The sequence below is a fragment of the Trichoderma harzianum genome, assembly GCF_003025095.1.
Source record: "Trichoderma harzianum CBS 226.95 unplaced genomic scaffold M431scaffold_4, whole genome shotgun sequence".
Classification (NCBI taxonomy): domain Eukaryota; kingdom Fungi; phylum Ascomycota; class Sordariomycetes; order Hypocreales; family Hypocreaceae; genus Trichoderma; species Trichoderma harzianum.
In genome coordinates, this window is record NW_020209252.1 from 2485239 (window position 1) to 2897843 (window position 412605).

At 47.5% G+C, this 412605-nt stretch overlaps 147 protein-coding genes across 147 annotated transcripts; 69 read left to right on the forward strand and 78 right to left on the reverse strand.

The window, feature by feature from the left end:
• Positions 1–2235: 2235 nt before the first annotated feature.
• M431DRAFT_551344 (hypothetical protein) lies at positions 2236–2662 on the reverse strand (the record flags this gene model as incomplete). The annotated part of the gene is made up of 1 exon (XM_024921334.1): positions 2236–2662. Exon 1 carries the CDS (start codon positions 2608–2610, stop codon positions 2236–2238), a length of 375 nt encoding a protein of 124 aa, XP_024776775.1. The 5' UTR covers positions 2611–2662.
• A 5352-nt stretch (positions 2663–8014) lies between these two features.
• Positions 8015–11790, forward strand: M431DRAFT_394258 (hypothetical protein). The gene has a single exon (XM_024914818.1). It carries the CDS (start codon positions 8236–8238, stop codon positions 11530–11532), a length of 3297 nt encoding a protein of 1098 aa, XP_024776776.1. The 5' UTR covers positions 8015–8235; the 3' UTR covers positions 11533–11790.
• A 3116-nt stretch (positions 11791–14906) lies between these two features.
• On the reverse strand, positions 14907–15934 carry M431DRAFT_139997 (hypothetical protein). Its single transcript, XM_024912603.1, has 2 exons — positions 15518–15934; positions 14907–15421 (listed from the first exon to the last, which is right to left on the reverse strand). The coding sequence occupies exons 1-2, from the start codon at positions 15539–15541 to the stop codon at positions 14966–14968; spliced, it is 480 nt and encodes a 159-aa protein (XP_024776777.1). The 5' UTR covers positions 15542–15934; the 3' UTR covers positions 14907–14965.
• Positions 15935–16501: 567 nt separating this feature from the next.
• Positions 16502–17337, forward strand: M431DRAFT_80016 (hypothetical protein; the record flags this gene model as incomplete). The annotated part of the gene is made up of 2 exons (XM_024922891.1): positions 16502–16574; positions 16643–17337. 2 exons carry the CDS (start codon positions 16502–16504, stop codon positions 17335–17337), a joined length of 768 nt encoding a protein of 255 aa, XP_024776778.1.
• Positions 17338–17430: 93 nt separating this feature from the next.
• On the reverse strand, positions 17431–21978 carry M431DRAFT_506843 (hypothetical protein). The gene has a single exon (XM_024918869.1). It carries the CDS (start codon positions 21594–21596, stop codon positions 17850–17852), a length of 3747 nt encoding a protein of 1248 aa, XP_024776779.1. The 5' UTR covers positions 21597–21978; the 3' UTR covers positions 17431–17849.
• Positions 21979–24366: 2388 nt separating this feature from the next.
• Positions 24367–25665, forward strand: M431DRAFT_493580 (hypothetical protein; the record flags this gene model as incomplete). Its single annotated transcript, XM_024917135.1, has 1 exon — positions 24367–25665. One exon carries the CDS (start codon positions 24367–24369, stop codon positions 25663–25665), a length of 1299 nt encoding a protein of 432 aa, XP_024776780.1.
• Positions 25666–26128: 463 nt separating this feature from the next.
• On the reverse strand, positions 26129–29385 carry M431DRAFT_82130 (hypothetical protein; the record flags this gene model as incomplete). Its single annotated transcript, XM_024923122.1, has 4 exons — positions 26129–26317; positions 26399–28543; positions 28630–29187; positions 29260–29385. 4 exons carry the CDS (start codon positions 29383–29385, stop codon positions 26129–26131), a joined length of 3018 nt encoding a protein of 1005 aa, XP_024776781.1.
• Positions 29386–29671: 286 nt separating this feature from the next.
• M431DRAFT_480705 (hypothetical protein) lies at positions 29672–30211 on the forward strand (the record flags this gene model as incomplete). Its single annotated transcript, XM_024915897.1, has 1 exon — positions 29672–30211. One exon carries the CDS (start codon positions 29672–29674, stop codon positions 30209–30211), a length of 540 nt encoding a protein of 179 aa, XP_024776782.1.
• Positions 30212–33859: 3648 nt separating this feature from the next.
• On the reverse strand, positions 33860–35450 carry M431DRAFT_506847 (hypothetical protein). The gene is made up of 2 exons (XM_024918870.1): positions 35199–35450; positions 33860–35032 (listed from the first exon to the last, which is right to left on the reverse strand). Exons 1-2 carry the CDS (start codon positions 35230–35232, stop codon positions 34251–34253), a joined length of 816 nt encoding a protein of 271 aa, XP_024776783.1. The 5' UTR covers positions 35233–35450; the 3' UTR covers positions 33860–34250.
• Positions 35451–36871: 1421 nt separating this feature from the next.
• M431DRAFT_80358 (glycosyltransferase family 2 protein) lies at positions 36872–37680 on the forward strand (the record flags this gene model as incomplete). The annotated part of the gene is made up of 2 exons (XM_024922933.1): positions 36872–36984; positions 37062–37680. 2 exons carry the CDS (start codon positions 36872–36874, stop codon positions 37678–37680), a joined length of 732 nt encoding a protein of 243 aa, XP_024776784.1.
• A 242-nt stretch (positions 37681–37922) lies between these two features.
• On the reverse strand, positions 37923–38844 carry M431DRAFT_480708 (hypothetical protein; the record flags this gene model as incomplete). The annotated part of the gene is made up of 2 exons (XM_024915898.1): positions 37923–38614; positions 38679–38844. 2 exons carry the CDS (start codon positions 38842–38844, stop codon positions 37923–37925), a joined length of 858 nt encoding a protein of 285 aa, XP_024776785.1.
• Positions 38845–39243: 399 nt separating this feature from the next.
• Positions 39244–41031, reverse strand: M431DRAFT_112755 (hypothetical protein). The gene is made up of 4 exons (XM_024911846.1): positions 40880–41031; positions 40711–40756; positions 39640–40660; positions 39244–39573 (listed from the first exon to the last, which is right to left on the reverse strand). Exons 1-4 carry the CDS (start codon positions 40947–40949, stop codon positions 39382–39384), a joined length of 1329 nt encoding a protein of 442 aa, XP_024776786.1. The 5' UTR covers positions 40950–41031; the 3' UTR covers positions 39244–39381.
• Positions 41032–41403: 372 nt separating this feature from the next.
• Positions 41404–43647, forward strand: M431DRAFT_493587 (hypothetical protein; the record flags this gene model as incomplete). The annotated part of the gene is made up of 2 exons (XM_024917136.1): positions 41404–42595; positions 42656–43647. 2 exons carry the CDS (start codon positions 41404–41406, stop codon positions 43645–43647), a joined length of 2184 nt encoding a protein of 727 aa, XP_024776787.1.
• A 131-nt stretch (positions 43648–43778) lies between these two features.
• Positions 43779–44853, reverse strand: M431DRAFT_493588 (hypothetical protein; the record flags this gene model as incomplete). Its single annotated transcript, XM_024917137.1, has 3 exons — positions 43779–43943; positions 44007–44237; positions 44299–44853. The coding sequence occupies 3 exons, from the start codon at positions 44851–44853 to the stop codon at positions 43779–43781; spliced, it is 951 nt and encodes a 316-aa protein (XP_024776788.1).
• A 927-nt stretch (positions 44854–45780) lies between these two features.
• Positions 45781–46140, reverse strand: M431DRAFT_4195 (hypothetical protein; the record flags this gene model as incomplete). Its single annotated transcript, XM_024915005.1, has 3 exons — positions 45781–45875; positions 45946–46035; positions 46119–46140. The coding sequence occupies 3 exons, from the start codon at positions 46138–46140 to the stop codon at positions 45781–45783; spliced, it is 207 nt and encodes a 68-aa protein (XP_024776789.1).
• A 579-nt stretch (positions 46141–46719) lies between these two features.
• On the forward strand, positions 46720–49357 carry M431DRAFT_4196 (hypothetical protein; the record flags this gene model as incomplete). The annotated part of the gene is made up of 4 exons (XM_024915006.1): positions 46720–47441; positions 47505–47749; positions 47798–48699; positions 48767–49357. The coding sequence occupies 4 exons, from the start codon at positions 46720–46722 to the stop codon at positions 49355–49357; spliced, it is 2460 nt and encodes an 819-aa protein (XP_024776790.1).
• A 156-nt stretch (positions 49358–49513) lies between these two features.
• Positions 49514–50084, forward strand: M431DRAFT_394493 (hypothetical protein). Its single transcript, XM_024914819.1, has one exon. It carries the CDS (start codon positions 49670–49672, stop codon positions 49955–49957), a length of 288 nt encoding a protein of 95 aa, XP_024776791.1. The 5' UTR covers positions 49514–49669; the 3' UTR covers positions 49958–50084.
• A 1800-nt stretch (positions 50085–51884) lies between these two features.
• M431DRAFT_506858 (hypothetical protein) lies at positions 51885–52725 on the reverse strand. The gene has a single exon (XM_024918871.1). The coding sequence runs from the start codon at positions 52444–52446 to the stop codon at positions 52066–52068; it is 381 nt and encodes a 126-aa protein (XP_024776792.1). The 5' UTR covers positions 52447–52725; the 3' UTR covers positions 51885–52065.
• A 1110-nt stretch (positions 52726–53835) lies between these two features.
• On the forward strand, positions 53836–54915 carry M431DRAFT_506859 (hypothetical protein). Its single transcript, XM_024918872.1, has one exon. It carries the CDS (start codon positions 54092–54094, stop codon positions 54656–54658), a length of 567 nt encoding a protein of 188 aa, XP_024776793.1. The 5' UTR covers positions 53836–54091; the 3' UTR covers positions 54659–54915.
• Positions 54916–61363: 6448 nt separating this feature from the next.
• On the reverse strand, positions 61364–61555 carry M431DRAFT_493595 (hypothetical protein; the record flags this gene model as incomplete). The annotated part of the gene is made up of 1 exon (XM_024917138.1): positions 61364–61555. The coding sequence occupies one exon, from the start codon at positions 61553–61555 to the stop codon at positions 61364–61366; it is 192 nt and encodes a 63-aa protein (XP_024776794.1).
• Positions 61556–62563: 1008 nt separating this feature from the next.
• Positions 62564–63433, reverse strand: M431DRAFT_394541 (hypothetical protein). The gene is made up of 2 exons (XM_024914821.1): positions 62782–63433; positions 62564–62705 (listed from the first exon to the last, which is right to left on the reverse strand). The coding sequence occupies exons 1-2, from the start codon at positions 63341–63343 to the stop codon at positions 62659–62661; spliced, it is 609 nt and encodes a 202-aa protein (XP_024776795.1). The 5' UTR covers positions 63344–63433; the 3' UTR covers positions 62564–62658.
• Positions 63434–63523: 90 nt separating this feature from the next.
• M431DRAFT_480715 (hypothetical protein) lies at positions 63524–65150 on the reverse strand (the record flags this gene model as incomplete). Its single annotated transcript, XM_024915899.1, has 2 exons — positions 63524–64398; positions 64469–65150. The coding sequence occupies 2 exons, from the start codon at positions 65148–65150 to the stop codon at positions 63524–63526; spliced, it is 1557 nt and encodes a 518-aa protein (XP_024776796.1).
• A 751-nt stretch (positions 65151–65901) lies between these two features.
• Positions 65902–66854, reverse strand: M431DRAFT_506865 (hypothetical protein). Its single transcript, XM_024918873.1, has one exon. It carries the CDS (start codon positions 66387–66389, stop codon positions 66222–66224), a length of 168 nt encoding a protein of 55 aa, XP_024776797.1. The 5' UTR covers positions 66390–66854; the 3' UTR covers positions 65902–66221.
• Positions 66855–66963: 109 nt separating this feature from the next.
• On the forward strand, positions 66964–67833 carry M431DRAFT_506866 (hypothetical protein). Its single transcript, XM_024918874.1, has one exon. The coding sequence runs from the start codon at positions 67393–67395 to the stop codon at positions 67726–67728; it is 336 nt and encodes a 111-aa protein (XP_024776798.1). The 5' UTR covers positions 66964–67392; the 3' UTR covers positions 67729–67833.
• A 332-nt stretch (positions 67834–68165) lies between these two features.
• On the forward strand, positions 68166–69113 carry M431DRAFT_394935 (hypothetical protein). The gene is made up of 2 exons (XM_024914825.1): positions 68166–68894; positions 68965–69113. The coding sequence occupies exons 1-2, from the start codon at positions 68519–68521 to the stop codon at positions 69075–69077; spliced, it is 489 nt and encodes a 162-aa protein (XP_024776799.1). The 5' UTR covers positions 68166–68518; the 3' UTR covers positions 69078–69113.
• A 589-nt stretch (positions 69114–69702) lies between these two features.
• On the forward strand, positions 69703–70301 carry M431DRAFT_394885 (hypothetical protein). The gene has a single exon (XM_024914822.1). It carries the CDS (start codon positions 69887–69889, stop codon positions 70190–70192), a length of 306 nt encoding a protein of 101 aa, XP_024776800.1. The 5' UTR covers positions 69703–69886; the 3' UTR covers positions 70193–70301.
• Positions 70302–70872: 571 nt separating this feature from the next.
• M431DRAFT_394887 (hypothetical protein) lies at positions 70873–71355 on the reverse strand. The gene has a single exon (XM_024914823.1). The coding sequence runs from the start codon at positions 71180–71182 to the stop codon at positions 70934–70936; it is 249 nt and encodes an 82-aa protein (XP_024776801.1). The 5' UTR covers positions 71183–71355; the 3' UTR covers positions 70873–70933.
• Positions 71356–72131, forward strand: M431DRAFT_394888 (hypothetical protein). The gene has a single exon (XM_024914824.1). The coding sequence runs from the start codon at positions 71529–71531 to the stop codon at positions 71919–71921; it is 393 nt and encodes a 130-aa protein (XP_024776802.1). The 5' UTR covers positions 71356–71528; the 3' UTR covers positions 71922–72131.
• Positions 72132–75526: 3395 nt separating this feature from the next.
• Positions 75527–76475, reverse strand: M431DRAFT_551378 (hypothetical protein; the record flags this gene model as incomplete). Its single annotated transcript, XM_024921335.1, has 2 exons — positions 75527–76248; positions 76337–76475. The coding sequence occupies 2 exons, from the start codon at positions 76473–76475 to the stop codon at positions 75527–75529; spliced, it is 861 nt and encodes a 286-aa protein (XP_024776803.1).
• A 2507-nt stretch (positions 76476–78982) lies between these two features.
• M431DRAFT_112776 (hypothetical protein) lies at positions 78983–80851 on the forward strand (the record flags this gene model as incomplete). The annotated part of the gene is made up of 4 exons (XM_024911847.1): positions 78983–79395; positions 79474–79574; positions 79634–79803; positions 79856–80851. The coding sequence occupies 4 exons, from the start codon at positions 78983–78985 to the stop codon at positions 80795–80797; spliced, it is 1626 nt and encodes a 541-aa protein (XP_024776804.1). The 3' UTR covers positions 80798–80851.
• A 458-nt stretch (positions 80852–81309) lies between these two features.
• On the forward strand, positions 81310–82952 carry M431DRAFT_394960 (hypothetical protein). Its single transcript, XM_024914826.1, has one exon. The coding sequence runs from the start codon at positions 81406–81408 to the stop codon at positions 82765–82767; it is 1362 nt and encodes a 453-aa protein (XP_024776805.1). The 5' UTR covers positions 81310–81405; the 3' UTR covers positions 82768–82952.
• M431DRAFT_394963 (hypothetical protein) lies at positions 82900–85035 on the reverse strand. Its single transcript, XM_024914827.1, has one exon. It carries the CDS (start codon positions 84824–84826, stop codon positions 83138–83140), a length of 1689 nt encoding a protein of 562 aa, XP_024776806.1. The 5' UTR covers positions 84827–85035; the 3' UTR covers positions 82900–83137.
• M431DRAFT_394999 (hypothetical protein) lies at positions 84821–86143 on the reverse strand. Its single transcript, XM_024914828.1, has one exon. The coding sequence runs from the start codon at positions 85707–85709 to the stop codon at positions 85245–85247; it is 465 nt and encodes a 154-aa protein (XP_024776807.1). The 5' UTR covers positions 85710–86143; the 3' UTR covers positions 84821–85244.
• Positions 86144–88080: 1937 nt separating this feature from the next.
• M431DRAFT_112783 (hypothetical protein) lies at positions 88081–90314 on the reverse strand. The gene is made up of 4 exons (XM_024911848.1): positions 89623–90314; positions 89444–89566; positions 89127–89385; positions 88081–89049 (listed from the first exon to the last, which is right to left on the reverse strand). The coding sequence occupies exons 1-4, from the start codon at positions 90176–90178 to the stop codon at positions 88236–88238; spliced, it is 1752 nt and encodes a 583-aa protein (XP_024776808.1). The 5' UTR covers positions 90179–90314; the 3' UTR covers positions 88081–88235.
• Positions 90315–91981: 1667 nt separating this feature from the next.
• M431DRAFT_81893 (hypothetical protein) lies at positions 91982–95422 on the forward strand (the record flags this gene model as incomplete). The annotated part of the gene is made up of 4 exons (XM_024923090.1): positions 91982–92030; positions 92100–92460; positions 92522–94466; positions 94547–95422. The coding sequence occupies 4 exons, from the start codon at positions 91982–91984 to the stop codon at positions 95420–95422; spliced, it is 3231 nt and encodes a 1076-aa protein (XP_024776809.1).
• Positions 95423–96002: 580 nt separating this feature from the next.
• On the forward strand, positions 96003–96440 carry M431DRAFT_38734 (hypothetical protein; the record flags this gene model as incomplete). The annotated part of the gene is made up of 1 exon (XM_024914762.1): positions 96003–96440. A coding segment is annotated over one exon (438 nt), but the record flags the coding sequence as incomplete, so codon positions are not given.
• A 3675-nt stretch (positions 96441–100115) lies between these two features.
• M431DRAFT_81579 (hypothetical protein) lies at positions 100116–100937 on the reverse strand (the record flags this gene model as incomplete). The annotated part of the gene is made up of 1 exon (XM_024923056.1): positions 100116–100937. The coding sequence occupies one exon, from the start codon at positions 100935–100937 to the stop codon at positions 100116–100118; it is 822 nt and encodes a 273-aa protein (XP_024776811.1).
• Positions 100938–101421: 484 nt separating this feature from the next.
• M431DRAFT_506877 (hypothetical protein) lies at positions 101422–104009 on the reverse strand. Its single transcript, XM_024918875.1, has 2 exons — positions 102578–104009; positions 101422–102515 (listed from the first exon to the last, which is right to left on the reverse strand). The coding sequence occupies exons 1-2, from the start codon at positions 103941–103943 to the stop codon at positions 101599–101601; spliced, it is 2283 nt and encodes a 760-aa protein (XP_024776812.1). The 5' UTR covers positions 103944–104009; the 3' UTR covers positions 101422–101598.
• Positions 104010–104691: 682 nt separating this feature from the next.
• M431DRAFT_4210 (hypothetical protein) lies at positions 104692–105513 on the reverse strand (the record flags this gene model as incomplete). Its single annotated transcript, XM_024915017.1, has 1 exon — positions 104692–105513. The coding sequence occupies one exon, from the start codon at positions 105511–105513 to the stop codon at positions 104692–104694; it is 822 nt and encodes a 273-aa protein (XP_024776813.1).
• A 2952-nt stretch (positions 105514–108465) lies between these two features.
• On the forward strand, positions 108466–109259 carry M431DRAFT_81890 (hypothetical protein; the record flags this gene model as incomplete). Its single annotated transcript, XM_024923089.1, has 3 exons — positions 108466–108618; positions 108742–108864; positions 108942–109259. The coding sequence occupies 3 exons, from the start codon at positions 108466–108468 to the stop codon at positions 109257–109259; spliced, it is 594 nt and encodes a 197-aa protein (XP_024776814.1).
• A 212-nt stretch (positions 109260–109471) lies between these two features.
• Positions 109472–111515, reverse strand: M431DRAFT_395094 (hypothetical protein). The gene is made up of 2 exons (XM_024914829.1): positions 110561–111515; positions 109472–110500 (listed from the first exon to the last, which is right to left on the reverse strand). The coding sequence occupies exons 1-2, from the start codon at positions 111265–111267 to the stop codon at positions 109684–109686; spliced, it is 1524 nt and encodes a 507-aa protein (XP_024776815.1). The 5' UTR covers positions 111268–111515; the 3' UTR covers positions 109472–109683.
• Positions 111516–113190: 1675 nt separating this feature from the next.
• On the reverse strand, positions 113191–114148 carry M431DRAFT_81378 (hypothetical protein; the record flags this gene model as incomplete). The annotated part of the gene is made up of 2 exons (XM_024923032.1): positions 113191–113369; positions 113701–114148. The coding sequence occupies 2 exons, from the start codon at positions 114146–114148 to the stop codon at positions 113191–113193; spliced, it is 627 nt and encodes a 208-aa protein (XP_024776816.1).
• A 256-nt stretch (positions 114149–114404) lies between these two features.
• M431DRAFT_4214 (hypothetical protein) lies at positions 114405–115146 on the forward strand (the record flags this gene model as incomplete). The annotated part of the gene is made up of 2 exons (XM_024915021.1): positions 114405–114410; positions 114712–115146. The coding sequence occupies 2 exons, from the start codon at positions 114405–114407 to the stop codon at positions 115144–115146; spliced, it is 441 nt and encodes a 146-aa protein (XP_024776817.1).
• A 664-nt stretch (positions 115147–115810) lies between these two features.
• M431DRAFT_81319 (hypothetical protein) lies at positions 115811–117198 on the reverse strand (the record flags this gene model as incomplete). The annotated part of the gene is made up of 4 exons (XM_024923025.1): positions 115811–116305; positions 116375–116759; positions 116826–116950; positions 117022–117198. 4 exons carry the CDS (start codon positions 117196–117198, stop codon positions 115811–115813), a joined length of 1182 nt encoding a protein of 393 aa, XP_024776818.1.
• Positions 116971–117703, forward strand: M431DRAFT_395105 (hypothetical protein). The gene has a single exon (XM_024914831.1). The coding sequence runs from the start codon at positions 117197–117199 to the stop codon at positions 117605–117607; it is 411 nt and encodes a 136-aa protein (XP_024776819.1). The 5' UTR covers positions 116971–117196; the 3' UTR covers positions 117608–117703.
• Positions 117704–119164: 1461 nt separating this feature from the next.
• M431DRAFT_112808 (hypothetical protein) lies at positions 119165–120406 on the forward strand. Its single transcript, XM_024911850.1, has 3 exons — positions 119165–119735; positions 119802–120124; positions 120199–120406. Exons 1-3 carry the CDS (start codon positions 119172–119174, stop codon positions 120344–120346), a joined length of 1035 nt encoding a protein of 344 aa, XP_024776820.1. The 5' UTR covers positions 119165–119171; the 3' UTR covers positions 120347–120406.
• A 1535-nt stretch (positions 120407–121941) lies between these two features.
• M431DRAFT_80104 (hypothetical protein) lies at positions 121942–123640 on the forward strand (the record flags this gene model as incomplete). Its single annotated transcript, XM_024922901.1, has 4 exons — positions 121942–122185; positions 122574–122708; positions 122771–122879; positions 122938–123640. Coding segments are annotated over 4 exons (1191 nt in total), but the record flags the coding sequence as incomplete, so codon positions are not given.
• An 89-nt stretch (positions 123641–123729) lies between these two features.
• On the reverse strand, positions 123730–125166 carry M431DRAFT_112813 (hypothetical protein; the record flags this gene model as incomplete). Its single annotated transcript, XM_024911851.1, has 1 exon — positions 123730–125166. One exon carries the CDS (start codon positions 125164–125166, stop codon positions 123814–123816), a length of 1353 nt encoding a protein of 450 aa, XP_024776822.1. The 3' UTR covers positions 123730–123813.
• A 1427-nt stretch (positions 125167–126593) lies between these two features.
• M431DRAFT_81831 (hypothetical protein) lies at positions 126594–127705 on the forward strand (the record flags this gene model as incomplete). Its single annotated transcript, XM_024923082.1, has 3 exons — positions 126594–127013; positions 127075–127182; positions 127244–127705. The coding sequence occupies 3 exons, from the start codon at positions 126594–126596 to the stop codon at positions 127703–127705; spliced, it is 990 nt and encodes a 329-aa protein (XP_024776823.1).
• Positions 127706–128857: 1152 nt separating this feature from the next.
• On the forward strand, positions 128858–129932 carry M431DRAFT_493621 (hypothetical protein; the record flags this gene model as incomplete). Its single annotated transcript, XM_024917139.1, has 3 exons — positions 128858–128924; positions 128999–129097; positions 129193–129932. The coding sequence occupies 3 exons, from the start codon at positions 128858–128860 to the stop codon at positions 129930–129932; spliced, it is 906 nt and encodes a 301-aa protein (XP_024776824.1).
• Positions 129933–131032: 1100 nt separating this feature from the next.
• Positions 131033–135191, forward strand: M431DRAFT_112817 (hypothetical protein). The gene is made up of 4 exons (XM_024911852.1): positions 131033–131481; positions 131559–131598; positions 131654–131773; positions 131839–135191. The coding sequence occupies exons 1-4, from the start codon at positions 131445–131447 to the stop codon at positions 134765–134767; spliced, it is 3126 nt and encodes a 1041-aa protein (XP_024776825.1). The 5' UTR covers positions 131033–131444; the 3' UTR covers positions 134768–135191.
• Positions 135192–135608: 417 nt separating this feature from the next.
• M431DRAFT_4221 (hypothetical protein) lies at positions 135609–137944 on the forward strand (the record flags this gene model as incomplete). Its single annotated transcript, XM_024915031.1, has 2 exons — positions 135609–137305; positions 137365–137944. 2 exons carry the CDS (start codon positions 135609–135611, stop codon positions 137942–137944), a joined length of 2277 nt encoding a protein of 758 aa, XP_024776826.1.
• Positions 137945–139242: 1298 nt separating this feature from the next.
• Positions 139243–140904, forward strand: M431DRAFT_15655 (glycoside hydrolase family 79 protein; the record flags this gene model as incomplete). The annotated part of the gene is made up of 3 exons (XM_024912955.1): positions 139243–139360; positions 139440–139539; positions 139608–140904. The coding sequence occupies 3 exons, from the start codon at positions 139243–139245 to the stop codon at positions 140854–140856; spliced, it is 1467 nt and encodes a 488-aa protein (XP_024776827.1). The 3' UTR covers positions 140857–140904.
• A 75-nt stretch (positions 140905–140979) lies between these two features.
• M431DRAFT_518845 (hypothetical protein) lies at positions 140980–142557 on the reverse strand (the record flags this gene model as incomplete). Its single annotated transcript, XM_024920373.1, has 5 exons — positions 140980–141350; positions 141446–141788; positions 141857–142050; positions 142123–142358; positions 142419–142557. 5 exons carry the CDS (start codon positions 142555–142557, stop codon positions 141036–141038), a joined length of 1227 nt encoding a protein of 408 aa, XP_024776828.1. The 3' UTR covers positions 140980–141035.
• A 567-nt stretch (positions 142558–143124) lies between these two features.
• M431DRAFT_4224 (hypothetical protein) lies at positions 143125–144502 on the reverse strand (the record flags this gene model as incomplete). The annotated part of the gene is made up of 3 exons (XM_024915034.1): positions 143125–143169; positions 143231–143563; positions 143645–144502. 3 exons carry the CDS (start codon positions 144500–144502, stop codon positions 143125–143127), a joined length of 1236 nt encoding a protein of 411 aa, XP_024776829.1.
• A 2175-nt stretch (positions 144503–146677) lies between these two features.
• On the forward strand, positions 146678–147760 carry M431DRAFT_80963 (hypothetical protein; the record flags this gene model as incomplete). The annotated part of the gene is made up of 1 exon (XM_024922991.1): positions 146678–147760. The coding sequence occupies one exon, from the start codon at positions 146678–146680 to the stop codon at positions 147758–147760; it is 1083 nt and encodes a 360-aa protein (XP_024776830.1).
• Positions 147761–148735: 975 nt separating this feature from the next.
• On the reverse strand, positions 148736–151902 carry M431DRAFT_506888 (glycoside hydrolase family 92 protein). Its single transcript, XM_024918876.1, has 8 exons — positions 151682–151902; positions 151481–151631; positions 151396–151425; positions 151252–151323; positions 151151–151191; positions 150295–151090; positions 149928–150236; positions 148736–149869 (listed from the first exon to the last, which is right to left on the reverse strand). The coding sequence occupies exons 2-8, from the start codon at positions 151602–151604 to the stop codon at positions 148821–148823; spliced, it is 2421 nt and encodes an 806-aa protein (XP_024776831.1). The 5' UTR covers positions 151605–151631; positions 151682–151902; the 3' UTR covers positions 148736–148820.
• Positions 151903–153864: 1962 nt separating this feature from the next.
• M431DRAFT_506891 (hypothetical protein) lies at positions 153865–155251 on the reverse strand. The gene is made up of 2 exons (XM_024918877.1): positions 154462–155251; positions 153865–154389 (listed from the first exon to the last, which is right to left on the reverse strand). The coding sequence occupies exons 1-2, from the start codon at positions 154779–154781 to the stop codon at positions 153909–153911; spliced, it is 801 nt and encodes a 266-aa protein (XP_024776832.1). The 5' UTR covers positions 154782–155251; the 3' UTR covers positions 153865–153908.
• A 3323-nt stretch (positions 155252–158574) lies between these two features.
• Positions 158575–159922, forward strand: M431DRAFT_493633 (hypothetical protein; the record flags this gene model as incomplete). The annotated part of the gene is made up of 5 exons (XM_024917140.1): positions 158575–158658; positions 158728–159066; positions 159118–159489; positions 159548–159649; positions 159719–159922. The coding sequence occupies 5 exons, from the start codon at positions 158575–158577 to the stop codon at positions 159920–159922; spliced, it is 1101 nt and encodes a 366-aa protein (XP_024776833.1).
• A 1000-nt stretch (positions 159923–160922) lies between these two features.
• Positions 160923–162233, forward strand: M431DRAFT_480747 (hypothetical protein; the record flags this gene model as incomplete). The annotated part of the gene is made up of 3 exons (XM_024915900.1): positions 160923–161259; positions 161316–161724; positions 161798–162233. The coding sequence occupies 3 exons, from the start codon at positions 160923–160925 to the stop codon at positions 162231–162233; spliced, it is 1182 nt and encodes a 393-aa protein (XP_024776834.1).
• Positions 162010–163205, reverse strand: M431DRAFT_140111 (hypothetical protein). Its single transcript, XM_024912604.1, has 2 exons — positions 162755–163205; positions 162010–162689 (listed from the first exon to the last, which is right to left on the reverse strand). Exons 1-2 carry the CDS (start codon positions 162941–162943, stop codon positions 162399–162401), a joined length of 480 nt encoding a protein of 159 aa, XP_024776835.1. The 5' UTR covers positions 162944–163205; the 3' UTR covers positions 162010–162398.
• Positions 163206–164460: 1255 nt separating this feature from the next.
• M431DRAFT_493636 (hypothetical protein) lies at positions 164461–166066 on the reverse strand (the record flags this gene model as incomplete). Its single annotated transcript, XM_024917141.1, has 5 exons — positions 164461–165154; positions 165216–165322; positions 165371–165651; positions 165700–165979; positions 166022–166066. The coding sequence occupies 5 exons, from the start codon at positions 166064–166066 to the stop codon at positions 164461–164463; spliced, it is 1407 nt and encodes a 468-aa protein (XP_024776836.1).
• An 880-nt stretch (positions 166067–166946) lies between these two features.
• M431DRAFT_82038 (hypothetical protein) lies at positions 166947–167924 on the reverse strand (the record flags this gene model as incomplete). The annotated part of the gene is made up of 4 exons (XM_024923109.1): positions 166947–167076; positions 167128–167268; positions 167334–167675; positions 167869–167924. Coding segments are annotated over 4 exons (669 nt in total), but the record flags the coding sequence as incomplete, so codon positions are not given.
• Positions 167925–169700: 1776 nt separating this feature from the next.
• On the forward strand, positions 169701–170761 carry M431DRAFT_4231 (hypothetical protein; the record flags this gene model as incomplete). The annotated part of the gene is made up of 2 exons (XM_024915042.1): positions 169701–169886; positions 169943–170761. The coding sequence occupies 2 exons, from the start codon at positions 169701–169703 to the stop codon at positions 170759–170761; spliced, it is 1005 nt and encodes a 334-aa protein (XP_024776838.1).
• Positions 170762–171140: 379 nt separating this feature from the next.
• Positions 171141–172475, reverse strand: M431DRAFT_506895 (hypothetical protein). The gene has a single exon (XM_024918878.1). It carries the CDS (start codon positions 172371–172373, stop codon positions 171540–171542), a length of 834 nt encoding a protein of 277 aa, XP_024776839.1. The 5' UTR covers positions 172374–172475; the 3' UTR covers positions 171141–171539.
• Positions 172476–172914: 439 nt separating this feature from the next.
• On the reverse strand, positions 172915–174587 carry M431DRAFT_4233 (hypothetical protein; the record flags this gene model as incomplete). The annotated part of the gene is made up of 6 exons (XM_024915047.1): positions 172915–173099; positions 173164–173203; positions 173267–173571; positions 173628–173975; positions 174034–174336; positions 174428–174587. The coding sequence occupies 6 exons, from the start codon at positions 174585–174587 to the stop codon at positions 172915–172917; spliced, it is 1341 nt and encodes a 446-aa protein (XP_024776840.1).
• A 781-nt stretch (positions 174588–175368) lies between these two features.
• Positions 175369–175821, reverse strand: M431DRAFT_480754 (hypothetical protein; the record flags this gene model as incomplete). The annotated part of the gene is made up of 1 exon (XM_024915901.1): positions 175369–175821. One exon carries the CDS (start codon positions 175819–175821, stop codon positions 175369–175371), a length of 453 nt encoding a protein of 150 aa, XP_024776841.1.
• A 575-nt stretch (positions 175822–176396) lies between these two features.
• M431DRAFT_493640 (hypothetical protein) lies at positions 176397–177500 on the forward strand (the record flags this gene model as incomplete). Its single annotated transcript, XM_024917142.1, has 3 exons — positions 176397–176484; positions 176539–177196; positions 177488–177500. The coding sequence occupies 3 exons, from the start codon at positions 176397–176399 to the stop codon at positions 177498–177500; spliced, it is 759 nt and encodes a 252-aa protein (XP_024776842.1).
• A 1134-nt stretch (positions 177501–178634) lies between these two features.
• Positions 178635–181309, forward strand: M431DRAFT_529849 (hypothetical protein). The gene is made up of 9 exons (XM_024920776.1): positions 178635–178733; positions 178786–179193; positions 179248–179503; positions 179587–179729; positions 179793–179893; positions 179957–180198; positions 180256–180860; positions 180918–181085; positions 181143–181309. The coding sequence occupies exons 1-9, from the start codon at positions 178640–178642 to the stop codon at positions 181241–181243; spliced, it is 2118 nt and encodes a 705-aa protein (XP_024776843.1). The 5' UTR covers positions 178635–178639; the 3' UTR covers positions 181244–181309.
• Positions 181310–181578: 269 nt separating this feature from the next.
• Positions 181579–182346, reverse strand: M431DRAFT_81229 (hypothetical protein; the record flags this gene model as incomplete). The annotated part of the gene is made up of 2 exons (XM_024923016.1): positions 181579–182046; positions 182086–182346. The coding sequence occupies 2 exons, from the start codon at positions 182344–182346 to the stop codon at positions 181579–181581; spliced, it is 729 nt and encodes a 242-aa protein (XP_024776844.1).
• A 927-nt stretch (positions 182347–183273) lies between these two features.
• On the reverse strand, positions 183274–184272 carry M431DRAFT_82147 (hypothetical protein; the record flags this gene model as incomplete). The annotated part of the gene is made up of 1 exon (XM_024923125.1): positions 183274–184272. The coding sequence occupies one exon, from the start codon at positions 184270–184272 to the stop codon at positions 183274–183276; it is 999 nt and encodes a 332-aa protein (XP_024776845.1).
• A 1186-nt stretch (positions 184273–185458) lies between these two features.
• On the reverse strand, positions 185459–187096 carry M431DRAFT_81214 (hypothetical protein; the record flags this gene model as incomplete). The annotated part of the gene is made up of 1 exon (XM_024923014.1): positions 185459–187096. One exon carries the CDS (start codon positions 187094–187096, stop codon positions 185459–185461), a length of 1638 nt encoding a protein of 545 aa, XP_024776846.1.
• A 922-nt stretch (positions 187097–188018) lies between these two features.
• M431DRAFT_529850 (hypothetical protein) lies at positions 188019–190901 on the reverse strand. The gene is made up of 6 exons (XM_024920777.1): positions 190420–190901; positions 190263–190319; positions 189884–190201; positions 189807–189815; positions 188359–189739; positions 188019–188305 (listed from the first exon to the last, which is right to left on the reverse strand). Exons 1-6 carry the CDS (start codon positions 190664–190666, stop codon positions 188104–188106), a joined length of 2214 nt encoding a protein of 737 aa, XP_024776847.1. The 5' UTR covers positions 190667–190901; the 3' UTR covers positions 188019–188103.
• Positions 190902–193410: 2509 nt separating this feature from the next.
• M431DRAFT_506900 (hypothetical protein) lies at positions 193411–194020 on the reverse strand. The gene has a single exon (XM_024918879.1). The coding sequence runs from the start codon at positions 193876–193878 to the stop codon at positions 193618–193620; it is 261 nt and encodes an 86-aa protein (XP_024776848.1). The 5' UTR covers positions 193879–194020; the 3' UTR covers positions 193411–193617.
• A 740-nt stretch (positions 194021–194760) lies between these two features.
• On the forward strand, positions 194761–196194 carry M431DRAFT_506902 (hypothetical protein). Its single transcript, XM_024918880.1, has 6 exons — positions 194761–195190; positions 195244–195375; positions 195429–195559; positions 195624–195723; positions 195788–195954; positions 196005–196194. The coding sequence occupies exons 1-6, from the start codon at positions 194938–194940 to the stop codon at positions 196080–196082; spliced, it is 861 nt and encodes a 286-aa protein (XP_024776849.1). The 5' UTR covers positions 194761–194937; the 3' UTR covers positions 196083–196194.
• On the reverse strand, positions 196135–199914 carry M431DRAFT_112864 (hypothetical protein). The gene is made up of 3 exons (XM_024911853.1): positions 198332–199914; positions 197090–198270; positions 196135–197016 (listed from the first exon to the last, which is right to left on the reverse strand). The coding sequence occupies exons 1-3, from the start codon at positions 199824–199826 to the stop codon at positions 196321–196323; spliced, it is 3372 nt and encodes a 1123-aa protein (XP_024776850.1). The 5' UTR covers positions 199827–199914; the 3' UTR covers positions 196135–196320.
• A 1008-nt stretch (positions 199915–200922) lies between these two features.
• Positions 200923–202366, reverse strand: M431DRAFT_506905 (hypothetical protein). Its single transcript, XM_024918881.1, has one exon. It carries the CDS (start codon positions 202143–202145, stop codon positions 201216–201218), a length of 930 nt encoding a protein of 309 aa, XP_024776851.1. The 5' UTR covers positions 202146–202366; the 3' UTR covers positions 200923–201215.
• A 1524-nt stretch (positions 202367–203890) lies between these two features.
• M431DRAFT_15669 (glycoside hydrolase family 16 protein) lies at positions 203891–205215 on the forward strand. The gene is made up of 2 exons (XM_024912958.1): positions 203891–204269; positions 204345–205215. The coding sequence occupies exons 1-2, from the start codon at positions 204007–204009 to the stop codon at positions 204994–204996; spliced, it is 915 nt and encodes a 304-aa protein (XP_024776852.1). The 5' UTR covers positions 203891–204006; the 3' UTR covers positions 204997–205215.
• Positions 205216–205226: 11 nt separating this feature from the next.
• Positions 205227–207658, reverse strand: M431DRAFT_112874 (glycoside hydrolase family 55 protein; the record flags this gene model as incomplete). The annotated part of the gene is made up of 3 exons (XM_024911854.1): positions 207303–207658; positions 207055–207243; positions 205227–206995 (listed from the first exon to the last, which is right to left on the reverse strand). The coding sequence occupies exons 1-3, from the start codon at positions 207634–207636 to the stop codon at positions 205227–205229; spliced, it is 2292 nt and encodes a 763-aa protein (XP_024776853.1). The 5' UTR covers positions 207637–207658.
• Positions 207659–211271: 3613 nt separating this feature from the next.
• Positions 211272–213485, reverse strand: M431DRAFT_480767 (hypothetical protein; the record flags this gene model as incomplete). The annotated part of the gene is made up of 2 exons (XM_024915902.1): positions 211272–211513; positions 211553–213485. 2 exons carry the CDS (start codon positions 213483–213485, stop codon positions 211272–211274), a joined length of 2175 nt encoding a protein of 724 aa, XP_024776854.1.
• A 1434-nt stretch (positions 213486–214919) lies between these two features.
• On the forward strand, positions 214920–216953 carry M431DRAFT_480768 (hypothetical protein; the record flags this gene model as incomplete). Its single annotated transcript, XM_024915903.1, has 2 exons — positions 214920–215124; positions 215344–216953. 2 exons carry the CDS (start codon positions 214920–214922, stop codon positions 216951–216953), a joined length of 1815 nt encoding a protein of 604 aa, XP_024776855.1.
• Positions 216954–217062: 109 nt separating this feature from the next.
• M431DRAFT_506909 (hypothetical protein) lies at positions 217063–218882 on the reverse strand. Its single transcript, XM_024918882.1, has one exon. The coding sequence runs from the start codon at positions 218502–218504 to the stop codon at positions 217395–217397; it is 1110 nt and encodes a 369-aa protein (XP_024776856.1). The 5' UTR covers positions 218505–218882; the 3' UTR covers positions 217063–217394.
• Positions 218883–219244: 362 nt separating this feature from the next.
• Positions 219245–222754, reverse strand: M431DRAFT_112882 (hypothetical protein). The gene is made up of 3 exons (XM_024911855.1): positions 221739–222754; positions 221595–221670; positions 219245–221542 (listed from the first exon to the last, which is right to left on the reverse strand). The coding sequence occupies exons 1-3, from the start codon at positions 222679–222681 to the stop codon at positions 219379–219381; spliced, it is 3183 nt and encodes a 1060-aa protein (XP_024776857.1). The 5' UTR covers positions 222682–222754; the 3' UTR covers positions 219245–219378.
• Positions 222755–225629: 2875 nt separating this feature from the next.
• M431DRAFT_61329 (hypothetical protein) lies at positions 225630–226174 on the reverse strand (the record flags this gene model as incomplete). The annotated part of the gene is made up of 2 exons (XM_024921582.1): positions 225630–226082; positions 226142–226174. Coding segments are annotated over 2 exons (486 nt in total), but the record flags the coding sequence as incomplete, so codon positions are not given.
• Positions 226175–229368: 3194 nt separating this feature from the next.
• M431DRAFT_551452 (polysaccharide lyase family 7 protein) lies at positions 229369–230283 on the forward strand (the record flags this gene model as incomplete). Its single annotated transcript, XM_024921336.1, has 1 exon — positions 229369–230283. One exon carries the CDS (start codon positions 229369–229371, stop codon positions 230113–230115), a length of 747 nt encoding a protein of 248 aa, XP_024776859.1. The 3' UTR covers positions 230116–230283.
• Positions 230284–231206: 923 nt separating this feature from the next.
• Positions 231207–233774, forward strand: M431DRAFT_140151 (hypothetical protein; the record flags this gene model as incomplete). Its single annotated transcript, XM_024912605.1, has 9 exons — positions 231207–231253; positions 231385–231501; positions 231570–231666; positions 231719–231999; positions 232052–232429; positions 232479–232545; positions 232605–232791; positions 232846–233212; positions 233275–233774. 9 exons carry the CDS (start codon positions 231210–231212, stop codon positions 233729–233731), a joined length of 1995 nt encoding a protein of 664 aa, XP_024776860.1. The 3' UTR covers positions 233732–233774.
• A 458-nt stretch (positions 233775–234232) lies between these two features.
• Positions 234233–235846, forward strand: M431DRAFT_518873 (hypothetical protein; the record flags this gene model as incomplete). The annotated part of the gene is made up of 1 exon (XM_024920374.1): positions 234233–235846. One exon carries the CDS (start codon positions 234233–234235, stop codon positions 235844–235846), a length of 1614 nt encoding a protein of 537 aa, XP_024776861.1.
• Positions 235847–235983: 137 nt separating this feature from the next.
• On the reverse strand, positions 235984–237649 carry M431DRAFT_518874 (hypothetical protein). Its single transcript, XM_024920375.1, has 3 exons — positions 237008–237649; positions 236679–236930; positions 235984–236609 (listed from the first exon to the last, which is right to left on the reverse strand). Exons 1-3 carry the CDS (start codon positions 237189–237191, stop codon positions 236164–236166), a joined length of 882 nt encoding a protein of 293 aa, XP_024776862.1. The 5' UTR covers positions 237192–237649; the 3' UTR covers positions 235984–236163.
• Positions 237650–237673: 24 nt separating this feature from the next.
• Positions 237674–239473, reverse strand: M431DRAFT_506913 (hypothetical protein). Its single transcript, XM_024918883.1, has one exon. It carries the CDS (start codon positions 239337–239339, stop codon positions 238101–238103), a length of 1239 nt encoding a protein of 412 aa, XP_024776863.1. The 5' UTR covers positions 239340–239473; the 3' UTR covers positions 237674–238100.
• A 296-nt stretch (positions 239474–239769) lies between these two features.
• Positions 239770–243131, reverse strand: M431DRAFT_395659 (hypothetical protein). The gene is made up of 2 exons (XM_024914832.1): positions 242970–243131; positions 239770–242901 (listed from the first exon to the last, which is right to left on the reverse strand). The coding sequence occupies exons 1-2, from the start codon at positions 242999–243001 to the stop codon at positions 239826–239828; spliced, it is 3108 nt and encodes a 1035-aa protein (XP_024776864.1). The 5' UTR covers positions 243002–243131; the 3' UTR covers positions 239770–239825.
• Positions 243132–244581: 1450 nt separating this feature from the next.
• On the reverse strand, positions 244582–245518 carry M431DRAFT_112899 (hypothetical protein). The gene is made up of 2 exons (XM_024911856.1): positions 244976–245518; positions 244582–244911 (listed from the first exon to the last, which is right to left on the reverse strand). Exons 1-2 carry the CDS (start codon positions 245480–245482, stop codon positions 244642–244644), a joined length of 777 nt encoding a protein of 258 aa, XP_024776865.1. The 5' UTR covers positions 245483–245518; the 3' UTR covers positions 244582–244641.
• Positions 245519–246808: 1290 nt separating this feature from the next.
• Positions 246809–249005, reverse strand: M431DRAFT_493665 (hypothetical protein; the record flags this gene model as incomplete). The annotated part of the gene is made up of 3 exons (XM_024917143.1): positions 246809–248552; positions 248597–248804; positions 248828–249005. The coding sequence occupies 3 exons, from the start codon at positions 249003–249005 to the stop codon at positions 246809–246811; spliced, it is 2130 nt and encodes a 709-aa protein (XP_024776866.1).
• A 673-nt stretch (positions 249006–249678) lies between these two features.
• Positions 249679–251424, reverse strand: M431DRAFT_80162 (hypothetical protein; the record flags this gene model as incomplete). The annotated part of the gene is made up of 5 exons (XM_024922910.1): positions 249679–250332; positions 250389–250639; positions 250693–250913; positions 250995–251111; positions 251159–251424. 5 exons carry the CDS (start codon positions 251422–251424, stop codon positions 249679–249681), a joined length of 1509 nt encoding a protein of 502 aa, XP_024776867.1.
• A 509-nt stretch (positions 251425–251933) lies between these two features.
• M431DRAFT_551464 (hypothetical protein) lies at positions 251934–253241 on the forward strand (the record flags this gene model as incomplete). The annotated part of the gene is made up of 1 exon (XM_024921337.1): positions 251934–253241. One exon carries the CDS (start codon positions 251934–251936, stop codon positions 253239–253241), a length of 1308 nt encoding a protein of 435 aa, XP_024776868.1.
• Positions 253242–253785: 544 nt separating this feature from the next.
• M431DRAFT_493691 (hypothetical protein) lies at positions 253786–254775 on the forward strand (the record flags this gene model as incomplete). Its single annotated transcript, XM_024917144.1, has 3 exons — positions 253786–253801; positions 253856–253944; positions 253996–254775. The coding sequence occupies 3 exons, from the start codon at positions 253786–253788 to the stop codon at positions 254773–254775; spliced, it is 885 nt and encodes a 294-aa protein (XP_024776869.1).
• A 637-nt stretch (positions 254776–255412) lies between these two features.
• M431DRAFT_506919 (hypothetical protein) lies at positions 255413–257705 on the forward strand. The gene has a single exon (XM_024918884.1). It carries the CDS (start codon positions 255885–255887, stop codon positions 257475–257477), a length of 1593 nt encoding a protein of 530 aa, XP_024776870.1. The 5' UTR covers positions 255413–255884; the 3' UTR covers positions 257478–257705.
• Positions 257706–257889: 184 nt separating this feature from the next.
• Positions 257890–259011, reverse strand: M431DRAFT_506920 (hypothetical protein). The gene has a single exon (XM_024918885.1). The coding sequence runs from the start codon at positions 258894–258896 to the stop codon at positions 258006–258008; it is 891 nt and encodes a 296-aa protein (XP_024776871.1). The 5' UTR covers positions 258897–259011; the 3' UTR covers positions 257890–258005.
• A 193-nt stretch (positions 259012–259204) lies between these two features.
• On the forward strand, positions 259205–261101 carry M431DRAFT_140175 (hypothetical protein). The gene is made up of 4 exons (XM_024912606.1): positions 259205–259366; positions 259432–259519; positions 259580–260320; positions 260381–261101. Exons 1-4 carry the CDS (start codon positions 259316–259318, stop codon positions 261010–261012), a joined length of 1512 nt encoding a protein of 503 aa, XP_024776872.1. The 5' UTR covers positions 259205–259315; the 3' UTR covers positions 261013–261101.
• A 746-nt stretch (positions 261102–261847) lies between these two features.
• M431DRAFT_506922 (hypothetical protein) lies at positions 261848–263953 on the forward strand. Its single transcript, XM_024918886.1, has one exon. It carries the CDS (start codon positions 261935–261937, stop codon positions 263660–263662), a length of 1728 nt encoding a protein of 575 aa, XP_024776873.1. The 5' UTR covers positions 261848–261934; the 3' UTR covers positions 263663–263953.
• Positions 263954–264324: 371 nt separating this feature from the next.
• M431DRAFT_518884 (hypothetical protein) lies at positions 264325–265343 on the forward strand (the record flags this gene model as incomplete). Its single annotated transcript, XM_024920376.1, has 2 exons — positions 264325–264759; positions 264817–265343. The coding sequence occupies exons 1-2, from the start codon at positions 264348–264350 to the stop codon at positions 265341–265343; spliced, it is 939 nt and encodes a 312-aa protein (XP_024776874.1). The 5' UTR covers positions 264325–264347.
• A 1315-nt stretch (positions 265344–266658) lies between these two features.
• On the forward strand, positions 266659–268436 carry M431DRAFT_4266 (hypothetical protein; the record flags this gene model as incomplete). The annotated part of the gene is made up of 7 exons (XM_024915069.1): positions 266659–266821; positions 266870–266914; positions 266966–267024; positions 267080–267358; positions 267420–267479; positions 267536–267790; positions 267849–268436. 7 exons carry the CDS (start codon positions 266659–266661, stop codon positions 268434–268436), a joined length of 1449 nt encoding a protein of 482 aa, XP_024776875.1.
• A 267-nt stretch (positions 268437–268703) lies between these two features.
• Positions 268704–269760, reverse strand: M431DRAFT_506924 (hypothetical protein). The gene has a single exon (XM_024918887.1). It carries the CDS (start codon positions 269701–269703, stop codon positions 268843–268845), a length of 861 nt encoding a protein of 286 aa, XP_024776876.1. The 5' UTR covers positions 269704–269760; the 3' UTR covers positions 268704–268842.
• Positions 269761–272630: 2870 nt separating this feature from the next.
• On the forward strand, positions 272631–274664 carry M431DRAFT_15690 (hypothetical protein; the record flags this gene model as incomplete). Its single annotated transcript, XM_024912960.1, has 2 exons — positions 272631–273765; positions 273827–274664. The coding sequence occupies 2 exons, from the start codon at positions 272631–272633 to the stop codon at positions 274621–274623; spliced, it is 1932 nt and encodes a 643-aa protein (XP_024776877.1). The 3' UTR covers positions 274624–274664.
• Positions 274665–274866: 202 nt separating this feature from the next.
• Positions 274867–276318, reverse strand: M431DRAFT_506926 (hypothetical protein). Its single transcript, XM_024918888.1, has 2 exons — positions 275046–276318; positions 274867–274960 (listed from the first exon to the last, which is right to left on the reverse strand). The coding sequence occupies exon 1, from the start codon at positions 276166–276168 to the stop codon at positions 275209–275211; it is 960 nt and encodes a 319-aa protein (XP_024776878.1). The 5' UTR covers positions 276169–276318; the 3' UTR covers positions 274867–274960; positions 275046–275208.
• Positions 276319–276609: 291 nt separating this feature from the next.
• Positions 276610–278393, reverse strand: M431DRAFT_112925 (carbohydrate-binding module family 1 protein). The gene is made up of 4 exons (XM_024911858.1): positions 277701–278393; positions 277462–277636; positions 277048–277401; positions 276610–276979 (listed from the first exon to the last, which is right to left on the reverse strand). Exons 1-4 carry the CDS (start codon positions 278318–278320, stop codon positions 276890–276892), a joined length of 1239 nt encoding a protein of 412 aa, XP_024776879.1. The 5' UTR covers positions 278321–278393; the 3' UTR covers positions 276610–276889.
• Positions 278394–280229: 1836 nt separating this feature from the next.
• On the reverse strand, positions 280230–281291 carry M431DRAFT_506928 (hypothetical protein). Its single transcript, XM_024918889.1, has one exon. It carries the CDS (start codon positions 281268–281270, stop codon positions 280347–280349), a length of 924 nt encoding a protein of 307 aa, XP_024776880.1. The 5' UTR covers positions 281271–281291; the 3' UTR covers positions 280230–280346.
• Positions 281292–284919: 3628 nt separating this feature from the next.
• On the forward strand, positions 284920–285797 carry M431DRAFT_551488 (hypothetical protein; the record flags this gene model as incomplete). The annotated part of the gene is made up of 2 exons (XM_024921338.1): positions 284920–285339; positions 285413–285797. The coding sequence occupies 2 exons, from the start codon at positions 284920–284922 to the stop codon at positions 285767–285769; spliced, it is 777 nt and encodes a 258-aa protein (XP_024776881.1). The 3' UTR covers positions 285770–285797.
• A 421-nt stretch (positions 285798–286218) lies between these two features.
• M431DRAFT_4273 (hypothetical protein) lies at positions 286219–287184 on the forward strand (the record flags this gene model as incomplete). The annotated part of the gene is made up of 4 exons (XM_024915074.1): positions 286219–286404; positions 286471–286737; positions 286795–287012; positions 287070–287184. The coding sequence occupies 4 exons, from the start codon at positions 286219–286221 to the stop codon at positions 287182–287184; spliced, it is 786 nt and encodes a 261-aa protein (XP_024776882.1).
• A 954-nt stretch (positions 287185–288138) lies between these two features.
• On the forward strand, positions 288139–288954 carry M431DRAFT_81023 (hypothetical protein; the record flags this gene model as incomplete). Its single annotated transcript, XM_024922995.1, has 1 exon — positions 288139–288954. The coding sequence occupies one exon, from the start codon at positions 288139–288141 to the stop codon at positions 288952–288954; it is 816 nt and encodes a 271-aa protein (XP_024776883.1).
• Positions 288955–289881: 927 nt separating this feature from the next.
• On the forward strand, positions 289882–291491 carry M431DRAFT_551501 (hypothetical protein; the record flags this gene model as incomplete). The annotated part of the gene is made up of 1 exon (XM_024921339.1): positions 289882–291491. The coding sequence occupies one exon, from the start codon at positions 289882–289884 to the stop codon at positions 291412–291414; it is 1533 nt and encodes a 510-aa protein (XP_024776884.1). The 3' UTR covers positions 291415–291491.
• A 1848-nt stretch (positions 291492–293339) lies between these two features.
• Positions 293340–294994, forward strand: M431DRAFT_81578 (hypothetical protein; the record flags this gene model as incomplete). Its single annotated transcript, XM_024923055.1, has 8 exons — positions 293340–293525; positions 293593–293699; positions 293755–293914; positions 293966–294078; positions 294158–294341; positions 294414–294572; positions 294637–294826; positions 294882–294994. The coding sequence occupies 8 exons, from the start codon at positions 293340–293342 to the stop codon at positions 294992–294994; spliced, it is 1212 nt and encodes a 403-aa protein (XP_024776885.1).
• Positions 294995–295099: 105 nt separating this feature from the next.
• Positions 295100–296645, reverse strand: M431DRAFT_506931 (hypothetical protein). Its single transcript, XM_024918890.1, has one exon. It carries the CDS (start codon positions 296492–296494, stop codon positions 295310–295312), a length of 1185 nt encoding a protein of 394 aa, XP_024776886.1. The 5' UTR covers positions 296495–296645; the 3' UTR covers positions 295100–295309.
• Positions 296646–296888: 243 nt separating this feature from the next.
• M431DRAFT_518894 (hypothetical protein) lies at positions 296889–298760 on the forward strand (the record flags this gene model as incomplete). The annotated part of the gene is made up of 4 exons (XM_024920377.1): positions 296889–297353; positions 297402–297734; positions 297801–297907; positions 297929–298760. 4 exons carry the CDS (start codon positions 296889–296891, stop codon positions 298758–298760), a joined length of 1737 nt encoding a protein of 578 aa, XP_024776887.1.
• Positions 298761–298826: 66 nt separating this feature from the next.
• Positions 298827–304362, reverse strand: M431DRAFT_551513 (hypothetical protein; the record flags this gene model as incomplete). Its single annotated transcript, XM_024921340.1, has 4 exons — positions 298827–301668; positions 301733–302244; positions 302355–303761; positions 303873–304362. 4 exons carry the CDS (start codon positions 304360–304362, stop codon positions 298894–298896), a joined length of 5184 nt encoding a protein of 1727 aa, XP_024776888.1. The 3' UTR covers positions 298827–298893.
• Positions 304363–307291: 2929 nt separating this feature from the next.
• Positions 307292–308908, forward strand: M431DRAFT_506933 (hypothetical protein). The gene is made up of 4 exons (XM_024918891.1): positions 307292–308013; positions 308070–308133; positions 308190–308692; positions 308763–308908. The coding sequence occupies exons 1-3, from the start codon at positions 307500–307502 to the stop codon at positions 308653–308655; spliced, it is 1044 nt and encodes a 347-aa protein (XP_024776889.1). The 5' UTR covers positions 307292–307499; the 3' UTR covers positions 308656–308692; positions 308763–308908.
• M431DRAFT_480804 (hypothetical protein) lies at positions 308712–310910 on the reverse strand (the record flags this gene model as incomplete). Its single annotated transcript, XM_024915904.1, has 5 exons — positions 308712–308956; positions 309043–309434; positions 309542–310074; positions 310180–310532; positions 310649–310910. 5 exons carry the CDS (start codon positions 310908–310910, stop codon positions 308712–308714), a joined length of 1785 nt encoding a protein of 594 aa, XP_024776890.1.
• Positions 310911–312609: 1699 nt separating this feature from the next.
• On the forward strand, positions 312610–313955 carry M431DRAFT_506936 (hypothetical protein). The gene is made up of 5 exons (XM_024918892.1): positions 312610–312732; positions 312789–313009; positions 313071–313186; positions 313252–313433; positions 313498–313955. The coding sequence occupies exons 1-5, from the start codon at positions 312657–312659 to the stop codon at positions 313620–313622; spliced, it is 720 nt and encodes a 239-aa protein (XP_024776891.1). The 5' UTR covers positions 312610–312656; the 3' UTR covers positions 313623–313955.
• Positions 313956–314228: 273 nt separating this feature from the next.
• Positions 314229–315326, forward strand: M431DRAFT_79945 (hypothetical protein; the record flags this gene model as incomplete). Its single annotated transcript, XM_024922882.1, has 6 exons — positions 314229–314299; positions 314368–314446; positions 314509–314903; positions 314973–315030; positions 315084–315136; positions 315200–315326. The coding sequence occupies 6 exons, from the start codon at positions 314229–314231 to the stop codon at positions 315324–315326; spliced, it is 783 nt and encodes a 260-aa protein (XP_024776892.1).
• A 294-nt stretch (positions 315327–315620) lies between these two features.
• Positions 315621–316914, reverse strand: M431DRAFT_80798 (hypothetical protein; the record flags this gene model as incomplete). Its single annotated transcript, XM_024922979.1, has 5 exons — positions 315621–315725; positions 315796–316409; positions 316469–316583; positions 316639–316737; positions 316813–316914. The coding sequence occupies 5 exons, from the start codon at positions 316912–316914 to the stop codon at positions 315621–315623; spliced, it is 1035 nt and encodes a 344-aa protein (XP_024776893.1).
• A 420-nt stretch (positions 316915–317334) lies between these two features.
• M431DRAFT_4285 (hypothetical protein) lies at positions 317335–319922 on the forward strand (the record flags this gene model as incomplete). Its single annotated transcript, XM_024915080.1, has 7 exons — positions 317335–317339; positions 317462–318061; positions 318129–318565; positions 318624–318883; positions 318940–318994; positions 319053–319366; positions 319437–319922. The coding sequence occupies 7 exons, from the start codon at positions 317335–317337 to the stop codon at positions 319920–319922; spliced, it is 2157 nt and encodes a 718-aa protein (XP_024776894.1).
• A 388-nt stretch (positions 319923–320310) lies between these two features.
• On the reverse strand, positions 320311–322152 carry M431DRAFT_112954 (hypothetical protein). The gene is made up of 2 exons (XM_024911859.1): positions 321432–322152; positions 320311–321366 (listed from the first exon to the last, which is right to left on the reverse strand). The coding sequence occupies exons 1-2, from the start codon at positions 322103–322105 to the stop codon at positions 320379–320381; spliced, it is 1662 nt and encodes a 553-aa protein (XP_024776895.1). The 5' UTR covers positions 322106–322152; the 3' UTR covers positions 320311–320378.
• Positions 322153–322949: 797 nt separating this feature from the next.
• M431DRAFT_493696 (hypothetical protein) lies at positions 322950–324207 on the reverse strand (the record flags this gene model as incomplete). Its single annotated transcript, XM_024917145.1, has 5 exons — positions 322950–322994; positions 323105–323400; positions 323452–323533; positions 323663–323978; positions 324032–324207. The coding sequence occupies 5 exons, from the start codon at positions 324205–324207 to the stop codon at positions 322950–322952; spliced, it is 915 nt and encodes a 304-aa protein (XP_024776896.1).
• Positions 324208–324940: 733 nt separating this feature from the next.
• M431DRAFT_551535 (hypothetical protein) lies at positions 324941–326865 on the reverse strand (the record flags this gene model as incomplete). The annotated part of the gene is made up of 3 exons (XM_024921341.1): positions 324941–325826; positions 325875–326584; positions 326764–326865. The coding sequence occupies 3 exons, from the start codon at positions 326863–326865 to the stop codon at positions 324980–324982; spliced, it is 1659 nt and encodes a 552-aa protein (XP_024776897.1). The 3' UTR covers positions 324941–324979.
• Positions 326866–329992: 3127 nt separating this feature from the next.
• On the forward strand, positions 329993–331057 carry M431DRAFT_80058 (hypothetical protein; the record flags this gene model as incomplete). The annotated part of the gene is made up of 1 exon (XM_024922895.1): positions 329993–331057. The coding sequence occupies one exon, from the start codon at positions 329993–329995 to the stop codon at positions 331055–331057; it is 1065 nt and encodes a 354-aa protein (XP_024776898.1).
• An 881-nt stretch (positions 331058–331938) lies between these two features.
• On the reverse strand, positions 331939–334577 carry M431DRAFT_518903 (hypothetical protein). The gene is made up of 8 exons (XM_024920378.1): positions 334363–334577; positions 334194–334299; positions 333919–334135; positions 333555–333865; positions 333415–333495; positions 332719–333326; positions 332479–332661; positions 331939–332390 (listed from the first exon to the last, which is right to left on the reverse strand). Exons 1-8 carry the CDS (start codon positions 334539–334541, stop codon positions 331949–331951), a joined length of 2127 nt encoding a protein of 708 aa, XP_024776899.1. The 5' UTR covers positions 334542–334577; the 3' UTR covers positions 331939–331948.
• An 808-nt stretch (positions 334578–335385) lies between these two features.
• M431DRAFT_551542 (hypothetical protein) lies at positions 335386–337178 on the forward strand (the record flags this gene model as incomplete). The annotated part of the gene is made up of 2 exons (XM_024921342.1): positions 335386–336333; positions 336393–337178. 2 exons carry the CDS (start codon positions 335386–335388, stop codon positions 337176–337178), a joined length of 1734 nt encoding a protein of 577 aa, XP_024776900.1.
• Positions 337179–338219: 1041 nt separating this feature from the next.
• M431DRAFT_112956 (hypothetical protein) lies at positions 338220–339359 on the reverse strand (the record flags this gene model as incomplete). Its single annotated transcript, XM_024911860.1, has 4 exons — positions 338220–338563; positions 338616–338820; positions 338873–339049; positions 339099–339359. 4 exons carry the CDS (start codon positions 339357–339359, stop codon positions 338253–338255), a joined length of 954 nt encoding a protein of 317 aa, XP_024776901.1. The 3' UTR covers positions 338220–338252.
• A 1902-nt stretch (positions 339360–341261) lies between these two features.
• M431DRAFT_551549 (hypothetical protein) lies at positions 341262–350427 on the reverse strand (the record flags this gene model as incomplete). The annotated part of the gene is made up of 3 exons (XM_024921343.1): positions 341262–345645; positions 348076–349424; positions 349737–350427. 3 exons carry the CDS (start codon positions 350425–350427, stop codon positions 341494–341496), a joined length of 6192 nt encoding a protein of 2063 aa, XP_024776902.1. The 3' UTR covers positions 341262–341493.
• Positions 350413–350952, reverse strand: M431DRAFT_68589 (hypothetical protein; the record flags this gene model as incomplete). The annotated part of the gene is made up of 2 exons (XM_024921765.1): positions 350413–350775; positions 350839–350952. Coding segments are annotated over 2 exons (477 nt in total), but the record flags the coding sequence as incomplete, so codon positions are not given.
• Positions 350953–351374: 422 nt separating this feature from the next.
• On the reverse strand, positions 351375–353160 carry M431DRAFT_493704 (hypothetical protein; the record flags this gene model as incomplete). Its single annotated transcript, XM_024917146.1, has 2 exons — positions 351375–351401; positions 351499–353160. The coding sequence occupies 2 exons, from the start codon at positions 353158–353160 to the stop codon at positions 351375–351377; spliced, it is 1689 nt and encodes a 562-aa protein (XP_024776904.1).
• Positions 353161–356337: 3177 nt separating this feature from the next.
• Positions 356338–361547, reverse strand: M431DRAFT_15710 (hypothetical protein). The gene is made up of 3 exons (XM_024912964.1): positions 360920–361547; positions 357872–360858; positions 356338–357808 (listed from the first exon to the last, which is right to left on the reverse strand). Exons 1-3 carry the CDS (start codon positions 361127–361129, stop codon positions 356536–356538), a joined length of 4470 nt encoding a protein of 1489 aa, XP_024776905.1. The 5' UTR covers positions 361130–361547; the 3' UTR covers positions 356338–356535.
• Positions 361548–362255: 708 nt separating this feature from the next.
• Positions 362256–366167, forward strand: M431DRAFT_80219 (hypothetical protein; the record flags this gene model as incomplete). Its single annotated transcript, XM_024922918.1, has 1 exon — positions 362256–366167. A coding segment is annotated over one exon (3912 nt), but the record flags the coding sequence as incomplete, so codon positions are not given.
• On the forward strand, positions 365990–371004 carry M431DRAFT_112971 (hypothetical protein). Its single transcript, XM_024911861.1, has 2 exons — positions 365990–370589; positions 370644–371004. Exons 1-2 carry the CDS (start codon positions 366186–366188, stop codon positions 370815–370817), a joined length of 4578 nt encoding a protein of 1525 aa, XP_024776907.1. The 5' UTR covers positions 365990–366185; the 3' UTR covers positions 370818–371004.
• Positions 371005–371323: 319 nt separating this feature from the next.
• M431DRAFT_506944 (hypothetical protein) lies at positions 371324–372582 on the forward strand. Its single transcript, XM_024918893.1, has 3 exons — positions 371324–371727; positions 371797–372044; positions 372111–372582. Exons 1-3 carry the CDS (start codon positions 371386–371388, stop codon positions 372388–372390), a joined length of 870 nt encoding a protein of 289 aa, XP_024776908.1. The 5' UTR covers positions 371324–371385; the 3' UTR covers positions 372391–372582.
• A 979-nt stretch (positions 372583–373561) lies between these two features.
• On the reverse strand, positions 373562–374831 carry M431DRAFT_506946 (hypothetical protein). The gene has a single exon (XM_024918894.1). The coding sequence runs from the start codon at positions 374661–374663 to the stop codon at positions 373683–373685; it is 981 nt and encodes a 326-aa protein (XP_024776909.1). The 5' UTR covers positions 374664–374831; the 3' UTR covers positions 373562–373682.
• On the reverse strand, positions 374796–376950 carry M431DRAFT_396012 (hypothetical protein). Its single transcript, XM_024914833.1, has 6 exons — positions 376597–376950; positions 376355–376547; positions 375796–376303; positions 375277–375727; positions 374864–375222; positions 374796–374807 (listed from the first exon to the last, which is right to left on the reverse strand). Exons 1-5 carry the CDS (start codon positions 376847–376849, stop codon positions 374984–374986), a joined length of 1644 nt encoding a protein of 547 aa, XP_024776910.1. The 5' UTR covers positions 376850–376950; the 3' UTR covers positions 374796–374807; positions 374864–374983.
• Positions 376951–378845: 1895 nt separating this feature from the next.
• On the forward strand, positions 378846–380264 carry M431DRAFT_112979 (hypothetical protein; the record flags this gene model as incomplete). The annotated part of the gene is made up of 4 exons (XM_024911862.1): positions 378846–378982; positions 379045–379105; positions 379154–379945; positions 380005–380264. The coding sequence occupies 4 exons, from the start codon at positions 378846–378848 to the stop codon at positions 380080–380082; spliced, it is 1068 nt and encodes a 355-aa protein (XP_024776911.1). The 3' UTR covers positions 380083–380264.
• Positions 380265–381660: 1396 nt separating this feature from the next.
• On the forward strand, positions 381661–383818 carry M431DRAFT_140248 (hypothetical protein). Its single transcript, XM_024912607.1, has 4 exons — positions 381661–382173; positions 382240–382554; positions 382620–383254; positions 383328–383818. Exons 1-4 carry the CDS (start codon positions 381886–381888, stop codon positions 383623–383625), a joined length of 1536 nt encoding a protein of 511 aa, XP_024776912.1. The 5' UTR covers positions 381661–381885; the 3' UTR covers positions 383626–383818.
• Positions 383819–384116: 298 nt separating this feature from the next.
• M431DRAFT_493712 (hypothetical protein) lies at positions 384117–385637 on the reverse strand (the record flags this gene model as incomplete). The annotated part of the gene is made up of 6 exons (XM_024917147.1): positions 384117–384383; positions 384504–384923; positions 384981–385171; positions 385222–385249; positions 385295–385399; positions 385449–385637. 6 exons carry the CDS (start codon positions 385635–385637, stop codon positions 384117–384119), a joined length of 1200 nt encoding a protein of 399 aa, XP_024776913.1.
• Positions 385638–386390: 753 nt separating this feature from the next.
• M431DRAFT_80649 (hypothetical protein) lies at positions 386391–387390 on the forward strand (the record flags this gene model as incomplete). Its single annotated transcript, XM_024922967.1, has 3 exons — positions 386391–386667; positions 386725–387065; positions 387115–387390. 3 exons carry the CDS (start codon positions 386391–386393, stop codon positions 387388–387390), a joined length of 894 nt encoding a protein of 297 aa, XP_024776914.1.
• Positions 387391–387606: 216 nt separating this feature from the next.
• M431DRAFT_81993 (hypothetical protein) lies at positions 387607–388767 on the reverse strand (the record flags this gene model as incomplete). The annotated part of the gene is made up of 1 exon (XM_024923105.1): positions 387607–388767. A coding segment is annotated over one exon (1161 nt), but the record flags the coding sequence as incomplete, so codon positions are not given.
• A 429-nt stretch (positions 388768–389196) lies between these two features.
• On the reverse strand, positions 389197–390282 carry M431DRAFT_518913 (hypothetical protein; the record flags this gene model as incomplete). Its single annotated transcript, XM_024920379.1, has 3 exons — positions 389197–389566; positions 389643–390132; positions 390198–390282. The coding sequence occupies 3 exons, from the start codon at positions 390280–390282 to the stop codon at positions 389197–389199; spliced, it is 945 nt and encodes a 314-aa protein (XP_024776916.1).
• Positions 390283–391076: 794 nt separating this feature from the next.
• On the forward strand, positions 391077–391833 carry M431DRAFT_506948 (hypothetical protein). Its single transcript, XM_024918895.1, has one exon. The coding sequence runs from the start codon at positions 391091–391093 to the stop codon at positions 391820–391822; it is 732 nt and encodes a 243-aa protein (XP_024776917.1). The 5' UTR covers positions 391077–391090; the 3' UTR covers positions 391823–391833.
• Positions 391834–392120: 287 nt separating this feature from the next.
• M431DRAFT_4303 (hypothetical protein) lies at positions 392121–393214 on the reverse strand (the record flags this gene model as incomplete). Its single annotated transcript, XM_024915090.1, has 4 exons — positions 392121–392741; positions 392836–392958; positions 393014–393109; positions 393149–393214. 4 exons carry the CDS (start codon positions 393212–393214, stop codon positions 392121–392123), a joined length of 906 nt encoding a protein of 301 aa, XP_024776918.1.
• Positions 393215–394210: 996 nt separating this feature from the next.
• Positions 394211–395151, forward strand: M431DRAFT_15716 (hypothetical protein; the record flags this gene model as incomplete). The annotated part of the gene is made up of 2 exons (XM_024912965.1): positions 394211–394223; positions 394802–395151. The coding sequence occupies 2 exons, from the start codon at positions 394211–394213 to the stop codon at positions 395149–395151; spliced, it is 363 nt and encodes a 120-aa protein (XP_024776919.1).
• A 494-nt stretch (positions 395152–395645) lies between these two features.
• Positions 395646–396213, forward strand: M431DRAFT_81381 (hypothetical protein; the record flags this gene model as incomplete). The annotated part of the gene is made up of 4 exons (XM_024923033.1): positions 395646–395736; positions 395786–395866; positions 395932–396094; positions 396150–396213. The coding sequence occupies 4 exons, from the start codon at positions 395646–395648 to the stop codon at positions 396211–396213; spliced, it is 399 nt and encodes a 132-aa protein (XP_024776920.1).
• A 184-nt stretch (positions 396214–396397) lies between these two features.
• M431DRAFT_4306 (hypothetical protein) lies at positions 396398–405953 on the forward strand (the record flags this gene model as incomplete). Its single annotated transcript, XM_024915095.1, has 3 exons — positions 396398–396481; positions 396547–396760; positions 405850–405953. The coding sequence occupies 3 exons, from the start codon at positions 396398–396400 to the stop codon at positions 405951–405953; spliced, it is 402 nt and encodes a 133-aa protein (XP_024776921.1).
• Between the last annotated feature and the right edge of the window lie 6652 nt (positions 405954–412605).

A 412605-nucleotide genomic window follows, 5' to 3' on the forward strand; every position in this document is an offset into this window, starting at 1 on the left:
ATCAGACGCGGTCCAGGCAGTCCAGGGTGAGCTCCGCGCAAGCTAAGAGGTGCATGCGAAATATAGCCACTCCCAGGTGTGTTTCATGCGCCCCAGCTCTAGGCCCAAAGCGTCTCAACCTTTTGGAACTCGCCGCGAGGGCATACGTCCCGTCCATTGCGGATGGGGTCAGTACAGTACAGTCAGTCGCTTCTGTCTGGTGCTTTTGGAACCCGTCTGGTAGCTGTACAGGTACATACCTCGCTGTGGTGCCCTCTTCTCAGCATCTTGGGACCCAGTACAGTACAGGTAAGCTCCGGCTTCGCAGAGGTGCGGCTACATGTACATGTATTCATGTAGCTCGACGTTCCAAGGACAGCTTCAGTACGTACCGGGCAGCCGCGTGTTCTCCAGTCTTTGTCATGGACGGGCGTCATCGATCAACGGATTGTATCATCCACACGTGACGCCCGCCAAAACTCCTTCATCTCCCTTTGTTGCCTTTGAAGCTTGTTGTGTGCGAGAGATGCAGATCGGATCAACTAAATTCTCGCCTGCAGCAGCGCCCAGCCCCAGCCTCAGTCCGGCCTCAATCGCCATCTGATCCCATTCGCTACCGTCCCAACACCATCACCGGACAAAGACGAAGCAACCAACTAACAACTTAGGTAAAAGGCGGGACGAAAGGAGCAGCGAAAAGAAAAAGAAAAGAAAAAAAGCCGGTGAGTGAGAGGGGGCGTGATTGAGTGAGTGAGTGAGTGGGCAGCATACACGTACACATCTGGTCCCCCAGAAACAAATTCTTCTGCGGGGGGGCCTCTCTTTTGTCTCGCTCGCTCTTCTTCTCTCTCTTTTGTCGCACCCCTGATGCGAAGCGCAAAATGGGTCGCCTATCGTCGGGCCGCACCAATGCACGTTGTCCTGGCCGATTTCCCCTTCTAGACACCACATTCTCTGCGATTCGGCCGTCAGCGACACTATAAAGTGATCCACTTGGAACACGGTCTGCCATACATTCTGGGGTAAAAACGCTCGCGGATTCCCTCATTCTTTGGCTGCTGGAATGCATTGCGACTCGGTGAGTTGATGCAATTGGATATCCATTCTTCTTTGAACCATATTGTTGCTCTGGATGTGTATATGTAAATGAATTAATTTGACGCCCTGTTGGTTCTTTGCGTTAAGGATGGACAAGTTCTGTTCACGCAATTTCGTAGAAAAATGAAAAGCCCTGTAAGACGCGTTTCGCGCTTGTACACCTGACATTCCTCTGCTTCAGACTTTGATGTTTGTGCGCTCCAGTCGCAGGACATATATCGCCGTATAATGATAGCTTTTATGGAAATCGGGCATTTCAGTTGCAAGGCTCTTGATGCAAGTGGATGAATGCCGAATTGCCAAGGTGCGATATGTCTTGGCGATGCTGGGCTCTACCGATGTAATCGAACGCGCGTTTTGCATCCTCTCGTAGACAATAAGGATTCACAATCCAGTTCTCATGGCGCCTCGCAACGTAAAATTGGAAAGGGGAGAGAAGAGAGAGACAAAAGGCCTTCTAATCCAGATCATTACACATTACCAGTTACACTGCAGTCGCCAAAGGCCAATCAGAGGCAGTAGATGCTACGCTTACCTTGAGCGTGATGGAATGCGTTGGAGAGAAATGCAGATTTGCCTTGCCCAAGGTTGGGCAAAGAATAGAGGGGAGAGGGGGCAATTGTCATGAAAACTTCATAATTTGCAATGTGTAGCGGACACTACTTTGATCGTATACCCGTGGCAAGTGCCCAGAGGTAATATTTCGTGATTGCGGCGAGTTTCAAACGATAGGGACCACACAGCGAGAACAGGCCCAATGAGCATTTACTCTGGTTGTCGTGGCTGTGTTCTCAAGGAGAATAACTTCAATGTCTTGTTTCTTCTAAGTAATTCCAGAAAACTTGGCCTCTCTTATAACAGGATCCCAGTGTAGCCTCGGCTTACACATGTAGTCACCAGTCTAAGTGATCAATCGACCCTAGGCTAGTCAGAAAGCCTCATCAGCGTGACATATCTAAGCAAAAATCTCCAAAGCATTGAAGAAAATATTCGTAAGATCACCTTGAAGGATATCAGTAACCGTCTCGATAACACTACTTGCGAATTCTATAACGAATTTGCCGTGACTCTCGTTAAGATACTCCCACTGAAGGCTAGTTTGCGTAGAAGCGTAGTTGAAAGGCTTCGCTATGAAACCAGCGTCATCGGCGGTTTAGGTTATTGTGTGCAAAAGCCATCAGACCCCTCAAAATTATAGAAGCCTTGGGCAGTGCCAGCCCTTTTTGCCCGATCGTGCTTCAAGTCAGGTCGATACTCCCAGGAAATGCCATTTCTCCCAGAGAGAGCCCAATCTTCATGATCAAAGTGATGACCATCTTTGAGCAAATGAATTGCCCCATTTGCAGAAGACGGATGGAGCACCTTGGTGCTAATAGGGATGCCGTTGAGCTTTATAGGACTAAAGATATCAGGTATTGGTAGCAGAGTGTTATTTGTGTAATATTCGTATCGGGTTTGTCCAGAATGCAAAGCAATGCAGGTTACCGCAAACGCTGCGATAGTTGCAATTCGTTGCATCGTGGAATCAAACATGAATTAGGTAGCAAAAGAGTTATATTGTATTAACGATACTAACCGAGAGTTGGACCTTTTCTTAGTAAAGAGTTTATAGAATATTGAGCTATCTGCAACTGGGGGATGATAGATGATGTGTAGAAACTGGACGTAGGATGAAGAACGTGGGCATCTTATATAGTCCGATTTCTTGTCATGCTTTCGACAGTATTTGCCAAGTTATATTGTCTGGTTATTTTGTCGATCAACTCCATTTAACGGCTACTTTATAACATCTTTCCATGCGGACCGTCTTACTCCCATTATGTGCTTGGTTGGGTATGCAGACTTCCACTTCCCTGGTTTAGCAATGGTTTTTGAACGGCTTTCGCCAAGTTAGTTTGTCTATCAGCTTCATCAAACGGCTGCTTTTTTAATATTTCCACGCTTACGGCCTTTCTCTCTGCTCGTTTGCTCCATTATGTATCCAGTTTGTGGAATCATATGTTCATTACCAGGCTTTAAACGGCCTTTTGAACGACTTTGCGAGATTATTTTGTCAATTAAGTTCATATGTTGACTATAGTACGTTTTAATGGTAAAGTGTAGCAAGGACGCATTGCAGCCATTACCGCCCCATCTTATTTGAGAAATATGTCTAATTTTACTGAATGATACTGACTAACATTGTATACATGTGTGTTCTAAAATTCTAATCTTGACACTATCTTACGGGGAATACGGCACTCTCCCTGGTGGCAATTCGTTTGCCTAGCATGTCAAGTCAAGCAGGATCGGCTTTAAGGACATCGGGAACCTTGCTTTTCACTCTCTAAGCGACGCCATTCACCAGAGATTCTGCCAATGGCCTGCTATGGCTGCAGGACATGGTTGGTGTCGACAACTGGACATGATTCGAAAGGGAGCCGAGGCGGGGTCGATGCACTTGGATGCGGTGATTGGCAACTATGATATGCAAGGGAGAGCCGCACCACCAGGTAGACACAGTGAGGGAGAGGGGGTTTTCTAAGCCAATTTTGACTGGCGATAACAGAGCAGATGGTGGGAAAGGAGCCATGGCATCAGAGCGACGTGGGGGGATTTTATTGCTTTTATTATGTGTTTTCTCTTGTGTCAAATTGGGCCGAAATCTGGTTGATGAGAGGCGGCGGGAACCGAGATGAGATACTGGATGCTTGCTTCACAAGGTTGACTACTACTACTACCTACATGCAATAGTGATGTCTGTCAAGGGCGTGGGGGCAGATAGAAAGCAACCGAAAGCCTCGTCCGGGGCCAAAAATTGGTGGTGTTGAGCCCAAATTACCATCTGGTGACTCTAGATTGCATATGCAGGCTCGGCGTCTCGACTGCTCTTGTTACGGCTAGGTGCAATTCAGAGAGAGGCGGTGGCGGTGGGCTGAGAAACAAACAATTATGAAACTAATCGTGCGCATCCGTCGCATAAGGAAATAGACATATAGGCAGACTCATGTACCGCCTTGTGCTACCATAGTAGGCGCTTCGTGTAAGTGCATCATGCTAACCTGAAGCTGTCGGTCTTTTCCACATGGGTGAAGCTGTTATTAATCAGTATCCATTGACATCTACGTGCACCTATCGAAAAGTGTTAAGACAGCTTGAGGGTCAATGCGGCAATGCAGCTACGGTGGCTGACTGGCTTGTCCTATTCTACAAAAGTGCAAAAAGCCCCTAATGATGCGAGGGAGAAGAAATTGCCGTCACTCTGCAGCCAAGGCACGAGTCAGTTGTTGCCTCGGGCTGAGTGAGAAAACAAAAAAGGACAACAACACATGCAGGAAAGGAGCGTGCAGAGCAGCATGTGAGATCAGATGGATCAAGTGGATGGGTTCAATTTGTATGTACTTCAGGTTGCGCACGCTTTGGGTAAAAGTTTAGGTAGAGGTGCGTTAGCCGATTGCTATTAGAAGCGACAGCCGGATCCTGGACGTTATTGGGATGGAACTCGGGTACGATTACGGCGTATTACAGTTGAGGATAAAGAACATACCTAGACAAGGACGAGTGCCCGTGATTTGGACAGGTACCTTTGAGATGAGATTCTCCGCGTACATGCAGCCCAGGAAATTTCCCTGTCAAGGATGCTGCAGTAGCGGAAAGGGAACGGGAAGGGGGAGGAAATCTTGACCGCATGGGAAGGGGAGAAAAAAAAAAAAAAGAGAGGCCATGAGGTTGCGGGGCGCTTTGTCCATCGACTCGGCAATTTCCCACAATGATAATAGAGCTGGTACATGTACGGATGCTCAACTTGCAGTTGGACCGGGACGGCTTACAGGTAGGTAATATAGCGATGGGCAAAGCCAGGGTGAAGCTGACAAACTCTCAAGACAAGACATCAAATACAGTAAGACACCAGACAAGACAAAACAGGAATGCGGTTAATGCTCGCTCTCTTTGGCCGCTGGAACACATCTCGAGCTTCCCCCTGGGGAGGGCAAGTAAACAATGGGTGGACGACAGCTCCCGCAACGCACGGCCTCCAGGTTCTGACACGACATGCAAGGAGTCTGTGCCTTGCATACAGGTGTTGCCATTTGCGATTCTCGGTGTTTTTTGAGCTCCTTGATGACAATTCGCCCAGATGCCTGGTTCTGGTTACTCGACCTGCACGGGAGGAGCCAGGCATTGGGGACGCGGCCGGGTCATCACAAGCAAATTGAGGCCGAACAGGGGGCCCACGCAAGCTGGGCAAATGAGACGGGCCAGGAGTCGGCAGAGGCTTGATGGGGCTTTTTTTGTTTCTTTTTTGCTTCTTCCCTTCTCTCTGCTTCAGCTCCCCGGGCCTGTTCATGTATAATGGTGAGATAATGGTTACAAGAGAATAAGACTTTGTGTTTCGTCTCTGCTCTCCCGGTCCTCAAACGCGTCTCAAGCCGAAGATGTGCGAGAGACAGAGAGACGAGACCAGACGAGACAAGCCAACGGCCCCCCGTAGGGCTGCATCGAGAGCCAACAAGCAGCTTTCACGTCCGAACCGGCACGGTACTTTGCTAATGCACCTGCATGTTGCTTTGGCCTTGGCTTCGACTTTGGCCCCCTTGTCCTGTCTCCTACCAAGGCAATGGCCGAAGGGCTTTTGCTGCACGGAGCATGACGAGTAAATGTTGCGTAGAGAGAGCCGAAAGGAGCCCGAGTCCGCCCTGGGATCGACATAAGAGACCAGTCAGCTGGGTTTCGCCGACGGCCGGCGGACGGAGACTGCGTCCAAGAAAAGCTGCTGCTAGTAGTTACAGGTAGTAGTGATGACGCAGCTGATGCGGGAGTGTGCGCGCCAATCGCCCGCAGCTGGAGGTTGACGCATGAGCTTTCTGGAGATCAGGCGGAGATTTTATGGTTTCGAAACGTGGCCTTGCTCCGTCCATAGCTACCTACCTAGCCATAAGTGAGAGCGATGGATGAGATACGATGTGATGCTGGTAGGATGCAAGTGCCGAGGCGGAATGAAATCAATTTGATGGATGGATTTTGCAGTGGACACGCCGGAGTAACTTCGCCATGTTTTTATTCAGCACGTCGAAATCCATCCATGCTACGGGTATCATCCGTATGACTTACTCAGTAGAGGTAATCGGTGGAGGAGAGTCAATTAATTTCAAGGTTTTTCTTCTCTCCAAGGTTCCCTTCTTCCCTTGACACTTCAATTGACTTTCTCCATATCCCGTCTGGTCCGCCTTCGTATTCCATGGATGGCACGACGGGCTGGGCAAGATAATTTGCGTTGGCCCACGCTAGGCGACCGCATGGCAGAGGTGCCGGTGTCAACGTCCCCCTGGCTAGCAGTTATGGTTATACTGCTTGTAGCGGCAGCCCAATGCAGGTCCCAGGATCTCTCAGAAGGGCCGCAGCGGTCGGATGGCCGGATGGGAGGGGTCCGGATGCGCTAGAGCTTACAGGCACCAGCGGCTAATTCATGCAATGCAGCGGTTTGCTGCAACTCGGTCAAGTGTTCCAATCTTGTTCCATTTGGATTGATTTGATCCATGATGGATCCTTTTTTGTGGCCCACCGTTTTTGACTGGGGCTGGCCTCTGTTTTTTTTTTTTTTTTTTTTTTCTTTTCTCCAGGGGGAGGAGAGGGGATGGGAGGGGGCCAGCATTGATCTCGTCTACTACATGTACCTAGGCAGAATGGACACAAATATTCAATGCCTGTGCCTGGCCAGTGTGTACTATCCATGGATGGATTGAATTGAGCCAAGCACTCAACTATTGATTCCATTGCATTGATGTCAGGCTCATAACCGCCTGTAGGAGCACAGCAGCGGTGGCGTAACAAGTGCCCAAGCCATCAAATCCATCCAGCTCAGCCCGTCACTTTAGTACGTGCGTGCACTTGTACCTGGTCCCCGGCCCCCAGACAGACAGACTCCAGTCTCTCCCTAGGGAGTTGAGCTGCTTGCTCCATTGCTTGCTGTAGGGAGCTGTAGGGAGCCGCCACCCGCTACCAGATGCAGCCTGCAGGTGTGGCATTCCTTTTTCTCGGCGCATGCACCAGCGAATGGGCAGCGATATTGGATGATTGAGGGACGGAATTGCACCCGACTTCAGCCTGCATGTGCATTTGCATTCTGCCCTGAGCACACCACTTCCAGACCCCTCAAAAGCAAGTCGCTCGCTGTGAATCTCCTCTTTGCTTCTCCAAATCCTCCACAAGACTGCTCCATCGCCGTCGGAGGCGCTGCGGACGCTGTCGGGCCACGTCGCGTGCCTGACCTGCTGCTCTGCTGACCTGACGCTTCAAATCCGCTCTTCTCTTCCCTGACAGCGGGCTCCAGCTCCCTAATACTGCTCGTACCGTTCCAATTTTTTTCTTCTTGTCGGCCGGGGTTGTAGAATTTCGATGACGGATCCTTTCGTCATCCCTGCACTTTGGAAGCTCGACACTCAGCTTCGAACGAACGACGAAACAAACCGGACGCCGCAACACCAGCGTTTCTGCCGCTGCCCGTACTGACTGACTGACTGACTGCAGCGAGCTCTGCGTCTTTTGCACCAAGCGTGCCCGTAAGGACTCCGTACGGGATTCCCCGTCTGCTGCGGCGTGACGTGAGAAGCTCGGCGTTGCCGCCTCGACTCTGGAGTCGCATCTGTAGCTGCTTGTCCGCTACCGCTCTTTTTGGTCTGGGGAAGCTCCGTCCTGTATAGCACTTGACGACTGCCTCGTTGATCGATCCTTTCCATTCTCTTCTTGTGTGGTGGGGATTGTTTTTTCGTGACAGGTCTACTAGATTCACTCTTTTTTTTTTCTCAGCCTACGAGTACAAGCAAACCTGCCGGCCGCCTTCAGCTGCATGCTCTTCTGAGACTAGCTAGGCTGGGTGCATTTGGAGCCGAACACCGTCTCTCCAACGACGGTCTGGATCTCGTTCCGATTTTCATCTTCCGTAAAGGATCCCCAGGTTTGCGTGCGCAGGCGGCAATGGCACGGGGCGGCGCCCTCTTCACCCCCAGTATTGACGACTCCCATCCGCGAATGTCGCTGTCACGGCCTGGCATCAGCACGCTCGTTCACGGCATCCAGCAGACGGCCTCACGTGCTTCATAGAGCCCGGCCGCTCGCTGCTGGGCTCTCGCGGAACCAGTCGAGGCAAAAAAGAAGAACTAATCAAGGCTCCCTCGAATCATGAATTCAATGACCGTCTCGCAGACCGGCGGCGGACACGGCCGCCAGCCCAGCATCACCAAGCAGATGCAGACATCGCCCTACGCATCCCGCATCAAAGCTCCCCCTCCGCCTCTCAGTTTGCTCCCTGCGTCAAACGACGGCCGCCAACGACCTCCTCAGCTCTCGCCCATGCCAGTCTCCCCTCGCTGGGATTCGCTGTCAAACGGCTCCAACATGCTGCTGCATAGCCCAATGTCTCCTCTCCCTCCGCGATCGCCCTCGCAAAACAGCTGGTACGAGCGGTACGGCCAGCTAGACGAGGCGACATCGCCACAATACCAGCCACAGCAGCAGCAACCGCCAGCCGCAATCCAGCATCATCAGCATCATCCGTATCAGCCATCATCGATGGGCAGGAGACGGCCGCCAGAGCCTCTACAGCTGGACTCGGCCAGCGCCCTGATGACAAAGTCCATGCGCGCAGAGGTACAAGTACGCACGCCAGACACCCCTGCCGTCGAGAACTTTTCTAGACCCCGGAAGCAAAGTACCAGTATTAGGTCGCCCCCTGTCGGTCCAGGTAACCTCCGGCTGGCCTCCCTCCCTCCCTCGGATCGCATGCCGGAGATGACCAGCGTTTCACCTTCTTCCACGCCCTCCTGGCAGCGCCCCCGACGTCCCTCCATCTCCTCAAAATCTTCACTCTCCTATGCTGTCTCTCCATCTTTCCCCCCTACTGCCGAATACCTCGAATCGAGAGCCTCGAGAACCGCGAGTGCACAACCTCCAATTGCTGGCCATCGCCCCCAGCTGGGCTACCAGAACCGCATTGACAGTCCGGCCTTTGCTCCTGCGCCCGGCGGGCCAGCTCCTTGGATGAGCGACGACGAACTGCGATCCAGCTACAGGTCCCAGCTTACATCATCGTCTGCGTTTGGCACTGGCACAGCCGTCACCGAGCGAAGCAGCGTCCTGACCAAGGACAGCTCCGTCCTGTCACTCTACGGGAACGAGAACGAAAACGAGGCAGGGGCAGAGGGAGAGACAGAGGCTGAGGGAGAGGAACCCAGCCTGGAAGATGTTATGGGCATGTACGAAAGAGGATTCTGTGACGACGACGACGACCAATTCCCAGAAAACGAATACCCCGATCCCTACAACAACAATTACAACGAACACTACCAGCAACACCCATACGACCACCACCACTACCCATACGACGACCAATACAACGTTGGCTACGGCGCTGCTCCGTACGACGACGATTCATACCCGCGCATTCCGGAATCAGAGCTAGAGCAGGAGCCAGAACAGGAGCCAGAGCCAGAGCCACATCCAGAGCCAGAGCGCGTGCGTCAGCAGGAGCAGGCGCAGGATCGCGAGCAGGATCGCGAGCAGGAACAGGAGCTAGAGTACAGGCAAGAGCACGGACGCAGCCTTGAGCACGGACGCGCGCCTCTGCCTACTCATGACGAAGAAGTAGAAGAAGAAGAATCTGCCGAAAACGACACCGTCCCAGACAACATGATTAGCGTCATGCACCGTCCTGTGACCGCCAGGTCCGAGCCGGGCCCTGAGCGCATTCACAGCGACGAATTCGATGCCGACCCGGTGCCTCCGGTGCCCGCCGCCCATGCCGCACTTGACATGGAAATTAGGCAATCCAAGATGCTCTTTTCTAGCACTGCATTCACGTCAACGGTGCCTGCCCTCACCCACGACCACGACCTCGATCACGATCCGGAACACGACTTGGAGTTTCCGGAAAAGCGCGACTCGTCCAGGACGGTGGAATCCGCGCCCTCTGTGGACTCGGACGGCGTCCGACCCGACCCGAGAGGAGCCACGCACAGCCGAGGAGCCACACCTAGCCCGAGTCCCTCGCGCATTTCACCTCCTTCGATGCTGGAGTCTCGATCAGTATCCCCTTCTCCCTCGGTGCATCTCCCCGTTCCCGAGCCTGAGAAGCCGGGTTCACGAGATCGGTACGGTTTCAAGAAGGAAAACCAGTTCATCACCCGGCAGCAGTACGATGCCTGGGATAAGACATACTCTCAATATCTCGCGCGCCGGCGGAAGAAGTGGACTTCCTACCTCAAGGACAGTGCCCTTATGACTGACCGTCCGCAACGATTCCCCGCCCCTAACGCCAAAACGAAGCGGTTCGTGCGCAAAGGCATTCCACCAGATTGGCGCGGCGCTGCATGGTTCTACTACGCGGGCGGACCAGCCATTCTGGCTAAGCATGGAGGTCTCTACGACAAATTGTTGCTGAGACAAGCCAAGCACATCGATATCGAGGCCATTGAGCGTGACCTTCACCGAACTTTCCCTGACAACATCCAGTTTAAGCCCTCACAAGCCACCGCCGATATGCTCGACACCACCACCAGCAGCGAGAGGGCGAGCCAATCCACGGTGAGGGGAGCGGCCTTGGATGGCAGTGGACCTGGCCCCGTTGGGTTGGAAGGCGAGCCGCCTCTCATTGCGTCTCTTCGCCGCGTCTTACTCGCTTTCGCCGTCTACAACCCGCGCATTGGATACTGCCAGAGCCTCAACTTTATTGCTGGCCTCCTGCTTCTCTTTGTTGACACGGAAGAACAGGCGTTTTGGCTGCTCAACGTCATTACACACATCTACCTTCCCGGCACGCACGAGATGAGCCTCGAGGGCTCTAAGGTGGACCTGGGCGTTTTGATGACGGAGCTCCGCGACACAATGCCTGCTGTGTGGGACAAGATTGGAGGAGAGCTGGACAGTGGCGAGCCGCAGTCGCGACCGATGACTAGCAAGTCGGTGCGAAACCCGCTGAACCCGCTGACGCCTCGACTCAAGCGCAAGGAAACTCACGCAGCACTGTCGTCTGAACGGCTTCCCCCAATCACCCTCTGCATGACTGCGTGGTTCATGAGCTGCTACATCGGTACGCTGCCCATCGAGACGACGCTGCGTGTGTGGGACGTCTTCTTCTACGAAGGATCCAAGACGCTTTTCCGCGTTGCCCTGGCCATCTTCAAGCTAGGAGAGGCCGAGATCAAGGCGATTGGGGACCCGATGGAGATGTTTGGTGTGGTCCAGTCAATGCCTAGGAAGATGCTTGACGCGAACAAAGTCTTGGAGACCTGCTTCAAGAGGCGCAACGGCTTCAACCATCTCAGCCAAGAGGTGATTGAGGAACGCCGGCAAGAGAGGCGTGACAAGGCCCAGCAAGACCTTCTCCTGCGGTCTCGCAGTAAAGCTGCGACAACCGGGGCGACTGGCAGAGAGGCCGACGGAGAGCGAAAGGGCGGCAGCCTGTTTGGGCTGAAGAAATAATATCCTTAATACCCAGGGGTGGTGGTTTGAGTTTCCATTGATACCACTTGTGTCTTTCTTCTTCTTTTTCACCTTCATCTTCCATTCTCATATGCTATAATTCTTTTTTTCCCATTTACATCATTTCAATTCATAGCACGGCAGGCGTTTGAGGGAGATGTCAGGTCGTGGCCCAGGAGAATGGCCACGATGCATCTTGCATGAAGCATTAGCATTTTCATTCACCTCTTGTTTTCACCAGTTTTCACTTCTCTTCTCTCCAACTACTTCTCCGACTACAAATCACTTTTCTCCTTTGTCCCCTACTTTTAACTCTCTTTATACCTCTTTTTACCTCTTTTTATTTTTCTTCTTTTTAACTTCTTCATATGGGGTGCGCGGATTACATACAAAATGGGCGCATATATCCCCCTTGCTTCAAAATACCATGACGACGGTTACGGCTGCAACCTGTGGCAGGTCCCTTGTTAGAGGAACTAGAGACGGAATGCTTGTTGCGAACAAAAAAGAAAGGGATGCGTTTTGGCCAAAGAATGAGCGAGACACAAGAAAGAAAGAGAAGACTTCTGTGTTCTTTTTTCCTTAGTCTCCTTGTTTCTTGTTATTTTTTTCATCTTTTTTCTTTTATTATTTCTACATCTGTGGTGCGCAGCATAGAAGGATGGGCATGTACAAAAATCTCTTTGCTTGTTTTGTTTTTTTTGACTTGAAACTTGGATAGAATAGGACACAAAATCTTGGGGGGGGAACGAGGGAGTAATTGGCAAAACACCCACTGGCGTGTACACACAATTGTTGTTTGTGGCGCGGCCAATGATGAATTCTTGAACGAAAGGCTCTTTTTTTGACTTGTGTGTGTGTTATGTGTGCTTTGTGCGTGATGTGATGAATTGTTCCATTTGTCTATATTCTTTTGGCCAATCTTAATAGTAATCAAGTAAATTCCGATGAACCGAATGTTGACGCTTTGGAAGAGAAAGAAGGGTGGATATTGTATCACTTTGCTTTTTGAAGGATCTTACGGACTATTAAGCCTTTTTATCAAGCAATCTATTAGTATACGGACTCTCGCAACTACCTAGTGTTATATTGCTCGGGCCATCGCTACCATATCAGGAAATTGTAAGTTCCTTTATGCTTGAATCCTAGCTGTTGAGTAATTAGGCGGGAGGATTCGACCGATGCTACTATCAGTTAGTAACTAGGCTCGGCACCTAAGGTAAGCCGGACTTAACCCTCCGCTTTCTGATATAAAAAAGAAAAGAATGTTTCCTCGGAATCATATAAATAATTGAGACGAATTGTCTCAACGAAACGACATCTAGCAGTAACGGCGACCTCGTTTCTGGCAGAAAGAAGAAGAACAAAGTGCTAGCCATATCAAATTATTCTACCTTGACTTATTCAAGCGCCGTAGTCCTTGGAGCGGTCAGATGTGTTGAGATTTTGGGTGTTGGTCGAGCCCAAGTTCAAGGGTATCATTCACCCCCAGCTACCAACAGAAAAGAATCAATCGGACCGAGACACGGAGAATGCCGACAAGCTTATTGTCAAGTCTAAGATCGTTAGAATTATGGAATTTGGGTTAATGTTTTATTTGGGTTAATGTTTTTTCTAGGGGTTTCTTTTTCTTGGGCGAGTTTCCCCGGAGTTCTGGGCTTTGTTGGTTGGCTGATGTCTTCGAGAGCTCACCGTACTCTCACCGTGCTCTCAACCAGAAGGTTATACTACTATACAAGCTTGGAAATAAATATCTCGAATAGCTGAATAAGTCCGTGGGGGATTTAAATATCGTAAAGTATCTATATACACTATATGAATCTTGAAAGTCAAGTTATGGGAAGGCGCTGAGGCAATGTATAACACAAGGGAGTGTTGCAAACTCGAGGGCATAAATAAGAACTTTTTCTTTAGATGAACGACTCAAGCTTCAGTTCATCTCAACTTTAGCCTATAGTCCTTCTTCAAATCCTTGTTCAGATACTTCTTTTGGTTCGTTCTGGTTTGAAGAAGGATTCAACCCCCTTTTTCTCTCGGAGTAGATCCATGAATATTTTATTCATGAAATTGGAAATCCGAAACTCTACACCGATGAAATGAACATTCGAACTGCCGAACGAATAATTGATACAGAATATCGTCTCGTGAACGTTCTGTAACTTGTGTTAGAACCAACACATCGACAGGAAAGGCAGCTCGCAAGCTCCAGCAACTTCAACTGCTTCAACCAACACCAAAAACAACAACGTAGAATCCACGAGCCCTGTCGTTTTAAGAAGGATATAAGACAGTGAAGATCCTGCCGTCGAGTTCTGATTTGGTGTGTCACATAGGATATCAACATCAGTCGTTATTCCTCTATAACTTCGAACACTACATTCTTCCTTGGCTCAACTCTGTCTCTGAAAAGCATCACCACTACAACTTATACATAACATCAACAACTTCTACAACAACCATGAACCGCCTCTTATCCATCCTCGTCCTGGCTGTCACAGCCCAAGCATGCGTCCGCATCACAGGAACATGCCAAACAGGCTCCATCAACCCCGGCGTCCACATCCACATCGACGACAACAACGGCCAAGCCGTCTGCGACACCAGCTGCAACACCTTCAACCACTGCGCCATGACGTGCACCGGCAACGTCAACGACGCGTGGGTGGAAAACTGCGAGAAGCTGCACTACAACACCGGCCGCGGCAACTTTGTGGTGGACATGAAGCCCAGCATTAAGACGACGTGTAATAGGCAGTGCGGGATTCCGGCGGGGGCGTGCTGTGAGTTTGCGAGTCATTATACTGTTGATACCCAGGCTTTGGGGTGTTAAAGTTTTTGGGGGATTGTATGTCGTGTGTGTCTTGGTATAGACGTGGAACAGGCACATTGGCTTTGTTATCGAAATTTTTTGAGTTTCTTATTCATGTAAATGAGAGTTGTTTATATAGCCGGTGTTTAATAACATTAACAATAACTTATACAACATTTATGGCATTGTGCCAAACGGGGTTCCTATATATTAACGCAGCAAGTATTCTTCAGGGGCAAATGTGTAGATTCAGATTTATATGAGCTATAAAAGATGGGTGTGTAAAAGACTCTCAAAGAACAAGAAAAAAAAAAGGTTGTTCTTCATCATGCCAACTCTCAGCCTAGCGCCAACTCTTGTCTGGTTTCAACCTGATACCAAACTGATACCATATTCTTAGTTACAATGTTGCTCTTGAGACTTTGTAAATCATCTGATATGCGTCCTCTTCATTCTGCAAATCTCTCAACAGCCAGCCATAATTCATTCTATGCCATGATGACTCAATGTATGTGCCTCTCGTACGACGACTTGTGGAAATTCCTGTTTGTCCAGCGCCTCATCTCCCCCCCCCCTCCTGCTCTGGTAATAATGCGGAAAAAAAAATTGAAGAAAGAAAACCTTTTATGATGCCGGAAAGACGGGGTCTTCGAGGGCATACTTAGTGACGGCAGCCTTCGCCTTTGCCTCCCACGCCTCCCTGTCGTTGCGGTACTCGTCAGCAATGCGCTCCTCCAGCGGGTCGTCAGGCTGGGGCTCGACAAGCAGGTTGCGCAGGGCCTCGAGCACAGAGGCAATCTTTGTGCTGGGCTTCCAGTTCTCGGCCTTGAGGATGGCGAGGCAGACGTTGCCGAGGGAGTCGTTTGTGATGTTTGGGTGGTAGACGCGGGTGACGAACTTGACGACGGGGGGCTTGAAGGGGTAGTCGGTGGGGAGGGTGAGGACGATGCCGAAGCGGCCCGGGTAGAAGGTGGTTGAGGCTGGGGGCTGGAGGGTGACGTGCCAGGTGTGGACGGAGTTGTTGGGGGGGAGCGTGACGAGGAAGCCTTCGATGGGGGTTTGGGAGACTTCGGCGAATTCCTGGAAGAGAGAGAGAGAGAGTTAGCGAGGAAGAGAGAGGAAGAAGAAGCTGGTGATTATGGGAGGGAGGCGGAGGCATAGGAGGTTGAGGCTTACCTTGGAGATGCGTTTGGTGGACATGGTGATGGTTGTGGTATGTATGCAATGCACAGGGAGATGATGGATGGGCTTGGATTCCGCTGCTCTAGAGATGTGACAGAAGGAAAGAATGGCGGTAGAGGCCTATCTATTCCGTCGAGATGTAGAAAAGTAAACGGTCCTTTGTTCCGCTCGTTCGTATGGACAAATATCGAGTCGGGTCGAGTCGAAGAGGACGGCCGTGACGTCGTTGATGCAGAGAGAGAAGCGTGAGATAATCTATCGCAGCTGGTCGGGTTGAATGCTCGTATTCGTAGGTGACTTCAAAAGAGGGCGGTATGAGACAGAGTGTGGACGAGAGAGAGAGGAAGCAAAAAGCAGACAGACGATGGCAGAACAAAGAAGATGAAGCTTTTCTTTGTAGCTGAGCGTATCTGTGACTGTGACTGTATGACGGATGTGGGGTCTGTTCTGTTACACGCCCAGGTACCGAGTACGTACCGGATGGCGGGGCAGGCGGGATCACGGCAAGTACAGATACGAAGCTGCGATAGCGTTTGGAATCAACAGAGAGGCTGATGTTATATGATTACCGTCTTAAGATGGAATATCCTGTTGATTCCTACTGAGTATTCTGGTATGATTCCAAGTCTTAGGTAATAATTCTCGATACTTAGTAACTGACAGGGAATAACAAGATCCAACACTGACAAGGCAGCAACAAAGCAAAAGCACCAGGTACTTCAATCTCGGTCAACGGCCTCCAGGTGGGTCTCCGTCCCCTTCACCGAGACCCACACCGAAGCTTCACCTTGATTTTTTCCAAGCCTTTCAAAATTTCCCTACCAACTTTTACTACTTGCTCTCCCAGAGTAACCAGTACTCAACTATATCGTTAATTGCACAACGTACATACGCCATTCATACTCGTATTTTAAACCAATTCTCGACCCAGTTCAGACATATACACAGAATACACACATACAAATCTCCCCACCAGCCATGGCTGCCACCGCCGCCGTCTCTGCGCAAGAAGCGCAGCAGATGCCCTTTATCAAAAACCTCGCCTCAAGCGGTCCGTCTCTCTCTCCTCTTCCCTCCCGTCTCTCTCTTAGTTATAAACTAACAATACTCCAAAAACAGACCGCAAACTCCGCACCGAATCCCTCTCCTCCCTCCAGTCCTTCCTCTCCTCCCGCCGCTCCCTCACCCCCCTCGACGCCCGCAAGCTCTGGACAGGCCTCTACTACGCCCTCTGGATGACCGACCGGCCTCGTCCCCAACAAGCCCTCGCTCAGGACCTCGCGAACCTCGTCTTCGACCTGCAGCCCGCTTGCGTGGAGCCATGGCTTGCGGCGTTTTGGTCCGTTCTTGGCGTGCAGTGGCCGCATATTGAGGCGCTGCGATTGGATAAGTTTCTCTTGCTCGTTAGGAGAATGTTTGCTGCGCATGTGAAGGTTGTGAAGGAGGATGAGTTTAAAGGGGAATTGACGGAGGTGGTGGCTGGTGTGTTTAAGCAGTGGTGTTTTGATGTTGAGGATGAGAATAAGGTTGCGTTGGGGTTGAGGTTGCATGTTCTTGACGTTTGGGTGGATGAGTTGGAGCGTGAGGGGGTTCTTGCTGTTGAGGATGAGAATGCGGGGGAGTTTGTGAAGATGGTTGGAGGGTTGGTGGAGAGTTTGAAGAGGTGTCCTGTTAAATCTGTGAGACAGCGTGCGCTGGATAGCTACGATGATGAGAGATTGCCGTGGGTGGAGAAGAAGGAGGAGAAGGAGGAAGATGATGATGAAGAGATGGAGGGTGAGGAGGATGGTGAATGGGGTGGTATTGACAATTAATTGGCGAGATGGAGAGGGCGTCGTTTGCATTTTTGGTTTCTGGGTTTTGTGTATACCAACCATTGCGGTGGATGAAGAGAAAAAAGGTGTTTGGCGTTTTACAAGAAAGAAGAAATCTCGGTTCAATTTCAGATATTGCATCCTAAAAGAAAACTATATATGCATACACAATCATACAAATGTCCATAAACACTCAAACAATAACACGACACTTGGTGTGATGAAACAAGAACCGCCCTTCTTCATTATATCACCTATATTCAATATTCGACCACCCATGCTACCCTACCTAGGTACACCAAAGATAATGCATCATGACTGTATTATGCTCCATACTCCATTTTTGTTCAGTTTCCCTGCTCCTCATCATTATCTCGTCAGTAACGATTATTATGTGTAGTATATATAAAAAAGAAAACGAAAAGAAAAAAAGTAAAAGGCAAGTAATAAAAAAGAGAGAAAACTCCCACCAAAACTGCCGCCAAAAAAAATTCGTCGTCGTGTTATCCTCTTCACCTCCATCGCCCAATCTTTACCCATCCCTGCTCCTCATCGTCATCCACAGGCTTCGGCTTGGCGTTCTCGTCATGACCCTTCTCAGCCCGCTGCTTCGCCAGCCGCAACGCTCGCCACTCGTCCCACTTTGCTTTTTCCTCCGGTAGCGGCTCTCTGGCAGAAGCTACAAGGCCCTTCTTCCGGAGACGCCGTCTATGCCGACGCTTCTGTTCAGGAGAGAGCGACTCCGTGTCCACTTGGGTAATGTCGCGTCTCAGAGCGAGATCCTGCATGTCGGCGATGAAGTCGTATGCTTCCTCATATGCAAAAGATGCGACTTGGCGTCCTTGTCCGCCGGTGATCCACTGGTCGAGCTTGATGGGCAAGGCCGTTCCGAAATCCATGGGGTCGTCAAAGGACCAGACGCAAGGAGACTTGGAGGCTGGACAGGTTGTTGGGCGGCAGTACATGGAGCACATGGTTGACTCGGCGGCATACCACAGGGAGAGGATTAGCGTGAACACGCCCAGCCAAGTGAGGTGGAAAGTAGGAGTTCGGTGGAAGAGTTGTGGTAACGTAAGGTGAAGATATGTAACGGGGGTGGCAGAAGAGCTGGTCGATGACGACGATAATGGTTTGCAGTACGGACAACCTTGCGTGGGATTCTTGTGATTGTGATGCGCGTGGCCCTTGGGTGCTTGGGCCTTGGTCTTTATGTCTTTCTTCATCTGGATCCAGGGTTTTGTGTCCTTCTTCTCTTGGACCAAGGGTTTTATATCCTTCTTCTCTTGAGCCAAGGGTTTGGTCTCCTGCTTCACTTGAGGGAGGACCTTTGCCTCCATCTTCTCTGGAGGAGCAACCGGTTCAGGAGCTACTGGTTGAGGCTGAGCTCGGGAATAGCGATCGAAGCGATCCTCGAAGCGCTCAATGCCCTGTTTGGCCGAACGGATCCGCAAGAGGCCTGTTTGTAGCGACTTGTTCATTCTCTCAAAGGCAGCCATCTCATCATCCTTCTGGCCCTCGCCCTTAATCACATCAGAGGGGTCAGACTCTGACTCAAGGTCCAGATCAAAGTTGTCGGCGGCTACTGTGGATGGAGGAAGGGGATCGCTCTCAGGCGCGGCGAGCTTGGCTGCCTTTTTGGCGTTGGCGATAAACTCGTCCAGGTCGTCAAACGTCGAGTCTTCCATGTCGTATTCCCGGCGCAACTGCATCAAATCATCCTTGGCGGATGGAGGCCTGGCCGAATTCTTCATGGGCGGCCTACGTCGAGGCAAAGATTTCGCCCGCGGTTTCTTTGAAGCCACCGACGCAAGCGCGATATCGCCGCCGTCGTCAGTCGTGCCGGGATCGGAGGCCGTGTCCTGGTCTTGGCTTCTCTCCCTGCTCCTCCACGAGGAGAAGCTCGGCTTCCTGGCCTGAAAGAGTGAAGCAGGCGCCTCTGCAGATGTCTTTGCAGGTGCCTTGATCTCCTCTTGCATCTCTGGGGCAGGAAATTCGGGCTTCAGCACTAGCTTTTCAGTCTTGACCGTCACTGGCGTCTCGACATAGGCACCTGTAACTATCGGAGTCGGCATGGTCAAAGGGTCAGGCTTGGAGGGCTTTGGAGTTGTTATCATCGCTGACGACTCGTTTAGCCCATTGTCATCTTCGTCCGAGTCATCGAGACCCGGGGATGGGGCGCGTATGGAACCTCGTTCAGACTGGTTGTCTGATGGCGCAAACAACTTGATCTCCGAGTCTATCCTAGCCGTCGGATCTGGTTCTGACTGCATGCTGGATCGTTTGCTCTTAGCAGATTCCACCGATCGCGAGCGTTGCAGGCCAGTGAATCCCACAGTGGGTTTTGGCTTTTCGGAATCCTTAAAGTCGGTTGTCGTCGCAGTAGTCGTAGTAGTGGCAGTAGTCGTTGTAGCAGGGTTATCACCAGCGGAGGCGCGTCTCGAAAATATGCGAGAAGCGATTCTGTCGGCGATTGATTTGGCGGTCGTTTGTTTGCGTTCTTCGTCACCTGGCGGAGGAGTGGGCAGCTGTTTTGTCCTGGGCTCGTCTTCAGGTGGCGGGCTGGAGCTGGCGGCCCTTGCCAGCCGGCGCAGCAGGTCGTGCTCATCAGGCCGCCTTTCAAAGGGCTTGGGCTTTGCCAGCAGGTTGTCCCGTTTCTGCTCGTGGATTTCCAGCTTCTTCAGTGGTTCCCTCAGTGGTTCCCGAGATGAAAATGCCGCTTCAACCTTGTCCTCCTCTTCTGCACGCCTCGCATCCCGACCAAAGAATGTCGCGGGTGCGTCTGATGTCAGCCGGCCAAACTCACCTCCGCCAAAAGACGTCCTTGGACGCAAAAGCGGTGGCTGTTCGTCCTTCTTCACATCATCGACTGGCTCTTGCTTTGTTAGGCGTCGCCGCGCCAGCCCAAAAGTCGGACGAGGCTTGGGATCCTCATCAGGGGAACGAGGACGTGCCATGGAATTTTGCTCCTTGATTTCCTGGAGGCGAGCGGCTGCAAAGGCCCGCTTCGACACGCCATCGGCCTCCCGCTGCCGGATGTCGTCTAGTTTGGTGTTGTTTCTCAGGCCGTCAAGGTGTCTGCTGGCAAGAGGAAACTGTCGCTCTACCTGTCCTTCCCTTGTGCGTATTTCTTCGAGTTTTGTATTTGGTGGCCTTAACCGTGTTTGGGGTGCCAGCGGTATCTGGCTGCCGTTTGCGCGAAGCTCGAGCGACCTGATTTCGTCTAGCTTGCTGTTGCGAGATCCTGGATTGGCGAGACGGGGCAGGCTGTCAAAGTCTTGCTTTCCATCGTCGCGGAATCCGAGGCGACTAGCAAATGGCCGAGTCCCGACCCTAACGCGTGGACTGTCAGATATCTGCAACTCGCCCGCAGTGAAATCCTCATCCATCTGCCAGGCGAAGCTCTTATCGGGAGAAGATCGCTGGACAAGCGTTGCCGCCGAGAGGGCAGGGTCGAGGGGGAAATCTTCGATGCCCGGGACCAGTTCAGGGAGCCCACTGGTGCCGGTGCCGGTGCCGGTGGTAGCGGTGGCGTCTCTGTTTGCTCCAGACCGTAGAGCGTTGCGGATGGCAGGACTGACAAACTCGGTCGATCGCTGTCGCACAAGGCCGTCGGCGCCAGTGAGGCGGGTGGCCCTGGCCGGCGATATTGCTCCTTCCCTGCCTCCCACGAGAGTTGCGCTGAGGTTGGAGTTGCGCGCTGACGGAATCTTGCTGCGCCCTTTGGTGTCCAGATGGTCGGCCCCGAGCACCCGCTGCAGCTCTGACACTTCTGAGGCTGTCCTCGTCCTCCACGGTCTGGGCGCAGGACTGGGCGAGCCGTCGACAGCAACAGGGTCGTCAAGGCCTGCCTCGTGCATTAGCTTTGCCGCCTCTTCCTCGCCCTCTGCGAGCTCCATGGCCTTGCGCAACGATATGGGCTTTCGGCGCGTGCTATTAAGTCGGGGGATTCGGGTGCCTCCAGACGAGATCACGCTGGAATTGGCGTTGGCATTAGCATTTGCCTGGTCTCGGGTCGAGAAGAAGCCTTCGGAGACGGGCCTCGGCTTCCGTAGTCTCGTCGCGCTGTCGCCGCCGGACATGCTCGTAGCTGCTCCCATTCCTATTCTCGAGAAGCCCGGTGTCTTGGCCGTGTACACGTGCAGTTGATTTTCACTGCCGTCTTCTGTCCGGCCGAATAACGGCTTCCGGCTGCCGTCATTCACGTATAAGGATGCGGGACGTCCATTTTGTCGGACGCCAATTGCTTGATGTTCCTGCATTGCAAGCTCTTTGTGACTATTGTAATAAAGACGAATCGAATAAATTGAATGCTGCGGCGAAAAAGCGCATGATTACTGCAGCAGGCGATGGTTCTTTTGCTGGTGAATCGTGATTCAGTCGAGGCGCGTCATGGCCCTTTGGTGAGACGGACGGATTGCGACGGGAGTATCAAAGTTAGAAGAAGCTCGAGGCTGGATGAGATGCTGTAGAAGCTGATGATTTGAAGTTAATAGGAAATCGTATCTGTAGCGAGTCGCAATTCTGTCTGCTTGGAATCAATATGTTGGACGCTGGGAGAAGCAAAAGACAAAAGGCAAAAGGGAAGAAGATTTGAAGGAGAGCGCGTTCTGGCGACTAGCGGTCGATTCGACAAGGGGCGATTTCTGTGCTGTGACTTTTTTGGGACATGTGCTTGCTGTCCACTGGCCCGTGCGTCGGGGTATTGTTATACGAGGAGCTGCCCTATTTTTGGCCGTGAGAGGTACTTGAACTGTGTTGAAAGGGAACAGCAGGTCAATGTAGCAAAAGAGTCAATTGAAAGTGAAGATGCAACTGAAACTTGTTTTAATTTTGCCTCAATTCTACATAGATGGACAGTATTCTTGGTTTTGTTTTTAGAAAAAGTCGCCGTGACAGGCATTTGGCCCGTGTGCTGCAAGTGTCAGATGCACGGACAAGGTTTGCCGAACTTGTCACGGGCCAAGCCGAGTCGAAGCTGGACGGAGCTTTGGCCTTCATTAAAGTGATATGATTAACATGATAGAAGCACCAATGTGATGGGGGTTGTTAAATCACAGCAACAGCATATGAGCCTTGAAGACAAGCTGCCGCGTCTGGATTGGTTGATGCAAAATGGTGAGCTTCAGCATGCAATAAGTTGGTACATACATGACTAACTGGTCACCAATAAGCCTGCATGAATCCCATCTTAATCAGTCGGTGTAGCTTCGAAAGAGCACGCGTGCTGACTTTTGCCCTGAATCCAGCATAACGAGCTCATCACCTGAAATGTTACTGTGTACATCTGTAAATATTGGTTGGCGACATCTATATCATGCTGTATCATTGGATGCATTACAGTAGTGGGTTGATTTGATTTGTATTCCAAGACCGCCTTGGGTAATACGTGGAGAGGTGATGAAATTACCGAGGTGAGGTGCTCGGCAGCATCTCTCAGTCCATGAAAGAGTCTCTCTAATTCTAGCAATATCTCGACAATCTGCTACAGTACTACTGTAGTTACTGATTCAACAAACCTGAAACGGCATAATTCAATGAAATTGCCCATATGACACTGACATTTGTTATGGAAGAGTAAAGAGTTATGTAACACCCTCCAAATTGATCAGCGGTGGCCACCACCAAACTCAAAAAATAGTGCACCTCCAAGTCAGCCGGTCCGCAGCCAATAAGACGGCAGCCAACACACCACAATCGCCCATTTTAGCATTGTTGTTGTGTTAAGCCTAAATAAAATCTTCAGCCTAGCTTTATATCTGAATGCCTGTATATCATTGTTTGCTGTTCTTTAGCTTGTATAGTACTGGATGAACCTTCTAGATTAGGGAGCACATGAACTGAGGCTTGTGAACTACTACAGTAACAGCCAAGTTTCTCACCAACATCAGCCACATCTCAATTCAATTCAGTTCAGCTCAATTCCATCGTCATCTGATGCCCATTCTTTCTCGAACCAGTTTCCATTTGTAGCACATATTGTTCACATTGTTCTCTTCTCCTCCTCGCCTATCCATATCTCATCATGTCTTCATCCTCGCAGTAGCTAACTCTTTCCAGCACATTTTGTTTTAGCGCTACCAGTCAGTACATGTAGTTTTGATTCATCAATGGACATCACTTCAATACTTCCTTGTGCCCGTACATCCAAGACACCCCAGCCTCTCAAGGTCCATGTATCCACTGCGTCCTAATACGACACGCAGCGACACCTCAGCGGATTGCCCTCTAAAGGCTTAACGTCCTCGCTCTCTCTCTCTCGGGCTCGGACAATAGTTTTTTTTGCGATGCCCCGAGGATTAACCCCAAAGAGAGCAGTGTGTTACGTGTTTCCGTTAGCCCCAGGCACGAAATAGTTTAGTATGAGTTGGCTACCTCTTTAGTACATGCATCTGCATCCTCCGGCCGGCGAGCCAATAGACAAGGGCGCCCTTGAAACAATCGCATCTTGCATGCATTTGATATTATTCATCTGCTTGCAGTCTTACTTTTAAACAAAGCATCTTCCTCTTATCTCGTCTGATGCTCTTCCTCTTTCTGCATTACTGTCCTAATTAACATCGTCCCATCATATAATATACATACCTCAGTATCTAGACATAAGTGACGAGGTTTTCAGGGCCGTTCACCCTCACCACCACGAAGGCACTCCTTCAAACCATCAGGCAGCAACATACCCGCTGTCCCTCTATTTCAGCCCAATTCTTCACTCAATCGATCGATCAATCATAAAACAAGCCAATTGAATCATAATGGGCTCCGTCAACACTCCCCAGATCCTCCGCAAACTCGGAGACAAGTAAGCCTTCACCTCTTCACCTCACCCTAACAATCCATCATTCTCATATACACAAACACATACTCACACCCTCATCCAGTGAACACTTCTCCTCCTCCCGTCACAGTCTCGGCATCTACCGCTGCGTCACCGTATCATGCCGCTACTCCCACCCTCCATCCTCTCTCCCCAACGGCACATCCATCAGCCCGAACTTCTTCGCTGCTCTCGCAACCGTCGTCAAGGACCAGCCCATGCTCCGTGTTGGCATCACTGGGGACGACACGAATGACGCCCACTTCGTACACATCCCCTCCATCGATCTGCGCGACCAAGTCTCCGTCGTTGCTACACCCTGCCAGTCCGTCCAAGAGTACGAGGACAAAGTCGCCGAGCAGCAGGGCTGGGAACATGACCAACAGTTCAAGGACTTGGCTGTGAGGCCTCCTTGGAGAATCACCATCCTGAGGCCCAGCAGCGACAATGCCGGTGTCGTTGAGCAGTTGAAGGGGCAGGAAGACGTCTTCTTTGCGTTCCATCACTCTCTTATGGACGGAACCAGTGGCCGCCGCTTCCACGAGATGCTCCTCGCAACGCCCGCTTACCAGGGCCAACAAGTCCCAGCCGAGCCAGAGCATGTCCTCTCCTTTCCAGAGCCGTCGTCACTCCCTGAACCCCAGGAACAAGTCGTCAACTTCACCCTCTCAATCAGCTATACCGTGCGTACCTTATGGACTGCCCTCGGCCCAACGTTCCTCCAACCCCCCAAGCAGCCCATCTGGAACGCCATCCCAGTCGACTTCTCCCTGCCCTACAAGACGCGCGTCAAGCCCGTCGACATCTCGCCCGAGGTCCTCGCAACGCTCCTCTCCGCCTGCAGGGAACACTCCGTCACCATCACAGCTCTCCTGCACTCTCTCGTTCTCACTTCGCTATCATCCCGCATCTCTTCTCCAACGGAAGCGCCCGCCTTCGCAGCGACCACGCCCATCAGTCTCCGGCCTTTCACTTCCCCTTCCTCCATGGATCCCGCATACGTGACTTCGCTCCGGTGTCTCGTCGCCGCAACCACGCATCGCTTCTCTCCAGAGATGGTGTCCGCTCTGCGCGCCCCAGATGCCGACACCACGGCCTTGATATGGCAAAATGCGCAGCACGTCAAGGATGAACTGACCACTAAGCTCAACTCCTTGCCTAAAGACGACATCATGGCCATGCTCAAGTACGTCGGCGACTGGTTCAACTTCTGGCGCGGCAGGGACGGCAGGCCGCGCACCGAGTCCTGGGAAATTAGCAACATTGGCGTGCTCAAGAACCCAGAGGCGGAAGCGCAGACAGACGTTCCCCGGGCCACGCGCATGCTCTTTACGAATGGAGCTATGGCTGCTGGGCCGCCGGTGGCTGTCAATGTTGCGAGTGTGGCGGGGTCCAAGTTGACGATTGGCTTGTCGTGGCATGATGCTGTGTTGAAGGAGGAGGTGATGGACTGGCTGGCTGAGGATCTGAGTTCGTATGCTGCCAAGTTTTATGAGACTGGCAAGACCTTTGTCTAGATGTGGATTTTGACTAGAAAAGACAAAGACAAAGACAAAGAAACAAAGAGAATGAGCAAAAAAAGAACACGGGTAATATTAATATCAACACTCTACAACAATATGGTAATAATAATAATATGATATATACTTTAATTGGGAAAAAAAAAAAAAAAAGTGCCATGTACAACAAAGCTTCGTAATATTTCTTTCATATCCTATCCAAGAAGTCAAAAAATAACTGGACATTTTATCCAAATAGTGCAGAAAAGTCTCCAAAAAAAACAAAATGTCAAAAAGGTGCTATGCCTCTCATCTCAAAAAAATCCAGAGGTCTCAGCCATCTAGTCTAAAACCCGTAAACGCCTTGCAAAAGCCCCTTTGTCAAACACAAAATATATACCGCCTCATTCATCTTCATCCGAGCCCCCTTATTAAGGACTACGGCAAGCCATTGCTTCTTTCTTTCTTGTCACATGTCTCTTTACCAGCCCTGTCCGGGAGGTTTTGTCGGTCGAGATCCGCCCCTAAAGTAGTTGTACTGCATGGGGTCGGCATCCTGTTCCTCTTGTTGGGGGAGGCCGCTGTATCCCCGCGGTCCGCCTACCCCCGCGCCGGGCGTTGAGGCTGGCGAACCGACTGCTGGACTCCGGGTCCGATCAAGTGATACGTCCTGATAGCCTGCCAGAGGCATACCCAATGCGGGACTCCGTGACCGTTCCTGGGACACGTCTCGATACGACGCGGGCGGCACCATGGCCGGGCCCACGGCATTGCTCACCAGGCCTGACGAACTGCCGTTATCTTGGGCATAGAGCGGGCTGCGATGGCGGCCGATGGAATCGTCTGCGTAGGGGCTGGGCCTGTAGGACTGGTAGCTTGTTTCTTGCGGCGTCGGCAGCTTCACGTTTCCGGGAGAAAAGGGCGTGGCGTGGCGGTTGGACGGTGTTCCCGGCCTGGAGCTGCTGTCGAGAGAGCCGGGCGTTCCTGGCCTAAAGCTATCAAACTCCTTGCCGTACATTTCACCGCCTCCATGCTCTTCGGTAAACTCTGCCCGGTTCTTGTAATACTCAAAGTCCATATGCGCCTCCGAGACGTACTCAAATCCAGGCACTCCGTCAGCAGCTTTGCCGGGCTTACCACCTTGCATGGCGTTGAGGGCGTACACGTCCGAGTAACCACTGACAGTCATCAGGTCTGCATTGTTTGCGCCATCTCTGCCGTCAGTCAGCCGTCCTGAGTAAACGGACGGAAGCAGGTTCTGTGCCTTCTGGTGGACCATGGGAGTGATGAGGGGTTTGTACAAAGCCGGGTGGCCAAAGCGACTAGCCAGCTTCTCACTTCGGAGGCGGCTCTCCTTCTGCATGCTATCAGGGCCCTGGTTTCGTTGAGCAGCAGATATCTTGTAGTATCGGATCTTATCGTCAAAGGTTCTTCCGCAGTAAATCTTGAAAAGGATCAGGAGAATAGGCAAGGGGCACACGGCATAAAATTGAATGTGAGTACCGTCTCCGCGCACCCAGCACGTCAGCAGGAAAACTCCATTGGACAAGATGGTGCCGAAGATGAAGCGGTTGAAGATGACACGCCAGAACAAGCCACCAGACTCCGTCTTGGTAACGAAGCGGTACAGGATCAAGTACTTCTTCAAGAAGGAATCGATGACAAAGTACAGAGCCGTCGCAAGAAGGACGAGGGGTTGAATACCCGCGAAGCACAGCGTGACGGTCGAGTAGTAGAGGAAGTAGCAGTAGTAACTAGCATAATCAAACGCCGGCGGGGCCGTCAGGTCAATAAGCTCTCGCGGCGTAGGGCTGGAGAACCTCTTGAGGAAAAAGGCGCTGACGAGTGGCCAGAGCTGAGCGAGATCAATGGCGGCACCGAGCTGTCGCTGCAGAAGATAGGTGACCCAAAAGGGGCTGTTGTTGCAAAAGGCAGTGAAGATCATGGCCGCAATGTTTTCCTTGACGATGGCGTCCCACGCGTTCAGTCCGTCGTCAGCATCGGTGACGACGGCAGCGACAAAGGACCAGATGACACTGAAGAAGGAGAAGACGATGAGGTTGTTGAAGACGAAGAAGGAGTAGAGCTTGGCCATGACGTGTCTCTCACGTCCCGTCTTTGTCTTGTCTCCAGCCCTGATGGACAGGCGACGGAAAATGACGGGGAGAGCCAGATAGACACCGGACGTGATGGCGGGGGATGCAATACCCTGAACAATGCCCCAGAAAGTAGTTTCCTTTTGCAGGGACACCTGGAATCCGTGCCAAACCTTGCCCAGATTTCCCAAGTTGACGAGGAAGATGGCAATCATGGCGTTGGGCGCAATCCATAAAAAGGTCAAAAGGACAATCCAAAAACTGTTAATCCACCGCCTGCGACTTCGAGTAGAGCTGGACAGCGGCATGTTTTGCCAGATGATGTCGATGGGCTTGGGCGCCAGCTTGATGGTAGTGCCGTGGGGCTTCTTTTTGCGGGTGATGTAGGCAATCTCGTGCGCCTCAGAAACGTCCGAGTAACTGGCAAATCCGAAAGGCATGGAGCTCCGCTTGTCGACACTGGCTCTGACCTCCTTGATCTCCACCTCGAGTTCTCGAATGCGCTGTGTGTAGTACTCAATGGCATCCAGTCGCTGGCCCTTGGGATAGGTGCCGTATGAGCGGTCTTTCCTAGAAGGCTTGCAGGTTGGTCGCGGCGGCAGGCTCTGGGGATTCTTGAGATAGATGGCCAGGACCTTTTCCAGTTTCCGAACCGCTCGATCGTGCGCCGCAATGAGGTCGGGGAGGTCCTTGACGTTTCGGGCAATGGCCGTTCGCGCGAAAGATGAGTTGGGCGCGACGCCGTCAATGATGCGCGCAATGCCTTCATCAGAACAGCCTTGCTTGGGGATGTCGTAGAGCTAGGTTCATGGTCAGTTGGCCGTTTTTCTTTGTAATCTATAGACAGCAAAGGGAGAAACATGTCGACAATGAGCAGCCAGCTTACCATTAGCGTTCGCGAGTGCAGACTGCTTTGATAGTCCTCACTCTCAAAGTACTTGCGTCGGAGCTGCATTATCCTGCGGTAGTTCCACCACAGAAAGAAGCAAACGATGATGTCGAAGACCCAAGCAATGACCACTTGCGCCCACATCCATTTACCATAGACATTCAAAGGAGTGATTTCGGTAATGAAGCTGTTGGAGTTGGTTGTCTCCCCCGGAAACTTGACAGACTTGGTTGAGTGGATCGGGACAAGAATACCGATGCCAATGACGGCGAGGATACAGAACATGTTGCGGCACATGCGCATCACGCGCAGGAAGACGGTGGCGTCCATGCCAATGGTTTGCATTAGCTGTTCTTCTTGGGTGCTCATCAAGGGCAAGATCCACGACCACGGCTTCTTGCCCAGGGGAGGCGGAGCGTGCTTGTCGTCGACATGCTTCAGCTTCGGGGCGTACACCGACTGATTGTAAGGTCTAATGAAGGAGAAGATGATGGCGACAAAGGCTGTGATGCCGAGGGAAATGCCCAAGGCAGAGTAAACGGAAGCCGCCGCAAGCTACAAAGCCGCCAGGTTAGAATTAGGGGGGAAAAAAAAAGACACTACGCCTGGTGAGCGTTATTGACTAACCGTGCCCGAGAAGGGATCTTTGAGCAGATTTAGCAGCTGGTTCGCAGGACTGTTGCTATCGGAGCTGGGGGTGCCGCTGTCGTCGCGCGCCCGAAGCCATTGTATGACAGGGTCTTGGTAGGTCATGATGCAGATTTGGGCGCCCACCAAGGGCAGAAGACCTGTCTACTTGTCCACTGAAAACAAAGAATAAGAGGAAGGAAGAAGAAAAGCAAGGCGCAATATCGATGCTGGCTGAATTTCTACCGCGCAAACGAGAGCGTTGAAGAGGCGGGTAGCAGCTTTGGTGGTGACTTGTTGCGCCGAGCAGCGGACACAGGGCCGGTCGTGGCTCAATCAAGAGCTCAAAGGCTGGCCGAGAAAACGCGTCCCCAAGAGGAATCCGCAATCCGAGTGTTGCGTCACCAGCGTGATGTCAGGGGCAATGTCGCTTGCGATGATGCCTGTCGGTTGCCAAGTCGCCAGATCGAAGCAGCGAGCGAAGGGCGGGAAACCAGAAACGAGAGTGGATGAAAACCCCAAGCAAAAACCGAGACGCACAAAACGAGGGACGCTGTCTGCTAGAGAAGCGCAGAACGAGCAGGGCTTTTGGAGGGCAGAAGAAGAAGAAGAAGAAAGAACTGAAAGAGGAAGCACAAGAAAGAGGAAAGGCTCGAGGCGACCAGGGGGTCATTCGGATGGGGGTTTCGAGTGGCCAGGTGAGCAGGAAAAGAGGGAACCAGGGCGATGCCTGGATGGGGATGGTGTGCCCGCGTGTGCTGCCAGTGTTGCGTCGAGGATCACAGATGGCATCGGGGCCCAAGCTCGGATGGAGAAGCGAGACACGCCAAGGGAGGGTCCAGGGCCGTTAAAATGGATGCATCTGACGCTCTATCCAGGCCCTAGAGAGAGAGAGAGAGAGAGGCCGCTGGAAGAAAAAAGTATGGAGTTGAAAGAGGTGGTGGTGGGTTGAGTGAGGCCACATGCCAGAGGCGGGTAATCGATAGGAGATCAATGGATGTGTGCTAGATACCCAAGACGCGATGACAATCTGGTGATCAATGCCTGCAACTGCACTATTTAAGCGTGTCTATTATTAAAACAGGTAGAAATAGTATTGATACATGCTGTATTGATATCTACTAACAAACCTGGAACAGCATTCACGAACCCTCAAAAATCTCATCCACTACATCTTTCTTCCATCTTTGTTGAATTCACAGTCCAGTCCAAGTCCAGCCTTGTCAAGTAGCCCGTCCACGTCCAGCTTAGTGGCCTCAACTCCAGACACAGATAACTGGGGACCTTTGTTTCAGGCAATTTTTTTCCTTCTTTTTTTCTCTTCTTCGCACCTCCACCCCCCGTTTCGCCCAAACGCTCACGGCTCAAACAGCGTCGCCGCCGCGCCTCCCATTGGCCCGCGCCCCTGTCCGGCGCTGCCCCTTGTGGACTCGCAAAGGCTGGGCCCCAAGACCCCAAGAGGCCTCGAGTGGCCACTAAGTCGCGGAGTGGCTCTTTGCCTTCCAAGGTTTGGTCGCCCAAGAAAGCTCGAACTGCTATTTTTGCAACCCCTTAAAGCCACTGCAGCGTTAGCGGCTGCTTAGCACGCGGAACCTGAGTGGTGGCGGTTTGATGCCAGGAACCGGCCAGCGTTGAGTGGGCCGCAGTGCGGTGGGGAGAGAGCGACGCAGAATACGAGGATTGAAGAGGTTGATGAGTAGAGCGTTGGTACACGGCAGGGCGACTTGACACCTGCTGGCAGCATGGATGTTATAAGCACTAGACGGGGGATTTACTGGGCGTTACTATCTGTACTGGACTGTACGAGTAAGTACTACCAATGTGCAGGAATATCTGTACTGGGTAAGATGGAGAGAAGACAAAGGAAAAAGAATGAGTGAGAATGACTGAATGACTGTCCCAACGAATGAATGGCTCAAATTCCAACCAGCCAGCCAGCCACAGTCCAATCTTGGTAGTTACTCGTACAGGTATTTTTATCCTCGCGCCATATGCACGCCTGCATGCATTAGTAGGTGCCCTACCTTATCCGTCCCTCTACATCATACGTCGTATTTGCTTCTTTCATGCATGCGCGCTTCGTGCTCCATAGCTCATTTCGACTATCGCCTCAAACACGAAAATATCTACAGTACATGCTCGTACATGCTCTCTTGGCTCTCTCTATCTCTCTAGGGAACTGCTGACAGAAGCTATTGGATTTCAAGCAGTAATGATCATCGCTGCGGGGTCCCTTTGAGAGATCCTCGCTGGGATGAATGCCCGAGTTGCTATTTTTGCCACCAGCGGGTTCTGATTGACACTTTGACACCACACTACCCATCGTGATCACGATCGGGGTTTTTGTAATTGCTTCCGTCAAAATATGTACGAAGCACGTCGAACTCTGGTAAACTCACAAATGCTTAAAATACACCCACACACATTACACACAGACATCTGTCTGAGCAGCTGGAATAAGCACGCAAAACACTCGGGTCTAGCGGTAGGGCCAGGAGTTGGGACGGCTATAGCCGATCTGTGCTTCGCCACAGACAGCGACGATCCCTGGGCATGCCCGGGGCCATTTCTGCATTCCAATTGAATCATACAGCCACTTTCGTCCTAGAAAGAGTCTTGGAAGCGGAAACCCCAAGTTGAAAACTCGACTCTGCAACAGTCGTATACCTGGGCGTATGCATCATCAGTACGAGCTTGTCGTACTCGGCCTGTTATCGCGGGTGTTGAGCTCAAATTGGGGCTTACAATCCTTGCAGCGCATGTACATACGGTAGTACATGTAGTCATGCAGTTTGGAGGGCCTCATCATCTTAGTAATATCTATGTAGGAAGTGTAACGGGCAACAAAACACTGCTCTCCTTGTCACGCGACATCAACGCATGCGATTCGATTTCTCGCTGCAATTGAGACTTGCGCAGAACAGATGAAGAGGCGAGACCTCCGCGTTTGCATAGGTTGAAGCCGGCAAATGCTATACGAGCATCGTCTGCCGCGGCGAACATTGGTGATGTAATCAGCTATTCGCGTCGAAACCATTGCCATTGATATTCAAGCGAAAATCGCTTCATGGGGGATGGGGACTCCAGGCACGGCGAATTTCTTCCCCCTGAATCTGCGATCCCGGCCGTGCATTGCGTTTGGTGGGCGCCAATGGCCCAACCACTCCACTACGGAGTGCTAGAATGCCCGGATATCCGGGGAGAACAGGGGACCTGGGGTGCTGAAGTGCAGTGCTCCAGCTCACTTGCATGTCCCAGACACTCATCAGTGCAGATACATGTATGTATGGATACGGGAGAGTCTATTCCCGGAGCTGACAATGATATGTCTGATGCACTATTCGAGCAGAGGCTTTATATAGAACGAATGCAGCATCTAAGTGGACTTTACATCTCTAATGCACCCGATATGAGATCGTAAATATACGTGTAGCCATCTTCGACGTTCATCTAAGCTCAGCTGAAGAGGTGTGCTTGCTGATGCTTTAGGTACGCACATACACGTGCAGTGAGGCAGTGAAAGGAAGATAAGAATAGCCCATCGGATGATTTAATTTAAATCTTCCCCTTTTTCGTATAGATAGCCTTAAATAGAACTATCTCTTAATCTAAGTTTCACATTTTAGTCCTTTCCATAGCTATACTTGTCGCAAAGTTGCTCTTCGTGCCTCGTCGTTGTAATATACTAACCTCATTACCAGCGCTACGATATTTGTATTTGTATGGTCAATGGTACCGGACACCATGTTAGGAGATGGTATACACAGTAGCATCGCAAAATAATAATATTAATGCAGCACCCAATGGAGCCTGGTGTTAACGGAAAGCTTCGGCACATGTAGCCACTTATTGTGTAGACAGATCAAGCCTCGCGGTGCGCTGCAAGGCATGGAACTATAAGAATTCAACCACTTCTTGTAATAAATGCTGGGTGAGGAAAAACTTAAGACCATAAAATCTCATTTCAAGCGTGCCGTAGTTATGGATACAGCACTGTAATTTACATGTACATAATCTCAAAACACATTGAATGCTATTTCGGGCCCGCAGCCAGAATGGGCTTTCTTCAGCATAGCCTTTGGGCATTGCATGTTATCACTTTCTCCTATATATGCAGCACTATTTCATCCGCTCACGCTTATCTTTTCAGTGATGTCCCCTTGTCATAGGAGATTTGCTGTCGTTTCTGCGGCTTTGCATACTTCCAAGATATCGATCTTGTTGATACGCATCCATGGATAAAAAATTCTCAGTCGATAGTGACAAGATTAGTCTGGTGCAGTGATATACTACCTAGTAGCAGGCGACCATACTGAGCGATCTTCACGTCTAGACACGAAAGAAGACAACATCGAGCGCCTAGATATACTGAGGGAGTCCTTTAAAATGTTGACGAGATAATCCTCAGCCTCTATATGGAAACAACTTTTGAGGGTATATAAGGAGTCTCGAGGCATTGGGCTGGTACTAAGAAGAGATGCCAATTAGTGATAATTCCTCCGACTTGATGTCTTCTGCTTGGGGTCTTGATTTGTCAAGACACTAGAGACGGCCCCAATATCGATGGTAAGTCATTCTTACAGTTAGTTACGGGGAGATGCGCCAACAACATAAGGTACGAGAACGAGGTACATTGCACAACCTGCCATGAAGAACAGCAATCGATCGCTGTGTACATGTATGCTTTTTGTATCTTTAATTTTCCATTATCATTGAAAACTACCAAGAAAATGAAACAAACAAACAATGAAGCCTGCCAATGATACAGGTATACCCAACATGTAAGTCATACCATTCATCCATTTTGGCACAAGATTTTTGCGTGGGGAACAATATACAGCGATGAACCAGAAGAAACCAGCACTCCCATCAATCACAGCGAGCCATTTCGCCTTAAGGAAAGAATTGATAAGAATGAAAATGAAGAGATAGAGAGAAAAGGGAAAGGCTTCGGCAAAAGAGTTGCTTTTCTTTTTCAGCCTGTTTCGCCTTTAAATCTCCACAGGTCCCTGACTCCGGGTCTTGCGCAAGGTTTTGCCCACGACGGGAGCAGCCTTCTTGTCCTTCTTGGGGCGGCCTGGCTTCCGGGGTCCGCCATTGGTCGCCTTGCCGTTGCCATTGTCAAGCTTGGCCTTTTTGTCTGCGGGCTCACTGTCTTCAGACTCTTCTTTTTCGGCTGCCGGCTCGTCAACCGCAGTCGCGACGGCAGCATCGGCCTTGCGCTTCTCGCCAGTGGCCGTTTCCGACGTCTCGGACTTGGCGTCTGCGGCGCTGGGCTGAAGAGCGCCGGCCATCAGCTCAGCTGGCTTCGATTCGCCATTTGGAGTCACGGGCTTGTCAACAATGGAGTCGGGGCCGACGTCACTGCCGGGGGCGGAAGCCGTGGGAGTTGGCAGCGGCTCCTCGGCCTCAGTGATGATGACGGGCTCTTCCTGTGGCTTCTCGGGCTCTGCTGGCTCAGTGGGGATGTTCAGCTCCGGCCGCGGTGATCCATTTACGGGAGTCGCCAGATTGACGGGAGTCTCGGGGACGGACTGGACTTCGACGGGCCGTGGGGTTTTATGAGCCAGCTTGAAGGCATCAGCGATTGAGAGAGGCTCCTCTGTCGGCTTTGCCTCCTCGGGAGCTTTGGTTTCAGCGATGATGGGGGGCTCTTTGGGCTTTTCAAGAGAAGTTGGGAGATTCACAGTTTCCGGCTTGGCAGTGTCTGTGTCCATGGCCATGGTCGGAGCTCCAGCTTGAGCTTCGGGAGCTGTAGGCACAGGTGGACCGACTGTTTGATGGAGGTTCCAAGTCAGCAGGATGTTTTCAATGGTGTCAACACGCTGGGACGCGACGGGGATTTTGAGCAGCACAATCAAGGGAGGAGCATGTGGTGTTTTCAATGGCACGGAATAACATCAATTGGAGAGTCGCGCGCAACAATATGGCAGCAATACCTTTGTCAACAGCTGGAGCAATGCCGTCAGACATGATACGAGGTTGATGACGTAAGAATCAGGACGGGCGTCGCGCGCAATGGCAGCTTGAGGCTGGAATCAGAAGGCCGGGCAAGACGCAGGTGAAGCTGGTGGAGGAGATGCGCGCTTGCAAGCAGAGAACAGGAGCATTGGCTGGTTTGCCGATGGAAGGGCGAGAGAGGGCGATGGGATTGAGGGAGGGAGGAAAGCAAAGAAAGGAAGAAGAACAAGCAGAAGCAAGTCAGTGGTGGCCAGCTTCACCCGCGGTTCCACAGATGGGTTCGATTACTACATGTACATGGACGCTGGTAACATCTAATTGATCCGAGATGAAGTCGCGCGCCCGCCAGTTTACCGTGGCAGGGAACCTGTTGCTTTTTGCCGTTGAAGCCATGGATGGTTTAGTATGGGCATGGCACTTAGAAAGGCTATGCCGGCGGCGCCGTGTGGGTACCGTCTACGTTTCTGTAAGGGAAAAAGCAGTCAGACAAAGCAGTCAGTCTCGTCACGAGAGAGAGCAAAAAAAGTGAGGCGGCACAGTGCTTGGGAGGGATCTGGCTGAAGGTGTCCAGGGATACTGGACGGTGTGAATTGTCGCCATCGGGACCGTGGGTTGAAACGAGCAACTCTTGCGGGGAAGAAGCTTGGAGCTGCAGCAAAGCATTGGCTAGTTTACATGGACAAGACGCCACCATGAGGTCCTTCAGCTCCGGATTCGTCCAGTCACGACGTCGACGGCGGGGCGGCTACCGATCATGTACCGATGCAATGCATGCACGTCTGTTTGGCTTCTTGTTGCTTTTGCCTTTTTTTTCGAGGTGGTTGGGTGGGAAATCCTTATTGGAGCGTGCCTGGAATGGGTGCATAATTGGCGGAGGAGGCGGGGATCGGTTAATGGAGGTTGTAGGTTGGACGTCCGGGGCTCGCCGTCAATTTTGCATGAGGAGGACAAGTCTGGTGCTTTTGATGTGGAAAACGATGGTTAGACTCGGTATTTGCAATTATGTTTGCTTTATATCATCAATGCTCGATGAGAATTGAACCCAAGTGCTACACATGGTAGCTTGTTGACTTGTCTGGAGATTGGCTACCCGTATTGAATGCAATGTCGACGCACCATGCAAGTGCACAATCTGCACTGATCATCTCCCTCTTCCCGTTGACCATCTTTAAAACATCATCCTACATATAATTGACCACCTGGGCATTTACAATCTGGCTTGAAACGCGCAAAAAGATTCAAATTGTCTCTAGACGAGGTCCTTGCGCTATAAATTCCCGGCCAGCGCTTTAGATCCCTTCCCGATGTTCAATGCTCTGCCCGGTCCCAACCCCGACCTTTCAACCCTCTGTGCTTGATTATTCACTGTTTCCTATTCCATTCTCAGTATCTCCAAGTATCGAGTTTTCAACCTCTCTTTTACCTTAAAAGCGCTGTGTTGAGCGTCTCTCTGCTACCAGAATACCTAAAATGCCACTTCCGTGCTTAGTCATCCGCGGCCGCCAGTGACCCCCTAACTGCCACTTTTCGGCCAGACGCCAGCTTGCCGGAGGACAACTATCATTGAAAGCTGCAAAGACGCGAACACCCAACTTCAGCACACTCTTTTATCGCCAATTACGCGCTTCTTTCCTGCACAGCAACTTACACAATGGCCCCCGCAAAGAGCACCAAGGACAAGTTCTCGGTCATTCTGCCGACGTACAATGAGAGGAAGAACCTCCCCATCGTGGCCTGGCTGCTGAACCGCACCTTTACAGAGAAGTAAGACCATTCTTCTGCTCCCCCAAATCATACCCAAGGACCTTGGTCAAAACTGACAATTCTTGCTTTCTCTCTAGCCAACTGGATTGGGAACTCGTCATCGTCGACGACGGCTCACCCGATGGAACACAAGAGGTGGCCAACCAGCTCGTCAAGGCCTACGCCCCCCACGTCGTTCTCAAGACTCGATCCGGCAAGCTGGGCCTCGGAACGGCCTACGTCCACGGCCTGCAGTTCGTCACGGGCAACTTCGTCATCATCATGGACGCCGACTTCAGCCACCACCCCAAGTTCATCCCCGAGATGATTGCCCTGCAGAAGAAGGGCGGCTACGACATCGTCACCGGCACGCGCTACGCTGGCAACGGCGGCGTCTTTGGCTGGGACCTGAAGCGCAAGTTTGTCAGCCGCGGCGCCAACCTGTTTGCCGACACCGTGCTGCGGCCGGGCGTCAGCGACCTGACGGGCAGCTTCCGCCTGTACAAGAAGAGCGTTTTGGAAAAGGTCATAGCGAGCACCGAGAGCAAGGGGTACACGTTCCAGATGGAGATGATGGTTCGCGCCAAGGCCATGGGCTGCACTGTTGCCGAGGTGCCCATTTCTTTCGTGGACCGAGTGTACGGCGAGAGCAAGCTGGGTGGTGACGAGATTGTCGAGTACGCCAAGGGAGTGTTTTCCCTGTGGCTCAAGGTCTAAGCAGAGAGGCATAGAGAGAAAGGGGAGAGGAGACAGATGAAAACGGACGAAATTAAGGATGAATTTACACGAGTTGTTCAGAACTGGGGTGGGTCGGCGTTGATATAGCGGAAAAGAGTACACAATTCCGCCTCACAATTAATTCAATATACCATTGCCATTTTTTTCTTTGTCATGTTCGTACAACATTTAACGATCATATTTACAACGTTCTCATTGCATTATATCTGTCTTTTCGCAGACTACATGTTCCTACCACCTGTCACCATGATGGTCTGCCCTGTTACGTATGAGAACAGCGGACTCGCCACGGCCAGGATCGAGCTCGCAGCCTCCTTGGCACTCCCCGGCCGACCCAGCGGAATATCTGAAGGACTAGCAACACCAGGCTTTCTCCCCGGGACGCCAATGGCAATCTTTTCACCATCAGGCCCAACCACAAACCCGCCGTCCTCCTTGGCCGCCGTCAGACGAGTCTGGATGTAGCCAAAAGCAACGGCATTAGCCCGAACACCAAACGCAGGACCCCATTCCTTTGCAATGGTCTTTGTGAAGCCGACGAGACCAGATTTCGCCAACGCGTAGTTGATCTGGCCTGCATTTCCATGGATGCCAGAAGTCGATGAGACGGTGATGATGTTTCGCGGCTCGCCGTCCTTGACGCGGAAATACGGCGCGGCCTCGCGCACCATGTTGAAGGGCGCGGTGCAGTGCAGGGCGATCATGGTCTCCCACTGCTTGTCGGTCATCTTGTGGATGACGCCGTCGTAGGTGTATCCCGCTGAAGCCACGATGATGTGGATCTTGCCGTTGCCGAACTCGGCGGCTTTGGCGATGAGGGTCTTGATGTATGCTGGGTCAAGGACATCGCCTGGGACGGAGATGGCTTGGCCGCCGTTTTTGCGGATGGTTTCTACTACCTCGTTGCTTTTCTCTACGGGGGTTTCATATTAATGAGTGAGGTTCTTTTTACGGGAGAGATAAGAGAGACTACGTACTGGCGTCAATGTCGGCGACGACGACTTTTGCGCCTTCGTTGGCGAAGAGGATGGCTGCTTCGGCGCCGATGCCTTGGCCGGCGCCGGTGATGATGGCGGTTTGGTTGGCGAGGAGGCCTTTGGGGTAGTTGAGGTGGCCGACGACCTGGGAGACTCTGTCTGACATTTTGGAGATTTGATATGAAGAAGTTGAAGTATAGATTTTTGAGTGAGAGGATGAGATTTGTGAAGAATGATATAAGAGAAGCAGTGAAGGGACAGTGGTGTTGATGGATGTTATATCCCGTTAATATACCGAGGTTCGATTCCGCGGTTCGCTGGCTGGATTAGGAAAATGGGGGACGGCCCCAGTGTGGGGTAGCGTTGAAATACCCGGTAGTCTCAATGAAAGGAAGATGAATTATTATTTTACCTCGTTTACTGTTAAGAGCATGGAATCCTTTTATTATTCATGGTGTATAATGTTTTCAATTGGTGCTATTGAGTGGATTGTAATGATGTTATATTGCAAGGTGAAACACTACGCAGGCTGGTCACTTCATGATAATCTAGAAACCTTTGATAGCTGTGATCCCTAGGTAGTATTAGACACTTCCTTTATTTTACAGATCATGATCTCTACAGCAGATAATTCATTGAAGCATTCGATTAAAAGCTTACACCTAGCTGATGAAGTCTTCTATCAAAAGCAGTTGTTCATTCTTCACAGCTTAAAATCGGCATTTGTCTTCTCCCACCCAAATGGTGATTGCTCCATATTAGCCACCTTCTCCGTCAGCCTCCCCTTCAAAATCCGGTTCCTTTCCGAGCAGAGTTCATATGTCGTCGAGAGATTGAATAGCAAGGTATGCGATGACAGACCTGAGTCGACTAATTTCTCCAGTATATTCCGCCCCTATGAACCACGGTCAATACAACTATATCCCCATAACCGCAATGTGTGGATGGTATATAGACTCACCTCTTGAATCCGCCCAAGGTAGATAAGGCACACGGCCTGGTTTACTCCAATCATCTCATCTGTTATTGTTATGTCAAACTCTTGCCACTTCTGCAATGCTGCCTCATAATTGGAATCCGCCATGTCACACAAGGCCAGAATGAGCTTCTCAACGTTCTCGGTATCCTCGGAGCACTGGCTTGCACAAAGCTTCGCATTCCCTATATCGCCGAGATGAAGCCATAGCAATGCTTTAGATAGCGCCAGTTTACCATCACCCCGATCTCTTAGACTATTCAGGTGGTGTGCTGCGCCAGAGAGATCGTCCATCTCAATCAGGGCACCGGCGACTTTGATGCCCAGCTCATGGAGACGTGACTTCCACAGCTCTCTAGCAGAGTTGTCATGTGACAGAGATGCTTTTCTGATGCGGTCCCTTGCCTCTCTGGCAAGATCATGATAGCTCATGACGGCTCGGCGGGGATCTCCAAAGCCCAATGCCTGCAGCCGCACGTGCAGCACGCGCAGCTCCCACGGCACTAGATGCTCATTCGTATTGTCATCAATGTATCTGCGGGCATCATTCAAATCCTCCAGCGCTTTGGCTTCCTGGGCTGCGAGTGAAGTAGCATCGATCAGGGTGAGACACGCAAGTCGGGTATACAGAAGCCTAAAGATCCTACTGGCATCTTGAGGATCGATACTAGTGCCGTTTATAGTTGAGCCTGTTAGCTCTTGAGCTGCCGCAATGGCTGCGGCTCGAAAGTGGCCTTTGGCAAGCAGCTCGTCTATGGGCGTCTCCGAGTTGGGCTGCTTTGGTGAGTTTCGGAACGCGGGAGGGATGTTCTGTACGTTTAGGGGATGGTAGATCTCGGGCTGCAAGAGGAATGTGAAATCCTTTGGTCTCGCCTCTCCCAACTGAGGAGTCGGAGACGGCGGAGGCCGAGGCTGGGCTGTGTTGTTGGCTGAAGAAGATCGTGATGGTGGCTGGAGAGACGGGCTGAGCTGAGAGGCCGAAGCAGTTGGAGATGTCAACATTCCACTAAGAGCCCGTTAGACAGAGAATTTGGTCATAATCATTTGCATACTGACTTGTCGGCATCTAGAGGTCCCTTGGTAGAGGACCTTGGTCTTGTTGCTGTGCGTGAATATCAGCATCTGTAAATCATGTTCTCATCCACATGGCGCTTCGTTGACAGTGATGGAGGGGCAGCTGCCTGTAAAGTTCGCTGAACTTAGGCCTTCAAAATGCAGCACATACACCGAGTTATAGATGGCTTGTTTCTTCTGTGGCCTTGATCCGGTGCAGGACTGCTCGGTTGTTCACTCATGATATATGGCCGATGGTGGAATAATTAAGGTATTGAACATTAAATGTTGGTGAGCTCAATGATCGCATATGGTCAGTACATGTGTCTGGTATGAGATGAGATGAGATGAGTTAGGCGAATAGCAGTGGTAGGGATGGCTGGATAATCCTCGGCCATTCTCTCATCATATAAATGACTAGAATGGGAGACCAAAGCCATCGACCTGCATGTAACGCTGCATCCTGTATATCTTGATACAAATTCTGATCCCTGAATCAAAAAATACGAGTAAAAATAAATAATCATCGATGAACTTATGACGTGCCAACTCCCGGGTATCTTGCGAGGCTGAAGCTTGCCTGCCAGCTGGCTACCAAAAGGAATGTATACTTTTTGCATTCTTGGCTCCACCAAGCTGTGGTACTCAGACTCAGACTCAAAACTTGCATGAATCCATTCTCACACGCGACTCACAATGAGAACCAGAAGATCGAATCGTACAAAACATTATACTCTCGACAAGTACGATTTCCTCAGCTCTGGGGATGAAGACCAGCCTCAACGGCGCCGCAAAACCGCAGACGACAATGATGACAATTTCGAGGCAGCCGCTGAGGAGCAAAGTGCTGGAGAGGAAGAGGAAGAAGATGAGGATGACGGCCAGATGAATGACAGCGGCAGCGACGTAAATGGAGCCGAGAAGCCTTCCCGTCAGCGCTCCAAACAGAGCAAGCAGCCAAAGCAGACAAGGCCTGCGAAGTCATCCGATGAGGGCGACATGGAGGTGACCGGGTATCTGGACATTGAACTGATTCCACCCGAGGGTCAGCACAAGGGCTATGTCGGACCTTATGAGCGAGGCATGCGCGGCAAGGCCCTTGTGAGAACTCTGTACGGACCCAGTCCTGAGCGCATATCAATGGCTCACGAGCTGCTAGAGAGATGGAGCGGGTGGACGATATTTCCTCCAAAGGTGCCGCAAGACGAGGACGAGCCGACGGACAAGGGCTTTTGGTCTCCCGGTGGTTTCGACAAAGAAGCTCGGCTTGCCAAACAGTGGCACGCGCAACTGGTCAGGGCACTACCTTCCGACGATGCTTGGTCAGAAATATCTTTTTCAGAGACCGAGATGTATCGATTTCCGCAGCTGAGCATGCCGGTTTTGACGGGCCCGCACGAGACGCAGCTAGAGATACCAATGGAGCCTGGACACTGCCATTCCATGTCACAGAGCAACATACCGTTTGACCAAGACAAAGATGATGACAAGGTGGAGAGTGGATGGATGCTGGATGTGGGTGGCCTCGTTTTGAGCATGGACTGGGCGCCTCGGCGAGACAAGAACCCTAAACAGCTGCTTGCTTTGGCAATCATACCCCAATCCGACCAGGACATATATAATTATGAGGAGGAATCCGTGAAGCCAGATTTCCAGAAGCAAGGAATCATTCAGATTTGGGAATTTCGGAGCACCAAGACAGACGACCAGTTTATTCGACCGTCGAGTGAGCCTGCGAAGCTGCGCAAGACACTGTGTGTGGACTACGGAAGGATCAGAAGAGTCAGATGGAGCCCATCGTGCAACCATATCGCATTTCTTTGCAGTGATGGTAGCGTGTACATTGCTGATGCTGGGAATCTCGACGGTGAAGAAGAGGGCCTCTACTGTAAGCTCAGCTAGGACACTTGCATTGTTTGAGACGCCCCTTTGGCTAACAAAATAACAGACAAACTACAGAAACCACTTGCAGTACTCACCTTACTCGACGAGTACGGCATCAAAGCGACTGCAATAACGTGGGTCAACTGTAATCGAATAGCTGTCGGCTATTCTGATGGGTCCATTGCGCTTTGGTCCATCCATCCACGACGCCTCTTGTCTCGACACCCAGTTCATCACAACGACATCATAGATATGGTATCGGGGTACCCGACTATGCCAACCATTATTGCTTCAATTCCCGTAGGTGGCACAGCTCGAGTCATTGATCTTCAGGCTCCGAGCTACGAAACTACCGAAGCTCAGAGACCTTTGGTGCATACACAACCAGGACTCCTAACTTACAGCGACCATCTTCTTGGTTTCTTATCCATCTATCCATCTGCTAGTGCGCTCAACACGATTATTGGATTCTTACACCACGCACATTTTCCTGTTTGCCGGAGGGTATTCACAGGGGATAGTTTTCTCACTTCCTTGGCTGTCGGAAAGCTGCACCCCTTTCTGCTCATTGGAGCAACGGACGGCTCTCTGTGGTGTCTCAACTCGCAAACTGAGGTGTTCAGCAACAGGCATGAATCGACAGACAAGATACGGGTGTTGCAGCACGAGCACCGGCCGGGACGTCTATTCCATCCCGACTCTCCAGCGGCTGCTCGAGGCGTCTGTCGCATCTTGCACGGCTTTACAGTGGACAGGAACAGAAACTCGAAGCCCGAGGCTAAGCCCACTGCAAAGAAGGGCAAGAAGTTACGAGCCAAGGAGCCGGCCGAAGGCGCAGAGGGAGGGCGAGAGGGGGAAGGGGAGGAGGACGATGACGAAGCTGGCGATTTGACGGACCCATCTCGAGCTACTCTGCACGAGCCGCTGACGAGAATCACCACCATTGAATGGAATCCAAACCAGGATTATGGATGTTGGGCAGCGGTAGCCATGGGATCGGGACTTGTAAGAGTAATTGATTTGGGACTGGAGAAATACCCCGAGGGCACGGCGTGATTCGCCATGATTTGTTCGGCGAAAAGAAGGCGTTTTGCAAATGTAAGAGCAGTAGCCCGTCTAAGTAATGAAATATGTGTATACCTTTGTACATGCGTGATCCAATGTTCTACCTATTTTATGGGTATCGTCTATGATAAGCACTGCGAGCCCATGCCCTCATGGTGATGATCAAACGCCTTGGCCATGCCGTAGAAATGAGTTGCTGCTGCAAGTACAACAAACATGTGGAAAATCTGATGGGAGTGGCCCCAGATGTCGAATGCGCCAGGGTTGCTCCTCTCTGGCCAGCGAATCTGTGTGAACGCATGTGTTAGAAATATGAAGGCTGTTGTTGTAGGTTGGGTGAAGGAACGAACCGCGTAGAGAAATGCGCCGAATATGTACATGAAGCCATGCAGAACGACCCAGCTGAGGCTCATCCTGTCCTCGAGGGTTTGATAGCCAAACTTGAGCAGCCCGTGGCCTATTGGGATGATGCCAGAAAGGCCCAGACTGACAAACATGAGAGCGCGGTAGGGTCTCCAAGCGGGCGTCCTAAACCTTTCGACCCAGGAGACGATGATGCATCCAAGGCCAAGAAGACATATCTACCCAATAGTCATTAGACACCTTGTCACATGTAAATATCCCAGGCTCTCTCAAACTCACTAGATTTAGATACTCGGCCATCAAGATCGGATGGCAGAAGAAGCCGTAATACAGCGCCGGCACATAACTTCCCACAATCAACGCCACGATGCCCGTGTAATCGAGCTTGTTCCCCCACTTGGCAACCTCCTGGCTATGATCCGTCAAGGCGTGATACGTAGCGCTCATGCCCAAACACACGACGGCACTCCCAAAGAAGCACGCAAAGACGAGCACATCCGACGAATTAGCAGCCTCATAGCGCGGGCGAACAACCACATAGACGTACAGGGCGGTGAGGATGGCGACGATGGCGCCGGCGAGGTGCGACCAGATGTTGACGGACTCGTTGTGCAGGTAGAAGAGCGAGCGGGCGGACTCGGCGTAGGAGGGGCGGATGGGGCGGTAGCCGGAGCGGATGAAGGCGTTGTCGCGGCGCCAGGAGGGGAGGTCGTCCCAGAGGAGGAGGAGCTTTTGCTCGACTTTAAGCTCGGCTTGTTTGATTGTTGTGAGGAGGGATTCGGAGACGGAGACGGAGGGCCGGCGCTGGCGGAGGGACGGGTCGGAGGAGGCCATTTTGATGCTTTCTTTTCTGTATCTTCTTCCTACCTAGTTCATGGTGTTGCTAGTTTACGAGGTAGATGATTTGAGTGAAAGGAAATATGATTCATTTAATGAATATTTTTCATGCTCATGTTGGGCGAGAGAGAACGTGTAAGTTGTTGGGGTTCGCCTTTCAAACGTGAGATGCTCCGGCGTGAGTGGACCTTTTGGCGGAATGGTTGGGGCTCGGCACTCGAATGATGGTGGATTGAGTTTTAAGACTGGTAGCGCATGTGCTAGAGGGGAAAATCTCTTGTTTATTCAATGGGATTGTTTTAGTTCCAGGAGATCAATAGGCTATGTGATTCCCGCAGCATGGAATATTGGTGTACTGTAGATGTCATCTTGGCTACCTACCTATGTACCATTGCTGGCATGTGATGCCGCTTTTCGCTGCTGAATGCCGGCCCCGGTATAATATCCTCACATTTAGCACTAGGCAAGACGCAAATGCAAGATGACATAAAATCTTCAATACCCACCTATAAAAATACATGTACATATAGCCATCATATCGTAGGTAGCTTGCTATTTTCTGGGGCAACATGGCATTTAAATCCATAGCATCGCTTCCATAGTGAGTCAGCGGTACTCCAAATGTCAGGTATAAGCGCTGTATAGGCGCAGTTTGCTTCACCTGCATCTCATCTGCCACCGTGAACAGCAAATTCCCAGCACATGTCCAGATAGGACAAGAACAAAATGTGTATTTCCTAACGCCTAGTGATATTCGCCGCACAGTCTACAGACCTTGTCCCAAAGCGCAGATGCTGCCTTTCAGCCTAATCCAACAGACATCGCCACGGGAAACCACCTGTTGTGGCTTTCCGCAACATCGCCTGTTAGAGCTAGCAGTCCCAAATCATGTTCTCAATAACGCATCGCTTCGTCTTGTATCGTTTATTTCTTGCCGCTCTTCTTGATGCCCTGGGTACCGGTGTTCAGAGGTCCCTTGCCACCAGCCTTGGCCGCCATCTCCTTGCGCGCCTTCTCATCTGCAAACAGTCAGTCAGTCGTTGTCGCTTCGCTCTCGCAGTGGTTGGTCGGATGTCGGGACAGTCGTACCGGCCTTCTTCTTCTCGAGGTAAGCCAAGTCATCCTCGTCGAGATCCTTGTTCTGCTTCTTCGGGGCCTTCAAGGGCTTGGCCTTGCCGCCTGGAAATTTCAACCGTCAGTCTCGACATTCATGGAGGGGCAGTTTGGCGGGGGCCGCAGATGGCAGGACGAGAGAAAATCACCTTCTCGGTTGGAACCACCCATGATGAATTTGCTGTAGAGAGAAATGTAGTGTAAGATGCAGTGTTGAGTGTAAGAGCAACGCAAGACAAAGAGAGAGTTTACTTGGACAAAGTCGGTGGTGGCTGGCAGAAAAGGCCTCCAAGGCTGATTCTTTGTTCAGGGTCATCCTGCAGGCTGCTTAGTCAACCCGCGCTAGGCTGAAGACGACCAGACCCTCCAAAATCCGGTCTGCAGCGAATCTGAATCTGAAACCCATTTGCCATCATCTCGAGATCATCGCCGTCACTCGACATTTCACCATCGACTGGCTGACGCTCCGTGATTTTCTTTTTCACCTCGTCATTCCAGTGATTTTTTCCTCTTTTAATTGCACGCTTCCATCATTGTTCAACTCCCCCAAAACAATCCCCCGCGTTCCTCCTCGAAGCTATCGTGCTGCCTGCCTGCACTTGGGACGAGTCAAAACGTTGACCTGGTTGGACTCTTTGCCTGCCACACACACCCGTTGCCTTGGTCCATTACTGACACTTCTTCTGTCGACACTGAAAGGGAGCCCCATCAGAGGTCCGGTGGCAGAATAAATAAATAAAGGGCTTCAAGATGACGTCAAGCTCCGATGAGGGTGAAATTGTTGAGCAGAGAGCTGGAGATTTGAAGGCAACTTCACTGTCGCACGCAGAGAGAAACGGTGTTGACCGTCAGGATAGACAGCGGAATAGACATTCCTCGCCCGACTTCGATACGACTTCCAGACACAGCAACTCGTCACGACGAAGCCGCTCGCCACCGCGAGGGTACAAGCGGTCGCGCGATGACAGGGATCAGTTCCCTCCTGCCAGAGCCCGAGATCAAGATCCTCGCCATGATCGCGGCGCATACGACGACTATAGGAGGGATGGCCCCAAAAGATCGCGCGTCGCATATGACGATCTCGACCGCCCTGCGGCACGCAATTCGAACCAAGGCTACGACTGGCGCAGTCGTAGGGACCGAGAGCGCGATCGGAGTCGCGACCGGGATCGATACCACCGCGGCCGAGACCGATATTCTGAACGTCCGTCGCCTCGCCCTCGAAGCCCTTCCCCTCGCCAATACCGTCGGGGAGACAAACGAGCTGGTGATCGATTCGTCCGAGAAGGCTACTCTGACCGGCACGACTCACGGGAATTGCGGTACGATGACGCCGACGTCGGCGCTCGAGGCAACAATTATGCAGCTAGGAAAGCCTCCGTAGGAGATTCAAACCAGGCACTGAAAGGTCATGCTAAATCTGACAAGGACACTACTGAAAACGGTGATTCTGCTGGTGCAGCTACTTCGAAGTGGGTGGAATGCTTTCTCTCTAAGAAATACCACCATGATATATATGCTAACATCAAGAGCAGGGATGTTCCAATGATGGATGACTACGAAGAGCCTCAAGAATTTGACGAGGAAGCAGAGATCGAACGCCGCCGCAAGAGGCGCGAGGAGCTCATGGCAAAATCCAGCTCCGCAACGCCTCTCCTCCTTCACGCTGTCGGGGCTGCCACTTCCAAAGCTCAAGCATTATCGCCTGCCTCTTTTCAATCCGACACGCCGCAAATGTCTCAGCGGTCAGATAGCAAACCGCCCCAGTCTCCGCGTTCAAGTAAGTCTCCTACCAAACCTCACTTATCGACAACGACTAATCTGATAGACTTTGCCTCACCCGGATCGCCCCTATCGCACGACGTGCCGTCTCCCGGAGCAATGGATGTCTTTGATGGCAAAGATCTCGTAAACTCACACGCGGCAGCCAAAGCCAACGACGAAGACGGCCCTTCTGCTGCCGACTACGACCCTACTGTAGACATGATGGAAGATGGACGTAGAGATGAACTGCGTCACGGTCAAGTAGTCATCCACGGCGAACCTGAGCCTGCGGCGGCGATTGAGCAGAACCCTGCCAAAGAAGCGCCTAGTGCGCCGCCACCGAAGCCACCTGCAGGCGAAGGAGACGAGGATGATGACTTTGACATGTTTGCAGAAGATTTCGATGAGGAAAAGTACGCAAGCAAGGCCCAGGTCACTGAAACGGTAGCACCCGACGAAGCAACAGATGCGGCGGAAGCAGTCGATAAGGGAGGCATTCTCGAAGGCGATGACAAGGACGGTTATTACAAGATCCGTATTGGTGAAGTTCTCAACGGTCGTTATCAGGTCCAGGCCACGCTTGGCAGGGGTATGTTCTCAGGAGTCGCACGCGCCGTTGACATCACTACCAAGCAGCTTGTCGCCATCAAGATGATGCGAAACAACGATGCCCTTCGCAAGGGAGGCTATACAGAAATCGCCATTCTCCAGAAACTCAACGACGCTGACCCCGAAAACAAACGGCACATTGTCAAGTTTGAGCGATCCTTTGACCACCGAGGCCATCTTTGCATGGCCTTTGAGAATCTGAGCATGAATTTGCGCGAAGTCTTGCGTAAGTTTGGCAACAACGTAGGCATCAACTTGAAAGCGACAAAAGCATATGCGTACCAGTGCTTTGTCGCGCTGGCTCACATGCGCAAATGTAGCATCATCCACGCTGATTTGAAGCCTGACAATATCTTGGTAAGCGGGGCCCTTTCATATTCTCTTTCTTTTCTAGCGATTCATGACTAACGGGGCAATACTCTAGGTCAACGAGACTCGAAGTATCCTCAAGATATGCGATCTGGGAACGGCAATCGACCGTTCTGATGCTGCAACCGCCCATACGGAAATCACTCCCTACCTTGTGAGCCGCTTCTACAGAGCCCCCGAGATCATTCTAGGCATGCCGTATGACTACGGTGTCGACATGTGGTCTATAGGCTGCACCTTGTACGAACTCTACACGGGCAAGATTCTCTTCACTGGAGACAGCAATAACCAGATGCTCAAAACTATCATGGAGATTCGTGGTCGAATTACGCCAAAACTGTATAAACGAGGTCAGCTATCGGCTGCCCACTTTGACGACCAGGGACAATTCGTCAGTGTTGAGCGCGACAAGGTACTTGGCAAGACGGCACTACGAACCATCAACATTGTTAAGCCGACCCGAGATCTACGCACTCGACTCCTTGCTGCCTCTAGTGGTATGAATGACGCAGAGAGCAGAGAGCTCAATCACTTCATCGACCTGTTGGATCATTGTCTGGCCCTGAATCCTGACAAGAGGCTCAAGCCGGCGGACGCCCTCAAGCATCCCTTCTTCGTCACTCGCTCTGGAGCACCACGGCGGTAGGGCCAACGGGTGTAAAGGTTGAGTGAAGGTATGAGGCATACGACTGTTCCTCCCATGGTTTATTGCCGGGGTTTATTGCTCCTTTGTATGGTTGCTCATAGTGCTTTGCCTACTTTTGAACTGTACGTCTTATATGCCTCCGGACTTCTTCATAGCAACTTCGAATAACGGTTTGTCGCTGACATCAAATCATAACTAGGCTGTCCGTGTCTATTATGTACGATTTCATCGCTTTAAGATACCATTGCTTTCGGAGTACAAAAGGCTGGGGATTCGTGTGGATACCGGATAGGCTTCTCATCTTTGACCAATATGAAGCCTATGATGCTTCATCTTCAAAGATGGCGCCCGCATTTTCTGATTCATATTTACATAACACTCGTGGATGTACGAGCTGCTCAATCATGCCATGTTGCAAAGATTGGTAGACATATACGATACATCTCTTGCTTACACGTGGCGGCCACGTATGGTTTCCGCCAATGTATTTACGATTGCTCCATAGAATACCATAATGTAGTACATGTTAAACTATTCTGTATCAATCTGTACCACGAGATGATGCATGCGATGGCGCAAATGAGGAATGTCGAAGGATGAGATTGTTTGTACGACGGTAAGCTTGCAGAGCGGTATGAAACGGGCTTTCTTTGTGCGACACGCCTCATGTGAGAGATGACATGTTGCCGAGCTCGCCGCTTTCCGGGAGGACAGAGTAGAGAGCGTTTTTCTTTTTCGTTGATTCCTTTCGGTAACTGTCTTGCTTGGGTTGTGTTGGGTAACAGTAGTATGTTTTAGCAAATTGTTGTTTTTGCGTGACGGGATAAGCGGCTGAGCACTATATTGTTTTGAGATGGGAGGGAAGCTGAAGGTGTATAGGGACGAGGATCATTTATTCCGATAGGTCTTTTTTGGTGTTTCACGAAGGTAATGTTTGTGTTTGTGTCGTGGTGAGGGATTAATGGGATGAGGTTTTGGGATGAGGTTTTGGGATGAAAAAGTAGGGCTTGGAGAGTTTGCTTGACTGGAGGGGGAGTGTGTGATGGAGATCGAGATGGAGATGGGATGGAAGGGGGTGGACGGGATGAGGCGATGTTGTGGGAGGGAGTGAAAGGGTAAGTTTCAATTCTTGTGAGATGTGGAAGATCTTTTGGTGTTGATAGGGAGTAGATGTAGAAGTTTGTGTGTGTAAGGGATTATAACTATATACAACAAGTGGTGTGTGGGATGATGATCTTGTTGTCATTGTGATTTGGGATTTTCAGTCGGTTAGACGATGGTAACAGGTGCATTTCCAGTGCAGTATATTGAAGAAGTGTAAGTATGATATAAGTCATCGTCATGGATTCTGTTCAGGGGAGCTTATGTGGTTGATGTCATGGAGCAGCGCTGATCATGGGCTTTTAGTGCCGGAACTGTGTGGGAACATCGGGGGGAGCTGGCTGGTACTTTTTTTCTTGCTTTGCACTTCGAACTAGAGTATGGGTATGGTAAATCAATATGAACACTACGTAGGTGAGATGATCTGATTCCTTCATTACTGTTGCGTCTGGTATCATCGTGGTGGTTGCTCGGGGGATGACGTTGAGGTTTCAAGTTGGGGATATCTTGCGGCTGGTGGACCGACGGGGGGCTAAACTTGCCATGTATGGCAAGGGCGTAGTTTTTTGGATGGATATTGCGTGAGAGACATTTTGAGGTTATCGGTCAGGCTTGAGATTAGGTATGGTAGTGTGATGGGGTGCATTGAAGCGCAAAGCGAGACGTAGAATGTGGAACTGAGGCGAATGGGTATTCTAGCTCTCTAATTCAGCCGAAATGGGAAGTTGAGGGGAGTTCCAACGGCTCAAGTCAAGGGCCTTGTCAGCTTGCCAGCTTGCATGCGTCAGGTTTGGTGATTGTCCAGAGGTCCCTGGTGAGTTGTGATACTGTATATGCATAGTTAAGCTGACGACGATACTGTTGCCAGGTTGCATTGCGGTACCAGGAGTGTTTCGAAGAAATGAAGACCAATGTAGATATGTCTTCCAGTCATCATTGCATTATAGGTTCCGTGAGTACATGTAAATTAATACGCAGGATCAGAAACACATGTAAACAAATTGCGTTATCGCCAAGAGCGCCATCGTTCGACTCATCTGCAGTATAACTGAATGATTGGGCAAGATAGGATCCTCTACTGTTGTACATTTCTTGGTATAGCAATAGTATTGATCCTATCGCCAAAAGTTTGGTGTTTTGCTCTATTAATGTCGCTCTCTGTGCCATGGCATTCCATTGGCCCCGGGTTTGTCCGGCCTCAGGGGTTTGTAGGTGGGGTTGGACGGGCCGAAGCGTCGGATGTTGGACGACAGTTTGTTCAATTTCCTCTTGGAAGAATGCGATTGGAGGTTATGATGTTTGTTTTAAGTAGCAGCAATGAATTCTAAGCATCACGCGGGAGCATATTGTTGTTGTTTGTTTGTAAGGGAGGCAATAGAAAGAGATGCAAACATCCAAGGTAAAGAAAGAGAACAGATGGACCGATACGAATTAAATAAAGTTGGGTTCGTATCAATTCGCTAGAGTCATGCTAATCTATCTCATCCATCCATCTTTCATAACGCCATGATCATGACTCCTCGTTTCTTTCCCCTATCCTCGATCCTCTCCATCTATCAAACCATGTCGACAAAGAACCCAAAGTGCATCGCAATGGCCAAGCCAATCTAAGCCCAGTCCCAAGTTGCAGTAGTACGACCAATATCGAGCGGACCAATTGCAGCGCGGAAAGCAGCAGGCGAGAGATCAAGGTCGTTCTCGGCGCATCCCTCGCAGCGGTCGACAACAGTAACGACTGCGGATCGGCCCTGGTGGCTAACGCGGATCTTGCGGCCACATGGATGCTCGCGGTCGTAGAGAGAGTGCGAGACGGCGCAAACGAGTTCGTTGTCGTTGTTAGTCTGGCCGCAGGCGCCGAGGCCAGTATTATACCAGGTGACGGAGCCACTGTGGGCAGAAGCTGCGCGGACTTCGGCCTCAGTGGGAGCCGCAGAGCTGGCAAGGGCCAGGCAGAGAGCAGTGAGAGTGGTGGTAACGAAGGAAACCATTTTGAAATTCTTGTGAAGTGAAATTGTTTGGAAGTGAAAGTCTTGAAGAGGAAATCTAGAGAGTGACTGTGTTTGCTGTGTTGATGTGCGTGAGAACTTGATGAAGAGAAAAGAGAAGCTGTCGTGGGATTTCAAGGGAGCTTTATAGTTTTAATGTGTACTTTCGTAGCTGTTATTTTCTTCTCATGTTTGCTTGCAGTGCCGTTTCATGAGCGGTGTGTCGAGTCTTAATCCCATGTTTGCGCCTTCGCGGCGGTGTAGTAGGAAGCTCGATGTTGTTGACCATCACGAACGAACTTTTCAGTTTTTGAATGCAGTTTTGTGGAATCTTTCTTTTTTCTTTGCAGAGCCGAAATGGGGATGAGACACTGTTTCACCATGAGTGATTACTTTGAGATTCTAGGGAAATTGGCTGCCGGGAAGATGGCAAATACAGGGAGTGCTGCCGTCTATGATTGTGAGAGCTGGCTTTTGCCATTGGGTTATCAGGTTTGTCATTGTCACTGAGAATTTTGTTCCTATATGAATGTATTTGAATCAAAGCGGTGGTGACAAATTGTTTTACACGAATATTCATTCGCAGAGATGGGATTCGACTGATCCCGTTATGACTCATGTCGAACCTGAGTCTATGAGCCTACTTAGAGTCCTAGCCGAATCTATGGAAGAGTTTGCATATTGGCTTACGAAGTACAGAGTATTTAATTTTACGTTCAAGACACCACACGTCGGCAAACCATGTGCTCCGGAACTGGGATCGGCAGGTCTAGACTCTCACTCCATTAATTTGGCGAATAAAGCCTCTCGGGAGGGATACTGAAGGGCCGTATTAGGCAGATTATCACTCGGCACGAATATCTGTGCCGCGCTACAATGAGATTATGAGACAGCATCCACGGTTCGCAGACGCAGCGGATTTGAAGCCAGGATTGTTTGTCATGAAGGCTCTGAATATGAACGACTCCTAACAGTGTCACTTTGCTTGATCAAACAGCTATTGTTTAGTGATGCAGTGAGGTGATGTCTGCAGTTGCTTTCCCCATCGCACTGCCCACGATATACTCCCAACACAGCCGTGTAATTGTACTACAAGTAAATTGCCATGTTCTACAGCTACATCAACCAAACATTTCCATTGTGAATCCCGCCAAACAAGCCAAATACATCTTCAATTGGCAGATAAACAGTCGCCGATAACAATCAACAATCCCCGCATCAAGTCGGCTTTTGATGCCGTCTGGGGACCAGCCGCTCCACTTGGTCCGACCGATTTTTCGGGGCCCCGAATAAGCGTCGGCAGCCGGGTCTCTTATCGAAGGGCGTGAGTCTTTTTTCTTCTTCTGCTTCTCCGTGATTTTGATAATGTCAATTTGATATAATAAGATATTGACATCTTTCTTATCAAACGTGGAGATGAGTGTGTCCGTGATGACTCGATTTCTGAAATGACAAACATACTCCATACGTGATATATAAGGCCGCCGGTAAATGAGTCAAAACCCGGGCCGATGTTTCTGTGACAAAAGTGGTGCAGCCGCAGTGAGTTTGTTCACACACGCATCATCGATAGCCTCGTACGGTGCCTCTGGTAAACTCCGACAGCATCAGCATCAGGATATCTGTTGAGCCTTCACAAGCACCAAACATGGGCAGCAACAAAGACCCTGCATTCGTCTTGTCCCCCGTGACAGACGCCACAGCTGTGGAAAAACACCTCACGTCGCTTCGAGAGCTTCTCCAGCACTGCATCAACGATGAGCCGGACACTTCGTCACTCGGCTTCCTGGCACCTTTGACAGACCACACGGCAAGCAGCTACTGGCTCGAACTCCTACCATCAGTCATTGGCCCTGGCGCAACAACAACGCTTCTCATAGCGACGGCTCCCGGCAGCGACAAGGTCGTTGCTACGGTGCAGCTGGCAAGGATGCCCAAAGAGACGCACACTTACAAAGGCGAAATCAGGAAGCTGATGGTACATCCCGATTTTCGACGGCATGGGCTGGGACGGCGGATGATGGACGAGATCGAAAAGGTTGCGAAAGAGGAGTTTGGGTTGGAGTTGTTGCTGCTGGACACGTCGAAGGAGACTCCGGCGAGGCAGTTTTACTTAAGGACTGGGTGGACGGAATGGGGGATATGTCCTGATTATGCAAAGTCGTCGAGCGGACACAAGCATGATTGCTGTTTCTTTGTCAAGAGCCTAGTATAGAGTTGATGGGATAGTCGTGTATATGTTGAGTAATTAGAAGTAGATTGGTTCAAATTGCGTCAATTTTTTTCGCACATTAGCCAAGGCATGCCACTCTTTCCGCCGTTGCAATGAGCTTAAAGGCCATTCTGATGAATAGAATCGGCCTTTAGCCTTCAATATCCATGCAGTTTCACATAGTCATCTACTCAACCCCCGTTTCCCAACATCTCAACCACTACACCGGGATCAAGACCCGGCCCCACCCCGGTTTGCGGCCCCGACTCCCTCCGGCGCCGAACCATCACAACTTCCGGTGGCTAAGCCTTCGGAGGCTTCAATATTAGTGAGCTGACGCTTACATAAATGCATTATTCCTCGTCATCGGAGTTTAGATCTCATAAAATCTCGAGAGCCCACATGATCAGAAGTTGCTGACCAAGTCTTTGTTGATTCGCCTTCACTTCTAATTCCGTTTGTAAGACGGCATCAGCATGTATCATGGCAAAAGGATTCTTCATCCATAATTCCATCACATGCCGCTTGCCTCGTCATCATCACTCCCCAAGCAGCACATTCCGGCAAAACCTAGTGTTGAGCCGTGGCAATAGCGAGAAAGTATCTTGCTCAACCCTCACTCAGCTTGCCTCGTCGATTCCTAATCTACCAACATGGAGGATGCCTAGAAGTCTGGGCCTTCCGTCCATTTGCCGTGGCGTCGGGGAGTTGACTGATTCCGAGGAGTTATGGTGACACCAGCACCCCAAGGCAGCCATTCCTCCTGATTAAGCCTATCTCTTTGCCATCGGATTCCGAAGAGGCCGAAATTTGGTAAACATGACCCCCCGGTTGTCCATGATGGGAAAACCCTCAATCCCAAAAAGGAACCACAATGACAGATCCCGTTGCTCACGGCATGCCGTAGAGTGTCAATTCCAGTATTACGCAACGTAGAGGCGGCGGTTCAGTTTCGAGCTACAGGCATGCTATGTATTTGGAAGAACCTTTTTGTTTCCGTTTACTCCGGTTACGCGGAAAGGAAAGGAGACGGGAAGTTGAGTTCTTCATCGGGATCCGTTTGGCTCTGTGATGATGAGTTTTGCCTTGGAGATGGAATGCGCGGAAACTGCGTCGGCGAGTAGACGAGTAGACGGCCGATGGCAGTTGTAGAGGTTTAGAAGTTCAGAAAGTTGTTTGAGCCTCGGCAGGGCTACTAGTTTGATCGCCACCGTTAAGCGACGGCGGTTTCTTGACAGTCGACCGATGGAAACATTTCCCCAACAGCCTCATATTAAGTGGCAAACGAATGTTGTGTGTATCTATCGCTGTCAATGTGTAAGCAAGATACTTTGATCAGAATTCAGCCTAGAGAGTAAAAGTCTCCGCCGCCGAGTATCAGATCTCTCCAAACTTAGTCAACCCGATCCAGCCTCACAAGTCATGTAGTACTAAATACCATCCCGTGGGCTTGCGCACCAGCATCGGATCTCGCAAGCTTCAAACACTCCATGGCCCCGGAAATACAGGCTTTGCTACTGCTACTGCTTCTGCCCCTATTGAGCTTCTACTATTGCTCCCTCCGCGGCGAGGCAAGTTTACGCAACTCCGGCAGTTCCGGCTCGGCCGCCCGCATCCCGGAGCGGCGTGTCGGCCGGTAATTCCACCAAAACCCCCCGTGACCAATCCAACAATAAACCTTTGCCACTGCTTGGGCTCTGCTGCGAGAAGACACAATGGAGAGTGGCCTCACTTCAGCTTCTCAGCCCAATTGGGGCAACGAGGTCAAACGCCATCCCGTGCTTAGCAAGCCAGTTTTGACTTTTGGGCGATAGCCGGCCATGGGTTTGTTTGCTTCTTGCATTACATGGACAGTGTCCTTCTTTACACAACACTGCCACCACTGAGAACAAAAAGAATGGATCGTCTCCCGATCAAATCACACAATCTCACAAAGTGGCTTAGCTAGACCAATGCCAGCCTAGTAGATACAGCAACGGGAGAGGATGGAAATTGTGTCGCCATCGCCAAATCCTCGCCTGGCTTCATTCCAACGCAATGGCACCGGGTCGGGCTTGAACCTTTTTGCACGTTGCCAATTCCCACACGGCGTCTTTTTGGCGTTTTGGGGGTCCGGTGATCCTCCGTGCCCGACAGCCCAGGATTCTGCCAATGAAAGCAGATGCCGAGAGCCAAAAGGCAACACTTCGCCCTGCCTTTGTATCAGACACCGGCCGTGTACCGTGTTTTGCAGCCCAATGTCGGCACGATGCCCAAGTCTAAGCCAAGAAACGAGTATATCGAAGAGAGTATTACAGAATACAGTATCACCGATTCCGCGCTAGAGTATCGGCACTTCATGTTGTCGGCGGATGACATTGATGGTCTAGGACTCAGCTACGTGGGAGACTACCGATGGGCACAACTGGTATCATTCCACCAGCTGAACTTCACACGGGCCTAAAATCGCGTCGTCCCTTTCATCTCACGGAATCCAGGCCCATCTACGATTACAAAGTTCAACTGCTACTGCTACTGTACAGTGCTTGTAAGTGAAACTACACAATCAACTGCCGGTGGAGCGCGTCGATCTCCGCAGCACAAGCACAAAACGAAAAGGCAGTCAGCAGTCAAATAACCTGCCGCTTCTTCTCATCGCTTTAACTAATTCAGGGCCATGGCACGTAAATGTAACATGGAGACCGACATCCTTCCGCGAATTGTGGAGAGCAGCCCGGCAGTTGCAGATAGTAAGTCGTAGGAGTTCTTGTCTATTGAGTTCCCGTTCCTTGCTACTAGTTTGACTCGGGTTGCATGTTCAATAAAAAAAAAACAAGGAGAAAAATTACCTGTAACATGAGATCTTTCTGACCGCATTGCTTGCCGTGTTCTGGATGTAACCCCCAGAGTGGACGTTGAGGCTGGTCGTACGGAGTCCTCCGTGATACCCCCCCTTGAGGTGCTTGCTCTCCGAGCCGTCTTCTTACTGCATCGATGCAGCGTGAGCTTCATCGGACGGCAAATCACACAGAATAGAAATGACACTCATGCCTGATGCTGCAAGCGAGAGCCATTCCGTCCGTTGGCCCTGACAGATGGCAACCCAATCATCGCCACGGTGCCCTGAAAATTAATAAATCAAGAAATAAGCATGGTTAACACGAAAATCAAGGAACCAAAGACAAGTAGGTACATAGAATTGTCGCCCAAACTTGGCATGCACAGCAGCCCAAGCAAAAAAAAACCAAGGACTCCAGCCGAATCCCGTCGACCCTATCAACTCTCACCTTTTCGTTCCCCCTTCTCACCCAGAGCAACAAGCCAATATGAGAGCTCACAAAAAGGAAAACAGACAAAACAAAAGAGACCACAGTCCACTGTTTCCCACAAGCAGTAAGCACCGCATGTGACTGCGTGCTCTTTCGTGTCACCAGCAGTAGCGCAAAGCCCAAACGCCGCCTGACCCTCTTTGCTGCCTCGCCTTTGTCCACTCATCTTCGTCCAGAAGGGCATACGATAACTGTACTTGTACATTGGCCGAGGTTCTCTGCATGCATTGTGGTACTCGTCCATGGCTAGCAGAAGAGCCCTGATGCCACCTATAACGGGTAGCAACAGACGAGTAACCCCGGCAAGGATAAGTGGTCATACGCAGTACAGCTCTTCGCCTGGCTCCTCTCTCTTCGCACATGGCGGATTCTCTTAGCCTCCCGCTTCTGGAGAGACATGCATGCTGGCAGTGGCGCTATTGGGACATGCGCATTACATGCGAATACGTGGCGGTGGCAGAGAAGCTGGACGCAGGCGAATGTGTGGCCATGAGTGCTTTTTTTTTTCTCTTCTCTCTCTTTCTCGCTCTGTTGCCTGAGAAGCGACGGTGGAGAGGAGTTGCATTGGATTCATGCAAATTTCATGCAAGGACGGAAACGGACTCGACCGTGTGCGCGAGCTTGAGTCGAGACTCTGATGAGCGTGCAAAGTTGGAGTGGGTGAGTGAGTGAGTGAGAGGGTGAGCGAGTGAGTCTGCTTTGCCCATTCATTCTTCCTCGCCGTCTGCCTCGATCTGAGCCTCGAACCCTGTGCCGCGTCTCTTGAGCAAGTATTATTCCGTAGTCCTACATATTTGTGTGTAGCATCATCATGCAATGCCGCTCGGTAACTTACAGCCGGCCTGAGAGATGCGGCACGGCATGATTCCAACTCCGGACTTACACTCATACCACAAACAAGGATCCAATGCCTGCGTAAAAAACATTCTCAACGGTAAGCCTTGCTCAAGCATCAGCCAGATCCTAAGCAGCCCCGCGCTTTCGGTGAACAAAGGCTCTCACGCTTATTGCTCATGGCCCAGCACTGGATGTCAGCCTGTCATTCCTGGCGCTTCAGCTGGGCCACCAAGAATATCTTCTCCTCTCCTAGATTACTAGCATCATCCTGGCCATTGTAGTATGTAGTACTATTTACTATTTTTCCATCTTTCCTTTCTTTTTTCAGCTCGCAAGCAAAAGCGGTGTGATGATCAAGCCATCCACTCTTAGTCCATCACCGAAGAGTAAGACAGATGACAATTGACATGGAACATTGCCCTTTTCCTTCTGCCGAGTACCCAGGAATAGCTCAATGCCATGCTGTGATTGGCCTCTTGTCTTGCTGGGCTCGAGTCCGTGCTTTTTTTTCTGTTTCTCTTATTCTGCTAGGCTGCCATGAGGCATGAAGCGGCGTGACAGGGGGTTGCGGCCCAACAAGCAGAAAGGAAGACGGAAAAGAAAAAAAGTCCAGCAGTCATCTTTCTCAGCCAGGGAATCTCAGTTCACCCCGGTCAGAGGACAGACCGATGCAGAGACCGGCCTTGCTACTAGTTCACCCATGCTGCCGTGTCTCATGGTCCCGTGAGGTTCTATCACACAACGGGGGTGTGTCTGTTTCTCTTCGTTTGGTTTTTTATGTGATTGTTTCGTGCCGTGATAATGATAATCATGCCTTGGCGTAAAACGGCTGACTGGTAGCCTGCCTAGGAGCCAGTAAAGAGGAGAGGAGAGAGATGGCGCTACCGGAACAGAGCCGGCTTACACTTTGCAGCTCTGGATGACACCGGCCAAGGGAGAATGAGAATCCCATCATGACGCCTTCTTGTTTCTCTTTGCAGCCACATTGTGTTAGTCCCGTTACCCTGGAATCAAACATCATCATCAAGGCAGAAACACGGCTTGCCAAGGGTTCCCCAGGATCCCAGGATAGTAGCCCTGGATGGCCAGAAAAAGAAGCAACCACAGCCCCAATCCCTCACTCCTCTTACATGCCATGCTGCATACAGTACGAGGACCTGTAGGCATTGCTTCCCTTCCTTATCACCCATACCAAAAGCACAAAATAAAACCCCATGCAAGATGATGACTCGGCAGCGGCTTGGAGAAAAATAACAATCAATGCCTGCTAGCTTTTCCCCCAGCCACTAAAATCCTCCTTCGCCCTGCGTCTAACACAAACACGCGTTACCTTGTTATTCCCCTCTACCACTAAAAAAACAAACCTCCAGGCCAGCACTTCGATGAGAAGCTAGCCGGGCTTACACACTATTCCTGTCTGATGACGCCTCTAAACATGGGAAGCAAGCCAGGGCAGGGCAGCTCAGGTATTCGGGACGGAGCCTTCAGCCTTGAGATCCCAATACTCTGGGGCAAAAAAAGCAAAAGGCCGGATTCCCAAGCCAGGATGGATCACAAATGTCTGTGACATCTTTGCGGGAGGATGACGCTCCCTGCATCATTTTTCTTCTGTACGTCTGCGTCAAAAGTCCACCCCCCTTGCTGCTGGCTTCTGTGCTCGCCCTGCCGCCGACGTACATCTTAGACAGAGTGAGAAAGAAAAGCACCCGATCGTTGGGCAATCTTTCTTGCTCCCCCCCGAATCAAGTTTTCCAGACAAGTTTCGTCTCGGCCATCAAATCGAAATCAACCAGTCCTGCATATTGATAGCCCAAATCCCCTTCGAATCTCCAGTTAGATGCCGTCTCGGCCCACCAAAAAGCCAATCTCCAAAAGCCCATGACCGCATCCGCCCGCCATTCCGAGCATCATACAGTACTATCATGGAGCTTCACATCACTAACACGTATTTTTCGCGCCCATCCTTTTTTTCAATGAACGAACCCAACCCTTGGCAGAGCTGCCCAAATCGCCCCAATCACCGTCTGCCGCCTCACACCCAAAATCTCGCCCCTTCGCCAATCCCATTTGTCAGGCCCGGGATAACTAACAAACAAACAAGAGGAGGACCAACTGGCCCCTCTCATCTCATGCATGTGCTCGCTCAGAGGCGCTAGGCACAAATCCTCGCCACACCTTTTTCTTCCTCATTCTCATGCCCACTCTCCTCTCTTGTCTATCCCTTTAACTTGTTATGGGCAAAGCTTCCCAATCTCCGTCTACTCTGCCTCGCTTCCTGCAAGCCCGTCTTGCTCCAATCCCATTCGTTTCCCGCATCGACGCTACCTGATGCTAGGACGAAACAAGATGTCGTTGGATTGCTCGTCTGCAGCTTCTCCAACCCCCCTGCCTTGCAGCAAGAATACCACCTCACCACACCACCTCATCAAGCATCAAGCAGCTTTTTCTCCAAGTCTATGCCCGAACGAAACAGGCGCTCCCGTCTAAGCCAGTAGAAGCTCTTCTCCTTACACAAGTCGAGACCCTCTCTTCTTTCTATGATCCATCCAACACTGCCCGGATATCAACAAGCTGCTTGGCTCCATTCTCCACACGCATCGACGCCTATCCAAGCCATTGGCTCCTCGCTCACATCATCATCATCATCTGCAATCTCCTCGAATAGTAGCCCATCTTCATCCTTCCCATCCATCCCCTCTCTCAAGCCGCTCTGCCCACTTGCTCCTCGACTAATCCCGCCTCGTCCAAGTGCCATTCATATCACCAATCCATGTTCGAACTTCGGCTCCTCCCACCCCACAGCGTCACATCGAGCCAGGAAGAACCGAGAAAGCCAATTTCTGCCTTTCCTACCTAACCTTGGGCTAGCTAGACACACTTCGACCTTCTCCTCTTTTTGCCCTTCTTCCCTACTGTATTGCTTCAGACACCCACAGAGTTGCTAGTGGCAATGGCCCCCCATCCACTAACTGTCACGTTCTCCAAACAAAGCACCTAGAATCCCGTCAGCCTCCACATCCAAATGGATTACGCTAGTATTCGTCTATCGTACCTTCAACTTGTCCTTGGCGTCATCCACATCTTCCATCTCTTCCAAACGGGACTGGAGATAGAATGAGAAAGAATAGACTGGCGCCACGCCTAAAGTCCACGATTAGAATCAAACACACACACACGGTCCCCTCTTTCTTCGCTCCGTTCCCCACTACTTCCATCTCCATCTCCATGAGCACACACGCACACAGTCCCCAGCCAGCCGTAGGACTACCGATAGACCAAGACCAGACCCATGAGAACTTGAGGTTGACTAATGCTGCGTGTTTTCGCTCCTCTCACCCCCTTGCCTTGCCTTTTTACTCCAAAAATGGCGCGTTCTTTCTTTGGTCCTTGTATCTTCTCAATCTGTGACTGGGTCCCGGAACCTGCGGCCACTAGCTCAGGGGATGAACTGGCTCGCTGGCGTTGGCACCACATGTTACTCCATTCAAAGAGTCACGGTAGTGTTTGGGTCAGGTAGTGAGTGAGTGACATTGGCTGCCCATCGTTCGCTTTCATCGTCGATGCTCAGCGTCATCCAAGATGCCACCCATGGCTAGTATCTTGTCCCCGTTTCAGGTAGTCTCCCAAACCATTGCCGTCTGAGTGCATACGAGTATACGAAGCAGTAGACTGTCGAAGTAGATTGAAGGAGATTGAACGGGGGTCATGAGAGGTACTCACTTCGAATGTGAACATCGCCCAAGTAGAACCCAAGAATGAAGTCAAATCACAAAGAATTGGAAAATATGTAATTGATGTCTGATAAAACGTATATTTGGTTTTGAAGGCAGTGGCTTAGAAGCCGGCCTTCTTCTCTTCTTAGTTAAAACGTGTTGCGGCAGCAATTTTTAGCAGGTCCGCGAGGGCTATTGAGGCCCAAAATCTTCTATCTTTGTGTGATCTCTCACAAACAGAACACCAAAATCAGGAGCCGAGTCTTACAGTTCTCCCATCCCAAAAGTCTTTCCCAAGTCCACCGTAAAACAAAAAAGAAAAAAAGACAACCGGAATTCTTCCTTTGCCGTCCCAGTAGCGAATGAATGCGTAGTAGATCCAGCTTCAAAGCGAGCCTTCTCATAATCAGGGTGTTTCTTTCGTCAAGCGTCGTTTCCTTCTCATTTCCATCAAAAAATTTCGCAAATAACTCCCCGTCTTTCATTCTTCCCAAACAAATCAAAAAGCCACTGCGTTGTATGCGGTCTTCTCTCCATACAAGTTTCTTTGCGCCGGTACTGATGCCTCTGATACGAAGGACACGCTTCCCAAACTCCTCATCCTGTGGGTTAAAAAAAGAGAACAAAAAACTCCCCGCTATAAAGGAAAAATCCAGTGCGGCAAAGGCGAATCGTAGAAAGAAAAAGAAAAAAAAAATTTGTTGGATAGATACAAGTTGTGAATCGAATATTAGGCTTTTGACACTCCAAAATGAGGTGTCCAATTTTGTCGCTGTAATAATTGTCAAGACGCCTTTTTTTTCCCGTTTTGTTCCGGATGCGTATAGCATTAAAAAAAGATGTAAGCTCGGCTCTTTGGCTTCAAGCCTTGGTTCTGTAAAGGCCGGTGTAAAGGTAGCGGTAGCATTATGTTCAATGAAGCCAAAGATAAAAAGAAAAAGTTTTTCAAGTCGAGTGACGAGGCCAACAAGTATTACAATGTTGAATTGCCCTCGCCAGAGTGTTGGTCTTTAGTAGCAGCCAGGAAGGGATGATAAGAAAGACACCTGTTGGTGAAAAGGCACAGGGTGCTGCATCATTGGCACCTGCTGAACGTATTTGACCACTTCCCACAGAGGGAAGAAGGATTTGGGTTGGCAAGTAGGCTGCACAGGAATGGGTGCCTGGATAGGAACCGGGACTTGCTGGCAGGGCAGATGTTGTATGGGCGCTGCCACCACAGGAACGGGAACAATGGGAGTATGCAGAACAGGCACGGGGACAGGGCCAGTGTACTGCTGTGGGACGAACTCGTGGCCGTGATACACGGGCTGTTGTTGCTGCTCGCAAAATTCCTCTGGCTCGTAGGTTTGGGGAATGTACTCCCGAGGCAAGTCCTGCTGGTCTGCCATGAAGTCTTCGTCCTCATCATCGTTGTCAAAGTCATCAATGGTCGACACACTCGAGATGAGCGAGCCTTCATTGGACGACGTCGAAACAGGCGAGAGGGGCGAGTCGCAGTCATAGTCGTCGACTATGGCGTCCTCGTTGGGAACGTATTGGTCTTGGGTAGAGGTGGGTGTGGGCAGAGTCATGGTGGGCACTGCTGGCACGGTGAACTGGGAACAAGCAATGATCCTGTTACGCAGCTCAGAGAGAGTCACCCGGTGCTCGGGGTTGGGGTTGAAGATGCGGCCCAAAATGTCATTGAGCTCATCAGTCAACGGGAGGATGGTCTTAAGAAAGTCCTGGGAGCGAACATATGCGCGGTAGGTGGAGTCTTGAAAGGAAGCCTGCTTCCATGGGTTGCGTCCGCAAGTCAAGTTAACTAGGATGACTCCCAGACTCCAGACATCATTGGGGGCACACATGTAGTAGGGCTTTCTCGCGGAAGGGTCCAAGCACTCTGCAAAGTCGTCTCCGTTAGTCAATTGCATCTTGTCGTCGTGTTGGTGGAGTGGTTGTGTTATATTTACCTGGGCTCATGTAAAAGGTTGAGCCGCATCCGTAGTCCTCGGAGCGGTCCTCACTGGTAGCAAGTCCAAAGTCGGCCAGCTTGACGGTCTCTCCATTGTCGGTGACGAGAATGTTCTCAGGCTTGAGGTCCCGGTGGTAGATGCCCAAGTTGTGGCAGTGCTCAACGGCATCCAGGATCTGAAGGAACACCTTCTTAGAGAGTTCATCTTTACCAACGTACTGACCGCGCTCAGTGATATTCAAGAAGAGGTCACCCTCAGGGCAGTACTCTAGAATAACATAGATGCAGTCAGGGTCATCGACAATCTTCAACATGGACACCACGTTAGGGTGCGCCGATGCGTGGTAGTGCAGACGAATCTCTCGCTGCTGGTAGGCAATCTGGCGGCGTTCCAGTGGTGTTCCGTCGGCATTGTACTTGCTCAGGCACTTTACAGCATACCGAGCTCCAGTGTTGATATCCAGGGCAGTGTAGACGACGCCATATGCGCCGGTACCAAGGATATCTGTTAGCTGGAGCTTACCCTCGAGAAGACGTCCTAAACGCTGCTCTGGGGCAAGGGGTACACATCGGGGCTGGAAAGTGCGTGTCGCAAAGGGCTGTTGGACGTTGCACTTGGGGTTGTCGTACGCGGGAGAGGCCGGGGGAGTGGGATATCCATACGGGGCATGGTGCTGCATGTTAAGCGACTTTGGTAGGGGGCTCTCCAAAAGGTTCGGTGGTCCTCAAGGGTTCAGGTCAAGTACCAGATCCGAAGATGGGAGGTGCAAGAGGATTAGATTAACAAAAAAGAATTAAAGAAAAAAAGAAAGAAAAGGATCCTTTGGACGGAGCGAGTTGATTGGGTTTGTTTTCCTTTGGAAGTTGTCGACGGGAGTGGAGGTCCCGTATAAATCACAGGCCGAAGTTCCAATGGGATACCAGAAGCAGCCGCATACAGCAAAGGAAAAAGTTCTCGAACGGCCGAACGAACGGGTCAAGAACGGCGTTGAATTGTCAACGGCTTCGGGGTGTCGAGGGTACCGGACTAATAATGGATAATAGTATGAGAGGTGTGAGACGGGTCCTGGAGTCCTGGAATCCAGAAAGAAAACTTGAATTGAGGTGAGAGAGGAAGATGAGCGTTGAAGGAATGTCGTGAACGTGGTGATGCGTGTAATTGACCCTCGGCCGAGAGTGGGCAACAAGAGGTAGATATCAAACCGGACCTTGGCCACGGCGTGGATCTATGACTAGACCTTAGAGAGCGAGGCGGGCGAGTGTTCAGACCCCAGAACAAGACGTACCCGTTTCTCTCGTCTCGGGGCCCTGCGAATTGCGCGGAGCATCCACACCCAAGAGACCCACCTGTGGAAAGCTCATCAGACCCTGGCCCTGTTGGAAGAGATGAATGGCATGGGCGTTGTCTTAGGCGGCCAGGGGGGGGGGGGGGGCTAATGTGCCAGCTATTCTTAACCAGCGCTGCAAGGTTCGTCGACAGCCTTAGGTGGGCACCAGACTAACGAGGCAGGGATCATAGCGCGACGCTGAGCAATATACGAGAGCGAGCATACTCTGACACACCAAATGAAGCGGTTCGCTGTGACTTGTGTGTCATCCGCTTGCTCGCCCTCCCTCACACAACACACCCCCTTCTGCTCGGCTTGCACTAGCGACCCTTGGTCCCACACACAACGTCAACATGGTGGCCAAAGGAAAACAGCTAGGCGATTCCAGCCCCCCCGATCCAGTCGGCTTCGACGGTGTCATAGTCAAAAGGTTGAACCGCCGTAATGGGGCGAGGATGTCGGATCTGCGGCGGGCCACAGCAGGTCAACACCCTTCTCATCAACCAGGCCGTGCCACTTGCACAGCTCGACTTGACTGGCTGGCGTGCTTTCCCACCACCCACCCGCTTCACTGCCTGGCAAAAGCGTCATGGTCGGCCGCGTGACTGGCATGACATTTCCGTTCTGTGAGTGAGTGTGAGAAAGTCAATAGGGAAAGGCTTGACTCGCCCTTCTGGCCATGCTCTTTTGGGCCAACTGAGTGTGACTACACCTACAGTACGGTACAACGTACTGGAATGGGACGGATGAATCTTGTCAGGCCAATGAGCCCGTGGCGGAGGCGAATAACGAAAATGAAAGAAGACGGGAGGACCTAGTACCGGTGTACTCCGCTGCTCGCTGCTAGCAGCTGATTTCTGTTGAGTAGTCGATACCTACGAAAGCGCCGGGTCCTCGTCTCGCTCCCACTTCAGGCTGCTGGAGCAATGGCAGCAGTCAATGCGCTCGCTCACTGGCCGAGCCCCGTTTACTTGGCTGCTCCATTTTGTTTGGTGTCTGTCTATACCCGTACGTACGAGTACGCACAACAACACGCTGACCCTCACTCCAGGGCGTTCTGGTGGGTAACAGGCAGCAAGCCAGACCGAAATGCATGAAGCAATGCTGCCTGCCCGCCTGCCTGCCTATCGCTTTGACTGTGATCAATAGTCATTCTGACACAGAGGCTACTGCTACCTGTACCTCGCGTAGCCCAGTTCACCGTCCACCTCACTTGGAGCGGGGGATGGCTGCTTGTGTAGATCAATGACTGCAAGCGTCCATTCGAGTTGGCAGCAAGCGTCGTAAGAGATTGGGCCAGCATCAATTCAGTGGGTAGGAAAGCTGCATTGCAGCACTCTCTGCCACCTGCAACCAAAACAGTAACATGGCAGCATGGACAGGAAGAACAAGGAGGGAAAAAAGGTGGACGAGCCGTGGGTGCGTAGCATTCAGTTGACACTGTGCCATCTCCGCTGTACAATGCATCTGTGCATTGCATTCCCCATCGATGGTTGATATTGATGGCCACCGCAAACCAATAGCAAGGCCAGCCTTGAGGAGTAATGCAGGAGGTGGATGGTGATGGCTGCTGCTACGTGACTGGTCGAGTGGTATGCAGACCCAAGTCCACACCCTGGCACGGCGCTGCAGTGCTCTGCCAGCACAGTATGAATCGCCACGTCGGGAGTGCTTGTTTGTGTTGTGTGCAGACGCTGCCGGTCAGACAGTAGGATTCAGGAGTGTGAGGTTTCCGGATCAACCTGTGCCAGCGTTTGTCTGGCCAAATGAGAGCGGGAAACACAGCAAGAGTCGGCCAATGGCAATTCTGAGGAATGCAATGCAGCTGCTAATAATACTTAGGCGCCATGTGGTCGACAACTCGGCCGGCGTTGGCATCACGATGTCCCTCTGCGCTGGCGGTCTAGTGGACGTGGACGCCGTTGGATGAAGGCAAGCCGAGCCAAAGGGGGATAAGCATCGACACTGTGGTTTGGGCGGAAGCGAGCGAGCGTGGCCAGAGTCCGCTGGAGTGTGCATTGCATTGCACTGTACTCCGTAACAACGAACGAGCCTGAGGCCGTAGAAGTGTCGCCACCGTCCTGCTGTCTACTGTCCTGTACTCGTCCTCTCGCTCGGTCCTGTGCCGTGCTGAACTAAACACCCCAGTAGCAGAAGAGCCAGCGGCAACCGAGCCCGTGTGAGCACGGAGTAAACGTGGCCAATATCGCCCGCAGCAGAGATGAGCCAACTGCTCAGCCGATGAAGGGACCACAGGGCGCTGGCCAAAAGCGGAGGCTTGCATCCGCTTGTGGCGTTGTCGTCTGATTGGGACGTGATGCCAGGCACTTTGAAGACGCAGGAAGCAGACCAATCACCCGCCACAGTCACAGCAGGTCCCCCACCCGACGCCGGCTTGGATCAATTATATGCAATGTTTGGCCCCAGCCTTGTTTTCCGTTGGAGCAATCTCAAGTCGACAAGGGCAGACAGAGGTCGGTCCCACCCTCTAGGCCAAACAGTGAGGCTGTTCTCTGTTCTCCGGGTCCGTTGCGGTTGCATTTGCTCGTGCTGCGTCCATGATATGTACGGGGTTGAAGAAGGAGGCGTCCAATGGAAGGGCACTGAGAAGCAGAAGTGGGATATTGCGCAGTCAACCTGATGCACTTGGCAGCCGCCGTTGGTACCGGCCTGCAGATTGACTGATTTTCACGACGCTTTCCAGCAGCATTGCGGCAGAGATGGAGGGCCGGTGGCTTGTCTGCTTGTCCATCAGTGTGAGGCCAAGGCGGTCCAATGGCCCTGATGATTCGATTTGTTTCGATTGTGTTGGAGCAGAAGAGCAAGGGGGTGTGACTTGCTGCTTGTTGCTGTTGTTGTGGCTGTTGCTGTTTTTGTTGATGTTGTTTATTATTCGGGGGCTGCATCATCATCTCTGCCGTTGCGTCTGTCCATCCATCCATCATTTCGTCCATCCACCCATCCACCCATCCACCCATCTTCACGGCAAGGCCTCGAAACATCCCCGGCGCTGCTTTTCCCTCTCGGTGGCCTCTTGTCTCGGAGATGAACGGCCGCGTGATGCCCCCAAACACACAATTCACTGGTGTTGCTGTAGTTAGTCATTCGATCCTCGCAGGTCTTTGTCCACGTCGTGACTCGATAGAGTTTGTCTAGATCTTGATAGAACCCTGGGCGAAGGACGGGCCGTCCAGGCGCTGTCATTGGCCCGCTAACGACGCAAGGGATACGAGGTACTTGTACACGTGCCTGGCCACGTACACAGTCTGCGGCCGTTGATTCTCCGCCGCGAGTCCAGACTATACTACACGTAGGAATACGGTCCGTGCGACAAATCCGCTATCCGCACGTATCATTTGTACCCAGTACGGGGCGGCACAAACAGGCGGTCTGGTGTTTTGTGCTGCATCTCTGAATCAACCCGTCTCAGTCCCCTTTTTTTTCTTCCTTCTGCGACATTCGCCATTCGCCCTGCCTCTCAACCAGGGTTCTTTTTCTCTCTAGTTTCTCTCTACGCCATGTCACAGCGGATGGCCCGCTTCTAGCCGGCTTCGGAATAGCATCCCTGGGAACGCAAGACCTGGATCTGGCCTCTGGAGCCGGGCCTGTCCTTGTTGCGTGGCCTGTGCTTGCTTTTGACTCGGCGTGAATGTGAATCCTTTCACTGCTGGGATCCGCCGATCTCATCCTGCCGTGCCACTGGCCATGGACCATGACCATGACACTTTCTACTGTAAGTGCAAGTTGGCAGCAGACTGAGTGTGTCTACTTGCATGGACGGCAGAGCACGGGCTCTCGGCTTTGCTGCGGATCCCTGGCAACTGGCCAGCGAACACGGGCCTTTGGCCTTGCATTGCGATCCGCACGGCGATCCATCACTGTGGACGGACTGATAACCGATGGCTTCATGGTTTTTTCGATCGAGCTTCTTCGTCCGGCTCGAAGTGCAGCAAGCATGTCCAAGATGATATGCAGGGCTGCTCGTATGTGGCCATTTCTGCTGTCTTGAAGAGAGAGTGAAACAGGCAGGCGCTTAACAAGACAACTCCAGCGGCTTTGTGCCACTCTACTCTACTCATTACGTGTCAATGTACCAAGCGGCCATTTTGTCTGGACTCATCTCATGCCAAACTTGGAGCCGTTTCGCTCTGCCGCCGACACATACCCTATACCTCTTGACCTCCACCCAGGTAATTTGCCATTGCCTGCCACTACCTGCTCACATGCTCCATCCCTCCAGGCCCCAACTTGGTCCAGTTGCTATTTACAAGGTGCTGGAACCAACTAGTACGGAGTCTGCACAGCTGCTAGCAGTGTTACGAGCCCATGTGTGCACTTTCAATAGATTGCCTACCAGCCCTTTCGCCTGGGTCCACGGAGCATATTCCGCTTAGGATGGTTCCGACATGACATTGGCCCTGGCTCGAATCCATCAGTGTGACATCAAGATTGGTTTTTTCTCGTGGCCTGAGGCCAAATCTACCAAGAGGCACAGTTCCTATCCTGCCCCCCTGCCTGGTCCCGATATCAGAGAAAGGGGGAAAACAACGTTATTCCAGCAGCTTCTGATGCCTCTTACAACCGCACGCACTAGAGCAAACAAGGCGTTGGATGATTGGATCTGGTAAAACCGGGAGCAACACAAGGCGAGTGGAAAAGCGGCTTCGGGATCCAATGAGGTGCCGCCCACTATCTCTCAAGTGGTGGCTTTGCAGTATCGTGGCAAACCGGCCCTCAGCTGAGCAACGCCGTCTGCGCACCATCCCAGGGCCAAGTTTCGGGAGAGATGACGGCGGCTGGAGGTTCGCGAACCAACTTTCCAACCGGCCTTTGTCAGCAGGGCTACCAAGTCGTAGATCGACTGATGATTGTCTCGCCATTCATCATATATCCCATCAGGGTAGTTTACTTGAGGCGAAACAGCAAGCATGGATCTTCAAACAGGATGATCGATCGCGTTGGATGATGAAAGCAACAGCACAGTACTGCATGTTCAGTGATCCACATGCCTGATACAATACCTGTTTTTCTTTCTTTCAGTCTTTTTCCTTCTCAATCGACTGCAAGATTCGATAGACACCGATGGCGGATGAGCCGATGCGGAGTCTGGAGTCCGCCTTGTCTAACTGGGCAGACTAACCACCATTACACAGACATGCAGCTCTCCAGCCGCCAACAATGTCTCGCTCATCAAACCGGTTGCTTAACTCGTACGTGTAGAGTTTGACCACTGCTAGTCTTCTGCGGCCTGCGGCAACCCTGCATACTGCCAGTGCCATCACACTACAGTACATGTGCACAGGGTCATGCCCTTGAACCAAATTTTCGTTTGCCTCCCTGCCGCTCCCAAGAAAAAGTGAGACAACCACATGGCGGTACCGCATAAACAGGGCTACGAGCAGGCATCCATAGCTACAACATGTTGTTCTTAGGAACGTCTGATGGCCAATGAAGCCAAGGATCAATATTGAGCAGTCCAACACTGCTACTCAACCTGCCACCGGCGCCTGGAGAAACGCCAGGAGGCAAAAAGGCGATGCGGACGAGGAGGCTCATGCATAGCTAGTCCCTGCGGCTGCCTGCAAGTCATCCAGGCCCAGGGCACGCCACTCATCTCGGCATCTCGCCGGGGCCACAGTCTCACTGAGCAGCACGAGCAAGCGCTCTGCTCTGGATTTAGACTGCTTACGGGTGCGTACGAGCCTCTGTGACGGCGTCACCTTTTTCTTCATGAGCCGCACCGGTAATGCCGCCTTTTCCAACTCCATTGCGGCCGCTAGGTGCAGGATGGAAATCACAGTTTCCACTAGCTGCCTTAGTGCATCCGCCCTGTCGATAGCTCAGCTGTCCATTGTTTCGAGTGTGCATGACCCAGTCAAATTTTCCCTTTCTTTTTTCTGCTGCCGAGATTTTCTTTTTCCGGCTGTGGATTTGTCCCGCTCACTTGACATGGCTTTGCCGCGTTCTGCGCTCCTCCCTGGTTCCAGACTGTTGCCCGTCTCGGAATACAGCGAGACACGGACGGCGGAGATCGGGAATGTGGGGCCGGAGAATCCGATGTTCACATGGATTGAATCTCTGGAATGTGTTTGCTACGTTTTTATCGGGCCGGGCGATGTCTGAGCACGTCAAGGGAGACGTGTAAGCCAAGGAAGGGGAAAGGAAATAACTTTACTTTCGGGCTCGTGGGCGTGGGCTTGGGCTTGGATGATCCAATAGCATATGACGTCCAAGTGCTCGGATTGCGTCTAGACTACGTACGCAGTTTTCGGGTCTGAACTCTTTGTCATAGATGGGTTAGAGCTGAAAGGGGACGCCGTTAGCAATCAATTAATAAGATCATCCGTTCTGAAGCGCTACATTGGTTTGAGTTTCGGTAATGCCAAACAAGCTGCTGACATGGAAGCTGATATCATGTTCGAGAATCCAAATGACGCCGTTCAGCAGGACAATGACCTACCATAGTATGCCCCAAATCGACTGCGGAGATACTATTCGAAAAGAGGCACTCATAATTCAATAAACTGCTCTCCTTAGTAGCTATGATGATGCTTGGCGTCCAAGGAACAGCTGACGGTTCGCCGAGAGCTAGAGCTTCGAGATGGCGCACGCCGGCAACGAGAAGCCACAGCCCCAGATCAGTCTTCCAGGGCTGTGTGAGAGAAGAGCTCTCTCGGGATAATCAAGAGGTGGCCAGAGCTCCCTTCGCTTAACCCCAATCCTGCTCGTTAATTGAAGGATAGCAACCTGGAGATACCAAATTGCCCAGACTGGTGGCAGTTTACTTCCCAGGTCCGGGTCGAAGTCGAACGCCACTGAAGTAAAAGCAACAAGAATGGCGACGGCGGGGTAGATGGCAGATCGCGATTAACATGGAGAATTACTCAGTGCAGATATCCAATGCTTTGTTTTCTCCAAGAGCCTAGTTCCTGATTAGAGGCGTCATACGTTTGGAGCTGTGGTCCTGAGTGGGAAGCTAATTGTTGACCGGTGGCAACTCAACGGCTGTCGGTTAATGGCTGACTACTGCTCTAACATGACATAACGTTCCTCTTTCTTACTGATCGCCCCTTTTGTGCCAAGTCAGCCATTATCCATTGGGGCTTCCCTTGGCAGGGAAAGAAAGGCCGAGTGGCCTGAACTCTGTTATGCTTTGAAGATTTATGGGATCAGCGACTGGATAGGAAGAGTTCGATCACGTATTACCCCGGCGGGACGACCTAAGGTCTTTACCACGAAGCGATAACTGCTCCGTACTATGTGATAAAACCTCACTTATTTGGTGATACGTGAATAAAACAATTACGTCCATGATGAAATCCCGCTTATGGACTGCTTCATGAAATGTGGTTTGGTGGAATCTGGAGAGAGCATATTAGCGCATTGATGGCGATGAAACCACCTCCAGAGGCTACTCCATTCATCGCGTCAGGCAAGCTCAAGACTGTAAAGTCTTAACATGCTTCTACCGGACAAATTCATATGTATACATCCATGGGCTGGATTTCTCCAATGAGAATAAAGCACAAGTGGTGCAGTGTTGTGATATTGGACTAATGTTGCATTATACGGCATAATTAACAAGAAGCGTTTAACGATTCATGGCCTAATTCTCTAACGCCATATGAAACCACATCTCAGGAGATCCCACGGGGAAATTTGTGATTAATGATAGGGCACTCCGTACAAGAAGCGTCCAACGATTCATGGCCTAATTCTCTAACGCCATATGAAACCACATCTCAGGAGATCCCACGGGGAAATTTGTGATTAATGATAGGGCACTCCGTACAGAGCCGTTGAACGAGTGGCTGTCGATGCTACTTTAGCATTCGTTAATAGTTTGGTATAGTAGCAATAGCCTGCTTATCCGCTCTATTATCAAATCTAGGCGTCAGTGCTGATTTGACAGAAGGACTGTGTCTTTATTGTCAGTATAGTGACGTTTTTCGAGCATTCACTACTTGAAATGGCATGACTTTAGATCATCGGAGGTGTGGTAGAGGGGTGCCCGGGGCTTGGTTAAAGGGCCATCCAGAGGCATCTCCGCATCACAGACTGAAGTCATTCAAGAATCTGCAAGACGAATTGCCGTAGTCACACGGTCTACTCGTAGGCAAATCCAATAGTACGCTGGCGATTGACGCCTTCACAAGAAACCTGTTTTGACAGTGAGGTGATACGCACGTTGTAGAGGAGGAGGTCCTCCGCGCGAGAAGAAATTTTCTTTCCCACGGGGATCCCGCATTAATTAATTGGAACCCCCCTACTTCATTCATGTGAAGGGCATGGCTAAACAAGATAGTTGATGCCGGCCGGATCCGGGAATTTTGCTGTTGCACTGACTTCTTTATCCCTGGTAGGGAGATCGCATGATAAGTGAGGTGATCTGGCGCAGCAGCCCTTACAGGGCCCGGTAGTCACCGATCCCGCTTGGATCGTATGATATGGTTATAAACCTTGCGAGGAATGTAGCAGATCTCGAGAACTAGGCTCGCTCCGAAGCAGAAATTGTCCGAAGGGGAAGTCATACGACGCGCCGGCTTGTTCACGTGTAAGCAAAATTTCTCAACGTGGCCATGTACCAAAGCCGTAGCATTCCGACGATGATATATTGTTTGTAAAAAGTCAATAGTATTGATCATATGAGTGATGAATCGATGTTCTTGCCAACCGGATGCTATGTGATATATCTCCGGAATTGCTAACCGGGGGATACCGGCTATCGAGCCGGGTTCGAAAGTAATAATCGGTCTATATGGATGTCATATACGGATACCCTGTGACTGCTGCATATTCCAAAGCCTTGGTGCATTAGAGTTAACATGTTTGACAAGGATATGTGTGAAAAATCCACTCCATGACGGGGAAAGGTGAATCTGCATTCTCTGTGCACAATGGTATGTACAAGTGAGTAGGATCTGAACAATAGGACGGGGATGCCAATTGTATAATGATCAATATATATATTTACCATGATATACAGGCTTATTATGTTCAAATATATTAATTTTCTTGTTTTCTTTAATATATCATTCTTTGAGAGTTATATCACGTACTTGTAAAAAGAAAGTCATGATTTATGTGCATTTCGCTTATTTCTCTCTTCTTGAGGTATATCCCGTTCGGTATATGATCGTGTTGACATGATACTATTCAATGATAATATTTGTAAACGAATTGCAGGCGGAAGTTATGACAATAAGACAGACAGATCTCTAAAGATGTAGCTGATGGCAGCCGCTACAGCCATTGTCGAGAAATGCCTGGGATAATTCCACCTAATATCTTATAGGTTCATACAATTACTCTATTATTATTTATTGTAATATTTCTATTATCATACGAAGTTCCATTGGTAAATTGATCTTGGCAGAACTTCATCAGTTTATAACGAAGACAATGAACCATGATGAGAAACTGACTCAGTTGCCATCACTCGCCGACTTTCACTCATACCGTCTTGTTTCGTATCCCAGATATCTGCGAATGTGAAAATCACGTAAGGCATCTGCAAAAAGAAGCCATAATATAACATATAATACATTATCTATGAGACGAATCAAGAAGACCCCCAACTCCTTTGGAGCCATTGATGTGGCACCGCATACGTTCTATACCAGATATTTAGAGCCTCTTGGACTCACTGGACAAACCCAAACTCCAATCCCGATTGAAAGCAATGAACTCTAAAAAACGAAGATCCCAAAATGTACTCAAGTGCTACTTTAGAAAAGCCCCAATGTCATTGCGAGCCGATAGAGCATGACTAGAAAGGCGAGAAAAATGATAAGGTTGACAAGGTATCGAAATGCCACATTTTTCATCTGGTTACGGTTGCGACGCCGAGATCGAGTTACAAAGTCTGAGTTGTCGTTGACATTCGGGAACGGAGATTCCTTGGGAATGGGCTCGCCCAGGAACTCGCAGAGAGGCCCCCATCCATCGGTGACTCTGTATTCCAGCAGGCGATCTTTCGGCACGAGGCTTCTGACCTCTTCGTAGTGCTTCCTGAAGACATCTTTGCCACGGTTCGGAAAGTCGCCCTCGAAGAAGGTGTCGAAGAACTTCTTTAGCATGGGATAGTACATGCTGGCCGCCCAGTCAAAGTTGGAGAGCCAGCGCAGCTCTTGGTCCGTCACGCGCCAGTACACCGTCTTCATGGTTGAAGCGTGCCACGAGTCGACGTCTCGGTTGGTCAAGACGACTTTTGCTTCGGGATAGGCTTCGATGAGTTCTTTGGCGAAGGCGATGGCTGGCCAGTCGCACACGGCCTGCGATGTACCGAGGAGCTGGTCCCAGTCTTCGCGGGTGAAGGGCTTGCCTTGCTTGTCGTATTTGGCGCAGAGAGCGTCCATCCACATGAGGGCATCTGGAGGGTTTTCGATGGAGGTGTTCATCATGTGGTATGTGTCTACATAACCAAGCTGTTTCATAGCCGCTCGCATGGCTTCTTGAAGTTAGCGATATGGATCATATTATACTTTGTGGACGAAGATACTAGGATAGAGAACTTGGTTCAAATAGAATAGACATACAAGCAGTGCCAGTACGACCCAGGCCTAGAATGAGGACTTTCATGGGCACCACACGGCCGAGTTTGCGGCGGTTGATATCGGTATCGCTCGTGAAGATGTCCGTCCGAGGGCGAGAGGTGTACTTGGAAGAATACGCCATCTTGAATGTTGTGTATTATGCAGTCTCTGTGAATGTAATGTATTATAAACGAGTGTTGTTGTATGAGGAGCACGATGCTATAAAGAATGACGCTTGTCAAACGATTCAAGAACGACAACTGAAAGATGAACGTTTAATGAACGAACGGCGAGTAATTTGTTCTAGATAGTAAGGGATGTAGCAAACTTTATGTCTCAACATAGAATGAGAGGAGAGCATATCTAAACCGCTATCAACAAGGGTCTAAGTCGAATGGGGAAAGTTATGGGTTATCTTTCAGGCAAATGGATATTGCACTTTGTAGATCTAAGTATTAGGGGTATCCAGACGAAGAAGTGTAGCCGACTCTTGTATCGTAACTAGGTATCAAACTCGAATCGCCTCCTGCTAATCATAGAACCCAGTGTCAACTCACTCGCCATGGTACGAGCGGCTCTTGTAGCCATGTTGTATATTTGTCCGTATAGCACAGTTTGAGAAGATTCAATCTGGAGAGAGTGCTCCTGTTTTCGTAGCTCCTCCTGTCCACCTTACTGGGGCTATGTTACAGGGAAGTGATCCATAATAACTATGGATTCCGGTTTAAGATATCGTGAGTAGTGCTTGAACGACGACGGGAAACGAGTTGGTGATCCTCGGACACGTCATCTCTTTCTATAAGCCATTCCTCGAATCTATGTCTATTGTCTAGAAAGGTCTCTGCTATTGATACTACTATGACCAGTTACCTCTAGCAGTTTGAAGGCTCTTGGAGATATAACTCGGACAACCCTTTCTAAAGACCAAGGCACAACGTTATCTGGCCAAAATAGATACCGGTACTCTCTTGGGCTGTGGCTGGTGTTGATCGTCAATGCCAAGAATGATCATCAGGGACGGAATAAAAAACAACAACAATACTATCGATACCAGCCAACCATCTCTTCTATTTCTCCGTTTTGCTGTATCAAGAGGATCCACCATCGAGAAACACCACCGGCTCGTCGGCCCCCGAGTTCCGCACTGTATAGTCGCCACAAAGAGATCGGCATTTCCACAACGACGGCTTACGCGGCAAAATGGATACCATTTCATTTTTTCTTTGTTTCACATAATAGGAGAGATAATTTGATCAGCTTGAAAGTGCTGCGCTTGTAGCCGTTCTGTATCAGTTGGTCAGCCCACGCGTCGGTGCGTTGATATAAAATATAAGTGGTGAACCATTGCGTGTGCCTGCTTGCGTCACCGTTCACGTGGTAAAGAAGTTATGAATCCAATGCAATCGAAAGCTTGAAAATAATAAAGAACAGTAACTCTGGTCATATTAACTAAGCTGTAACGCAATTAATTAACCGACTTTAGTCGAGCGAGCACTCTTCGAATATCTTCGAGATGCGGATATGATAAGCCGCGATTCCTTTCTAGAAGCTGCCTATGCAGGAAAAGTAAAGAATGATTGGCTGTTAAACTTGTTCCGTTGCTAATGACGATTTTCACGTCTCCTGACTACATGGAAAAAGGCGCCCTATTCTTATCCACACGTGGTGCCCCTGATCATCACTTTCCCAAACTGTGAAGCGCTGGAATATAGAAACGCCCCATTTCAACCTCACACACACCCCATCAGGCTTCGGATCGTCGCCTTTGTAACTCTTGAGAAAAAAGAAGAGTTTATTGCTCAAATATCACTTTATAGACACACTGGACACACTTGGACATCGCCGATAGTCCGAACACAAAATGATCAGCACAGCTGCGCACTGCACATACTCCCTCTCTGCCGAACAGCCTCACACGCCATCTCCTTCATGTCCTGTTAATATCCGCAAAAAGCTGAACCAGTGGAGTTTCAATTCTCTTGAGCCTGAATGCCAAGACTTTTAAACCCATTCCAGCCGCCACTTTCTCTTTGACTTGCGAAACGGAATTGCCTCCATCATCAAATCATGTATCCATGCGTTTGCGGATGATCTTCAGCCTGGTTCCCGGATACAGAGAGTTGCGCGTCGTATGCTTCGACTTTGGCGAGGTAAACTGCTGCAGACCTACTTTTTTCCGATTAGAAGATGGGAAAAAGGGAAATAAGGAAGCGAAGTTGAGCGGAAATCGGAGTGTTTCGGCCCCGATGCTGTGTCGTCACATCTTTCCATGCATCATGCAGCCACTCAAGCTTCTCTTCCCAGTATCATCACCACTTCTTGTCCATCAATAATTTTCAGCCTTGTAATAATTTTTAATTACTTTATTTTCGTCGACATTGTTCTTTTGTGACCTCTTTTCTTTTCCTTTGTCTCTTCAATTGGCGAAACTCACTTGTCATGGCGTCTTCGCATGCCAGGTCCTCCAGCAACGACTTTACCTCGACCGTACTTTTAGATCCCATTCGGCCACGAAAGAAACAAGATCAGCCAGATGGAACATGGCTTTCAGATGAACGGTCGATTCCAACGCTTGACGAGGTAGACGATGTCAACAGCCACTCCAGCTATGACTTTGAGTCGCAGCGGCCGCTTACTCCAGCGACACCCATGGAGAAGACGCAAGCCAAAACTTCTTCAGGCCCAGTGACATGGATGTCTCTTCCTCGAAAAGACCAGCTCCTCATTCTCTTCCTCTCACGATTTGTCGATTTCCTGCAGGTCGCGTCTCTCCAGGCATACGTCTTTTATCAACTCAAAGCCTTTGACGACTCTCTTTCAGATGCCCAAATTTCTCAGCAGGCGGGAGTCCTGCAGGGATGCTTCACGGGCGCCCAGGTAATGACGGCCATTCTATGGGGCAAGGCTGCGGATGCGAGTTGGTGTGGTCGTAAGTGGGTGCTGGTAACTGGACTTGCTGGGACGGCAATATCGTGTTTGGGCTATGGCTTTGCGACGACTTTCTTTTGGGCGGCTTTTTGGAGGGTTTTTGGCGGTGCCATCAATGGGACCGTGGGTATTATGTGAGTCCTCTCTTATACAAGGAAGAGGTGAGTAGATATGTAAGAAGAGATGGCTGACGTAGAAGCTGCAAACGATAGTCGCACAATGATTGCCGAAATCACAAAAGAGAAAAAGTACCAATCTCGAGCATTTCTGATTCTCCCTATGAGTTTCAACGTTGCAGGAATTTTGGGTCCAAGTGAGCAAGACTGAACGAGATGCCCTGAGCTGGCTTACTGACATTATGGTTTCGTACAGTCATGGGAGGCATGTTGGCTGACTCGAGCAAGACGCTTCCTGGTTTGTTTGGAGAAAAGGCAGTCTTTGGATTTCAGTGGATACGAGACTATGCGTACGCATTGCCAAGTCTGATCAATGCTGCTAGCTTGTCTATTGTGACGGTGATTGTGTTTCTCTTCTTGGAGGAGGTGAGAGATGCCCATTTTCTTGACAAAGGTGATTTGGCTGACATTTAAATAGACATCAAGATCACGACAACACAAGTTTGACCTTGGCCTTCACCTTGGGTCTCGGCTTAAAGCCATCATTTTCGGTAGTGAGCAAGCCGACGATTATGCTCGCGTTCCCGAATGGGAGGATCGTGCCATGGAGAATTTCCAAGACAAGCATATCCCAGCAGAGAAACCTGCGCCGTCACTGAATCGGCTTCCCTTCCGCCGACTTTGGACGCGAAACGTCTTGTTTACGCTGCTGACCGGGGCATTTTATGACTTCCACCTCGGCGCCTTTGGCAATATGTGGTCGTTGTTCTTGTCGACACCTCGATATTTCAACCCGACAAAGAGAAGCTCGGAGGGATCTGAACATCTACGTCGATATCTTCCTCTCTTGTTTACCGGCGGACTGGGTATGCCTGCGTCGACGGTTGGCGTTGCGACGTCTTTTCTAGGATCACTGGGGATGCTGCTACAAGTGACTCTATACCCTCCCGTCCAAGCACGTCTCGGCACGATGAGGTCCTTTCAGTGGTTCCTGTTTCTCTTCCCAGTTGCATACTTTGTCGCCCCCTACCTCTCAATACTACCATCCTGGTCACAACCCTCTGAGCCGGCGTCGGGAGGCTTCATCTGGGTGGGAATCATCGTTGTCCTGTTTCTCCAGGTAATGGCTCGCACATTCACACTCCCGGCGAGCATCATCTTGCTCAACAACTGCAGCCCGCACCCGAGCGTGCTAGGTACCATTCACGGCCTAGGACAGAGCGTATCTGCGCTGTTCCGGACAGTCGGGCCCGTGATTGGAGGCTGGTGGTACGGCTACGGCCTGGATATCGGCATGGTGGCCTGGGGGTGGTGGGGAGTTGCAGCCATGTCAGCTTTGGCGTGTGGGACTGCGATGGGGATGCATGACGGTAGCGGACATGAGGTTTTCTTGGAGGGAGAGATGGATGAGATGGAGTAGACGGTGTGAGGTTTGGTTCATCTTTGATGTTTGTTTTGGGCTGGGGGTTGAGTACTGTTGATGTTACAGATACCATTTGCATAGCCGGTTTGCTTCTCATTTGGTGAGCTTCACCAAGTATGATTTAGAAGAGCAACTAATACATAGAGTTCATGTTCGTCTCTTACCGATTGAATGAGATCCATTGATTGAATCTGCAAACCCCTGGTTGCCTGGTGCTGAGGTGGACCTTTCGGAGAGAACCCTGGCAATACGGATCCAGGCACCAAGCACAGGGATATGAGCAAACTGCAATTTCCACGACAAGTCACATCGCATCACGAGATGTCTGAATCTCACCTGAATTCTTGGCAGGTCTGCCTAGTATTTAACCTTACCGGCAGTTGAGGTGACTATTTGTCTTTTCTGCGAATCAAAATGCATTGACTGGCGTCTTAGTGTCGCGGCTGAAGGAGGCTGTGCCGCGATGGTCAGGCCCTCCCGTTGTGACACTGAGACGATGGCTGGGTAGCTCTGTCTCGTGTTTACTTATAAAGATGCTCAAATTCTCATCAACCATCATCGCTATCTAATCATATCTCTTCTATATATATTTCACAGCTCTTACAATGACGACGACGTTGCCACTATCACAACATGCTCTCGAAGCGCTGGCTAAAGAGACGATGCATGATCGCATCGTCGGCTGTCTTTTCGGATCAGCCCTAGGCGATGCCATAGGGCTATACACAGAGTTTCTCTCCGGAGAAACAGCTCGCCTCTCATATCTATCCCAGAAATTCACTCTTTATCCTCGATCTGAAGCCACTCCTTTTCGTCGAGACGCGCATCGCGACCCCAACGTGCCTGGAGAATGGACAGACGACACCGATCACGCCATGTGCATCTTGCTGTCGTATCTCCATTCGGACGGCAAGGAAATGAATACCAAAGACTTTGCATCTCGTCTACATATTTGGGTCAGGATGGGGCTTCGCGCACTGGATACATTGCCACTGGGCTTGGGCCGAACTGTTGGTTCCATTGTGAGGAGCAAGACCTTCCTAGAATATCCAGAAGAGACTGCGAGGATACACTGGCGGAACGCCAATTGCGAACTTGCGCCTAATGGAAGCATCATGAGAACACATCCGCTGGGCCTCATGTGCATTCACAAATCACTTGACGAAACGTTCCAGATTGCTGCCGATTACTCTGTTATTACACACGCCGACCCACGGTGCATCATTTCATGTGCCATCGGAACGGCACTCATCAGGGGACTGGTGCGGCAGGAAATATACAACGAAGAACATATTGACGAAATTGTCAGCAAGGCCATCGAGTGGTTTCCCACGTACCGGCAGCGCCAGATAGAAAAGGACTCCAGCTGTAAAGGGGATCCAGAGCTGGATCTGGAAGAGCTCAACAGGCATGTCAAAGTCGGCAATCTCACTGAGCTTGAGCTCGACGACATGTACAAGATCGGATACACATACAAGACTTTTGGCTCCGGCATTCATCTTCTTCGCCTTGCCATGAGAGCCCTTGTTTCTCCCGAGAGCCGTCTTTCCACGCAGAAAACCATCTTCGAGCCACTTATCACTAATCTCATCATGCAAGGCGGCGACGCCGATACAAACGCTTGCTTTGCGGGCGCTCTTCTTGGTGCGTATCTGGGCTACAAAGTCCTGCCTCTACATTGGAGAGATGGACTGGTACATGGTGAGTGGTTGATGAAAAAGGCAGAGGGGATGAGTGTTTTGCTTGGAGTCGGCCAAGGCACTTATAGCGGTGTTCAAGACAAGGACACAGCGCCGGATGGAGGCAGAGGATGGCTGACGGAGAGCCAGATGGACGAGAAGGTGATGCTTTTTCAGGCTGACATGGTTAAGAGGGCGCAAGAAAGGGATCAGCAGGAGAAGAGTGAGAGGAGACAAAGGGCAAAGAGAACATCATGGCTGGGAGGGTTTGGTGGACGAGCGCAATGAGACCGGTTGTGTCTAACGGGGTTTTCTTTCATACATTGAGTACATGTAATGTAATCTGACGAATTGTGTGTGCTAAATAGCGTCGGAGCAACCTAATAAAACATCCGAGTTTCCTGTCCTGATATGTCCTTGCGAACTTGATGCCTGATGTCCTGTCGAGCAAGATAAAAGAAAAAATCCACCATCATCCAACCTGTAAACCAACAAAGTCATTGATTAGAGCAATGTCCACCCTGAGAAAGTCGTCGGTGCTAAACAGAAAAGGAAAAAGAAAATAGAGAAAACATTTCCATGACCATTCATTCCAAACCATATTCCTTCAAAACCATCTATGCATACCCAAGCGGGCCAAACTTGACACTTTGCTCAATCAAAGACCCCTGCCTTGGATTCTCTCTGCGGCAATCCCATACGACGACATGGTATCGCCAACCTCGCAGGGATCGTCTCCAAACTCGACCTTCTCAAAGCCAGCAGGGCGATCCTTCTCCAGGGACATCTTGCCCATCTGCGACTGGCAGCGATAGCTCCCAAACTTAAACTCCACAACAGCCCGTCCCCCGGCCTTGATCAGCTCAACCACCTCGTCGACCTGGTAAATGAAGCGGTCCTTGAAGAACTTGCTCAGGCTGGCCTCGTTGACAAAGTCGGCGTGGCCCGTGATGATGAGGCACCGCGACATCTTGCCCGTGATGGCGTGGCTGCCGTACTTGATGCGGTTGTGCGAGACCTTGACGCGGTAGCCCTGGATGTAGAGGCCGCGGGTCCAGGAGACGCTGAGGAGCGACTGGGCGGCCTCGGGGGTGAAGAAGACGACTTTGGCGGCGGCGGTCTGATGGGTCACGTAGTCGGGATAGTTGACGTAGCTGCACCAGACGCGGCCGACGTTGCGGATGGCGGTGAGGAGCTCGTGGGTGGACACTCCGGGGGGCAGGTTGGTGAGCCAGAGAGCGCAGTTTTGCTCGGGAGCGAGATGTTCGGCGCTGGCGTTGGTTTCGGTGTGCATGCCGTGATATTGAGTCGAGAACTTGGACGAACCAAAGCCGTCGCCGCAGGCTTCGTGGGTGAAGACTCCGGGGGGAGTTTGTTGCATTACGGCTTGCATGGGCAAGAAGCCATGAGGCTGTTCATGGGTGTTGATGTTGATGTTGGGAGGAACTTGGACGGTAGAAGGAGGAGGGATAGGCTGTCGGATAGGGTCAGTTCGGGGAGGAGAGAGACGGAGGATGTCGATCCCAAGAGGCTGAGTGTCGTCGATTTCGGACGCAGCAGTCGAGCTTAGCAAGGCACTCTGGATCTCCGAGAGGTCGAAAGAAGAGTTGCTCTTGCTGGATGGAGGGATGTAGCGTCTCACGGGGAGGCCTTGGTTGTCATGGTGATACTGACGAAGCACATTCGGCTGCGTGAATGGCTGGCGAGGAAATGGTCTCTCAGAAGCAACAGTCTCGGAGCTGTATGAACGAGCAGAAGCAACAGCTTCAGGGCCATACGGACGAGTCACGCTGATGGGGCTGTCGACGATGGTAGGAAGCTGGTGCTGGTTGGCCAAGAAAGGCGGAAGACGCGACAATGGGTTCTCATGTCCATGGCCAGCAACCAAGCTCCTGTGAGCGTCCAACGAGCCCCATCGAAAGTGCGCGGCATTCTGTCTCTCGACAGCAGCGCCGTGGTCGAGAGGCACCGACGGCGGTGCCCAGATCTGAGCAGCAGCACGATTGCCAATGCCCAAGTTGCCGCAGAAGCGAGGAATATCGGCGCCGAGCATGGGCTTGGGGCCATTGGCAGCCGTGGCAAACTCGCTGATGGACGACATGGAGTCGTTGGGGCGATGGGTGAAGACTCTGAGGGCCGAGGTAGCTCTGGCAGCAGAAGCAGAAGCAGAAGCAGAGGAGCTTTGAGCAGCAGCGATGGCATCGCCAAACTCGCTCTGGAGGTCGTCTGGGGTGCCTGGAGTGGTGGCCGTCTTGAGGCTCTCAGGAGAGTGGGAGAGGCTGAACCTGGGAACGTCGTCGACGCCGCAGCCGTCGGGGTTGAAGTCGTGATAGGCTGCGGAACCCATGACTAGAGACGGGATCGAAGACAAGAGGCCTGATGACTGAGAGAAGCAGGATGCGTTTGCGTCAAGAATCGAGGGTGCTGAGCAAGAGGATAGATGTAGCTATCAAGTCTTCATGGGGGCTATAACCAGGTCTATTTGAACCCTAGAAGGCTCCAGAACGCGGGCTCAGTGAATGATGCAGAATGGCAAACGGAGCTGCGAGAAGGAGAGGAAGCACAAACTTTTAGTGACAAAGAGCTAAACAAGCCAAAGGCAGCGAAGGGGATGAAGCAAATACAAAATATGCGTACAGATAGGATCGTTGATGAATGTTGTCAAACAGAAGAGAGTGCAAAGAAGAAAACAAACGCCGGGGGGGATGCGTGGGTAAATAAATAGACGAGCGGGTGTTTGAGAGAGAAGAAAATTCACAAATCATTCACTCTGGGGAAACCGGGGCATTGTCAGGCACTTGAATAGCTGGGCCCAGGTGGGTGAATGGGCGTTTTCGTCCCAAGTCGAGGACCGCACAAATCCCAAACTCGGGCAATAGGGAGTGAATACAGGTATGTACGTGGGCTGGAGAGAACGAAGAGGAGGAGGAAAAAAGGAGAGAGAAGAGAAGAGGGGAAAACCTCAGCACAGGATAAGATGCAACATGACAGAATCGTCCAGTTTGGTTTGCCTTTGCCTTTTTTTTCTCTCTTTTCTCTCTCTCTTCTGAAAGTGGCTCTTCATGCATGTTGCCTGCTTTTCTTCCTTTCTGCCCCTGTGCCTTTGCATTGAGCTTTGGTTGGAAGTTGTTTTTTTGGTCTTTCGCTTCAGCACCAGCGGCCTGCATATGACTTTGAATACGAAGTTTGCGAGGAAACAAGGCATCCCAATAGGGCATTGATAGAGCCATCGTCAACGCCTATTCGACGAAATCCCCAAACTTCCAAGGTCCCTTATTCGGCCGCAGAGCCGGCCCCCGATGGATCAGCCAGCAGATACATGTCCATACTCGCACATTCCCCATGCCTGGTTTAACCATGTGGGCAAGCCCGGGTGCCTGTCTCGTCGATCCCAGGATCACACGGGCCTCCAAGGCGAGCGAGCACGAAAACTCCCGGAAGACGCACGAAGCATTGCCGCCGGGGGGTTTTCTCGTCTTGTCTTTTGCTGTCTCTCTTGACAACTTGCGGCAGATGGTTTTGCGCAATCTTCCAAGCAGCAGTGCAGTAGAGCAAGAGTGGGCTTTGGGGGACTGTCCGGAACCCTATCCGGTTGGGGTGGAAGAGCCTCCTTGCATAACGGGCAGGTCTCACAAGCTGGGGGTCCTTGTGCTTGTGTGAGGCCCGTCGAGGTTCAATGGGAAGAGAAGGCGGGTAGAGAGAACAGCCACACCGGCAAGGTCCCATAACAAGCATGTAAGGGGGAGGCAAGATGGTCCAACCGACAGCCTCAGGACTGGGCACAGGCGCGAAAGCTGTGTGGAAACAGACTGGACGGATGCTAGCCCACGACTCTCTTCTCTTCTTTTTCTTCCTCAGTCCTAGACATTAAGTTGAGCGCTGGCCATCCGCAGCCTTGCTTTGATATGCACGAGTACGGGTTCTCTCATCTCCCCCTTGAAGACGTCCGATTGGAGTGAGGCTTTGCTTGTCAGGGATTCGAGGCCAGCCTGGGGAAGATGCAACTTTGAATCGGCGGCAACCGATCTGTCTCCCCGATCTGAGAAAGCACAGTATTAACAATGCAATGTGCTAAGCATAATATAAGCAGAGCGTCGCATGCATCCGGCCGGTCTGCGGCACACTGCTTTTGCTTCTTCTTTTCTTTTCTTTTTTTGTTTTTATTTTTGCTCCGCAGGATTCATTGCCAAGTCAGAAACGCCAAGGCCATTGAGATGTCTTACCGTCCATCCCTGGCATGATTTGCAGCCTCTTTGCTTTTTTCCCTATGTGATAAGTGACCATGGCGTGAGAGGCCTGGTATCAATCGGCCGAACAAGGTCCTGTTATTGGACGCTGTTGTTGGTTTTTTCCCCTCCAAGGCTGCATGTGCATGGGATAAGAAACGAAGCGAAGCGGGAAGAAAAAGCTGACCGGATGAGGGCCGGATGCATGGGCACAGTTTTACCCAGAGCGAAAGGAATGAAAATAAATTAAAATATAACAAAATAAAAAAAAATCTAGAGGCAGAGACAGAGGCAGAAAAAAAGGATACGGTCATGAAGCATCCCGCGGAAGAGCCTCGTAGCATGGAGAGCCCCCTGTCGCTGCGGTTAGAGTCCGTCCGGGGATGCACTCAGCCGCGTCTCAACCAGTCCTCTTCCAGCAATTTCCGCATCGCACGTTCCTTGTCGTGTGCCTACTAGTACCTGTCTATAAGTGCGGTGGCTGGTTTCGTTTCGAATGGATGTCTCTCGTCTGCTGGCCGTAACTGTAGTATGTACTCGTAGTAGACAGACGCGCATAAAGAAAGACGCCTGGATGATGGAAGCTCGTACGAGTATGAGTTGTCTTGGGGGCTGCTATTATTGGGTGGCGCCATGTTTGCTCTCTCCCACGTTGCCCGCTCCACCCACGATATAATTCCTGTGAGACTTGGATTGTTCCTCGGCGCGGATGCAAGGTGGACGACGTGTCAAAGCATTGATCCCAGTCTCAAGCCACGTCTCCTCGAAGGTGGCATTCTTGTCTGTGCTCCCACTCTAGAACAAAGCATAGACTACTCCGTAAGAGGCAAGATAACAACGGTGCTTGTATGCTTGACCGTATATCGTATGAGTTCGGACGGCAAGATAGAATGAGGTGGTGATTCCATGGGTCTTCTTCTCCCTGCTTCTGCTTCGCTTCATCATCATCATGTCTCATACTCGAACGCACCAGACCAGCACGAGTGTGACATCGCGCCTCGAGAGGCACCCTCGCAATTCCAAATCCTGGCATGTCAAGTTCTGGGGATCCTTCCGACGGCCCCAGTGCGGAGAATAAATCCGAGCCGCTGCAAGATTGCAAGATACATGTATCCGCTGCTCGATACGAAGCTGGGGCAATCATGGTAGCCCCCCTTGCACTCCCGCCTATATATAGGCTTTGCGTGGAGTTGATATATCACAAATGACCCCCAGACAAAGGTGATTTTGTTTTCTCTTTTAGTATTCATAATGAGCAAACTACTATTCTTATTTTTGGTCTGTCACTTCGCTACTGCTACTCATAAAGCCTGTCAATCTATACCAAGACCAGGTACATGCATGTCGTCGGCAGCAAGCGGCGACCAGGTAGATGGTAGGGGTATCGGGATGCTACGCTCTTCTTCCAAATTTGGGTTGTAGCATAAATAATTTTCCTATCAATACACGAATAGAAATGGAATAGTCTCATCGAGTAGCTTGACGGTGCTTGATCCTTGCCCTTCAAGACAGCGTCTACACTCTGTTCCCCTACACTCTGTTGTAGACCTCTCTCAACACTCGCGGCTGAACTGCAGCTGAGCTTCCCCCGGCGTCAAGATGAAACACAAAATCGTCTGCCGCAATCCCCCCATACATGAGCTGATCCGGCGTCCCCCACATCCCTGCTGTCGGGTCAAACACCATATGGACTGACGGTTCGTATTGGTATGGAATCGTCTCGAACAGCGCCCGATACGCAGCCTCGCTCCCAGTCTGCAGACCTGTGGGAAACAGTCTCACAGCGTTGATACGGCCGCCACGTGTAGCGTTCGCGTAAGCTTGTCCGGCGGCAATGATGTCGTGGCCCTGGTGAATCCACTCCTTGAGTAACAGGCCAGGTCCATCGTCGACAGTGAGGACAAGGGATGATGTATTCTTCTCGGCGCCTGCTGGTGCGTACTTTCCGCAATGCTTGCGACATGACTCTGCTTTGGCGGCCTTTTCCAGTGCGGGGACGAGTGTTTGAATGACGATCTCGGTGGCAACTTGCAATGCTGCAGCACTATCAGGTCCAGCGGCGAGAATGGCCAAAGTGACTTGATAGTCGGGTATGAGGATAAGCAAGGAATTGTAGGCGCCGACGCCGCCGGATTTGGTATAGAGATCGACAATGCGGCCGGTCGTGATGCCGCTCTGAGTTCGCACGATTTCCCAGGGCGCACCGACGGAGACGGATTGTGAAGATGTCAAGGAGGCGGGCTTCATCCAGCGAAGTGTCTCCATGGAACTGAGTTGCTTGTTGGCAAATATGGCGCGTCCAAATTTTACCAAGTCGTTTGTTGAAGAAAGGAGACCGCCAGTGCTATAAAAAATGTTGGAATTAGTAAGTGAACTTGAGCTGTGAACAGTATCGTGTTCGGTGACGCTTGTTTGACTCACGCAACCTCATCGCCGTAAACTCTGCTCCATCCCGCATCTCCATCAGGAATCACTCCAGTACCCTTGCGAGATGGTGGCAGTGAGCTTGAATGCTTCATGCCTAGAGGCTGAAAAACGTCATTCATGACTACTCCGTCGTACGACTTGCCGGTAATTTCTTCAATAACATATGCAAGAATCCTGTAAGCTGCGTTGGAATACATGGCCTTTGAGTATGATGGGAAAACGGGATGTCTTTGGATAAGCCCTTCGAAATATTCTGGAGCCTCGATCTTAGTGTTTGCCAGTAGGTAGCCGCACTCGGTGTATTCTTTTACCTTTGCGAGGACATGGTAACTGGCTATCATTTATGCCACAGGTAGGAATATCTTGAGGAGAGAGAGGAGGCAATCCGGCATCTTTCGCTGGGAAATCTTGAACCGACAAGTCTCCCGAATTATCTGCAACTCCTCTTGTAAGAGTGCCAACTGTGATGAAAGCGAAGCAGAAAACGTACAATCTCTTCCCATACCAGAGAGCTGCGATGCAAGAGCGCCAACCGTGACTTGGTCCCATTGAACAGAATCGATAACCGACAACTTGTGTAACGGATGCTGAACAGCTTGGCGTAGCTCGGGTACAAAGTCCGTGACAGGGCGATTCCAATAATTGATGCCTTTGTTCAGGAGCAGAGAGTAAACAGTGAACAATTTTGACACGCTACCAATTCGATAGACTGTATCAGCTGTCACCTTTGACGTGCTGCCAGCAGATATATTGAGAAAGCCAGATGTGTGATGGAAGTCGATGATCGGGGCAGACTCTTGCTGCGAAACGGCAGTCAAGGAAAAAGATGTCGTGCTGCTGTTGAAGTTGCCATACTGGCTTTCTCTGGTGCGAATGGCGCGATTCAATGACTTTTTAATGTTTAAAGCAGCCTCTTGAATCAATGCCTGAGTTGAAAGATGAGTTGGTGGCTCGAAAGAGGGTCCTAGCAGCGTCTGTTCCATTTGCGCAAGTGAGGCGGAGCCCAGTGCCGCAATTGCGACTAGAAATGATGGGAGGGTCAACATCTGGATATACTTTGCTTGCTAATAGAAGATTTTGATTTCTAAAAGATGGGTGATGCAGAAAACTCTCTATATAGGACTTTTATATATCAATTGCTCAGGTGTTGGACTCATGACGGCGATTAAGCGGACATTACATCGAGGTGCTTTCGCCGTGGATTGTCCGCTGGAGACGTAACACCGTCGACGGACATTTCTTTGGAGATAGCAGAATGTTTCTAGATGTCAATCAAACGGCAAAATGGCCATGTTTGGATGGATATTATATTATAGACTGCTGATTGTGGTGATTGATTTTTCTGTATGCGATCGAGATATCTGCCGCTTCATTAGGAGGCTAGGGGGAGGCTTCAACGCTTTAGCTGCTTGGCGCTTGGAACAATAAAGTAGTTCAGTATAATGCGGCACAAGAGCAGAGAAGAAGGGGGAAAAGGGTATATCCCTCTATTATTTTCGTATCTAAACAAAAGAAAGACAATATCTGGTAAATGATGCGGAAGAACAACTGTCTGTGTACAGATACCATCTAGCCGCGTGAATTCATGCATGTTCTCTAGGGTATCTGCAGCCACCCTCTCAACCAACAGGTCTCCATTGCTACGAAAACTTCAGTCGCAGATCTGACTGACTGTATTTGTCAAGCTGATGAAAATTTGTTTCTCTGGGCTAAATTCCTTCAAATGCGTAACCAAAGACAATGATCTACTCTTCTCGGCTTTTCAAGAATTGAATGGGCAAACAGCTTCATGATGTGAAGTTGATGACTGATCCACAAACCTCATACAATCTTTCACATACCGACTCAGGAGACTGAGATGGGGTCCGATAAGGCCATATCGCAATCAGCAAATGCCATGGAATACTAGCTTTGTGATATTGCTACTAATAGACACAGTCTGACATCAGATGTAAGAGGGGCGCGCAACTTTAAAAGGACCTCGGGAGCTCGATACGCATGAATGTTCGTATTACAGCGGCATAGTGCTTGCTAGACACTGGCCTTGGCAAGACCTTTGGCTCGAGTATTATATCTCAGAAGAGGTGGATGTTATATACTCTAGAGTCCAAAGTGTCCAAGACGGCATCCTACATCTGTATTCTGTCCGTACACAAGATTACGTGGCGGCGCCGCAATCCGAGAAGCGCGCAGTGCTACCATTCGGCAACGGTATCCGCGGGCGCGGCTTTTCAAATAGCCCTAGTCAAGTAGTGAGGTGTAAGACGCAGACATGCCAAGAATGATCGCGGTAAGATAAGTAAGACAAGTAAGATGATTCATCTGTTCACGGAATTGTAGCTTTCGGAGGATTGGGACTAGAGATCCTTCACCTCAATGGTTCGCCGTGAGATTGGCTCGTTTAGGCGGAATCCGCGGGTTCCACTAATGACAACTGACGCCGCGTGGGTGAATCGCGTGGTTGGCGTCAGCTTTATCCGCGCTGTACTCGTAGCAGAAGCATAGTTCGATGGGCATAGTTCGATGGGCATAGACAAGTGGCTGAAACAAGTGCGGATGACGAAGCATGGGTCTTTTGGGGATAGAAAGTCTACTTCGTATTGGCCTGGCCTGACAGCGGTCAGATTCACCCTCTGACTTGCACTTCATCTCGTTTGTAAGGATGTTGCGGAGTCGACGGAGGAACATGAACCTTCCAGCTCCGTATTCTTCATGTTAGGATTGCTTCATCATCAAAGAAAATGGGATATATAAAAGCACTCAAGACGAAGTTGGGAGGCCATGATGGAGGACAAAACGGCATGGAGAAGCCAATTGAGCCGCTGTCGAAACTTGTTAGCGTGGGCAAGATGAAGTCCGTCAAAGATCCGAATTTGGTCGAGATTCCAAAGCCCAAAGGTAGGTGCTGTCAAACTATTCCCCGAGGATGGAGTGGGTGGAAGATACTGATATGAATTTGCCAATAAGGCCTGCCGGTGATTGGCAATCTACACAATATTGATCTCGATTCGCCGCTATTCTCATTAATAGAGCTGATTGAGCCATTGGGGCCCATCTGCCAGCTCACATTCGGCAGCGAGCTCAACATCTTTGTGTCGAGCATTGAGCTATTGAATGAGCTTTGCGACGAGTCAAGGTTCCACAAAATCGTAACAGCAGAGCTTGAGAAGCTGCGTTATGTCGTCCACGACGCGCTGTTCACCGCGAGGAACGAGGAGCGCAATTGGGAAATCGCTCACAGGATCCTGATGCCAGTTTTCGGCACGATTAAGATTCGTGAAATGTTTCCGGAAATGAAAGATCTCGCTCAGCAGCTGTGCTTGAAATGGTTGGCCTTTCTTGAATCGATGCTGTATTTGCTTTGGTTGCGCTGACTGGATGGGAAATAGGGCTCGCTATGGCGAAGAGTACGTGATTGATGTTACAGCCGACTTCACTCGACTCACCCTGGATACGCTTGCGCTGTGCACCATGGGCTTCAGATTCAATAGTTTCCACAACGGATCAGTCCTGCACCCCTTTGTCGACAGCATGGTGAGAACGTTGAAAGAAGCCAGTGTTCAAGCGGCTTTGCCAGGCTTTATCCAATCCTTCCGAAAGAGGTCCTGGCGCCGGTACGAGAAAGACACAGCCTTTATGAGAAAACTATGTCAAGACATCATTGATAAACGAAAGGGCAAGACGGACCCAGACTCCCACGATCTGTTGGCAGCGCTCCTGGGGGGTCGTGATCCCAAGACTGGCGAGGGCCTGTCCGACGATTCCATCATTGACAACATGCTCACGTTTCTTATTGCTGGCCATGAGACTACTTCGGGACTCCTATCGTTTGCCTTGTACTACTTGCTGGCAAATCCACAGACGATGGAAAAGGCACGCCAAGAGGTTGACGAAGTCAGCCAAGGCTCCCCAATTGCGGTCGAGCATCTTTCCAAACTGCCCTACCTCAATGCCGTTCTCAAGGAGACGCTCCGTCTTCAGCCCACAGCTCCTGGCTTCATCTTGGCCGCAGACAAAGACGAGATCATTGGCGGCAAGTATCTCATCCCAGCGAATGTCCCCATCGGGGTTCTGCTTCACATGGTCCATCAAGACAAGGCCGTTTACGGCGAGGACGTCGCCGAGTTTAAGCCGGAGAGAATGCTGGACGAAAACTTCAATAAGCTGCCGCCCAATTCCTGGAAACCATTCGGCAATGGGATGAGAGGATGCATAGGTAGAGCCTTTGCTACCCAAGAGGCGCTTTTGATTGTGGCGATGCTGTTGCAAAACTTCACGTTTGAGATGGCGGATCCTGGATATAAGCTTAAAGTTAAAGAAACTCTGACAGTCAAGCCAGATAACTTTCGGATGAGGGCCAAGCTCAGGCGTGGCGGCACTGCCACGGAATTTCAGCGTGAATTACAGTCAGTGGGTTCAGTCACCGCCAAGACGAGCTCTACTCCCTCCGTTGTCTCAGCACAGGCCGCTGGAGGTGACAAGAAGCCGCTTACGATTCTCTATGGATCCAACAGTGGCACATGTGAGGCTTTGGCATACAGGCTAGCATCTGACGCCACTCTCCACGGATTCCATGCTCGGAAGATTGCGCCCTTGAACGCAGCCCGTGACAGCCTCCCCAAATCAGAACCAGTCATCATTCTTGCCGCGTCCTATGATGGTTTGCCGTCGGACAATGCCGAAGAATTCTTTGACTGGCTAAACACAGCTGAGAAGGACTCTTTGAAAGGAGTTTCGTACGCGGTCTTTGGTTGTGGACATCGAGACTGGGTTGCAACATTTCAACGAATCCCTATCCTCATCGACGATCTTCTGCAAAAGGCCGGTGCCGAACGATTTGCAACTAGAGGTCTTGCAGACTCAGCGGTGATGGATCTCTTTGTTGAACTCGAAAAATGGACCACTGACTCCGTTTGGCCAGCTATTTCCCAGAAAGATGGAAAAGCGGACAACGATGGAGAAGGCCAATTGATCAACTCGCTGCTCAAAGTCGAGTTTTCTGAGCCGCGCCAGCTACAACAATATTCCCAGCTTGTAGAGGCAACGGTGATGGAATCACGGAGCCTGACAACACCCTCTGCTATTGGCCAGAAGGTGCACATCGATATACAGCTCCCTTTAGGGGTGTCGTATCATCCTGGCGACCATCTTCTTGTGCTGCCTGTAAATCCAATGAGGAACGTCAAGCGTGTTCTATCACGCTTTCACTTGACGTGGGACACTATTGTGCGAGCATCTGGAAATGACTCTGTTCGCATACCGGTCGAGACGGCCATGACAGTGCACGAGCTGCTGAGTTCTTACTTTGAGCTGGCTCAGCCGGCGACACCGAGGGTAAGTTGCTTCTCCTTCTTGGTTTCGTTGATCAGTCGAACCATCCCCTTTCTTGAGCAATTGATGCTGACTGTATGTAGGATATTCGAGTCCTTGCGGCTGCGGCTGAGGACGAAGCGACCAAGACGCTCCTCAACAATCTTGCAAACACCTCCTACCTTGAGGATATTCAAGAAAAGAAAACCTCGCTGCTCGATCTACTGGAAAAGTTTCCAGAGATTCCCATCGGCTTTGGAACCTATTTGACCCTTTTGCCATCCCTTCGACTACGTACATACTCTATTTCGTCCTCACCATCCTGGAACTCGAGTCGTGCCACCTTGACTCTCTCAGTACTGGATGAACCAGGGACCACAGATGGCTCTGAGCGTTTTCTCGGTGTGGCCTCGAATCATCTTGCCGGTTTAACGCCAGGCGATCTGATTCACGTGGCCACACGCCCAGTCAAAGGCATTTTCCAGATGCCCACCGACTTATCCAAAGCACCAACCATCATGATTGCAGCAGGGACCGGTCTTGCACCGTTTAGGGGATTCATCCAAGAGCGAGCTTACCAGCAGCAAAACGGAGTCCAACTTGCACCAGCCGCTTTGTTTTTCGGATGTAGATCGTCACATGATGATTTGTATCGCGACGAGCTTGATGCTTTTGAATCGTCAGGCGTCGTTCGCGTGTTCCGCGCCTACAGCAGAGAAGACGTGGGCTCCAAGCCCAACACCAGGAGAGGATACGTCCAGGATAGCATGCAGGCGGAAAAGGATGCGTTTGTTCAGTTGTGGAATGCTGGAGCAAAGATTTATGTGTGTGGAAGTGTGAGAATGGCCTCGCAGGTAAAGGATTTGGTAGCGAATCTGGTGTACACAGCTGGACCGATGGAGGCTGAAAGGGAATTCACGCCGCAGGAGTGGTTCAAGCGCTTTGAGAAGACGCGGTATGCCGCTGAGATTTTCACCTAGTCGCTGCCACATCTTGACACTGCTTTTGTCACATATTTATTTTTCTTCTTACTTAGAAGTTAGCGAGCTTTGTAGTTGACAGAATGATACCAGTTTGGATTGTTGCAAGCAGTTGAGGCTAAATTCAATCGATCGCCGTGCAGGGCAGGGCTTACTTGCAGCCTCGGCGACCCCGCCAGCCTCGCCAAGATTGAGGCCTGGCCTGCGTAGAGGAAAAATTAACGCATGAAAATGGCCAGCAAGTGACGGAACCAATAACGCCCAGAAAAGGGCATTTTCACAAACAGCAGAGCTTTGTCAAGTAACACCGATTGGAAGCCATTCAAAAACAAAGGGCCCCGACGTCATTTCGCATCACGTGACTCGCTCACCAATTTGAGCGCGTCTCCCTTTGCCCCGTATCATCTAAACACGCGTTCACATTCACATTCACACTCATTCAAACACAGCTCAACAAGGGCAGCTCCATGTCTCAGGGCCAGGCGCATGCATATCCGTGCCTTTGTCATCCGCCGCCAGCATCTGCTGCAGCTCTCACCATCACAACCGCTGTCTTTATGACGGCTGCACCTCGTTCCTAATGTCAAGGGGCGATGATTTCCCCCGCTACACTTACATGATGGACTTCAACCCCATGGACGAAGACACGCCTCTCAGGGACTACTGGCAGACAACCGACGACCTGGACAACGAAGATGCTGCCACGATTGCGAGCCTGGCCACGCGGGTGCTGCAGTCCAAGTCGGGCTTCGACTATGGAGACGGCATGGGCGTGGGCGCGGGCATAGAGGTGAATGAACCCGGCGTGGTGGCAGACTACATGTACAGTGAGAGTCGATCGTCGCCTCAGTCTCAGTACTCAACCACCCTCCCGACGGAGCCAGCAGAATCATTTCGAGGTCTGATGGATGACCATGACCGCGGCGTTCAGATGTTGGAGGAAGGCGCCGCTTCGCAGTACGATTTTGAGCCAGAAGCCCGGGGGCACGAAGTAAGCCATGTGCATGGAATCGATGAACCGACTATGCTCTCGAGAGAGCAGGATGCGCCTGAAACTTTCCGTTCCACACTCCTCAGCGTGGCTGCAGAAGTGGATGTCACCAATCAAAGCTCATACTCTCATGAGATTGAGATGAGTGCGGCCATGACGGCTAGCCGCGTGGTGAACGGAGTACTGCGTCGCTCATACGCAGGGACGCCGACGGAAGAGGTCGTGAACCTGCAAGCGCTTCAATCACATGCACCTCAGCTCACGCCACCCATATCAGAGTCCCGTTCTGTTAGTGTAGAAACGCCTGATTACGGAGAGCAAGAGAAAGAGCCAACGACGGAGACAGAAGATCAGCATGTTTATGACGAGCCTGAAGACGCCTTGATGACGAAAGACGACGAAGGAGAGGCTTGGGAGGAAGATGAAGGAGGAGAAAGGGAAGAAATCGAAGGAGACGAAAGGGAAGATGTCGAAGGAGGCGAAAGGGAAGAGTTCGAAGGAGAAGAAAGGGAGGAAGACGAAGGAGGAGAAAGAGTAGAAGACGAAGAAAGAGAAACGTCAGGAGACGAAGGAGACAAGAAAGAAGAGGAAGGAGGAGAAAGGGAAGGAGACGAAGACGGAGAAATATCAAAAGATGAGATGGGCGAGGAGGAACCTACACCGGATACCGGAGCGCAGCAGCAGCTCATAACCGAATCCAATGAACGACCAGCAGTAGACGACGATGAGGAATTGCCATCACTTCAGGAAACACCGAGAAAACGAGGGCGCCCGCGGAGGAGTGATACCGTGGAAGCGCCACCAGCTCTAACATCAGAGCAGCCTACAGCCGTTCAGATACCTGTACACGAAAAAGATACCCATGCCGAAAATGAAGAGGTGGAATCAGCTGTCACTGATGGCGCTGATCTCAACAAAGCTGAGGAAATGCCGACCGGGAGAAGACGTGGAAGGCCACGCAGGAGCGAGATTTCAGAGCCGGAGACAGCGACAGCACCAACCTCGGCAAAGCGAGGACCTGGACGACCACCGAAAGCGACGGATATCGAGCTGACTCTGGAAGCAGCACCTGCAGCCGGAAAACGAGGACGGCCTCGGAGGAAAAGCATGGTAAATGCAACACAGTTGACCGCAATCGCCCACGAATTGTCTGCCGCCGAAGCACCAACCGCAACAACACCCCGTAAAAGCAGCATGGTGGACGCTGCCACACAAACCTCTCCCGGCCCAACTCAGCCACCTGTCGCTGAAATAACACGGACTGAAGTACCGTCGGGCAAAAGAGGGAGGCCCCGAAAAAGCGATGTGTTGGATATAGCACAAGCTTCTATCACAGCAGACCAGGAGGCAGCAACAACTACTAATGCAGCCAAGGAAGCAGTAACAGCTCCAGCACGAACCTCGAGCAAAAGAGGACGACCCCGGAAGAGTGACATGACAGACGCAACACAGGCTTCCACCGAAGAACTCGGGCAACCCGCAGTTGAGGTAGCAGAAACTGGAGCCCCTTCGGGTAGGAGAGGGCGGCCCCGAAGGAGCGATGTTGCTGTTATTGAAGTTCAAGAAACAGTCGTCTCCGTACCACGATCTTCAAGCAGAAGAGGACGGCCTCGGAAAAGTGATACGATGGGAGCAGCACAGGCTTCTACCGAAGAAGTTGAGCCACTCACAGTTGAAGCATCAACGACTGGGACGCCGATTCCGAGCAAAAGAGGGCGGCCTCGGAAAAGTGATGCGATGAGCGAAGCACAGGCTTCCACTGAGGAACTTGAGTCACTCACAGTTGAAGCAGTCGTCGCTGTACCACGATCTTCGAGCAGAAGAGGGCGCCCCCCGAAAAATGATGCGATGAGCGCATTGCAAGCCTCTACCGAAGAAGCTGGGCCGGAAGAAGTTGAGCCGCTCGCAGTTGAAGCATTATCAACTGCGGCAAGGGCTCCGAGTAAAAGAGGACGGCCCCCGAAAAGGGCTGCTCTCAACGCAACTCATACCTCGACTAAGGAACTTCAATTGTCTTCAGTTGAGGCACCGGCAACTACAACACCAGCTCCAAGCAAAAGAGGGAGGCCTAGGAAGAGTGACGTGGTGGAAGCTACTCCCGCGGAAGTGCCCACCCACGAGGTTCCGCTGGCTGTGGATGAAACACCGATCACCGCAACTCCGGCTTCAGGAGGGCTACCATCCCAAGTAAGCGTCAAAACCTCGACGACTACACCCGGCAGACGTGGAAGACTTCCCAAAGGTGTTATGCCATTACTGCCAACAGAAATTGAGACTTTGCAGACAGAAGATGATATATGGGCAGTCGACTCGCCCCCTTCGCAATCTATTGGCCGGCGAGGTCGATCTCTTCGACAGGTTGATACATTGGAAGAACGAGATGGCTCTCCGTCTCCATTGCCCAAGAAGAGACGGGGCAGAGGTAGGCCGCCCAAGAGCGAATCCTTGTTACCTGCAGATTTGCCTAGTGCAACTGTAGAGCCTGGTCTTGGCATGGGTGCTCAGCAGGCTGAGCCCCAGGAGCTATCAACACCTGTGGACGATGTCTCGAAAGACTTGGATGTGGGCGAGACAGCCTCTACACCGGCACAGGAGGATATGGAGGTAACACCTGTAAGGAAACGGGGCAGACCGAAGGCAGCGGCCGTAGGCAAGCCTCTACCTGTGACGGATATGCTTGTTACAGCCTCAGAAAAGAAGCGTGGCAGGCCGCCAAGGGCAATTGCGAACTTCGACTCAGCGGAGGAGCAAGGGCGACCTGATCAATCGGAAGTTCAGGAAGAGGAAGAAGAACCAGCTGCCAAAAGAAGACGCACGAGTAATGACGTGACGATGGAAGACGCTGTTGACGAAGAGGAAACTCAAGGGAATGCTCAGGAGGATGAATTGCCCAACGTGGGAGACCTTGGAGACGCAGTAGCAGCAAATGGCACCAGACGCAAGCGATCGTCTGTGACCTGGGCTCAGCCGCTTACTTCAAGCTTGACATCTCCTCAGACTGGTAGGCGTCCCCGCCTTTCAGGAGAGATGCTAGGAGAGAGCACAAAGACGAAACAGGTCGAGCAACCCTCTGAGGCGCCACTAATGCCAAAGACTCTTTTCGACATGATATCCGATGGAAGGAGGATGGGACGGCAGAAGACATACGGTAAACGCTCTAAGAGATGACCTGGATACTTGGGTATGTTTGGATGCTTGAACGGGTTCGAGCGTGGCATGCAGGATGTGGATGAAATACCCTCATAGCTAGCCAACAAGGTTAAAATGTACTATTTGCTATAGCTGCGGCGCAAACGGGTTTCTTTTTTCAGGAAGCGGCTATCGTGGCTTTGCTTGATGTCCACGGTGATGACATTATACATAGACGGGGGAAAACAAAGAAAAGATTAGGGGTTTCATTACCAGATTCATTTTATGTCGTATGCATTCATTCATCCAGTGTCCCTAGTGAGCTAATCATATTGTTCTCACGTTACAACTACTCCATTCATTCATCACATCTAGCGACATCACTAATAGGAAGAGATGAACCTCATCATTCGGCTCATTCCGTCTCGTGTTCATTATTACATCCGCTCTGTCCGATCAACTTATATACGGGTGTATTCTCCCGTTACTTGCAGCATATCACTGCCTACCTATGGAAGCACAGATTTCGTTACTTCATCCATCCTGTCTCATCAACTCATACATATAACTCCATTACTTGCGGCATATAATCTCTCCGTGCAGAACCGAAAACCACGCCTCCTCCTCCTTGCCCCATCTCTTCCACGCCTCAGCCGCCTTATCCAGCCTCTCTTTGGTGCCCGTGCCATTCTCAATCGCCGTCTTCGCAAACGACGAGGCCACCGTCCTCTCTGCCCACAATCCGCTCCACCAAGCAATCTCCGTCTCTGTGCTGTAGCACCAGGTGCTTGAACCGTTGGTGATGGCTTCAGGCGAGAAGCCGGCTTGCTTGGCCCAGGTGTGGAGGCGGCGGCCGGCATTGGGCTCGCCGCCGTTGGATCGCGCGTTGGCTGAGTAGAATGCCAGCCAGTCGTCCATGCCGTCGACTTCGGGATACCAGATGAAGCCTCCAAAGTCGGACTCTCTGGCGGCGACGATGCCGCCTGTCTTGGCTACTCGGCGCATCTCTCGCAGGATGCCCACTGGATCCTTGACGTGCTGAAGCACCTGGTGGCAGAGAACGACGTCAAATGTGTCGTCCGCATATGTGAGAGCATTAGCATCGCCCTCGACGAAATCCACGTTTGTTACGCCCTTTTCCTTGGCTAGGTCGCGAGCTTGCACTAGCACTCCGGCAGCATTCTCCAATCCCGTGATGTGGCCTTGCGGCACATGGTTTGCAGCTAGATCAACGGTGATTGTTCCAGGGCCACAGCCAACGTCGAGAATCCTCATGTCCGGCTTGAGATACGGCAGAAGATAAGCTGCCGAGTTGGCCGCAGTGCGCCAGGTGTGAGAACGGAGAACAGAGGCATGGTGGCCATGCGTGTAAGTGGCGCCTTCAGTCTTGGACATGGTGGTGGTTTTGCAGTGTATAAAGCGTATGAAGTGACGAGTGGGAGGCAGCAAACGGATGGGGAGATAAACACAGGATAACATGCGATGATGCTATAGATCTAGGCTAAGGCAGATGGTGCTGACCAAGATGAGATATACTTTTTTGGCCGCTTGGGATTTTGGAGATTCGGGGCTCTTACATGCTGCTCTTTCAGCCTCACGGTACGAAGTACTTATAACTTGGGGGGAGGCCGATATCGGAGATGCGACGCCCTCAGTTGAACATGTTGAACATCAATTCAGTTGAATATCTTTGTTTCATTACACCGAAGCGGATTCCAGCATTTTCCAATTTTGGCAATGAATCGGCATTTGCTACTGCATGTGGGATGGTTGAGCTGCGGAGAGGGGATCAAGTACGTCAGTTGGTGGGTGTTAAGGGGAGTGAAGTCGTGGAGGTTTGTTCGCATATTATAATAGTTAACAACAAATTTACAAGGGGATATTAAAAAACAAATGAAAATAAATACTACAGATATGTATGAATGATAAATACTGCAATACTTAAAAACAAAGACCCTTGCAAGACGCAAGCCCGCTTTGTTGCTCCCTAGAAAACCAATAACAAGATCCGTGTAACCCGAAAAACCTGATATCCCCTGACGGCCAATATCCCATTTTATTCGTACAAGTCCTTGTCAATGTCACCATCCTTGGTCGCATGCGGGCTCGTCACTTTAATTCCGCTCTCCAGCCTCTCCAGCGTCATCAGATAGCCCTTGTGGTCGCACCAGCTCTTCACCATGCGGACTGCGTTTTTGATCTCTCGACCATTCAGCTGCCACAATGATAGTTGCTGAAGCTCGGCATCTCCAAGAGGTGCCTTTACTTCTGTGATATCTTCTGCATCTTCGTTGGAGGGTAGCTCAAGTCCCTTTTGCTCAGGTAGTCGTTGCAGAAACTTTCGCCAGACAGTCTCGCGCGCCTCCCTGTTTAGTGATTGGAAGAGGAGATGCAAGCTGACTCTACTGCGGAAAGCTGCATCGATTGTGTGGTACAGATTTGTCGTGAGGAAGATGATGCCGCGGAAATATTCCAGCTCTCGGAGGAAGATGCTCACCAGCTCGTTACGATGGATGTCGTTGGGGTTTCGCTCGGCCATGAAGACGTCGGCCTCGTCTAGTAGGATCACGGCGTTCCATTCCGTCGCCATTTCGAAGACGCGCTTGATGTTGGCGCCGAGAGATGCTGCGTTGATGCCGAGATCTTCGGCTTGGAGATAGAAGAGCGGTCGGTGGGTGCGATCTGCGACGGCTTCTGCTGTGAGCGTCTTGCCGGTGCCGGGAGGGCCTGAGAGGAGGATGATGAGGCCTTGGCCTTTGCCGACGATGACGTCTTCCATTGGCGCTGGAGTTGCGGAGGCTGATGTTGTGGAAGCTGAGGATGAGGCTGTTGGTGCTGCTGAAGCGATGCGGTGAGGATTGTGGTTTTGGACAAAGGAGAGAACGAGGTCCTTTTGCTGATCGTCATAGACAAGATGTGAATAAGCTGTATCGTTCCAAACCATGGGCTCAACATCCTCAATGTAAAATTCCACTGGGTAAGTTATGTTAGTGTTGGCTCGATCATCATCAGGTAGGGGGTCAACAGAGACTTACTCCATATCTTGTTCTTCAAAGCGTACCCGCCCAGCATTCCAGAAATGAAGCAAAGATCCTCCTCTCGCGACTCCATGTGCTGCTTGTTCTGCAAAAAGTCCCTTTCTCCCAGTCGCCGCACCGCAGTCCGTTTAGCTGAAGTCTCATTTAGAGAATCCGAGTCTGAATCCGAGCTCGAACTAGAGTCCGAGTCCGAGTCAAACAGACGCCAGCCCACTGTCGACTCGTCGTCTTTCTTGTCGTTTTCTCGCTTGCCCTTGGCCAAGTGATACTTGTTGTAGCCAACGGCGTCGAGGAGGATGCGGCCTTCGACATTGTGCTTCTCGATGCACTCTTTTCCGGTGTCGTGGAGAGCAATTCCGTTGTAAAGGCGATATTGAAGGCCCTGAAGATCGAGAACTTTGCGGCCGCGGACTGTCAGGCGTTGCTTGACGCCTTCTGGATCTTGGTGAAACTCGAGCGGGTAATGTCCCAGCTCGAGAATGGGCTTGTTTCCCTCAAATTCTTCGATTAGGAGAAGGTGGTCTTGCCAGACGAATTTTTCGCCGTTGAATCTGAGAATCTTGGTCTTGATGTGTAGCGCATTGCCAGAGTTCTTGTTTACGTAGACTGTGCTGTCGACTTTGGCAAAGAATTCTGCGTTAATGCCAAAGCTGTACACAGTTGAACCTCGAGGGAACAAGGTCCAGGCTGTCCTGAAGTCGACCAAGCGACTGGTCTGAATATTCCGTCGCTTGACAATCATCTCGCGGAACATGTCATCCAAGACTTGGATGAATAGCTTCACGTAGGCCTTTAATGGATCAGATGATTCCGTCTTCTTGTATAGCTCCTTGATGTCGTCTTGACAGAACCAAAGGCTGCGGAAGGGTTCTTCAAAAGTAGCAGCCTCGTTGACATCGAGATGAAGATTCTCCTTCTTCACAATCGGTGCCAGCGCGGCTACCAGAGTAAGATTCTGGACTTCGATCTTGTGATACTTGAGTGGGATTCGCCCCGAGATGCAAGGCTTGCGATGGTCTCTGGCCTTGTACACCTTGATTGCGACTCGGTCTTGGGCACGAGCTGCCGACTTGGACATTTGCTTGGGCGGATAATCCACCCATTCATGAGGCGAGTACGAGTCCGAAGTGTTTTTATCGTAGAGCGTTTTGATGATTGGGCTTGAGCCAAAATTTGCGTCTTTGTCGCTGTTGGCTGCGGCGCCGGCCTTGGAATCATCACCGTCCAAGACGGCGGCGTTTTTGTCATTGCCGGATTCCTTGGAGAAGGTCGCATCTTTGACGGGAAAGATTTTGCAGCGCCATTTCCAGGCAAAGTCGGAAATGGCCTCGCGGTCAATGTCTTTGATGTCGCGAAAGCGCATGGCGGGCAGTTTTGTGTATGAATGGTCTTCGGATTCTTTTACTTCCTTGTGGTAAATGGGAAAAAGAGACGCACCATTGATTTATTTATTTTTAATTTATTAAACCCTAATGATGCAGGCTATATAAATTATTATGTCACGGTAGGACACAGTCTTATCTGCATATGTACATACATGTATGCTGGGCTTAATGTTTCTGCCTTGAAAACGCCTTGCGGCTGCCTGCGAGGCTTCATCCAACCAGATCGCGGGATGCTCTGCCGGTGACTCAACTGCCATCCCTGCGCATGGGCGAAAATTGGGTAGCCGATCAATACTTTGTGGGTTCTAATAGACTGCTGCACACTTGTATATGTTTGTTTGTTTGTGTATGTATAATGTTAACTAGGACGTGAGATGCTGGATGGTTTGTTCATGATTGTGATTGCCACTGAATTTGTAACTAATGAAGCCGTATTGCATGCAACGATCTATTGTCTCACGATGAGGTCTATAGGAATGCATTCCCGTGAATAATTCATCACCGAATTCCCTAAACACCACCAATGCAAACCTAAAATGAATGAACCCAAAAAACCCAAAGACACCAAAGTAACCAAGGTGACCAGAGGCACCAAAACACCAAAACACCAAAAATACCAAAGACACCAACAATACCCAAACCACCAAAGTAAAATCCCCAAAAGACGCCAAAGATGCCAAATCAGTACAGAGTTGAATCAACTGCCACCAAGTTGTCGCCCTCTGTTTACCACTGTTTCAACTCGTCTGGCCTCTCCGGGGCAACTCCACCATGAGCCTGAATATAGGCTTCGAGTGCCACCATGTGCCTGTGTAATACCTGCACTAGGTTGTCGGTATTATGCGCATGCACTCGTGGCACTTCTCCACTGGCAGTGGAAGCCATGCATGTGCATCCAGAGGCAGCACAGTTTGCACATCCCTGAGGGTTGTCGTCGCACCTCAGTTTGTTTTTCCGGCACCGCGTGCAAGCCTTGCCGGACCGCTTATAACCTCGGGGGCCTGGGTTATTCCTCTGCCTTGGCGCCTCGGCTGGAGGTGTAGCGGTCTGTGTAGGAGGTGATGGACCGGTGGAAGAGGTGGTGGCGGTGGTGGTGGTGGAGGCGGCTCCCTGTGTCATGGGAGGAGAGGGGATACCGTTCCTTTGTTGGAACGTATCAGGGGCGGGCATAGGAGCAGGTATGGCATCCTGTCCTATGTAGGTAGTAGGGAAGTTGACATTCATTCCCATATAGTCAGGAGTAAACGCCTCCTGAGGCGTAACGTTGGGGCTGGGCCCTTGACCAAAAGTGGCGTGGGTAGCCCATGGTCCTTCCTGGAACCCAATAGTAGGGTTGGGCCCTTCGTTGGAACTGAAAGGAAGATCCAATGGCACTTCCTGGGCCATAATACCGGAGTTGATATCCTCCGTAAAATGAAATTGGGGAACCAATGGTACCTCCTGGAACCCCGTGGTAAAGTTGGACTCTCCGTCCAAATAAAAGTAATCAGGGTCTCCCTCTGACTGGAATACGTAGTCGTCCATGTTAAAGTCTTGTCCGGGACCCATATTGTCGTCGACGTTGGAATTGTTTATGGGTGGTAAATATGACTTGGTTATGGATTGGTATGTTGAAGGGGGCTGAAGGGGATTCTAATATATAGAATGACAGCCGAAGAGAAGCAAGATAATATCTCTCTTTTGTAAAAGATTGATAAAGCATGTGTGTGTGTGTGTGTGTGTGTGTGTAAGAGAGAGAGAGAGCTGTGTGAAGAGTGTGTCCTAGCAGCGTATTGAAAGTGAGCGTTGTAGAAAGAGCGTTGGATGGGGAGTAAACATGGGCAGGGCAGGGAATATATAGCAAATCGTAAACAAAACAACGTTTTGGGATCGAGATCATAAATGAAGAGTAAAACTCAATATGTTTGTTTACTATCTGCTCGTTGAACGTTGGAGAGAGTGGCTTTTTGCTGGTATCAGCGTCGTCATGGTATTCCAAAGTTAAACGCACGATTGGGAGACCGTCTGTGGTTGATACGTTAGATATGGATGAAAAGTAAATACAGAAAGTAAATACAGAAAGGGTAATTTGGTTTCAGAAAGCTTTCTTTCTGGGCGGCGTTTCCTGCTATTACCTCCACCGTACTAGCAACAATACGAATACAGAAAGATATTGCATCTACGGCTACCGGCTGAAGACACAAAAAGACGCAGGGGGAATTGCAATGATATTACGATGGATGTGCAATAAAGATATTTCTACTAGGGGACTTCTCACTGTCGAATGCCTAATACATGTACTTCTTTCTAGGAAGTGATATGGAGGAGGAGAAGAGTTTCGTTGGGGGGTGTATCGGAGTCCAGGGACGTACCATCTGGCTCTGATACAGTTTAAGAGTCACAGACATTGGCCTCTGGGAACCTCTAGAAGTGCAAGAAAAAGACCACCTGGGCGTGTCACGATTCTTCCAAGTGCTGCGTAATGGGGGCTGTTGATGGGACAACGACTGGGTTTGAGAGTCAATCTCGATCTGCTGGCGAGATAGCCACAAAGGAAATCTCAAACTCACATTTCAATGTTTACATGGACTTGATATAGATAAGAAACACGTAAACTTCGTCAAGCTTCTACGAGAACTGAACTATGATGGGAACGCCTCTCATTACGAATACAAAAACGAGAGGTTTCTACAAACATGGGTTGTACAATTTTGAGGGTTCCAAGAAAGGTTCATGATGTCCATGTATATAAACATGGCCAGATTAATATCCTACCATTATCAACATTGTATAAGCAATTCTTTGCGTATCGAGGCGAATAACTTGGTGGTATTGAATTCCGAGTTTTCCCGTTGTTATCAGCCTGGCGGCGTTGGAACCACCCAAATCGCCAGCCTAGTAATTGAGAAAATGCCTTTACAGTGCAGAAAGAGCGGCTGTAGCACTTTTGTTCTATCGGCACACGTTTGTGAATACAGTTTCGTCCCTCCCATACTCTGCAAGATCTGCTGTGCACGGCCACGGAGTTCACCCCTACGAGATTGTACAGCACACCCTTATGCTGGCTGACCAAACCTTCTTCATTATGCCTCTCTCTTCATCTAAAATCAGTTCCATTGATCGTGAGCCAAATTGGCTACTCTGGTATATTAGGAGAGCCTTTCGTGATACTCCAATGCAGTCATTTTAGGATCGCTTTAACGTTGGCCGCCACCCCTGAGTCCGGTTGGGCGTCTCCAGGGATATTTGCCTATCTTTTTTCACCTCATTTTCAGTCGCCTCTGTATAATTCATGTACGATGCTGATGTTGGCAGACAATTGATGCATTACAAGCGTAATTGTACTTGAAAGCTGTATTTGTAGCCCGAATTGGTCGTTTTGGCGGTTGCTAGGTTGTTGTCGTTGAGAGTATGACTAATCTAGACGCCGTTTTCTGTCTTTCCCCGGTTCCTCTTATCAAAGTTCAGCCTTACCCGGGCCAGCAATACAATATCTATCTTCGCACCGACATGTATGAATACATGAGTAGGTACCTGAGAACTGTAAACTAATTTGAGTTTTTCCCAATTGGGAGCACCAGGTTGCCCGGTATCCAATGAGAGAGAGAATGAAATCTGGAGAAGTGGCGCTCCTCAAAGACACCGAAGAGGAGCCTCTCATAGGTACTTATAATTTCTCTCGGATGAGAGGTGTAATTATACGCCCCCTGATATGGCCACAAAGATTGGAAATCTCCATAGCAACAGAGGATGGAGGCTTTTATAAGAATCGAGATTGGAGATCTCTATAGCAACAGAAGATAAAGATTTTCGTAGCGGCAGAGGCTGAAAGCTTCCATAGTAACAGGCAACGAAAATTGGAAACTCTCGACTGTAGCAAAAGCTGGATATATCTAGGATGTTCCATAAGCAGATTATATGTGATGTAGATAAACAGGACAGCTTGATTAAGAATTGATACATGCGGCCTAATAGCTCTCTTCATTAGCTGATTGTTTTCTTCTATGAGATCGATGCGGTGATTTAAGTTGGTATACTGAGCAAATTCCATGATACGACTTTACATTGCGCATCTCCTATCAAGACTTAATATCGTGTTGCTTAAAATAGATGGATGTTTGATGATGGCTTTATTTGCTGAATCTGTTCCTGGAGTATCTGCTTCTGTTACTAACCTGATGCCATCATTCCATGTTCCTTTCTTCCAGTATCTGCCCCTATGGCTACATTTCTTTCTCTTAGTATATGCCACTATCAATATTGAAGTGCAAAATGCCTTTATTACCCTATATACCATGATTCCTCTTCATTTTGCTACAATTTTGAACTTCATGCCCTTGTTATAAGATGCTGTCTCTGTCAGCTGGCAGCAGCTGGCACATCACAACACAGTGCTAATACTGACCCAGAAGAAAACATCCTCGCACGGAGAGCGATAAGAACTTCATCCCACCACGATAGCGCGGGACAGCTTCGACATCATCCCCCACCATCATCCTCAATCGCATTTCATTTCTCGCCATGGCCGTCGAAACAATAGAGCTCGAGCATGTGCCGGCGTCGTACCGAGTTTACCTCGCCCTCTTCCGCAATGTGAAGAACGCCGCCTTCTTGCACCAGCAGCTCCTCGCGCGCAACGCCGAGTTTGAATATGCCTTTATCGACGCTTCGACGGTACGTTGAAACTGAACGCTGCTGTACATCTCGCTGCATTGTCTCGCCGAAGATCAGTGAAGAACTCAGAATGACCGGACAAGGCAAATCTTTTGTCCATTACTGACTATTGTGCGCTCGCAGATTGTCTCCCGCATCCACCTCCTCTCGGCCGTCTTCAAGGCAGTCAACAACTCAGTCAACGGGGCCCTCAAAACACCAAACGTCCATTCAGAAACAGTCGTATCACTAAGCTCCTCAAGTAACGTGAGTGCTACACCCCACAATCACAAACAGAAGCCACACCAAAGATTTGCGCAGAGCACTAATCACGAGCGTTCCAGATTGCCGACGCATATCGACGCTTCGGCGTTTCGCCCTCCACCACAGACCTCTTCGTTGTCAAAATTGTTTTCCCCACCGATACCAACCCCGTACCTGCATCCGCCGACGCCATTTCGAAGCACCTCATGGATAATGTTGAGGGGGATGCCGTGCCCGCTACCGACGATACTATCGAAACGATTACAGACGTTCGCGCAGTTCGCAAAAGCTACAAGCTCAACGGTCTGGCTTGGTTGGATGGTATCAAGGACGAGCTGGTGAAGCGAAAAGAGATTGAGAGGCTTGTTCTAGGAGGCATGGCACTGCGGGGAGTATGAAGGAAGGGGGGATTTGGATATGATGTGTCTGGAAGTCGTAACAAACAACTCGGCTACATATGTGCATGTTATCATGCTCAGAAGAAGAGGAAAGAAAAAGAAGGAGGGAAGAAACAGAGGCACGTCAAAGACGCAGGATGCGTCAGAATTCAGTTTGGATGAACCAGTAAGTTGAATATTCTGTAAATTTCCAGTCTCTCTCGCCAGCTATTCACATTCAATGCTAGATACTCTAATAACCAATTCTATCAACAAATTCGCAAAAATAAACTTGCCAAACTCCAAACTGTGCAATGTCGCAGGTATCGAAAAGACCGGCCTTGACCAGTTGCTTGTTCACATCCATAAATGCAAACCCACACAATATCTCCTCCTTTCCCTTCTCCTTTCCACCCCTCTCCTCATTATCTCATTACTTCTTAATTTAGGCCATGCCGACCGCAGTCTTGCATCGTCTAACCAGCTCAGCCCACATGGCATCTCTTCCGTTTCTCGTTCGCTGAACCGCGTCCTTGTTCTCCTGAGCGCGGCGCAGGAGATACTTCATGCACTCTCCAGTGGTGCCCCAGACAAGATACTTGTAAACGGGCAGTGGCCGAGCGTTGGCATTGTCCTTTTGGGCCGACTGGCTGGCCTCGACGAGCTCGCAGCTCACCTCGTCGGCCATGCCCTGGAGCTGGGCGAATGCAATGTCCGACTTGGCGCCGCCAGCATCGCAAATGGCTCTGGCACGGCGAACAGATTCGACGTTGTGAGTTGCGAGGACGATGTGAGCGTTGGGGAATTCGCCCTGGCCCTGGACAGTAGCGGACCATTGTCTAGTCAAGACGCTGGCGGCAATGCTGTTGTAGCAGGCGTCTGTATCCTCCTTGGTGTCGTGAAAGCAATCTCGCGGATCCGAGCCCAGGTATGCGCCACGCACCAGCTTGATGCCGAGGGTGAAGCCCTCCTTTTGCGCAGCGGCCAGGTGCCGTGATACGACAGCAGGGCAGTTCTTCTTGTATGCCTGATATGTACCATAGATCGTGGCGGTGTCCGGGGAGTCGTTGTACTTGCGAGCGAATTGCATGGTCCAGTCGTCGATGCCGTCTTGCAGCATATCCTGTTCGGCGTCGAAGAGGAGGCGCACCCCGCGGTCACGAGCGAGCTGGCAGATGGCGTCGATGGATTCGCTGAGATGCTGAGAAGGCGGGAGTCCGTTCTTGAGCTGGTTGAGGGCTAGGCTGCCAGCACCGGTGAATCTAGATGACGATTAGCACCTACTCTTCCTTAAGACAAGTCACACGAAGATCAAAACTTACTTGAGTGCAACGAAATCACCAGGATCGGCCAATCGAACCGTCTCCAAGGTACCGTCTCTCCAAGGGTTAATCTCCCTCTCGATGTCGCGTGCCGATTCCTGGCCCAGATTGGCAATGGTCAACTCCTTGGCATCAGACTTTTCCAAGACAACTTCCTTGGCATAGCCCAGAATGACGCCAGTGAAGCCAATGTTCTTCAACCGGCCAACCGTTTGCCGCACCTCGGCCGCATTCTCACCAGCGCAGAATTGGGCGTAAAAGGATTTTTTCAAGAAGAACCGCAGAAGGGGATTTCTATCGGGGTTCAGGATAGGGGACTGGGCGTGTGCCAGCGCCACCATGATGCGCAGTGAGGGCGGCAGAAGAATAGGAGAAGAGGAGACCACTGTCGTTGCCAGCGAGCGGAGGATCATGCTGAGCGGCAAGACTGAGAGTGGCGCTCTGTTTGCTTCCATGGTTGGTGGTGCTACAGGCGGCATGGATCCCGGTAGATCAGCCACCGTCGACGTGCGCTTCTCGGAGGAGTGTATGCTGCGGTGGTGTTTCCGCGAGTTGAGGCTGACGGAGCTTTGTGTGGCGAGAAGTCGTGATGACGAGCATGATGATGCTGATGATGAAGTTCGGAGATGAGAGATGAGAAGAGACGAGGAAAGGGGAGTCCGGGAGCCGGGCAGGCGCATTGCCTGTCGACCTGGGACGGAAAGCATCTTTTGGCTGAGCACGCAGAAGAAAACAGACGAGGTTGATGCTGCGAGTATAGGTACTATAGGTGAATGATGATGATGATTTTACAATGAATGGATTGAGTTTCGATGGGTTGTATCAGAGATCTTGGTGAGATTGGACCGGATTTTTGTGTAAGACGAGGCTTGGCTTGGTTGCTTTTTGGTAGCGCGACACAAACAGACGAGGTGGCGTTGACTATCTACCCGTGTGGCTTGTAAAAGCGATTGAAGCCGAGTATCAGATAAACGAGACGATATGTAAACCGAAAGACGATGATGGGGGAGGTTATCCTGCAAAGGGTCTGTAGATATAGGGGAGGGATTGTGAGAAGATGGCGAGGAGGGTTTGGTCTTAGGGGGGAAGAGAATAGGATTTATTAATGTTTCTATCAGGACAGGACAGGACAGGCACACAAGAGGGACGCTATCTAGGAGCCACCCGGCAGCTACGGAGGGCCGAAGAGAGGCGAGATCTAAAATGTTCAGGGACCACAAGAGATGGGAAGATGGGATGCGATTACGATTAGAGAATCAAAACGCTCCGTTGCCGGTGCTGCCACCATTCGCAGAGTCTAGATGCTTAGGAAGTACTGCGTCTAATAAAATATGTGGACATGTACAAGATAATGCATGGAAGCATGGTCATGGACCCAAGCGAACCGGGGGTGTGGCTTTTTGGTTGCTTCTCCGCAAAACTCCGTATCAGGCCGCTCGCTGCAAGAGAAGAAGAGGAGAGGGGCCAGAGTTTGAACTGCCCGCCCAGCCAACAAAATCTCCAGATTCCAATGGGCTGGGCGCATTCCAGCTTGGGCTGTTTGATTATACGCGAGCAACTCAATTGATAAGCTGGGCAGTGTACTTTTTGGAGAAAGAAGAGGGGCGATAATGGCATCACGTGGCGCCCCTCATTGGGGGGATTTTTGGAGGTGCAGCCGAGAGTAGCCGCGGGCTAGGGATTTTGGAGCTAACTGTAGATTACGATGACACTAGGAAAATAATTGCCTGCACTGGGGTTGGCTCATCAATTATTATCGCCAATTTGTATATGGACGGGACGGGAGGCGAGGAGGATGCCCTGGCCTGTCCTGGTCTGGGCAAATGGAATTGAAAGATGGTTCGTTTATGGTGTTTTGGGCACCCCCACGCCGATGCTAAACCCCCGGCTTGCTTCGTCTTGTTGCATCCATCTGGGCTGCGTTCTACATACGGAGTACAGCTGAAAGCTCCGATACGGCGCCTCTCGTCATGTGCATCATGAAGGCATGCAAGCCATTGTCAGGTGAACTCGCGTTGTATTATTGACTATGCATGAATCGAGGGCTGCGTCCAATCGCCAATTGCCGCCCTCTTGCCCCTCCCTCGCTCTCTTCAATGATATCATGACATGATGCTTCTGTGCTTTTTTTCTCATGCAGGCGAGAATAGCGCGCGTCATGCTGATATGTGAGAGCATACATGCGCCAGTATATACGGACATAGGTACTCGTACATACAAGAGTGTTAAACCTCCTCTTTCCCTCTTGTCTTTCTTCTTCTTCCAATTTGCTTTTCATTCATCCATTCATCCATCCTGTAATAGCTCGCTGTACGTAGTCGTATCACATTGGAATAAGTGAGACCCGACTGGAAGCGTTCGTCAAACTGAGCTTACATGTGACCGTGGGGGGACTTGGCCCGTCTGCCCGGAGCATGCGGCTCCGTCCTCTCCTGTCGTCTCCTGTTTGCTCATCTTTTCCCCCTTTCCCTCTTTACTTGATTCGGGGCATTGGTATCACGTCAACGTCCAAGTGGTGCTTCGTGCTCCGTTGGTTGCCGATACGCCCAGAGGAAACGAAATGAGGCCATCTCCACTGCTGAATTGCAAACGAAAGCGGCTGCTTACGGCGCTGGGATTGCCTCTAGACTCTAGACGTCGTCGCCTTCTCGTGACCCAGCGCCAGAGCCAAACCGACGTCGGATCATCTCCACATACCCAATCGGTCTGCCGCGGGCTAAGCCCACCAGATCCTGGACACCTCCGTAGGCCAGGCCAAAGACCAGCCCGTACTTTGCGGTGCGCGCGGCGGTGGAAAGCGAGAATCGATCTGTAAGCCCAGTGCCGGCCGAAGATCGGCTTTCTGTTAGCTAATGGTTCCCACCGTCCTGATATTTTCTTGCCCTTTTGGGGGACTCTCGCCATCTTGATCCGACACTTGCCAGTAGGGGCGTGGGGAAGCAAAAGAGAGAGTGACAGGCACAAGCTCAAAGCCGGTGAAAGCCAGACCTGGCTAGCCTGGTTCCCTTCACCTTTTTTGGACAAAGTGCAAGATGATGAAGAATTTGCGAAAGCCAAGAACGAAAAAAAAAACCAGAAAAAAATTAAATAATAAAAATAAAAATAGAAGAAACAGTGAAATGAAAATGAAATCAACTCACGCCATAGCGAAAATGCTCCTGCGACGGTGAGCGTCGCCACAACCGTCGAAAACATGTCGCTGCTCCCCCGATAGCGGTCCACGGTGCTCTCCAACGACAAGGCCAGCAGACTCCAGAAGCCCGTCTTGAAGCCCATCCGGAAGCCCTCCTGGATGCCGCCCTTCATGGCGTGGTAGTTCTTGGACTTGTGATACAGGTACCAGCCTGCCGTCGTGTCGGGCATCTTGTGCGCGTGCTCGGCCCGGAAGCGCAGCTGCGCCATCTGGCCTCCCTGAACCGCCCCGAGTGAGGCTCCAACCATGCTGGCGGCCACGGAGCCGAACAGCAGCCGGGTGGGAGTCATGATGGCCAGTCGGGGATGCGAGTCGGCCGGGAAGACGGGCTGGTGAACGGGATCCGAGCGAGGCGCACTGAGGAACAGCCCATCGCTGCTTGAGGTTCTCGTCATGATGAAGGACCTAGAGCTGGTTCTGGATCTAGACTCCTAGCAGTCGTTCGTACTCGTAGTTTGCGAGCAAAGCCCGTTCCCTAGGCGCAAAAGGGAACCTCTGTGAATATTCGGGTATCCTTTCCGTAGAATTCCTGGATCTGATTGGCTACAGTGGCTGCATCTTGTTGCTGAATTCCATATGGTGCTCACGAAGCTATAATACTGAGGTATCTTATCAGGAGCCTCTGCCTCTCCGTATCGCATGTTTTTCCGTATGCAGGTGGCCAGCTAAATCACTCAACGCGTGCTCACGTGGCTTCGCGCTCACTAAAATCGCGGGGCAGTGCCGCACTTTGCACGCCTCAGTACTGAATACATCATCCAATACCTTACGCAGCTACACTTCACTTCATCGATTTGAGCAGAGAATAGATCATCTGGCTCCAACGACCCAAGAGGTACTTATACAGAGGAGTAAATCATTTTTTTTTTACAGACACAGCTGAGAGAAAATAACTTCAAAATGGTGAATTGAACCTCCTCGCGGGCATCTATGATGAATGAAATACTAAATGTAGTAGCCAACTGAGATCGACGACGCACACATATCCGTGCGCTTCAAGTACGGCATCCACACCATCTTTCTCTTCATCGACGCACTGGCGCCTTTCTCTTCTGTCACACAAGATCTATTGGAGGTTCTCAGAGATAGATATCCCGATGGTCTCACAAAGTCAAGCTCTTCACCAGATGAGAAGACACCCGTGCCAGATACAGCAAACCTGACCTATGGTGTTCTTCGTGTACCCACCGATCCCTCTAAGGGATGGAAGCCCCTGAAACTTGGAAGCGACGGTTCGAATACTCCTAGCAAGTGCGGCATCAAGGATAACAACATTGTGGCCTTTGCGTTTGGACCAGATGAAGAGGATGAGATGGATGCTGATGAGGGAGATGTTGTGTTTGAAGTCGAGTGGCCTCAGGAGGACGAAGAGCTCTACGAGCAAGGGCCTTGAGAGGATGGATACATGAGGTTTATCGCAGAATTGTATCATATTGAATGTTCGAGACCCTTCTCCAATTACGGGCTCGGAGTCCGGTGGCGCCCTCTCCCACCGAGCTTGGACTGCATTAGCAACCTCGTCGTTACGAAGGGAATCTTGCTCAATATTTGAGTGACTTGCGATTTTCCCTCGCAAGCTTCTCATGGCGTTCAAGGTAGAGAGAAAACGATGGGGACTATTTGAGTTCATAGGAAAAGACTTTGATCATTTGTTTCCAGGCGCGGCGGAAGGATGCACCTTATCTCCGTTGTCATAGGAGATGCGCCTCTTCTACGCTCAGATCTGGTAGCTTTATGTATTTGTTTACCTCTAGATCTTGAACTATACCGCGCGTTCACAGTACTGGGGAATCGAAGAGACCTCAAACAAAATGACAGTATATTCAGCCGCGGAATCTTATTCGGCATCTACGGTAAAAGGGGCCTCCGCCACATACCTATACGGCCGGAGCAGGAGGAAAGAAGCGAAGAAACAAAAGATATTCCATCCGAACAAATTACAAAGCCTATCTCGCTCTCGTTATATCCACCCCATCATTTACTAGTTATACGTGTAAGTTCCACGGCCACACCCGGCCCATCTTCGTGAAATCTCGGGAGAATAGAGCCTTCGGCGTCTAAAACTCAAATCCAAAGGAGCAGAATCGAGGCGCGGTAGCTCTGTCGCAAGAGAAGCGGACGAGATACGGTGACCCGGTCGTATCTGACGACAGGAAAGTGGTTCCATCCGGTGCGCTGACTTCAATATCGAACTCGGCAATGCGAGGTCCCTGACCGTAGACGATACGGAAGGGATAGTACTGGCCTTCTTGGAGGTCGGCAGTAAAAGTTCCCGTTGCAGGTCCGTTGTTGTAGACGGCCTTTAGATCCGCGTTTGCGCCAGTCCAGCCAGAGTATGCCTCGGGGCCGATCCAGATGTAGGCGGCATCGTCAACTAGGTTGAGAGTGAATGTGTAGGTGCCCGTCTGGCGCGCGTAGATGTACCCGCGATGGTTGAGGACAAAGTCAGACTCTGAGAGGGGAGGTGAGCCGTAGACGCTCTTTGGGGCGCTGTCTTGGAAGCTGATGCCACCGATGACGTTGGTCACGCCTTGGTACTCCGGTTGGATTATCTATGTGGTGAAGTCCGCGTTAGTATTGATGGGATCATGAGGGCATGACCACGATATCTGGTAACATACTTTGTATTCTTCAGGGCGCCAGTCGGCAAAATCACCATCGACGGTTCTGTTATAGTATGCGAATTCGATGCCCTGGTTTCCACAAGTAGAGGGCGCGGGACAGGCTCTTGTCGTAATGGTTTGCGTGGCTGTAGATGTCGTTACAGTGGGGGAACCGTTTCCAACGGGGCCAACAGTCCTGGTTATGGTGATTGTGGGCGAAACGAAGACGGTCCTGGTAGATGTGACTGTAGGAGTTGGGAGGTCGATACAGCTACACGCCTTGGTGACATCAAGAGTCGGGAATTGGGTGACGCAGGCAGGGATGGGCGGGATGTAAATTGGTGGAAGTAACTGTCGCTTGAACAGCGTGGGGATGGCATTGCAAGAGCTGCTGGTGACAGTTCTGCAATTGGATGAAACGATTAGACTGATGCCATGATAAATATGTATTGAAGTGCCATATACTTACACGGTAGTGCCGCTTGTGATGGTCGGACGAACGCCGTTGGAGTTGGTCGTCGTCACTGTGACAGTGGTTGGTCTCACGATAGTGGTGGTTCTAGACCTGATGACTGAAGGAAGAGGAACCACAGCCTATGAGATTTGGCGTTAGTTATTTCAACATGGTTAGATTTGGCATTGAACATGTGAAGATGATTACTTACAGCGCAATAGGCAATCGCCAGGGGGTCTCCAACGAGAAGTTCGGTGATGACATTGACAGCCAGGCAGGTTACATCATCAATGATTCCCGGCACCACCAGTTGAGGCGTCGGAGACGCAAGAATTGATGTAGATAGTGTCAAGGCCACAGCGGCCAGTGAAGAGAACGAATGCTTCATGGTGTCAACACTTGAACTGTTAGGTTCGCGGATGATGAGTGAAGGTCGGCGGGGAGTTAGAGGATATATAGCAGGGTCTAAAGCATGTTATTATATAGTTTTTCTTCTTCTTCTCCCATTCTTCTCCCCGCTTTATTATGTTTTACTATTACTCCCCGACAATTCAAACTCTATCCCTAGAGGGCTGTGTTATGATTTGCCTATGAGACGAGAAGGGCTAGTTGTCTACCCGATTTTGGCGCATCTGTGTCATGAACAACACATCAAAGAATCACTTGATACACCGCTCCTCCATATAAATGTAAGGGAGATGTCGCTTCGAGATTACCAAAAAAAAAGCCACTTTTTACGATTGAAGCCTAAAAACCGTGCATTCGGATGCGTGGAGCACATGAAACCTACCAAATGAAGACATTAAACAAGTCGCAATACGAGAGTCTAGTCTCGCAAAACATAAGTCAAGACGTGATTCTGCCAAGATGATGAAAGACATTACTAGGATCCCCCCGATGGCCCTGTGCTGGGAGCTAATCCCCTCTAAATAGTGTTTTCCCACGGAGAAAGGTAATGTTCTTTTGTAAGTGGCCTACGATAGAGTTTTGAAGCATCGTAATTGGATCGAGATGGGGAGATGCGTGTCTCACAGCTCGAGGCTGGCCAATGAGAAACATCCCGTCGTTTGCAGGGAAGGCTCGTAGCTTGAATGTGTCAATAAATGGCCGTCTTGATTTCCCGTGTCTTAGACCATGGCTTGCGTGGCACAAACGGGGTTAAAATGTCTAGGCAGCTGTCATTTCGGTTCGGCTCGGAGTGTGGATGCTTCTAGACTTGAGACTACCATTGAGGGCGCACCGATCTACCGAATTCTTGAATGAGATGGACATCTCGTATTATCAAGGGAGTGGTAAACCATCGCCATGAGCTGGCTATTCGGTATCCTCAGTTTGTGGGGGCTGAGTGCAACTCCGATAGCTACCAGTTTATACTATGGTTTATAAAAAAGTCTATCCACCGGAAGGTTCTCCAAATAGCTTTGTTTAACTCATATATTTTTTAAGAGTGTCCAACTCTGCGCATTGATACACATATATCCACACATCTCTATTACCGAGCGTCTAACAACATGCATGTACCAATCATGCACTACCACGTCATTTTGAAGAGGTCAAAGCAGCCATAATCAAACGAAGTAGTCGCTCCTTTGATCCAGACCCCAAAATGTCTCACAGTGCATGCGAAAAGGAACATCTCCCTTACCTCCAGGGTGGCTTCACGGCCTTATTTTCAGCTCACTTAGCACGCTCCTCCACAAACTCAAACGGGCAATTTGGTATATCGCCACCATTGAGCTCTTGGTATTTATCGTGCCATGGGAGAAGCCGGTGTCTTTTGCCGTTAGACTATGGGAAAATACGCGAGGGTGCGGCTTAAGTGTGGTGCCGTATGCGTAGGCATACATACAAACCTTTGGCATTTTTAGACAATGACGTCTATTTAATCTCTCTCGGACTCAGCTTATATTAACGTAAAAACTATGTACTTTCTAGAGGAAGCATATGTAGCTTAGGTAGGGTATGCAGCGCGGGTGACTCGGCTGCTGGTGGTGATTGCCCATGCCATCCACCACTAATACCCTACCCTCGAGATGCATGTAAGTTATCAACTCGCACTAAAGGAAATACGCTGGATTTTATGCACGGCAGACTTGTATCTCCGTAGTTCCGCTTTGTGGGTTGGGATCATCATTCTACATGAAGGATACGCCCGGAGTGATTATTGCCTGAATTGGAAATAGAGTAATCCGTCCGAATCACGCTGCCTATTCCTTGATGCTTGTCTGAGACATATAGCTGCATGGTCATCGCTCACGGCATCACTCCTCCATCTTTCTTCTCTCATGTATGGGATCTCGACGGATGATCTTGACCATTACGCTGCTTTTTGGTTCTAGTTTTTGCTCTCAATACTCCAGAATGGCAGATTTCAGCCATCTTGGAGGCCCCTCTACGGAATGGGTAGAATTCTCAAAGCAATTGTCACTGCCACCCTGCCCAAATTTTACAGCCAATCTCGATATGAAAGCCATTCGTCAGGCTATCAATTCTCAGAGGTTCCTCGCAAGGAACGAGGAATTGAAAGCAATGGTTGATCACGGCGTCAAATGCGAAACTATCATGGTTGTTACGAGTGACTATCTCGAAATACCCGTTCGACTGTATACTCCGCCCAAACGAAGAAGCCCTGCATCAGTCCTTCTATACTTTTATGGCGGCGGTTTCTTCTCTGGGTCGCTGTCTGTAGATGACGCTGCGTGCATAAATCTGGCTCGAAAATGCGGACTGATTGTAGTCAGTGTTGGTTACCGGCTGACGCCAGAATGGAAGGCTCCAACGCAGTTCCAAGATGCCTGGGATGCCCGATGCTGGGTATTGCAGAATCCAGAAGCTCGTGGTATCTCTTCGCCTTTCGATCTCTATGTGATGGGGATCAGTGCTGGTGCCTGTTTGGCTGCGAGCATTGTTATTCGGGAGAGGAAGGTATGTATTGTGCCGTTTAACAACAAAGTCAACATGACTAGACTAACAATTCGATGTTCCATCTAGTCAGGCGAGGCCGTTATCAAGGGCCAAAGCCTCTGCGTACCGTGGTTATGCCTGCCCGAAAAGTTTCCCATCGAAGAGATTCTTCCAGAGAAAGCTTCGCCAACCCAATGCAGAGATGCGGCACTACTTCCACATAGCTGGGTTGTAAAGTACGCAGATATGTTGGATACGCCAGAATCGCTTCGTGACAGTCCAGTGATAAATCCCTTATTGTTTGATGAACGGGTTGTTACGAGCCTGCCGCCTTCTCATATTATGGTCTGTGGAGATGATCCTCTCCGCGACCATGGCATGCTCATGAAACAGAAACTCGACCGTTTACGGTAAGCATAGCTCTTTGCCTACTTGATAATGATTCTTTTGTGAATAACAGCTACTAATCCGCTCCCGCCTCCAGTGTCTCAACCAAACTTCACATATATCCGGGATACCCTCACTTCTTTCGTCGATTTCCAAACTGTCCAGCTAATAAGAGTTGGGATAATGATTTGCTAGAAGGCATTGAATGGATGATGGCGCAATCTGAGATAAACGGCCGGGAATAAACTAGCTGGTCGCCATTCAGACTATGGTTATAGATGTAATATTATATGTGAAGATATCTCCCACAATCCCATATACACATCGCTTATTTAAAAGGTATCTGTGAACTGACAAGTCAATTCTTGCGTTCCAGGTTTCCCTCACCAATATGAAGCACATGGATTTCCATCATTATACCTGTGAATAGACAATTATTACAATCATTTGCATGTTGGGGCTTCAACCGGCATCAGTCTAGGAGCGCTTGTAATCCTAAACCATGAAAGTCCGGCACGACGCGGCAAGAGTCTTTGGAATCAAGGCAAAGTCGGCACAGCAAACTCCCGGTAGGTAACCCATGCTGAACTGGTCCTATCGAGGTCTATGAGATCCTTTACTTGTCATTGTCCGCGTATCTCGCCGGCTATGCTGTTGTGTGGGGCCGATGTATGCCGTCAAATGTTCCACATTTAACTCCGTGTTAGATGCGCAGGCTGGATTCAGCAGTATTATCCAACATGCAACGCTAAGATGGTGATCAGCCCGGACGGGCCGCAAGCGCCATTCACCAGTATGAATCCAACTCAACATATACTAAGGATGCCGGAGTTAATGTAGGATGTTGACGTAAATCTTATGCTTTGGGGAAGAACTGCGGCACACATCGAGTTAGAAGGCATCCAGTTGGAGTTCGTCTTTGGTATCTAGCCAATGTTAGTGCCTACAATACTACAGGATTGGCGGTGAGTCAAGACTCAGAAGGAAAGCTGTCCTTACGGCACAGCTTTCATATCAACATTTACTTGTGTCAAGTCTGATGATATGAGACAGCTATCACCCATAGTCATTTAACAAGTAGTTGTCCATCTTTTACGAAGAGATCGCATTGACCCGCTTTCTCAATAACATTGAAACTGGGCCTAGAGGATTGGCCTATCGGAACATGTCTCATCCCTGTACGAATTTACCGATCCCTTCTTCCTACTCCGTACAATTACATTGTAACACATTACTACATGGGCAAATGGTGTTTTCCAAATAAGGAACAGCCTCATTGCTACTCTCTAGTAAGCTCACATGATAAATCAGCTTAATCAGGAAGCGCGAAGTATCGTCAATCTGCATTGCTCTCCGAGGATTTCGCTAGTGATCGCGTCTCATTAACTCCTGAGGAGTGATGGTTAGCGGGTAAACACGAGGCACTTCTTCCTATACATATTGGCTCGCCAAAAGAACTACACGCGCTTCGAGGATGGAAGAAAAGTATGTCTGTCCGAGCTCAACATCGTCATCACTGGCGCGTCTAACACAGTCCTGCAAGGTTTACTCACGGTCAGGGAACCAAGAACCTGCCGGCGCGTGATTTTGATATGCTCCTCCGTAAAAGACGTCGTCTCCGCGCAGCAAAATCATGTTACCCATGTAGGCGTCGGAAAGTCAAATGTAATCTCCGTCAGCCATGTGGGAGTTGCGTTATCCGGGGCCACCCAGAGCTTTGTGACTATGGCGTCCAAAGTCTTCCCGGCAAAGAGCAACATCCTCGGGACATCAGTGATGGAGGGAAGCCATCTGGTGCCACTAATGAAAGGGCAGCAGCCATCAACATGGACCAAGGACTTATCTGGACCCTCTCTCACACTACAGCACTAGGGTGCATGTAGGATATGAGTCGCTTCCTAGTCTTATCTCCATTTACCAAACAATAAGCGCGAACCAGCCACAGCCGGCTCAGAAAGCGTGGACTCTCGGGCCCACTACAAGTCCGCAGACCGTCTTTGAGCTCCTGTGCCTCCAAGACTCAAGCACAATGTTTCCGTTCACGAATATTTGGGCATCCGGGGATGGCCTAGACAAGGTTTACAGTGCCCTACCAGAAGACGAAGCTATATTGAGGCAAGTGGCTTTCTTTCATTGGTATTCACTATTACTGATGATTTTACAGTCATCTTAAGTTTTGTCAGGAATCATTGTTTAGTATCTTGCCTCCATTCATAAATTTCCCACAGTTTGAAGCCACCCTTTCTTCATTTCATTATGAGAGAGCAAAGTCTAGACCGGATGCCTTAACGAATCCCCCATTAAACTGTACCTCCTCGTGGTTTGCTCTTCTGTTCAGCATATTAGCATGTGGCGCACAGCTTGCTTCAACAGACGTGGATTCTGAAATACTTAAAGCTCGTGTTTTCGGTGAGATACCCATCAAGCACTGCAATTATTCTACCAGTGATAGTTCATCTAACTTGACTTCAGCCTGTTGTTCATTTCAGTGCCTGAGATTCAGCAATTTCCTCTCTTTTCCCAATGCTGAGATCGTCCAGACACTTATACTATTACTTAACTTTCTCAGAAACCAGGCTGATGCAGGAGCTTCATGGTCACTACTTGGTACGTACAACAGCTCCTTCATCAAGGTTTACATAACGCACTTACATGAATATTGTTCTTAGGTCTAACCATACGACTTGCTCAAGCCATCGGGATGCATTGCCCGCCTGACCCTGAGAGCATATCCGACCCGACTGAAAAGGATGAGGCAATTATACACCATGATATCTGGTATGATATATCACCAATAGGCATTAATTCCTGACTTATACTAAAAACTATGGACTAGGCGCTCGTTAATATGGCAAGATACGCTGATATCACTGTGTTACGCCCGGCCGTTGGGTATAAATGTCCTAGAAGAAGTAATACTAGCAACTCCAACTGGGCGAGGCGAAGTCCGATTTGACTCTTTTTCGGACAGCAGCCATAATCTTTTCATGGTTGCAAATAAAATTGGCCAGGCCCTTCAGTACGCAAAATGTACAAAACAGCCCCTATCACTGTTGAAAATACATAAATTCAAGGACTTGATCAATCAAGTCGAGTCTCGTTCCCTTCCCCACATACGAGATGTGTTGAAATGTCAGGGCCGGACTGATTATTTCCAACACTGTTTCTTTCGGCTATTTTCAGACTCAGTCATGTTATGTTTATGTCGTCCAGCTGTATTGTCCGGCCATCATGAACATGGCCAAGAACTTGGCAGTCTCTGTATGAGCCGTTGTCGCTCTGTGTTGCGAACATACCTAGAGTTGCTCAAGTTGGACAATCCACTGAGACGGTCGTGGATATTCATGCACGTTACACTCAGCTGCGCATTGTGGTTGGGAGTCACTGCAGACATTGGAAAACTCAAGTCAGACAAGATCTTACTCGAAAAGTTCTTTGATGCTTTGTCGGAAAGCACGATATGTGTTAAGATACCTCCATACGCAAACGCCTTGAAACTACTAGGGGATCTCATCGGTAGCCATGACCTGGATAAATAGCAGCATGGTTGACACTTAGTTAATTCATCATCTTGCGCGGGTTCGGGATCCAGGAGTGGATGGAAAGTTTTGACACAATCGCAACGAAGCTGTTTCTCTTATGGGTCCAATAATATTTATCATAAAACTGTACAAGTTCGCGCTGCCAATTTTCTTGGCTTGTCGTCTCCATCCTAACCTATCAGCTCAGTGAATTCTCTCCAAGTTGCATCATTTGCTAGACCAACAAAATCCTCGTGAAACAAGCTCATGCCAAGATCCATGTGCCCTTCTTTATTTTTCGGCATCATGTACACTAGATCTGGCAGCTCCGGTAGCCTGGCCCTACGGACAAAATCGGGCACGCCAATCGCTGTACCAAAGCTACAGTTTGCCAGCCAGTGCAGCTGCACCCATGATGAGATTAATATGTCCTTTCCAATCTTCTTCTTTGCTGCGTAGAAAATCGTCGTCTTATCTTCCGTCTCGTTGATGAGCGTCGCGAGACTGCGCATGTAAAAGTCGTCGATGCGGTTGAGTGATTCTCTAATACTGATGGCGGCATCGGCAAGAGAACCATTAACAAGTTCACGAGCCGTAGGCCAGGCTGTGTCGGCGAGACCGCATAGATGGCCAAGATATCCTTCACTGACTGGCGGATTTAACTTTCGTCTTCCATCTACCGCTCGAAGGCAGTGAACATCTTCGTCTGGTGCCACGCGATTCGCAGCTAAGCGAACAGCCGTAAGTCGCTGTATGTAGAATGCCGTGACGGCGTCATTCGTAGAGACCCAAGTGCGCCCACTCGACGCAATCTCCTTGAGCTTTGCAAGCTTCTCTGCTGGGAACCGCCAGTAATTCCACGGCGCTTTACCCGGCGCGCCGTGGTGGCCCGACTGACCCAAGGACGATGGCTTTCTCAGATCGCTGTGATCGAGGCCGACTTCTCCTGGCTTCAGCAGTGGCACAATGGTATCGGCGTCTTGATTTCCAGCCTTGACCAGCTCCGCATCCAGCTCGTCCCCCCGTGCGGCAGCAGCAAACATCTTGAGAACGATACCCTGTCCGTTCATATCAAGGGCGTTATGCATAGAAGCGAAGCATAAAAGCAATCCCCCTTTTACAAAATTGGCCTGTATAATGAAGACTGGGCGCTCAGTCTCCTCAGTATACACATAGCCCATGCCTTTCTTGGGGCATAGAATATCCCCGTCCAGCATGGCAAACGGTGCCTTGGCCCTAAGGATTTGGTCATAAGAAGGACACAAGTCGGCACAGTCTTTTCGGCGGACGGGAGATTTTTCGTTATGAGGCGGATATGGGATGATTTCATATTTGCCGGAGCTCGTAGCTGATTGTCCTCTTTTGACGACCTGACCAGCAAGGAATGGATAAGCCTCTAGAAGTTTTATGGCCGCCCTGTCTAGTGCTGTCATGACTTCATCCTGTTGCACTCCGGGCTGATCGGGGAACCCAAGAACGACTACAGTGTAAGTGTCCCAGCCAAGCTGACCAAAAATTCCGGGTTGGCGAAGTCGGTTTGCCATATTGTGAGAATAATACAGTGGTTTAAAGAAGGTATAAAGAGGCTTTGAGAAGCTGCAATTTGATGGTAATCACGGGCCTTTTTATACTTCGAGTAGGTGTTGTGTTACGTCCTGATTCACATAGTGTCTGGTATGCTGATGAGCCATCTTAGTATAGCTTCGTAGTCTGACTCAGATAATTAGCCAACGGGACGGACCTGGATAATTTCCGTGGTATAATACAATTAAAACCTTACCTTCGTTCGTTAATACGTATATACTCCTTACTAACTGAAGCTCAGCATGCTGCGTTACTTCAGGCCTGTAGGCGAGTCTATTCACGGAATCACAGCTACCATATTTCCGTGCCTTCGCAATTCGAACGGAGATAATTATGGGTCGGCACACTTCTTGCCTGCGCTTCTCTTCCGACAGGGATACATTGAGGAGCCTATTGTCTTTTAACTGCATCCCAAAGAGGTGCCCATTGGGGATATGCGATCTGTATTTATTTACAAGGGATGATCACGTTGGTCCGGTCATTAGTTGGATCGCGCTGCTAACTTGTCTCAGTTGCAATTTATACGAGTGTTGCAACGAATGTAACCACAGTTTTAGGAGTTGACACACCGCCATTATTACTGCTCGAGCGGTTCTCAGAGAAGCTGGTGCTAATACCGCAGTAATTCATGTAATAGAAGCGTCCAAGCGATTGCCCTCACCGTTACAGAGATGATAACAACTAGTATGAACCACCCGTCTAAAATTGCATTGCTAATAACTGTTGGAGATGATTGTTAGAGCCGTTAAAGCGATGGTGGTGGTAGTGGCAAAGTAGAGGTGTGCATTATCACTGTAGAGCCAGGTTCATGACTTGATGACGAGCTCAACAACAATCACAGGCCGCACGTTTGTTTCCGAAGGAGCCGTTGATTACATTGATGACGCCAATAGGGTAAATACGAGACAATTAAAGATATGCAAGTGCCGTGGAAGCCGGTTTGTATGGTAAATTGGAGGGTGTAGGGGTAGAACTACCTTGGTAGAATCTATCAATGACACGTATGGTATCGCAGTGGGCCTGTTTAGAGATCTTCGCCGAGGCTGACACCATGGGTTGTTGGAATATTGTCGGAATATAACTCTTTGGAATTAAAACTCAGATGGAAGACCATTGATGCCGTCAAGTTGGGGGCCTAAGATACCAAAGAGAAGAAAACAGGTTCCCTGGTCAGGGTAGCACGGCACGAATATGTGCCAGCCTATCCACCAACTTTGTCAAGGAGGTGTCAACATGTATCCCTACACTACAACAATAGATTTCTACAATAAAAAGCCCAACTTTCCGCCAAGCAGACAGTCTGTGTTAATGCTACGAGCAACCAATTGCCATTCGAATAAGCCTAAGCTTGATCAAAAGTACTGAAGATCTTTTCGTTTCCAACAATATGTCTACACCTTCCAAGAGTTTGAGGATTGCGATCGTTGGGGGAGGACTGGGTGGTCTGATGGCGGCCCTCTGTGTCCACTCATTCTGTGGTTCAACTGCCGTCAAGATTGATGTTTACGAGCAGGCCTCGGAGTACAAAGAGATCGGTGCAGGCGTCAGCCTCGGCAGAAATACTTTGAGAGTCATCAAACAAATTGGACTTTATGAGCAAACCTATGCGATGGCAGGCAAGACTGACAGTTGGTTATCAGCTCGGCGATACGACACTGGTGAAGAGACTGTCAGGATCAGAGCAGATGGTGATGAGCCATCACATTTGCCGGTGCATAGGGCTGAGTTTCTAGCCCTCCTCGTACAAACGATTAAAGAGAGGGCCGCTGCAACTCTTCACCCCAATAAGAAATGCTTGACAATAGAGGTAAGAGTTTTTGAACACTCGTGAAAGACTTCTGAAATAGTATCTCATATCCCAGTCTTAGGAGATAGATGACGCTATTGTCCTAAACTTTGCAGACGGTACAGTGACCACGGCAGGCCTTGTTGTTGCGGCTGATGGCATTCACTCTCGTATACGTCAACACTACCATGTACGCTACATTTACCCAAATTCCCTGCAACGATACATATACAGAGCGCTAACTCTGTTAGAACGGTGATGCCCAGTTCGGTGAGATGGTTGTATATCGCGGGTTGGTTCCAACGGATGATATCAAGGACTGGTGGCCGCTGGACACTTACACTCCCATCTGGATTGGTCCCGGCAGATACTTTATTGTCTACCCCGTTAGCGATGGATCTTTGCTGAATCTCGGTGCATTCGTCGCGACTGATGGCAAATCACTTAAGAATAAGACAGAAAGCTGGACACTGAGAGGAGATAGATCCGATCTGGAGAAGGATTACGCGGATTTCGACCCTACGGTGAACCGTCTCATCCAACACTTGGACGAAAACCCTCTCAAATGGATCTTGTATGATAGACCTCTTTGCAACAAGTGGGTATTCTCAAATGGTAAAGTAGCACTACTAGGGGATGCAGCCCATGCTATGGTTCCTCATCAAGGTACGTGTTGCAAGGCAGCTTGTGCATCATTTACTGACACTCCATAGGTGCGGGCGTTGGTCAGGTTATAGAAGATGGGTATATACTTGGGTAATGTTTGAGGGATTATCTGAACGACTCAGGCCCTCGCACTCTAGAGGATTGGTTAACAAATGTCTACCAATCAGTTCGACTCCCTCGGGCTCAAAGAGTACAGACGACGTCGAGAGAAAACGGAAATAATCTGCATGCTCCGTCGAATACTTTCAAGGATCCGATGTCTGAAGAGTGTCTAAAACAAAATCTCCAGGATCGAATGAAATGGATCTGGGACGATGATTTAGACGTCATGTATAATAACGCCCGAAGGAACATGTTGTCTGGCGGTGCTGATGATGCAAGTCGCGAGGACTCACAAGTATAATCAGAGAAGGTCGCTTCACGCTGACATGAGGGAGCAATCGTTTGGTAAGGGTCTCTGTCCATTACTATCTGAACCAAATATCGCTGACAGTCAAAAAGTGCCATGGAGCTGTGACCAGTTTATCGACAGGAGCAAGCCCAGAAGCCTATGGCAGAATGAAGGTCTCGATCCGATGTATTCCTGCAAATTTTAATATATCAATAAAAGATACGGACAATCATGTCAGCAGATACTGCCAGATATAAAAAAAAAGGAAATTTACCACCAGGTAGATAAAAGATACTTCCTCTGCATCTCAGTATGAACCTTCACCTAAGCCCACCGTGGGGGGTCTAGCACCGGATAACCAAATTGAGCCGCCAGACAGCCACTCTCTAAAACTGCAAGCATTCAATTGAACTCTACGTATAGGCATCTCAGCCACATATCCATTATTACTGATGCTAGTCAATTCACACAATAATAAATACTCTGTTAGGCGCCTAGTAGAAAGCATTGCCATATCTTCAATTGGTAGAACATCCATCACTGCGGCGTCCATAGAACTCGGCCCACTAAAGCTACTTCATGAATATCCGAGATTCAACCGGCACATCTTCCAAACCAACAGTGAGCTCACCATCACTAAAGCTTCAACCTACAAACCACCACAGCACCAAGTTCATCTTTAGAATCGCAGCCTCTATCCGTCGCGTTTGCTTCCATTGAATCTCGGCGCTCTCAATTCCGCAACCGATTAGCAACGCGCCGCATTCGTTGCTTGTTTCCCACTCGTTGAGCAGAGCAGTGCAGCAAGATGGGCAAAAAGAAGCGCGGCCATCCCGATGTCGAGGAAATCCTCTCGCGACCATGGTGTTATTACTGTGTGTGCAAACTTCATCCACAATCCCCGAGGCGTCTCGTTTTTTCACACTGCTAACCGATGTTGTCTCTATAGGCGAGCGTGATTTCGAAGATTTGAAGCTCCTCATCTCCCACCAAAAAGCCAAGCACTTCAAATGCGACCGATGTGGCCGACGCCTAAACACTGCCGGAGGTATGTTTCCCATTGTGCGAGCCTTGGTGGATAGAAGAGCTCCGGTTTCGCGAGCAAAGGGAAAGAAGACTGGCTAACAATTGGCGCGCTTTCAGGTCTCTCCGTCCACTTGAACCAAGTTCACAAAGAGACGCTCAGCCAGGTTGAAAATGCGCTGCCCAATAGACAGGGACTCGAGGTCGAAATCTTCGGCATGGAGGGTATTCCGCAAGAAGTCCTCGAACAGCACCGGAATCGTATCATCCAAAACTTTTACCAAGCACAGGAGGACCGCAGAATTGCGACCGGCAACCCCCCGCCTGGCCAATCGAAGAACCCGAGAAAGAAGATCAAGATTGAGACAGCAGAGGAGCTCCTAAAGAGATTTGCCGAGTATCGGGTCCAGCGAAAAGCGGCGTTAGCAAGCGGCGGTACCATGGAGGGTGTCGTACAGACAGGCACCGCCTTCCCTCAGCAATCGTTCAACCAGCCCGGCTTTCCTGGACAGCAACCGCATGGACAAGCGGCTTACGGATTTTCCTCAGATTCCCTTCCGGCACGGCCTTCTTCAGGCCTCGTTGGAGCACCTGGTTTGCCTCAACGACCCACACAGGCCGGATTCTGGGGCGGCTCATCTCAAGCTGCCGCTTCTGGCGATGAGATTGATCAGTTGATTCGCATGGCCGAAGCCGGTGTCAAGCCACAGAAGAAGGCGGAAGAGGGCGAGGAGGGAGAAGGCAAGAGCAAAAAGGACAAGGACAAGAAGGGCCGCATGATCTACGACGATGCAGAGTTCAGTCCCGAAGAGAAGATGGCAGCTCTTCCTCGCTATGCGTACACGCCAGTCGGAGCTTGATTTTGTGCAAAAGAATGCTATTGGGTAGGTTGAGCAACCAACAGGACAGCTCACCCTCGGACGAGGAAGGGTTACACACAAACTGCAGAATTCGCTTTACAAATAATGGTCAAAGGCACTTTTAACAAGGATAGGCGTCAGGGATTGTGTATAATACAGTGGACTTTTTTTTTCACGCATCTACGGAATTTGACGCAGGTAGATCTGACGTGGAGAAATCAGGATGATATCTATGTCGCGATAATGCTACAAGCTTTTGAATGCTGCTCATTCATGGTTTCGAGTGAATAAGCGGATTGGTACAACTCCTGGCTTTTGAACAGGTACTGTAGGTTAGACACTCGAGATTCTTGACGTGTTGCTGTGCGAATGATGAAAGTATAAACAAAATCAGAAGCCGTTTATTGGTGCTGGAAACATTATTCAGCTTGTGCTGATAAAAGACGACCTCCAATGTATGTAGCACAGAGTTTGGTGCAGAAGCTTGGTGCGCTGGAACGACGAAGCTTCTCTTGTATTACGCAACAGGTAAGTCTACATGGCGCCTGGTGGTCTTGTGTTAGATGCTTTAGTAGTACCTTGTACATAAGTTAATGTAGCTTCAGTACAGGTCAATTTGTTTATTCGCTGCTTTCGCAAGTTCTGCTGTGCATGTCATGGGTGCGATGCTGTCGTGTTGCTTCATCCCACATGTGCTGGTCGTTTCCAACTTGATAGGCCCAGCAGTGTATCCGTTCTCCGTAAAAGGGTGGGAGAGACAGCACATGTACATTGTGTCTGTGGCCAATCAATCTCCACACTGCTCGTCACCGACACCTTCATTCTCATCAATTGAAAATGATAGAACTTTTTGCAAACCATCTGACCGCCATTCTCATCAACGCCTGGCCGTTGAGCTGGCGCTTTCTTTAAAGCTAATCCCGGCAATTCTCCAGAGTTTGCAGGGTAGCTTTCGCTGCGAAACTCTGTTCTTTAGGCCCTGTGGGTGGAGCTTCCCGCAGCGCTAGATGTTGTCCAGGCAACACCGCCAGTTTCCATTTTCCCTCCTGACAAGGGTCAACAAATAAACCCGATTGATTGGCACGTCACTGTCCAGCTAGACTTGTTCTGTTCGTACATATCGAGCCTCTACGGGATATCAATTGAGGCCCAATCGCTCTCTCCATTTTGACATTTTTGTTTGCAGCCATTGTGTTTGACTATTCGATATCTCCTACGAATTACTGCTGCTACTGCTCGTGTTTGATCTGGTTCTTGGGGCTGGCTGTGTCTTTTCTTCTTTAACTCCGTCGGCATTCCTCCATCTCAGCTCTGCCGCCCCCCCCCTCCCCTGGTCACCGATTCTCTATCTAGATCGTTCAGCACCGATTTGACCAGGCATCATTGCGCACTGACGACCTCTTGATATCGGGAATTGGGCCTGTGTCGAACAATTTGCACGACCTTGGAGAACACAACACGGCAGCCTTGAGCTAGGAGCACAACGAAGTCTATCACGGGAAGCGGTGAACCATGGCCGACTCGGGGCAGTCGTCCATCACAGTGGCCGGTATGTTCACGGTCTATTCTGTTCTGTTCTGTTCTATTCTGGCAGGGACGGTGGTTTGCTGACGTTGAATGGTGCAGTCCGAGTCCGGCCTTTTACAATCCGAGAAGCAGCTTCATTGTAGGACTTCTTCTTCCTGGCAGTAGAATCGATACTAACCACACTCAACCTTTAGGCAGCGGAACGACGATGGCACGATTTTCCTCGGCGATGGCTCCTTCGCCTCGGCACCGACTCCCAAGCTTCACCGTGGGGGCATCCGAAATGTTATCAAAGTTATGGACGATCGTTGCCTGTGAGCATGCTTACCGAATGCCATTGGTGGTCCCCTCCATCGGCTGACTCTTGATTCTGCTGCAGAATATTCGATCCGCCAGAGGAAAGCCCCGTCCAGAAATTCTCCCGAACCGTCGTTCCCGCCTCGAAAAAAGTGAAAGATCAAGTGTTTGCCTTTGATCGAGTCTTTGACGACAACACAACGCAGGCTGAGGTTTACGAGGGCACGACCCGAGGCTTACTCGATAGCGTCTTGGATGGATATAATGCAACTGTATTTGCCTACGGCGCAACTGGATGCGGCAAGACGCATACCATTACCGGCACAGCACAGCATCCCGGGATTATTTTCCTGACGATGCAGGAGCTGTTCGAGAAGATTGAAGAACGCAGCCACGAGAAGTCTACAGAGCTGACGCTGAGCTACCTGGAGATTTACAACGAAACAATCCGAGATTTGCTGGTGCCCGGTGGCAGCAAGGCCGGCCTGCCTCTTCGCGAGGACAGCAATGCAGCGGTCGCCGTTCCTGGCCTGACCAGCCATCGCCCTCGGGATGTCCAAGAGGTCATGGACATGATTGTTCAGGGCAACGAGTACCGAACCGTATCACCGACCGAAGCAAACGCAACCTCGTCTCGATCCCACGCCGTGCTCCAGATCAATATTGCGCAAAAGGACAGGAATGCCGACGTCAATGAGCCTCACACTATGGCAACTCTCAGCATCATCGATCTGGCTGGCTCTGAGCGTGCGTCTGTCACCAAAAACCGAGGCGAGCGCCTGACAGAGGGTGCCAACATCAACAAGTCACTTCTTGCTCTAGGAGGCTGCATTAATGCTCTCTGCGACCCGCGAGGAAAGGCACACGTGCCGTACCGCAACAGCAAGCTCACTCGACTCCTCAAATTCTCACTCGGTGGCAACTGCAAGACTGTCATGATTGTCTGCGTCTCACCATCGAGTGCTCACTATGACGAAACCCAAAACACCCTGCGTTATGCGAACAGAGCGAAGAACATCCAGACCAAGGTCACTCGCAACGTCTTCAACGTTAATCGCCACGTGAAAGACTTCTTGATCAAGATTGACGAACAAATGGCCCTGATTAACGAACTGAGAGCACAACAGAGGGAGTCTGAGAAAACCAGCTTCGCCAAGTTCCGGAAGCAGTACGAAAAACGAGACGGCATCGCGAGAGAGGCCATGCAGAGGCTTCGGGCTGCGTATGACAACGCAGGTGCCGAGCGTCAGGAGCGTATTACCTCTATGAGAAAACTTAAGCACTTTGAGAGGCGCATCAGTCTGCTGTCTGCGTGGATCGCGGCCTTTGATGCAGTTGCTGACCAGAGGGAGAATGACGCAGAAATGCCACAAAGCCTCGCAGCCATTCGTAAAACTGCTCAGGGGATCATGCTGGAGCTGGAGAACAGCAGACATCACACTCATCAAAGGCTGGATAAATCGGCCTGGGAGCGCCATCTCGACACAGCTTTGGCTCACGGTATCAGACAGCTTGAACAGGCCGAGGGTGCTGATACCGGCGAAATTGAGAGCTTGACACGCGAGGCTGAACTTCTCAAGTCAGAGTTCAACCGCGAGGCCTATCGCGAAGTTTTGGAACAGGAGAAAGCGGGGGATGCTGCCATGATGCAGATGCTTCTCACTGCCCAATTTGAAATAATCTCGTCCCTTTCTGGAATCATGATGATGGACGAAGACAGCGCAGTGTCGCACGCCAAAGAGGCCATTTCTCGCCTCCTACAGACTGGCCTCACGGCAGCATCCCAGGTGGTCAAGCCCGATGGTTCTCTGGCTGCTATGCCTGACGCTCATCCCCAGCCACGGCGAACGCTAAGAAAGAGAAAATCCCTATCTGCCTACAGACCAGTTGTGCCTCCGGCAGTCGTGGCCGTACAAAACGAACATGTGTTTGCAACTCCCATGAAGGCATTGCCGAGACGGCGTAAGGCCCTCGGTATGCCGAAAAAGGGAGTCAGCTTTACTCCAGTCAAGCGAACCACCAAGAGCCGAGGGGTCAGGTGGAGGGACGACGAGACGGAGGACGGCACACTGGAAGATTTCGAGAAGACGCCGCAGAACCTTTTCAGCTCCCCTTCGGTGCAGCCATCGCCAGTAGTTAAGAGCAAGATTCCCTCGCCGCCGCAGCTGAACAGTGTTCCTAAGGATGATGCTGCCTCAAACGACGACTCCTCGATAAGCCTAGAGATGTCGGACGCACCGAGCCTTCCAATCGCTAAGACCGGTAGGTTTCAAGCTGGCTTCCTCTCAAGGGGCGCGCGATTCTCATCTGTAGGTAGCGGGCTGCCCGTGTCCTCGTCACCCCCTACTTTGAGTATGCACCTCCGCTCTTCGAGCTCTCCCGACGTGGCCAGAACGCCGCCCTTGAGAACATCTCTAGACGGTCCTAGAGCCGAGAATTCATCCCCGCTCTCCTTAAGCAAGGTTCCCCGACCGAGTCCCCCACAATACCATCAACTGCAGTCGGTCATGGATGAAAATAACCCGCCGAACGGCTCGGGATCCGACTCTGAGTCCGGCACGATTGATATGCAAAAACTCCGTAACGCTATTGCTTCGAAAAAGCCCCGGAGAATGAGTCTCGTGGGCCAAACTTCTGTCCCCGTGGCCAGAAGGGTGAATTCAATCGCCCCTCCGTCCATCGAGAGACCACCTTCACGATCCACCATGCCCATGATGGGCAGCGCCGGCAACGGCATCTCCCGCCTTCGAAGAGGAAGCTTGGAGCGCCGAAAGAGCCCACCGCTGTTGTTCTCAGCCCCAGATTCAGAGGACCATCTCACTACTGGCCAGGCGAGACGCATGAACATGGGAAGCAACCTACGACTGGAAAATCTCGGAGCTGCCCAACGTGACGGGATGGGTCTAGAAGGTCCTCACCGTGTCACTATTAAAGTTGGGCCAGGCTCTGCCGCTGCAGGCGTCTCTGCACACCGAAGGTTGGATAGCCGAGGAGGTATGCCAATTAGATGAAGGCCATACCGACGGTGGCCGCTTGCTTTTCCTTATATATATTACTTCCTTTAATATTTTGTTAGCCCTCTATATTTTGCCAAGCATCGGGCTTTTTTGGTTTCACAAACAAGGAACGGCGTTACGGTATATTGTGCCTTTTTAGGTCACAAGATGATATATATGAGTATTGGCGTTGGGGAGAAGGATTGGGCCATAGAACTGGCATATGATGAACCTAGATGTTTTTGTGTATGACTTGATTGTATGCATACGTATGGGAAAGAGAGGGCTTAGAAATTTGATTTCTTTTGCTCTCATTCATAATGATGATGATAATGATGATACGATCAAGTGTATGTTTTCTCTAGTGCCTGTAATTGGTTTTGTCTTACTCAGGCAAGTAAGTAATCTGCTTGTATGTAGTTTCTGGATACCTATTTACCATATAAATACGTCAGATCTGTCGATCTCTTGTATCCCATTTTCCTCTTCCTTCTCTTCCCTTTCTTTCTCCTATCTATACTTTACGAGAAGAATAATGGTGGAAGGGATGTTCTTTGTGTAATACAGTGTGATGATGATCTTCAAAAATACTGTATAAGCTTGCCTGACTCATCTGTCTTAGCACAGTGCTTCCGCTTTTGCTCTTATCCACCACCATCAACTTCGTACAAACTCTGTGGATATAACACCTTCTGACATCCGTACTTCCGTCATCCGCCTTCCCGCTCCTTTTACACCTTGAAGAACAAACAAACCAATTACTGGACGAATGATTTCTTTGACCGCCGTGCATCCGCAGCGTCGCATTGGCCAATCCAGACGACTACGAGCATAAAATCGCCTCCCTTGTTCTCCAATGGACATGGACCATGGCTCAGGATCGGAGCCCGTTCGCTACATCCGCAGCCGCATCGCCAATGCCTGTGACGGGTGCAAGGCGCGGAAAGTCAAGTGCGACGGGAAACTGCCATGCGGATTTTGCGTTGCGCGGCAGAGGGCGCAAGTGTGCCATTACTCGCCGCAGAGGAGACGGAGACAAGGACAGTCGCAGAAGCTGCCGAGGTCGCCGCCGCCGTCGGTGAGGGAGTCGCGGGATCAGGAGAGGGATCGGGATCGGGATATTAGGGACGTTTCTTCTTCGTCGGTGAGGTCGGCGTCACCGAGTCGGACGCCGGCTTCGAGGCGCGTGTCTTCGGTGGCTGGGGTGGGCGTGTCGTCTGCTTCTGCTTCTGCTTCTGTTGCGTCTCCGGCGATGGGGGGCGAGAGGCGGCATCGGGTGCAATCGTCGGCATCTGCACTGAATCAGGCTCAGGAGTCGTCTGTGGCTGAAGACGAGACTGAAGTGCCGCGAGATGCTCGGCTGCTGTGTGACGCCCATGGAAAACTGACCTTTATTGGGGATTGCGCGCCATTGTCCTTCTTCCAGTCGGTGCGCAGGCTTGTGACGAACCGAGTCGGTCAGAATGCCTTTGCGCCGCAGACGAGTCGATTCTCAGTCCTGGAAAATGCGCCGGCACGGCAATCCAAGAGATCAGTAAGAGATCCAAGGATGCCTGAAGTTCGGCCTGTGGATGTTACCCCTGCGGTTTCGGCGTATTTGTCGACAACAGCGAGTTTGGTGGATTTGTTTGACAGTCCGAAGCTGCTGGATGATTTGACGATATGGGCGAACTTGACGCACAAGCCAGATAATGTTACGACTATTATTCACTTTCTTGTTCTTGCCATTGGATTGCAGGCGGAGGACGACGGGTTGTCTCAGCAGTATTTCGAGTATGCTCGCGATCTGGCGTATACGGATTTGAGCGACAGTCTTGGTGTTGAGACGGTGCAAGCCTTCATCTTGGTTACGGTTTACATGCTGTGTTCCTGTCAGATCAATGGAGCCTTTCTCTTCTTTGGTATTGCTGCGAGGGCGGCCTATTCCATTGGCCTGCATCGAACTGAGGTGAATGCTCGGTTTGGACACGAAATTCACCAGCAGAGAGACCAGCTGTGGAAGAGTCTACGGGTGCTGGACCTGTTTCTCAGCAGCTCCATGGGACGCCCTCCCGCCACTTCAGATGTGGATTGCACTGTTCCTTATCACGCTCAAGGAGCTGATGGGAAGGAGATGTTCGACTTGCTCAATGCCTCTGTGCAGATCCTGCTGATACTGGAAAACATCATTCTGGAAGTATACGGGCGGAAAAAGATCTCTATGCAGTTGACCGAAGGAATATCCCTCAAGCTGAGAGGGTGGTCTGGGAAATGGCTTGGCCTACTAAAAGAGGTTATTGCACAACCTGCCGCTCGCAATGAGGCTCAGGTCACAGGAGCCTGCCAGGTGCTGTCATCGTACTACTATGCAGTGATGCTTGTTTCACGGCCATTCTTGATGTATGAGTTGTTTCAGAGGCTTGTCGACGGCTCGGCTGCATCGGGCAGACCGGCAATGTCATCGGGGAGATCAAAGCTGGCGGACGCATGCATCGACGCCGCAAGTTTGATGGTGGATCCGGTCTTGGATTTGATCGAAAGGGGTGTGTTGAAGAGGAAGGCTCCTCTGCTTGTGTGAGTATAACCAACTCTAGTTTGTTGCTAGCACAAAGATTTGAACTAATGGTTTATAGATCGTGGCTTTTTGCTGCGTCGCTGGTCCTTGGTGTTGGTCTCTTGGGCGGATTCGGCCGTATACTGGAAAAGTATACTCGAATGTCCATACAAACCATGGACCACTTTGCGCAGAACGATGCCCATGCCCGCCAATACTCCTTGATTGCCCAATCATTGCTCACGACAGCATTGGAGCATTTGGAACGGCAGGATCTTCAAGAGCGGATGCGACGCACAGAAAACTCGAGTCAGTTGTTCGGCCTGGTGGCACCTGATGCACGATCTCCTTTAAATAAATCCCCGGCGCCGCTCAGGGACATTGACTTGCGAGTCAGCACACCGGATACGACCATGACCAGGAGCCGCAGCTCGATGGATAGATCGCTTCTACAGCACACAAGTTTACCAAGTGGGCCATCTCCGCGATTAGGAGAGATGGATTCCGTGTTCCTGGGACTGTCGGAGTCGATGCTGCATACGCCGGATACTACGTACTGGGATGGGATCGTCGGCAACGACAACGATCCGAACTCTGCTCTAAATTTATTTCCATTGTTGGAGGCGGGAGGCGGTATTGATTTGGCGCACTGGCTTTGAAGGTATGCTTCTGATTCTGTAAAAAAAGGGTTTCTTTAGAAGGTATGACACTATGATTGGTGTCGTGAATGGCGTAATGATAGATGGCATGGCCGGGGTAGCTTTACCCAGTAGTATCCTTACTCGGGTTTACAGCATCTTTGTCGGAGCTGGAGCAGTCAAGAGTCGAACGGTGTCCGGAGTGAAGGCCTCCGGATTTCAATAGTCTGGCTGTGTGACAACTCCGATGCAGTTGCGGTCTGGCACTAGAAGCATGAGATGGAATTATCCAGCCGAAATGGTAACCCATTTGATGGCATGACAGCAGGGGTGCTTCATCATAATCCGGGGCGAATTACGAAATTTCAAGAGCAAGTAGCGGTCGAACGGCCTAGTTGAGTGCCGAAGAAGTCTCCATCGATGCCCGAAGCTGCAACGGACGTGGTGTTATTGGATCCTCTGTTGCTCTGCTTGTTGAACCAAATACATGGAGCAAACACTAGTCGGCCCGGAATGGCACCCCATATTTGGTGCTAGCAAGCCTAGCATCGAACAGCTCCTCAATTACGGCCGCCTTGAATGCGGGGGAATAGAACGTTCGTTATGGTTAGATTTGGACAGGGCGACAAGGAGTTGCTGGTCTTTGGAAAAAAGTGTGCGTGGTTGATCCGAATATCCGGTTGTCGATCCATTACGGGCCTCGTCTTACGGATCTTCGAGCAACAAGGTAGGATCTCCTTTTTGTTCTAGAAATAGTGCCAGTGATCATCGGTCATCCTACAGGAATAGCACTGAGTAATAGTGGTGTTATAGTAATACTCGTATGCAAAATACATAGGAGCTCGTACATACTTGCTCCTTTCTTATAGCATTGCCGGGAAGTTCGACCCGAACACGGTCGCATCAGCACTACGGGGGTTACAGCCTCGAGATTGTGGGGGAAGGACAAGGGTAGGACCGATAATCCCTGCACATACAAAGAAGCTCAGCTGTTTCTCTCCTGCTGAAACGGGCAAAGCCGTCTGGGGCGGCCGTGAGGAAATTGTTCCTATAGATGGATTAACTGATCTTGGGGACCGGAGAGCTGCCTTGGTTGTCATGTCATCACGAACGGGCCTTGCATTAGATTCAGGGACCTCAGGAGGTTGAGAGTGGTTCCTGGGCAGCGTAGCATCGCATGACGACATGACAGATATAATTGTATATATGGGGCTGGGACGAACTTTTTCTTATTTTCTGGAGCTCTTTGTGAAGGATTGTTGGACTCAGTTTTATTCTTTGTACGAGTAAATTCTGGTCAAGCAAAGAGGCAAGCTACAATGGCAAAGTACTTGGTTCCGGCGTCTGTGCTGCTGTCGCAGTCGATTGCGGCTGCGAGTCTGTTTGACTCGTATGTGAGCTTGTCGTTTGAGCTCATTGGCTTTCCTACTTTTGCTGGTGAGTTCTGCAGCTAGAGTTTCTATGTTGTATGGTCGAGGTTCAAGTAAACTGACTTTGTATTGTTTTCGGTCTTTAGGAACAAAACACCAGCCTAATGCCTTCTCCCACAATCTGATGCACAACTTGGCCGAGCTCCAGGGCAGCGGCATTGTTGTGCGAGTTGGTGGAAACTCTGGGTGAGTCTCATATACGGCATGGACATGATTTTCACAACATCGGCCGGTTTAACTAACAGTTTCAACAGTGATCGTGCCATCTACGATCCGACCTTGACCACCTCTACAGCCAGCGCATGCCCCAATGCCGACCCCGGTGCGTGGCAGTGCATTGGTACGACTTTCTTCGAGTCATACGGCGGCTTCCCCGCTGGCACTCGCTACTCTCACCAGTTTAACCTCGGTGCATACAACTCCTCTGGATGGGCTACCCTCGAGGCTACGGTGCCACTGGCTTGCAAGGCTCTTCGAGGCCAGCTCGAGTTCTGGGAGATGGGAAATGAGCCTGACCTGTTCAGCGGAAGCAGACGCCCTAGCACGTACAATGCTTCTCAGTACGCCAACGAGTGGTTGAACTCGACCCAGCACTTTGAGAGCTACCTCCACAAGGCCTGCCCAGACCTTTTCGGTAGCCTCAAGTATATTGCTCCGTCTTTGAGCTCCCCCGGCGCTAAGCTGCACATTGCCGACATCTTCCCTGACGAGGGCAACGCCACGGAGAAGATCACCCAGGTTTCCATCCACAACTACATGAACGGCGCCACCGTTCCCGGCGTTACCCTGCAAAACACTCTGATGAGCCACAATGCCGTTGTCAAGTCGATCACCAGCCACGTCAACTACGCCAAGACTTCTACCATTGAAGCCGAATACATTATCGGCGAGCACAACAGCTTGTACGGCGGCGGCGCTTCTGGTCTCTCTGATGTCTTCGGAGCTGCTCTCTGGGCCATGGAGTTTTCTCTCTACGCTGCTTCCACCGGCGTGATCAAGCGAATCCACTTCCACCAGTCCGTGGGCTCTCCTTACGCCGCCTGGGTTCCTTCAGGAACTCTCGCCACCAACGCTCCGTACTACGGAAAGCTGGCTGCCAGCACCTTCTTGGCTCACTCTAACACCATTGAGGTCAAGACGCTTGCTTTGAACAAGGATGCTGACTTGGACTCTGGATATGGCGCTTACGTTTACGGCGATTTGCGTCGCGTCGCAGTTCTTAACCTTAGACAGTACAACGCTGGCAACGGTACCCGTGCAAGCCAGACTTACACCGTCAAGGTTGCTCCTGGATCTTCTTGGAAGTCTCAGCGCCTTACTGCGGCTGGCGCCACTGACAAGACTGGTGTCACTTTCAACGGATTCTCTTATGATGCTGACTCTAACGGTTTGGCGAAGCGCGTCAAGGGCCAGGAGTCGGGCAAGGTCATCAGGGCTGACCGTAGCGGTAACATTTCGTTTACTGTTCAGGATTCTGAGGCCATTGTTCTGCTGAAGGAGTAAAGAAAAATGTGATTGTATAATTTAATAGTATGGATTTGTTGTGGGATCAATCTCGGTACCCCAGAGTGGTGTACACTGTATATATGAGATAGAGAAACAAATACTCATGATTTTGACGATATTCTTTGTTCACTCTGTTGTTATCTAATATCACGCAACAGACCAACGAGTCCGAATATTTATTGAATCAGAACTTGTTTTTCCTTCTTCAGCTTCTCCACAAACTCCAGCGGCACTTTGAGCGTCTGCGCAACAATATCCGGCGGCGTCAGTGCAAGCCACTGCGTGAGAGGAATATCGGCCACGCGATCCGACTTGTATATCTCGACCCAGATGAGATCTTCCGTCTTTGACGTGTTTTCGATGTAGTGCCCCGAGTTGTCGGGGAAGACGGCCGTGTCGCCGGCGCGGAAGTTGAACGTTCGGGCGGCGGCGTTGCCGATGAAGACGGTGGCTTGGGCGGTGCCTTTGTGGAAGTAGAGCCATTCTTCGGCCTGTTTTTATATACTCGTCAATTTATGTTACCCATCGAGGGGAAGGAAGGGTTGTGTATAGGTATATGGACTGAGGGGAAGATCAAGACACTCACGTTTGGGTGCCAGTGCAGTTCCCTCAAAGCACCAGGCTTCAGTGTCACAAAGGTCGCTGCAATCGTCTTGCTGATTGGGAAATTGGTCGAATCAATCTTGCGGAACTCGCCACCAGTTCCTCCAATCTTCTCAGGTGGATGCTGTAGCGTGCGGTAGACGAAGGTGCTCTTCTCAGACAACTTGTGGCCATTCCCAGTGACATTATGTGTGCTAATCGTCCCGTTGATGATATAAGGATCCGCCGCGGGAATGGAATCAAAGACAGATTCGTCGACTCCAAAGTTCTTTGCGAGAACGGAGCGGGGAGTGTGAGCGATCCAATCGTCGACGTTGAAAGTGGTGCTGTGATGGTCAGTTATCTCGAGACTTGTTTTTTTTTTTTTTGCACGAGCAGATGATGTTCTTCTTACCCGATCTTGTCAAAATCCGCCGTGTCGAAAACTAGGAGGAATTCGTTCTCATCCTCGAGTCCTTGTACTGTATGGGCAACACCCTTTGGAAAATACCAGATGTCGCCGTAGCCGAGTTCCGAAACTTCGTATTCACCATCCTCGTTAACCGCAGACAAGGTGATGCGGCCGGCGTAGACGATGCCCCATTCAGCCTATGGTATGAAAGTTAGATGGCCAAATAACAACGAGGCTGAGATGGGGAGATAAAGAGTGCGAAAACTTACTACTCGATGCCAGTGTAGCTCTCGGATGGCCCCTTTCGTCAGATGCTGCTGAGCGGCAGCAATGTCGTGACTTGCAGGCAAATCGGTTACTACTTGCTCCCGGACCCAGCCGCCTTTGAGAATACGCGTTCTAGAGTCGGAGAAGCTCCATTTGAGATTTGGTACGACACCGTTGTCAGTGGATTGCTGGCCCAGGTTACTAGGATTTTGCAAGTCCAATTGATGATTTGTGCCGCCTTATCTCCCTTGTTAGAGCTTTCGCATATTTCGTCTCCGTGAAACTCGAATGAACATACCCGAAAAAGGTGCTCCTTTCCCATCTGGGCTGATGGGTTGTCCGTCGGCAAATCCTCCATCATCCCGTTGCTGGACTTGAGGTGCTGCAGATGCACCGATGAGGCACAATGCCCATGTTGATAATACAGAGGCTCTCATGGTTACAAGAACTAACAACGGGTGAAGATATGAAGAGAAAAAAAAGAGACTGGAAATTGGTTGGCCCCGGCATCCTTTAAGCTTATTACACAAACAAGCATATACACAACCTTGTGAGAACCCAATAGAGATTACAATGTAACACTACGCCTCCGAGTCTACCGATGGCGCAATGACCACCATCGTGCCTGAAGCTCAAGCTGCGTGCGGCCATCCTGGTCTCCAACATTAACGCTAAAATGGCGGCATTGTTATACAGCTCAGATGTTGGTTACACAGATCTATTGGATGAGCATCCAGAGGGAGGAGAGTGCTGACTGATTTGGAACATTCCTAGTAATGGTAGCGCAGTGGTGTGTAGCATTGGGACCTGTATTTGGACTACTTTGCATGAGAAGGTCGCAGATCGAATGACGCCATGATACATGATGATGGTCATATTCTATGTTTTGTTTTGCGATATGTAAACGGAAAAAGAAATTGAAGAACACGACGACCCTTCATTAAGCGTGGGTATACAATAACCGCTCGAATATACAGATAACACGCTCTGAGCTGATAAAAACACTAAACTGCTGTTGGCATCGACCTCATTTGCTTCATATACCAAGACTACAAATTGAATTAGTCAAAAATTTCTCCAGTGTGTCAATAACTTCAAAAGAACACTTACAGTCTCTGCTCCTCCGGCCATTACCTTGACGCCAAGAAGCTTTGGAAGCAACAAGTCCGGCGCCTTTCTCGTATATGCCATAGCATCTTCACTCTTGACTTCTTTATTGAAGATCAAATTCTTTGGCAAGAAAGGGTTGAGGGCGGCAGGTCGGCCAATGCCGACAATATCACAAGCGTCCTCTCGAAGAGCCGCCTCCATGCCTTCGCGTGTCCGGAAGCCGCCCGTCACCATCAATGGAACGTGCCTGAATCTATCACGGATCTCCTTGGCAAAGTCGAGGAAAAAGGCCTCACGGGCTAGAGTACTGGCGGACCTGGATTCTTGCATCATCTAAGGGAAAACATGATTAGTCCTGTTTATTCTGTATCATCAATGCCCGGAAGCTTGGAGCACAGAGCGGTATGAGCTTACTGAAGGATCTTCATATGAACCACCACTGATCTCAAGGAGGTCGACGCCTGCGGCTGTAATCTCTTCAAGCTGTTCGATGCAGGCGGCGAGCTGCTCCTTGTTCTTGAAGTCGGCGCTGTTCAACTTGATGCCAACGCAGAAACCCTTTGGCACAACCTCTCTCACGGCCTTGAGAATGTCGACAACAATCTTTGCTCGCTTCTTGGCAGATCCACCATACTGGTCCTCACGTGTGTTGGATGCCGGGTTCAAGAACTGAGACAACAAGTAGCCGTGCGCTCCGTGGAGCTCAACGCCAGCAAAGCCAGCTTCGGCTGCCAGCTTGGCAGTCTCTGCGAATTGAGAAACAACGCGTTGGATATCCTCAAGAGTCATCTCCCTTGGCGATCCGAAGACAAATGCCCTAGCAAGCCTAGCCAGGATTCCATTGCCTATATTCAAGGGAATTGCACTTGGGGCAATTGGCTTCTCAAAATATCCTCTGGTGCCGGCGCCACCAGGGCTTTGTCGTCCTGGGTGGTTGATCTGCATGATAACAGGCGTGCCGTTTTTGGAGGCCGCCTTTGCCCACTTCTTCCATGCCGCAAGGATTTTCTCCCTGTCGACATTCTCGTTGGGGCTCACATCTGCAGGACTGCCCAGGTATCTGACATCAACTTGAACGTTGCCTGTGAGCACTGATCCCCATCCACCCTCGGCCCAGTTTTCGTAAATTTTAAATATCCTTTCGCCAGGCAAATATTCGTTATCTGCCCAACTTTCAGCCATGGCGGCCTTGGACAGCCGATTGGGGAGCGTGAGACCACATGGGAGTGTGATGGGCTCTTGGAGCTTGAGTTCTGAAACTGAAACAGTCATGGTGGCTGAAAAATGGCGAGTTGGGGTTGTAGTTGACAATCTCTTGATCAATCCTGGAAAAGTAGATTCCCCAAGACTTCACAGCTGCTTTATAAAAGCAATTGTATTTGGCCTTTTTTTCCCTTCTCTTTCTGATTTTTTTTTCCAACTCCGTCCCCTTTTGCCTCCTATCCACATCTTCAAACTCATGGCAGCCTCGGCACAATTTCAATGCCGAGTCAGTGTCTCCGTAGCGCGCGGAGATCGGTCGGCGGAGTTTGGCCTGCCATTTTCGAAAGAAATACTACCTTGGTGTGATGCGTTGCGATTGAAGTGTACGGAGTAAGAAGAGGATAATCATTGAGACTACCATGGCAAACTATCCATGTTTGGAAGATTCATCCAGCATACGGAGTAGTCAAACGGTATTCTGTCTTTGCATCTATGATGTGTGAGCAGTCTGCCATCTCATTGGCCACAATTTAATAGATTTCGACAAATGATGCGCCTTACATTGTTAATCAGACAATCTGCTTCAGGCTCTTATGCCTCTACCTCTGATACTTTTCTGTTTGTGGTAGATAGTCGATGACACATCTCGAAGATAATGCTCTAAGCTGGTTCTCTAATTGTCACTGTTTGTTCGACTGAGCATGAATTCCATTACTCATGTTGCATGCTCCGTACACGAGAAGAATATTTGTTAAGAGCTAGTATGTAAGCAGTGTGGTGTGGGGATGCGGAATTCGGCATTGCAGAGTTGACACAGGAGGCTTTGACACATGCGAAGCTCCGCTCCGCTCCGTTTCCGTTTCCGTTTCGCAGATCGATGGTCTTCGATTTATAAGACCGGTGCATTCTTGGAAAAATCGTTTGTAAGTCGGACAAACAACGATCAGTAATCAGCTGGCTCCCTGGCTCGTTCCATCTCCAAAGAGTGCTGGGAAACGTTCAGTTATCTGTTCTCTCCCTCCCTCCCTTCCCTCCTCCTCTTTATTTCTCTACAGTCTCTAGATGCGCGCGCTTGCGGCATTTAGTTATCGGCCCATTACTAAGCTTTCTCGCACAAAACTGCCAACTATTCAGACTGACCAGTCTTGGTTAACTAAAATGAATCTATTTCTCCTCTATCCACGTACTTTCGAGCCACCGTCTGTTACAGAGGTGAGATTCAATCCTGTGTCTTGACGAATCGGAAAAATTGCCATGGTGTTCTCCGTAACAAATATGCATCCCTCTCTAGTTGCTGACCTTGGTCACGCTTATACACACAGCCGTAGAGTGACAGAATGTGTCGTTTGCTTGACCCTTGTGTTTCTCGCTCCCATGGAATGGGATGGAAAGACAAAATAAGTCAAACACTTATTATCCACTGATGGATTGTTAGCGCTGGTGGAAGGATCTAGTTTTTCGTTGGTGAAGATCTTTTGTAAACCCACTGTGGCATGACAGAATAAATGGTGCAGTTAGCTGATCCTTCTCAATATGATGGCACTAGGGCATAGAGTAGGATTGCGTGAATAATTTTGTCACACCTGATACTGGATATACGGTGACAAAAAGATTCTTGAGATGGCTCATCCAATGGAGTCCGGAACAAGTCCCTTTCTCGGCATAGGCTTGTACAATATCTGGAGAATCTCGAAAGTGTTTACTCTGTACGAGGCGACAAATAGATTGTGCATTCGATCCTTACTGTAGTATCCCGTCTCCACTAAGAACAAACAGGGGAAGGGATTGAGCAGATACTTTTGTCATCCCATAGTAGTTGATACGGGGTGACAATATCAGAGAAAATCTGCCACGATAGTCACACTTGAATGAGTCATGCAACTGCACTCAATTAGGTACGAATGCAACCCCATCTCTCCCTAGTTCATTTAATTGAGCATCTAGCTTCACGTGGCATGCTAGTATCTTACTATATCCTGTCCCGCTGATTGACTCAGGACGGAAGATATACCGAGGGTCAACTAACAAAGTCCTAGCGTTGCACTCCGGAACGGTGGGGAATTGTGCTGAGAATTGGATTTCTAATCTGCATCATGGCGCAATCCATGGAACATACGTGGACCACGGAAATATGGAATACTATATAAGGCACAAGAAGAAGATGGATGTTGAACTTTTTTGTCTTGCCAGTATCAACTCAGTATCAAACTAAACACCAAGTCAAAAAGCAATCAACTCGTCATCATGTCCAAGCTCTTCACTCCTCTCAAGGTGGGCCGCATAGAACTTGCCCACCGAATTGCCATGGCACCTATGACCCGATTCAGGGCCGACGATAACCATGTGCCTCTGCCGACTGTCAAGGAATACTATGCCCAGAGGACAGCTGTCCCTGGCTCTCTAGCCATCACCGAGGCCACTTTCATCACTCAGAGGGCTGGTGGCTATAAAAACGTTCCCGGCATCTACACACAAGAACAGATCGACGCCTGGAAGGAAATTGTTGATGCTGTCCACGAGCAAGGCTCATACATCTATCTCCAGCTTTGGGCTCTAGGAAGATCCGCCAAGGCTGAGGTTTTGAAGGAGGAGAGCGGTGATGACCTGGTGTCTGCCAGCGACATTCCCGAGGCCAATGGTGGAAAGCCACGCCCCCTTACTGAGGAGGAGATCCTCGGGTACATCCAGGATTATGTACAGGCTTCCAAGAACGCCATTGCTGCCGGCTTTGACGGTGTCGAGATTCATGGCGCCAACGGCTACTTGCTAGAACAGTTCATCCAGCAGATTACCAACAAGCGAACGGATGCATGGGGCGGAAGCATCGAGAACCGCGCTCGCTTCGCCCTTGAGGTGACCAAGGCTGTTGTTGCTGCCATCGGAGCAGACCGTACCGGAATCCGCTTCAGTCCATTTGCAGACTTCATAGGTGATCTTGACTACGACCCCGTTCCCCAGTACATCTACCTTGTTGAGCAACTGAAGCCGCTCAACCTGGCATATATCCACTTTGTCGAATCCCGCGAGAAGGGCAACGACCTGTCGCCAATCATCAAGGCGTATGGCAATGCCGGCCCTGTCATGGTAGCTGGAGGCTTTCAGTTGGAGTCAAGCAAGAAGGCTGTTGATGAGGAATACAAGGACTACGATGTCGTTGTTGCCATTGGCCGCCCTTACACATCTAACCCAGACCTACCGTTCCGCTTCAAGCAGGGCATCGAACTTGTGCCGTACCAGCGTGAGACGTTTTTTACTCCTAAGCTAGACAAGGGTTTCCACGATTTCCCTTTCAGCGAGCAGTTTACTCTGCTAAAAGCAAAGGCATAAGCCACGCGGCAAATCTTCGTTTAGAAGTTCATTTAGATATTCTTGATAGTTTGATAGCATTAGCGACGCATTAATACAATGTATGAAACACTTACACGCATCCTTATTTACTAGATAAGCCTGACTCGCTCCCAAGCGTGAAATTCTAGCCTATTCACCATATCAATACACGTATTCAGTAATCTAGAAGTCATTTCACAGCGGATCTTCCCTAGAGCTTACTCGAAACCCGTCATATAATCGATCAGATGTGGCTTAGTGACGATCGTCGCGGCTTGGCGCCCGTCAGCACCCAAAATAGTTAGATGAGCTGAAGGCCCATTGCCCCACAAGTTGGATTCGACTGAAGCGAGGGATTCATGCGGAGATGTAATTATGTCATAGAACTGTGAACAAGCCGTTGATCATGATTGCTCAGTCAACTTTATAGAGCGGTGCGTTGTTATATTCTAGTATATAACTTGCCGGAGGCTAGCATTCTATGACTGCTAAAACTCTGTTCCGAACATTATCTACCCCATAATTACAATGTCCTCTTCTCATCACAAAATTGTCTTAGGTAGGCCCGAAAAGACAGATGAGCACGAAAATCGAGAGCTCGCCGCTCAGTCTGGCCTAAGATGGGGGAAAACACCTTCTTCTTGTTCCAACATGGATCGACCACTTTCAGAACTACCAGAAGACCACCCTGTCCATAAAATCCCACTTGAGAAGCAAGAGAAGATGAGACGGAAGGGAATCAACCCTGTACTAAAAGCAGAGATGGATGAAGCAATGGGCAAAGGACAACCAGGAGGAAAATTTTGGAAGAAATATGGCACTACAAGCATGGGCCCATGGATGGTTTAAAACTCTCGACCTTAATGACTTACGAGGAATCCTCTATCACGGGTAGCTAGCTGTTTGGGTGTAAGTAAGTTTGCTGAATAAATTGCTTATTACACATATAGACTACAAGGAATCACTAAGGATGTAGCCACTGTTATAAACTAGTCATATTTAATATTCATTACTACTACTACTACTACTACTACTATAATGGTAGTCTATACACTCTCGTTTAGTTCCAGAAGTTCGTCGATGCGCTCGGCGGGAAATCCGCCTTAGCAGTTCCAAACTTTGTATTCTCCTTCGGCCCAAGAGTCAATTCCAAAACTCCACCGTCGAGGAAGAAGCTATGCGTCACCCAGCCCTTGTTATAAGGCTTGCCATTCAGCTTGGCGCTCTGGATGTAGATGTTGTTGTACGAAGCATCAAAGTTGATGTTTCGAATAGTAGCTGTCTTTCCTGAGCGCGGGTCGGTGAACTTGACCTCGGGGAAGAAGGGTGGAATGATGATGTAGACATCTTGTCCGCTCATGGGGTAGAGACCCAGCATGGTAAGAGCCGTGAAGCTACCCATAGCACCAGAGTCATCGTTTCCTGGAAGACCAGCTGCGGTATCGTTGAAGGCACTAGGGATGTACTTGTGCGCGTACTTGGCAGAGAGACCGGGGCGGCCGGCATAGTGGAAGATGAAGAGGAGAAGATAAGCTTGCTCATCGCCAATGTAGAATAAGCCAGGAGTATCGTGCATATACTCAAGACGGCGGACGAATTGGTCGGGGCCACCCAGTGTCGTGATGAGAGTTGCTTGATCATGAGGCACGTAGAAGGTGTAGAGCCAAGAGCCTGCTTCGTAGGTCTCATGGCCGCCAGGGTTGAGATAGCAGCCTTCAAAGTTGTACAAGTCGGTACAAATGGCTGGCTCTTGGAATCCAAAAGTGCCATTTAGGTACCGAGGCTGCAAGAAGCCGGTGAAACCACTGTCGGTAAACTGATTGTAGTCTTGAGTTCCGGTCAGGTTCAGCTTAGAACGCGAGTTCGGATCAAACATGTTCTTCCAGTTCCCGGAGCGCTTCAGATACTTCTCCGCATCCCCGTGCTTTCCAAGGCCACGGGCCATCTCAGCAATGCAAAAGTCATTGTACGAGTACTCAATGGTTCTTGAGATGGATCGAGTGAAGAGACCATAGCCATTGGGATCCCAGTCATCAGTTGGGATGTAGCCAAGAGTCTTCCAACTTTGCAGGCCTCCACGGCCTTCGACTGTCCAAATTGTACCCTCCTCTGTTTAATAACTGTCAGTAAATAGCCATTAGAGATGGAATAATGTAGTAAATGTTACCTTCAGCGTCGGATACGACTGCCTTATAGCCGGTATCCCAGTCAATACCGTCCTTCAAGCCCTTCAAGTACGAATCCGCCAACAAATTATCAGCGTTGCTGCCACCCTGGGTAAAGCCCTTGCAGAGTGACATGCGGCAATCCGGTAGCTTGCCCTCATGGCGATATACGTCAATGAGACTGCGAATCATCAAAGCTTGAGCATGAGGATCAACCAGGGTAAGCAGCGGATGGGTGCTTCGGAAGCTATCCCAGATGCAGTAGTATGAGTCAAAGTAGGGTTCGTTGCTCTTCCAGAGGGGATTTTCTCCTAAAAATAACGAATGAGAGATGCCTCTATAATTTATTTGGTGTATCAATTCTCTTACCAGTATAGTCTTGAGGCGAAAGAAGCGTGCGGTAGATGCCACTCCAGAATGTTCTCTGAAGGGAGTCGCTTACACCCGTGTTGTCGACCTTAATGACACTGAGCTTCTTGCGCCACGCATCCTCAGCATCGGATCTGACAGACTCAAAGTTGAAGTTGGGAATTTCCTTCTCAGCATTGTGGCAGGCTTGATCAGTGCTGATGAACGAGAGTCCAACTCGAACCAGAATCTGGTTGTTTGCTGGAGGGTGGAACTGAGCCCAAGCACCGGCTGGGAGAATTGGATTTTGGCCATCATCATAGGTACGGAAGCTCTTGCGGGTGTTGCTAGCTCGGTTGTTGATAAAGATTCCAGTGTCACGGAGTTTGGCACCGTGGAAGTCAGCGCAGAAATACGACTTGTAGTTGCCGATTCCGAAAGACGGCCTAAAGGTACCATTGCCTGAGATGCGACCAGTGTTGGCATCAACTGAAATGAGTGCATCGGTTCGAGAACCAGAGAGATCTGCCAAATCGGCCAAGATCAAAGGGCTATAAGGAGTCTTTCCATCGGCAGGAAGCTTGGTTGGGGTTCCGTCAGTTGGGAACGAGAATCGGTACAACGCAGTGTGGTTGGTGACGGTCATTTCAGCCTTGACTGAAGTGTTGAGCTGTATGGCAAAATAGCCTGGCTTTGCCACGACGGAGCTGTTTATCTTGTCCGACGCTCGCAGGGTCGAAGGGAAGTAGCAGCGATTGATATCGTCATCGACACAACCTGTCTGGGCAAACAGAGGGAAATTTCCCAAAGATGCGCCCTATAGCACAACTGGTATTAGAATGTTTGTGACTCTATAAGTGCTTCGGGCTCGACTTACACCGCCTGTTCCACTGTCGTGCATGTGGGAGAATCCAGTGACTATTGAAGTTGGTCAATTCTTGCGTTCTCTTGACAGGGTGGGATTATAGGATCGCATACTCTGGCCATCGTTTGATGCATAGCCTCCTTGAATCTCTTTATTGCCATCTGCTACACTCTTTGCCATACCATCTTTGAATTGCCCATCGAAATCAGTATTCGGCACGCACCATGGGGACAGGATGTTCATAGATGGATACTAACATGGAAGACTTGCGCCAGGGAAGACATGGCCTACAGTGCAATTGATTAGCTCAGTCTCTAGATATCTCAAAAAACAATCTCGTACCTCCATTAGCGGTACCGATTAATGGGTCGATGTAGTCTAGGACATCAAACGACGAGTGTTGATCCGCTGCTTGGCTCAATCCAAGCAACAGTGGCCAATAGGCCACCAATTGTTGAATATGCATGCTGCTGTCGAGATGTCGAAGCGCCAACTATCTGGTGAGTCTGTTTTTCTGTTTATGAGAGAAAGCAGAACACTAACACAAGAAGAAGCCGCGACTGTCGGGTCTTGGGGACGAAGCAGGTAGCCCTCGTGCCACCTCGGAAGATTCCACGTGAAGAAGCTCACCCTGTGAGTAGCATTGGTGAATCATTGTTGCGGGGACCGGTATTTATGTAGCACCGTCCGACCTCCTCCTTTGTTGGGCATCTCGTGGCCATCCTCGCTTGGTTGGACAATTCTAAGACAGCGATCTCGCAGAGGAGCATCCGACTCAGATTACTATCCATTCCCCGCAACCTCATGGACTCGAAAAGCTTAGAAATGGCGGGGGAAGCTCCGGGTAATACCACTCTGTCAGTGATCATTTCTTGAATTGGAAACGCCTGCTGCAGGTTCAAGACACCATGTCACCTTAAACACCAGGCGATCAAGGTTGTTGGTTCCTGGTGATGCCGTCTTCGTCATGATTGGACACATTGAAGTCGCTTCAAATAGCCGTCGGTACTCCTTCCGTCAATTTGTTGTTATTCCAGGGAAACGGTATTTCACAGTAACCTTGATGAGGCTGGCGGAGATGTCCGTCGCCAGGGTAAAGCTAGCTGACATGGAAGTTTGAGGTCTCTGATATCATCCTTCAGCAACATCTAATATGAGTGGCCAATGTTCCGGACCCACAAAGATGAACCCCTGTCTGAAATTTGCTAATTGTTGGCACCGCAGCTTGATGATGGTTACATGGAAGCAACTCCCCCTCATTTGTGGATCGTGATGCTCATACGATATGCATACTGTAGTTGTACTCATAATGAACGGAAGGGAATCGGGTCGGCCTAGGCCAATGGCTATGTTATCCGATGGCCCCGTCGTGATTTCCGTGGCCCTTAGGATGAGGAGATGGAAGGCTATCCGCATCTATCCGCAGCCAATGCTACCTGATAGTCATGCCATCACGTCCTAGACATTGATGTCTTTGATCATTTAGGTAGGTGGACGGTGTGTTGGCGAGGGAAGCTCCTCCGAATGCGCCCTGGGTACAAGGGGCCAGTGGGTTTTTCAGGGTAGAATATTTGCCTGCACTTTGTAGAGTACCTTCGAATAATTTTTAAATGCCGCCGGTAAGATCTGCAGTTGCGAGATACTTACAGTTCAAGCCGTCGGAGTTCGGGAGAAGGAGCACTTTGGAGGACTATTCGAGGAAAGACAAAAGTATCGTGGAAGAAGGAGAAATTGGAAAGGAGCGACAAATACCCATATAGGCTATAGAAGAAGCTTGAAAGCCAATTGCTCTAGTATGAGGAGTAGTATGCATAAATTTAACTGACATGGTTATTGTTCTACAGCTGATCAGCGTTGATCATATTTCTCCATCTTCGAAGGCCTTTTTAGTCCTGTAAATGTAACAATGCTGGTCCTCTCTCACAAAACATTTACCGTTCCCCTCATGAAGCGTATTTGTACCAGAATCATCTGATCAAGAACCGTCAAAGAACTAATAAGCGGCACTTGTCCTAAATTCCGATGAACCGTCGCCACAACGAAGCCGAAGAGGCGATCGCACTACTGTCGGGTACTTCTGTCAGTGGCCCAGGTTGGGAATTAGATCCATCGGTGGGGGAACGACGGCCCAGATCGCGGGGAAGAAGTGACGAGAAATTGCGCAGCAGCAAGGGGGTTTTTGGTGAGGAGGGCGACAGAGAAATAGGCCGGAGTTTTCGGAGTCTAGAGCTGGACTTGTCTAATGCAGCTAAGACATGACATGATGGTATCCATTTGATCCTGCAGCGTCTTGCTTCTGCCTGTCTTTGCTTATTTTCGGCCGCTCACAATGTGTGACCTCATCCCATGTACTTCTGAACCCTGTAAAGCTATGAGTGCCATGACAATTTGCCCGCGGCACTTCAGCGACGGCTAAATGCCAAACCCCGGCATCACTCCCGGCATCGGGTCATATTTGCAACATAGTCTAGTAGTATAGAAGTAAGATGCAGCTACCACGATTCATCACAGAGCCTCGAATGGTACGTCGCACCGATACGAGGGCAAAACCTCCAAGGGCTAGAGGGGGAAAGGGTACGCCCTAAGAAATACAGGGAGATAGTCTCATAAGCGGGACTCAACGCTTTTATCTCACATGCAGGTAGGCAAATTGTACACAGGGAGGTTGGAAAGCCCTTGATCAAAGTCTCATCTCTGTTGGTGCGAAAAAAGTTATAATTATAGTACAGGAAAGTTTAGAACGAACAACAGAGGAAAGAAGAATGTTTATCTATCGGGTAGTGTATCCTCCGTCGATTACAATGTCGGCTCCGGTCGTATATGAACTGGCATCGCTGACGAGATAGACATACGCGCCCTTTAGTTCTTTAGCATCGCCATTGCGTCCCATTGGGATCATGCTCCTCCATAGCTCTTGTGTCTTGGGATCGATAAAGTCGGATAGGCCGGTATCGATATAGCCGGGCGAGATGCTGTTGACTCGGGCGAAATCGCGCCATTCGTTGGCCAGAGAGCGCGCCAGATGTATGCAGCCAGCCTTGGCAACGTTGTATGAGGTCTGTTCCTGAGGGAAGTTTGCGACGTGGCCAGACATTGAAGCTGTGATGACAAAGGATCCGCGACCCTGCTTCTTGAAGTGAGCGCCGACGGCCTTTGCGCAATACGCAGTGCCGCTCAGATCGATCTGGATAACATGATCCCAGTCGTCAGAACTGCCATCGACAACTCCGCTGTTTGCTGTCGCACCGGCGCTGGCAAAGGGGAAGAAGAAATGTCAGCAATTGATCGATCACATCCATTGGGGATAATAAAGGGAAACATACTTGGCGATGAAGGCATCAATCTTGCCAAAATCGGAAACCACTTGATCGACGAACTTTTCAACGTCTTTGTACTCGCTCACATTGATCTTGTACACCTTGACCTTGACGCCATACTCTTTTTCCAGCTCTGCAGCGTTTTTCTCTGCGCCCTCTTTGCGGGACGAATATGTGATGGCCAGGTCGGCGCCCATCTCGGCGCAACCACGCGCAGCTTCAATTCCCATGCCTCGGGGGCCGGAAGCTCCGGTGACGACAACGACCTTGCCCTTCAAGCTGAAGAGGTCGGTGAGACGACTGGCTGTGGGAATAGTCTGAGGCATGATGGGCGGTAATACTTGTGATGTGTTGTAGGTTTGGTGGGCGATAGAATCTCAATGGTGGGTGGTGAGACGGGAATCAGGAGGGAGCGGCTGCTGACGGGATACCCTTACTTTATTTATATGAGGACAGGATACAAGTGGAACGTGGAATGTGAAACGAAGAGGATAGATAACCGGTTGCATGTGCCCTGATTGAGTTTCCTTTGCCTTCTCCTCATCTTGGTCCCTCAGCCAGGCACGCCTTGGGATTCGCGGAACCAAGAGTGGCGTTGCCCGTGTGGATACGCAGGGTGCCCGGATGCAGAGAAGGACTGGATAGTATCGAGAGTGGCTTCACCAGGCAATCAGGAGATAGCCGGATAGGCTGCGAAATGAAGAGGCCATGATGTCATGGTTCATGCGGAGAACGGGAGCTTCCTCTCTTCGATACCAGCGTCCTATGGTCTGGATACATTACTAAGATTACTTAACGATTTGATGTGTGTTGTAGCCGTGGTTAATAAGGTTAAGCATCACACCATCCCGAGTGTCTGTCTATTAGGATGAATAGATCTGCTTTTTTATCACCGTCTTTTCTGGCCTCATTGCTCAACCGCTGGGACAATCCAAAGGCTCCAAGACATGCAGGTTACGAGTAATTGCCTGCTATTCCCAGATACTCGTGATGCATGTCACCACCAACAACGTCATCATTTCTTCAGTCCGCGGTTTTCTCCATTACCCCACCTCCCGGATCCGTATTCCCACATTTCTCGGGCCTTGGCTCCAAACAATGTCCCTCACTTTGGAAGGTGTGCCGAGACTTGGGCTGCTTACCAGCAGGTGAATCAGCATTGAAAACGATTATTCTTTGCTTTGTTAAATATTTGTGTTATCGCGGCTCATCATAACCGCCATTTCTTTTCTCAAATCCCGTCAAATTGGGCGAAGGCTTCTCTTCGGAGGTTCCCGTTGCCGATCATTTGCTAGTCTCACCCAGCACTTTACTTGTATCGAAACGGGTAAGATTTGCAAATAGCCACCACTATTCGCCCGACTCATTTCAGCAAGTAAGCTTTCCAGAAGAACCGTGTAAAGGGCCGTTATTGGTCATGTCAAAGCAAATGTCAGCGTATCTTGCACACGAATGTTCGATGTAAAATATGTGGCCCTCGCGCGTGAGCGATAGGCACGGCTTTGGAATAAATGGGTCGCTTCCTTGTATTCCTACTGGCTAGGACGTAGGACTGGTTTGCTGGTCAATTAGTTATAATCCTATGAACCGATCTTGTGTCTCCGTTGGTGCTCTTTCTCCTAACTATTGACCGTGGTAGCAGTGAATTTGACTATGACGTTATGGTACGTCAAATCATCTGTCATGTCGCTGTGCATCATACGCATTCACGCATGTTATAGGGTCAAGAGAGGAAAGTATCCAAATTATATTAGACACAGAGGATGTTGTTTATATTGACGAGAAAAAATGCTGTCTAGTATAGTTCGGTAGAAACGCTGACCTAATAGCTAGATACATATACGGAGGCGTCAGGTCATGCTTAGGAAGTGAACATCTACGTTATATATCTCTAAAGAAAGCGTCAATGATGCCAAGAAAGTCCGCGAAATATCAGATGGTATTTTACTGACTTAGACGATCTTCAATTGTTAGCATAATAATGCGGGATCCTCTCCGGTATCTGCTTCGAGAAGTGGGACCATCAGACGGAATACCCACTACAGCTTATACCGTGCCGCCATTTCGCAGCCTCGATTCAATAGTAACAATACGAAAGATGATATAGCTAAGAAGAAGCCTTAAAACATATTGTGAAAACAAAAGATTTCTGTCAGAGGCCTACGCAAGCCCTCGCTGTGAGAAGGGTGAAAGAGAGCTGATGAGTTTGAACTAAACCACTGCGGCCTGTGAAAGGAATATAAAAGACAGGAAAATCCCCTTTGTATAAAAATATCAGAGATAAATATCGTCATTATCTGCTACCTGGCTGTGGGATAGCAGCAGGAACTCAAAACTCCTACCTCTTTGGCTTCTCTACTCTTCCTTGTGTCCAGACTCTTAACAATACTAGAAGTGCAAATTTCGTGCTCCTGAGTCGGTGACAAAGGGAGTGCTCGATAATCCTTGTATTCTGGAAAGGAGGTCCAAATAAATACCCCCCCGTGAAGGATTCAAAATATCGAGTAACATTTAGACGGTGAGTTTGTCAACGAGAATCTTCCCATATACGAATGGTGTAGATCAGTGATATCGCATACATGATACAGGCAACCCCCCTCCCCTCTTTGAAAAAGGAGAATAAGAGAAAATGATTCCTCTAGCTATGGATATAAAAATTGAGATTGATCTCACATCGTCGTTTATTGCATCATAAATATCGGTGTGTTATTCTTCATGTTGGCTCAGCTTGCCATCTTCTACTCTAGGGGAGAGCTTTCTACAAGATTGGATTCATATAATATATTACTTGAAACAAGTTCAAGAAATATTTTCTTGATATTATTGTAGTGTGCTGACCCCCTCAGGCTATACTGGCATCCGTCTTGCTTGGGGATACTGCTACCCGCTTTAGCCTCGTAAGTTGTATTGGTAGCAAAGACACATCTCACCCATGTTTATATGTATGGTATAATGTTGTGTAGCAACCAGCTTCTGTCCGAAAAAACTAAAAACTCCCAAACACGAGATCTCTTGGAAATGGAATTTCTCAAGTCAACCAGTATAAACTCGCTGGGAGGCTTGATATGGATGAGAAAAAGCATTCAAGTGGCATCCATGAATTTTATTTAAATATGACACATGAAAAATCGCTATGAGGAAATCGCAATTGAATGAAATCGACGGAGAGCATAAATACGAATGGACGGATAGTGTTTGAGGACCCATGTCATATCTGGTCACCACCATTAATGAATTCTCCAGCTGCGGGCAGTACTTCAATCGTGAGAAATAAAAGACTACTGTCAGACAATATGAACCCAATAGCTTTACTTTCACTCCGGTGCAAATAGCTTCTGCATGGGTCTCGTTCCTTGCTCGGTTGGATAGTAAGATGAAGGTCTCGTCTCGCTAGCACAGAGTAAACCCTAGACTTCCGTGGCAGCCTTTTTTCATGTCGGAAATGGCGAACGGGGTTAATATCGCATCGGATTGTCGGCCATTCGCATGCAATATCGTTTTTTAATTGTATCATTTCATTCATTAGTAAGCATCTAGCCAATTGGTTTGACTGCTCTCTGTGAAGCATCCCGCTGTCGTCATCTTGGTCTAAATCACGACTCGCGAATCAGCTTTAGCCGATATTCATCTTCCTGCAACACCATTGATAGTCCATGCTATCGCAAGTATTCAGTACTTGATAAGGTCAATAATATCCGTTTTTTTGGAAAGATGCCCGAACAAAACCCACTTGGAGCGTTATCAGGATCCGGGGTTGACAGCTCAAACCCCCCACGATTGCCATCTTTGGTAGGCGCAAGGCGTGATTATCGCATACGAAACGCCTGTTGCAAGCTTTCCCTTACTTACCACACTTGACCAACCCCGCAGTTCACCATATTGGATATCGATCACGATTAAGACTTGGTATGCCGCCATCGGCGGAAATCTTGACGTAAGGTGCCGATGTTCCGAACATAGGGGACCGGAAGACGCTCATATCATGTCTCTGTCGGGCCTATATAATGGGTGACATTGCTCATTCGATGATATCGGATTTTTGGAGCGTCGCTACATAACGATATACATCTATCGTACTTTGGTCAACCTGTACGTTGGTAAATTCAGCTCTAATTCAATATGTCAACAACAAAGACAGTGACGCAGTCAGGCACTGCTGTCGGGAAACTCACTCTCGCATATGACGATGCGATCCACCAGAAGGTAATATATATTACCAGCTATCACCACTTAACTTCAATGATAGCACACATTCTAACTCTTTGTCCAAAGTATCGTTATCACGAATATCTCCCCGTCTATGACGAAGAGACTCACTTTGACCCGATCCAGCCTTTCGAGTTCACGGATCGGGGACTCGCAGCGGACAAAGCCAAGTCTGCTCTCTTGTCCAGCGCCAACCCGGAGCTCAAGGTCTCCAAAATCACACCAGTTATCGGTACCGAGATTAGAGGCCTTCAATTGTCTCAATTGAATGACACGCAGAAGAACGAACTTGCGCTGCTGATTGCAGAGAGGGGTGTAGTCATCTTCCGTGGGCAAGATTTCAAGGATATTGGACCAGAGAAGCAGACAGAGTTTGCGAGATATTTCGGCCCACTGCACGTTCATGTTAGTAGCTTCATATGGATGTGACAATGCAAATACTGACCGACTTCTCAGCCCGTTGGAGCTCATGTCAAGGACCACCTCGAGTATCACAACATCTACCTTGGTCCAGACAACGAATATCGGGCACGACAGCGAAGGGAAAGACTGACAACTACCGGGTATCACTCCGATGTTTCGTACGAACATCAGCCACCCGGAATTACCATTCTCACCCTCCTGTCCGTTCCTCCAACCGGTGGCGATACCGCATGGGCATCGCAAACCGCAGCATATGCTCGCTTGTCGCAGCCAATCAAGACTCTTCTTGAGGGCCTGCGTGCTGAACACAGCGGTTTCAACCAGGCAGAGAATGCCCGCCGTGATGGAAAGTTTGTCCGCCGGGAGCCGGTGAAGTCGGAGCACCCCATTGTGAGGGTTCACCCAGTAAGTCGCGTGTAATAAACTGAGACATAAATGTGTGGTGCTAACAATCAGTTCAAAGGTGACGGGTGAAAAGGCTCTGTTTGTCAACAAGGGCTTCACTAAGCGCATTATTGGCCTCAACCATGAGGAGTCGGATGCTCTTTTGCAGCTCCTGTTCAACGTAAGCATCGGATACACAATTTGCCGACACATTGTATTCACATCGCTAACTGCTTCCTTTCAATCACAGCATATCGCCCTTGGACAGGATTTCCAGGTCCGTGTCAAGTGGGAAGAGGGCACAGTCGCGCTGTGGGATAACCGCGTCACAGCCCATACTGCCATCTCTGACTTTGACATTCACAACCCACAGGAAGGACTCCGCCATGGAGTCCGACTAACAACCCAGGCGGATAAGCCATCGGGCGTGAATGGACTCGAGTCGGTGTGGTAAGAGATAGAGGGTAGACTTGAGCCGATTGGCCAAGATACGACCAGACATAGTGTATAGGAAGAATGAAGAATAGTTAACGCATTGCTGAGTCTCCATGGAGAAGCGGAATTTCCTCTTGCTTCGTATCGTTCGACTCTTTTAGGCAGAAGGGCTTGTGAAATGCTACTATGCGCTAGGACTGGGCGTAAACTGCAAAATGTTCCGATTTCAAATCCCACATGAGCTACCGAGAAGACCGTACGCTTTAGAGCTGATTAATGCAGCCACCATCCCGGATATGCTGCCGGAATGTTTTGCGTCAAATGCTGTCATAGCAGGGCGCTCGTTTAGGCAATACGCATTTGTCATCTGAATTGCTGTGAATTAACACAGTGTGGCCCAGATCCCGGTATAAGCTTGTCTGGATCCCTGAGTCAGTTGTGCAAGTAGACGTTGGGTCACCCACATAGCCTATCGTGAATACAACTCTCTGACCATCTCTCAAAACAGCCGCCGCAATATACAATTTTCTTTGGCGATATTCCTCACGTCCTTGCTGCTCTTCGTATCCGATAACTAGGGCCTTCGAATGCTACAACTGCCGAGCCAAAACTTTGCTTTGGTAAAGCTGACAATAGCAAGCTTTCGCGCCCGACCAAGTCACATGATCCGTCCTAGAAGAGCTAATAAGCCGATTGTCCGATGTTCATCTACGAAGGAACACCAAGTAGCGACAGCTTCAGACCAGAACCTGCCGTGGTCAAGATGGAGAATACAAACTCATACAATTCTATAAAAAGTCGCCAGAGAAACATCTTGGGCACTTTTTCATTCTTGCCTCCATTGGTACCTGATGATGGAGTTGTGGCTAATACCGCGGCGCCCGAAAAGGGCCAGCCGCCGAAAAGGAGGAAGCAACAGATCTTACGAGCACAGAGGCATGTTATGATTCAGTTTTGTTGAATCATTTTTAAAATGCTAACTTTATCACAGGAGCCACAGACAGAGAACAAAGGATTACATGGATGCGCTTGAACAAGAGGTCCTACGTCTCCGAGCAGAGGGTGATCGCCTGAATCAAATCGCTACCAACTGGAAGAAGTGTGCCGTGGCCTTGATCAACTCAGGCAACACACCTGTATTAAACCTACAACACATATCACAGTTTGGTCCTGGTATATTCCTTTGGTCGGTATCAAGCTCTAGCGTTGAAATAACTATCGATGATCCGGCCTTCTTTATGAGCGACGAGTACCAGTGGCAGACATACCACCAACAGTCCATGCTATATCCCAGTATGGATATGATACCACACATTAACATTGAAGATGCTTCAGAAGAGTTTCTACTGAGAAATTGTACGTCGCAATGCTATGTTGTTCTAGGTGGAGTTGTTCGCTAACCGCCTGTTCAGTCTATGAGAATGTCATTCCCACACTGGACGTGACGGAATCGACCAACCAAGGCTATTCCAAGCACATTCTTCCGCTTGCCTTTAAGCATCAGATGGTTCGAAGCTCCATATTGGCAGCATCTGCCAGCCATATACAAATCACCCAAGGCTCCAAATCCATGGTCGACAGACTCAACTACAGATCAACGGCGCTTGCTGAACTAAGACAAATCTCGGCACGACCAGAAACAGATTCTTCTGCGCCTCTCGCTACAATCCTGGGACTGATGATTGACGATATGATATGCGGTCACAGAGAGTGCCCTGCTTTACTGAAGCTTGCCGAATTCTGGGTTCGCAAAGACTGCCCCTTTAGTACCGATGCGACCGAAAAGGCAACACGCCGATTCTTGTTAGACCAAGTGCAGCTGTACGTAACGAACTATCTTCTACATGTGCCCAAATCTATACAGATTCCACTAACACGATGTTTGATGGCATAGTTTGAAAGCAGTTGTTTGTCCTCTTTACCAGTTTAACAAGCTCTTGAGCAAAGACCGCCAAGCCTCGGATGGTAAACAATTGCTGTCGCTCAACCAAAAAGATTTATTTGAAGTCTTTTCTTCAATGGAAAGCGCCATGGCACAAGCCTGCCATATATACTCACTACCGACTACCAGCAGTCCACTCGACAGCAGCGGCTCAGATTCGGATTCATCCTCCGACGATCTCAACAGATTGCTCGACAAACTTCAAGTTACTGTGCGCAAGATTCCTCCATATTCCTTGGGAGAGAACTCTTTGACATGGGTGTACTTCGTTGCGGCCTCAAGGAGCCGACGCCTAGACCACAGCGCCTTTTTTGTTGCTAGGCTTGCAGAGCTACTGCAACGCATTGGACATGACAGGGTGAATGAGTTATTAGCGGGACTAATTTGATGGGAGGCAAACGATTTTTGTAAATTTAATGATATCATATCGTCTATTAATTTCATGGCGAGCTACACTTCCACATTGTATAGAAGTGGACTATGTTTTGTTTTGCATATGTAACATATTCTCCAGGTATAGGCGAAGGGGGATATATAGCTGTATACACTGAGCTCATGGAGCAAAACCATCATTCAGTTTAATGAATCCTAGTTGCTGCATTGCGACAAGACCAGACTCCTCTCCCGTCTCTTCCAAAATTTTGCCATTCTCCAGCTTATAGATTGTTGTGCCAGAAAATCTCATTTCTTTACCGGTGTTGGGCTCGGGCAGACTTCCAACAGGAAGATCGTAAAATGCCGGTCCGGTATGCTTACCACCACCAAACCAGCGAGCAACCACGTAGTTGTCTTCTGCAATCAAGGGAAAAGGAGACAGCAGTCTAAATGAAATGTCGGGAAACGCCTAATTGGGCCATGTACTGTTAGCATGTCAGGTCGCCCGAGAGAGGCGGTCATGTGTAGACGAACTTGCTTAAACTTGGCTAAACACTCTTTAGTAGCATCTTTGCCCACCATTCGCCCATGCATGGGATAGAAAACCGTTACATTGTCGGCGCAAAGTTCGTCGACGATGTCTGGATTCCCATTGGTCCAGAACTCCTGGAAATACCGCGTAATAACTTGCCGGTTCAGCTCTGGTACAGAGAGAGTATTCATCTTGCCCTGCTATTGTTGTAAGGGATTGTTCACGTAACTCCAAATACTTTGAGATATGCCTAGCCGGAGGGGAGGTTGGAATGAAAAGTTTAATCCAGGGCGCTCGCTTAGGACTTGGAAGGCCGATGCAAGGGTTAACTTGATGTTGGGATTAAGCCGATACGAATGCAGGAGCTGATACCAAGGCTAAGCAAGTGTATAATGGGAAAATGGGGAATAGATTGAGTGGGTAAATAGTTGTCACTGTCACTGGTTATCGAAGTATGCAATAAAAGACAAATAATTGTATTAGAACCACAACTAGCGAAACCTTCTAGCGGGCATTGTGTACCGGTCTTATGAAGTAATATTGACGCTATGCGCCTAGAATAAAATAGCTTGATAGGCTGTCAGACTATAGACGTTGAGCGGGAAAATGAGGGGCGCTGGTTGAGTGTAACGGTTTCTAGACAGTGTGTATTTGTTTTCGACACTTGTACGACTCACGAGATAGAATTTTTTCCATAGCTATCATGTTCCTGGTGTTGCTTCGTAATTTCACATTAATAATTTTCTGGTAACTCAGAGGCATATGTGATTACTATTCCATTTGCTTAGATGCTTCACTCCATGGTCCTGAGCGGGCCCGCTGCATATTCTCCGTGTGGCCGCGACATTTGAACGTTAGCATGCTTGTAGTTAATCAGCTGTTGTTTGCATCATCAATGTGGAATTATTGAAGGATAGCTACTTAGATAATGCGACGGAGCTGACAAAGATAGCTTGGCTCCTGTTCTGCACAAGTTACATCAAGGAGCATATTGCTTCTCAACTTGTTTCCCTCCTTGTTGACAGGGATACACTGACCTATCTAGCTATGGATCTTTCCGTTGGCATCAATCTTCCGCTTCCGTCTTAGCTTAACGTTTTCGCCCTCGGCAGCTTAGCTCGTTTGTGTACGTCGCTTAACTCTGTCGCGTCGTTTATGGGAGTCTGAGAATCTTGAGAATCTCGGAGTCAAGTGCCCGTCCAGAACAGGCATTACATCTCTACCCAGAACAAGCAATACAGCCCGCCCGGAGAAGGCGACATCTTTACACTATCTTGTTCATGGACATCTAGTTCTCCATCTCACTAATAATAGTAGGAACAAGTTGTGTGTCAACTCCACATTCTACGCCAATTGTACCCAGAGATATTATTGGTATGCAACTTTCACATGGCTCTGGCTTTTGGTTCATTCCCGACATTGAGACAATATGCCGCTGTGGTGACGATTCTTGGTCACTGCCTTCAATACCTTCACGTCTCATTACTGGGATACATAACAATAATAGCGAATTTCTTCGTCGAGCATTATCCGTCTTTTTTACACTTTTTGGTACATTATCACTGAAGATCTATCCTTGTGAGATGATGGACATATCACGTATCACATACAGAAAATGGAGCATCTTCTCTCAAAGTTAACTATACGGCTTCAATATATTAGTCTATTTGGTGATCCAACTAGGCCAAGTTCGAATATGATTAAAGTATTAATGCAAAGAATATGCCTCCCAGAACGCTTTCCCAGGCGTGTGAAATACTTTGTTCGACCAAATAAAGTTACCTAGGAAGCTTTCTGTTTCTTTCCAATCAGGGAAGATAGCATCGTATCCAGATTGGTGAAGTAACAGTATATACTCAGACCTGGTCACTCCGAGTTGGGCAAAGGTGCCGCCAACTATGATACACCACAGCAATGCATCCTTATGGCCCTCCCACAAAACATCTCTTCTCACCTGCCGCAAGACACGTAAGAGCTTTGCTGATATATGGGATGGTATGAAGTGGCCAGCCCAAATGTCCGTAAACAGCATATAAGCACATAGATATAATGTGAGTATACAGCATATTACTACTTCGTTATCCTCACCTGTTGCTAGAAAGTGTGAGAAAAGGCGAGACTCCACCCATGCTTGATAATTATCCATGTGGATAAGGGAAGTTGAATCATCTAGATCCATGTCTGACGACTCTCTGAAATGCTGTAAAGCATAAACGTCTTCAATGACTGTGACCAAGTCATCTCCGAAAGCATGCTTTAATGGCTCGAATCCAGGTGGTAGGGTATATATGGAGGAGAGAAATGGATTGCGACCCCAATGAAGCTCCGGGAAATTTTTATGGTTGAACCTGCGCTCGGAGCCTATGATCCAGGCCGCATTCAAGTCTTGCCAAAAGATTGCACTGTTGAGATTAGAACACGTGTTCGATAACGTGTGGAGTGAATTCTAGGTCAGGTATTTACCGCTTAATGCCGTCATGAAGGTGTATTAGCTTCGAGTCGCAAAAATTTAACAGTTGCATAATACCGGTCAGGTGCATCTCTACTCGTGGTTTGTTCCCGAGCCGCCACTATGCAGTCTTCTTAGCGATGAAACGTCAAGGGTATACAATACTAACCTCCACTCCTATTAGTAACAATATGGCTCCTATCATCTGAGAAACTGCTTTGGGGTCAAGCGCAGCGCCAATTTTTTGGTTGATGTGTCGAATAGTGGTGTTCTTAAAAGTGACGCATTCCTGCGTGAAATGATATTCATTTGCAGCGAATGAGAGTGAGAGCATAATAGCATTTGAGAGAGCTGCATCGTTGAAGCCGTCATGAAATAGCCGATGGAACTTTTGGTGTGCTGTTGTTTCCGCAAAGTTGCACACTGGTTCCAAGGCTTGGGATGCAGTTTCTGAAATATGTCAGTATTGGACTTAACCGGATAAACCACGAACTATACTGTTTGCTATAAGGGATTGAAGTCGCGTAGAATTGCTTATGGAAAGTGACCGAAAAGGATCGAGCTGTTGAATATCGCCTGGCGCCTTGTAATCGTGACTATGCCTCTTCGCGGTGGTGTTCTGAAGCCTATCGGTTTTAAAATGACGGAAATTTCCAGTTGACTCAGTGACTTTCTTTTTGCGTCCTTCCAAGGCTTTTTTGGCACCATGACTGCGAATGACTCTCTGGATCGATTTCAACTTAATTGTGTTAGGATCTTGAAAAGTTATAAACCGGAACTTGTCCCCGGTTTCCGTCCCAGCATTTTCCCTTTGTGGAACATTCTGTGTAGTTGGCTCAGTGGTGGGCCAGCTTTCACCACTCATCTTCTAATTGACCAAAGCTGAACTGGATTATCGGTGCTTGGATCGAGATCGACTTATACAACGAGCAATCTGGGAAGAACAGCCGAGGACTTTTGAGTTGAGGGCAGTTTTGTGAGCTGAATCTGGTATCGGCTTAAACTACCAGGTTCAGACGGCAAATCAGCGTTCAAGTAGCATGCAAATGATAGAAATCACTATCCGAGGATGACTGCAACACGAAGACAACGACAAACAAATTAAAATAAGGCATACGTATAGCCAGCTTCAGCGCTTTGCTAAGCCGTAGCGACAGCCGCTTCTTGGTGATTCCACGCCATGCAAAAGCGGCTAAACCTCTACAGGCAATTTGACTACTGTCTCAATATACGAGTTCAGCATAGTTTGTTTTGCTGATAGAATCGAGCCTTTTAGGCCGAATCATGCCAATCCCATTTGCTCCTCGTATTTGTATTTGTCGCCATGATTCAGGATCCCAATAACCTTTCAGCCTTACCAGTCGCCATTTAATTCTCCTATATCACGGAGTAATTTACCGAAAGTAGATGTTCATCAGCTTACTGTAACAATTTAGCATAGGAGGATATAGGTTGTCTCCAATAGATGAACTGCCGAAGGACATCCCACTATAATTGCTTGACTGATGTCCCCGTGATAATTCGATAGCTTGAGAATCCGCCCTATGAAGAAGCTGTGACTTCCCATTTGTCTAGATACAGCTCCGGAATCGGAATTGGGCTGCAATATACGGAGCTGAATGTATTTTTTTCCCGCGCAAGTAACGTTCTATTGGAATAATGTTAATCATTGTTTACACGACTAGAAGACTCACTACATCCTTTATCCTATATAACTCCATGTCCCTACTTCCCCAACCCATCCATCATTGCTTTGGCGCGCCAATACTATCAGCCCATTCTTCGACGGTCATGACGCGCTCCACGAGCAAAGGCCAGATCAACTTGACAGCTGCATCCTTTTGTTCAATTGTGAAACCAGCCGTCGCATTGGAACTTATGGTCAAGTTAGCGCAGATAAGCTTTGTACATTAGGCGCTTACTCACAGCAGAGTCACATCATATCCCAGCTCTTTGCCATATCGCGCTGTGCATTCCAAGCACTGGTTACTAGTCATACCTGCGCAGACCAATTTAGTGATATCGCGTTGATGCAGTAGGTAGTCTAGGTCGGTATTCTGAAATGAACTGTGAAGACGTCTGTGTCAGTTGATTGCTCTTTCACGAGCGTTAGCAAAGACAGCTCTACCCACCTGGCGTTCCAGTGCTTTGATACGACCACATCGCCGTTCGCAAGGTCCGGCTCCATTCCTTCATAAATCTGCGCTCCCCAGCTCCCTTCTTCAATCACACGGCCTTCTTTCATCCCTATGTGATACGACGTCATACGGTTCCATCCATCATAATTGCCCGGTTTGTACTGCTGGTGCAAGCAATAGTAGATGGGGATATGCGCGGCTCTTGCAGCTTGGATCAGTCGCCGCATATGCTTTACTGTTTCCGTAGCCTCCAAGCTCTCTTTCACGTTGCCGTACCATTTACCCTCAGGGTGAATGAAGTCGTTGTAAGGATCAATGAGAAGGACTGCGGTTCCGCTTGTAAATGTCATTTTTGCTAATTGTCCTATGTAGAAATGGTATGATAGAGAAGAAAAGGGAGAATTCTGGCTGGGCTGAATGAAGCGATTTTTATTCTTATCTCATTCATTCATTCATTCAAGGCATCAACCGATGGGGGTGCTTATATACTCTTCGGCGGATGCTTTGTGATGCCAAAAACGGAAGCAACTGCATTTCCATAATCTGCATAAGCCATATTCGTTTCAGGCAGTCAAAATTGCTTAGTTTTTATTCCACAGAGTCCGCGATTGAGTTGACTAAAGTTTAGCATTTTTTCAATAGTCTGACAGATTAATCATGAACAGTAAACCGGATGGTATGTATTACCTGTTTTGGAATTAGTTGTGACTTGACTTTCCGTTAAGTTCAATCCTGGCGGCTTCCTTCAGATCCGAATGCACTTGAGTACGGCCAATACATGTTTAGAGATCCTGCACGATTATTAATAAAAAGTTAAATAACCAATTTTCTTTTCCTTTCACTATTTACTAAAACTTTTTTGGTGCATTTCCTTGTGCGTAGGAGTAGTTCATTTGGAATATGACCTACCTAGTGGGAATATATTCCGAGTATTCCGAGTGACGCATTGGTCATTCGACAACTACGTCAAATTGTAGAAAGGACTAGAAAAGTAATCTCAGCTCTATGATAATACTATATATCACAGCATCTTCACCTCGCAGTCTGACCCCCTTTCCCATCTACTAGCGACATAGATTTGTTTCAAACTACTTCTTTGCTTCGTGCAGACAATAGGGTAACTGAAGTTATTATCGATCAATTTTCCGCCTCCATGTGTGTCGGCTATAGAGGTCTGTCTATGTGAAAGATGCTACATCATAACCCCAACAGTCTGAAATCTCGTTACATCGGTAATTGTCATCAGATTTACTACCAGTTTTGAAGACATAAGGCCGATCAACAGAGATTAACAGGGAAATCCGCAATAGTTGACAAAATTGTTATGGGCAAAAGGATGACATTGTCAGGGTTCTGGTACACAATAGAAGAGTGACAAAGTTAAGGAAATAATACAACAGCTATCTAGCTACTATTTCGCAGCTAGTAATATAATAATGGCTATATTGGTCTCTTACGCCGTTCAAGAAAGGAGAATGAGCCTCTTCTCGACATGATTCCATTGGAAGCCACAAAGCCAAGCTTAAAATTGACGCTTCTCTTCGGTTACCTAGCTTCTAGGTTTCTGAAACCCACTATTAAATGAACCGTAAACTCAACTGGCATAGAAATAAGCGGTGACTCCAAGATGAAGAATATGCCGCATTTTTTCATCTGGAAGAGAGGAGAAAACTTGTCACACTGTGGATCAAGAATAAACGACCCGGACAGCATAACAGTCCAGAGTCAAAGACAAAGAATATGCCGATGTATGAAGATTTAATTCCCTGTTGCAGACAAGCTGACATGACGTAAAGAATAGGGTGCGATTTACATGCTCCGTAGCGAGCCTTGGGCGAAGCTAACGGAGAATTTCTAGTGGCATGCATGTGCGGACCAGGGGCGGGCAGGGGCCGTCCTCGTATCTAGTGAGAATCTCCACGCAAGCCTTTATCAACACTGCGGATCTCATTACCAGACTTTAACAGCCAGCTGTTACTTCGTCGGGCGTTCGTCCGGGCGTTATGGAAACAATAGTTGTAAATTTGTAATATACGCTATTGAGTCGTAATCAGCGGTTTCTTCATAATCCTAACAGCTACTAGTAGGCCTAACCTGAACTGCTTAGACATTCTAGAGTCAACTGTATAGGTAATTACAAACATTGATTGCTTACAATGATATTATGTAAATGGGATAGTATCATTCAAACGTCTTCAGCAATGTTGAATATGGCAAGTTTAGTGATCTTCGTAGATATATAAGCTGTTTTGTCTCTGGATATTGAGATTGGTTCTCATCGTTAAACATATAGTCTCAAAAGCAACACATACCTGTATTTTCTAACGCCGTTTTATCTAAACAATTCAAACATTTTCCATCATGCTCATTAACAACACTGCTTCTCTGGCAGTTGCCTTGTTTACTGGTGTGGCAACTGCTGCTTCAGTTCCGGCCTGGGAGGATTGGGCACATGGCCGAGTCCAACTCAAGAATGTCAGCATGCATTTCCGTTATGCTGGTAGTGGTCCTCCATTACTTCTCGTACACGGAAATCCTCAACACAGTGTAAGTTTTAGCATATCAAAGTCTCCTTTCTCAATGGCTAATAGTTTGTTTTTAAGATCACCTGGCGTCTCTTAGGTCCTGCTATGGCAGAACACTATATCGTCATTGCCCCTGATAATCGTGGGATGGGAGATAGTAGTCTTGCTCCAAATGCAGATTATACTGCGTCTTCTATGGCTTCAGATCTTGAGGGATTGCTGTCTTTCCTCAACATCAATAAGACATTTGTCTTCTCATACGACAAGGGAGTCGGCGCAGGTGTAGCACTGGCCGCGAAGAAGCCTTCTCTGGTTCAAGCGTTAGCTGTCTCGGAGTACGCACTGCCAGGTTTCGGTTATGAGAGCCTGTGGACTCCTCAATATGACTGGGATGCATATGGCAACTGGGAATTGGCGTGGTGGAGCGTGCCTGAGGCTGCCGAACGCTTTATCCAAGGGCGTGTGTGTGAAGTTATCGGATGGTTCTTTTATCATACCTCATATTCAGGCGCATCCTCAATCCCGTTGTCTGCTGTGGATGAGGTCGTTGACAGTATCAACAAACCAGGCTTCCTCAGAAGCATGCTAGGCCCCTTTGCTGCCTCTACTATGGGAGCTGATGCTGCATTCTTTAATTCTACCATACGTCAGCATCCCTTGCCAATGCCGTTCCTAGGATTGGGTGGTGAGGCAGGCACTGCAGCGATATTGCATGAGCTGTGGCCACCGGTCGGAACCAACGTGGAGGTGGACATTGTGCCTAAGGCTGGACACTTTCCAGCTGATGAAAATCCAGGTTGGGTTGCGCAACGCATCAACAAGTTTTACAATCCACACAAAAAGGGAGTCTCAGCAGTTGACCTGTCATGGCTGACAGACAAGGTCACGCTAGTATAAACGCTGCTTCAGCTCTCAGACATTGATATCCCCTAGGAGGCTCAATTTCTGAATTGGCTGAAGTTTCTACATCCTGAAATAGACAGTTGCTCACGTGAATGGGGAGTCTATTAGCTGGGCTGAAACTTCGAAGGAGCCTTAGATATATCCATCGTTAGGATCAGTACCTCTATTTATTCTTCTAATGGCTTTCGTCAAGATGCTTCATTTATAGATTTGCAAGTCACTTCATAGTCACAAATATTAATACATATATAGTAGTGTTCATAAGCCCATTCCTCTCTAAAATTGGTTTCCCCTTCTCTCAGTCAGGGTAGCATCAACAAATTACTCCTCTTATAGTTGATTGTTAGGCTATTGATGAAAGAGATCCTTCTGTGATAGATATATATATTACTATCCTGCAATAAGGTTTGGGGACAGATTCTGTACATGGAGAAGCTTAAATGAAGTTCAGTGACCGTATAAGCGAAGGTTGAGGGTATGTGAAGTCCTAAGATACTATTATTCTTTCATGAGAGACAAACGCTGCTTCAAGTAGCCTATTGTTAACATTCTCCCTTTAGAAGTACCACTAGAAGCCCCTACTCCCCACAGGATCTTATTCTATATCTATGCATAGATAGGGAACTAAACAATCCAAATAAGTGCTTTGGCAATGCTCACCAATTTATAACTATTCCTCAAGATTATAACCTTAGGTCTTGACCGACTCAGTTACTTGCGATTGCTGTTGATGTAAGAGTTGCTGTAAGAGAATTGACATGGGCGATTTCTCTCATCTGTCCGTACGACCTCTCCATTCATCAACTCGGGTTATCCAATCACGAACAAGAGCTTCGAAAACACCAGTCTCATCGATCGGAAGCCCATGCGTACCACGATCTAGAACAGCGAAAGTTGATCGTGGGTAGAGCTCCAGCAAACGAAGGCTGTCTCGGTAGCCCACAACGGTGTCTTGTCGACCACATACAACAAGTGTGGGGGCAAAGAACTTGGCACCTTCATTGTCCAACGAAAAGGATAGCTGATATCGATTTGGATCTGTTCGGATTGGATCCAACACTTTGTTGTCTGATGCCTTTTCTGCTGGAACCCAGACATTCTCAAATTTAGCCTTTAAACTTGCAACGTAGGCAGGCGTTTGGATGAGAACATCTCCAAGAAGTGATTTATCTTCGGCTGATATGGTCGCCATAAGCTGCTCATTTGCAACTAAAGGTATGAAAGCATCGAGATCGCGCTTGCTGTCATCTGGGTCAATAAGTGGTACGCGTAGCAGTAACCCATCGACTTGCTCAGTGTATTTGTGAGCTATCGCGCGTGCGAGGTAACCACCGCATGATGAGCCGATGACCAGAAATCTTGACTTTCCAAGTCGAGAGTCAATGAATTGCACCAGGCGAAGGTAAACTTCGTCCTGATCTTTGACATTATTCGCAGGTGTTTTGCCCATTCCTGGGAGGTCCACGTATATGCGGCGAAGTCCTGGCGTTTTGCTGAAAATTGGCTCAAAGTCTAGCTCCTCGACCTTTCCCTGCATCTGCCATCCATGAATGATCAAAACTGGAAGTCCTTCGCCGACTTCATTTGCATATAGAATAGAATCCATTTTGCTGCTAACTGGTGATTTTGTGAATATACGAAAAGCAATAATTAGATAGAGGAGTCTAGTCGGGGGAGGGGTCACGGAGTATATGTAGTTTGTTTTAGCACAATCACGGCATTGAAGGATTGAAGTTGGGCCATACTAAAGTAACGTTATAGAATCCACCCCATAAACGAACCAATAATACGGACGACCGATTTGGAATCTCATCTTTTACCAGAGTAGAACAGCCGGATTAATCACGTGCCGTTTCCCTGAGCCTAAGCCGATGAATAGCGTTTGGTAACATTGAACTTTACCTATGTAAAATCAGCGAAAGCCGATATCTTTGTTGTGTCTATGCGCCACCGTCATTCCATGTGCCTCCAAGTACACAAGAATAAAAAGCCCCAAAGGGAGAATAAGACGACATGTCGGGTATTCAAGAGTGTATCTGAATAGATATGAATTGAAAGACTAGAATGCTCAGCCGCTCCCTTTATCTTCGCAGGTTCGCTGTTGCCGCCGCTGTGTCTTCACGCTCCTGATCTCTGGTAATTCACATCTACAGGTATAATTCTTGCCTGTCCGGCACATGGTGCCAACCCTGTTCAAAGCCGACATATCTAGGCCACCGAGCAATCACAAGCTGCACTTCGGGCTCTGTGATTCGAGGGTAAAGGGACACCTTGCGAACCTCATGCACCTCGTGATCGGCAGACTTGTCGAAATTCTCCACACTGTCAATGACTACAATTCCAGGATTAGCTCCAACCTCACTCTGAGCCATTAATTAGCGACAGGATGGACTTACTCATATGGGCAATGGTCAAGAAGTCTTCTTGATGAGCGAGCTTGAAGCTCAAGTTCTCACCACACTGCTCCGTCATCTACGCAACGGTTGCAATTCCGCGCACGAACTTGGACGTATGGCCGTCATCTTCATACTCACAGGCACGTTGGAACACACCATCCCACCCAGACGGATGAAGTGGCTTGTAGGTCTTGAGCTCCTCTGGACGAGGTTCTGGGGCACCGCATTCAGCGTACAGCAGTAGATTGGCTCGGCCAAGCCACTCGACGAGGCGAGCTTTTGACTCGGGTTTGATCCAATCCGTCTTCAAATAAACTGGAAGGAATGTGGCTGTGGTTACAGTGTGTATAAGCATGAAATCGAAACGAATCTGCTTATTTGATCGTTGGGCCATAGTCGTGTAGTACACTTTATGATATCAGTCCCTGTCAAAAAGAATCGAAACAGGGGGAGGGGGATCGTACCGCATGCGTTGAACAGCTCGGTAGCCTTGACTTCTACCTCGTCGACCGAAACCTTCCACTGGCTGATTACTCTGAATAATTCGTCACCGGCTTCACCAATCAAACCGTCGTTGATCTTGTCGATATAGTCATAATGCATTGCACTGCGGATCCTCGTGTTTGCACGTATTTGCTCGAATATCTCCACCTGTGAGACACTTGCAGTAGAGGGTGCAACTTTTTCAGTTGGAAGAAGGAAATCATGGAGCTCAGGGAGATGGACGGCGGTTGAAGCTAGTGCCTCAGCGACCAAGAACGGTTGCATGTATTCGAGGGCATAACCAAGGTGGATGATGCAGTGCAGATAGCCTATGGATCACGTCAGCCGCTCTCGCGGTAGCATTGCAAGATCCTACACAAGACTTACCCCCGAAAAATCTGTCGAACATGTCGGTAGCTCGCTCGTCATCGCCAAAGATGAATGTGTTTACCGTTGTTGGAATTCCGTGGGTCTCAATTTCCTTACAGAAAAAGAGGAAGTAGTCATTGAAGTACTTGGAATCTCCGAGGCACTTCTTGAACTCGACCGGGTCAGCCAATTGCTGTGCGTGCCCTGAATTGGCGTAGTGCGAAGGTAGCTGGTAGACAGCGTTCAGGTCGAAGGCTTTTTCCATCTGCAGCGGAGTAGCCCCAAGAGCGTAGATGCACAGGAGGTGGTGAAGGATATGGTCTAGAGCTAAATCAGCTTGCCTTGAGCTGGTAACTAGAGGCGGTAGCCATCATGCAATGGAGCTGAAGGGTTTAATGCTATGAAAGCGTACTGTGAAGACCAAACTGGTGATAGCTCAGGTGATACTTGTCATGATTCGAGGTCAGAAGCTGCGCAAGTTTGTCTGCACTCTCCTGGGTTAGGTTGGAAACGTGGAAGGGGCCATTGTCCTGTAGCTTGGTGGCAATAACGAGTTGCCGTGTGCTTGCCATCTTGACAGAACAAAAAACGTTGCTGTTGAGTTACTGCTGAGGCAGACATGTTATTCAACATTGACATATATACACAACTTAAAGCCATTCCCGGAGAGCGAGCAACTAGAGAAATGCCCCTTTCTGACATAGCTTGCATATTACCCCAGACGTAAGGTCCAATTTTAGATGCAAGGGTATACCAACAACACTCCCTTCCCCAGACTACCCCATAACCCATGCCGCATTCGGTTGGTTTTGGGGTAGATGTACAGAGTAGGGTTCTCACTTTCTTCATCAAACGACCTCGGTACGCCGTTCAGTCGTAGACATAACATAGGTAGTAGGCGGCTAGCAATATCGGCAAGTTACAACTGGGATTATTAGTATTGAGTCATAATGTCAAGACTTAATGAAGGATATACTTGTGTATGAAGTATGAGTGATTTTAATTTATATTAAATAAACATAACTAGTTGAGAAAGAATGTTACATTATATATGTTCTATGTATAATTAAAATGCCCAGTCCAAGTAATAATAGCTCTTTTTTAAAGCCGTTTGACTCAACGTAACATCCTTATCGCTTTCACTATAATACGCTACCTTATACGCTCAATTTGAGTTTCTTGTTACCTAACGAAGTACGGTAGCTGAGACGCCTATTAGTAAACAAAATTATAAGAACCGGTTGTTAAATGAGAAACTTATTATTGCACTAAACTAAATGTATCTGCTCATCTTTCCGTCCGTACTGAAAGCCTCCGGAGTGTCTGTGATAGTCGCCCCTTCTGATTGAAGTATCACTCTTCGGAAGTCTCAGCAACCCATTCGAACAGCTTCTTAGTAAGAAAGGTATCAAGATAGAACCGAGCATGAGCGATTTTTCCGTCTCTGATTTCGAAAAGGTAGTGATACGTGTTGTTGTAGTGATGATCGTTGACGTGCATATCCGAGGTACACTCGAGGGCAAGGCGGTCCTCTTGGGCGGTGATGCCTCGCAACTGGAGGTTGATGGCTCGGTTCTGAACCGCTGCGCCAAGGAACTCTTCAAATTGTTCCTTGGTACGTGTTCCGCCAAGTTCGGGGGAAATGTCAGAGCGAGCCATATTGGTGAATGTCGCGTCATCGTGGAATAGCTCCAGCAGAGGCTTCACGTCTCCGCCCTTGGGGATGTTCCATCTTTTGCACACTTCGTAGGCGAGCGTCCTATTGTGCTCGACACCAGTTCTCTTTGAATCGGTTCCCCAGACCATGATGGTGAAGCTAGGGTGAAGAAGCTGGAACTGTTATTGAGTTCAAAGATCGAACGATGGAAAAATACCAGCAGGTGGCGGTTTACTAGCTGAATTGGATGGTTCTTTCCAATTCGTGTATTTATATCCCTTTATTCTGGTATTTCCCCTTGCTAATGCTGACCAGTCCGATCGGAGACAAGCTACCGAGGGATATCATGCACACGCAAGCCTCTCCACCGGAGTTTGGGCGTGTCTGTATATCGCGATACCCAGACAGGCTGTCAAGTACTAGAGTTTGCCAAGAGGTCCGTTGTCAATCAACCCCAGCGTTACCCCAGCGTTACCCCAACGCTTCAGACGGGTGGAGCCGGAATCATAGCCGTGATTGCGTGTAACTAGGATCCATGTGCCAATACTAAAGAAGACGACTCACCTTGGATGCCTAATGGTGGTATGAATGATATACGTACTCATCTTAGAAGCCTAATAGTATGACTGATATACGTATATAAGATCATTAACTGCCATCTTGCCAGCCTACTCAGTCTGAACCGATACATCATCCATACATACGACTATCATATTCTCTCGCAATGGCCTCGAACCCTCCAGGAAGATGCTGCGTTACCGGCGCGAGACATGAAGGCTCACCCCGCGGTGAGATTAAGAAATTCAATGACGGTGCGACAATGTTTTTTTCCTTCAAGTCAAGATTGCACCACTGACCTATCTTAGTCGAGGTCTACATAACGTATCCTAAGGACAAGAACACCGAGAACGCCATATTGTTCCTGACAGATGTCATGGGTCACCGATTTATCAACGCGCAGCTGATTGCGGATGGATTTGCGGAAAATGGATACTTTGTCTATATGCCAGACCTTTTCCATGGTGACCCGGTTTCGTTAAACCCACCCGAGGACTTTGATATCATGGCTTGGCTTAACGGTCCGCCAGGCCACCTTCCTGACCGCGTCGACCCCGTTGTGCAGGCATCTATCAACGAAATGCACAAGACACTGGGCTGTAAGAAGATTGGCGGAGTCGGTTATTGTTTCGGCGCCAAGTATGTGGTCCGCAATCTTGGCTATATGAGTGGCGTTGGCGACAGACTCGACGCTGGCTATGTCGCTCATCCCTCGTTCGTCGAACGCGATGAGCTCCAGGCAATCAAAAAGCCTCTGGCAATCTCTGCTGCAGAAACAGATAGTATCTTCCCTACTTCGAAGCGCCATGAGAGTGAGGAGATTTTGATCGGAACAAAGATTCCTTATCAGATCAACTTGTTTAGCGGCGTTGAGCATGGATTTGCAGTCCGTCTAAGCGAGGAAACGCGGGTAGGAAACTTTGCTAAGGAGCAGGCTTTTGTTCAAGCTATCACTTGGTTCAATATGCATATTAGAGAGACTGAATAGTCATACATTACAAATTGATATTTTAGCCTGAGAAATAAGGACAGCTTATCGAGTATCTATTCTGATGTATCTGGCACTTATTTACATTGGGTCTGTGACTTTGGTTTAGTGAAACGCTGATTCTGGCTATTGTATGTAAATTTTGCTTCGAAAGTATTATTACACACTAATTTTCTATAATATTTATTAAAGCTGATCCTTTGATTGTTTTTATGACCTTTAAGCTGGAATTTATAGTACTACTACAATAAGTTTTATATATACCCAAGTTATCTTCCATAAACTCTGGACCCCAGGTAAAAGGCCCTGCCTCAAAGGTTACTCGGCTCAAATCTGTAATATTCAAAGTAGTGCAGATCTCAGTTCGAAGATCAGTGAATGTTGCATCATTTTGTGCTGATACAGGCTGGAAGAAGTAAAGCACCTCCCAGCCTTCTCGATTTACCTGCAGCCGGTCCTCATCGGATGGCAGACGTCGTCTCCACTGTATCCCGTTTCCAGCTGCCGTGATATTGAGGGGGAAGCATCTAATGTCGAATTTGTCGCGTTCTGCAACAAATGCGGTACGGGGAAAACAAAAGCCGAACTCTGCCCTTACCAGAGGTAAAATGTGCAACTTCATCTTGGCTCCATCGAAAAGGCACGTCTCGCCGGGGTTGTCACATTTGTTAATGGTCTGGAACCATACCGAATTATTATCATGTACTAGCGTTGGCAAAGTCTGCTGGAGCTGCTGATAGAGGAGGTCTCTATTCTCACACCAGTGTGTTGCTTCAATGGCAAAGCGATCATCTTGGCCATGAATCTCACAATTGGCAAGTGTATGTGGATGTAGAGAAAGCATTTGTTTGATGGACAAGCCTATAATCATTCACTAGCATTAACACTAAATTATGCTCCTCTGGTGCCTTGCTCGTACTTACCATTCATCAACAGGACTTCGATTCTAATTTCCACGGTCAGTTCATTACGGGCTGCCATTTTCTGGGGAAAGGTAAGTGAGAAGGGTACTGCTAACGTCCATGTTACAAGAAACATCCGCCAAGAGGGACGAGGCCCTCGGATGGAGCGGACGGACTTGTCTTGTGATGTAACCCAGGGGATAGATTTGATCAGCTTCTCCATCTTGGGGTTGAGTGGGGGTGATCCGACGAATAAAACCTCCCAGGACATAAATGCTGCATGTTGCACCGACTTCGGCCTTCTTCATTACCCCAAAACTTCGTTTATTAACTGGCAAACCCCAGCCTGTGCCTTCAGCTTGGGGATGCTGCCTTTGTCTCAAAGTCAAAGCGGGTCTTGTGTGACACTCGTCTTTTGTTAGCCTGACCCCAATTTCCGGCAACATCCCCAAGATCCCATCCTGTCTCATTAGTCAGATTTGCAACAGCATCCAGACCTACCCCATTCTATCATCTCTCATGACGGGCTCCAATGGCGCCAGGCGTCATCGCTGCTTGGTTTGCCAGAGACACTTCAAGCGTACTGAACACTTGACACGCCATCTGCGACGCCGTGAGTCGTTTGAGTTGACTCAGCTACTCCGTGCTGACTTGGCTTCGTCCAGATACTCAAGAAAAGCCTTATCAATGTCAGGAATGCTTGCAGTGTTTTGCCAGGAAGGAACTTTACCAACGTCATCAGCAAAGGTTCCATGGCGCCAGCCAAGGCCATATTCCGCCGCCCCGGGTGATTCCCACACTTAGCTGTCCACCTACTCAGGCTGCACCTCCAGCTTCAGTAAGCGGCAATTCATCCCATGTACTAGGATCGACGGCCTCTGCCTGCAATAGCACCGCCGGGAGAACTGCCGCCGTTGACGTGCCACATGATGCTCTCCCTTCCGTGCTATTGCAACTTCGCGACCACCATCAAGCAGAGTCTACGCGAGCTTGGTCTGAGACTCCCAACGAGGAGTCCGACACAAACCTCGCTGAGCCAAGACACAACTCATTAGATCTAGCTTCCTCAGAATGTAGTGATTCGCCACAGGACGGCCACGAGTTCTCCAACTCCTACTAGAAATCAGGGTCTACAATTCCAAGCACAGTCACCACTTCAGAGAACCCTGACCCCGTTCCCTCGACAATATCTCATCCTCCTAACGTGGATTCTTGCCCCATATCACAATCCGCAAGTGCTATTGATCGAGGTTTGACACAGCATAGCCCACATTATCCACCGGCCATCGAGTGTCTACTCACATCTCCCTCTTCTCAAGACGTGACAAGTATTCAACACTTGCGAGAGATTGTGATAAGAGCAATCAATTCCAGCCCATCATGGTAATGCAATAGAAAATTGGTTATCTATTCACTCATCGATAGCCAAACATGTCTATCATACCAGTGTTGACTCGACCTTGTAGTGCCTCACTCCATTCTCCTGAGGAATATTTTAATGTTCCTGATTGTATAACCCTAGACAGATACCAGCAAACCTTTTTTGCCTTGACATATAGGAACTTACCGTTTGTGCACGCAAGCATTCCCCTAATTGACCGTGCTCCAGGTGAGCCCACACAAGGGGTTGCTCAGCCTCCGACATCGATTAGCTGACTGCCGCCTCTTCCAGCTGTTATTCTAAGCATTCTTGCTGATGGAGCAATGCACTGTGTCAACGATCAAATCGGCCATCGTCTATTTGAGGCGTCTCGCCGACTTGTGTCGGACTATGTAAGATTCCTTTACTCGTCCTCAACATCTGCTACCAGACACTGATCACCACCGCTGCGTTAGCTGGATTCAAATGGGTCAGGCCCAATACCGCACTGGGTTATAGATACTCTATTGATCAACTGCATCTACGGCCTATCCGGGGGGGCGAAAGCCACATTAAATGCCACTCAAGGTAGTCTCTCGAGAGTTCTATGGCTCGCCAGCCAGGTTGAGCCACCTGAAATACGGACAGCTGCCCTGGGGCAAAGTTTTGCCGTTGAAGATGAGTGGAAGAATTTCGTCGTTGAGGAATCTCTGAAGAGGTACATCGCTCTTTCCCATGATCTCAAAGTATACCCTTTGATAATCTCTGTTTAAAGATCTCTACTTTGCCTTTTGATATTCCTTGGATTATGGTCAGCCATACATGGGCTGCTGGTCAAGATACCTGAAGGCATATTCGCCAACCTGGATTTACCATGCACCGAATCTCTATGGCTCGAAACCTCGGCAGAGCAATGGAAATCGCTTTCCTATACTTTACCACGTAAATTATCATATCACAGCGCAATCCATGAGCTCCTTTGCGACAAGCCCTTTCCGAGCCCAGACTTAGCTTCCGTCTGCCTCGTAGTTGGCCTCATCCTCTGGTCTAATGAATCGCAAGAGAGCCTCCCTTTCTACTCCTATACCCAAGGTGATTTTCGGCTTGCCGTATGCCACTGGAAACGCAATGTCGAATGCCAACTACACGAGAAAATGTCCATCAATTTATTTGCTCTTCCCATCACTTCATACCTGCGTGTTGAGCTGCAGGTAGATCTCCGCGCAATGATGAGCTCGTTTCTGCATCATGACTTCGTCCAGCTTCGTCAAAAATTGCGCTGTGGGAGGCTTCGTGAAGCTTGTGAGGAGGCTCTTCACGGTCTTGTTCCTTGGGCGCCGAGTTACAAGAGCCAAATATCCATGGTCTTTATTCCACTATGTGGGTTGACCTCGTCTGACCGGAAATTCACTCGCAGATCGCTGACTCGAAAAATAGCTGTTATTGTTCTGGAAACTATGATTCTGCTCCTTGAAAGGTCTGAAGTTCGCCCTTCAGACGATGTATTATTTGAAAAGATTAGGGCCTCATTCCGTTTGTCGGCATATGACATGCAAGTCCATCTTGTTTGGGACAGATTGAAAAGGGTTCTTGCTCATAGCCCAGGTTTGCAACTATCCTATACATCCGACTACGTCTTCATTAAGATATTAATTTGCATAGCTACATATGTCTTGTCCGAGGCATTGCGCGAATATGAACGGGCAAATGGTCTTTCCGGACATGCCCGCTTATCAGCGACATCCGTCGCGATGATGGGTTAACAACAAATGACTAACTTTCCCGCAGCGGGCTTTCTATAGAGATCTCTATGCCATTTTAAGTCTATTGGCTCATAGCGCTAGGAAAAAGACATTGAATGTTAATTGATAGTAATGCACTGGAGGCAGGTCGAGTAATTCTGAAAGCTTCGTGAAATCTGTACAGAAGGTTTCCGCTTTCCTCGTTGATAACGGATATCAACTGAACAGCTCGAGAGAGAAATAGATATAAATAAAGGAACTAATGTTTTCATTTCATGCTTTATCTCATTGTAAAACATTATGTACAGTGGAATAGAAGAGCGAAATAACTTTTAGTAGCTAGTAGCTACCTATACTCAAATTGCCAAGATTGCTTCAGCGTCCTTTTGCAGTTTTGCCATAGCACCAATCTGCAAAGTCGGCCCAATGCTAATTCTTGCAACTCCAATGGCGGCCAATTCCTTTGTGGTTAATCCACCAGAGAGGTTCAACAAGACGTTTAGTTTTCCATCAAACTCCTTGACAAGTCGAACGACTTCATCTCGCGAAACACCACGGCCTGCACCCCACACAAACACAGTGGTGGCGCCGGCAGCAAGATATGCATGGCCTCTTTCAATTACTTCTTCGAGGTTTCCGCCATAGACCAGAGTATCGCATCGCGCATTAACAACAAAATCGGGTACTCCAAAGGCGCTGGCTGTGTTGAGCACTCTCTTAACTCGATCTGCCGCCTCAGAGATGCTGTAGAATTTCTTTGCGCTTCCGTTATAGTCCTCGAGATTAATCCCGACAACGCCAGCCCTAAGAAGTTCTGTTACGCCCTCCTCGAGCTCATTGCCGTATCCGTCTTGAAAGTCAACCGACAAAGGCTTTCCGAATTCTTGAATGGCTGAAGCAATATTTCTAGCTGCTGTCACATTAACGGCCCGCGTCAATGTGTCATCTTTGAGACCTGCGGCTTCTGCAACCGCATAGCTAGCAGTAGCAAGGGCCTTTGCGCTAGGCAAAGAAGCTACAGCCCGTGCAGATACTGCATCGTAGATATTTGCAAAGATGAGGGGAGTTCCAGAGGTGTGCAGAGCCTTGAAACTCTTGGCGAGGGCGTTCTGAACAGCTGCCATGATCGGATATTGATTGAGTGGAGGATTTGTGGTGGCTTTAAAACAACGTGAAAATACAAGAATCCAAGTAATGACTCTCCAGTCATTAGTAACTACGGGAGCTTGCTAATATATAAATAATAACCAGCATTCTTCAGCAGCCAGGTTTCAGTCATACTATGCGCTTAATCATTTTCACGTCTTTATAATCATTGCATTTGTCAAAGTTCCAATTGCGTCGATATTTGCGGAACAACAACTGCAGTCCAACATCCTTTGTGTTGTGATGCCTGGCTGCTATCCCAAAGAGGTAAAATAATGCCATTCTCACTAGCCTGATAGGACGGCCTCAGTATCATGGATGACACACAGCACTCCCAAGCCACTAAAAGCATGCCGCCCTTCGTACGAAGGCTAATAAGATCCGCGCTTTTCCGTGGATGCCGAGCTAAGGCGCTGTACATTTGACTCGTCATAGTGGGACAAACAGATCAAGCATCTGAATATAGACTATAGCATAATACTCTGGTAATCCACTGGCATGATATCGTGAATCCGACAATGAAAGAGACGTTAAAATCGGGTAATATGCTTGTATGTTCAGGTAGTCGAATCATTTCAGTGTTTCACGCCCTGTGAAAGTTTCGGTGCCACAGTAGCGGAGTGGTCGCAGCTATTAATCCTCTGCTAATAGAAGAGAAACCTTTCCATCAAATTTCGGGGGCCTTTTCTTTTCCTTCCTTCACTCTTAATTGCTTCCAGTGGATTGTTTAATTTTTTTTAAATCTACACACATAGGGGACAATGTCCACAACAGCGAGCAATCCAACGACATGCACCATGAACCACGCAATGATATCTTTACAATGGTATTATATTGGTTAGAGTAATATTTAGCCCAAAGAAATCCAGAAATTATATCAAATAAGTCTTCATGATCATCCTCCGTTATTGAGCAACCAACACACCGCGGTATCTCATCTTTCCATCGCTTAGTGTTTTGATGGAATCTTCAATGCCGGCCTTATTTAATGGGAAAAGCATTGTTACCGGTCGGACGTCGTTCCTTGAAGCGAATTTCAACATCTTCTTCAATTCCCCCCTCGAGGAAACGACAGTACCCTGAATTCTGTAGCCGAATCCAAGCAACGGATATTGAGGTATAGAAAAGTTGCCAAAGTGAATAGTCAGAGGAATGATCATGGCTTGAGGGTTCAGAAGAGGAAGATAAGCATCCCACTCCATATCAACCGATGTCGTGAAGAGAAGTGCATCCAATTTGGTGGCGCCAATGTTGATGGCTTCTTTGCCGTTCGTGACCGCAAAGCTATTGGCACCCAAGCTCAAAGCTTCATCCTTCTTGGATTCGTTGGTCGATAGAACTACAACATTCATGCCCATTTTTGAGGCGAATTGAATAGCCAGGTGACCTAATCCACCAACACCAATAACGCCGACTGTAGAAGTAGATGAGAGGCCATATCTATGCAGGGCGTTCCAAACGGTAGCACCACCACACATAAGCGGAGCGGCATCGTTGTCGGTAATATTGTCTGGGATTTTGAACAGGAAAGCCTCTCTCCATACAACTGCCTCCGCAAAACTGCCTTGATCCAAGTTCGCAACGCCGTAAATTTCTCGGTCAGGGCAATATTCGTCATTGCTGCTCAAACATTGTTCGCACAGGCCACAAGAATTTGCCTGATATCCCCACCCGACTCGGTCGCCTAGTTTAAGAGTCTTTACGTCCGGACCAATTTGTTGAACAACACCCGCTCCTTCATGTCCAAGGACCATATCAGCAGTTTTGTAGTGTAAATCCGTTCCACATAGACCAGATGCTGTAATTTTGACCAGTACTTGATCGCCAGTCAATTCGGGCTTAGTTGTGTTCGCCTCTTGAATTCCGTCTGAGGCTGAGCCCTTGTAAACTTTGAACGAAGGCATGTTCAATAGGTTTCGCCGGAAGTAGAAAAAGATGCCGTCTAGATGAGATATATAAGAAGAATTAATATCCTGGAGGTTTCAGAGTAGCTCAGGGGAAGCTGACTGTTATACAATGTCTTTTCTTGCCCAGATAACTGCATTCCGTTACGGCAGTATTGTTTATATATTAAGACGATATTGTCACTGCTACTAGTGTTGGAGATGATCCGAATTGGGGATTTCCCAGAATGGAATATTCCCAAGCGAGCTTAGCAAATGAACGCTCCTTATGAACGTTAGTGCCCGATGAATTATTCAGCTCCGTCGACTAATGAGAAGACCAAGCTTCCACAAGTAGTTTCAGCGCACCACAAATTATTAACTGCTGTGCCGTAAGTATTGCTTATGTGCGTCATTGATACCACTCTAGAAGCAATGTCTAGTCTGACAATGATGCTATGTCATCTAGCCATGCATGACAGACGCCCGATTCCAGTGTAAATAGAAGCTGAAAGACTTTCCCATCTCTTTGGCCGCTGTTAAGGAGGCAGGTTGGAGGTTACTCTAGCGGACGCCACCACACACTGCCGGCCCTCCTGATTGTCTTTCAGAAGTTAGTCCAATAACCTCTCCTGCTGTATCAGTACTATGAACCCATTATTGTTCAAAGTCCTACACAGTTGACCATCATATAGTCAGCCCAGCCGGGAACTAGAGATCAGTGATTACTCTGATGTTATCGGATACAGTGCGTGTGACTTCTTCACGCATTATGTTGCTGAGGTAGGCAATCTTTCGGTAGACGTTCTTTTATCATCCAACTTTCAGCCACCGAGTGAGAGTAGCCCTACCCACATGAAAACGTATGCAAGTGAAGTATGTAAATGGCTACCAAGGCAATTCTCATTTGTTTGTAATAAATTTGTATTTTGTATCTAAGCAAATATTTCATAGAGCAATAGAGTGAAAATTGCTTATAGACCAGCCTTTCAAGCGAATTGAACAATTATCCCAGATACATCTCTCAATATCTATTGAAACTAGATATGTAGTGCCAATTCTCGTCTCCTCGACGTAGTAAGCCAACTAGATAAGACTATCCACTATTCATCGTGTACAATATCGGACAAAGAGTGCGCTCAAATCATCACAGTACAACTTTTTTACCCCCCCAAGAACGCCAAATCCGTACTTATCCTGTAAGCAATTATGCTCCAACGACAACAATTTCTCCAAAGAGACGCTCTCGTTTCATGATTAGCGCTGCCAGTAGTATGACACCACCTCCTACTGGCAGCAAGATCAGAGCCTGTTGAATGGCCTGAGTGATTGCGTGAACAGCTTGGTTACGCAGCTCGCCGCTGAGCTGCTGAAACAATGTGCTCTGCGCGCCGGACACCGCATCAACTATTTCTTTATGCGAAAAACTCGTGCCGTCCAGGACCTTTTCCAGATTTCTGACAGCCACGGATTGAAATATTTGGCCGGCAATAACGAGCGAGATAAGATTCGAACCAATTTGTGAAAAATTTTGCAGACTGATAGCGTCTCCAATATCCTTCGGGTCCACAACAAGGGATGCAACGGCATAGCCAATCTGAAGAGTGAGACCAGTACCGACAGCATTAATCACCGACAGGCCATAAATGACAGATATAGAAGTCGATGGCTTCAGGTAAGCAACCATAAATGAGCCACCAATCGTCAAGAAGACTCCCGAAATGACATATATGGGCATATATCGTTTCACCTTGGATAGTAGACGGCCGGCTGCGAGGTTGAATGTCACCGTGATGATGACATATGGTAATAGGCGGACGGCAGCTTCCAAGGCCGTATCGTTGTGAACAAATTGGAAGTATATAGGGAAGAAATAAAGAAAAACAAACATTGTCGCGCTATTAGCCGACATGGCCACATATAGCAACAAGTGAGTGCGGGTGAAGAGTAGCTTTATCGGGAATGAACGCGTCTCTGGGGTTGTGAATATGCAGAAACGTTGTTGTAGAGCGTAGCCAATCACCAAAACACCGAACACGACGAACATGGCGATTGTTCTTCCATCATTCCACGGCCATTGTCCACCAGCCATTGTCAGTGCTAGTGCAAATGTCGCCCATACAGCTGCTCCGAGGATGAACCCGACGAAATCAAGACGTAAAAGCCTGGTTCGGATTGAGACACCTTTGACGGGATGCAATGGTGGTAATAGGAAAAGATAGATGGGTGTTAAAGCACCACCTATCACAAGGTTGATATAGAAGGCCCAACGCCATGTCGCAGAAGACACCGAAAATGCACCACCGACGACTGGACCAAGGACTGCCCCAATGCCCCAACAAAATCCAATTAGGGTAATGTAAGTCCCACGTTCTTTAGGAGTTGTCAAAGATGAAAAATAGTTGAGGCAACCAAGATAGATACCGGTTCCGCCCATGCCAGCAATGACTCGACCGATTATCATGGCGTTCATATTCGGAGCCGCACCGCAGAGAACAGAACCAACTTCGAAGATGATCACCGTGACAATGAACGTCCATTTTAGATTGAAGTTGGTAAAGGCAGCCGTGAGCGGTACGATAACTGCAACGGATCCAAGTGGAAAGCCAGCCCCGATCCAAGCGAGCTGTTCTATGTGGCCGAGTGCTTCAACTACGGACCCCTGAACATCTGCTGCAATCGTTGTATCAAGGCCATAGAGGAAACAGGTGATGTATAGCGAGACGCATACAAGAATCCAACGGAAGCCTTTGATCGGGCGAACATCTTCCTCAGTCTTTTCTGATATCCCCGCAACCTCTTTGTTTTCAACTCGGCTCGATGTCTTTTCGATCGGAATTGTCATTGGCTCGACAATTGTAGAGTCACTAATTGATTCTGTAGTTGACATGGTGGAGGATATGGGAAATAGGAAGCAAAGAGCCTAGCCTGGAGTTGAGCTACCAGATGATGAGGACACTGAGCTGGGATTTAGGGCTGCTACTATACTACTATACTATAGAAGATCTTTTATCAGTAGATCTGATAGATGTGCCTGTCAAGATTTGGTGGGCACCGAATTAGTAATTATCATTGCATCCTACTGATTTGAAATCCAGGAGGATCAGGTTGCTAGCACTATCTCGTATGCCGCCTGTCAACATTTTTTTACCGTTGCTAGGGGCCAGTCCTAGCGCCGGTAGATGATTGAGCGATTTGCATCCCAAAACTGATTAAGCAACAGATGGATTTGTAATTGGGGTCTCTACATATAGTATTTGGATACTGCTGTGAGCCAATAGCAATTCTTCACCTTTTTCCCTTCTTAAAAAAAGCGGTTTGTGGATATGCTTATTTGGGTGGGTCATAGATTAGCTTACTATGGTCAGTAGTCCCTCATCTGCTTAGTATTGGATCTCCCACGTTGTCAATAGGAGTTTTTAATTAGGGTTAATAAGCGGTTCGGTTGCCGAAGAGGGGAATTCCCTACAACTAACTGGAGATATGCGAACTACGTGCACTCTTCTAAATCACGGCACAAGATATGAGTCCCTCAGTGGCCGCAATCACATGCAGTATTGTCGTCTCGCCGGTAATGGTTTGTCATGAAACAGGATATTATTAAGTCTAAACACGAATAGCAGATAAAAAATACTACCAATAATTGCCTTGTATACCAATCATTCCTACTCCGAAGGTTAACATCATCCTCGAAACCGATCGATTGCGCTGATTGGGCCGCCAAATGCCACATCACATTAGCATCAAAGACAAATTAGGGATTCTTTGGCACAAGCAAAGCACTTTATGTATTTCATATGATTGGGGTATATAGTCCTACGATATAGATTATTGCACCTAGGCGTTTACAAATTACCAGTCCTCTCCAGGCAGAGCAATCATGGTGCCCTTCTTCGTTCCATCCACACCTCCCAATGTCAAAGCAGCATTGACGACACCTGCAAGACCCTCTCCGGCGACGAGGCCAGCAGCAACGGAAAATGCGTAAGTGTCAAAGTTCTTTGCGTAGTACTTCCTCCACCACCAAGCCGTGATACTACCGAACAAAATAGCACTGCGGACGAGTTAGCACGAATCTCCATATAATGATCACATTGGACAACATACTTAGCATATCCACTGTCGACACCCAAGACCCAGGCAACACCGATTGACATCCAGTTGGGGAGGTAATCGCGATATTTCTCACGCGAACCGACCAAGTAGAAGTTCTTGACGAGTGCCTGGATAGCGCAAACAACACCGCAAACAATGGCGAAAATTCCCGAAGACAATGGGATAGGGAGCTTGGGAAGGGTCACAGCCTGGGCAACTGCCTGCCAAGCAACGACTGAGGGTGCAGAAAATGGGCACTCCTCAATAGTCTGGTCGCGGATGCAAGGGTAGGCGGCCATGAAAAGAACAAAGATACCGGGGGCGAGGAAGATAGAGACCAAGGCACCGGTAGCCTGAGCGTAGAACTGCAGCTTGGGGGGAGTTCGGAGAAGGAAACCGACACGGAAATCGCTGACCAAGTTGGTGGCGACGTCGGCAGTACCAGACGCAATGTTACCAGCAATCAGGTTGATACGCTGAGCATCTTGAATGGAATAGTGGCCCTTGGTGATACCACCGTAAACCAGCTGCGAAGCCTTGGAAGAGGCAGTAAGGGGCGCGGTATCGGTGACGGCTCCTCCGTAGATACTGAGGAAAGCGAAAATGAGACCCAGGATACAGGCAAGAATAGCCAAGCCAGCATTCATGTGGAATTGAACGTGGCAAACAATGCAAGCAACAACGACAAAGACAAGTGTTCCAGTCAACCACACCCAGACAGGAACTTGATCCTCTGGAGGGGCAAAGTCTTCCATCAGAGACGACTCTTGATCGGCCTTTGCCGCCTGCTTCTCCAAGAAAGTGTTATTCTTGCCGCGAGATTGTAGCACGCCGTTGACGGAGCCGGCCAAGCTACGAACACCATATTTCAGGCCGTCCCAAACGACACGGATGTGGATGAGGAACTCAACCAGACTGTAAACGATAAGAACCATGACACCGGGCCACAGCATCCAGTATCGGGGAGAGGCAACCCATCCAGGAGCACCAATGCCACTCATGCTTCCGAAGCTGACGAGGCCTTCCCACTTGCCTTCACCGTAGGGCTTGCCGACACACTCGCCATAGTGGACGAGAAGAGGTCCAATCAGACCCCAGGCAAGAACAGTTCCTACCCACCAAGAGACGGCAGCGTTGAGACCGACAAGAATACCGGAGCCGAAGAAAGCGGGTGTCAGCTGAATGTACCAGCCCCAGTTCTCGATGTTGAGTGCGCCGTTCTTGTATCCACTCCAGATGTAGAACCAAGTGAAGATGTGCCAGTTGTGCAAGATGCCATCAGCATATTGAGACACAACGATATGGGTAAAGGCACCCAAAAAGGCGTATCCCAGAGCCTTGACCTTGCGCATGGCATCACTTGCACCGCTGCCGACGGCATGCATCGATCGGACTATGAAAGAGTCAGTGTCTGCTATAATACGTACTCTATTATGTTTTGCTCCTAGGAGAAGACTCACTGGCAAGGGCTATAGAATAAAAGAGTCAGTTTCTGTTCCAGTAGATGCTTAAGATATTTTCTTTCAAGAAAACTCACCAGTAGCAGTAGGCGATGGGAAGACCAAGTTCAGTTCACGGGCCACGTTGATAATAAAGAACTTTCGGAGTGGCACCGCAGCAAAGAGGCCAAAGAAGGCACACACGAGAGTGATGGTGAGAATACGGCCGAAGTCATCCTTGGGGTTCTCCGACAGCAAGCTGAGACGGTACATAGCAGGCAGACCAGCCACGAAAAGACCAGCCATACCACCGGCACCTGTTGCAGAAGCCTGAACAATGGAGTTTTCTTGAGGGCCGAATCGAGTTCCAATACCGGGGATACCGGGGAAGATCTTGGTAAGGAAGAGGATAAAACCTGTGAATGATCCGTCAGGTTATGCAATCCTGGAGGATGTTGTTGAATGATTGAGACGTACCATATCCGAAAATTGCACCAAACATGGTTGCTGGAAATGTGAAACCAGTCTTGAGACCTGTTGCAAATATTGTTAGACAGGATGTCACATTAGAAAGTGTCAATCTCCAGCAGCATAAAGCCCGAAGAAATCTATAATGTGAAGACTATTTGCTTACCCAGATAGACGTTGGAAGCGTTGACCAGAGAGCCAAGAACGATTCCGGTGAGCACCGCTCGAACTGTCAGGGGGTTGGGCTCAGGCTCGACGCCCTTGATCGCAGGGAAGCTGGTGAAGAGGTCGGTGATGGCCTCATCTTCTTCATCCTCTCCGTCTGATTTTAGGTTGACCTCGACGGACACTCGCTTCTCCTGAACACCACCGTCGCCCACGTATTCAGGCTCTACTGTAGTAGGGACACCCATGGTGACAACCTTTCCGGGTTTCCTTGCTGCCGCGTTGTAACACAAAGCAACACTGACCGAGTGTCTTGCCGGCGTCAGTGAAACACTTTTGTGGCAATAGCTGATAAGTCTTTAAGAAGAAGAACGGATCGCAGGGGCACCTTGGTATTTAACACGGAGTCCCCAATGAGAGCCATGGTTGTAACCACCTCATGCCAAGGCGCTGAGATTGTGTCCCCAGAGCCCTCAACCCGGCGTATGACAGATCTCAGATGCACGGGGACCGAAAAACGAACCAACTATCGCCTCTTTTGGGAGGCACCTTTGTCTACTGTTGCAGTTGTTGGTCATCGTGGATAGGAACTTTTTCTGGCCCTGTTGCCACAATATTGGACGAAAGCGGGACGATCCCCGTTGCCAACAATAAGACTAGCCAATAAAGAGCTTCCTCCCTCTTTCCTGCTAGCGGGCGTATCAGAATTGCCAAGCGTTCTCTATTGGAAAGCAATCCGGGCAGATACCTTGCTCTACACGGCAGCGGAGGCGGCCAAGGCCTCAAGGTATGCCGGTGATCTTCACATGGGCTTCCAAGCACATAAGTTCCTTTAGAAGCACCAAACAGAAACGCCCATCATGAGATCTAATGTGGCGCGTGTGCAATCTAATGGTAATGCCCTAGGCGGCGGCAAAAGAGCCATCTCTCTCTGCATTTCGCCCGTCTGGGAAATGGCCGGGACTTGCAAGTTTAGTTAACCCTAGCCTAATAGTGCGTAAAGAAGTTCCAAACACTGTTCGCAACAGGGATTACCCGCAACGGAGCAGGGATTGGGAGTCATGTCTTCAGCAGGATGCCGACATCGTTACTCGTTCGCCTTCCCTTTTTACCAAGTGGCGGCAAATCGTACGAAGACTGGTGGACAAATGTGGCCAACTCGTAGCGTCCATTTGAACTCATTCTCACTCGGAGCGGCACTCGGCGCTGTGCTAATTGGCAGCGAGCGGGACATCGACTGTTACATGGACAGGCGGAAGTCTCTTAGGTGTAGATGGTATTGGAGTGAGAGTGCTGACTCGGAGTGTTCCTCATACTCCATGTGGTCTCTGCAGGTTGTGTGGTAAGGTCAGATTGTGTGGTTTCATCGCGCTGCTCCTCGGACCTTTTAGACGCATCGCGAAGACACACGGCAGCAACCGCGTAATACAATGGAGCAGTTTTCGGACCCCGACAGCCGGAGCTGGTGTGTGGGTGCACAGAGGGCATCGATAGCTTCAGCCATATGTTTGACTGTTTTGTTGATACGGACGATCACCACAAAGATTCATCCTCTGGATATCTTCTTGACCACATGGCTAGTTTGTGTTGTGCATTGTCTTCGTCGCCGAGATGCGGCCACGCGAGACCGTTGTCACACAGTATGAGAAACAAGGTCCCAATTTACCTTTGTTAAGTTACAGGTCCTTAAAGCAAATAAGGATTATTCAACTAAGCTTAAATTAGAAAGGCACCCGGCTCTTGAGCCCTTATCCAGCGCCACACCGCTAAGGAACCTTTGGATCTCTTGGCTGACTACTGGCATTTCTGGGGCATTGATAGGGTGACCTAGGCTGGGAACCTTTGTAAACGAAACAATACGAGCGAGTGCTAAGCCCGTACGCTGTGGATGCTGACACCAGAAGCGGCAAACCGACATTACTCGAACAAGAGCACTGAGTAGCGGCATCTTCCCCGCGGCTGAATTACGGAGCTTGCAGTTTAACGTAAGGGCATTACACGATGTTCCGTGTTTCATGACGAGAAGAGAAAGGTGAGCAAGTCGAGAGCTGAACTCAGATCGTTACTTGTTACGTAAATAAGCTTCTCCAGAGTTAACGGACCGCATTAACGCGGGTAGAGCGTATTCCGGGAGAGTTGCCGTGATCAAGGAGTTTGCGTTGCCACCAACGACCAGCCCAACCATAACAACTTGTTCTTGGCAGCTGCAACAGGATATTGCTTTGCATCGCTGCCCAGATGCGCCAAGACTAGCTTGAAGTGATGTGTATGGAGAGCTACCAAGCTACGTACCATACGGCGTTTATTACCCCGTTGCTCGTACTTGGTTGCCTCCATTTCTCTTTTCCACTGTGGAGCTCACTAGGGTAATATCATCGCCTTGGGTATCAATCGCGCGAGGCCTTCACGACGGATGGTTTGATAATGGTGTTTAATATCTCTTATCCAGCAGAGAAAATACGAACACTGACACGTCGAAATTAAATTGAAAGCTCCATGCGAGTAACTTTCAGATAACTGCTCAGATAAATGGTTCGTGGTGCCACTGAGAGGTAAGCTGGGCCAATTGAGGGCCCTGCTCCCTCCCCAAGTCATGCGTTCAGGTATCCATCTAAGGGGTATTACCGCTGGAACTTTTGCTATTAGACAGTGATCACCAGTTCACCCAGCGGGAGGAAGTAGCCAGCAGTATGCATGTGATTACTGGTATCCTTCGCAATACTTCTGCAGTAGAGAGTAACAACACTGTCTTTATAAGTCATTCATCAAATAGGCTGTTGATTTACCTTTTTGTTTTCCGAGGCAGAATTGCCCTTAAGCTCCGTCGGGGATATGCGAGTTAGTCACGGGCTCTCTACAGAGCTGAGGATGGCTCAGATTCCCTCCAATATACGGAGTACTAACTATCAATAGCATTCTTTCATGACTCAGCAAACTAGAAAAAGTGATCCATTGTATTACATCGAAGTATTTAGAAGTTGGACGTTATCAAGTGAGACATCATCGGAGAACAATCCATTGTTAGTGTAAAGGCTACATTAGACATCTGGTGAGCAACGTATACGAGATATTTTCCATCGTGAAAACAGTCACAGCAGTCCATATAGGGTAGAATTTCCCGAATAAGTAAATCTTGACCTGGGTTTCCAAGCTTCTTTAGTTGCCAACTAAGCTGTCTTGTAATCTGACCCACGCCGTATTACTCGGGTACCTCTTCCCGCGGATACTTTCCATAATCACCATAGCCTCCCTTCGGTGGTGGGTATGTCTTATAATCCCCGTATCCTCCCTTTGGCGGCGTCGGAGGTTTGTATTTTCCGTAATCACCGTACTTTCCATATCCTCCGTAGTCTCCATAATCGCCGTAGCCGCCCGGATCAGCTTTTGGAGCAGCCTCGGCGACAGGGCTGGCGAGGGCGAACGAGGCCGCGACGAGTAGAGTGGCCCAGATAGCTTTCATGTTGATGGCTTATAACGGTGACTTGGTTTGGTGTGGATGTGAGTCCGAATAGACTGAAGTGACTTTTGATATTACACTTGTTAATGAAAGATCAAGTGATTGCAGGTTCAACCCGGCTTTACTTTTGACGCGGAGGTGATCGTCTTTAAGTACCTATATGATATACCTCATTCAGCTTAATACTCATCTTAATACTCAGCCCTATTCATATCATCATTATTTTAGTCATACGTTGGCATTGGAATGATCTATTGCAGATCCCGGGGAAACTTTCCGGCACGCCTGAGAGCCGAAGAATATCGCATATCATTATTCGCCTCAACGATGAATACGAAACCTTGAAGAATAGCTTCACGATAGTTGCGTGTGGTTTTCTACTAGTCAATATGCCAAACAACAGCTGGAGGAGCGCCACCATTCCATGATTGATCGAGGCTGGCTGATGGTGGGGAAATGCACATGGATGATCCCGCCTCGTGGTTTTCAGCTGCCTCCAGATGCGGCGCAATCACGATATTGATGGAGTCAAGATTTACAGGGTATCCGTGTCAGCTCGATGCTAGAGGCTTTGATCTAGTGTCGGCTAGATCCTAATGCGACTTCAAGTGACGATAATTTTCGTCATGGTGTAGTATTATCACAATTGATTATTGGAATGTGGATGAACTTTAAGTAACCGACGGAAAGACCGTGCCGCCCAAGAGCGCCTCGAAATCGCCCGGCAAAACTGGCATTGAGATTTTTATTGCTTCCCATCTCATGACAATCATTTCTTGATTCAGATTCACTGGATTGGTGATCCAAAGTAAACTTTTAAGAGAAGATCACCGGTTATAAAACGATTCGATTGAGTTTGCAAGCGGAACGCTAGAATTATATAAAGCGGCTTAGTTAAGAATATAGGCTTCGCGCTTGCATCGACGTCATTTGGCTTGAGATGGCAGAATTTTTTTCCGACATAATGAGCTAGCGGAGCGAATTGAGAAATACGAGTTTCGCTGCTGATACCAGGATATCAGCTTCATCTTTGACATCATTTGACTTGACGACATCTTCACAATGGCCAAAGATCATCTACGCCGGCTCCTTTCCAATGCCTCGGACGAGTCAGATGAGGAAGGCAGCTTACCTCGACACGTGAACAAAGAAGAATCAAGGAAGAAATACCTTGTTTCGAAATCTTTTCTCAAGTCCTGCTGCTTTTTTTTACTATTCTTAATAGCCTGTGTTCTGTCTTTCTGGGCTGGGACACGTGTGGTTCATGAGGAATCAAATACAGATGAATTATGCGCAAAACACACGACTCAGTGGTGTAAGTAGTATAATCCCCCGCTTCCATACAGGACATAATTTGACATATCCAAGCTCCTCTCATCAGAGATGTACCAGTTCATTACAGCTTCAAAGAATTCAATGGCTCTTTCATGAATGAAGACATTTATCGAAAAGTTGGATCACCAGAGGTTGATAAAGCCTGGGAAGATCTTGGGTCTGACTGTAACTATATCTATTAGAATTTGATCTTAAGAAGAGATTCTAACTGTCTATAGACCGAGCTGGTATTATTTCATACAAAGATGGTCTAGCTAGTGGGTTGGATCCATCATTTGTTCAGCGAGCCGAAAAGTACGGCGGAGGCTTCATCGTTAACGTCGAAGGAATGCACCATTTGCATTGTTTGGTAAGGCTTCTTCTGATTTATAACTACAAACCATTTCTGTTTGGTCTATTAACAGGTTGCATAGAATCTAGTGCGCAAAGCACTCTACTTCAACTACGACCGATATAAAAAGTTAGGGGAGCATGCGTTTGTAAACGATGATTTTATACTACGCCTACATGTCAGTAAGTATAACCAAATAATGCAACAAGAATTCAAATCATGATCAATCAACTGACTTCCTTATAGCGCACTGTCTAGACACTATTCGTCAGGTCTTGATGTGCAACGTAGATACAGGTGTGCTCGGACAGGTGTGGGTTGACCCGAAGCAGCCAACGGCGTTTCCAGATTTCCGCACCAAACACGTTTGCAAGAATTATGACGATATACGCAATTGGGCAGAAAACCTTCAGGTGAGCACGAAGATGTAACAACTGTTGTCCAGCGATTAATGTGTATCCAGGCTCCACCTCCCGAACAGATCCCCAATGACTACTTGGCTCGCCCAAAACAAGGAGATGTCATAGAATTCACACCTTAATAGTGTAAATTGCATCATATAAAGAGGTCTCAATGGGTGTTTTAATGTATTTGATTGCTTTGGACATAATGTTAATACATCTTGGTATCCCCAATACAATAGCTCAGTTTTGTCGTGCCTTCTGTCTGTAAAAGTCCCGAGTCACAAGTCATGTGGAAGACAGATATAGTCAGCCTTATTAGATATGTTAAGTCTTTTGATCTATATATCTGTAAACACATTGCGTTTCCCGTTTCCATTAGACCCCTAATCTCGTTGAGAATTCGGCATTGAGATCAAAAACATTCATTTGCTCCGGATCGGAAGCCAACACATCCACGCCGTCCATGAAATCAAGAGTATTGCTATTCGGATGACCATCTGGGATAAAGTCGTTATTTGTTGTGTGCCAGAGGACATGCATTGCTTTAAAAGTCTCCAGCAGCTTTGGGTCATCAGCCGCAGTGCGCTCAACGCCAAGAATATCGCGCGCTTTGGCGCGTAGGTCGTCGTCCGAAGGAACATAGAGATTCTTCATGCAATCTTCAATGTAGGCATTCAAGCCGTCCTCGAGTTCGCGTGAGCAAAAAACAGAAGGAGGAAATTGGTATTCCCCCTCACAAAGGGCGCGGACATAGCGCTCAGCAGTGTCTTTGTTGACATTATAGAATCGATGATCGATAAGTACAGACGTTTCATCCGCAACTTCTATTATTTTGCCGGGCTTTGGTTTGAGATACGGTGGCGTCAATCCTGTTCCACCGTCCGTCACTCTCCATGGTCGAGGGGGTCCGTTTAATGGTAAGCCGTTCGCGTCATCAGCAGCAGTAATGCCGACATCACGCTTGAAGCGAGCCAGCCACTCAATATTATCCGCAGCAGTTTGATTCCATGGGTCGTCGTCGTCATAGATTATCCAGCGAGCTTGATACTGGATTTCTTCGTCGGTAGGAACCTGAAATGTGTCAGAATAGGTCCTGGTATTTAACTATAAGAGACCAGACGCATGGAGGGGGTCAGATACATACGTGTTGCAGTGGGTTGTTTGGGCTCAGACAGCTCGTTACAAATCGAGTGAGTTCTTTTTCCAACCTCCCATAACAGTTGGCGTCGCTCAAGAAATACCGTAATGGTTGGTGGTGCGAGGGGTGCGAGTTGGCAGAGTGCGGCGTTTCCGTAAGGCCCGGTAGATAGTCATTCGTATCCATAGGCGATGTGCAACCAATAGCTTCATCTGGGACGCCCCAGTGTAATGCTTTGGGAGACGGAGTAGCACCAGTTTTGGTGTCTTTGGCCTGGTGGGTTGAGGTCAAGTCTCCCGACTTGTGGCTTGCTATTAGGGTATCATCAAGCGAAGCCAGGAGATCATGACGCTCTTCTGAGGCACCAAGGTCGCTCAGTTCACCCAATATGGTCTGATTGCCATCACCAGGTATGATGACATTCGATTCGAATTGCATTTCACCCCCCAGTGTTGCTGTGCCGGGAATCTGTGATGCACTGATGCCACCTAATGAGCCTTGTTGCAGCACTGAGAGATGATGCTCGCCGTTGGTTATGATGTCTTGAACACCTGGTTGCATATGTCCATATAACGTGTCGGCATTTGAGAGGAGGCCCGCACGGCGTTTGAAGGCTGAGAGCCAGTCGGTTGAAGAATTGATCAGGAATTTGAACCATTGAACAGCCTCTTTGCACTTGAAGTTGGACTTTGGTTCAACGTCATCTAGGATTTTGCATGCTTGAAACTGCAGCTCTGCATCCGTAGGTATCTGGCCTGCGGCCTGTCTGGACTTGACATATCGCAACAAAAGCTTTTCCTTTTCGTCTCCAACCGTGCTCATGTCAGTGTACGTAGACTTGGATGTCTTCATCTTCTCTATCTGTGATGTCCAACTCGTAATTCCAGATGCACGGTAGAGTTCCTCCTGTGTCATATGATTAGACGGCTTGTGGAGCATAATAATGTCGCGAAACCACGAGATGTCAGGACCTGTAAGCGAAGTATCTTCCGTGTCAACTTTCTGTACAACTCTCTGCGCTTCAATAAGTAGCTGATCATCTGTGGCCGCCATGCCCGCCACGGTCCGCTTGTTGATATAGTCAATCAACCACAGTTTGACATGATCTTCCAATGTTTTGCCGTGTCTTACTTCATCTTTGGAAGCTTCGAACGGATCAAGAGTATTTCGTTCATGATGGATGAGATCTGAGCTGCGTGTTAACCTCCTTTTTTTTCAGCGGCGTCTTGGACGAGTCAAGCAACTTACAAGGTGGCATTCCATTTTCGACAATCTTCAGTATCTCTCCCTGAAATCCCCAATCACCCTTCCAATCTGCCATGGACTTCCCCATTTTGAAATGCTGAGCAAGATGGCCAACACGTGAATCCCAAGAGTATAATATGATGCCACAAAAGCCACATCTGGATCGCACAGCTGGTGTGTCTACTTTCCAGTCACTCATTGGCCATTTTTGGAACTTGGCATCATGAACGATACTCAGATGCTGGCGCAAGTGATCTTTCCTAAAAAAGGTCTTTTCTGCGTCTGGTCTTCCATGACACACAAAGTCATTGTGCTGTTCGGCATGCTCCGGCGATGGGTTCTTCAATCCGCAGTACACACATGCCAGGCAATCCCATTCGGTGCAAAACTGAATTGGTCCGTTTGGTGAACAGACCCACTGTTCAAGAGACAAATGCAGCGATTTTTCGTGTCTTTGCCAATCGTGCTTAGTTTTAAACGTTTCGGTGCAGAATGTACACTGGTATTTATGGACGGACGGAAGTATGGTGGAAATATCGACGGCCTTGGGGATCTGGCGGCGCCGGCGCCGTCTTCCGCGGCTTTTCAACGAGTAGAGAGACTCCAAAGACTCGCGAGATTTGTGAGAAATAGCCGAGCTCTGCGACCCGTTGCCTGAATGCGATGTTTTTGAACTGCCAGCGGATGAGAGATGATCGATAGAGCCCGGCAGCCTATCATCCATATCCTTGTAATTGGCTGACGCAGCGCCAGCTCCAGCTGGGAACCCTGCAGATGAGACTGCCGAAGCGATGGCAGTGATGGAAGCAGGTTCCTGATCCGGCGGAGAATGTCTCCATCGCTCCATGGGACTCATACCCCTCGTCATTGGAGTCTTCTTTTGAGGAATGTCCATAGCGTTGTTGAGTTGGCCCGGACTTGATGAGGTAGACCGAGGAGCTCGTACTTTTCCTCGGCGGCGAGCGTTGGCGACCCAAGTACTGATTTGCGTTTTGTTCAAGCCTGTCTGACGAGCAAGATTTTCTTTTTCTTCATTATTGGGATAAGGGTGACGATGGTTGGATAAAAGCCAGTTCCTCAGAATCCGAAGTGCCTCTCGAGAAAATCTGGCACCAATCTTGGGGGTGGCATCCAACCCCCCAGTCGAGTCGTCGCCCAACGAATCATTGCCTGTGAAACTGGACTCTGATCTGCTATAAGAGCTCTCTGAGAGCTGCTGCAACTGATCCTGATGCCCATTGCCAGCAGCCCCAAAGTCGGCAAAGGACTCCAAGGGTTCCAATGCATTCATGGGTGCTCCCATGTTAGACGGCAAAGTACAATTTCTTTTTGCCTCAATACAAGGCTTGCAGCCACCCAGATTGATAGTCTCTGGAGTCACCTGACAATGAATATGCTCCTTGACGCAATATTCACATGACTCGTTTGGGACAGCGGCGTCCGTGTCCTCCATGCCACCAGAGAAATCTATAAAGTCATCAGGGTTCATCATTGCCATTTTGCAGGCCGCTTGAACGGGTATTGTTAAGTCGAGCTATGAACTCTTAGCCTTGGCAGCTTCCGTGTTTGTGAGTAATCAATCGCAGGGCGTGGTTATGTCGTGATTCAGATGATCCTTTGGAGTTGGATCGCATCGCATTCTTAGGAGCGCAGTGTTACTAATCTTGGTCAATTGTAGGGCGTGATGGCAACGCTTCCCATTGGACGCAGCCGACTGGGCTGAATTACCCCGCCAAGATTCAGCTGGACTACTGTTAGCGTCTGAAAGGCGAGAGTCATCGAACTCAATTAAATATCAGCTCTGTTACCCTAAACTTTCGAAACGCTTGAGGGAGTCATCAGCTTTCTCATAACAACTCTGGAACAAATAGAGATTTGCGACTGATCATATAAGCAAGTGAAGGCTTGGTTTCAAAATCTGACACTATCTACATACTATTACGGAGTAGATTTCCTCCCGACTATGGTAGATAACAAGAAGCTTGTGATGAACCGAGGCAATTGAGCAAAACTCGTTGTCTAGCCTCCGTCACAGAACAAAACAATTTGTTCATTTGTAAGCGAATTGTTTTGTACTACCCGGCGATGAAGATTTTACTGCGCTCATGCAAGAGCTCAAAGCAACAAAAGACACAGTAATGTAATATCCTGAACTGATTTAGTAAACAACTTGACTACTTACATGTAGTTTGCTACCCACTGAAATTTGTATATACTATCGGCGGGCTGTACCTTGCACGCAAAGGCTTTATACACAAAGGTACAATTTCTTGACCGCGTCAAGACATTTCTCTGGCGTATTGTCATAGCCATCAGATTTTATCCATCAGACTTTAATTCGCAATAGATTTCTACACGTAGCCCATCTTCTCTCCACCTTTTGTATTGAGCCTTGAATCGAGATGTCGAAGGGATGTGAAATATTTCAAACCAAGCAGTTCTAGACAAGTGAGACATGCGTTGTGGATACTTTGTATCCGTAAGCTAGGCGTAGATTTACTCGTTTCTTAAAAGAGAAATAATAGACGATCGCGCACAGCAAGTGGGTGATGTCTCAAGATGTTACACCTACGGGTACATGACACATGGAGAATGGGCTCGAAAGTGATTTGTTGGTTACTAAATCTAAATGAATCTGGGCATACATTATCATGCCATAATTGTCCGCCCTCTCCAGCGGTAAGTAGTAAAAAATAGAATGCAACAGGCGGTCGATATAGACCATATGCGGAATCTGATATGCCCACATAGACAAGTGAGGGGGGAAGCTCACCGTAAAAGCCAGTGGCAAAATGTTGAATATAGGACTGGGGTTGAAAAGAACCAGCCTCAATTGCGGTTGACGTTGATTACCAGCCTCAATGGCGGTTGACGTTAATTACCACCCTCAATGGCGGTTAACGTTGATTAAGCTAAGAAATTCATTTCGCGTCTTTTCCCTGCGCTCAAAGCAGCCAAGCATGCAACTCGTGATGGTGGTGCTATTCGTCTTCTGCACGCCGCGCATGACCATGCATAGATGGCTAGACTCTATGACCACGGCCACTCCCTGGGGTGCGAGGACGTCGAAGACGGCATTGGCAATATCTTTGGTGAGGCGTTCTTGGATTTGTAGCCGGCGCGAAAACATGTCGGCAATGCGAGGCAGCTTGGAGATGCCAATGACGTTGTTGTTGGGGATGTAGCCAATATGGACCTTGCCGGTAAAGGGCACCAGGTGGTGTTCGCAGAGCGAGAACACATCAATGTTCTTCACCACCACCATCTCTGAGTGGCCTTCCTGGAAGATGGCGCCGTTGACAATGTCAAATACGTTTTGCTCATAGCCTTGTGTAAAGAACATCATGGCTTTGGCATATCGTTCGGGTGTGGCTAAGAGGCCTTCTCGGTTCGGGTCTTCTCCAACGCACTCGAGTAGAGTCTTGACAGCGCCCTTCATGCGGTCGAGTCGGGCAGCCTTTTCCTCCTCTGTTTCTTCTAACCGCTGGCGCGTGCCTACGCTGGGTCGGCTGAGGCCATCGAAATCAATGGCAGGGCTGTCCTGCCTTGATACGGCATTGCTAGAATCTCGTTCTTTCTCTCGTTCCTCGCGGCGCTTCCGCTTCTTGTGCTTGAATACGGGCTCGTCGCGCTGATCCCGCCCAGGCTTGCTTATGCTCGAGCGTCGCACGACATGGCTCTTGGCTCCGTTTGGAAGCCCTGTGCTCTCGCTGTATCCGCGCTTCTTGCTGCTGGAACCGTCGTTGTTTTTGCGTTTCTTTTCGCTGGCAGACGAGCCGGGCGAATCTCGGCCTTCGGTCGGCGATGGAGGGGCCATTGGCGCACGCTGGCGGGCTTCGCAGCAGCAAAGCCTCGATCTTTGGATGGAATGGCCTTTGCTGGACCTTGCGACGACAATCGAGGCGATGTGTTGTGGTGACGACGCAAGTGAGGCCGAGGTGGAAAAAAGTGAGAAGCCCAGGATGTGTCAGACCAGACGCTGCACGGCCGGTCTTTTTAAAGATCCGCCGTTGGTCTGTCCTACAGGCCCGAGTAGAGCGCCTCTAAAAAAAAAAAAAAAAGCCACCGAAGCGCGCGAAAAGTCGGAGCAGTCAGTCATACCTGCGGATTACATTGCAGTTGTGCGACAGAAGATCTCTTCGGCTGCAATTCGCGTTTGGAAACAATTCTACGGAATCTTTACTATATTTATTACGCCGGTAGTAACCAATGCACAGCCCAGTGATGCAGAAAATGCGGCCTGCCGTTGAGGAGACCCGAGACCGCTGCTGCACGCCCACTAACTGAAACTCTTGAGCAGCCAATTGCATTTACCAATTGGAGTCATCACATGCAGCCTAATGCCATGCAACTGCGGAGCGTTATCGGTGAATAATATCGGGGGACACACAAGTACCGAATCACAAAGCCAATGATTTCTTTGTTGGTACTTCTAAAAGAAAACAAATGCATTATCCTCCCGATACACGGGTTCCTACTTGCTTCAGGTATAGTACCTTCAGACTAACAGAAAATTTCTCTGTGTTTGTGCTCCCCAGGTAGCGTCTGACATCGGGTTTGGAGCTCAGCAATAGCACCAACGAAGAAATACAAAGAGGACATGCTTCGCCAATCAAAATAGAACAATTAGACGCCTCTTTCATGGAAAGAATGGATCTAGTTGTGCAATCTTTCAGGCTGCTGCTGCTGCTACAGAATACGGAGGTCATGCACGGTCAAAATACTGCCTCTTCGCTTCCCAATAGCCACTGCAATTGTTGATAGCATTACGGAGGAATACGTACGGGTACATCCTTCACATCCCCGCCACGATCCTTGCATGTGTCACAAGCCCCCGAATGGAAGCAGCCGAATGAAACAAAAACGACCCAGTCTAGCCGCTCTGTGTACCCACAAGCAACTAACTGGAAATTTAGCACTGGAACTACGGCTCAGTCCTCTAACCTTTGAACTCTGAACGAGGCGGATAGCAAACAAAATATGTTGAGTCAGTGAAAGTGCCCTAGGTTAGTATATCCTAGCAGGAAGAAGCACGAAACTTTTTCATGTTGGTTGGCCGTGAAGGCTTACCTATAGACGATCGATAAGCCACAGAGTCACAAGCTGTCCCGATGTCGCCCTTTCCTGAATGAAATTGGCCGGCTGTAACCCGATATAGTAGGAAAGGAAGAGATTCATTTCCATGAGCCATGGATTCGATTCTTTCTTTCTCTGTATACTTTTCTACGCCGGCATTCTTGATAATTGTTTTGACATGGAGTATATGTATGTACAAAGACGAATGGAGAGGCACCTACTATTATAGCAAAACATCCGGTCGGCATGTATCCAGCTAGCAGTACATTCCTACGGGGCAGCTTATGCTGTCACGGAAAGCAATGACATACGAGCGATATGCTTCTCTCACCTGCGACTAACGGTTGTCATTTTCTATCTGCTTATGCGTTTTCTATGCCAAGTGTGGCGCGAATTTCATGACCTGCAGATGCGATTCTGTCAAACACAGCCCGAAGTCAGGTGACGCTGCCAAGCCGTATTGCGAAGCTGTCATAATTGCACATACGTCACCAAAGTGGAATCCATAGTGATGAAAGCTTCAACTCAGATCTCTAAAGCCGCGACATACCATCTACTATCTCCAAATACCACAGTCATATCCCCCTTACAATTAGCACAAAATGCCTTGGAAAGATCAGCTCAATAAATTTAAACAAGAACTGAACCATTTAGTCGCCGAACCGAAAGCGGCATCACAGCCACCACCTGTACCGCCTCATCCGCCATCTGGGCCGCCCTTCCGTGGTGAGGTTTATTGGAAGCCGCAGTTTTATCCCAATGTTCCCGTCAATCACGAGTGGGATGCAAAGCTAGGCAATGGGCCGGATGGATGGGGAAACCACGAGCTGCAGTTTTACACTGCCGAGCCGCAGAATTCCTTCCAGTAGGTCATAGCCACAGGTTACACTCGAAAGGACGACGACTGTAGAAGGGTCCATGGTTCTAATATCATTTGCAGCACTCCCGAAGGCATGCTGGTCCTCCGGGCCCTTGCAAACAACTCTGCGCCTTCACCAGAGCAGCGCTATACATCAGCGCGCCTTGTCAGCAAGCAGACTTTGGCCCGCGACAAAGGTGTTCTATCAGCCACTATTTTATCTCCTTGCGCTGAAGGCATTTGGCCCGCCTTCTGGCTTCTGCCTAAAGAGCCTTTCTCTTGGCCGACTGACGGTGAGATTGACATTGCCGAAACGTGGAACGGAGATCATGAGAATCGGACTTGTCTTCATTGGGGACATCACCATGAACCACAGAAACATCGAGTTTTGGGCTCTCGCATTCCTGACATGCACTGCCGTCCTGTACGATATGATTTTGCGTGGGAGCAACCAAACGGCGTGCCCGGCCAAGGAAGGATGATCTGGTACATCGATGGCAGACCGGTAATGAAGGGTGAGGTTCCAAGCGGTACTCGTCCTCTTCGAGACATGACCATTTTGCTAAACGTGGCCATCGGCGGAAACGTGTGTGGTGGCAAAACACCTCGGGATGGATACTATGATATGGTTGTTTACAGTCTCTCCATGGCGAGTGAGCTAGAATACGGGGGATGGGGCAGGTTTGAGCAAGACTGGCATCATCCCTCTGTGCCATTGGGAAACACATACTAGAGGCTTTCAACATCGAGGCCTTTTTGAGAATTTCTTTCGCTTAGCAGGGCTTTTCTAACCATCGCATATAATCACATGAATGAGGGTCAAGTAGATGCTGATTTAACTTCAATTGTCAAGTGCTATATACAGGGCTATATACAGTATTCTATGACTGTATACATTTGTTTCAAGTGAGAGATACATCAGAATTGAGACAGTTTCATCTGTCATACACCGACAAGGCCAAATTAAGACTGGCTGGCAATGTTGGCAATCAGGGTTTGCCAAGATCCACCGTATCCGTCAGTGCCACCGTTGCCGAACTCTGCGCCGTTGGGCAGTCTCATGGTCTCTGCGACGTTGGGTCCAGCGGTAAAGCCGAAAAGCTTAGAGTTGGACACAGCAGTCTGGATGTAGTTCATGATGCCTTGGTTGACCTTGGTCAAGCTGTTGAAGTTCCAGCTACCAGCAGCATAGTGGAAGATGTTGCTGTTGCTACCAGTGTAGTACTGAGCAAGACCCATGCGGCAGACAGTGTCACCGCCACTGCACCAGGAGAAGTTGGGGTCAGAGGCAATGGCGTTGAAGGGCTGGCCGACAAGATCAGCGCCGTTGTTGCCCTGGTTGTAGTTGGTCTCAGACTGGAAGAGGGTGACGAGGACGTTGGCGGCGTTGTGGAAAGACAGCTGGAAGAGCCAGTTGTGCTCGGATCCGAGACCAGTCAACCAGGTACCGGCAGTAGCCTCGACGAGGACACCACCCTTGACGGCGCTTCGGGTGCCCTTGCCGCTCTGGTCAGAGGCGTGGTCAGCAACCCAAGACCAGAAGTTGTCGATGTAGGCGGAAGAACCAGCAGCAAGGTGGAGACCCAGGTAGGCAGCCTTGCAGTTGTCCTCGTTTTGGCAGTTGATGGACGTGTCACGGGTGCCACCAATGGTGTTGAGAGAGTTGAAAACAGCGACATCACCGGGGTTGTTGCCGGCCATGTTGATTCTGAGCAGAATGGCACCGGCGAGGGGCTCGTTGACGGTGAATCGGATGTCCTGGATGTGAGCGACACCCTTCTGGCCGGGGGTGCTACCGATCTGAACAACAGGGGTAGGGTTGGTCTCGGAAGAAAAGGCACTGCCAGATCCGGAAATGGTGGACCAGGCCTCACCATACAGCTCAGTTCCGGAAGGGATGGTGATGGTGGACGTGACAATGTAGATACCGAAGGGCAGGTAGGCAATCTTGCCCTGGCTGGCAGCGGTGTTGAGAGCAGCCTGGAGAGAAGCAGTGTCATCGGTGAAGCCATCTCCCTGCAGGGTGTGTCCGCCGTTCTGGTTGGGGTCCTTCAGGTTGACAACGTTGGCAACAGTCTTGTCGGCATACTGGGGAGCGTTGATGACGGGGTATTTGCCGCCGGGAGCAAGCGCTGCAGGCCTGTTCACTGCTTGAGCAGTAGGGTTGGTCACATAGGTAGGGTTGGTACCACGGGTGTTGCCCCAGACGTAGGTTCCGATGCTGGTAACGCCACCGACCTTGACGGCACCGCCAACGACGACCATGTTGGAGTTGGTGGTGTCCTTGGAGATGTTCTCAATCATGAAGTTGGGGAAGCCAGGGACACTGGTGAAGAAATCACCAGAGTTCTGGCTGACACCGTCGATGACGGCGACCCAAGGGTTTCCAGAGTTGAGGACAATGCAGCGGCCGACGGTGTTGCAGGTAGGGGCGAAGATGCTGATGGTGTTGCCGCCGTCAATGTAGATACCGTTGGTGCAGTCAGTGAAGGACATGCCCTTGATCTGACCCTGTTGGTGGCCATTCCAGTGCAGACCAATGTTACCGAAGCTGAAGTGGACGTCGGAGATGGAGATGGTAGATCCTCCATTGACGAGCATACCAGTGTGAATGCCCTGGGGCATGTTAATCTTGACATTAACCAGAGCACAGTTCTGGGCAACGGCCCAGCTCAGAGCGACGAAACCGCTCTGGCTAGTGACGGCAGTGGTGTCCAGAATGACGTTCTTGACTGTAGAAACCGTAGTGTTAATACTTTGAACTATTCTTTGCAATGCAGCGCGTACGTACTCATGACCGAGAAGTGGGTTTCACCACCAGAGCCACCACAAGGGTGGTTGGAACCATCGCCCTGACCACCAACGATAAGGTAGTTGCCGTTGAAGCCAGAAGCCGCCTTGATGGTGGGAGGGTTGGCAGCATCACCGATGATGACGGTGTCAGTGTCAAGGAAGATGGTGCTTCCAATGGTGTAAGTTCCTATTATGAAGCCGTTAGAACATTGTTTCACAGCACGAGACGTCTATTCATCGACTAACCTGGAGGCAGGTAAATGACACGAGGCTCTCCAGCCAGGTAGCAGTTGTCTCTGGCACCCAGAGGTCCATCAGAAGTGATGGCACTGACGAAGCCGTTAGCATCGCCAGAGTTCACCGTCTTGTAGACGGGGTAGTTAAAGTCCTGAGCTCCATTGCTGGAAAACAGGTTGGGGACATAGCCTCTGACGGCTCCCGTGGTGTGGTCAATGTTTGGCAAAAACCATGATGAGCCGCTCTGCCTCTCCTGAAGCGAGGCGGCCGGGCTTTCAGTTGGCAGAGCCCAAGAGAGGGATGACAACAGGGCCACAGAGCCCAAAAGGGAAAAGGACTTCATTTTCGACAAATGATCAAACGCCCTTCTAGAAGCTATATCTAGATTGACACTGAGCGTGAAGTCTGGTGGCTCTTGGCACCGATATAGGCAACAGATCGTCCCTTATATATTCTGTCGCGCACGAACAACCATGGCTAAAATTGCAGGACATCAACAAAGCCGCTTACCACGCTTTTCCGGCCCATATCAATCAGCAATTGGACATCTTTCCAAACTCGGTAAGCCTTGGGATCATGGTCCCCAATACAAAGCACGACCCGGCCTAGCGCTACTAAAACCTACGTATCCACGTCTGTACTGTAATGGCAGCTGTTTTGCCCGCTGGCGAGCCCGCTGAAGAAGCAGCTGACGCAAAGAAACAAAAGTAGATTCCTAAGAAAGTCAGCAGAAAAGTGGCATCGGGCCGAGCAAGCCATCCCGCCTTCCAATTTCAGCGTAGAGGGTCAAACTAAAGCCGCCAGACGGACGCGCCGCAAGCTGTATCCGGAAAACATACAGTGACGTGAATGAAGCCTCGAAACGTACGGAGCGCTGTAAGCAATATGGACACGGAAAAATGAGCACCACGTCTCGGGTATCCGGCAAGCGGTTGCATTGAGAGTTCGTACTACATGCTGCTTCAGTAGGGACAGAGCCCCGCAGGGAGCGATGGAGTCTGGTGTCTTTGGTGGGAATAATAATGGATGATGGTGAGAAGCAGCGGCCGTCAACTATGGACCTCGAAAGGGCCAAGTTTTGGCGTCTCTACAATATTATGACTCTAGTCCGACAATTGAAGCCATCACAACCTCGGGTGGTGAGAATTACCAAGGCTTCTCAGGAGATGCATACGAGTATTCAGCTGCCAAACCAGCGCCCATTCTTGTGTGAAGCAGGAGATTGATATAAGGGGTTGAGCCAGTGGAGTTTCTCCTGCGCCCCCCGCTCTAGTTTCCGAGGCTAAACGAAGCCACAAGTCAGACTAGCAGCCATCCGGGACGAGGCGACGGCAACTCTCTGCTGTTGCTGCTAGAAGCTCGTAAAGCGGTCATGATCAGCATAAAAGAATAGTAAGAAAATAGGATATCTTTGGTGGAAATAAATGATGTCTTGTGATGAACTGCTGTAGTCTTGAATTCTAAATTCCAGTGCTTATCCAGAGCTGGCAGCGGGCGCTCTCCAATTGGTTACTAGTGGTGCTGCTAAGAGGCAAGTAAAACGCCGGATGGATGGATTTGCGATCTCACCACTCCGTGTTCTATTATCGGAAACATCACGAGCTTGGGCCCCCTTTGGTTTAATTGTTGAATCATCCTACAGCCGTAGCCGATGCATTCCTCGGTATAATAGTAAGTGCCAGGTTGTATATTCTTAGAAGACGGATTGTCTCAGCCCTATTTCTTTTCTATGCTGGGAGTGAGGAATTGTTCCCACATAAAGGATCATAATTACTTGAATCGAAACCCAAACTAATAAAGTAGTGAAATAAGCATAAATCAATTTCGCCCAAGTCGCCGGAGCAGCTGAATCCATGGCACACAAAAAGAGTGTTACTGGTAAGGTAGCACCATATGTATGGTAACATTGTGTCTCCTTACAGGGCACTTAACAACAGGGCAATGTACTTATGACCATCGTACTACAGTCAATAGCCATTCTCGTCTCTACAATGACCGACTCGAATACTTCTTACTGCTCTATTGTATAATTAACATTATCTTACATTAATCAGCATATGCTATGTTTGTTACCTTCCTCGCCCTACCATTATACCCAGCGGCCAAGAACTTCTGACGTATTATAGCATGCCTTGTCTATCAAACCCTGGACTTTCCCAGGCTTCTCACTTTTCTACAGAGCGATTTCATAACTCATCAGTTATCTCTCGACTCGGAATTGTTGACATCCGCTCGTGACTTGTTCTCTTCTTTTCCTCTTGGTTTGGTCGCATTTGCCAAAAGTCCTACCCCAGCCAGAAGCACAGGTATTCGGAGCAACACTAGCTTTCTCTAGTAAAATCATTCGTAATATTTTATATGTTGCTTTCTTGTACGTTCCATACAGGGTTCACAAACTTACTCTTTTGGAAGGTCCCGAACCCCGGGCTGAGAAGCACAAGGATGGCGGACAAGCGTTGTAGTATCAAGGAAATGGACACAGGTCTCCCCGATCATGCAACTATACTTTCGGAACTGAACGTGGTTGGTTGTAAAAGAAACAGTAATCACTTTGACGGCTGCCTATTCTCTCTTCACCTCCCCAAAAAATGCAACCCCAAAGGCAGCTTTTCAATTCCTCACCGTGAGCCATCCCACTTACATGGGTTACAACGGTCTTACACCACCTTGTATGGGCGCAGGCCCGTAATCGTAGTTTGTTACCATGCATCATGTCTCGCAACTCTAGACATCTGTGTCATACGACTCCCTGCGCATTGAATAGACATATGGTAAGCATGGGCCTGGATTATTACTTCTATAATATGTTCTATGGATTGCGCATAACTCAACCAACATGACACAAACACACTGCGCGGCCATTAGTTGCAGACTACAGTCGACCCCTAATTCAGCTTACACCATCCTCCATATCTACTGCTACAACGGCAAGCCCTTGACAGCCCCCACGCGTCACTGATGGAACATAATCTAGCTTCCTCACAAAGTATGGAAACGGAGCCCTTAAAAGCGACTTTCCGCAATCAGTGACCGGTGAATGCGTACCTGTTCGAATACTACATGGCTAGGCAAAGATGGATAATGAGTGAACCCTTGTAATTTGCCTGATATGGATCGATGGAGGGGTCCATGTGGAGATGATTGTTAGTACGATTACACATATGGCAAGTCAATAAGGCGTACGGAGTACTGAGTAAATAGTGCATTTTACATTTTACAGAGCCAAGACCTGCTAAGAAGGCCGCATCCGATTTATCGCTCTTTACCCTACGAAGTTTGTCTGTGCTCCGATTTTGAACGATATTGCCAACGATAACACGATCCGCTGCCTCCCTAGATGGCGCAGTTTTAATCTGCTCGTGTAAGCATTAGCCAAAGAATGGCATCATAGTTTCAATCCCACTTGCCAATTGTGGAGGAGACAACATTTCATAGCTTCCCTTTTGAGCACCCGGGCATTGACTCCTGTTGCTGCGACGGGATTTCGGGCTTTATGGGATGACTTGAAGCAACCGGGAGTTGGGCGATAATACGAGATCTATCGTCACATCAACCCTGCAGTGATCGTCGCTCTTGGCACATCGACACGCTGAGGGCCGCTATCCCGAGAGCAACGTCTTGGCAGTGTTGCCTACGTTCCTGTACTAGGGCCCGCTGACCGCAACGGTTAGTCCATGGATTGACGTCGTATGCTGATGTTCGGTGTATTTCTAGAGTCTCCCGCTCCGATTTGACGATTTGCCGAAAGATCAGCCTTTACCAGACCGACTCACACGTGGCAGGGAACGTGTGCTGTGCAGTGCTTCAGGTACTGGCTTGGTGGTTTACCCTAGAACGCAACGGATTGTTCAAGTGTATGGCAATATCCTCGATGATATAAGATAAATAAGTAAATAAATAAACGTATAGCAATAATCACGCAAAAGAAGCCTGAATTTTCGTCTCTTTGTTCCTCCACACGGGTTTGGAAGATGGGAACTAAGCTTGACAGCCCTCCAGGTCGGCTACAATTCTAGCACAAAGCTCCCTCTCGCTCGCTTTTGCCACTTCGTCGTCGCTACTGTTAATCATCATGAGACAACTGAGAACAACATCCGCATACTTATCTCCACATGCCCATCTGAGGCGATCAAGGTACACTCGACAAATCCATCGTCTTCGCTCATAATGATCCTCTTCGTTATCATCGGGTATGATATATCCTCGAGAAATATCAATCTCTGTGAAATCACCGCGACTATAATACTATGAGTGCGTACCTTTGTAGTTCATCAACTTCTCCCACAGCCCGACTTCAAGTAGAAGAATACCGAGCGAGTATACGTCATATGCGTGGCGATAGAGGCGCTTTGGATCCGCGTGCTTCGCAGGATGTTGATAGTAGTCAAGAGTGAAGCCACTGATGTTTGTCTCTTTCGTCTGCTCCTTCACGAGTGTCTCCTCCGGCATAATATGACCTAATATGGTGTCATCTCGAAGAGTTCCGGTTCTACGTTTCGAATCTACTCTCTGATCCATCGGGTTATTCCATATGTGGGTAGTGGTTCTACGCTCCGTCTTCAGGAATCTAGTTTCAATAGGTTGTTCAATTGCTGACGAAATCGTTCGGATGATAATGTCGTCTGGCCGTGAGAAGATGTAACCCATCAGAATAGGCTTGGAGACGTCGATCTCAAAACTGTCCTCGTATCGATCTTCTTGGAGCGTATTCGAATATTCGGGGAAGAATATTACTGAGTCCGCCCGAATATTTTTGTGCAGCCAGCCACTAGAATGAAGTAGGCAAACGGCATGCACAAGCCTTCTAGCCAGCTCAAAACGCGCACCGAGTGTAGATCGGATACCTTGTTTTCGCTGGGTTCTAAGAAGAGACTCTAGCGTCACTGGTGCGCGAAGCTTCAGGTTTTCCGCAGGCCGATCGCGACTCTGAACGCCAATCGTGCCGGGGAGCCTGTAGAGAATGCTGCAATGACCGTTATGTTCACTTTCTGTGTGGTCTATCGTACCGGCGATATCTAAACCATATACGCTTTTCATATTGTTCTCACCTTGAAAGGTATTAACGAAGTTCCTGATGAGAGTGCGAAGCTTGGGATCGGCTGGTCTGACCGCCTCTATCACTTCATCACCTTCGGATTCGTCGCCGTCGTATTGTTGATGGGTTTGGTCGGTGTCAGCCCTGCCGTGATGGCTGTTCATCGTGTCATCTATTGGCAATGTTGGCAAGAAGCGCGCCCTGTTTCGACGACGCTCTAATCTCTGTTTCTGCTCTGGAGTGAGTTCTAGCGGCGGTCCGCGGTAGTCTCGCATTTCCCTGTAAACGATCTGCCCTTCAAATAGGGCAAGGCCTTTTCCCAAATACCGCATCTCGCGTTGCCCTTCGCCAATGCTGGTGAGAGTGCTGTCATCTGCGTCCACCTTGTCTCTGTTTTGATAAACCGATGCTTTCAAAGTGGCCGCCGAAGCCAGCAATTTGTAGCCTTTCCGTACTGAAGACTGTTCATCGCCCTCAGCAAGCTGAGTTGCGAGGCTTGAAGTCCACTCCAGGCCTGTTGGTGACTCCTCCCTGGCCAAACATTCCATAGTGAGATATATGTTCATTGACTCGAATGCGTTTTCGGGGCAAAGGCGATAGAGCGAATCGCTGTGAGATCTCAAGTCGGCAATAAGTTTCTTGAAGTTGTCCTTGTCTTTCAAAGACCATTTAAATTTATTGAGCAGAGAGAGACGACTCCTGACTTCACTGATCACAGGCTTGGCATCCTCAGTTGTAGTGCCCGAGATGACCAATTGGACGTTATTCATCACCTGTGACCCATCCTGGACGACCTGGGCTGACTGAAGCCGGATACCATACCGCTTGGTGAGTTTATCTTGATCGGATAGTGTATCTGCAAGGGCAGAAAGAGTCTTGAAGACGCCTTCAGCCTTGAATCGGTTGCTCAAGAGATACTCATGAAGTTTGGTTCGCTTTCGTCTGGTGGGATCGGAATGTTCTGGTTCGCCGCCGCCCTCGTTGTGAATTTGCCAATAGAAGCCCCATGCTTTGAGAATGGACTGCTGAATCTCCAATTCGCGCAGGTGAGCTGAAGATTCAGCCTCTGCAGCTCTCACAGTGGTAAAAAAGTTGTAACAGTCTCGACATGTGGTGTAGAGATCCACGATACCGACAGCAAGACCCGTAACGTCCATGATAGTGATGGAATAGGAACAAAATGTATAATACTAGCCAACGTGGGAAGAGTCGAGCCGCAGCGGGCTATAAACAATTTAGGTGAAGTCGAGATCTTCATCTACGAGTTTTATCCGTGACAAGACATCTTGATGCATTTAGGTGGGATTGCGCCTGATAGGCAGCAAGGCTGTGTTGGCTGTGCTAGGAGTGATTGGTAAAGTTGATTGGCCTATCTGCAATGTAATATGTGTGTTCCGCTTCATATTAGCACGCAGGAATGCGCGTGTTCTTGGCCTGAGGAGCGACGTCCGCACAGTGAGCGCTTTCTGCCGCAACCTCACCGAAACCAAAGGCGATTGGCCTGTATGCAATGTATGCGTTCTGCCTCATATAGAAACACATAAATGCGCGTGTTTTCGGCCTAAGCAGACATTGACACCGTGAGTGCTTTCTGCCGCTGCCTTGCGGAGCCTAAAGAAGATGCGCCGCGGCGGACTTTACTTCTGATCCATCGAAGCCTTTAGAGATACTAAGAGAAGCCTTGTTATTTAAAAAAAAAACATAGATGACCAGCTCGAAGAAGCCTCTTGGATCTCTTGCTTAATACACATACATTGGCAATTAGGGTATGTGTATTAAGCTAGAGACCCAAGAAGCCTCTTCGAGCTGGTCATCTATGCTGCCGCGTCTCATCGCGAAGATGCGTGCTGCAATCCGAATGCACAGCAACAGGAGCCTGTCATCCTGGACAAGCTGCTCGACTCTCCGGGTACTACACAATAGTGGTCGGGATGTAAAAATAAAAACATAACATAATGAAAAAAAGATTGTATACAATTGCAATCAATACCATATGCCCAAGTGTTTCTGAGCGCAAAAAAGATTCAAAAGAATTCCTCTCAGATGTCGCGCGTCCGAGAAAAGTGGAGTGACGACGTCATCCTCCAGGGCGTCGGGTTTGACAGACAAGGTTAAAAAGAGAGAAACGGACCGCTTATAAACAGACAAAATCGCCCTGCAAGTATGCAACACATGCAGGGCATTGATAAGTGATTACATAGCCGGGTACCTAAGCAACTCCGGGTTCTCGCTCGTATGTTCCGGCGGGTTGCAAAGCCTTGGTTCTGAATTCTCGAAGTATCCAAGTTAATTGGCGTTGCTCAGCTCTTTGCGGCAACGCCGACTGATCCGTTCTCATCCGTAGTGATGCGTCACCCGCCAGTTAGCAGCTGTGGCGGCCATCGGGAGGAGCGGAAGTCCACCGGTAGCGTCATGTTGGATGATTGTATAAAGTGCGGGACAATCACCTGCGCCACTGCGCAACGTCTTATAATTGGCAGCCGTGGACCTGAAGCTGTCGAAGCGTTGATTAATCGCTCTTCCAGTTCCAGCTCTGGAGTAGCTAACTCGACAACTTCCTTTTTGTTTTGCCAACTCTCCGAGCGACCAAAATGCAGAAGGTGACATCTAAGCTGCCGTCCTGGGACACCACCAAGACCACAAGCAAGAAGGGCTTTGACAAGGTCTGGGGTTGGGCGGATAAGCTCGGAGCACCCGTGAATCGGCTTTCCAATCGCATTGGCAGCGAAGCATTTTGGCCTACGACGCTGGACAAGGAAAGCGACAAGGCCGCAAGAATCTTGAGATCATTTTGCAGTACGTATTGATTTCTTGTTAGATGGATTTGTTCAGGAGGAAGGCGAAAGACGTGATCCATCTTCACATCCATCATGTCAATGCCTGGTTTGGTTGCTTCTTCATTTTTGACCTTGTCCCATTTCCACATCATTTCCAATCCATCAATTCAATTCGGGGCCCATGTTTCCATTTACCTGCAATATCTTGGATGATTGCTTACAACATAATTCGCTATAGAGGATGGTTTCTATACCGAAGAAGAGCGACCGGCTGATGATGCCGGCCCGAAGCGGAAACAACGAGTTATCAAGAAGATTCCTCAAAAAGTAATAGAGAATGCTGTTGGTCTCGCCATCTTCACAACTATGCGTACCGGATTGTGGATATCCGGAGCTGGCGGTTCTGGAGTCCTAGTTGCCCGACAGGAAGACGGATCATGGTCACCACCTTCGGGCATTTTGCTCCACACGGCCGGTTTGGGATTCCTTGTTGGTGTTGACATTTACGACTGCGTGCTGGTGATCAACAATCCCAAGGCCCTTGAAGCATTCACCAAGATCCGGGCCACCCTTGGCGGAGAGATCAGTGCAGTCGCCGGACCTGTCGGCATGGGTGGAGTTCTCGAAAACGACGGCAAGTGGAAACAGGCAAATAGGCCGGTGTTCACATACCTCAAATCCCGTGGCTTCTATGCAGGTGTCCAGGTCGATGGTACGGTCGTGATTGAGCGCACTGACGAAAATGCTCGCTTTTATGGAGAGACGATAGGTGTTTCCGACATTTTGGCTGGAAAAGTTCGACATCGACCTCCGGAGCTTAAAATGCTGATGGAGACATTAAAGGCTGCTGAAGGTCGATCTGATGTTGACGAAGAGCTCATGGAGGAGCTCGAAGGACAACCAGCGCCAGGTGACGTCAATGTCGAGGCTCCCAGCGATGGGAAACTATTTGGCATTCCGGAACCTGACGATCCAGATCCGTATGGCTTTTTGGCACTACAAAAAGAGGGACTGGATATCGTGGAAGCTGGCACTCGTTCAAGACCATCGAGCCGCCAGTTCGAATACCATCCAAGCCCAACGAGTCCAGTCTATGCCAAATTTCACAGTAGAAATAGCAGCATGGAAACATCAGAAACAAGAAACAACCGCGATAGCTATACATCATCTCGCCTAAGATGGAGCTCTGATCGACACTACGAGTCGTCCGATGCTGGCACACAAACAGACGAAGTCATAACTCCAATTACGAGCCCCGTCATCAACGGCTTTGGGCACTCAAACCTTTATGATGAGAACGGCGACTTTTACAACGCGGTCAACGATAGTCCCTGGAGTTCAAAGGGCCGCAAAAACAGTATACACCGCGACTGGGGCAGAGACGACAGCCTTACCTTTTTCAGCGAAGACGACGAGAAATCAGAAGCTGCGTTCTTGTCTCCCTCCGATCTACGATCACAGTCCATCAGCGCTCCTCCAGTTGATGCTGTAGTCACTCCTGCCCGTGTGCCACCTCCCCTTCCGCCGAGGAATATCTCCCGCCCTCTCAAGCCTGAGTTTGAGGAAGTAGATCTGAAGGCCGTCGAAGTTGCGAGCCACGAGGAAGCTCTCTCGTCCGCTCCCCATTCAGAATTTACCGCCAAAGAGACAGAAGGCAGCATTAGTGAAGCAACGTCGGTCTCACCAAGGGAAACACCACTTGGAAAGGAAGACGAGCACTTTGCTTTGCCACACGAATCCTCCCGTACTCTCTTCGATTCTGACTCACACTCGCTTGAGATCAACGCTCGGGACGAGGGTGAAAGATTCCACAGCCTCTCTGGCAGTCCTCGCAAGTCTGGTGAATAAGCGTCAAAACTGCTTGTGGCATGTCCCTCTTAAGGCATGAACGAGGCAGCTTCGAACGATATCGATGTGATAAAGGCATTGGATCACGATGACTCGATATATCTAAATGAATGAATGGCATCTGTTACACGTGCTTGCAGCATGCATCTCCTTTTATATTTAAACCTTTTTTACTCTGGCGTCACGGTGGGCCTCGGCGAATCTTGCTGTATATAAGTGACAAATTGAGATTGGCGTTTCCATCTAGCCTGGTTTATTATGATCATCGTTGAAGTGTGGATACGAAAGAAAAGTCCTCATATTCCGGGAGATGAACGTTCAAATGGAGGTTCGTCGTGAAGCGCAATTCCATGTAAAGGTCTAAAATCCATCAAAATTGTATTAAATAGTTTCTTCCAACGGGAAACATGCTTTGTACTATATATGTGTGTAGTCTATCCCTCATGGCTTGACAATTCCAATATTTTTCAGCTCGTCTCGCCATTCGGTTGCACATAGCAATTTGTAGTTAACCTCAAACTTGGGTGCCCATTCCAACAGCTCTCTCTTTGTGTGGCCATGAACACCGCAGCCAGGAAGATTTAATGGACATTCTTCATCGTCATCCATGCGGTTACTAAATAGGTATTCCGTATATTCCCACCAAGATTCTGTTATCGCTCCCACTGCATTCGGCTCTCTGAGTTCGTGCCAAAGCAGAGATAGCACGAACGTTTTGTACCGAATGAGTGGTCGTATACTCGGCGATAACGCGATAGGATGCCGCAATCTTGCATCGGTTAGAAACGGACTGTTTAGAACCAACTCTGGAGGTATATCATGGATATCTGCAGCAATCCGCTGCACATCAACTGCCAACATCTCGAGTACCGGTAAACTGTAAGCGATATCGCCGCCGCTCCCCTCAGAAGCCAGAGATTCGGGCTTCCGTTTCTCGTCAGGCCCCAAAGCCATGATGGTCAGCGTTTGTAAGTTTGGCAATTGTCGAATGGAAATAGCATTTGCGAAACCTGTGAGGTCTCCCGGAATTTCGCATAGGGCGAGGTTCCGTATTCGACTGCGGTCGAGGGCGATAAACCCGTCCAGGGATTGGTCGCCGTTGTCAGCCAGTCGCGGATCTAGGAAAACATCCGAAGGAATTCCATTCGGGGGCCATCCGTCAAAAACGGCAAAGATATCGGTATCATAGCTGATGAAAGGAGTGTCGAAGCGAATAGTGATATTTGACGCGTGGTAAAGGCGGGAAGGCTGGAAAAAGTGTGGTTTCCAAAGGTCTCGGGCTTCGCGACATGCGTGAAGCAGTGGGAATATCGCATGTTTCTTGGGCTGCACAATATATCGATAATTGTAGCGCTGAAGAGGGTCCTTTTCTTCCACTACGGCACTTGTTCTAGTACCAATAGCGCGATAATGGTGTCGATACCATCGAGCAGCTGGAGGTAGTATCCCAATCACCCGAGTAGGCCTTGGCACGGATTCCCATATCTTGAACCGTAGCTCTGCTGGCAAACGGGAAAATAGCGTGAACTCGGCAGCCGTCTCCTCCATCATGGCTGGTTCATATGGTAAGCCTCGGCCCACCGTGACAACGCCAATGGTTGATGCCCTTTGGAAATATTCTGCGCTGTGCAAAGAGCAATTCGTATTCCAGAAAGATGTCTGTTTTCTAGATTTTTAAAAGGAATCGTCCAGGGGATTGACACTCCAAATCTTGCCCAAAGTAAACCCAGACCCCTCGTTGTGGGGGTTTCTGCAGTCCGCGGCTCAACGCCTTTTTAATTGGCTGTTCTCTTCCCGTTTACCGGTAAAGCACAGACTCAGGAGGTGATGCACTGCTGAATAACGCTTTCCTCTGCTTGTCTTATTGGCATATGCAGTCGTCGTTGGAGGCTGGTACGTGGCTCGCTCTAATACGCTCCCTTACTCAACCTTGTCACTGCTAAGGTATGCGAAGTAGAAACCGGCGAGATTCGCAATTTGTATTAACGGGGAACAGAAAACAAATGACGTAATTACTGATATGTACAGAGTAGGGTGATGGAATGATCTCTGAGCGGACCATGGATCGAGGCGGTGGGGTTCCCCAACAATGGCTAAATAGAGCCTATTTTTGGAAAATGACATTTTCCATTCAAAGTATGAGAAAGACGTAGATTACGGAGGATGGTACTCCGTAGAACCTAATGGGCCAATGAATGACATTGAGCAAGTGATAACAAAGTGGCATTGGTAATTGGCACAAAGCGATGCTTGCACATCTCGACGACATCTCTGTGGAGGCCCATACTCTGCTGGACAGATGCAACACATTTTCAATTGAATGCTTCCCATTATGGTATCTTTACTCAAACTGACAGAGCTAACTTAATCTAAGCAGTAGAATTTCTAGACCTTGAACCTTCCCTTGCTTCCATATCTATTGGCATTAGTAGTCCCACTGATCACACCAGTTTTTGATCAACGCCTCGTCGATCGGCCCGAGCTTCCTCATGGTCTGACTATGTGCCACAGTCCTCTTGACATCAAAGTAAATGTGGCCGATACCTGCCTTCCCTTGCTCATCCATTCCCTTGTATGTATCAAGAAGCTTGATTCCTGGATTTTTCTCCACATCCTCTGCTGTCGCATCGATCGCACTGGCTTCAAGAGCACGAATCCACTCATCAAACGGAACGAGAGCCTTGATCCTTTCTCCGTAGTAATTTTTGAGACTTTTAGCAATCTCAGCCCAGCTCGTAGCCGACGGGTTGACTCCATGGAAGTATCCTGAGATGCTTGACAGAGGAATCTCCTGGTTGACGCCAGCGACATCCAAAACCAATCCCGCAATGTCTTCCACCGGCGTCCAGTCCACAACGTCTTGAGGGCCCAGACTGGCCGGCAGTATCCCCATATGGACTGAGCTAGCGATTAGACTTGGTATGAATTCTTGGGGGTTCCAGGTGCCTTCTTTGGTTCGCGCGCCAGCAATTTGGCCGACCCGAATTACGGCGGCGGGGACCCCGGATTGCTCAACGGCGGCATCTAAAATAGAGCTTGCAGCAAATTTCGATTGCCCATAACCCATCTTTGGCAATGTCACGTCATCGAGGCGATGCTCAGGAATTGGCTCTGGCTTTGTCCACCCCTGGACAGTACCGATACTTGAGATGAAAACGATGGGAACTTTTTTGGCTGCCTTATTAGAGAACTCGACCAACTGGCGAACTCCCAAAATATAGGGCTTAAACGAGTTGACGCTGATGTTGAAGTTGACAGGCCATGCATTGTGTATGATGCGATCTGCCGTGGCTAGGATATCGTTATACTTGGCCTCAGAGAGATTGAAGTATGGCTTAGACAAATCGACACCGAGGAACTCGACTTTGGAAAAGTCGGTGCTCAACCCTCTAGCAGCACTGTAGGCGGGCTGGCGGGAGTGTCCTCCATCTTGGCCGCGGTTGAAGGCAATGACCTTGGCAACCCGAGGATTCTCAATCAGACGGTCAAGCATGTAGGCACCAAGTGATCCCGTAGTGCCGGTAACGATGACTGTTTGTGCTTCATCCAGAGGAAGCAGTTGGTCCATGTTTGGAGGCGGCAGGTCCGCACTGTACTCTGAAATGATTTCAACCATGTCACTGATCTCTTTCGCAGACGTATCGTCATCGTTTTGGCCAATGATGGCCGTCGAGAATAGATAATTGGCCAGTCCGCTTATTGTTGGATTTGCGTAGATGACTCTAGCAGCAACAGCATCCTTGCCAGACTTTATACCAGCGAATTCCAGGGCTGAGCGCAAAGTTTTTGAAAGAGTAAGAACCTGCATTGAATCAACACCAAGGCTGAAGATATCAGACTCGGATTCAATTCCAGATATACCAGTCATGGATTCGACAATGTCCACTATGGACTGCGTGAGGGACTCTGGGCTAGAAATATCTAGCGGCGCAATTGCATCCTTTATTTCGATCGCCTCGTCCGTCTGCGCATACAATCTGTCGATGAAGTCTTTGTAAAGCCTTACAGTTGCCATTCGTTGCATCGTACCTTTGGGTGATAATGCAAATGGTATGGTGGGATCTGAGATGGCAATCATATCACGAGTAATTCTTCCATGAGCCACAGTGACCTTGTTAATCTCTTCGACGATGCTCCACACACTGCTTATGAGAGCTTCTTCGGCTGCTTCGTCTTTTGGGTGTTCGTACGGCTCCAAGATCAAAGCGGGCTGGAACCGTTGCTGCCCTACTACAAGGGCGAGCTTGATAGCGGGATGGCCCACCACAGCGGCCTCAATTGTAACAGGATTGAGCTTCTCGCCTGTAGAGAAAACGATAACGTTATCCGTGCGGCCGTGGTAGAGCCAGTGGTTTGGCTTCGTTGGATGCTTCTTATACATGTCGCCTGTAGACCATTCAGTCTTGTCCGGGAAAGTGTAAAAGAGGATTTTTAGCCCTGGTTCCCCAATTTGTTCGCGGCGAATAAACATCTCGTAAACATCGTCGTCGGCTATTAAACGGAACTCAGCGCCCATTTCTTCAGCATTGATGACGATCCATTGCCATAATGTAGGATCAGCCTGGTGGTGGATCAGATAAGGTGCAATCCTAGACACGTTAGCTGTATACTTTGACAATTCTTTGGTGCTTTTAAGCTTACTCAGTCGAAGATATAATGTTGACGAGCTTAACGCCTCTTCTAACAAGTGCATCTCCTATCACAGGGGCAAGATTGCCTATCCATCTACTATTAGTCGGTGCCACAAGAATGAGAAAATGGAAGAACTCAGGTTTTTTTTCTTACCTCCGCCAAAACCCGTGCTCTTTAGATTAGCAAGGAGCTGAACGTGCTCATCATTCACACTCATGTCCTCGATAATTGAGGGAGGTAGAACTGCGGAATCAGCCTGCGAGTGGACGAGGCACTCTGCCACTAGGTCTGCACTCAGAGGACGATTCGGCACACCTAGAACTATTGTAACGCCGTGGTAAATGCCAAAGATTACCATACAAGCAACTCCGGCCATGTGGAATGTGGGCATTGGCGAAAATATCTTTGAGCTGTTGGTACCCCACCAGCTCCAGATTGAAGGAGCACCATCCAGAAAAGATGCCTCTTGTAGGTCATCAACGATCGCAAGGCTTCCTTGGCGAACAGTCACAGGCTTTGGAATGCCTGTAGAGCCACTCGTATGCGCAACAACCATGGGGTGCCATCTTGCTTCTTCAAACGGCGTGTTGTATGGCACATGGGGAGCCGTTGATTCGATCCAAACGCTCCAATCGGGGGCTGCCGTTGCTGGCATAGGATATGACTGAAGCCATGACTCTATGGTGGATTGCATGGGCGCATCGTACATGATCCGTGTGCATTCTGTGGCTTTGAAAAGCGAAATTTGAGCCTCAAGACTATTGCGAGGCGAAATGAACAGGGCTTTATGATGAGCTTTTATGCAGGCAAGCATGATGATGACATATCGTACATCGCTTGGTCCGATATAAGCTACCGTGGGAAAAGAGTCCGTCTGCGAAATATTTTCTGAGGCCTGTTGAAGTAGCTCACCAGCCACGTGGTTTACAGCATTTGAGACATCTTTGAATGTGATGGGGCGATAGCCATCTTCAAGATTGCTGGAGACCGGCTGATAGATGAAAACTCGTTGAGGATCGGAGGCTGCATAACCATCAACGATGTTGACTAAAAGTCGTTGTCCGGACTGGGACTTTGAACTAATTTGTCCGCCCATATCTACTATTCAAGCGTGGCAGTAAATCCGGTGATCAAAGCTGATATGTAGTTGTTGTAGAGATTGTGAATGTCGTATTATAAGATGATTTTTCGAGGTATTCTGGCTAAAGCGAGCACCACCATTTATATCATTTTTGCCAGTCGCGGTGTCTTAACATTCTAGAAACAAACGACGACGACGTCACAAGGTAACCACGCCGCCCCCAGCAGTTCTTCTGCGCCCTGCACCGTTACAGTCTCGCGAATCGGTGGCCCGAAAGTGCCCCAGCTGGAGCCATATTTCCTCTTTCAGGGATGAACGTCAAGTGGATCATGTCGCCCCCCCTTTATCGGCATGGTATATGGAAGGTACCCGATCCCGAGGATAGGGCCTTGTTTCTGTCCGTGATAGGTTACATACACTAGTAGAAGAAATGTTGAGCTCTTACAACTACTGGAGGGCAAAATGCACGCATCACGATACGTGGTGAACTTCTGTCAGCACCCGCCACGACCTCCGAGTCCGGAATTAGCTCATCTAGCTCTCCAATTATTATTACTATGTCAGGTAATGACGAAAGGGGTAGTGTATGTGTCATTTATCACCCAGTTTCAACTTCAATGATTTAGTGTACATGCTCCATTAGGTGGCTTCATTGGGCCACATTATCATGTTCTGCCACTTTCATCGGAACACCATGGTGCCGATTCTCCCGACTTATCTTGTTGAGAGTCATTCATAAATGGCTGCTCAAAGTAGTCATCTGGAGGTTGTTTGAGACATGTTATGTCATCTAGCTAGCTGAGAGAATATTTCTGTGTAACGCCGTTAATAGTGTTAACTGTGGCCGAGAAGTCGAGTAGGAATTCTGTTAGTTTCTTCCCATGTCCCTACACTAGCAGCGAGAGGGCGGGAACGGGATCACCGCGGTGGCGTATGCAAAAGACGCCTCTCAGGGCTGGCCATTTACCACAGTAACATTCTGCCTTACAATACAGAAACCCCCACTCGTGATGCTACTGGTACGATCAGGACACATCCTTGGCATCTACAAAGCCTGGTACATCATTGGCCGTTACACATGCACGCGATCGCCTCATCACCGTTTTAGGACATGTGGCTGCGGACCAAGAGAGCTACCCGCACGCTATCCCCCAAAACACGCATGTCGGCGTTAACAATATAGCACGGCAGGTAAATGCCGGGCTATGTCCGGAGTACGGAGTAATACGAAATGTTCCTTACGCGTTTGGCGGCGGACAAGACCGAGTCACATTGAGAGAAAAAATGACGTCCCAATACGTACAAAGCACGGAGCTGTTTACGGCGAACATCAGCTTCGATTTGACACTTCGTGATCCACATGCGTCTCGGAGCGGCGCTATTTTGACAGCCGGCACTCCGCCGCATCAAAACGCTAATACTTGACAAAGAACGTCCTCACAGGGGCAGCTCAGGGATAGTTTCGGCTCCTAAGACACATAGTAGACGAATTACACACAAGCCCAAATAAGAATACCCGCTTTAGCCCCGTTCCAGGAGTCCAAACTCCTAGTACTAGGACAAGTAATGTTTCCTTGCTCAATTATTTTGTCTGTGAAAGCTCCTGAAGCGCTGCTGGGCTTGTACCTCCGCCATCCATGGACTCCACGGATGTTTGAGCCGAGTCCGCGTGTTGAGGTATTACTGCTACCTTAATCCCACGTCGTAGTTCCCTTCTGGGCTATGGATGATGTGTCGTGCGCCCGATTTAAGTGAGTCCGATAGAATATACAGGGTCACATCGCTTCTTATCTGACCCGAGGAAAAGTTTCTTGTTCGGGAAATGATATGCTGAGTTTATTATGGCTTAAGGAAGCTATTCCCTCGAGCATCACATTTTTGAATGACACAACGAACGTTGTCCTTTCGCATAATATCGAAATGGGAGAAAGGCTGCCAATATTCTGGAGAGCTTGACTGCTATTCTACCGCGTTAATAATGCGAAAAATATTCTCATTCCAAAGATTCATAAACGTCAGATGATCCATTACAATACCGGACTCCAGGCAAGACGCGCTGTCTCAATTATTCTGCAACCTATTACAGAGTATATACAAGAGATTTCTCCATCTCAGGCGCGAAGCGCTTGTGAACGCAATAGAAACCTAGAGTGTCCTACACCAGGCTTCACCGTTAATATTTATTGTATAGGAATTCCAGATATGGCCGCGTATATCAGCGATTTCACTGCTTGCTGAGGATATCCAGGGCCAATTGATAAGCAGACTGATATATTAGTTAGGCCCTGAAGGAGGATGGATATTGGGATGCCTCTTTGTCCATTTTCTTGGAGGGTGGGAAAAGCCTGCCTGTGGGTTTCTTCTCCACGGTCCCCTTCCTTTGATAAATTGCCCATGAGAGAATTAAAGTTGAATGCCTGCAGGGCCGGCACTCTCCGCCATGCGGACTCCGGGTGTGATGTCGAATAACTCTGTAATATGGATGTGTTTGTGTTTAATAGGCCAAAACCATGTTCCGTCAAAAGATTGAATCCATCATTGGCTTCTGGGTTGTGAAGAAGACTTGACGAGTTGGAAAACTCGAGGATGTCGTCTTGCCAGTTGACTATTCCGACATCATGAAGCAACACGACCACATCCTCTACACTGAGATAAGTTTCGCTCGTTGGAACGCCGGGGTAGTTTCGCGCTTGCTTTAAGCGGGAAGCCAGAGACTGGCCTGGGCCAAGCCACCATTGGAATTCTGACAGAATATCGTCGCGATTTCGAAAAGCCAGCGTGAGTCCAAATATCCGAAAACCTAGGTCCGTAGCGTGCCCAAAGTTCCCTCTCAGAGCATCATATCCAGAAGACAGTGTCGTACGAAGAAGACGCGATCCAATAGAAGAAGGTTCTCCGTTGATGGCAAACTCCAGAGCAAAGTAGGATGGCGAAATCAAGATCCGGTTGTCGGGTGGTTGTGGGTAAGCATTTTGGTCGAGTTGTTGATGGGCAGAGGTAGACTCGCTTCCGAAGTGGATAGTATTTTTGCCCTTTTCTAGATCGAGTTGTGTAGCATTCGCCATTGTAGAATCCATGTGATCGTCCAATAGCATTGCTTGCGTCGCGTTTGTATTATCCAGATCTTCTTCTGGAGGTTGATCCACATCTCCTGATTCAGATCGCTGAGTCTCCCCGTCCACAACTTTTGCTACATGACGAAATTCTTTTATAGCGTTTAAAACTTCAGTGCTAAGGTCCGTGTCCTTTGGAATTACCCCGGACCGGATAAGGGAACTGGTCAAGTCCGTGAACACTGTGCAAGCGCGCTGGGCTGCAACTTGTAGGTCCTGTGCTCGCTTTTGCGAAGAATCGAATTTCTCTTTGTGCCGTTTCCGATATGCTTGCTGTGCAATGCGGCTTCGTATCCGCCGTGACTATTAACGAAAATCAACAGCTGATTCTATTTTAAGCTTGAGAGCAAACGTTTCTGTACATTCGCGGTGCTTTGTTCTTCCGCAGACGACATCGTAAGGCTTCAGCTCACTATTGCACAGAGATGGCCTGAAGACGGTGATAGATTCGGTTCAATTTGATGATTTAGTTTCTCACTTTTACTGCCACGGGCATATTCACGTTACACACTCCGGCATGATGTGGAAAGCCAAGGTCTTTGTAAATGACCGGGCGAGACACAGAAGAACCAGACTGGTTAGTTTGATTTGTAATGAAATTTATTAATCGTCTCTTTTTGGGTTTAGCATCCAGCATCCCGCTCCACACAATCAATGTCAGCACATGTCATACCCTTGACCGCCGGCATCAATAACGTTATCATCCCGAGAATTAAAGAAAAGAAGAATCTAGGCCTGGACCAGAATTTATATATATATAGCCATACTGAAAGAATTGCGGCAGCAGTTTGCCTTTTACAAGAACTGGGGAAAGACTAGTTGGGAGGGGATTCGATCTAAGATAACCCTCTAAGTTCAATTTCTTGCAGACTAAAGAGCGCTGAGTTTAAAGGCCAATTCACACATTTAAACAAAAGTCATACTTCATGTGGCATGTTTGGTATCCAGTTGGCAGGATTGCTCGAAAAAAAAGCCTCGATGGCCGGTGCTTATTGAAACGAACCATGGCTCGAACACATAAATTAATAAGGTCAAATGCATTGAGCAAGTAAAAGTAATACAAGACAGTGGATCTTAATAATAAACTTGAGTATATGGGACCCAAAGGCGCTTTTGGCACTGGGCATTTAGAAACAACACGCGGATGCTTCCATTACACTTAAGATACACTTAGGAGATATATTATATCAGCCGAGGGTACGGAGTGAAGAATACAGAGGAAAATCCAAATATTGACACTCTTCAAAGATGAAGCTACTTTATCAATGGTTGGATGGGGATCGATCACCATGGCATCAACAAGCGTAATACTCATTGCATCCTTTAACAACTGTTAGAGTGAGCGTCATTGATGAATTCATCAGTGAACTGTATTCAACCATTAGAGAGTGAATATGCGAGAAATCAAGACTGTCATCTAGGACTGTTATCATTATCAAGTAGAGTTTGCCTACATTCTCACTCATATACTAGAATGGTGTCTTCCAAGGACAAAAGTTTATAATGAAGAATAGATTAGTGACATATTATTGACCCTTTTATTAGGATCGGAGTTTGCATTGCGATGCTAGTATTTCTGGTGATGAGCGTGTAAAATACCCTATACCGGGAGAATATCTTCTTGATCAAAGCAAATTAACCAATGAATGATCGTGGGGAATTCCAGAAAAGCTGGTAATTCTTGAGGGGAAGGTAGAGACAATACTTGAACTAAGTCTCCTGGTGGTAATGGTGAAGCTGTGGGAGAAGGGTCGAAAGTTTTGATGCCAGGAGGGTGTTTGTCGTCAAGCACTCGAGTGAATGCTTGAGAGTAATAGAACAACTTCTGTCTTGGAGAGAGGGCTGATATTATGTCAGTAAACGTACGTGGCAGCTCGCTATCAAGAACTACGATCTCACGAGTTGTGGACTCGGCACAAGACGGCAAATTTCTATTTTAGCCACCAATGACCATTGCAGTAAGTACTCACGATGAAGGCCTCATCAGTCTACGAGATTCAGTGGTCCAAGCTTACTTGGTTACGTGTTGCTTGCAATGTCATTCTTCCCCGAGTGCTTTGGCGGAGGCACTACGCTGCTACTTTTCCGCGTAACGTGCTTTTGGCTTTCTTGGGCAGTTACTGATACAGCGGAGTATTTCAGAGCCGCCTACTATGGTTACATGTGTTACATAGTTGGATAATTGTGAATGGTTGACCATTGACCTGCAAATGCATGGCGGGATGATCTGCAGAGCTCCTACCACAGTGTATGCTGTGATTTCCTCCAATCACGTTGAAGAATCTCGATGCGCTGTTCACGCAGGCCTCCTTTCCTTTCATTTTGTGTATATGCCGATGCTATTGGCTCCCATTGTGACAGGCATTTTCTTATGTCTACTTCTACATTGCTGAGACAAAATAAATCTGGTGCTACGTACATGATACAGATGGCGGCTGGAATGGACCAGCCAATTGATGCCAGCGCTCTTTACTCCGACATTTTATCGCAGCATGTTATGTGCTTTTTTCTTCCTAATGCTGAGCTGGATTCCATACTTGTTTTTCTGTTACGGGATATGCATGGCTTATTTCAGAATGGATAACCTATCATCCGACTAAACGCACAATTATGCATTTCCTCGCATGCCGTATTTGCTACCAATGTGTAATTATGAGGAGTTCGTATTTTTTAACCCCTTGCATGCCCTGATCAGTTGACGGATGAAGCCACAATATTCCTACACCGCAATAAATCCTGGATTTTAATCCGTATGACGCACTATATCGAAGGGAGCAGCTCGAAGCATGGCCGGAAAAATAGAGATCCGCATTTTCTGAAAGCCGAGTTCTGGAGCTACAGGCGAAGCAGATCCCGCATCAAGCCTAGACTAAGGGGAAAAGGCTTGGTATACAGATTAGAGAAATCATGTCCATGTGCTTCCCCAAGACGCCAAGAGATGAATCCAATAGTTTGGTCTTGATCTTTCGCGGGGTAGCTTCTACAAGCCGACTACTGGCCATTTTCAGATTTCCTACCCATGCCGCTGTCTTGGCCTTCTTGGCCTTTGATGTGGGGATCTGACATCTACAGGAAGCATGGAGTCAATACAGAGTAGCGGGGCGCCCGAATGGTTTGCCGTCAGCAATCGATGTTAAGAAATAACACGGGGGATTCTAGAATGCATTCCACAGTGATGGCACCAGGTCGTGCCCTTTACTGTTCGACCTGGACGTCCATATAGATGGATCGTGCACCTTATTCGAGTATATTAAGGATTTCTGATCTAGCGGCCAAGAATAGAAAACTTCCACCAATCAGATTCCCCTTAGCAAACGTTTTTGCCGGGTATGCGGCACAGCGGACAATCTGCATTCAGGAACATCCTGGCAGGCATTGGTGTACCTGTCAATTTGGTATTAGTGCTATATTCCACTGACTAGTTGGTCTGAAACACGATCATCACGACTTATGCGTCGGTCAGGACGAGACAAGTATATAAACAGCATGAAGATGCTCGTTCTGGCAATGTGTATCTCAACTCACCTCGAATAAGTGTAAAACGAAGTCTACTCACCGTGGTTCAACCATTTCTTTACAAACAATCATCATGCCTGCCCTCAAGACTCTTCTTGCCTCCGGCTTCCTGGGAGCCGCCTCAGCTCTTAACCCCAGCTGCGCTCCTGGCGGTAACTTTGATCTCAGCAAGTGGTCACTCCAACTTCCCATCGGCAACCCAGGCAGCCCGACCACTATTCCTGCTTCCCAGCTCGAGGGATGCGGCGGATACCAAGACCCTGGCCACCACTACTTCTTCACTGAGAGTGGTGATGGTGCCTTGGTCATGAAAGTGCCCGGTGCCCCCTCAAACACTGGCTGCGTTACCACGCCCAACAGCCAGCACTGCCGTACCGAGTTGCGCGAGAGCAACCCCAGCAGCTGGAGCCCCAACGCCGCCAACAACAAGCTCACCGTGACGCTGGCCGTTGAGCAACCAGACAACTCGGGCCACGGAACTGTCATCGGCCAGATTCACATTGATGACAGCGTCAGCACAAAGCCGGTTGCTGAGCTGTACTACAGCTCCAGTGGCGTCCTGGCTATGGGCGTGGAGCAGACTCGCTCTGGTGGCAACGAGATCATCACCACCGTTGGCAACGTCCCAGTTGGCCAGCAGTTCACCTACACCATCAGCTACTCCAGCAACGTCCTCAGCGTCAGCATCAACGGAGGTGCTGCCAAGGTTCTCAGCACCTACTCTCTGGATGCTCCCCCCAGCTACTTCAAGGTTGGAAACTACAACCAGGGCAGCAGCGCTTCCGATGTTCACTTCTTCTCCATCAACGTTTCTCACTAAGCGGTTTTCGTTATGAATCGTCATTTTTAAAGTAAATATTACGCAGGCAAATGGCCGCTGTATATATGAAAGGGAGACAACTAGCCTTGAATATCTCATTGCCCTACTTCTACAATGAGTTTTGGATATATCTACTATGAATAATGCAAATACTATTTTAAACGGGAATACTATGATGAACCCTGCCGTGACTATGAACATCTATAAAAGCTAACTGAAACATAATCGATCTTCCTCCATCTTGAAAAATTGTGATTCTCGTCGTCGATGGGAATGGCACATCGCTTCACCTGGTTAGCAGACAAGTCTCTTGGGGCATGTAAATTTGCGTCGTCTTAATTACATGTAGCCTACGAAATAAGGTATATACTAGTCACTGCATTACAACCACTACCACGTGCATAAGAGACATAACGATACCCGAATGTAACATCATTGGCACTTCTGCGGATCTTTGTAAACATCACGGAGGGGTTCCCAAACACCATTCAACATTTTCTGCTCCGTAATAAATGTTCATCCACTGAACTCCGCTCGTACTTCAACAATTCAAGTAGGTGTCGGAACTTGGGTTCCACAATCCAGGGGCATAAGATCCACTGCTCAGCTGCTGTGAGTATCCGTACATGTCGCTTCTACACAGGAGCATACTCAGAGTATGAGGGACGATGCGTACATGAGGCAATTGACTCTCACACAATAGTGCGCATTTACTAAATGCTAGATATCTTTCATTAAAGTTGATCGATCTCTCCAAGAAACATGTCAGGATCTCCAATCTCCAATTTTATAGCGGATGCAACGGCGCGAGGCTTACAGGCTAACCTACATCAAGACCAGATCTCGGCTTTATGATCCAGTCAAGCTTCCCAGTTCCAGATTTCCCGAGCTGGAACCCCGAGGTCAAAATGCCGAGCAACTGATAGTCAGCGCCAATGGAGTGCGGGCACGTACCACTGCGAAGTGCAACTCGGATTTTTCTCTTCTTCCCGAACTTTCCTTCAGAAGCTCGCTCGGCAGCAACTTGCAATCATCATAATCGCGACGGATTCACCACTGGCTCAATCGCACGTGTTTTATTCGACTTTACTACGATGTCACCTCCCTCGGCTCCCGAAAAGCCGACAAAGGCTTGCATGTAGGTAATCCAGTCTCCCTGGTATCTTCTATTGTGCGATCCCGCTGCTTCCGCATTACACATCTCATTATTTTACGAGTTTCACGATGGAGATGTTGTTATTAGTCACTCTTCGCTTACAATATCAACAGGACGTGCAATCATAGGAAATTGAAATGCGACGCGGCTATCGTTGGGCTGCCATGCAGCAGATGTATTGACAAAGGATATCCGGAAACATGCGCTCTTGCTTATAGACGCCGTCGAAAGTATGCGCTCATAATGCTCCCAATCAAATTAACGGCTCCCAGTGACCGTTTATCTTCAATCCATATAGGCCCGCGATCATAGCCAAAGACAAACCTCAAGCCTCGTATCATTCAGGTACTCGGGCTCAGCTAGCACGCCCTGCCGAGGCTAAATCTGCCGACCAAGTATGATTTGGAGCCAGATTTATTATTATTCCGTATATTGATTCACCAATAGGAACCGCATGTTTGTCAAGATGGTCGCATTCAAATGCCAGGATGGGACCTCATCGATGGTCATAAAGGAGTTCATTATATGAGCGCCCTTAGTCGGCTCGCTCGCAATGAACAAGCCCGCGCAGCTCGTGCCTCAGGGGCAAGAGCTGGCACAAATAGGCCAGAAAAAGAATCCAGATGTCAAAGAGCCAATGTGGTATCACGTAGTATGCGACTCGATGACGCTGATAAAGAATACCTTCGACAAAAAGGAGCTTTTACTCTGCCTTCGCATACTTGCTGGTATTACCTATTGCCATGTCCTTGCTAGACATTTCGCTAATTATTTTATTAGTGAAACAATGCTACGACAACACTTTATCTCAGTTTACCCACAAATTCCAGTTTTCGATTACGTTGATTTCGTGGATTCATACTTGTCAGGGTCATTTTCCTGGTTCATGATGCAGGCAGTACTAGCTTCCGCGGTGCCATATACTGCCATGGAGGTCTTGACAGAATGCGGCTTCACCGATCGTTTGACAGCGTTGGAGTTTTTCTTCTCTAACGCGGTGAGGTTATATGACTTCGAATACGAAGAAAGCCAGCTGGCCAAACTACAAGGGTCTCTCGTTCTAAGTACTGTCCTTGTATCATATACAATGGACAAAGATTTTCGGTTCTGGCACCATAACGCTGTGCGCCTTGCGGTAAGACTTGGTCTACATAAGGAGTAAGTCACAATCTCATACATATAAAGGCATAACTAAATGGAAAAAAAGCCATGTTGTGGAGGAGAAGGAACCTGCCATGAAGAATCTATACCAAAGGATATGGTCCGCAATATGTGTGAGAACTCTAAATATTGACTCCAGACGCCGAGCATGCAAAAAACTGATTCTTCCCAGTGCCGTGAAATCATTTTCTCCATCATACATTTGGAAGCGCCCAGATTGATCCAGTATAGCATCCGACAAGCACCCGAAGTTGAATGGTGGAATACGCCTATCCCAACGTCCCATGCCTCAATCATACCGTCGTGGACCCAAGGTCAAAAATTTTATAGTAGTGAACATATGAAACTAGCCATCATAGGTAATTTTCGTGCATACTTGGAGATAATTTGCCATTGTTGCTAAACAGGAGTAGCTATTCGCTGGCAAGACGTTTTACGCGCATTGGACAGCGAACAACAACCAACGAGAGAAAACATTGCCGAAGAAATGTCTTGCTCTTTCGCAGAATGGCGAAAATCTCTTCCAAAGAACGTGTCATTTAGTCACAGCTCTTCGCAGGACAGAGTCGATGAAATCTGGGTAGCAGCTCTGGAGGCAAGCTGCTTCAGGTTTGAGTGTATTTTCTACCGTTCATTGCTCCGTCGCACTCTTGCTCGCGGAGCGACTGGCGGGCAAGTAGATTCCCTGAAACAGCGACTTCGGATGGCAATATTCGAGCTAGACACCATTGTCAGCCGCCTCGTGATAGCTAACCTATTAAGATTTGCTAATTTGAACTTGTAAGTGAGATACTGTCGTTAGTTGGTGTCTATGGTACTTTAGTCTGATGACAGAAATGTAGGCTTGGCTGCGTCACCTGCTTATTAGCACTCCATATCGAAACAGTTTTAGAGCCAACTGAGTCGCCAATTACAAGATCCTTGGCTGTCACATATATTCGTCGCACCGAACTAGCTTTGCAACAGATCTGTGAAGTCGTTCCAGCTATGGAGTGCAACCTCCGTCTCCTTCACCGGTTCCTTGATCAGAAAAGGCTCGACGCGGCCTCTACCGCCGATGTAACACTGGCGGATAATCCATTGAGCGGAGAAACAGAAGATCGAGAACTTGAGCCACCGAGTCAAAATTTACAAGATCAAAGTGGCGCAAATGAACTAGAGCCACGGGCCGACATAATGAACAGCAATTTACGGCTCCAGGATGAAGATACAGCCGATGATATAGGCGATGTGAATGACTGGCTCGATGGCCTAGTATGGCTCGATTATTTGAAGGATTCCAATATTTTACCTAGCTAGATGCGTGATAATGATTGTAAATAATTATAATATCGTGGCGGCGAATATCTTGATGTTTGCAGATCGGCCGTCGTAGCCTAAAGTGGTGATGGCCTCTCTCTTACCGCAAGCTCAGCCCTGCGGTTATACTGTCACAGCGCCGCTTACCACTTTTGCGACCTCGTTCTCTCACATATCCTTCCTTTAACGAATCAGACGAATAAACAAACAATTCCGTATGGAGACATCTCATCGGTGTCCGGCTAGGTTGTTTACTAATACTGCCTGATCCTTCGGCTCGGCTTTTGGCTGCTCGGGAATTCAACTTTTGCACCGATAACAAAATTGGAATCTGGTTTATCTCACAAATCAACCTCTATTTCTTCTGTATATAATATGTCAATGCCTCTCTTTTAACCGAATGCCCTGGGACAGTTCCGGCTTACTCTCAGTGCCAGCAAAAGAACAATTAGCACCGGCCTACTCACTTCAATCGTCCTTGCTTGCACGACCGAGCCTGCCATGTCGGATACCGAACGCACTCTATATGATACGGATGAATCGCCACCTTCTGATCCCAGTACGCAGACAATCGCAAACTCGAAAATCACTTATGTACGGTTCATTCTCGACCGGCCACTCATAACCCCAGCCGTATTGAGCCACCGGTATGAGGGCTTGGGAACGCCCTCAAATCCATATCTAGTCACTTGGATCGAAGATGATCCTCGCAACGCGAGGGAATGGTCTCAGGGGAGGAAAGTACTGACGACCATTATTATGGCAATGCTCACACTGGCGGCCTCATTTGTCTCATCAACGTATTCGGGGAGTAGAAGCGAAATTATCTCTGATCTACATGCCAGCGAGGAAGTGTTTGCCCTTGGGCTTTCACTTTACGTCTTGGGATTCGCTCTCGGCCCGTTATTCTGGGCACCATTGGGCGAGTTGTACGGTCGCCAGATTATTTTTTTTATAACCTATGGAGCATTCACTGCGTTCAATGCTGGTAGCGCCGCTGCTCAACATATCTATTATCTCGTCATCCTACGATTCTTTGCTGGAGCATTTGCTGCTTCAGCTCTCACAAATCCCGGAGGTGTCATTGCCGATATGTTTGATGCTACTCATCGAGGCTTGGCCATGGCTTTATTCGCAGCAGGGCCATTCATGGGGCCAATCCTCGGACCTATCGTGGGCGGCTTCTTGGGTGAGGCGCACGGCTGGCGCTGGGTTTCTGGATTGACGGCCATTTTCTCGGGAGCTTTATGGATTATCACTGCTGTCTTTGTGCCAGAGACATTTGCGCCGTTTCTTTTACGGAAACGAGCAGAACAGCTGTCGAAGTTAACCGGCCACTCTTATCGCAGCAAACTTGAGGCTGGCAAAAGCGAAAAATCCGCTTGGGGCGAGCTCGCAGTATCGTTGACTCGCCCGTGGGCATTACTATTCTATGAACCCATCGTGCTACTTTTGTCTCTCTACATGTCTATTACCTATGGGACGTTGTACATGTTTTTCGGAGCTATACCGATCGTATTTCAACAACAACGCGGTTGGGGGGAAGGACAAGGGGGATTGGCTTTCATTGGAATACTTGTTGGAGTGATCTTGGCCGTCCTATCGTCGATTCTATACCAGAGACGCTATAAACGAATGGTGCAGAAAAACAAGGCCAGTGGTGGCACAGGATCTCTCCCACCAGAAGCCCGCCTACCTATGGGCATGATTGGGGCAATAGTTCTACCCATCGGCCTAATTTGGTTTGCATGGACAAACTATCCGAATATTCATTGGATGGCTAGCATCTCGGCGGGTGTGCCATTCGGTTTTGGTATGGTACTGGTCTTCACATCCGTCAGTGCTTATCTGGTGGATACATACATGGCCTCCGCCGCCTCTGCGCTGGCAGCCAATGTAGTTATGCGCTCAACTTTTGCCGCCGCCTTCCCTTTATTCACTGGGTATATGTATGCAGGGTTGGGAATCCACTGGGCTTCAATGATTCCAGCATTCTTGACATTGGCTTGCGCCCCGTTACCTTTCCTCTTTTACAAGTGGGGTGGCCGTATACGGGTTCGATGCAAGTATGCAGCTGCTGCACAGGATGTCCGAAAAGCAATGGAGGAGAAATAGGATGCAAACGATAATGTAGTGTTGTTGCTGGTAACTTAGAAGATCTGGGGGAGAGCTGCGAGCGGTCCAAGTCATTGGCTGAAGAGAGATTCATGTCCACTGAGGATTTGGAGAAAAGAAAAATACATTGTTCCCCTCGCGATGATAACAGGGGTAGCTAACTCTATAGACTAATAACAATTAAAATGATAGACACGATATGAAATATTATTTTCCGATGCATTGCTGTAATAAGCCCTGAACTCGATCTCGATCATTTGAATCAAAATTGATTCCGAATGGTCTCCGATCCACGACGCGTTCTCGTTCTTTTATGCTCAGGCTCGGCTTCCGACATTGATCAGTTGGAATCCATTCTTGAACGACTTCTCGCCACGCATCAATAAGCCAATCTCTCCCGGGTGTCTCCAGTGGAGCCAAAATACAATGACCAGCATTGGGAGAGCGTCAAAAATGTAAATGAAGGTCTCCCTGGAAAGCAGATACCCATCATTTCCTTCGACGTATTCGATAACACGGAATAGATTTCGAATGATTATCAAGATAGCAGAAACGTATAAAGTCTGGAGGTAGACTTGCCAGCGGACCTCTGGTTGTTGTGAGCGAGCCGTTGGGATCGACCGCATTCGATAGTGGAACACGCCTGCGACGACGACGAAAATGGCGAACCAGATTAATTGCAGCACAAGGCCTCCAATAATGACGTTGTTGCCGGTGTGGGACATGGATGGATTGTTCTTTGCCGTGGCTAGAATCCCGCTACCTAATTATGGTACAAATTTGTGTGATTAGCGAATGTCCTTTAGACGAGGGTGGGAAACATGGCTCGTACCTCCAGCCAGCATGAGGAAACAAACAACATCTCCAGTTACGAATATCTTAGTCAACCATTGTGGTCTAATGATCGAATGTTCTTGTCCATCGACAAGGAGGATGATTCGACCGAGAATCATGTAGATAGAAGCCGCGAATAATGCTGGCGCAAGCAAGATAAACATGCTCTGGATAAGGTATGGCCCCAGAGTCCAACAGCCAACGTCTTGGACTCCAGACCCAGCTCTACCAGCGAAGCCAATAAACTCAACTAGAAACCGAGTCGAAGGTTAGCTCTTGTGCGTCTCTTCGTGGTTGACAGCACTGAAGATAGGGGACCTAGCGTACAAAAACAGCCGATTACCAATGGAGTCAAATACCAACTCCTTGTCTTCCACATCTGTATAAAGTGGAAGACGCCAGATAAAAAGAACAGAATGCAAAACAAAATGGCGGCACCCAGAGAAGGGTGGTATCGGTAGTAAGCAAACGTGGCATGCTGCCAGTTCGGGTCGCAGACGGTGCTGCTCATGGTGATTTAAAGGCAATGTAACGTGCAGTAGGGTATAATAAAGGAAACAAACTAGAGGTGCTTGAAGAATTGATGAAGAAGTGCTTGGAGTCAAAAAAAAAAAAAAAGATAGAAAGGACCTATTGCTACATTTAAATGCAAAGGATGTATCCGTTGTTCGACAACCTGATTCTCCCATCTCCACTCCCGGCACAGCGCCACTGGTAGTCAAACCTAGAGTGTCAACTCAAAAAGCAAACGAAAGGGTCTTTTGGTCCGCAGTTCACCTCGTTGGCGGCTCTTGTCTGCGGCCTCCTCGTAAGTCGAATTCTCCGTATACGTGGATAGGCGTATTGTTGAGTCTGGGATTGGCGAAACTCTATGAAGTGCTCCGTAGGATTTTCCATGTACGCGTATCTCCCCAAGGCTTTCTTGAGAAGTCTGTCTAAAGGGTCATGTACCCATGATACTAATTCCTTATTCTCCATTTTCAAGACGAAGCTGACGAATAGACCTACGCAGTTCCCGTGTGTTTACTATTACGAAGCCAATCCGTTGTGTTCAAGATAACCTAGTTCCAGAATGCGCCGCCCCCTGATCCACCCGCGTATTCCTGCTTCTCTCATTGGCCGGCCCTAAATAGCTTTCTTTGGCTCGCATAAATTCCGTCGAATCCATGATTTTGCTGGGTCCCTGGACATTGCCGTGTGAATGAACTCCGCAGTCTACTCCGTACCTAGCAAAGATGCATTCACTCAGAGATACTATCGCTGCACCCATATTATGTTGGTCCAAAGCATCTTGGCGCTGTATCTTGCAGAATGCGACGCCTATTTTATTCTAGTCATGTTCCGCATTGCCATCTATTAACATTAATTTCCATATGTAGAATCCCATTATTTTAGGTTGGCTTAAGATGACGGCTGCGTATTACTTGAGCTCTACTTCTCCTTCAATGCTTTGTTCCATACTACCCAGTACAGATATCTGCTCTTGAAATGCCGTTGGATATATCGCGGAGGTATTACTTATGACTTTAAGCTGCTCATTGGGCCATACCAACCACCGCGCCCACGGTGTCCCTAAATAAGTCGATATTGACTCAATCAAAAAGCGTCCGGAAGGACCAAATACCCAGAAATGCCGTAAACGATGCAAAAGAACGGCGTGGAAAGATAATATGATGAGTGCCTCGGGTATTCGTTGCCCGAGCATTTCCCCAAACCTGGCTGGTATGAGAATTGAAAACGCGACGGTGAAGTGCACCCGAGTTGCTGGACTGATGCGATGGAGCTCGAAAATCCACTGGAGAATCTCAATAGCCTCAAGACACACGTCTTTATCGGATTCTTCGAGATCACATGCGTCAATGAGAGAGATTACATCATCACATTCCTGAGGCCGCCGCTTGCCAAGGCCCCTGGCCACCGAGAAGTCCCTATGCCCAACGATCCCATCAACGATGTCTTTGATGGTTGGCCATGCTTTTTGTATTACCGCGCGCACACCTTGATGGACCGGAAAGTAGGTGCCGAGTCGTTCGAGGAAAGAGTTGAAGTCGCTGCTATGAAAAGTCTCAAACATGACCTGAAGGCCAAGAAGCGAAGCATACAGAAACCAGGCGCAAGAATTTTGCTGAGACATGGCCAATTCGGACCTGTTGAAGAGTGACAACGCTCGCGTCTGGAGTTCCGTTGCTTTGGTGCGGAAGATTTGTTGCTGTCCCTGGTGAACAGTGCTCAAGTGTGCCGCCGATAGGGCAAGAAGTTGATCCATGAGATAAGGGTTGGCGAGAGCGCATTGCATCACCACTCTACGCGTCGATGAGGGTAACGGCAGGATGCTCGCTTTTTCAAGCCCGCGTGATTCCAAGTGGTGAAGCAACTCAAGATGCCCCATACCGTACGCTTGATCTCGCCACTCCTGAGTAACCCATGGTAGATGCGGCGGAACCGCAGACGGCGATGGCGACGGCGAAGGTGTCGGCGTCAATAGTGGTGCTGCTGGTTTTGTTCGAAAGGGGCGATAGGACGGGCGTGTGTGGCGGTATGAACAGGAGCGGTTGGTGATGGAACAATTCAGGCAAATTGGAGAACTCTCGTCGCATTTTTTATGGCGCTGCTTGCATTCTCTACATCCGTGCCGGGACTTGCGGTGAGAGCTACGCATGATTGAGTTGTAGAGAAGGCGAGCGTAGAATCTCAGATGGAAGAGGACGAACAAATGCGTTGGTTATGAAGCTAGGGCGGATCTCTGCGATTTAACAATGAGGAAACTGTAAATAACAACCCGAAACTGATGAGCCACGACGAGTAATTATGATTTAGCAGACAACTTTAGGCGTACAGTACGTGTAGTTGATACGGTGTGCTCCATAAACTCAGCCACAAACTGGTCGTGTTGCCCCCGCTGTATGGTAACCCCGTATACAGAAATACGCTTGAAGGAGAGAGAAGAGGGCCCACACTTACATTGACGAACTTGTCATTTTTTGTCTATCAATTAGAGTTATATTTTTCTATCTTACGGATGAAAAACGTGTAGTTGATAGGTCGTACAAAGGAGAAGGATGTAAAGGAGTTGTGGTATTGATGTTTCGAATGCTCGCTACCCTGTAAAATGATTATATACGGCGTGTAAAAAGCCACACACGTTTTAAAGCCTGAAATTACCCTCCAGCAGAATATTAACCGCCTCTTCCCAGCCTCGAGAGGAGGCAATGTCAATGACGTTTCGCCCCTGATCATCCCTGGCCTCTAGATCAACACTGAACTTGCTACTCAAAAGTTTCAGTATTCTCATATCGCCATTTTCGATGGCCTGCATAAAAGCGTTCCAGCCGCGGTACACCTTGTTAGGATTTGCGCCCTTGTTGAGGAGCATTTCCAGAATCTCGGTATCGTCGCCACGGCACCTTCTGACGGCCTTGACAATAGGGAGATGCTCACCAGGAGCATTCAGATCTGCATGGCCATCAGTGATGAGGAATTCGACCATCTCCTTCATGTCTTCGCGGATAGCCGTGGTCAATGGAGAGAAGACTCCGCCGTTCTTATCCTCTACCGAAACACCTGCTGCGAGCAACAGCTTGACAGACTCAATCTGATTTGCCGCTACCGCCATTTCCAAAACACCTTTGTATGCGCGTGGCTCAGCAAGCACCGACAGGATGCGCCTCAGAATGGGTGGGCTTCGCACAGCCATGCATACTGGCCAATCTTGACCTCGCTTGTTGGGGTCAGCTCCCCTAGCAAGCAGGACTTCAATCATTTCCATGCGGGTTTCCCGAATGGCGGTTGTCAGTGGGGAGTATCCCTTAGGACTTCTCTCATTTGGATCAAGGCCTTGATCCAACAGCCATGACAGCGCTTCCATATTGTTCGAGCTGACTGCCGTCTCCATGATTCCTTTGGGAGAATGCAAATCTGCACCTGCAGCCACAAGTGCTGGCAGTAGGTGGACACGATTATGCGTAACGCACTTGAAAGTAGGATACTCGCTAGCATTGACGTTTGGATCAGCGCCACTGCTAAGCAGCAACTGAAATATGTCCAGTCTATTGTCGCGAATTGACGTGCAGAGGGGAGTATAGACACCGTCCTTCTTGGCATTAGGATCCACTCCAGCTTTCAAGAGCACGCGGACAGCTTCGATATTATTGAGACTGGTTGCCAACTCCATAATGCCGGGGCATTTCTTATAGTCAGCGCCGTGGCTAAGAAGCAGTTGCAGGCAAGGCGTCTGGTGTGCGGCCGGCCAGAGCATATGCTTAGGACCAGGGAGGTTTGGATCTGCTCCGTGGCCTAAGAGACTGCCCACAATGTCAACCCGACCAGCGTTGATTGCGTCGAAGAGGGCCGTCTTGCCTTCTCTGTTCTTCTCGTTTGGATCAACCCCGTAGTGGAGTAGAAGGTCAATCATCCGCTTTGGAGTCTTCTTGTTAATCGATGCAATGAGCAGAGTGTTGCCATCCGGAGTACCTTGTGACAAATCTCCGCCATACATGAGCATAAGATGCGACAAGCTGACTTTATTGGTCGTGATAGCGGATGCGAGCGGAGATTCCAACTCCGACCCGGCGAGGAGATTGGGATCCGCTCCATACTTGAGAAGAGTGATTGCTCCAGAGAAAAACATCTTTTGAACAGCTGCATAGAGTGGCGTGATACCATCGGCGTCTGCTTCGTTGGGGTTTGCTCCGAAGAGAAGAAGAAGTCGAACACTTTCGGAATCATGGAGATTCACGGCCTCCGTCAGGGCTGCATGGGGAGCCACTCCTCTATCCAGCAACTGCTCAATCAACTTGTGATTCTTTCCACGAACAGCGGAGATGATGCTGCCTCTGAGATTTTCGGCGTCTGAGCCTCCCGTACTGCGAGGTGTCCAGCGAGGCATTGTAAATGGATCGACCTTGAGCCTTACGGGGGTCTTTGACTTTCCAAGTTCCATACCAGCCAGTTCCTCCAGGAGCGCATCTGACTCTGAGTTTCCAGTGTGTGAAGATGCATCTCCGATAGTGCTAGCCCGGTCAAAAGCTGGGGCAATAGCAGAGTTGGCTCTCTCCGATATTATCGAGCTTGGGGTAGTCATGCTGTAGTGGTGAAGAATGTCGTCGGACGGGCCACGCGAAGCTGGGAAAGGCTTGTTTCCTAGACTAGAGTCAGGCCGGCGAGAAGATGATCTTTCGCTCCATGCAGCTGATGAAGCAAGCATTTGCTGGTGTTGTCCATCGACGGCCAGCATCCCATGGTTCAAAGGAGACGGACGATGACGGGACAGATCCGGCTCGGAAGCCTTCACCTTAACGCGACCGGAATTGTCGTCCAGCCTGTCCAATGCCGCAGCTAGTCCAGTGAAACCAATACCCATACCGCGTTCAATCTTTTCGGTACCCAAAGTCCACTGGAACAGCAGCGCGCTCATTCTTAGGCCTTCTTTTGTGCGTTCAAGAACCGACGTCATTTTGTCAACATCTGTGTCTCCGAATATTTTCCCCCATCCGCGTCTCATTTTTCCCATGGTGCCCTTGCGCTCATATTCCAAGAGCTTGCTGAGCATCTGATCCAGGATATTGAAGTCTGACTGGGCCACCCGGAGCTTCTTGTCCAGTTCCACAACAACATCGGGTGGTAGTTCGGGAGTTGAGCGTCCACATTCTGCGAGGCCAGCTTCAATGGAAAAGAGAATTTGGCAGGTATCAAGGAACAAGTGCGCTAAACGATCGAAGTTTGGTGAAAGTTGCTTGACTGTCGTCAGATATTCGAGCATGCGAACGGAGGTGCGATCTCCGTTGGCAGCAACGACATGACAGAGCTCGCTGCATTTGACGAGGGCTTTCGACGCCTGGCGCGACATTTTCGTAGGCTTTTTGATGGTCGCTTGCGGTTTTGAATTTGAATTTGAAGAGGTTTCAATATTAGTGGTGCTTGCGGCTTTGGGAACCGGCGTGGCCAAAGGCGGAGGAGATTTCGGTGTGATCGGATCGATCGGGTGAAAAACAGTAACAGGCCCGGAGAGGAGCTCGTCGGTGTTTAATGTAAATGGTTCCTTCTGGGGAGTGAGAGAAAGAGCCTCAAAAAAGTCAAACTGTTGGACAGACTCTTCTTTGGGCACAACAACTCCTGGTTGATGAGTTGAAAGCATTATGCCCAACGAAACAGCATTGCTCCAATAGCTCGGGAAATGGGGGGAGGGACGGCAGGAGCAGGCAGAATTTGAACAGCTATTTAACCTATGACAGTCCGATTCAGCAAGTACTCTAAACTGCACATTTTGATCGATTTTGAATCGAATACTAACTCACATTGCCTCTTTGGCGTCCAGGCCATCATCGCAACTCCATAGTGGCCACGAGGGACAGGGATCGCCCATGTCTAATTAGTGTAGCCTCTCCACATCCCAACAATAGTCTATTCAGCTTTTCTTGGATTGGCGAATCACACTGCCCGCCATCTTGGCCTGGCCTCGGCCATGTGGAGCCGAATGGTGTAGCTCACGGATCACAGCAGCAGCATCCGCGCTTCGTATTCCACAGCTCAAAGGTCAATGGCCTGCCTGTGCGTCCACTAACTATGACTGCTGAAACACACTATCAAGACGCGAACATTTTGCTGCCTCTGCTAAGGCCGGATAACGAAAAAGTCTGACGCCTCGATCCAGGGGTTTCGGGCATAAGGGGAAGGTATAGGCTTAGAGTTGAAGCCTTTCCGGCTGCTAGCAGAGACACTGTCATGCACTCCACTTGCCAGAGTCCCGCGTGATTGTGCATCTCAACTACCGAGGATGCCATCAGACTTCCCGTCATCCACTAGTTGAGCTACTCGACGAATGCTTGCCAGTATCGTAGTAAACCCCCCAATGACCTGGAGATTCAAGCCGGCATTGAGAGTGAGAACGTTCCGGCTTACGTGCATACTCGATCTTGATGTTGTGGAGTTGCGGCCCCGCAGCTCCCTTTCTTGCAGCTCTAGCTACGGAGCAATAACTGTCTCACTCTGTCCAGCCGCGGCCTCTCAGTCTGGTCTGGAACAGATGTCTTTGTGGTGGCAATTAGTCGCCGAGAAAAAGCACTGAGGACGCGTTGCACGTGGTCCTCTTGTTTTATCGCTTCAAAGTAGCGCTATTTACAGCTCCGTACTTGAAAATTGATGCCATCTAGCTCAAGTAGCTAGCTCGGCCGGTCTAGTACGAAAAAGAAAAGATATTTGAGCACTAGCAACTTTCAGCCACTATGAGATTTGATCTAGATCGAAGTGAGCTTGCCGCCGGCGTAGAGCAGCGTCATAGAAAGAAGTACAGGGAGTACGTAACATATCAGTTATCTCATGGTGATCTGTCTAAGGATTGGTCAGCGATCGGTGTATGAAATGATTACCTAGGTATTCAGGTTACGTGGGCTCTCAGCTTAGGTCGTCTAAAGCGAGAATACGGTGGTACAGAGAGCAATAACCTCCGATCAAGTACCATCGAGGTTGGCTTAAATTTGTAGTCCGTATTTAGACCATAACGATAATGCTAAAAAGCCTAGATCTTCTAGGCATCCTCATTTTCAGGCCGGCTGCGATGGCGGGGCCAACATCCATTCCATCCCGCTTGACTCCCTTGCATACAGCGTCGGGCAACCGCCTCGCCTCCTGAATCCCTCGACTGTCGGCTAACATCGCGAAAACGGGAACATTTTAAAACAAGGTATACTATATTCAGACATTGGAAGGACCGCCACAGTTTCCACTAAAGCCTGCATACACACTTCCGTCCAACGGCAACATGTTCGATCTATGCACTCTTGCAGGGAATTGAGAGACAGAGAGCGAGGTTGAGGTTAGATTAACCGGCTCTCTGTATCACCAGGGGGTTCCCGTTTCGCTAATTCTCCCTGCAGATGAGGCGCATCACAGCGGAAGCCTGGTGCCTTAAATTAATTGCTTCTTCTGACAAGTGAAAGTACAGAGTATGTTACGCATTTGCTCCACTAGACTGCAAGGCGTCCTCCGTCCACCGGCAAATTTACACCCGTGATGAATGCAGCCTCATCGCTGGCCAGGTATATCGCCGCCTGCGCAATATCATTGGGCTCTGTCATACGCCTCAGCGGCACAGATAACGCAAAACGCTCCCTTTCCTCAGGGGTATCGGCGACGCCACTGAACATCTCGAGGAGTCCTGTTGCGCCCCTTAGAGGACATAGAGAGTTTACGCGGACGCCGCACGGCCCGTACTCGGCCGCTAGGCCTTGTGTAATCTAACAGAGTTGTAGTTAGCTATATTTGGATAGCATTTGACAAATTATATGGCAGAAAACATACCGTGTTTAAGAATCCTTTGGTACCTCCGTAGAATACCTGACCGGGCCGCACCCTAGTTCCAGCCACGGACGAAGTGTTCAGGTAAACCCCATACTTCCTCTCGAGAAAATAGGGCATTATTACAGACACGCTTAGGTAGATTCCCTTGACGTTCACGGCAATGATCCTATCAAAGTCCGCTTCCGAGACATCTACACTGGGTTGCTTCCTGTACGTTGTGCCGGCATTATTGACAACGATATCGAGCTTCCCATAGTTCTCTTTCGCAAATGCCAGACCACTTTCCCAAGCACTTCGGTTTGTCACATTGAACTCCAAAAAAGCAGCAGATCCGCCGCCAGGATATTTCTTATCCGTAATTTCTCGAACGACTCTCTTGCCTCCCTCAACGGCGATATCTGCGACTATCACATGGGCGCCTTGAGCGACAAATCCATGTGCGATGGCTTCTCCAAACCCAGACCCCGCTCCGGTAATGATGGCAACTTTTCCCTCAAGTCTAGCCATGCTGGGTGGCCTATAGAGAGAGATGAGGATGTTTTTAAAAAGGATAAAGACGTCAAATTAATGGTATAAGTATGACTGCAGTGAGTACTGCAAGGTAGCAGTATAAATATTTGACGACTTATATTCGGAACAATGTTACTTTTATGTTACTTATAATTCGAATAGTATTCTCAATAGATCCTCATTGTTTCTTCTGAGGATCGGCGTATAAAGTGAACTTCATGGGCTAAACACCCCGCAATTCAGGGTAAAACAAACCCGACGGACCTTTGACCTCCGGTCAAATATGATCCTTTCGGATACTGAGGTCCCGGTACTAGTGTATTTGGTAAAAGTGACTAAATCTCCGGGTGGAGGGATCATGAGACTTATATTGTATTATCCTCCCAATACTTTTGTTTCTCCCCTGTATTTGCTTATATAGTTACTTATTGAGTCTTCCTATTTGAACAGATAAAAATTCCTATTTGAACAGACATGGCCCGTGCACTCGACAACCTTGAAATCCATTAACATTTATAACAGCTATAAAATGCTTTTATTAAAATAAAAAAAATATTTAAAAAATATATTTTAATAAAATAATACTAAATCTACTTATAAATATTTTTAAAACATTTATTTTTAATTTTTTAATTATAATTTTTTAATATTAAAATACTAAAATTTTAAATAAGTGTCTTTTGGTGAAAAATTAAGATTATAATATAAAATTAAAATAATAATATCTTATTTATATAAATAATATATAAGTATTAAGTGCATGGATATATATATAATATTTAGTAAAAAATCTTATATTAAAGTTATCTTAGATTTCTAGCTTATTTACATAGTTAAAATAAATTTCAAAAAGAGAATATATAAGATTATGTAATAATTAAAATGATTCTATTTTTAAAATATTTATTTTAATTTCTTATTATAGTTATTTTTATATTTAAAGTTGGAAGTGGTTTTAGAAATTTCAAGTGCACGGACCATTTAGTGCGGGGCACAGACCATATCTGTTCAAATAGGAATTTTTGTCTGTTCAAATAGGAAGACTCTACTTATTTTTCTCGTATAACTTAATCATGAACAGAGGAAAGTCTAAAGCGCGTTGAATGATATCGTACTAACCATAAGCCGCGCCAAATTTACTTGGCTAAGAAAATTACTGGCTGCTATAAGTGTCCAGATGCTGTTTTCTTGGATGCATGACAAACGATGTCGCTGACGTTCTTCGTTCATGCAGGATTAGGCGCCGATATTATCCTCATCTACCAAGTCGCTGCATCTGTGCTGTATTATTGGTATAATTATCCCCAACCTCCAACTACCAACCTACGACATATGCTGACCATCATCTGAAGGTATATCGGTATTCATGCCCACCATGTCCGGCAGCATGTCACCGAAAGAGTGAGACTGGCTGCCCATGAACCCATACAGAACGTCTTCATTGAAAGACCCATTCCAATTGCCCCAGTCCCAGTCTCCTCCTTCTATATATTCATCAGAAAGAGGCAATGGAAACCCAGGATTTTCGACATCCGCCTCTTGAGGCAACGATGCATCTGCATCATTTGGTCCCATGTCTGGGCAATCAATTCCATCGTCTCCAGGCGAGATTGCAACCCCTTTTGCTTCCATCAATTTTTTGATGATTATAATGGGACGCGAAACTGCTGAATTAGGTATCGACAGCTCCTCTAAGCATCTGAGGCTCCACGTTAAGAGAGTCGAGTGATCACTATCCCTTCCTCCAACTGCCGCTGCATTTCGCACGTGGATGGTGCAAGCCACGTAAACCCCGTAGCTAATGAGGTATGGAGCTGATCGTAGACTGTATCTAGCCCTGTATTCTTGGGCAATATTTGTGATATTCCTTGCAGCTATGGTGCATCTCTTCCAAGATGCAGTGGGAGCTCCTGATGGTAGATTCAAGTGACCCTCAGCAAGAAGTGGTCGATGGAGAAGAATTATGACTGCGTTATAGATGATGTGTAATGCGAGTATGTTAGGAACCGCACGACGGCTATTCAGAGAAGCTCCTGATGAAGGATCTAACTGAATAGGACTGGGAAGATTTGCTTCCCACTTGTTCAGCGCCGCATCTATACCATCCAAGCTCGCCATGGCTTCGGCTGGGGTCGCTCCAACCACATAGAAATTATCTATGATACGTGAAACGATCTTGAATAGTAGGCAAAGCTGTTGGAAACAAGAGACAGAGTGTATAGGACCGTAGGGAATGCTTGGCGTCTGAGAAGAGCTGCTAGGAGTAACGGGGTCGACATATGGAGCCCATGGCTCATTCTCCTCCATAATGTCATTCAGCTCGTGGGATACATGGGCATCGCGAGGTCTGATGGCAACTGGGCGACCAAGATACAGACTCTGAAGCTTGTCGCAAATAAAAGCGCCCCAGAACACACGCCGATAGATCTCAACCTCCTCTGCATTCTCCAGCGTAATTTTGTGGTTGAGATGAAGCCCTAGATCGTAGACCATGCGCGACGCAGCCCCTGTCAGCAGCCATGCTTTAGTTGTCATTCCCTTGGCGTTGTAGGTCCCCCCTAAGAGCAAAAGGCCAACTATTGTTGGTAAGCTGGGCGATAGTAATAAGTTGCCACTGGACATCAGCTCATCACAACGTTTAAAGAAGCGTCCTCCCGAGGTACTCGGATCCGTTGGGTCGTCCAAGACTTCCAATCGACAAGAAAATTTGCTCGCACAGGCAAATATAGCGTTGAGGAGAAATTTGGACGAGAATCGACCCCCCTGCGCGATGTCGCGCATTAATGCCGGGCGATATGTCAAGAGAAAAGTGTGATGTTGCCGGTTCCAGTGTAAGTCGAGTAGATGAATCGCAAGATCTATGGGCACTCCATCTAACGAGCTCAAAAGTCGTAGGCGATGTTCTTGTTGCCTCGAAAGAACAGCGTTGGCCAAAAGTCCGTTTCGCACGTATACCAAAGCTACCGGATCCTGGTGCTCTTCTGGTTTGATACACGACTGAAGAGCAGAAGAAGGACCGAATACATTTACATTTCCCCCCTCATCAGTCCATAAATAGGGGGATGAGCTATTTCTTCGGGATCGTGAGCGGTTGGTCGACCCGAAATCGACTGGTTGGGAGTGCTGGCCCTTGATCGTTCCTCGCAAAGATCACGCCACGACTTCAGACGCTCATCAGCCGTCTGTGCTGGCTCAATATTGGTGTCAGATTTCTCTAACTGCCCCGTTTCCTTGATTTGTCGGATTTGTCTTTTCAAGTACTCATTTTCTGCTCGCAAATCGTCCAGCATGGCCCGTGTAGGCCTGTCTTCTAGGTTAGCTGAATGACTTGTATAATTCAACGGCTCAATTGATGACTGTACCTTGCCTTTGGTGCTTGATGTATGTAGACGCATTCTTTCCCGTGCTTCAGACAAGATGCACAGGATGGCTTCTGTGCGCTGCAACGGACTTTTCGTATGCGACAGAACTCGCAGCTACGGGCCAGAATACGGCGCTTACCACCTTGCCTATCAGACATTACTAATACTGAGACAATTTCCTGATGCTCAGAGACATGGGTGTATATTGGGTCGCTGGGAGGATCATTGAGTATGGGGTAAGAATCTGGGGTATGGGGTTAACAAGCCGACATGTAGACGGATACTTATACTCCGTCAATTCTAATGTGCATTATGTCCGATAATTCGATCGGAAAATACGGGAATAATACCCCAATTAATACGCCACATGCACATGCATCCACTGCGAAGTGACAGGCCTGGCGCGAGACTTAAAACCCTGAGGCCTCTCTTTCTCTTAGCCTAATACTAGCTCCGATTGGCAATACTTACTCAAGACCGAGTTTGGGCTGGCGGTCATAGTAATGTTTACAAGATTTTGCAATACCTTTCTCTCAATATTATATTACAATATGCAAGGAAATCTGCTTCGAAATCGCTTGTCATAGTTCATGTTGCGCTATAACTGCCCTATTAATGTTATTAGGTTTCTGGATGTTTTGATGAGGGACTGTGATGTTGCAATTTAAAAAATGTTAACGTATGTTGACGGAGCAAAGAGATGTGCTCACTTCACAACGACACGGCAATGAACTGTAAGAATAGAGCTACGGAGTACATTAAGTGATATTTGTGAGACACATCCACTGAGTCTCTGAATAGGAACAATGTATTACTTTAAACAAATTAATCTCACAGAGTGTACTTGAAGAACGGACTCTTGTCCCCGTCGTCCTTTCGCTCTTCATCCAATTGCTCCCGATCCCCCACTGGGATTGATTCAATCAAACGCTCGTCGGCGCGATTAGCCCAGAGCAACAAGCATAGTTGAGCGATAGCTGTCACGATACCAGCTGCGAAAAATGACGCCAGCACCAAGTAGGCAGTGCGAAACTCTGGACCTTCCCTGCTCAAAAAAATGTTCGACCCAACGACACCGCCAATCACATTGCCCAGTGTGAATTCCAAAGCCATTCCAATAGATCGCTTCCATTGTCCAGCCAAGTTGTTCGAGATCCAGCAGACGATACCGGGAATAGTAGGAAATAGCCCGCTTGCTACCAAGAAGTTTGCGAAATAAACGACACCTGGCTTCTCCCTTGGCGAAATGACGAGGCAGATGATTAGACCGGAAAGGCCAACCAAATATGGTATCACGATGGATTGAAAGCGTTTCTGAATCTTGTCGGCAACAATGGCGTTTAAAACACACATGATACAGGCAAATGCGTAAATCGGGATGGTGAGAAGTTGAGCGTTCGCAGCTGTATATCCAAGGAGATTTATAGTTGTCGGTAAGCTGTAGGAGAGAGAATATGTTCCAGTAGAAATGGTGAAGAACATGATCTTGATGAGATAAGTCAGAAGTGAGAGCGTTGGAGATATGTTGAAGCAAAACTCACACATCCTAGATAAACCTTGATGTCTCCAAAGGCTTGCTTTAAATACTTCATTTTGAACTCGGGCTCTTTATATCCGCTCTCGTGTCCATCAAATTGCAACCGTAGCTTAATGAATCTTTTTTCTTCATCTGTAAGCCATTTGACATCGTCTGGAGTATCGCATATGAAAGGAATCGACGCTAGAGCTATAATAATGGATAGCAGACCTTCCAGGATGAAGATCCATCTCCATCCACTATAACCTCGAATTCCTGAAGTTTTGCGTTAGATATCTTGGCTATTCATCTCCGCTCGGTACTCTTACCATGCATAAAACCGATTCCATACGCCAAAAGGCCAGAAAATGATCCTGCTAAACTTGCCGCCGTGTAAAACAGAGCCACTCTAAAATGCTGCTCGTACCGAAGATACCATGTTGTGCAAAGGTAGGTGACTCCAGGAAATAGGCCAGCTTCCGCCACGCCGAGAAAAAAACGACCAGCCAAAAGACCAGAGTAACTTTGAGTCCAACCCATACACATCAATCTAAGTATGGTTAGAGTGATATTCCAATTATTAAATAGGCTCTGAGCCGCAATGTTTGTGTAAGTCTAGAGGAACACTCACGCAACTCCCCAAATGGCCATAATTCCAGGCAGCCAGATGGAAGGCTTTGTAAACTTGAGGCCAAGATTACTCGGAACTTCAAATAGGCCATAAGGGAAGAAGAAAATGGTCAAGCACCTGTGCATGTTAGTCTCTATTCATCCTATGGGCCGTGAACCACTTACCAGTTGAATTGGCTGTGAGACAAATGGAGGTCAGCTTCAAGGCCTTGGAGTCTCGCATTGCCTATGTTGGATCGATCCATGAAAGATATAAGGTAGAACACTGTCAAAACAGGCAATAATCTCCAATCAATCTTTCGGAGCAGTTCTTTCTGGCGTTTGGTATCAAACTTACTTAGAAGATGTTCGTATTCATCTCGTTCATTGGCGAAAGAGACAGTCTCTACATCGTCTCGCTGTTCTTCAATTGGGTTCTCTCCAAAATCCATTGTGGGCTAGAATCGATTGAGAAGAAGGTTAGCTGACGTTGATTACTAGAAAAAAAGGCATTTGCCGATTCAGTGAACTACATCATGGAATATTGAGTCAATAAATATACTAGAAATAGTAGAGGAAATGTTTCAGGTGGCGTCGCGGACAATCTGAGTCCGCATGGAGCAAGATGGCCCGTTTCCTGTTTGCGGGGACCCCAAGATCGCGGGGACACCGAGATCGCGGAGATGTAAAAGAACCGATTACTATTCTAGAATTTCTCACCGGATCGCATTCTTGTCTATACTGCCTCAGAATATGGCCCCGGACGCGAACTAATTATCACTAGGTTTCAGTGATTCTATTACCTCCGTGGGCGTTTGGAGAGCGGCCCTTCACCGACCGAAATACTAGAACCGACCGGATATTAGACACACGTATATAACTGGCCGAGGCTCTAGTAGTTAATCAGTTCTAGTTACCTACCCTAACCTTTTACCCGTTCACGACATAGACGCCTGGTACCATGTCGTCTCTTTTCGCCAACATCGTTCAGCGCCCTCTCACACAAGCAGAGAAAGCAATCAATTCGGATCCTGAGATAGCCCTCTCAGCAAATGACCTGAATCTTCATTTTGCCCTAAAGTCTAACGACTCTGCTTTGATCCATGTCGTGTCCCAGACAGGGAAATTTACTCTCTCGTTGGGTGTGGAAACCTCGACGGAAGCATTCATACTGAATGCCCCTGAAGAGTCATGGCGCGGATTTTTCGATAAACAACTTCGACCACCATTTCAAAGCTTTTGGGGAATGCTTCGTATCCTCAGTCCTGACAAAGGGGTCCTTATCAGTGGGGATAACGAAGCATTTGCCAAATTCTGCCGGGTCTGGCGGCTTGTCTTGGATCACTTACGGGATGCTGTTCATGGACGTCCAAGGATAGTCGCCTCAGCAGCCTCGTATGAAGAAGGAACTGAAGATGATGACATTATCGGTCGCTATATCTGGGTTGATACTGCATACGGAAAGACCAAAATCTTCTGCGAAACGGCGGGCAGCGGCCCCCAACATGTCTTATTTCTGCATACTGCTGGAGCCGACGCGCGCCAATTCCATACTATCATGAACGATAAAATAGCACAGGAACGATGCTCCATGTATGCCTTTGATCTCCCTGGCCATGGGCGGTCGTATCCCGGCGCAACCCAGTTGCCAGGAAGTTATAGACCAAATGAGGACTCGTATATTGATATCATTGAGAAAGTTCTCCGGAAGCTCACTCTTCATCGACCCATTGTCTGTGGCGCAAGCATGGCAGGCCATATTTGCCTCGCTGTTGCTATGCGAGCCGATGAGATAGGTGTCGGCGGTGTAATCCCATGCGAGGCATCTGATCATGTCTCTGCGTTGGTAGATCATTACGCCGTCGGCACTCTTCTAAACGAATCTATTCTAAATCCTGAGCGTGTCTGTGGCCTTATATCCCCTACGGCACCAGCGATTTACCGTCAGTTAACATGGTGGATTTATTCTTCACAAGCCACTGGTATCTTCCCTGGCGATTTAAAGTTTTATTTTAACGGGTGGGATGGAAGGGACCGAGCTCGTCTTATTGACACGAACAAATGTCCCGTGTACATGCTTACAGGCGAGTACGACTACAGTTGCACAGTGGCGGCAAGCAGAGCCACTGCAGAAAAGATCCCAGGAGCTGTCTTTGAAGAGATGAAGGGATTAGGGCACTTTCCAATGACTGAACAGCCTGCAGTTTTTCTGCTGTACTTTTTACGCGCCTTGGATTTCGTCCAGCAGTCAAATGTTGTTCCGAGTTAAAGATGTTGTGGCGGATTCTCAATGGAATAGGCCCAACTGGTAATAACAAGACTACATCTTTAGAAATTTTCGAGGAAATGTTGAGTTGGTTATCCGATAATCTCGCTGCTTGCAATGAATTGTATGGAAGTGTCCACCCTCAGCAATTGCCTCCCGTATCATCATTTCCATTTTGGACGGCTACGGACCCAAAGCTGCCGAAGCTAACACCTGGAAATCAGGAACGCCAATTCCTCGTACTAAATATCGCTCAGAGGACATAATCCTATGGAAATCAGAGGCATTACATGGATGTGCGATTTTGCTTTTCGAAGCGGCGGATTACCGAGCCTGCCCGTTGACGCGGTTTGTTGGTATGGTATCTCAACGACGGAACATGTCTTCCCGTGCCATATGATGCGGGCCCATTCCCGAATTTGAGCGAAGGCATTATTTTATACTTCGTTCGTAGAATCAATGCCTTGGTTATTTAATTTATTTGAACTCATTACCTTTTATCCCTATTTTGTGAACCGCTCAAGAAACCGCATTCATAACCATAGCGATGAGCTATGAAGCAGGTATACTTAACTGAGGTATTCGGCGTCGATTTCTGTTAATTTCCTATTAGACAGGTGCAAACATAACATCCAAGCAGGGATCTACCCCGGCAATTTCCTTTGTGTCTGGGTCATTTGCTGGCGGTGTAGAGTGTCTCGTCACAGTTAGTTGATCGGTAGACGGATGTCGAGGCGGACAATTGACAGCGGCATAGTATCCATTTGAGTTTGCAAAGACAAGCATGCAACTACAAAACACTCATATCGCAAGCAGCCCTTTAGTTGTTCTAAGGCAATTGATTCGCACGCAAGGAGTCGCTGCATTGTACACAGGATGCAGTTCACTGGTGTTGGGTACCATGTTGAAGTGTGGAGTGCGCTTTTTCTTCTTCGAAAACATAAAGCTACAGCTCACAAATGTGGTGCCCAGTGATTCGGTTCTCATGCATAACGTTTTGGCCGGCATGGGAGCCGGTGCCGCCGAGAGCCTGCTGGCCGTTACACCGAGCGAGCGCATTAAGACGGTATTGATTGACGATGCAAAAACGGGCAAGAAGCAATTGAGAGGCGGTCTGCATGCGGTGCAAGTAATATTCCGTGAGCAAGGGATCAAGGGACTGTTTAACGGTCTGTTACCAACAACTCTAAAACAGTCGATGACCTCGGCTGCGCGAATGGGTAGCTACAGCACACTCAAGCACATAGGCCGAAAGTATGGCGTGGAGAACAACTCGTTGACGACTTTTGCCATGGGTGCAGCTGCTGGTACGTTTACGGTTTATGCAACTCAACCATTTGACTCCATTAAGACGCGGTCACAAGCACTGAAAAGCTCGGGGACGATCGCCGCTGCTCGGAGTATCATCAATGACTATGGATTCAGGGGACTGTGGCGCGGTAGTACAATGAGACTTGGACGCCTTCTTCTGAGCGGTGGAATAGTATTTACTGTATATGAAAATACTCGCGAAATGATCGAGGCTGCTCTACATTAACAGCGTAAAACTTTATAGAATTTATAGAACATTGTTACCAGGTGATAGTCCTAATTCTCAGTTGATTCATGCTGGCTTTGCGGAGTACACAAGTAGTTACAGGGTTGAGAGAGTGTCATTGTCACTATTACAGCTTGGTGGAGGGGTAAGGGCGGCTCGGTGGAGAGCTGGAAGTAATCACTGCACGCTTGCAAGTAGGATGGACGTCAGCGTTGTGAAGATGTTAGTAGATTGGTACAAAGCCGGCATTAGAACTCCATGATTCAGCAAATGTGCAACATATAAATCTCATCAATATAATTAGTGTTTTTGGGTCATAATTACTACTGAATGAAAACAGGGAGACATAACCTCAACAGTACATGAATATGAAGAAATGAATAGAGGGGTAAAGTTACATCTTCCGTCTGAGAAGGAAAAGACTGAAGACTTCAATCCAGGCCAGCTCACAACTTCGAGGGACCTATTCGGTGAATCAATACCCACGGGATGGTGCGTATGGATCCGAAGGCTACAACATCTCCCCGCAAATCTTCAGTTTGTGAGATTTTCCATTTCGGCTTAAACAACGAGGGGTTGTGCTTTGCTACCCCGCGATGGGGCCCAGATTTTCTCAACGGAGAGTCTTGTGGTATTTCTTACGTCGAGCCGATTCTTAATATCTACTTTCTCAAGCTGCACACTCTCAACTGGTAATGACGGAACACCTTGCTCCGAAGCTAGCCACCAATTGTTTATGCGGGAATTCGACAACATCCGTGGAGAATAACAAGGCAATATCCGCTTTTTGTCGATGCTCTCGGAGACTTCTGGTCCGATGGTAAAGCTTGGGCACATGGAATCCAGGACAGGCTGCTCTCATGAATAGAGATCAGCCTCCCGGCGTGATATAAACTAGGAAGTAAACCTTGGTCTGTGAAGTTATTCAAGTCCATCTTACAACCTCTTAAAGAAGCTATTTCTTTCAAGACCTGCACTAGATGCATTCTTCGCCGCCGCTCTCTACATCATCTCAAGATCCCCGCATATTTTCATCCTCATTATCACCATTACGTTGTCGCATGCAGCCGTTGACTTGACCATTGAATCATCGAATCATCCCTACACCAATGGGTCTACTACTGAAAGAAGTGGAAGTCCTTGTTGTGGGAGGCGGCAATGCTGGATTCAGCGCTGCCATCTCGGCAGCAGAGTCCGGGGCTAAACGCGTGATGCTTATCGACGCATGCCCCGAGCATTGGGCCGGAGGAAACTCATACTTCACAGCCGGCGCATTTAGAACCGTTTACCATGGCCTGGATGGCCTGCTTCCAATTGTGAACAATGTGGACAAAGCCATGGTAAAGAAAATTGACATGAAAGCTTACACCGCCGACGATTTCACGCAAGATATTCATCGCATCTGCAGCGGTCGGTCTGATCCCGAGCTGTCTCAAATCCTTGTGCACGAGTCAAACGCTGCAGTCAAGTGGCTTGCTAAACATGGTGTGCGGTTTCAACTTCCTTTCAACCGACAGGCTTATGAGGTTGATGGCCGGTTCAAATTCTGGGGCGGTCTATCGCTGAAGACACAAGATGGAGGCAAAGGCTTGATTGAAGATCTCCGACGAGCCGCGAATACACTTGGAATACACGTTGTCTTTTCCACGGCCGCTAAACGTTTGGGAGTTGACGCACGAATTGGTTCTGTTCGGTCTGTTTTCGTGCAGACTGCTGACGGTATCGAGCAGGAGATCCGAGCTACAGCAGTCATTCTGGCGGCAGGTGGATTTGAGGCCAATTCTCGGATGAGGGCGCAGTATCTTGGCCCCAACTGGGATCTGGCTAAAGTGCGCGGGACGCCGTACAATACAGGCACATGTCTAGAAATGGCCATCCGAGATGCGTCTGCTAAGCAGGCAGGCAACTGGTCTGGCTGCCACTCTGTCGCTTGGGACGCCCATGCCCCCCCACATGAAGGTGATAGACTCATCTCAAACGAGTTCACCAAATCAGGTTACCCTCTGGGCTTAATGGTTAATACAGAAGGAGATCGGTTTGTGGATGAGGGTGTCGACCTAAGGAATTACACTTACGCGATATTCGGCAAGGCTATTCTGGCTCAGCCAGGTCATACAGCGTTTCAAGTTTGGGATTCCCAAATGATACCCTGGCTTCGCGATGAGGAATATCGAGAGGGCCGCGTGGAAAGGATCATAGCCTCGTCACTATCAGGGCTAGCCCAGAAGTGTGCGAAGCATGGATTGACAAACCCAGGCAAATTTGTGGAAACAATCGCAGAATACAATGAGGCTGCCGTTGCTTTCCAAAGAGAGAACCCTTCTAAAAAGTGGGATCCAGGTGTGAGAGACGGGCTCTCTACCCAATCCAAGACCAAACGTCTTTCCTTGGCCAAGTCTAATTGGGCTGTCCCTCTCATCAAAGGCCCATTTATGGCTGTCAAAGTAACATGCGGTGTTACTTTCACCTTTGGAGGCCTTGCCGTGGATCCCAAGACTGCAGGAGTAATTTCATCGACATCGAACTCCGTGATCCCGGGACTCTACTGTGCGGGCGAGATGCTGGGTGGCTTATTTTATGGTAATTATCCCGGGGGTTCTGGTCTTACTTCTGGAAGTGTGTTTGGCAGAAGAGCTGGTAAAGCCGCCGCAGCTGCATCCAAGACATGGAATGAAGATATCCAACTACTGTCGAGACTGTAGAGAACCATAGAGGATTGGAGATACAGTGCTTTGCGTCAGTGATTATTGAAGGGATAAACAAGCTTAGAATATTTAGCTGAGTTCTCTCTCTCTAGAAATCGCTAGAGGTTACCAATCTTAAGAAAGGTACTGCGACGCAAGGGTCAAGACCTCGTAATAATTGCCGTAGGTGTCATATTACAACATCGGAAAATAAATACCTAAATTATATAAGAATGAAAACTTCGACATTAATTTGCCGCTTTGGTTACAAGTGCACCCTTTCAAGTCAAGTCTTAAGCGCCAAGTCGCAAATATAATGTTTTGATATTGCGAATACTGCATTGATATGCAACGCAAGCTCGCAAATGGCCGTTAATTAGAGGGTGAACAATTGCGACATGTCTCACGAATAAAACAGTATGCGTATGGAGACTTGACCAATATAATATAAGACATGGGTGCTATCAAGCGCTTGATTGCCGTAGAGTAACTGTGTGGTAAATTCATACCTTGATATATCCCATCCCACCATAGAGCATCGAGATGCTAAAAACGGTGCTTATTGGAGTTAAGCCAATTTCCATCATGAGACAAGATTACTTCCACATTTATATAATTCTTCAGGTCCCGGACCCTTTGTACATGTAACATCGCTTCGTTTTTGTCAATGTGAGCGCACTTGAAACCTCCAGTGTCATCGTCCCAGTACTCAGCCATTTGTTTCGTGCCATCAAGTATTCTCGGATCATGGGCTGTGTCACCCGCTAAATAGACCCAGCGATCAGACTCAATCCTAAGAAGTGCATTGATATGCCCTGGGCAGTGGCCAGGAGCAAGAACTATGAGCAGAGAGCCGTCATGAAAGTAATCATATGTCTTGGGAAACGGTCCAAAGGCGACCCATAAATTGCTATCGGCCGAGGGTAGGTTTAATATGCGACCATTGGTGATGAGGTTAGAATCGTAATGGGAATCCTGGTTTTCGGGGTATGACTTTGGGCCAGTGATAAGATCACTCGCTCCAGGTCCAAGAACAAAGGATGTCTGGGTTCCCATCCTGGATGGATCCCCAACATGGTCGTAGTGTAAATGCGAGAAGATAACAGAGTCCACATCAGATTGAGGATCTATTTGCATTTTCCGAAGACTATCATAAATGTCCTCTGGGATCTCGGCCTTGACAGTTGTCTGCATACGACGGAAAACAGCTGGGGTGTAGCTTTCAACGTCTTTCCGGAGTCCCATATCGAATAGGACTTTTTTCTTCAAATTATGGTTTTCTATCAACCAAGCCATGCAAGGAACGCGACGGACTTCATCGGTATTCGCTCCCTGTACAAAAAACCGCATTGGAAGATGTAGAAATCCACCCTCAAGTCGGCGCAAACTTACAACAGACGGCGCAACTGGCTGATCGTGACCATCTGCCGTCGCCATATTTGCTTCTGAATCGAAAATTGCACAGCGCTCTGTGAAGCTCGAATGTGCCGTTGTTTTAACGCAATGGGAGATACTTTACCGCATATACAGCGAGCTCATAGCTGAGTAGAGCTTGGAAGTGGTCTCGGAGCGAGAGTGTTCGAAGCGGGGTCAAGCTGTCGGCATTGGGCTGGCCGGTAGTTCTTTATATCGCCATACCCTAACGGAGACTCACATTCCGAGCGCAAACAATACTTCATTTCTTCGGACTGCAAATTCCGTCTAAATATCCTGCTTCATTTTCTGCTCGTTTGTTAAAATGCTTTACCCCACAGAGTACTATTACGCTGAGGTATCTTACATATTTTAACCACCCAGACGCACTCAACACGCTGGCATTCCCCACAGGACTCATTAGTTAATCATCACCACCAATTATGGCTTTCACGTCGGGATCAAACGTACTGTTGAAGAACATCCCATATCAAGTGAGAATTAATCTGTTGAGACTGGCTTTTATTTAATATGGTTGTTAACCAAAAATACGCAACAGTTCAAGGATGTGTCCCTACTTGATAACAGAGCCTACATTGGAGGTAAATGGTTGCCGGCCGAGTCCGTAGCTACTTTTCCAGTCTTTGGTCAGTTTACAAACCCATCTGTAACTCTTCGAAGCTAAAATAATCTCGGCACATAAATAGATCCTGAAGACAACGTGGTAATCTTTCGCGTTGCCAATCTTACCGATGTGGAGGTTCATAAAGCTATTGATGCGGCACAAACTGCCTTTCTCACCTATAAAGAGTTTAGCCATCGGAAGCGAAGGCAACTCTTGCATCAATGGATTACAATTGTAAAGGAAAATCGAGACGATTTGGCTGCTATTTGCACACTCGAAATGGGCAAACCGATCACCGAGTCATATGTCACTGTTGACTATGGCCTCAGCTTCTTAGAGTGGTTTGAGGGCGAGATTGAGCGATTGTATGGAGAGACTATCCCTGCGGCTCGAGAAAACAATCGAATCTTCACAACTCGAGAGCCACAGGGAGTAGTAGCTGCCATTACCCCTTGGAATTCCCCTATCGCCATGATCCTGCGCAAAGTTGGGGCCGCCATTGCGGCTGGTTGTACTGTCGTGCTCAAGCCAGCTCCAGAAACCCCAATGTGCGCCATTGCTATTGCAAAACTCTTCGAACGCGTTGGTTATCCGGCTGGTACTCTCAATATTGTCACGGGGGATGCCGCTTCCTCGCCCAACATAGGTAATGAGATGTGTCGTAATAAGCTGGTTCGCCACCTAAGCTTCACAGGCTCTACTGCTGTGGGTAAATTTCTCAACGGAGAATGTGGGAAATCGTTGAAGAAAACCAGCATGGAGCTTGGAGGCAACGCACCATTCATTGTCTTTGAAGACGCCGACATCCAGAAAGCGGTTGACGGTTAGTACCAAGCAAACACGCAAGCGCTCGTTTATAACAGTCTGATTGACTAGTTGGCAGGCCTAATTTCGTCCAAGTTCAGATCATCAGGACAGACGTGCGTATGCGCGAACCGCGTCTTTGTGCACCGCTCCATCATGAGCGAATTCGCCGAAAAGCTACACGCGACGCAGAAGAAGATCTTTGTTTATGGCTCGGTATGGGATCCAAAGGTGAATTTTGGGCCACTGTATTCGTCCAGTGGACTTGAAAAGGTCAAGAAGCATTTGGAAGATGCGCTCGCAAATGGAGCGACAGTCTTTGACAAAACTTCCATTATGGAAAACCAAGGACCAAACTTTTTCCCTCCCACAATTCTACTAAACTGCAATACAGAGACGATGCAATTCGGCAGCGAGGAGACGATTGGCCCACTGGCTCCATTAGTTCCGTTTGACAGCGAAGAAGAAGTCTTGAGGGTGGCAAACACGTACGAAAGCGGGCTTGCCTCATACTTCTACACAGAGAATATATCGAGGCTTCGGCGAGTGGCTGAGGCTCTGAACACAGGCATGGTCGGAGTACGTGTGGGCCTTGTCAGTGCCTGCGAACAACCATTCGGAAGCGTCAAGGAGAGCGGCATTGGCCGAGAAGGATCCAAGTTTGGCGTCGAAGACTACACCAATGTGAAGAGCATCACAGTAGGAATATGACGTGGTAGCCATAATGAAGAAAACAAACACGTCACCGACTTCTATACATTATATACCATGGCCGCATAGTACTACATGTAATATTACGCAATGGAAAGACGTGGTGAGGCTGTTAGCTGGATCTAGCGCTACCTTCAGTATATCGCTACCTTCGGTATATCGCCACTACACTTTTCTTCGCAAACTGCTAGCCAAGCTTGTAAAAGTTCAGTCATTTTTTTCCCTATCGAATGTCATATACACCCCATGATACAGCAAAAGAACTTGACATGATGACCGACGATGTCCATGGGACGGGCTAGCCATAAGCATGAAGTTAGATGATCAGCGGTCGAACGAAATCACCGGGGTTATGTGCTAATCCTTCAATTTAAGCCTTGATGCCAGGCAGTCTTCCTGCGGGTGAATGAAAATGCAATCCTTCCGGTTGGGGCGGTGCACCAATTATACTAGACGGCGTGTTCAGCTTGGCCCACGTAACAAGCGGCATAAGGCTTCATTCCCATCAACTGGAGTTTGACATCAATTACAGCGGCACATCGGGCTGTATCGAGTTAGCCCAGGTCCATCAAAGGATCGCCCCACCCCATGAAATGGCTTCAAATCGTTACTTGGATGTTTGTAGCCTCAGCACGTCATACGTCTAAATTAAGCACAAGGAGATTTGGGGATGATACAGCGCCATGAGAGTCCGGTATTGTCAGGTATTGATGCGTCGCGCATCGTCATGTAAATATGAGATTTATTTGTATATATATAGGGCCCTTTTCTCCTGAGTTCTATACTGGTAGCTAATTAGACATCAACACTTAAATCTTTGCCTAAGATCTTCAATATGCATTTCACTTGCAGTATTGTCATCTTTCTTCACGCGCTTTGGCTAACGCCAATATTTGCGGACACCTTGGGACCAAGCTATCCAATGCCAATTGATCTTACTAGCCGTCATAGTCTCGTTGCCGCTAGCTTCACAAACCTCACCTCAACTCTGGACACGTACCTCAAGGACGGCAAATGGAAAACGCTTCCCAAGCCATTGTCAGGCATAACCAACCTTACCTTCTCACTCGGATTATTCTCGCTTCACGATCCTGCAGCCACGAAGTTGCAGTATCATTATACAGCTCCAGAAATTGCAAGCGCCCCGAACGGTACCCACAAAGTTGACGCGAATACCATCTACCGCGTTGCAAGCGTCACCAAGGTCCTCACAGTTCTTACAGGCTTACTTGAGCTGAATGATAGCGACTGGAATCGCCCCCTTACGGAGATCCTATCTCCTCTTAAGGAGTTTGCCAAGAAAAAGAATGGGGAAAGGGACCCTGTATATACTGTGGAATGGGATAAAGTCACCCCCAATGCTCTTGCAGCTCAGATTGCTGGCGTTCCGCGAGATGGATTCCCAGACACAAGTGATCTCGCATTTCAAGCTTTCATTCAGTCAATAGCCGGAGTGCCGCTGAACCCAGATCCGGTGAAGTTGGGTCTCCCACCAATCAGTCGGAATAACACGTTTGTATATTCACCGTGTTTGTTCTCAAATGCATCAACTTGTCCACCTATTCCATACATAGAGAGCAGCGAGGCAAGAGCACCAAGCTTTTTACCCTATACAACGCCTGGATATGCCAATAATGGATTCTCTCTTCTGGGCCTCGCCATTGAGAATATTACTGGAAAGAGTTTTGAGAAAATGTTCGATGAAGACATTTTCGAGCCTCTCGATATGACATCCTCTAGCGCCGTCACTCCTCCCAAGTCCGAGTGGCATCGATCTGTGATTCCTGGCGACATCAGTAACTTTGACGTTGAATCTGGGGTTTATATCACTTCAGGTGCAGTTCTGTCAACTATCAATGATATGGCGAAATTCGGCGTTGGTATTCTAAATTCCACTCTATTACCATCTGACCAGACTCGTCGGTGGCTGAAACCCTTCTCACATACCGCCGACCTGAGGCAATCTGTTGGACGCCCATGGGAAATTCACCGCTATACTCATCCATCAGGAGTAATCACGGATCTCTACACAAAATCTGGGGACTCTGGTGATTACAGTGCCTACTTTGTCCTCCTGCCAGACTATGATGCGGGCTTCACTATCCTTTCATCCAGTTCACAAATCACGCGATTCTTAACCCTTTCTGCACTTATGGATATCATAATTAACTCGTTGATACCATCTCTTGCAGCGCAGGCGGCCGCTGAGGCCGAGCATCGATTTGCAGGTTTCTACTATTCTGAGGACTGCAGCATGAACTCCTCCCTTACTCTGACTGTCAACCAAAGTACAACTGCAGCGCCTGGTCTTGTGATCTCGTCTTGGATTAGCAATGGAACAGATGTTCTCGAATCACTTACTCCAACCACAGGCCCAGGCCCTTGGCGACTCCTACCTTCCATTTCAGACTCTGCACACGGGAAGGTGGCCTTCCGATTTGTTACCGATCTCGATGCGCCCAAGATCAGCCCAGCAACAGAGAACAAACTCTTCACAGGTTTTCCCTTGGCAGACTGGGTGGGTGTTGATTCTACTGCATATGGCGGAATAGCAACGACTCTGTTTATTTTCGATGTGGCGAAAGACGGCACTGTGAATGCAGTAAGTCCATCTGCCCTTCGAGTGAAATTGACGAAGGAGCGCAAGTAGCGTCAAGCGCATACATGTTTTCGGGGGCACACATTATTGTTCAATGTCATCCATAGAGCTTATGGGGGAGGAGATTAATTCGTTGCGTTTTATCACACATAGAAGCGGTTGCAAAGGAAATATCATTGCAGTATTAGATTGAAAGTCGCATCGTGTGTCAGCTTCATCGTGAACGTACGATCAAACAATATCGTGAACAGTTACGCAAATCAAGTGTGAAGAGCGCAAGATACAAAGACAGATGCATAGATGTGGAATGAGGAGGGAAGAGTGTTCTATTAATATCCGTGTAATTGTTCGGTTTAGGCATGTGACCCCCGAAGCCTGCGGCAGACTTGAACAGTTATTTCGACGTGGATGCGAATGGGATGAATCAGATTTTATTTTTAGTCCAGTAATAACATTAATTGCGTATGCGGCCCCGTAGAAAATTTAGTGAGTGCAAAGCATCATAAGCTGATGATTATAAGTAGACTCAATTGCCAATACTGTTGAGGCGAAGGATATAAAGTTTTCCAAGTTCCCACAAGAATGCTGTGGTATCGGCGATACGTGCATACCCTCCACCTTATCTAAACTTAAGCAGAGATGCTGGAAAAAAATCTTCCTCTTCATTTTATCAACAATGTTACATACGAACAGAGGAATATTAAAGCTGCCTTTCTAACAGGCCAAGAATTTCACGATGGTGATACCGCGAATATCGCGCATCCTTAGCACTTTCAGCCCCTACGCTCGACGTTGGGTACCCACTCCTCCAGGTCTTCCAACAGTCAATCAGAATCTCACAAGCCTCTGCTTATCGACTTGGAATATCGACGCCTTCTCGCCGCGGCCAGTCGCTCGTGCGTCTGCCATTATAGGTCGTCTTTTGACAGACCCCTCAGCTACAGGCGACATTATATTTCTGCAAGAGGTTAGTCGGGAGGTCCGTGACTACCTGTTATACGATGATCGCATACGGGCCGGGTTTTTCATTACCGATACCGAAGACGAGATTGCCTTTAACGCCGTACCATTTGCGACTATAACATTAGTGTCTAAAGCCTGCTTTACATCTTTTACTCCCAAGAATGATATAATAGTTACTTCCATGGGTGTTGCAATAGCTTCTCCTGTTGCTCGATTCAAGTTCCTAAGCCAGTACTGAAGAGATGCGCTTTGTACAGACGTTATCCTACCACGGCCTAAATCAATTTTACCTACACAACAACGCTGGCAACACCTACGACTTATCAACGTACATCTTGACTCTTTAGCGTCGACGTTGCATTATCGAAAAGAGCAGATGCGGATTGTGGGGAATATACTGTGCCCGACTGATGATCAGAAGGAGAATGGGCAGCGAAGTTTAGGGCTTATTGCCGGAGATTTTAATGCTATTAGCCAAGATGATCAGGAGCTTGTGGCAAGGAACGGCTTAGTAGATGCATGGGTTCGGTTGTATGGTAATAATACAGCCAAGTCTGGTGGGTGGACTTGGGGGTATGAGAAGCGGCAAAACAACTTGATGCCAAGGAGGCTGGACAGAGTTGCAATGACAGAGGGCCTAGAGCCTATAGACATGTATACAACCTATCCTGGAGTTATAGCAATTCCTAAGCCAGGAAAGGAGAGAGATAGCGAGGTTCGGTGGAGTGACCACGCAGGACTGAACTGCTCCTTTCGGATAAGTTGCTAGGTAGTTTCTAGAAGTCAATAAAACTGGAGTAGATGCTCAATTTTTCTATACTGTCTAACAGTCTTCGGTACGAGCTTTAGAGACTATTTTATGACCGAGTAATAGTTGCGCAAGCAGAGACCCTTCGTAAGGCCCCTTCAGATGTAAACAAACCTGATTTCGATCTTAGAACAGTATGCTAAATGGTCGAAGTTTTTAAATAATATTTAGATTATATAGCTTCACCGTAATATCAGAGGGCTTTTAACACGCGGTAATGTTTAATATTAGTATATTAACCTTATGTTGAAGACGAGGCAGGCCGCCGTGAAGCCTAGTTTGTGCCGCGAGGGACACACAACACCAACACACACAACCCAACCGTCTTTGATAGTATACTGTGCATGGCACAGGCGTCAAGTGGTATGATGAAGATACACACAAACACACCCAAACAAGAAAAGAATAGTATCAATGGATAGCTTGGGCTCTGGTCAGAGCCAGCGTATTCACGATGGATGGGGGTTACCCCCGTAATAGAAGTAGGAAACGATAAACGAATGTATTTCGGTAGAAAGGAATGTTGTGACCTTGCGGTCGGTACTGGCCAGTCTATGGTCAGCAACAGGCCCGCCGTTGCCCTTCCTCTATCTCATGCGAGGACAGGCTCTTCTTATGTACACGCTGGCTCTTCAGCAGTGACCAGGGGTAGTTGATACCCCTGGTCAGAGCTCAAGGATCTACCTCGTTGTTCCGCGAAGGGAAATAACGCTAAGAAAATGTAGGAAAATAAACGACTATAGTACAGATGTATCATCCCCATTCCAATGTGGAGTTTCTAAATCGGAACCCAAAACTTCATTCACTGGCTGGGGTGGTTATGCAGCATTCTACTATCAGTCATTACCTTAATTTATGGCTTTGGGGAGGTGAACCAATCTTGCAAGATTGCTTGGTCCATATGGCTTGTAAAAGTGGTGTTTCCATCTGCTATAGCTCGCAGCTTTGCTTAATAAGAACCAGGACATGGTTTGATAGGCCATTCAGATATGGGCGGGGTGTCTTCCCCACGATGGCGTGCTGGCTCGAAGTTTGACGCGATCTTGGCCCGGAATCACGAAAATCATACTGCATAACGGAGAGATTGTATAATACAATGTGAGAAATTAGGGCCCAATAAAGATAAAGCATATGACAAAATATATGATGACGCCCAGGGCTTTATCGCTCCTATATATAAGACTAAGTGTTTACGGCTTATCACACAGAAGAAACAACATATCGTTGGAGAGACTCGATACATCCATTGCCGCTAGTTTTTCCAAGATCATTTGAAATGAGTGATGCGAAAGAACAATCGCATGATCAAAATGCAGAAACCGAAATTACAGATATAGAAGATGGGGTTAACGAAAGAGCCTTACTGCGCAAGCTGGATTGGAGGCTTCTACCAGCGGTTGGCGTCTTATATCTTCTCTCATTTTTGGATCGTAGCAACGGTATGACTACACAAAGATAGCACTTCTACTTTACTAACAGAATATCAGTTGGAAATGCCCGTATAGAGGGCATGGTGAGCGACCTTCATATGAGTTCGGCATAACACTCCCCTCGCAGCTTTGGCACCTCTAACATTATCACAGCGGGGAACCAGTATCTTACAGGATTGACGGTTTATTTCATTGGCTATGTTCTCTTTGAGGTCTGCACTAATCATATTGTGTTCCAGTAAAGCAAATATGTTAATGAGAAATTAGATTCCTTGCAATGTCATTCTTAAAAGAACAAGCCCTCGGTTATGGCTCCCAACACTGACAATAGCGTGGGGTGTTGTTGCCACACTTCTGGGAGTAGTACAAAACCTCTCCGGCTTTCTTGTCGCGCGATTCTTTCTAGGTGTTACAGAAAGTGGACTTTTTCCGGGCGTTGTCTTCTATCTCTCAATGTGGTACAAGCGAAGAGAGCGACAGTATCGAATTTCTCTGTTTTTCAGCGCAGCGTCACTTGCAGGAGCATTTGGTGGCATATTAGCATATGTCGGTGATGTACAGCCTCATGGTAGCTACAGAATGAAGCTAACGAACTTCAAATCGGCAGGGAATTGGGAAAATGGCAGGCGTTGTTTGGAGCAATGGATGGCGATGGATTTTTATTCTTGTGCATCCCCCAACAGTTTTTTAGGGTTATCTATGTGTATTAACATCGTCTTCTAGGAAGGGATTGCCACCGTCATCGTGGCCACTATAGCGTACTGGTTTATCGAGAACTATCCGGATACTGCAAAGTTCCTTACAAAGCCTGAGAGGGAATTCATCCAGACTAGGCTGGCGGCGGACTGCGATGCAATGATCAAAGAAGAATTCACCTGGAGTGCTGTACTAGAAGCAGTGCGGGACCCAAACTGTTGGCTTTATAGCTTGGGGTTCCATACAATGAGCTTGCCACTTTATACGCTCTCCTTATTTCTGGTATTTCCTCAATTATGTTAAACCACTAAATGTTACTTATACTGAGATGGGGATTTAGCCAACCATTATCAGCAACCTCGGATATACAGCAGCAAAGGCCCAGCTACTTACAATCCCCCCGTATGCACTGGCGTTTGTCACAACAGTAGTAGTGGCTATTGCATCTGAGAAATTGGGGAAAAGGGCCGTTTTCCTTGCTGGTTCCTCGCTTACAGCGGCGATTGGATATATCATTTTGCTTGCAAACACTGATCCTGTTGCACGGCCGGGGGTGTCATACTTGGGCACATTCTTCGCGGCGGCAGGAATCTATCCATCAACAGCACTTGTCCTTTCTTGGCCTGCAATTAATGTTTCCGGACAAACTAAAAGAGCAATTGCAAATGCAATGCAAATTAGCATTGGGAATTTAGGAGCTGTAATGGGAACACAGCTTTATCGATCCAACGATGGACCGAGATTTGTTGTCGGCCATTCAATGGCCCTTGCATATCTATGCGCAAATGCCATTGTGGCTACCTACATAGGCTGGCGACTAAGGGCTCAAAATAAGGCGAGGGAAGAAATCGCGCCGGAGATTCAGAACGTGGGTGAGGCGTTGGACTGGCAAGGAGACAAGGACCCTCGATGGAGATTCTCCTATTAGAGGCATTATAGATGAAGAACAAACTAAAGAATCTCCGTATCGGTATGGAGAGCACTGGCTTTCATTGGAGGTTTAATAGGATGCTCTATATGAACTAAATTAATGTCAAGATCAAAGCCAAAGCCATCATGTGCGCAATCTATAAGTGTTCCTAGATTTCCATTAAAGAGCATTACGAATTACATTCGTGACTTCAATTGATAGATCAAGAAGGTTGTCTAGCTAGAGACACACTAGGTAGCAATCATTCATCCAAAAGTCATTGGAAACGGGAATGTAGTCTATTGTCGCATGAGGGCCTATGTATCCTACGATATAGGACAGGATGCTCTATGCCACGCCCCTAGTCGCAGCTGATAGATCCCCAACGTAAGAAAAGTATATTCGTAACGCAATACAAGATCATTTAAGAGGCATGGACCACCTTGCGCAGCCCAAGATCATATACATCTCCTGCCCTCACAAAATAAAATAGTCCTGAAGAATCCGGAATTTGGTTCGCATCGCCGCCGTCTCGCGACCAGTATGTTCCATCGTAAATGATGGCATAGCTAGCACCGAAGATCTCCGCGGTGTTCTTGGATACGTGGACGGCCGTGTTCTCATTAATGGCAATACCGAGAATCCCAGGCTTGTATTTGAGAACATTAAGCATGTCGAAATGACGATTCCGTACGAGAACATGCTGGTCGATGGCCACATTCTTCACATAAGCGAAGCCTTGCTGATGGTCTCCGATAATAAGACTGTTGCTCTTCGTATCGCCGCGCGCAAGGAAATCTCCTTGGATCGATGCTCCGGCAGAAGATCCTCCGATGACGCCACCGGCATCTAGCACAGCACGGATCTTTTGTTCAGTGAGTGTTCCTGCATAAGCGTCAACCAAACGCCACTGGCGGCCGCCTCCAAACCAGACACCGGTGGCGTTAAGAAGTGGCTGAACAAATTCCTCGGTGTTTGCAACCGCAGGATCATAAGTATGTAGAACAGTAACGCTCTTAGATCCCAGCCGGCGGAAATCATCCGCATTGGCGGCATTCTGATCGTAGCTTGGATCGCCCTGGGCGGTTGGGATGACGACGATAGAGCTGTCGTTGCCTCCAGCAAGATCAATGACTTTCTGGAGAATAGCATCGTCCAGGGTGCCGCCGCCAACAATTACCAAGTTACCATTCGCAGGGCCAACATATTGTGTCGAGTTATCAGTAGGCAATGCTGAAACTGCCATGGCCAACGCCAGGATAGACTGGACAATGAATCGCCCCATTGTAGGATATGTTATGCTGATATGAGCTTTCTATTCTGAATGAAGCAGTGTACTTTTGGATCTAGATGAAAACCTTGAGTGTTAAGCTTCCTATTTATATTTTGTCCGGTGGCTTGGTTGAACAATCGCACCATAGTGGATCATTCTTAGAAAGTAGACATCACCATCATCATGCAGTTGACATTGTTGCCCGGCTAAATTTACAATGATAAATGGGTTTGCCAAGCACTCAGATTAAGAAGCTACCATCACCTTCAAGTGTGAGTAAACAGCGAATTAGACTTAAAGCGATCCATTTTCATACATGTGCTATACCTGGCAATTGATTAGTGCCGCATCTTTCAACTATTTGGGTATGGGGCACGTTGTTCGTTATTTTGATGAGACGCCTAGTTCGGCATTCATAAATGATATGGCGCAATGGGAGGGGTTACAAACACCGAAAACGTATCCCGAGATCCATCTCGCAGTCGGGATAATTCAGCGCGAGATTTGGAGTAGACTTGTAATTGCATTTTCGCTTCGCCTTGGTACTACTAGACGATTTGGTATGTGCGGTCCATAATCTAGGCGAGATAATCACACTTTGTAATCACTGCATCGCCGGAATTCATTCTGAGCCCCGTAATCTTAGGTACGCTCTTATCTATGAGGTGCATTTAACGAGTTTGGAGGGGTAATCTGAGGATCGTTGCCAAGACATCGACGGGGGCATTTGTTTAAAATGTCCCAAGATACTGTCGCCTCAGTAAATCTCACGGAGCGTCAATAGCATTGATTAGAAGACATAGTCTTGTTAAGCTATATCAGTAGTAAAGATATCTGTTTTGTCTACCTTGGATATTGTATCAAGCCATATGCCAAGCTCACTTCAAAATTTGGAGGGGTCTAGTTCTAAAAAACCACGCTGGCAAAAGGCAAAGCTAGCACAGAACATTTTCTGCTAAAAGTCTATAAAATTCAGGCCTTTTATAAGCTAACTCGCATATCGTTTGTAGTGGAGAGGAGAAATTGAGATTTCACCTCTTAAGTCACCATTGAGCACCTACATCTTCGAGTCATTTTTTCTTGATGCTCAAACATCTCGTTTTTCTCATTACAAGAGAGAGAAGTTAGCACACTTACTGTTAAGCTCTACACCAAACTCTAGTATAGACAAGCCGCTTTTTCATCAAAGGTTGTGCGGGCAGCCATCACTGATCTAGAGTACTCTATAAGGTGAGAAAAGATGAGACATTAGAGGGTTGTATCCAGCTTGATTGGATAAGTATACTACTCCTCGCCGCTACAATATGACTCCCTCTCACTGAGCGCATATGTAAAATTTGCTTTCTGGATCTTGCTCCCCGGCGTTGGTTCCAACAATCGCTAAAAGTTGTCCATATGGCGATTTTTTAGTGATGCTACAACAGTTGGTGCGAAGCGTGCAATCATCCCAGGCAAATCTACACATGCCGCGATTCATCGAATAGCGTTCATTACAGTATCGCATCTGATAAATTTGTTGAAAGTGTTGATATTTGTTAGAAACACTCTCGTAACCCTGCAGAGTGGCGCACTCGTTAGGCCGCTCACCCTTAAATGCCCTTCTGTGTTCTCAAACAGATTACTGATCAAAGTCCGGCGGTTCCCTTTTCCGCTGCGACCAAAGCTAGTGAGAGACGGTGATGGCTTGATGGGAAAGACTACAATGCAACGCAAATATTGCACGAATGTTTTGCCAGCGTGCAGTATATGGAAATAACACCTTGTCTGAGACTGCCCAGCTTGAATGGAGAAATTGCTCTATCCGTCACATCTCCGTATTTAACATCTTATTTCATAAGTTCAGCAATTGGATACCTTTATATACTAGGTGATGACGGCGGGCAGGTTAGTATATTCTATAATGAGGCATAATTTAAACACACGAGCCACATCATTGTAGGAGCTGTCTAGTTTCGTAGCCGTTATATCATCTTGGGCGACATCGTATTCTATTCAACAGGTCTACGCTATTATTAGTAGCTACTCCGCAACTTAATGATAACAAAATGTAGCAGAGAATTCGTCATTGAATCACTCATTGTACCTCAAGGGTTTTTGGTACGGTCGCAAAACATTGACAAGATCTCTGGTTTTTATAACTAATGATACTTAGTATGAAGTATATAGATCCCATTTACTTAAGATGGGCGAGATTCTAAGAGTACGGATACAGCAAACTTGCTGGCAACTTTTTACGGGCACTCAATGATTTAGGAAAAAAATATAAAGCCCGCATAAAGTAGTTAAGCTACAGGAGGAAAGTGTTAATAAGCTTGTTGTTAGAGACTAAGAGTAACGTTTAGCTCATGGTGGTAAGTTTTGAACTAGAACAAGGTTAAAACGTTGTACGAGGACTTAGCGGCGTTGGTTGTCTACAGAGTTAGATCCCACACCGGCCAAATATTAGCAGATGAGAGAGGAACTACGGACTTTTATCAAACTCTTGTAACTCCGAGGCGATTCCCACGCCGACCAACTCTCTCGTATACTCCCCAATTATTCCCAAATTGGCAAATTAGTCTCACGTCTTCAAGCCCGGATAGGCTAAACATGCGCTTCCGAGACCCTAGCCTGAGAAATTTTTTCTTGCTTAGTACATAACTGCTACTCTACGCTCCATATAAGGTCATGCGACGGGTTCAAGTTGAACGAATGATAACAGTCATATCAATCTGATCAGATAAAAAAAGATGGGACTAGTGTCAGACACTACCAAGTTACTCAGAATAAACTATGATGACCCTTGCTTGTTCCACATTAGACAACTTGAAAGTTCTTGATGCCAAGAGTCCGAAAGAGCAGGGTAAGGCGGTACTGTAAAAGGCCGACTCCCGCCCTTCTCAATTGTTTTCTAAATATCTCCTACTTTTTTTTCCATCGATCCTTTATGCCTCAGTATCATGTCTACAGAGGATAAGATTTCTCCAATTGGGGCGGGTGTCCCTGACGCGGACAATGCAAGTGATATCCTTAAGCCTGGAGCCAATGCTGGCGATATTGTCCAGTCTAGGGGTGTCACCCGCATGGAAGCCGTGTATCGAGAGACGAAATCAAATCGAAAATTGCTCTGGCTCGTGGGTGGTTCAGTTCTCGTCTGTGCCTGGGCTTATTCACTCGACTCCTCTACGACATCCTATTACAGCGTTGATGCTTCATCTTATTTTAAACAGCACAGCTCTGTCTTGGCAACCCTGTCAATTGCAACCAGCATCATAAGTGCTGTCTCGAAGCCTTTTATTGCAAAGATTTCCGATATTACGTCCCGCCCGTACACATATCTTCTTATACTGGGGTTTTATATCATTGGCTACATGATTGCTGCCACATCGAAGACAATTTCCGCTTATGTTGTTGGAGAAGTGTTTGTTGCAATTGGTGGTTCTGGTATCGACCTTACCAATGATATCATCGTTGCTGATCTCACGCCGCTGGAGTGGCGTGGCTTTGCCAGCTCTATGCTCTCCACGCCCTTTATCATCAATACCTGGTTTTCAGGCAAGATAGTCGATGCGTTAGAGAAGCGCAATCAATGGCGCTGGGGATATGGCATGTTCGCCATAATTATGCCAGTTGCGCTAGGTCCTGCCGTTGCAGCACTGATTTGGCTGGATAGAATGGCTAAGAAGAAGGGCGTGGTCAATATCGCATCAAGTAACGCCGCACGGCGTACTCTTGATAACACGGCGGATCAAGAGGATCAGCAGAAGACTATTGACCTCACTACCACACCTGTGGTTGACAATAAGCAAGAGTGGACTCAGTCGCTGAAGACGAATCTCGAAGAGATTGATGCATTTGGTCTAGTTTTGCTTGGATTTGGGTGGTCACTACTCCTGCTGCCCTTTTCTCTCAAAACCTATGCTGAACATGGGTGGCGCAATCAATCTCTCATCGCCATGATGATTGTAGGTGGCCTTTTATTGGTTGCCTATATTGTTTTTGAGATGAAGTTCGCTCGTGTCCCCAGTGCTCCCCGTCGACTTGTTTTCAACAAAACATTTGTGATGGCGATCATTATCGACTCTTTTTATATGTGTAAGTACCGCTTTCTTAGGCTGCTCTCTACTTGACACTGTTACTAACAATCTATCTCAAGTGGCCGGAAACATCCGTAGTCTCTACTGGAGTTCATACGTCTATGTCGCAAAACCTTGGAGCTATCAAGATTGGGTCTACTACGGCAATACTCTAACATTGGCATTATGTATCACCGGTCCATTTGTTGGCCTAGCCCAGCGCTGGACTCATCGATATAAATCCATTCAGATTGTGGGCCTTGTCATCAAGATCATCGGCATCGGTATTATGTTGGACGGGCGTCTCGCAGCTATAAGTACCGGCGCACTTGTCATGTCGAGCATTCTTGTTGGTATCGGTGGCTCGATGTCTGTTGTTGGATCCCGAGTAGCCTCGCAAGCTTCCGTACCTCACCAAGATGTTGCCCTTGCAGTATCATTACTTTCTTTATGGTCAAAGATTGGCAGTGCCATTGGATCTGCCATTGTCGCTGTCATTTGGTCCAATCAGATGCCAAAGCAGCTGCGAAAATATTTGCCGGCCGGCACCCCAGAAGCAACTGTGAAAAAACTTTTCGGCGACATGCGTTCTCTGCGCACTGCTTATGATTTTGACGATCCCATCCGCCAAGGCGCTATTACAGCTTATCGCCATGCCCTGTACTACTGCATTACCGTGGCTCTAGCACTGGCTTTCGTCCCTCTTGTGGCGGCCTTCTTTCAGACCAACTACTTTCTTGGAAAACAACAAAATGCTGTCACTGATGTGGGAAATGATGGTCTGCCATTAAGTGAGAAAGACCGTAACCCAGATCCCTTACCGCCGCCCAAGAATAAGAGGGAAGCGTTTCTCCGTTTTTGGGCGGGCAGCAATTGACCTACTGCCCGTTATTGCACAAGCTAGACGCTTAGGGTCAGCTGGAAACATTAGGTGATAAAATACAAAGTTTGCTGTTCCCAAACGATTGATCTACGTAATAGATAAGTGATGAAAAAACATGATAGTTATTTATGAAACACAAAGCATATGTACGCTAGACAAAAATTAAAGGTACTTGGCCAAAGACAAGTGTTGAAGAGTAAGCGAACAGTTACACCTGCACAGTTGGGTATAGACGTGGTAAACTATGGAAACATATAATATCTCACATGTCTGTATTTGCTCTTGAAATGCGTTTCTCTTGCTTAGGTCTGAAGTGTGCGCCTTTTGTCTTCTGCCAGGCAATTGTTAGCAGCATCCTTGCCAGGTACGATATTGCTGACCACATTAGTGCATCTTGTAGGTCAAAGGGCACAGACAGTTTCGTTATTTTTAATCTCTTTGTATATACCATCAATTCTTTTTTTAAAAAAAAATAAAAAAAATAATAACTGCTAGTAATTGCCGAATATCGTCGGTCCTTCTCCACGTTAAGCCTATGTCAAGCTCCCATATGCCTAGCGGTGAGATGAATAGGACTTATTAAGAAGCTTGCGTAAAGATATTTAGTGGTATGCTAGCTGAAATAGCGTAGTTAGGCACGTTCACTACTTCTGAAACCCTGAGGCTGATGGAAACGCTAGCAAGCATATATGCTTCCACACGGCTCAGACTCTTTGTTTGCATCATGTATTCGATAATACCGCGAACTGCCTTGCGAGCAGCTTCCAGTAGATCTGAATCAATGCCAAGAACAGCATAATATCCTCGGTCTTCAGCCAATGTGAGGGCTGACGAAGGAGAAGAATAATTGGGAGAGCTGACCCATTTCATGTCCTTCCTAACTGTGAGTCGTAACTTCACCTGCATGGGAGTCTCAATAGCAGTTCCACAAACTTCTCCGTCGCCCTGAGCTGCATGGCCATCACCGCAACTGAATAATGCACCGGGTGCCTTCACGGGCAGAAAAAGCTTTGTTCCAGCTATAATGTGGCGGGTATCGATGTTGCCTCCTGTGTCGAGCGGTGGAATAGTGGGAAATTCTCCCTCGCCCGGAGCTACCCCCATAACACCAAGAAAGGGATGAGTAGGAATGCGAATGCCTTCCTTGAATGTCGCAGAGGAATCGTTGGGATCAAGTTTCCAGATCTTCAACTGTGGCTCCGGGAACTCATCTGTAAGGAGTCCAAAACCAGGTATAATTGCTGTCCAGCCCCAGTCTGCAGTTTTTAACTCCAAAACCTCAATTTCGAGAGTGTCTCCTGGCTCAGCGCCGCGTACATACACGGGTCCGAAGAGGGGGTCTGCCAGTTCGGCCTTGAAGCTTAGGACATCTTCCACGGTCGAGCTTGGCGTAATTTGACCATTGCTTCCATCGATAGTATCGAAGGTTACAACCTCATTTGAGTCGACGGTTAATACGGGGGCGATGGCCTTTGACCACTTAAGGTGGCTTTGTCCACTGTGAACGTGGAAGGTAGAGGTAATTTGCGGAGACAGCATTGTTCGGTATTATCAAGAGCAGGTATAATATGAACGAGGAGGGTAGAATCCAGTTATCTTCGTACGAGAGGTACACTACATGAATGGATCACAGGGAGTGTCCTGACTCGCGAGATTGTTGCCCTTAAGCTGCCGAAGATCGGGGGTTTGAATATGAAGAAAGCCAAGAAAATGAGTAGAATTGTGCTCAATCCACATGTGCGGAGTATTTTGAATGCTTCAAAAGCTAGCAGCCAATAGTCTGCAACGGTGGTGGAGATTGTCCCATAACTCACGCTAGGCACCACTTCAGCCAGATTATGGACATCTTTCATGGCTCTCTAGCTCCTGTAAATACTCAGTCTTAATAAAACTCCAATCCAGACTCACAAATTGGAAAAAGCTTGTAGATATAAGACAAAGCGAATAAAGAAAAGACAAAAACCTGGAAATTAATGTCTAGCCAATCGTATCCAATTTGATTCAAGACTTATAAGCCTATGCGATAATTAGATGACACCATCCGATAATGATGCCCTCCTCGTACGGCTCTTGATACCACTCATTATGAACAGCCTAACGGACTGTGATGTGATTACATGATATCAGCTAATAGCTGCGCCCATATTGTAATGACCTTAAAACTCTCAAGCCTTTCCATGCAGTCATGTTTTAATATATACAAATAATTTCTCGAGCTCCTTATAAGGTTCAAATACCCAGCGATGACCACACATCTGCTCTATTGGCAGGACGACCACCATTCGCCTTGTGCTACACATTTATATGGGGCAATGCACTGTGTTGGGCCTGTGTAACCCTCGCCACCACACTATAGAACAGATCAGTTTGCATACAAGAAGATATTTTAATCAGACTTTTCACGGTAGTTCTACTTACCTGGCCCCATTGGGGAACTGTCCCTGTCGGACCCGATCCCGTGGCTGACGAAGTGCTAGTGGCAGACTTGGTAGGCTTTGCGGTAGTTGTCGGGAGGCTGGAGCTGACGGGCTGGGAGCCACCACAAGGAGCACCAGTCAGGAGGATGTTCTTTGCCTCTTGGGCGTAAGTGCATCCATTGTTCACGTTGGCATCAGAGTAGCCAGCAGCCCACATCATGATTCCGCCGAATGCTGGGTTGGATTTGGTGTTTTGGACAATGGTGGCAAGTTGAGCGGGCGTGGCGTAGTAAACTGCACCGCCAGCGTTGCCGTTGGCAGCGAGGGTGTTGGCGGGCACTCCGATGAATAATTTCTTCCTCAGGTTGTCAGTGACCAGAAAATATCATTAATTGGTGAGTCGGAGTAAACATACGGCATTTTTTGAGGGCGTTGTGGCAATGAATGACGTCCAGTTATTGAAGTTAAACGGCGCATCGCCCGGCAATCCGAGAGAACAAGGGTCTGGACCGTAGCCGTTATTGTTGTAGAATTGAATCCAGAGATAGTCGAACACCGAGGTACTGATGATTTCTCCCATGTTGGGCTCTCTGTCGACCTTTATTAGTTACACATTCGACTATGCAGGAATTAAGGTCTGTGGGAAAACTCAACGGAATCGGGCATTGCGGAGCGCCAGTAATGTAATATGTCTTCGTGGGGTCGCTGGGGAAGTTAGACCGGAGAGTTGAGATTAAATATTGATAGTACTGGTTCCCGAGATTCAACTCAAGATCAAAGTCCCATCCATCGACAATTACGTTTCCAAAGGGTCGTACTACAGAAGTACTGCCGGAATTGCCATAAGCTTCCCAGAGATATTGACCAATAGCGACAGCTTGGGACTGAGATTGTAAAGAGTAAGAGCCGGCGGCACCTCCAAGCGATAAAATTATCTTAATTCCAGCAGCTTGGCAAGTAGCTATTGAGGCAGCCAAGTTATCGCACTGCTGGGGCACTCCAGTCGAGCCGATATAACAGGAATTTCCAATGTTACCATAAGGGATATTTCCAGTTGTACCATATATATCCAAGAAAGAAAGCACAAGGATATCAATACCTGCACCAGGCTTGCAGTAGGTAGCTAGGTTGTCATTCTCGTTATTGTTGCCCCCCCAATAAACAACGTTTTGAGCGCCAGGGGCTTGGCGGGCTTTGATGCTCTGCGGATAGGAGGGAGCAGCAACGCCAAAGCCCACAAGGCCTAGCCCAAGAATGAGTGAAGTAGAAAGCATCGCGACTTATGTTAGAAACAAAACGGAAGTTTTATATGTACGTTATAGAGGAATATATACAGGGGAAAGTGCCTATCAGATGGGAAATGAGAGAAAGAAGTATCGTGGTGTGCAACTTGTCTACATGTTTGGTAGCGTACAGTGAATGTTATATATATATTACTCTCCTTTCTACCATTTTGTAGAGATGTATTCTTTTTGAAGCCTTTCCAAGAGCTCCCAGAATACTTTGCTGTAGAACTCAGTACGTCTCTTTGCGCGACATCTGTACTTTACCCCCAACCCCAAATGAAAAGAGACGTTACATGAGGCAAGTGAATCTTTGGCCTTGTGGCCGCGACTGTATTATATTAAGTTCAGCTGACCCACCCAAAGATCATTGACTATGCCCGACAAATTATGAATAGCACCTCATAGAGGTTTGATGCTGGAAGAACTGGCAGGTGACATTTCCGGAGAAACCGTAGTCCGGTGGCATCACGAGCAGTTTACCGATCGCAGGCCAGGTGCAAAAACAGCTCTATGTGGATACCTCAGTGTTCAAGCCATGATAGCGAATTGGTTTAATGATAAGAGTTACCCAGGTAGGAAGCTTCAGGCAATTATACAGCAATGTCTACTCCGTAGATTATTTTATATCTTATTAGTCCGTGTACAAGTTTTCTGTTTTAGGCAGCTGAGTTAGTGCTACGGCATTGTGACTCCGGATAGCTGCCTCAAAATTAATTAGCCCCATTCAAAAATCCGCCTACCGTCCTATCAGGAAGGAGAGAGCTACGATACGCGCCAAATATCCATGGCTGGGTAGGATAAATTGGCGTTTGTGATCAACAATGAAACTTCCCTCTTAAGATACAACGTTCCAGATGTAGCCCGGCCCGCACTGATAGCAGACATGTTTCTTCGGCGGGATTGAGCAGAAGAACTTGAACTCTTTTGCCCGCATGTGTGAATTGTTTTCTTCTTTTACTGGATGATCGAGAATGGAACCGTATACAATACAATGTGAATGTGATTCTAGCTAAGCATAGAGATCAATTAGTCTTACAACAGGAGCCCGATTCGTCACACAACTCCTTGCGCGGACGAGCGTCCTGCTTAACAAAGAGTGAAATCGCACGCTCTGCAAGAGGCAGTTATGATATCCAGCAGCAATGGAGGCCGATGTCTCCTCAGGAAGCCAAAGTCCTCGCTACCAGATGGCGTCAGGGTATACTATTGTAAGACGAGGTAGGTGACAAAGTCGTCGAATAGGCTACGGGCAACATTAATGGTGATCAGATCCGACGTAAAGAGTCTTTCCAACGTAGATTCTGCGGGCTCGTCATCAATGGAAATCTCATTCTCATACCGCATTACAATCCGCCTGCCAACTGCGCCCTTGTCGCCTCCTTAAGAGGACGAGCGAAAAACATGTGTAGCACCGTCAGCATGTCCGGCAACTTAATCATGATCATAATAACGAGCATCAACTCGCCGCGACTCCTGTGCTGCCCACTGCTGCCTGCAGCTCAGCAACCTATCTTTCCAGCGCAGCGACCCGCGTATCGGTTCGCTTCCTCCTTCCCGGCACCATCGACTTGAAGACTCACTCTGCCTCAATCTTGAAGCAGCGCCTGCATTTGCCGTGCTCGGCAAAAGTGTCCAATGAGTATCGGAGCTTGGACGCATGATAAGCCGTACATGTGTGCTTCTGCATACTCATTCTTCTGTTGTCTTTTTCCCTGAGAATTGTTAAAGTAAGAGAATTGACAACTTCTTTGCATCAGCTTTCTTGGGCGCTCGACTGAGATTGCCGGTTCAGGTCTAAATTACCCCCGATGGCTCGGCACCGGCACGGGCTAATGATGCCACGTCGGTTATTGAACCCAAGATTCGACTGCCCGTGTTAGAACGAAAGATCTTGTATATTTACTATGAAGTATATCCGTCGGTCCGGACAACGTTCATTGCGCTTCCAGAGCGATAATCTTCTAGCATGATCTCATCTATAGTTACAAAAGATGCTGCTCCCGATCTACAGTCATCACTTTTGCTTTTCAATACGGAAGCCGATACGAGGAAAATGAACTACTATCCGCTCTGCAACACCATCTTCCTTTTCAATAGCAACTTGACGAACTGTCAAAGCTACCAGGCGTCCAGTCACAGGCTCTCGGCCATAGTCATCCGGCGTAACAACCACTACGTCCCCCTCGGAGATCTCAAGCTCATCATTGACGATTGATGATTGCCCCACATGGGGGGGAGTAGATCGCGCTGCTTCAGACGCCTCTTCCATGCTTATGTCGGTTCTCCGTCCATGGCCAATGGCTTTGACTCTTGCTTCCCATTCCACCATTTTGCCAAACCTGGCAAAGATGTTGTCGGAGAAGGGAATATAGGCTCTTGCCGTCCAGATCTCGACGTAGGCATGAAAGTCGGCGAGACTTGGCTCGCCGCCTAGCCAGAAGCGCCGGCCATCAGAGAGCTGCTCCTCAATGAGGCTTGCATGGGCTCGCAGCTGAGTCGTCAGATGGGCAATGTCAGCACCGAGACGATCAACGTCCATGAAGCCCTTGAAATAGGCCTTTCGATCAGCCATGAGCTCAGGAAGGAACTGGTCCTTGTTGACTCCAATAGTGAGCCCAGAGCTCGCAATGTGGAAATCGGTATCGCTCCAAGTGGACAGCGCCATACAGAGTCCCTTGCTTCCTCCTGGGAATATCGAAGGCGAAGGGTATCTCGCTTCCAGCTCTTCTGCGATCAAACGGGAGTCGCAGTAAATGTCGGAACCAATCTGCATGACGGGAGTTTTTCGATAGCCACCGGTCAACGCTGTGAGCTTAGGCTTTGGCATGATGAGCTCGGCATCTACAGACTTCCATGATAGACCCTTGAGCCCAAAGATGAGGCGTATCTTCTCGCCAAAGGGTGAGGCATCAAAATGATGCAAGATGATCGCAGCCATGATGTATACGAAGGCGCTCTTCTCTCTACTGAATCCTAAGTCATCAATTACTTCCTTTTTGTCGCTCACTATACCGTCTTCTATGGGTTTTTAATAACGGACTTAGCAGTTGGTACGCCCCTATCTCCTGTAGAATATCAGGAGCTTCTATATGTTCAACCTAGAATATCAGGTGTCTTGGCCCAAAAGCTTTCTCATCGGAGCCTTGTGTGATTCCGACTCAAAGACTAAATTAACGATGAGTGGGGCTGGAATTAACAGATCTCGTCGACATAGAAGACATGCAGTGTGTAATATACCCTATGGACGGAGAATTCGAGATGGGCTATTTTTACAGCTCTGCTGCTCTTAAAAGTGAGCTAGGGAAGACTTTTCTTTACAGTAGTCTTCTGCCACAGCCAATAACCTCAAGGCAGATTACTTTCGCAAAAAGAATAGCTGATCATGATGCTATTCGTTGTCCATAGAGAGTAATTAGAGAGCCCACTCAAGCTTGTTTGGAGGGCGCCGGTCCAAAATTACGCCGACTCTTGGAGCGGCTTTTCGACGAGTGGGGTCAGGTATTTGCCGATTCTAAGCTTTGGGGATGGGCAGTGATAGTACTTTGCAGTGACCTTTTCTATCGAACAATGTTCGGGATAAAGCGGTTCTGGTTCTGTTGACCCGGATGCTTGGGAGTAACAGGTCGGCTGTGGTTGAGAGTTGGCGCCGGTGTTGATGATGGCGATCTCAGTAGATCGCCTATCAGGCCAGAAAACACCCACTTACACGCGACAATTCCGAGACGACATTATCCCTTCTTGTTCGTAAACGTGAAAAGGAAAAGTAACAAGTTGATAATGTTGTACAACATTCGGGGATCGAAATTGTCTCCATCTAGGCATGATCAGATCACTCAATGGTTCACTGTAACACTGTCGAGAGACGAATTGTTACAGGGTAGTCGGTCCCGAAGCGAAGCTCGCCGCGAGCCAAGAACCAAAAGATGGCCATGTATAATGTTCGTACCCTGTAATTCGTAATAGCTAACACTGCCAATGCATGCTCAAAGGGGCATAATTATCGAACAGTTGCTTTGAACATGATCTCAATGCTGGAAATGGTATCGAGAAGAGCACTCAATGCACCAGAGCCTATTTCTCCACGTGATGGAGTGATTCGCCCAACCCTCTCGCCCTTTCTTGGCATTTGGACATGTCCAGACAAACTAATCACTGATGGTGTACACGCGGAATACTACTTCATAAATCTATTCTAGAGGCACCAAGTCGCTGGCCCTCTTTCGGAATCTAGGTGTGTGAAATACATGTTTCACTCTATTTGGGGTCTGCCTCTATAATTTCATAACATGACGATACACGTGCGCAAGGCAACTGAGGGCGCTGTCCCCTCTATCTCCAGCAATACGAAGATACGCTTCTTGTATACCTACCCGAAAGAAATATTTGTATTCCATACAGCGGGCAGTGAGAGGCAAATCACGTTGTGTCTTCTTCTTCCTCTCACTATTTTCGCTTCTTCTTCTTCTTACATAAGCAATACTGTGCTCTTGCAGATAGGTAGGAAAGATAGAGTTATCATTTTTCCCTCGAATCGCCAAAGATTTGATATGTGATACCTACAACGATTTGACGAGCACTCGTCGCAATCTTCGGCACTCCACATCTCGGCCCGTAGGTGGGCTCGGCAATTCCCAGGGCACTACGGAGTAATGCCGCCCTCATAAGAAACCTAGGCATGGGACTGTTTCCGACAAGAGAGGCCATGCCAGCGGCTGACCAGACCCCGGTAGATACTAGCTGAGTAGCGAGTTCTAACACAAGACGGAGGCAGAGTACTGCACATGCATGGCTCACTCACAGTTGTCTCAAAGCATTTTACAAGTCGTGCAGGTAGCTGGTATATCCAATTTCGGTGTTATAGCTATGTAATCTTTGCACAGGACTAAACAACCCAGTATTTACCATATCCTGGTGAACTTGCCTCTAATATCTTTTAGACTTGTATAATTCGTTCACCGATACTCCGTATTCTCCACGTACTTGTTCTCTGCCCCTATTATCCGAGCTAACCACCATTTCACTGGCCCCATGTTTGCCCATGTATCAGCCTGTAAACTCGCTTGAAGATTACGGGAGGAGTTAGCCAGCATTCCGATACCCGTCCAACCCCTACAAGAACCAGCCCTTCTTCTTTTTTCTTCATTTTTCTTCTGCTTTTCTTTTCGGATGTTAAAAAAAAAAAATTATAGCCTCATGAGAAAACAGAAACAGAAGCTTGGTTCGTCCAACATGGCTGTCGAGGAGATTCTTCAGTCTATTGACCACCTGAGCTCGGTCGTATTTTTAGCACAACGGTCCTGCAAGGTTTAAGCAACATGGGCTAAACCTTGTATCCCTGTTTTTTCCCGCGTATTCCACATCAGCCACTTCAAACTACGACATTATGGCCTGAGATTCGGTACTAGTACTATATCCTTGATGTAGCAGAAATGGCATAGAACCGACGACGGTCGGGGAGTCGGCGCCTATTTTGCTTTGCTGGTAGTGTGAAGCTAACACTTCAATAGCCGGTGATTGGCACTTATTCCTCGCTCCTATTGACTACGTAATCCCTTTGATATTCTACAAGACAACCCGTTATTTCCCTTTCCTTCCCTTGAACGAGTTCACGAGTAGACGCGGCAGACCAACAATTGCTAGTCTTCCAAGTATAAGTAACATCTGTAATGGGCCTATCTTACAACATAATTTCTGAGTACAGTTCACAAATAGTCAAGGATCATATGCCAAGGAGGGGAGTAGAGGTAAGAAATACTCAACAGCGGGTATAGGTATAGCGCGATGCTATACGTTAGCCGCTTTCCTTATCCATAAGAACTCTTTGTTGGAATAAGACAGCACTACAGAACAGCATTCATCTCACATTATCACTGTCATTACTAAATACCTTGCTGGAACTCTCATCCAATTCACTGTCATGTCTCTGCTACAGTTATCATTAACCGATTACTTGAAACTATGTTCCGACATTGTGCGATGGTGATCGCCGCGTTAAATGCCGGAGCAAATCCAAATCTTACAGGGATGGTCCTCATGCAGGCGCCCTAACTACCGGCCAGGTAGGCCCTGTAATCAGCTTTTGCCGGCATTGAGTCATGGACCTGGTACTATCCCTGAATAAAGGCAATGATGGAAAATACAGTATTCTATAATATTCCGTAATAGTCTTGGTATCAAGCTGTGTAAATACAAAACTGGCAACTGGATAACCCCCCCGGAGCTTAAGAAGGTCATGCAGCGTTGGAGATCAGTCCACATCGAATGTAAGCCGACAAATAAAATGGATGAGCATGAAAGCTTGGACAGCTGAGCCAGGAGTAAATGGCCAGGGTAACATAACCCAAAACACTCCTGGTGTATCCTCACATAGGCTCAATTCTAGCCGATATCATTAAAGGGGTCACAAGACAATTCTTGAGTCCTCCGCCAGTTTGAGTGACCCTCTGTGGAGGAGGAGGATGATTAGCTCAAAAGACTCTCATCTCTCTCATCAGTGCAAGTGCCTCATTGTTCCAGAGCTAATTTACAACTCGAGACAGCGGTGTCAGAATCAGTCTTCAGTGGTCACCAGCCTTTCTAATATCAACATGTTGCCAACGATAGTAGGCGTCACAGGAATGTGGCATCCGGGAAGCTGCTTTGACGACCTCGCAGCTGTCTTTGAGAAGCGAGGTTATCCATTTGTTAGTCAAGATGCTCCCGGTATTCTCTCAGAAGATCCTATCAACAGTACGGTCGACATGGATGCTGAATCGCTCCGACAAAACATCCTTCTTCCATTGCTTGCCGAAGGTAAAGATATTCTTCTTCTTATGCACTCATATGGTGGCGTTTACGGCTCAGCCGCTGTGCATGGCTTGAGTCGTAAAGAAAGGGAAAAGGCAGGCCAGGAAGGTGGTATAGTTGGCCTTGTGTATGTCACAGCTGTTACGCCTGCTGTTGGAAAATCCTTGCTAGACATGATGGGACTCACTCCGGAAAATCTACCACCGCATGTTGTGTTGAATGTGAGTTAACAAGCTGACCCTTTCATTCCTCCAACTTCACTTGACAATGAAGCTAATTCTGCCAATTCAACAGGAATCAACAGGACAAATCATGTTGATTGAAGCAGACAAATATATGTATCACGATATTCCGACATCTGACGCCGATAAATGGATTGCCAAGATCAAACCCCAGGCTTTCAACTCCGTCAACACGGCGATTTCATATTCTCCTTTAGCAGACTCAAATTATGAAGGTTCATTTGGATATATATTCTGTGGGAACGACCGAGTTCTCCCATTGGAGGCTCAGAAATATTATGCAGACATATCTGGGATTAAGAACACTGTACTAGTTGAAGCTGCATCGCATGCATTTTTTGTCGGCACTTGTGAGGAAACAGTTGCTGCCACTATCTCGCTGTCGAAATCTATTGCAATTGCTAGCTAAATTAGTCTATAAAGCTAGAATATTTGAGAAGTAGGAGTAGACTTGAATATGCACTGCCTCTAATCATCATTCGCTGGATAGAACAGACAACTTTATGCTAAACTTCTGAAACTATTTCCCAGCGGCCAAATCCTTCGGAAAGCTTCCGCGTATCCGTGCTGACACAACATTAGAGTTTCGCTTGCTGCACGCTAGGTCAGTGTGCCTGAGTCCTGAACAGCATCCTTGTTGTTGAAAGCCCCTTATCTGGGTACGCATGTCGGCTATCGGCCATGAGTTGATGGATTGACCCTGTCTAAATTCGAAAGGTACATGTCTAATCTCTTTAAAGCAATGCTTTTTCTACACCGGACTCGCACATACCCATATATTCTCCCCAAGTCCCCAGATTTCTTTTTTGGTTTTATGAATCACTCCAATATATTCCCTACACAGCTAGTGGAGTCATCATGTCGACCACAAATAGTACTGCTATGAATGCTGCATTCTTGGCAGAAAATAGACAAGCTGAGGTTTATGCTGTCGCCACTGTGTTCTTTGTGTTAAGTCTTCTGTCCCTTGCTGGACGCCTTACTGCCGCGCGAATTGTTGGAAAGTCTCTGTGGTGGGATGATTGGTTCGCGATAATTGCTGCTGTGAGTGAATGATGGTATCACTGCGGGTTTTAACTTCACCGGGATTTCGTGTTAACATGTAACCAGGTTTGTGGAATCGGTGGCTACATTACCACCATGCTCTATCTCCGTTTTGGCCTTGGAAGACATGCCATCGTTGTCAGCCAAGAAGACCCAGAAAACCTGTCCCGCTTTCTTCAAACAATCGTCGCAAATGAAATTGTTTACACCAGTGGCCTGGCTTTTGCCCGACTCTCGATTGTGGCGCTGTATTATCGCATTTTTGGCTCATCGAACATGCGATACTTCTTACACGGATTTTCAGCCTTCATTGTGGCCTGGGCAATCTCTACTGTGAGTCCATCTTGTACTTCCAATGGCTTTCATTTCTTTCATTCTGATGAAAAATAGTATGTCCCGTCTATCCGAACCTGTTGGCCAATAAGCAGTTTCTGGGATGGCACAAATCAAAATTGCATTGATCTTCATGGGTTTTATGTTGGCGTTGCAATTGGCAGTATAATTACAGATTTCGGTCTCATGGTTCTCCCAATGCCATATATCTGGAACCTGAAAGTTCCAACGTTTCAAAAAGTTTTACTTGCATTGACAATGATTTTCGGGGGATTGTGAGTGAAGCATCGCTCATGTATATGAAACTTGCCAATACTAACAGTTGTGAATAGTGCTTGCTTTGTGACGATTTTTCGCCTCGCAATAGTGGTTAGCCTGGACCTGTCGGACCTCACTTGGAATACCGTTGATCAGATCATTTGGACTACCTTGGAATTATTTTGGTAAGACTATGTTCTCTCTTTTCTTGCCGTATTAAACTTAATCATTATTTTAGTGCTATTATCTGCGCCTGTCTTCCTACGCTGCGCCCCCTAATTAAGCGCGCAAGGGGATTCTTCGGGCTTCCAGGATGGAGTTCAAGAGGAGAGAGCAATGTTGAAGGAGGTAAAAGCGGCAATTCAGGCATAGGCAGGAAACTTCCAGCACCTAATGAAAATCACTCGTCAGAAGAGATATTGGGCGATTATCGCGAAAATGATACCGAGCTCACTAACTATTCAGGTGGGTATGATGACCAGTTCGGGAAGAAAACTCTCTCTAGAAATACTCAAGATTCAGTTTGAGGCGGTAATTTTCCGGCCAACGTTTTAATAACATTGAACTCGGTCTATCGGGGGAGGGCGAGTCTTAAAACTGCAGTTCAAACTCATCTGGTAGATATTTGTGTTAGAAAATGAGAGGAATGTTGTCTTTGTCATAACATTTGGTAGAGTTCTGAGTCAAACAATAGAATCGGGCGGAGTAAGGGACACCATTTTGGGCTTACTCGTCTTGTCGGCTTCCATTGAGTGTATGTTCTGAGTAGCCCCGATATTCCTTACGGTGACCAAAAGATTAATATGTGATTTGTCTAGTTCATTGGCTGAGGTCATTTGTTGTACACGACGCCCAGCGTTGGCCACCCTACAATAGCGCCTATGAAAAATTGCTCTATTAGGACAGCGCTCCGCATTTTAGACATCAACTGGCGCTGGATTTTACACAAGTGGAACGCTACCGAAATTGTGAGAACTGACGTGATGCTTGGATTGAAGCAGTATATAATACTCTCTTTGTTCGTGATGCAGGACATAGTTTGAAGACTCAAAGTCTGCAGATGTGTATTTAACTATTCCAACGACAGTAATACGTACTTGCGACCTGGTTTTAAGAGACAGGATCATATTATTTCATCTGAGAATGTCTTCCTCAGTACTTGAAGTCACAAAAGTGACAACACATTATTGGAAAATAGCAATCAATCACGGTCCCTTTAACTTGGCAGGACCAGAATTCTTCCTAGACCTTTGGAATCTTTTACAGACTATTGAAGGAGAACCAGACTTGAAGATCATGGTTTTCGAGAGCGCAATCCCAGATTTCTTTATTTCTCATTACGACTTACAACGGGCTTCGTCTATCCCCGCCGATCTGTTAGCCAAATGGCCGTTAATGATGCTAAAACTCGCAACAATACCCGTCATCACGGTCGCCGCGATCCGTGGAAGGACTCGAGGCATTGGGTCCGAATTTGTATTGGCCTGTGACATTCGGTTTGGCAGCGCAGAGAAAGCTATCTTGTCCCAAGCTGAGGTCAGCTTCGGACTCCTCCCCGGAGGCGGAGGCATTGAATGGCTTCCAAAGCACGTGTCACGCGGTCGAATGCTGGAGATAATTTGTGGCAGTGATGAATTTGATGCCGCAACCGCCGCGCAATACGGTTGGATCAACCGCGCTCTTCCAGACGCTGATCTGGATAGTTTTGTGGACAAATTCGCCCATCGTGTGGCAGGCTGGCACAAACAAGCACTATCATCAGCAAAGCATTTAACAAATGAGCGATTTGGGCTTCCTAAAGAGGAACACTTTTTTGAGTCTTATCAGGCGATGGCGCAGCTTTGGGCGGATACTGACGTGCAGAGAAGGATGGAGGTTCTAATTGATAAAGGTCTTGAAAAAGACAAGAATGTGGAACTGACTGTCGCAGAGTTCACTGCTAGATTTCCCATGCATTAGCTTAATTGTTTAGTTATACTCGTAAGGTAACCATAAATACAATCTATACTTTGTATTATTCTGGTATTCTGTCTAAGTGGCAACAAATGTATCTTTCATGATTATAAGACGTAAATGCATTTCCTTACACTGCGGACTCTTAGTTACAGGTCTCTCTTATAAGATCGAGCTTTAACCAAAGGCAACCAAGTTGGCCAGATTTCCCTGATAGATGCAGTAACTAATTCATCATAAAGGAGATAATACAGCTCCAATCTTTTTAATTGATAGCTCACTATGATACGCGCTGTTCTGTTCTATGGAACATGTCGGCCTTTTTTACCTCTATATGTAGCCAACTTCCGGTTATTACGTGGCGCCGCAGATCAAACCAGACTCAACTACTGGATATAAACTTACAAGGAGAATCTCTGAAACAGGTAGCAATAAAAAGCATATTTGCTTTACATTTTAATTGAGTGGGAGTAATGGAACCTATAAATTTCTACCTGTGAAAGCATATGTAAGGGTTATTAAGTGTTGGCAGCCCATGTAATAAGTTCAGAAGATGTAATATCAAACTACTTCTAAATTGATCACATGGTAGATGGTATATTTGACGATCATAATGGAATCACGCGGCTCATGGGCAGTTTGTAAACATGGAGTATAGCGTCTGCAGCATTCTGAATTTTCTACAGAGACGATTACGAACATTGTTCATTTCAGAATAACGAACATTTCTCGCCTTGTTTCCTCTGAACCAGTCAAATGCAATTGTTCAGATGACGGCAGCCGTCATGCGACGATAATTCTAGAGCAGGCTTACTATGGCTCCATGATTAGTGATATTGAGTCCAAATGTCGGTGACCCGTTTCCCACGAAACCCACGACATCGTTCAAACACTTTGTAATTCCTGCCTCTCTTAGACTAAATATCAGGCACCATGGCACTACCGGCCATCTATAGTCTTTCTCCTGAGACCTTGGAGCTGATATTCGGTCAATTTTGTCTTCACTGCCAAGGCGAATGTCTCAATCCAACTCCAATTGACTGTTCCATTAACGGGGCTGAGCAGGGCGATGGCTCTTCTTCCTCGTACTCCCTGGACCGCCACGCACTCTTCTCACTATGTTTGGTCTCCCAGAGGCTCTCTGACATTGCTCGACCGATTCTTTACCACGAATTTGCTCCAGGATATGGAGATTCCGGGAGATCGACAGTATACGCGTGGGATAGGCGGCTCACATCGTTCATGCGGACTGTAGCGAAACGCCCCGAGCTAGGCAGACTTGTCAAAAGAGTTTATAAACACCATTTTCTAACAAAGAATCTCGATGTTGGCGATGCAATGCACGCCCTTGATGAAGCAGCGCGCGGAATGGGCCACGATCTATCACATGCATGGATGCTACGAATACAACGCGGCTTCGGCGAAAATCCGATGTGGCTTTCATTCCTTTCGTCTCTTTTAGAGACGGAGAAACTTCTGAAACACCCTGACTTACAAGGTAGCCTAAAATCGAGGGAAGAATTGACTCAGAAGCAGCGACGATGGCTGGCTGCCGAATTGATGTCGACGGTCATTGCTCAGCTGCCGAACCTAGATCATCTCAGTCTATGTGTGTTGCCATATGGTCCTGGAGACTGTGCTCCACCATCCGCCTTAGAAGTTCTTGGTATTTCTAGTTTACGCCTTAAGACTGTCGATATCGCCCTTGATGCTAGCGATATTGATATGGGGTTCAACTTGGAAATCCGGCTGCGCGGTCTACTTCGCTGGTCACAGCAGTTAACGACAATCAATCTCCATAAATGCTCAGCGACATTCAGTCTAGTGCCAATTCTATCACTACCACGGTTATCAAATATTCGCATGACCGAAACCAGAATTGGTGAGGCCAGCTTAGAATCACTGCTGACCTCGAGCCAAGATCTTCGTACATTTTCATACGAGGCCGCATATTCTGACAGCTGGAAGGAAAGTCTGAATGGGCGCTACCATTTTCAATCCTTTCATGCGATTAATGCTCTAGGCAGGCATCGGGAAACACTGGAATTTTTGCACTTGGATCTCCGAGGATGGGACGCTTTACTCGCAACTCGTGGTACACATATCCCGCCATTTCCGAGTCTCAAGCATTTTACGTCACTTCAGCGGTTATTTTTGAGGGTCGACGCGATATTTCTTAACAGCCTGGAATCGTCTAATGACCACCAGGCGCTAATTAATATTTTGCCGAAAGGCATAGTATCGTTACGTATCGGTGGTTATTTCAGTGAAACTTTCCCGCGTCTTGCAAATGCTTTACTTGGTCTTGCGGATGCCGTAATGTCTCAAAAACACAACGAAGAGCGACAGTTTCCCCACCTGAGTGAGATTCAGTGTGACTTTACACCAATGATGGATAAATGGGGGATAAGCAAAGTGTTGGGCGTTGCTGGCATTCGTTTTCTATATGGCGATTCTGGCTCATGAAAGTCGCAGATTGCATCTGGGAAGCCCCCATTTGTATTGTATGAGTTGGTTGTTATTATAAACAATGAACATATGGTGAGGACTATCGTTTCAGCTTCAGAAATGCGATGTTGAAGAGAATATTGTGTCCTTATAGGAAGTACTGGTCATAACAGTACCCATATTCTTCCAAGTGCGCAACCTTAAGCCATCACGAACAATTTTGGTATTGGTGCTCTACTGCTCATTTCATCTGTACATAGAACTCTCGCTATTCGATATTACCATTGTATATAGGCACTCCCAGCTTCCTTGTCGCAACGCCAACGTAATTTAGGGAAGAGAACGTTTGGCGGCCAGCTGATGGCTATTGGGGCAAATGGAGCCCCACCAATTTTGAAGGCTAACATTTAATGCTTACCCTCAATACGAATCAACACATCTCCAAACTGTCCTCGGAGACCTGCCAATCGAAAGAATATTGCATACAAGCCTTAAAAGTGATTGAGAGAATGCTTCGCCCATAGTAAAGCAAGTGGTGGACTGGGTTGCCCGTACATATGTCTTTTTGCGAAGACTGTTTGAAGCAAGGTAGGATTGTAGAATTGTGAAGCCTAGGCCGCGTACGCCAGACATATTGCAGTAACACGGTTATGGACCTCAGCTACGGAATACAAGCTTCGTACAGCACCAAATTACCACCAAAAGCGTGGCAACTCTAGCCACACCATCTCCGCGGTTTTCTTGGCTTAGCATATATGAAACCATACTTCCATAGATGCTCCAAAACGGCGAGGATTCTTGAGCTAGCGTATCATTTAATGGCACCTAGAAGATGATGAGATGACGGCCAAACTTTAGTTGAACTTTGGGGTATCAATCTAGACATAGTCTTTACAAAATTGGCCTTCTAGAAGAAGTCGGGGAAATCGACGACACTCGTTTTTGTTGGCGAGGTCTCTATACTAATACAGCAGCCGTTTCGTAAATGCCTTCAAATTTTTTCTTCTTTAGATGGAGACTGTAAGTCATGACTTGGCCTACTGAAACTTTTAGACTAAGATTTGCCAGGGTTAGTAAACCCCTTAAGCCCCTCCACTAGATACAGGCAGAGGAATGGTTGATTGCAGGGCGATTTTCTTTTTCACAAGAGAAAAGGATTGGAATAAATATAATATTGTATATATATAAATAAGAAAAAAAATATACGGCCCCGTATTGAAAGCAGTTCATAGGGAACATAACTAACATGGTATAGCTTGTTATAGTTTGTCAAATCATATGTAAAGCTCAATGTTCGACTGGATACTTGCTCACCGTAAGCGGATCTGGAACACCATAAAAACACCGCTAGACTAGGAGGAAGTCAAACCCTATGATGCGGAGATGGTGGTGAGACTCGCAGAAAGTTTGAACTAAGATGTACATTATAAACAAGTGCCAGGGCAGTGGCCTGTTCTTTGCATGCAAATCGTACCATGGTAGGACAACATTTGATGCTATATGTGCGGCATATGCGGCATATGCGCATCTCCGCGGTAGGATGGTCGGTCGCCTGTGTGTAGCCTGTGAAGGGGTATGGTAACTGAGTAAGCTTCATTACCCGCCAAATAGCCTACTGGTATATACCAGCATCGCGAGTAATTGAACTGGGCAAAGCAATAGTCTCCGCGGAGAACAGAGCGCAAAGTCCTCTCAATGGGCATTGACAGAGCCCTCGTGATATGGTGAAGAATAGACATCAAAAATATAATGCGCTGTATTGTCTGAAGTATAAAAGTGCAAGACAATGCACGCGCGTTCCAAAGAACCAGAACATTACACTCTTCTCCAAACCACCTCATCGATTCATCCAAAGCATGCCACTTCCCCAAACGAGATTATTTTCTCCCCAAGCACTACTTCGGAATTCCCAAAGCCGACAATTTATCCGAACGATTGCTTCAATGGCTACCGATGCACCTAGTTTCCCGTTTCGGCGAGCTTCTGGCATGGAGCCACCGGCCGAGTTCGCACGGTTAAGGGCCGTTGATCCAGTATCGAGAGTTAAGCTTTTTGATGGGAGCTTGGCTTGGCTGGTCACTAAATACAAGGACGTAATTACTGTTGCAACCGATGAAAGGCTCTCCAAGGTAAGGAAGGATCATGAAAAGATCATAAGTAATATTCTAAGATTATTAACGGCCGGTTAATCGCTAGGTCCGGACACGCCCTGGCTTCCCCGAGTTGGGTGCTGGTGGCAAAGAGGCGGCCAAAGCGAAGCCAACATTCGTTGACATGGACCCTCCAGACCATATGCATCAGAGGTAAGTGTTTCAATACTCCGTAGTTTAATGGAAACTAATGTCAATTCCTCGACAGGAGCATGGTTGAGTCGATATTTTCTGTTGACCATATCAAGGAGATGCAGCCATATATTCAGAAGACGGTGGATGATCTCCTTGGTGTCCTGAAAGCTAAGGGTTGCGCTGATGGACCTGTCGATCTGATTAAAGAGTTTGCATTGCCAGTCCCATCATACGTGAGTGAAGCGCATCTCGAAAAAGTAGCCCATCGTTGACTGTCTTTTAAGATTATCTATACCATCCTTGGCGTGCCGTTCCATGATCTCGAATATCTTACCCAGCAGAATGCCATACGAACCAACGGAAGCTCTACGGCGCGCGAGGCATCTGCCGCAAACCAGTGTGTTCTCTCTCCTTCTTTCACTCTCTAGTTAGTAGGCGTGAGGCAGCTTCATTGTGACTGACAATGACAAACCTAGGGGGCTACTCGATTATCTTGCCAAATTAGTGGATCAGAGAATCCAAGAGCCTAAGGATGACCTCATTAGTAAACTCGTTGTTGAACAAGTAAAACCTGGGAACATTGAAAGGGCAGATGCCGTACAAATAGCTTTTTTGCTACTCGTGGCAGGAAATGCTACTATGGTCAACATGATTGCATTGGTACGAGCCGCCTCACATCGCCCCATCGCATCCCAATTGAGTGTAGCGATTTATGGCTAATGAAGTTCATAGGGAGTTGTGACTTTATTCCAGCATCCTGATCAGCTTGCGCAATTGAAAGCTGATCCTTCACTCGCCCCTGCATTTGTGGAAGAACTATGCCGATATCACACAGCTTCAGCACTGGCAATTAAACGAACGGCCAAAGTTGATATTGAGATTGGCGGCAAGGTATTTCACTTACGAGTTAAAGGTGTGGATGCTCATTAATGCTGACATTTGACATGGAAACTAGCTTATTAAAGCTAATGAGGGCATCATTGCTTCCAATCAATCCGCGAACCGGGACGCTGACATCTTCGCAAATCCAGACGAATTTAATATGAATCGCAAATGGCCTAATGAAGATGCTCTTGGATTTGGATACGGCGACCATCGTTGCATCGCTGAGACTCTTGCAAAGACCGAATTGGCAACCGTCTTTTGTAAGTGTAAAACCACACCGGTGTATGGAAATTATATGCTCATAAGCGTTTATAGCTACACTTTTTAAAGAACTGCCCAATCTAGAGCTTTCAGTGCCAATCAGCAAAATCAACTTTACGCCTTTACATAAAGATGTTGGAATCGAGGATTTGCCGGTAGTTTTCTAAGGTGGAAGTCATTAGAGCTCAGCATCGAAGCAACAATTCAGACCAGCAACATACTCCACTTAATCATAGACTGTAGTGTTTCACGGTCGGCAATTATACCTACGTGACGAAGGCCTACTTAACAGTGACGTCTAAGTAGTTGACTATTATTACCGATCATTCTACAAGTATCTATGTAGCATTGGTCTTGTATCAGTAAAATCCGAATTAAAAAATGCATCTGTCTAATACTTGCGGCTGGCGGCTGGAAGTAGTCTCAAACACCCAGAGAATCCCTCAAATACCCAATATAATCTCTCAAACACATAGAATCTCTCAAATACCCAGAATCTTCAGCTGGGATTCAAGAGTGGCGCGCCAGCTGGGCACCCTGTCTTCCTTCTGACCCCGTGGGCGCACTTCCACGATTGCACGCAGGTAATTAATTGCTTCTTGCATGGCCCCCTGCATTACTGAGTTTGGTCTTGTCTCCTCTATCAGCGAGCTTAATCCCCGTGCGGCGCAACATTCTGTAAACAAGGTCTTAAGGCGATCTCTCTCTGCCATGGCTCCTTCAGAGTACTGGCCATTCCAAAGAAATGCCCCAACAGGATTCCAGCGGGTTGCAGGTACAACGCTGGAGAATTCCCAGTCCAGAATTCCAGTAATAAGACCGGTCTCTTCATCGCACATGATATTTGCAAAATGTAAGTCTTTGTGCGCTAGGAAATATCTGGTTTTGTTGAGCTCCGGGAACTCAGATAGGATGTTAACAAAGAGATCAAGCCGTGGCAGCATATCTCGCATATCTGCCAATGATGGATGAAGGCGAATTGCATGTTGATAAACACGCACCATCGCGGCGATGTAATCGGTGTAGCATTTGTAGGGACCAGTAATATTGAGAGATTGGACTGACTCTGACCCAGGCCAGTATTTGACCACATCAGGCTGCTGCCAGAACGTCTCCTCAACTATAGGTCCCGGGACAATGTTGCCGTCATGGTCGAATTGAAGGCCGGACACACCATCCCAAGAGATTGCATGGATTTGCTGTACGATGTCTACCAACTGATTGATGAGACTGTCAAGCAGCCGTGGCGGGAGTCGATCATAAATCTCGCTAACCGCGACGCCAGGGAGTCGCTGTAGAAGAGTGAATTCGTGACCCAGTGGATTATTGGTGCTGGCATCATAACGTATGACTTTGGCTACAGGCAATTGAGTATTTTGCTGCAGCCAAGTCATCGTTGCGACTTCGTTGACGGTCTTGATGCGGGGTAGGTGATGGCCGGAGATGCGCAGGATAAGTTCAACACAATCCTTGTTGGACCGTGAAAGCATCGGAAAAGCGGCATCTGCCACTTCGGTCGCGAAAGAAACGACATAGATCGAATGATACTCCGCCGTGGTAGACAAAGCGGATACCGACTGCGGCGGCGGTAGGTTGAGGAATGCAAAAAGAGCCCGTATGGTGTCCTCCGATATGGTCAGCGGAAGATGGTCTTTGGGAGAGCCCATAACTGCACGAACGCGATGGACACTCTCTCAGTTTTGCGCAGCTCAATGATCACGAAAACGAAATAGAAAGACGCGAAGCAGTGATGAGTTGCTCAAGTTGCTAACGTACTTGCAAAAGATCAGCAGAGTCTATTTGGGTTGACTTCTCCTCGCTTCAAAGTAGCTGAGAGGAGGCAACATCTCCCCGCTTTTCAGTTAGATTCTATGCCAACCAACGCGTTCATCATCACTGCCTATGATAGTGTGGTCTATTTGGTGCCGCTCTCACGTATCTTATCTTCTTACGGGGTACCTATTAAGTGATCCTATTTTCCCCTTCGGAATATATTTTCTCTTTTCCTTTCTTCTTTCTTTTCTTCTTCTTCTTTTTTTTTTTTTTTTTTTTTTTTTTAAAATGCGTGTCGTTGTTGGAATTGTCTTGAATAACATCGCCGTCTTGGCTGCAGCCAGCCATGGTCACGGCAAATATCATGCTTGCTTTGATGGCTTTAAATGCGCCCGTCTAATCGCCCCATTGGATTATAAAAATGATAGCGACTTGCGAACTGTCGCTATCGCCATGATCAAGTTACCAGCCGTCGTATCAAACGATGATCCGGCATTTGCAGGCTCCGTCTTCACTAACCCAGGCGGCCCTGGAGGAGCAGGCGTTGGTTTTATACTAAGGGCCGGGAAAGGTTTACGAGATGTCCTCGACAAGCCCGGCCTTCGCCACTACGAAATCGTTTCATTTGACCCTCGTGGTATTGGCAATAGTTGGCCTCGCGCTAACTGCTTCGTACATGACACGCTGCGCCGCGATGCCATCTTCTTAGAGCTGCGAGGCCGAGGATCCCTCGACGGCTATGGAGGCACCAACGTGCCTTATATCTTTGCGATCTAAAAGGCTATCGGTCTTTGATGCCAGGACGTAGAAGCGAATGGCATCAACGGCGGCCAGATTATGGCCTACATGGGTACGCCTAATGTTGCCCGCGACATGGTTCACATGGTGGACAAGATTGCAGAACTCCGGGCCCGCGATGCCATTTATCGAAAGAGCGGCGGCGATAATGGAGAAGACCATGTAGAACTAAAACGGGAAATGAATAAAGAAGACGACGATATTCCTCGATTGCAGTATATCGGCTACTCCTACGGCACAGTCCTCGGAATCTACTTTGCGTCCTTGTTTCCAGGTCGCGTTGGAAGGATTGCTCTCGACGGCTTGGTTGATGTTAATGATTACTCTTCGGGACCTGTACGTGACAGTTGCGAGTGATTGGCATTGAAACCAATTCATTGAAGTTCGCTAATGTTGATTTAGGGCTGGATGACCAACCTTGTAGATACAGATAAAATTGCCGACCGATTTTTCAGTGGATGCCACGAGGTTGGCCACAAGATCTGCGCCCTCTCCAGCAATGGCGATAAGTCGGACGCCTAAATTAAAAGTCGCTTCTACTCGTGGCTGTCAAAGCTGGATGAAGAACCAATTTCCACAATCGGCCCTTCTGGTGAGATCATTATTATCAAGAGCCAGGATATTCGCGAGATGCTGGGCGCGGCGCTCTACAGGCCTCGCAGCTCTTTTATAAACCTTGCAGCAGCACTCGACGGTGCCATGAGTGGAGATACTGCCGCCATTGTAAAGATTCTGTTTCAACGCCACATTCCTCATCTAGACGACGATTGCGCTATCGACAACATTGACTCGGAAGCTTACCTGCAAGAAGGTACCGCCAGCGTGCTCTGCGCTGATGGGGATAATGTATCGGACTATGATATTGCATGGTGGAAGCAGTATATTAATGACCAGATCAACACATCGTCTATCTTTGGCGCCTACTGGTCTAATATCCGAATGGCGTACAACTCCTGGAATTTCCGGCCTAACTGGATTTTTAAAGGACCATTCACCACTCCTCCAGTTGTACATTCCGCCTCCGGGAATCCTGTTTCTGGCCACCCTGCCGCCCCCATCCTGTTCATCTCAAACCGCCACGATCCCGTAACTCCTCTAAGTGCCGCGCGTGCTATGGCTGTCCAACATCCTGGAGCGAGCCTTATAATCACAGAGGGGCTTGGGCACGGTACTATGGGCACCAGTGATAGTACATGTCTGCACAATTATGTGGCCGATTATTTTGACATTGGCGTTGTGCCGGCCGGTGAGGTTACGTGTATACCAGATTGCGGTCCTTGGGATATAGACTGTGATACTTTTGGGGTCGAATTTATGCCTGATAATAACCATGGCTATGGTAGAGGCCCTTTAGCATTTTAAATTAATCTTCACACAGATGTATATGTCCAGTAAGAGAAAGAGGATGCATCGCTTCTGTATCCTAGATGTAAAGGCTAAAGCTCGAATAATCCACAAATCAACAGGAACTTTTGATGACATAGCTCTTCATGCATTAAAGCCTCTCTCGCCTTCTCCATGGAGCGTTCATATTACGCGGCCCTTTCAAGACCCGTGGAGAGATCCAACTCCGGTCACTGGTGTTATTCGTTACAAGATTGACGAGGTATGCCTTCACCTGTGTTGGCATCCCAGCCGTCCCAGCGGAGTCGATCCATTGGGTAAAGTCAACTTTGGGAAAACTCCCACCGTGTTGCCTCTCTAAATACAATCCGAGTTGATCCAACCGGACCCAGTCGTTCTCTGCGCCACAATGGTTTCGATATTGCACCTGTGTTCTTTGAAGACCTTCTCTGCTCAGCACGTCAACTGCGATGTCTTGAGCCACTTCATCGATCTCCACAAACTGTAGCCATCTATCTACAGCTGGCATTCGAGGCACGCTCCTCAATCTTTCTGCAAAGCTCAGAATGTTGTGCATAACATCGAGTTGGGGCGCATCAGGTCCAACAACATAGCTTGGCCTGTGTATGGTGACAGGCAGCTTGGAAGCGACATGCGCATTTTCAAGATATTTCTCTGATGCCCACTTCGACGCAACATAACCATTTGCATTTGCTTGAGGTTGAGGTACAAGAAGGGACTCTTCGTACAGCTCACGCGTTCCAAGCTGAGCAACGCCAGCGGTTGAGACGAAATGGAAATGTGGCAGTGGCCTATCAGCAGAGTATTGTATGGCCATCCGTACAAGTGCTTTGGTCGAAAGAACATTGGCTGTACGAAGGGTCAGATAACCTCGAAGAAATGAGACGTCAGCGCCATTGTGAATGATCGCAGAAACTTTGGAAAAGATGTGCCTTGCAGTTTCCTCGCCAAGCCCCAGGTCTGGGTCTCTCAGATCACCAGGGTGAACTATGACCTTTGGAGAGTCAATCAGGAGTTTTGAAGTATTTCGAACAGCGATACAGTGCACTTTTTCAACCTCACTGTCGTTAAGAAGCTTCTGCAGGATGTGTCTGCCAAGAAATCCGGTTGCCCCAGTCAGCGCCACTGTAATCCCACCAGAGAGCTCGTCAGCAGAAACATGATCCTTGAGGCCCGCCACGAAACCCGGGCCTATCTCTTTAAATGCTACTTCGTCTTGCCAGTTGATATCGGCGATAGATTGATGGAGAGTATCGCTTTCAGTTGTCAAAGTGTCCAAGAGCATCGACATCCCCTCCAGCGTACTCGCTTCGAACAACTTGGCCAATGGAAGGAGAACATCAAATTCTTTATGAACCTCGTTCTGTATACGTATAAGAAGCAGCGAGTTTCCACCAACCAGGAAGAAATCAGAGTCAAATCCAATATCGTCCTCTGTCGCGATACCGACGAGTACAGAAACCCAGATTTGCTTCATTTTATCTCTGGTAGAAGTCCTCGTGGGCCGTTCCCTGGAATGCTCGTGATTTTCAACAAGTATGTTCGCCATTTTGCCCATGGTGCTAGCCTCGAATAGGTTCACTAAGGGGATGTTTTGGCCAATTTGCTCATGAATCTTGTTTTGAACTTTGATCAGCAGTAATGAATTACCGCCTACAAGGAAAAAGTCAGAATTTTCATCCAGAGCCTGTCCGGCGACGAGATCCCCCAAGGCGTTTCTCCATATTTCTTCAATGTCACGCAAAACTTGGCTGTTTGTATTTCGTCGTGGGGAGGGTAATGCCTTAGAGATCTCTGCTGTCTTCTTTAGTGGTGACTTGGAGAGAAGTTTTCGATCAACCTTTCCATGATGGTTTAGAGGCATGGACGGCAAAGACACCACCATTGACGGACGCATGTATTGCGGTAAAGTGAGATTAGAGATCATGTTTCGAAGCATGCTATCGATAACAGGGCCGTTTGTGCCATACTTCTGCTGTATTTCTGTTGCAAGGACAACATGTGCAACAAGGAAAGCAGAAGCGGCGTCCTTGTCGTTTTGGTGCCGAATATGTGCAATTGCCTCAAGTATATCGCCTTTGCCGACAGCAAGCATTGCTGCTTCAACTTCTCGTAACTCAAACCGCTGGCCTCTCAGTTTGACTTGCGTGTCGCCATTCATACGACCCAATGCAACAAAGACGCCATCTTCTCTCATATAACCACGATCACCACTTAGATGAGCATGAGTCCATCCATTTGCGATGGCCTGATTGCTAGCAAGTATGTCTTGAGGAAATTTAGCTGCTGTAAGCTCCGGCTGGTTGATATAGCCGGAAGCAACACCGGCTCCTCCAATGACGATCTGGCCCGGGACACCTACGGGAAGCGGATGGTTGTCTCCATCCATGATGTATACACTGTAATTAGGCAAGACTTTACCAATTGGTATGGGGGAGAGAGATATACTGGGGTCCCGATATGGAACTTCGTAGGCATGCGGGACAATTGTCTCTGCTGGGCCGTAAGCATTCATGAATCGCAGGTCCGGCTTGTCTACTGCTTTTAGCCTCTCAACAAGGATGCTGCTAATTTCTTCACCAGCAGATATGTGCCATTCCCATGCAGACGCACGTAGCTGTTGCAGGTCTCCATACTGCAGCCAAGACGTAGCCTCTGAGGGTACTGCAAGCGTAAGTGAGATCATTTGCGAAGCAATAAGGTTGGTGAGTGCAATGGGATCTTTTCGAGTATCCTTCCCAGCGACAACAACAGTTCCACCAGTAGCAAGTCCAAGCAGAGATTGCCACCAAGAAACATCAAAGCTTAGGGCGATTTGCTGGAGGACGGTCTGAGGCTTCATTGGGAAAATTGCAAGGAATCCCTTGATGGTGTTTGTTACCATTCGATGAGGAAGAGAAATTCCCTGTCTTTCAGTCAGTACCTGAAGCTTGGATGAAACAATTTCTTGACATTGAAAAAGTTATTACCTTTGGTGTACCCGTAGAACCGCTGGTGTATAGAATAATCGCCTCATCCGTAGGTCCGGCGCTGTAGAAATTGGAGGCAACCGCTTTCCCGCTGTCACTAGTTGTGGCAACATTGATGACTGGCGTAGCTTGTGCAACACCTATATCCTTGTAAAGCACTTGAGTCGCATCGTGGACTAGAATAGCGGCGAGATTGGCGTCTTCAATAATTGATTTTAGGCGTCCAGTACCTTGAGTGACTTCCAGAGGAACATAACTTGCGCCAAACCGCCAGATTCCGAGCATGGAGCATATCCAATCCACAGTCGGATCTTGGAGAACTCCAATTCGAGATCGATTGGAGATGCCCAAAATAGAAAGTGCGTGGGCAATTTGAGTGGACTTTTCCATCATGTCGGCATAAGAGAGCATGCCGCCGTAGGTATCCTTGAGTGCGACATGATTAACTAGTCTGGCAGAGATAGTGTCCAGGTATCCAATAAGAGACCCAAGGTCAGTGTCAAGGCTCACTCCTACATGTCGGTGAATTAGCAATAATAATCTGGCAGAATGGCATGTTCCATGGAGGATAAAGAACAATTCGTCCAGTATAAAAGTTTGCGGCTATCAGAGTCAGACTTACCTTGGCCTAACTTGATTGCGTCATGAACCGCGAGTTCATTAAACATTTGTGGTTGACGCCCAGGGAGGTGTATATCATTAGTGAAAGCGTCTACAAGGTTTATGAAGCAATCCAAAAGGGTTTGCGCTTCATGCTCCGTGTACAGCTCCTTCTGAACCATGATGGCTATCCATGGGTCGCCAGCTGGTGGGTCAATAATTGCCAACATGATGTCGTACATAGTTTCTCCGATCTCATAATCTCTATTTTCTATGATTCCGTCTCCAAACGACCTATTTTCTCTGACCGGGATGTAATTGATAAATGCTTGGAAGAGGGGGCTATGGGAGGGGTGTCGGATAGCCCCAACCTCGTCTAGAATGATGTCAAATGGTACTGCAGAATGGCTCAAGCAAGCCAGACCTTTCGCTTTGTTTTCTTTTAGTAGAGACAGAAATGATTTCGAAAGTTGTGAACGTAGCCGCAGTGGAAACAGGTTCAGGAATATGCCAATACTGCTGTCTGAACCAGGATCGTTATGCCTGTTTGCGCTAGCAACGCCAATACAAACATCCTCGGATTCAGTCAACCTTCCAAGAAGAATTTGAAAGACTGTTACATAAAAGCTGAACGGAGATTGTATATATCCTTGTTTTCGAAGTTCATGGAGTCGAGCAGTAGTGGCGGAGTTTAGGCGTCTCTCTGCTCTTACGTGGCGGTAAGTTGTTCTTGTGGTTGGACGAGATCGAAGTGTGTTTGGTGAGAGGGGTAGAATGGGCAAAATCTCGGGAAGATCCTTGAACTCGTTTTTCCAAAACATAATGTCATCTGCATAATGCCCAGTACGAAGCCGCTCACGCTGTCTACTGGCAAACTCATTCTGTTGGAACGGCGGTGGCAACTGGGCTCCCTCATAGGTTAGCCTGAGGTCGTCAGTTATCGCCATTATGCTCATTCCATCAATATTGATGTGGTGATAGCCGACTATTAAATGATGCCTGATTGGTGACTCGGTGAGAAGTAGGAGTCTTAAGGTTTCACCCTTTGCGAGGTTGTACACATGCCTGTTCATGGCCTCGATTTCTGTGCGTACTTGATCTTCAGCCTTGATGATCTTCTTCTCCAAGTATAATGGAGATTCGTCCAAGATGCCCTGTTTGGGCTGGTGAGAGTCGTCAGTGAAGAATGCAGTCCTCAGCCCTTCATGACGTCTACCCATTTCCCGCACGAGGTCTGAAAGGACCTCGATGTTAAGGTTTGTTGTTATTAGAAATGAGACAGTTCCGTTAAAAAATGTTGGATCGTCTATAAATTGCGTCATGAACCAAAACCCAGATTGACCAAAAGACATTGGAAGAGTCTTGATGATTTTTGTGGATGGCAGTGCCACTTGATTCACTTCATCGTTGATTAGTTTCGGGTCTCTTGCTGATTCCGCAAAGTTATGAGAAAGTGGAGAGGGATTGTCAAGCTTTCTGCCTGAAGCTGGAGTCCCTGCCATATGACTAGGATTATGTTGGATCGATAGGTTTTGATTACCCGTCTTCGTGACCAAAGATAAACTTTTGTATCCATCCGAACTCCTCAAACGCAAGCACCCTAGTGCGTTCAGCTTGTTTGAGCCGGCACAATTTGATCTAATCCGAAAATTAACGAAGTCTGTCCTGTCTCCGTGTCTCTCATGGCTGCCAGTCGACTGAAGTTCAAGGGTAATCTGAACTTGGTCCTCACCTCTGGCTACGGTGATGTCGTTTTCGACGAAAAAGTCGTCAAGTTCGAATTTTCGCAGAGTTCTTGATCCAGACCATTTCAGAGATGCCTCAGCAACGATCTTGACATATCCAGCAGCTGGAAAGACACCGGGTAGTGATACATTATGGTCGACAAGCGAGAGAAGTGTTGAGGCTTCAAGTGTATTATGCCAGGTAATTCCTAGACCCAACGGATCGACACTTGAGACCCCCAGAAGCGGGTGGACAATTTGGCCCTGAGCTGATACCTTGGTATCCGGCGGTAGTAACTTTGACATTTCGGCTCAAGTTAAGCGCTCCAACGATGCGAGGTTCAATATAAGGTAACTTGACTTATCACTCTGAAACAGTCGACCTACGTTAGATATACACTGAGTTCTATTATATAGTCCAAGGTGAATAGGAGATATAAAATCCGAGGGATAGCCTATGCGACGGGCAATATAAGCCCTAATTGAAAACGATTCGAGGTTCCACTAAATTTGACAGAGTGCGCTTACTATTTCGTATATATGTATACGGAGCTCAGCCCTCCATATCACCCTTGTTCTACAGGGTTTCAATAGTCGGATACACTGGATGGTATTTGCATGAATTCTACTATGTTTTATAGTGATTTAATATTGGCAAGAGTGATAGGGCTTAAATTCGGTACAAGTGTCTTTGCCATACACCGCAGCATACTCATACTACTCTTTTGAACTACACACCTTCGTTACGTCCTTTCAGTTGGTCGCGGAGGGTGGACCCAACAGGTGGTTATTGGGAGATCTCTACGTAAGCATATCCCAGCTGGCGTGACGAATCACTTCATGTGCCTGACATAAGAGATGACGAGCTTAGATTTAGCTCAATTTATTAGCCCCCAAGTACATAATAAATTGACATAGGCTTAATCAGTATCTATTAACCCCTGAGTTACTGTTAAGGATTTGTTCAGCTACAACCAATAAAGCCACTTCTCTGCTCACCTGATGATGACTGCATGCACTAGCATGATGCTGACAGGCAGGTTACCAATTGTGCGACTTCGCCGATTTGTCACTCTCTCACAACAAGGGCCGAAAACTCTCCAACTATTTGCAGTAGTAGATATAGACTGAGGGGTTTCTATTTTCCTTAGGATACAATGTATACAATTTTTATAGTATTTCAACAGCTGCAGAAAGATATCTTCTATCTGGTTGCCAACTCAGCCCTATTATAGCAAGTAGAGTGCCGGGTCGAAAAGGCTTTCAAGTGACATCGCTAGCTACACGTCTAAAGCAAACAAAGGGTTACACCAAGTATTACTCATAGTGTAGTAAGTGTTATACACACACACTAGTAAGACAATAACACAAGACAACAAACACGGTACAGGACTCTATCTAGAGAATAAATGCTATCTCAAATGGAAAAGAGCCAAGAATATACAGCCTGCATTCCTTCTTCCGTCGGTTTCACAGAGTCCTGGGTGCCATCAGCAGCGTGCTTGAACAGGAAACATTTCCGCGCCACTCATCGCCTGATTCGGAAACGACCGCGAGGTGGATTTTGTTTAATATGCTAAAATATTTCCACCGCAGCTTCGGATGACATTTCATCAACACACGTGGCAATTGTGTACAAGGTCATGCAGCAAGGGAAGGCTTTATGGCGCGAAGTTATAGAGTGTCATGTTATGCGAGCGCTGATACTGGGTGCAAAGAGAATTGCTAGCGGCAAATACAGTACGTATTGTTTTTGCAGCATCCCGAGTCTACAACCATCCAGATAGACGATCAAGCGCCTGGGAATCTTGTAGGGGGCCCAACATGAAGTGCGAATTACAGAAGCTGTGTTCAGATTACATGCAGGAATGCAGCATGCATATATGTTGGGATCCCATCAGCCCCGATCGAAAGAATTAGAGAAGCTTGCCGGAGTGAAGTAAAGACAATCGCATTCCAAATGCAAGGGAAGGCAGTCTCCAGTCCACCATTCCAATTGAAGCAATATAACAAAGCATTTTAAAGACCTACTCTATGATGCTGCCCCTGATTTTCAGCGAGAAGAAAACAATAGGATGCATCTCCGGTCTGATAAGTCAGACCACATACTAAAGGGCCACACGGGGAAAAGGGCCATTTCCATACAAATTTCCATAGGCTTTTATAAAACTATTAATAGCAACCGCATTACTAGATATTATAAATAAATATTTTAATATAAAAAGCTTATATATATATTATTACAAAAATATTATTATTTTCTACTAATAATCAATGTTATAATAAATATATAGAAATCTATTATTGTTAAGATTTACATAGAAATTACATATAAACACTAACAAATTTACTATATTATTTTTACATTTATATGACACATTATATAATCATAAAATTAAAATAAATTGTATTTTATCATATAATATTAGTAATTATATATATAAAATAATATTTTTTATATTTATACTTATTTTCTCTAATTAAGTATGATTTTTTTAAAAACTGTGAGTTTTGGTGTAAATGGGTGGCCCTTTAGCACGGGTGGACGCGTAGTATGTGGTCCGACTTAGGGAGGCGATCATGCACCAGATGGCCGACTAATGTGTCAGCCACTTGAGGCGTGCACACTCATCCCTGTTTAGTTTACCAAGGCCCGATCCGTCGGTTGCAATCCCATGACACTAATGGTATCATATGGCTTGAGGTGTCGTCGAAGTCAACTAGTTTACCAGCGCATTATTATTATGATGAGAAGTTATACTATACATAGATCATAATTTTCAATGCCAGGCCCGTGCCTAATAGTGTCATTGTCAACATTCCTAACTACATCTGTCGAATAATTGCAGTCGGCTTGTCACATATGTCACTTAAAGTTACGTCAGAATGCATCTTTGGCAAAGTACATTATTCCTTGATAGGCGAAGTACTCCGAGGTCGTGCAGTTCACTCTCAAATCTTTACGGATAGAGCATTTATTCCCTCGAGAGAAACAGTAACTATGTATTATGCTACACTAAAACAGAAACGCTTTTAGAAAAGAGAAAACAACTTGAAGAACAACGAGTAAATCGAACTGGTGGTACATTCTAACATTTACGGTGCGCATTACTCTAGCAGCTCCAACAGCCCCAACAGCCCCAACAACTCCACTCTAAAATTCATATTCTGCACTATAATATGGGGCATAACCTACTGTACATAGGTTCCTACAGATCACTCCACCCAAAGCTCCAAACGCTCCAACAGCTCCAACAGCCCCAACAAGCCCCAATAGCCCCAAACACCACTAGACTGCATGTTACACTTAGGCTAGATATTCTTGTAATGTCAAGGAAGGGCAATTCCTTTATTCTCTGCCTATATAATAAGAAGCGAAGTCTCAGCGAGTATCATATTTGTCAATATTCACTTACAACTATATATCCACACTAACTTACATTATGGCCTCCAAGCAAACCGTTTTTCGTTTACAAAGCCGGCATAGTATTGTCGACTTTACCACGTCTACAGAGGAGATACCTAAGGCTGCAGCTTATGAAGTTCTTGTCAAGGTTCGCAGTGTTGCGCTGAACTTTCGAGACTTAGCCATCGCTACTTCTCGATACCCATTTCCCGTCAAAGACAATGTGATCCCTGTTTCGGATGCAGCTGGGGAAATCGTTGAAATCGGACCTAATGTCCAAGGATTTACTATAGGCGATCCGGTTATCATAAACTTCAACCCGCGCAATTTATATGGCCCAATGAAAGATTGGTACGGTGGCTTAGGCGGTCCAGTGGACGGCGTTCTTCGGAATTACTTGCCTATCAACGCGGACTCGGTTATTAAGGTTCCTAAAGAGTCTTCCTTGAAAGCTTCACAGTGGGCTGCACTTGTTTGTACCGGCACCACCGCTTGGAACGCTCTTTATGGAAATGTTCCTTTGAAGCCAGGCCAAACTGTACTGTTCCAAGGTGAATATGCTGACCAATATCTTACAAAGGAGTGTACTCAACCAATCTGAACACAGGCACGGGCGGCGTTTCTATCACCGGATTAGTCTTGGCTAAAGCAGCGGGAGCAAAAACAATTATGTAAGGACTCTTTTACTGACTGATACTAGGTACTGTAGTGTGCTAATAATTATTAGTACCTCATCTAGCGATGAAAAGCTAGCCTATGTGAAAGAGAAATATGGCGTTGATCACACCATTAACTACAAAGTCCATCCAGAATGGGCTCAAGAAGTGCAAAATATCACCCAAGGAAATGGCGTTGACTATATTTTTGAGAATGGTGGATCTGGTACGATTAAACAAAGTATTGACTGCATCGCCTGTGGGGGCGTGATATCCATCATAGGCTTCTTATCTACCGCCAAGCAAGAGGACATGCCAGATGTAGCTGGTCTTGCCCTGTCCAAAGGCTGCATCGTTCGGGGAATTACTGTCGGGTCGAAGCAATTGCTTGAAGAATGCGTGCGCTTTGTTGGTTCTCACAACTTGGACATTCCGGTGGAGAAGACATTTTCATTTACTGAAGAGGGTGTGAGGGCTGCTTATAAATATTTGTCGGAGGGTCAACATATCGGGAAAGTTTGCATCGATGTTGAATAAAGGAATTAGTCTAGTTCTGAGATATCATTACAAATAGGTAAGATTTACTCATGAGCCTATGTCATATGCTGGAATGATCTCTCATACATTCCCGCGAATTCATTTAGACATTCGCCAACGTGCACTGTGATTGCCCATGCAGATTTCTCACTGAAGATCTTCGACCATACTTTCAACACAGCTATGCCCATATGCCGGGGACTTTGAAACCAGGATGGTGTATCCATGTGCTCCCAATCTGCAGAATCAACGGCTTCTTTGATGACAGATTCAACGGATGACAGTATGTGGCTCTCATATGCTGAACTCGAAGAGTTAGAGACAGATGGAATACGCCCACTGGGAGACCTCTATGGGAGAGGAAGTGGTGATTTCAATATAACTCACGTTCCAAAGGATTTGACATTTGTGTAGTAGCAATAGTTTCTAGCCACTTGCTAAGAAAAATTGCACACTCAAGGGCGCATACTGCATGCTGACAGCACCACAAGATTGACTGACTTCTAGCCACATGTTCAATGCCAAAAGCTACTGGCAAACTCAGTGAATGAATCGCATGCAATAAAGCACTTGTAAGATTTGAATGACGTTGTAAAGGAGCAATTGAAAACAGCGCTGATGCGACTGCTTTTGGATCACGCGATGCCAACAGCATATGAGGACCTATATCCATATGAGTTCGAACATATGCTACAGTTAGAAATGCAACAGAAGTGAAAGGAATCGGTCCATGCTCGCTGATTGGATGTAAATCGGAACCCGACACGCGCTGCCATATACTGGCCCACGAGGAGAGTGCTAAGCTGCTATTTAGTTAATACGATTCATCTACTGACCCGCCGTCATCATATAGCAGAGTAATAGCATCGTTTGCGGAGTGACATACTGGATCTCGTGGATTGTTTGATCTCCCAAATTGGATCCAAATGAAAGCTGGCGTTGTAAATATATACGTTGCAAGACTCCGTGGAGTAATATCAGATTGCCAAAAGCGCAAGGTAAGGTTTCCCAACCCGCTGCCTCAGCAGTCACAAGGGACTCAAGTGCATCTTTAAAGCTAATCGGATCAGACGGCTTCGCTTGTCGACATGCCGCCCACTCTTGGTCATCTGTAGCTTGCCACTCCTCTACTGAGCAGGGGAGTCGAAGGTGAGTTTCTCTGGTGAATATAGATGGCGGTCGATTATATATGATGGAATGAATGTCGAAGAAACAAAATGCAAGGAAGGAAATCCGGCGTTCGGTCTCAGATAATGCCCACTCAATCCAGGTCTGCTCGATAGAGTGGTCATGTTTCGCAACATCGCTTCCTCGCATGTACTGCAATATCGGCTCATGTAACTCAAATCCTTCGGTAACAACAGAGGCATCGCGGGCCCAAGTCGAATATATCAGGAGAAAAACGAGAGTTTCGGCGGACTGCAATTTCAGTATTCGACTAATATTATCTGAGGAAGAATTGGTTTTAGGCTTAATGACGGTTATTGTTCAGTCACTCCCAAATTAGATAGCCCATGCACATACTTGTGAGTCGAACCTGTCGACCTGCAATCTCTCCAAAGCCACAGCTCTAGCCGCTTTGTATAACTTCCTGGATGTATGTTCTTCCAATGCCTGCACTGCGCCGAGTGCGGCTATAGCAAGAATGAGTTCAGGAATGCAGTTCCCTAGACGAAAGGTAGGAAAGTGTATGACTGGGAAGTGGCGGGATAATCCTATACGCCAGGCTTCCATATACCTCATGAGCGTGCGGAGCGATGGGAGAGTAAAATCATTGGCAATGTTTCCGAATGGACGGAGACCCTCTTCAAGAACCTTGATATCGTTGTCGGTAATTTCGAGAGCTGTAAGCTTACAGGCTCCAGTAAGTCTAAAGTCTATTATATTTTTAGCCAGATAATAAGATACGTCACAGCTTGCTCAAAGATGGTATTCAGTCTTGAAGATAATTCTCAACAGACGGAGATTGCAAGTTCTCAAGGTTGTGCCATACCATGTGGATGTAAATGTCTGCTAAAAGGCAAAGGTCCGACATTGTTGTGCTCAAAATCGTTATTACCTTGGACATTTGCTTCCAATGGTGGATTTTCTGGTACTGCTGCAGAATCGCAACATATGTTGAGGGAAATGGGAGAAGTAACAAACTCCGGCGGCAATTCTATGCCTTCAACAAATTCTTCGAGACTATCCAGGGGATCAATGAAAGTAAAATCACCGTATGCAACTACTCTCAGATCAGCTTCATAAATTCTCATCGGGCGCACAAACTTGGTGTTCAACCTTCGGCAGCTCCTGTCGTATCATTACTTGGAACTACTGATGATCCTGAGATTTGCGTATCTCTCATTGAGGGTTGTAGAGGGGTTGGTCTAGGGATTGTAGTTGTGGAAGATTCGCCGGCATGATTGTTATTTGGCTCGAGAGGGGCCAGGTGAGTGAGTTTCTCGTGCCGGCGCAACAAGTCTGTACGCGAGAATGCAGCTCCACAGAAGCAAACGAACGGTTTTTCATTAGTATCTATGGCTCTTTAAATCAGTTCATACGTCTACTTATCAGGGTCAAGCCTTTGCGTACGTGTCCGGCAATGACGCCGCAGATGCTCTGGTCGCTTAAAATCACGGCCACAGTGAGGACAGGTATGGAGGTTTGGCATTTCGGACGTTAGAATCGCTAGGAATGGCCTTAGAGGCGAAAAAAACAAGACATAATAGGGGTGCACAATTGGTGTAATAGGGTGAACTGTCGGTCAATGCTACTGAGTGACATGAAGATTTTCACTCTGGCTTCATATATTCACAGTGCGATATAGCTTATAAATTAAATGTTCGTACAATGTGCCCAGCGCGAAGAAATGCCAGTTAGATTTTAGTCTTATTACTCCAATCATCGCCTTCAAAATCCACTTTATCCACCCCACCACCTTGGTTCGATTCTGCTCACAGAGCAGCAGATTTCTCTATCTCCGAAGAGCTGACTTGAAGCGAAGACCCCTCCTTACACGCAGAAAGAAGTGGGGGGATGGGTTCGGCTCACTCAAGGCACCGAATACCTAACCATCGGCTTCAAGTCGCCGCCATCAACTTGGTTCGGATGCATGCAATCGCTTCAAATACTCTAGTGTTCCACTTGTGCCAAAGTTCGCCCAAGATTAGCGAGCAGATTGTTTCTCCACAGCCATCTACTCGGTATTACACCACACCCAAGCTTATGCGCTAACTAAATATTCCCGTCTCGATGCTGTCAAATTGTTACGTATAGCAACAGTTAATGCCTCAGTAAGTCTTATCCTAGTTTAAGAATACAGAGTCATATGGAATAAGCAGTGGTGCAAAATTCGAACCTCTTTGTTTTTTGTAGCACTACTATTAGGTAATTACGCTCTTCTTGGCCTATATAAACGCCAAAGATTCCAAAGTATATCACCACCATGAAAGCAGACGTGTCTTTCGATAAAGACGTCGGTATTGTTGAGCAAGATTCAGGTTGTCGGGTAAGTAGTCGAGTATGTGTAAGGCATACCATTGAATATGAAGAAAGAACGTGGATCCAAAGACAATTATCGAAGCAATGCTCCAACCTGCTCCGCTCTAATCGGAATCCCCATCTTTTCTCCCTGACGATCGATTATTCGTAAGATTAAGAGTTCAGATCAAGCTAAAGGACCCTAGAGAAAGGTTGTGGTCTCAATCTCAGCAAACTAAGCGTCCTTAATATGCCCGCAGCGCCCTCAAGCTTTGACGTAGTGAGTAGTCAAAGTATATTCCCAGTGCCTCCGTCACAATTGCATAATTTCGCAATCGTAGATTTCCCCCACTTACTCTTTTCCATTAGATGGTCTCAACGCCAGTCTTTTTCAGCTTAAGTGAAAATGCGGGTATGAAATTACTAAAGAAAGACACATATCAAAATCCGGAGGTGATATATCTTCCTGAACAAAGAATAATATACCATCAACTAAGTTACCCAGTGACATTTCCATCTAGTCGGCCTTTTCGTACCAAATGTCACCTCCAAAGAATGCTCTGATCGCCGTTACGTCGGCACACGCAGCCTTGTATCCCGAAGGCAAAGAAACTGGTATGTTCAATCCGAAATTATGTGCCCTAAACTTATGTCTGATGTGACATCTATAGGTCTCTTCATTACGGAGGCATTACACCCATTCGAGGTGTTTCAAAAAGCCGGTTTCGAAGTTGATCTTGTATCCGAAACTGGAACTTATCAGCCCGACTGGCTTTCACAGCAAAAAGATTGGCTCTCGGATTCTGAGCGTGCTATATGGGAGGATCATTCCAGCGAGTTTCGCAGCAAGTTGGATCATCTTCTTCAGCCAAATGACATTGATCCAGCAAAGGCATGCCACCATGTAATGGTTACTTGGATAACAGGCTGCTAATCATGAAGAATGTGCCCAGTACGGACTATTTTTTGCTTCGGCTGGTCATGCGTCCTTGATTGATTACCCTGTTGCTCATGGGCTTCATGCGGTTGCCTCCAAAATGTATGCTTCGGGAGCAGTCATTTCAACAGTGTAAGTGGCAAGTTCATATTGTGTCCAATCCAATCGTCCTGCTAACAATACATCTCTCTTGGTAGTTGCCACGGCGGTGCAATATTCCCAGGCATTATTGATCCAGCCACCTCGAAGTCGATAATCTCGGGCAGAAGAGTCACCGGATTTACTACCCAAGGTGAAGAAGAAGAAGGAGTCCTTGACACTATCAAGAGTTGGAACCGCCCTACCATTGAGTCACATGCAGTCAATGAGGGTGCTACTTGTGAGTCACAAATCACCACTAAACATTGTGACTAGGGGTTAAGCTAATGGCGTGTATTCAATAGATGTCCCTCCACCAGGTCCATGGGACGCTTTTGCAATCTCAGATGGACGTATTGTTACTGGTGCCAATCCCGCTAGTGCTACGGTCACAGCTGAAGAGGCTGTCAAGGTATTCCAAACATTGTAAAACATTTATACATTTATTTTTGTTTCTTTCCAATTGGAACCATATTCGATATGAGAAGTCAAATTGTAAAGATATGTGTCCTCTCTTTCCATTAGATCCTCCACTCGATATATCCTCTATCAACAGATGGCTCGTTGAGCTTTGAAGCACACAGATACGATATTTCAGGGTTTTAACGTTCCTTCGCTGGACAGATATGAGTGAGAATGTTTGGTGTTTAAAGTCAATCAACATTATAGCTGTCCCGAGTGTGAGTTTTTGAATGTAGGTATTCTCTGTTGCGATTGGCTTTTTGCAGCAAGCTGAAAACTCCAATGTGGCGGGATACAGAATATAGGGCACTTGCTCAGTAAAATGTTCCACACGTGTCTACTAATGTTCTATTGAAAAGCCACACAAAACAATCTGGCGCCTAGTCTCGGCTCTGCCGAGCTGGCCCGTAAACCAAAAGCCGCTTCAATTGCCGCCGGCTATACGGAGTCATTTCCCACATAGCTTGACATACAATGGTAAACTAGCTCTTCATTGCTGAGGTCTTCTGTCTCCCCTCGGATTTGAAGTTCAAATTCTAAAACGACTCATGAATTGCTGTGAGAGAACACCGCAATGACCACTTTTCATCTCCAATCGGTTGACAATGACCTGCGTGGCCGTCTTGCGCTGGTGACAGGATCAAGGTTCGTATAGCGAAAAAGGCATGGATGCAGCACCCGCAGACTAATACATAACATCTTCAATTCTCAAGTGGTGGGATTGGCTCGGCTTGTGCAAAATCATTGGCCTCCGAAGGTTGCGATGTTGTTCTTCATTTTTCCTCTAGCAAGGTAAGTTACAATACATTATGCCTTTACAAACCAGCAACCAGTGGATTAACCCAATTCCAAAGGAACAAGCCGAACTATTAGCCGCCGAGCTCCAACGAGATTATCCGTCACAATTATTCGTTACCGCCCAATGCAATCTTACGTGCCGCGAATCCACACGCTCGTTCATATCAACGGTGCTGGCTACGCCGACTATCGCCGAGAAGCACAAAGCGATATCTGTGCTGGTTGCAAACGCCGGTATTGGTCGTCGCATCCGAGATGTTAAGGACATAAATGAACAAGACTGGGATGATATGATGGAGGTCAATGTTCGCAGTCAGTTTGTCATTACAAAGTCAGCTGTGGAAGGGATGCGATCACAGGGCTGGGGAAGGGTGATTCTCGTAAGCAGTATTGCGAGCCGGGGAGGCGGGCTGAATGGGTGCCATTACGCGGCTTCGAAGGGTGCTTTGAGGTGAGATTGCGCTTTAGGTTCTGGCTACAAATTGCCTGTGCGTGACCAACATGGTTTAACATATTACAGCTCGATGGGGCTGAACTTGGCTACAGTTCTGGCTCCAGAAGGTATTACGGTCAACATTGTAGGTTTCGTTTTAACCCCCTGCGGCGATTGGACTTTCTGACGCATCCTTAGGTCTCGCCAGCCATGATCGGCTCTACAGGAATGATTCCTACTCCGAAAGAACGGTAAGCCGTATTCACAGTGCTTTTTTTTTTTTTTTTTTTTTGAGCTAACGTCTAAGCATATAGAACATGGACTTCTAAATGTGACATGGAGGCAAAGAAGGAGTCAGATCCCGGGCTTGCAATTGCTAGCAGCGTTCCGATACATCGACTCGGGGTGCCAGAAGAGGTGGCTAATGTGGTAGTAATGTGAGTTTTTCCCTGGTCACAAAGCTGGGAAATGTCGGAATTCGCAATTAATGTTGGGATACAGGTGCGCAAAGACTGGATATATGACGGGGCAGGATATCTTGTTGGCTGGTGGATTAAAATAGATCAATGGTTTGATATCAACCGTTAAAAGGCGCCATAGCTTCTATATTCATGTGATAATGTATAATGTCATGTGGATCTTCGCATTCTACTCATGTGATTAGATAGTCATAATTCCATCTAACCTGACGCTTGACAGCTATATGGTTCTACAGTCCGTTTATTTTCCTTCTCTTTATACTTTCGCCAACACAGGCTTCTGTTCCGGTACCAATGTAAGGAATTTTCCTTTTGTAATCGCACTCTTGACGTTGTCAATCACTAGAACCTCCATTTCTTTCTACACATTGCGAAAAATTAAAATCATCAGTATTAACCCTTTGGTGTAATATCAGTGTCTGGTTACATACCTGGGTATCAACAGTCGCAGTACCAATGTGAGGGAGCAAGACAGCCCCGGGATGGCTGATTAACTTCGGGTTGATCTCGGGCTCCTTTTCGTAAACATCCAAGCCAACGCTCCAAACCTTACCGGACTCAAGGGCCGTTGCTAGAGCTTCTTCATCAATGATGGCACCTCTGGCTGTGTTTACAATGATCACACCATCCTTCATCAAGCTGAATTCATTCTTGCCGATCAAGCCCTGAGTAGCTGGTCCCAACGGTAGATGAACTGAAATGACATCGCTAGTCTGAAGCAACTCTTGGAAGGATACGTATTTGGGGACCTCTTGAGGAGTAAAATGCTTGTCCAGGTTATCCACAGGCCTCCTGTTATGGTATTGCAATTTAAACCCAAGAGCAGCGGCACGCTTAGCCGTAGCAGTTCCAATGCCGCCCATGCCCAGAATCCCGAGTGTCAGTGTGTGGGGATCGCGACCAAGAGGGCTCGCACCTCGCCACTTGCCCTCTCGGAGAGCCAGCTGGGGGATCCAGGCACGGCGTAATGCTCCAAGGATGAGAAAGATGGCGGTATTTGCGGTGGCAGCATCGACAGCTTTGGGCGTATTCGATACGGAAATATCTGGGCAGAAGAAAGGAGTTAGAATTTCCTCTACATCACAGTCTTCCAGGTTTCTATACTCTTATCTGTGCACGGCTGGATATCGATTTGGTCGTAGCCCGCGCCATTATGGGAGATGAATCTGATTGACGGAGGGAGGTGAGAAACGAGTTCGCTGTCAAATCGTCCCGTAATCTGTAGTTTTTAGTTAGTAAATTGGTTGATTTCTTTGCTGGTGAGTCAGACACACCGCTACCGAGTCGTATGTTCTCGAAATGGCGACCACGTTGTTGTACTTGCCGCTGTCGCAGTCGCGGATGAATTCGTCACGCGAACCAGATGTCACTTGCTGTGGTTTTTCCAGAATCGTTAGTATGAGAAGATTATTGGTGAATAAACTCAATGAGCGTGCGCATTAACAAACCGTAACATCCGCAACTTCGGAGAGCTTCTCAAACTCTGCTTTCGCATGATGAACAATGCCGAGCATCAGGACGCCGGGCTTTGGTGAAGATGATCCAGCCATTGTTGGAATTGGTGTTTTCTCAACAGATCAATTGAATTCTCAAGGCAAGAGTGTTTCAGATGTCCGAATCGCGAGCCGGAATAATGGTATGACAAAGGTGAGAACGAGTTAAGTCCAGGGCGAAGTTCACACTCTCTGTAGAAGAGATGAAAAGGTGGGGGATTTACGACATCATTTGCCCAATTACCCATTTGCCCATTTGCCGCTCCGCCCCACGGGGTTGAAGAGGCGTGATGCCGGCTATTGACATTCAGCTCCACCCCGCAAACTCTCTCGTCGCGGCGTTTGGTCTCACCATTGAAGACTCTTTATCGCCCTTGATAACGAGTCTCGTTAGCCGATGGAATTGCTCTCGACACGGATGCCGACCGCTGGCATGGCACGATCAAAGGCGAAGCGGGTCTCTCGTGCATGTCTTTCATGCCGTACACGCAAAACAAGATGCGATCTGTGAGCAGAACAATATCCCAAATGCTAGACAGGGCAACACGCGTGCAAACCCCCCTGTCAGGAATAACCTCGCTTACTGACGCTTATTGGGGAGCAGCGATTCCGCGGGAGTGTCTGGCGTGCCTCCATGTCGTCGATGCGTCGAGCAACAATTGGAATGCGTTCTGACAAAGTCGAGACGTGGAGGGCGTAGAATCAAAGGAGTTCGTAATTCGATCGCCCAGTCGGCCAGCCATGGCAATGAAGGCCACGACCCGGCTACCGCTACGCGCGACGACGACGGCAGCGACTACCATAGCCGACAAACAAGCCATTCTCTTCCCGACCAGCATCCAGGAGGCACGGATGATATGCAAGGATGGCTTTCTTCACAACAAACCGGCAACTGGCAGGCGGATAGCCATGATGAGGGGGGTTCCACCCGTGAGCTGGCTGAATCGAGGACGAGTTCGGATGGTTTGGAAGGACATATTGCTACTACCGATCTTTTGAACCCCTCGGACGCGCTCGACCTTCTCGCTCAAGTTGCCGACTTGGATCCTAGTAGACAACGAGATGAAGCTACAGGCCAAGCTGACTCAAATAATAGACTTGTGCACGGTATGCGGCAAACCGTCGGTAGACCAGCTACGAGTTATTATCCTCCGCTGGATGATGGGGTCTTGACGCCCTCGGAAGCGTCTTACCTTGTCAAAAGGTAACCACCCTGTGACCTTTTTAATCATCAATCGACCGCCTATTGACTTACTAAATCCTCTGGATAGATATCACGAGAAGTTCCATCCTTTCTTTCCAGTGGCTCATGGTGCCATATTTGAAGAGGGTACGATATCCGAATGGGCCGCCAAGGAGCCCCATCTCTTGACGGCTATTCTTACCGTCGCCTCAAAAGATGACCCGTCATGGTTCAGAGTGTACGATGCGTGCTCTCGTCACATTGAAACGTTCATGTCAAACCTGATCTATGCCGGATCCACATCTGTTGGCTCCGTGGAGGCGCTTCTTATTCTTGCAGAATGGGCGCCACAACGCCCTCAAGAGAATTCCGCCATCGGTTGTGGTCAAGAAGACCATGGTGCCTGGATGCTTGTGGGCTTGGCCATTAGGCTAGGGTATTTGCAGAGGCTTGAGCAAACGGCACTATTACCAGACGAGGGAAAGCTTTCCGCAGAGATGAGTCGGAAACGAGTTGTTTGGGCAGGTATGTGACAAAGTAATATCTCTCCATCTCAGGCCCAGGAGTATTAACAATGATAAAGCGTGCTACATGTGTGACCGACAAGTGTCAATCCGGCTTGGGAAAGGATTTTGGTCCCGCGGGCCTGGTCCAGCTCTTCACCTGCGCGCTGCAGACTTTCCAACATTGCATGAGCAAGCCCTTGGCCCAGACAACATGGGGCTGTTATTTCAAGCCCATCTTGAGCTTACCCAGCTAATTAGTAACGCTCACGACATTTTGTATTCGTCAACAAGCCACAGGCAGCAATTGTATATTGGAGGAGAGTATGTCAGATACATTGTAAGTGTTCCATGACTATATAAAGTAGCTGACCGCTTGCTGACACCAACGCACAGGATGACTTTGCTTCAATGGTTCGGAAGTGGAAGCTCTCATGGGCGAACCACAGCTGTACGTCTCTCTTTCCTCTCGCTTTGAAGTATTATAGAAAGTAGCTAATGTCTCCCAGTCACGCCTCCTGTGAAAGCCTCTTTGGTGTTGTCATTCGAGTTCTTGCGACTCTACATCAATGCCTTCGCTTTTCAGGCCAACCTGAATAGGGCTGCAGCTCGAAATGCCCAAGTAGGGTCCGGCAAGGCCAGTGGGCCGCTGTTTTCTAATGTTGCCGGAAAGCCGGATGCCCGATTCATATACGAGTCAATCGACGCCGCAAATTCACTACTCAGCATACTGAACAGCTTCATCGATCCTGTGGCTGGTCTCAAATGCATGCCATTAAAATACTGTCTCTATGTAATCTATGCTGCCGTCTTTTTGTTCAAGGTATAGGCTCCCTTTATTTACTATCCTCTATATGCATCCATAAAGAAGTAGGGTGCTGACAATTACATAGGCAAGGCTAGCGGGTGCCATCAGTAGCGATGGCGGCGATCGTGGAGTCCGGCGCGCCATTCAGGGCACCATTGCACAACTACAAAAAACATCAGATAATCCGCATAGCCTCGGACGGCGATACGCCACCTCACTTCGCCTGCTCTGGAGGAAGTCTTGTACGAAGCAGCCAAGCAAATCTGTTTCTCGTCATGATCCCTTGACTGAGCCTCCAACACCGACAATGGACGAGGTTAACAGACATGATGGCATTTCCTTACCACCCGCTGGTAAGGCGACGATGGAAATGGACCCGTTGAGCGGGTTCTCGTGGAGAGATTTGGATTCATTGGGACAATTTATTGCCAGCAATTCGACGATGAGCATGGCGGATGGAATGCTTGCTGGTGCCGATTTCGATTGGGAACACAGCTCGGGTGGTCTGGATGATCTTGTAGTGCAGCCACAGTTTGACACTAGATGGGCCGGGCATGATATAATTTTCTAAGAGCGATTGTGCTATAGCATAGTGTAGTCAATTAAGCAGGTTCATAGTACACAGATTGATGAAATCAACCAAGGTCTGTTGCATGGAGCTAGACGAGAGTAGAGCCAGAAACGGTGCGGCTAGATGCAATGTTACTGATGCCAGCGCCGAGTCTTCGATCTCTACCGTGAGTAAGTAGTGCCAAGACCAATATTTAAAAGTCGTGGAGCTTTCTCTATATGCTAATTCAGAGACATACGAAGTATCAGGAACTTCTGCAGTAGATCGAATAGTACTGGTTGTTACCTGTATCTGAGATCGCGTTTTATCGAGATCGCGTTTTATCGAGATCGCGTTTATTTGAGGTCACACATGCGCTCTCCAATGAGTCCATAGCATTAATGCGTGTGCATTTATATGTGCATTTGAGTAATATTAGCTGAAACAAAGGGTGAAGTAGAGGAAGATCATAGCCGCTCAATATATATAAACAAACTCGTCATTTTGACGATCCGTAAGGTCCAAAAACGCCTGCTCCCCAAGTCGAGCCTCTCCCGCAAACTCTACAGTGCCAGCTGTATTTTCTTCTACAATAACAGCCTCTTCAACTGTGTTACGCTCATCCATAGTCTGATACGTTGAATCCATGGAATGATCGACAACCTTTGCCTTTTTGCCGTTGCGCACACGCTTCTTTTCTTGAAGCTTGTTCAGGACGATAAGGTTAGCCCACTGGATGGCGACAACCGCCACAAGGGCCACAAAGATGGCCAAACAAGCACGGAGACCGGGCTTGTAGGCTGGTGCGTCTTTGTCGTTGAAGAGCAAGGGTCCAATGATGTTGCCAGCTGAGCTAGCGGCGTTGTAGACGCTCATGATCGAAGATTTCTTCGTGGTGCCAGCTGTATTGCCAACGATCCAGGTGACAATAAGGGGATTTCCGCCGAAGAGAAAGGCGAGGAGATAGTATCCCACGAGAAGAGCTGCTTTTGCGGAATTATCTCGAGGTACAGAGTAAAGGACAGCTAGGCCAGCGACAACAGGAATCATGAAGAGCATGAGAATGACGCCTTTGACACGCGCCTTTTGGGCTAAGAAACTCGCCAGCAAGATGACAATGGTCTGTAAAGCACCAAAGGGCATATTTAGCAGACTAGTCATATACTTATCAGAAACCAGGCCGTTTAAGATAAGGGGACCGAATGTGTTGGTAACACTCGCACCGACATTAAGCAGCAGTGCCATGGCGATCCACAAGTAGGTTTTAGGCTCCACGGCTGCCTCGAGGAGATGTTGCCACTTGAACTCTCGGCTTCCTGTTCCTGTTTGGTTGGCTCGGAGTCTTTCAATAGCTTGTGCCTTTTCTTGATCTGTTAGGAACCGAGCGGATGGGATATCATTATCGAGCTTCCAGTAGATGAATGGGGCGGAGACGATGGTGACAAGGCCGACAAAGAGGAAGATACTGTAAGTACATTATGTAAGTATGAGGCAATTATTTTGAGTATAGAAGATTGGTTGAAGTCATACATTTGCCACTCTTTTAGCAGATCTGATTTAATGTGTCCCAGACCATAGGACAGAGCAGCTGCGATAATAGTCGCGGCTCCATTGGTGCCATACCACGCTGCAACTCGAATCGGCTGCTCGGCTCGTCTGTACCATTGGCTCGTAATAATGCTGAACAATGGCAGGCAACCTGCTTCAAAAAGACCAAGGAAGAATCGGGCAGCCATTAAGCTTCGAAAGTTATGGCAAGCTGCCATTGATGCTTGCGCAATGCCCCAGCCTAAACAAAGGGCTGGCATCAAAATTCGATGCGGGACTTTGACAATGAGATAGGATGAGAAGGGCTGCCATGCCAGTTGTGCAATCGGGGCAATAGAGCCGACTAATGAATATTCGTTTCCAGTTAGATGCGTATCCGTCTTCAATCCGTATGTAGCGCCGTAGCCGAGGACGGATTTGTCGAGTATCTGCAGGAAATACACCCAGACTAAGATGGCGAGGATGACACGATCCGTTTTGCGACAGATCCGACGACTATCTTCCTCCGTAAGCTCGATTTGCTCGCTGCCAATGAGAGCCAAAGCCCGATCTCCATGTTTGAGTTGGTCATTGGGCATCTCAATTTTGACGCCATCAATGCTGCCTTTGTGCTCTTCGTGAACAGAATCCAGTTTGGTGTCCGCGGTGGAAGCCATGGTGCTGTGAAAGCTAGTGTCTCATAGAATATAAGTATTGAGATGAGACAAAAGCAAAGATAGGCACGCACGATGATCTTGACATTTGTTGGATCGGATCGGATTAGATGGGCGGAGATGATGGATGTTTTATACATCTACACTAGCTAGACATATTCGCCGACAGAAAGGAGAGCGAAAGTTCTGAGTTTGTGGGGTTTGGTGCCTCCCCACAAAGACCCGCCAATAACCCAGCGGTTTCCATTGCCTTGGGTTCCTAATTTTCACACATCTGGGGTCTGGGGAAAGCAAAAGCCGATTTTGATACCCGCGGCAAGTGATTTTCCAATATTTCCCTGATCTTTTTCTCCACTTGCCGACAAGGTGTTGTGACTAAAGTTCAATAGCCGACCTGAAAACTAGGTGCCATCCACATTCAAGCGTCCAAGTGGGCATAGCTCAATGGGAATTCCGCGTGGCGACGTTCTCGGTCGAATGATCACAGCCACCTCCGCCCTTTGGTCATCACCCCGGACCATAAGCATGAGTCGCGGGGATGAAAAGAATATAGTATCATGGCAAATCAAAAGTCATAGTGAACCGATGGACACTTATGATGGCGGGCCGATGGCGTAAATTGTCAACTCTATATGTCCCCCACTTTGCCAACTGGCGCGACTTGGCAGCAGCTCGGCTATTGATACAGTCTCGTGATGGTATGTTTTCATGTCATGGTGATTCATCTGAGCACTTTGGGATGAATTTGTCTAACAGCATCGGTAATTGCTCATTGCCAATCCTCAAGTATTGTATTGAAGGGCGTAATTATGCTATCATATCCAACATCCCCATCTCGTCATCTCGTCTAGGCGGAACGAACTGGCCCCTGGTGAGACGCATGGCGTCCAAGCTTTATACCCAACAGTTAGCGTTGAACCCATTTTGGTACATTAAAGGCATGACCGTGAGATGATATCTCCTTGGGTATTATGAGAAATAGTGAGGCGAGGGAGCACATACCCACAACAGTTCCGGTCTTCCAGCGTGGCCACAGTTATCCAAGAAACCCTTCTCCTTAGTAATTAAGCTCATATCCAAATCTGCATATACCATGCCTTCTTCAGAAGGCGGCAAATCTTTAGTCAGAAGTCGTCCGTCGGGGCCATAAATCCTGGCATTGCCACCGCCTGGTTGGTTAAACAGCGGAGTCTGTTCGACGCCCAGTTTTTCGATAGATGGTTGCGAGATAACGGCGGTTGAATGGAGAGTAAAACACTGTGCCTGCATAGAGTATACACTTGAGAAAGATGCAACAGCTACTTTTCATTAGCAAAATATGTGACAGATAAAGAAAGAACCGGGCTTGCCTTCATCTGCCATGGAATAGGGAGCTGGCCCGCCTGGATGGGGTGCTACAGGGGGCCAGGCAGCACAGTGAATTTCTTCTCCCTGAGAATAAGTATTATATACAAGAAGTGGGTTGAAGTGATCCTAGGTTGAAGATTAGCAGCAATTGATGATCGAACCCAGATGAAAAATACCTAAGAAAGGTGAGATATTAGGTTTGAAGATACATACGGCACAAGAAAGTTGCCCAACCCTCCCAACACCAGTCGTTGCGACATTGTTTAGGGAAGGACCATTTCCATCTCCAAAAATGGTACGCTCCATGTGAACAGGCTTAAGTTTTCGCCTGGACATTACCAGCTCGCCGGTATTATCGATAGTATACTGACCAATATATAACGAGTTCCCTTCTCGCTCAGAATAGCCGAGACAAACAACGATATTATTTTCGGCTGCACAAGCCTTCAGCCGCTCCATCTCTTCGGAGTCAATAGAGAGGGAGTTATCAGCGTAGCGAATGTTCGTCTCGAAGTCCATTGCACGCACCCTATTCTTTGTATTAGCTATGCTATCCTTTAAGGACATGATGGGAATGCAAACCAAATCCATGCTGGATATCCTGGAACAAATGCCTCTGGGAATGACACAATTTGGGCACCGTTTGAAGCCGCCTCTTTGATCAGCCGGCATGTCTTCGCAATCGTGGATTCGAGATCAAGCCATACAGGCTCTGCCTGAACTGCAGCTGCCTTCACTATTCTGAAATTGGAAGCCATGATTCGAGTGATGACTATCGACGATTGTGCAGACAACTGAAACAGCTGGAACAACTGGAGCCACTGAAACAGGTTGCAATCATTCTTATTTATACTGCATAGGCGCACCATCCCCCAACCATCAGAAACTGTCTAGTCAGCACTTATAACTTGCTAGTAAGCTTACATCAAGAGCTTACAAATTCGAGTATCATTACATGATTTGCGTTGACCGTCGAAGACTGTTTATCCTCATCGCGGAGGATACCAGACTGTAAATGCTTCTAGTTTCCTTTTCTGTCCAATGCAGTTGCCAGTAAATATGCATAACGAATCTTTATAAGGAAAACATACGGAATACTCATATAGAGTGTACACGAGAGAAGAAAGCATGCCAAAATGAGAATTCATGATGCACGACTAAACTTGCTTTATTGTTACTCCTCTGTATACAGCAATACCAAATGCAGTCACGTATAATGAAGGATGGTCAGTGGACTACCTGGGCTTAGTTTTACTGCACCAATGGAGAGCACTAATAAAGATCAGTACTAGTTGCGATATTTAACACAGGTGTAAAAAGCAGAGCCTCTAGCCATTTCAGGAAGTGCGTATTCCTAACCAATCGGAGACTTACAAGATGTAAGAAACAGGATCAAAACATTGTGCAAACTACCATGGTGAAAAGGATGGGTTATTATGCCAATGTAGTAACCACACTGGAAACTATAGATAGATCATATCATTTTGAGAGCTGAGTTGTAAACTATTGACCAAGGGCAAGATAACGTTTTCAGTACGCTGTAGATCCTCTATTTACCCTACTCTTCAAACTCTGTACGCAAATATTTAGATGTCTTTGTATTCGTATCCCGTTTTTACCAGAGACAACGCCGGTGAATACAATGTGGAGCCTCGAGTAATCCTGATCCCATGATGCACCAGTCCACACATATCTGCCGCTCGCCGGAATATAACCCGAAGCATCCTGACTCTCCTCTTCCAAAGCCATAAGCTGACGTCTAGCCAGCGAACTAGCCTTGACATCCCAATTACGCGTTAACAATGTCATCTTATCGAAACTGTCTAGTGCTTCTGAGCGGATGGCTTTGTCTCTGCATTTTTGCGACACGAAATTTAGTACCGGGAGAGTATAGATGTCGAGAGCAGTCTCGATTTGTGAAAAGCGCCTCGATGTACCTCCAAAGGAGCAGGCCATAGAGACAATTTCCCGGAACGTGGAGTTGAACTGATCATATAACATCTCCGTCGCGTCATAACAGCAGCTCATAAGGATGAATACAACCTTTTGGCCCATATGAAATATGTTGAAAAGATAGGACCTGATGGGATTTTTCTCCGCTTCTAGTCTCAGCAGGATTGCCACTTCCCATTGCCGCAACTGTTGAAGAAAGGTGGTCCGATGGTCCAAAAGCATCACAAATTTGTCTGAGTGGTCATCATTTTGACATTCCTGTATGGCTTTGACAACAAATATAACAGCCCGCGTGATGAAACTATTCCACATTGCTCCGAATTCTTCGAAACTAGTATCAATAGTCGGCATATTGCCAGGGATAGGGCGCGATGGTAGCCTAGACCAGCACGTCGTCTGCAAGGGGAAAAGGGGGGTAGTCAAACTGAGAAAAATCTAAAACCGAGGTAAAATCCGTTCAGCTTGGTCCAACCCATCGTCGTTAGAAGGCGCAACGTAATTGTGAAGATCTTGTGCATGGTGTTGCGAATTTATCTCAACCACAAGTTGGTCGTGCTTCTGCTTCAATAGCTCAACGCTGCTCACCAGCAGCTGATCGGCGGCTTTGGTGTTTCCTATTAAAAGCTCAAAGAGAAATAGCAAAAACATGTTGATCAACACATTCCGGCGTGAAATGGTGTGAAATTCCTTGAGCATCCTTGTGTGGAGCGCTGTGGTGGCTTTGGCATGGTACGTCATGGCAGTCTGATACATGGTGTCCCCGCGTCCCTCGAGCAGCTTTACCATGGGTTCAGGGTTTGGGGAACGCAGTGCCAGCATTAGAGCCCCAATACTTAACACAGACCATCGCACGCACTCGTCTCCCATGGATTCTCTAGGGATCACACGGTTCCAAAACAGGGTACATGGAGTGTATGTAAAGTCTTGGAGAACCTGCGCCCTGAACATGTCAAAATACGGGACCTCATCCGCTTCCAAGGGGCTCGCTCTCGGCCGAACATAGAGAGATCTCGTAGTGACTACATCATGTGTCTCCGGCTTGGGAAGGACCGGTCGTCTCTGGGGTGTGATGCCGCTCCGTTGCTTCTTCTCGGTCGGACCATAGTTACAGGTTCGATCGGACTTCTGGCATTGATTGCATGTTGGCTTTACTTCGTTGCATTTTTGGTGCAGCAGTTTACACTTGAGTGCTAATGAGTTAGCGAAACTACTTGATTATTTTATTAAGCAAAAGATAATAGTAATAGATGATACAGCGTTGTATAACCGCTATATATCCAGTCTCAGTACCAGTTGGGGGATAATCCATTGAACTGATACTGGAAATTTCATCTACTGACAGTTCTACAGGGTAAACGTACTGAAATGCAGCCACCTCGACTTTTAGGTCTCCCGGCACGTGTATGCTTCTTGCCAAGAATATTACGCGGTAGCGAGTTGGCAAGTGCAGTCGTGGGAATCATGATATTGCGCCTGGGACTCAATAGCTCAGCTGTGCTTTTTGACAAATGATACAAGAAGCAAGATGCTAGTCAAAACCTTGTGATTTAAAAGGACACTTGAGATTCATTCGCGGAGAACAAGGGTGAGCTAAAACGACTGTACATAAGCGCACTAGCCAAACTGGAATAAAACGTCACGTGGAAACAAGTGCTTAAAATAGAGGTTCTTTTGGGGGCCATGTGCTCCCCACGGTCACCTCCGTTACGACAATATCATCCCTCACGCTCTTGAAAACGTTTTGGAAGCAAAGGCTTTCAGGAACGCATATCTTTGTCTTGAATCCACGAAAATGGAGCTATGGGGGCACAACGGAGACGTAATAATTAATTTGGATGCGTTTGGGAAACGGATACAGTCTGGATCTGCCTTTCCACTTGTCGCAAATTTACGAAGTAGACCTCATTGTACTTTCTTCCCCCGGCGCCAGATCCACTCAGCATTACCATTACAGGATGCTGCAGCTTCCCACAGGTCTTTCAATGAAGCAAACTCGATCTTCTCAGCCGTGCGATTGCCGCTTATGGTCCCTCGATTTTTATGACGAGACATCCAGAGGTTCTATCGCTCGTGCGCTCCATGCTACTCTGCGTTGGTGATCCTCCGAATGTCACTATAGAGCTTCCGAATGTCCACTATAGAGCTTCCGAATGTCACCATAGAGCTTCCGAATGTCCACTATAGAGCTTCCGAATGTCCACTATAGAGCTTCCGAATACCACTATAGATGCTATTCACACATTTTTGTCTTCATTAGTTTCGGCTATATGGAGATCAGGCATATACTCAGGATCATCGACCATCGGAGTAACGGCTTGCGATGGCGTTTTGACGTTTTTCTAAATGACTGTGTACTTTAAAGGTATCGTATATGAGTGCCAGCGGCGGTATGTAATCTGAGCTACCTACGTATCATAGCAAGATGGATATCACTATGGGGGACTTCGGCTCTTTTGGTGATTTGAAGCGGTGAAACTGTCAAATGGTTCTATTACTTATTTAGGTAGGGATCGGCAGGCTAGGCCAATCACCAGCTGGATTCCAGTCGCTGCAGCTTATAGTGGATTTAGTAGATGAAACGCTGTAGATATCGGTTGAATGATGTCGGATTTAAGCCCGAATTACTTGCTGGGATTGGAAGAGTTTACGAGAAGAGTGCGAAATAGATAGAAGATAAACAAGATTTAATACACTAGACTATCCATCTACATCTATTTACCTACTGCAAGAAGCACTGTCGTTCCTGCTTTTTCACCTTACCTACATGTAGGTATGTAGGTATCGATCAGATCAATCGTAAGCACTGAGCTATAGCACCGTTTGGGCGTAACAGCACCGTGCCGTGCGTTTTAGCACTGCAATCGCTAAAAGCCCCTGTAAGACAAATGCTGCAGTTTAATACATAATTGGCTAGGACCGATTTTCTCATCTGCAATGATTCCTACAGTAGGTACTTACCTAGGTATCTTCATGTTAACATAACAATTTCAGTTCCATCCTAAAATAGATACATCGGGGCAAATGGCCTATCGTTACAGAAGGGTTTAGAGCATTTGTCATGTATTCCACTAATGAACTATTTCAGGGCATTTCTCAACGATTTGGCCCCATCTAACAGTTGAAAGGCAGGCCGATTTCCCACTATTGTATCGGTCAACAGATTACAAAGACTTCCCTTTTGAGATATGACCTCACTTGCTATCTGTGGGAGAAGAAACTATTCGTCACTCTATGGGTTCTCCATTCTCGATGGCGATGGAAAACGAAACCGTTGTTGTTTTACCTCATTATGACTTACCAATTTAGGGTGACGTATTTCTGGCTGTGCCTTTCATAAAGCCCCTCGGGCACCCGGAGTGAGTTTTTCAGCGGAGCGTTGAGTCGCCTTCTTGAAGATCTAGGTCTTGGATACTCCATGTGTGCTGGTGCGACTCGTTTTCCCGAAGGGCATGAATCTTAGCTCAAAGTGAAAATGTATGGAGAGCTTGAGCGCGGTCTGTTCATGGTGCGTCAGGTACTCTGGTGCTAGATGGTTCCAGAAGAATCCTTTATGAGTGGCTTGAAGCACTCATGTTTGCCAAAAGGTTACCAATAGAAAAAACAATCGTAGAGAAGCTGAAGAGTGGTAAATCGGAATTGTATATTGCGTTTGGAACTCTACTGGAGTTTGAGGAGTAACCACATCAGAAGGCCCAAAGGTCCACCCCTGCAAAGTACTCTTGCCATCATCCCTGGACGAGAGCAAGGCTTTGGCCAAACATAATGGATGACAAATTCCAGGAACTGTAGATGGCGGTGAGATCCATGTGTGTGTTTTTCAAGCTCCTACCTCTAAAAAAGAAGACATTATTATAGTGATTGTGAGAACGTTAACCCTCGAGGTTGCCACCTTTTTCTTTCAGCTACTCGTGATTGGCGAATTATTGAGATTTCCAGCAATGCTCACAGCATAAATCATCTTTCAAGCGCAATATAGAAAGGGACTTTTCTAGTATTAAATAGTTTACGCATACAATTATATCTATTGACTTCCAGGTACAAAGCTAAGTCCACGTCATAACTCTATTCCTCTTTTGCCATAACATGAAGTAATCAGAGGTGAATCTTTTTTTTTCAGTTTCGATGAGGTGCATATTATCCCAGCATCAGACTGTAACACGGAGTAAGCCGAAGGAATGATTTCCTCCGGTTTCGCTGAGGTGCATATTAACTTGGTAATAGAATATAAGATAAAGTAAGCAGAAGGAAGTAACTTCCTCCGATTTTGCCGAGGGGCATATTGTCCCAGCATCAGATACCACGTATACTGATCACTGTTTCTATCAATGGCTGGTTGATCTATAAGCCGGGCGTGACTTTGCATATACTCACCCGTTCCAAATGTAACTTCCACAGGGTATGCTGCAGTAAGACGGCAAGACGGCAATAGGGGTTTAAGTCCGATAATTGTAGCGATATCTCAAATATAAATTTGTAGCTCAGCTATATATTCATCACACGTATTAATATTTAGCATTATTCAACTATTTACCTGAATCATATACGTTGAAGTCATACTTCTTATCTTTTCTCATTACCATATTATCGAAGATGAAACTCAAGTCATTCGCCACCTTTGGTACCTTTCTCTGCACATCGCGTGTAACTCTCGCAAACTCTGGAGTCCTTGACCAGATCTCCCTTATTTATGAGTTTCCAAACAATACTTGGGTGGAGAATATCGCTGCTAGAAATAACGGGGAACTTCTCTTGTCAATTGTTGGAACACCACAACTATTCACCATTGACCCCTCGGCTCCCAGCCCCAGACAGCCGGTTTTGATTCATGAGTTTACAGACTCTCTTGACGTGTTTGGCATTGCAGAATACCAGACCGACAGGTTTGCTGTTCTGACTGGGAACTTCTCATTTGAGACTGGGGATTTAGGTCTTGGATCTTGGGCTGTATGGAGCGTGGACTTGAATGGAGTCAAAATCTCAATACAAAACGAAGAGCCGACGCTATCTTCAACTCCAAAAGTTGCAAAAATCGCCGATATACCGCCTGCACAAATTTTGGACGGCCTCACTCTGCTATCTCAAAAGCAGCAAAGACTTCTGATGGGCGACCTAAGCGCTGGGGTGATATATCGACTGGATATTGGGTCGGGAGATGTTGCAACTGTATTAAATGACACTTTCACTGCTGCTGTTCCAATCCCGCATTTTGCCCCTTCCGGGGTTGACGGACTACATGTGCGAAATGGCGAGTTATTCTTCTCAAACGTGGGCCAGCAAAAGCTCTTTAAAGTTCCCATTGATGAAGACGGTACGCCCTCTGGACCTGTCACGGTTGTGGCAAGTGCACTCTCGACCCTGGATGGATATGATGACTTCACGTTCGATTGCGCTGGTAATATCTTCGTAACAACTGGAGGCGGAAACTCAATTGAAATGATCTCTGCCGATGGTAGTCAACAAGTCATTATCGCTGGCGATGTCAATTCGACTGCAATTGCAGAGCCAACGTCTTGTGTGTTTGGTCGCGGCTTACATGATAAAAATGTGCTGTATGTTGTCACTGCTGGAGGACTTGGTTTACCAGTCAATGGAGATACTATCATCGGAGGCCAACTTGTGGCTGTTAAAACCACTTCAATTGGATCTGCTTGCTAAAAAGATTAAGCGGGTTATTTGGCTTTGGGACTAGTGAGGAAAACATGATATGGCACGTGAAGTTGTTGGTGAACAGCTGTACAGAAAAGGGTAGCCTTTTCTAGAGGTAAGAATTGGTGGCTCCAGTTGATTCGTTTTTACATATCTTCCCAGATAAATGCCCCTAGCATAATAAAACAACCGTTCTGGCTTTGCATTCCAAGCAGTGTCTTTAGACAAGAAGTATCTCGCCTCAAACTTGTATCATGCATTCATCTACGTACAGCGTCAGATTTCTGATGGCAAACACTCCTTATACTAGAAACAACACTGTAACTTGTTGTGTCATTGGTAGGATACCAGTTCGCCACAATGATATGACAGTAATGTCATTACCGAGTTTTTCTGGCGCCAATGTGGCCTGCTTTGCCTGGATGACAGTCTCGAACAAGCTCCGTTTCCACTTAGGGATTTTGTTATCGTATATCTCCCTGACCTCGGCATGTGTATGGCGTTTGGTCTCTGGCATCAGGAAGGAACTCCAAACAAGTACGCAAGCCATATATCCAGCAAAGATGAGATACGTATTAGCTCCAAGGCCAACCTCACTGGCGTCGGTCAGCTGTTGCACAGCGAAGTGGTGTGAACCGCAATCGTCTGAGCGTAGGTAACGGTGTATGCCATGGTATGGCTACGGAGCTTCGGCATGGCAATCTAGGGTGGAAAGAGCACGGAGACGGATAAGAACGATGTAGCCCAGAAAAAATTGAAGGTAAAGCCTAGGGCGGCGATTGCTAGTAACGCATCATCATTCTTAGGGAAGACTGTTAATGTTCCAACCGCAATATCGATAACGAAAAGCATCTTCTATATGAAAGAGTAAAATTAACTAATAGTCTATCCTTCTACTTGTTACATTACATTCCATAAATCCCCAAAGCTGAATATTGAAGTGTCGTCAAATAGTGACCCCATAAAATCTCCGAGAAACCCAGTCTCATGTTCTGAAGTATTCATGGAAAAAGTGCTATTGTTGATGCTGTGGAAAGGTCCTGCTGCTGATTGACTTAGAGCAGCCTCACTGATGTGATTCATGTTATTAGAATTGCTTTCTGGAGTTGAGTTGGCTGTCTGGTCAGCGGCAGACATCATTGGTTGGTATGTGGGACAGATCTGTTGCAGGGCCTTAAGGAAGATCCCTCGGTAAAGGGAAGCGACAGTATATATTTTTTGAAGTTCTTCCATGATGAGCATGCACATCTCAAGTTTATGAAGCGTCAGACGTTTTGTTAGGGAATCGGCGGACTTGTAACAATGCATGTGCGTTTGCATTGCTGCGGCCAAGAGTGAGGGTCTATGACATGTCAGATATTCTATTCGAGTCAACTGCAGATAGTCAAGAAAGAAATGGGTGACAAAGGAAAATATCCACATATACTCACGTCATAGGCCCGGAAAATATAAGAAGACCATCTTCCGCGAGGGCATTGAAGATATCGTTGGTTTCGGATGCAGCATTGCTAGCTTTCAATCTCATCCTACGCTGCCAATCTTCTTGTTCAGCAGCATCAAGACCGGCTGGAGATTTCGATCCATAAGGCCGATACAAACAGATCAGAAGTGCTCTGCTCCCATGTTGTTTAGCAATAATGATCCCGAAATATCCAGGTATTTGGACTTACTGGTAATGCAAATGAACATGGAATGAATGGAATCGTGCAAGATTGGTCAGCCCCGAGTCGTACTGCCCAGGTAAAGTGCACTTAAGAATCTCTGATTCGACAGACTCAAACTGTTGGACGGTTGGTTTTGGTCTTTGAGGTGGATAATTCATGGCAATAACAGCACCCAGCTGCTTGCTCAGTTCAACTAATGTCACCCAGTATGAGGCCAGCCTGGGCAAATCATTTGGAAGGAAGCCGACGGATGTATTTTCAGGGATCCCTAGGACATCAATTAGTAGGTCCGCGGCTATTGGCGTAGGCACGTCGCAATCGACGAGGTTAATCCGTAGTGGCCTTCCAAAACTCATCCCAAGCCAGCAGTCTCGATAGAATGAGCTCCACCAAAGCCTACGCCACAGGCACCGTTGTCGATCCGTAACGCCACAATTAAACTTCGAAGAATCTGGATTACGATGCAATCCCAGCATCTGACAAAGATTGATTGCGGTTCCTGTCCAGTACCATGGCTGCAAGTATTCATCGCGTTCAGAAATCCAGAATCCCATTAGTAGAGATGACTGGATAAGGACAATTTTATCCGTTTCCTCGCTTATGGTATACATGCACTAGTATGATGTAGCGAATTAGTATGTGTGTTCAAAGAATGAAGCAATCTCGATCTTCCAAGCTAAGCAGGGTCCGTGGTTCACTCACTTTGGCGCGGGAATACATTGAAGCCTTCATTTCCTTTCGAGATTTATATCCCTCCTGCTGATATACTTCGGGAGAGACAAACTGTGACTTGATTAGTACTGCATGATATCATGAGCACTAGGGCACCAGAGGGCATTCACATTGACTGCAGCGGAAAAAATACTCCAGAGTAACAGGATATTGTATTCGTGGAGTCTCCCATTGTGCTGATATTCTAAGATGTGATCAACCTCAATCACTGGCATAATAGGATGAACATGGTGAAGGTAGGCCCGAAGGAGACTTTCACAGCTTTTTGCTTTTGGAAGCGTAAGTACTCCCTTCGCTTCAAGATAGCTTCGGTCCGCGTTAGAGAGAGGTGACCGGGCGCGTGATGGGATAAGAAAGTGTGTTGACAATGGCTTCTCTGGCGAACAAATATCCAAGGTGTATGCGGGTCCGGTCTGGCTCCCTATGTAATAGATCAGCTTGGTCATTATTGGCCATGAAGTCGGATGCACTCACCACTGTAAAAAGGTACTTGACCATTTCCTCGAGATTGCCCAAATGCTGCTGTCACAATCTCAACCCCGTTTTGCTCTTCATTCTCAATGTCACCTTCATCTTCGTTGCGAACGGTGGTAGCTCTGGCTTTCTGGGATTGTTCCAGCGACGGCGTATCAACATCAACTTCATTGCACACTCCACCTTCTCCAGAGTCGCCGATAGGAGCTGAAGAAACCTTTCGCCTAATTAGATCTGCTTCACCCGGATCAATTTGGAAAGGAGGGGGAACTTACACTAAGATTCGATTCGTGATCAGAAGAAGGATGGTTTATAGCATCAGAACCCCGCATAGAACCTGTATCACAGCGGCGATTGGCTTGTAGGTACGCTCTCTTAGTTCTGTAATTGTAATGATTAGAAAAACTATATAGTGTCAATTTCCGATTATCGGTTCATGCTCACTTTCTTGGCTGCTTTGGGACCACAATGCACTCGGCCCGGTCTTGTGTACAGCCAATGCAAGGCTTGCCCGTAACGGCCAAGCTGCATCGAACCTTGCGTTGTCGGCAAGCCTGACAGGCAACTGCGCAGCGGTAACTACGGGTTGGGAGCGTGAGATCGGGAGCTGATCTGGCCGACATACCGCCCAAGGATTTGATGCTGTTGCGAAGTCAAACCTCGGAGGACTTCGAATTATGGGTGAGTGAGGAAGGTTATGAACAACCTGATTAGTGGAGAACATGAAAGACTTTTCACCCGATTGGACAAATCTTCAGTATCACATGATTGCCTCGCGGAAGATACGGAGCTGTGTGCGATATGAAGGCAGTCAATGTCTGTTAGAATAAAACTATCGCCCATGATTGATCTCTTCTCTCTCCAATCACCAGTCTCCTGCATGAGGTGCCCATTCAACCATCCGTCGGCTTCTGCTGTAGAATCTGTAACAATGGCTCGAGGCTCCTTGGCGAAAAGGAACAAACTCTAATAAAGCCAGCGTCTTATACTAATGCTCACGATTCAATGCGTTTAAGAAGATATTAAATAAAAGATTGATGATGTAAAAAGAAAAGTGGAAATCAGCGACGAATAAGGAGGCCAGTAAATTCCACTTACACTATCCAATCCCTCCACAAAAAAAAAACGCCTTGGTCTTCCGCGGACCGAGGTCCTGTTCCACTACTTCAGAGTAGGCGCAGTTACATTCGGTCGGGCCGCTTAATTGTTTACTGTTGAACATCCCCGAGATACCGTGCTATTTCATATTCACCAGCAATCCAGATTTCACCCTCAATACATTGGAGTGGACATTGGCTGGGAGAGGGTAAATGTCCTCGGAGATTTCGCTATGGGAGAATTGGCAGATCAGGATTAGGATCAAACCTGTACATCTGAATATAAATACGTAGCACAGAACGATTCTATTTACCATCTCATGCTCAATTTTATCTTCAACTTTCTCTCCCAAATTAAGTCGTTTCCAGAATGCCTGCAACACATACAACCATTCCCTGCCCGGAGATCTACGGCCCGGGCACCTTTGTCGACAAAAGCTTTCTTGCTATTCCCGATGATGCACGTCGAGTCTTCGAAATTCTTGCTAATGCGACACCAAATTTTACAAAGAATCGCGACGTGTGGGATTCGGTCAAATTTCACGGCCATGATGAACCTATAATCCCAGGGCCCCTTAAAGCCCCCGTCGTCGCCGCTGCCCTTCATGCTATGTGTGGTGTTGTAGCGAATGAACTGCTTGCCGAACGTGACGGCCAAGAAGTGGCAGATCGGAGTGTCATCATCAATACCGATCAAGCTGCAATCTGGCTGGGATCAATCTTGACCGTTCGACTGAATGGATCAGATGTTAGCGAGCTTGTGAAGATAGGCAAGGGGTCCTCTATCTTCGATCGTGATTTTGAAAAGGGTGTTTTCAACAACCCCCTTAGACTGCGAACCACAGCCATCTATCCCACTAAAACGCCCAGCGTTTGGTATCAGCTTCATGGGTCCCTCCATGCTGATCCTGTCCTCCGTGCCATCGGTGTCGATCCTGCCACCAAATGCGAGTCCCCGGCCGAGGCTTATAACCTCATTCGCGAGCAAGTGCAAAAGTTTACCGCAGACGAGCTGGAGATGATTATGCTCAAGAATGGATTTTGTGGGAGCATCTGCCACACTCCAGAAGGATGGAGCAAGACATTGATGGGGAAGCGCTTGCAGAGTCACCCCTTTGTCAATTATTCTCATCAGTCCCATGCTGTACCTACACCACCGACCCCTTTGCCAGTCTTGCCGGGAGACAAGCGCCCACTGGCCGGTATCAAAGTTGTGGAGCTTGTTCGAATCATTGCTGGCCCGGTGATCGGAACTACTTTGGCTGCATTTGGGGCGGACGTGATTCGCGTCAACTGCAGTAAACTCCCAGATCTAAACGTAAGATATAATTCCAATTGGGGATGTGTACCACTAACTAACTCTATTCTGAACAATAGGCTTTGCAATTGGCGTTGAACGCAGGAGTACGCACCATTGATCTAGATCTCACAAACGACGATGATCGAGCCCGGCTAGAGGAGCTTGTTCAAGATGTGGATATTTTTATTCAGGGTTTCCGACCAGGTTCCTTGGAGAGAAAAGGCTTCGGTTTGAACCACCTCCTCGAGACAGCCAACAAACGAGGTAAAGGAATTGTTTACGTGGAAGAAAACGCGTACGGGCCTGATGGTCCCTTCTACGAGAGGCCTGGATGGCAGCAAATCGGAGATGCGGCCTCTGGCGCCTCTTTCATTACCGGACGTTCTCTTGGCTATACTGATGGAACCAGTATCCTACCACCTCTTCCCATTTCAGATATGACTACAGGGCTTGTCGGAGCTCTCGGGGCTTTGATGGCTCTTCGTGATCGCACGCGCAATGGAGGTTCCTACCGCGTACTCAGTTCTCTGGTTGCGGCCGATGCGATATCCCTTCTACCTGAGATTGGGTTATATTCACCAGAGGTGGTGCAACAGAACGAGAAGACCTTCCAGTGGGAAGTTATGGAACCTTCGCAGTACGTTTCGGAGCTGCTCATGGTGGTTATGAATGGTTGGAAGAGGGTCTATCCAGAGTATTTCGCCCAGGACTCGCCGATTATGACAACATTTGAGAAGAGCCATTGGGGGCAGTTGCAATTGCTCAGTCCAGTTGTCAGGCTAGGAGACGACTCTGCAACTCCTCGTTGGACTACACCATCTGTACCTCATTGCCATTTCGACCGCAGCATTTCTTGGCATTGAAGATTCATCTCAAGAGATGCTCTAGCATAGCTTTAGCCAACTTTTCCTAGAAGATTTCCACGTGTTTAGTCAAAGCCTCGAAGAATGTGAATGCTCCCATAGCTTGGTTAGTAAGAGGTGGCTACTAATTTGATGCCTGTGCACATCAGCACTAATAGCAGCAGGCATTGGTTCCTATGAAAACCTACTCTGTATATCTTTTTATATTGATTTCAGTTGATGTTTATCTTGTGGTTGGGCTGTTTGTTCATTTGCACACAAGCCACACATTTGGTACCTCATAGTGTTCAATATTTTAGGTAATTAACCAAGCAGATGAGGCCAAATGGCACGAAATCGGAAGATACCAAAGAATCTTCACGCGAGCAATCCAAAAAACACACAAGGGCCCAACTAAATGTACTGGATGATTATATGCATGAAGCCAGCGGAGATGACATATTAGCCGAGAATATGTCGCTAGAAAGGAGAGACATGTTCATCTTCGGCTGATCCGGATTAGAATTCTACTGTTCAATTTTCCAAGTTTCCACACATACCGAAGAATAACAAATTTGATGCAGCAGCTGGTGCATCTCTTGGACAAATGCGATGGACTGAGGCAGAGTTTCATTCCGCGGGCCGAGGTGCGGGGCTCGTGGAGAGCTCGAAAGTCGCATACCCGGTTTAGCACTGGATCATGCACCTTCAACAATCGTTAGACTCCAGAAGGAGTGACAGGCTTTACTCTGATTTCTTACCAGCTGCTTGGAGATTAAAAACATATGGAAAAGGAGCGTGGCGAGTATGTTGAAAACCCGCTGCTTAATGTATCTTGATCTCTTTACCATATGTAATATTATCGCGTAGTAGGGTTGTTTATAAGACATACTTGAAGACGGATTTTTGTTTCACGAATTAATTATGCCGCCAAAGTATTGGCAGATGGAGAAAATCTTCTCGTTAGGAGCTAAAAGAAAATTAAAAAAAGTTAAAAGAAATCTCTATATGTATATTGACTGATCGATTAGAAGTATCTAGATACGGAACTACCTAGGCAGACGAAATTATTGGAAAATCGCATCCGGGTAGGTGTTAGCTTGAGGCTGGAGCCGCTTTCTTGCTCTTAATGAGTTCGACAAGACCTCTGTCCCGTTGGCTCTCTACACTCGCAATATCTGTGCTTTCTAACATGTGTTGTACACTTTTGTCCAACTCTTCGATTTCGTTCTCGCCGAAACCGAATGCATGAGCATCCATGTCTTCAATCCATCTTTGAACTCCCGGACCCAGATGAGTGATTAGTCGATGAAATCCATCTTTGCCTCCCCCTCCTCCGAGGACATTGGTCATGAAAGGACCCGTAAATGCCCATCGAAGGCCAATGCCCGTGGTAACGCAGATATCTCATCATTTTGTCAGCTTAGATCATTCGGAGTGATAGTCATGAAGTCTCACCACAAGCTTCAGCTGAGACAATCCCTCGATGAACGAGGCTGTATGCCTCCCTGGCAAGAGCTGCTTGAAGTCGGTTTGCCACAAAGCCAGGGCATTCCTGGTTCACTAAGACAGGGCTTTTACCCATCGCCTTGTAAAACGACATGGCAGTATCAACAGTGTATGAATTGGTTTTGTCGTGTGGTACGACTTCAACAAGTGGCATCTTCACCATAAATTAGCTATTTTCTGAGGAGCAATCACGTATAGGATAATACCAAGTGTGGCGGGTTGAACGGATGGCCAATCAAAACACGCTCTGGATTTTGGCACTCGCTAATAAATTGCGACGATGGAATACCCGATGAAGAAGAAGCTATCACCACATTTTTTTTCGCTTTCGCATCTAACAGAGCAAAGAGATTTCGTTTTAAATCCGGCCTCTCAGGCACATTCTTTGAGTTTGTCAGCAAAGAACGAGAGTCAAGGTCAAATATTTTATACCTCCTGGATGAAATCAACTTCACTGCAGTGATCACCCAAGCTTTCGCCCACGAAGGTGCAATTGGATATGGATGCATCACTATGGAGGCCAAGTTGCTTCAGCATCGGCCATGAATCTTGGAGGTATACGAAAAGACGGTCTTTCGCCCCTGGAGCAGGGTCAGACACTAAGACCCTGAGTCCACGGCTAAGGAAAAGAGCCGTCCAGCTGGCACCGATAACACCAGTGCCTACCACTCCAACTGTCTTGATAGATTGCATTTTCGATATATAAAGATATGTTATTAAACCTGGATTGTGATTGCAGCAATAATTAGAAGTTGATTGGGATCCCTATTTTCCTTCCTATTTATAATGTCTGTCTGTATACCCTTTTTGGAGACGGTATTTTCGGGCCGAGACTGTGTTCCATTTCTTTCAATACATTTTGACTAAAAAGTTCGAAACCAAACGCAAGGCAAGCTCATGAATGAATGACGTTAAGAAGTTAGCTACTTCATGTGGATGCTGCCGAATTCCTCGGGCCACGGAGTTGATCTGCAGTTTGCCACGCCTACCATGGTGATGGAGAGGAGGCTGGATCAAGATTGGCCGTCAGGATTGGACTAACTAAATGTACTGTTATATCTGTTTGTTAGAGGGGGGAGGAATGTTGCACCGAGGATGCGATATAAGAGGTGGCAATCCTCAACAGCCGCTGCATGCACTAACCCTTACCGCTATAATTACTGCTAACACTGGGACGGGCACTACGATTCTCGCTACTACGCCGCGCGATCAATATATGTCTCATCGTGGCCAGCTTCCCTAGCCATACATCGGCAGCCCCGAACAGTCCAATTCGCGACTAGACACAAGGTTGACAGAGAATGCTGAGCAGTTCTTGTAATTGAATCCCTTTTATCGTGATGGCCGAGGCCCCACAGATTGCGATTCAAGGAAGCAACACCATTACCGTGATAAAGCGACTAAGAGATTTTGGGCCAATTTACTACAGTAAAGTCGCGGGCACAGTATATAACGATGACAACGCTTGCCTCTGGGTTCTTCCATATAAAAGAGCCATCTTAACAATCATTCTAAGCTTCCTGAATCTTAACAAATACCTAGTAGCTATCAACATACTGGCTACCGCTAGCTCCGCTTACCGTCAAGATGTTACTGTGCTGACCATAATGCGGAAGAAGCTGTCGTAGCAACTCTCCAACGGCGACAACGGTTAGATGAACCGAGAGACCCTTGGCTGACGGGCACTTCATCCCTGCAGCGACAATGCGGCGCTTGGAGAGAGGGCCGAATTGTTAATGTCTCCACTCGCATCTCGGAACCCGGATGGCTTCGGCATCATTTTTTCCGATCAATGTCAACGGGCCCATGCTGAGTGCTCATTGAGTGTCGTATTATCGACTCATTCTCATTTTTTGGACGAGGGGACAGAGGCGTAGAGACTCCAATAGAATTGTCTTAGCCCGTAGTGGGACCGCTGCCAGGCTGAGCAGTCGCTAAGGGACAACAGATCATCGTCTCGATTGTATGATATGGAATCGCCGCGACAGGTCTGGATCATGATCCCGGACATAATAGCAAACTGTTGGAGGATCATCTGAAGCTTATGCTGATGATGCGCTAACGAATATGGTAGGTTTGTGCACGTCATTGAGGTCTCAGGGCTGATCCAGAAGAGTTGCGAGAGCTATCCTAGAGCGGCGTTGGATATCGAGTCAGAGCTAAGACTTCCCAACACGAGTAGCCAAGATTGCGCAAGGCTGAATGTATGCAATTGACTCAAGACAATTTTTAGGCGTCCTATGCGCTAAGATTTGAAAAATTTAGTGGTTTGTTGCTGATTATTACAGCTGCAGTGAACAAATTAGGCTTTGTCAGGTCACTTTATGCAGCAGATCGATCGACTATGGACGTGAGAATATGGTGGACGCTGTGTAAGTAGCTTTGAATAGGCGCAATCCGTCTCACACTTTTGACGCAATATCGTACGTAAAATGGTAGCTATGAGAACGCTATTGATCGGGTTGGACCCTCCAAGTGATGATAGTGTCAACCCAGCTTGCTTACCATTTCAGGAATTGCATTGAGGCGATCGAGTTCACGAAGTCTGTCTCCAGCACGAACCATACTCTTCTCGAATATCGACATAAAATGAAAGCAGCAGAAGATCAATGATTTGACTAGACGCAAATTTAACCAACTATTATAACATAAGGTATCTTTTATAATCAGGTACTAACAGTATCTTTGATACATATAATAAGTTATAGTCCAAAGAATAAAGGAACTATTTACAACTATGGCTAGGTAAACTACAACGTGATCCTACACCTTGAATAGGTGTCATAAAATAGATATATCTACCATTCTTTTAGGGGAAAATTCTCACTTAGATGTTCAGCGCGTAATCCCCAACCAACTGTGCCAAGGGCACGTCTGGCTTCAAAAATAGCCCAGTAGCTATCTCGCAGTAGCTCGCCAAGATCGCCTCGGCCGTTTTGGCGGTCATCATGTGCGTATTTGCCTGGAACTCAATATTGACTACATCTCCACGAGGTCGTGACGTCAACCAAATCTTGGACTGAATGTGATGAGGATTATCGAAACTCTGCAACTGCGCTGAAGCCTGACCAGCCTGAAAGTCGGGGGTTTCGTTAATGTTTTGATGCACAATCACTGAGTCGATGACCGCATCGGCGGGCCACTCTGTACAGTGTTCACGGATATCTCGCAGACCGAGCCCATCTGCTTCCCCAACCGCAATGAATTGGTGTTGGATAGACTCAAGAAGCTTAGAAGGTGTCTCAAGAGAGTCGAAGGAAGCTCTCATAGGGATAATGTTGACACAAGGACCCACAATGTCTTCGACACCTTCAATGGCCGCATTTCGACCGGCTATCAATTGGCTGTAAATAATGTCCTCTTTGCCGGTCAAGCGGGAAAGAAGAATCGCCCAGGCACTAGAAAGCAGGGTGGCAGGAGTGATACCCAGAGGAAGCTGTGGAATGCTAATGTTTCTTTCGAGCCGGACTGCCTCACGGCGGGGCGACAACGCAGTCAATTGTGGGAGATACTTCCCTGCCGTGGTTACTGAGGAGCGGTGAAGCAAACTTGTCCAGTACTCTCTTGACTTTTCAAGATGCCTATGAGTTTTTATGAGATAGTCTGTGAAAAGCGAAGGCGACAGGGAAGAAGCGTTCTGGCGACCATGCAGGATAGAGTTGAAGATATGTGGCAGTGAGATACCATCATACTGTGTATGAGAGATACGGAGCACAATACGGGCGCTCTTTGCGTCGCTACGGAACAGGAAAACTGCAAAGGGTGCATTGGTAGCCTTCAAAGTCTCCTGGTCTCTAAAACAGAATCCACGAGAGAATCCAGCTAAATCTTCTTCATTACCAGCATTCAGGATTTGGAGCGGCAGTTTCTGAACTTGGCGGGGAATGACCTGCCAGAAAGAGCCCAAGAGCGGTAAGAATCTTGCTCGTAAGATAGGCAATCTCTCCAGCGCCCAGGCACACGCCTCTTCTAGATGAGTGATATCAGGGCTGCTCTCCAAGTCAAGGAAGAAATAATTGCAGAAAAGCGGTCCTAAGCTCATTGATGAGTTGACCAAGTTGAATTGAAAATCCGTCAGTGGCAAGATCTCAGCAACGTCAACAGATCTCAGCTCGTATTTATCACTTTGGGAGTCAATTTCCGCCAAAAGGGCAGATTTTTGAGCTGTCCCCAATAGCTGATGTTGTTCAGAGCCTGCAACGGCGTCGATGTTGCTGGTGTCATGACTTACCAGGCGAGCAAGCTCTTCGAGTCTCGGGTTGCGGAAAATGCTTACAATGTTGACCGTCAGGCCATGCTTTCGCGCAGCACCAACAAGCATCATTGCCGTAATAGAATCTCCTCCCAGTTCGAAAAAGTTGTCGTCTAGTCCTATTGCATCTTGTTCAATTTGAAGAATGCGGCTCCAAATCGATTGCATCTGCATCTCTGCTGCTGTCTGGGGCTGACGCTTAGGTCCTTGCTTGGCAGTACGCAGTTCGGCGAGTTGTTGAATGGTAAAGGTTGCGCCGAGTTCACGTAGGCGTCCACGATTGGTCTTGCCGGCGGCTGTCATGGGAATCTGGACCACAGAAAAATATACATCAGGAATCATGTGCTTTGGCAGAGTTGCGGCTAATGCGGCCTCCAGCTGAGAATCCGTTTGGTAGAATTCTAGCAAAGACTCTGCAGCTGTTGCTTTGGAGTCAAGTTCCAGAAAAGCAGCAAGCAAAGGCCGCGTTTCATCTCCTCCGGGTGCAATGACTTCAGCAACAACCTGCTTTGCATTTGGAATATGCTGACCAACTTGATAGGCAACATCACCTAGCTCAACCCATTGACCGCGCATCTTGACCTTCGTATGCTTTCTGCCAACGAACACAATATTGTGGTCGTTGGTATACCGGACTAGATCACCCGTTCGGTAGAGGCGCCCCTGACGTCCGGGGTTCGTCTCAAAGCCTTTGACTAGCCACTCAGGGTTCTCAACAAAAGCCTCCGCGGTCTTTTCTGGCGCGTTAAGGTAGCCAAGTCCGACCAATGGGCCTTCAAGTAGCAGTTCTCCAACATGTCCAATTGGGACCAGCTGATTGTAGTTCTCAGCGTCAACCACCCAGGTGGCTACTCCGACTCCTCTTCCGATGTATCCCATCTCTTCAACACCTTTGGCCTCATAATTAATGGTAGTTACCGGAGTACACTCTGACGGTCCATATGTGTTGATCGCATGTATGTTACCGAACCAAGGCTCTGCGTCTTTACTATGGAGGGCTTCACCGCACCACAGTATGGATTTCACTCCTGGCACGTCAGCAGGCTTGAGGGACCGCGATACAGACGGCGTCAGAACAAGTGTATCCGCATTCAGCGCTGCGATCGTCTTTGCAAGATTATTTCTACGATCTTCGTCCCTTGGGATGCAAAGACAACCGCCAGCAGAAAAATTGTGAAAGATGGTGAAGAGAGACATGTCGAAACTGTAAGACGCAAAATCGAGGAATCTAGACTTGTCTGAGTATTTGAAATGGCCTTGCTGGTGGTGGATAGCTGTCGCGAGGTTTCTATGGCTTACTTGGACACCCTTTGGAGTTCCTGTACTGCCGGATGTGAATACCACGTATGCAAGCGACTTAGAGCTTACGGAAACCTTCGTATATGATTGCGAGCTGCCGGAAATCTCTTTAAATAATGATGCGTCGACTACGATTGTCTTCCTTGACGAGAACAGGCTGAAACGCTGGGAAGCCTCTGAAGATGACAGCAGAAGCCCGCTGTCCAGCTGCTCAACGATAGATTGTAACCTCTGCTCTGGTAGGGATGTGTCAAGTAAGACGAAGGCTCCCCCCGCTTTGAGTACAGCAAAGAGTGATACAATCGTCCACTTGGACTTTTCGAAGCACAGTGGAACGGCGACGCCAGATTCGAAGCCAAGCCCTATGAGGTGTGAGGCCAGGCTAGTAGATAAGCTGTCTAGCTCACTGTATGTAAAATCACCATCCCACGCGTGGATGGCTGGCGCAGCAGGTCTGACTTGAGCTTGGTCCTCAATCACTGAATGTAACAGTTTGTCGATATAATCAGGCACTGCGCTGTTCCATGTCCAGAGTGTCCGCAAATCGCTTAACGGAAGTACCTGAAGATCCTGAAGTGTCTTACTTGAGCTTGCAATGTTCTCATGTAGATTAAGTACAGTGTCTTTGAATTGCTCAAGCAGTCTCTGCATCGTCAAAGGCTCAATAACTCTAGAGTCAAAGCTAGCCTTAACAGAAATCTCCGATGAGCCCAAAGTGATGAAGAGAGTAAGAGGGTAGGTGTTGCTGTTTTTGCCTTCGTCATTCTGCCATTTTCCAAAAGCGCTCTCCTGCTCCTCGCCATCCTGAGGTTGGATGATGAGTAACGTCTGGAAGTTACAGGCTTTGGCACAATCTGGGCTCATCTTCGCGATTTGTTGAAGGCCTGTCTGCTCGAAAGAGATCATCTCTGTACGCTGGCTTTGTACGTCCTGTAGGAAGTTTGTAATAGTAGCCTCTTTTGACCACTTGATACGCATTGGGACAGTAGCAATGGTAGGTCCGACAATTTCCTCAATACCGGCGATGGTAGCACCTCGACCGGATACAGTGCTGCCGAAGACTACATCCTCTCCGCCACTAATGCGGCCGACAACAATTGCCCATGCAGCGTGCGCAAGTGTAGAAGTGGTGATATCTGAGATGCTGTTCTTATCCAACAAAATATGCTCACTGGCTACCTGTCTAGGCGCCGGTTCTCGGATGGATGCGGGCAGAGTTGGGAATGCAACGTGATCGCAATTGCCCAGCGATTTTGTCCAGTAATCTGTTGCCGATTTGGTGTCTTGAGAAGAAACATATTGTATAAATCTGTTAAAGGACAAACAAGGTTCCAGCTTGCGTCCCGTATAGATTCTGTTGGCCAGATCCATCATTCGTGGCATGGACCAGCCATCGTAGAGTGCGTGATGAATCGTCCATACGAACCACTTATCAGCAACAACGGCAAATCTTGTAAGAGGCCTGCCCATAGTCATTGGCTGCTTGCGATCAAACTCCACGTAGTCAGACAATGCGGTAGCTGCCGTTGTTTCCCACTTTAGCTCTTCCTTGACGACCACCTGCACAAGCTTCTCATTGTCATCTGTGACTATTCTAGTACGGAGAATAGCAACTCTTTTCACCACTTCCTCCCAGCACTTGCGGAAACGAGACATGTCAACATTCTCGGATATATCAAGTACCCATTGAGTAATGTAGTCCCCGCTCTTGGAAGACAGCGACAAGAGCCCTGCTTGGAGTGGTGTACATGGGTACGCATCTTGGATCAAAGCTTGATCGACACCGCATGACTTTGCAAACGCCGCAATCATAGATTCTTTGCCGACGGCGTCTCCAAGAAGGCTAAATGGATCAATGTTATCACTGTTGTCCGACTTGACGTAGGTTGCTCTGCTCGCCACGTCCTTGAGCTTGGGATGGCGGAATAACTCGGCCACGCTTAACTGGATACCATCTTTTCTAGCAATACCTACCATGGTCATTGCCTCAATGGAATCTCCGCCCAGATGAAAGAAGTTTTCGTTTGGGCCGATAGTCTCCAAGTCGACGTTGAGCACTTGACTCCAATAGAGTCTAATTTGCTTCTCCATCTCTGTGATGGGCTGCCTCTTCGTACTGAGGGTGTCTTTCTGCTTGTGTACAAGATCTTTGGTGGAAAAAGACTCCCCAATTGCGCGAAGGAGCTTACGATCAGCTTCTCCGGAGGGCATTGTCGGAATTTTTTCTACGGAAAAAAATATGGTAGGTATCATATGTCGCGGGAGAGTCTTGATTAGCCTGTCCTCGTCGTCACTGCTAATGGCTTTGACCGTTACAGCAGGTTTGTCGATTGGGCCGCTAGTTGACTGGAAAGTAGGAAACTCCGAAACAATGTAAGCCGCAAGCGCGGTCCTGGAGCCCTTGCCTACGGGAGCCAATACCTCGGCCACAACTTGCTTGGCTCCCGAAATAGATTGCTGGACGTGATGCTCGACCTCAGAAAGGTCAACTGGCTGCCCATGTATCTTGAGGCTTGCAATTCGTGGAACTCGTGGAGATTGGACAATTCGGGGCTCCTGTGAAACTTCGGCACTTTCAATTTGGGCAACTTGAGCAACTCGAGCAATTGGCGCAGTTTGCGCGGGCTTTTGTGCAAGAAATAACATGCTTCCATCTTCATTGTGGCGCACCAGATAACCGGTGCTATAAAGACTTCTACGACCTCCAGTCGTATTTGAGTTGCCGCCTTGGAACCAGACAGGATCCCGAATGTAAATACCGCCGTGTCCATTGACAGCATTAAGAGATGATCCTTCCAAGAGAAGCTCTCCAACGGAACCAGGCGTCAGTAGCCTATTGTAATTTATAGGATCAGCAATCCAAGCGAGCTGGCCCACGCCACTGCCTACTGAGGAGACTGTGGTAGTGATTGTCGGAGTCTGGATTGTATGTGATTCGATCTGCTGCTGTGTAGGTTTGCTACCTGATTCAACGTCGCGTTCCACAACTGCACTAATCTCGGAAACTTTTCGAGATTGATCCCCCGTAGCAAGTTGCCGCAGAGTGGCGCTAAAATCGCTGAGCAGCTGCTTTACTACCCGTGGTTCAATGAGGTTGGAATCAAAGCTGGCATCTACCTTGACAGACTCTGTGTCAAGATTTGCAAGAATTTCCAAACCATATGTACCACTCCAGCTGTAAGCATTTTCCTGCCATTGCCCAAGATAGTCCGACTCGGAGGATTGTTCCTTGGGTTGGACCGCGAGAAGAGTCTGGAATGTACATGCTTGTTGACTTCCAGCACAATACTTGCCAATGCGACGAAGTCCAGTTTGTTCAAATGGAATCATGTCAATAATTTGCTGATGTACCGCGTCAATCAACTCAGACACCTTCCAGTCGCTGGAATATTTGATGCGGACTGGAACAGTGGCGATAGTTGGCGCCATCATTCTCTCGATGCCGGCGACTGGTGCATTCCTTCCAGATACTGCTGCGCCAAAAACGACATCTTCCGTCTGAGCCCATTTGCCAGCGGTTAACGCCCAGGCAGCGCGAACGAACGTGGCAATTGGAGCCCCGGATATCTGCGCATGTCGCAAATCGATTGAGATTTCTTCAGACGTATCAGCAAAGGGCTGTAGAACTGATGGAGTAAGTAAAGGGAAAGGCGTATCATCATAATCTTCCAACGCATCCTCCCAATACTGTCTTGCATCGTCGGCATCAATATCGCCAATGTATTTAATAAAGCCATTGAACTTGGGCGACGCGTCGAAAAGTATTCCTTGACAGGCTTGAGCAACAGCCTTCAGAATTAGATCCATCGACCATCCATCATACAAAGCGTGATGAATCGTCCAGGTGAACCATTTGACGACGCCATGGTGGTCTTTGATCAAAGCAAAACGTACCAGTCGCTGGCCCGGTTCCATGATCTGTCCCCTATCAAGCTTTTGGTATTCTTCAAGCCCAGACGTCTCGATCCATTCAATGGTTTCATCCAAGATAACTTGCAATGAACCTAATGTACCATATTGTACAATTCGGGTGCGAAGGACCTCTGATTCCTTGAAAACTCTTTCCCACGCGCTACGGAAATTCTCAATAGAGATATTTTCCGACAACGCTAATGTCATCTGCCAAATGTAGTCTCCCGGCTGCTTTGAAGAGAGTGATAAAAGACCTTCTTGGAGAGGGGTGGATGGATACACGTCCAGGATATTACTCTCCACCAAACCATACATGGCTGCAATCTCTTTAACAGCATCTTCATTCTTGGTGTCCACACCTATAAGATCAAATGGTCGAACTTCAACATTGGCAGTACTTGACTGGCCCTCTAAACCGCCAACTAGTTCCCCGAGAGTAGGATGGCGGAAGACATCTGCCACTGTGATCTCAATATCTTGCTCTCTTGCCATGGAAACCATCTTCATAGCTGCAATCGAGTCGCCGCCGAGCTGGAAGAAATCATCGCTGAGTCCGATTGCATCAAGGTCGATTTCTAGAAGATCACTCCAAATCTCCTGCATGGTCTTCTCGTCCCTGGTAGTAGGCTTGCGTTTTTGAGCCTTCTCAGCAGTCCTGATCTTAGCTAGCTCTTGAACAGTAAACGAAGCGCCAATCTCGCGGAGACCTTTTCTGTTGATCTTTCCAGATGGTGTCATCGGTATCTCCGCTACTTTAAAATAAACCGAAGGTACCATGTACACTGGTAAGACCTTGTGAAGTTGGTCTTGGATTTCGGCTGGAATGTGATATACCTGAGTGAGCGATGATGGGTTTTTCTCATAGTCTGGGTGCTCCTCGCCCAAGCATAAGAATGTTGCCAGAGTAGGTCTTGCTCCAGGTCCCTGTGGAACGATAACTTCGGCCACAGCTTGTTCCACGTCGTGCATGAACTCATGGATACGACATTCCAGCTCTCCAAGTTCAACTCTCTGGCCTCGGATCTTCACTTGCATGTCCTTGCGCCCGAGGAAGGTCAAGAAACCGTTCTCAGTGTACTGGACCAGATCACCTGTCTTGTACAGCCGACCCCGGCGGCCTACATGATCGGGTGTTCCTTTGACTAACCACAGCGGGTCATCGATGAACACTGCAGCAGTTTTTCCAGGCTCGTTCAAGTATCCCAAGCCGACGCAAGGTCCTTCAAGTAATAATTCACCAACACAACCGGGAGGAACCAGAACGTCGTGGTTATCAGGATCCACGATCCAAGTAACTTGTCCAGTACCCTTGCCAATACTCAGCGCTTCTTCTAGTGTGGTCATGTCTTCGTTCATCGTAGCATTTGGGGTACATTCTGCAGGACCGTAACTATTAAGCATCTTGACTTTTCCACGCCAAGCATCAGCGTCTCTTTGTTGCAGAGCTTCTCCACCAAGGATAAGCATTTCCAGACTTGGAAGGTCCTCGGCACTAAGAAGCCTAGATAACGACGGGGTGATATCAAGCATAGTGGCACGAAAGGCATTCACGCTTTTAGCAAGATTATCTTTTCTTTCTTGCTCACTGGGGACGCAAAGACATCCACCCCACGCCAGGGTATTAAAGACGTTCATGACGGCGACATCAAAACTGTATGAAGCAAAGTCATAGACTCTTGATCTTGTATCTACCTGGTACTGCGGCTGTTGATGACGAACGGCAGAGGCAAAATTCCTGTGACTGAGGAGGACACCCTTAGGAGTTCCTGTACTGCCTGATGTGAACACAACATACATGATGCTCTCTGGGCTAGGATCAACAAGTGTGCAACCTGGTTGCTCCGTAATGGCTTGGAAAAATCCCTCGTCAACTTGAATAACATTACTCGCCAATCTTGTGGCTAGGGATAGGTTTGTACCGGAGGAAAGGAGTACTCGTGGATTGACTTGCTTGACAATGGTAGCGAGTCTTTGCTCAGGTAGAGCAGAATCAAGTAAAACAAAGCCTCCACCGGCTTTCAGTACACCAAGCATAGAGACTGTAGCCCATTTCGATTTCTCAAAACAGACAGGGACGATCTGGTTTGCCACAACGCCCTCATCAACTAGGCGAAACGCCAGCTTGGTGGACAAGTCGTCGAGCTCTTTATAGGTCATGTCGCCGTCCCAAGCGCATAATGCCAAACTTTCTGGATTCTCTATAGCACGTTCATGGATGATATTGTGCAAGAGTTCATTGACTCGCTCCGGGAGATCGTGGTTCCAGCCCCAGATGATATCTTGGTCGTGTTTGGTCATTGTCTCAACGTCGCTCAGCAGGGCTTCTGAATCAGCGCGCCAGAGCTGCTCAGATACATGCTCCAATCTTTCAAGCAGCAGCCGTACAATCCAGGGCTTGATTGCTCTCGAGTCAAAGCTTGCCGTTGTTGTGAATCCATTGGTTCCCATTTCGATCTCTAGCATCAGCGCGTAAGTGCTTTCCCGATCTCTAATTCCAGTCCACTTGCCCAAGGAATCGTCTTCTAGACTTTTCAGATCCGGTTGTATCAACACTAATGTCTGGAATGCACACGCCTGTTCACAACCTGGTCCATTTTTGGCAATGCGACGCAGACCAGTCTGCTCAAAAGGCATCATCTCAATCGTCTGGCGGTGCACTGATTCTAGATAGTCCATTAACTTCAAATTATTGTTCCACCTGAGGCGAACTGGGACCGTTGCCAGAGTTGGCCCGGCCATCGAGTCAATTCCTATAACTGGTGCAGTTCGTCCAGACACAGGCATGCCGAAGACAACATCAGCAGTGTTTGTGCTAGCACCCATGACAAGTCCCCAAGCAGCCCGAATCAGGGTTGACAGCGTAATGTTGGACGATTTTTGCTGTCCAGTCAAAGTCACCGAGTGCTCGATGATGGTGTCCGTAATAGGTTGTGGCACTGACGCAGGCAATGTGGGAAATGGAGCATTATCAAAGTCACCGAGTGTGTCTTGCCAATATTTGTCCGCGGAGTCATCATCTCTTTCCGAGATATACTTGATAAATCTGTTAAAGGGAGGAGAATCATCAAGTATAGAGCCTCTGTAGGCGTCGTTCAAGGCTCTCAACAGAAGCGGAAATGACCAGCCGTCATAAGTAGCATGATGTAGCGTCCATGTAAGCCACTTAACTGACCCTTGCGAGTTCTTGATGAGCGCAAACCGTGACAACGGCTGCCCAATTCCCATTGACTTCTGCCTATCGGCCTTCAAATACGACTCAAGACCGTCCGTCGCTGTGATCCAGTGAATCTTCTCATTGACAACGACTTGCAGTAGGTTATCATTTTGAGAGGTAATGATTCTTGTTCTCAAAAGTGGCATCTTGTCGACGACTGTTGCCCATGCTTCGCAAAGACGCTCCACATTAACCTCATTTGAGATTTCTAGAGTGTACTGCGCGATATAGTCTCCTAGGCTAGAGGCTAACGCCAGGGAGAACAATCCTTCTTGAAGTGGTGTGCACGGGTAGATGTCTAGTATTGCCGACTCTTCGGTGCCGCATAACTTGGCCGCTTCTTTGACAATGCCAGATACATCTTCACCATTTGGCAATAAACTAAACGGTTTGATGAGCTCCAACATATCTTGCTCGATATAAAGACTATTGTCCGCAACTTCTTCCAGCGAAATGTTGCTTAGGATTGTGGCAACAGACAGATCAATTCCTATCTTACGCCCCTCGCTAGCTACCTTCATAGCCGCGATTGAATCACCACCGAGCTGTATGAAGCTGTCACCCAGGCCGATGCTTGATGGCTTCAGGTTGAGAATGCGGCTCCACAAAGCGTGAAGGTGTTTCTCCATGGGCTTCTTTGGCTCTCGCTTTGGCCCTCCAGCTTGGGTTCTCATCTCAGCTAGCTCTTGTACAGAGTAAGCACTGCCCATCTCGCGAAGCTGTCGGCGATTGATCTTGTTCGTTACAGTTTTCGGTATCGCAACGACTGAGAAAAATACCGTTGGGATCATGTACACCGGGAGACTATCACTGAGTCTTTTCTGAGAATCCGCAGTAATGTGATGTATTTTGGCGGCGCGTACATTGTCACCGTCTTGTGCGGCATCTGTAGCGGCATTGTCGAGGACTAAGAACGCAGCTAGCATTGGGCTGGCACCATCGCCCTTGGGTACAACGATTTCAGCAACTACTTGCACGGCTTCGTCGATAGATTCCAATATGCGATGCTCAACTTCACCGAGCTCGACTCTCTGTCCTCTAATTTTAACCTGGGCATCTTTACGCCCGATCAGCGTAAGCATGCCACTTTGATCAGCCTGCACCAAATCTCCCGTCTTGTAAAGGCGGCCAGATCTCCCAGTGCCCCCAGGAGGTCCTTTCGTCAGCCATGTTGGGTCGTGTATGAAAGAGGCGGCAGTTTTTTCCGGATCGCCTAGATATCCTCGTCCAACTTGAGGGCCCTCAAGAAGCAGCTCTCCAATACAGCCAAAGGGCACGAGCTTATTATGATCCCTGGGATCAACAATCCAAGTCTTCTGTCCATGGCCTCTTCCAATGCGCGTTACCTCGGCCGGCGTGGTTGCACTATCGTTGATGATAGCTCTTGGGGCACACTCTGCCTGGCCGTACACGTTCAGAACACGAACCTTCCCCCACCATTTTTTGATGGCATCGGCGTGAAGCCCTTCACCTGAGAAGACAACAGTCTTGATACCAGGCACTTCATCTGGATCAAGCACATTGGCTGCAGAAGGCGTGAGATGTATAATGTTGGCACGCAGTGAGTTGATACTATCGGCTAGCTTGTTCCGTCTATCCTCATCTCGAGGAATACATACACAAGATCCTGAACAAATAGCGTTAAACATGTTTACAATAGAAACAATAAATCCGTAGGAAGAAAAGTCGTAAATGCGTGAGGTTTCGTCAAGTTGGTAATGGTCTTTCTCATAATGCATCGCCGATGCTAGGTTCTGGTGTGTGACCATGGCTCCCTTTGGAGTTCCTGTGCTTCCTGATGTAAAAACCACATACATGAGTGATTCAGGACTGCTTCTATCAAGTTCCTCATGGGTGTCGTGGCTGAGATCCTTGAAGAAAGCTCCCTCGATAATGATGGTCTTTTGAACGTGAGGTAAGACAATATCGAAACAGGCCCTTGAAGACAGAGCAATATCACTTTTGGTTTTTTGGATTATTGTTGCTAACCGCTGGGATGGAAGAGAAGGGTCAAGGAGCACAAAGGCACCCCCTGCTTTCATCACTCCCAGCAGCGCTACCATTGTCCACATAGATTTTTCAAAGCACACAGGCACCAAAACGTCAGCCGTAACACCAGAGTCGACTAGTCTCCAGGCCAGTAGTGTAGAGAGTCTATTCAACTCTCCGTATGTCATTTCGCCATCCCAGGCATGTAGCGCGATAGCTTCGGGACGGGCCAGGGCTCTCTCTTCGAAGAGGCTATGAATACAGCGTTGGATAGGCGCCGGGAGGATTTTGTTGCGCTCCCAGATTGTGGCAAGATCACTCTCTGTGACCATATCAACGTCCGCAATGGTTGTCCCAACCGGGGCGTTGTGAAGCTGATCCAGCACAAAGTCAAACTGGCTTAGAAGCTTCCGAACCTTCCACAGCTCGGTGACTCTCTCGTCGAAGTTTGCTTCAATTGCAACTCCGCTGCTATGGACCTGGAAGCTTAGGTACAAGGCAACATTATCCATCTGCTTCTGGCGGGAAACTTGTTCGTCACTGCTCTGTACGATTTCTGCGAGTTCAATGTCGAGCAACGTCTGAAATGAATATGCTCGTTGAACTTCGGAGCTGATACTAGCATAATCCTGAACTCTGATGGCCTCAAAAGGCGCAAGTTCTTTTGCTTGTTGATTGATAGTATTGAGAAACTGAGAAACTGTCCATTCTTTGGACCATTTGATCCTTAGTGGATAGGAATTGGGCGTGCCATTTGAAGAATTGCCCAGAGCCTGGCTAGATTTGTCCTTGAAGACAATACCAAAGACAACATCTTCTGAGTTGGTCATTTGACCAGCGACAAGAGCCCATGCTGCTCGAATCAACATTGGTGTGCTGATAGCATTTTGGGATGAAGGTAAAAACACCTCGTGATGGACAACAGCGCTCAAGGTTGGCTGCTGGACGAAAGATGGAAGAGCAGGGAATGGAGTGTGCTCGCTGCCAACGAAAGTATCTCGCCAATAACTTTCAGCATCATGAAGTATTGCTGGAGAACCCATTTTGCAGATTATCGTAAAAGGAGAGAGCTGTGAAGTGGTAGATGGCAATCACTCTATCAAAGCAATACCCAAATTGTCAACTGACTTTCTCAGAGCGTGTACAAGTCGTCCTCAGTTGGAGCGAGTCTAGGATCTGTTTATCAGTCTCCTGGATTTTGACAAATGGAGTAATAAACGTCCGTCTCGCTTACCAGCAACCCTATCACGTCTGCTACCCTAGAGTTTGAAGGCTGTTTTACTGTTCGGGTACATATTGAGCTGTATACGGAGTATATCCGAGCGCTTGCTCGTGAGTAGGTAGTGCTTACTTCTCCCCCACTGTCACATCTACCAATCTATAAACTAAATGTGGTAAGTAAAGGATCTCTGTGGAGAAGACAGGTGGAGGTAGGGTGGAAGAAGGGGGTGGATGCAAAATGCGGGCTGCGGTGGGGACGGAGAAGGACGGGAGCGGGATTTAGCATTTTCTTAAATTACAGCTAAACGCTCTGCTTATGCACTTCCAGGTTGTCACAAGGACTAAATTAGAGACAGTTTAATAAATGATGTATAAGCATGCTCATTTGTGCGTTTATTGCATCAACTGTGAAGTCCGAAAAAGTTTTTTTTGTCATCTAACTCAACTATACTGCTTCACTTATGAAAAAATAGGAGGGGGTTTCTACATTACTCAGGGACTTCTTCAAACTCTGATACTTCAACGCATTCTCCAAGATATTGCTTGCGCTGCTGAAGCTAAATCACAACTCAAACAAAGCTTCATTAAGTCGCTTTGTAAACAAAAAGCCTTGTCATGTACTTGGATCAACATAGTCCCGCTGGCCGCTGTCCAAAGCCCCGTAATATTTGCGCAACCAGCTTCCTTTCGTATATACTGCTCCGGCATAGCAACCGCCCCATTAAAAAAACACACTACACAAAAGAGCGTTGATATATGCTTATATTTTCCGTTCCAAACCAGCCACTCAGAGATAGTGCGCTTTGTGTGTGTAAATCACATCGCCCTCGTCCGTGAGAATTTAATTCCTTTAGCGAATCTCCAGTTATTGTAAATTTGTGAAACGTTTTCTTCAGTCCGCATTGTACATTAGAACCGAAATGGCAATATTCTGAACTCTAGATCTTTACAAGAAAACCTCATTATGCGTAGGAATGACACCATTAGAGTAAGTTTTACATAAAAGAACCTTTGTATGCTTACGTTGTCTTCCCCTAATCAAGCAATCAATACTATACGGAGTAGTTTTACCGAGCAAATAACCTTGTTCCTGTCTGTAAGAATTTAATTACCCCAGTGAATCCTTAGTTCATAGCTTGCGAAACATTTCTCTCATTTTGGATAGCACGTCAGAACCGAGCAATGCACGATACACCGCTTAGTAACTGTCAGCTTACTCTTTGTTACTTGTTGCAAAGTAGCGCTGTTATGGTGTTGCCGTGGTACTAATAGGTGGCCTTGTGAATTAAGGTCGGGCACAGTTTTTTATACTAGCAGGGGTTGAGAGCCACTTCGCAGCCTAGGCAAGGCTAGGGTTGTTAATCTAGGGGCGGAAGGGAAAGAGGGTTGTGTACATTATGGGCGCTAACAAGCACTGATCGACGTCTGGTACGAAAGAGCTTGGCACCATCGTAGGGCTGTAATCAAGGGGTTGTTTGCACTTCATAATTTTGAACTATTTGCGGCTTTGACAGGGATGACTTCACTGTGGCCATTTCACTATCACGAAGGACGTCAACTCCAGACAAGAATGGTCTGCCTGCTCTTCTACTTCAGTGACAATTACGAATATGGAAAGTTAAAAATCGTGCGAGAGGATTCGGTGGATCTGTTGTGGGGGTCATGGCAGTTACGTGGAAAGAAACAACCGAACTCATACTCGTACGAGTACGAGTCTTATGGGAATGGATCGGGCCCTGGCCTAGGATCCAAGCCAATAGCATGTGAACAATGCAACTCTAACCCAGGACCCGCTTATCTTTGAGTTGAATTGCACAATCTGCTATGGAGGTTTCTATTGGAATGGCAACTGGTTGAACACTTGGCAATACGAAAAATCGGTCTAGCAATTGACCCACGTTTCAGGGTTTCTAACTACCGCGGTCCTTGTGACACCCAAGCTTGCTGGCTGGTTGTATGGGCTCGTTCTCGTTCTCGTTCCATTACTCCACCACTCCTGTGGCCGAATTCGTCTCAGTATTGTCCGTGGAAGATTTGACACCGTCGTTCTTCCACAATTCTCCGAAGTATGACCCTGGAGTCGCAATCAACGCTTGCGGAGTGCCCGATTCAACTAGTCTACCCCCATCCAGAACGAACACACGGTCAGAGTAGTCGACGACTGTTTGCAGGCGATGTGACACCGCAATCACCGTATAATTCTCAAACTCAGCCTTGATAATCTCCTGAAGGCGGCGATCGGTGTCGTGATCGACGCTACTGCTCACCTCATCAAGCAGTAACACGCCCCCAGCCTTTTCTTGGTCGGTCTTCTGATCTTTGATCCTTTTCCGTAAGATGGCGCGCCCGAGACAAAATAATTGCCTCTCGCCCATGCTTAGATCATCGGCCTTCATGGAAGCATCTAGCCCCCCTCGGCCACTGACAAACTTGGCAAGGCCGACGACATCAAGGACGGACAGACATGCTGCGTCGGTGGCTTCGGAGCGTGGGTCAATGTTCTGCCTGATGGTGTTTCCATCGGGTAAGAAAGTGGCTTCCTGGGACAAAGCTATGACTCTCTGTCGAAGTGTACCACGTTTTACTTCGCAGAGAGGTACTTGATCGATCGTTAATGTCATCGACGTATTGTTGAGTGGGTCGAGGAGACGAAGGAGTAGGAGCATTAGCGTGGATTTGCCACTTCCAGTCCGACCACATACGGCAACCTTTTGTCCCGGCAGGATGCTTAGGCTCACATCATGCAGGACCAAGTCCACAGTGCGTTGAGATGACTCGGACGGTGCGATGGAGCCCACGTCGTCTGAAGAATACGAAGCAGACACGTGCTTCAACTCAACGGCTCCACTAGTTGGCCAGGATTCAGGAGGCTCGAGGTTGTCAGATAGCCTATCCTCAGGGGTTACCGAGGCCGAGAACGTCTTCAAACGACTCACAGCCCCGATACAGGTTTCCAGGTCCGTATAGTTTTGCACGAGCTCGGAAAGTGAGGAGCCGAATGACAGCAGGCTAACCAAGCTCGTTCCTGCCAGGCCCACGTTGGATCCAAGCTGTGTAGCTAAGGAGACGAGCAGAAGTGCCAAGCCAGCCACAATAAGCTGCATGACCACGCGAAGCCATTGTTGAATCATAGCCAGCAAATAAGCTGGCTGTTGAGCACTGTCAAGCAGATTATCGTTGTGGTCAATGTCGTATGGAGTCCACCCAAAGGCGCGAACAGTGGCAATTCCTTTTGTAGTGTCGAGAAAATGAGTACTACATATGGTCAGCCATTAAGGTTACCCACAGAGAAACCACGGGTACTGGTGTAACACTTACTAGAGAGGACTTTTAGCTTCCAGGTCGAGAAGTCGCATTTGCCTCGAAGTCTTGAGGTAGAATCGCTGCACGACGTACAATGTCGCAAATAAAAAGGGAAATCCAATGGCGAGATATGGGGCGGCCGTTGCAATGACAATCATCATCCCAAAAGACTCTGTCAAAGTGAGGGCAACAGAGAAGAAAGCAAATAACAGCTCGCCGTCGATCAAAGTGAGATCTTGGGAGAAATGATTGGTAATGACGCCAACGTCCGTAGTCGTGAGATATCTTAGGGGAGCAGTGACGACAGTCTGCAAAGCTTCCTTGTGCAAGGCAGCTCCAGCCCACGTGGTCATGGAGATGAAGATCTCAATTGCGCTAAGAATCCACGAGATAAGAAACATGGACTGGAGCAGTGCATATATTCCAATGTAGAAGCCTCGCTCACGGCCGAAGGAATCTTGAGACCAATAGTTCAACCAGATGACACCAAAATTGGAGCTAAATCCATGGATCAGAGCCCAGAGAGCCAATGAGACTGTTGAGAATGGACGGACGCTTTTAAACCAATGTTTATACACGGCCCAGTCGCCCATTCCACGAGTTGAGCTGTCTGGAGATCCTTTGTCTGAGCTTGGTGACTCGGCGATGGAATCTTCCAGCAACTTTGGCTTTGGAACGCTTAGCTCTGAAGCACTTGTCTCTAACACCAATGACTCTTGGACCTCAGTGACGGTCGTCTTGATATCAAGTTTTTGAACGTACTCGTTACTTTCAACAAGTTGCTCGAAATGCCCTTGGTCAGCCTTGGCACCGTCGGCTCCAAGGACAATAACATGGTCCGCTGCAGGCAGATGGCCGACAGCATGGGTACAGAGCACTGCGGTAATGCCGTTTCTTCTAACGAAGCCGCCGGGTCCAAAGACACGCTGAAACAGCTTCGAAGCTGTGCTCGCATCCAGTCCGCTCATTACATCATCAAAGATGAGAGTCTTAGCCTCGGAGTAGAGCGCTCTGGCTATGGCCACACGTTGCTTCTGACCTCCACTCAAGGTGGAGCCACTGCTTCCCATCATTGTGTCGCTACCACGCTCAAGAGCGCGAATGTCAACGTCTAGGAGTGTCGCTGCAATGATTTCGTCATATTTCTTCTGGTTGAAGTCTGAACGACCAACGATGTTGTGCTTGAGAGTATCGTTGTAGAGAAAGGGCTCTTGTTGGCAGTAGCCGATGCTGCTGCCGCGGGGTAGAAAAACAGAGACTTTACCAGAATGAACGGGAATCTCGCCGAGCAGAACCTTGCACAACGTCGACTTGCCTGAAGCAATGGGACCGATGATAATGGTCAAAGCTTTTAGCGGAATTTCGCAGCTCATGTTGGTCAAAACTGATTTGTCGGGCGTCCATCCAAAAGTTCCATCTTCAACTTTGAAAGCCAAGCCGCTTTCCTTTTCTCCCTGTGAGCGGTCTGCACTCCCTGTTGCGCCAGCTTCAGACGCCCACGATCGAAAATCAACCCTTGGATCTGAAACGAGAAAGCTTCGAATGCGCCCAATGCAGGTAAAAGCCGCAATGACAATTGGAACATTGTTAAAAATGATTGTGAACGGGAGCGTGATGAGAACGATGTACGAGTAGGACGTGAAGATGGTTGACACATTTAATCTGGAGGTAGAAGTGACAGCGAAAGTGATCAGTGGGGAGAAAGCCGAAGGCACGGCGCCAAGCGTAATGGTGCAGATGATAAGCCAGCGAAACCGTAGACCAATACGGATCTCCTTTTCTCGAAGGCTTTGAATGATGGAGCCCATGACCTCGGCAAGACCTGAGATCTTATACGACTTCATCTTTGCAACTGTTGTGGCAGTCGCGCTAACACGCTGCTCAATCTGGCCCATCCAAGACCCCAGGCGTTTATCAATGGGTTTGCCTAATGCCGTCGTCAATACGCAGCATACGGCGATGACGGCAATGGGAGAGACGAATGAAACTCCAACTTGACGTTGCAGGAGAAAGCAACCAATGGCTACCTGCGAGGTAATTGCCCACATTTCATGGATAACTCGAAAGCCAGCTACGACACGATCAAGATCAGTGCTCATGAGGGTGATGGCTGTATCTGCCTTGCCAGCTGCTAAGCTAATCTCCGTAGTCTTTCGAAAGATAGCAGTGTGGAGAGTGGAACGAAGCATGTAGACAAATCTCTGGTTGTAATACTGGTACACTCCAGAGGAGATGGCAATGCCTGCATAGATGAGTATAGAAGCCGCAATGAGACCGTACCCATGGTTTTTGTCGCGCAGTTCTTCAGGGGTCCCCAAAAACTCCAACATGCCGTCAATGAAGAATGGCTGGCAGAGCTTCAGTGCGAGCAGAAGCAAGCGGGCTGGAATTGGATACAGAAAGGGCCCCAGTAGTGCCCAGCAGAGGTTCTTGAGAGGAATTGACTCTAGTATCTGTTGATCGGTCGCATCTTGTAACGGACGTGTGGATGTGAGCTTGTCGTGAAGTCGTCTTGCTTTCAAGGTTGCATCGAGGGGGTAAAGGTCGTCGGTAGCGATTGTTCCGCGGTATCCACGGAAGAGCAGCGAGTTGAGCCATGAGAAGACGCCGATACTGAAAATTCCGCTTGTGATTTCTGGGCTGCATTTGCGTTCCTGATTGTCCTTCAATTGCGACTTTGGGGTGGCCTCTAAGCAAAAGTTGACGGTTTTGATGGTGACGGCAACGGTAAAGACAATGGCAAGAGTTCTCTGGTGTGAGAGCCAGATTGTGCGGACTTGTACAATGTCGAAGAGCAGTGTGGAAAACAGAAAAGACTCCAAAAGAATAGAAGGCTTTAACGAGCGAGAATGTTCGAGGTAAGACAGCCCAATCGCAAGGATTGAAGCAAGCAATGTAATGGCGGCTGCCCCTAGCGAGAGAGAGTGGGCAGCAGTTTCGGGGTGCTTGGCTAGAACTACCAGGACTGCGATCTGAGTGGCGGAAAAGCCAGAAAGCAAGACCTGAATAGACGTTAGCAAGCCTCACTGGCAACCATTGCACTCAATTGACGTTATAACTCACCACTTTGACATTACGGAGGAGGATGTTGGCTGTTGTGTGTGGTTGTCGTGACAGGCTGACTAGCCGAAGCGCTGCAAGTATCACGAAGCAGGCGCTGGGCAGGATGGAGAGGATGATTTTCTCAAAGGCGACAGTAAAATCGAAGTTGCCTCTACAACCTTCGACGGCTGGCCCAAAGGCGTCGTCATTTGCGCACGCAGAGACACTCATCCCGTTGGGCGTGGACGATACTCTGCGCAGACAACACGAACGCGGAATCCAAGTTGGAGAGCAAAATCGTGAAAGGCTGAGTCCCAGGTAGGCAGCCTTGTTCTGCTGACTATGCAAATGGACTTACTTACTTCGTTTGCTCGACTTCACTTCACCGCCCTCGGATCCAAAGCCCCCTCTCATGGTCCAAGGCCAGCTTGGCAAGAAAGGGTTGTTGACTTGAGAAAATTTGACGTTAGCGTGCTTGTTCGGGCTTACAGCAGCCGGCCAACAGGTTCCGTCCAGAAAAGGACTGGAAGGCCCGCGGGCGTTTGGCGAACTTCCGTCGGGCTTTGGTCTTGGTCAGGTATAACACGGTACTGTAGGAAGGCCTGCCAGCAAAATCCACAGTAGACTCCAGCGGTCTGGAGGATCTAGGTACTAGGTAGCACGAGTACGGAGTAGTAGAGAAATTTTCCACGACCGTGCGCTTCAGGGCATGGAACGTTAATTTCCTCCATCCATTCGGCTCACGGTGGGCTCACAGTGCGCAGATGGATGGATTTAGTGGTCAGCCCGGGGGCTGATGGACGCCCTGCTGTCGTTGCTCCCGGGGCGGGTCAGTCCGCTCCTGCGCGGAGGCGTGGAGGAGATGACTGGTGCTGAGGCCATGGTGATAGATTGGCTCTGAGATAACCTTGAACCATAGTGCCCTTTCGGGAAGGGGGGGCTTGGGGACTTAGGGGACCGGCGTCAGGAGATCAGACGACCCGTCCCCCCACCTCATCCCCATACTGTATATGCTCACCCCTCAGGTGCAAGGGGTGCGGTTAGAAGCTCTTCCCTCGCTGATCCCCTTACTGATCCTCGCCTAGGTAATTATTCCGAAGACGTGCTCAGTTCATCCGTCTGTTGGCACCCTGTACTTGTACGCCATGGCCGGGACATCAGCGAAGTCCGGAGCATTCTGTGTTTGGTAGCAACTAAAGAAGCCAATTCGGCACCACGCCATGGGCCACGTCCTTCCAATCATACGAACATTTTGCGTAACTGCGTCCTGTGTTCTTTCTCAACCGTCTTGATAGTTGCACCAGGCTTGATCGATCCTCGTTTACACTATAGCTGTGTTTTGACGTCCATCTCCATCATGACGGTCCCCGATTCTGTTCGTCAGTCAGAGCTATACTGGCAGAATACTTTGACTGATTTCAATGCGGCAACATTCCCACATCTCAAGTTGCCTGATCAGAATCCCCAGGCCAATGACACAATCACCTACGAGATACCTGTACACTTGAAGAAGCCTCCTGTTGCTACCATACCAGTCTTGATGCGGGCGTCATGGGCATTGGTGATTGGTTGCATGACAAATTCGGACGACGTTGTTTTCGGCGTTACAGTATCTGAGCACAATGCTTCCATTGATGGCACGAATGATCTTGTCGATCAGACGACTGCTCTTGCTCCCGTGAGAATCAGCTGGAACCGTGCTTCCACTATCACAGACTATTTGAAAACCATTTATAAGCAAGGCTGGGAAATGGCTCCGTTTGAGTACATAGGGCTTGATAATATCGCCAACATATCGCCCGAAAGCCGCCAGGCTTCCGAGTTTCAAAGTCTTCTTATTATTCAAACCCGTGAAACTGGAAGGTCCCAACCGCCATTAGCAGGCTGGACGGGACAGTCGCTGCTATTGCACATCCTTCACGACGCCGAGTCAATCTCCATCACTGCCACCTTTGACGCCAATGTCGTCGAGCCCTGGGTAGTCGAAGGAGCTCTAAAACAATTCACGTCTCTTTTCGAACAACTCCAACAGTCTAGTCCTGCTACCACCTTAGCTGACCTTGAACTGGTAACATACGACAACCTGGAAACAATTTGGAGCTGGAATGGCAACCGCCCTCCATCTGTGGATCTTTGCATCCACACCGTCATCGAGCAAAATGCTCGTGAGCAGCCAGATGCAATCTCCGTGCAGGCATGGGACGGGCAGTTGACCTACAGCGAGTTGAACCATCTTTCTTCTATTCTTGCTTGCCGGTTGGTGGAGCTCGGTGTCGGGCCTAATAAATTGATACCTTTGTGCTTCGAAAAGTCCATGTGGACAATGATTGCATTACTTGGTGTCCTTAAAGCAGGCGGTGGATTCGTCCTTCTCGACCCTTCCCTCCCCCAAGAGCGGCTGCGCACTATAGCTCACCAGACAAAGTCTGACTTTATCCTCTCTTCCATATCTTCCCAATCTGTGAGTATGAAACTACTCAACAGAGTCATCATAATCAATCACGAATTCTTTGTCAACCTGTCTAGCGGGCCATTGTTCATACCTGCGCCGGACCCAGACTCCGTCATGTACGTCGTATTCACTTCCGGCAGCACAGGTACGCCTAAAGGAGCTATGATAAGCCATAGAAACTTCTCCTCAGCTATGACATATCAGCTGGAACACTACAAGGTCACTTCCCAGATGAGGATGTTTGACTTTTCCTCCTATAGTTTTGTTGCCTCAATTGCCAATTTATTTATTACCCTCACCGCAGGTGGCTGCATTTGTATCCCTAGCGAGTATGATAAGAGAAACAGGCTGGCCGAGAGTATTGCATCTTTGCGCGCCAATGTTATCCACCTTACACCATCAGCCTCGAGACTCATTACCCCAGACTTGGTTCCTGAAGTAGAGCTTGTCATATTCTCTGGCGAAGGCCTTCACACCGAAGATATAAAGGTCTGGTGGGGAAAAGTACGGGTGATGAATGTTCTGGGGCTCTCAGAATGCGCACCTAGAAGTGTACTCAATGTGATTGCGAAATCGCCAGAGGAGGCAACGCGAATTGGAAAAGGTATAGGGCAAGTGACATGGGTAGTTGACCCTGAAGATCACAATCGCCTGATGCCAGTTGGCGCTGTTGGAGAATTACTTTTAGAAGGCCCTCTTGTTGGGCTTGGCTACTTAAATGACGAGACGAGAACGGCACAGTCCTTCATTCACAATCCTCGGTGGCTGCTAGAAGGCTGCCCATCCAAGCCCTCTGGAAGACAGGGACGGTTGTACAAGACGGGTGATCTCGTACGATATCATCAGGACGGCAGCCTGTCTTATGTAGCGAGGAAGGACGCGCAAGTCAAAGTCCGTGGTCAACGCGTCGAGCTTGGAGAGGTAGAGTATCGAATCAAGGAAGCGCTTTCCGACGTCGAGAAAGTGGTGGTTGATGTGATCAGCCCTCGAGGAGAAAAAGCGAATCATTTTATCCTCACGGCATTTACTCAACCAAATGAATTGCCATCAATTCCAGCCACAAGTGACTTATTTAAGGCGACACTACTACCCGTTACACCAGATAACGAGGAACGTATGGCAAAAAATCTTCCCTCGTATATGATACCGGCACTGTTTTTCACAATGTCAAAACTACCCACCACCCCGACTGGGAAGATAGATAGAAGGAAGCTGCGAGAAATCGGCAGCTCCTTTTCCCTCCAGGACTTGGCGGATCTGAGAACTACAAGTGCATCTCCCAAGCGAATGCCGAGCCTTGACGAAGAGCAACAGGTTCAATCGCTTTGGAGTCAGGTGCTCCACCTCAAACTCTCAAGTATTGGCTTAGATGATACTTTTGTACAACTTGGAGGCGACTCTCTTGGGGCCATGAAAATTGTTAGCGAAGCCCGAAAAATTGGTCTGAGTTTATCTGTTGCAGATGTTTTGGGCTCTTCAACCCTAGAAGAGGTGGCAAAGACTGTGCAACAAGTATCATTCTATGGTGCGGTTGATATCTCTCCATTCCATCTTGTACCAGCAGACTCTCATCTACCACTGTTATTGGATGAGGTGCAAAAGCTGTACGGGATTCAAAAAGAAACCATCGTGGATATGTATCCATGCACGCCGCTTCAAGAAGGGCTTTTTTCACTTTCAGTAACGCAAGGTGACTACATCACCCAGCGCATTCTGAGACTAGCACCGGGACTTGATCTAGATCGGTTCCGTACGGCCTGGGAAACGGTATCTGGGGCGTTCGAAATCTTGCGCACGAGAATCGTTGCATCAAATCATGGCCGACTGCTTCAAGTAGTCATGAATCAGCCTGCCGCATTTGTCACAGCCACTGGGCTTGAAACTTATCTAAAAGCAGACAAAGCTCACCAAATGGCACTGGGCATGCCGCTTGTGCGCTATGCCCTCGTGAAGGACGAAATTGGGTTGTACAGCCATTTTGTATTGACAATCCACCATGCACTTTACGATGGGTGGTCTATGCGCCTAATACTTGATTCGGTTGACAAAGTCTATCGCGGTCAGGACTTGGACGCTCCTTCAAAATTTAACGGATTTATCGATTATGTAAATCGACAGAGTGCTGAGTTAGCCAAAGCATACTGGTTACGATTTTTAGACGGCTATAGCGGGACACCATTTCCTACGATCCCTCCGACGATACACCAACCTTCAATCGATTCAAGGCTCCGATGGGACATGTCGATACCAAATACCACAACGATGAAGGTTACTACATCTTCACTGATTCGTGCTGCATGGGCCTTGACTGTTGGACTTTGGATCGATGCCAATGATGTCGTATTTGGTGTTCCGCTGTCCGGACGGAATGCTCCAATCCCTGGCATTGAGAAAATGGCCGCCCCAACTATTGCTACTGTTCCAGTCAGAGTCCGGTGGGACAAACATTCCACGATTGTTGACTACCTAGAGATGGTACAGAAGCAGGCCATTGAAATGATTCCATTTGAGCAATCTGGGCTGAGCATGATCTCTAAGTCAGGGGATAGCTGCCAACGAGCTTGCGAGTTTCAGACTCTTTTACTTGTCCAACCAGACATTAGCCCCATAGAAGAGACGTTGGGCAAATGGGAATTAAAGGAATATCAAGAGCTCAATACTTATGCTCTCACGGTCGAGGTCAAACTTGGCGCACGCGGCATTACAGTGCATGCAGGATTTGATTCCAAGATACTGGAAGCTCAGCTTGTCCAAAATCTTGTTCCATCGTTTGAGTCTGTTTTGCAACAGCTGAGCATAGCAAGTCCGGATGAGAAAATTTTGAAAGTCGACATCATGACAGCTCAAGATGTAGAGAGGATATGGAGTTGGAACGGTCGTCTCCCGAATGCAATTGACCGCTGTGTTCACACTTTGATTGGAGATCAAGCCCGCGATGATCCGGCTTCGCCTGCCATTTATGCTTGGGACGCCACTTTGTCGTATGAGGAGCTGGATCGCCTCTCCACTAAGTTGGCGTGGCGGCTGCAGGACATTGGCTTAGCATTGGGCGACATCGTTCCGCTTTGCTTTGAGAAATCAGCGTGGATAATTGTATCGCTGCTTGCCGTAGTGAAGGCAGGAGGCACATTTGTTCTTCTTGATAATGCACTTCCTGAGCAGCGACTACAGGTCATTGTGCAGCAGGTCAATGCTCGTATTATCCTCTCATCCACAGATTGCCAAAGCCTGAGCTTGCGGCTCGCTAGTACCGTCATCCCGGTCTCAGCAAGTCTAGCCTCCGACCTGGAAAATCAGCCAGAGCGACAATTAAGTAGCCCAACGCCAGACTCAATTTTGTACGTCGCATTCACGTCTGGCAGCACTGGAGTACCTAAGGGAGCACAGGTCAGCCATAGAAATTTTGCCTCGGCCATACATCATCAGACAAAGAAATTTGCCTATAAGAAGAGCTGGCGGGTTTTCGACTTTGCTTCATATAGCTTCGACATGTCGATTTTTGCCATTCTCTATACGCTCGCTACTGGTGCTTGCCTTTGCATCCCTAATGACGAAGATCGAAAAAGTGACTTACCAAAGGCCATCAGCGACATGCAGGCAGATTCTATTATTCTTACCCCTTCGGTGCTGAGGACTTTACACCCGACAGAGGTATCTTGTCTCAAGTTAATCATGTCCATTGGTGAACCCTTGTGTAGAGATGATGTGACTCCATGGGCAATAGCGGGTGTGCAGCTTGTCAATGCGTATGGCCCAGCAGAATGTACTCCGGTGAGTACCATCAACACGGATGTAGCCGATGGCGAGGGAAATCCTCATGTTGGCCGCGGGTTGGGGCATGTCACTTGGGTCGCAGATGCCGAGGATCATAATCGCCTGGTTCCAGTTGGCAAAGTTGGTGAGCTCTTGCTAGAAGGGCCACTTGTTGGATGTGGGTATCTGGGAAACCCAGAGAAGACACAGGCTGTCTTCATCGAAGACCCGTCCTGGCTACTGAAGGGATCCATGAAACACGCCGGAAGACACGGCCGTTTGTACAAGACGGGTGATCTTGTCAGCTATAACGACGATGGCACATTAAATTACATCAGCCGAAAAGACAACCAAGTGAAAATTCGCGGCCAACGAGTTGAGCTCGGAGAAGTTGAACACCATGTTAAACAATGCATAGCTGATGCTGTCCAAGTTGTAGCAGAGGTTGTATCGAACGGCGACAGCAGTGCCAATCCAGTACTAGTGGCTTTTATTACGAAAACCAGCACAAACGAGGAGACCAATTCTTCCATTATCCAGACATCGCATGGTCTTGAGCCTGAGGTCGAGAAAGCTCTCACTGAGCTCTTGCCTTTATATATGATTCCGGTGGCAATTTTCCATCTGGAGGAAATGCCTATGACGGCCACTGAAAAGACCGATCGCAAGAAGCTCCGCATGATTGGATCGGAGCTCCTAGCAAGGCAGCGCGTGGAACGACAGGCAAGTTCTCCAAAACCCAAACAGCAACCGTCCTCCCCAGTGGAAGTCCAGATACGACGTATTTGGGCCCAAGTTCTGAATGTCAATGAATCGGATATTGGCGTAGACGATAGCTTTCTACAGCTTGGTGGTGATTCAATCACCGCGATGCAAGTCTCCTCGCTAGCGCGAGCTTCTTACATTAACATCAGCAGCGCTGACGTCCTGCGCGTCAAGACTATATCGAAGTTGGCAGCAAATTCAGCTGTCGCCCGTCCTCTTACAAATTATTCTGTCCAGGTGTCTGAGAATACAGGCAATAGTTTCCCATTAAGTCCTATGCAGAATTTCTATATGCATCTCCAACCGTCTCCAAATCTGCCTTATGATCAAAACTTCTTCCTTGGTTTCAAGACAAACTTGTCGCAGGACGTCATTGCGGCAGCAATTGAAGCCTTGGTTGAGCGGCATAGCATACTGCGTGCGCGATTTTTTCAAGACAATGAGGGATCATGGCAACAAAAAATTAGCCAAGATATCTCCGGGTCAATTTATATATGTGCCAAACAAGCGAACGAAGATTCTGTCGCCAGTATGATAGCTCAATGTCGCGACAGCCTTGACATTGTAAAAGGACCCTTAATTGCAGCCTGCATTATCAATGAAGATGAAACTCAGTCCCTGTTTCTCTCGATACATCACCTTGTGGTTGACCTGGTGTCTTGGAGGGTGCTGTTGCGCGATCTGGAGTCTATTTTGACCTCGAAAGACAGCTTTGCATCCGCATCGCTGGACTTTCAAACTTGGACAATACTTCAAGAGCAGTATGCTTCGATCGGCTTGGAAACGCAGTCATTTAGGCCCGGTAAACCTGATATGGGGCATCTAGAATATTGGGGAGTGGACTACCTCTCGAACAAGTCCGACAGCATTCTCACCAAAACATTTGCACTCAAAGTCCAAGCAACCTCAGCCATCCTGGGACACTGTAATGATGCATTCGGAACGCGGCCAGTGGAGCTCATGATAGCGGCAGTCATTCACTCATTCGTATCAAGATTTCCAGATCGTCACAGTCCGATGATTATGAATGAGGGCCATGGCCGTGAGCCATGGGACAATGCCGTGGATGTTTCTAACACTGTTGGCTGGTTCACCACTATGTCCCCCGTGCAGGTGCCTTCCGACGTCAATTCTAGCCTAGATGATGTGATACGACTCACAAAAGATCTGATGCGCAACCAACCACAGAACGGGTGGGCAAATTTCACCTCTCTCTGCAAAGACGGTGCTGGAGCCATGGAATTTGCTAAGCAATTCCCGGTGGAGATTTTGTTCAACTATGCAGGGATATACCAGCAACTCGAGAACGACGACGCTTTCTTTCAGAAACTTCAATTGCCCCAAGGCTGTGACCCTCTTGCACGTCTAGATGTTCAGAGATTCGCCTTATTCGATATTGGGGCACGAGTAGAGAAAGGGTCGCTCATTGTATCGGTCTCTTATAATAAATACGTGAACCATCAAAGTGAAATCTGCGAATGGGTCGACATCTTACAGGGCACACTGGCTAGAATGTCCAGCGAGCTGCCTACGGCTATACCTTGTTGGACCCTTACGGATTTTCCACTGGCTTTCCAAACATATGACGAGATTCAAGAACTTTCTCAGTATCGTCTGAACCGACTTGGTGTGAAATCAAGTGATGTAGAGGACATCTTTCCATGCTCCCCTCTTCAGAAAGGTGTCTTAGCAGCCTGCAAACGAGATCCACGCAACTATAGAGCTAAATTCGCCGTCGAAGTGAGAGCAGGGCTTGGAACAGGAATACTAGATATTTCAAAACTTGAGATGGCGTGGAGAGAGGTGGTCCGTAAACATGCACTCCTGCGATCTCTTTTGATCACCAAATTTGGCGAGCAAAAACAGGCATTCCACGTTGTGTTAAAGGATCCGATGCCCTCTGTTTGCCGCATACGAAAACAGGACTCGAATTCTCAGTGGACACTTCAGCATGAGATAAGTGAGGCTTACGGGCCTGACGGATTGCAGCACCATCTTACCATACACGAGATTGATGCAACGACAGCCCATTTGGAGTTGCACATTAGTCATGCTATCATGGATGGCTTCTCACTGCAATTGCTTTGGAAGAATCTTCAGGAAGCCTATAATGATTCTCAGAGCTCGACAGGATCTTACAGGAGTTTTGTCGAATATCTTGAATCGCAGTCTAAGGATGCTTCTATTGACTTCTGGTCTCGACGTCTTGAAAATGCTGCACCCTGTATCTTACCGGCTGCAGTAGTCGACCAAACTTCATCAGCTTTTGAAAACATTCAAGTTCCCATTGAATCGAATGAGCTTATAAAGGAATTTTGCAGCGTTTCGGAAATTACAACTGCGACATTGATCCGTGTTGCGTGGGCCATGGTTCTAAGACTGTATACCGGAAGTCAATCGCCATGCTTTGGCAATATTAGTTCTGGAAGAGACACTGCCATTCCACGAGTGGATAGGATCTTCGGCCCTCTCATCAGTATGGAACCATGCCTTATCTCTTTTGAAAACTCATTGTCGATGCTCGAGGTCTTGAAGGCGGCTCAGCAAGACTATCTTGACAGCTTGCCATACCAACATCTTCCTCTGAGGGAGATTCACCACATGCTGGGTCTCAAAAAGAAGGCGCTTTTCAACAGCATTGTAAGTTTTCAGAGATTATGGGGTTGGGAAGCTCAGGACGGCTTGTCGGTGAACCATCTCGACGCCTTTGATCCAAACGAGGTATGGCACCCAATTAGACTGTGCGAGCATATATGACTAACAAACATGTTTCAGTATGACATAACCGTGCGCGTAAGTGATGGAAATGCCGGGACTCTGGTGAAGTTAACTTTCCGGCCAAATTTCCTCAGCTCAGATGAGAAGCGCGAGGCAGCTCGCGTTTTTGGGAAGGCGATCAGCGCAATTGTTACTGATCCTTTGCGCAAGGTTGAGGACATTCAGCTTTGAACGTTCATGCTGTTGCTATTCGAACGTTTTTTATTATCTACTTTTAAGTTGAAGACTTGTTTCCTCTTGAAAATATCACTGGGTAATCACAATGAGAGCATTCGCTTAGGCACTACGTAGTAGGCACTTTCAGTACTGCTCGCTGTACGAGCAAGTGTCTGCCTTATCCTTCCGAGGCTACCTGGTGCACACCAAATTAATCACATGCATCTGTCGTTACATACTTCTGTCAGCTGTGGATCTCTTGACCCCCTGTAACCAATGCTTCAGTTCGGAGTACGGAGTACGGAGTAGTGAGTGTTGTACACGTAAACGGGCTGAGATGGATCATCCCATGGATACCTTATAACACCCCGGTTGCTCGACATGCACACCCCCCCCCCCCCCCCAGACCCCTACAGCAGACCCTCTAGCGCGTTTTAACGGATGAATGCATTCCTGCTTACACTGCTCCAGTATTTATTCCATCGTGTCATCCGTAGGGTGCATTTAATCGTTTGACCCAGAACGTAAAGCACATCTCCAATGCTACTCATAGGAAACAAACCAGACCTTCTTCATCGCCATCATGAATGCTAATGTCCCCTTCTCCGTTACGGTCCACCCTTACCGTCCCGGCTACGCAGCCTACGAGACAGGCTCAATTGGGCGCAAGAACGCCATTGTCTTCATCGGAGGTCTAGGAGACGGGCCACATTCTGTGCAGTATCTTCGGACTGTTGCAAAATATCTCGAAGGCGCAGAAAGTCTGAGCTATTCCCTCTTTGAGTTTCGCTTAAGAAGCTCTTTTTCGGGATTTGGCACTGCATCGCTCGCTGACGATGTCGCCGACATCTCCACGCTTGTCAAATATTTGAGATCGGTTGGTAAAGAAAAAATCGTGCTTTTTGGTCACTCTACAGGTTGTCAGGTATGATTCGCATTTGTTCTCTCCTTTCTTTAATGAGCATGTTGGAAGTGAGGGTTAACGGTAATATAGGACTGTGCGGAATACACAAACTACGCCAAGCATGGCAGCAGCCCAGTCGACGGCTTCATTCTGCAAGCACCAATCTCTGATCGTGAAGCATTTAAGCTGGAATTTCCAGATACAGATAAGAGCGTACAAGTTGCGGAGCAGATGATTGCAGAGGGTAAAGCAGACCACATTGCACCAAAAGAGGTCATCCCACCATCGCTAGGGCTTGCCGTCTCAGCGTACAGATTAAGATCATTATTGGCAAAGGGGTGTGTAGCTGCAATCATATCAACCCACAAAATATTACACCTGTTTACTAACAACTTTCGGTTAAGCGGAGATGAGGATTACTTTTCGTCTGATCTTGATAATGCTACGGTAAAGAAAATCTGGAGCCGCTTCGACAAACCCGTGCTGGTTCTGCATTCTGCGAAAGACGAGAATGTACCACGTCATGTTGATCAAAAAAGATTAAACAAGCTTTACCAAGAGGCGGGAGCTCAAGTTAGTCCTTTGTCAGATTTGATACCGAATACTGGCCATACCGTTCGACGGGACTCTGCTCGCGAATGGCTAGGAGAGAGAATTGTTGAGTTCTTGAAGACATTGGCTTGAAAAAGGAAAAGAGAAACTTATAAAGAATTACTATGGTTGTAAAAAGTTGCTTAGTATTATAAGTTGGAAGCATATTTGAATAGGTGTGGCGAACCGTGAGCCAAAGGATAGTATGTGCTCATTGCTAATGAACAATTGTCATTCCTGGTGATATGGTCTGGAAAAAGAAAGTTTTGTATATTTAAATGGCACTGACAAATCTCCCAACATGGTCCGGCACCAGGATACCAGAATATTCCAAGTCAATGATATGCAGAAACGCAGTAACCGGTCTGTGTTGCTGCAGGGTATCCCTGACCGATCTGTCTGTGGATCTCGTAGATTGTATAGATATAATAGGTCCTGCCCCCGACGTTTTGATAGATAACTAAGATCTTTTATTAATACAATATTACACCTAACTACAGACGTTTACAGTCTGGGGTATCTGTGTCTCGGTCTCTTTCATCGGCAAACTCTTTTCATCGTGCATGTTTCAATCTCTAGCCGGTAACACAATCTTTCATTGTCCATGAGTTTCCGATTTCCAAATCATGTGTAGTGATTTACTCAACAAGATGGCTCCCGCTGCTGTCCATCGGTACCGCTCCTGTGTGAGTTCACCCAGCCAACATCAACAAGACCATGTCTCCTAGGGCATTTCAAAGCGGTAGCTATGTTTCACGAACTCGGTCATTGCATTCGTGATCTCCTGTCTGAAACATATTGAAGACTTTGTGAATATCAGAGAATGAGAGCGTCCGCTCATAATGTAATTGTGTGGCGACGGTAATACACATGAGAACAACGAAGTAAGTCAAGCTGTCGCCAATTTTCTAGATCTTTGACCAGGTTCTCATTGTGGTCGTAAATGATAACCAGTACATTTTTCGTAGTATACAGTAGCAGATAACAATGCCTGACCCAGCACTCATTCCAGTTACCCTGATTGCAAACGTGATTGGTACCACAAGAAGCAGAAAGAGAACATTTCGAAGAACGCTACTCTCACACGTCTACAGAGCTAGATGCAGGTGACTATCTTTACCCTACATACCTCGAGTTGTACTTTAGCAATAGAATGAGATCATACGTTCTGTTACATATATTATAACATAGACCATGATTGTTAGCACGCAAAAGGTCAAACAAATATATTTCTTAAGTTCCAGAAATTGTTATATTCTACCGTTGGCAGCTCACTCTTCGTGTAGAATCTTTAATATTGACCAAACCTGTTCAAAACTATATCCTCTAGCTATCAATAAGATGTACATCTTTCATTCAACGCCATGTATCGAATAGATCACATTTTAGCTTGATTTTGATTCGGCTTCCTTCCTCTCGCGAATGGTATTAAGAATAACAATTCTTGCTAGAAACGTAGGCATAAAATCCATCATAGCCTGTTGCAGCGCATGCGCCCAGTGGCCAGTTATAACCCCGTGCCCGCGACCGGCGCGGTCTAGCGCCGCTCGAGCCATTGTGTTAGCCGATGGCGTGAAGAATGACGGAGACTGTCTATTATGCGATACACCAGTGACGTTACCAACGCGGACCCCCAAGCACTCAATGTCTGTTTTGCCCGAGAACGCAATTTCTAGGTCTATAGTACGCGTTAAAGTCATTAAAAATTGTTTGCTTGCGCTGTAAGAGGCAAGCAAGGGAAGCCCGGCGTCAGCCAGGGAGCTGATGTTCATGATCAGGGCAGGCGAATTTTGCGCCAGATGCGGAAGAAGAACACGAATCAGATGCAGAGGAAACAATGCATTGACGGTGACGTTATCAGTAATGCGCTCCTCAGAACTGTCGCTCAGCGAGAGATAGACGGGATCCCTGGCGCCGCCACCCGCATTGTTGATCAGGACTGTGAGGTGCAAGTCTTGAAGCGCGTCTTTGATAGCATTGAAGTCTAGCGGGTGTTGCGACTCGTTCTCTCCGCCCTGCAGACAATTCACGCACTGCACTTTGCTGGCGTCTGCGACAAGAGTTCGAAAAGAAGTCTCCGGGTGTTTCTTTTGCAGCTCAGCCTTTACCACGTCAAGCTTTGTCTGGTTGCGGCCATGGAGAACCACATTGAAGCCCCGTAACGCGAGCTCTTCTGCAAAAGATCGGCCAATGCCATCTGATGCGCCAGTTACCAAGGCCCACGGATGCTTGCCATCGGATGAAAAATGTGCATATCGCTTCAACTTTGAGGGAAGGATGTAGACCTTGACGGCGGAGAGGACATTGATAGCGAGGGCAGCAACCGTAACTGCGCCGATGGACGCAAAGATGCGGGAAGAGTACATCTTGGGCAATGAAGTAATATAAATGACTGAGCAGCTTAAACGAAACGCAGGATTCTGGGCATAGATAGGTAGAATGTATATATGCCCAGAACCAAGGCTATGCGATTTTGGAAACTGGATCGTAGAGATCAATTTCCTCTACGTCTGTCACTTCGTCAGAGAAGACGGAAAACAAAGGGCGGGGTGAGCGGAAAACATACCATGTAGGTAGTCTGTTAGATCTTAGTCCTCTCATCTCGCAATCATGTAGCTACTATGGAACCGTAGGTAATTACTAAGCGCCGGCTATAAATGCCGGTTCGTTATCCGTACATCCGCCTTCAATGACCAAAATCAAAAAACTGCGCCGACCATGTCATCGAGTCTACTATTTCCGCCGGCCAGTAGCAATTTGTTGGTACCAGGCCGCCCGGCATGGGTAAATGTTGCCCGTAATCGCTGGTATAAGGTAAAGTCGACACTGTATTTGGATGAGATATATGGCTCTGAAATCCTGGAGAGTTGTCAAATGATTTCTCAGCCTCTTGAATACTTCTCGGAGTGCCATTGCTGGCGTCTTCTGCAAAAGATTTAGCACTTCAAATATATCGACATTATCCGGTGCTATACTCACTAAACCTCACCCCGCAGTCTTTCAAAGCTTTCATCATATCTCGCGCGATTCTCGCTCCTGGTGACTTTATACTGAGGGCATCGAAAACTTTGAGACATGTTTCTGCGTCGTCAGACAGCCCGGCAGTATCAAACTCGGACGACAATTCAAGCGTTGCTTCGGCAAACATGCTAGATACTAGCAAGATAGAGCTAGCGCATACTAAGCATGATATCATCTGCCACCATGGGAATCCATGAACCAGTTCCTCTTTGCTGGAGATCCCATGTAGCAACCGTGCAGTCTCCCGTGCTTCCGAAATGCATGCTTTCTCGTACGAGCGTATCAGCGGCCAATCTAGCTGGCTAATGGTGGCAGTTGGATCGGCCAGGTGCATCAGAAGCGGGTGACACAAATACGGGCGGTAGATGAGAGCCCTGAGATGGTGATACTTTATGGCCAGCATGTTTCGCTATCAAAGATTAGAAATTGAGACTGCGAGAGTGTCTGGTGTTCTATCATAGAGGTAAATGAACTTGCCTGTCTCTTGAAAGTTTGTAGTTGCTCAAATGTATGACCTAGATCAAAACGAAGAGCTCTCGGGAGGGCTAATTTCCATTCCACAAGTTGTCGATCGAGGTCTTTCGTAGTGAGCAAATCTTCCGAGGCGAAATGGCTTCTCCTAGGACGATATAGGCTGCGGAGAACTCGCCCGACAATTCCCGAGAAGGCAATTACTTCGAGGAAATAGTCTCCTGACGATGCATCACTGTTGTCTCCCTCTTCGATGAGTTCGCCTGCCCAATCAATCTCGGTGTCACTGGCTCTTGTGGGTAATGGGACGTTGAAATCATCATCATGGATCGCTGGGGGGCGACCAAGCTGTAATGAAAGAAGTCGATCTAATACATAGATGGAATACCACACGCGGCGCCGTTTTTCGGTCTCTGGGGAATGACCGGGTTTTATATGGTCTACTTCCTCGTTTTTCATGTGCAGCCCAATGCTTTGAGCTACACGAACTGCTTGGCCAAGTACTGTCCAACAACTATGACTGTTAATACATCTTTGTGTTATCTGACGAACGCATTGAACCTACCTTTCTGTCTTGCACACAACCAGGAGGTAGAAGCATCTCGCCAAAAGAAGTACGACGTGACCGAGTGATCGTTCCATGTTGGAAGTTGGCGCTAGAGTTAAAGCGTATGAGTAAAGTTTCTCGTGCAGCATACCTACGGTTTCGTCCTTGCCAGGCAAGGCTTTATAATAAGCCCCAATAGCGCAAATTGTATCTGCAAGGTTAGAATAAGAGCAAGAAAGATTTGTGGACACATAACTAACATGATAGCGCTGTCTCGAAGATACTCTTGCAGCTCTGAGCCTGGGGAGTGTCATGACTTTCTAGCGCCTTATAATTTTGTATGAAAGGCGACTCGGGAATAAAAGGGTAAGCAATATGGATGGTGGTAAAAAAAGCATTGATATAATGCTTAGCTTCCTCAAAGACAGGTAGTAGGATGATGGGACAAGAGGGCCTATTAGACGGTAATAAGCTCTCGCCTTGATCGTAGCTCTCAAAATCATTTTGTGTCATCGCGGTCCCATCTTGGGTTTGCAGAATTTTTTTCACGAGATTAACAAAGCGAATATCGCTAACCTCGCCCAAGTAGCCTGGAGACCGATCACTATGGCTGGAAGGTGATCTGCTACGAGACTCGCTAGCCACTGCCTGCGGTAAGACTTCAGCCTTGGTGCTAGAGATGGCGTTGACAAGCTGCGATTTGACACTTGCGTTCTTCAGAAGGACCGCTTCTTGTTCCGGACCAGATGGTAGGAGAGAATAACATGATCCAGCAATCTCTCTTGTAGTTGTATTGCATCACATAAGTCCGGTAGCCTCTCGGAAATGCTATGGTTGAAGCGGTCGTCTGTTCCAGTCCGCAATCGAGGGCGCTGCAAGCGGTAAACGCAGGTATACCCGTAGCCCTGACATCTACTGCATGCCGGCCGTTGTCCGTCACACTATAAAAACATTAACAGCCATGGAAGTTAGGCCGCTGCACCGTGACTGTTTACCTTTGATTTCATGGACCTGCATTTCTGACAGGCTTTGGCAACCCGCTTCCGCTTGTGTTCGATATCCATGCCTCACGGTTTCGTCGCTTTCCCTTCAACGCAGTATCCTTGGGAGGGGTAGGGGTTTCCCCTCTGCTGATCGGAAATGTCGGAATAAAAAAATTCGGGCATAGGCCTGAACAACGCTCCCAACAGGCGTGCTATATTTCACAAATCTTCATCAATGAATTGCGAGCAGAAGTTTATAACGGATATGTATGTTGCAATTTTTAAATCGCTTGATGTCCAGCCACAATGGTCATGTGCTTCCGACCAATATAAATGGATTCGCTTGAGCAGACTTGTCCCAAGCGGAAATACCGGCAAAAGCCATCGCATGTGAACACTATTAGGGGAAGGCTGGCGTCAAAGCGTAGCTAGATCATTCGGTCCTTAACGTCATCGCCACACCACCGCCTGGAGCGCAAATTCAAGAAAATGCTATGTAAAATATACCAGGTTCCATTGGTAACTTTATTCGCATGGTAGAATAATTGCAATGCTACTATAAGTAATGGGATGACATGAAGTCAGAATGTTGCACAGGCTACGGGATACTACACTGGCGAAATGACGCATGCATTAAGAAAATCTGTACGAGCAAATACAGTCTATGAGTCTTTACCAGGTAGGAGTAGTTAAGCAGAATCAGCTGCTCATGATTCAAAAGACGGCATTACGTACTACCTCCAATTCGAAGTTCAATTTTCTCCATTAACCGAAAAGTTCGCAAATACCCTGACTGCCTTCTCAATCGACAATAGCGACTACGACTGAAATGAAATATTAAAGTCATGGCGAAGCTGAGGGTCTTCTGGGGGATGTACAGAACGGAGAGAGCAGTAAAGATAACTAAATACCGTCGACGCTCAGCGCCCTTTCTTATTAGCTAAAGGGTGAACCTGGAATGAGAGGGACTTTAATTGTTTCCCTAGAAGAAGTACCATCTGCGCCGCCATATTACGCGCTGAGCTTAAGCTTCGCCTCGAGGGTATACATTGCTGACCACCCCACCAAACACCTCCACTCAGGCATCCTAACTGCGATCAACAAAATACATACATGACAGCCATGCCCCTGATATTACAGATGACACAATTGCTAAATAAATCGTTCAAGAGATAGGTGATGGTGTCATAATGATACCAAGATCCCCATTTTTGTTGCATATGGAATTGAAATTGAGTTATGACATCTTCATTAGCTACTCTTATCAGGCGGTCAAAGTAGCGTTCTTGTCGATTCATCTAAGAAGCTGAGGCCTAACCTGTATATCCGGTATAGCCGACAACTATGTCACAAATGCACAACAGAGGTCACAGGTAAAACTTCACAGCTTATTTAGAAAAGGGTAGAGTTCGTTCTCAATCACCTACGAAATCAATTATTACAACAAATCACAAAATCTCGGTTTTGCGTTACTGCAGATATCATCGCCTTGAACATTTCAGCCACTTTAACCTGCCACTGCAACGATGAAGTTAGCACTACAAATAGACGACGAAGACGGTCCGTCTTCTTTCCGTCCTGGCGATCCGCTGCGAGGAATATTAGAGATACGGGGATGTTCTTTTAAAAGTCTCTTCAGGATCAAAGCAAGATTTTTTGCTGAGTAATGTAGTGCAGACTGAAGATTTAAGAGTCTCGGCTCAGAATCATAACCCTCACAGGTAGATTGACCGTCAAAGTCTATCCTGATGTCAACACCTATTGTACCAATGAGTATAATCATATAGTGGGTGCATCATCAAACTACCCTCTATGCTGCTAACTCATCATTTAGCTGTTTGAACAATCCGAGGACCTCAAAATCTTACAATCAACTTCTGTCAATGATGATGTCGGCAACTGCGTCTTTCTGTGCCCTATAGAATTCACGTTTCCGCTTACCCTTAATTGTGCGTGCGAGAACTCCTGCCAGCTACCGTCATCTGTATCGGCCAATGATGGGAAACTCCAGATAAAATCGACCTATTGGTTATCTGCTACAGTGGAGCGACGTATCGTCGGGAAACTAACCCGAACTAATAGAGTCAGGCAGGAACTTCCTTTCAGCTGTAACCCTGTTGTCAATAATTTCGCAGCATCCTGTATTGTTGCACTTTCCGTCGACAAGCTAAGTCAAAACTTCGAAAGTGCCTCCCGAGAGCTTGTTGGGTTTGGCCGTGCTGATTATCCGCCTATATACTCTCCGTCCTTGCAGATGGAGGTAATTCTGCCAGAGCCACCAGTTCTAACTCGTGGACGGGGGACGCCGGTGAGATTGGTGCTCCATACCCCGCAAGAGTTAATGCAAGGGGCTCATATCTACGTCCGGAGTGTAGAGATACAAATGCAGGCGGCGATATCTGCTCTGTTACGATATACATGGAAAAGCATGGCAGATACGCGACTTGGCAATAATATAAAAGGGGCCGTGCCGATTAACTCGGAGCACTTTGAGCTGGACCTAGGAGCCTGGGGAATATTTGTTGTCATTCAGTCGCGACCGTCATCTAATTCCTGCTTGCTAAAAGTTGGCTATGCCATCGAAGTTATAGTTGGCATATCTAATGGCGTGGAAGGCTCGATACAGGTACGTTCAAATGAAGAGCGCAGTGGTTAATGATTCTAACAACGTATGGTGTTGAATAGTACTTAAAGGCGTCCTTGGACGTCCTTGTGATGGATCCTCCTCCAATATATCGAGCCGAGGCGCACAATATAGCATGAAATAAGCGATTCAATCGAGCGTTGCGTTGTCTATCAATATCATGCATACAAACTTGTCGGGTGAATTGGTGAGCCCAGTAAGCATTGTGGTTCGAATGTGCAGTATTCCAACAAAGGGAAAGCTGGTTTTAGAGGACCTGATGTTAGGTTATACATTCCAATAGCCCTCGTTGAGCCATTAGAACTTTCTTGAGTATTTGGTGCCTAGTGTGGTCCATCTTCGACGATATGTTCGTAAGTAGTCTGCGATTGGAAGCTGTCTCCGATATAACGATGTGTCCGCCTATGAATACTGTAAAACCAAGGTAGAAAACTTATTAAACGACAACAAAAGGCATTGTAAATGAAGAGGCAGGTATAATGGTGGATAACGCCAGGATAGGGCAGCAACTGCTGATTAAACAGCAGGATTGAGTCAGTCCCCCATAGGCGCACGGGGCCGTATAACTGCACGGGACCCTTAGTCAGCAAAAGCCCGCTGTAATGACCGCTGTAATGACCGCTGTAATAACCGCTGTTATAGCGCGGGAGCAATCTAGTCCGGAACGACCGTAGGGAGTGAAGGTGTTGCTAGATTGTCGACCAGAGCGGTCTCTCAACTAGAATCCTTATCTGCAGCGGTGAGTTTTAGACCTAATAATATCCACGGATGTGTATAATGCTATCTATCCTTATCTACAGCGTATATCTCTGTTATTATAGCAGTTGTTGCTAACTACATAGAAGGATCTTATACACCTATAAGGCCCTAATAGATAGGGGCAGCTAGAAGAAAATTACAGCGGTTGTTATAGCGGGCTTTTGCTGACTAAGGGTCCCGTACGCCTACCGGGCGCCGATTGAGTCTAGTTGCGCCGCCGCCGTTTAAAGGAGATCTAGTAGATAGATTTCTACTACAGCGGATCCTGCGCCAGTTGGGAAACCTGCCTTGGGAAGTAGGTTTGATGACCCGTAGAGGAGCGGTTTGCTGCTTCTTAAGTCTACGATTCTCAAAGCCATCTTGTCTGGCTTTTGGACTAGGGAGCAGTCATCATTACTTCGTTTCAGCTGACCCAGTGAGTTTTTAGGCTGACCTCCTTGATAAACTCATCAAAGGTGCAAATGCCTGACCCCTGGTGCAGGAGCAGCTTCCTCGCGTACCACTCCAGCGGGGGATCTATTGGGGATACGTACACCTGTCTTTATCAGCTTCATGTCCCTCATATGATCGAAAAGCTGACTTACATCCAGCCACGATTGTTCTAGAGATTTTATACCTCCGCCATTTTAATACCCAAAGCTATAATAATATTGAAGATTGTGCGCTTCTGCTAGTAGAGTCACCTCAAATAGTAGTGCAACAACCTAGGGGTCCAGAGGCAAATATAACAATCAAAATAGCTAAAGCTAGGGCTAATTAAGCTAGCCAGGTTGCAATCGCCCCGCGTTTCAACCCGCCTTTGCAATGGAGCCAACAAATGCAACCATTCATAGTCAGTCATCCCATACGGAGTAGATTAGCGCAATGTTACATTACCTGTACATAAATGGCACTTGGCCCAGCTAGGCTGTTGCTACATTGCCTGAGCTGATAAGGACACGAGGTGGCAGGGTAGCAATCTCAAGAGGAACGTAAGAAAAGAAAAGACAAGGGTGACCGCAATACCAGTGTATAAAGGTCACGAGCTTCCCCGGGGCGCGTCGATCTTGTGAAAAGCTTGAATCCGCTGTGGGACACCCCGCAACATTTGGCAATTCCTCAAGCTCACCCATTTGTTGACTCTGGCAGTGTAGCACACAGTCTACTCAACAAACCACATCACCATGTCCGCCGAAGAGAAGACCACGGTGGCGACCGACGTCGCAAATCCCAGTCGCGAGCATGAAGTTGTCCACGGCGACGAGAGCAATGTCGACGTGCCTCTAGATTTGCCCGCAGGATGGAAGTACAGGCAGATTAGCATTTTCGGCTACAAGATGCCTTGGTACGCGTCGCCCCGTGTCCAGCTCCTCATGGTTGCTTTTGTCTGCTTCATGTGTCCTGGCATGTTCAACGCGCTTGGTGGTTTGGGAGGTGGTGGTCGTGCCAGCGCGACCTTGGCTGACAATATGGTGAGTCACGCGAACAACCCCCCCCCGTGCTCCATCTCGCGTTCTTACTGACACTGCTCTTATTAGAACACCGCCCTCTACAGCGCATTTGCTGTCTTCGGATTCTTTGGTGGCACCATCGTTAACAAACTCGGTGTTAAATGGACACTCGCTTTCGGCGGCATCGGCTATGGTATCTACGCCATCAGCCTGCTGGTTTCCCTCCATAAGACCGAACAGGGTTTCAGCATTTTCGCTGGTACCTTCCTCGGTATCTGTGCCGGTCTTCTATGGACTGCTCAGGGCACCATCATGATCTCCTACCCAACCGAGCAAGAGAAGGGCCGATACTTTGCCTGGTTCTGGGCTATCTTCAACATGGGCGCTGTCGTGGGCAGTCTCGTAAGTAACCAGCCGGATGGTCAGTCGGATCTAATGTGAAGGTGACTCTAATGGACATTCTACAGATTCCTCTCGGCCAGAACATCCATCTTAGCCCGACGGCGCATGCTGTCAACGACGGCACCTATATCGGATTTATTGTCCTCATGTTCTTCGGCGCTTTCCTGGCAACCTTGCTTGTCAATGCTGGCGACATCATCCGACCGGACGGCAGTAAAGTCATTCTGATGAAGCACCCCAGCTGGGTGTCTGAGTTTGTCGGCCTCTGGGAGACTTTGCGATGGGAGCCTCTCATCCTCCTGCTATTCCCCATGTTCTTCGTCTCCAACTGGTTCTACGTCTACCAGCAGAATGCCGTCAACGGTGCCGTCTTCAACGTCCGAACCAGAGCTCTCAACAGTCTCTTGTATTGGCTTGCACAGATCTTCGCTGCCGGTATCTGGGGATATCTTCTTGACGTCCAGGGAGTTCGTCGTTCTGTTCGTGCCAAGCTCACATGGGTCGTTCTTGTCGTCCTCACCTTCGCCATCTGGGGTGGTGGATACGCCTTTGAGAAGACGTATACCCGCGAGACCGTCAATCCTGAAGCTCCCGTCAACTACGTCGGCAAGGATTGGAGCGACTCTGGCTACGTCGGTATTATGTTCTTGTACATCTTCTATGGATTCTTTGACGCTGCTTGGCAGGCTAGTGTTTACTGGTAGGGATCTTCCGCCCTCCCCGACTTCCTTTTTTTTTTTTTTTTACTGATCGCTAACACGTTCCTACAATAGGATTATGGGCGCTCTATCCAACTCCGGTCGTCGCTCTGCCAACTACGTTGGATTTTACAAGGGCATTCAGTCCGTTGGTGCCGCTGTAGTCAATAATCTCGATGCTCGCAAGCTGTCTTTCAAGACTGAGTTCATCACCAACTGGTCCCTCCTCGCTGCCGCTCTCGTCTTTGCTGCCCCTGTTATTTTCTTCAAGATCAAGGATCATATTTCCGTCGAGGAGGATCTTCAAGGCACTGACGAGACGATTGCTGATGTTCTCCCTTCCGGACATCCTGAGAAGCATATCGATGCATAAACGTGCCCATAGACGGCTGCCAACGCGTCACACCAACTTTCCGCTTTTGTAATGTTAGGATTGCACGTCAATTCGAAAGTTAGCCATCATCTGGATAGGTTCTTAATCTTTGATCAGACCATTGTGGGAGCATTACAGAGATATTTAAGGATTTAGTTATAATATATTTAAATAATTTTGCTTTACTTAAATTATTTTATTATACTTAAGTTATTTTACTTTACTTAAACTACTTTACTATACTTAAACTATTCTACTCTACTTAAACCATTCTGCTATGCTTAAACTATTCTACTGTACTTGAACTGTTCTGCTATACTTGAACTGTTCTGCTGTGCTTGAACTATTCTACTGTGCTTGAACTGTTCTGCTGTGCTTGAACTGTTCTACTGTACTTGAACTATTCTGCTGTATTATTCTCAATACAACAAAACAAAGTCAACAGGTTATTGGACCACAGTAAAACCAAAGCCGAAATACTTTTCATTGTCTTAGCTTCTTTCCTTCAGACGTAAAATACATCTCTTTCCTTTTGGCACCAAGGCAAAATGATCAGTCATTTCCATATCATCATCGATCGTGACGCTACCTATTTCAACACTGAACTTCCCTATCAGTGCAGCCGTTCCTACCTTCAGTTCCATATATGCCATGGGCTTCCCCAAACATGCTCTCTGTCCTTTGCCCCAAACGAGAATGTATTCGTGCATCACATTGAGATGATCTTCAGACGCAGAAAGCCATCTGCCAGGATCAAACTTTCTGGGTTGGGATATACTGTTGGGTCTCTCTGAGTTGTATAATCCTGGCAAGATGCAATTCCCTGTAATAAATAGTGAGCAGCTAATTGGTAAGTGATCCATTACGCAGAGGCTTACATTCTGGGGGATAGCGATTCCATCCACCACTGCACCTCCTTCACTAGGTGCAAGTCGCTGTAGACTTGCCGGCGCCGCGGGATGAAATCTCAATGTCTCATGGATTACGGCGTCCAACACACGCAGGTTCATAACATGCTTATACTCTGGAACCTCTTCAAGTACTGCTTCGTCTAGTTCAGCCTGCAGCTGCTTTTGCCACTGCGGATGTTTCGCCAATTCGTAGAACATGTATGTAAACGTGTTGCTAGTAGTATCAGTTCCAGCAAAAAATAGATTCGTCGTCTCATTGACAATCTCGTTATCGTCTAGTGGGCCGTAGTCCTTGCTGCCGGCGATAAGCTTGGTGAGGAGGTCGATGCGATCCCCAGAACGGCCATGTCGCGCAATGTACTCATTGAACTTTTCAGTTCCATATTTCTGTGGTTGGGATTAGCTTTCGTCGAAATTTATAAGCTTCACACAACGATTACTCACATCATAGAATTCTGAGGCGATTCTCAGAAAATGCTGCATAGGCTTGTGTGGAATAGCGAGGAGGAGTGAACGAATGGCGGCAAATTGCCACTCGATCAAAAGAGAGGGAAACACCTCATCTAGATCATACAAAATCTTGGGCGGCGCTTCGTTATCAAGTCCACCAAAGCTCTGCCCAAAGAAGACAGATCCTATTGCGCGTAAGCAATTGTCTCTTTCATCTGAGAGTAGACACACTGACCAACAACATCGAGGGCGAATATTCGAAACTATTCCATCACATCAAGTGGCTGATTAGTTCTCTTTGACAAAACGTGTAGTAGCTTTTGAACTTGTTCTTTTACAAGCGGCTCTACAGCTGCAATTGATGCCGGTGCAAAGACATGTGCAATGCGCTTCTGCCTTGACCGATGCTCTGTCTTAATCCAGGATAGTAAAGGAGCTCTGCCGGCCAAAAGCTTCGTATACAGGGCCTTTCATAAACTTATTCCCGGATCCATAAAGGTCTTTCATCGCTTGCCGACTAGAAAAGGACACTTCCCTTGGACCGATTCTAACAACACTGCCATACTTCTGGTGGAGCTCGTGGATAGTTTTGGAACGGCGTCCTGACATGTCAATCCAGATAAGCCAGAAGCGCGACCACCTTGCTTTCATAGGGCCTGGAATATCTTTGAGCGGGTCTCGTATGATTGACTGCCACTGTTAGTTGAAAACTCTTCGTTACTCGCGTTCACATTGACTCGCAACTGACCGAGAAGAAGAAGAGGACCAAAGCGCTGGCAATAACAGACACTATAAAGCTTGGGTGCCTAATTGAAACCTTTTCAAGATTGTATAAATAATCTAGTAGGATCAAAGACATCATAGGCATGTTCATTTTTGATCTAAATTGTCTCCAATCTTGCAGTGTCGGTATGGTTGGAAGATGCAAGAAAGAGCAAATAATACAATCGATACTACTCATATAACTACTTCGCGATTCCCTCTACACTCTCAGTTCACTGCCAAATGCTATTCTGTAGCTTTGGGGCGTTCAGTATAGAGCTTACAGTTAGTCTTACCTCAGATGTTCCGCTGTTGTCCATAGTCTTCCGTGTTTTCCCGCCGTGGACCGATGGGTAGGCAGTAGGGCTCCCGAAGGCAATGCCGATGTCGACTGCCGTATCAATAAGCGAATGATGATGTAAATACGAATGCCAATGACTACGAGAGCCGCCAGTTGATGTCTCCAGAGATGGGGATAACAGTTCTGAGCATGGGGTATAAGAAGAAGGGTAGACTAAGCTCACTAGTCTCACTACCTGACGGTCTGGGGAACATAAGTCCCAGCTGATGCCATTGTTTATTCATCGCTTTGACCAACACTCAATCATATTACATTTTGTTCTCATATTTTCTTATTACAAAATGCCTGTCAATGTTCCCTGGACTCGCCTCATTCGCTTTGAATCCGAGGAAGATGTCAACATTTACTACGGCGAGCCGATAATTTCCACTAGTCAATTAGACTTTGGACGATTAGAAAAGTCGCAACCGCTGAAGGCCAAGAAGATTACTGGAAATCCCCTCGATTCATCCTGTATCATCACCGAGACAGTACTGACGGTTCGGCGACTCCTTGCGCCACTAGCAAGACAAGACATATCTGCCATTCGGTGTATAGGCGGAAACTATCGCACTCATTGTAAGTCACTGCATCCCAAAAGAAACAAACACGCCTACTTGACTAATCAATGTGAAGTGGATGAGCTTAGTATTCCACCTCCAGCATTTCCATGCATGTTTCCCAAGTTTCCAAACTCAATAGTTGGGCCTGGGGATAACATTGAGATTCCAAAAATTGCACAAGATGATCAGGCAGATTATGAGGGTGAACTTGTCATCGTTATAGGAAAGGACGCAAAGAACGTTTCAGTAGAAGATGCATACGATTACGTTGCCGGCTATACAGTAGGCAACGACATGTCTGCTCGAAAATGGCAAGGCAATTTTACGAGCAACTGCATTCCGCCCCCTCAAGCTGGATTCTCGAAAGCGTTTGACTCGTTTTGTCCGATCGGCCCATATATCACTGCAGCACATGTTAGTAACCCCAGGTAGTCATCGTACTCGAAGCTAATGAATCTCGTAGCTCGTGCCTAATCCTCAAGATCTCAGTCTCCGTACATGGGTAAACGGAGAGCTGCGACAGGATTCCAACACCTCTTACATGCTATTCAATGTCGCCCAGATTATTCAGTTTCTTAGTCAGGGCACAACCCTTTATGCAGGAGATGTGATTCTCACCGGAACACCGGGCGGTCCAGGCTTCACGATGCGACCACCGAAGTGGCTTCAGCACGGAGATAAGATTGAGATCAGAATTGGGAATCTAGGCACACTTGTAAACCCAGTAACATATGCTTAATCGTTTTGTTTCTCCTCAATATCTACTTGGAACTTCTAGTATCCGATGAACGATGTAGCTCTAGCTTCAGTTCGCCACTAATTTGACATTACTGTTTGCACTTATGCTTAATATTCTTCAAGTACATGTCTCCGAACATGCTGCATTATTCATCTATGGTACTTCAGCTCCAACCCAGATGTAATCTAAGAGCTCAGAAACCCACTGATAAGCTCGTTAATTATAGCCGGTCGCGTCACATGCAAAAAATGATCCGCGTCTGGAACTTCTACCAGCTTGGCTTGCTGCAGATTCTGCCGCAGGTACAAGGCTGTAGCAGCGGGAACTTCCTTTCCAAGAGATGACGAGAAGATAAATCTGATTGTCTCTTACCACCGGAGTGGCGTCTGTTCCTCCTAAAGTTGGGAATTTGGCTACCTCTTTGAGCTGGCCATTTTCCAGGACAAAAACGGCCGACTGAAGGTCTGTGACTGGATTTTCTCTCGTCCCTGTGATAAAATTCACAAGTACTAGGTATATTTGACCATGCTGTTGAACCACGGCTAGTTCACGACCGCCTGGTCCTGTAGTTAGCTTCTGATGAATATCAAAAGCCGTACCATTCCATCGATAGAGAACGCTATCCTCTGTCAACAGGGCAAAAGCAAGATAGGACTCATTTTTATCTTGAAAGAACGCAAATGCACGTCCATGCGCACCATCAAGGGTTTGAAAATGAACGAAAGAATTTCCGTCCCACCGCAAAATGATTGACGGCTCAACATGGTCGGCGTAAGCAAGGTAATCCTCTTCGCCAATGGCAAAGTGAAGATAATTATAGCCCCATTTTGACGGAATTTTCTGGAATGTCTGGAACTTGTTACCATCCCATTCGTAAATGACGGAGTCCGCTGGGATTTTAGGTATGAGATTGGGGAGCTGAACCCCTTGAGCGAGACCTAAAAAGTGTCGTCCCTTGATACTGAAATATCTCCATTGCTTTGTCGCAAAGGTGGCGATGCGCTGGAATTCGACAAAAGAGGTTCCATTCCACTCAAAAATTATTGACTCGACATCCATGTTATATGGACCTTGGCCAGAGCGCAGACTTGCGGTAGCTAGGAAGCTCCGACCGTCAATAGTGAAGAATTCGGCATCTTCACCACCAGGGACTGGCAACGTTTGGAAAACTTGATATTCCCCACTACCTTCGTGAAGTCTGTAGAGTAGCAGAGTAGTGTCACTATTTCCAAGATTCATGCCAACAGCGCCATTGGGGATGTCCTCCGCTAATTGAGGGATCGCCAAGTAGTGACGACCCTGTATCTCAAAGGCGGCAATAGCGCGAGCGCCAGATGTGCCCAAAGTTTGGACGAGTTGAAGTTCGACCTTGGTCACATTGCGTTCTCAAAATTGGTTTGATGAAGTCCGTAAGCAATGTCTTTCAGGTACAGATATTAATGCACTGGCCCTAGTGGACTGAAAGTGAAAAATACAGTTTTGAGTAGATTTGGATTTGTTTTGGCTGTTGTCTTATCGCAGGCGTACACATGGTAGCGATGCATCCGGGAAGTATAACCCACCTTATTCGCCCCAGCTCAGTATGTAATCTTCTCAAATCACGAAATTAGAGGCTTGGTGGCTGGGTATAGCGGGACATAGTGGCCCCTGACGGCTAGTGGCGGTGGGACACGGTCACAGACGGTCCATAGCGGGAAACGTCAGTCTTAGCTAGCTCCGTATTTGGTTGTGTACATTGTAAATGCGAATAAAACCATACACTTTCGTTGAATGCAATTATATATGTATTGGAAATGGACTGGAGCTTCAGATGCTGTCGAGTATTTCACTCGTCCAGGTCCAGAGTTTGTGAGCTACCTCTTCATTCATAGCCATCTTGTCCTTGCTTACGTCGCCGTTGCTCAATACTCCCACCGGCCTGTAGTATGCTCCGTTAACAAGCTCATTTCGGTTTGCTCCTGCAGCTGTCCATAACTGGTTGAGAACACCCTCTTCTGGCGTAAGGATGGAAGTGCCAAGGATGAAGTTTGAAACACGTAAAAAGGCGGAGTCTGCAAAAGATAGGCTGTTTACCAAATCTGTTTTCACAACTCCAGGGTGAACTGAGACTGCCATGATCTTCGGAAATCGACGCCCAAGTTCCGACGCATATACAAGATTCGCAAATTTGGATTGGCTATGGGGAATTTTGTGGTCAGCACGACTATCTCAATTTCCCAAATTTAAGGAGGTAAGGAAAGATGTGATGCTACCCGTATCTTAATAGCCAAATTGGCATTCCACCTTTCTCTGTTCGCACTTTATCATACGAGATGCCGCTGGGTGGGTGTCCTTTCCACCCTTCTGATGTCAGACACACGACTCGCACGTCAGAGTTCGACATCTCCGCAGTTCGCGTAAGAACTGGTAAAAGTTCATGTATAATCATGGCATGGGCCAAATGGTTGATTGCAAAATGGATCTCAAATCCATCTTTGCTTACTGCTGGAGGCACTGCCATAACACCTGCATTGCACATGAGGATATCCAATCGGTCATGTGCAAATTGACTGATGCCCGCCCGTACTGACTCAAGAGAACCGAAATCCATCTCTAGAAAAGTTAATCCCACACCTGAATTCTCTGCCTTGATGTCATTCATCACAGCGTCGGCCGCTTTTTGGTTACGACCAGTGAAGTAAATGTGCTCAGGGTCATGTTTTGCAAGAGCCTGAATGGACTGCTTCCCCAAACCGGCAGTTCCTGACGTACCAGATATAAGAAAATGTTCTCCAGTTATAAAGGGAGATGATATATTTTAGACATACCTCCAGTGACAAGGACAACTTTGCCGCTCAGAGACGGGATGTCTTTGTCAGGATTAAAGTTAGCAATGCCAGCGAGACGTGGCATATTGAAGAATAAACAATGAGTATGGTTAGATTGAGCGTGAAAGATGTTTATTTCGTGTGAGATGAGAGAAAGAACTCGCAATTTGCTTGTTACGCATATTATATAGTCCTCTGCGTTCGCAATTCCTCCCGGTGGATTTGGCTTCCACAGCCTTGGCATTACCAAAAAAGGTGTTAGCGCGTCACGGTCTTGCATTAGCCTAGGTAGTACTATTGCTGCTCACTGGCTATTCAACTACAGCTAACTATAACAGTGGGTCAATGGTTTATATTGAACCCTTGATATTTTTGGTTGTCCGGCACTGGCGGACTGATTTCCACCGTCTTCATTGCCTTCTATTCTTGCATCTTTGTGACAAGTATTCATCAGCACAACTATCGTCCCGAATGAATAACTGCAGACACAAACAGTACCGTCAAGTACCTACAATAGCTTCAAGGTATAGCCCACTAGTAGGCTCAAATGTTTAAAATTTAGGGCACTCCTGGTTTCATGTGCCAGATCTGACAAAAGTGATTTTAGATAGTTATGGACCGGGATGACTGGAGAGGAGTGACAGACCCAGCTGAAAGAAAGAAGCGACAAAATCGTCTCCGCCAGCGGTTAGCACGTAAGTATAGCGAGATTCTTCAATTCGGAGCTACCAAGCCAATGAAGGATATAACGAGATCTCACGCAGTTTATACAAACCATGCCACGCTGCTTAGTATGTGAGACTGATTCATAGCCAGGGGAGAAAAAAAAGACTGCCGCCTATGCAAAACTTGCGTCCAGCATCGATTCCTCTTGGAATGGTTTCGGCATTTTGATGTTTGGAGCCTTACAGTCACACAAGACTATACCTAGGAGCGAAGATCTCAGTATTTCCAATCATTTTCGACATGATTCACTCAAGATAAATCTTCGTGAATCATGTGACCCAACAACAACAACCTGGAAAATAGAGACACACATGGTTATACCGCCTCTAATGCTTTACACGACAGCCGCGACTTTTGGACTGGCAACCCCTCCTCTCATTTTCCCACTCAGCCCAGACCATTGTTTACTTACCATGGTTCAATACAACGTTCAACGTGCTTCGCTGCTCAATATGGCCGTTCTATCTCTTCTAGAGCATCTTCCACTAGAATGCGGGGGCACCATCAACCTTCCAAGCTTAGCCATAGATCCGCCTAGCTCCGTACCACCTGAGCTTTTGCCCACCACTTTGCAGAAATCCACACCTCATGCGTACTGGATAGACATATTCCCATGCCACGTCATGCGAGATAATCTGATTCGTCTTTACGGGCAATATGATACTCATGACCTGCAGCGTGATCTGGCGAAGAGTTTGTACGAAGGGTTTGTTGATGGAGAGCAACGCGGCTGTTTGGTTTGGGGTGAGCCATGGTCAGTCAACGGCTGGGAAGTAAGTGAAGGATTCGTCAAGAAATGGGGGTTTTTACTCAAAGGCTGCTCGGGTCTTCTGGCATCAACAAACCGCTGGAGAGAATCGCGAGGTGAAGATGGAATAGCGATAGAAATAGAAGAATAGTAATTATTTCCTCAGCGACTCATCCTTACCACTTGAGGGGGGCGATGGTTGGGTAATGTAGTTGCCCACAGTGGGTTCTGTTCATGAGTTCAGCCCCAATTGCCTTCTATCTATGGAACAAGATACAGGCAACTGGTGATTCGGATTTAATTTTGTGGATAGCTGGGGAATGCCTTTGTTATGTCCCAATTGTCTTACAGTGATGTGAGAAAGTATATACACTTAGATTCAGTATAGTTAAACCGCAACAGTAAACTACCTATTACATAGCATGTTAACTAAGCAGCTTACTCTCAAGTTATTTCTGTGATGGACCAAATTTGAACTCCTCGTATAAGGCACGGCCACCGTGAAATACTTCATCATCTCTGCCAGGCGACTTGATGGTAGCTGACAATGAGCCCAAGGTGCGGACGTAGTAGTCACCATCACTCGCAACGAACGCGCCAGTAGTCACATTTGCAGCCAAGGTTTCCCCATTACCTAATTCAAATGTTACTTCAATCCCCTGCATAGGTCCAGTGGATGGCAGTGGTGGATAGGTACTATTGGCACCCCACGGTCGCACAAACACAGATTTGTTTGCGCAGCTCGCTTGGGCTACGATTCCGTTTTTAGCCACGTATGCGGAAAACCTTTCGGCACCGTTAGGAGGAGTGGCATCGAACCATACGATCGAATATGGTCCGACACGTGCGTGGCCCCAATACCACGTCTCCAAATTGTCTGCCAATGGAGCAGTTCCCCAATTCTTATCGTGATATCCGATACCATCACTGAACTGCAGTTTCGTGCCGTTTATGACAAGATCCACCGATGCATAAGCGTCGGGAACAGCGTTAGCCCATCCAACATTTGGCAGCATCTCCTCACTCACGCCCGCAACATTCAACCCGCAAGGATACTGAGGTGGTGCAACCTAACTTCAGGTGAGCGAGAATTTCACAATAGATCGTCACCATTTGTGAAGCAAATCACAACAGGGAAGTAAATGGGAAGGGGATTATGCTTACTGAGTGAAGCGTGACTGTTCCGTATACACCGAGGCTAGGTATATCTATTGTTGTAGTATATGTTATCAATTCCGAGTCCAGACTAGTTGCTCGAAGACTGGCAAAAAGGTCTGGCTCAATATTCTGTAATGCCAGTAAGTGCTGTTACACCAGGCACCTGGATAGCAACACTAGGAACTGGATTCTTAGTGCTAGGATCAATAGTATACATCTTTCCTTGATCAAAGGTATTTAGCAGAAGATGACCACTAGGGCGTATGCCGATATTCTCAACCTATTGAGATGTATTAGAGAATTCCCAGAGTTGTCGAACCTTGGTGCCATAGGTAACATGGCTGATGCTTAGCAAAGTGAAGAAGATATTGAGGACGGATGGCATTTCCAAATATAAACGGATTGATAGTTTAATTGTGAGAGAAGATAATAATACTAAGAAGATGAGCAGTCAAACAGCTCTAATATATTCCCATTCATTCTATTCCAGGCATTTTCTTTTTAAATTATAAGTTATTTAATTCACATCTCAAGACTATTTATCATAAAGTGGACTAAATGACAAATAGAACTCTAAGCTAAGGGCTATATGATCAGTATATTCGTGAAATTGTATACCATTACCATACCCTACCATACTATGCCACACCATACTGTTGGTGAGAAGCCTAGAGTTTTGGATGAAAACTGGAGATGCATTGGCAAGGAGTACTCAGTAATTTAGAGTCATTAGCCATCCTATCTTTCCAAATATCCAGCTCATTTCAGCCCCTCTGTATTTTCAATCACCAGTCCCTTTTGACTTGCCAAGCAAAGCAGACATATAAAGCAATACAAAGTAGAAATGTCCACCATAGCAGGTTTAGGGTATACTAATTGCAGCCCATTCATCACCTGGGTGAATTTAAGCGTAATTTCTTCCTCTGCGCTTAGCGGTTCAGCGGACTCCTACGTAACGATTAGTCAGTATATTTGCGGAAAGTCGCATCGCGGTGACCTTCATAGCCATACTTGCCTATATGAATAGTAAGTATACTTCGGCGAAAATTCTCCTCACCCAAATAACAGGACAGCACCCACGCGTCATTGCCAGCTGGCTTCAAAATAATGATATCGAGGATGAAAAACAGTGGACAAATGGTTCAGAATGGTTCAAATTCGTAGAATCAGTATACAAAGACCGGTAAGTAGGAAATATCAGATATGCGATAGCGGCAATGGTATTCACACGATGACATCAACTCCGAGCGAATCTATTAGTTCAATAGTCGCAGTCAATAGAAGTATCGGATAAAGAATTGAAGGACGCATCGCAGCTGGTTACAAGCACAATAATTGGCGATAAACCAGCTGAAGATGCTCAAATAATCGATTGGGAACGATGCCGGAAGAAGGTTAGTACACACTTGACGCGTGGAAGAAAGTGGCATCGATTGGTGTAGACATTTGGATTTGGTATTTTGTTCTTTAATCCATGGTATTAATATGTACATATGCTAAATGTCTCGTTTACGAACGATGGTTAATTATAAAAAAGGGTACTTGCAAAAACTTCAACCGAAGTATTGGATGGTTTATTAAGGTGCTGTCAGATAATTATGATAAAATGGTTATCTTAACAGGCCTTACAGAACAGTTTACCAATCTTTTGACGAGTGGAAAAACAAACAAGCAACAATTTAATGAGTACCTGCAGCATAATACCTACTTGGCTGCTGACAATGAAAAGAAGAGGAAAAAACCTTGTGGTTTTGTGCTATTAGCTTGTAATAGCTCTGCTATAGGGCTAGAGAGGGCCTTCAGCATAGTGTCTTCACAAGTCGGAGCTTGCTTTATTGGTCTGTTTGCAGAGGCTGGCAGGATTCGAACCTACGACCTTTCTCTCTAGGTCCCCTGTGAGCTTAACCACTGCGCCACTCAGCCCCCGATCCATAAGGGTACTATGAAAAGATGAAGTGTTGACTCGAGGCAGGATTCAACTATGGAGGCACTGACACTGCTTTCTACAACGGTAAGTATTTTGCGGGCGTGCAGGATGTCGTTGTTGTTACGGTTAACTACCGAATTCACGTCTTCGGCTTCCCTGGAGCCCCAGGCCAACCTGCCAACCTCGGTCTCCGCTATCAGCACGTTGGGGTCGAATGGGTTCGAGATAATATTGCTGCGTTTGGTGGTAATCCTGAGAAGATCACTATCTTTGGACAGTCTGTCGGGGGTGAGGCAGTCGACTTTTGGGCCTACGCCTACAAGCAAGATCCCATTGTCAACGGCATCGTCGCCCACTCCGGCAACGCTTTTAGCCCCCCTCTCACGTTCTCTTAAATAACCATAGTAAATACCTCCGAGCGACCGACTTCCGAGACACTTTTTGGTGGGATGGCCAGAGCATCTACCCAGCAGCTGAGACAAATGTATGTCTTATATCTGTGAATAAGTGCTGGCAAGCAGGTGTCCCCATCATTTTTTGGGGTCAAATGCAGTAGGATAGAGAAAAATTAAATTGTTAATACAGAATTGTAAGTATGTATATGTGATAGGCATGAGGATTCTCAGACTGGCATGTGCTCTGCAAGCCATCGGGAAATGCGAGACCAATAGGGGCCTCGCAAGTATCTTGGGATCTAGCCGGCGGAAAAAAATGATGTAATGATGTATAACTCCATTCCACTCAATGTCATAAAGGTTGTGTATTAAAAAGTATATATATAGTCGATATATCTCCCGAGGATCCAGCTCGATCCCAACCTCCTTTAACTTGAGCCATACTCGACCTAAATCCATTTACTCATAACTATCTTCACCGAGTTGTTCTCAAAATGAAGCCTCTTTCGTACTTCACTGTGCTTCTCGCCGCCTCGGGAGTCAACGCCGTGGTCACTAATGTTCCTACGAAGGAAGTAAAATGCAGTAAGATATCCAAGCATAGAAGGCAAAGTAATAATGACTTATTTTCTAGGTGGCGTTAACCGTGGCTTCACGTCTAATGATATTACAAACGCCGGAAATGGCGCTCTCCAACACAAAGATAAACCTATTGGTAAGTGAAAGTCCTAGGATTTGTTCTTCAGCGGCGATTAGAAATGACTTACTCTGCTCTCTCAGGAGATCGGAAATACCCTCATATTTACTACTTCGATCGTCCTGACTGCGGCAGTGAACTATGGGGATTTCCGCTTATTTGGACGGTCCCCTACGGGGGAGGAGATCCTGGACTCGTTAGAAGTATTTTCACCTTCGTGAATGAAGGAGAGAATATAGTGGCAAGGTAAGTTCGAAAATGCCAATAACTCGAATCATGCGATTACAGCTAACCTCCAAAGGTATTGCGGTACTTACGCCCACAGAACTCGGCCCGGTGACAATGATTTTTACCGGTGCGACTGATACTGGCAAACTGCCTATAGCTTGACTTGGAAAACAGTAGTCTATGCAGTGCGACATATGAATGAAAAGTACTGGTTCGACTTTTTATAATGATGTATTGTCAATTACGTGACCTCATGTAGTAAGGCAAATGTGCAGCACTGCTACGTACTGAAAGACTAAAAGAGCTTTCTCGGTCGGCACAATGACCGCCACCAAGCTGGCGGGTCTCTCGACCCTCGTCTTCGTAGCCGAGCTGCGGACGCTCATAATCACCAACTTCCTCGGCGTGCGAGGGCACCATCGCCATCGAATTCCGACAGGTCTTTCCGCGCGCATTGACCTTCCTAGTAGGTGACAATGGCTCCCATAAGAGCACGCTCGTCAAGGCCATGGTTTGGTGCCAATTCGGCTGCCATTTGCAGCGGGCTGGCAGCCAACGATGTCGTTATCGACAATGTAGACAAAAACTGCTCCGTCATGCTGGAGTTCACCAGCGGATATGTCATAGCGCAGCAACCGACGTCAACGAACTGCGCGGCGAGCTGCTTGGCAGGGACTACGAGACGTATGTTAGGATGGCCGTGCTGAGCCACTACGGCCTGACTGAATACGACATGTCTAACGGCTGGCATGCTTGAACTCTCCGTTGGGATTGGCTGCGACTTCCGGATGAACAGCGACTTCTGGGCAAAGTTTGTCTTATGCTTGTTTCGATCAAGATCATCTCCGCGCTTGCGGCTTTTTTGCTTGACGATAGAACAGCACGATCGTTGCCGCAATGAAGGCGCATTCCGCCTGGTTGTTGCCTTTCAGAGCATCGGGATCTCTCTCTCGTCAATTGACACCACGGTATTGCTGCACGATGAAAATTAGACAGTCTGCAGCCGTGGGTTGGTAATCGGGAGGGTTATGCTGCTGTCGTGGTGTCTCGGAGATGCTCTTGACTAAGGACTGCGAACGAACGGCTATTTCGTACAATCAACATGAAACTGTTGCATGCTGTCTCACGCCCGCCCTGCTTCGCCGATGCAATCAAGCAGTTCTATAAAGAAGCGTGAGCAACAACGAGGACGAAATGTTGAAAGAAGCCGCGAAAAAAAAACATTGGAATCATGGGCTTTTTTTTATAGAGAAAAAGAAAATAGTGCCATGTCGGGAAGCCCAACCTTTGGCGTATCTACCGGCGTGATACAGAGTCGGTGGTGATACCGCAGTCTGAGGAGCATTTTCAAATACAGATACTTCATATTTATTTAGGTCAGGTCGCTGATTGGCTCTTTTTTTTCCAACCCAAACATCGCTGCGTGGCGGGTGACCAGATCTTAACATTGTCGAGCGTATATGGCCCACAGCGTACATAATGCGTGAGTTGGTAATATCCTGATATTCTTCCTGCTATTCTATCCAAGAACCTAATATACTCGAGCTTCATAACCCCACCCGCAGATCCGCGATTAGAACTCTGCTGCTTCGCTCTGATATTCTCAGCTGCTGCTAATGTTCTTTTTGTGTATGAACATTTGAACGAGCTGATGCGGTCTTGGATACCCTATGATATATTAATGCGATACGCTCTTCTGCATCTTTACTAATCTAATGAGATATTATACGTTCTCAATTCTTTCTTAGTCTTAGCTGAAATCCTCCTTCTTGGGCTGGCAGTTGAAGACGCCTCTGTAAGCCTCGGGGAAGACAAGCTTGAGTCATGAACCCTCTTCACTTTATTATTGTCTTCGGACAGTTGACAGGATTCTAAGCAGTAAGTTGCACCATCTATCAGGGTATTACAGCCGAGGCACGTATTATACGTCTATTTAAGGCGTGAGGATATATTTGGGTTATAGAATAATAATAGGGTTGGCATATTCTTATACTACTGACAGCAGGTGGGTATGACCGTTTCCCCTACCTTCTCTGCAAAAATAAACCTAAAACGGTGGAAATTTCCATGCAGTGACGCAAAGAGCTATTTTGCTCCTATCTGTGCTGGACGATATACAGAGATTTATTAGTATTACATTTCCTATAAAATCCCCTACTAATATATACTAAGGAGAAGATTAATACTTCTAAAATTAATGATCTAGGTGAATTTAAATTTTTTTATTATCTTTGTTATTTTTATAATATTTTATAATGCTTATGAAGGTACTTATACTTTAGTTAATTATATCTTTTATAAGTATATGTATAATAATACTCTTTAACTTTAATAACTGCTGGAAGAGACAGGGGAATATAGTGTCTACTAATCTGCAGTTGAAAAGTAGTTACTACTTAGAGCTTTGAGCCTTCTCCTGTTTGCTATAGAATGCCTTATTACCTCTGAGTTCCTTTAGCTCCTTCTTAGATTGCTCCTTAGACTTGTCGCTAGTGTTTACTTTAACTTTAGTATCTGTTTATAACCTGGTTGTAAGTAATTAAGATGAACTGGGGTTGGATAGGTTGGCTTTATGGCCGCGCACTATGTTGCTGATATCTTCGGGCTGCTTATGTATGTCCTTAAGGGTAGTATCTTTAAGATATTACGGGAATAATAATTGTTAGTTTATTAGTTTTATTATTAACGTCTACTAAGTAAACTAGTTATATAAGTCCTTATCTGGGCACTAGGATAGTAAAAGCCGCTGGGTTTAGATCTTAAGTTTGCTACGTTTTAATTTAATAAAGGGGAGGGGGAAAGGTGTTAATCTGTTTTACGTATCTATGTCCGTCGGGAGGGGGGTTATAGTATATCTAATAGTATTCGCAATATGGTAATACGTATTACTATATATTAATATTACTATATAATATAATATAGTAGCCGTATTATACCCTATATCCTTATATAGTTGCCGTATAATATTAGCACCCGGTATATGACTATATATGGCCGTATTAATGCTAAAACATAGTAACTTTTATGGCTTAATAAGTACAACAGAGGTTAAATATCTGCGTCTTTAAGGCACTATAGGTTAGTCCCGAAGGCGTTTTCCAGCTTGCGCTTCAGGGTTCCTTCCCCGGTAGCCCAGGCAGGGATCCTTAGCAGCAAAATTGGCTTAAATCTCAGGAGCTTATTCAAGCTCTCCTTTTTTTATTTCTGCTTCCGTTCTATTTGTATATAGTAGTCCCTTAGTCTATTGTTAATATACTTACTAAAACCGTTGTAATGTATTAATATAATGTTATTGCAACCTTCTGATATACTTTCGCAGCTTATAAGCAAGCTATTAGACAATCTTGATTCACTATGTTATAATCCTATACTATCCTCTTCTTCTATAACTACCTCAACTACTACGAAAAGGCGCTACTCAAAAGTATAGTACTATACACCTGTTGGCTGCAATAAGGTCACTCTTAATGCAAAGGGGAAGTTAATATAGCGCTGCAAGTACTACATAAAGGAGTATCTAAAGTCTAGTGGAACAACCGTTATTTTAGCGCACCTAAGGGACCGGTATAATATCAATATATCCTCTACTTAAGAATCCTACACTGCGTTAATGTAACTACTATCGTCGACGCCTTTAAGAAAGGCCAGCAAACCACGGATTATAAACGCCATTGTCTTTCCACAATTACAACTCACAATTTAGACCCCGCTATTCTTAAATAACTATATATACAGTGGATTACAACCTACAGCATCTCTTTTTATATAGCAAAGCAAGTAAAATTTAAGGCCTTACTTTACTTCCTAAATCCAGAGATCGACAACTGGCTCCTAAACTCTCCTTTAACTATACGCAGCTGGACCTGCGGATATACGAGACCCAGAAACTTCGAGTTAAACGCGAGGTCTAGTCAGCTCTCTCGAAAGTACACTTCACAGTAGATCTCTGAACTTCGCCTAATGCCCTTGCGATTCTTGGCATTATTGCACACTATACATCCGAATCTAGCCAGTTAGAATATTACGTTCTGGCCCTAAGAGAACTCAACGGTAAGCACTTGGGCCCAAATATAATAGACTGTGTTATCAAAGTTATTAACGACTATGGAATTGCCTTGAAAGTGGGCTATTTCATAACGGACAATGCAGACAACAATGGTATAATAATAAAGGCTCTTTCTACGCGTATGTACGCTATATGACCAGCTTATTTGTTATACAGCGGGGTTTTACAGACTACAATTCTTTTATAGCTTGTAACCCATACTAAGTGGCCTCTCGGGTCTGACACCACGGCTCCTACCGGCCTAGTGCCTAGATGAGGACTGTTGTAACTAGCGTACATAGTGGTCGTTAATAATAAAATAAATAAATAAACAAACAAACAAGTCTAAGTCAAGAGGTGCATACTGTAGTTTCTTAATAAATGACTGTATTAAGAGTACTATGTTGAGAAAGAAGGGTACGGTTAAACAAACAACTACATGATAAGGAGTGACTAGTGGTACACGCCTTATAAAAAGGAGATATAATATAAGTGCTACCTATAATGGCGTCCTTTAATGGCTCTTGATGGCAGGTAGCTTAGCTTTGCCTACTTCTGCCTAATTTTTTATTCTGCTGAGCACCTTTGGCTTTGCTGGGTAGCTAAAGACCGGGGTAGAATAAGTCCCGTCGCTGTTGTGGGTGATAGTAGTAATGGTCTGGCCTGGTTTGGCTATGGTAAAGTCAATTTCTAAGACCGTACCGAGGGTAGTAATGTTAACTATTGTCCCGGGGGAAAAGTTTCCTGTAGTGTAATGAACCGGGTCCTATAGGCACTATAGGTTAGCTGTTTCTAAGGGATAAACCTTAGAGTGGTTCTATAGTTTATGTTAGTGGAGCGATTAGGTTAGTAATAGGTAATCTTATTACCAGCTAGTAATATAAATAAGAGTAAATGTTTATGTTTTAATCTAATTATATTATAAACGCTGTAATAACAACTAACTATCTAAGTATTTTAATAAGTAATATAAAGTAAACTTATATATTTAGTTAACCTGGACTAGATTATTATATAGAATATCGATCTTTTCTTAAATTAATAAATAGTTTATTAATTTACTATTAAATTAAGAAGTTATATTTTAATCCTTCCCTAATTAGTTAAAGGATTAAAGTTAGTTTAGTCTAGACTAACTTATTAGCCTATTATTACAACCTTAAGAGCTAGGTTATAATATAATATCCCCCTCCTATTGGTTTTATCCTTAAAACCTTATTATATTTAGTATAAGTAGCTACTTCCCCTTATTTTTGTTAGTATTTTAGTTTTTCCCTTATCTTTATATATCTTTATTAATTATTATATTAGGTATTTATAAAAAATCTTATCCTAAGACAGAGTATTATAATATTTTTTTAAAAATTATTTTATCTTATCCTATTAAAATAAAAGACTATATATATTATTTTTATCACGACCCAGCTCTTATAGTCGCGACAAGGGGCCTACAGGGTAGGTACTCCCAGATTAACGTCAGGCCACGCAGCCAATTAGAAAGTAGTCAACGGGAATTAACGTTAATTTTAATCAACGTAAGAACGAATTAATTAAGATTATAAGCGATTTTACTTAACTTTAGAATATACAACTGGATATATAAGTTTACTTTATATTACTTATTAGAATACTTAAATAGCTAGTTATTATTATAGCGTTTATAATATAATTAAATTTATCAGAAGCCAGGTTAGTAAAAGAGAGTAAAGAGGGATAAGGGATAATCACAGGTAGCTACATAGTAAATACACAAGCTTAGGGTAGCAAAGTAACTGTATTTATCTCTGCCTCCCTTAATTCCTTCCCTAGATTTTAGGTCTTTTATAGTATTATTACTAAGCTAAGGGCTTCGCAACCCTTAGCTCGTACCCCCGTAACGTAGCTGGTACGCAGCCGTTACGCAACCGCGCCCTCTTTAAATAAGCTCTAATATATTACCCTTCCTTCCGAGGCACCGCCCCAGTACCTTTAACAATATTCCTTTTCCCAACCTCGTAACTAATCCCCTTTATTAAAGGTATCGCCTATGCAAAAGCCTTAACGTAGTTTAAGCTTTATACTTGCTTTATCCTTACTATAAACGTATTACTATTTTAGGCCCTTCCTTTATACTCCTAAGGATAAATATAAACAGGAAGTTAAATATAGTAATAGTTCCGTAATACTTCTTTATTGCCTTTATAACCCAGAGTAGCTAATACTTCTTTATAAGGAATAAAGGGGTAAAAAAGGATATAAACCCACCAGAATTCTAATATAGTAAAGGTAAAGCATTATTAATCTTACCTTCAATCACCCTCGCCTTCGCTACCTAAATCCTACGTTATATTAACTTACTTACCCAGTATCCTTACAAAGGCCAACTTCTTAAGGGTAGTCCAGTATATTTAACTCCTTTCCCTTATATTAGCCCTATAACTAACCTATAAATAAAACTATTCCTTATTATCATTACCTAGGTCATATATATAAATAAACAGCTAAGAGTTAACCTCTACTTTACACAAATATAATAAATTTATTATCACAACCCTTCTATATTAAATCCTCTTCTAATTCACCTCCTAAATACCAGCCCCAAGTACGCAGTATATATTTACAAAAGCTATAGGAAAACATATATTCCTATTCAAGCCTAATATTATTAGGCTGCGTAGTTATTATTAGACGTACTTCAGCAAGCCTAACTAAACCTAGTATATTATTACTCCTTTATTATAATTATTATTCTAACTTACAGCAGGCTATTATTAGTCCGCTGTAATAGTAATATAAAAAAGCTCTTCGCAGTACTAATAATACACTTACAACTCCAGCAGCAGTCGCTACTATAGTAATCGCAGTAATTACTACTCCCAGGATATTAGGCACTACCTTAGCTCACCGTTAAACACAAGCTCATAATATTACTAATACAAAGACGCAGTTAAATATTACAAATTCTCTAAAGTTAATAAATACTATACTCTCTATTTTCTTTTTAATATATTTCCTTAGCCTTTATAATATTCTTATTACTAATCTATCTCCTAGGAGCAGCTTAAGAACCTTAAGGGTTACTTAGCTAATAACCTTCCTACCGTACCAGCTTGCAAAAGTAAGGTAACTTAAACTAATATTATTATAAATAAAGGTATAATAGTTATAGATAATAATATAACTAGTAATACATAGTAGTATTTATTTATTATAATTATATACATACCCCCTCTTTATAACGCAGTCTCCGCGCTATATAGTAAAGTAATAATATTATTTAATTAACTTATTTTCTTTTATAACTTTAAGCTTTTTATATAACTACGTGCCAGCTGCAATTCACTCTCGCTTCACTCTCGCTTCACTTTTCCCTCTAAGTCGCTTTACCACCCCAGCGAATTAAAATCCTATAACCGCAGCTAGTATAATAAATCCTATTTATAACTGCAGCCTTTTCTTCTTTTCTTTCTTCTTTATTACCTTATAATACTAAAGTTAGCGCCTTCCTTCCCTTTTGCAGTACTTCTCTAATGTTCCCGTAACTAGGTATTCTTCTTAATCTTCCTCATTCTTACTGATCTTATTTTTATTTCAGCCTACTTAATCTATTGCAATACCTTATTAATTAGACGATAAATATAAAGCTGCAGAACAGCAAGCGCTTAATAATCAGCTCTTGTCTCCTCGTAGTAGTTCCTTTTTAATTAATCTCCTAGCCTTAACCTCGCTTTTGCAGCGTTTTAAAGACGCTGCTGAAGCTTCAGACGTATACGTTCGCACTACCTTTAAGCAACCTATTCGTTAAACCCTAAAACGTAAGCGTACTCGTACGCCTCGTACGCTAAATAAGAATAACTCTAATATTAAAGAACTATCCTTACCTCCTCCTATCTTTACCTTAGCTAACGTTACTATTCTTAGGACGTAAGTACTACATTACCGTTTCTATTTCTCCGCTAACTTACAACAGCCGTAAAACACTATATTACAAATATTTCCATAATTTTACTTTCTATACTAGTAAGCTAAATAAAAATAATAAGGAACCTCCTCCCTTAGCTATATACCTTAATATTTAAAGTATATTTCCCAGTTACTCCTTTACTATAATAAACTAATAAGTTCTTTAAATAATTTAAGTAAATGTTAGCACTACTAGCTTAGTTACAAAGGCTGCTTTTCTATTCCTAATTCTTACATTAAGGTTACCTAGGAAATATAGTAGACCTTCTTATAGTTTCCTAACGTAAGGTACTCTCCCCTTCGTTACTTATTTAATACTAACTTACATAAGAACCATTCATTAGTCTACAGCTCCTAGTATAAAAGAAGCTTTTAAAGTTTTGTATCCGTAATTTAAAATCCACTAGTCTAATATATAGTACTTCTCCTGCTCCCTTATTACTAAGTTAGTACTAAAACCTGCGTTCAGATTCGCAGCTTTACATCTAGCTAAATATTATAAATTTACTACGTATAATTATAGTAATAATATCTTAATTAGTAAATATTCCTTTCCCTTTTATATTAACTACCTCTAATCCTATCTAGGAAGCACCTCTTTTTATAGACGTACTAAATACTTATAGTTATCTTACTTTATTTTCAGCTATCCTCTAAAGTAAGGCTTTATAAGCTAGTATTACTATCCCCTATTCTACTATTCCTATTCCTAAAGATATTATATTTAAAGCTACCCTCCTCTTAGCAGCTACTTACAGTATTAATACTACTATAGCGCTAGCTTAAGGTAGTATTAAAAATACACCTTCTTTTACCAAAGGTAGTAATAATAATAATAAAAAGAATATTATTAATAAGTAATAGTAGTTATTCTTTTGTAATAGGCTTATAAACTTACTATTATATATTTATATTATTTAGCTTATTAATTTACTATATTTAGCTTTATATTTAGTATTAAAGGTAAAAAATACCCTGGAATTTACTTATTACTATATAAGTCTATAGTTAACCATAGGAATTTACTTACGAAATATAAGGTCATTATATACATCCTACTGCTTTATTTTAGTCCTATATTACCATTCCTTTTTACTAACACTCCTTTTCTACATTATCTACCTTACTATTCTAATACTACTTTCAGCTTTACAATACTATACTAAGATTCCTACCTCCGGCTTATATATCCATCACCTCGTACCTACTATAATATTACTATTAAAGTTACCATCTTTACTTTTAGATTACTATTAATCCTAGTGTTAAAGTACCCGTACTAGCAGCTATACTAGTATTAATACTAGTATCTCGCCCCCGAAGGTTATATTTATACTGTAGTTTCGCTATAGTAATATATGTTAAAGCCAACGTCCGCATAGCCATTGCTATATTAAGGTCACTGTCTAACCATCTAGTTAGGCATCTATTAGAGCGTCTAGTAGTATCTCCTATGTACTAGGGCGCTTATACATAGTCGTTATATAGTTAATTCTACGATTCTACAAAGGCGGCTTTATACTCCTGTAATATTATCCCGTCTATAAAATCGGATTTCTTTATCTAGGTATTTTCTTTATCGAGGTACCCTTTCTATTTAATATAATACAACTGCCTTCTACTATTATATTAATAGGAAACAATCTTCTTAACTTTATATATTATATCTAGTATAAAGGGGTAATCTAGCGGTTCCGTTAATACACTATCGCAGCTTTTAAATTCTTTAAGGTTTATAATATTAAAAATATTATAGATTTTAACTAATAATAGAAGCTGTAACTAGTATACGAGGCCGCTGTCGCCTACGATGCGTTCAATCTGGTACGGTCCCGCGAACTTTTCGGCGAGTTTGCGAGTTGGTCTCCGCAAGTTCAAATGCTTCGTTGAAATAAGAACCCAGTCGCCGACTTTAAACTTCTTCTTTATACGGCCTTTATTATACTACTTCTAGTAGAATTCGCTAGCTTTCTATAGCATTTGTATAGCTACCTCGCGTATATCCTACATTTCTCAAACTTACATAATAGTATCGTTATTTATATACGGTAGTTAAATCTAGCTAGCCAACGGGGCCTTTAGTTAAAACCTATAAAGTAGTAACGCAGGAGTCTCGCAGATTACTAAATACTATATTATATTATAAGTAAATTCCACCAGAGGAAGTTTATATATCTAATCTATCTAGTCTTTATTACAGAAGGCCTAAAAGTAATATTCTAAGTTCTAATTCTACCTCTTAGTTTAATTATCTATTTAAGGGTAAAATATAGTGCTAAGTCACCGTTTATATCCTAGGAGGTAGCAAAAGCTTTACTAAAACACGCTAGTAAACACTAAACCGTAATCTAATATAATTCCCCGTGGTATTCTATATAGGCGAAATACGTAGCAAAGGAACTTATTTACAAGTCCTTTACTATTAATATTCTTTAAATATAAAATATATAGCGTATACTTTATAAATCGGTCTATAATAACCAGGATAGCGTTATACTTACGCCTTTTATACTTAACCTCCGGTAACCCAGTAATAAAGTCCATTAAGATTTCTTTTTAAAGTTCCATTAGTATTAGTAACACTGCAAGCTTACTATATAGTAAGTACTACCTTACCTTTATTATCTAGTAAACTATATATATATTAATATAATTCTTTATATCTCGTTTTATACCTTGCTAAAAGTAAATATTTGTAATTTACATAAGGGTTCTTCTAACCCCCTAGTGCCCCACTATAGGATTATTATAAAATAGCATTAGGACCTTAGTCCATATTCCTAGAGGCATAAAGGTTCATCTTTTATAGTAAAGTAGTTAATCATCTCCTATAAACCAGTTGCATAACCTCTGCCCGTCCGTAGTTATTTTTTCTTCTACTTCTCTTTATAGTAACTTCGTAGTTAAAGCGTCCTCCTTCTACGCTTAAAGTAATACTTTAAGAAGTATTTATTAAACTTCCGGCAATATTACAGCAGCGCTCCTCTAAACCACTTACTTAATTACAGTCGAAATCCGCGAGGACATATACCAAAGGCAAGCCACTTACTTTATAATTAAAACTCTCCTAACTTAGTAAACTAAATTAAAGCGTAACCTTAATTCTAAGTCGAAATAAAGACCCTAGGGTGTATAATTATCTAAGGTTCCGTCTAGTCTAACTATTTTAGCCTCTATTTACTATTTATTTTTAAATCTCCCTAGGAAATCTAGTAGGTAACTATAACTTAGTTCCTCCTTTACTTCCTAGTACCTAAGATCTACCCTTTAAGATAACTTATCCGCGGGGTTAGCCTTTCTAAGTCTATATTTAATAATAAAGTTAAAGGGTAATAGCTCCTTTAACTATAACACTTACTTATTAAACAGCTTCTTCTTTCCTATAAAATAGCTATAATTTAGATAATCCATTAGGATTTATACGGGGTAGTCTACGTATACTACGTAGTACCGCTATATTTAAAACACTTCTACAATAACTAGTATTTTAGCATTAGGTATAGCATAGTTCTATTCAGGCCCGTTAAGCTTTCGCAATAAATATACAATAGAGTACTAACTATCTCCCTATAGCTGCAATAGGATAACACTAATTATAAAATTTAAAGCATTAGTTTTAATTCGTAGCTTAGCTTCTAAATTAAAATATACTAAAACCAGTGCTTTAAGGAACTTCTGCTTTAGCTATTTAAATACTACTTTCTTATCTTATCCTAGTAAAAAGTTCCCCTTATTCTTCCTATAAGTTATATTTATTAATAAGGCTATGATCTTACTATACCCCTTAATAAACCTCCGGTAAAAATTTATAAATCCCAGGAATAATAGAATTTCTATTATATTTTAAAAAATCAGCTACGCTTTAACAGCCTTAATACAGCTGTACTTTATATAAATTCCCTTTAAGCTAATTATAAACCTTAAATAAAAGACTATATTTATATAAAATTTACACTTCTATAGATTAGTATACAGGCTATATTCCATTAATTTATTAAGGACCTATTAAACATACTCCTAGTGCTCTACAAGATCGCTGCTATATATTAAAATATTATTAAAGTATATAATATAGGTATAATCTACTAACCTACGTAGTACCTAATTAATATAGCTTTAAAAAGTAGCAGGGGTATTTATTAACCTAAAAGGTATTACTTAATATTTAAAGTAGCCGTAGTGGCAGTAAAACGCTATCTTCTATTTATCCCCTTTGCAAATATAAATTTAATAGTATGTATTTTTAAAGTTAAGTTTTATATATACCTTCGCTCCCTTTAGTCTATCTAAGATCTTATGGATTAGCGGCAGTAGGGCCCGGTTTTTATAAATAATCTAGTTTAATGCGTAATAGTTAACGTAAAGGCGCAGCTTACCTCCTTTCTTAAGTATAAAGAGTACTAAAACGCCTGCGGGGCTACTTAATTATTTAATCTATCCTTTTTATTCCGCTTTACGGAGGTATTCTTTAAGGACTTTTAGTTTACTATCTGCAAAGGAGTAAATTAGTCCCTACGAGGGCGTTATCCTAGGTTTAAGGTCTATTACGTATATTAGTCTATCAAGGGGCGTAAGTTTAGCTGCAGCCTTCTTATTGAAAACCTTTGTATATTTGCAGTATTTAGGGGGAAGTTCCCTTGTTTTTTCCTTATTACTATCTCCCGGTGCTTATTTATGCTCTTTATATAAGTAGAGCGGGTATTGGGTGTATTTTATTTTCGGGTCCTTACTTTCTATTAGTTTATTCCGCGCTAGAACCATTTACACCTTAGCTTCCTTATCCTACTTATAAACTTACTTCTTTAAAGTTATAACTTTAAGGTTCTTAGCAGAAATATAATAATACTACGTTTTATTCTTAAAGTCTAAAAGGGTATTTAGCGATTTATACTATAGTTTCCCTAGTAGTATACTTAAATTTAAGTCCGCTACGATAAAGAAGGGGACTTAAAACCTCTTCGTTACTCCTTAGTTATCTATTATCTTATATAACTTTATTATTTTCCTATAAACATCGCTTTTACAGTCCCCTGTAAATAGGGCAAGGTCTATTCTATATAGTAGAATATCCTTTAGTTATATAAATCGCTAGTATATTACGTTAACGTTACTGCCTTTATCTAGGATAAAGGTTACTTCTACCTATTTATTCCCAGTTTTTATCCTAGTTTATTACTTAAAAGTAGGGCTTTACTCCTTAACTATAATAATAGGTATTAACGGAGTAGAAGTACCTCTATTACATCCCTACACCCTTCTTACAGCTAGGATAAAGTTTACTTTAGTAGGTCCTTTTTTATTTACAGGGTTATTATAGTACTCTATTATATACCGTTAATCTCCGTACTTTATATAATTAAGTATAACGTAGGTATTCCTAAAATAAGCTCTACTGTATTTCCAATAGATTAATCCTATTACAGGGCCGTTGCTGTTCCTATTTAACTTCGTTAAGGTATTATTATAAACGGGCTTGGGGTTAACTACAGATATCTTTTACTAGTAAGTACTCTATACTTTAAATAGGTTATATTATTCCTTTAGTACTTGGGCACTTTAACCATCCAAGGGCCTATTTTAATTATTCTAATTTATCGCCTTTACCCTAATCCCAGTACTACGGAGTTCTTACTACGTCGCAGGGAGTCTAAGACTAATAATTCCTCTTTATATATAGTAGAGGCACTTATTAACTAACCAGGGAATCTAAAAAATATTAAGGAGTTATCCTAGAATTTTACTAAGAATTATTTTAAACTTCCCTATAAAAACCTAAAACAACTTACCCTCCTACTAATAAAAGCAGTTTAGTTATACAGTTGTATTAAAGGCGCAGGTAGTCCTATTATTAATATTATCTTTATACTACTTTATATACTATTTATATATAAGGTTAATATAAAAGCGTTAATATTCTTTAGTCTAGAACAGGGTCTATTAACACTTTATATCCCCTGCAAAATAACTACTAGTATACTAGATTTTATATGCATCCTTTTTAAACTAGTCCTTTTTAAGGTTAAATTAGTTACTTAAGTATGTAAGGTACGTCTACAGCTCTATTTAGTCTTACCCCTTAAACTTAGGGGTTAGTATTTAGATCTTTCCCTATAAGTTAAAGCAGATTTATTTTAGTTCTGCTTTAGAGTCTTTACCTAGAAGGCTAATATTAAAAGTAAGGTCCTCCCCGTTTTTAATTACTTATAAATACTAAACTATCTTTCTTTTCTTCTATGTTTTAACCGCAGCTATAGTATATTCTCGCAGTTCCTTTAACAAAAAGGATTTAAGCTAACTTAGCTCAGGGGTCTCTCGTTAAAGGAAAGTTGCAGTACTTATTTATAAAGTCACCTACAGAGGGGTTTACAGTTATGTATATAGTTAAGTCTACGGAACCGCAGCCTTACAGCTACTGAATTATAATCTATATAAATAAGTCTCGTTGGCAATTATCCTTATCCTTAACAGTCCCTTCGCCCTTTATAGGTAGAGAGATAAACCTATTAGAAGCTGGGTTAGTAAAAGAGAGTAAAGAGGGATAAGGGATAATTATAGGTAGCTACATAGCAAATACGTAAGCTTAGGGTAGCAAAGTAACTATATTTATCTCTGCCTCCCTTAATTCCTTCCTTAGATTTTAGGTCTTTTATAGTATTATTACTAAGCTAAGGGCTTTACAACCCTTAGCTCGCGCCCCCGTAACGTGGCCGGTGCGCGGCCGTTGCGCAACCGCGCCCTCTTTAAATGGGCTCTGACAAAATTAGAACTTAGATATCTACTTTTATTTATATTACTAGCTAGTAATAAGATTACCTGTTTACTGACTTAATTACTCTACTAACATAAACTATAAAACTACTCTAAGGTTCGTCCTTTAGGAATAGCTAACCTATAGTACCTATAGGACCAGGTTCGTTATATAATAACAACTTTTGTTTAGACAGTCACCTTAGACCTACGGGTAATAAAATACAATAGTTAACTAAATACAGGACGTTAACCCTAATAAAACTTACAAAGACCCTACTGCAGTATAATAAAAAAACACTGCCCTAGTAAAACTTACGAACTTAGAAAACCTTATGTAATAATAAGCTACTACTATATAAAGACTTATAGAATAACTTTAAATATTATAAGGATAACTACTAGTAGTATAACTAATAGTAAACCTTATAGTTAACCTAGCCTCTGTAGTATAATAATAGGAACCTAGAGAAATTATTAAACTAATACTATTAAATAAGTTTAAAAAAAACCCTAAGTAAATTTAGAAGTTTTTTACTAATATATAAAACTACTTTAGCTACTTTTTAACTACTATAGTTAATAATATTATAAGAATTTAAACTGTAAGAAGTTATTTAACTAAAACTGCTAAAGATTAGTTTAAATTATACCTTAGAGATTATAAGTAAACTAAGACTTCTAAGAAATAATATATACTTAACCTATTTAATAATTATACTATATTTAAAAAACAGCTTAAAAAACTATATAAAAAAGTTAATAAATCTAAAGAAGTAGAGAATATACTTTTTTAAATTAAATAAAAAAAACCCTATGTAAAATATACTACTACTTTTATATATTTAGCTACTAGGATTAACTTAAATAATAAAGTATAATATATACTCTACTACTAAGGATTAAATTTAAATATTAAAGATAAACTCTTTAAAAATAAAAAACCTAATACTCTTAATATACTTATAGAAAAAGCTACTTATATTAATAAATAATAATTCTAATAGTAATAAAAACGTAAGTAAAAAGGAAATTTTTAGAAAATAATTCTAAAATACCTTTACTTTAGAAATAACATTAACTAAGGAAAAAAGAGAGATTTTACTATATATAATAATAAATAACTAAGACTTATAGATCTTAGTATTATTAAGGTATAATATAAGAATATTAAATACTATAATTATAAAAAGAAAGGATACGTAAAGAAATATTATTAAACCTTTAAAAAAGATAGTAATAAGAAATTTACGCTTATTCTAAAGCCTAAGGAAAACTAAACTATTAATATTATAAAACCTTTAGTAGACTATAATATACTATACTTCTTAGTATACTATAATAATAACTACTAGACTTATTATAGTAATAAATAAAAATTAAAATAATACCCTAAGGGGCGTATATAAACCTTAAATATACTTAAAAAAATTACCTAAATATACTTAAAAAAGAATAAAATAGCAGAATAAAATATAGCATCCTTAATATAATATAACCTTTATAAAAGGATAATGTTACGATCTGGTCTTCCGTAACAGGCTGATCCCTTATAAATAGCTGGTTCCATCACAGTAATTGCTACAATTGCGATTATTGGCCTAATCTTTTGCCCTGTTTGGCTCAACGGTTTGATGGAATCGTTACACGATAATCGCATACAGCCAGTGGCCTAGGGTTCGATTCCGGCTTGGGTTAGCAAGCTAGATCACATCGGACCTCCGCTGCTGACAAGGCCTGTGGAAAGACGTTACAGGGAACGTTACAGTGCCCTTGGGGGTTAGAACAGCTGTTT

Bases quoted from the DNA above. Each gene is read 5' to 3' on its own strand.
- M431DRAFT_394258 (XM_024914818.1), top strand. From the start codon at position 8,236: ATGAATTCAATGACCGTCTCGCAGACCGGCGGCGGACACGGCCGCCAG.
- M431DRAFT_139997 (XM_024912603.1), bottom strand. From the start codon at position 15,541: ATGTCCACCAAACGCATCTCCAAG. The intron at 15,422-15,517 runs GTAAGCCTCAAC...TCTCTCTTCCAG, and splicing joins CCACCAAACGCATCTCCAAG to GAATTCGCCGAAGTCTCCCA.
- M431DRAFT_506843 (XM_024918869.1), bottom strand. From the start codon at position 21,596: ATGCAGGAACATCAAGCAATTGGCGTCCGACAAAATGGACGTCCCGCA.
- M431DRAFT_506847 (XM_024918870.1), bottom strand. From the start codon at position 35,232: ATGTCTGACGGCATTGCTCCAGCTGTTGACAAAG. The intron at 35,033-35,198 runs GTATTGCTGCCA...TCCATCAAACAG, and splicing joins TGCTCCAGCTGTTGACAAAG to TCGGTCCACCTGTGCCTACA.
- M431DRAFT_112755 (XM_024911846.1), bottom strand. From the start codon at position 40,949: ATGAGTGAACAACCGAGCAGTCCTGCACCGGATCAAGGCCACAGAAGA. The intron at 40,757-40,879 runs GTATGTGCTGCA...ATTCACGCACAG, and splicing joins CAAGCCATCTATAACTCGGT to CAACAAGACCAAGGTCCTCT. The intron at 39,574-39,639 runs GTGAGTCTATAT...CGTGGTTCATAG, and splicing joins ACCTTGGGCGGATTCAAGAG to GGGCGGAATATACTGGAGAA.
- M431DRAFT_394493 (XM_024914819.1), top strand. From the start codon at position 49,670: ATGAAGCCTATGATGCTTCATCTTCAAAGATGGCGCCCGCATTTTCTG.
- M431DRAFT_506858 (XM_024918871.1), bottom strand. From the start codon at position 52,446: ATGGTTTCCTTCGTTACCACCACTCTCACTGCTCTCTGCCTGGCCCTT.
- M431DRAFT_506859 (XM_024918872.1), top strand. From the start codon at position 54,092: ATGGGCAGCAACAAAGACCCTGCATTCGTCTTGTCCCCCGTGACAGAC.
- M431DRAFT_394541 (XM_024914821.1), bottom strand. From the start codon at position 63,343: ATGCTATACGCATCCGGAACAAAACGGGAAAAAAAAGGCGTCTTGACA. The intron at 62,706-62,781 runs GTAAGACTCGGC...GGGCCTCAATAG, and splicing joins ACTTTTGGGATGGGAGAACT to CCCTCGCGGACCTGCTAAAA.
- M431DRAFT_506865 (XM_024918873.1), bottom strand. From the start codon at position 66,389: ATGACGCTTTTGCCAGGCAGTGAAGCGGGTGGGTGGTGGGAAAGCACG.
- M431DRAFT_506866 (XM_024918874.1), top strand. From the start codon at position 67,393: ATGCAGACCCAAGTCCACACCCTGGCACGGCGCTGCAGTGCTCTGCCA.
- M431DRAFT_394935 (XM_024914825.1), top strand. From the start codon at position 68,519: ATGGAGGGCCGGTGGCTTGTCTGCTTGTCCATCAGTGTGAGGCCAAGG. The intron at 68,895-68,964 runs GTTAGTCATTCG...AGATCTTGATAG, and splicing joins AATTCACTGGTGTTGCTGTA to AACCCTGGGCGAAGGACGGG.
- M431DRAFT_394885 (XM_024914822.1), top strand. From the start codon at position 69,887: ATGTACCAAGCGGCCATTTTGTCTGGACTCATCTCATGCCAAACTTGG.
- M431DRAFT_394887 (XM_024914823.1), bottom strand. From the start codon at position 71,182: ATGCGGTACCGCCATGTGGTTGTCTCACTTTTTCTTGGGAGCGGCAGG.
- M431DRAFT_394888 (XM_024914824.1), top strand. From the start codon at position 71,529: ATGAGCCGCACCGGTAATGCCGCCTTTTCCAACTCCATTGCGGCCGCT.
- M431DRAFT_394960 (XM_024914826.1), top strand. From the start codon at position 81,406: ATGACGACGACGTTGCCACTATCACAACATGCTCTCGAAGCGCTGGCT.
- M431DRAFT_394963 (XM_024914827.1), bottom strand. From the start codon at position 84,826: ATGGGTTCCGCAGCCTATCACGACTTCAACCCCGACGGCTGCGGCGTC.
- M431DRAFT_394999 (XM_024914828.1), bottom strand. From the start codon at position 85,709: ATGGCTCTATCAATGCCCTATTGGGATGCCTTGTTTCCTCGCAAACTT.
- M431DRAFT_112783 (XM_024911848.1), bottom strand. From the start codon at position 90,178: ATGTTGACCCTCCCATCATTTCTAGTCGCAATTGCGGCACTGGGCTCC. The intron at 89,567-89,622 runs GTACGTTTTCTG...GAGGAGTTGCAG, and splicing joins CTCTGGTATGGGAAGAGATT to ATAATTCGGGAGACTTGTCG. The intron at 89,386-89,443 runs GTAAAAGAATAC...TCGAGGCTCCAG, and splicing joins GTTACCATGTCCTCGCAAAG to AATATTTCGAAGGGCTTATC.
- M431DRAFT_506877 (XM_024918875.1), bottom strand. From the start codon at position 103,943: ATGCGCTTTCGCGACATCAAAGACATTGACCGCGAGGCCATTTCCGAC. The intron at 102,516-102,577 runs GTAAGTCTCTGT...TAACTTACCCAG, and splicing joins TTTGAAGAACAAGATATGGA to TGGAATTTTACATTGAGGAT.
- M431DRAFT_395094 (XM_024914829.1), bottom strand. From the start codon at position 111,267: ATGCTTTCCGTCCCAGGTCGACAGGCAATGCGCCTGCCCGGCTCCCGG. The intron at 110,501-110,560 runs GTAAGTTTTGAT...ATCGTCATCTAG, and splicing joins GGTGATTTCGTTGCACTCAA to ATTCACCGGTGCTGGCAGCC.
- M431DRAFT_395105 (XM_024914831.1), top strand. From the start codon at position 117,197: ATGGTGTCAACACTTGAACTGTTAGGTTCGCGGATGATGAGTGAAGGT.
- M431DRAFT_112808 (XM_024911850.1), top strand. From the start codon at position 119,172: ATGGCAGATTTCAGCCATCTTGGAGGCCCCTCTACGGAATGGGTAGAA. The intron at 119,736-119,801 runs GTATGTATTGTG...TGTTCCATCTAG, and splicing joins TTGTTATTCGGGAGAGGAAG to TCAGGCGAGGCCGTTATCAA. The intron at 120,125-120,198 runs GTAAGCATAGCT...TCCCGCCTCCAG, and splicing joins CAGAAACTCGACCGTTTACG to TGTCTCAACCAAACTTCACA.
- M431DRAFT_112817 (XM_024911852.1), top strand. From the start codon at position 131,445: ATGGCCGACTCGGGGCAGTCGTCCATCACAGTGGCCG. The intron at 131,599-131,653 runs GTAGGACTTCTT...CTCAACCTTTAG, and splicing joins ATCCGAGAAGCAGCTTCATT to GCAGCGGAACGACGATGGCA. The intron at 131,774-131,838 runs GTGAGCATGCTT...ATTCTGCTGCAG, and splicing joins GTTATGGACGATCGTTGCCT to AATATTCGATCCGCCAGAGG.
- M431DRAFT_506888 (XM_024918876.1), bottom strand. From the start codon at position 151,604: ATGCATATTCAACAATTGGTGGCCTATTGGCCACTGTTGCTTGGATTG. The intron at 151,192-151,251 runs GTATGCGATCCT...CAACTTCAATAG, and splicing joins TGCATCAAACGATGGCCAGA to TCACTGGATTCTCCCACATG. The intron at 150,237-150,294 runs GTAAGAGAATTG...CGTTATTTTTAG, and splicing joins TTCGCCTCAAGACTATACTG to GAGAAAATCCCCTCTGGAAG.
- M431DRAFT_506891 (XM_024918877.1), bottom strand. From the start codon at position 154,781: ATGCCTCAGACTATTCCCACAGCCAGTCGTCTCACCGACCTCTTCAGC. The intron at 154,390-154,461 runs GTATGTTTCCCT...CCCCTTTGCCAG, and splicing joins ATTGATGCCTTCATCGCCAA to CGCCGGTGCGACAGCAAACA.
- M431DRAFT_140111 (XM_024912604.1), bottom strand. From the start codon at position 162,943: ATGAATACTCTCTCTGTACCAGAGCTGAACCGGCAAGTTATTACGCGG. The intron at 162,690-162,754 runs GTTCGTCTACAC...TGGCCCAATTAG, and splicing joins GTTTAGCCAAGTTTAAGCAA to GCGTTTCCCGACATTTCATT.
- M431DRAFT_506895 (XM_024918878.1), bottom strand. From the start codon at position 172,373: ATGGATTCTATTCTATATGCAAATGAAGTCGGCGAAGGACTTCCAGTT.
- M431DRAFT_529849 (XM_024920776.1), top strand. From the start codon at position 178,640: ATGACGGGCTCCAATGGCGCCAGGCGTCATCGCTGCTTGGTTTGCCAG. The intron at 178,734-178,785 runs GTGAGTCGTTTG...GGCTTCGTCCAG, and splicing joins GACACGCCATCTGCGACGCC to ATACTCAAGAAAAGCCTTAT. The intron at 179,894-179,956 runs GTAAGATTCCTT...CCGCTGCGTTAG, and splicing joins GCCGACTTGTGTCGGACTAT to CTGGATTCAAATGGGTCAGG.
- M431DRAFT_529850 (XM_024920777.1), bottom strand. From the start codon at position 190,666: ATGGGTGTCCCTACTACAGTAGAGCCTGAATACGTGGGCGACGGTGGT. The intron at 190,202-190,262 runs GTACGTCTCAAT...GATCATTCACAG, and splicing joins TGGTGCAATTTTCGGATATG to GTTTTATCCTCTTCCTTACC. The intron at 188,306-188,358 runs GTATGTTGTCCA...ACTCGTCCGCAG, and splicing joins GTCGACAGTGGATATGCTAA to TGCTATTTTGTTCGGTAGTA.
- M431DRAFT_506900 (XM_024918879.1), bottom strand. From the start codon at position 193,878: ATGAAAGCTATCTGGGCCACTCTACTCGTCGCGGCCTCGTTCGCCCTC.
- M431DRAFT_506902 (XM_024918880.1), top strand. From the start codon at position 194,938: ATGGCCAAAGATCATCTACGCCGGCTCCTTTCCAATGCCTCGGACGAG. The intron at 195,560-195,623 runs GTAAGGCTTCTT...CAGGTTGCATAG, and splicing joins TGCACCATTTGCATTGTTTG to AATCTAGTGCGCAAAGCACT. The intron at 195,955-196,004 runs GTGAGCACGAAG...ATGTGTATCCAG, and splicing joins ATTGGGCAGAAAACCTTCAG to GCTCCACCTCCCGAACAGAT.
- M431DRAFT_112864 (XM_024911853.1), bottom strand. From the start codon at position 199,826: ATGGCAATGATGAACCCTGATGACTTTATAGATTTCTCTGGTGGCATG. The intron at 198,271-198,331 runs GTAAGTTGCTTG...CACGCAGCTCAG, and splicing joins CGAAAATGGAATGCCACCTT to ATCTCATCCATCATGAACGA. The intron at 197,017-197,089 runs GTATGTATCTGA...GACACATTTCAG, and splicing joins CAAACAACCCACTGCAACAC to GTTCCTACCGACGAAGAAAT.
- M431DRAFT_506905 (XM_024918881.1), bottom strand. From the start codon at position 202,145: ATGGCCCCTCCATCGCCGACCGAAGGCCGAGATTCGCCCGGCTCGTCT.
- M431DRAFT_15669 (XM_024912958.1), top strand. From the start codon at position 204,007: ATGCCTTGGAAAGATCAGCTCAATAAATTTAAACAAGAACTGAACCAT. The intron at 204,270-204,344 runs GTAGGTCATAGC...TATCATTTGCAG, and splicing joins GAGCCGCAGAATTCCTTCCA to CACTCCCGAAGGCATGCTGG.
- M431DRAFT_506909 (XM_024918882.1), bottom strand. From the start codon at position 218,504: ATGATGGAGGAGACGGCTGCCGAGTTCACGCTATTTTCCCGTTTGCCA.
- M431DRAFT_112882 (XM_024911855.1), bottom strand. From the start codon at position 222,681: ATGGGCGGACAAATTAGTTCAAAGTCCCAGTCCGGACAACGACTTTTA. The intron at 221,671-221,738 runs GTAAGAAAAAAA...GTAGATGGATAG, and splicing joins GAGCACGGGTTTTGGCGGAG to GCAATCTTGCCCCTGTGATA. The intron at 221,543-221,594 runs GTAAGCTTAAAA...TAACGTGTCTAG, and splicing joins AACATTATATCTTCGACTGA to GATTGCACCTTATCTGATCC.
- M431DRAFT_518874 (XM_024920375.1), bottom strand. From the start codon at position 237,191: ATGAGCAGCACCGTCTGCGACCCGAACTGGCAGCATGCCACGTTTGCT. The intron at 236,931-237,007 runs GTACGCTAGGTC...CTCGGTTTCTAG, and splicing joins ATTGGTAATCGGCTGTTTTT to TTGAGTTTATTGGCTTCGCT. The intron at 236,610-236,678 runs GTACGAGCCATG...TACCATAATTAG, and splicing joins TTTCCTCATGCTGGCTGGAG to GTAGCGGGATTCTAGCCACG.
- M431DRAFT_506913 (XM_024918883.1), bottom strand. From the start codon at position 239,339: ATGCGTAGCTCTCACCGCAAGTCCCGGCACGGATGTAGAGAATGCAAG.
- M431DRAFT_395659 (XM_024914832.1), bottom strand. From the start codon at position 243,001: ATGATGGCCTGGACGCCAAAGAGGCAATGTGA. The intron at 242,902-242,969 runs GTTAGTATTCGA...GGACTGTCATAG, and splicing joins ACGCCAAAGAGGCAATGTGA to GTTAAATAGCTGTTCAAATT.
- M431DRAFT_112899 (XM_024911856.1), bottom strand. From the start codon at position 245,482: ATGGCTAGACTTGAGGGAAAAGTTGCCATCATTACCGGAGCGGGGTCT. The intron at 244,912-244,975 runs GTATGTTTTCTG...CAACTCTGTTAG, and splicing joins CCAAAGGATTCTTAAACACG to ATTACACAAGGCCTAGCGGC.
- M431DRAFT_506919 (XM_024918884.1), top strand. From the start codon at position 255,885: ATGGGTCTACTACTGAAAGAAGTGGAAGTCCTTGTTGTGGGAGGCGGC.
- M431DRAFT_506920 (XM_024918885.1), bottom strand. From the start codon at position 258,896: ATGGCGACGGCAGATGGTCACGATCAGCCAGTTGCGCCGTCTGTTGTA.
- M431DRAFT_140175 (XM_024912606.1), top strand. From the start codon at position 259,316: ATGGCTTTCACGTCGGGATCAAACGTACTGTTGAAGAACATCCCATAT. The intron at 259,367-259,431 runs GTGAGAATTAAT...AATACGCAACAG, and splicing joins TGAAGAACATCCCATATCAA to TTCAAGGATGTGTCCCTACT. The intron at 259,520-259,579 runs GTCAGTTTACAA...GCACATAAATAG, and splicing joins AGCTACTTTTCCAGTCTTTG to ATCCTGAAGACAACGTGGTA.
- M431DRAFT_506922 (XM_024918886.1), top strand. From the start codon at position 261,935: ATGCCAATTGATCTTACTAGCCGTCATAGTCTCGTTGCCGCTAGCTTC.
- M431DRAFT_506924 (XM_024918887.1), bottom strand. From the start codon at position 269,703: ATGGGGCGATTCATTGTCCAGTCTATCCTGGCGTTGGCCATGGCAGTT.
- M431DRAFT_506926 (XM_024918888.1), bottom strand. From the start codon at position 276,168: ATGCTGTCTCCGCAAATTACCTCTACCTTCCACGTTCACAGTGGACAA.
- M431DRAFT_112925 (XM_024911858.1), bottom strand. From the start codon at position 278,320: ATGCTTTCTACTTCACTCATTCTTGGGCTAGGCCTTGTGGGCTTTGGC. The intron at 277,637-277,700 runs GTTGAGTTTTCC...AAAGGTCGACAG, and splicing joins GCTCCGCAATGCCCGATTCC to AGAGCCCAACATGGGAGAAA. The intron at 277,402-277,461 runs GTATGTTTACTC...AACCTGAGGAAG, and splicing joins CAACGCCCTCAAAAAATGCC to AAATTATTCATCGGAGTGCC.
- M431DRAFT_506928 (XM_024918889.1), bottom strand. From the start codon at position 281,270: ATGGCTGCGATCATCTTGCATCATTTTGATGCCTCACCCTTTGGCGAG.
- M431DRAFT_506931 (XM_024918890.1), bottom strand. From the start codon at position 296,494: ATGGGCTCTCCCAAAGACCATCTTCCGCTGACCATATCGGAGGACACC.
- M431DRAFT_506933 (XM_024918891.1), top strand. From the start codon at position 307,500: ATGGCCTCCAAGCAAACCGTTTTTCGTTTACAAAGCCGGCATAGTATT. The intron at 308,014-308,069 runs GTGAATATGCTG...ATCTGAACACAG, and splicing joins CCAAACTGTACTGTTCCAAG to GCACGGGCGGCGTTTCTATC. The intron at 308,134-308,189 runs GTAAGGACTCTT...AATAATTATTAG, and splicing joins GCGGGAGCAAAAACAATTAT to TACCTCATCTAGCGATGAAA.
- M431DRAFT_506936 (XM_024918892.1), top strand. From the start codon at position 312,657: ATGTCACCTCCAAAGAATGCTCTGATCGCCGTTACGTCGGCACACGCA. The intron at 313,187-313,251 runs GTAAGTGGCAAG...CTCTCTTGGTAG, and splicing joins GGAGCAGTCATTTCAACAGT to TTGCCACGGCGGTGCAATAT. The intron at 313,434-313,497 runs GTGAGTCACAAA...TGTATTCAATAG, and splicing joins AGTCAATGAGGGTGCTACTT to ATGTCCCTCCACCAGGTCCA.
- M431DRAFT_112954 (XM_024911859.1), bottom strand. From the start codon at position 322,105: ATGGCTTCCACCGCGGACACCAAACTGGATTCTGTTCACGAAGAGCAC. The intron at 321,367-321,431 runs GTATGACTTCAA...ATGTACTTACAG, and splicing joins CTGCTAAAAGAGTGGCAAAT to TATCTTCCTCTTTGTCGGCC.
- M431DRAFT_518903 (XM_024920378.1), bottom strand. From the start codon at position 334,541: ATGTCGGCCAGATCAGCTCCCGATCTCACGCTCCCAACCCGTAGTTAC. The intron at 333,866-333,918 runs GTGAGTGCATCC...TCTATTACATAG, and splicing joins TCAAGTACCTTTTTACAGTG to GGAGCCAGACCGGACCCGCA. The intron at 333,327-333,414 runs GTGAGTGAACCA...ACATCATACTAG, and splicing joins CAATGTATTCCCGCGCCAAA to TGCATGTATACCATAAGCGA.
- M431DRAFT_15710 (XM_024912964.1), bottom strand. From the start codon at position 361,129: ATGAGTGTCTCTGCGTGCGCAAATGACGACGCCTTTGGGCCAGCCGTC. The intron at 360,859-360,919 runs GTGAGTTATAAC...ACGTCTATTCAG, and splicing joins TCCTCCGTAATGTCAAAGTG to GTCTTGCTTTCTGGCTTTTC. The intron at 357,809-357,871 runs GTAAGTGTTACA...GACCATATGTAG, and splicing joins GAAGCTAAAAGTCCTCTCTA to TACTCATTTTCTCGACACTA.
- M431DRAFT_112971 (XM_024911861.1), top strand. From the start codon at position 366,186: ATGACAGCTCAAGATGTAGAGAGGATATGGAGTTGGAACGGTCGTCTC. The intron at 370,590-370,643 runs GTATGGCACCCA...AACATGTTTCAG, and splicing joins ACGCCTTTGATCCAAACGAG to TATGACATAACCGTGCGCGT.
- M431DRAFT_506944 (XM_024918893.1), top strand. From the start codon at position 371,386: ATGAATGCTAATGTCCCCTTCTCCGTTACGGTCCACCCTTACCGTCCC. The intron at 371,728-371,796 runs GTATGATTCGCA...ACGGTAATATAG, and splicing joins GTCACTCTACAGGTTGTCAG to GACTGTGCGGAATACACAAA. The intron at 372,045-372,110 runs GTGTGTAGCTGC...CTTTCGGTTAAG, and splicing joins AGATCATTATTGGCAAAGGG to CGGAGATGAGGATTACTTTT.
- M431DRAFT_506946 (XM_024918894.1), bottom strand. From the start codon at position 374,663: ATGTACTCTTCCCGCATCTTTGCGTCCATCGGCGCAGTTACGGTTGCT.
- M431DRAFT_396012 (XM_024914833.1), bottom strand. From the start codon at position 376,849: ATGACACAAAATGATTTTGAGAGCTACGATCAAGGCGAGAGCTTATTA. The intron at 375,728-375,795 runs GCAAGTTCATTT...AATCTTTGATAG, and splicing joins TACAAACTTTCAAGAGACAG to CGAAACATGCTGGCCATAAA. The intron at 375,223-375,276 runs GTGAGTATAGCA...AATCTTTTGCAG, and splicing joins AGACTGCGGGGTGAGGTTTA to AAGACGCCAGCAATGGCACT.
- M431DRAFT_140248 (XM_024912607.1), top strand. From the start codon at position 381,886: ATGTCCGCCGAAGAGAAGACCACGGTGGCGACCGACGTCGCAAATCCC. The intron at 382,555-382,619 runs GTAAGTAACCAG...GACATTCTACAG, and splicing joins GCGCTGTCGTGGGCAGTCTC to ATTCCTCTCGGCCAGAACAT. The intron at 383,255-383,327 runs GTAGGGATCTTC...TTCCTACAATAG, and splicing joins TGGCAGGCTAGTGTTTACTG to GATTATGGGCGCTCTATCCA.
- M431DRAFT_506948 (XM_024918895.1), top strand. From the start codon at position 391,091: ATGTTTGGAGCCTTACAGTCACACAAGACTATACCTAGGAGCGAAGAT.